Source organism: Pyrgilauda ruficollis, unplaced genomic scaffold (assembly GCF_017590135.1).
Source record: "Pyrgilauda ruficollis isolate IOZ18807 unplaced genomic scaffold, ASM1759013v1 scaffold24, whole genome shotgun sequence".
Lineage (NCBI taxonomy): Eukaryota > Metazoa > Chordata > Aves > Passeriformes > Passeridae > Pyrgilauda > Pyrgilauda ruficollis.
The window spans coordinates 15,687,926-16,264,641 of record NW_024523648.1 but is presented as its reverse complement, the minus strand read 5'-3'; the positions used below and the strand labels follow the sequence as shown (position 1 = coordinate 16,264,641).

The 576,716-nt window shown below is 38.5% G+C and overlaps 4 protein-coding genes, 1 long non-coding RNA gene and 1 other non-coding gene across 12 annotated transcripts; all 6 read right to left on the bottom strand.

Moving 5' to 3' along the window:
• Positions 1–82,202: 82,202 nt before the first annotated feature.
• On the bottom strand, positions 82,203–97,868 carry LOC121354937. The gene is made up of 4 exons (XR_005955358.1): positions 97,813–97,868; positions 91,871–92,031; positions 82,471–82,645; positions 82,203–82,353 (listed from the first exon to the last, which is right to left on the bottom strand). It is a non-coding gene; the product is annotated as an uncharacterized LOC121354937 (long non-coding RNA).
• An 86,620-nt stretch (positions 97,869–184,488) lies between these two features.
• On the bottom strand, positions 184,489–440,785 carry LOC121354808 (utrophin-like). Of its 2 annotated transcripts, XM_041469722.1 has the most exons (63): positions 440,762–440,785; positions 437,705–437,812; positions 436,953–437,132; positions 435,496–435,662; positions 433,065–433,188; positions 431,199–431,286; positions 429,190–429,422; positions 428,745–428,922; positions 426,000–426,145; positions 423,240–423,452; positions 419,297–419,410; positions 418,328–418,483; positions 417,276–417,446; positions 414,857–415,036; positions 413,145–413,279; positions 412,480–412,629; positions 410,961–411,122; positions 410,496–410,624; positions 409,895–410,068; positions 409,166–409,321; positions 407,668–407,838; positions 405,685–405,864; positions 403,965–404,093; positions 403,652–403,822; positions 402,985–403,134; positions 401,734–401,871; positions 400,771–400,923; positions 394,267–394,458; positions 392,590–392,762; positions 388,372–388,522; positions 386,876–387,051; positions 385,868–386,003; positions 384,716–384,865; positions 383,500–383,584; positions 381,767–381,972; positions 380,512–380,629; positions 377,144–377,349; positions 375,415–375,569; positions 369,893–370,082; positions 303,556–303,728; positions 298,055–298,211; positions 274,218–274,347; positions 264,071–264,339; positions 261,816–261,962; positions 260,374–260,452; positions 255,074–255,134; positions 244,774–244,835; positions 243,697–243,771; positions 237,561–237,762; positions 230,687–230,772; positions 223,953–224,110; positions 221,410–221,576; positions 218,886–218,997; positions 212,387–212,523; positions 210,740–210,778; positions 210,437–210,502; positions 206,982–207,047; positions 199,064–199,222; positions 198,431–198,674; positions 191,458–191,566; positions 189,939–190,025; positions 187,192–187,214; positions 184,489–186,526 (listed from the first exon to the last, which is right to left on the bottom strand). In XM_041469722.1, exons 3-63 carry the CDS (start codon positions 437,115–437,117, stop codon positions 186,518–186,520), a joined length of 8,688 nt encoding a protein of 2,895 aa, XP_041325656.1. In that variant the 5' UTR covers positions 437,118–437,132; positions 437,705–437,812; positions 440,762–440,785; the 3' UTR covers positions 184,489–186,517. The 2 variants fall into 2 exon arrangements, with proteins under 2 accessions (XP_041325656.1, XP_041325657.1); XM_041469723.1 differs by lacking the exons at positions 184,489–186,526; positions 187,192–187,214; positions 189,939–190,025; ... (4 more) ...; positions 210,437–210,502; positions 210,740–210,778 and having other exon boundaries at positions 212,383–212,523; positions 428,745–428,925.
• An 829-nt stretch (positions 440,786–441,614) lies between these two features.
• Positions 441,615–527,782, bottom strand: LOC121354809 (utrophin-like). 2 transcript variants are annotated; one of them, XM_041469725.1, is made up of 13 exons: positions 527,505–527,782; positions 526,458–526,615; positions 470,134–470,195; positions 455,066–455,158; positions 453,551–453,628; positions 451,719–451,811; positions 450,687–450,859; positions 447,196–447,311; positions 446,029–446,192; positions 445,219–445,422; positions 444,010–444,191; positions 443,152–443,302; positions 441,615–441,734 (listed from the first exon to the last, which is right to left on the bottom strand). In XM_041469725.1, exons 2-13 carry the CDS (start codon positions 526,534–526,536, stop codon positions 441,621–441,623), a joined length of 1,509 nt encoding a protein of 502 aa, XP_041325659.1. In that variant the 5' UTR covers positions 526,537–526,615; positions 527,505–527,782; the 3' UTR covers positions 441,615–441,620. The 2 variants fall into 2 exon arrangements, with proteins under 2 accessions (XP_041325659.1, XP_041325658.1); XM_041469724.1 differs by lacking the exons at positions 526,458–526,615; positions 527,505–527,782 and adding an exon at positions 494,078–494,183.
• Positions 527,783–550,190: 22,408 nt separating this feature from the next.
• LOC121354955 (translation initiation factor IF-2-like) lies at positions 550,191–552,457 on the bottom strand. Its single transcript, XM_041470052.1, has 3 exons — positions 552,362–552,457; positions 551,520–552,173; positions 550,191–551,041 (listed from the first exon to the last, which is right to left on the bottom strand). The coding sequence occupies exons 1-3, from the start codon at positions 552,455–552,457 to the stop codon at positions 550,925–550,927; spliced, it is 867 nt and encodes a 288-aa protein (XP_041325986.1). The 3' UTR covers positions 550,191–550,924.
• Positions 551,517–551,599, bottom strand: TRNAL-UAA. Its single transcript has one exon. It is a non-coding gene; the product is annotated as a tRNA-Leu (tRNA).
• Positions 552,458–554,923: 2,466 nt separating the features above from the next.
• STX11 (syntaxin 11) lies at positions 554,924–569,479 on the bottom strand. Of its 5 annotated transcripts, XM_041470132.1 has the most exons (4): positions 569,006–569,121; positions 562,475–563,538; positions 559,750–559,948; positions 554,924–557,909 (listed from the first exon to the last, which is right to left on the bottom strand). In XM_041470132.1, the coding sequence occupies exon 4, from the start codon at positions 557,902–557,904 to the stop codon at positions 557,038–557,040; it is 867 nt and encodes a 288-aa protein (XP_041326066.1). In that variant the 5' UTR covers positions 557,905–557,909; positions 559,750–559,948; positions 562,475–563,538; positions 569,006–569,121; the 3' UTR covers positions 554,924–557,037. The 5 variants fall into 5 exon arrangements, with proteins under 5 accessions (XP_041326066.1, XP_041326068.1, XP_041326067.1 ...); XM_041470134.1 differs by lacking the exons at positions 562,475–563,538; positions 569,006–569,121 and adding an exon at positions 569,402–569,428; XM_041470133.1 differs by lacking the exon at positions 562,475–563,538 and having other exon boundaries at positions 569,006–569,136.
• Between the last annotated feature and the right edge of the window lie 7,237 nt (positions 569,480–576,716).

Below are 576,716 nucleotides of genomic sequence, written 5' to 3'. Positions count from 1 at the left end.
TTGTTACATGGAAAGTCTTTAGCCCCATTTAGCTGAAATTGTAGGGAAGGATATTTAGCTAGTGAAAAACAGTTTGAAGACAGAAATTTGTTGAAGTCAGTGAAATGCTGCTTAAGGCAGATGAAAGTAGTGAGGTACACAGCTTTTCAAGAGTCCTGATTTCACCAAGGCTTTTCTGATTTAATGATATGCTGCATCTCTAAGCTGAGGCCATGTGTGTGGCAGTGCATGCTCTAGAGTTATCTTTAGCATGGGCCATTATCCTAATCATCCCTGAGCATCCTTTATGGGTGTGTCAGTCTGCCAAGGAGATTTGGTACTCATTGTAGCAATCCCCCTCCCTACTTTCCAGTAATCTCAAGGGACTCATTTGGGCATGTCTATCACATACAATTATGTAGAAACCCTGTTAATTAATTAATATTAACTTCTAACAGTTATGTAATTAATTGCATTTGGAAGAACATAAAAAATTAGTAAATAACCTCAAAGTGTTGAGTCCTATTTGGCAAGATAATACAGCTCATCCCACCCAATTACAATGATAAGATTTTAAACTAATTGAACTCACACTGTGCCTCCATTACCTGGCATTCAGCAGCACACAGAGAAGATTAAAGGGATTCAGGGGATGGTGTGTTTATAAAACCAGGAATAGTCACTCCTAATTCTTATTTAAGCATAAATACATTTTAATTCACAATTGAACATTACTTTTAATCGAGTTTGCCATAGAAATTAGCATGTTGAGAAGTTTGGGGCTTTTGCTGGTGTTTCAGGTTAAAAATAGTGACCTGGGATGCTCAGGACCTCATTCCACAATGGCAGATGCATATCCTGCAATCAGCTGCTCACCACGGCACCATAGGAGCAGAGGGCCTGCCAGACTGTATTAAATCCTTTGTTCATCTAACTTGACATTTTGCCTTCTGCACTGATATTCTTGAGGAAGGTGGAAGGCTCCCATAATGCCAATTACCTATCCAATAATGCTGTGTGGTGTACAGGGATGAAACATCCTTCCAGAGCCCTGCAGGCAATTAGCATACACCCAGAAGAGTGATATTCAATTACCCTTATTATTTCAGCATGCCAAGCAAGCAAGAGGTGGTTAATGATTGCACAAAATTATCTGGCCTTTTAGGAAACTAAACTCAGAATTACTTTAGCCTTACTCTGCATATCAGCAAGACCCATATGAGGCCCACTAGCAGCAGTAAAGCTGATGGAAGGCCAGTGACAGATTATTCACTTGCATGGTAAAATTTGTATTTTTAAGCCTCTTATTCATACCCACAGAATTAGTCATGAGGGACATTTTGCAGGATGAAAATTTTCACCCAGAAGCAAATCTATTACTCTCCCCGCCTGAAGCTCAAGGCTTTTTGTTCACTGTACAGAACTGGCTATTTTTTAAAGCAAGTTTTAGGCTGCTGAGCTCTCAGATTCTCTTGCAGCACTTTGGGCTCAGAAGTTGATGGTGACCATATCCATGGTACCCTGATATCTTCTGCCACTCACAGCAAAACAAGCAAAAGATTGAAAACTGAATTATCTTTCAAATACTAATTCTAAAACTTTGCAGTAGGGTTTGCACTTGAATGGGTATTTCTGTTGTCATGGAAAAATGGGGTCAAAGACACCAAGGTCTATCTAAGCTGTGTAGGAAGACAGTATAGACCCATTCCCTACCATATCAGACCATGCAAGAAGAGAGGTGGTTAACAACAACAGCTGTGAGAAATTGTACATTTGATACCTATTTTTACCAGAAAGGTCTGGGCTGGTAACTTTATGTCCTTCAGAGAAAGCACAAGGGAGATGATGATGAAATGCATCTGCATTTTTTATAGTACCAAACAAGTGCTGAACTTTGTCACACTGGTGTTATAAGTGGGCTGCAGGTGAAATTTCCCAAGAACTCTGAGGGACATGTACTCTGATTAAGATGTATTGAATCATTACTTATTCAGTAAGAGGCAGTTAAATTCTTCCTGCTAAAAATTCAAGGAAAAAGCATTGTCTTTAAGGCTTAAAAGAATTATCTTCCTTTTATGTGAAAAGCTGTCTGTTAAAACCAAGAGTGGGGTGATGGGTGCCTCTTAACAGCTTCAAACCATCATCCAAGTTCATAGAGACTCAGGATCCCAGTTAAAATGCAGTCTCATACCTTTCACCAGTACTGATTGGATCAAATGTACATTCAGTAAATACATATCTGTCCCCTGATGTTCATGGCTTTGCCTCAGTGAATACCAGGACTGATTCTGACCTGTTTCACACTTAACTAAGAAACAATTTAATTCCAAAGCCTTTATAGAAAAATACTATTTGTCTAAATTGACTTTTAAAATGGACTAGTTAGGAATGGGAATTTTAGTCTCTGTTTTGGGCATAGTCTTGGGATTCACAAAGAGGACATCAGGATTTATATTCCCCAATGGCAGACTTACTGCTTATGGCAGATAAAAACCAGCTGCCTCCTCATGGGTCACAGTGAGCACATGGAAATAAAATATTGCTTTGTCAAGCTTACTTGATTATTGCAAAATTCGTCTCCCTAATATCTCTGTTTCCTGTAGCAGATGATAGGAAAAAGTGAGACTAATCAGCTAAAATGTTTTCTTTTCCACATGAGGATTAAAATTTCACGGTGTGCTTTCAATTCAAATATTCTTGAATAACTACAACTGTAGCTTATTGAATAAAATGGGTGTAAACTAGAAAAACATATGGGTTTACTCCTCTCATTAATCAGAAGAATAAATTGCATTAAGATGTTGATGTTTTCCTGGAACAGAAAACAAATTATTCTGTGAATGACAAATAGGAAGTAACACCGAACTGCTGCAAGTTTTGTAGCAGCGGCCGCCAAGAGCTGCAAACATCAGAGGTAAATGAATAATCACCAACAGAGCAGAACAGCCATCAGACATAATGATGGAAAACCTCCTTTCACACTCACAGACATCAAGTTTTCTGTGCAATTAAAAGTTGGCAGAAGCAAACAATTGGCTTTAAAACAAGCGAAAGAGCTATGAAAAGAACCAAGTTTTTTGCTTCAGTGAGTGGACTGTCAATGAATTCAGTTGCTCTACTTGGAAAAGGGAGCAAACAAAAGCATATGCTTTTGTATCCTTCAAAAAAATTAAATGTAAAGAAATCAAACTATTTACTAAATCAAACAAGAACTACCCAAAACATTAATTTCCTGCATTTCTTTCGAAGCAGAACTAGTAATGTCTCTCAAAAGTGTCTAGATTTGTGTCCCTCTTGAACAGAGTGCAGAGGAGTGGGGGCCAGGGGTTGTATCCCTAACTGATGAACAGCCAGAGCAGGATAAAGGGGGATCACTAAGTGTCTTATTCAGTGATACCTATTTTGTTCTGGTGGAGTGCTATTGATTTCTTAAGCATCACTCACACAAGTGAGATGAGAGTTTGTTTGTGTCCTTTGTGGCTCAAAATCCTTTAAGCAGTATTTGACTCAGTATTTTATTGTGAGCTACTTCTATTTCCTGAAGGAAGTCACCAAAGAAGATGGAGGATGTTATTTGGGTGGCACCTGGTAGGAGATACTGACTGAAGAAGGGGCAATGCAGGAAGAGAGGAAGTGTGCTGGAAACAGAGAGCGATTGATTTTCTCAGTCTTACAGAGTAAAACCAAGACAATGGGACTTTGCATGGTGATTTCCTTGTGAATGATTTTCTTTCTGTCTGGGCTTGTGAGTTGGAGGTACAAAACTTGGAATTTGTCTGGCTTTGTTTTTGTTCTCGTTCTAAATTTCTGGTAAATTCTATCATTTGGTAAATTCTAATTTCCATATCCTAAGTACTTCCAGCACTAAGTGGATAGCAGTATTTCACTGATCACCATCTTTAAATGACTTCAGCCATTCATGCTGAGAATGTTAGGCAAATAAAAGTCATCAATCTCACCACTGAGCAAGAGGGTTCAGTGCTGCATTTTTCTGTGCTCTTGATGGTTTTATTTTTATTATTAGGAAAGAAGATAGACTTTTAATTGAAGTCCTTTCCATGGAAATGAGAATACCTGGAATTTTAGAATAGAAGAAAATAAATTAAATAGTGCCTTTCAGAAACATTTTCTAATTTTGGCCATTCCAAGTGAAAAGATGGTACTGTCAGTCTTTTAACCTTTAATGAAAAATTTCAGGCATCTTGAAATTTCAGAGTTAAAATTTATCTGCATAAATCTCCTGAAATACTACAGAAAATGTCATTTTATTACTATTATTCACCACTGCTTTTTAGCTGTATTTTAATAGCAAGGTGCAAAGCAATTTATTGCCTTAGCAAAAATTACTTTTCTGGGTTGGCTGTTTTGGCTACTAGTGCTCAGTGAAGGAAGTTCTAACATGAGTGGCTGGCTATTAGCACATTAAGGTATTGCTGTGTGGGAAAGCATTTCAACACTTGAGTGTTTCATTGAACTGAAACCACAATTTAAAAGGGTATTGCAAATTGACCTAGGTAAGTACGTAATGCTGGAGCAGATAGGAACACCTAGAAAAAAAGAAACTTCTCAGGAATGTGAAAAGATTAGATTATATTCTTTGCACTAGAAAATTAGGGAAATGAAAAAAAGAAAAGAGAACACAAAATAAAATCCTGCCCCCTTACCTCAAGAGGGGGCCAATTTGTTCAATGCAAGATCAGATCCAAAGGTTCTCGTGGATCTGGGCATCCTGTCACAGGGACATCAACCACCTTCCACACTCCTCTGTTGCCAGAGACCTATATAAATACTGGTGAAAATTAAACAGACAAATTTAAAAAGTAAGACTGGAAAAAGTTTTAGATTCTTTGTTTCAGATTCTGTGAAGTTTTTCAAAAGATAGGCTCTTAATTCATCACACCTTTTCTATCAGGCTGCAGCAGGATCTTCCCAGTGAACGCTTGGATTAATCAGGTATCATGAATAATTGGCCTGTCTTTGTTAAGTTTGAAATAGGAAAAACACAAGAGGAGAATGCTAAGAAAGAGAGAAAAAAACCCCTTAAATTCAATAGAAATAAAATGCAAGAGGGGATGATGGTGAGCCTGAGATTTTAAAAGCTACCTACATGAATGTTAATAGTTTGGGCACGCTTGCAGTCAGATTGCTTTGTGGGTGCATTGAGTGCCAATGTCAGGATTCATGAGAAGGACAACCAGTTGTCCAAGCTCCCTGGCTCCCAGTATTTGTCCTACAAATTCTCACCCTGACTCTTGCCAGTGCAATGACAGAGAAGGACGTGGTCCTTCATCACTCCCAGCTCACCAGTGACAGCTATGTCCATCACCCAGGTATCAAGATAACATTTTAAGTGCTTTAAACACAATTTGAAATTCAAATATTTTCTCTTGCTGCTTCTGTGCTAATTTAGGACCCCAAGTAAATATGAGTTCAGTTTCACTGTTGAATTCCACATGAATTGCCTAAACCAGGCAGAAACATTTTTCTTCAGCTTTGCCAGAAAATGGCTTTTATCAAAAAGTTTATGGGAAACATTTGCAGACTGAGCTTGATTTTCTGTAGTTTTTTTCATTTTCATTCAGAAAGGCATTTAAAACTTAAGCAAATTTTTATAGCATTTGCATGCTCCAACTATAGAGACTTCGGTGGTGTAAATACTCAGCCAACCAATAGGAGGGCTTGGACCCCTCCTGTGAAATGGGATTGTTCCTTTATTCTCACAGTGTATTTAACAGTATGAAAGCTCTACACAAAATAAACTTCTTGTAGGTTCTGAGCTTGGTTCTCTTATTGGAAAAATAGTAGTGTAATTTCCCTGCTACGTGTATAGCACTTTCCTTGTTAAATATAAATATGTACATATATTCAAAACCATATTTCCTATATATTTATGTTCAATTTTTTATTGTTGCTAGTGGATGATGTAATTCCTTACTCTATGCAATAATTCTCTTAGTAAAAGTACCTTGCAACTACTTTAAGTTTTTCTCTATCCATTTGTTCAAACCAGCACAATGACTTGTCCTGCATCAGTAGGTTACTAAACTACACTCACTAGAACCATAGGTGCCAGGACACAGGAGAGAAATGGTTTCTCTGTTCACCTCAAACAGGGAAATCTGAGAAAACTAAAATCAAGGAGGTGCTTCCTACTGTTATTTGCTTTTTTTTTTGTCAGTGATATTTGGCATTTAAAAACAAACGAACGAACAAAAATACAACAAAAAATACCCCAACCAAACAACGTCTTTAAACATATCTTGGAACAGATCCTTCCCAATTGCTGAGGCAGGTCTTTTCTCCAGAGAGATCCCAAGAGAGAACAAACTTTGCAGAGTGTTTAAAGTTTTAGACCTCTTACAAATTTTAATCTTGTACAAGGAACCTTCTAGAATTAAGAGAAATTTGCCTGTGTCAAGGTTACCTCTGTGTGTCCCAGGAAAGAAAACAAAAATGCCAGAAACAAGGCTTGTGTTCTTTAAAACTGAAAGCTACATTTCTTGTTTTCGTATGTGTTCTCTCTTTCATATGTACTTACTCTTTTTCTTAATCTCAGCCTCAGGTTTTTGTAGCTGTAGCAGCACCTTGGCTCACCCTTGTTACCTGGTGCTTTGTCTCTGTCAGGCTTTTACATCATTCAGAAATTAAATAATAGAAAAGTAGTTTGGTATTTGAAGTTAAAATTGTTATTCATATCAATGGCTCGGAGACATTTGCTAATGAGATGTTGGCGCAAAGGATTTAAAAATTTTAGCTACTGGTTTTTAACTTCAGAGGAACTGAGCAGCAGGTGATTTGGTGTTGGTTTTTTTTTTTCTCCTCTTGCTTTTGTGCATGTTGAAGTTTTTGAAACAAAGATCACTTTAGCATTAATACACTCAAGAACTACGATGGCAGTCAGTTTGTCTCTCCCTAGCTGCTGGTTCACCACCATGAGGAACTGATGTCTAATCCAAGCACCATCAAGTGTCAGCACCATCAGTGTCCCATGTTAAAGCCATGTTGCCCTCATCATCTCTCTGACTTCTGCATGACTTAAATGTGCACTTGGCACTGTTGGCTCGGTGGGCTGTGCTGACACCCTGGGAGCCAGCCTGTGCAAGGGTGATGGTTTGTTCCTGTCCTGCTTACAGCGCTAGGGTGCCAGTTTAGCACTACGTGGGTGTAACCAAACTGTGTATTCCACTCCCCTCTACACCATTTCTGAGGAACTGGGAATGGGGGGCCCTTTGCAGGAGCTGCCTGGTGCACACCAGACACCTCAGGCTACAAGCTGGATGTTAAATGAGATAAACAGAAAGAGGCAAACCCTACAAGGCAGGCTAAGGTTTCTTTTTCTTCACAAATAACTCAGCTGTGATAACTCCCCTCTGGGGAAGCACCAGCACAGTTACAGCCAGCCTGAGGGGTCGTCTCTGCTAATGGGCCCTGGTGGACTCAATGACACCAACAGAACTGGCAGATGCAATGACTTAGACTATCAAGGACTCCCAAAATATCTCATGATTCACAGTGTTACGTCGTCCTTTGTGGAACTCCCTGCCCTGGGGAAGGTACTGAGCATTCCCACATGAACCCTAGTATGCATAAACCTTTGCCTTGGGAACTGGGGAGAGCACCATTTGATAGATCCTGAGGAGGATCAGAATTTCCCCAGGACTGTACCATGACTCTGACCAACAGGTGCCAACAGTGACAACAGTGTTGTACTCTGACACTGGGGATTAAAGCCAGTTTTCTCTGTGTGGTATTTGTTGTAATCTCTTCAGTAAGTTGTAACTCCAAACTGTAATTTCTCTTGGCGTGGTTGAGTGGGGTTCAGTTCTCTGATCAGTTTACTTTCAGACTACCATAGTTCTGAGCAGTCCTCAGCTGACATTTTCAGGTGTTTTCTGACAGCCATGGTGTGATGCTTCCTGTGAAGATCAGTTTCCGTGAGGCAATATGCATTTTCTTGAATCCCTGTTTCTGATGCCACTTTCCAAAGGAAAGGTCTAAGTATTTTTCTGAATTTTCCTTCACCCCACTTAAGTGCTGGGCTAAAGGCAGAAATGTTGTTTTCCTCATGGACTTCTTGGGTTGCTCATCTTATTATTTGAATGCATCTTTCATTTGATGTCATGACAACCAGGCAAAATGGACTGCTGTTGTCATGCTTGATTTACAGCTGGGATACTGAAGCAGAATGTAGCTGAAGTGACCAGAATAACTGGTGATCATTAAAGCCTGAGTGATGAGGGGCCTAAGGAGACACCTGAAGGCTAGTTTTCAAGGGTCTGTAGCTCTCTCATGCTTTTTGCCCCTCCTGCTGCTGTGCCAGCCAGCAGCATCGCTTTCTCCTGTCATCTTTCACCTCTTGCTTTGCTCTCTGTCTTCTGCTGAAATCTCTCTCCTAAATTTAGTCTGGTCACAAAAGTGCACAATGGTAACCTCATGTAAATAAAAGCATTCCTTAGTCCAACTAATCCCACTGACTTCAGTAAGAGTAATAGCATTTGGCTTTATATATCAATAAACAAGGGGGAAAATGGTGGAGTTGGAAATATATTTTGGTATTTCATCTTGGCTGTGAAACAAATATGCATTTTCTGGTAGTCAATTCATATTATATGGACTACTAAAACAAGTGTATCAGATGACAAGACCTGCACACAGGCTCATATTTGTGGGCAATAAATCAGGCAGAGAGTGAAGAACTGTGTGTTGCTATTTCAAGGGAACAATGATCAGAGCTTGATGTAGGATTAAATCCATAAGTTCTGGGAAAATAAACACTTTTTTTGGTCTCAGAATTCATCTTTTTGTCTCATTATTTACTTGCAGTTTGTCTATGGGCAGACAATAAGGGAATAACAAACAACACTGAGTCGCAAAGAGGAGCCTTCCAAACTGGGCTATGCTCCTGTGTGGGTGTGACACTGAAAGAGCAGCAAAACTTTGGTGTCTTGCTTGATCAGCTATATCCCAAATGAAGGCCTGGATACAAACTCTGCAAGAGAGGTTTGGAAGAGCTGCAAGGGGAGGGTTCTTGCCTCATTTGCCCTTTCACTGTAGGAGCTGGGATAGTGCACTAAGTGAACTCTGCGTTTTATACTGTGTTTAAAGGGAGAGTCAATGCTTGCTTTTTAGTCCAACCTAAATTCAAAAGCCACTTCAATCTTTTGATAGTTACATTAAAAATATTAAAGCAAAATTTTCCATATCCCTTAGTTAACAGCCTCAGCCTTTTCTATATCCCTTAGTTAATATTAGTTTTTTAATAATTTACCAAACCTGTTAAATTCCCATGTTACCTCTACTTCTCATAGAAAGTGTGAAAAGGCACTACCAGGGTAGGGGCACAACTGTATGCCACAATGTCCTTAATAATTGAGAGGGATTTTACTTCCCCTCAGTCTTGCGTGATTGAGTTCAAATTTAATAGGCAGTATCTGTTCCCTGGACACATATTTTTCATAAACAAATGAAAATGGTTTATGGTTTATGACCACAGTAATCAAGACAAACTTCAGTATTGGATGTCTGTCTATTCTGGTGTTCTCCAGTACAGAAAAGGAAAAGCTCCTTCTGAACTTGGATATCTCAGCACCAGGTGAAAGTGCTTTGGTGGTGTTGCTTTCCTATCAGGTAACCCCATAAAACATGTGGTTTGACTGCATTTTGAGAATTCTTATCAGGCATCCTAACACGTTCTTCCAACACTTACAACTCCAAAAAAAATCTACTGCTTTCATGTTTTACTGCCTATGTAAAAGCACTGTATGTAATCAATGGGATTACATACAGGGTATACATACAGTCTGGGAATTTGCATTCAAACATAGTGATTCTCTTTTTTAAAAAACAAATGTAGGTAGGCAAACAGCTCAACATGCAATCCAGAAAAGAGAATCGGCTGCTTTTGAGAAAGTGATTGGCAAGAGGAAATAAGAAGAGGGACGTGAGCAGAAGAAAAGCTATTTTATTAAGGCCTGAAGGCGCCATAAAGCAGGGGGTTGTTGCTGAGCTTTATAGTGTTTAGTAATTTATAATGAGACTGCATCCCTGAGTATTTCCAGGTGACTCACCTCCCTTAACTTCCTCGGGTTATATTTGACCCCCACATGGAAGCCTTGGTGTTGTCTCTCCAAGTTCAACATTTCTTCTGTATGCCAAGCAAGGTATCTTGTGCTTTCCTTTGCAGTCCAAGGTTATCTACCCATCCAAAGTCAACACCAGGCTCTGACATGCACTAGTGCATCATTAGCAGCGTTATTAAACTGTCCACAGAGCTGGCAGCAAGATAGTCATATCTCTTGATACTGCTTAAATCTATAGAAATATTTTTCACTCCAGGAATTAAGCATTTGGCTATACTTTCAAGAAAGGGGAGTGCTAGACCAGATATTTTGTGGAAACTGATTTAGGGAAGATGTGGATGAACTTGGCATCTTTGTAACTTCAGATGCTTCCAGATAAGCTTTGATCTTGGCACTCCATCATGAAATTCATTTTCCTGGGAGACTTCACAGTAATTCAGAATTAGAGTGCTATCTGCTTTTCTAAGCATGGATGACTAGCATCAAACTTTAAAACATATTATCTTTACAACTCTAATTAAGAAAAACACCTTAGGTTAATTGCTTACATCCAGATGTATTAACTGCTGCACCTATTTATATGTGGAAGGTGATGATAACAACAGGAAGGTCTACAAGTAAAAGAAAAATTATAGAGGAAGTTCATGCCAAAAATATTTGTATTCCTCTCATTCCCTCAGGAAGAAAGCTTAGATTGCAAATGTAGGTACTAGATAAACTGACACAACTATTTATCATTTAAATGTGCTATTCTCATAATTCTAAACCCCCCAGATATTAATAAAAAGTCACCTTAACATCTGTTAAAAATAATGACAAATGTGTAATAAATATTTTTGACAGTGTAGCTAAGTATGTTTTTAAACATTGCATCACTTATTTAAAAGTCCTGTTCCACCACAAAAACACTTCATGTCCTGAATTGCACAAGCTTAGTTTTGAATAAATGACAACAACACTGAATACCACTAAGGCTGCTGAAGAAGCCCATGCATGGAAGCCCATACATTAAAAGGAGGGGTCACATTTTAGTGGTAAAATAAGATGATCAGGAAGAAAAAAGCTTGCATAGAGACACCCACGAGAAGTACTATGGTTTCATTAAAATGAGACATAAGACCATGTCTTTTTCCTTTTAATCATACAATTTTAATTCAGTCATTTAGTGACTTCTTCAGTCTGCTCTCAGTTATTAGAGGATCTCTGTCTAAAGATGTTTTAACAACCCAAGGGCTTGCCTTAAATATGTACTTAATACTTAATAAAATTGAATCAGACTACCTGCAATCCTTCATTTCCATATTTAACGTGTACAATGCTTCACTTAAGTAAAAGAAAGCAAAGGGCTGAAGGATGATAATGAGTTCATTTGCTGCTGTTCCATTCTGGTTTGCACATCTACTGTCAGCATTAGGCTTGATCACTCTGGACTGTGCCATAAAACCATTTCAAAAAGCTTGGAAAGAGCATGTTTTTGCTGTAAACATCAGGATAGGAGGCTGCTAACTGCAGAAATGTAAGAGTGTTTTTAAAACAAAGATGCAGAAATTAATATTTCTGGCTATGTGCTCTAAACAAACATCACTTGCTCATGTAGAGATGTTGACAAACTGGTCCTGCAGAAGGAAAACAATATTGATGTGCCTGATGTACTGTATTTTGGTGCTTTCCATTTTGATTCTCTGCAAGATGTAAAGCGACGCCTTCTATTGTTCCATCCAGGTAGTTTACCAGTGAATCCACAGACATCCGCAAAATCACAGCTGACATGCAAACTGAGGCATCTTTTAGTTTAAGGATGGAGCACACCAAAATCAGGAGTGGGAGACCAATCTGCTTGCATGTATGCCAGGTCAGCAGGTGAGGATATCTTCGGACCAGGTAAAAGACATCACTTAGAAAGCCATTAGCAGAGCAGGCCAGAGTGCACAAATGATTTAGTGAGCTTTCATCCCTTGGAGCACTATCCCTTCTGCTTAAACAAAAAATAGCTTTTCAGGACACGATTGAGAGAAATTTGTACTTTTTCCACTTTTCTGCTAAATAAGACTTCATGTCATTGCCTTAAATGCTGTAGTTTTCCAACAACAGAACAAACACTTTGGGAAAATGGACCCATTACTTTTTTGTCGGAAGGAATGGAAGAATCTGAAAAATGCCTGGATCTGCTCTGCTAAGTGGAGTAGGGAGAGTGGGCATGGTGAAGAGCTTTAAAAATTAAAATCCTGCTCATGGCATGCTGTACCAGTTTGACACTAGTGGAACATTGCCTTCCCATGTTAACTCTGGTTCCATGACAATCATCTCAGGCTCTTTTTCTCTGACGGTTTCTGTGGGTTTTGCCCCATCCAGAGATTTTTTTTGTTAGTCACTCCCATCCACAGTTTTATCCTCTTAGCTAAATTTCTTCCAAATCAGAATCACCACTTGCCACAGTCTTTGCTGCATGACTGCCAAAATTCATGTTGAGCAATCTTAGGATCTTTCCTGAATGTAACCTTCTGGTATTTTGAAAGAGACTGCCACTGTATTTGAATAATCTCTTTACATAAACCAGTATTATCTCAGAAAGCATGCCTTCCTGCAGCTATGAAATAATTTTATATGTTTCTAATTCTGCCAAGAAACCCTAAAGGGAATATTTTTATATTAAGGCAAGCCCGTAAATTTTAAAAAGAACTAAGGCTTGAATTTGGAATATAATTGCCCAATGCCCTCTCTAAATCTCTTAACTTGACACAATTAGGTGCTCTAGGAGGGCAATTGTAGTGAGTAGGTGACAGTGTTTTAAAAGTTATTGTGAATTCAACTGAACTGTGCACAGAGGTATATCCACCATTTCTGCATGCATATGCGTTGTCTGCTTTTCAGAACAATAAAGGATCAAGGTGCCGCCCAACTTCAATAACTAAAGGTCTGATGACATTTCCTATGGGCTTAGTTTTAGCCTTTGTGTTCTGGCTGGGCTCTACTCCAGCTGCTCCAGCCTGACCTACAATTTCATCCCCTTTCCAGGTCCCCATGCCTCTGTGATATAGTGAGACTGCCCTCAGCACTGCTGTGCCTTCCAATGCCAGCCTCAAGATCAGGGTGCTTGCTGGATGGGGAGAGTGTGGGGGTATGCCAAGGGTCAGAAGTATACCTCTAATTCAATTTCTTGTAATTTTTCACCAAAAAAAACCCCCTCCTGTCTGTGGGAATAGCCACTTAGTGAGAAGGACAGGCTGCAGAGGACGTCCAGGGCACATCAAGATCCCAACTGTCTTCTGATGAATAGAGGCATAAATAGGAATAACCCTCTGTGGAAATCAGTGGGGTTGATTTACCCTTTTGTTGACAAGAGGGGAATGATTCTTGTACCCAGGGTGATGTTGGTAACACAGGCATCTGTCTTATAGCCTGGCTCCTGGCTCAGGTCTGTGAGCACTGTAGAGCTATTGATTGAAAAAGAGAGTTTTGTGCCTTTGGTCTCACCTGCTCTAGCCTTTGTGATTTTGTTTCTGTGTTTGTTTTGCAGACAGCTAAATCCTTTCCTCCCAGTGTCACTGAGCCCTAGACAAACACTATGGTATTGGGACAACACAAAAAATGTGTATTGACAGTTTAATCAAAGAGGGTAGGGATGAGCTCTGGCCTGGCCATGGTCCCAGGCTATTTTTTTTTTCTTTTTTTTTTTTTTTCCTAATACTTCTTTTTAATACGTCTTGTTTTCTATCAGACTTCCCAACAGCTGCCACCAGTCATGGCTAACCCTGCTGTCCTGATGGATGTAGGTTCTGCTTGACAGGAGAATGAGAAGGCCCACAGAGTAATAGAACCTGAGGAGTTTTGTGTTCCACAGTGTCTCACACAGAAGTATAAAATAAACTCAAAATTAACATGTCTTCAATCCTGCCTTTGTGCCAAAGTAAGATATATTTTCATTTTCTGTTTATCCAACTAAAAATAGAGACGATGGGAGAATGGATTTTTTTTTACCTGGAAGGAATTACCAGTATTTTGGTGTTTGGTATTTAACTTTGGGAATATTAAAAGGTGAAATAGAAACTTTTATCGCAAAGGTGATATGAAATTAAATGAACTGAGCAATTTTGGAGCAATGAGGGCTACCATTGCCATCAGATATATAGTTTAAGCAGTATGTTCAGAGACCATGGGAATCTCAAGTAGATGACAACAGCAGCCACAAAGCACAGAACAGCTGAAAAAACCCCACATAAATCAATGCTGAAGCCATGCAGACAAATTATTTAGTTTGAATCTTCTGGTATAGGAAGAATAAAATGTACTATTTTTATTTCTAATTTAAATAGTAAATCAAACCCAGAATTTTCTTAAGGAAGTTTTCAACTCAGTGGAAGCCAGGTGTCATTGGAAAAGCAATTGGCTTGAATCTTTTTTTCTGTTCAGTTAAGAAGCATGTTATCCTTTTCTTTGTCATGCTCCAGGAGAACAAAGTCTCACTCATGCTTCAGCTTACCCTCAAGAGACAAACAAACATTTGCTGTGCCAGGACTCAGATCCCATAACAGATAGCAGGGACTTCTTTATCTTTATCACAAAGATCTCAGTCTTTGTTTTTTCCCTGATTCCTTGGACACAGCCTTAGGACTTCATAAATCTCGGACATCACCCAACTCTAGGAAATACAGCCAAGAGAGCTCTCATTGAATGCATGCACCAGAGGCTTTCTAAGGAACGAGGCAGAATTTACTGTCTCTTTCAGAATACAGGATTTTTTTAAACCTTTTTAGTGTATTGTGATATTTCTTCAGCTTTCTTTCAGCTTCTCAAGGATGTACACTTGTGAATTGTTAGAGGATGCTTCAGACGTAGGGCTGCGCACTGGAGGGGAGTTGCACAGACCCAAGTGATGTTTCCTCTGTCCATTGTCTCATGAGATCACTTGCAGCTAGCCTGGAGAAGCAGCAGGCAAGGACGGTTGCAGTCCTTGCAGGTTTGTTTGCCAGGGGTCAGTAAGATTGTGATGTGAAGTTTATTTGACTCCTTTTCTTTTCTTGGTTTCTAAAGCAGGGTCAGCAAGGCAGTTTCAGGCAGGAGACAGGCTGTACTGTTCCTCATCATCCTTTCTGTGCTAGGGTAAGAGCACACATCTGCAGTGAGAAGAATGAACTGTAAGTTTCTTTTACAGGTCTATTTTTTGGCCTGCCAGGGGACTGCATAGCAGTAAGAATAGCCTGAAGGTTGCTTTTCATGGGGCACTCTGCTCTCCTCAAAGAGCAGGTGTGTGACAGATGTTGGCTTTGTTTGGTGTCATGGTTCTTGCTGCTCACTCTGTGTAACTTAAAGCCCCCACAGAGCATTATGGTTGAGTCTCACAGGGCTGTGATGGAGCCCCTTAGAAACCTGGTAGGCATCCTTTGCTGGAGAGATGGGAAGTAGACAGGAATGCCTGAGACACTTTGTGCCCTTGAGCAGCAAGCACAACCCAGCTGTACAAGCTCAACCTTTCTGCTTGTGCTACAGGGCTGCAGAGAGGCAACTTAGCCTCACTGGATCATCGGATAACTCAGACTGGAAGAGGCATCAGAAGGGTTCACATGCTTCAAGCAGGGTCAGCCAAGGTCAGACCAGGATTCTCAGGCCTCTATCCAGGCATATTGCCAGAGAGACTCTTGCACATAACTCTTCTCCAGGCACTTTTTTTTTCTTTTCCTTTTTTTTTTTTTTTTTTTTTTTTTTTTTTTCTGAAAGCAGTAATATTTTCAGGAAACTGGGACATAAAAAGCAACAGAAAAATAGTGAAAAGCCCTGAATTTTTTCCTATTTTTTACCTGCTTGCCTGCATATGTTATATTTCTGCAACGTTTACTAAGATGTACTGCTCTTTAGGTGGAAGATTTCCTTTACAAAACAGCAGATATCTCTGCTTTAAACATCTTCCTCATTCCCTTTCTGGTGATGACAACACTTATTAGTTTACATGATAGATGTTTCATGTGGGCTGGAAACAGATAAAGAGACAAATCCTGATAAAGGATACAATTAATGTGATAGTTTCAGTGGAGTTTAGATGCTCCATATCTCTTTTGATTCCTATTCATTTTAGATTTGAGTACCACAGCCTGTTTCAGATATGGAAATTTCTATAGGGAATCTATAGCCAACTAGAGCACACCCAGGAACTCACTGCACAGGAAAGAGTCAGCTTAAAAGATGAGGTAGCAGGATGTTCCCAGAAGATCTGACCCTGTTTGTTTCCATTAATGACTTTCACACAAACAAGATGACTGCAGCACTGGCAGATTTGAGAAGCATCATCTTGCAGAACAGAATAAGAATACCAGCACAGGAGAAGGATAGTAGATCTGGCTGAAAAATATTGGAGTACAGGACATTAAAAGAAACCTTTAGGACAGGAAAGTCTCAGTTATAAACTTCCACTGTAACCTGATCAGGGCAAAGTGACTAAAGTCATCAGTTCAAGAAAAAAGAACTGAACCCAGAAGATGTTAAAAAAATTCTGTCAAGTTAGTCAGAGAACAAGATGCTCTTTAGGAGAACAGAACATGATTAATGAAATAGAGAAAAAAAAGGCTGATTGTGGTGAGTGTTTTTATGATATAAATACAAACAGAAAATGTGTATTTTACATTATTAAATGTTTTAGCTTCCTGTGCTCTCCTTGTTTTTGGATTTTTCACTGAATTAGCAGGACTTGAGCAGAATCAGGAGCAGCAAGAAGACCAGTGAGAAAAACTCATGTTTAGCAGGTATTCCCTTTTGAGATTAGGGTATGGGCAAGACACTTTGTGCTTATTTCCTTGTCTGCGTTTTCCTTTCCTTCCAAAGGTGTTGTAAAGCCATATTACTGAAGTCAAAGTATGATAATTATTTGGATCCTTTGTGGAGAATTTTCTCCTCTTATGTTCCACTTCTCTTTTTCTTGTAAGTAGATTCAATGTAGAAAGTACCAGATTTGAGGATTTGGAGTATTTCCTAAAAGCAGCTCACAGACACACCTACATGGTGTACGAGACCTTATTTCTGGTGTGGAGATTACTCCCACTTCTGCCCTTCCTACACTCATTTGTGATCCTCCTTAAATTTTCTCTCTTCTCCAGGGAACTAAGTTTCATTACCATATTGCCATTCCCAGTCTATGTTCTGCCTTTGCTGTCTGTGCATCCTTGGTTATTGGAAATCTGGGTAAATTGTTTATTTTGGGATCACACCTAACTGAAATATAATCTACAAGTTACCCAATGATCAGGACTCTCAGGCAATTTTATTTTCCTTATTTCCTTCTGCTGTAGATTTCCAAATGGCATTTTGTTTTGTCCAGAATTTTACCCTTTGAAGGATCCAGCTCAGGTTACTTTTTATCAGTTATTGTTTTATATCCTTGTATGTCTTAACCTGCGAAATTTTACTTACATATCTGTCTTTTTTTGCCTTTCTAGGTTTTGTAAGCTTTTTACTTATACCCTTATAAAGAGTAGTATATTTTAAATATTGTTTTAAAGGTGGATATTTATTTACATAATAATGGACGCCATTTCTAGAAGTTTTATTTCTGTCTGAGGTTAAAGATTTGTTACTTTCAGCTCTTCAGACAGCAATCAATTCTGTTCTCCTTCCACAGTTAAGCTGCTGTATCATCTCAGTCCAACAGAATTTGCTAATCAGTTTCCTTAGCTTGTCTAAATTTGCTTTTCTGAAGTCCAAATCTTTAGCTAAAGACCTACTCCTATTTGTTCTTTGATTTTAAATGTAAAATGAATCAATTTTTGGTCATTCTGCAGTTACTTTCTATTATTCTGTCCATTAGTCACCTCTCTTTTAATGTCCTTTACACTTGCTGAAATCCAACAGTGTTACCTCTCATTGACTGCTTGCAACTGTGATGAAGAAATGTGCTGGGTAATATATCCATTAATACCTTGTGCTGGTATTGATAGTGTTCATTTTTCAGCCAGTATTTCGGAAATTCAGCCATCCCTTAATGCAACAAGAGTCTGTAGTGTTTTTCTATGAAATGGAATCAGACCTCTCTGTCACGGTCACACCAGTCTGAAAGTGCAACTTCTCTCCTTACCTGCAAATTCATCCAAAATCCACCAAGCACCTGGCCTTGACTGTTGAAGCAGCATATCCCCAGAAATTCCTGTCCCACTTCCAGTGACCTTTCCTACCTGTCACCCAGCAGTACTAAATACTGTACAACCTCAATTAGTACCCTCTTGGTAATAAAACTATAAAATTCTCCTGCCTCAAAAACCTGTAGAGAGAGGGAGAAATGAAAGCTTTACAGAGGGTCTTTTGGGAGACTGGGCGCAGGCAGAGCCTACAGCTGAGCCATGACTATGGTGTTCAGTGGTGGAGGATTGCCATGGATGTGTGCCACCACAAAATAAAGTCAGGTACAGTTCTCATGCCCAGCTTGGTTTATCTTCCTCATAGGTATTTCATTGTGGAACTGGAGATTGTATTGTCAAGTTAAGGTAGAGCAGAACAGCAAATGATGATTGTCCAGGAAATGCTTTTCGGTTGATTGGGTCAGTGTTTAGAAAATATAACTATTGAAAAAGGGCAGAGAAAAAGATTGCTTCAAAGCCTGATGCATCTGGATTTAAGACAACTCTAGACAGATATTTTTTAGGATTTTACACAGTTGTAAGGAAACTTAAGGAGTTTGAGAAACCCTTTAAACTTAAAATTCAGAATTCTTGTCAAGCCTGGTCAAGTGTGTTGAGGCTTATGAAGACTGCCTGATTTTTCTATGCAAAAAATAGATTTTTAAATAGACTTCATGACTTTTAAGGTAGGAGACCTGACATAAACTGTGGAACTTCCGAACAGAATGACGGAAACCCATTAAAACTCTAGTGTTGTGGCCTCAGGGAGAATTTGATAATTTTCTTCAAAGAAAATGCTTTTAAAAAATATCATATAAGCAAACCAAAACCCAAGACACCATTTTACAGTTTCCAAGGTGTTTTCAAAAATGTGCCATTCTAATGGGGGAAAAAGATGAGAACCCCACTGCAGCCAGGAGGATGAGACAGCCGTGCTCTTTGCAGGCAGCCACATGGTGGCTAACATAATCTGTCACAGGCATTTTGCAGCACAGAGCCTGTGATCATTAAAGCCTAAAATTACATTCTTTGGATGGTCTAATTCCTGTCTATCTTGGCTGTAATCTCTTTGCTCAGAGCTGAAATGTCTTTCTTTCCCCTATAATTTTTACTATAAGGATGTATTTCCCAAAGTGAAAAAGTGTGTCTGAGACTACAGTCTGTCATAAAGCAACTGTCAAGTAGAAGTATTATTGTTAAAATACAGTAACTTGAGATATATTCCCACTAGAAACAGACAGGAAATACAGATTCACTGCCTGAAAACCTTTGTCATTTGGATCTTATTGTGGCCCGGTGATGCTAACTAGCCTGTTCACAAATTCTGCTCAAGCACAACCTCCTCCATTGTGTCACAGCTCTCAAGAGTACTCTGACACCTCAGGAAAACCTTCACCTCTCCTGATCTTTTAGATCTCAGAAGCATCTGCAAGGGCTTTTGTGTCAAGAAAAGGTGGAGAAGTTCCTGTGTTGTAACATTTCTTGCTTTGAGTTTTACATGCTTTGAAGGTGATGAGGAGTAAGTGCCATTTGACTCCTTTAAGGTTAAATTTCCAATAGCCAGTGAAGGGCAGATTGAGAGCTGAAAGTGATTACTGAGAGCAGTTCACATCTGTTCTTCTGGACACCTGCTTGAAGCCCCTAGTGATGACTTCAAATAGGTTAATCCTTTTTCCAGAGACCAGTGAGCTGCTAGAGGGCTGGATTTTTTCAAATGAGAAAACAAGTTAGTTCTGCAATGAAAGACAGGGGCAATGGAGGGAAGAGACTAATTAAAACCCATACTGTAAATTGCTGCAATAGCAGAGAAAGCACTCCTCTCTCATCAGCATTTTCCAGTTGGTTTATAACATTAAAAAAAAAAAATATAGCTTTCATTAGGTCATGGAATGCCTGATGTGTCACTTGTTGTTTACATAATGGGTACCTAGTTTGCTTCAGCATTAACACTGTAAATTGAATACTCACATAGGCTGATATCAAGCTTTGCCTGAGCCTTCACAGGCATCTTTCTTCCCCTTTGCCATCACAGTCAGACAACCATTAGAGCACCACTAACCACAGCAGCAGTGAATGGTGGTGCGGACAGGAAGCTTGTGGCCAAACGAGTGCCTTGTCTTGTCCTTTCTGCATGAACATCTACGTTCAGTGGAGAAGAACCTTGCAAGGGAACTTTGCATCAGTATAAGAAGCTCTGGGATAAAGTTCCTGCGATTTAGTTATGGATCTATTGTGCTATTCCCTTACCTTTTCATTTTGAATCTTCTGATTTCTGTGGGGAATAATTTTACATTCCAAAATAAGTCTTACCTTGTATTTTTAAATATTTTAAATTTAGATAGGTATCATCCAAGATAATGACTTCATAGTAGAAAAATGGAAATGTATAAGAGAATTTCCTGTTGAAGCTTCTTAGCACAGGAGGGCTGTAGTGACATCTTGACCAAGACACTTGTGGTTTGAGAGTTGGGATATTTGTGGTTCAGGAACAGTGAACAAGTGAAGGTGTTCAAAGGTATTAGGTGAAATTATGGAAAGAGACAAACACAAAATTGCCTGAAGCTTGTACTTCTCCAAAGAAAAAAGAGGCCAAAAATTTTTTCTTTAGCTTTCTTCAGTTTAGACTTTCTGTGAAGTTTATGTCATACTTCTGTCACAACACTAAATATGGGTTTCCAGTAATGTCTGAAGAAGATTAATCAAGAAATTAGAGCAGTTATTGAGTACAATTAAATAGAAAATTTTCTAGAAGTGCTTTGTTTTTTTTTTTTCTCATTGTGATAACACATGATGTTTAAACTGAGAAGAGGATGACCAAAGTTTTTCTGCTTCCAGGCTGCTCACATGTAAAATATACCAGAAAAATGTAGCACATGTTTATGGGCAGTGTGGAACACCTTCTCTTCTTAGTATGTGAGACATACTAAATGACCATGTGAAAGAAAAAATACTGAGGTCATTATGAGAATTAGGGGCAAACAGAGTTTTATCTCTGATAAAATGAAGATGCTGATCTGAGCCAGGCAAGTGTAAATCCACTGGCCTATATAGCTGGAATCAATATTGAACCTGAAATTCACTGTCTTTCTTAGCAGCATAGTAATTGCAAGGGGTTTTTAATGTTTGGAACATTTTTTAAATTGTCAAAATCAATCTAGTCTAGGCCTAAGCTTGAAACTGCAAGGGAATTTCAAGGGGTTTGGAAATGTAACCATAACAGCCAGCAGAGCACGTGCTCCTAATCACCTCAGCAATTTGGAAGGTCCCTGACTGGTGCTCTCACAAGGGTTTATGACATTGTTCACACAGCATTTAGTATGAAACAGGAACAATACTTGGTGGAATGCACTTAATCTTATTTTAGATGCACAAAATAAAGCACATAAAATAGGCTAGTTGTTTACACTCACAACATTAGTGGGGGAGAAAAAGCAATGAAGCAGCACATGAGGGTTTTTTTTTTTCAAATGAAGATACTTAGGTCTTTATTTCTTATTTCTTCAGATGCAGAACTAGGAAACCAGAGAGAGTTCTGTTCACCAGGAAAAAATGGCACATTTTAACCAGATCTATTAAATCTTTATTGTTTATTTTGCACTAGAACAGCTGAGCACCAAGCTCATTGTGAATTGTGCTCAGTAAAATCAAACTGCACTGTCAGAGAGCTCTGCCTGCTGTTTTCAAAGCCTTGCTATGGAGTATGGGCAGGCTATTCCAAGGACACCAGCAATGCATAGTATCTTTGGGGGGAAAAAAGAAGTAAGAGCGTGATTTTGGTCATGGTGCTTGACAATATGCTGCTGAAAGACATCTTAGAGTCAGCACTGATAAAAATTGTCTGTCATGTGAGTGATGTGCAGTAAGACAATCCCTAGTGAGTCATAGAGGTCAAGAATTGACATTGAGCCAGTTGTTTCTTATTTTTAGAGAAAATAGCTGACATGTTGTCTTCTGATTGCCAGGGAGAGAGATAAGAGTGTCACAGTTTATCCAAATGACTCAATTTATAATTTTAGGAACATAATATTTGTCACATTTTTAGCCGCCTTTTTCACTTTAGCTAAAATGAAGTGTGTTAAGATACTTTTGTCTCTGAGTTTATGAAGTCAATTGATCCTTTGAAATGAGTGGGAGCCTAAGGTTGTAGTATCACTGCTATATCATACTGCCTTTCAAAAAAAACACTGACACTTAACCTTCTTTTAAGACATGATTCTGTGCTGTTGCAAATATGTAAAACTCACAGCTGAGATGTGTACCTTCAAAGATAAACAGCTGCCATCATCTTTACCTAATCAGGGCTGTTTTGTAACCGAGACAAGAGAAACAGGCTTTTGTAAATGCTGTCTGCATACTCCCTCACAATACATCCCTTCAAAACCACTGAACTTGTCACCAGCTGCTAATTTTCATCAAGAAAAGCCTCTCATTAAGTTCACTGAGTGCTCACAGAACTGCTCTGAGTTCCTCAGTCTCTGGCTGGATCAACCCTTGCTCTGCAGTGTCTGTCATGCATCTGCATTGCTTCAAGGTTTGTGCTGGTCACCTGGAGAGAGGGAGGGAGGGAGGGAGGGAGGCAGAGCGCTTTGGTGCGTAGCTTGTTTTTGCAGATGAAAACAGGGAAGGTGATTTGATTTCCTATGACCCACTCTCCTGGTAACTTCTGATCTCTCCTTGCAATTCCAAAGATTGTTGAGATTTTTTGAGGTGCCCAGGGTGATAATGTAGGACAGGGATAATTGTGGACAATTGTTAGTCTCTCTGAAGCACTTGATGGAATGGCAAAGATCTGGTCTTATGCTCTTAATGCCTCCCTTTGAACAAGTTAAAAACACACTGTTGCCTTACACTTGCTATTTTAATAGCCATTTTTTACTCACCATCTGTAGGATAGGAGGTAGCCGCTGAGTCAAGTTATGCTGCAATAGCCCTGGCTATCACTGCCACATGGGAACACAAAGGATGGATCACTGAATGGCTGCTCCTTTCTTGACACAAAGAACTGCTAGTTTTCCAGTTATAGGTTGCTTGCTAACAACATGGAAATTCTGAAAAAGTTGCATGAAAATAGTTTACTTGCATGAAACAATAATTTATACCAGCTCTGTTACTAATGTAGCAGTCTGCTTTGTGCATGCTCCAGGCTAAGGGGAGCCCCAAATGTATTTGAGGGTCTAATAATTTGTCAGAGAAGATAAACCTTTGGTATAGTTTCTTCTGTGTTGACTGGCAAACCTCTCCTGCTCCAACACAGAAATTTCAGAAGACTTTCACCCTGGCCTGCCACTTAAGTCAATGCTGATAAAACTAGATCAGTCTGTCTAAAGGAATTATTTTTTTTCATTCTGAAGCACAGGATGACACTTTGCTTTTATTCATTTACAGGCTGAGCTAAATGCCACTCACATCCTTGTTTCAGTGCAGCGTGTTACACAAGAGCCTGGAGACTGAACTCACGTCACACCACACCCACCCCAGAGCTGCCCAGAGTCATTTCCTCTGACATGCACCAAGCTGACACATGAGCCAAAGGCACCAGTCAAGAGCTGATCTTTGTAGAGATATTGATAAGAGGTGTTAAGGTCACTTTCTCCTAGCATAAAGGATGTCCTGTCAGCTCTGAGAAATTAATTGAGTAAAGACTCAGGATATTCAGTGTATCAGGCAGGAAATGTGCTCCTCTGTCCTTTCAGGAACCTAAATACTGCTGCAGTTTGCTTTTGTATGGGTTACCACAATACTTCAAGACAGCAAGCAAGGTGGCTGACAACACATGGCAAATCTGCGTGAGGACCCCTTGAAGGCAAGAAGATATTCACAGAATATTGAATATTCCATTATTTGCTTCCCATGGGTGCCTGCTATACTTTAGTGACTCCTGTTCACCTGTAATCTAGAAGGATGTCTTTGGTACTATGTTAGAAATACGAGTAGTAATTCATGGGAATAAATGGCGTATCAAATATTATATATGATATAACCCGGGGAAGGGAAGAGGGGAAGGGGGTTTTCTCCTCTCATTCCATTCAGGTTAAGAAATCCAGCCTGGAGACACACTGCAAGCCTGCGGCAGATGGACATTTACATGAGAAGGAGGGTGTAGCTGTCAAGACGGGAAGTGGCCAACGACCCTACGCCCAAAGGACGGCACCAGATAAGATGCCTATCAAGGGACCATTAACACCCGAACCCTGAATGCCCGGGTCCGGGAAATCGGGGCGACGCCTATCTGGAGGGCCATTGGCACCTTGGGCATGAATGCCTGGATTACGGGAACACGGGAAGACAGTGATTCCGCTCTCGGCAGAGGTTTTTGTGCAGCTTGGACAGAGAAAAGAAACCAACTTGAATATGTGAAACTTGGAAAGAGACAAAGGACTACTAGCCGCGGGCAAATTAAACAGTATAAGAACTGTGTCATCGAAGCAGTGTGTGTGGACGGGGAGAATCTGATCTTAGCGAAGACAGGTTCCACGTTCACCCGTCTCACTGCCCGGGGGTGATACGCTGTCCGTTTTTGGTGGTGGCTATCGCACTGTTACTACGGTCGCGAAATAAATTTTATCTTTCATCTTTTTATTAAAAATTGGCTCACTCGCAATTTTTCATTTATAACATACTACAATGACATTCAGTGTTTACTTTGTCCTTGCTCAACAATAAAAAAAGTAACACTTAAGAAATACATTGAGAGTTCCTGAATCAGATGAGTGCTTATATTTTAGTTGTAATAAAAGAAAAAGTATTTCAATGGAGTGAGATTACAAAGTAGCTCTTCAGAGATTTTCCCTTGAACAATCCACTTGAATGCAGCTACCTCATTGTGAGATTATTATAATGAAAATTTGCCCATATCCATCTGGTCTTCTGAATTTTGGGGGTCTTTCATTCTCTTCAGAATCATTAAAAGGTAAGGAACGGTTTCATGCTAAATGTTTGAAGCTTATAGCAGGATGGTGTCTATGAATATTTGATAAATATATATCCTAACTGGTAACAGTTTGGGGCACTTCAACAAGATGCTCATTCTTCTGACACCTTCCCTAGAAAATAATTCTTCTTTATATGTTCACTTATTCTATTCCAAAGCTCAGGACCCAGCAAGACTGGTGGGTTCTGGGTGAGGACTTTTCCACTTGCCTCTGTCAGCTCTGTAGCTGGTCCATCCCACCAAGCAGTGCCATTAAGTGCAGTTGAATCTTTCAGTCAGCTTTCTTTGTGCTGACTTGATTTCCCATCAGATGAACAGAAAAGGATCATCTAAAATCCTTTCTTAGAAAGGAGGATTTAATGCTTTGTCTTTACAAAATGCTACAGACTCTGCAGTGTGGTTAGATCGACCAAGGGAGTCTGCCTTGTTTCTCAAGTCAGTGGGAATGGACTGCCTGTGAACCCTTGATTTGCTGATACAGGTCGTTTGCTTTGTCCATGATGTGTTCAGCCTGGGGGTCAGAAATGTGGCTTAAATCCCAGGGACGATTGACAGATGCTTTTTTTTTTTTTTTTAACTTTCCCCATTGATGAGGGCATTATTTTCCAGGAACGTCCTGCACCTAATCAATTCTTTGCCATTCACTATTCCTCTGGCAGCAGCTTGGTCTCTCTGGTATTCTGCCTGCAACATGCAGTTTAATCTCCTCAAAAATGTGAGCGCCTGAAAATCTTTAGTTTTTCTAAAGCCTTTGGATTTAATATAAGATACCATCATGAAATTTAATGGCTTATGATATTTCTGAAGCCTGACGGGATGATCTAATGAGTCCTTCTGGCTTTAAACACTGAACCTCTTGGATCCTCACCTTTCCCATGACTTCTTCACATAAAATACAATACAATAGAATAAAAAGAACCTGATCATTTATCACATTTATCACATATATCTTCTTCATGGGAGAAAATTATTTCATTGCAGGAAAATCACAGAAAAAGGAATTTTACTGGGACATCTGTGGGTTCAGTTGAATGCTCCTTAACCCAAAGCCTCTTGTATGGAGGATTTGAGCCATTTCTCTGTGCTGAATCAGGACTTCAGGATTGTATTACCAGTGAAGCATTGAATGCCCTTATCAATAATAAAAATAAAAGAACAGAGCTCATTTGCTCAATAAGAGAAACAAAACTATTTCCTTGACAAAAAGAGTTCAAAGATTGAGTGATGTGAAACTTTCTGGGAGAATAGTGAGGAGCAAATATAACTTTCTAAATAATTACAACAAAAATTGAAATGTTGGTTTAAAAATTATTAAAAAGGACAGCTGAGCTAGGAGTCAGAAAATCTGGGCTCAGAACAGCATATCAGGCAGAGGAGCCTGAAATGAAATGTTAGTATTCTTTGGCTGTTTAGATCCAAGTTTGTGGCCAAGCTTCTCTAAAGCTGTCCCGAGCATGGCAGCAGCTCTGCGGTGGGAACTACAGGGTGCTGGGCTGGCTTCTGCCAAATCCTCTGTGCAGCCAGGACCATGGCACGGGGCACAGGGCATGGAACATGGGGCACGGGGCTCCCGTGAGCATCCACCTCAGGGGGTGGCTGAAAACGTGTCCCTGGATGGGACCAGCTCCTGCAGAAAACACAGCTGGTGCCTTGTTTCAACCCCTGCTCATCATGCAGCTTAGCCATCAAAGGGAACACTCAGAGAACCATTTTTCCTCCCTCCAGGACATCTGCTTTTCTTTGCAGAGGATCTTAAACCTGAATTAGAGCCAAGAGTCCATAAAATGTCCATAGCACTGCAAGCAGCATGCTGTCTGTGCTAGGATACTGTGAGAAGCAGAGGCCCTGTGGAAAGTGCCTGGCAGAGAGAGAGAACCTCAGTGTGGGCATCTCCCCACAAGCCCATTGTGAAAAGATATATATGTAGAGAAAAAATTAGATTATCAAGTGAAAAGGAGTATAGCCCAGCCTATTTACTGCCTTTTGTCTCACTGTTTAGGCCAGTGCCTGAGAGGTGATTAGTTTCTTTCCCTCCACTTCGGATGAAGTCAGCAGGAATTAAGAAGCAGTACTTTTTCAGGTACAAATTGCTGTTTCCCATCCCTGCTCCCTTTGCTTTGACAAACTCTTGTATAAATGAGGCACAGGTAGGGCAATTAGTTCTGTGTCCTCTCAAACTTGCATAAGGTTTAGTCCCCAAATGCCTGACACAGTTACTTTTGAGAAGAACTTTGAATTGCTTCTGAACAGTCTCCAGTGTAGTCTCCATCTGTGACTGAGTTCATTAAACAAATTATTGAGCTTGCTCACCAATGTCATAAGGAACTTCATACTGCGATGAATTTGAAGGATGATTTTGTTTTGATTTGCTAACTTCTGAGTCACTCATAATTGGTAACAAAGCACACAAAATAATTTTTTTATTATTGTCTTATATCTTTTTTGTGTGCTTAGTTACTGTGTACAAAGTCACTGGAGTCACTAAATAACCTAAAATGCAGTAAGATTTAATTTTTAAGATGACAGTCACTCATAGATGGACCAACAACTACTGCTCTTGTTTTTCTGGTACATCTGTGGTTAGTACGTAATAATAATAACAAGTTAGAAGAAGAAGAAGAAGAGTAATAAAGCTCTCCTTACCTGGAATGTGGTGAATAATGTCACCAGTCATACTATCTATGGTCCCTCTTGACTATGAGTTGACATAAATGACCTGAATAAAATTATAACAATATGAAAAGTAAAGACAAATCCATTATTTTTAGTGGTCTATTTTGTAATAGGTCAACTTGTCACATAACTGTTTGCTACTGCTTTCCAGTATCTGCTGATACTGAACTTGTCTTTTGAGTTGTCTTGGACGCTGAATTTAATTGGTTATTTAATTTGGTGGTACTTATTCTAATTTTCCACAAACTTTCTTTAACCTTTGCATGAACTTTTCTTCCCTCTACCATTTGGGAAAGAGCAGAAAATCAGCCCTTTTTGTTGCCTTATGTTGGGATTTGTGTCTCATCTCCTTGCAAGACATTATACAACATTATATTTTGTCTGCCATCCTCTTGATGATGCTTGATAAAGAACATTTATACTGTAGGTGTGCACATTACTTCACAGTTTAAAAACCATCCTGCTCATTTTCCTGCTGTGCCATGACATTCAGAAGATGATTTCTTTCCTTTTCATAGTGTGTCCCTGCATTTTATCAGTTATGGTGATTATAAACAGTTTTCTAGAAAATAACATGAATTGCTCAGTTGAAGAATTTTGAGAATATACAGCATCTGGATATTGAATCACAGCACTGATGCAGCTCAGCTTGCACACTGAGTTGGTGCCAAAGTGACTTCCATGGACTTCCTTGTGGAGCGTGAGCCCAGTGCTTTAATTTCTGAGCTTCACCCAATTAAAATGCACAGTATATATAGTTTGCTGGTTTACCTGAAAATTAAGTCTCTGTCACATCAGCTAGCATATAAATTTGCTAGATCTGTTACAAAGTTGGGAACAGGGCAACAGCCCCAGCATGGAGGTGAGCTGCCCCTTTCCCCTGCAGACACTGCACGTGCCAGGACCGCGCTGTTCAACACTGCAGGAGCAGTAGAAACAAACATTTGGGTAAGAACACTTCTTCCTTCTTAAAAATCTGGCACTCTGACAGGATGGTAATAGCATGATACTGGTATCATGCATATCTGGAAAGTCACCTTAGGATATCATGATTCATTGCTGCTACCAAAGAGATTGTACTACTCAGTCTCTTCCCTCTGGGAATAGCAAATAATTTGTGCCGTCATTCAGTGAAGTACCTATGAGACTGAAGTGGCTGAAAAATTACTTGAGAAATGGCTTGCTCCTGGCCATGTTAGTTTTCTGAGCAACTTCACAGCTTAACTGCAAATTGCTGTAAGTGGTAAGTAGTGTGGGCATGAGAAAGAGCTGCTGGGAATGAGAAGTGAGCAGAATGCTAAAAAAAACAAGGACATTGAAGCCAGTCCATGTGGTAAGTGGACTAGTGGTAAGTCCATGTGGCTGTGTATAGAAAAGCAGCCATTCAAAACAGAGAAAGACAAGGGGTAATGAGAGTTCTTAGCTTTCACACACCTGTGAACTTAAGTTTCAGCCAGGTCATGAGCCTTGCTCAGAGCACAGAAAATTAAGAACATACACGGTATTCTGTGTAGAAACAATATTTGAAGTGTTCTTACTTAACTAATATTTCAATTGTAGTTTAAAGTGAAAAAGAAGACAATAAAAAAAGAGGAAAATACAATTTTTTGTATTTCTACCAAGAATATAAGAATATAAAAATCTTTAGAGACAATTGACACAATTTGCTCTGGTTTGTTTTCGGTTGGTTGGCTGGTTGGTTGGTTGGTTTTTTTTAACTCGAGAAGGCTTAAAAACTTCCAGGATATCTTCTTGCTGGTAAATTGAACATAATTCACAAAATACGCTTCTAATTATTTATGACCTCTCAGCATGCAAGAACATGACAAAAATTATTTCCATCACTTTTTCACATTAAGAGGTAGTTAGAGACCAGGGAACTGCTCTACAGTTAGGACCCAGAATTTCCAACTCACTGCATGAACAAGGGCTGCCTATAATGATTATTTCAGTGTGACAAGAGTAAAACAATTTTATCCAATACTACCTCATTCTGTTAAAAATCTAGGCCTCAGCTTTAATCCATTCAGGTCAGTTTGCCTCATCTCTTTAGAAATTCTGTCCTCCAGAATGTATGACGTGGATATTCTTTTTATAGAAAAAGTAATTATGGCAGTTTTCCAAACGATCACAATACCACTGTGCCCCCAATTCCCAAGGGCCATTCCAAGAATTTCTTTCAATTCAGAAATAGATTACAAATGTGACATAATCTTTTTGAATGAAATTGAGTATGTAAATTTGTCTGGGGAGCCCCAGTCCTCCAGCAGATCCATCTCTGACCCCCAGTGCCCAAATGTCCCAGCAGGTGAGGAAAATCGGTCATTTTGGTCATTCTAAGCAAAATGGGCCCAGCTATGCAGCTGGTGTAAACTGACTCAGCGGTCACAGCAGTGATGCTGATTTTTGCCAGCTAAGGAGACTATTATATTATATTTTGCTTATCTGTGAAGACCTTTTCTGAAATAGTGTGTGCTGATTGTCTCTCCAAGGCAGAAACATGCCAGCAATTGAAATTAGCCATGCATAATGCATTTGAGGTAACACTTGGGTTTATTGCCTCTTGGTAAGTTATTAAGCTTTTATTGAGGCATATTTTGTATGAGCATCAGTATTATCCATGTGCTTTGTACCTAATGTGTTTCACTTCTTTAGCACATCTCAGTTAAGGGTTCTAAAGCAGGCTGCAAACACTAATGAGCCGAGATTTGCAGTGATCCAGTGAGGATGACAAGCAGCATCATTGCAGGTCTGCAGGTCAGGATTCTGAGGGATGGAGAGGCCTCCTAAAGACAACACAATAAAATTCAGATGATGGTTCCTGTCCTTCTGTCAGCACCTTGAGCCCTTTTGCCCTTTCTCCCCAGCAGTGCTATATGGAAGGAATGAAGCTTGCCTGCGGTTGCTGGCTGCATCCCCAAGAGCAGCAGGATGCTGGATGCACCCAGGACTGGACATCCTGTTTGGTGATCCCTTTCCCTGGGCAGAGTTGGCCCCTCTGACCTCACAATCCTGCCTATGCCCACACTCTCTCCTTTTCCTTTTCTGCCAAACTCTGTGATTCCTTGTCTGTAGTCTCAAGCACGCTCTTGCTGAAGTCCTCATCACAGGGCATCTTTCCAGCTCCTGGTTCTTGGCTTCACCCCTCCCTGCTCCAATCCTGCTGTTCTCCCCCTAACAACAGCACCTGGGGGCTCCCTCACACCCTGGTATGCACCCTTGCACACTAAATAATTGCAGCTGTAATACAGAATTAAAGCCACAAGTGGGAAATCTTTTCAAAGCTCTTTTTCAAGACACATTACCTCAGAGGACAGCTCTGCCGAGACCTTCATGATAGCATACTTTAAGCGTGAGGTCTTAGTGTTGCTGGAAATCTTTGTCCTTTGTCACATGCTCTGCTCATGGGAGCTCATTAGGAGTCAAGCAGGAGAGGAACTATGTCACCAAAGAGCAGAGGGACAATGCTGTAAGGCACTGAGATGGCCCCTGCCTGCCATGCCCTTGCTGGGGTCCTGGGGCTGCTGCTGCTGCTGGTGCAGCTGCCACTCAGGCACACATCTGAGAGGAAACCACAAATCCAGCAAGCAGCATGGGTACCAGTGGGTCCCAGGAGGCTGCTGTGCCTTCTCCTCCAGGGCTGCCTGCTGCTGTGCAGGGATCCTGGTGATGCAGAGCTGGCAAACACGCCCCTGCAGCCGCACTGTCCCTCCTTCTGTCTCCTGCCCTCCCCGTGAGACCAGGGCCACAGCAAGTCCCGGGACAGTGTCACAGGTGAGCGCTTGTAATGCAGCTTGAATCAGCCACTGGCGCACAGGGCTGAGCATTTTGACTGAGCCCAGTGCAAAGTGCCAGAACAGATGGAACAAATTAACAGCCATTCCTCTAGTATGGAAACAGAGGAGGAACTTCCATTAGGAAACTTACTGGTGCTTTCTTACACAAACTTTTTCTTCCTCTGACATTATTTTTTTCTCATTCAACATTGTGCCTGCCCGCTATTAATTTTAGAAGTTTCTTTTCTGTAATGTGTACTTCCTCTGCCTCCCCCAGGCCAGATCTGCCTCATGTCAGGAGATGTCACGCCTGCAAGCTGAAATGTCAGGTCCATTGGAAGAAGTTTCTTTTAACAAAACTAGAGCTGATTTGAGGATACTTTAATATAAGCTTTAAAAGAATCTCTTCCTCTCTCATTTTTGCTCTCACACACATTTAGATATTTATACTAATTCTTCCCTGGATCCCTGAGAGTTATTTTTTCTTAAGAGATTAAGATGAGTTTCAATGTGTACCACCATTATAAGTAAAACACCTTTTCACTTCTGGAGCTTTCTAAGTTTTTTATTTTGTTTTTATTTTCTTTTCCTGAATACAATGATCTGTAGAAGCCTTTAAATGTTTTCTATCAACTCTTATACAGTCACTTCCATTTTTTCTCTGTGGTTAGTATTTCCCTCTAGTGTAGCTACTGCATTCAGTGCCCTGCTGGGTTCTTCCATCTTCAAAATTGAGAACTCTCACTTCTCAGCGCCTCTGATCAGCTACTCAGTAAGAGATTCTCTCCTTTTCAGGCTGAATGTAATCTTCTCAATCTTTCTGTATTAAGATTTAAAAATATGAGTGGTAAAAGAACACAAACCAAACATTCTCTCCTAAAGCACAAAGTGTATGTATGTAGATATTTCTGAACTTTTCTCCCCCTTACAGAAGTTCCACCACATTTGTACATTCCAGGTTCACCCACTCATCCCTGATACATCCCAAAGTTACATGCCAGAGTTTAGTGCTCATTTATCTATGTAATATTCCTGGATTACTGTTTGTACAAGTCCTTGTAACAGGGACAGAGAAAGCACTGTTTGGATTTCCAGTCCCTAGTTTTCATTCTGTGAGATGGGATAGTGAGTGGTCAGGGTCCTGCTCAACTCATTTTCACAGTGCAATCTCAACAAGGGCTAATTGTAAAGATGCTTGTTCTACCTAGACCAAAAAAAAACAAACCAAAACTTTTCCTCTTTGTCCTTTTCCTTATTCCTTTTCCCTTTTCCATTTTCCATTTCATTCTATTTATTTTTCTCTTTTTCTTTCAACTGCCATATTACACGACAATGGTGCAGAGAGGGGACTTTCAGAAATTTAGTAATGATGTTTGCTCATTAGAAGTTTCGAGGGTTACATTAGGAAAATTTTGCCAGTCCATGAAAACTTTCCTCTCACCCCAGGACCAAAGAATTTTTGCACTAAGTAGTCAGCACAGATCAGCTCTGTCTGAACACCCAATTTTTTAATAGACTAAGTATTTTGATCACCTGACACGATGAACTCTGGCAGATCAGAAAGAGGATGAATTAATTAAATGGAAAAAAGTTTAATGAAGAAAGCAATAGCCATGTTAGAGTTGTGGAAAAGAAAAGAGAAAGAATTTGATAAAAAGTAGCACACTGGAAATGATGCTTGTTAAAAAGAGACAGAAAGAGAGAGAGAGAATTAATTTTTTTAAGAGTCCCTGTGGAACAAAACGGTACTTTCCTTGGGTTGATACTGCCTAATAATGTTTCACAGTGTACAGTGTGCCAGTTTTTCTGTCTCTTGTCCTTTGTCCCCCCATATCCATGGTGATTTGAAGCTGGTAGAATTTAAAAGAAAGTGCTTTATGTAATTAACTGATTTTCAGAAGCCTAAGTGTCTGTGCCAGAACAGTGAAAGAGAAATCAAATTAGTTCTTCATACAGCTTGGGAAAAATTGGAAAGCATCCAAAGAAAAATAACTGAGGCTGTATATGGGCTGATATTAAAGTTCAGGAAGTCTCTGAGCTGTTTGCCCATCTACCAATGAAGGCAGATCTTCCTCTAGTGGCCTGCTTTGGATTTCAAACTGGAAATCTGCATGGAAAGAAGCCTACAGAGAACTAGAGAGAATATACATATATACATACGTACATGCATACATACATACATACATCTATATATACACACACACACACACATATTTATTTACTATATTTTGTGAATCCTTTATGTTTTCATGCTCTATATAAGAATTATTGCACAGATGATCCATAACTATAGTGTTAAAATAAGAAAGATGAGCTAAGTGTTCCATCCTTGATGTTTTGAGACGTAGCCATAGCACTCTCCTTCTCAACAGTGGTGTAGCAAGAACAAAACGTTTGATTTCCAGTCAGTCTTGGGGATTATATCCCTTTCCATAAATTAAAACATGCAGGGACCCAAGTGTTTAGGTGGTACCTTCCAGGTCCAGACAGCAGCAAGTCTGCCTTGCCTGTCTGGGATACTACTCACAATAAAAGCTTCTGTGAGCTGTTTGTCAGAGACTGGAATTGCAGTGAATACTTTCTGCAAGCCTTTTAGAAGCTGAGCTTCCTCAAAGCAGCTGGGGAGGGCAACAAGCACAGATATGTAATGATGCCACAAGTTGCAGCTTCCAGTTCTGTACTTCCCAGTCAACTAATCCATGGGAATACAACAGATCCCAACTCTAACTTCCATTCAAAAACTGTAACAATTTACAGTTATGTATTGCATTAGTTTCTTCTCTGCTGAGGCACCCTCTTTACAAAGTCAATAAAAAGTTGATATATTCAGTGGTGGTATATTTAGGAGCCTTAGAGAGGATGGTGAAAATGCCATTCCCAGATCAGTATAGGATTCTCTCCTCTGGATTTCAGACAGTAAGTATTATCCAATCCTGTCCCTCACAACTTCAAATGAGCAGCTACTTAGTCCAGCTAAGTCCAAAGAGTATTGAGTCCTTGCTCCCAGGAATTCAGCCAGACAGTGCTTTTTGCCATGTTTACTCTATTATAAACCTCAGTTCAGCCATGAAAAGATTTTTTGTCACATAAGAAAAGAGCAGGGCCGTTCAAGGGTGAATTGACAACATTCTAGGTCACTTTAATATCAAGTAAATGTTTTAAGTAGAAATGCTCAAAGTGATTCTAAAATATTGATGGCTCCACCTGCTGCAGAAAAGGCTTTCCTACCTATCACCAGTACCTGCCAGTCTGAGATACAAATGTGTACTCAGTCCACTTTAGATTTTAATCTATTGATACATTAATAGGAGTTCATGAGGCAGCTTCTGACAAGTGATTGCCTCTGAATATGATTTTCTTTAATATTTTTTTCCCTTTGAAGAAATATTAACAGCCATTTACTGGATGTAAGTTGCAACTTCAGGTCTGCTGGTTTGACAGATTTATAGATTTTACTTCCTTTAATTGTTTGTAAACCATGTGTTTTATCCTCTCTTCAGTCTGATTGTATCCAAGTATCTGCAACTTCTCCAAAAGTATTTACTGTTTAGAATTTTCATAACTTTTCTTTCCTGCCCTGATTTAATTTCACCTGGTTGCTGGTGTGTGGGTGTTTGGGATTTTAAGCATAGCATTTGCCACATGCTGAATACCTACTTGCTTGTTGGAAATTTTGGGGTAACTAATCAGAGGTAAAGGAAGAATTGAAATGTAAGTAAGAGAGAAATGAGTCAGGGAAGGACAAAGGAGATTTAAAAAAAAAGAAACCAAAATAATTTCTTTTTCTTCTGTGTACATGCATTTTGTGATAGATAAACAGCTGACATGGACAAGAAGCAAAAGGGCCCTTCTTGGGGTGGATGTTTGAAGGAAATGAGAAATACTGGTAAATGCACTCTGAGGAGACTGGTGCCAGAGCAATTTTGCTCCTCCAGTGTCTCCCCAGGCACTGCTCTGTGCTGATGTGTGATGGTTTCTCACCACAATGGGCCCAGGGAGCATTGTATCAGAACCCATGCCTGCAGTCAGTGCCAGAGGTTTGCCTAGTGTTCCCAGCTTACCAGAGATCTTGGCAAAGGAAGTGCAGTCAGCATCTAAGCATTTGTTCTCTTACAGAATCCTTCTCCAGACAATTTCTATTAATTTCTTAGATGAGGTTCTGTTTTTTTGGTGAGGGACAATTTATGCATTTCTTTCCATATTGGATCTATTTTCTGTCAATAGCTTATGTTTACTGCAAGCCAGGCACTGAGAAGCATATCCTGCTGAGACTATCTGGCACAACCCTGAAGAGTTCCGACATTTCCATCCCTTTCAAATGATGAGAAATTTATAGCAATAGCTTATTGGAGAGAACAGTGGAATTATCTAAAAGTATTTTATTACCTACAATTTCCCTCAACCAGCTGTGATATTTAAAAGACACTAGTTTCTTGCTGGGTTTCCCCTGCCTCTCCAGATCCTCTGCTCCATGTCCCCTGCCCAGCCCCTCCACCTCTCCGGCCTTTTAGCTGGGAGTCTTCAGTGAAGACTCTGCAGTTAATTTGTGTCTTGAAAGCTGCAGCTACAAACATCTTCTGAGCCTGACAGGAGATGAATGCAGGAGCCAGAAGCAGATAAATCACACCTCCTGGATGCTAGCTTTTCTTTGTGCTCTGAGTTTTCTAACTTCCTGTATAAGCATATGAAGGCAGAGGAATTGCCAGCTGTAAAGGACTGAAGTGGCTTTCGTCTTCAAAGCTTTACTGCTACTTGTCATTAGTTATGTCAATTCAAAAGGAGAAAAAAAAGGAGACCTTTAGACTGATGAGAATACATTGACAGTCAAAACCTTTCCTGGAATATTAATTGAGGATTATATGAGATTCCTCTCCAAACAGCCAACAGATCCTCTTTTCCCTGCAATAAGCCAAATGACATTCCATCCATAATGATCCAATAGTCATTGCGATAAGATTTAAAATATTTAAATATTTAAAATATGAAGTACTAAAAAAAAAATCAAACCTAATGTGAGCTTTCTTCATAACAGATTTTGTTGATAGTTATTAAAATGAAAGTGTAAGGAAGTGCTGCAAATCCCATACAAAGACCCTTGGATCAGGGAAGGCTTAAGGAAACAAAACCACTCTGTCTTGATGTTGCTGGATGCAGAATCAGCCTCTGTATAACCTTTTTTGTGGTTATTACAGTCATTTCACCACCTCCTTAAGTGCCCCCAATAAAGAAAGAAGCACAGTCTGCTCTGGGAGGTCCTCACCCAGCAGAGACCAAGGGTTTGAAGGGGAAAGGAATCCAAGCAAAGTCTCCATGTAAACACAATTATTTATATGTTCAAGTCCAGTTTCCAAACTCCCTTTTTTTTTTAAATTAATAATTTATTTTAATGTGTGCATATTTAAGCACAGGTCCTTTTTTTGGGTGAGAGACTTTTCTTCTATCCTCAATGTAAAATTATGCAACTCTCCTGCAGACACCAGAACTGAATGGTTCCATGCTATACTAAAATCAGCTCACAAGCAAAGTCAGTATCAGAATAGATGCTATAAGTTTAGCCCAGAAAGTCTAAGGAATCTCATGGTTTTGTCACAACACTATGATAGAAAATTATAGCAGAAATGTTACTCATACTTTTTGTCTGACACTCTCTGTGTGATTTCCAAAAACCTCATTATGGAAATATGTATTCAGCATTAAGACTTATATGAAAAAAGAAAACCCATTAACACATTTTAATAATAAGCCATCAATAATAGTACTAAAGTTCCCAAGGAAAGGCACATTATACAATCCTATTTTTTTTACTTTGTGCAAAAGGACTGAACAGAGAATAATGTACTACTGAGCAGTAAAAGGAATGATAAATGCCTGCAGAGTTGTTCTGCCACTTTATGCTGACTAACACTGATGGAAAGGTAGCTTCCAATGACAGCTGTAATATTTTAAACATAGGTAGTAGCTATGTGTGGGGAGTACACAGGCTTACAAAGACACCTTCACTTTGAAATTGCCTAAAATCCTAAAAGCAATGAGAAATTTTTAAACTGAGCAGGTGTTTACTGCAAGAAAAGACACTCTGAAAAGAGATTAAATCCTCTCAGAAAAGTTATCTTAAGCTCAAGGTGTAGAGTCTGTGCAAAATCTGTCCCCTGTAACAGAGGCAACATTGTCTTCTTCTTAGGAAGGAAACACTTTGCAGTCCGGGGCAGAAAAAGTGAGAGCTGTGATGTGTAAAGCACTGAATCAAATAGACCTCTGATTGATGGTACTTAAGGCACATCCAAAGTCTTTTATTTATCTCCCATGAAATGGAGACAACTGGTTGTGCTCAGGTGATTGAGAAGTGACATGTATCACCCTAGAAAAATCCCAATTATTTTCTTTCCCGGAGGAATAGAAAAAGAGTAAAGCTGCATAGAGGCAGGGGTTTACAGGCACTCAGGACTTTAAAATGAGGGTGATTTTAATTAAAAAGCATTATGTCTGCACATTCATGTACTTTTATGCAAATATTTACAATAAAACAGTTTATATGGCATAATAATATTAATTTTCAATCATAATTCCTTACATTGTGATATCTCTGACACAGAGGTCTTCCTCAAACTGTCATTTTTCTACTTTTTTTTTTTTTTTTTTTTTTTATTTTTTTTTTTTTTTTTTTTTTGTCAACAGCCCATCTCATTGGTGTGCTGTGCGTGGAAGGAGGCAACAATAAACATTGATATGTATCAATGAATGAATATACCTGAATATACAGAATTGCTGGAATTTGCAGAATTGCTGAATATGCAGAATTGCTCACAATTTAATTCCAGTTTTTATGTGTTGCTGCAAGCAAGGAAACATCCCACTGAAATGTTTTCCATGATGAAACCTTGCCTCCAGCTTGAATGAGTATGGAAAACCCTAACCAAGCTAAGAGGGGATTAAAAGAGTTACTGAACATTGTTTTCTGTCAACCCAGAGCAAGCACTTGAACAACAGAGTGAGTTCCTATATTCCCCCAACTTTTACTGACCCCAAGGGTGATGTGAAGTCTCACCCTGCTTGCCCTTTAGCAGAGCACACAGTAAGGAGCTCCTGGAGGCCATTTAAGTCTAGCTGGGGACTGTCCTCTTTTTATAAACAGCAATAAATCAGCAGTAATGCAACCAATGAATTCACATCATGAATCCACATTTATGAATTTGCATTAATGTGGGATAATGTCAGTAAGAAGCAGCACAGACACTAGGTCACTTAAGGTTATGTATACCCTTGGGGCTACCCAATTTTATGTATTTCTATTGGCCCTGAGAAGGTCTCTGGGATTTCTTCTGATGATAGTCCCAGCCAATTCCATCCTATAAATCATTTTACATAAAACTCTGAGCCAGGCTTGACATTCTTGTTTATGTTCTAGCAAGTACAACAGAGGAGCTTAATGTAAAATGAAGGAAAGGAGTGTCTGAATGCTCCAGTTAGAGCTGGAAAATGACTTGCTGAATCTTGCTTTCTCACACATTTAGAATCTAGGAGTTTTTCACATGAGGGGAGGATAGTTTGTTCTAAAGTGGCTGTCATTTCAAAGTTATTTAAGATTATGAATAATATAAGGTAATAAGTCTGGTAGAGTTCCCTACCAAAGATTTTGATTTATCTCATTCTCACTACTCACTTGCAGTTTATGTCATGTTTTCCTGAGTTTCCTCATATTCCAGTTTTTCCCTGTCAATACACTATATCTCTAGACTCCTTTTGGCTGCAGGAATGATATCAGCAATAGGAATAAAAATTGTTTAGCAGAATAAATGCTTCACTATGAGCACTTGGACTAACATCCAGATAAAAGCTGTGGTGGATGTTCCTTGGTGTGATTTTTTTTTTAACAATTTGGCACAGATGGTTGCTTAGTTATCCAAATCCCAGTTTTCATCCTACCCTGCACGATTTCAAAATAGTCTTTCCTCAGAAAGTCTTGCTGAGCACTGCCTTCCAAACCTTCTGACTGGGCTTTGCAATAATTGAAAAGCAGTGTACAGCTTAGCTGATAGACAAAGCTGCAGGTGATGCTCCCAAAGCCCTCATCCCTAATTTACAGAGTCAGGGATCTGGATTTACATAAGGACAGCTTTGCAACTTCACCTTTCACTTTTCTAATTAACTCCTGCTTGCATTATACTTCACATGGGGATTCATCACCTGCTTTATTGATAAATTTTGATAATCTTCTTATGTTGATTAGAAACAAAAGGAGACAGTAGTCTAGGGAACCTTTAATGTGGCAAAGTGTTTGCTTTGAAAGCCATGTAGGCAATGCTTGGGCTTAGCAAAGGCAGAGGCTATAAAACCTTAATTGCTCCTTCCCACATTTTAAAAAATAACTTCTCTTACTATTGTGCTCTTTGCAAACAATTATATTCAAGGTATAAGTGAAAAACATACTTTAAAATAGTATTTCCCTTTACTCATTTTCATCTTCAGAATAGGTGCATTCCCCAAAAATAATCAGAATATACATTAAAGGAATTCTTCAAAGGTTTTTTGTCCAGCCCCTGCTCAAACTAGGGCCAACTTCAATGTCAGAGCAGCTTGCACAGAGATATTCCCAGCTGAAATTTGGAAAGAATAGAGATACCCAGATTCTCTGGGCAATCTGTTCTTCCATTGAACCACCTTCATGGTGCATTTTTCCTTATATCCATTTGAAATTTCCTTGCAACTTGTGACTGCCACCTCTTCTCTTCATTGTGCCCTTCTGTGAAGAGTCTAAATTTTTGTTGTCTCCCCTTTGGGAAGGGGAGGATAGCAATTAAATCTCCCTTTGTCTTCTCTAATCTGGAGAAAGCAAACCCAGCTGTCCCAGTCTGTGATCCTACATGTGCTCCAATCTCTACTCTCTCTTTGTGATCCTCACAACATTTATCAGAAGTGATACAGTAAGTAATGAAAATCAAATTATTTTTGCAGCTGGAGTAAGATAAAGAGGTAATAGTTTTTTTTGTGGTGTTTTAATGCAAGTTTGAATACAAAATAACACAGATAATGTAATTGGGCATTGAAACAAAAGGAGGGAGCAGAGGTGTCACTGTGTCCCACTAGCCTTTAAGTCCTGATCCTTTGCACTATCCCTGAGAAGCCATAAACATAACATGGCACTGTAGATTCATTGCATCTTGTGTTTTTGAATACCCTAAACACAGCAGTTTAGGGAGGAAGTAGAGTACTGGCTCCAGCTGATGCTCAGTGAGAGATATGGCATGACCTCAGTGGGATCCAGTCCCTCAAAAAGACACCATCCAGCCTCACAGGAGACTGAGGCTGCCTAAAACTAATGGAAGTCATCTACTGGACTTAGCAGAGCTGCACAGCTTGCCTGCAGTTTCCAGAAATGGTGCCTTGTTTAAAACACCAGGCCTGATTCATCACTTTGTTATAGAGGTTTAATGGGGTGGTGAATCACATTTGTCACTTTCAAAAACTTAGAAGCATTGGTAGAACTACTCTCAATTCATAAACTTAAATATCTATATTACGATAAGATTCGACTTTCAAATTTAAGAAGCGAATAACACCAGGTAATCCTAATTAAGGATGTGATAGCAAAACAATAACTTTCTGGGAAAACTGCATATCAAGAAAAAGAAAACTTGTAACATTACTGATTTATAGTTTCATCTTGAGATTCATACAGCCTGACACTTTTTACCATTTTCAAGTATGCATGCAATGAAAAACATTATTCAAGACATTAATTCCTGTAATATTTCATTCCTGGAGGGGTTTTTTCCTGACTGGTTGATACAATGTTCAAAATCCCATATCCCTTTTTTTGTCCAAATCCTGTTAATTTTCTTCTTCCTCACTTTCTTCATCCATTTTACCTTGTTCAGCTTGCAAGAGGAAAGGGGAGAGAGGCGCAGGAAAAAGTTTAAGGGGCAAGGAGAAAAACAGGACATCCACTTTAATTCTCTATTCAGGTATAAAAATATTCTGCAAACATTTTTTTTGTTATGGAAAACATTTCAACAAGCTCTAGAAGTTTAGGTAAAAATTGCCTAAGGTAATTCTGTCACAAACAGAAGACAGATATCTTCATCTTCCCTAGGTGTGATGTTTGGCAAATAAAAAGAAAAATTGTGGCAGATTAAAGTGACATGTCCTTTCCCAATTCTTGGTGTCATTTATTAGCTGGAAGAGAACTACTTGATTTTTTTTTTCTTTTTTCTTGTCTGATCTTTCTCACTTATTTAAAAGGAATAAAATGAACTGGGCTGGAAACCCCCTCAAAATCTCATAAAATGCCTCTGCATGATACTGCACAATTTCTTCTCCATTCTGTTAGTTGTTACAGTATATTTTATACAGGAAAGCCTTGGAAAATGTAAACCATGATTGCAGTATATGTCCTCTTGTTCTTGAAAGGGCACTGCATTTAAGCAAGACTCATACCATGATTCCTGAGACCTATTTTTAATGCTGACAATATCTCATTTTATGACCTTGGGCAAAACTTCTCTCTGTCCTTCTGGCTACTCATCTGTTATATAGGAACAGAAATATGAGATACTTTAGGGCATTATGGAGTTTAATCAATATCTGTAGATTCCTTGGAGATGCTCAAAGGAAATTTGTCATCAAAATGGACAGTTCATACCAGTGTACATATACCCTATCAACCAAAACCTTCTGGAAGCTTCTTATCTCGAGGCAGGGAGTAGAGATCATAAGCTATGTGTTTGTTTCACTTACTGTCATCTTCCTCCTGCCAGCTGCATGCACGAGTAGAGAAAATCACTGCCCAATTTTTCCCATTCTTCTTTTTATAAACAAATGCAAACAGTGAAGAGGGCATGCTCTGACATTGACCCTTGGGGCACCACTGAGCTGCCCACTTTGCCAAAAGAGGGGTTTTCTGGTGGTTTGCTGAGCTGCCATCAACCCAGTAGAGCGATCTGTCTTCTCTTTCACTGGTTTTATATAAGACAGCAGGATGAGGAAACAGAAACTTCAAACTAGGCTGCCCTCACTGTGGGTGGGATCCCACTGTGAGTGCAAGGTAAAGGAGAGGTGAAGAAGCAGAAGAAATTCATCCAACTGAAGGATATTTTCTGCTGTGAGTGCATTATCAGCTATAATGAACCTCGGCCAGTGGGGTGGCCAATGACAGGCATTTTTCAAGCTTTTTTAAGGCGGCCATCTGTTGGTACTACTACTAAAAATGCATTAAAAATAATTATTTATTGTTAAATTTCATATGATGATACTGGTATTCAAAAAAAAAGGCTTATTCCAGGCCACAAACACACAGTTGACATCTGTGTTTATAGTTCTCTTTTTCTTGCAATCATGGGCATTAAATTTATCAATGCATTGACATTGGGTCAGAAGAAAACAGATATCTGGGTGGGAAATTGTTATATAGCAGTTTAGCTTAGAGAGCATTTTCCAGATGTGAAATGCTCATAATTGACCCTAATTAACTGGAAAGTCTATGATTTTCTTGAATTTTTAACAGGTTTTCATCCTGTGCAGAAGATAGGCATTTCATAGCTCAAGGCTTTCATGGATTCCTCTAATTAGATCAATGTAATAAAATGGCTTACTAAAACATGCCTTGAGATATATAGAATATGTATATATTGATCAACAGGTATTCATATCCTGGCAGTAGTTTGTAGTTATATGATTAGATGCCATGCTAGGTGCCAAATGTAGATACTTTTCCTTTTTCATTGCAAATGCTCCAAGACAGACCCAGCTAAACTGAAAGTGTAAAACCCACAAATTATTGCCCCCCTACTGTTTCCTTGTTTCCTTCAGGAAATGTTACTGGAGTATAGTTTACAGCATGTCAGCACTTGTTATGACAGGTGTCTGAGAGCTGGAATTCTTCCAGTCCAGGTGAGTTTTCAGTCCTCTTTCCTGAAGTGTCTGCTTGCAAACAGGAGTGTCACAAACAGGGATGACTGCTGGGCTTTCTGCAGGCGGGTTGTGAAGATCATTACTGCTCTGTTGTGCAGCCTGTTTCTTCTGAAATCCTTATTTTACATCTGCAGGCTGCAAAAACCTCTTCCAGTTTTTCACATTGTCAGCCTCCAATCTCCTCCAGACATAGAAGATACACTTATCCCTGTTTTATAATTACATGATCATACAGGGTTGTGAACTGTTTTCTTTGGGATTAACACTCCTGTGCCAGTCCCCCAGGCCGTCAATCTCTTCCTGGGATTAAATACTGTCCGACCTTCTTCAGCATTGATCAAGCGCACTTGATCACTTGCCTTGCTGCCGCCTGTCCCTTCAGTTGTTGATAAGGTTAATTCAAGTTATACACCCAAGCCAGTTTACAGAGGGAAATCCTTCCTGGAAAAAGGAGCTGCAAGAGGTGCAAAATCTCCTGAAATACTGATATAGGCTACCCCCTAAAGGCAAAGACTGTCATTTAAATCAAAGAATATTAAATAATAATGAAGTTTTAGTTTAGACAGCCACGTTACAAACTGAGAAGACCTGATATGTGGCAGCCTGATGTTTAATTTTCCTCTGCTTTTTAAAAAAATGATAGAATGTGTCAGATCTAAAGTATTTCATTTCAAAAATACAAGTATTTATGCAATATACTCCTAATGCTGCTCCATCTCTTTCAGCCATCCCGCATTCAGGCTGAGATGCAGGTCTAAATGTGGATTTTTGTTCAAATAAGTTGTGTCAATAGAATAATGTACATAGTTGTTAAATGAATAGTGATTTCAGCTGCTAGTCTGATGATCATGCACTGCTTCTTTCAGTAGCTCAGGTGATATTTATTTGGGTTAATGATGCACTTCACGTAGGTGTTTTAGTTATCCAACACTCCTGAAGTCAGGAAAATTCAAATGGGAGAGATTTTTAAGACAAAGAGATAAAGCAAAAACATATAAATGGAGGAACTAGGCTTTTATCTGAAGAAAACATCAGTTGCTGTGCACAAAATCTGTAATCTTAAAGATTACAAGTCAATTCAAGCCCTTACTTCATTTTTACTCACAGCATAATAATTACTGCTCATTTCTTGAAGAGAACAATTACTTCCTTTTCTTTCTGAGAGTCACATTACAGTGACCTGTGCACTTCACATATTTCCCTCATCTCTGCATCCTCTGCAGAAGCACAGCAAGTGGAAAAGGGGCAAGAAAATCAGAAAGAGGGAGTTTTCTGGAAGAGGGACTAGTGCCACAGAAGGAGTGTGTGGGGGAGCTCTGGAGATGATGGGGACATTTGATTCAGAATTGCACTCCAGGTCTGAAACAAAACATCAAACTACGTAATAACAGCTGAATTCAGGTTTGCAGAAGGAAGAGGTAATTACAAGCAGTGGACCTTACTGAAGAGCAAGGAGCAGTGGAGTCACTCTAACTTCTAGATTGTACAGACCACCTTTGATTTTACCTACATCCTGCTTTTTTCCCTTTTCTTACATATAGCATGACATTCTGATTTATGTCATGGAACTTAAAGGCCTTAGCTAACCACAAAAGCCCAATTCACTTATCTGAATCCTAAATAGTTCTTTGTCTATTATGATGAAGAAGTTTCACAGCTTAAGAATTGTATTTAAAAAGCAAGTCAACAACTTTTTCTGCATTGTGTCTTATTTCCAGCTTTCCAATTTCATAAGCCTTTGTTTCTGTTTTACATGACAGCTTTAAGGGAGATTTCCAGGTGAACTTCTCTGCGTTGCTACTGATTTTGAACATTTCATCCAATATGTTCCATAAGACAATAATGAAGGAAGGTTTGGAATGCTTAATATTTATAATGGATTTGCTATGAACTTAGTTCTCATTTGAAGAAATGGATTGTGCCATATTCGTATTGATCTTTTTAATGAAATAGCATTTAGGACATTTTTTTAATATCTCCACAACATGGAAAGCTTTATTCTCCAAAAGCCTTTGCTCATAATTCCTACAGAACCTTTATTGGGGCTGGATGACAAGTACAAGGTACAGCACTGAAGGTATAAATGACCCTTTGAAATTACTCACTTTGTTTTCAGTCTCATTCTTATTTATTACTGAGCTGATCTTTGCTCTCTTAGCAAAGGAAGATAGAGTTCCTTAAATCATACCTATTGCGGTAGTGGAGCTTTACAGTAAAAGCCATTGGATGGTGGCACAAATTCTATCTGCTCAATGCCTCAACTTTTGCAGACAGGCTGCCTTTAAAACTTTCTGACAGTCAAATGTTACATTGTAAATTGAAATATATGTGTGCCTTTCTAAAGGGTTAGTGACTAGCCATGTACTTGAAATGATGATGTTATGGTGTGGCTTCCCTTTTGATGTATTAAGCCTTTTAAGGTTTATTTTTCTTACCATTTCAGTGTCATTCAGAAGTATCCATCTAACACAGTCATGGAAAAATTGTTCTCCTTCCTTTTTTTTCTTTTGAGTGCAAAAGAATCTGACCTTTTACTTCCTTAGGTCTCTAAAAAGATAGACGAAGGACGGTATCCTACATATGAAATCAAACTGGGTAGGATAATATTTCTCATATAAGGTTTTAGTTCTTCTGGAATTTTGATTGTTTATGAGAGGTATTTGTAACCTTTACCCTTCTTGCCATTAGAATTCATCTAACCTTCTTGTCTATACATGCAGTGACAAACAAGACTTTTAAATCAGACCAGTTACCTATTAGCCCTGTAATCAGGGGGAGACTGTCACAGCAGATGTAACAGCCCACCACTGGGCTCAGGTTACAGTCTGGAGAGCTGCCAGTGAATACCCATGTGCCTGACATGTGAATCAAATTACCCTCCTACAAGTGGTGTCCAGAGAAAGACTTATCTCATTAATTATACATGGAAATTGAGATCCAGCAACATCTGATGCGGTTCTGTATTTCAAGCCTTGGTTTTTTGATGCTGTCAGCAGCAGATCAACAATCTAATTAAAATGGCCATCAAAGCAGATCTGAAATACATTAAATGGTTCCCATTAATGTCATATTTAATTTAGGGGTTCAGTGTTGAAGATGTTCATTACTGTCCTTTGCTTGATTTTGAACTTCTGGGCAAGTTTTATAAATGATATTTACATGTCTGGAAACAAACCCACTGTTTGCACATCTAATACCTCTTCTGTCTTCACTCCCAGCTTTATTGCATCTGGGTTGCCAGCTACCCCTTGGTTATTTCTTCAGAACACCCTGGGAAGCTTAGAAAGTGTGGGGCAATTGCAACCAGGGGGAATGGCACCAGCTTTTTTGTGCTGTTTGTTCTCCCTGTCCTTCACAGCAGTTTTTTTGTCTAATTGTACAAATGATTTGAGTCTAGTGATTAAGACCCGAGGGAATGGTCTGAAGTTGTGAGGGGATGTTTAGGTTGGACATCAGGAAAAGGTTCTTCACCCAGAGGGTGGTTGGGAACTGGAAGAGCTACCCAGGGAAAAGGTCACAGCACCAGCCTGACAGTGTTCAAGATGTGTTTGGACAATGCTCTCAGGCACAGGGTGTGACTCTTGGGGATGGTGATGTGCAGGGCTGGGGGCTGGACTCGATCATCCTTGAGGGTCCCTTCCCTTGCAACTCAGCATAATCAGTAATTCTGTGATTCACTGACGTGATGGGATGGCCGCTCATACCCGCTGACCATCATTGTTCTTTCTGACTGCTGTGCACTAGAACTCACTGGGTGCTGTGAGTAAGGAAGACTGAGTTGCAATCTGGTAGAAATAGCCTGTTAGAGGTCAGGTGAGATGTGAAAGTCTCAACATCAAGCTCTGTAGAATGACTTTGCTGTTCTTCATTGTGGGATAGTCAGGAATGCAAAAGGCATCTGTCACTAAAATCTGCTCCAGCCCCGCCCCCCCCCTGCCCCCACAAAATACGAAGAAGAAGGAAAAAAGCTATTCTGATTGGATGTGTTTACCTCTTTCTTGTCTTTTACATATGATTGTGCTTTTATTTTAAAGCAGATTTGTGTAATAGAATGGAGGATAAAATAAACCTAGCTATGAAAAAAAATTTATCCAGGCCACAATTTTGTCATCACCACATATATTTTGCTGTGTAAACATTCCCGTACTTTAAAATAGCATCTTCCAAGGGCCATGTGGAAACTTTACATTATTGATCTTAGTGTGATAAGAAGTCACAGTATTTTTTGTCTAATAAAACTGTGACAGAATTAGAAAAACACCTTTGCTAAAAATACTTTAAGAGACTATGAAAACTTCAGATTCAGAAGAATGCAAAGATTTGGCATCTTTAGTGATTCAGGAAAGATGTCAAATAGTATAGCAGTATTGTAGCCAAGGAGAAACTGATGACCTTCCCAGAAATATTTTTTCATTATCCATGAAAATTAATTTTTTTTGTTTCACATATCTAACTCTGGTCGCCACCTAAAAAACAATACTAATTAGTAAAACACCAGAAATACTTAAATATGTTGGAGGCATTTCAATTTTGGAGAGAAGCAACAAAATCTTTCCTTTATGCTGACACGATAAGGGACTTTTACATAAGCAGACACCAAAAAGTCACTTACCAAAAGGAATAAAGACCAAATTTTTGTAGATTATAAACACCATTTTACAAGAAGAGTGATTCAAACAGTGCCTGTCTGAAATAAAGGAGATTAAATTCAGCAAGACTCAGATGAATGTTAGCATGTAATATTTTACAGTTTTAGGATATTAGAATGTCAGAATCTGTTACTCTGGAAAAATCACCCAGAGAAAATCTCATCTCACTATCTAAAAGAGGAGTGGGGAAAAAAATCATGACTTTTTAGAACTATGTATATAGTATGAAAGGGAGTAAGTCTCTAATTTTGAGCAAGTCAAAGTTTTTTGCCATGAGTGGGATTATATGGCATTAGTAGTTTACTGAGACTGTCTATAAAGAGAAACAGCAATGTGTTAAATTAATTATTTCTCTGTTATTTGCTAGCAAAGCAAGTCAGCCTGGCAATAACAGTAACCTGCCTTTGCAGAACATTGACCTTAGATGTGAACAACCCCTGGACATTCTGGCTGTATCTGTACCAGTAATTGAAAAGGGAAGACAGGGAAGACTCCTATAGGCTGTAATTCAGCCATCCGTGCCATTATATTGTTACAATGGTACCTGATACACCTTAGGAACAAAGCTCAAGCATTGCTGCTTTTCTGGGTTTTAGGTGGGGCAGAAACTATAGTTCCTACAACCCAGAATTTTTCCATGTGAATGTGTCATTTCAGCTGAGCCAGTGACAAGTATTTAGCTAGAAAAGCAAAAAAAATGGTTGCTTTCTGGTTGAATTGAATTGAATTGAATTATATTCTTGGCAGCTCTCAGGAATTTCCTGTCAAAATTCTACAGTCAAATTAAAGGTGATTTTCTTCTTTTCTGATTTGACTCTCCTGCGTACAGTAATTTTTTTTTAAATTATTTTTAATGTGGACTGCTTTTGTTTCTGAACTCATTGATAAATCCTGAACAATTAAGTTTTTTATTTGGAGTGCAAAAAGTTTGCTGAACTCATTGATAAATCCTGAACAATTAAGTTTTTTATTTGGAGTGCAAAAAGTTTGCACAAGATTAGCTGGAGAAATTATAATTTTAAGCTCCCTACAAAGACTTCCTTCTATTGCTGGTAACATTGTGATATAGTCATTCTGGAGAAATAGTAATCATACAGACAGACTGGACTTCTAAAATATAATATATTGGTCTCCGGTAGTTTAGCAGTAATATTAGTTTATTTACAGTTTGATAATTTTAATTGGAAATAGGAAAAAAAACCCAAGTATTTTCGCCTTTTTTCAATCACAAACAACTTTGGCTGTTTGTACTTCAGAAACAGAAGTGAAGTCTTTCCTCCATGTTTTTTTTTTGCTTCCTGCTGTTTTTGAGTTTGCTATGTTGTTAAACCTGTGAACTTTACATGTGTATGTCAAAGACATACATTCTGTAGAATTCTCTAAAGCACACTTGATTTCAAACATTAATGTGGCCTTATTATTTTTCTTTTTTTCTTTGTTTTTTTTTTTTTTTTTCCCAAGTATTTTCCTATTTTTTGGGGGGTAGGAATGGACAAGAAAATATGTTCTGTGTCTCCAGAGAAAAGACCAAGTTTTGGTCATCTGGAGAGGAAAGAGCTGCCTCTAATTCTGTCCCACTTTAATAGATATGCCAGGAAAACCACGTGTTTTGTGGGTTTTTTTTTTTGTTTGGTTGGGTTTTTTTTTCCACTCAGAAATCATCTGAATCTGATGGCAAAGAAAACCAGACTGGAATTAGAATTAAATTACACTTAGTGGTTATGCTATTGCAGAAGCACTTCCAGCACATTTTTGGGGTAACTGTATTACTTCTGCCTTTCCTAGAGGCAGTGAGTGTATAGAAATGCACTTAAGCAGTGACCAGATCCTGCCACTCAAGGCTTATATTTCTCATTGCAGGTAAGCAAGGAGCCAGGATTAGTGAATGAGTGCAGTAAGATTCAGAAGTTCTAATGCTTTTCTGTAGGTAATACAGGCACAAAATCAAGTTCCAATTTATCACTACCTCCCAACATGCTATTTAGCGTCACCCAGAATACGATAGTTGCTCCACTAGGTGATTTATTCCATACTTTTAATATAATTTTATTTTTAAAAAAGGGTTGCAAGGGCAGCATTGATAAATCTGACACCTCCCTGCCTTTTGAAGACTTAGACATATCTGGGTTACTGAAGTTAATGTGTTAAAAATACAGCAAGATTTCCTTTCAGAGACAGAAAACTACACGTTGACTTTGTCTGCTGAAATGTGTCTAGGTGTAGACTTAAAGGGAAAAAAAGATTAAGTATTCCAAGTGTTATGCTTTTACAATATAATACAGAACTAAGTGTGAATAATCAGAATAAGTCAGAATATTCTGCTGGTGAACTGACAGAAACCAGGGTAATGTGACTCCCCTTCCTCCACTGATGCTTACAAGAATTATCTTGCTGCTTCTCACATTTTTTCTCTGAGGATTTCCAGATTCTTTACAAACACAGACAAATCAAGGCTGCTAAGAGAATAGCTCTCTGTACTCCAAGCATGCATTTAATCTAAATGTCTTTACATATGCTGTAACAACTCTCACAGAAACACGTCTCTGGAAAGAGCTCTTGTGGGCAGGAGCCCTCCCAGCCACACAGGTGGCAGGGGATGCTGGGCTCCCGAGGGGGACAGCAAGTGTGCAGGTGACAGTGAGTCTCCTGCTTCTGGGCAGCGAGTTTCATAAATTTTTAAATTTGGCTCTGTCAGCTTATGTTTGCCTTCTGTGGTTATGTTTGCTTTTGAGGCAGGATCCAAGTAGCCTGATGCTCAATTGATTCAATGCCTGGGTCTCTTGAATCTTTTCCATTCCAATAAAGAAGAAAAAGAATTTATTGCAGTCAGCCTTGTTGAAGTGTCACTTGAAAAAAAAAAAAAAAAAAAAAAGCAACTGTGCTTTTAAACTACAGTACTTTGTTAGACTCACATCTTTTGTAGTCCTATGCAATTAACCTCACATGGCTGAGTCCAGACTTTTACCAGCACTATCCAGTTACTTCAGCCAAGGGTGTGATGTAATTGAGCATTAAAGGCCTATTAACTAGCACCAGCATGATTTTAGAGCATTTCTTAGAATGACTGCATGGTATGAAACCTAATAATCCACTTCTAGACATAGCTTATTAATGGCACATGTATGGAAAACAGCTTTGGGAGACAGTTTTTCCCTATGAGCACAATTAATTGAATAAAACATGTACAGATACTTCAACACTGTTGTCATGAACATGTAGTTGCAAAGGCTGAGTGTTCAGATGTTTGCATAGCACCAACATGTGATGAAAACCACTGCGAATGATGCTCACCAAAACTCCTGCTATCAGTTTCCTCTGAGTGAGTTTCTTGCTTTATGATTGTGGATGTGTTTTCCTACAGATTAGGAATAAATACAATTAATTGTTTCTCTGGAGAGTCCTCCACAGGGTGCCTACAGCCCCCATAGGTGGGTGACAGTGCAGCTGCAGTAATGAAGGCAGCAAAATATTTCCTCAGTTTAGAAAAAAGGAGTAAAAATGTATTTTGCATATTTAATCTTCTCAGTGCATCTCAAAAATCCTGAGTCAGGTGTTTGAAGCTTTTATTGATTCTACAGCAGAAGTGAACTTTCCACACTGACATGGAGACAGCTGCAAGCAGGTGGGTGTTTTGCTATTTTCATAATGTATAAAATGGTCTAGAGAGCTAGACACCTAGCTCAGCATTTCTGAAGGTTTCAGATGAGTGCAAAACTTACTGCTCAGCCTATTACTAAATCATGAAAATGTGCTTATTTTGCTTGTTTGGTATGGAGCACATTCACACAGATTTTTTTTTCTGTCTTGCTTATCCGCAAAGCTAGGTAGCAATCTATCCATGTAGATGGGCAATGAAGACTTAGAGGATACAGCTCTGGTGGCATATTCAGGAAACTAGGAAAGCTATTTATATCTGTGAGCATGAAGGCCTGCAAATGCATTGTATAATCCGTGCACAAAGAGCTCAAATTAGTGCCTTATGTCAACATAATATTCTGGCGAGTCACAGAACTTCTATCCTGTAGGACCTGATCATGGAAGAATGTTCATTTTGGTGCCTGGAAGAAGCTCAGATTTGATCCTGAGGAGCTACAGCCTGGGCTCTATGCATGTGGGTACTTACTCCTCAGTAACTCTTTGGCCCCCTGGCATTTCTTCTGCTGTGTTAACCATAGCAGAGGATTCAGTGTGACAGAAACTGATTAAAATCAGCCCTTGTCATGTATGGTACCAACATGCTACAATTATCTGATGATAAAAAATTTCCATCACATGTTTTGAGACCAGCTTCCAAGAGGTTGAGAAATACATTCCCTTCATCAATCCCCTGAGTAACCACTTCTGTCAACACTAAATTGTGTTAGAGGTGATGTCTGGTGTCAGAGCAAATTCTGAGGTTTCTCCCACTCTAGAGTGTCTTCGTGTATAATATTAAATACACAGCCTGCACTTGTGGCTCGGAGAGTTTTCACCATAAGAAAGGGCAGTGGAGTGATAAAATGGTGGCTGTATGAAAAAGACTCTCTGGCTCTTTTCAATTCAGGGACACAGACAAAAGAACGACTCTGCTCAATTTTCATGTACATTGTAATAAAGACAATTTATTGTCAAGTGGAACAGAATTTGACTACAGATTTCATGGAGTAGTTATTCTGAAAAAGATAGATTTTGCTTTAAATATGTAGGATTTCAATAACAGGTGTAATGCATTTGTAAATGGTGGTGTTTTTGTAACTTGTGCTGCTGGAGCAGCTTTGTTGCAGCTGTATCCATGTGATTTCATCATCTCATTCAGTTATGAAAAACAGAAAGGGGATCACACACTGAAAAATATCTTGGGTGTCCATATAAATTTCTCTATTATTTTTTATGACCTTGGTATTGCAAATACCAGAATTTTTTTCCTTTAGGGCACTTATGAAGATCACTTTTTTGGATTAGCCTTTTTCTAAGTAACCTCAGGGTGTTTCATCTACATTTAAACCATTGGAGTTTTGAGTCCAGGTTTTATTCTTTTTCTCTTTAAATTTGTTCAGTGCAGAGCTCTCTGCTTCAGCCCTTCAGGACATCTCCAACTTGTTGGGTGAAGGAAGGATTTTGCTGAAACTGAGTTTTGGGCATTTGAGAATTTGGGCTTTTCTGAGGTGCTCTGTGCTATTAGACCAAAAGAATAAGTTAGCAGCCTCATCCTTGTTCTAAGGACATGCTTTCAATTGAATTACCTTAAGCCATCATATTTTCACACAGCTTTTGCCATTATATTAAATTGATGGACTTTTCAGGAACTTTGCCTCAAGATTCTTCCTTCAAAATGCTTGATGCTTCCCATGACTCAGATGAGATTTAAAGCAGCAGACCTAATTTCAGTAGTGAAGTTTCATCGTATAAAATTTCATGGAGCTATATGTCTTTCATTTGAGAACTCTTACTCTTTTACATTAGAGACAGAAATATTTAGAGCTGTTGTGAATATTTAGAGCTATTTATGTTTTTCATAACAGTAATGTAAGTCTTGCTTTGTGTGCACAGGAATGAAAGTAGGAGAAAACAGGTGCACAGGCTGAGGAGATGGTTTTGGGCAGAAAGAAACAGACTTACTGTTTTCTGCCCCTTGGGAAAATCCCCATGGAGTAGTCTATCTCTAGAATCACCTGCAAATTTGTCTTGAAGATTTTTATTTGTTACAGATGAGGAAAGAGTTAACAAGTCTCTGGTAAGTTTAGGGACCAATGCTTGAGTTAACTCACTTGTCATCTTTGATTTAGTAGTCAGTAAAGATGTGTAGGAAATCAAATAATGCAATAGTAAAAAAATATTATTGGTATTTTTGAGCTTTCTTTCCCATGCCAAAGGCTTTAACTAACCCAGCAGCAAGTACAGATTTTTATGCTACATTCTCTAAAGCATGAACCCTGACTCTTGCTCAGAATTTAAACTGCAGACACTCCATGCAAATGCACCTTGGCCTTAATCTTGTGCCTATTTTCTTTCTGTCTTTTCAGAATGGGCAGAATGGATAGTTGCTGTTTTCCATTTTACAACCCCCAGCCCTAATTGCATCCTTGGCACCAATGTTACTACTTTTTGTGTATCATTATCATCCTACTGTAAAACAGAATATAATGTCTAAACAAATTTGTTCTTTTGCTGGTTTTTGCACCTTTATGGGATTCTTGAATTGCTGAAATATAACCACAATCCTGATCTTGTAACCTTGGGTAAAAATCTTCTACTAGGAGATTGCAATAACTAAGATTTCTTCTCTTTATCTCCGGAAAATCTAAAGAATTTTGTAGCATAATAGCCTTTTGTGTATTTAGATTTTTCCAATATTAGCTACATTCCCATCCATAATCCTTACCCTAGCCTTGCCAGAGGATCACTAAAATGCAGACACAGTGAAGGTCTTTATCAGAGTGAGCACTTCTCCTTACATTATATGCTGGGAACAACTCAATAAAATAAGATTTTTAGACTTTATATTTCATAACTGAAACCCATAAACCTAAACTTAGTTATAGCAAATGCATCAGTTTTGGTATAAAATTGAACATAAGGTTTCAAGCAACAGTTCTGATTTTAACTATCCATTGACTGAAATTCTAAACCAAGAATTTATAGGAGAAATTGGTTACTAATCACAAACACTGCTCCTGTCTAATGGGGAATTAAACAGTGAGGGAAATCATGTTCTAAAAGAGAATATAATTGAGTGTCCTGGATATACACAAGCCTTTTTATAATCATCTGAGGTGTTATGGAATTCAGAAATAAATGGAACACCCAATAATTTGAATTTCCCAACCTTAATCCCAAAATAATGTTAGCTGCAAACATACCCAAAGTAAGAAGTATTTTAAAAAAAAAATATGTACATTAGACCTTACCAGCACCAGCCCCTTCTCCAATTTCCTTAGACCACCTGCCTTTGTTCACTTTCTTTGGGTAGGGAAGGGGACAAATTCTGCCTCAAAGGATTTAGTAGCATCTCATTTTCTTTGACAAATGCTGTTGCATTGACTTTTTCATGTCAGAGAGTGTGTTGAACAGAAACTTCATTACTGCCTGACAGCAATGATTGTGCGTGTTATTCTGGGCAATGGGGCTAAAAAGCATTTAACATGAGAGAGAAATCAATAATTGCAAGGCTGAGGGTTGCCTCCCTATTTGGCAAGCCCTGACTCCATTAAATACCCCTTTTTAAACACCCATTTGTGGGTTGCAGTTTAAATCACTGTTGCTTTTGCAGTGTAAAGTCATGCTCAACCATTGGTTGCTCCTTGTTTCCTTTCAATCAGTAATTTAAAAGCACTTTGAAGACCTTAATTGAGTCTGAGGGTTAAGGAGTTGTGATAATGAATGTTGTCACTCCTAAGAAAGAAACCTGTTATGCCATGAGATCTTATAGCTACCTCCGATTCTTGTCTATTTCATTTCTATTTACTGCTTATCTATCTGTTCTTCTGAGGTTTCAAGGGAAAAGGTCACAGGGAGAGAAAACTACGATTATTTGAAAAACAGCCTTCTGATGGACCTGAAGGAAGTATTTTAAAAAGAGTGAGATAATATTAAGCAGTTTTTAGCATGCAGATAGATTGTGCAATGATTTTAATGGAAGCTTCTTGCAAAAAACCCTAAAAACCCAGGTTCGATTGACCTTTTTCTCATTTTTCACATTTTTGTTATGAATAGTACTACAAAAAACCCAAACCAAATCCAGGACTCCAATACCACCTTTTGTTTGCACTGATAATTAAAACTAAGCACACTTACAGAAGGCCTGTGAAGCTAGAGAAACTTCCAAGTTAGGCATCAGTAAAACAATAATAGCAAAACAATCCATAAACTGACATGAAATGTGTACAGGGTCTCTTAAGTTGCTTTCACCTCAGTGAAGTTAATACATGGATATCACACAGCAAGTTACTGGGAGAAGAAGAACATGAATTGTATGTTTCCCAGTGAAAGGATAAATCCCAAGTATGGGTATAAATAATATTGAAAATTAATAGTATATTGATATATCTTCTGTTATCTCCATAATCTACTATTCTTTTGACCATACCATTTTTGCCAAAAGAGATACTAATTAGTGCCATCCTGATTTCTCGAAGTTTTCACGTTAGTGTGTTAGAAAATATTATTCTGTTCAGATTGAGAAGAGATGAAATAATGAGGTTTTTATTCTTTTGATACAAGATTCTAGGTTTAGAAATGAACTTGAAGATTATGTGCTCTCAGCCATAGAAAGTAATTTGTCTTTTTGTGGAGCTCTATATGACAGAACTGTTTTTTTCGGTAAGGCAGACATAGAGAAGTCTGATTTCAAATATATGATACCATAAATCCAGGCTGCAGGAATATCGTGCTGACCAGCTGGCACTTCATATATTCCATTCTTCAAAGCATTTTCCAAACCACTTGTAGGTGTTTTTATTTAACTCTGTACCTCATGTCAGCTTCTAAACTAAGAGTTAGAAAAGTTGAGGTTGGAAGGGGCCTCTAGAAATTGCCAAATCCAATCTTCCCTGTTCAAGTCACTGAGGACAGGCTGCCCAAGACCATGTCCAGTCAGGTTTTGAGTATCTCCACAGATACCAAAGGATATGAATGCCTAAAAATACTTTATTGCCCCTATTCCAGGGAAGATTACTCCAAGTATGGTGGCAACCACCACATTGGGCGTCTGGCTTGTGGGATGTGTACATTATGGATCAGAGGAAATGCAAACACTGTCCCTTTCAAATAAAAGCCTCATATGGGACACTTTCCCCCTTATCCTCCTGCCTTCAAGCAGAAGTGGTTTTTCCTTCAGAGGTACTGCACTTTCTATCAGAGTCAGGCATGACTCCAGAAAGTTTCTCTATGTGGTGTCTGCTCTGAGTGTGGTTTGATCCATGGGACACCTTCCAGTCTGAGACTGCTGACTGCACTCCTAGCAGGAAGGGTGTCATGTGGGCCAGCACTGCAGCAACCTTCCTTCCCTTTTCTACTCCTGAGAAGGCTTTTTCTCCCCCTTTTCTGAGGTGGCTTCAAGCAGTCACAAGGACCCATGACTGTCCTTTGAAGGTCTCCTCACCTTCCTGGTGCAGGCAGTGGGAGGGACAGAAGGGGGCCAGAGGGTTTTGTGGGCAGTCTGAGCCTAGGCTGAATTCAGGCAGACTGTAAGATGAAATGCAGGTACCAGGGGTCCTGGCATGAAGGTCCAGCCTCCCCAGCACAGCATATTTGCAGCTCTTACCATCTGGACTTTCTTACACAGGCAGTTTCATCTGCCACCTGCTTCATGCCCCAGTTTCTTTTCTGAGGTTGATCCCATCTGGTTTTAGCTCCTTTTTCTGAACTGTAGGAACACCACAACTCTCTAACCAGACAGCATGCACATTTCTACATAGGCACCATCCATTCCCTTAGGAAGAGTAATATTATTTACAGTTAAAATGTTTTCTAATTCATCGAATCACCAAGGAATAGCAAATGTGAGAAAATAATGAGCATCATTATTCTCCCACTAAAACCACACCTCCCTTTACCAGCTCCCATTTACAGCTTTGGAAATATTAAAGTTTAAGTTGACCCTGCAGAGATAAGTGCATGGTAGTATTGTGTTTATGCAGATATCTGTGTTATGTTAATGCCCCAGTACAACAAAAAGCTGATTGACATTTTCATTGCTGTATTCTTAGCTGTTTGTTAACATGGAAAGAGGCAGTCCAGGAGCAATGAACAGCATCCTTTTCTCACAGCCACTCTTTCAGAGCACACAGCCATCTGCTGGCTTGTCTACCTGCGATAATCACTCCTTCTCCCTGCCAAATTTTGTGCTGCACCATGCATGACATTTTAAATTATTTGATTGACTAATTTGCATTTTTCAAATAATTTCACATGCCAATTAATTTCAGTCTATGGTTAATCTGCCCTTCCACAAGCAACATTATGGAAAGACACGGATAAACGCAAACTTTTCCTGTTCTGAGCACATCAGAGAGGGAGGCCAGGGCTGCTGGGGTAAGTTCGTGGGTAAGGGGGTTGGAGAGGCATGCATGAAGGGTGTCTGAACTCCATTGTGATAGCAGCAGGGTATTCAGCAGTGTTATGCTTTGGCTGTCAGGCAGCAGGGCGAGACAGGAGCATGCTGTAACCATGATGTGCTCTTTTCTCTGGTGCTGGCGTGCCCGGGAGAGCTGAGGCAGCAGCCCAGGTTTTCAGGCAGTGGAAACTGGAAGATTTGCTTCCCCCCCAGCCAAGCCTTTGTCAAACTCATCCCTTTTACTTGTCCTGCCCACCTTTCAGCTGCTGCTCTGACTGGGTGCCTGAGTCCCATCAAAGGCAGCAAAGGGCAGATGAGGGATAAGCAGACCAGTGTCCAGATGTAGCAGTATCTGCCAGGAGCTGAGCAAAAATTAAAGGGCATAAAGCCTGAAGCATAACATTCCTGTCCCTAAACTTCAAATTAATGAAATAATAAGTTAGAAAGGTAGAAAGACATCCCTCTCTCATTTTTCGATGTCATTTATATGATGGAACTATAAATACTCTGAACAACTCTGAGCTAAGCTGCTATGAAAATATGTCCTCCCTCATAAAGAGTACTTCCAAATGATGCAATTAAACCTTCTTATTATGAGTTTTCAACAGATTGAAGCAGTAAATTGCACATCAAAGGGCAACCCCACCAGCCAAAATTCTCCAGCTTCAGACTCTATGGATGTTGCAAAAGATTTCCTTTTCTCAGCAGCAACCCTGACTGGCACAGTGTCTCCCACAGCACAGACATCACAGCCACTTCTGATGCTGTGGGACAAGTGGCAGCCTGTAGGGAAAGCTTCCCAAAAATGTTGCAAGGGATTTGCAATAGGAAATACAATAATTAATGCACAAAATACTGCATGCATGTCTCCAGTATCTACAGTCTTTGGGGAAGCTGTTGCTGTCTTTATTTTTTGTGCTTATAAACCTGCTCTCTACAAAGTTAATTTTCCAGGTTACCTAAACACCTATTTTGTATCCTCTGTGTTAAGAAGTGGATAAAAATTAATTCTGACTAAAAATTAAGAACATATTCTCAAGATTGGCAGATTCAAAGTATGATGCATTTCTTTGTGGAATGCACTTCAAAGTCCTTGCACATTCTATACTGATTGATTTTTAATCAAGAACAATCAGTTGGTTTTTTTATTTCCTCAGTCCATCTGAGGAAAAATAAAAAAAAAAAAAAAAGTTTGTTTGTGTGATGAAAAAGGAACTGGTTAATGAAAAAATTTTAGTTTATTAGTAGTCTTCCACATGTTCATTGGAGAAAAATGCCATAAACACAATCTACCATAAAGTTCTGAGAAAGTATCGACCTTGTCCTCTTTCATTTTTCTTAGTTTTAAAAAAGAATTCAGCTGAACTGATTGACATCTCTACACTGAGAGAAGTGGATATGTGAGGGTCCTTTCTTCACACTGGGTTTTTTGTCAGATAGCCTATGCAAATGGTCAGTGGCTCTGACCACTTGCAATATCTAACAGCTTCCATACATCAGATAAGTCCCTGGAATCTTGAGTAATCATATCTGTAGCAATTTATAGCAATCTTCCACAGTGAATTAAATCATGATAAATTTTTTTATTAACCTAATTTAGAGAACAGCTTGAATCCCTCCATTTTTTCCTTAAGGGGAACATACATGGTACTGCAGGTTAGAATAAGGATTTAAGCACGATGTGTTGGGTTTTAAGCTTTCAGGAGTGAGGCAAGGAGAAACCCAACTGTTCATAAATTGATCTGCTTCTATGAGACTAGTTTATCTCATAAAAATGTGAAGCCAAATGAGAAATCTCTTAAGGTATTGGACTAAGGCCAGTAGCCTCTAAGTTACATTTACAAGAAGTTGTCATCAAAATGTGACCTCCATCAATACCCTGAAGCCTCTTTAATTCATATGAAGTCCCAACAGCAATTGCAAAAATTTATATTCATATAAAGTATACAAGGACTTGGAGTGACGCCCATGGTACTCTTCTGGATTTCACACTCTTCATGGTTTTCTTGAGAGGAAAAAAAATCATGAGACTCAAATGTACGATACATGTACTCATTCAGAATATGAATGATGCTTACAAAATGTTCTTCTTACTAACAGAATAAACAGCCCTATGTAATGCCAAAGGAAATGTAAATCACTCTAATGACCTTTCCTGAACTACAGGAGCCTGAGTCTTCTCCATCCCATCAGATATTGTAGCATATTTCTGTAATTATGCATGAGGAATATGTAAATGCAACTACTGTATGAAAGAAAAGGGAATATATTCTAAACAAAGCTATTGAAAAAATTTCTGCTTAGCATTACCAGAAAACTGTTAGGCTTTGTGGATAAGAGTAATAAATTGTGTTTGTTTCCTAGGCACTCACAGTGCCACACTGATGTGTTCACGGAGCCCTTTAAAACCTGTGATGTATTCATCCTTACAACAATTCAGTGAGGGAAGAAAACCATCTCGCTCATTTCATACTGAATGGAAGTATAAAGAAACACCATTATTTACACAGAGTCACGTGAGAACATTGTGCCTCAAAAAGATTCAAAGAGCAGTCTAGTTGCTCTTCCATCTTCCCTCCCTTATCAAGAAAACCACACTCCTTTTTCCAGTCAGTAATACATTAATGGAATGCAAGCACAGACAGCAAACCTTACACAGAGAACATACCAATGAACTTGAGGGACAGGATTTTTTAGAAATTCTTCCCAAGGCTTCTTAAAGATTTTTGGGACCTTATGCAATCTCTGGGATTGCCCATTAGCATTGTTAAAACCACTGTCCCTCTGGTGTTTTGCAAATTATATGATGAAGCTGTCTGTACAATAGCAATCAGTCTCTCCTCTTAGGGACTCATTTTTTCCAAACACAGCTACAATTGTGGCAGGAGCAGAGAGAGTGCAAAGGAATGAGGCTCAAAGACAGAAACACGAATGTGTGTGGAAGAGTTGAAGACCTGAGTACTGGGCAAAACCGGGAACAAACGGACCAATAATAGGAGGGTTAAAAATCAGAATAGATAGGGACAAAGCAGCAGAAAAAATGAAGCAGGAGAGGAATGGTTCAGTGCAGAGGAAACCCTTGAGACAGCAAGAAGACCCTTTTACCAGGAGCAGGAAAAGATCCCAAAGATGTAAGGGGAAAAAAAAGGCAAGATAATGGGCTAAGTCAAGGCTATTAATGGACAGAAGTGCCCTCATTGAATATGATTGAAGAAAAAGAGGTTAGTATTGAAAACTTCTTTGATGGCAGGAGATTGGTTGGATGAAAGGGCCTTCAAGAAGGCAGGAATGTCCTCTTGTCCTGTCACTGGTTGCCTGTGAGGAGAAATTCACTCCCACCTGGCTACGGCCTCCTTTTGGGTAGGTGTAGAGAGTGAAAAGGTCACCCCCAAGCCTCCTTTTTTCTCCAGGCTAAACAGCCCCTGTTCCCACAGCCATGCTGCACAAGACTTGTGCTCCAAGCCTTCCCCAGTTCCACTGCCCTTCTCCGGACCTGCTCCAGCACCTCCATGCATTTCTCCCAGTGCAGAGACCCAGAAGTGGACAGGACTCGAGGTGTGACCTCACCAGTGCCAAGTACAGGGAGACAATCTCTTCCCTGGTCCTGTTGGCCACATTATTCTTGATAGAAGCCAGGATACCACAGGCCTTCTTTCCCCTGCTTTTAAGCAAATCTCTTAATTTGCCATTCTTATTCCTCTTTTTTTTTTTCTGTACTGTAAGGTACTTTCACAATGACTTGGAGACTTCTTAGCTTTCTTAAGCTCATCCTAAGCCACTGCACACATCATTTATTCTGTTCTTCTCATATAATTCAAACTATGTATTAAAGACATCTGTAGAATAGCTTTGTAGAATGACAAATATCATTGGTACTTCTGTGTTTGCAGTTATTTGCATTTAATATATGAGGGATGGTAGAAGTAAAGTTAATCCTTAATATGTGTGTACCAATATCTTTTTTAATAACTTAGCACATTGCTGCCCTTCCTCCAGTACCTCTTCCCAATTCTCATTTGCTATGATTAGGTTTAATTTAAACCTGACAGAATCATCCTTATTCTGAGGTTCATATCCATACTTTGGAGACAGAATACAACTTTTACTGGTTTTAAAGTATCACAGTTCTAGTCAGCTTCAGAGTTGTATGGACTTTTCAAATCTTCTGCCAATATTATTAGTGTATGTTCAACATGCACTTAATGAAACATTTTTAGTGCATCTGTCTTATCATGACCAGCTGTGGGCATGGCACTGCGCTTCTGGAAACTGGATATGTGTATTTTCTACCCTTGTTCATCACCATCAACACTAAGATTGTATCTTTCTTCTGTATTTTGCTTTTCTTTTTTTTTTTTTTTTTTTTGTGTCTTCCACAGTTTTTTCAGGAATATGACATGAATTTTCAGCCCTTTCTATGAAAAAACCCCAATCCAAATCTGATGCATTTGTTTCCTAGAAATAGCTGTATGTACTGTGCTGAACTTTATGCTTAATTGATGCAAATAAGTGAATGTTGTATCCTCACTTCTACAAAACTTTAGTGTCATGAACAAAATAGTTGCAAACAAACAGATCTAATTAGAAATCAGAAATCAGATATTTCTAACCCTGTTTTCTTAGCAACGCGTAGGGATGTATCCACAAGAGCTATGGAGATGTTTGCCTCTGTGGGTGGAGAAGACAAGTGAGACACTTTTGAGGGAGGTACCTGATATTTTAAGTTTTCCCTCTTCTTTTAATATGGGGCAAGAATAGAGAGATTAACTTTTTATATGACTATAGCCTTAAGAATAATTTCTTACATGGCTATAGCTAATATCTGAGGTCAGGATTTTTATCCCTTGGTAGAACCCTACCTTCTCACCCTTTAATGAGGCAATAAATTGGTTTGAAGGAGGTTCTTACCTCAACAAGTTTCCCATTCTCTCTATGAACAGCAGCAAGCCAGAGCTTGGGTGCACTGATGATCAGCAGTTGATTGTGAAACAGCCCAGGAGCCTTTAGAAATACAGATCTAAGGAGCAAATTCCTCTGTTCTGTGCTTCCACTGCAGTTGGTGATTATTATAAGATAAAGTTATCTGATCTCTGATGCCAACACAAGCTGTACCTAGGCATGAGGATTTTGGAGAAACTCTATTACACCACTTCTCCCTGCTGTTTCCTTATTGATTGATGTATACTTTTTGAAAGCTATCACTTTCCCAATATATCGTGTCTTCAACAAACCCAATGCAATCATTGCAGAGGTTTAGTATTTTAACTAGTGAGATATGAATTCCTAAATGAAAAAACCCAAACAAAACAACAAACAAAGCAAACCAAATACAACACTGAAAAACTGAGTCCTGTGTGCAGGTTTGGGCACCACAATATAGAAAAGCCATTAAGATATTGGGAAGCATGCAAAGGAGGGCCATAAGGATGGTAAATCACCTTGAGGGGAAGCTACATTGCTGAGGTCACTTGGTCTGTTGGGCCTGGAGGAGACTGAGGAGAGACCTCATCAGAGTCTTCACCTTCCTTGTCAGGCAAAAAGGACAGGCAGGCACCGATCTCTTCACTGGGGACCAGTGATAAGACCTGAGAGAATGGCCTGAAGTTGTGTTAGGGGGGGGTTAGGCTGGATATTAGAAAGATGTTCTTCACCCCGAGGATGACTGGGCACTGGAACAGGCTCCCCAGGGAAGTGGTCACAGCACCAAGCCTGACAAAATCCAAGGGTTTGGACAAAGCTCTCAGCACATGATGTGACTCTTAGGGTACTGTACACAGGGTCAGGAGTTTGACTCGATTATCCTTGAGGGTCCCTTCCCACTCAGGTTATTTTGTGAATCTCTGATTCTGTTATGAATGTCTCTCGTGTCTTTGTCAGTGCCTTTAACTCATGTTGCTGGACTCACCCTGTGTGCACAGTCTTGGAGTGCCATTAAGATCAACTGGGACCTGGCCTTGCAGCCCTGCTCCATGCAGGTCTGTGCTGTGTTCACATAAGTCCCTCTAAAAACAGGAAATTTCTGCCTGCTTGCTCGTGGTCAATTGCAGGACTTTAATAGTCTTGATCTTTCCAGATCTTAATTTCAACTCTGAGGAGTAAAAAAAATAATAAAGGTATTTCTTGCCTTGATAACTGGCACCAGAACACTTCAGATAAGATTATGTTTTGGAGAGTGTGCATGATCATGTATTCAATCATTGCTTGAGACATCTCCAAGCATCTGGGTGTTATCAGCATGGAAGACAATTACAATTAAATAATTCAGTAAGACAAAATAGCAAGTTCATAATGGTAGACAAAGTTTTCAAGCAGAAAAAAACTTGTGAATTTTTTTGGGCTTATTACACTGCAAAATAGTTCTGCATTTGCTACTTTCTGATTGACATGGAATTGTTTACTGAGTGCAAATTGAAATTAATTGTTTAAGTCCTACTTACAAAAAGCACACTGGAACATGTCTTGCAAGAGCCTTTGACTACACTTTATCATGTGCTAATATTTAGAATCCTGATCACAGTTTTGGAGGATCTGGTAACCTCTGTCTCAGCCTCTTAAGTGTATCCTTTTTTCCCACCCTTTAGAACAAACGTGGAAAATAGAATTGAGTAATAGAATCACAAGGGTTGGAAATGGCCTCTAAATTCATTGAGGCCAGCCACTAAACCAGGCCCACCATATTTACCACTAAACTATGTCTCCAGGTGCCACATCTACATGACTTTTGAACAATTCCAGGGTGATATACCCATCAACAAATACCAGGGTAAATAACCATACAATTTAAATTTGATTTTTTTTTTCCATAGACTTGCTATCTCCATGGAGCTAGTGGCAGCTGACAGCATGATTAGTAGGTTATGCACAGTTTTAATTAGCACCAAGTACATTTTAATAGATAAGCCAGAAGCAATCTGGAAATGTTTGTTGATAAAGATAATTGGGAATATAAATTCAAACATGAATAGAGAGAACATGTGATTATCAAAAGTATGTTTCATGTTCTCAATTTTAAATTATTCCATGCACTCTTTTAAAACTAATCACAAAAAACATTGCCCAGACTGAAGCTGCTCAAATGATCTGTGACTCCAGAGTATTTACAATACAGCTCACCTTCTAGCTGAGGGAATGTCATTGAAAATACCAAGTGAAGCTGAAAGCTTAATAGTTTTGATATAGTGGTAATATTAATTTCCAGTGTTTTCCAACTATTTTCTTTTCACATGATACCATCCCTCCTTCGTCCTTTTTAGTCTTCCAGTGCATTTTCAGTTCTTGCAGGGGAGAGCAGTTATGACTCCTTGTTTTTCTATGATGTTGGTTTTGGCTCACAGAGCTTGGCAGCATTGGCAGTGCACTGCTTCTGAGGGCACTGTTAGTCCTGAGGGTATTGTCTTGGTTGGGATGTTACAGGGCAGGATGCTGATTCCCTGCTCAGTCCTGAATTTCACAAAACACAGGATCCTTCTTCTGCAATCTTTCACATCTGTTATCTGCCAATAGACATCTCTAAACAGCCTCCTTCTGCAGGCATGGACACCAGTAAGTTCCACTTCCAAGACTGCTTCCAGCTCAATGACTTACTGTCACAGACACAGCTAGCATTCTTTTCATAAATGCACTAATTGTTTTACAGAATGACTGGACAGAAGTGGCAAACAACAAATACATTGCTAAATGTATTTAGCATACAGTGACAAAACCCTGAGCCAATTTGTTTGGAAAAGTAGAAGAAAACTGAGTCCTGATTGGAATTTTCCCCCAGTTTGAGCAAGGGGTTAAAGTAGACGACAAAGTTATTTTCATGACTACTTATTTTGTGTTCCTCTATTTTGGCAGTTAGGTAACTTCAGTTCCCAAAGGCACTGTGTGCCCAGCAGCCTTAATTTCATTTGGCTGTACAACAGTCTTTGGTCACCTCAGAGGCTGTTTATGTTTAAGTCATGTTTATACCAAAATAAGTAGTTAAGCCTTCCAATAAAGATTCTAGATTAGGTTTAGAGAGTTGGTATGTGTCACTTTTGGGGATTCTATCTGAACTTTTGATGGACTGATTTTTCAATATTTCATGGCTTAAGCAATTTATTTCCTTTTACTTGTTTTACTCTTTTGAACCACACAATCCTTTTCAATGTTGTCTGATTGTCTTATACCCTCCAATTTGAATACAACATAAAAAAAGATAATTGGACAGATATCCCCTCCCTGAACTAAAACAACTCAAAAAACAAATCTGCTTTTGGAGCAGTGCATCAATGGCTGCTACCAAGCTCAGAACACAAGGAAAGATCTATATAAATTTTGTGACTTCTTTGTTTTCTTCTGGTTTGCTTCTTGTTTATTTTAAATTATTCAGAATTGTTAAATGTCAGGTTGAAGAAACTAAATTTACATGGGTGCTGAAAAAAGAAGGGAAAAATCTTATAGTTAGGATGTGGTTTTTGTCAATGTGGAGTAAGTTGACTAATGCTCCCTTCAATAACACTACTTCCAGCTGATCTTTCAGACCTGCTCCAGTGTGGACTCTGGCTTGATGCTTCTTTCACTTACTGCAAAGTAGCTGCAAAGTAGCACAGATATCTGTAAACTCAATGAAAATTTGAAAGTCTCAAAGTGAGAGTAAAAGTAAAATCATTCCCTTATTCTTAGCAGTGTATTTGTTTAAATACCCTGGAGAAAAGCCACGAGACATTTCATGCTCTAACAAGCCTGTTATTAATACAGATCCTGAGGCTGTTGATACCTCAGTAAAGTATTTTCAGCTGTTTATAGCACCAGCATAATTTCATTTGAGAAGAAAGAATGTTCTAGTCTCAGTAAATATATTGGTTTATTGTGATCTCTGTTTTCATATATTTATAGGAACTGCATAATGGAAAACCTTCCTAGAGGAAAAATAGAAAACTAAGAAATGAGCTTTTTAAAATCACCAATCAAAATGAAAAACAGCTTCAGTGAAGGAGGATGAGAGCAGGTATTTATTATACAACATTTTTGTCTGACTTACGGAGTGACATTGCAGATCTATAATATTTTTTCAATTTCTTTTCCAGTCAGAGCTCAAGTTTGCTGGGGACATAGATCTTCCTTTCCCTCTAATAAAATACAAAATATAGTGGACTTAAATGTCCATCTTCGTCATTGCAGGTGAACAGGAATTTTTTTAGGATCACTCAGCTGGTGGGTGACCATTTTCAGCAACTTAGCACGCAGAACAGTGGTGGGGTGGGAAGGATGGGCAAAAAGGCAGACTGTCTGAAAAAGACCTTCCTCCTCATCTCTTCGTGGCACTGAGTGGCAAAGGAGCCTGTGTTCTTGCCAGGGAACCTCTGGGACAAGCCAAATGTGTGCCCTGAGCCAGAGAGGGGCAGCTGGCTGGAAGCCCAAGCAGAGGCAGCAGGGACACAAACAGCATAAGGGATGCATAGGTACATAAATTAATGTGCTTTAGTAAGGAATCTTTGCTCTGAAAAGAAGCCTCAAAATGGACAGAAGACAATTTTAACCAGTGAAATTGTTAAAAAATTAAGTGAAACTATTAATCAGAACATCTTTGACTTTTAGTGGGAGCAGCTACCTAGGAATTTTGAAAAATGCTCACTTGGTGATCATTTGCATCTGACTTAAATTTCGCCCATAGATAAAGAGCCACGGGGTTTCTTTCCTCTGTGGCTGATGTCAATAAAGATCAATAGAGATATCTGGAGATGTCAAGTGAGATATTTACATACAAGCAATTGCAGCAGCTTCCAGCACCTAAAGGGGACTTAGGAGAGGGCTGGAGAGGGACTTTTTACAATGTTATGCAGTGATAGGACAAGGAGTAGTGGCTTCAAACTGAAAGAGAGTAGATTGGATATTCGGAAGAAATACTTTATTGTGATGGTGATGAGTCAAAGGAACAGGCTGTCCAGAGAAGTTGTGGATGCCCCATCCCTGGAATCATCCAAAGCCAAGCTGGATGGGACTTTGAGCAACCTGGTCCAGTGGAAGGTGTTCCTGTCCATGGCAGGGGGGTTGGAACTAGAAGATCTTAAAGGTATAATTCTATAAATGCACAGTCAGAGCTCCAGTTAACAGTAAGGCAGTGGTGTGGCTCCCATTTCGCCCTTTCCATCATTTTATGCTGCTGACTTTTAATATTTACTCTTTATTCATGTTTGTAGCGTGTTTTTGCATGTTTCAATGTGGGACTGCTATGCATGGTTAGGGCCTCACCCATGTTTTGGGTGACACAGTTATGAGGGGGAGTCAGTTATGTATAACACAACATGACATTTTAAAGCCTTTCACATTTCCTAATATTGTTATTCACAGCCCGGTTTGAGCAGGATCTTTGTTGAAATCCATTAAGTCAAACATGATTTAAATAACTTTCTTAGCTCTCTCCATGGCTTTGATTGCTTTTGTCACCCTAATACTATTCAAAATGTGAGCAATAATGGCAAAAGCAAAATCATGGAAAGAGAAGCTTAGTAGAAAGGGAAATTGAGGGTAAAGGGTACTGCCTAGATCAGTGATTCTACTTATTAGTAACCATGGGAAACCCTGAAAGTACAAATGTGGCATACATAACTAAGTTGAAACCTGACATGAGAGCTGTCTCTCTTCAGATCTGGCAGTTCTGTGTCCCAGTTCTGAGCCTACCATGTGACTAACTTCACATATTCAGGGTATGTCAAACAAGATCCATATCTCTAAAAACAAAAAGCAATAGGCTACATCACTGGATACAGAGATAATATTAGGTACTGATATAAGGTGCTTTGAGCCCCCCAGAAGTTCTTCACAGAATTCTTTGTGTTCTTCTCCTTCTCTGTTAGTGCAGGGCTGAAAACAATTTTCTTTGGACCATTTAATTCTCTTGTCAGTGTATGCTTGCAGGTCTGCTAATTCATAAACCAGTAAGTCTGATTTATGATGCATGACATTACCAGTGCAAGATGGAAGAATGAAGTGGAGAGGTTCTCTATATTATACTAGGATTAAAAATCTTACAGCAGTGTCAACACTGTTCCTCTGTAATTTTTGTCCTCTCTTGCATTAGTAAGTTTAGCTGATGTTTACACAGTGCATAAAGTTGCCTGAAAAATGGATCAAAAACAGAATACTCATAATAAAATATTTTATTTCTTTTGCAAAAGGTTCATGTAGAATTAACAACTATGACAAAATAACACAGCCTTTTGTTTTCTAGGTATAATGAGATCACTCTTACTGCTGATATTTGGGTCAGTGAATATTGCATTGTTTATAAAATGAAAAAATACCAGAAGTTCTTAGTAAACAACTAGTCTGACATCCCACTCTATACAGACCACAGAATTTCAAGAAAATATTTCTATCTCAAGCATCTATTTTCTTACTGAGTTACAAGGCATTGTCTGGAAAAGATCTGCATATTTTAGCCACCTTCGTCTAGTGCCATATTAAAAAGTGTCTAGTGCTCAAAAGTACTTAATAAATAATATTACTGAAGAATTTTTACTTTTTTAAAAAGCTCTGAGTTTTAGAAGTCTGAGGCTGACTTAACTTCTGAATAAACTGCAGAGAGCTGGAAGAACCAGAAATACAACATTTCTAAAGTGAATTAGACACTAAATACTAACTGCTCACTGTAGCTCCAATTTACTGTGAGAATATGGAAATTCTTTGCCCAGAGTGCAGAAACAGTGAGAACTAGTCTTGCTTGTGGCACCTTTAAGGTCAATGATACATGTACCCTAAAAGTCATAATTACTTCTAATAAAAAGAGAATTTTTAAATAGTAATGTCTAGTGAATAATGGATTTTTGATGCAGAGGGGTGAGGCACCAGATTCACATCAAGATTTGATCTGCTTGTATTTCAGTTATAAACCTACATGGAAATCCTTCTCAAAGACTTCATAACAGTAAAGAGAACTTAAAATTTGACTAAAATACCATTGATAAAATAATAATCTACTTCTATTACACTGAAGAAGATAGAGGATTAAGCTGCAGGCAGTGGAAATCCACATCACTCATGGTTTCTAATGTACATCTGAGAAAGGAGCTGCCCATCTGCTGAAGCCAGGAGAAGTCTTAGTTAAATTCAACTGAAAAAATTGTAGAGTAATTTAATCCAAAAAGTGCACAGGAATGTAAGCACAGGAATGCAAACAAAGCTGAACAGGGAAGTAAAATACCATATGTGCCAAACTGAAGAGGGAATAATTGTAAAGCAATATGAGTAGAAGCATCATTAATATTTCTAGTGTTGAGGGAATGAAACAGAGAAGAGAGGTGATTAAAAAGATGCAGATTGATCATTCCTGAAAACTTAGGGATAATACTGTTGCAAAAAAGCTAAATACTTTGACTGCACATTTTGGAATTTTGAATGACGTTGTCAAAGGTGAGGAGTTTGAAGAATTAATCTTTATGGTTTAAAATAGATATGGTGGTAATAATAATAATAATATTAATAAAAAATTGAATTGTTAATCTGCAGTGCTGACCAACAGCTTTTTTCTGTCTAATGAACATTTCTTTCAGAGGGAATTTAGCCATGAACTCCATTTAACAATGAATCTCATTGAGAGGCATCTTATTTCAGAAAATATCTCTTATCATCACTTTTCAGTTTTGATGACTTTGATTTCTTCCAGTGAATGAAAAAACCCCAGGAGAACCTACAGTCCTATATCCAAGCTATGGCTGTGGGAAGCAGAAGAGAGTGTTGTTCTTGTATCTTTCTCCTACTGGTATCAAATGTGGCATTAGTGACAGCCAAAGCCTACTTGACTATATTGAATTGGATTTATGTTTATTTCCAGCTATCATAGAAAGGTAAAGGTAAAAACTGTTCCTTATTGTTTCCAGCATAGTTCCAGCTGGACATGAAGGTTCTGGTCATACCTTCAAGCTGTCCTTCCAGCTGATGAAACTGTTCTGCTTACCAGTAATAACATACAATGGACGCAAACCAGTGCTATGTTTGGGATATCACCTTGTTTCAACTCATTCCTCCTTCCTCTTTTCACATTCTGAGCAGCAAACAGAAAACCCCATAAACTGAAATCCCAATTCCTTTTTAATAGTCTTATCCATATGGAAAGCTGTTGGAGTCAGAGAGGGATACAGAAGAACTGATTATTAATCAGAATAGAAAATTTCAGTGTTTTCCTTTAGCAGCACTCTAGGGATATGTTCCAAGGCTTATTAGGAGTATGAAAAACACCTCCCAATTTTATTTCCATTTTTCTAGAAATGAACCAGAAAAAATGTATAAGGATGTCACTTTATTTTCTATGTGCTTCTCTCTTCTATGTCAATTTAATTCTTATTTATTCCCCACTGCAGATGATCTTGAATCAAAGTACACCTCATCTGTTGCTCTTGAGGTTACTGCTTCACAGTTATTATATAAGCCTGATATAAATCAAGATGTTATAGGTATTATCTGGGGAGAAGAAAAAGAGGAAGTAGTATGTTGTCCTAGAGAATAATGGAATATAATAAACAAATCCTGCTGAAAAATTCTAATGACTAAATACCCAGAATGAAAAACTGGGATCCCATGCCACTTTATGGTTATACAGATTCTAGATAATTTTTTTGATAACTACTCTATATTTTGTTCAGGTATCACACTTTAACAAAATTTTCAAACACAGCATTTTCATCTGGCACCAGATGTTCACTGCTTCTGAAAAATCTCATTTATTCTGCTTATGCAAAAGCCTGCCTCATAAAATATGTATGTCCTTTCAATGTTAACTTGATGTGTACAGTCTCCAGTGAAGGCTTCAAATCAGTTCTGAGTGTTCCTGCTTGCTGCACAGGTTGCTTTCCCAGTAAGGATGGTCACCTGAGAAGGGAACAAGTGACTACAAGACTTTCACAGTCAAATACATCACAAAGCTGAACAGCAGGAGAAAATATAGGTAAGGCTAATGCTTCCGCAGAAGAAACTCCAATTATACTCTCCAGAGGTGATTTTAGAGGTTACCCATACCATAACTTACAAATAAAATTCAGAGTTTACACAGAATAGCTACCCATTTAAAAAAATAAAAGTCTCTCCATTGCGACCAGAAAAAACAAAACTCTCTTGGGGAACATGACCCTTGGGGAGCCAGAGCTCCAGACACAGTAATGGAACAATTTTTCATGACATCAGCTGAGGACTTGATTCCTGAGTTCTCAAGGTGTTTTAGATATTGGGGAATCACTTAATTCCATCAGAATGGCGCAGCCTTTCCTCTGGGCACAATGTTACAACAATGTACAGCTGGCAGATGAACAAAACAGAATTATGCCTGCCATGTTGTGGGTGACCAGTGTGCCTCAACAATTTCTTTTGTCAAGTGCTGGGTTTTCCCTGACAACTGTGTCTGTCTCACAGACAGATATCATCACAGTACATCACACATTCCTCAAGTGTGTGAACATGAGATTCCTCTGACCCCAGAAAACATTTCACAAATGTTACTACGTAGCCATAAACTATACTCCAGACTTGATCTGCTTGTAAGAGAAGAAGGATTTTTGCTTATCATGGAGGTTTTTAAAAGCACTTTTCTTCCTCTCCGGTAGGTCAAGCAGCCCTCTGACCCATCCCTTAATTGGGAGAAGCAGTGTTACCAACTCTCAAAGTCCTTCAGCAATAGAGTTACTCTGTGTGTTATGTTGGTGACAGGTGGAAGAGGATTTTTTCTTATCAGGTAGCAATTTACTTCTAATTATAAAACATCTTTTTGGATAATTTGATTTCTTTCAGTTTGTCTAGGTTTGCAAACTAATTTCCTTCAGATTTCCAGCACTTTTTATTACATAGGCGATAAATCATAAAAGCTGTTAATTTAATGGGGCTTTGAAGTAAACAAATAATTACAAGGGTGACAGGTTCTGCAGAGATAGATAAATCCTAATATAAATTCTAACTCTGCACTCACACAAAGTCTGTCCCAAATTCTAAGGTAAATCTTCATTGCATGATTACCCTTTTTCATAGAATCATAGAACATGCTGAGCTGAAAAGGACCCATCAGTATCACCGAGTCCAATTCAGCATCCTGATGCAAAAGCCTGACCTTGCCCATAATTATACCAGTGAAATTTAAACAAAGATAAATTACTCAATGTTCTGTGATCTCCTAATATCAAATTATTTCAAGGCTTGGAATTGCCCATCCCACTATTCACACAATTGTTTTGCAACTTTAGCAGCAGGCTGGTTTTAAACACCCTTTCCCTACCTGCAATTTATGCCATTTAAGCTCCTCCATTTCACACTCTGCAGCTCACCTCACCTAAATGACACTGGATTCCCTCCCATAACAGTGATCCCAAAGGATTTAATCAGATTACAGAAAAGAAATATGTATTTGGGAACCACATCAGAAGGAGGACCAGTATGGAGGTATCAGAGTGCACTCAGAGAAACAGAATCTGCTGGGTGGCTGGCAAGAGTTGGGCACATATGAGAAGTTTTAAGGTGGACTTAACTGCAGCATCCGCCAGACATGCATTCTGTTTTGTACAGCAAAAGAGATTAACTTTCTTGTTATCTATTCTCCTAATTATTCCAGTTCACTGAGCAAACCCCACATTTAAGGATCTCCTAGAGATTAATAAGAGTGTGTTCAGTGAAATACTAGCTCTGGCCTGGGGGTACCATAGCTATATTACCATCAAGTTCCACCAGGGCTCGTTATTTTCTTAACAGTTCAATTTATTCTGGGCACAGCACAACTCTGCTTTTACTCCTGCTTTTAACTCCATGACTAACTTGGCTGTCTTTCAGCATTACTGGACTGCAAAGTGCAAACAGACCTTAAGCTCTTTCGTCAATTCTGTTGCCTTGTTAGTAAGATGTATGAACAGAGAAATTCACCTTTTCCTTCCCTCTCAACTCCTCCTTCACTGCAGAAAAATGACTCTACGGGTTTCTTTTAGTGTGTCTCCACCTTCTCCACTTCCCTTCATCTGCTGAACGCTTCATGGCCTGGGCTGTGCTCACTTTGTGCACAAAGCAGACCAACACAGCTTGAGAAATGTCACAGATCATTCCTGGGCACAGAATAATTAAGACATAATGAGGCAAGATGGAATGAATGCAATAGGTGGAGATGCTTCAGGAGGACAGATATCAAAGAATAATTTAACTGCTCCAAATCACCTACATTTGTAGCCAATTTCTATGCACTGAATGTACTGGGCCCCTTTGTAAACTGGTGTTATTAGACTAGAATTTATCGTTTGTCAATACCCCTTCAGTAAGGCAATGCATCACCTTTTGCCTTGACTGCCTGTATTTTATATTTTTCTTTCTTTTCTTTCTTCACAGAATTCTGTTCTAATTCTTGCATGGTCAACCATGAAACAAGACTACTGTTGACAGACCTCAAATCTCCTTGGCACATCATTCAAAACCCTTGGACATGGTTTTGTAATCAGCTGGGGTGGAAGCCAGCTCTATCTAAATAAAAGATTAGCTGTTGGCAATTGTCCCTCCAATTTGAAATCTCTTGCTAAATTTCAGTCTGTTGTGCTTTTGTTTTTCTGAGCCTTTCAGCCTAGCTGCTACAATTCTCAGACTATGAGGCAGAGAGAATTTCTTTTGATCTGTTGTGCAAAAGTTAATCTTGAAATTAAAAAAAAAAAAGCAAACAACAGAAGACAAAAAATGGATTTTTTTTTTCCTGGAGCATGGAGAAAACATCTCATAAATGTTTTAACTTATGTCTTCACATGTCAGCAAATCTAGCAGTAGGAAATTTCTCCTCACATAGCTGCAGCAATGCAAGGCACCAGCAATGCAAATTCAAAGTCTTATTTAGGTAATTGGCAAAAAGGAGTAGTTACAGAATTCCCCAGCAAATACTTCTTCACTGGGAAGTCCAGAATAATCCAGTTTAAATTCCATATACTTTCTTTCAAAGGGCATCTTCTGAGCTGTTGGCCCCTTGCAGTTCAGAGGAAAAATGGAAGCAAACACACAAAATGCAGTAGCACTGCAGATGTCAGGCTGATGGCCACACAATCTCTAGCAATTTTTACCAGGGCTGAGCTCATCTTCAGTCAAATCACAATACCAGCCAGTGTGTGCATCTCTCAGTCTCCCTGCTACCCTGACTGCAGCTTAAATGCATGACCTTACACCACCTTTTCCATGAGCTAAGCAAACACTTTTCATCTCGCAGCAGGCTCAATATAATGATGTCTGCAGGTCCTGTGACTGCAGAGGTAGCTTGCTGCACTCTCTCAGTCACTCCATGGTCACTTGTCTGTATCAAATGGCTTATATGCACAGTAAATATTTTCTGGAGCAGTGGTTTCTCATTGACTTTCTGCATGAACACCTTTGTCAAGATTGTCTATATATTTGATCTAATTTAAAATTAAACCAGTTTACAGCAATATGGATCTATTGCTTGTGTGGTTATATGAATTATACCAGATCAAACTAATTTTTAAAAAGGTACTTCTAGGTTAAAAACATTGAAACAGATTCAGAAACCATTCTTCTTCAAAAACTGCTCAGAGAATGACTGTCATCACTGCTCACCTTCCACTGCTCATCTGTAAAATAAAGGTACATGTTTTATTAGTGAGAAAACTCATACTTTAAAAAAAGCAATTAATTTTTCTCATTAACATAAGTCATACTAGTGAGAAAAACCTATTCTCCTTATAATAACCTTATTACAAGATTTTTTCTATATTGAAAAAAATTGAACAGAGAAATCATACCTTGTTTAACCAATAGGGCTCATCCCATAATAAGGATTTTGGTGGGAGTCTAGTTTAAAAATTAACAGCATGATGTTCCCATGGAACTCTTTCTGCAGAGGAAACATGAAGCTACAGTATCTCCCTCATATTGTGTATAGTTTATGTCCTTCTTTTAAGTGACATGAGAGTTTTTGAAATATAATCAGCACAGCAATGTGTACAAAGGTGTTTATGCACATTGCCTGCCTTGCAGGTGTGAATTACAGGTTAGCAGCTTTTGCTATGATGGAGCATTTACAGCTGATCCTTGTGGTACTAATAGTTGAGGCTAGATTCCCTGCAGGAACCATGATAAACAACAACAACAACAAAGTCTCAGTAGGACCATCCATGTAATATTTAGGTAAGAGGGAGATTTGAGTGGTGCCATATCCTGGCATATGTTCCAATAGAAAATATTAGGCACAAGAAAATTATTTAACTGTTTCTGAAGACCAAAGATTGCTCAAGCAGACAAGAGAAGAGTAGAAAACACATGCACAGACTCACACTGTTCTTTCTTCATGTCATGCCTCATAATCTAGGTCTTCAGTGAAATTTAGTAGAATCCTTCTTTTCTGGGAGAGGTTTGTGAGTTGTAACAATAAAGTCCTTGCGACTTTGGCACTGTAATTTGCTGCTGTGACAGTCACAGAGATATTATAAAATAAGCTCCTACAAGGTCTCCATGTCTCTACACAAGAGGCAGTGAAAGAAAGGAGACAAGAAATTATATATGAAACTTAGGAGAAAAAAAATTATTTTGCTTTCAAATCATCAGTAAAATAGGTTTTGATGCTGTTCCAGCTAAAATCTGTGGGAGTTTTGTCACTGATATCAACAGGGGCAGAATCAAGCACAGTTTGTTATGGAGATTATTATGCAAAAACAAGAGATGTGAGCAGCAAAACAACTCTATAATCCCTCATGAAAAATCCTTTCCTGTCTCTTGAATGTATTGGCTGTTATTGCCACTTTCCTGCATGAAAAAGAGAAGGGCTAAACATCAGAAAGATGATATTGTTTGTAATCCCTAAAGGATATAATCTGTTTTCAGTAATACAGATTTGACTGTTCGCCTCAGTTGAGGAAGTTGGATGGTCCCAGAAAGGCTTTGCTCACAATTACGCTCTTGGCTAAGACAAAGGTAAAACAGCTGAGTGCCAAGTCAGATAAACTGTTTCAAAGGGCTGCAGACCAGATCCTCAGGCTCTCACTCACACAGGCAAGTTTGGGGAAGGACTTTTTTCATGCTTAAAACTGAAGGATTAGACTGTAAAAGAATTAAACTAATCCCAAGGGTCAGCAATTGTTTTCCAGTGTTTTTAAGTTAATAATTAAAAAGAAAATTGAGTCCTACTCATTGAATGGCACAGCCAACTTCAAGGCAGTCAGAGTCAGGGGATGTTAGAACACTTAGGATATTTATCCTTTACAGCAAGGCATTATTAACCTGGAAATAGAGGAGCTCTTATAAAACCATTCATGAAAAATGGCCTGTATTGTTACACTCATGCTGCAGGAAGAGAAAGGAAGGCACAAAGATATAAACAAGGTTTTCATCATTGAACCATAGGGGATTGACTCTGTTACAGTACCATGGATACCAAGCATATTTCTGAACATCCAGTCAATCATGTATGAGCAAGAATTATATGCAGCACACCCTGCTCATTATACATACTTTTGACATGTCCAGTGCATTGGAAGGAAAATCCCAGAACTAGAGGAAACAAAAGTTGACAAAGTATTTCATTTCAGGAAGAAGGGAAGCTTGGGTTTGTGTATATGTGTATTTCCAAAAGAGTCATTGTTATTGTACAGATGAACACGTCATCTTCTTCCTCACAAACAAAGGCATGAGACCCTTTGTGTTTGACGTGCACCCCTCAAAGTAAGGGTCTTGCACTGATGCCAGTGGAAAGGTTGCTCTGCAACGAGCACACAACACCAACATAAAGGAAATCATTGTTCAGCTATGACAGCAGATTTTTGCCATCAGTGTTTTAATCAAGTTACAAGTGAAGATGTATGTCTTATGGCTTTGGCTGTTTCCCAGGTCTGTGGCAGATACTCTGTACAGATTTACAGGGCACTTTGCCATTGTTCTGTCCATTTCTTGCATTTTATATTTCTATACATCATCTTGATTTCAACAAAGCTTCTGCTGTCTGTATATGACGCCTCTTGCATTCTCAGAAAGAAAATAATAAACTGCAATTTCAAAACAAAAGACAGAGAACAAACAGGAAGATAGATGTTTGCAAGGAAAATAGACCCAACTTTAAAGAGAAAGAAAGAATAATAATAACTGTCAAAGTTTGGAAACCAGTAAAACATTCTCTACATTTCTCAATTTTATACAAAAATGAAATAAATCTAAGATAAGAAAGCTCTGTAAAATATGTGAGAACAAGTACCTAATGTGGAGGAATTCTTGTTACCATTAGGCTTAAAATGGCTATTTTTTTCACCATTTTGATGAAACATGGTACCTTAATTTTGAAACTCTTGCTGACCTAATTAATGGAATTTTTTTTTTTTCTTAACACAATGATTATACAGCCCTTTTGAGTTTGTAAAATGAAGAAAAGTGTCTAAGTATCAGTTAGGTCCATTACTTTGTTTTCCAAGTTGAAAGTTGGTGTTTATTGTTCTTCCAGGGCTCTCATCTGTAGAGTCTCCCAGTGCTCCACAGTTCCTTCATACTGGGAACAAAATTTTTTTCAGTAACGCTACTAGTAATGAACAGCAAGCTACTGATGATGATGCTGATAATGATAATCAATATTATTATTTCTAGTCATTACCTTGAAAAACTGCAACCTGACATTCCTAGTCTTATTATCTCCACATATGAAAGAACAGATACTGAATATTTAGAATGCTCCACCTCACAAAAGTCCATAAAAAATCTAATGAGTCTAAAGCACAATGGCAATCTCTTTCTGTACCTTTATTTCCATAGTATTGATATCTTAAGAGTAATGCAAGTTCTGTGGTCAACTGAGATTTTAAAAGTTAACATACAGATGCAGGCCAAGATTTCCAATGTTACACATTTTAAGTTTTGCTCACCATATTCATCTAGAGAAAACCACTTTTTAAAATTTCCAGTTTTAATGTTATTTTATCAGTTAATTCCCTGAGTTTCTTCCATGCCAGAAATGCATTATTTCTACTCTCTTTCCAAGACGATAATTGGGAGTGAAGGCTAAGCCTTTCCTTTGGGTTTGAATTCAGCATAAATAAGAACACCTTCCTCCCAAAAAATAAAAAAACCAAGCAAACCCAGAGAAAAGCAAACAGCAGAATGACTCATCTTGCTGAGGATAATGTTCTCCTGCTAGAAATACTGTGTGGGTGGATCTGATCTGCTGTAGTGGGTCTGTGGTGCATTGAATAATAAAATCAGCCAAACAAAAACTCCTCGCTTTTGGCTCCTGATTCACAATGTTATAAGAAAAGATACAACAGTAGTCATATAGCACAATGAAAGAAAACAAAGTCAAGACTATTGCAAATTTTGGAAAAAAATGGATTAATAAAGTGGCCCATGACTGGTGTTCTTCACAGAGCAGCAACCATAAATTTCCAACTGACCCCTCCTGAGGCCTGGCACTGACAATAGAGAGAATAAAATTCACAGAGGCACAAACTGTTCACAAAGAAACTTTTAGTGTCTTAAGGAGAAAAATAGAAGACTGACATAAGATACAAAAACATCAGTTAAAGTGAACTTTAACTAATGTTGCTCTGAATGAGCTCTAAGTAAGCTATTTCTCACTCAGCATCTCTCAGCTATTAAAGTGTCAAGGAGACTTCTAAAATTTCTAAATTTTAGAATCTAAAGCAATTTTTTTGGGATATGAGAGATTCTCTCCATTTCTGATTCTTCAAGGAAAGGAGTCTTGTGAAGAAGGTAGGGAAAGAATCAGCTATATAAGCAGCCATGAAAACAAGGTGAAGAGTTGCTTAATGCTGCTCCAGTGCTTGAAATGGAAATGGCATTCCAAAGTTATTCCTTTTCAGCTGTATTGTTTGCACTTCCTGTTACAAACTGCTGATCATGAATGAGTTGGTGTTTTATTATTCCATGGAAATTATGAACAGTGGAAGCATTCTCCATCTTAAAATAACTCTTTTTATCATTCAAGACCATCAGCTCCAATAAGAATCAAATAATCTGTCTGATTGTCAAATTCTGCCACCTTCCATGCTGTCTCTCTTTATCAGAAGCTTTTCTTACCCCATAAAAACCTCTTTAAATCTAGTCAACAACAACTGTTAAATATTTTATGGAGTTCCCATAACAAAAAATATTCTGCACCTGCCTTCAGATTGTTTTTTTTAAGGGCTCATAATCAATCTGACTTAGCTGTTAACTCAGAGACTGCCATCAATTGCAGAGCACCTTATATAGATACAGTTTCATAACAGACTTCTAAATAGATTCAACAATGCATTAAGTTGTTCAAATATTCATACCTGTCCCCTACAAACAAGATTCAATATATTTAATTTGAAGGGATAATGAAATTTATAAACTCCACCCCAACCTCAAGCAAGAGGCCATTACCATGTCCTCCTAAACTAATGTTAGCAGCTCCATGCTATGATTCTGCAAGATGTATTAGCCAGATGTGAGTTAATTATTGGCTTGGAGAAATTTATTGTATGCTATAATAAATCTTTGCATGAAGTGTTGCTTGGAGAAGTGAAAAATGAAAGAAAAAAGAAAGACGAGATAGAATAAGCAAAATGTTAAGCCTTGGGCATTGAATTTACATTTATGAGATTCTCTACGATTTACTGCTCCAGCTTGTTTTCCTAGAAACGCCTTGGGTTTGTTTCAGATAAAATACACTATAATGCTTACAACATAAATTTGTTTAAGGTCCCCCTTACTCTGTGAGTATTCAAGTACAAAAGTGAGTTCCCCACAGCAAAACTCAAGTCACAGAGGCTTAGATACATCCCCAGGCAGCTAGAAAACCCATATGTGTACAATTTCTTATCCATCCTCATTCATCAAAATCTGCCCTAAGTCACCAACATAACCAGAACTGCCTGGTTTTCTCACAGTACCTGGATTTCTGGTGAGGATTGCATCCTGGACACTCAGTACTGGAGTAGCCACATGGTCCCCTGGGTGGTGGCTCAGGGGCAGAAAGGTCTGGATAACATTGATCATTTATTCCTCGTTTTTTGCCACCTCTGATGTCAGTAATGGTGTGTTAATAAGACTGCTTATAAATCAGAAGTAAAGGTAATTAATCAGTAGCTGACTGAGACTGAGATCTCCTGCCTGCCAACACAGCAGTCCTTCCCATCTACCACCACTTCAGTATTCCCTGGCAATTAGGAACTGCTGGTGAGTGTTGGCTCAAGTGGGGCTTATTTAGTATGATATGGGGGAATAATTCCACTATTCCTGTGCTATTTATAGCTTCAGAGGGCCTGTCTGCTTGGCTCAGTGCCAATTCATGACCCATACGAGACAGCAATTTTTAATGTAATTTCTTGTCACCCATAGGTTCTCTCTTCAGAACGAGAAGAAATGGAACAGATTAAGCAGTGATATATGTAGAAAAGATGAATAAATAAAACAAAAAAGGTTTTGTCAGAAAAGTTATATGCATGTTTAAGTTGACAGGAAAGCACTGACTTAGAGTCTAACTACTGCAACACATTCTATAGAAAAATATCAAAGGAACAAGAATTGTTCACATTTTCTTATTATTTTAAATTTTAAAGGAAAGTCTAACAAAAGAGGGTAGAAACTCCAAATGGCAATTAATCATCAAAGAGAAGCATTACTTTTCATAACATTCCCATCAACTTCACTGAATTACATTTTTAGTACAACTTGTTTTTGACCAGTTCTCATACATACCTAAGAAAACTGGGTTTAGAATTTGAAAAAATATTTGTATAAACAATAAAAAAAAAAGTGTTTTATTCAAGTGAATGGAGAGAGACAAGCTAGTTTCAGAAACCAGCACGTGAACATAGAGAAACGAAATGGAAAGCTCTTTGAAAAAGGATGACAGAGATTATCAGAAGTTGGATAGCTCTCTTCTGAGACAGCTATTTTTAAAAGACCTTAAAGTGGCAAAGCACTACTGATATTCTCTAAAGATTTTTTCCCATGAGTAACACTTATAAACAGCGAACTGATGTTGCTAGAATGAAATCATAAGGAGAACAATTTTGAAAGTGGCGTCATGGGAACGACATACGTAAATGCTGTTTGCTAATAGGATTTGTGAACAGAAGTCCCCATACACTAAGTTACAGATTGAGCTCTGAGAGGATTAAAACAGGCCAAATTTTTCTTTTTTCAAACCTTTTTATTTTTATTGCTTTTCTTCCTCCTCAGTACTCTAGAGGACACCATCTTCACATCTAGAGGGAGCTGGATTTAACAAGGTTCTTGTCAGCTGCAGTTTGTAGATTGCAGGAAATCAGAGTTTTTCTGGAGCTCTGTTGATTCAATAAAGAAAAACAGAAGGATCCATGACTATCAATTACCAAGTTAAAAAGGACAATCTAGAACGAGGTGAAACCAGCATGAGAAAAGGAATTGATCTGGATCTCCACCTGAGCCCTTGGTGGAGCAAAGCTGTCCTCCCTCCTCTGGAGCACAGTGACAGAAGGAAGAAGGAAGGGATGTGAAAAGTGCTCCTTCCAACAAATGCCCCAGCACCAAGTGTGTGCAGATGGGTAGGAATGGCTTCAGCCACATCTGATTGCAAAAATATGCCTGTTCACAGTCCTGTAAAAAAAAATACAAACCATTGGGCAATTATTTAGCAATACTTCAGTGACCTATCCGGTTTTAAAGAAAATATAACACATCCATCATTAGGCCTGAGTGCCTTACAACATTTGAAAAATGTATTCTAAATCAAGAGTTGAAGGAGAAGGTAGAAATGGTCCATCTGTCAAAGGCCAGTGCAAAGTCAACATACCATTTACTTTCTCAAAATGAGTTTAACAGACCCCTACAGTTTCATGCTGGCCTTTCCCAAAAAGATGACCTCAAGAGCATTCAAATGGAAAATAATCACCTTAAAAAGAAATACTCTGACAGAGGAAAAGGAGCAGTTTCTTGATGGAGTGAAATATATAAAACCCTCAGCTCATATTACAGAAATAAATGTCTGCAGAGAGTTAGAAAGAGAGGCAGCATATTTTTGTGAAACTACATCCAGGAAATTGAACCACATGTTAGCTTGAAAGAGATGCTATATTCTAAGAAGAAAGAGCCCTGTACATTTTAAAATATAAGGCAATCTAAACATCATAAACCCCTTTGAAATGTAATTTAATATTTCTTCAGTAATTCCAGGGGAAATAAAAGATTTATTTTAAATTCTCTTTCTAAATACCATCTAGCTGTTTCCATGATAGTTGCTTAAAGGGGAAAGAGGAAGAAATAGTGTTGGAATGCTTCTGAGCAGTTTTTATTCTTGAATGCTGCCCAGCCTTTGGGCGATTTGCCCTTGCTCTTGTCCTCGTGTACTTATTTCCATGAAAGAAAAATATCACTAGAAACTAGAAACATCTTACATTAATTTAGGGTCTCTATAAAGGACTGGTTCACAAGGCATCAGGTTCACAAAGGATCCCAGACAGCAAAAACCAATCAAGGCTACGAAATGCAGCAGAAGCAGATGAGTTATTTTAACTGCATGGGGTTAAATGCTAATGGCATCATCTTCATTATTGTCTTTTCATGTATATATACATATATAAATATGTATAAATATTTCAGGAAGCTTTTTATGTTAGACCCACAGCTTGAAAGGGGCGTTAAGTGTGTTTGGCAGATTCTTCATCTGCATAGTGTCATCTATTTAATTAGTCATATTTTGAGGGATGATTGTTGGTTTTATTCTGTTTTTATTGACAGTATTTTCAAATAATTATCATGGGTACATCTCTAAAGTTTTTGTAGAAATACGTCAAGCATATAAATAATAGATCTTTCACTTGATTCCAAACAGTAACACATTACCCACCAGGGTCTTGTCTTTTTTTAGAACTTACGAGAAAGCTGCTAGGAAACTAACTTTCCAGAAAGCTGTGGAAGTACAGATGCACAAGTGAACAGCACTCAGATGTGGTTCCATACAAGGATTCACTTCTAGGCTCTGACACAGACTCACAACCCCTTGCGATGCTGTGGAGCTATCACACCATTTAACTGCATGAAATAGCAAAAGAGGGAAAACAATGAAAAAGAAACCAGAGTTTCAGAGCCAAGCTGTAGCTGCATGAATGTTTGCTAGTAATAGAAAATATGGAGAGCTGAAAACCTCTGAAGTAATTTCTAAATGGTGTTGAGACATTTAAAACTGGACTGGAGACCTAATACTAGTCCAGTCAGCAGTTTCAAGATATCAAGATTTCACACTTAGAAAACTATTGTGAACAAGTTATAAGAATAAACACTTGCAAGACAAAATTAAATTTTTAAAAGTATACATGTAAGATGACCTCATATTATCTCAAGTTTGCAACTTCTACATAGCTTAAATGTTTGGTTGTCTGCATTCCTTTTATTTTTTTCCTCTATTATTTTGCTAGTAATACAAAATAAAGGAAAATAAGAGATGAAGATAAACTCTAGAATGCATGGTAAATATCATAATATTTATTCCAGTTTAGATGCTAATGGTTTTGCTGTTACAAACAGCACTGACCTCATACCTGACAAGATTATGTAGAGCCACAACAATACAAAAATTGTTATAGAGCAGTCCATGAACCTTGTTAGATATAATAGCTGAAACAAAATTGAAACCCGCAAACATATATTTGAAATTTACCCATTTTTGTCTTTGACATAATCACTGGTCATGTAAATAATAAAAGACTTATTTTTAGATTTCAAATATTGCTTAGTGCCCTCCTGATCAGAAAACCACAGGAACAGCCCTTTTCACACCATATTTTCACACTATATTTTCACACATTATTTTTTTTTTTTTCAGTCTGGCAGATAATAGGAATCTGAAAGTGGAAAATATAAAGATGTTACTACTATCTACTTCAAAGTAAGATGTGTGTGCTTGTGTGATTAAAGGTATTTCCTGTGTTTCTGAACCTGTTTGGCTCTCTACATCACTGTCTGGACATCTAGTGAATAGAAACTCCTTTTTCAAATTTTCTTTTGCACATTTACATTTGATTACACATTTGTATCTGGTATATATATCTATCACTTAAAGCTATGGTGGCACAGCTTTATGTACAGCTATATATTCTACACATGCACAAAGAACCCAGGGTACACACAAAAGCTCTCTGCTGTTAAACTACTCATAGCTTTAAAACAAAAGGAGTGGCAAATGCCAAGAAGTGTTTGCCATGGCTGGTTGACAACACCAGGGCCCAGTGTTCCATGATTTGCTGCCAATATCCTAGGGAGGCAAAACTCCTCTTTTCATTCCCTGACTCAGCAAGCTACATATTACTTTCAGAAATAGGAGAAGTAAGAGTCCGTCGGTCTGATGGAGTAAGTATATAAATAGAAGAAAAGTCACCTTGAAAAAGTCAGTGGAAGAACTCATATTCTTCTATCAAAACAAGCTGCTGACAATTTGTTTTAAAGTACATCATGCTCAAAGAATGCTGGTGTGGATAATGCTTCACTACTTGAAATAAAAGTCAGTACAAGACAGTTTAAGGACAGCAACCATTGTCAGCATGGGATGCAGGCAGTGTTACTGCACACAGACCTCAGTAGAAACAAGAGGCTTGTTTATAAGACCATTTTCTGAAAGACTTCCCATGGTGAGCCATCAAAGATGCAATTCCTGCTTTTGTGGCTAAACAGTAGTATCTCCCACTTGAAATTTTTGAAAACAGTGCAAAAGTGAAATATGATTTTGGAGCTCAAATATTCTTATAAAAGAAAAAATCCAGACAGGAAGTCCACTCACAAAACAATCCTTATCTTTTGTGGTGAGGGGAAGGGCACAGCAGATGAGTTGCGGGGGTGCTCCCTTCCCTCAATAAACTGCCAAGCAGGTGTTCCCCCATGACTTTTTACATCTACACTGTCAGAGAAGCACTTCTCAAGTCAGTCTTACAAAACACCCCCTTTGCAGTCTTTTTTTTTCTCCAAGGTGTTTAATCTGTTTGTCTTGTCCCAAGCCGCAACATCATCTGCCATTACATTTGGGAAACTACTTCATGGTCTTATGGATCTCATCTTCAGGCATCTAACCATTCATGCTATGGCATTAGTGCAAACATTCAATAGTAAATTCTTATCAGATTTGAGATTAGGAAAGAAAACAGCTTATGGTTCTATATCCCTTTAATAATAATAGTGTTTACCTCAATAATCCCCTCAACAGAAGATGGAGCCCTCAGAGAAATATTGTCTTCATTAAGCTCTCTGTAAATGTTCCAGCAATATACAAAATCACAGATACAGTCTTTCTATTTAATTTCACCTTGGAAAACAATTTAAGCATGCACGGATGCATTTACAGGTGACTAAATATCCCTGCGCGTAGGATGAGAATGTGGAATCTGAGCACATCTCAAAACCACCAGGATTTGAGCCACTCAGTAGGTGAGGTATGTGTAGAGCTGCTTTATTGTGAAATCAAACCTTCACTCACGTAGTGATGACTTTTTCCAGGTGCAGCATGTCTGAATGTGTCTCACACTTTTGCAGGTGACATTGCAGCCCAGCACCCTGTGCTTAAAATAGACAACCTGATGTACTGTGCCTGCTCCAGCTCATTCCTCTCTCATTTTGGGATTGAAGCCATTCTGGATAAACAGATGATCTGTGAAGTCTAACACATTTGTAAAGTGTGGACATCTCTCAGCAGAGCTTAAACTTTATCATTAGATGCTATCAGCAGTCTTCTAGGGCTGCTGCTGCATTTCAACAAGCACAGCTTCAGCTGCAGCCCTGAAGGTGCATGAGGTAAAATCCTGAGGTCCAAAGGAAGGTCTCTTCTACAAAAATGGGTGAAGTTTGACCTTGATGATAACTCTCATCCAGCTGGAACATTGTCAGGTTGCAGTTTGCATGGTGCAGGACCACTTTCTTCACTCATATTTTGTTCTCACCCAGCTGACAGTGACAGTAATTCCAAGAGAATTGTTGTAAGATGTAACTATTAATACACTCTATGTTTAAATACTGGTTTGTATCCAAGAGCAGCTTTTGACTCTCTTTGACAGGAACATCCTGGCATGTGTTGCTATACTACAACAGACACGATCTGCACGTATTAATGCATGCACATTCTTATCAATAAATAAGCTTTAAATAAAAAGACTGACTTCCCAGTGAGGTAGAGAGGTCATTATTAATTAGGGTATGCAAGTTAATATTAGCCTTAAACTATGCAGAATTTGCCCTTTAATATTTGAATAAATTAAAAATTAATTATACAAATGTACTACATGAAATAAGGTCATTTTTTCCAAAGAAAAAAAGAGGAAAACTTTCCTGTTTAAAAAAATAATACAAACGGTTTGTTGTATACAAGGTAACTATTTTGCTTTCATTTGTTGCACAGACAAACTGAGAAGGTTTTCTTGCAGAAATACCAATTACCATTTTATTTGGTGACATCTTATTTAGCAACACCTGGTATGCAGCATGCAGGAAGTAAGCATCTTGTTTATGAAAAATCATGACTCCATGTCACAACACTTATGTAGGATGCATACAAGGGATTATCATCTGAGATGCAGCATCTCCCATCTTTCCATCTATAGGAGACCTGAGACTGGCAAAAGGCAAGAGAAACATTCAAGGTAAGAAGGGAGGTGATGATAGACGTGAAATTTGAATTTTAGAGGTACTGTTTAGTACCTATTCCTATTTCTTTTCCCACACAATAAATAATGTAAATATCTTTTGAACATTTAGCCATGTCCAAACAAACCATAAATCCATAAATTCCAAGAAAATTCTGAAATGTCTTCATGTCTTCTTTTTTTTTTTTTTTTTTTTTTTTTTTTTTTTTTTTTTTTGGATGGGTACATATGGTAAGTCTTAGAGCACTAGAGATTTAAAATAATGAATAAAGTTTTTCTAAGAGACATTCTTGGGGAATGTAGAATTTTATTTAAAACTTCCTTCCTCTGGGAGACACTCTTGAAATTCTTTTTATCAGCTCAACATCTTTGTCATTATATGAGTAAGTAATACATTAAAATAAACTCTTTGTAATCTCAAAGTTCCTCATAGATTTTCCTACCTTTCCAGTTCAACATTTACACATTTCTTAATTTACATGAGACTAGACATTACCAGTGAAAAGACCTGGAGAAAGAATTATGATGGAGAGAGAGGGCCTATCTGCCTACCTCCACACTTGCTGTGGTCACTGTGGTCCTGACCTTGCTTCAAGGACCAGTCTTAAATATTAGAGACAGATTTGTTGAATTAATAGGATGCTTTGACTTTGCTAATAATCTGCTTTAGGTAGGCTCCACTAAGGACAAGTCACTTGTCCTAAATCATGGCCTGGACCATATGTGCAGGGACCTTCCACTGCATGTTTTTCTCAGAGTGAGCACTCTATATAAAGATTATATATTCAACCAACAGTTGAAAATGGCAGATTTATTTTTGTACCCAAGCTAAGGGTGTCAATAACTAATTATGTCTGATTTTGATGGAGAGGTACTCGATAAAATGTATTAAGAGATAACTTTTGAGAATGCCAAGTGCAGAACTATTCAAAGCCTGTGCTGATGTTGCAACACAAAACGAGTGAGAGCAGAATGAGTCCAAGCCAAGTCTGTAGAGGGAGTACTGTGAGCAAACCACAGGAAACTGAAATCACACCATATTCATAAGATGTACTAGCTGTTAAATAAAGGCATCATACCCAACAGCTCCCATCTGGACATCTGAATCCTAGGCATAAAAGGTTCAAATTGCATATATTCACCTAGGATTGTCCTAGAGTTTGTCTTCAATAAAAATAACCAATAGTTTGAAATAAGAAGAGTTTCATCTACAGCTGTCTTTACGACTGCTTACTTTTGAAAAAAATAGCTGTGTTCTTTTCTATTTTCTCCACCAGTCAGTTTGCTGTTTCCTACCTCTTCAAACTCATGCCTTCTTTGCTCCACTTCCCTGAACATTTCCTTCATCAGTGTTGCTCCCCCTTGTCTTCTTGCACTTAAAGGCATGATGTTGTAGAGACTTTATTGGTTATCCCTTTCCCCACAGCATTCCCTTTAGGCTGCTTTTGTCTTTCTTCCTCCTCTGTAAATAGGGCAGAAACAAACTAGAAGTATTCCTAGTAGTCATGTGTGGGTTTCTAGATGCTTCTTTGTAATCCAGAGCTTAGATGTAGCTGGAAGCACTAACTAAAGAGCCATCTGACCCTGTAGGTTATTAGACATTAAATTAAAAACAAAAATAATGATGTGCCATGGACGTATGACATTAATAATTAAAAGTAATATGAATAGGAAAAAAATCACTGTTCCTTGTTTCTTCTGAATTCTATACCAGTGTGACCCTAATTAGGACAGCAGAAAGTGTTCTGTCCCCAGGTATTCCTCTATCTCACAGCTAATTTGAGGAGCTGGGAGAATGTAGGTCCCAGCTTCTCTTCCTGGTTTAGTTGCCAACATTTTTTGTTGCAGCTCATTGACTTTCTTGCCTGGTGTGTTTAAACCCAGGCAAAGCAAAGATGTTTCATGCACAGGGACTAAGGGGAAACCACAGAAAATCTGGAGCAGCCAAAGTGCTACTGTGTCCTGCATTCCCTGAGAAGGGGAGGCAGTGTTTATCAGCTGTAATTGCTCAGAACGTGGGGGAAATGGTCTCAACCCCCAGAGCTGGGGTACCTTTTGTCCAGGATCTCAGTCCCCTACAAACACCTCACAGAGCTGCTCTGGTGCGGTAATCTGCGCTTTTGTGCAGATCTAGTTTCTTCTAATGTCTTGCAAATTAGTTAATTCAAATGCAATTGCCGTGTCTCTCCACAGTATTGAATTATGCTAATAAGAACATATTTCTTGTTTTTCTAGTGCTTTACTCAGGATATAAGCTAGAAATTCAAATATTCATCCCAACTTGTTTTATTTATCAGTGAGGTCATTTCAGTCATTGCAAATTTTATACTGCAAGCTATAATAATATTTTAACCTCTTTTAAAGTTTCACAATGAACTAGAATTCACCTATAAGGACAAAACTACAAAAGGAAGTAGAGATTACAGTGGTGATCTCTAGTAACCATAGAAAGTCTCAGCTGGAATCAGTGTGAAGTCAACTACAGGACTGTAAAAAATGAAGTACTTTGATACAATAGCATATTGATTTTCCCCAGTATTTAGTAACATATATTGATATCAAATAATGAAATACATGCTTGTAACAAGAGTTAACTTCCTAGATATATTCAGAAAGATGATTCTAAAGAGAGAAATAATGATAACAGGGTACTAAATTGGAAAAATGTCATACTTCTATTTGATGTTTTTTCAAATTCCTTTAATGAATATTTTACTAATGTATTCAATTTGACAAAAAAATTCAAAACTAATTATGGTAGAGCTGTTGGTGAGTATCAGAATGTAAAAGCAAAGTACCAAACAAACTAATCCTACAGATATATTCAGGACTAAGCACCAAAATAATTTCACAAACTTCCAGTTCTATGATCCTCGTTCTCTTGTGGGAGATGTTAGGATTAATTTTCAGTAGATCTTTCTGAGATAAATATCCAAGAACATGAATTGGTTACAAACCATAACCTGTTGGTCCTTAGCGACTGAACAAACCCATCTCCTTATGGTACAAAACCTCCTCCTTCACCCCAACTCAGCAATTCTTATTTCAGTATCTGGAGGTTTTTGTCTGAATAGCAGATTTTTTCATCCTACATCTCTAAACACATATTTTGCCATAATACCTGCTGAGGTTACTTCTCTTTTCCAGGTCAAAAAGATGTAGAAAAAGTTGTACAGGTCCTTAGGACAAGCTTCCCTGGAAATCTGAAATTTGTGAGAGCTGACGTGTGGCATGCACTAACAATATGTTTGGAGACTTTGGCACACAGGAAGAAATGGATTGGTCTGAGTGTCACAGAGCAAAAGATCACAAGGCTACTTTTGTCAGAGAAAGGTGCTGACAAGAAGGCTGTATTCATTAATCCTTCCCAGAGGATTTGTAAAACATGGGATGTCTCCTTGCTCAGCTTCATTCAAATATAAAACTGAAACCCTATTTCCAAATCTCTGTGTGTGATGGCAGTAATAGCTACCCAGCTATATTTTTGCTCCCTATAAACAGAGGATTTTATGCATATCAGGACAAAGTAGAACTCTAAATATTCATCTCTGATTATTTTATTCATTTTTGAAATCCCAGCATGCTATGGAAAACCTCATCAGTAGAGGCAGAAGGAAACAGCAAACAAAGCTATCTATAATCTTGTCCTCTGAAAAATACAGCCAACATTATATGTGGGATCAGTTATTTATGCTAGTCAAAAAGAGCAAAGGGACAATTGCCATTTTATCCTTGACTCTCATAGACACCCTGAATCCATAGAGAAACAACACACACAAGATGAACGAGGCTCAGATATCAAAGCAAGCAAATTAATGCCAATTAATGCCCACATTCTTTTCCAAATAGGTTGATAAACCTATCTGTTTGCCAAGCATAAATACTGAAGTTTACATGTTGTATATATGTTGCCATTGGGAGCTTGGGCATACAGAATTTGAGAAATAGAGAAAATAAATCAAGAATTTACGACACAAAATCATAGGGCATACCCTACTGAAACACTGCTACTGTAGTGTCACTGAAAGTCTGCTGTTGCAGTTGATATTAAGCAGGATTCAGAATGTAAAGATAAGAAATTCATCAATGCATGGCCATGAGAAATTGCTGTAGAGTGAAGCCATTTGAATGCCTACTAAGAAAATAAGGCTGTCACAGTAAACACAGTAAACACTTCTGATATTCTTTTCCATGAACTAACCTCCAGGCCTTTACCAGCAGTAATGAATTAGACATCCAGATAAGGTATGGTGTTCTTCATTTCGGAGTGGGTTACCAAGGCACAAGCAGCTTTAAACCTTCCTCCTTCATTAACAGTGAAGGTATTCGTATTTTCATGCTGTGTACCACAACTTCTGTTGCCTGAAAAATAAACTGTGACTTTAATTTACAAAACTGTGACTTTAATTTACAAACTACCCCAATTTCACAGAGTCCGAGCTCTCCTTTGCCTATTATGTCTAAACCTTCAGCTATACTAATCTATCTGGAAAAGCCTTGCAATAAAAAGGTTGTTCCACGACCTCCTTCACTGTACTCCTCAGGTATGACTTGACCAAAACCCAATTGTGAATGAGTGAAAAGAACTGGGGAAATAAAAGACAGGAGACACTACTTGCTATATCAGTGCTAAGAAACCTTAGCTCATTTGTATTCCCCACCTTTAAGAGACAGTTTTGGAGACTGATAACATAATTTTCCTAAAAGAAAATGGCAGATATGGAAAATTGACATTCTTTGAATCACAAAGGACACAATAGTATTCAGGACCTTGTAAGAAATTCTCATGCTGTAGTTTCAGAAGAAAACTCTAAAGATGCTCTGTGATGTGAGTCTAAGGAAAAAAAAATATCTTCAATTACAGCTTCTGATGTCTTTTTTACTTTAGACAACAGACAACATGAAGGAGCTGGCAGCTGAGAATGGGCAGTGACAGAAGTCATAGCTGTGACTACCAAGAAGTATAACAGGGAGGATACTGCACTAATGGGTGCCTACTGTCTACAAACTCCAGTGCAGAGTGGAGTTTACCCACAGAGAAGCTTACCTGTAAAATGAGATCTGATTACTCTATTTCTAAAGTCTGTCAGCTTGTCTATGTACTATAGGTGAGAAGTGTTTCACTCACTCCTTTGGTGCATGCCAGACCTTGATTTGCAGGAATTATCTAAGCATAAGTCAATACTGATGTCACAGTCAGTCTTTGGCCTCACACATGAAAAAACCCCAACAGAAACAAATCCCAAAACAAAACAATATGCTGATAGTTTTAAGGTGGGAGTGCCCAGGAATTATTATCCATAACCTGAAATTTCTTAGTTCTGCACGTGGGCAGTCAATGTGTCAGAATAATCTTGATGATGTTCTTGTATTCTCTTCACCTTACCTGTACACTTCATTGCTAGTCACTCTTCCCTGTTCAGCCTTGCCTTAAGTAGAAGGGAATTTGTGTCTCCCTTTTAGCTTGTATCATATCTAGCAGAGATCTTGTATCAAACATCAGCTTTGGTCGACTGGCTTAATGTTTAGGTGGCAATTTCTTTTTCTCCTACAACTACAACTGCAGTTTCAAACCAGCCACAGCTGTAAACCCTCCCCTCCAAGGAGTCTGGGAGCAACCAGCCAGGCCAGTTTGGAAAGAAACCCTAATCCATTCTTTGTTCAACAGGAAGGAAACCCAAGTCTGCATACCAAAGCTTTATTTCAGAAGACCAAACATCAGCAGTTTTACAGTGATCTTTAATTTCCCATTTGGTTCCATGAAAAAAAAAAACAAAACTATCCAAAACAATTATTGCCCAGAACAAAGCTCTCAAAGGGCTTTCGATCCCTGAAACAGTCTTGCTAATGATCCCTTCTCAGTGGTTTGTCCTCCTTTTCTTTATGACTTTCCTGCACACTTATTTTCAATTAAATGAAACCTTCCTACTTATTTTTTTATACTGTCATTTTGTAGGAGAAATACCAGGACAGATTTTTCAAGAGACTCTGAAAGCCTTGCTCTTCATCTGAGTCACCATTCTTCATGGGACACCCTGAGCTGCATTCCCAGCAGCTGGCTGCAGGCATCCAGACTCCCTCCCCTCCTTCCTGACTGAGGTTCTGTGTTATTCAGCTTTGCAGTACTTGTGGTGGTGCTGGCTACAGGTGTCACAGGCCTTTCTGAGTCCTTTAATTCCATTTGCAAAACACTGGCATAGACCTTGCAGAGTACAGAAAAGTGTCAGGGAAATGTAACATATTTATAGCCAAGCTCCCATGTTGTTTATAGTGTCTCAGCAAATATTTTATTGTTTACTGCTTTAAGGCCCACTGATACATTTAAAATGTGATCCCTTGGGCAGCTGAAGCAATGAAGCCTGACTTCCTACAGCATCATCCCTTCTTTAAATTCTCTGGTACCTGCTAGCAGTGAAGGCACAATGGGATCCCATGGTCTTTATTTCTCTCTTGTTGCATGAAATTTTTAAAAAGTGTTATTTTTGAGACAGCTGCTGCACAAATTTGGGTGTAACTGGCTAATGAATTCATAAGTTTGGGGGTAGAGGCTTGGTATATAGATGGATAGCATGATACAGATTTTATCTCCTTAGAACAGATATTAAAATAATTCTCTGGTACTTCAGATACCCTACCTAGGGCAACCAAAGAGTGAAGAAGCTAAGCTGTTACCCAGTATGCCATTCAGTGCCAGAGATGAAATACAGTAAAAGAAAATATCTCAGGCTGAAAAGAAAAATAGACAGGACCAGGCCACACTTGCTAAGAGAATATGTCAATGTTTAACACTGAGGATGAATCATAAGTTGTACTGCTTACTGTCAATAGATGAAGCCGGGAAATTGGATGTTCAGTGAAGCAAGGCAGGACCTCTGTAGTTAGAGTGCATAATCTGAAACACATCACTGCAAAGTGGGGAGGGGGAAGTGACTAACCCAAGAAGATGGACGTTGTTCATTTCAGCTGCCAGGGTGAGTAAGTAAAGATAAAATAAGCTTTTAGATTCACAACAAGATCTTTCAATTTCCTGACTAAAGGAAGCAGCACTTTGTTACCTGGATTCTGCCTTTTCAATTGGGTCTTGCCTCAATTTCTCTTGCATGAGCAGGCTGAAGAAGAATTTCAAAAGCTTTGGGTAATTTTGTATATCTGTCTTTTATAAGCATTGCCCATCAATTTTTTTCAGAGAAAAGCTGAAGGGTCCTTACCTTGCTCCTTGATTAAACATTTACTGACTGCTAATTTGGTAATGCATTACTGCTATAAATGATTGCTTGCAAAGCAGTGGAGAGATGGGCCTGAAATATCTGTCTATTCCTGTAGCCTTCACATCCTGTATGCTCATACAGGATTATTAATCTTTGTCAGGAAGGTCAGGAAGCATCAAATAGTGATTAATGGTAAGTTGCAGGGGTTTCTGATAACTGAGCTCCAGGGATTGTGGTTGAAACCTGTTAGATGGCTATTAATACCTCCTTTGCCCTTCCTGTAATTCGCTGTGACTGCAGATGACTGTTGAAGAATTGCTGGTTTTTCATCTTGCAAGGACACTCACCACCCCTCTCCCTCCTCAACAGGGTCAACATTTGTAGACCTTTTGTATTGCCAGTTGGGCACTAATGAGGGAGCATCAATGGATCAGGAAGAGCTGCATCCACAATTCTTTCCCTGTCCACAGTTCACCATGGTAGGCACTGCCCTCTGAAACAAGCTCACAAATAGCAGCCTGGAGCATGTAAAAGGGTAAGATAAAACATTCCATGTCAAAGGAGTACAAAAAGTACAAAGACTGTTACTTAGTGAAATCTGTGCAGGAAGTTTTTCTGTGCGCAGATAATTTTAATCACATCGTTGGAGACTTCATCCAAGGCTGCCGACTTAAAGAAAAACAAACCAACAAAAACATGCACAAATTACCCCTAAAACCCCACCAAAAGCCCTCTTTCTTAAATACTAAGCTTAGAGAATATGCATCCTGCTCAAATGTAAGACACTATGTCAAAACAGGGTCAGGAAAAGTCTGGCAGGCAAATTTGCAGAAGAACCCCAGTGTGGATGCTTATGTTGCTAGGATAGGAAGGAAACAAAACCATATCTTCTCTCTTTGGGAAATGTACCCAGTGATTCTGAACCCTTGCTCTTTACACTGGAGCACTGACTGTTGCTTCCAAACCATGGGTAGGGTTTCAGGGTAAGAATGCATGGCAGGGTCAGCTAATCTTTCTATCCTCTCTGGTCAGAATGTCCAATGCTAGGAGTAGAGAGAGTGTCACAGGTTGTGTTGGATGTGTAGAACAAATTCTCCAAAATACAGTCACGGGAGAAATAGTGGCTAGAAACTAGGGAGATATCTTGCATGGATATTCGAAAATGCTTCAGTGTCTAATCTGTTCATTATGGTGTAATTTAGGTACAAAACTGCTTTGAAATTCTTTCATGACTATCTATGTCATTTTCCAGTTACCTAAATGTATTCTAAAATTTAGCTCTGACAGGCTACTTGAACAAAATACTTTTCAGCTATGTGTTTATATGATTGTGTCGCTAGTTAATTACTCTCTATTTCCACAGTAAATTGAAATCATAAATTCATGGTGCAAGCAAAAGTGTGTGCTTGCATAATCCATAATGGTATCCAATTTTGAAATAGGAAATGCAGAGAAACAAGTGTATAGAAATCAAAATATTTGAAAATTGCTATTTTTTTTAGGATGCTTCTTCCTGTGTCCTCTAAACTGTGTAATGAATGCTGTCCTGGAAAACCACTGTATCTTCACATGAATAGTTCTTGTGGAAGGATGCTGTAAGCAGTATCAAATTAGCTGCCATAGAATTTGGCCACTTAATGCTTTTGCTGTGAATGTCACACCCCATGCTGAGTCACTGTTAAGTGATTGAGCTGATATAAGCGAATGCATTGACTAAGTAGTTTATTTATATCTTGCTGCCATCAATCTAAGAAACTGCTAAATGTATTAAATAATCAATCCACTCAGCAGCTGATGATGCAGTAGTAGAAATGAAGTCCTACTAGGTTTTTATTATTGCTGTCAGAGAGGCTCTTTGGATGCTCTGAACATGTGCAAAAGGATAACAATTCAACAAATACAGCTCACATTTAGAAAAGTCTGAATGACTTTTGAAAGAAAAGACATAATAATACAAAGAAACTGGAAAGATAATAACATGTGGTTGTTTGTTAGGGGCTGCAGCATTCAGTAAAACTGCTGTACAGGTTTGAAAGCTGTGGACTACAGTATGTGTCTGGATTACAGTGTGTGTCTGGCCGTTTAATGCTTAATGTATTAATGATACAGAATTGCCTGTAGGTTACAAATTATTCACTGACAGGGATATGTGGACAGCATCATTCTGTATTATTTTTTACAGTCATGTCATTATGCAATATACATAATTCTAAAATGTCAAAAAAAATCATTCATTAGGGAGAAGGCAATGCAAGGACCCACCAGACAGCTGCTAAAGACCAAAGGAATCAAAGCATTTCATGCCCCATGGAGCTTTTTTATATGCACATTTCAGTTCTGTGACTCTTGTAAACTTCACCAGAGGTAAGAACATTGAGATCATAAATGCTAGTTACAACTGCCATCATTTAACTTTATGTTAGTTATACTTGTCTGGTGTAGGACTTAGGTCAATGTCACATCCAGAATTTTTCTCTACGTTAATTCTGAACTGCACTTTGCAAAAGCGAAGACAAAGATATTTTGGGAATAACAATGCAACGTGTCTGATCTTCTGTCTGCTCATATCCAGAGGACGAAATTGTGAAGATTGTGCTTCTGTTCCACTTAAACACAGGCATAGACAGTTATATAAAATAATAGAGAATATATGCTCAGTGTCGTCTGAACAGTTGGCCTTATTGATATCACACATTGACATCAAAACTTGACTTTACTGAGGTCACAGCAAAACTCCCATTGATGAAAAAGGGCACAGGTTTCACTTCTAGAGTTTTACTCTGCTTTCTCCTCTTTCATGTAAGAATGAGTGTAATGAAGCCCACTCTGAAAAAAAAGAGTTTTAAAGGTTGGGCTGACATGTGGTATTCACATGCCCTCTGACCAGAGAGAAGCTGTGAGACAAGCAGAGAAGAAGGAAAAACATAATTCTTACCTCTCTTGCTGTGCTGAAGTGGAATGCAATACAGAGTTTGTTTACCCAAAGTGAGGGTGTTTTGTTCTCTTGGCCTATCTTGGCCTATCAGGGCCAAGAGTTGTGTGTGTGTCGGGACTGTCTGCTGACAGTCATGGGACAGTCACAGGAGAATCCAGGACGAGGGCAGTTCTGTGCAGTTGTGAGCAAGGGTGAGTGCAAGGCAGATTCACTTTAGATGCAATGTATATAGTATAGAATAATAAAGTAATTATTTAGCCTTCTGAAGATGGAGTCAGATGCATCACTTTCTCTCCCTTGCACATGCCAGGAGCCGCCTGCGCAGTAATACTGATATTTTGCTTTGGAGTAGTATTTATGAAATGAACATTATCATAAACAGCTTGGTTAGAAGGAAAAGTCATTGTTATACATAGAGCTGATAAATAATACCAGAAAACAAAGCAAAAAATATTCCCTCAAGTATTTAATATAATTGCTTTTATTTGTGAGAAAATTAGTCAGTTCTCTTTGAAGTATGTCATTTGGAAGTTGCAGCAACACTACTAATAAAGTGTAGGCGGTGGAATGGAAACATCAGCACTACTACATTAAATGTAAAGGCTTTGCTAAAGACGTGCATATTTGATCCTATGAGTTAAACAAGAGAAGTATCAAAACAAGAGTATTACAGAGACTTGCATAAAGGCTAAAAATAACTTAATACAGGAAACATTAAACATCTAGTTCAGAAGGAATTGAAAAATACATCATACCACTTTAGGAAGGCCTACAAAAAAGAGAAGCAAACAGAAATGTAAGAGGACATAAAAGAAAGCAAATAAGATGAAAACATAGGTCATAATTTTAAAAATATAAAGAAATCAGAACAAATGATTAATCAAATTAAACTGAATAGCAAACACAATAATGAAAGTATACCAAGAGAAGGAGAAAGACTGTTTAGGACTCTACAGCATGAACAGGTCAGCAGGGATGGTCTAGAGAGGTGGTCTTTACTGCAGCTATATTCCTGTACTAGATTTATTTACAAAAAATGTTTCACAAAATACTTTCATAGAGGACAAGGAGGAAATTATTCATCACGTGGTATTACCTCCTCCTGGGTTTGGATGCTATACATTGATGAAAGACATACAAAACATGTATCAGTATTTGTTATTTTTCCAGACAGACTGCTACTACATGGGATTCCTATTGCCATGAGGTATCCCATGGCATTCATGCCAAAGGGTAGAATGAGCTGGCCTCATAAATGTGAAAGTTTAAAAAGCAGCCCATGTATTGCAAATGAGACAAGATAAAGGTCAACAGGGTAATTTCCTTAACAAAGTTACTTACTCTGGAAGAAAGTTCCAGATTTCTTTTTCAGCATTGCACTAATCAATGAAAATTAGAACTTTCATGAAATCTCCTTTTCTCCTTAGTTAAAAACACCAACATAAATGCAGCGAAATTTGTCTGATAAGAATTAAGATCTCCAAGCAACAACCATTCATCCCCATTACATTAAATCCCCAGCTGCCAGAAGGTGCTTTTTTGTACCATAGATAGCTCCCATTGCTCTCAAATTTCTTCACTGCACTGCTTTAGTCTCTTGATTCACTACAGATTTAAAGGTAATGAGTCTGGCACTGTCCAAAGCACCTTGTGATACCTCCTCATACTCAGCTAAACACAATTAGGCTGGACAAATCCAGTGCCATTGAGTTCTCATGGTGATTAGTGGCAGCCTGAAAGAGTCAAGAATGAAAAGAAAGCCTCAAAGGGGGTCTTTGCTAAGCCAAATAGGTGGTTGCAAAGAATTAGCTCCTTATTGCCAGAGTCAAAATTCAACCACACTAAGAGCCTGCTTAAAGCACAGTTGCTGAGAAAACCTCCCACAAGAACGCTGCAAAGAATTGACCAAAACTCACCTGTCATAGGAAACAGATGAGAAGGGATAGAGAAAGGGAGGAAAAACAAATGCTAATGAGAACATAATAGATTGTGAATGCAAAGAAAAATTTCAGAATTATAGTTTAACATGTAGTTATGTAACTATATAAATAAACTAGAAATAGTTTACAAATGTAGTTTACTATATATTTCAAATGTAAGTTTGCTTGAGTTGTCTTTACTATTACCAATGGTACTGCTGCTCTTCTATTGCCTGTTATTGCCTGGGGCCCTAATTTGTCATCTCTGTTGATTTTGGCTGTTGGTTCTCAGAGTTTGATTGATTATTGTGAGCAGCAAGAGAATTCTCTGGTGATAAACTGCTACATCCTAGAATTTATCAAAACACATAATTGGCAGGATTGTGAATTTACACTTTCTGTGTACAGTGTTGGAAACTAAAATGAATATGAATCCTAGTTTTATAGGCTGTTTCTTTAAACTGGGTCAAGGAAATATTATGGTTACATCATTCAGTTTGCTGCACAGTCAAGCAGCTGAGGAAATTTCTCATTTATTTGATATTTTTTATGGACTATAGAAATCTCAAGGCATTAGGCCATGCTTACTGTCCGAGCCTCCAGGACTTCAGAACGGAGATTATACTGCACTGATGTCACTTGTGGGCTGAATATAAACACTATAGGTGTAGATATAAGGGAGATAATTACATAAAATTAATAGCAAAAAAATGTTTTTGTACTCCCTGAAGCAAGCAACAAAAGTGTCTTTGTGAGTGCAGTTCTACACACATTGCTGTTGTCAGCCAATTGCTCTATGACCTAGAACTTAGCCAGCTATAAAACCAAAAATAAACTACAGAGAGAGCAACTCTTCACACTGATGGTAAGTACTCAGAGGCTAGATAATGACAAGAATAAAGTTTTCAGTTTATCTTAACATAATGGAATTATCTCGCCATTTCTGATTTTACTAATACAGACAAAATGAAGGACCGTAAAAAAAAAAAATAAATCAATCTGCTTTTATCTAAAGCCTTTATACCATGAACAATCCAAGAACAGCAGGGTTTGTGAATTCTGGAGCAAGACTGATACAGAAGGTCTGTTTTAATAGTAAAATCACAGCTGCACTGCCTTCATGAGCACAGCAGGTTTACAAGGTGGATCTGAGTACATTGTTTTTATATGCCAGTGTGATGGGATATGAGAAGCTGTTGTAGGCCTGTCCTTTCCAATTACTGAGTTTATCTGCTTATGTTTGGGTTCAGACTTTTAGTATAAGCACCATAAAAGGTGGGGCTCAGCCCTGGGAAACTGCATAATTTCTCTGCTATTACAGCTGATGATCAAGCACTGCCTAGCATATTCCCTGCATTTATGTCAGCTTTTTCTTCATTTTGCTGCTAATCTCTAGTTGAGAGCTTACACAGCCCTGGAGCAGTGTCATACTGCTTGTCCTTTGAAATTCATCTTTTGTTGCTCCTTACAGCCATGCAAAACGGATCTCACGGAACTGTTTGGAGCAAGATGATATTTAAAGCTCCTTTTCTGTACACGAGGAGATGACCCCACTGACAGCTGACTTCCAACAGAAGGTTCCTCACCCTGAAGTGCCATCCCACTGCAATATTAAAGGAAATGTGGGGGCAATGGGTATCAGATGCATAACTTTCTGAGGAATGCTAAACCCTTAGTAGAACAAGGTTAAATCCAGAAAAGCCAGTTACAGCTCTCTGTCTTGCAGACAGAGTCTAGGTTACTCTTTGGGGCTACCTGTGGCTGTCTGCTTATAAATTTGGAAATCACAGCCAAGGGATATTGAGCACTTCCGTAATATTCACTCTCAGTGAGAGCTGACATCAGGCTTTTTGGAGTCCATCCATGGGTTAAAGTAAAAAGCCTTCCCTTTTCCTGTCAAACTCTAGTGTGACTTGCACAACTACATAACAATCCCAGGGATGCCCATCAAGCCTTGATTGCTCACCCCTAAGACTGTCTTTGCAACCAGCCACTAGTGCTTGTCTGGCTGTCTCTCTTAAAAACCTGGGGCAGAGAAAGGTGCTCTTGCTCATTGTGATATAGGTTAAAGAAAAAAAATTCCAACAGCTTTTGCATTACCAAAATGTTCTGCTGTTTGCAGAAAGCCCTGAGCAGCATACCAACAAAAGCATGACCTTCCTGCACAAGTAATGGCTTATGGAAAGGCAGCCCCTTCTGCGGGGCAGTGGGAACAGTAGGTTATGAGTGATGAAAGTCTTCAAGGGCACTTTGCTTGAAATGGTGCTGTGTTCTTTCTCTGCCCTAGTGCAGACACACCACTTATCACTCTAATTGAATCAGTGACTTATTCTTATAGACTAACGTAGTCATTGACATTCCTGGAAGGCTGTGAAAGATGCAGGGATAAAGACAAGTAGGTCTGCACTGTCTGGAGCGTTGTGTCACTGTCATTTCATGTACGTGCAGTGCTAACACCCGTGCTGTGGTAGCACACTGGGACAAAGTGACACTCATGTATCTAGGTGTGTTGACTCCCACATGAAAAGGCCTTTTTTGTCTTTATGGGACGTAACTTAGCATGTACAATAATACTTTTCTCACTGGGCTCAGGGACCCACAGGAATTCCCAAAACCTGAACATCTGACCACCATTGTTCTGGTTTTCCTTTACCATTTTTATGTTTTTTGCAGTTTTGTATAAATGGCCTGCGTATCTCAATGCCTCAGTTCATTACAATGACCAAGGGACAATTCCCTTTCAGTTTAGGATACCTGAGGCTCACCAAGCACAATGGCTCAAGCTTCAGCAGGAAGACAAGCTGTTGCCTGCCCTCTGCCAGCACACCCAGCCAGGACAGCACTTGGTCATTTAGACAGTGTGTGTGTGTGTGTGTGTGTGTGTGTGTGTGTGTGCACACTTCTGGGTCAGATGTTAATACCCAAGGAAAGCAGATTATAGAGGGTGAAAAAAAACCTCTAATAAAAACCACAGTTCTGTGCTACTTATAACATATCCGGGTTTTGCTTGTTTTTGTTTTAGTTTTTAATTTTATGTTACCTGGAAAAATATATTTTTTAAAAAAGTATCAGTGAGAATCTGTTTAACTGCATAACCACAGATCCTAACCTAGATCCTAACCTAGACTTTTCATCTTCTACACAGAATAAAAACTGATGTGGAATGAAGGAGCGAAAGGATGCCTGTTTGTAAGAAAAATAAAGTAGATGAGCAAAATTAAAGACAAGTGGAAAAAAATATTTATTTTGACATGAATGAAATGTCTCACTGGGCTAGGATGAAAACTATTCAATTTTAACTTATAAAAACTTCTCCATGCAAAGAATGATAAGTTGCAAGAGCAACTTCTTGTAAAATGCTTGGTGATTTTAAACCATTATTTTTTGGCAGTCACCCTAATCTGATTTTCCAATGCATTGTTTCCCTCTCAGCCTATTATCATTTATTACAGACACATATAAACCCAGCAATTTTTATAGTGGTGTTTTTATTAGTCCATTTCAATAATGTTGTTTGTTTTGCAGATTGTAATGACTTTAAAACTCATTTAAATACATAAAAATGCATTATCCAATAGCTAATTATTAGAATATGTGGGAAATTATGATTAATTACCCCCCAAAAAAGCCATTTGTCTCATGTAGATACCTGTTGTGTATCTACTAAGTATTTTAAAGATAGTGAAGAAAATGCCTTTTGAGAGAACAAGGATAATACAAATGAGAATTCCTCTTCATTGCAATTTTGACACCATAATTAGTTCACTTTCCTCCCAAAAAGATGATGAGAGGGGCATGTGGGAAAAACATGCTACCTAAGTAACAATGACTAATAAAAAGAATAGTGAAATAGTGACAGCTTTTTCTAATTCAGAGAGAAACATTAGTAAAAAGTCCTGCTGCTGCACTCCCAGCACCAGGACTCCAATATTTTTTACTTGCATGTAATCAGAATATGACTAATGCCGCAAAAATACAAGTTTTCATTATAATTCTATAGCAAATTTTCATAAATTGCCACCAGCTGCTTTCAGACTGGAATTGTGCCACTATACCATAAAACTTCGTCATAAAAAAATTCAGAACAATGTTTGAAATCATTAGATATGGGAAAACTTGGAATTCTAACAGGAATATTCTCCTGTTCTTTCATCCCCAAAAGTCGCATATATTTTTCTAGCACCTGAAATACCACCAAAGAAATAAAAAGGAAATTGCCTTCACAGATTAGCAAAATCATTTTTAAGTCAAACAAATCTTTCAGTAGTAGTTTCAATATATTTTTATACCTGAAAACAAGGGGAGCCCTTAGGTTTGCCAATCCAAAGCAAGGAAAAGCTACACTTGTTCATCCAGAAGTAGTTAAACATTTAAAAAGCACACCAAAACACATGCCAGAGCCTCTTCCCCAGATATTCTTCTGTTTCATTGTGAAATAATATTCCTAATGAGCAACAAGGGAGTAAGCCAGCAAGGTATAGCAAAGCAGTCAAAACATTTGGAATGCAAACTCTTATGATTGTGTTTATAAGGTAACAGGCAAGAAAATATTCTGCGCTTAGTTCTCTGTATGAATCCTGCTATTCCTGCTTGAAATTTGAAATTGCTCACAAATATTTACCCTGTGAAAACCTGAATTATAACACCTTTCCAGTGTGGGGAAATTCCAGCAAGCCCTTCTGTGAAAAATAGCATTCTTTCTTATATCAAAGTGTGTACCAAGGGGCTTACACATGTATCTCAGGTTCACTCTAAATACTTTTGTTTGTGTTGGATATTATCATATCTTTGGGAATTGCTCTGTTCCTGAACCTAGATACTGTAGGGAGAGAATGAAAAGAGCATCTCTCTACACTATGCTGTTACTCCTAAGTAAGACCATGGATCACAGGTAAGATGGAGAGGGAAATGAAATCTTTCTACAGCAAAGCAAAAAATTATTTTAAGGCCTGAATGTTCCTTTATTCCACCCCTCCAAAATGTACTTTTTCTGGGGAAATTGTCCTGGGTCCTCTGTAGGTCTTGTTCGTCTGGACAGCCTGGAGACTAACCAGCCATGAAATGATGCTTTCTTCTCTACTCATCCCTATGTATGTTCCTTATTCAGCCTCCTGGTCTCAGGTCTCTAGAAGGGGAAGAGGGGATGCTCCTGCCTCAACAGGCAGGTGCTTTCAGAAACCCCCTGTCAACTGCAGTGGGACTGCTTTGCATTGAATTTGTTGTGTCCTTTGAGAGACACTTAAAATAAGATGGCAGATTTACCACAACACCTCCCAGGAGTTTCAAAATTGGTTTGGTGATACTGTCAACCACCCAAGTTTATAAAGCAGCTTGCTGATGGAGCAGGCTGAGTGCTTGGGAGACATGACTGTAGGGCATTGAGTGATTTCTCATGCAATTACCTACAAAACAGCTACAGAATTTTTATTTAATTCTCTCCAGCAAGACTGAAACACTCCTGATTTTCAGGTGAATTGTGGCAAGGTTGAAAATCTTTGAGCAATACATAATGAGATAAAGAAGCGAATAATTATGGCAAATTAAGGATCAATATAAAAGACAGGGGAATTCTACTGGTTTACCTACCACATCATATTCTATTCTGCAGCAGATCATAAAGAGAAGTTCTATTTAAACTCATTTAGCTATATGTCACACCTGCATCACTTCTTGTTTGGGGTATATGTAATATTCCCCTAGTTATTTTTTTTTAATCTATAGGCAGACACTATGTAATTACATTACAGCATTACATGTGACTGTCACTTAGAAGGTCAATAATTAACGTTAACATTACTGTGGAAGAACACACCTGGAGATACAGAGAATGAAATATCAAATTCAAAGGCATTAGGTTGTAATTTGCACGTTTTTAACTATGTAAATCCACTAACAACACAAATCTTTAGTTTGAAAGGGTTAAGATTTTAGGGTGTCTATGATGGTCTGCAAGTATTTAAATGAACCCTGAAACCAGAAGATTTTTTAGGTACAGTTCATTTAGGACTCCCAATATACTTAAAAATAGGTTGTACCTGCCAGTGTACTGTCTAAGCTACCATTCTCAGTGCTCTCTCAGAAATAGATGCCATAATTAGTCAGGCTGTAATCCTGACAAAAAAACCCCCTTCAGATCCCTGAAAAGTGTTGGTGTTAATTGCTGCTGTTTTACCAGGGCATCTTGTATAACGACTGGGTTTTTCATCAAAGACCACTGCAGACATCTTACACTACCAATTCAAGCTCTATAACAGATTTTATAGAGCCAACACTTCTGTGCAAAGAGCTGACTATTGCATTAAAGGTATTTATACACAGCTGTTATATGGTTGATTTTCTGGTCAGATTTAATTAACCTATGCTTGTCTCATCCACTTCTAAAAGAATGCAATCAATGCAAATGTTATTAGTGCTACTAGCACACTCCATTCTTTCCAACTTAGAAAAACAAATAATTATATACTATATATACTATTATATACTATATTATATATAGTGTATAATAATACACTTCTAAGTAAGCCCCTAAAACCAAAGTATGGTATTTATGATATTGTCCCCATAAAACTTTGTCCACAGTACACTTATTCTGGAAATTTGTCAGTAGTACTACTGTTCACTCAGCTCTATCCTTGTCAAGTAAAAAGTAGTAGTATAGAAATTTTTATGGTTAGTTTTGGAAAATAGTTTCAAATAAGCAATGTTCAAAAGCAAACTGAGAGCACACTAGCACACATGAATTGAACAGAAACAGCTGGAATGACTTCCATCCCTCTATGAATACTTCCAGTTTCTGTCCTTACTGCAAGGAGAGCTGAGTGGACAGAGGGTGATTCTGGAATCATTATAGCATTTTTGTCAGTATATCCAAGCCAATCCAGGCCTCAGTCAGAGGCACCTTCATATGTCAGGCTGCAGACAGCAATGGTACAGAACCTGTATCTTGTACGGTGCAGCTTCCAGGAGGTCAGGTTGGACAGCTTGAAACTGTCACGTTTTTAATGTTTTGGTTCAATCCAGCTGTGTTCAGGAGATGACACCTTGCTCATGCTAAATTTTAAAAAATGTTCGGTCCAGTAAATTAAGAAATTCATGTAATAAACACTGAGAAGAGAGACAAGAATAAAGGAAGATCAACTGCTTCAAAGTTGTCCTTGGGAGAGAGACATTAAAGAAAAAAATATCAAGTATGCTTAACTGTTGGTGTGTTTGTGAGGGTCCCAGGACAAGAGAAGAGATGAATCTGACTCCATATTTCTTAGAAGGCTGATATGTTATGTTATGTTATGTTATGTTATGTTATATGAAAATGATATACTAAAACTATACTAAACTATAGAGACAGGATACATCAGAAAGTTGGAAAAGAATGAATAATAAAAACTCATGACTGACCCCAAGACACAGCTGGACTGGGATTGGTCATTAAGTAAAAACAATTCAAATGGAACCAATCAAAGACGTGCCTGCCACATTCCAAAGCAGCAAAACACAGGGAGAAGCGATCAGATAATATTGTTTTTCTTTTCCTCTGAGGCTTCTCATCTTCCCAGGAGAAGAAATTCTGGCGAAGGCATTTTTCATAAAATATCATGGTGACACTTAACTGCTCAAGTGAGAGAGAGTAATGCACCCACAGTACCCTCTAATGCAAAAAAAATCATGTCATGACTGCAGATACCTGAAGTAAGGACACAGATTGTAGGAGGAATCTAAGTATCTAAGTATCTTAAATGTCAGACAACTGCATGATTGAGCCAGAGGGGAAAAAATTATAATGAATAAGTGATGATAATAATGATAAGTGCTCAAATGCAAGAAGAAATCACAGGTTAAGTGTATCCTGAGAGAAAGAAAGGGGCAGCAGTGCTCCATCTATGCAAAATTTCAATCATGCAAAAACAATCTGAGCTTTTTCCCAGCACATCAAGGTTTATAGTGCAAACTTATTTGGTTACATACCGGAGGACTGGGGAAAAAAAGTAATATTTGTAAAACTTCCTTGGGTGCCCTGACAGGCTGGAGTAACACTGCAACAAACAAACAAACCAACCACTTCCCCCTCCCAAAACCCCAAGGCAACAGCTGTGGGCATCAGGCATGAAAATAGCCAGAGCTAAAAGCTAACAATAGATCAGCTACAGGTTCCAGCTCTGCCTAGAATAGAACTCCCTGGCTTAGGGTGCTTCATCCCAGGGCTTCACAGAGAGGAGAAAAGCCATTCTGCAACACTCTGCAGAGCAAATCTCCACCACAGCAGTGAGATTTGGCTCTTTCATGGACAGACAAAGCCAAACTATCAGCAAATAAACCAGGCAATATTTCACACCACTTGTGCATCATAAGTCCAAAATTAAGCTATAACCAGTGTCTGGAAAAGCTGGGATATAGAAGACAGATCTAGCAAAAGTTCAGAAGCTGAATGCAAAAGGGCTAGAAACAGCATAGAAAGACATGCAAAACAGTATCATAAAGTATGCTTTAGACTTTCCACAGTAGTTTCATTTCATGTGGTGTTTCTTTCTCCCTAGCCTTCTTGCATCAGGTAAGAGGAGCAGAAGGCCATCAAAGGGGTAGGATTTTCATTTCCACCCCACTGTCATAGAGTTCTCTTTCTTAGGGGACAAAAACAATCTCCATGAGGGATTTTCCCATGCATGAAATGGGTTTGAAAACAAATAGTTTCACAAGAGTAGTTGTTTAGAAGACTGTGTCCCCCTAATGGGATCTTCCTATTTTATCACATTCTTATTTTTTTGCAGCCTCAAGTAGTAAAATATAACAAATGATGTATATATAATTCCTATATATTTTTCTAGTATTGTTCATACTGTTCAAGGTACTCTTACTCACTCCACACATATTGGCAAAATATGCTGGAATATACAGATAGTCATCTTTTACTGCTTGGTTATGACCATTAGCCAAATGCATTAGGCAGGCTACCTGAAGTAATTTTCTTTCACTGCTGCATTATTAAAAGCAAAGAGTGTTATATTGAGTGATAAAATTAGTTTAGGAGCATAACTTCAGCCAGATAAGAATTTTGCAAAGCTCTAAAGAGCCTAGAGTCTTGCATTTTTAGTGATACATTTAATTTATCACTCTCCATGCTTCATGAACAACCAGTATTACCTTCAGAGCTCTTCTGAGAAACAACATCCCATGAGCAGTAAAACAGTAAAATGCATTGCATCTCCCCCTGGGCTCCAGTTGGGAAGCAGATTGCTTGCATCAGAATTATTTCAGAGATGTTATATTTTCCGCTCATGTACATGCAACGTTATTCACATGAACTACCTAAAACCAACTTTTCTTTGGTGGCATTTTTCTCTTGTATCACAGGCAGAAGAATATCAATTTATGCAGAACTAAAATGAATGCAGCTCATTTACATCAGTAAATAGGGGTTGGTGGATTACATTTTGTGGTCATGTGCAAAAGTATTACTAGACATATTAAAAATTTTCCAGACACTAAAGGTGATAATTTTCAAAATGTTGGGGTTTTTTTTAATCAAGGAATATTTCTGAAGGTAGCTATTGGCATTTGCATTGACAAAGCAATGTTTAAATTATTATTAATAGGATGATATTTTAAAAAAAATTTAAAGTATGTTTTCAATAAGGGAATTATAGTTTTAAAGGAGACTAATCTTAGTTCTTTGAAAACTATCTAGACGTTAATTTAAAATGCTGGTTTTCCTGTTTTGGGACAAGATTGACATATTTGAAGTGTTGATTTACAAAACTTTAGGCACAAATTAAAATGAAATATTGTCATACTGAATTCAATTAAATGCAAATCATCAACTAATTGCTGTTTAAAAAGTTGAAAAAGTTAGACAATCCTTTCTGAATAGAGAAAGACAATGTTCAATAAGTTATACAGGAAAAGATGGCTGCTGTTAATTCTCAGACAGAAACCTGTTTTGACATGACATCTGGTGGAATAGAGTTTCTAATTAGAGGAAGTCCAAGTGAATGTCAGAGTCAACTAATTATTTCATCAGCCAATTAGGGGAACCAGTGATTTCACCGAGATTACAAAATCAATGAAGGGGGAACAAAAACATTTTGATTAAAAGTGTTTCTAACATTAATTGAAGGGCATATTTGTCCCTGGCTACGCATTGTGAAGCAGCTCTTCGTGGTTCCCTTTGCTCTCTGTACCAGCAGAGTACAGCCACAGTCGGGTTTCTCTGAATGAACAGATACCAGAGTCTCTCTGCTACTCACAGTCCTCCTGTCCTCCTTGGCATTAACTACATATGCTAAACTCCAGGGCTTTTCTTACCAGATGCTCACTTAGCCCAACAAAAGAGAAATAGAGGGATTTTTTTTTTTCTGAGCTGAAAATGGAGGGAAAGAAAAATTAACAAGGCCATCTTTTGCCTTGAATGCCCACTTCAGTAAGCATGACAAGAAGATGAGCACACAGAAAGAAGTTAGAAGCCACATCTTATTTTGGACCAAGACTGCTGTTATGTAGCATTGCTACAAGACTCAATGCAGCTTCATTTGCCCATGGTTAATTCTCTATGCACAAGCAAATCCTCTGATGTGTTGAACTCATGGTCCTCAGATACGAGCCCCCAAGTGACCCATCTCCCTTCTCGATCATCTTCTGATTGCTTGAATACCAGCACTCCTTATTACAGTAAATCAAGTTACTGAAGCAGGAAATCAGATGGCAACCACACACCTTTTATTAGTTTTAGAGTCCAGCAACTTAAAATGTGAATCCCAGATGTCCCAGACAAGCATCTCTCTAACCTCTCACTGCACTTAGCCCCCCTGCTCCTGTGACTGCATATAGTTACACAATTCCAGTGCCTTAGGTCAGTGCTGTATATAGAGTCTTCACCAGCATGCCAAGACTTGAGCTTATGTCCAGGCTCCTCAGAGGTGGGTCCATTCATCATGTGGCCTTTTTTCCCAATGTTCCAATAGCAGCTCCGAGCTATCAGTAGAATGTTCACATATCTACTCACAGCTGGGATGTGTGCAGTAGGGCTGATGCACAACCACCACCTGCATTCATCTATTTGATGCACTGGAATGGTCATGATCCAATGGGAGTTATAATGCCTGAAAATATAACAGCATGCTGTGAATGTCAAGCACATGTTCCACAAACTCCCTCATGCCAGTTCGGAGACTTATGACTCAAATCTACTCACAATTCAGAAGAGCATGTAATATCAAGACTTGTAAATTATGTAGATAGCCAGCTTAAAAAATGTCTGTAATTTCTTTTGAATAAGGCCAAAAGTTTGGGTGTTTATCTAGGACTTTACCAGATTTCTCCAAGGGTAGGAATACCTTCTGCTTTGACTCATTTGACTTGTTAATTTCCAGGATTTTCCAGAGCTCACTTAGAATGTCAGCTTTATTCTCATCTAGTTTTGATATTATGAGTTCAAAATAAACTCACAGAATCAAAGTTTGAGTTTAGGGACAAAGACCATAAAATAGATAAATAGAAATTTAATTGGAAAAATTGATCACTAAAAAGTAAAAAAACAGCTGTGAAATTCTATCATACATTTTCAGTTAAAATCAATTTTTATTTAAACTAATCCTATTTCCCATTAATAGAAGTGTTTTCATTATCAACAGCCTAGTATTGGGGATGGTGTTCAGACAGCAAAAGTATTTCTACCTATTGGAAAAGCAAATGGAGCCCTAGAGAGCATCACAAGCCTGTAACTGGTAGAGAGTGCATATGGATGAATGACCATTGTCACATCATTGTGACAAGCCTTAGTGGACACCTGCATTCACCACCTTTTCTGTGGGCCAGGATTTCAGAAGCCAGTGCAAAACCCAAGCTGTTATTGTGATGCTGCAATTGGTACTGAATGGCACATGAGGGCCTGATGGGATCCTCTGCACTACTCCAAGTCTGCTGTGCCTGTAAAGTTGAGGTGATGTTGCCAGGCTATCTTAAGAGGCCAAAGAGGAATAAAAAAACCAAAACCAAAACCAAAACCAAAACCAAAAATCCCAAAAAAAAAACCAAACAAACAAACAACCAAAAAAAATACAAACAAACAAACAAACAAAAAAAACCAAACAAAACAAAAAAAAAACCAAAAAAACAAAAAAAACAAAAAAAACCCCACATCTCTAGGAGATGACTCGTGTATCTTTTGCATGTGTAAAGGATAAATGGACCCCTGGAGCTGTTTCCCTCTTCACTGGTGAGACCTCTTAAGTACACTATGAGAGCTTAGACCTCTAAGTTACACTGAATTAGCGTCCACGTCACACAGGTGGGTAAATATTCTGATTTATGTTTACATGTTGACTCCACATGAATGAGTGGCAAAAATCTGCTTAACCTGAGTAACAAAAATGATAATGTTTTCAATGTGAGGAACAAATGTTTAGTTACAGATAAGAAGTTTTCTAATATTTCGAAATGTGTGTTCCCACCTCTCTGTTGCAAAACTTCCTATCCACTCAAGAAAACAGAAGGATACCATGACTAGATGCAAGACCTTCACCTTTGGCTTATGAACAAATGGCAAATGCAGACACAGACATTTTTCCAGGTGGATGCCAGTGGTAAAATTTGACTGATGGATTCCTCACAAATTCCATTGACTGAAGGCTCAGAGAGCAGGCACTCACTTAAAGTACAGAAGGACTTTTAAAGTGGATTCTAAACTCTGCCCTTTCAAAATTGTTCAGTTTATTTTCTAAAATGTCTATAAAGCCCATGATTAGGGACTCACATTTAAATCTGATGCCGTTATTTTTTTGCTACTGCAGTACATATTAGAGCCTCAATCACTGCCATTGGCAAGTTTTTATTGCTTTTTTTTTTTATTAAAGTGAAGATAGAACTGTGAATGATTTTAAGTGAATCCTTTTATTGGTAAGACTTCTTACATGTCAAGTAATAAAATGCTTAGGTACCCCCTACTGAAGAGAGGAAAACTGTAACAAAGTTAATTTTATTGGCTTACACTTGGCTGCATCATCACATAGACTGGTGGATTTCAATCTACACTTGAGGGACCCTCGGGGGCTTCATGACCTTCTTTGACAAGAACCATACGGTTTCTGCACATCATCCCATAAATCTAATGGAAATATATTGACAGCTGTAAATTAAACCCCATTGCATTAGACAGTGCTGCAAAAGCAGTAGTTTAAAGTCTCAAATTATTCTAATCAATGATCTTAACACTGAGCACCGAGTACAACCCAGCTTACTGTCCTGTGGGGATCAGTGCTGCACAAGTCACTTTGTATTTTTCCGACAAAACAATCAATATTGACACAGCTTAATGAAAATTAAGGGAGTGGATACATCTGACATTTGCCTCTTTTCCACAAATAAATGCCTTCTAATTCTAGGCTGGGCTGGTTTAGTCTTCTGCCTAAGATATAACAAAATAAATTTTTAAAATATGGGTGAATTCAAGGAAGAGCAGACCAAGGTATCATCACCAGATTACTGAGCAATAAAAGATAAAAAAATGTGGTATACATGGAAAAGCCTTTCCATCACTCTCCAGTATCCATCTTCTTTTTAATATTTTTAGAGCTCTACTTGTACTTTTTTCATTTTGGTTTTGATCAGAAAAAGCATAAAGCAAATTTTAAATAAGAAGCAATTTTTTTTTTTTTTTGCATTAATGCTCAATTCTCGGTAAAATAAGAAAGTAAAAGATTTTTGCAACTCTGGATATATTTTTCAGTGTATTTTCATAGCTTGCCACAGTCTTATTTCATTGAGCTTAATGCCAGAAGGGATCTCATATCTAGGATTGCTTCTTATAGACAACTACATTTCATCCATTTCTTCCTCCACTGAATCTGTCACTTTGTGTCTTTAAGTGTGTATTTTATGTATTTCAGAAAGGCAATTGCTGTTGATTTTAAGACATAAAAGAGACCATCCAGTGGGTTTTTTCTTAATTCTTAAGCATCTTCACCATTAAGTTATTTTCTCCTCCCTTAATTTCTGAACAGGAGCCAAGGAGCAGCTCTCAGCTATGCTGTTTCTTTATAGACACTGACGAACCTTTTGATACTCAGTGTCCACTTAATCAAATTACTTTGGCTTTATTGATAAGCTAAGCAAATTCACATGGTCCAGTCCTTTCCCTCTTCTGCCTTAGCCTTCCACACACCCTCCCCAAGACTGCAAAGCCAGCACAGGCAACCCGACCAACTCTTCTGGTCACCTTCTGTCCCTCAGCTGCTTTCTCTTTTCTGCCTGCACAGTATTTATGCACCTGGATGGTGAATTAGTCTAAAATACCCTAGTCCAAAAGAAAGAAAAGAATCAAGGGAGGAAACAATGCAGATCTGGAAAGGGTAGCTTGTCCTTTTTAGGCAGTGCTCTGGTTTATGCCAGCTTCATGTGCTTGTGCAATGGTGAGATAAAGCACTCCGTTCAGCTCATCAGGATTTTTTTCCAAATTTCTCATCTCAGATATTTCAAAATCACTTTTCAAGTACAGGCTCAGGAGGTAAAGGTCATCTAAGAGTATCCATCCTGCTAGTGGCACTTGCCAAAGCAAAAACACCTGCCAGCTGGTATTCATTATTCTCATATTCATTATTTTCCTCTTTTCATGGCCACAGTTCTCATTCACCTTTTCCACAGTACTGGACAAGGACTCGGGTGGAAGAGCTTTCACATTATAATGTTTAAATAGTTTTCAAGGTTATCTGTCTTCCAAGATACAGTTCCCTCCAGCAATGGCATCCTAAATTACTTAGAAAACATGAGCACATCTCCTATAAAATGAAATGTATGTTCATAATTCTTTTGCATGATTTGATATGTGTGTACATGTATAAATATTAGTCCCAATTTCACAGATGTTGTTTAATACAATTCACGGAGAATAATTTCTTGACTGGATATACTTTTTTATATATTTCATCCTCCTTTTAATCATTTTCATGTGCAGAAATGAAAAATTAAATGTTAGGAAAATTAAATGTTAAATGTTAGAAAGCTAGATTTTTTTTTGTGGAGAGGTCATTCCCTCACATGTGAATATGAAAAGTATTTCTTTCCCCTCACATTTTATTGTTTCTTTCCTTTTTGAAAGCTATTTCTCATGTGTTTGAATGATGAATTTTCCCTACTGCATGTGGAAAGCAATCTGCAGATAATATTTTCACAACAAATATCCATACCATCCTTGAAACTGTACATACTGCATTGTTAGAAATGCAGAGTATGATTTTTGTAGACAGACTTGAAAAGAAACTGCCAAGAAGGCTTACAGACCTGCACAGCACCACCACAACAGCCAGGGTGGAGACAAAGGGCAGTGTCTCCTATCTCTTCAGCTCTATCAGGCACTCAAACACACTGACGAAGAAACCAAAATGACTGCTTTGTACTCCACTTCCATAGAGAATGAAAGGAAACGAAAAGAGCAGTGTAATTACATAAGAAATGACAACTGTTCCTCTTCAATTAATATTGAAATACCTTTAAATCAAGGTACTTCTAGATCTCTAGAGTTTATGACTCAGCTTTTTAATGGGTTTGTGTTTCATTTCTTCCCCACACTACTCCATAACAAGTGAGTTATTACTTCTTAATAATCTATCTTATTAATTATTTTTCAGGTTTATAGAACTTTTTCTAAGTAGACATTATCTGATTAAAATCTCTTTTAGTGGTCTTAATTTTAATATGGAAGCTTTTTAAAAAGCAAATTTGTGCCTAAAGGTTATGTAAAATAATATAATATAATATAGAAATATATAATATAATTATATAATAAAATAATATAATGTAGTATAAGCCACTGAAAGTAGCATTTCTATGGAGGCTTGCAGTGATTTTTTTATTCTTACAATAAAGCTCAGAGAGGCAATCAAGTGTCATGCATGATTTACATAAAAGTTGATGTCTGTTGGTGTCATCTGCAACCATATTTTAACAAAACCCACAAATGAAGCCAGGATAGGAAAAGTGTAATTAAAGGACCAGGGTTGTCTGAGCAAAAGGAAAATGCTGCTATGAAGTTGGTAAGAACTGGTCTATTCTTCCTATTGCACCTTGCACAGGTGTCCCCAGCAAGAGAAATGGCTTTTCTTGGAAGTGACATCAGAACCATCTTACCATTCTGTCCAAATAAGGATACCCTTTTTGTACACAGGAATGTAAACTGCTTCTCCCTGATAAGAAAAAACTTTCACTCTTCAGGGCTACAAAGGAATCTTATCAGTATGGGATTTAAGACAAAAAGCAGACGAGAAGCACTGGCACAACTATGTGAGGATTTCATACTGCTTCCTGTTGAAGTAATGAAACAGGATTTGCAAAGAGAAAGTATCTTCTCTTCAGGCAAATTGATAATAAGCAGGAAAAAAGACAGATAAGAATGAGACCTTTCTTATCTATAGAGTTTATTAAACTCTACGGAGTTTATTATCTAGTGCCTATCTGCAAATTTTCCTTGTTTCTTTTTTTCCCTCCAAAATCCTCCAGCATCTCTTCCACATGGAAGCAAATTCCACTGAGTCTCAAAATCAATGAGGAAATCTCGAAGGGATACACTGAAGTCTCTCATAGTAACACACTGTCAACACCAAACTTTTTCAGGGATTAACATTTTGTGGCTCACTGGCTTTGGAATAGAGGGGTGGATGAATGTTCTGTTGTGCTAAAAAGACTTCTCAAAGCTTTACCATATTCTGTAAACACAGTTTCACATTGTTCCTTCTCATGCAATGACAGGACACAGAGAAAAAAGAAATCAGGTTCAGTTGTTTTCTTATGGATCATGAAATTAGGAAATAATTTTCATAAAAGAGAGTTATATATTAAATGGAGCAAATAATGACTAGCCCTAAGAGTGGAAATTTATCTATGCAGAGTAGGGCTTGCCATCTCCATTAACCACCATTACATGAAAGCAAATTCCTGCAATACTTTCAGTATAGCCGTGCAGTTTCAAAACAACATGCAAAAAAAAGCTTGCTTTTATGTGAAGCAGCCCTGCCAGTCTCCCAGACTGCAGATACATCAATAATGTGCCTTGCCTCCTGGCATGCTCAGCAGTTTGCAGCCTGGGATAGAAGTTACCACATTCTCACATGACTCTGCTCATTTGGGACATGAGGCAAGACATGCAATTAACTTCCAGGAGAAGGATTTTCAACTAAAGATTAATTACTGGGAGTACTGAAGTCCACTCTTCTAATTGCCATTAGGCATTAGGAATGTTCTGAACATAAGAATGTTAGACCAACAATGTTTTTTCAATGGAAGTTTTATATTGGAATATCTTTGACTTGAATTAGCTGGATAATTCTGCAAACATTTTACATATAACAGGTTTTATGCACATAATCCCATCCTACTGTGATAGGTACATGCATCTCAGGCTATAGGTTTCTTTTTAAGAAAACCATTGTCTCAAAATACCCAATCAAATATTATTTCAGCACTTAATGAATTATACATTTCTCAGTTTCATAGATACACATATAAATACTAGAATTGTTTAAGCCGGTCAAGGCAGGTGATTGTTCCACTCTGCTCTGCATTGTAGTTGTGGGTACCACAATGTAAGAAAGATAAAAAGCCATTAGAGATTGTCCAAAGGAGGTCAGTGAAAATGGGGAGGGGGTGGAGGTGTGAAAGGCGCTGAGCTCCATGTGAGGAGCAGCTGAGGTCACTTGGTCTGGTTAGCCTGGAAGGGACTGAGGGGAGAGCTCATCAAAGTCTGAAAATTCCTCATGAGGGGAAGAGCAGGGGCAGGTACAGATTTCTTCCCTTTGGTGACCAGAGACAGGACCTGAGGGAATGGTCTGAAGTTGTGTCAGGGAGGTTTAGGTTGGATATCAGGAAAAGGTTCTTCACCCAGAGGGTGGCTGGGCACTGGAACAGGCTCCCCAGGTCGCAGCACCAGCCTGACAGAGTTCAAGGAGAGTTTGGACAATGTTCCCAGGCCCTTGCTCTTGGGGCTACCCTGTACAGGTCCAAGAGCTGGGCTTCGATGATCCTGATGGATCTGAACCTTCTAGCTCAGAATATTCTGTAATTCTATGATTCTAAATATTTTTGACACAACGCAACTCTCCTCATATAAAAATATTTTTTTTTTTCAAAGCCACCTTGAAGTACTCGGAGATCAACAGCACATCTGTAGAAAGAAATTATGGTTGCACAGATGAAAATTAAAATATGAGTGTCAATTAGAAAGCTCTGAAATGGAATATGAAAGTTATCAGTCATCTAAAATGTATCCAAAATTTGCTAACTAGTATGTAATCACAGTTTATAAGGTAAGAAAATAAATTTTGCATATTACAAAAGAGGGAAAGAGAATGAAAATGTATTAACTGCAAAATAACAAATCATCATCTAGAGGAACTAATAATTCACCTTTCACAAAGACAACTTTACAGAGCTACTAGGTGTATGGTACAAGTAAATACAGAATTGCTGAATTTTGTTTCAATGACTGCTTATGCCCTCTGCTTTTGCTTTCTATTGTTTTCAGTACAGGAGGTCAAAGTCCATGGTAGCTGTCTCATTAGCACAGCCTATACACTATGAAGCAACCTGAAGAAAAGTATTGCCATAAAGTCAAATAGGGATGGAAAGCAATAGCTAAAAGCCAGTGAAAGGGGAAGCTCTGTGGGACACTGTGATGCACTGAACATTACAATATATACTCTGAAAGCACTGGACTTTTTTAGCAGCACTTGTGAAACCAAGTGCTCTTTTCAGGTGAATTATTTTATATGATAAGAAATGCTCTAATAACTTGTGTGCTTAAACAAGGTTGGAAGCGTGACCTTCTGTGCATAGAGCTGGATAATGTCACTGACAGAGACAGATGTGGATAAAGCTCTGCCAAAAGTCATCATGAAGAAACTGGAATACACAGGAAGTTTTGTGATAAGGAGAATTATTTCAGAGACAAAGACTCTCCTTGCAAGTGCCAAATATACATAAATTGGGCCAATATACATAAATTCAAATCTTTAAAAAAACCCCAAAAGCACCCAAAAAACCAAAAAGCATCACAGAGAAGTTTTCTTAAAAGCCAGGGCTGGAACCTAAGAGAAAGAAAAGTGCCACACTTCTCACTTCTCTCTGCTCCACTGCAAAGCTTTTCTCTAGAACCAAACCTAGCACAGAGCAGCTTGAGCTGTGCCTTGATAAAGACTTGCTGTACCCATTTCAGCTGCAGGCACTGCAGCCCTCCAGCAGAGCTTCACAGCTCCCTTTGGCCAGTAACATCCTGGCACATGGTCCTGGTACTGGGGTACAAAGGTTTGCAAATGGGAATGGATAAAAAGATTAATTCTAAGGCATTCAGCAGTAAGCAGTGAATTGCTAGGTTAAGGTAATGATGTGAATGGACTTCAGATTTAATTTCAGATTTTTATGCAGGGTGAACATAAAAGTGTCACAAGTTTTTAAAAATTACAATTTCTTAAGTTATTTTGAAAGTGGCCTTAAAGGAGATTTCCCATGGTTACTTCTTCCCCTTCATGATACATTATAATAAACCCCAACCGAACACAAACAGACAAAAACTCCGTCAATCTGAAGAACAATCTTTTTCCAGAAAAAAATAAATCTTTCAGTATAAAGGAGCCCATTTGTAGATGTTCCTTTCAACACCAGATCAGTCTTGGATCTTCCTGCAGACTGTGGAACACACATAAGGAAGAAGACATTCTGGAAAATTCACAGTTTACCAATGTTCTTCATTAGTAGATTTCTTCCCCCACTTCACATCAATCAAAAGCAAACTGGGATGTTTGAAGGGCCTGTCAGGACTCATTTTGGCTAGAGGTGGGCTGGATTTTCCAAAAATCTAAAGATTAAATATTGGAATAACATCCCAGCTGTCTGCAATCTTGCAGGATGATGATAGAGATAAACAGCATGACAAAGTGAGAAATGAGGTCAAGACAGACACGGTTCCTGCCAGCAGGATTGCAGTCTGCTTACAGTAGGATGCCTAAACAGAGGGAAGTTAGAAATAACATAATCAGATGCTTATCAGACCTAGGAGCCAGTGTAAGTCTGATAGGGCTACTGTCAGAATTGCTCTGCTTGGGGAATTCAACAGCAGTTTTGTGCCTATGAATGATTACTGCAAAAAATTATTCGAACAGCTCTTCACTCTCACTTGGTTTTGATGTGATAAACCACAGTCTGGATATGAACAGGGATTAGATTTCAAATAAAACCAAAATGAAGACAAAAAGCTGGCACATTGGGATGAGGCAGTTTCCAATAACCAAGACCTGGCCAAAAGAGACATCCTTTGCTGCTGAAACCGTCCCTCAGCTCCCTGCAAACATCTGACAAGACACAAATAGACACCTCTGGGTGGTCTCACCAGGAAACAGTGTGGAATCAATATGTCATGAGTTAGACACAACTGCTAAAATGAGCAAATTTCCTGACAAGAACCATTTCTTTTCAGCAAGCCCCGAGTCCCTAAGATAGCTAGGAGCTATGGGGAGGCTGTGGCAGTCATGCTAAACCACATTTCTTTTCCTCTGTTAAAACCTGATTCCCTGGGTTGCTAGAGCATGTCCCACTGAGGGGTAGGAGCAAAACTTGCAATTGGATTCTGAATTTGGCAGGTTGCCAAGGCAGAGAGCTGTGAGCTACTTGTAGGGAGCCTTGCTTTTGGAGAGATATCCAAATACTCTTGCATTTTCCTTTTTCTTCATCCCCTTATGGTATTTGAGAACACCAATGTTCTACAGGATTAGTACTGGTAATCTTACTTCAAGTTTTATCAGGTTTTTACAAGACCTATTGGGATTTTAAAAGTGTCAATTTTTGTTCCAAAGGTAACTTAATTTTTAACATATTTAGGTGGTAAAAATAATTAATTATTTTTAATACCTACAGATAAATTGATAAATCCCATTCAGTTACAAGCAGACCTTTCTTTTTTTCTTCTTCTTTTCTTTTTATTTTCACAAGCATTGAAAGTGACAGGTGATAACCAGTGACCAAAGTTATAATATACCATGAACCCTCTGCAAATAAACAGAAATTCTTCATCTTAAGTTCTGAAAAGTCTGGGTTTTTATTTAAATCAGCTGACAAGGAGACAGAGTCCAGTGGGACCTATAATTTGTCAAATATCTTAACAGCAATAAATGCTGCCTCTTACAGAAATAGCCTTTTAACACAAATAAATACATCACAGAAAGGCTCAGAGATGAAGCTTCCCAGCAAACATTCTTGACCTTAGACCCCTGATCTACAGAGGTATTACACTGTGAACAAAAGCTAATGCCTGAGGGATGCCCTGGGAGTGCCCAATTCAGCAGGAGGTAAAGAAAAGGCAGTCGAGGAGGGCTGTATCCTTTTGAGAAGAAAGCCCAGCAGCTGCTGCTCTGCCGTCAGCACGGTGACGAGGATGTCCCCGCAGTCTGACATCGCTCCTCACGCTGACACAGGGGTCGCGCCAGCAGAGATGGGCACAGCTCCACTTCTTCTGCCAGCCCACCACTACAGGAGATCACTCTCACAGCTGGGAGCCCCTGACAACAGCTGTTTGGTAGCTTGTTTACAAAACAGAGGAAAACCTCTGAGGTGTAGTCTGCTCTTTTGTTCACCTGCCTTGTCTGCTGTTTTTGAAGGCAACACCTCCGAGCAGTCTCTAAGTAACACAGAGAGGAGACGGCTTGTCCTCTTTACTGCTCTTTCCATTTTTCTCTGACCACTGTCATCTTGCTACATTATTTCTAGTTTCTAGGGTTTGAGTTCTTACCTTTCTCCAAATAAACTGGGTTATATTTCATGCTCCCATTAAGCCATTGGATATGCTTAAGTATAGACATAGTCAGCCATAGATATAACTTAATTTCTTCAAGACAAGAAAGATTAATTCTAGCCTCAGGACTTTGTATTTATAAGTGTAAACTTTAGTGAAAACACTAATTCAAATAAGGCCTGATTATTTTATTTCCGTGGTTTGGATAAATTTCTGATCTGATGAAAAGGAGCAGAAGCACACACAGTATTCCTTTTTATCATCAGCTATCATTGGGATCTAGCTCTTGTTTTTGGAGTTTGATTTTTTTAGAGTTTTGGGGTTTTTTTCTTTGCTTGCTTTTTTACAGTGAGTAATCACACCCATCAATTCAGTAGTGCAGTCAAGACTAAATGGTACTGGAGAGCATAATCACTGGCTTTTGTTGATAGTTTATTCTAAAAAGATACCTAATGTCAGGTAAGACATATTCACACAAGTGGGAGTGCTCCAGTTCTGTTGCTGCAATGTTGAGTACAACTATATTAACTATCTTGTATTTCCCTTGGTTGAATTATCTGCAGGAGTGTTTACCTCATTTCTCAGGCCCAGGAAGAGTTGGGATGCTGTGGGCAGTGTCATACCTTTCTTTCTCTGGATTCACCATTTTCGATGGTAAATAAATGGAACTACAAGCGACAGGGATTGCTGTTGAGGACTATCAGATGAGCACAAAACATGAAGGTTCAATAAGTGGTAATGACAAGAACAAAAAAAAAAAAGAAAAAAAAAGAGAAAAAAACCCCAAAACAAAACAAAAACAAAAAAAACAAAACAAAACAAAAAACAAAACAAAAAAAAAAAACCACAGTGAAAGCCCCCATAAATGTTAGAAGAGTATTCAGCTTGTAAAACCAGAAGGAGGAAGTTTAGAAGTTAAGCTAGACTATGCAGGACTCTTCATCCCTTGTGCATTTGCACTGTGATGTAGCTTTAATTAAATTACCATATTTTATTGTTTCCTGTCTCATTCAATGAGCAAGGAGTTACTCAGTCTGTACATATCATTGCTATTCATGGTATAGCCTCTGGTCTTATTCTCCACACATCAGTTAAGTCTAGGCTGACTAGAGAAATGATTAATTTCTGTATGGACGCCTTTTGCAGTTAAAATAGGCTGTTTAAAATGTATCACAATCATAAAAAAATATTATGTTTGTGAGAGTAGGCATCACATCTATTCTATAGGTAGGTACAGGAGCCATAAAGAAATTAACACTAATTCTATTCAATTTTAATCCATTCAAGTTATTTTATCTACTTGTATCAGAATTTTTTTTTCTAATTCTAAATAAGTTGCAAATATTTTTTTAATATTAAAAACCCATTAGCAATGTATTTCTTGTACACAGTTTTCCAGACTGAAAATTGTGAGAAAAAACCAGAACTGATATCACATTGCATCATACTGACCTGTGTATGTCATTAGTAAGGTAGGACACATCAGATCTCCTTCACAGACCCGTGCCTCTGCACCTAGCAGAGTAACTCTGTGAGTAGCAAGTTGTAGTTCTCTGCTGGGGCCTACATTAGAGGAGACTGGCAAACTTCATCATCAGGGCTTTCCACATGAAACTGTCTGAAGAGCTTTATAAATGTGGATGAGTTTCTTTTGCGAAATTAGGCAGTGTGAGTCACCCCATTCTGTAGCCAAGTAACTGAAACGCAGAGACGTGGATTTTAAACTCCCCAAATTATTGGAAGTGCCCTATAAGTTTGCAAGTCCAGAACACTTAAATTTTTCTCTTAATTTTCCAGAACACTTAAATTTTTCTCTTCTTTTTTTTTTTTGTTTTTTCCATTCTTTCTTGGCATGAAATGTACTCACACTGAAGTCAGCTGTCAGCATGTTCACTTGATCTGCTTTCAGAAATGCCCCTTAGGGCACTTGAAAAATTGTGCGGTACCTCACCAGAAACCATTATGCCATGGATGTCATACAACATTGTCGTGGTTTGACCAGGAAGTGAGGTTTTGGGAAAGTTATGGTCAAACCAATCAGTGGCCAGATTTTAAATTGGCTCCATGTCCAAGGACATGAAAGAGAAGACACCAGTTCTCTGGACTCTGTGGTGTGACATTTGGCATCTTTGGTCATGAGGCAGTGTCTGATTTTCTACAAAGATGTGCCTCTGTCATAGACATTTGTTCCACCCGTACACCAGCCACTGACAATAGGAATCTCTCCTGGATGCTCTGTGAATAATTTTAAATTTTCGGTCTGGGTGCACTTCTGCCCTTCTGAACATTAATTTCATTGGACACAAACAGGGGGAAGGGAGCCCCTGTATCAGCACCCACTGTCAACTTTGTACTGTGTCTTCCTCTGAAAAGATAAAAATGTGCCACAGTCAGAAATGTGCCACAATATATTCCAGTCCGGTGCCCTGACTGGACAAGAGGATCCCTCCCTCTCAGACCAGGCAGGGACAGCGTTAGCCCTTTAGTTAGGAGGTTATGGAAGTTATGGGGGTTATGAGGAGCCACAGACTCCAATCTCCTCACAAAAATTTTAGGGCTCCTGACGTTAAGCCCCAGCAAGACATTAAGCCCCAGCAAGATGCTGCATTTCATCCTAATGAAACGCAAGTGGGGTTGCACAGAAGTGAGAAGAAGTGGCCAAGCCTGGACCTACCATGAAACTACAGGGCTCCTGGAAACAAGAGTAGAAAGAACTGTGAAGAGGAGAGTGTATTGACACATTCCCAAAGAATTTCCTCCAACCGCCAGTGTAGATTGGATGAAGCTCCTGAAACCTTTCAGAGGAAGAGGGGTAAATGACACATGTGCGCAGTCGTACGTACAGAGACACAATTTGGTTCTTCAATACACTCATTGGGGGTTCATGTATCTCTGGCACTACAGGAATTTTTATCTAATAATTTTAAATTTATTTCTTCATGTTCTTTATTCTCTGATCTCTGTTGCTGATTCTCACTGGGATATTATTAAATTATGAAAGCTGACAGAAGTTGCCAGCCAGTGCTGTTACATTAGTTTCCACACAGGGTCTCTAAAAGGGAACCTTTTGTAGCTTTGAAGATCCTTAAGGATCTAAGCATCATGTTACAACTGTCACGGTCAGGTCAGAGTCTTCTCAGGGCTGGTGAGAGCACTCTGGCTCCTGACATCTCCCAAAGGTCTCTCTGATGGCTTCTGGCTTCTGTTTTCAGATACAGTCTCCTTGCTAGCAGGAGCAAGCTGTCCTGAAGGTCGATACTTCTTCTTTCAGTCAACCCCCTACCCTGAATGCCAGCATTTAGCCTAGAAATATCTTCCCCATTTAGAAATATCTCCTGGTTTGGTTTTGACAAAGGCTTGAGTTCATTATAGGATGAATTACCAATTTGGTGTGAATATGATCTTTTACTTTAAAAACATACTAATATCTTTCCTATGGCTTTAAATTTCTGACTTTGAAAGGATGCAAGATTGATCTTCACAAAATTTTAAAAAGAACAGTGACAAAGAAAGGTTGAAAGTCCTCTTTGAGAATTAATTATATATTTTAAATAAATCATATTAGAGATGAAAGGATTTCTTAATGCACACATTTGAGGCAAAATTCTCAATCCTTTTAAGCACCGAATGAGTAAAAGGACTTATTGGAAAATGGACAGAAGAAAAGAAAAAGATGGAAATTTAACATTAATGATATTTTGAGATCTTTCAGGAAAAAAATCAAGTAATATCCTTAACAAAGTTAGAGAGAAATACTATCTTTCTGTATATAAGCTGAAATAATACAATAAAACAAAATAATTCATTGAAATAAGTTGATTAAAATGAAACTAATTATTCTAACTAGATTCTAATCTAATCACACTTTCTAATAATAAACTCATAAAAAAATGAGTCAACTCAACCTAATCAGAGAAAGCAAAAGCATACTCAACCACTTCCCTTGATCAGTCAACATTCATCATAGTTCTTTATGCTCATCTCTGCACACAACAGCAGCAATCGAAAATAAGAAAAAAAGCAGCAAAAATAAGAACCCATCTCACTCAGAACTGGTTTTTAATCACCCAGTGCCTGAAGAAATGGGTTGAAACACTACGAAAGGATTGCATTTTTATTTTTATTTATTTTTATTTTTATTATTTTTTTTATTTTTATTTTTATATGAAAAGAGACTGACAGGCTGATGTTTAATGGTTTGTCCTGGTGTGTAATGGGTTACGTACTGCAGAAGGTTAGACAGCCTGCATAAACAGGGAAGCGCTGGAATGGAATATGAACTTTACTGAAAGTTTAACCTTACTGAATATTTGCTGGTTTGCTATCTCAAGAGACCTGCCTGAATTACATACTACATTTAGACAGTTTAATCTTTTTTTTTTTTTTTCCAGTTTCACAGAACCCCTGTAAGACCATTGTCCTTATGGTAACCATTTTGGACATTTTTTATTTGTTAGCAACAGAGTCAGGACCCTCTTTGCAATTATTTTGCCCAGCTATCGCTCTTCAGCTAGGTTTGTATTGACTAGGACAGGATATGTGAACAGTATATGTGAATACTGATTTGGGAACTGAGAAATATTACTCCACTTACAAGCAAAAGATATTCCCAAAAGTGCAACCTGACTGCCTAATTTTCTATACCTTCAGAGAATTTTAGTTTTTCTGGAGTCTCTAGTATATTCAGGTTTGTGTTTCTGTGCAGGAAGACCTGTGGCTGTAGACCTTGAAGGCTCACTCAGCAGAGCAGACCTCTGGAAAATCTGGCAGAGGTCTTTGGCTGTGTCACCACCAGAGTTTCTCAAAGCTGAGATATTTACAAAACATTTCTGTTTCAACAGACCATAGGATTTCCCTGCAGCTCTGGAGAGCTTCCAGTTTCCTTTGATATGGTTTCCATTTGACTGGATGGAAACCCTTGGCGTGTGCCCAAGAAGTTCATGCACTTACTAGTCTGAATTCAATTCAGATCTTTAAACTAAAAATATTTCTTTCTCAAGTTTTATCAGACTGGACTCCTCATCCTGGTATAATAGGAGGCAGTGGAATCAATCCTTGTCATTTTTACAACAAGTGCACAAAAATCTGGGGAATGCTATGTGCAAGCTACCTGGAATCTCGTGTTACAATGATCAGGGTCATTTTCTTCTCTTTTCTCCCATTCCCAGCATCCCATGAGGACTTGTTTTTGGCTGAGATGCAAAGGAATCTTTTAGACCATTTTTTTCCTTTCCTCAGGCCCTCTGCCTGATTTTTTTCTGCAACACTTTTCCTTAGAAATAAAAAAAAAATATTTTTTTCCTTTTAATTAAAAAGTACCGAACAAGGTTAGCTCCAGTTCTTGCTAGGCATCAGTCTGATGATTTGTACTGGCAATTTATCTTCTGAGTCACTTGCCAGCAGGGACAAGAGTCCCTGAAACTAACCTCTCCGCATCAGGCTGAATTTCATTACATTATTTTCCAGTAAAGATTTGCTTCTTAAGAGGAGAAGGAAAGGTTATAAATAGGTTAGACACATCTCAAGCCCTTGGGGGTCATTGTCACAAACTTAGTTATTTCCTTAATCCTGCCTAGCAAATAGCATTTATCATTTTTCACATTCTGCATATTTTAACTGAGTATCTGACTTCAAAATTATTTAATCACATTTTATCACCATGAACATTAATATCACTCCTAATTAACTACAAAATAAGTGAAATATTCTCACTCTAAAACCTTGGGAAGTCTTAGTGAAAAATTTTGTTTAGCACACAATATTTCTAAATCTTCTAGGTCTGAAAAACTGGCCTAGAAGACTCAGATAAGATTTTTTTTCCTAATAATTTTATCCTTCCTTCTCAAACAGAAATAGCTATCCTCCTGATGTTCACTCGTTTGTGTCCTATGTCCTCAGCAGGTACAGAGAATTCTGCAGAAAGAAAATAATTAGAAAGGACAAAAATTGATGCATTTTTCCAAATGTCTTAGAGCCCTGGCTTGGTATTCTGTCAGACCAGGTGGACGGCAGTACAAGCACATTTTTACAAGAATGTAAGCACATTCTTGCTTACATAGGTAAGTAAACAAGAGGCAGCTCTCTCTTAATTTAGTAAGTCTTAGCTATTGAACAGAGGGGCCCAGTTCTTCAACTCAGGTGGAAATATCCCAGAGAACTGAAGCAGGAATATGGTACAGCTTTCCACAGAGACAACGTAAAATAGATGAACTGGACTTGTGGTTTTGCTTTCTTATGTTATACTGGGGAAGTATCAACAAAATAGGTATGACAAAATATATTATCAAAAGCCTGGACTGTTGTCCTCTGTAGACATCTAGCCTGCATCCTCAAAGCCTTCATTTATGGAGTGAGTTGTCTCCTCACTATATTTTTCTCAAGAGAGATTGCTCATGTTTTTAAGGTGAGGATAATACCATTTCCTTGGAAAATGCAATCTGAAGTCTCTTTTATGAAATAAAAGCTGCCATGAAGACTTATTGTTTTCTGCAATTCTTCTCAGTCAAAGGAAACCCCACAGTGTAAATTTTGAAACTAATGGAATTTTCATATTCGTTCTAACACAACTTAAAAACTCATATACAACTGCTATCATGTGTAGCATTATAATGTTCTCAGAATTATCTGCAGAGAGGGAAATAGAAACTTACACATATTTTCACCTGTAAGCACTGTTGAAGATTAAACCCATTCAATTTCTTTACCATTAACTTCCTGTCACTGTCATGCACACAACTGCTCCCAGCTGCTGAGGACCACAGCTGGGTCAACTGGCCTGTAGCATGTCCTCACGTCACACAGCCTTTGGTGTCTGCCATGTAGATACTGAAATACCTGAGGCTCATGTTAAAATCACTTCTGTGATTTTTTTATTCACTGGTAAAAGAAGTTTTTTACCACTTAAATCCTCTTTGGCTGTGTAAATAATGTGTGCTAAATTTTGCAATTTCTTAAAGCAACAGTCTCATTTAAGACAATGTCTGTTTTGGTATGATAAGCTTTTAAATTTGTATAACTATTCAGTGGTTAATTATTACGATAGAATTAGGTAGTCTTTTATTATGTTTGGTAAACATCAACATCCTGATGTAAAATGGAACTGCAGGTTACATTTACCTACAGCATCTGTGTGTTGCACCAGATAACTCTGCAAAAAAGCACATTTTTCTCACACAACTATGGGACACTGGCATATGACCAGCAAGTGTCCCATTATGATACTGTCATGCAGTATATTTTTTTCTGCATGTCTAAAGCAATCAGGAAGAATATTTACTTAGCTCTAGGCTCTGACTGTCTTCTTCATCACAGAAAAGTTCATACTGCAGCTGGTCCCCTGCTCTTGGCAACATCACATTTTTGTGCAAATGTACTGACATGATGTGGGAGATCAAACCTTTCCAAAACTTGCTTGCAGTGAAGGTATCTGCAGGTAGTGTCCTGGAAAGAACAGCCACAACAAAAATATCCACCATGGGAGCACTTAACTTCAGAAACTAGAGCTAGATAAGGTTGAGGAAACTGTTAAGAAGAATATTAAGAAGCAGTAGTTAAATGGGAAAAATGCTCCCAAGGCATTTAGTTTTATGTTGTCTTTTACAATATATGTATTACAGCTATTAAAAAAGACCACTATGGAAAGGATTCCATTCCCCTGTTCTTCAACATCAGTATGTTTAAACAGCAGAATCAGTGAGACTTGTGAAAGAAAAAGTAGCCTCTGAACAGGGAAAGTTGAAAGTAACTTACATGTTCCACAGTTTGGCTGATGGATATGTTTTGAATCTGGTAAAAGGAAAACTAAATGCATTTGAGAGTGGTCTACCAAAATGATGATGGGGTGATAGATGACCAGTTTTTAGAAAAAGTAAGGTAAATTGACAGCAGTAGAGGGAAAATGGCTTGCAGCTGTGCTAACATATGGGGATTTTTACCCAAATTAAAATAAGGAGGAAATTAAAATACATGATTGCCAAACTAATTGCTGTGCTTGGTGTATCATTTCAGTTAACCTCAGTGCTGAAAGGATGGAATGTGTCACATTTGACAATTTTTAAAGAGGGAGCTCAGAAGGAAACCACAAATTACAGACCAGTAAATCTGACGTGCAGATGGGCAAAATGACAGCAGGCAAAGCTGAGAAGGCCAGCAGTGGACACAGGAACACCCCCTGTAAAGAGGAAAGACTCAGTGTCTCTCATACAGTGAAGACCATTTATGCAGTTCTCTCTCAGTGTATGATTGTGCTATTTTTACATACCCCATTCTAGGTCTTACTGCTGGTAAAATTCATCTGCTTCAGGTTCTCAATTGTAACTACTGTCATTCATATTTTGACAGTTTTGATGGGCTATTCATGTTTCCTCTAGTCCCTCTAGGTGTAAGTGACACAAATCCAGATGATAAATTCATTTTCCCTCCAAAAGAAAATAAATACATTCTCTTGCACCCAAGAGACCACAGCTGCATGTTTTTCATTCTAATAATTAAAAGATTTTCTATGTTCTTCAGCCAAGGAAAAAACTATACTTTCTGAGCTTAAACTGTTCCAACTAGCTAATTTAGGAACATTTGGTGTTCTACAGCATTTGCAGTTGCCCTCAGAGAGCAGCTGAAATGCAAACTTTTATTTTAAATTGCAAATTTATGCATCTATAAACAACAACAGGGAAAATAATAGTTTAGATACATTGGAGAGATGTAGCAGTTAGGGAAATACAATCACACAATTGCTTTAGTCAGAAAAAAAAAGAGCCATAAACTATAAAAAACTGGAAGTAATTTTAAATATATTTTTAGTATGTATAAAATTCTTCTAAAAGTGAAATCCTATCTTCAACAGAAAAAATCCGAAAAAGAAATTTGAGAAGATTTTTTTTTTTTAATTTGAAATTTCAGACTACCAGTCTTCTGACACAAGAATTTCACAAAAAGTTTCTTTTCTCCTAAAGAAAAGTGCTTTGTCTTGAAACTGTTGAGCATTTTAATTATGTTTGGAAATTTTACTGTGATTTTCTTCCATCTATTTAGTGAAAATATTAACATCTTCATAAATAAAATTTATATGGAGATTCTCTGAGTCACTTCCAACTTGTTTTTCACATGTATTATTACTGTCATCTCAACAGTAAAAGGAAAATAAAAAGCTTATTTTTTATAATGCTTACATAAATATGTTTTGCACTGCTGGCATTTAATTCTTTATTCAGTTCATGAATAGTAGAAGAGTATTGCTATCTCTGTGAATGTTGAAATGAAAAGATTTTAAAAAGCCAAACAGGTGGTGAGATACTGTAACTTCTTTGCTTCAAATTTATCTAAATATCCCAAGCCTTGTTTTAGTCTCTGTACAAGAAATTAGCATGATTTACTTCTTGTAACTTCAAGAAAATAGAATCTCACAACACAGCATTTCTATTCATAGTGTACAGGATGTATGCACCAAAACTGCTAGAGACAGAGAAATCAATGTGGGAGAGGAATAGAATGAAAAAAAAAATTAAACAAAATAATAATAATAGATAAATAAATATATAATCCACATATATCCTACAGAACTTGCACTGCCAGTCTGAATTGTTTGGAAGAGTCAGAGAGCTGCCTTTGCAATCCTGTTCTGTCAGCCCTGTGCCTAAGCTTGGTGGTCTTGGCCATTTACACCAACACAGAAGTCTACTGTGAAGGAAAAAAGGGGAAAAAAGCTTCCCTGAGCTCATTTTTACTGTGCCACAGATACTAAGGAGTTTCTCAGCCTGACTGAAGAAACAGTGCTTATATTCCAAAATGGGAGGAATTGCAGGTTCTTTATTTTGAAAATGTCTTCCAGACTAAAGAAAGAAGGGAAGCTTACACAAATGAGTGCATGGAATTAAATTCATCTGCTACAGAAGGACAGAGAATTTAGCAACACCTTCTGAGGTTTGAATAAATGACAACAGTATCAAACTTGTTTCTTTAATACAAAGTTGTAGCAGCAGGAAAAATTATATAGAATCAGTAATGTATCAAATTAGGTACATCAAATTAAATGTGACCTCTCATCACACAATCAATCAGATTACCTAATTAATGATGAGAATACTGAAAAAGTCTTAGGCTGCAACTAGAGAAAGACATTTTCAGCATCAATAAATACAATCCTTCTTAAAGACAGCAACAGAGCAGTTCTTTGTACCAGTCCCCAGCCAGAGAGCGCCTCTGCTCCTGATGAGGCCAAAAGGCTGCAACCATGCAACTATGAAGAGAGCAGAATGGTGTTCAAGCACTGAAATGCTGTGAAAGATAGTGGAAGAAATAACAATAATAACAATAATAACAATAATAACAATAATAATAAATGAAAGAAAAAAAGAAAGAAATATTAATCTGTCTCACAAAGCATAAGCATATATGGCAGTGTGTGTACTTCATTGAAACTGAGCAGAGGTATCAAGGATAAAGTCCAGTGATTTGTCTCAGTGGATAAGATAAATGTTATATAAGCAACATAAACTGTAAAACTGAAGTAAGGATTAGCGCTTCTTTTGGAGACAAGGTAAATAGGCCTCTGCTCAGGAGCTCAGTGATCAATAAATGCATTTCCTGTGTGATGTTACTTACATCTTATTGAGCCTTCAAAAATTGTTTTTGCAAAATCTTTCTCAAAGACATCGTGGGATGCAACTTCTTTTATAACAAGAGTTTCTGTGAGGCAGATGCACCCAGAAATAGTTTCTGTTAGTTCTCAAACAGCTTTCATTTTGAGTACTTCACCTATATATGAACACATTGTGCTAAGTTCCCATTTGTGTAAATGATGAAGGAAATTCTTGTTTCAGAATGTTTCATACCAATCTTTCCTAGGTAAAAATGATCAGAGAGGTTTCAAATCAATTAAAAAGCAGCCTCAATGTATTCTGTTTTAAAACATCCCCAGGGACCTTTTCAGTCACTGCTTTTAACACTAGTTGCCCTGCACTGTCTGCTTCTCTGTAATTCTCTCTTTTTAATAAACATCTTAGTTATCAAAATTGGCTTAGCCTGAAAAAATGCAAGTTTTCCTTGGGGACCAAGGAGAATTTTTCTGCAGAGTATAAAGCACATTGCCTAAACTGTTTCAGAGCTACAGATCATTAAAAATAAATTACTCATTTTGAATATTTTAAAAGCCATTGCTATAAAGATTAGAGGTAGCTATCTTGCTTGCTATAACTTGGAAATCACCACTAAAAAGGAGAACTAGAAATAACTGAAAGCAAGTGAGGAGTTGTTTATCATGAAAGATTACTTGGACACACATAAGTTGACATGTCATTTGCATAAGACGTTAGTAAGTATTTTGTATGGGTTTTTTTTTTTATTTGTCTTTTTAGAGTTTTTTCTTTGCTTGTTTTTAACAGAAAAATGGAAAAAAACCCAGGAGTTAATTTTTGGCGTACTAGAGCAAAAATCTATTTTTCCTGGTGAAGTAAATTAATGAGGAAGAATGGGAGGAAAGCATTTTCACTTCAAAAGTGATGATCCTCCATCACTGTTTCATTCCACTCAGGGTCATAACTAACTTGTGAAAATAATAGAAATATTCTCACAAGTCATAAACCTTCCCTTGGTCATTTCCTGACCACGCCTGCCCACCTGGGTAAGTTCCCAACAAGCTAATGATGTCTGTCTCCAAATTATTTTGCAGAAATGAATTGACTCAGCCCTCCTTGGGATAGTTTTGACAAGCAAGTATCACCTGCTGGAAAAAAACTTGAGAAATGCACAAAAAAAGTCATCACTGCCTCCTTCATCTTTCTCTCAGTCATGGAATGGGTAAGAGCATGTCAGGAATGTGCAGAGGCACTGATCCTGCTGGGCAGAGACATCTCAGCCTCCCACAGCCTGACCCTACAGCTGGGACTGGGCAGGCAGCTGAGGAGACACACCTTTCCTACCCCTGTATGTTGGAGCAGACACAAGAAGAAAAATATTAGCGTGGTTTGCAACTGGATTGTTTTCTAAGGAAGCAAGTCTTGTCAGAAAAAGACATGTAGAGAGACAAATAAGAGGTCAAAATTCTTCCCTGCTTTCTTGCCTATCTTTGGATGGAAATAAAAATGCAAAAATTCCATTTTGCTCCTTTGCACATTTGAAGATAATAAGCAAGCTGCAAATAGTGAACTGAATGGCAAAACTTCTAACCTAACTCGTTTTCCTACACTCTTGCACGAGCTCACTACCTTTGAGCAGTTTGTGGTGAGAAGGCTCCAGCCTCGGGCCTTTAAACACACCAATGATAGCATCCCAGAAATAAAAATACTCATTTCCCAGTTTAACTGAACTTCAGTGGCTCTATTACCTTTTTTTTTTTTTCAAAGAATACACTGGCAATGTATAAATCAAACTTTTGCTGACTACTTTTCTGGTGTAAACCTTCTCTCTCAATGAGAAAACAAACACAAAGGAAAAATTTGAAGGCCATTTTCTATTTTTTGAGGCACAATGTGATGCTTAGACTCACGGTTTATGTAGAACTAAAAGTCACTGAATTTAAATCACAGGTCCTCATGAAAGCTATGTAGGCTTGTGCTCTAATATGAATGAAGAACCAGACTTCCTTACTTCAGAAAATGTAGCCAGCTAGACTGACAGGGCAAGTTTCCTCACTACCCATGGAAGGCAGGATCATTTTCTGGTAATTGTGGGGTTTAACACTCCTACCAATATCTGTTGACAGCTAGAAGATGCACACATCTGCCCAACTCTGCCTCATTCTCTCCCTACCTGCACTCATAACAAGACTTCAGGTATTCAGCTTTGTGATACTACTGTTGGGCATCTCTAACAGTAAAAAAAAGGCACTAATGCTCCCAAGTTTCTTTTTAGCTTGGCCTCATCCATCAAAGGCAGCCCTTATAAGCTCATGCCAAATTTGCTGGTATAGGTTTTTTTCCTTTTCTTCTCTGTCCAATGCTCTCCTTCTCTTAGACTAAACAATGAGTGAGCAATATGAAAAAGGTGGCCTTAGCACCTTTTGTTTCCAATATGATATTGTTTCCCTATGTGAGTTTCCTTTTTTTAAATTGGAAAGTTTGACAATACAAGTGACCAACATCTGAATGTCCGTTTTTCCCCTCAAAATTTGAGTTTGACCTCAAGCTTACTTGAGGTCAAAAGGGCAAAGGAGAAATTCAGGTGCATTTGTATAACTGCTATGTACAGAAACCCATATATATAAATGGAGAAATGTATTGTTGTACAAAACACAGTACAAAACCTGATAATGGGCAAAATATTTCTGCAAATTTATGCCTTTCTAGCAGTAAGCATCCATTTTACTTTATGGAAGAGAATCTTCAGTTTGCACTACAGCTCTAGTGATTAGTAGAAAATTGTTATTTCACATGTCACTCGTTATTAATAGATTATAGTATTTGTTTAATGACTAGTCTATTTTTTCCCATGTTCCCATGACAGCAATTATCACATTGTTTTAGGTAGTGTGATTAAGGACAGTAATTTTAAAGGGTGTCATTTACTACTGATTACTATATTGTGTACCATGAATAGCTATACTTCATTATGGTGTGCACTATTGTGGCAAAAAAAGAAGAAAAGAGAGCCTTGCCTGAGGCTTGGTGAAGGGGAAGGAAATTAAATGTTAACATGAAAGAAAGGTTCTGTGTAAACACACAATTGCTTGCTTGGAATACAACACTCTCAGATGGTCCCTGTGTAGTGAAGATAAAGACAAACTGAAGAGAGTGTGGAATTAGGTGTCTTCATAAAAATTTTCTTTTAATCCTCGAAAATTATTCAAATCCTAACAGAATGCCAGTTGCTAAAGCTGCCTACCTACAGAAGTAATGAGGCTAATACCTGTTTATTTACAGAAAGTGATACATGCAATACTGCTTGATGACAGTGAACTGTTAGAGCCTTGTGTGAGGCATCTGAGTTACTCTTATATGTGATTTTTTTTCTATTTCCTATCATAAAGTATATAACATCCTAGGCTAAAAAGAACTACATTGCTTTATACCCTCCTATATTATAGAGGCTATGTTACAAATGGCTACATTGTATACTCCATTGTCCTAAAACATGAATTACAGAAGTTGAGAGGTTTCTGAAATTCAGCGATTTTCCTTGTACAACACAGTCTCTTTAGCAATAAGTCTTCTAGATTTCTGCCAGTCATATTTGCAGAAATTTTTGTCATTATATTTACTCTAGCAGTGAATAAGAAAGAAGGAGCAAACTTGGAACCTTGTCACCTTTCTCTCTTCCAGCTGTATACTGGAATGGTAAAAAATCCCTCAAAATATTTTAGATATTCTACAGCCTTGGGGAACAGCATAGTGACCCTTTCTGTTCAAGCAGTGGAACAGTAATGACATACTTCCTTTTTTGTTACTGGAGCACTTCCTTTGTTGGCAGACTGGAGCAGTCTGCCATAAAAATGTCACCTGATCTAGCAAGGCACCCATTATCTCAGGACATTTTGTACATATAACTTTCAGCAGGTTGATTCAGCACTAGAGCAAAATGAAAAAAAATAACTTGGATCTCAGTGCTTTCCAAAAAAAATTTCAAAAGCATCCTTTTCACCAAGCCCAATCCTTCAAGCTGATGAGCTGTTCGCTAAGAATGTCTAAGATGAAAGATCAAATTCCAGTGAAGGTTACAGACAAAGTTGTTAAATCTTTTGAAACATTAAGAGGTAATGAAGAAATACACTGAAAAGTAAAATAATCAATAGGGCCAAAAATTTTATGCTTTGCTCTTCCTTTTTAGACGTGTACAGCTCTTTGACATGCAGCTGTGTATGTGGCTGCCTGCTACCTCCATATTATGAAATATTATGTCTCCCCAAAAGGCCCTTCAGCAGGCAAAACTGCTAGCTTTCATGTAGAGACAGCAATACCACCATGTCACTTGAGGGCCTTTGAAAACACAAGTACCACAAACATCTGACTTGCTCATTGTTGAAGTTAGAATTAAACAAATATCCTGTGGATGGGAACAAAGAACCACCTATTGTTTTGCTTTTTCAAGTTCAAGATGGACATAAAATCATATGGATTCCCGTAATCACCAGAACATAAAATAATGTCAGGGCAACCTGGCAATAAGAAAAGAATCAGACTTGCTCATTTCTTAAAATTTTTCCACTTCAAATCTCCCACCATACATTTCCAGCATTTATCACTGAAGAAAAACTATGGAGAAAGACAAAGTCTCAGAGAAGACAGGCAGAAAAATAAAAGAGATTGATTAAGTAGCTTGAAAAGCATGGCTGAAGGAAAAGGGTTAATCATAAACCCAAAATTCCATATTTGTTCTGTGAGACTGCCAGACACTTTGCCATACAGGCAGGCAAAGCAGCTACTGCCAAACTACTCTATAGAAATTCCCTTTCCTAATGTAGTCGTGGGATGGGATATTTATCCACATCTCAGTAAAGTCTGTAGAGTACAGTTATGCTGTGTACACAGGATATATATGGAGGTTGTTTTCTTAGTAGTAGAACTTTCTAACAAGAGGCCTTGACCAGGGCAGCAATATCACTTTTAAAAGTTGACCAAATTAGACAACTAGTGCCAAGCTGTGTTCTTCAGTTTAGGATTTTATTTGCTTGATATTTTTCACAGAAAACTGAGCTTACTGAATCAGGGCTTTTGCGCTTTTCTCTTCATTTATAGAAAAACATCTGGTTCCTAATGACTAAAGCTTAGCAAATGGAAATGGCTGGGCACTTCGGATGACATTTTTTCAACAACAGGACACTAAAATTCATCTTCATGTTTAAGCTCCCACTACAATTGATAAAGATGTAGAGCTCAGTTCAGACGCTGAAATGCAGACCTCTAGTACTCTTTGAGTTACATTGTGATATCCAAAATACCCACTCCAAGGTTTCATGTATGAACAGAGTTAATGGAGTTTAGCAAAAAATTAATGTTTCTCTAAAGCTCACAACTAAGACCGAGGCTAGTGTTTAAACAAAGACATATAAAGTGCCATTTCAGAAGGCCCAGGTTACACCTCCCAGCCTTCAGTCAGCTTTGCAGAGGGACTCTGGTCTTCCCTAGTTCTTCCATCATATTTGACTATGTGACTGTCTTGGAAACTCTAGGATAACTCAAAAAGTACACAGCACCTCTGTCAGGGCAACTGTCTTGAATGTAAGAGCTCCACTGCCTACAGTGAGAGCACAGATAACTCCCTTGCATGTAGACCTCCAAATAATAGAGACCTTTTTTAGGCATCATAGTCACAAACAGATTCCCATCCTTTGAAGGTGTGGGTGGAAAAATCCTTAACTCACATAAGTCCAAGCACAATACTGGTGGTGTGGTCACACCTGCTCAAATTTGGAGCACAAAAGAGTTGGTAAGTGGGTTCTCAGCACTATTTAAGTTCAAAAGTGGTTTTGACTTTTTTTTGCTGACTTATCCAAACTGGATACATAAATAAATAGCAATATTATTCACCTGGTGTCTCTCTGTCTTAGCCTTTGCATGATTTCTGGAATAGCTTAACTGATGTATATCTTGGGTTTTTTTGTTTTGTTTGGGGTGGAGGTTTTTTGGCTTTGTTTTTTGTTGCATTTTGTTTGTCTGTTTAAATTTTTTTGTTAATGAATAAAAAGTTGTGAGAATCCTAGGGTTTACTCTTCTGCAGTAAGCAAATCTGTCCTTAGAAGACTTATCAGTGTCCAGACAACAGCCATTTGTGTCCAAGCAACAGCCTCAACCATTCTGCTCTTTGCCCTCTTCCTCTTAAGTGACTGGAAATGTTCAAACAATGACAAATAGAAGCATTGTAAATTCCCTGAAAAACATTGGCATTGGCGAGGATGAAGCTCACAGTGTGAAGGTCACAGAGCATATGAGACTGAAAGTGCCTCAGGCAATAATTCTGGCTCTCAGAGAGCTTACATCAACCATGGCATTAACAAGACAGCTGCAAAAAAAAACAACTTATATCCAGCAACAAATGATAACACAAATACCTAAGGACATGTTGTGGGAGCCTCTTTTCTATGATGGCTGTTTGCAGAGGCTTCAGTACCCCACATACCCTTATCCAGTGCCTGCTACTGCTGCTCTCTTCTGTGAACATCTACGTGACCTGCAGTCTCAGTAAGAGTTCATGTCTCTTACACTATTAATTTGAAATATCAAGGCTTCAAGTACATTACATGGGTTTCCTTTGTGGAATTCTCACCCTTCCTGGCTAATTTTTTTTCCTTGAATAATAGGGAAACAAGTCTTTAGAATGCTGCTGCATCAATGACTCTTCTAATCTTACAGTCACCAATCCCGTCCATCTTAATCCACTTCAAATTGCAATTTAGAATCGTTTGGAACTGTTAAGCAGCTGCTCAGTTATTTCTTGATGTTGCAGTAAACATTCCAGGAGCATACAGACTAGGGTTTAAGAGGTGGAGCACAGTTAGGCAGATGATGGTACAAGATGTCTGGTACCTAGGATGATCACAGGATAGCAGTGCTCTGAGCCAGCTGGTCAGCTGGTCTCTTCCCCACTGTAGGAAAACACAACATTGCTAGCAAGTGTTCAGCTTCCTCCTACAAACCCTTATTGCCTTCTTCACCATTTTCATTCTTTGTACTTCTGTTTCTCTCAGGATGAAATTACTTTCATATCAGCTTCATTTCAAAAATCTTGAATTCTGCTCCTTCCATATCACATATTCAGGGAAAGGACAACATATCTAGCAAACTTCTTGCACAAACCAGCTAAAAATGGAGAAGTAAAACAGAGAGCTTTACTTTGCAAATCCACTAATGGAACTGAACCCATTAGGAAACAGGCTTGGAATTAGTATAATTCATGTTATGCATCCAAACATTTTTCTATATTTCCATACATGAAGAGTGGCAAGTCCCAAGGAATTTAATGGTGTGTGCTATCAATGGCTTCCATTAGTTATTTTCCCCTTCAGGTTGTGCTAAATGCCTTTACTAACAAAAGATTACAGTTACTGCATTTTTTACAGTTCAGATAAGGGCTGTAGCTAATTAACATGTTGTCTTAGTCATATTTTTAATTTGTTTGTTTATTTTATTTTATATCAAGGTTTCAGTCAAATTATGGAAGAGAAAAAGCATCATATATAATGTTTGTAGAACTGTTAAAATAAACATTTGATGAATGACTTACCCATACTACCCAACGGATGCCTAGAAATAAAATCATGTGCAGAATGAAAAATGCTACATGAGCTATTTGCTAACAGAAAAAAGGGAATTCTGCCAGCCCCAGATGTTAGAAGATAATACCATTTAATTTGGCATTGATGAGACACACTTCATTTAAGATAGTCCTATTTATAGAAATGGGGTGACTTATCATCGAATCATAGAGTATCTATTTTCAAATACAGAGCACATGAATATTCTTGTCTCTATTATTGTGCTATTTTTTAGAATTTAAATAATTTGGTACAATCCGAGCATCAAGACTATTCTTGCAATTCACCAGTGTGTCATTCTCCTTTTGGGCTTCTACAAAAAAATCAAATACTTGTAGGTACTTTTTCTCTGGAGAGATTTATTTTCTAATTTAAAAAATAAATCTCTCCAACATTACCTTCTCTGTGTTTGTGGAGCCAGTCCAAGATTTAAAAAGAATTTGTTCATAAAGCCTAATATTTAATCAGAGGATAGCACTTTCCCAAAAAAATCCTTCCTTTCCTCAATAACAAAGTCTTTGGTTTGATTACATAGATCCTGAAGCTGGCTTTTCATAGAGTATATCCTAACCATTAGCTAAGAATTGCACAAAAAAAAAAAAAATCCTTCAAAAGAAATAGAGGCAAAGGAAAGGAAGAATCTGTTTCTCAAATTTGACAATTGAAACCAGAAAGGAATCATAATATAAAAATGTTTGTAATAACCTGCAAACCTACTGCAAAATACCTGTCATTTCTCCTCCAGAATATCCAAAGTAAAAGTAAATTATCACTTTAGCTAATGGTGCCAAATCAAACTTTGAATTTTGTACTTGTAACAATGCTCTTCTGACATATAAAACAGGTGCAGCTTGTAGGGAGAAGTAGTGGGAAGGATCTCTTGTGAGAGAATAATTTGGGAAGCTGGACAAGGTTTTTATCACTCAGAAAGCAGATGAAAAGGATAACAGATTTTACCTGCCTTAACAGAGACTTGCTTCTCATTCTATAATGCGTCATTTTCCTGATATTCTCTTGGTGATTTTTCCACTCAGCTTGAGCACCACAGACAATTAAATCCAGAAACTGTTAGACCTTAAAAAAGTTTTTCAAGTTCTTATTTTTTTACTAGTTGGAGTTGGTTCAAGGAAGTACATCTCTACAGCAATATGAAAAAAAATCTCTAATTGAATGTACCTTTAATTAATACACAGGGACACAAAGGGAAAGAGGAAAGCTATAAATACTGAAATGCCACATCATGTTGTCTTTAAGTGATGAAACAAGATGTGTGAAGGAATAAAGGTCCTTTTAAGTCATGTTACTGAGTTGTCTCCTGGGGTCTGTCACAAAATGGTGCTGCTCACTTCAAGAAATCCCGTGGCTAAGAAATCAAACTGAATTCTGGATTCCAGCATACAGAAATATTTGTACCCCACAACTAGATCAAAAAATGTCAATAGTCAAAAACAACAACAGCAGAATAAATTAGAACAAACAACAAAAACTAGGTGGTAATTCACTTTACAATCACTTTCTCTCTAGCAGAGAACTGCTGCAAGAGTTACATCTTCTATCAAAGCATGAATCACTTTTGAAGTCTGCCCTGCTCAGCCTTTTCAATTCCTGGCTCCCTTCCGTTCTCTTAAGGATCCAGGAACATCCAAAGCTTTTCAGAAAATATCAAAAGGCCATCCTATGAGGAATTGTCATAAGAACAGTTTGGTGAAATTTCCATATATATTTAATATTTTAATATATCTCTCCCCCTTTCGTTAGTATAGTTGCAAGTAGGGGAAAAAAGGGATTGTGTACAACGTAGCTCTTTGTCTTGCCTGGAATAATTTTTGACCCATCATCTGAAGAATTATGACACCTTAATGTAACAGGTCACGGTCTAAGAAGAACAGGTTCAGTCACAGAGAAAACCCTCACCTCCACTGACCTGGCCCACTGGTGTATCACCAGTCTAAGCTTTATTGTTTGCAACAAGAATCAGAAGGTCTCACATGCAAAACACTGCCCTTGCATGAGGCTCATCCTTTAGCTTTATGCTTGATCCTGTAGTGTAGACAATCACCCAAGTAACAGCCCCACCTTGCATAATGCAGTTAAAATATCATACCCATTGTATTTTCCAGCCATCGTACCACTCACATTGGTCTGGAGATATTGAATTAATTAAAAAGGACTTCAGCCTTATTAAATGAAAATCTTAATAGTCACTTATTCACTTAATAGCCAAGATTATGCAATCAATGTCTTGAACCCATACAATTGTTTAAAATTTAGTATGCAAGAGGTGGATCTAAAATTGGGAGTCAGATCCAATTTACAAACAGCACAATGCTTCAGTTCTCTTTGAAACAGAAAACTCTTCAGCTTGACCATTTGGTGTAGCCCAGGAGATATTAAAGAATAATGGATTTTTACTTACATCCAGTTTCCCTAAGATACTATTAACATGAAGTTGGTAAAATTTCCACCTACAGAATTTTGGGAAGTTGCTTGCTGCTGTGCATAAGCAGTGTAAGAAATGGCCCTCCTGAACTGGTAAATTTACAAGAGTGGATGCTTTTGAGAAAATGAAAGACAGCAGAGAATGAGAATTTCATAAATCTCCAAGGCCATGAGGTACCACAGCTTCATAATTCTTCTTCTGATATGCAATCGTAACAAAGCAACTTTTCTCATCACGTCTCAGCAAGCACAGAAAAAGGAATCACTTCAGAAAGTTTTCTTTCAGATTTTTCTTTCAGAAATATCTCTCAAATGGACGATATATTTCTTGAGTTTTTGTCTTCATTAGCTGATCTTACCTGCATTTTCAGTGGGCTATGTAGAATGATATATTACTGTTAAGAAAGAAGTCTTCACCTTTACTTCAAGAACAAATTATTCTCAATAGGATGTCTTTACAGTTTTGCCAGTATATTGTTCCATTCAGTTTCTGCAAGATCATTCAAGCTCCACGGCTTTAGTTGAAAAAGGCTGACTTAAAAATGAATATAAAGATTTTAAAATGAATTTTCCATCAAGAACTCTAGAATTTCCTGCTTTCAAGAAATGATCTTAGCTGGGAAGCATCCCACTGCAGAAACTGCCCCGTCACATCTGGAGTAGACAGCAAGAGTGATGCCTGGCAAAACTTCTTCTTCATCCTGGACAAAATGTAATATACTGCTTCTCAAAGCGCATGACAGAAATCCAACAATGCAGGCTGGTTTTTTTGACCAGCTCTGCTTGGGTACTCCTTCCCACTAGGAAGCTTGAAAGCAGGGAGGAGAGCAAACACGTAGGGATGGCCAAGGGTTTCAGTCAATGGTAGCAATGAAGCAGCATGAATCATGCCTGTTTAGCAGGTTCATGTAAACTTTCTCCTGTTGGCTTGAAACTCTTCCCCATTAAATAATTTACTTATAAGAAAAAAAAAAGTGGAGAAATATAGTTGCCTTATAAGGCAAGAGTTCATTCCTAGGCAATGGGTGATGTTATTTAAAAATAAAATCTATAGGGAAATCTTCATTCCAATTTGAAGTTACATTTGTAAATAAATGTTAGACATTGAATTCTCTCAAATTCTTCATAAGTTATTGAGTCTAGCACCAGTTCTTATCTTTCCTGTCTTTCTAATGCCCACAGAAGTAAATAAAGTTCAGTTTAAAAGAATGTATGATCTGAAGAAAGTTGCTATTAGCAGAAGTGTGAAGTAGTTTTCAAACAACCTTTTCATGTCTGGCACTAACAGGAACTGCTAGCAGTACTTTAAAGCAATGGTGAAGAATGTGCCGTAACTGGTGGACAGAGTCAGCTCCAGCTCTTCACTGTCTCCTCTGCAAACACATCAGCAGATGCAGAGGCAGCTGTGTCCCTGAGGAAAGTGAAATTTACTGTATGGGCTATTCACAGCTGCCCCAATGGAAGATGCTGGAGCCAACCATAACATGAAGCAACCCCCAGGGTACCTTCAGATGACCAAAGGTTAAATCAAGAATCTGTGAGCACAAATATGACTTACAGCACTTTGTTCTTGGTTGCACTGCATGATGAGAAAATTATCTCAGATTCACTCATGGGTTTGGTATAAACATAATCAGATAATCAAAGTTCTACCAATTGAAAGGAGGAAATTACATTTACACTCAGGAACTCAGTTTTATCTACCTCTGCACACAAATAACTGCAAGCTAAAAATTGAGAAAAATACCAAAAGAAATATCATTTTTTCAGCAAAAACATGTTTCTTATTGCTGAGTGACTAATTGATTTTTTTCCCCCGCAGTGTAATACAATTATTGGAAATTACAAAGCAGTAACAAAGGCTCTCTCAGCATAAAATGGTTAGAGGATAAGAAATAAAAGTCAGGAAAATAATAACTCCTTGAGGCATAGGTCATCTGTTGTGCTGTAGAATGTTCTAACTACATTAACTTGTTGTAAACCTGAAACTTCTAATTGCAAATAGGGCCAGATGTGAGTTTCCTTGAACTTAGAGCACTGGCAAAGAAATTTAAAAACAAAAGGATGTGAGAAGACAGAAATTCCACAATTCTACTAAGAAATTATTTTCCGGTTTCCATTATCTATTTTTCCATGGTCATTTTTCACAGCAGAGCACAAATGCTGTCATGATAGGCAGCACCTGAATCCCTGGGCAGTCATCCTTGGGTGGTTTCTGCTGTGATCCTCTCTTCTGCCAAACAGCTACTGTTTAATTCAGTGCTGCCCTGCATTTCAATGGCCATTTATGTCTGTGCAGTCTGGCTGGAAGGTACTAAAAGAGCCATGAGGGAATGAATGCAAGATTATCATTTGGCAATGATTTGCCTACCTTTGTGCCTGATGTAGCTCACGGAGGAGAGGGAAGAAAGGGACTGTGGCAGTGCTCCGTTACTTTTTGGATGCTGCTACTGCTGTTATCTATCCCCGCACTTTACAGAAATGAAGATGACTATGCAAACCACATTGAACATCAGAACATAAGTCAAGAACCATAAAATATAAGAAATTAAATTATCTGTTGGGAAGTATTGAGATGTTAAATTACTCAGACTGGATACAGTTTCTGTGTTTGAAATACCTGTCTGTTGATGTTCAGACTTACTGCCTTTGGCAAGAGAATTAACAAAAAATACAAGTACACTTAGCTGCAAAATGAATATTCCTGTAGGTTTGGGGTTTTGTTTTTCCCCAATAAACAGTTATATTTGCCTTAAGCCATTAACAATCCAGAATTAACAAACTGCTGTTTGTGAAGTGCTTGAAAAAGCTCACCATTATTAGCATGCGTGACATTAGCAATCCTTTTGATGCCATTTCTCATTTGTCTTCAAGTTTACTGAGTAACAAAAAGCCACATCAACAAGGCAGCCATGAAGAAGGAAGGGGTGAGGCAGTGAAAAAGTGAGAGAGAGGAAAAAAGGCAGATACTGGGGAAGTAAATCTTAGCTTTGTGAATTGCACCAGTTTATACTTGTTTTCACACACAGATCCAAAATTTATATTGCAGAAGGAATGGGCAAAACCACCATAAAGAAAAGAAAACATTGGGTTGTAATCCATTAAAAAGTTGTTCTTGTGTGAGTTTCAAACAGACCTTTTGTAAAGATATTAAGCTTAGTAGCTCCTAAGAGCCTAAAACAAAATCACCCTAATCAATGAGATGCTGTTCAGCCATTTCAGCCAAAGCTGAAAAATTTAATTGCCTAAATTTCTTCGCTTTAGGCAACCTCACAGAGCACTCAGCTATTCTTAATGCCAGTTCTAAGCAAAAATGTGATCAGCGCAGCACACTTCAGGCACAGGTTTGTTTGCACACCCTTGCCCATCATTCCCTATGAAAAACGTGGATGCCCCTTGCCCGCATGCCTTTTAGTCCAGTGATCCTGTGTGTCTCCAGCTTGGATTCATTCTTCAGAATTTAGGACTTTGAATCACTAGAGTAATTCAAGGAGCTGTTTCAATCCAATTCAATGGTTTTTTTTGATAAAAAACAACTGAGATAGAAGCTTCTAAGCTCTCACACTCCTGTGAGAGTTCTACCTTCCTACTGGAGCCTGCTCTGGTTGGAGCTGCCAGCCCTGCACTGCTGCAGATCAAAGGTGCATGTTATCAGAGTATTCTACATTGAATTCTTAATCTACTTAGCCTACACTTTTAACTTCCTCAATGCATCACACAAAGTCCTTCTGTGAGAATATTAGAAACTTTCATTTCCACTGGTTCTTCTTCACTGATTCTTTGGGTTAAAGACAACTAGAGAAACAAACAACAGACTCTGTGTGACAGTATACAAGCTCACAGGCACTACTTTCATTAAATAAGCTGTTTATCCTGCCTTTTATTGTCTTTTCTACACAACACAATCAGTGTTTTAACTGTGCAAGCAGTTCACATTAGCATGTGCTCCAGTAAGTGGCTGTGTTACCATTTCAACTCAAATAATAGTAGTAGACAAAGTTAACACAGGTTTTCACCTTTCAGTAATGTTTTCAAATACTTTAGGATTTACTCTGGACAAGCTTATTCCCTGAGCTGTGGAACACACTATTCTTTTTATAAAATTTGGACCACAGTCTGCAGTCATTTCAAAAGACAATTTTCATTTATTTCTCTTATGTTTTAAAAATATATATCTGTAAATTGTATATTCCTAACAATTTATAGACACTGAGACTGCTCTGACCAGCCTGGTTTGTTTTGTAGACTGGACTGACAATTGAGAAATTTTGCAGGCTACACTGAAAATGTGGAAAATTATGCAGAGGGTTTCAAAAATGTGAATGCCAAAATATGTTTCATGGCTGTCTGGGAGGTTCTGCCAGTTGTGGTTGTGCATCATTGGTTTTGTATTAGATGTTCCTTTGATGCTGTTTTCCAGGCATACATATTCAAGGAGTTACATATCTGGAAGGCTCTGCTGGGCAAAACATTTTCTCATAACCATTGATCCAAAACAGCCCCAGAGACAAATCAGTCTTTGCTCCCTAATTTTAGAGTTCTGACCTGCCTCCAGAACCGCCCTCAAAGGGATTCACTCCTTACAGATCTGGATAAGATTGTCCAAATCTCCAGAAGAAACTGATGGCATAAGTGTTAAAACTAATGCTCTGTTAAAGGCTCAAGCCTTGAATAAAGTCCTGAGTTCCTGTTCAGGATTTTAAGTAGCAACTTACCAGCACAAGTTTGCTTTAATCTTCTAATCATTCAATAAAGCATTTCCTGCCATCCTTATGTATCATTATTGGCTTTTGTTTGCTGACAGCTTATTTTTACAGCTTCCCTTCTCAGATGGTCTTCCAGGGAGGAGAAGATGATTCTGAGCAAGCTACGGGGATCTGCATTCATGGCACTGAGGTGACAGCAATATGTTCTCTGAAATAGATAGTTGCCATTTGCAAGCCTTTCTCAAGCTTATCCTCTTACAGAAAAATGAAGTTATCAGAAAATATCATCTTTGAACTGATCAGTCATTGTGTTAAGTTTTCTCTTTTGTTGTACTCATAAGGTTCTCAATTTTATTCAAAACAAACACTTACATGTATTCATGCACAGAAGTGAAATGTTTCTGAATTAAGTATTAAAGGAGGCTGGAAGTTTATTGTACTGTCTTCTTTTTATGCCTAGTGTAGGAGGGAATGTTTACCAAAGAAATACTTTATAAATAATTCAAAGTTAGAATTAGTGTCAAAAGATACAGAGTTAAATAACACATAAAAAGGGGATTATTTTCTGGATTACTCTGACACTGACCCCTCAGTGGAGTTGCTAAAAATTAGAACACTGCAATCTTTGGAAAAGTTGGAATAGGATATTCTGTATTTTAACAGAGTGTGTCTTTCTGCTTGATTAACCCAAATTAATCTGCCCTTCATTAGGAGATTCTAATTTGGTATAAATGCTTAATATGAAGTCTTAAAAACTCTCACTTTTTGGTTTTGGATTTAGATCACATTTTGAAAGACTTACGTGTAATAGAATTGAGACACAGTGGTAAAGCTGAAAAGCAAACTGTACATGGGAGATCAGACACTGACTTTTCCCAAGACTCAAGCCATTTGTTTGCAAAAGTGAAAGGGAGAATGTGTTGCATTTTCCCATTTTGTAGATAGTGTTTGTAGGTAATGACGCTCCCATGAGCTGAACCACAGAAAATGTAGATGCTTACATGTTTGTAGCACACTACTGTGAGGGACAGATGCAGAGACCACCTTCATGCCCTACTCACCTTCCTTTTGATAGGATCATGCCCCTCGCTGCTCTCAAAACTCCTCTTTTTTACTGGAAAATGACTGGCAAAGTTGCAAAAGGAAGAAGAAAAAATCCATAGACCTCTAAAAATAGAGCAGACCAGGGAACCATCAGAGCGCCTCTGCTGCTGTTTAAAATTAATGCTTCTCTCATAGAGGAGATAAGAGTTGGAGCTTATCAACCCAGGGATAACTTTAAAGACTTTCCCTTCTTTGATCTTAGCAAGAACCCATTTATGCTTCTGTGCATCAGCAGCAAATTTCCTGGAAGATCCATAGCTACTGTCAATGAAGGAGCAACTGATGTTTAAAACCCAAATTTCATCTTCATTGCTAAGTGTCACTGCAGCAAATATACTGAATTTATGGAAACACTGCTTGGAAACATCAGTTGGTTGCTGGAGGTATTCTACAATACTGATTTGTAATTCAGAACAGAAATGTTTCCAACGCTGTGCAGTAACAGCAGTGTCAGTAGACCTCAAAAATGTAGGGAGTTTTTTCTTATCAGCTGCACAAGTTTGAATCATTACCTTGTATAGTAGGTCTGAAGTTTGAACTGAGAAGTTACCTCAAGATACACTGCAAAAGGTATGCTCAGCCACCAGCATGCTGGGGTTTTTTTAATCTATTTCTTTTTATATGGCATAAAACAATGAATAAAGTGAATATCAAAACAATAGAAAGAGAAAACAAACAAACAAAAAACCTGTGGTGGGTGGGAGGGGGGAACAGAACCCCAAAATAACCAAAATCAAATGCATCCCAGAAGATTTAGCAGCTTATCAAAAGAATTTTTAAGGGAAAGGGGTATGTGCCTGAGAAGGCATGTAACTGTCCTCCCATAAATATATCTACAATGGGGATCCGTGTTTCAGAGCAAAAAGGAATTTTTGCAAAAAACAACTGTGCCATGTAGGTTATCATGATTTCTTGACTTCAATGCAGTGATTTGCATCAGTGACAAATTGATTCTAGACAGGAGACATGCATGGTTATTGTGCCCTAAGGTTGTTACAAGAGTCAAGCTAATTATTAAAGAATTTGAGTTTAACTGATAGTTAAGCATTCCAAATGTCATGGAAAATATTTGTGGATAAATTTGTTCGTCTGATAATTGGGTTCATCTAGTAACTGGATTCCACCAGTGTAACTAAGGCCAAATTCTCCATCACTATCTCCAAAACAGCAGTACATTTTACACCTGTAGGCCATCTTCTGCCAAAAAAAAAAAAAAAAAAAAACCAAAAAAAGAATAAAAATTTGTTGGGAAGATTTTCTTTTTGGTTTTCTTCTTTGAATTAACTTAGAGCATTAACTGTGGCCTTAATTTCTTCCTAAATAAGTATGTTATTTCTTGTTATAACCTGACTATACCTGCTCAGTTTTGAACCTAATAAAAATAACAGATATAAATGAAACCTGCACTAATAATGATCTACCAGATAGCTGAAAGACATGAAATTAAGAGAGCAGGGCAATAGTTTCCCAGTTTCCAACAGATCACACTATTGATAAGTTGTGAACTTTAATGAGTATTGAATTTCTCCCAGTTTTCTAGAGCACCTTTTGTGATGTTGTCCTTTCACTGTGGAAGCTAAAATAAAAAACAAAAAGCCAAGGGGCTAGGAAACACTTTAAACTAGTTTAGCAAACCATGTTTTAGAAATTTCTTGCGCTGTTGCCTAGGCAATTATCATTTCCAGATGGACTAACATGCAACATGTCTTGGTCTGATATGTTTTTAGTTGATTTTACATCAGAAGAACTCCACTGAGAGAACTTATTCAATATTAATACAAGAGAGATAAGAAGCCTGTCTTAGTGGACCTTAGTCAACTATCAAGAGCAGCAAGATGTCTGCACTTACAGCTAAATTGTTTTCATAATGGATTTTATTAATTGAATTAATTTTCATGTCTAAGCAGGATTTAACCAGGGTCATATCATCCAATACCATCTGTTATTAACTAGGGTCAACTATCATCCAGTTCAGCAATCACCAACCAATTTCAAAGTGCAGTATTTCACAGAATCATTGTATTACACAATACAACCATGGATTGGTTTGTCTTGGAAGGGATCTTCCCATCTAGTTCCAACCCCTTTGCCATGGGCAGGGACACCTCCCACTAACCAGGTTATTCAAAGGTCTGTGCAACCTGGGCTGGAATATGTCTAGGGATGTGCATCCACAAGTGCTCTGATCCAGAGCCTCACCACCCTGACAATAAAGAATCTATTCCTAATACCTAATCTAAACCATCCCTCTTTCTATTTAAAGCCATTGCCCCCTGTCCTATCTCTGCATGCCTTTGTGTTTCCTGTATTTTAAGTGACAGACTGTAGATTAAAAAATTCAAAAGCAACTTATTAATTTTGTTTGAATGACAAAGATAATCTCTCAGTAGACTGGGGCAGTCTCTTTTTTTCCACCCCAGACAAAGGTTATGGTTACAATATTTATATAATTGACATTGAGTACCTACCCATATGTTTTGTATTCTCTGGAAAGTAGTCATTCATATGAAAATTTTTACATGTTTGCTCAGCATAAACAAAAATCTCCCACTGTAGCTGAGAGGTACATTTTTATTCTCAGCAGAAACCTCACAGACTTCAGTGAGGTTTATACTGTGAGCAACAGACTCTCCACAATCATGGTTGACTAGGCAATTTTTCTGTTGTTCTGTTGATGGGATTGGTTGGAAGTCTTTTAAATATATTATGCTTTCTCTGGCAATTATTTCTCTTTTCAGAGCTGCCAGAGTCCAGCTTTCAACAGGTAAATACATATCCCTAAAATATTTTACAATTAAGGAATTTTCTAATTTTTCTTTTTTTTTTTTTTTTTTTTTTTTTTTTTTTTTTTTTTTACTTAAAAGTCTGGAAAAACAACTTATCAGCCATTCCTTGATTTGTTTTTATTTTAGCATCACATAAAACTGCCTTTGTATAGAAGGCCAAACCTCCTAAAGGCCTCTGGGAATCTTCTGACGTGGTCCAGTAGAGGAGTAATCAGAGGGCTGAAAGTGATTAAAGAGAAATACCTAAGTAAAGGAGAAAAAAAGATTCTTGAGAGTAATTTTTGCTTGTCTGAAAGGGAAAAGAGAAGGCCTAACAAACACAAAATTAGTGCTAGGTGATACAGTGGAAAGAAAATCTAGCTACACTGTAAGGAGTGCAATTAAATGTCTCAGTATGCTCCAAGATTATACCTTGCCAATTATCAGTCAAGCTGATAATACACAGAACTCCTGCTCACCAGAGGTCCCATTCACCTCAATATCTTATTTTCCTTATCTCTAGCCAAGAAGGACAAAGATTTCCAAAAACATACATGCTAACAAGGTCACAGGACAATCAGTGACAAGTGAGATAACCATTAGCTTGCAAAATTGGATTTGAAGAAGGAGCTGAAATTACCGTAGAAATGGCAAATCCTTCTGCATCACCTCTTCTGTTTTATTCATTGGAAACCAGAAATTAAGTTTTTCAATTTCTTGAGTACAATCAGATTTTGAAAATTCTTGCAATAATCACCCAGGTTATGAGGACAAGAAAATTCTATACCTGTCTGAGAAAGTAAAAGATTAGAAAGTCTACAAGTGAACATTATCCTACAATCATTTGCTGCTTCTAGTTGTGACATAATGTATTAACCTGGATATCTAGTAAAATAATCGAATTTAAAATATGTGTATTTTATAATGCAAAAAAGTCAGGAAAAATACAGCAGATAAAGTGAATAAAACAGATTATTTATTTCTTCATAATTCAGTAAATTAATTTGACAAGAAAACATTCCTATAGCTTTAAGAACTAAGGCATCCTTTAGTCTGAAGATGTATAAAGCATTTCCATAATGATTTCATGTGTATGTATTTATATCCAACAATATTTTTAAACTACTTGGGATGTATGAATAATTCTTAGAGGAAGGAAAGAAAGTCAAAAAAGAAATGTCCTTGAGTTGAATGTAACAAGAAATACACAATAGTGGACCAGACTACAGGTATAGAAACAAGTCAGGTAGAGATGGGGTATTTAAAGCAGACATTATGATGTCTCTGCTGCAAGCATATCTTGAACTGTTTTTTTAGAGGATGTATTTTTGAAAGAAAAGACCTGATTGGGTGTTAGCCTTGTCAATGAGTATGTGATTAGAAAGCCACACAGAAAACAAGCAAGAAGCTAAATTAGGCCTTTCCACAGTTCAAGCAGAATGAGCAGTAACTCAAATGCACTTCCCCAATCACAGTAGTGTAGAAAAAAGATAGTTTTGACAATTAAATTCTTTGTATTTTCAAATGCATTTCCTCCTGTTTGTTTGGAGGTGTGTACATGTATAAAATACAAAAGCAACTGCCAAGAGAATCGTTCTATGAACTTGTTCCTGCTGAGCTGCAGAACTATCCTAAGGTCAGCCACCAGAGCAAGCTGAGCTGAGCTTCTCATGGGTGGATTGGTAAGAAATCACTGTCAGTCTCACAGGTAAATCTTCCTTCTCAGTGACTTTAAGAAAGAGCAATTCAATTGCCTGAGGACATTGGTAAGGGGGACATAAGAAATATGAAGTTGTAAGAACACTGGTTTTCTCCTTTAGCCCTAGAATTCAGATTTAAGCCTACTAAAGTCCAACTCTGAGGTCTACTCAAGGCTAAGATGAATGGCAAGCAAGTACTAAGAACTAACCAGCTCCATGAGATATTGATGTCTCAAGAGGTCTTTGCACTGTCATATTGATCATGGCAACCAGTACAAAAGACAACAGTCTTTTTTTTTTGACAGTTTCAGATCCAGGTTATTTAGAGTGAGACCCAACTGATAACCAAATTCACAGGAAAGGTTAAAGAGAAATAATGCTTAGTGAAAAGGAAGATTTCCATGAGAGAAGGAGCTCAGAACACTAGCAATCACTTGTGGATAAAGCAGACAAAACTATATTCAACCGCCAAATGACCATAATCAGGTTCAAAATCAAAGATTCATCTTCATCTACTATTTCATATTTTTAAATGTGCAGTACAGAAAGCATATAATGCAGATGACAAAGTTAAAAGTCGATGGGATGGCTATTTAATTTATTTTTAATATACAGCCACGAAGATTTTGCTTCAGAGAAAAAGGTAGACAAGGAGAGTTTTTCCATTTTTAAGAATGGAAACACAAGGTAGTTACTGTAATTCTAAACAAGCTGAGCTTGTTTAGAATTCTCTATGCCTCTCCAATTTATATTTTTAATATTAAATAAATATCTTCTGCCTTCTAGATAAATTGTTATATGGCGTATTTTTCCACCACACACAAAGAATATAAATCATATAAATTCCCATTCAAAATTTTTATTAAGTCACTACAGATACAAAAAGATAATAACCCCAGTTCTATGGCCTTCTCATTCACAGATTTGTATTGTTCTCACAATTCTTGCTGCACTAGGGAACAATATAAGATGTTTCTGCAATTAAATTATCCAGTAGATAATTTAACATTCCTATATCTCTGCATATTTTCTTATTGGATACTTTTTCATTCATTAAATAAAATAACATTATAGTAGGAACTAATAGACTTTTATGACCCGCAATTACATGACATATTTGACAGATACTTTTTCTAGGTTTTTTGTATATTAATATGTCTTACTTTTCAAAAAAATGGTAAGGAATTTAGCTCACTTTTGCTAGGTATTCTGAAGACATTCTTTGAAGTAAAAAGACACATTGAATATTCATTTGGTAGTACACAGGCCTTTTAAAAATGTTATATTAAAATCTTGAGAAAATTAGTAAAGTATCTTAAAATAGATCTTTTCCTTACTTGGAATTTACCCTCCAGACAGGTCATCTTAATAGATCAAAAATACAAATTAGTATTTATAATAATTTGTTTCAGCTTATAAAATTCATACAGCTTTGGAACACAAAACTCGCTGAAACAGAGTTTCAAATTCATGAACTTTGTAGGTTTAAAAATGAAGTAATTATAATTCGTTTTAAACTCATATCACCTATATGTGCCTTTTTTTCCTTAGAAATAAATGAAGCCATATGTCACAAAGAGTCACAAGAAAATCTACTGTGCAAAAAGCTTTTGAGTTGGTAACATCCGTGCTTTAACCACAGCCTGCTCTCCAACCTGCCAGGTAACCTGATACAGATTTTCTGAGCATTTATGAAACCTATGATAAAGTAGAAAAAAATATCAAAGCCTCAAGAAGTTTTTGATTTTCAAGTTTTCCAGTACACTGTAGTAAGGGCAGACTATATTATATATGCTGCATAAAAGTAACTTCTGCTGCATTTTTTGTCTCTACAAAGTTTAGGGATGATCTCCATGTTTAACTTTCTGCTCATGTCTTTCCTCCATTAACACAGGGGAGCATGTTTTCACTTACAAACAGAACTATTTTTATAGAGGCACAGTCATACAATATTAGACTCTCATATCTCTAGCACGGGTAACTGTTGCAGATCCCAACATTTCTACTACATAAATGTAAATACAGGAATAAACTTTGGAGTTAATAATAACAAATAAATCTCTGTGAAAGTTAGTGTTTGCTTCAAAGATTGGGGGTAATATCATAACTCAAGGGAAGCTGGCATCTGAGCAAAACATAATCCAACACCTGAGCAATACATAATTCTGGAAAAAGAAGCATTTGACAATGTAATGAAATTGATACAGCCAGAAGAAACAAGGTTGTCCTCATAGGACTTCCACAGGGAAATAGGAGAAGTGTTGTAAAGACATTGGTAAAAAGTCTTTTAGGATTTCTTTCTTGACTTTTGCAAATACTAGATAATAAAGAAATTTCAAAAGCATCCTGAGCAGTAGGAGATTCTTTATCCTTAGCCACAATTGTGACTTCTACAGGCAATTTTAAGATGGGTAATTTAAGAAATATATGAAAAATTACATAGAATGGAAAGGTCAAGAAATAATTTCCCACCAGGCAAAACACAAGAGTAAAGAGGAAAGGAGGTTGATCTAAATAACTAGATAAACCATTCAGGAGGGAACATCACAGACTAGCATCTCATCTGAGTTTACATAACAACAGAAAAATAATTATTCCCAGGTGAAGAAGAAGGAAGGAGAAAGAGTCATAAATGGAAAATACATCGTTTCATATTCAAAAGAAAAATAATTTGGGATTTAAAATACTCAAGAGAGGCGTGATCCTACATAGTACTGTGTGAGAGGCCATCAGGATGCAGGACTTAATTTATTTTTCCTGGTTTTTTCCTCTCTAGGAATTGTCTTCATTCTGCTGGCCACAGTCCTGTGGGTCCCCATGGGCTTCCTTGGGGGTCTCCAAAAGTTGTGCCCCCATGTCCAGGAGGAAGGGGATGGTGGCCTGTGCTGGGGTCACCTCAGCTGGCCAGCCCTACTCCAGCAGTTGGCCCTCGCCATGCCCTGGTGCCTGCCTTCCCTCAGACCTGATCTTCAAACAGGGTCAGGCTTCCTACAGGGACCAAGCCAGGCCAAACCGGGCAGCACAGCAACCCAGCTCAGCTCTCATCAATGCAGTTCTACTTTTGGGCTCCAAAGAGCTGTTTTAATATTCCATATATACCCAAAAGAAGATGATGTTCACAGAGCTGGGTGCACCTTCCCCACATCCCTGCACCCCAAAAAATGGCTGCCACTCCCACACCACTTTTGGGAGCTCTTTACGAGTCCATGCAAGCAGGACATATCAATTTTATCACATATTTCTGTTGCAGACTAGTCATATCTTTCCTAGAAAGATGAAAAAAAGTCTAGAGAAAGAGAATATCACTGTAAACATATGCACACTGGATCAAAAATATGCAAAATCAGAAATAAGTCTCTGGATGAATGGCTTCCCACCCAGAGGGTTGCAAAGCATGCAATGTATCAATAAGTTTCCTGACACCTTAAAATTGAAACACCTAGACTTCCCTCCTAGTTTAATTTTTTTTTTATTTTTTCCTTTTATTTCCTCAAGTTATGATATGATAATTAGATTTTTTTTGCCTCAAAACCCATGACTAAATCTCTTTAATTTTAATGACATTATTGGACCTCTTCAATCATAGGGTTAAGCCTTTCCTCTAGCCCAAGGCATCTCATAATTACCTTCACAGAATGGCAATCAGAACATTCATAAAACATCAAACATTGAAATGTTGCAGTATTGAAATGTTGCAGGACTTAAATCTCCATAAAAATATCCCAATATAATATATATTCCTAGGTGGTGTCACTCCTGGGACCTACAAGCTAACACTGCATTTCCTCAGAAACAGCCCAACCCAGGGCAGCTCTGATCTGTCCCAAGATGTTAAAGAGATTGTGTAATTCCATCACAGTAATAGTGAGGACTGTGCTAATGAAGGCTTTTCAAATGAATGTGATACTGAAGCCATTATGTTCTGACTATTAAGGCAAAGTTGGAATTTTTTTAAAAGTCTGGCATATAAATCAAACAGGCACATTTTGCTGTGCTTTCATTAAATCAGAAAAAGCACAAGAGCAAAACCAAGTAGTTTTTATGTTTCACTCTGAGATGCAGGACTCTATTTAGAATATAGGATTTAGACCTCTAGAATCCCATCTTTATCAAATTCTGAAGTCTATTGCCACTGAAAGATTTGTCAAAACAAATTTGGACAGAAGATTTTTTGCAACAAGAAACTGGGTCTCCCTGAAATTTGCTTTATAAAAAATCCTGGCTAGCTCTACACAACCTACCCATACACAGAGTAGCAAATATGCTTAAAATATAACAGTGAGGTTCTGCCCTTGGGTATTCAGCTATCTGTGGAAAAATAATAAAAAACTCCATATCACTCGCTGCAGCGTGTTTTTAAAATTACACTCACTAGTTTTAAGGTCAAGAGAAAAGCATCCTAGTCTCTCTTTACTTTTCTGAGTGAGGATGAGACAATCACTTCCCACATTTAAAGCAAGGGCAATAACTGCATCTCTTTGCAAACAGCTGCAAGATCTATTACTGCAACACACAATATTTGACTGAAGTATCAGAGCACTTTACTCCAGATCCACATCTCCAGAAACCACAGTTCACACTGGGAGTAGTCAGGCACTAAAAAAATTGTCAGTACAAGTTGTGAACAGTGGGCAGCTCTGAAGACCTTAGGTGTGCCAGGGGTTTTATGAGACCAAGGGACACAGAAGGTGCATCAGTTCGCTCTTACCTGACACTAGAGCGATGTGGTGATTTGCAGCACCTTACACATAGGCATGGACTGCATTTGTAGGTTACATTTTCCTGTGTCTGGTGGGCATAACAGGGTTTGAGTCTCCCTTAATAAAATCTGTGACACTCCCACTGTCACCGTTGAGTCAGAAATGACACATAGTCAGATGAGAAGGCTAATTGCCTTTACTAAGAAACCCATTCCTTTTTATACTCTAGTTTGCTACAGGTGGACCTGACTGGTCCTTTAATGAAAACACCATCACCATTGGCTAATTAGGAAAGCCACCTTTGGTAAACATAGTTCCATAACACATTCCCTGGGAGACTGTCACTACCAGCTCCCTTTTCCAGGCATTCTGCCTCAATAAGTTTGGGAAGATACTGATCAGATCCCTGTGTTCCCATGTGTAGGACTCAGCGTGGTGGCTGCCTGCCCCTGGTCCAAGGAAGCCGTGCTCAGGCTCTGCTCACCCTCCCAGGATGCGTTGGGTGGCACAGACCCTGCTGGTCTCGTGCCGAGGGCTGGCAGCAGCATGGCTGGAGCTGGGGCTCCAACAAACATGGGAAAGCAGAGCAAGGTGAGAGGAAGACCCCAGACTTCTTTTCAAGCTCCAGGCTGACCCTGCTTCTCTGCTGGGTGTCTGTGAGACAGCAGCCAGATGGGGGAGAACACCCTGACAGTGTGTCCAGCATGTTGGGAGGGGAGAGCACATTACCTGGTGAAGGGCAGCCCTCTTCACACACTCAGCAAATCTGGCTGGGCTCCAACTTGTGGCAGTGCAGACAGATCTTGGCCACTGCTCCTCTGCAAAGCAGTTATAAAAGGGGTCCTGGTCTCTGCAGGACCCATAATTGTCCATTTCTGACAGTGCATTGAGGCAGACAGCCGTGTAGTGTTTTGGAATCTCTCTCTACATTTGGGTGCCATGTTTCCTGAGTGCTGTAAGGCTACTTGCTGTAGTAGACAGCTTACAAACTCTTGGTGCAGTCTACATGTTCTTTATTCCCTCAGTCTATACTGAGATCAGCACAGGTACCTGTCTCAAGACATTTGCTAAAACTGGATTTCTGAGTCATGCCACACAGCTGCCCTTGTGTTGCGGATCCTTCTTGGACTTTGTTCAGATAGAACATGGAGAAGGCATTGGCCTCATCAGAGCCATTAACTCTCCACACACAACTCCTTACAGCATCCTCTAGAGACAGCACCAACCTCAGCCCAGCAGGGCCCACTTTCTGTGGTGTGAGGCCAAGGCTGAGGCACAGTGACAGCTGGGACATTGTGTGGGACACAGGAGACCTATTTGGACACCTTTGAAGGGCTGGTAATATCAGGGCACAGTCAGACCTGGCAGAAGTTGAATCTATAATGTATTCATGTTCTGGACCCCAGCATGCCTTATGTGCTGGTCCTCACTGAGATTTCCTGCGATGAAGCAGCACCTCCTCATCACATGGCTAGAACCCAGACACGGATCAATGTGTCACAGCACAGCACATCTGATGATCCAACAAGCCCACCAGCACACAGCTGCTCAGCCATGGGGGATCTGTACCACCACCTGGGCTGTTGTGAGAGAGGGCAGCATCTACAGCTGAGAGGAGACTGGACTAAAATTCCAAAGAGTCTGCAAGGGAGAGGAGAGGAGAGGAGAGGAGAGGAGAGGAGAGGAGAGGAGAGGTCTTTGTGATCTTTAAAGAGTAATTTTGGAAAGGTCTTCATGGCTTCTCTGAGCTCATCTCAGCTATTAGGAAGCTTATTTTAATAAAGAGCCCTGGGGGCTGTAAAGCAGGTATTCACATTTACTGTTGTTTTTACAAAATAAATCGTTGTCATTTAATGCCTCTGATTGGATCAGATGGAGGAGTTATTACCCCCACTTTGAATAAAGTTCTAATGTCAAAGGAGTCCTGGTTTCCATGAAAAACAGTCAGGTGGTAGACTAAGTGCTGGGAATTGGAGTAGAAAAAGAATGTTTCAACTCATCCAGGTTTTCACAAAGAAACTCCATTTATTTCAAAAGAAATCTTTCTAACAGTAGCAAAGGAATTTTCATTTATAAACAACATCACAGGATCTCTCTTTCATCATCTGCATAGGTCAGTCTAGTACTTGCTTTGAATTCCTTGGGGCAGTTTTAATTTTCAATGTAGAGAGTTGTTACCACACCAGCCATGCACTGGAGGACTGAATCTTGCGTATTGAGCAGAATCAGCTAAACTGGAGGAGGAGTTTTTCCATTGATTTTTAGAATCTGAGGGTAAGTTGTGCAATGAAATGACTTTTACTTCATCTTTCTCTTGCAATATGGGTGCTCCCTTGGCTTCAGTAATTAAATTGTGGGAGAAAATCTAATTACAAATTTAACTAGATGAAAATTGTGGCAGCATACAAGTGAGTCCCTCATAATTTCAGTCACACCTGTTTGGTAATAAATATTAATGAATTTTCAGCTTGGAAGAGACAAAAGCCTGTAGAACTGTTTTAGTTTTTTTTTCACTTACTAATAAATGTTGCACCACAGAGTTTTGTAAAACCAAAACAGCATGCAGAATCACAGCTTTTACAGTAGGGAGAGTATTTTATATAGATAATATTTTTTATTGAGCACAAATTATTTGAGAGATAAAGCCTTAAACTATTTGTATTCGTGCTACAGACAATGGAAAGACCCCATGTGGCTCCTGTAGACCCCGCACAGAGTGCATGCATTGGCAGAGCCCTGATCTTAAGGGACATGGCAAAGCCTCACCTGATGAAATGAAGATCACTCCTGAGCCATCCAGGAGTGCTTCTGCTGGAGCAATGCTTGGTTCACCAAGGCAACTGACTCTACTCTCTCTTTTGACATTTAATGTTATTTTTTTCCCCAGTTCCAATCCCAGGAAAGCCATCAAGAGGCAATTCCTGAGCACCATAAGAAATCTAAATTACTGGGTAACTTTATGTCCATCACCATTAGCAAGGCTCACTCTGGTTTTGCATGAGCTAAGACAAATTGGAAAAACACCCCTAGAGGTAAGAAATCATGCCAGTGAAAAACATGTCCCAGTGCTACCAGGACTAGCTTGTGTAAGCTTTCCCACCTGTAGATTAAAACAGGCAGTCCATCCTCAGTGCTTCTCTCCGTTTGCTGTTCTTATTTGTGAACAATGTTGCTTCTGGGCTCTGTGAAATACCAAAGTGAAATCAGGTGCATCTCTGTCAAAGTGGCACAGGCATCTTGTCACACAAACAACAGTAGCCTGGGGTATCACACACATTTGTCACAAAAAAAAACCTGAAATGGAAAGCAGAATTAACTTTTTTTTTTAAATTAAGACTGTTGTTTCACCCACAAAAAATTATTAACCAGAAAATTAGAAGTGTTAACAAAATATTTTCCTACACTTTAGCATAGAGTATGGTATGTCATAACCCATGCATTAATCTTGCAGATGAGTAATAATTTTTTTATTCAAAATAGCTATATTTTTAAAGATAATATCTACAAAGCTTGTCCCTGATGATTTTTACTTGGTAAAATTAGATGAACAGATTTATGACCAAAATTTCTTATGCATTTTTATTCAATTTGGATCCAGAATACTACAGAAAAATAATCTTTTCACAATTTAATTATTTTCTAAAAGAACCCAAAAGTACAGAATCATATAAAAGTTTTCATTTTTCAGAGTTCAACAAATTTCACCCAAAAATTGTTTTAAGTCATTAAGGAAATCCATTCTTATTTTATCTGAGTTGTTTTAGGCAGAGGTGTCTAAAGGTAAGTAGGTCACTTTGAATTAAAAGGGTCTCTAGGAGCAGTTCATGTACCACTAGGGCCCAGAAGGGAAGGTGACATCCCAGGTGTACGCCCCTGACTTGTGTCTGCAATTACACAAGATCCCTTTCATCACCAAGGTACCATTATGATGTTACATTAAGGAACCACTCTGTAACACAGCTGGGCAGATTCATTACTGTGCCAAGGCTACTTGTGAGAATGGTGCACACCTGTGTTTATGCATATTACAATAAATAATGAGTTCAATTTTCATGGAATCTTGCAGCTTGGTTACGATGATCAGGCCCTCGTGAACTGATAAGTATCCTCAACAGAGCTGCTTGGAGACCTTTGCACAATAAGCCAAGAAAACACCATCATACGCTGCTTTTCACGTATGGCTGGTGGAGTGTGAGTAGCAGTAGCTATCCTTGAGTGGGTCACCGTGCTTCTTCCCACTTCCCTGTTTTCCTCATCTCACCCCCACACTACCTATGGCTCTTAGGGCAAGAACTTGCCATGCAGTCCTTTCAGATTTCCAGGCTCTTCCTCTGTTTTTAAATGACTCTGAATGGCAGCTTCTTCCTCCCAATCCTATGGACTGGGTTGGCTATGGATGCCCTGCAGGCATTAAAGGGTATTGTGCTCCCTGCAGCAGTAACAGCCAGGAGGCAGAGGACAGCAAGAAAACTCAGTGCTGGCCTGTTGAAAACCGGAGCCAGAACATGTCCCTCACTTCACAGGTCAGGGTGGAGCAACAAGGGTGATTGTCCTTCACGAGGGGTGAAACAAATAAATGGCTGTGGTCAGCCAGGGACCACTCGAGACAAAGTGAGCAGGGCTGCATGGAGTGGGCTAATTCATACTTTTCATTCACTGTCTTTGTCACAGATGGAAGTTACTGAAGCTTTTTTCATTGTATTTTTCACTTATACATCAGCTTAAGGGATGCAGGTATAATTATCTGTGGGCAGTTTGACATCTGCCTTGCCAGCTTACATGGGAACTTTGTGAAGGAGAAGAGAGAACAATTTTTTCTCATGGTTATTAACCACTGCACCCGTTACTCTCTTTCCTCATTTCTATGCCAGTTTTCTCCCTAAAGATACAATTAATTGATTCATCTCTAATAAATCCACAAGGTGACCCATAGCTACAGGACAGCTTATTTACCTGAGAGTGAAGGCTATCTGAAAAATACGGTTCCTTATCAGAAACTGGGGTGAGATGAAGAAAATATGATACTGAAAGCAAAAAATTAACATACTTGGGACAACAGGAGCTTACAATTTAAGTTCTATGTGCTATAAATACCCACGTGTTTGGAAAGTTTCTTTTAAATTTGACTAACAAAGCCCAACTGTGTTGAAAGCATGCTGACCTACTTGCTGCAGCTTTGGTTCACATAGTAAGTCCCATGATGAGTTTCAGTCTTCAGGCTAAACACTTTCTCATTTATTGTCTCTTGTTTCACCAGCTGGACTTCCACATTCACAAGTATGTGACATGCAAGTAATTAATGACACTTTAAGTATTCAGAACCCACTTGCTGCACCTACTATCCTGTACAAGGTCATAAGAAATGTCTAAAATTAATTTATTATGTGTTTCGGTAGTAAAAAGGTAAGAGTTGCACTTTGGTATTTGAAGTCTCAGGTTTTTGATCCTGAGTTTTGAGCCTGGGAAGGTGTCTTCCTAGCAAATGGAAGCTGCAATACTCAATCTGAAGATTTAAGGGCTATATTGAAAAAAAATTCTCATTCAAGGTGGCATTATGGTTACAGACCTAACTGCAGTTCTTCTCTCCAGGGGATCTGATACCTTGAACTGCATGCACTGCCATGGAAGACAGCACAGTAATTTCCTGGAGAAAGGCTCTTCTCCGCTGCTACAGGGGAACAGGTGCACTATTTTAAAGGTAGCAAAAAAACTTGTGAATGATTTCAAGGCAAGTAGAGCTCCAGTCTCCCAACAAAAGCACCATGTGTTTTGTCAGTGACTTGTTGAAGCAGGGTGAACAACCAGGAGTCCAGCAGAGCAGAGGCTCAGTGCCCATGTGTCCTGTATCCCCCACTATGAAGTGTAAGGTCTCACCAGGAGCGGTGCAGAGGGTGCCCCCAGTTGAGTGTGGACACGGACTTTATTCTTCTCTGCACAGCTATGGTTGTGTTCGAGGGTTAAAGGATGAGGGAAGAGATGAGAATCTTGACTCCATGTCAAGATGGCTGATTTATTATACTATGATATTACATTATATTAAAATGCTATACTAAAACTGTACTAAAAAGAATAGCGACTAAAAGATCCATCAGAAAGCTAGAAAGGAAAGGAAAGGAATGATAAAATCTTGTGACTGCTCACGGCTTCGACACCGGTGCCTGTCATTGGTCATCAAGTAAAAACAATTTCACATGCTGGGTAAACAATTCTCCAAATCACATTCTAAAGCAGCAAAACACAGAGAAGCTGAAGCTTCCCAGCTTCTCAGGAGAAAAGATCCTGGCAAAAGGATTTTTCATAAAATATGTCTGTGACACACTGCTTGGGGCTGTTACAAGTATCAGTCACTTGAGCCCCCATCTCACCTGCCTTTAGGGGCCACTAGCCCTCCTTGCACCCTGACACAGCTCAGCAGTACAACAAAAAGCGTGAGGTGGCCACAAGCAAATAGGAGGTGTTGGTTTCCAGGGTGAAGGAGATCTGATCCCTGGTGCCAGGCTCACAGTGGTACTCATCTGTGAGCCAAGCAGCCCAGTAAGGCTTCAGCCACGTGTGTCTCTTCTACACCAGCTCTGCAGGGCTGCTTGGGCACCCATTATGTCCCCCACACCAGCTGCCATGTACTCCTTCCCTGCATGCCATGTACTCTTTCCGCGAGTGCCTCCCTGTCCACAGGAGCCAATCCGCCCAGGACACATTCTTGAGTTCTGCTGCAAAACCCATGCACTGCAAAAGCTGCTGTGCTGTGACAGTCAGCACAGATACGCCTAAATTTGTTTGAGCATCTGGCATTTAGGTGATAGTGCAAGTGAGAATATGACTTAATTTGGAAGAAAATCAGAGGGATCAAGTAGAAAATTATTGAGGTACAAAGACTTATTACTGCTAGTGATGAAACATTCATGAAAAAAGACTGAAACATCAATGTGTCAAGCTTTTCTGCTAATCTAGGACACACCATTAGGATTTGCTGTAAACAGCTGCCAGCTTTTCCATCAGTGATTTTCCTTTGCAATTATTGGTAGCACATCCATGATCAAATATTAACACCCCAGACACCAGGGCAAAAGGAAAGCTCAGTTATAACTGTGTAGGAATTTTCCTACAGTCTTCCAAAAAGGAAACCAAGAGGCAGTATGTGCCCAGAATCAACAGAGGGTCTCGTTAAAATAGTTGAGATTCCCTAAAACCCTGTGTTAATGATTTCTTAATTAACAATCAGAAGCTTCATATTGCTATCATATCAGGCTCACTAGAGGCCCCATTAGCAAAAAGCAAAATCCAGCATTCTTCAATATGTTGAGGAGTGAACTAGAAAAGACAGAGAAGAGGACTCTAAAAAAGTCTCCATCTGTCCTGCAAAAAAGCTTCCTTAAGCAAAGAAACAGGGGGGAAAAAAGCTTGTTCCTTCTATAACCTTTGGTGGCAAACATTGGTTTTGTCCAGAATAAATTAACAGTAAGTCATTAGAGGTAATTTAGATCAATTGCTAACAGCATCAGTTCAAATGACTTTTTAAACTCACCTGAAATTTCTCCACTTGTACTCTGAATCTGAATTAATCTTATGCTTCTCCAGCATGTCTGTGTGTTTAATTTGAAGTCAGGTATTACACAGAATTTGTATGTCTGCACTTGGAATTTTTTGGTAGTTTTTGTAAGTCACTGCCTACTTGCTGCTTAATCTCCTCAGTGAAACAAAAGTCAGCTGGGAGATTGAGCAGCACTCTTGTTTTGGGATAATCCAATGAATTAACAACAGGAGAGGGCCATCTCAGAGGGGCTGCCACTCAGTTTAACATTAGGAAGCACCACCTAACCCAGCTCCATGTATAACAGCAGTTTCCATTTCAGGACTTCAGAAAACAGAGAATCTGCTGCTGTAGTTTATTTCAGTGATCAATCAATCACATCTTCTGGTAAAAATAGCAGTGCATCCTAGGCTCAACACAGGTCACAGGGAGCCACTCCAAGAGAGTAGTGTCACACTGTGCATCCTTTGTGATATGCATTTGTGAAAGCACTTTGATATGGTCCAGCATTGCTAAGAGATAGTCATACAGAGCACTACACTAAAAATAATGAAATCCGTAAAATTCCAAGAGTTATAGAACATTTTGAGAGAAAAATAAAACACTTGCTTAACAGATGGAGTGGATAGAACAAACTGGATAGCTACAAAATAATTTAACTGCAACCTTTAAATCTATAGCAAGTGTTGTCAGTGTTTAGAAAGATCTTCAGAGTAAGCAAAGAAATGAAACCAGGTCTGGAGTTTGAGGGATTTTTAAGGCAGTGTGAAAATTTTTCACCAACTTTCTGGAACAAACAATTCCTTACTGAACGTATTCTATACAACTCATAAGAGTACTCCCATCAATAAAAGTCTTTTTTTATGAGCCTAGAAATTAAAGATGTGAACTGAATAAAATGCACTCCAACTCCTTCATGTTAATATTTGCGTACTTACAGTTATATATGGTTACGAAAATTCAGGTCAATTTGAAAAACATCAAGACAAATCTCTGGTGAGGCTTTGCATGTGGGAGAGTCACTAACAGCCAGGTCAGCATGTGGTGATCCAAACATTTATTTTTCTAGATAATTACAGTAAATACAGATATCAGCTGTTGTAATGTTACTGGATTCAGGAATACTTTTTTTACTGTACTTATTAAAGACCAGTTATACAAACAGAAAATCACACTTCACATAATAGAGAAAAAAAATGTATTATTTTTTGATGGCTGTTAAGAGATAAAAAATTCATCCCTAAATTATATATATTGCTTATATATGTATCTATATATATATACATTTATAAAGTAGGCTTACAGATGAACACTGTGGGGAATGAACTGCAGAAGAAAGTGTTTCAGAAGTTAAAGGTTATAAATTGAGTTGGTGATCAGAATTATTTCATAAGCTAAGGAAAGAGCTACCACTTTATGTAATTCTGAGCAATTCATAACTTCAGCCTTCTGGAAATTCTCCAGTAACAGAGCAATGGGAGAAGATTCCTGCTTGAAAATCTGTGGCAGTGACATGTAATTATGAATAATTCATTGTAAATTCTTGCACTGCCTCTTTAGATTAAAACAAATTTTTAATTTCCCCCCCTCATCACAGTATCCTTGTTGTAAAGATTCAAAGATACTTGATTGCCTTAGATCATTCTTAGATCATCATTAGATGCCTGCATTCCCACATCTTGTTCCTTCCCATCATTGCTGTGGATTAGGTCTCTTGTAGGAATATTTTGCATTATTAATGACTGTGGTGTTTCAGATGTCCTGTGTGCTGGCAGTGCACTGAGATGTGGTGTGGGAGGAACCCGGCTGTGCTGCCAAACAGGGCTGACAGAATGGTACATTGCCCTGTCTCACTGGAGATTGGCACTGCTCGCTGCTGGCATTAAAGATGATTGTTTCTCTTGAATGGCTGCCTGCACTAACACCCTGAGTACACACTCCCTCCCCCCTTGCACCAAACGTGCCATTGCGAAGCAAAAGGATTTTATGCTTTTATTTAGAAAATGTCCTAGAGTAGAAGTGCACTCTTTGCTCATGGACAAGTGCCTGTAAGTCACGGGGTACTCGGTGTACTGGACAAGTGCCCCTGCATTTCTCAGCATCCTTGACACCAATACCGAGGAGCAGCACTGGGGTTTACTAAGCATGTTCACCAGCAGTAGACCTGGCCCTGAAGGCCTCCTCCAGTGGCCTTTTTGATAGAGACCACCAGTTCCACTGACCCAGAGCTCCATCCCCCTCCTCTTCCCTTAGACAAACACAGCTGGCTGCCTAAGGAGCTACTTCCCTGCATGCTGCAATAAGCAACTCCACACCAAGCTAATACATTTTTAGGGTTTTTTCCCCTCTGGATTCCTCTAGTAGTATTTTTTACTCTACTCCATAACTGGCTTTCTGAAATTGGGTAGGTGGATTATACCTTGAGGTACAGGCATAATCTGTTGTGTGCAAGGCTGTCAAAGTCCTGTCAGAAGCAAACCAACAAGTGGGCAGGCTTTTGTTTATCCTTCTTTCAGGAGAAAAGAAAGTAAAAGCAGGGGTTTGGTGTGAGGCTTGGAGTACCTTTTGCTGGTTAAAAAAAGTATTAATACCTTGTCTCTGGGAACACAATCCAATCTTATGTCTCTCTCCAGACTTAGGTCTGATAGCTGTTTTGTTTGTAGTGAGCAAAACCCAGCAGAGCACTGCTGCTGACACCAAGACATGCAGGGACACCTTCTGTGGTACTTTCACAATCAAGCAGATTACAGACCAGCTATACAGGTGAGACAGTTTTGATGCACAGCTGTAACTTAATTTCAAGGAACCTAACTTGCTGCACTGATATTTAGTGTTTAATCACCACCATCTGCTCAGTGCCACTGCAAAAGTTGGAGCATCCAAACCCACACCACTGACTGATCACTTTTGAGAATGGAACCTCCCTCATTTACTCTCTGCCTGGGAAGAGGTACTAGGGCTTAAATATCACTGTTGCCTACATCCCATTTACAAAGGTAAGAGGAGGATTTTCAACTAGGACTAGTTTTACTAAACTAGTGATGCCAGGACAAGACCGAGTTTGGACTTCTTCCACAGTGCCATGGCAACCATGTTCCCATATGGAGCAGAAGCTGGGAGCTGTTTCCTGGACACCTCTGACAAATGTAATGCCAAGTAAATAGAAACTAAAAGCAACTGTTAGAAGTTTCATATCCAGTGTATCTACTGGCTGAAAGAAATCATACTGTGGTCAGAAGTACAATTGTCTCTAAGTCACAGAAATATTCAGCAATGTAAGGTACTGTAACAAGAATTAATACAAAACTGTACCAGTCCATAGGAATGTTAATTATAGAAGAAATTACAGGAGAATAAGAAAAACAAGTCAAGCTTCAAAATTCAGTAAACCTAGCATCTTTGCTCTAAATGTTCAATTCCCCTGATTTCATTGCCTTGCAACATTATCTCACTTACAGCTTGCATTAATTTGCCAATCAATTAACATATGAAGTGAAGCTATCATGGAAAATGTTTTGGAGTTGAAATGAGAGGCTAAAGCAATTCTAATTTGAGGAGATATTTTCCAAATACACACCGGTAATTGGAACAAAATTGCCTGAAATTAAACTTATGTTGGATATTCTTCACAAGTCTGACTTGCTTTAAGAACAATTATCTTTTTTTTTTTACTTTTAATGATAATTATACAACTGTTCTGTAGCTATCATTTCAGTCAAAATAATCTCTACGTGAACGTTGTTAAAAGAAACATTTATAGTTATATTAACCTGTAAATCTAATTTGCAGTCTCTGCTTTAGGAAACCTGGAAGGTAGAGCCTTATCATATGCAAGTGATAATTTGCATTAACCCTGTGGGTCATCAGACTCTTTAACACTTCAGTTCACCAGACACAGCAACACTGGCTTGAACAGCCTACCAATTTTTATAGCTCATGTTCTCTTAATTCACCTCCCTCCCCATGGCTGTTGGCCTTACATTCAGCAGCGACTCCTGCAGATGCTTAAATTAAGTAATTGACAATCAATACAACCTTCAATTATGTCTGGTTTTAAATGTATTTTCTCACAACTCCTTCTGTATAGGCAGTGTCACTAGTTGGGCCAGCCAAAGAGAGACTTCATTTATTGTATAAATTTTGTCCTTCTGTCAATAAGAGAATACATGGAAGAGGGAAGTGACTGACATGCACAGCAGCTCTCTAACAATTCTGTCAGCATCAGCAGAGCTGTCACTGCTGATTTATAAGTACTGGTATAGTTTCACAGCAGAAGGTTCCTACGAAATGGCAAAATGCTGTCCAAAGCAGAGATGAAAACTCTCAACTACCCAACCACATCATCCTTAAACTAAAAGCCAGGAGTAATGAGAGTCCTTTTTCTGTAGTCATTGCATACAAACAATGGTTCCAATAGTGGTTCCTGTGTTAGTTCTTTGACTGCAGAGGGAGTGATGCCCTTATCCTATTTACAAAAGCTTATTGGCAGTGATCAGCAAGCATCTCGAGGGAGCAGAGTATGTGTAACACATCAGCAGGGAGCCAAATGAACAGTTTCTCCAAAAAGGATATGTTTTAACTCTGTTGCTCACTGAGCAAGCAGGACTCCTATGACTTCTGTTAGTAAGTAGATCCAGCACTAACCAGACAACGAAAACAAGAACTTTGCTCCAGACTGTTTCTTCACTTGTATCTGTAAAGATTACATATGTGTATGATGAAACCATATGAAAATCCTGGGACATCTAGCTAATGTTTGGGTTTTACCAGAAAGTACCACATCTGGCTTCCTGGTGAAGGCACTGCGAACAATACAATAGGAGCACCTGAGGACTCCAGGTAACATGCAGCTCTTGCTTTTCCTGGTACTTTAATTTGGCTTTGTAACATTTTCTGACCCCTGCTAGCAGGACAAAACTATGCTGAAGGGGGTGCATGAGATTTGCAGACTTCAAAATAATTTTTAAAAATCACATGGGATTCTTGTCTGTACTTATAATGGTATGAAACCCTCTCTAAAAATTAAAAATGCAATGCATTATGTATTGAAACACAGATGACTTCTACTGGCAGTGGGACTAATTGCCACTCTCTGGCAGTTTTGCACTGCTGAGACAAGGGAATACAAGAGGTGACTTTGTTTCCACTTTTCCTACCTGAGTTTGCAGAGAAGTAGTACATCTGTCTGTGCAGAGCAGGCACTGTGAAAGCAAGGAGCAACAGGGCTGGGATCACCTAATCAGAATGAGACTGACAAGCTCAGAAGGCAGGTACTGCTGTCATTGGCATTATTGGCACTGCAGATCTGGCTGCAGCAAGTCTGTTTGAGATCCTCCTTTGCACAACCTCTGCTGCGCTCTGGCTGCTTGGGGTTTGACTCCTGAAATGTGAATACCTGCCAGGCTAAACGGTTGGACCCCTGGATCTCTGTTTTCCACAGACGAACCCTGCTCTGCCCTGCTGGGTACAGGCCTGGGCACACAGACCTTGTGGCACGACCGTCACTGCACGTCCCCAGAGCCATGCTGAGTGCTGAAGCACCAAGCACTGCCTTGCTCTCAGCAAGGAAGAAGTAAACTCCTTTCAAGCACATAGCTGGTCTCCTCGCTGTCTGCTATTGAGTATACTGGTCCACATTCATCATCATTTTAAAATGATAAAATTTATCATTTTAACTACAAAGCCTACATGTAATTCTTTGACCAATCTTGTTGCAAAATGTAGTATTTCTGGACTAGAGCATTTTGACATCAGCAGGCTCCCTGCTTTAGGAGTCTGGGACGAAACAGGTAACAGGTAAGAACACATTGTTCATACACAGTAAATAACCAAGAGAAGGTAATGAAGGTTGGCCAAATACAACCTGACAGCTCAGCTGTTCTTCCTCTTTGTTCTCTTTTAACTAATCAAAAAATTTCTTCTACCCAAATTTCAGCACATATCTAATACAATATCTAACATCTAATATCACACATAGGTATAATATCTATTACACCTACGTGTGAAATCCTTGAATAACAGGTTTTATAAATTAAGAGGCTGACCTAGCTTTATCTGCATCTGCCCCAAGAGCATTCTGTTAATGCAGAACAATAATTCCAGCCCTAAATTTTAAACTGGGGAGGTTTTTTAAGCTAAGGAGAAAATAATTCACAGAAAATGAAAAGCCTTTACTTAGGCAGTGGTGCACAAGTGGTACTCCCTTCTAAACTTTATTACTTTTGAAAAAAACACATACAAAGTGCATTGCCATCCATTAATCTTGCAGGGCAGCTAGCTGGAACAGCATGGAACAGCTGGTTACACCCAGTAGGAGGATCAACTGCTCTGGAAAAGAGTGAGCTGTTTTTTACCCAAGCTCTAGTACATACTTCCAGCTCCAGAGTGACCAGAATAGTGTGCTTCAAATTCTCAGACCAGTGGAGTATGCTGGGCCTCATCTGTTTCTTTGCATATACTTCTGACTCCTGAGCTCCTGCACAGCATGAAACAAACTCAGCCAAGCAACTAATCCCAGAGCTTTTGAAACATATTAAACCAGCACTTTATTCCAGCTTTAGAATAGCTCATCAGATCAGCCTTTCCCTGTTCAGAACATTTCTGTAGCATTTCGACACATCTGAGGCTTTGCTGGCCTGGTGTCACCCAAGGAGGAGTGAAGAAACACTAAAAAGACCCTGGGATGTTTTACGTCCCTGTGGATATGAAAATTCTATATTCTATAATGCAAATATTTTTCTGCAAAGTATGATGTCAGATGTATGTCATAATGATGTATGTCAGGTGTAGTTTACATGATGATGGGGTGATGCTTTCTTGGAGCTTTTTTCAGATCAATTCTGTAATTTTTATTCATCTCTTCACCAACAGAAATATGCAATTAACATTTATTGACCTCAAGTGAAAAATGAAATTGTATCTTTATGTTATATATGTGTCATTCATACCTCCCAGGTAACAAGTTTTACTTGATTAGGCTATATTCAATGAATCTAGATCAGTGGCATTTAAACTGGTCAAATTAAAATTATAATACATGAAGGTCTTTATCTTCAGTGCTGTCTTTTAATCTCATTCTCAGGAGCATGTTTGAGCAACCCTCAGGAGTACAACAATTACAGATAAAAAATAATCAAATCCAGAACCAAACTTCTCAAAATTAAGGGTCAGCTTTGAGCAGCTGAAGCCACGTTACAGTCAGCATTGCTGGTGGGGAACCCTTGGCACTCAGGGGACTGCAGTGGATGCAGATGGTGGAAAAATCATCTGACATTTGCTGAGAAAGGCAGAAGGTTTGCCTTCTCTGAGGTGTGCTCTAATAGGAGTTTTGAACTGAGGTGTGCTTTCCCAGACATCAAAACTGGGCTGCTTATACATCTCTTCTCAGCCTCAGTCAGTGCAAGGATTCAGCTTTACTCTGCAGCTCAGCCAGCAGCTCTCCCTTCCCTCAGAAAGCAACAAAGTTGTGCCAGGAACACACAGGTGTCATGGTTTAGGAATTGTATTCTCCAATTCAGTACCACAACTAAACCCAGGCCCACTGCTTGATCCAGGCTGAAGCACAAATGGGTTGAGATAGGACAATGTTCTGGGAACACCAATGAGAAAAGAAAATGAACAGAATCAATATTAATAAGAGAAGGAACACCCTGCTCCCGGGAAGCTACAGTGAGTCCTCTTCCCCAGCCATGGCAATTGATGACATCATACCAAAAAAAAAAATCTGGGTCCTGGCCACACCCCCAAAGTCAAGTCCTCACCTGGCAACTGCAAAAAAAAATTAATTCTTTGTTCCAAAAAAAACTTCTTACAGAAGAGCAAAGACACGACCAGTACTGCAAGCAGACAAGAGCTGCTGAGGTTCAAACAAGCCCTGAGTGAGGGCAGCTGACCTGAGCCCAGCTGGGGTGGCTCAGCTGTTTCCCAGCTGTGCCTGGTGGAGCAGCAATTAGGCTTCACTGGCTCATTTTGCTCTTTCTTTGCTCTGGTTCTTACATAAGCATCTCCTCTGGGGGGTGGGTGAGCTTGATGATGATTGTAAGATGGGCCTCTGTTGTACTGTGGGATGGCGATGGCCATGGAGTCTGAAGGACTGGGGAAGACAGAGGGGAGCAGCCCAGTCTGGAATGGGATCACGAGGGATTGCAAGAGAAGCTGTGTCCCTGTGGCAGTAATTCTCCCCTTCACCTTCAAGAGAGAGAAGGTGAGTACTGCCTGCTGCTATGGCCCTTATTTAAAACATTCAAGTCAAAGCTGAAAATAATCTTCTCTGGCTGCAGCAAATTCATGTTGTTTGTCACTATGGCTCTTGGTACTTTGTAGTTTTAGATGCCAGCACTAATGATTTGCAGGGTTCAATAATGTACAAGAAAGCTCTGTTTTTGGTGGCTGCCTTATCTCTCACAGGATGAAGTTACAAAAGTAGATGATAAACTGTTGGAGGATCCAGAGATTTTCTGCTGCTGCAGGGCAAAAGTTGATTTCTTTCAGGCTTTACTAGCAATAGAGATAGACTAAATAGACTGTACTCAGATCAAATCGTGTTAGATTTATAGGTAGGGGTTGGGATTTGATAACAAAACAAGTGGTTTAGGAATATTGTATTTTTCTCAAAAACATCCAAACAGACCCGAATCAAAAACCCTCTGGCTTGAAATAAAGAGGTGGTAAGAATTACTCTGAGTCTCACATTCTTGAAACCAAAGCCACACCGGGAGTGCTCATAGCTGTGAACTTTTAATGGTGTGAAAGCCAAGAGACTGTCTCTAATTTACAGTACTGTAGCAATCAGGTCTGAACTCTTAAAACTCCCGTGACAGTCAAAGAGTGCTGGCTTTTGGCTCCTTTCCATTTTGAATGTGGATATTTGCAGTGCAGGTACTTCAGTGACAGTTCTCAGTTTGCACTGAAGTGGCTGGGGAGTGGCCTTTTCAGTGGGCTCTTTGTGGTTTTGTTATCTTTATTTAAAAGAGCTGCAGCTCACAACTGGCAAATCCAGCAATGCTTGAGGCTTAACCTGATACTAATTTTCCCTAATAGCACAGCAGGAGTGCAATCTAAAGAACCTTTTCTCACAGTTTTTTACTGAGTGGTCTTCCGGGGTTTGGCTTGTTTTTGGACAACCAAGGAGAAGAGTAGGAGGAACTCAGGGGGTGCTTGTGACTTAAAATGGAATAATTTAATTCATAACACCTTTGGAAAGCAACTGCTCTGTGTGCATGGTGCTGTTATTTCCCCCTAGCCATTTCAATAAAATTCATTGTGAGCTGCATCTTGGTTGTAAGCTGGGGGCAGGGTGCTCAGACCGGGTCCAGCTGGGCCTTTGCAAAGGAAGATTTTCTCCTGAAGAGTTGTCTGATGCTGTGGGGCCCCAGTGAAAAGGAGACCCTCAAACTACTTAGTTTTGTCCAGCTGAGCTGGGCATTGCAGAAGGCTGCTGACTTCTTCAGGCTTTGGTCTGATACTGCCTTGAGATGCCTCCCTCCCTCCTAGGAGTGTCTATATGGAAGTGATCTGGCTTCCTGGAAGAGAACCTGCTTGAGGCAGGTGCTTGACTGAACAGTATTCTTAGTTTCATTCTGCAATATCACAGTGTCTGTCTATCAATTGAAAACCCAAAACTGACAATGTAGAGGTTGGAGTAGGAATTGAAGCTTTTATTTAGATTTTACACTTTCATTATCTTGCTCATAGAGACTGTCTCAAAAACTGAAAGCGTTTTAATTTTGGGTTTGTTTTTTTTTTTTTTTTTACTGCCATCCCTCTTATGTAGTCCTGAATCATTTCCAGAGGAGTGACTGGGTCCAGGAGCTCTGGAATGGCTGAGGGAGAAGTGGTTGGAAGAGTGTGCCTCTCTGTCACTATTGGTGAAATATGTGTATGTGACGTAGTGAGCCACCAGCTGGGTGGCTGTGCAGCTCTTGAGTACAAAGGGAAAAATAAGTCTGAATTAAGCTCTCTGTGCCAAATACAAACGGGTATATGAAAATTATACCAGCAATTTTGTGACTTTGGCAACTGGCACTCTTGACTATTGCCTCCTTCCCAACATACCCTGATGTTCAGGATCTACTTTACTGAATTGGAAGGCAAAGACTTTCCATGAGTAAAGAGCAAGAAAGACAAGGGTTGAAAAGCTGTTGTTTCCTTCTCTATGAAGTCAGGAAGGTAAGATGAAGCAGATTTATTAGAAAGCTGGTGCAGTAATTTAAATAGCTACAGAAGGGGCTGCCTGCCTCTTTCTAGGAAGCACTTCACTGACCAATGTGATTTTTTTCATACTTCACTATTTTTTATCTTTGTACAAATGCTTACTTGTAGCATAAAGCCTTCCAATAGTCTAAATAGAACAGCTTTTAATCTTAAGGCACTTTCACAGACTCATGGAGTGGTTGAGGTTGGACTTCTGGAGGTCATCTTATCCAACACCCCCTCCCCACGCAAGCAGTGCCACCTAGAACTTGTACAGCTTTTAATATCTCCAGGGATGGAGACTTCTCAACGTTTTTGGAGACTTCTCAACCTTTTTGGGCAGCCTCTGCCAGCACTTGGAGACTTTCATAATAAGGAAATTTTTCCTGATGTTCTGAGGGAATTGTCTGTGTTTCAGCTTGTGCCAATTGATCTTTGTGTTGCCACTGAGCATCAGTGAAAACAACCTGGCTCTGTCCTTTTGGGCCCTCCCATCAGGTATTTATATACCTTGGTGCCCTTCTCAAGGCTGAACAATTCCAGCCTCTCTCAGTATTTCCTTGTAGGACAGATGTTCCTGTCCTTTAATTATCTTGGTGTTCCTTATCAAAGCACGGGCAACACCCGACAAAGGGAAGGGAATGATGCATCTGACTCCATCATTAGAAGGCTAAATAATTACTTTATTATTCTATACTATATACATTGCATCTAAACTGAATCTGCCTTGCACTCACTCTGCACACAACTGCACAGAACTGCCCTCATCTCCTGACTCTTTCGTGACTGTCAGCAGACAGTCTGACACACACACACTCTTGGCCCTGATAGGCCAAGGGAACAAAACTTCCTCACTTTGGGTAAATAATCTCCATATTGCATTCTACTCTGGCACAACACAGGCACAGCAAGAAATACAAGAATTATGTTTTTCCTTCTTCTCTGCTCGTCTCACAGCTTCTCTCTGTTCAGAGGACATGTGAATCCCACAGTTCCTGGGTAGCACACAGTTAGAAAAGCCACCATGGATGGCAACCCAAACATCCGAGTCAGTTTATGTATGTGAGACACACAAACTAAGGAACAGTTAACTTATAAAAGAGAGCTTTAAATCCATGCAGGCAAGAAGTGATTGTTTAATGGATAGTAGTAGCCTCTTGACTGAAGTGGGATTAATTTTTTTCTGTGAATATCTGAACTCTTCACACTTTGCATTTGATGAATTTTTGGTTTAGGTTTTGTTTTTTGAATGAAGTGACTCTTCCCAGAAGTTGTTTCTATTAGAAAAGAATGCCCGATGCTTGTTGATGTTTATAGAGTGATGATTGTTTTGTCATATAAATGTAGTTTTTATTGATATATTTTAACGGCACAAGGGAGTCCATAAAAATGGGCTGTAGAAAAATAACTAGTAGAAATTTTTGCTAAATTTAGCAAAGCCTTAACTTATTATAATTCATTTCTTTAAGTTGCTTGGTTAAGCCTTTACCTAGTTGCTCTCCTTATGATTAAGTGCTTACCCATGAAATATTCTGTGAATGCTTTGACATAGATTGCTAATCCTGGACAGCAGGGTCCATTGTCTTTGTGATAAGAATAAAAATCTCTCAGAAAGAGGTCATAATTACTGTCAAACATCCATCTGCAGTTGCAGCCTAAGAAAAAAGCTGGAAATGTAGTTTCTGAGATTAATTCCTTAAGAAAATCTTTCTAGTGTCCCCAGTTTTGGAGAGAACACCAGGAGTATGAACACACTGCCAATGAGAAGGGGATCATTAACAGATATAAACACTCACAGAGCTTTTACAAAAGATAGGGCAAAGTGTGTAAAAACCTGAGGGCTAAAGCACTCTACAAGCAGGATTAGTATTGTGTTCTTTACATTTTTCTTGTTTCAACCTTTTTCTTTCCCTGACATGAACATGTCTATACTGTGATATGAATCTTAAATTCTAGACGCTGGCTGCCTTCTGGCAAAGGCAGAGTGTTTGAGAACCACAGTTTAAGAGTCTGAGCCCTACATTACTGATTATTTAATCTTGCCAGTAAGTTCTTGGTGTGGGCTTTTCATATGTTTGGGGTGGTTTTTAATATTATTTCCATACAAAGGGTTTAAGTTGAGAAATTCAATACCTAAGAAATTAATTTACCATTAGGAAGTGCCCTTACAGAAAACCTGCAGCCACAGATGGCAAGTTCTCAGTGTCTAAGCAGCCAGGACCCACAGCTACCCTGTAGGTCTGCCTTGAGTCCTTGCACAAAGAGCATCTGTGAAAAGTCTGTCCCTCTAATGCCATATCAGTGCCAATGAGTTACCTTAAATTCAAATTGATTTTTTAAAAAATTTTTCTTGGAGATCCTAATTTTTTTCTTGTCTGCTCACAACAAAGGCAAATTTCTGGCCTAGAATGTATTTAACTACTCACTGGCAACCTAGTTTCTTGAAATTTGGCTTTTGCTGACATCTTTGCAGATACGTTCATTTTAAATCTGCTTAAGTCTATTGCAAATGTCATAGGGAGACAATGGGTTGGCAAATCTATTCCTTGGCTCTGTCTAAAGGTATGTGTAGTAGAATATAGTGCTGGCAAAATCCCAGAGGGAAGGAGGGAGAGTCATTCCAAGGCACACACTTGGACTGGCACAGAGTGAGTGTGTTCTGCCCTTTGTGCACTGCAGGAGAGATGAAGTGGAAAGAGCTGCCCATCTACTCCCAAAACATTTTTAGGGCTTCTTGGGAGAGAAGGCTAGCAGTACGAAAACATCTAGAAAACTCATTATTTCAGTGCATATTGAAACACCTTGCTGTACTTCTAAAATCAGTAGTTTATCAGCTATACTAACCTGTATATTAAATTTCCCTTCACCCTGCCAAATCAAGGTGTTTGGGGAACTGAAAGGGCAATTAATTCCATGATAGACCCTGTGCTTGTATGTATGGTTTGTGATAACACAGAAGTGTTTTTCACAAGTCCATGCTCACAGAGACATAAATACTGATTGTATTGTATTTTGTATTTGTATTGCAGTAACTTGGGGATACATTTTTAATGCAGATTCAATTCCTATATGGCACTCTAAATACTAAGCTGAAGGCTAAACATAAATGTTTGCAATCTTCAATCAAGAAACTTCAGTGGTGATGTGGGAATAGGTAATTGGCCAAATTATTTACTGACTTTGATATGAATGCTTATTCGGTGCTTGCTTCCCTGGAGCTAAAGCAGGAGATAATAGCCCCAGCCTTCAGTCTCTGTTCTTTCCCAAGCTCTAAGATAAGAGCACACTTTTAAGGTGATTATTACTTAATTACCGCCATTATGCTGCTAATAACCACCTAATAAACACAGCTCTCTGTTTTGAGTGTTGCTGAACTAGAATATTAAGTGGTCCCAGGTTGGGGATGGGGAGCCTAAATTGGAGTACCTCCATTCTTGCCTTACTCCTTGGTGGGGAAGACAAAGCCTTGGAGTGCCTGATGGGGTGGGAGTCTCCAGGAGCCAGTAGTGCCTTCCCTGAGAGGGGAGACTACCCTTGACAGGGAAGGGTGAGCCCCAGGGAGATGCCAAGGCAGATGGTGGGGGAGCCAGCTGTGATTACTTTTTCTTTGCATTTTATTTTCTTTTTCATAAGTATTTATTAAATTTTCACTGGTATAATCCTGTCCTTTTATATACAGTTGTCTCCAGTGTGTGTATATATAAAAAAGTATAATTTACTAAATGTGTGTATATATATAACTGAAATAATGCCATGTTATCTTCAGTGTTGCTACTTGAGGCACTTCTTATTGGAAGGGCAGTCCTCAGGACTGATTTTTTTTTAAATCTGCATCATTACAGTATTAAATTTTTTGATTTTTGCCTTGCCATTTCTGCCAGTCTAGGAAGGAAGGTAGATGGGTGTGGAATACCTAGGTTTTAATCACATAATGCAATTTAACTCTTTGCTACATACATTTTGTTTGAGAGGGGCATTATACCACTAGTAGAAACTAGGGGAAAAAAAACCCTTTCTTAATAATCTACTTATATCAGCTATCCAAGCAAAAACAGATTAAGAAAAAATACTCTCATTAACTAAACTGCCATATTTTATCCAATCTCTGTGGAAACAGATGTGCTATAAACTTCTTTCCTTTGCAACTGGGTTAAAAGCTAATAAACAAATGCAGAGACTGCAGACAAGGCTGACAGGCTTAAGGTTCTGCATGTACACTGATGTGTTTCCAAAAATCCTTGAAAGGTGTGATGGATTTTCTTTTTCTGAATTCGTTTATATTAACCTTAAAGAGCCCTAAAATCAGCAGTGTCAAGAAGAGGTGACATTTGACGATGTTTGTAATCAGCCTTTAAGAAGTGTAACTTGGTAGTGTGTAATGACATTGTCCCATTCATCAAGTTGTTATTTTAAGTCAAACTTTCCAAGAAACTTTCAGTGGGAGCCTCGCTTTGGGCAGAGAAATGGAAAATGTAGTGGTTTTGTCTACTCAGTAGTAATTTCTAAGGTACAGGAGATGTCATAAGTAACAAAGTGTGCAACAACATTGACAAGCTTCTAAAATTTTTAATTAAAACACTAGGTATGGTTTGTTTTTTGGCTTTTTAATGGTCCAAGGTTGACTGTGAAGGAAAGTCAATCAAACCCACATATGAGTCAATGCCTGGGAAAGCAAGGCATTCTTCTGCAAGAAGAGCAGCTAAAGGAAAGTGGCACGTTAGGAAATATTTATCTCCTAATCCTGTTTTTCTAAATAGTATTACAAGTACTGTGATTTGCAGGAAAAGAGAACCAAAACTGTCTGCGGTAACAAGAATGTGAATAGTTATCAGAAGAATTTCTTTGCCAAATGCTACCAAGCTCTGAATTAAGTAGGTTAACCTGGAAGTCTGCAGCCTCATCTATCACCTAGTGCCTTTTCCATGGATGGTTGTGTGTTGTCCCAAGGCAGAGTACTCTGGCAGCAAAGGGAGGGTGTCCTAACAAAACTAATCTTCAGATCAAAGGGAGTGACTATTCCCCTTTTTCTGGGGACACTGGGGCTGGGGTGCTGGGTCCAGCTTTGGGCACATAGTTCAGCTCCTTGCCACCAAATGCATAGCACAGTCTTCACTTTGAGAAATCAGATGAATTTGAAAGTCAAAATAATTCTCTTCTGCTAAAGCTATCGCTAATTTTGCTGTCACAGCAAGCAAGCAGACATTTTAGGGAGGAGGAAATTCCAAGTCTAGGCAGCAGACTGACAAATACTGTGGTATATCTTTGTGTATAAAGTCTGGCTCGTATTTCATAATAAACTCAACTCTTGTTCTGATAGTTTACTGTCATTTCACTGGTTTTACTTTTCAGCCTACAGGCATCATCTTTGCAGCAACTGGGATTTAGGGGATGAAGTAACATTGTTATTCTGCTCATGTTTCAGCCACTTGGGTTTTCTATTTGTTCATGTCTGTATTTTTATAGAAAATTGGTAAGTGCTGTAATTATAGTCTGTTGAAAGCAAGTAGGTCAGAGCTACACTTTCCATTCCAGAGGGGCTGCTGGCACTGGAGAGACAGAAATACAGCTGGATGTTTTCACTTGTCTGGGTGTTGCTGTCATTCATTAGATTTCTCACAACTGCTCACCAAAATACTTTCAGAGGTAATAACAAAATCATCCAAAGCATCTGTGTTTAAAAGGTCCTCTACTCATGTATTGCAATTCTCTGGCAAAAGATTTTTTTGGGACATCATGCAAGAATTATACTAACTGATGAGAGAACATTTCTTAGAGTATACTGGTGACAATCTATTCATGTAAATGACTAAGAATCTGGTGAGAGAAGAGATCTTGCTTGGACTTCCTATTCACAAAGGAAGAATGGATAAGGGATGTGAAGGTTAAAGGTTGCTGCAGCTGCAGTGACTGTGAGATGACAGTGCTCTGGATTCCAGAAGGATTAAGGCAAAAAGCAGGACTGCATCCCAGACCTCAGGAGAGCAGGCTTCAGCCTGTTTGGGGACCAAGAAGAACACAGACATACTGCCCAGTTCTGCAGGGATAGGGTTAGGAAAGCCAAGGCCTGATATGGGATAAAAAAGGTGCAAAGAATGACTTTGAGTACAGCAGCAGAAAAAAGCAGGGTGGGGAAAACATGAGCCCACTGGTGAAGAAGACCTGGTGACAAAGGGCACAGGAATGTCTGAGGTACTGAATCCCATTTTTATCTCAGTCTTTAGTAGTAAGACTAGCCCGAAGTCTGGAGCAAGGGAGATGTCCTCCTCCTTGATGGAGAAGAACCAGGTTAGGGAACAATTAAGCAAACTGGATGTACTGAACCAACTGCCCATGGGATGTGTTGGGACATATCCAGGAGTGCAGTGAGAAGTGGCTAATATCATTGCAAGACTGCTTTTAATTAAAAAATTAAATACTCTTAAATTAAATGCTCTTGGGGAGGTCATGGGAAACAGAGGAAGACCCTGAGGACTGGAAGAAGGTAAATGCCACTTTGATCTTCAAGGATGAGGATCTAGTTACCCCTTAACATTCTTTTACTCCTGTGGGCATTTAAAGCAATGATGTGGATTGTCAGTGGCAGTTACTATTGTATCTTCTGCCTGTTCTCTTATTTATTAGTGTACACAACTTCATTTGTGGGTTAGGTGAGTGATCTCTCCTGTCCTTATCTCAACTCATGAGCTTTCCTTGTATTTTCTCTCCCAGGTCCAGCTGAGGGAGTGATAGAGAGGCTTTGGTGGGCACCAGGCATCCAGTCAGGGTCAACCCACCTCAGTCAGAAAAACAGACATTTTCAGTGTTTATCTGGCTGCATAAAGAAAATTACTAACAAGAGCATGAATAGTTAATCTGTAAATAGATTCAGAGATGACATGAAAGAGGATAGATAGCAAAGCACAGACACTGAAGTGGTATGTGAGTTTTTTTCATTTTCTTCTCCTGTCCAATATACTCAAGACTAGCACAGCTAGTAATTCTGTGCAGCTCTCCTGGATTCTCACTTTTAATAAGCAGGTTTCAATTTAAATGATACCTTTGTGCTGGCTGGGCCAGTTGCTGCAGTGCTGAGACGCTTGGAAAAATGAGCTGAGCCAGCCCACTCCTGGTGTCTGAGGTGTTTAGAAAAGCAGCTGATGAAAACACTACCTACCCCTTCTGAAGGTGGCTGCTGCACTCACATGCAGCTGTTCTTTCTTATGTATAAATTTAAGTGGTAAGGACTGAAATTTTTGCTGGCACATCGTGAAAGTGGCACTAAAGACAGAAGATAGATTCCCAAAGCTATGTGAGCCAAGAATGATTTCACCTTTTCCAGCCTCAAGAACACTGTTTGAGGAACACAGCAGCTGATCTGATGACTACTGAGAGCTTTTTTGCTTCTAAGATGCAAGAGGTCTCTTCCTGCTCAAATATTCTTTTCCCCTCTAAAAGTTGTTTGGTTTTTGTTTGTTTTTTTTTTTTTTTCATACCCCACTGTTATTAATTTACACCTTGCCAGGATTTGTAAGACTGATTTTATTGCTGTTGTTGTGGGAACAGAATTCTCAGCCATATGGCATGACATCTTCATTTCTGCATGACAGGAGACAGGATCCATTTTACAGTTTTGCAGTGCTGCAAAAAAAAAAAAAAAAAAAAGCCTTCATGAAGGATTTTCTTAGGGAAACTCCATATTAAAATAGAGAAATATATATATATATAGTGAACAAATTCTTTCCCAAGGGAGTAACTTGGACTGGAAATGCTTAAAAGAATATTTTGGTCTTCTGCATAAATCCAAAACTTGCCCATCACAGTAATACATTTTTAATTTGGCTGAACTTTGGTTTGTTTGTTTTTTAAATCTTGTCACTTGGTGGGTTTTTTGGGGTTGTTTCTTGGTTGGTTGTGTTGTGTTGGTATTTTTCCAACTGTAGAAATAACAGGAGAGAGGCCAGAACCCCTGACCCAGGACAGGGAAGTGCCACAAATTTTCATGTGCATACTGATGGTCTGTGTCCAGTATTTCCGACCTAGCAGGGCTGGTGTCTCATAATCTATCTTGGTTTTGAACATATGAAGAGTCTTGTCTTGGTCTAAAAAGAAATAATACCACCCATACTAAGATGATTGTTTCACTGTGAAAGTTGCCCTGAAGATGAAGCCCCAATAGCAGAAGGATTTCTACCCTCTGATTTGAATTAGATGCATCAATCTTGCACCTTCTCTGAGAAAATGAACTGACTTGTTAACAATACAGCTTAAGGGTGTTTTCTAATGAGAATTTAAACTGATATGCTATCAACCAATGCCATCTATTCTGGGCTGTGCAGGAGGGTGTCCCTCCTGATGTTTTGCATGGATGTGTATTTTGGACTGAGACAATCCTTCTCATGGAAAGTATCAGGTTGGCTTTATTGGGCCTGACAAAATAACAGCACAAGAGGCTGATTAGTACTTAAAGGTTGGGTGGAGAAGGGAGGGGAGTGCTCACCATTGCACTGTGCATGGAGGAGCAGAGGTGCCCACACACTGTCCCCAGCACCCTTGAGAAAAGCTGGTGAGAAGTGGGTGCTATTCTGCTCCCCATGTCAAGGGCAGGACCTTTGTGGCACAGCACTGAAGGATGACTTTTTAAGCTGAGTACCTTCCTTACAGGTGACAGCATCACAGAATTCTGGTGCCTGTTACCTCGGCAATTGAAGTACAGAGGGTGCAACTTGGAGATAGGAGCACTTTCATAAATTATTCCCAAAGTCAGGCCCTGATATTGAACCATACCTCTCTCTTCTGCTGCCTCCTACTCTACAAGTATATAACTAAAATGTTTACTTTTTTTTTTATTAAATGACAGGTTGTCTGGTTTTAAAAGTGTCTTAAGACATTTATTGTTCTAAATAGAGAACTTAATTTGACTTGATATATTACTATTTCTGTAGTTAAATTCCTTGCTAACTGCTGAATCACTTAAATAATGATATTTCCCTACAACTTATTTGTTAACCATCCTTTCATAAACTGAGGGAAAAGGTCATCACTTTGACACTTATGTTTGACATTTGTTAAGAGTTTAAAAATAAAATACAAACAAAACCCCACAACTAAACACAAAACCAGTGCCAACTGTTATGATAAGGAAACAGAATTATTAGGGCTTCCCACTTTTTTTCTCCTTTAAGTGTAGCAATTCTAACACAGTCATTAAAATAACTTGCATTAATGCAAATACCAGAAAGTAGATTTTCTACCTTGTGCTGCTGAATACCTAATGCTGTGGCTCAGTTGAGTGTGTTGACTGAAAGCCACCAAAAAACCTGAAGACTAATTTACAGTTCTCTTATTTGACAGGGCTTCATGCATTATTGCTGTTCTGTAATACATATACAGAGCATTTAAAGTTTAAAAAAAAGCAGTCTGCTTCTCAGCTATCAGATTTACTATCTGTCATGAAACTGAGAAGGATTCCAGACTAAAATCACTCAAGATGGAAAACTAGAAAAAATATGCAAGATTTATGAAAAAAACCCCCAAAACCTACTGCTTAATCGCATTTATATAAACTCAAACCACACAGAGAAAAAGCCAGGACACAGAAACTGACTATCAAAGCTTGCGCATGTTAATATTCAGAATGACATTTTCAGCATTTAGCAATGAGATGTGCCATCTTTGAAGCCCACAAAATTTGGAAGAACTCCATATTTTTTCTCATGTTACTGCAATATATTCCTTTTATTTATTATTGTCTCAGAGAAAGAATGTTACAATGTAGTGTTTGAAGCAGCATTTACTTGGCAGCAGAGGACAAAGGAGGCATACAAACACAGGCAGAAAAACAACTTTATACATAACCTCATATTCAGAACAAAAATAAAACCCACCAAATTCACTACTGATTTCTTTTTATACTTATGTTGGGAGTATTTTTAAAGATTCTTTGCCTAGAGAATGACGTAGCTTGATAAAAGCCAAGTACTTTGCAGAGAACAGAAAGTAAAGCTATTTCCAATACTACTTATGAAGATAGGTCTGAGGTAGAAAGGTGGTCGTGGTTTTCCTCTTCTGTAAAATGTGGGGTTTTTTCTTCTCAGAATAACTACATTACATTTTAATAGGAGCCAGCATCTTTTCTTCCCACCTTGATAGCTCTGCTCCATTTGCTCAAGACTAATACTTAGTTAGCATCTGAAAAGCTCTGTAGGAATGCCAAGTCTATGTCACCTTTGAGAGGTAAGCACTATCATCCCCATTTTACAGATGGGAAAACAGAGGCAGAGTGGTTAAATAACTTGCCAAAGGGTTCAGAAAGAACTGGCACTGGTGCCAACAGCAGAAGGTGGTCAGCACTGTGCCTGAATCACTCCTTGAGCAGCAGCAGTTCAGGAGTAAATACTGTGGGTGCAGGACAGTCTGGCTGGTAAAATTTCACAAAGCCATGAGAAATTCCTGACCTGCTCTTTTAATGTCCCCTAGCATTTTTTAAGTAGCAGTAGAAAATTTTACACCTCTTTCAATACCATTTTAAGATAAGGTTTTTTTTCCTTCAGTAATAATTAAGAACAACACAGCTTTGTTTCTCTTTACTATATAGGAAAGGTATTGCATGCAGTTTTACCAATTAAAGGTATGTCCTAGAATTAAAGCAAGTGTCCATGCAGCATTGTAAACTCTGTGAAGGCATTAAAAGCTCTTATGATAATTTTAAAACTAGAGATCAGATGATCAGTGACATACTTTCCCATAATTATCCTTATCAAAAGTAATAAAATAAATTATCTTAAAGATAAGGATGATCTGCAAGATTACAATGCCAAATGATAATACCTACGTGCACTGCAGTTCTGGAGAAAGTTCTGTTGGTAATAGTATTGGAAAGGGCTTTTTAATTGTCTCTTCATTTCCAAGAGGCAGACAAAAGAAAGGGATCTCACTAACTTAGTTCTTACTAAAACCAACTTAAGCTATCATCTAAGTCCTCTTTTTAGCTATCTCCCGATTCAAAGTAAAATAAAGCTTAAAAAATAATCCTCCAAATGGAGTGTTGTCTGGAAATAACAAAAAGGAAGTTAAAAATACCACTTAGGTACATGAGGATGCTAATTATGACTTGAAATGAGAGTTTACCTTGTTTAATTGAGTTAAAATATTGTATCTTGCTCCTAATGACAATTGTTGTTAACCAGTAACAATAATGCAGATTATGGGAACTTCATATGCCAATGCTGAAAACAATGCAAGGATATTCTGAAATCTGTGTGGTCATAGGGTTAGCATACAAATTATCAGTACAGAATATTACATGTGTGAGAATATAACTAAGGGTACTTTACAATGCAAAAGCAAAGAGCTGAAAGGAATGTATAAACATAACGTTTTGCTCCAAACTCCTTATGCAGTTCTCTTTACGATTATCAAAAGGAACGTATATAAAGCCCCTGCCCTTTTTCCCCTGGCTGTATATTTATACAAATCAGTGACAAATATTCCACTGCTCATTAATTTACAGTTGCATAGAAAGGGAAGAAGGAAAAAAAAAAGATACTATAAAAACAACATCCTCTTCTTTGGGTATTCAGTGTTGTACTGTTTCAAGCGGAACACGCGGTCGGAGCGCAAGGCGTGTCCCGGGGTCCCGTGTGGGTTTGTGATGAGGCGGAACGCGCGGCCAACAGATGCAGAACAGGGCTGTACTGCACGCCAGAAGCACTGGCTGACATCCCAAGGAACACCTCACATGGCCTGTCGCGATGAGAAACAGCATCAGTACCACGTGTCAGCAACATAGAAACTTCTACCTGCTCTGGGCTCAGTCAGCCCAGGACTGTGAGTCATCTTACAAAACCCCTGCCTTTGTACAAAAAAATGTACACGTATTGGCCTGAGACTTAGCAAATAACTGAGGCAAACAGTTAAAAGAAATCTTAAGGTTACAATACTGTTTAAAGTCCTTGTTGAAGTCATTGCCTATTCGGTGTGGACAGATTAATCTAAAGCCTAAGGTGCTGTGTGGCTCCTGATCCTCGTGCACCGGTGCCTACAGCTCCTGCAAGTGGAGCTGTGGGCACCAGGACATATGGACGTCTTTGCAAGAACCAGCTTTGATATTGCAAGCTGCTGCTGGCTTTAAACTAATTGGCCCAAATAAATGCAAGCTGGTTCCATCTGGATAGCAGCACAGACCTGCAGAACCATAATACCTGTGGCGCTGCCTGACCTAGTAGAAATTTTCTATTACTTATAATATTCTGGAATCTGGCTTTCCTGTTGTATCAGTTTAGAGCCCAAATAGACCCCTACAGAAAAATGTAGACAAAAACCACCCTAGCCCCTTTGTTCTACTGGAACTTTTCACTTGCTTTACTTTGTTTCCAATGCCTATGCAAGTATGTAAATATGTCTCATACCTGTGGTCTGCCAGCAAAACTTGCTGCAAATAGGAAAAAAAAAAAGGTTAGAAATTTACATAATTCTGCATCTTGACAATTTAAAAAACAAAGTTATTATCAGGAAAACACATACTACAGAAGAAAAAAAAAGAGTTATCTTTAATAGACTAAACATTTAACAAGAAATGTGTTGCAATGGTTTAATTCTTCATAAACTTAGTTTTAACAAATTTATAGCATTATAATGATATAGTTAATATGGATTGCCTAATTTGCACCATCTATAGCCATATCAGAATGCCTGAGTGATGTATTACAGTATCATCTGTTTAAAATGCTCTGCTCTGGACATCACTCAGATGCACAGACAAGACTTCTGCACAGTGCTGTACACCTGCCTACTTCTGAGGACCAATGACATAAATAAGGAAGGAAAAAGGGGCATTATATCCATGATCAGTGGATCTGAAGGACAAAACCAAAACAAAACAAAAAAAAACCCAAACCCCCCCCAAAAAAAAAAAAAAAAAAACAACCAAAAACACCACAATAAAAACCAAACCACAGAACAACAAAATCAACCACTGTAAGTATTGATGGCTATGCGCTATTATGAACTGCTTCATAAAGGATATTTGACATAAATAGAAAGATGAATTTCAAGATAAATTCCTATGAAAACAAATAAGCAAGACTACTATCTCTGTTAAACAGTCAAAATGGGATAAAATTTATGTGCATAAGGCTCAGATGCTAGTAACTGCTTGATAGAAGCTGTGGCCATGGCAGAAGAGACAAGTAAAGATGAGGTTGTGAAGGAAGATTTTTAATTTCTCGTTTGATTTTATTTTTTTTTTAATAATTGGACATGAGATGTTGCACATGGAGGTTGTTTTGATAAAATTGAGCTTGGATATAATAAAGAGTCTAAGGATATTATTCTTTAAGGTTAGGAATACTGTGATGTCTAGAGAGTCCGTGGAATTTACATCACAAGTCTTACAGAACAGATTTGACAATTGTCCAGCCAGGAAAACAGATCCCTCTCAAATGGCCACAGGAAAAGACAGTGGACTTGGATAGTCTGTCATGGTCTTCCTTAGCAAAACCCAGAGTCTAATGCCCTTTGTTGGGAAGGTCAGACTAATAATCCTCATTCCAGGCTTCTAAAACATTTAAGATATGAATCTGACAGTTAAAAAAAATTACTTCAGAGTAAAAGACGTTATAGATTGACTGAATGAGAGTAAACATAAGTAGTACCTACTAACCGGGGCAAGGTGGTTTAAGCTGACAATGGGGAAAAATCACATGAAATTTGGAACTGTGTCTCCTTTTAATCTTAAATGCTCAGATAGACAATATGAAGGGGTCATGGTTTTCACTTGCAGTATTCTCCTGTCTCATTCAAGGTGTTCATGGAATCAGAGAATTGTTTTCTGTTTCCCAGTTCTGGAGGACAGCCATCCTTACCAAGCTTCTCCTAACATAATGCAATTTGCTTTAAATTCATTTGGGCCAAATGACCCTGTAGCTGTATAGTCACATAGCAAGACAGTAATTTGCAAAACCAAGAACAAATGCTTGAGTTGGATTTTATACCTGATTATACACACACCCTTTGTATACACACACCCTTGAGGTGTGCTGAGCAACTCCACTAGCTGTTGACCTCAAATGAGATGCTCCTTAGAATCAAAACCTTAATTTTCAGAACAAGGGGCTCTGAATTGTTGAACTCATCAAAAATCAAAAAGGACAGCTAAAACAAGACCTTTTTTGCTAGTATCTAATTTGCTTTTTCAAAACATGCAAGGTGCATCTTCTGTGATGCAGCAATGCGTGTTCAAGAGATAAAAGGGGTGTTTTAACAGGGTTCATAGAGTTTATGAAATAGCATAGAGTTGAGTCTTGATGCTTCCAAAAGGACTGGAAATAAACAGCCACTCTCTGACTTCTGCCTTTTAAAACTGATCATTATTATTACATTTCATTTGAAACTTTCAACAGTTTTGTGAATATATCAAAGTTTTCACTACTGTTTTTCTAAGGCAAAAGAGCTGGAATATATATAAAGACATGTATATGTATAAATGTATTTTACAAAACCCACCATGATACATGAGACAGATTCTCACTTTTGCAAGGGCAGGGACACTGGAAGGAGGATCAGGGGAAATGTATGTCAGCTGATACAGGACATGCATAGGAACAAGTTGGTTTTCCTTTTGATCTCTCTTTAATAGACACTGAATAAGATATCAACTTCCAATGCATTTAAGCAGGGAAAGGTGTTATGTGCTGCATTCACAGATTTCCTCAGATCAATTTAATAACTAGCTCAGTAATTAGTCTAAGGACTAATTGTCTAAGAACTTTTTTTTCAAGCTTTACTACAAAAACTGCATTCAGAATCTGTATTCTGTATTCACTTAAGTTCTACAAAACAAAAGGTTTTCATCAGCAGCTAGTGAGATTCTAGATGTCTTTCCCCTTATTTGGGCACTGCTGAAAATTCCACATTGAGCTACAGGCTTTTCTTATAGTGAATTGCTTCCACTTAAAAATATTTATTTAACTTTAAAAGTATTGTCTATTGAGGAATTTTAAGGTACAGGATTATATAGCTTGCATATCTACACAAGAAATCTCCTCGGAGATATTTATTTTCCTAGTCAATACCACAAGAATGATTTTTATTTTTTTTTTCTAAAGACCACATCAAATTCAATATGATTCTCAGAGACATATTTTGTTAAACTTACAGCAGCAAGCTGGAAATGTGTTGTTGATTTGCTCCATAACATCTGTTAGATCTGTGTTGGTATCATGAGGTGGAACTAACAAGTCATCTGCAGATATGACAAAAAAAAAATAATTTTTGTAACAGAAGGAGAAAAAAATAAAAGGACAACAACATTCTAAAAGACATTCTTAGCCAACATTCCAGTTAATTACTCCTTTATATTTCAAGGGAAAACAGTACCTGAAACCTTTGTAATGTGCAGGAACTATCATCGATAATTGCCAGCCTTGGGAGAGGACATGAAAGTTACATTATTGATTTGCAGTCAAACTCATTTCTCTTTCATTAAAACTTAACCATTTCATCCAGGATTTAACTAGAAGTTGCCAGCAAGGAACAGTATATAAACATTTACAGTTAAAATAAATAAAATGACAAGATGAGGGAATTAAACTCAGTAGCTACTCTATTAAAATTCTGTTCCAATTGCAGATGATTTGTCATGTAACTTTCAGAGTGAATACACCGTTTTTTCTCTGAAAAAAATCCCAACATTTATCTTTTAGATAGTTTCTATTCAATATGTACCAGCCATTTCAGTAGTGCTAAAATCCCCCTTGCCATCTCTTTGAAAAATGATGCTTAAAATTAGTTAAGAGAATGGTTAGGGAACATAACTGGCTGTGTTGTTGGTAGTTTTATTGGACAGCATCTTTCATACTGCATGAAATCAGACTCAAGTCCCATGTTTTTCCAGATAAAGGAAAAACATATGTTAATGCTGAATGAAAATGAGAATAATTTTCCTGTTTTCTACAGAAACAAAATAATATTTAATCTGTAACACAAGGCTTAAAAACAGAAACAGGAGGAATTTATACATAAGATAATTTGAGAAAAATATTTTCTCTTTTCCCCTACTTTTGTCCATGCAATGGTCTGCAGTTATTTCTGCTAACTCACGGTGAAATTAATGAGTTCTGATACCAGAGAATTTAAAATAATCTTTCAAGAGAGAAAGAAATCCCTTTATGTGGAGAGCCTGTACCCATAAATATTGAATTACTCCTGAAGATGTGAACTTTTTGGGAGTGGGAACATCAAAATACCAGGATAAGCAGAGGTTACACAAGAATTTTTAAAGCAGACAGCAAGTGTAGATCATACGATTTGGACATTTGGTCCTGTATCTGACAGATTACTTGGGTCCATGTGTGTACTGTAGGACAAACAGCTCTTGGCCACTTCAGTCCAATGAAGTCTGGCTCCCCTTTCAGTGAGGATGGATTTGCCCAGTAAATTCACTTGGTAAGAATAGCTGGAACCAAGGAGTCTATTGACAAAAGTCTGTAATTCAGAGTCACGTGGATTCTTAGGATACCGCAGCTCTTCACAAGTGTGAGGGAGCAACACCTCCAGCTGCACTGAGCTGAAGCATCGCAAAGATCTGATTTACAAATCTGTCCAGAAGGTGCCAACAAACCTATCCAGTAGTCACCTATAGCCTCATGAGCACATTATCTGATCAGAACACCCACCTGTCTGATGGAACTGTGAGCTTGTGTCCTGCTCCAGTGGGAAGCCCAGGGCAGAGTGCTGGGGCGAAGCGCAGGGGGAGGCGCCATTGACCCGGGAGTCTGACTCGGGCTGCATCAAAGACAAGAAGACACAAGTTTAGGTTACTTGTATCCACATAATGTAACTGTAGGCTAGTATGCAGCCATCTTGTTCCTTTCTTTTTTATGTGCTCTTTCTTGTTTGTCCTCCAAACTATTGAAAATTGGCTTAGGTCTATACAAGTGATGAAGGGTAAAAAAAAAAACCAAACCACGAGCTTGTTAAAAGAAAATCTAGACTTAAGAACAGCTCTTACAAGACTCCAGCTGATGGACTTGCTAAAAACAGCATTCTGTTGCATCACAAAACACAATGTAATATGTAATATACACAGTATGCCAAGGTTCCCAGTCCAGCTCTGCAGAAAGACTACACAGTGGGATCATTTGGGTTGTATTTATCTGCATGGGTATATACACATCTACACACGTATGCACACACAAACAGGACATTCAGCTAGGGGCCCATAAAAAGCTTTACAAGGATGACTAAGCATGCTTAGAAACAGCTGTTCAATCACAAACAGATTTGTAGAACTCCAGAATCAAACGAAGACTCATGACAGAATCAAAACAACTTCATTAAATCTAAAAAGTGGTAGCCAGCCATCACTCCTGCTGATGCTGCTTCTCAGCCTTGTGGAACACACCAAATTTGCAGGAACTTGTACAACATAGACTCTTGAAAATGATGAGAAATAACTTATACACTTTGAAAAGAAGCTTTTCTGGACTCTTAAATTCACTTGAAGAATCACTGAAATTGATATTACATTTAGCTGTAGCCATGTGTATTTGAGATTACATTTAAGTATACATGGAATGTATATGTAATATGCATACATATATACACACATATATGGACAGAAAATAAGAAAAGGCCATAGCAGCTCAGAAATATTGGAAGGGACTTTATTTAGGCATTTTCCCCTTCTTTTCCTTCCTTTATTATTTTAAAAATTACTTCAAGGAAGATACTGGTAATACAATATTTGAGCTCCAGAAGTGATTGTTCTGAAAAAAAAAACATAAATAAGTGAAATAATATTGACATCTGAGGTAGATTTAACTGAAATTGTTGATGCTATCACTTATCCTTTTATCTTTTTGATTGCAAATCATGAGATTACTTCTGAACATCTTAAGGAGCAGGTTATTTAAGTAAATATATCAAAAGCAGATGCTGAAGTAATACAAAAGATCATTGCTTTTAAGGTCTTTTTAAAACTGAGCAAGTACCTAGAACAGCTGTGAGACTTGATGCAGAGTTAGAATACAGAATGGCTGTTAATTTGTGCACAAGTTTGCACTTCACGGCCTTAATTGAAATACTCAATTTCTTGAGATAGCTTCCAACCTAACAAAAACAATCTTCAGTAAAACTCCTCTAAATCTTATCTCTTTCAGCATGACAATACTAAAGGCCAGCTTTGACTAAAAGAAGAAATCACGAAATTTTAGTCTGTATAGGAGACAAAGAAAATTGGAAATGTTTTCAAGCCAGACAAGGATTTCACTGTCAAGACACTTCTATGAACGGTGAATTACTATCAGGTAGTTCAGTAATTTGATGCTCAGTGCCAGGCTTCAATCCAGCTAAAGAGTTGAAGTAAAATGAGTGTGGTGATTTTAAACCAGAGAAGCCTGGAATAACTTAACCCAGGCAATTCTGTATTGCCAGGAACCACTGTCTGAAATGTTAAGAGCTGTAATGGCAAAGAGAGGAAGCAAATTCTCCACAGGTGAAGAGTCCCTTCAATACAGAACAACAAAACTAACTCCAGCAGTGGAGTGACTGCTTGCCCACCCCACAAACAGATGAACAGAGAGAATGTGAATCATCCAAAATGCAAACTTGCACCTGAAGTAAATCTCTGCCTCTGGCCCTGTTCAAGCAGCAACTATGAATAAATTGTGCACAGATTAATGAGGGTGAAGATCTGTGCTGGACATACAAATCTGTAGCACAGCCACATAGGCTCAATCAAGGATAGGGAGGCACTGCAAAGTCAGCAGCTCATGCTGATAGACAGAAACTAAATGCCTACAAACTCAGGTGATGAGTTAGTCAAGGTATCACTTAGTAGCCCTATTGCAAGTGATAAAAGAGCACTGCAGAGCACAAGGATTATCAGTGGATAAACTGAGAGAAAACAAAACATACTTTGGAAAACCTTAATTGTAAGGAAAATCTTACATTGATGTACCATATGTTGCTGCAGCAGTCAGAATGAAATATTGCAGCTGGATTTAAAAACAGGTCAAAACCTACAACACCATCATCTTCCAATCAGACGCCAATGCCTGATTACTTCATTTTCCTTTAAATATACTGACAAATGATGCACTGCATAGTTCCAGTGATTGCAATAAAAAGAAAAGCCTAAACAAATCAAACTCTTCTTCCAAATTAAGGACAATATTGTTAAGCAGCTGAAGAGTGGGGTTTGGAGCAGAAAGTGAAGGTTTGTGGTAGTGATATAATTGCCTTAGTAAAATCACCAGATACTGTGTCATGGTTTGACCCGGAAGTGAAGTTTTGGGAAGTTATGGTCAACAGTAGTAAGAGCACTGGACATGGAAGGAAGATGGTCACCATGGCAGATTTCTCTTTCAGCAGCTGCCGTGTGTGACATGGAAGCACAGAAGTTCTACTGTGTTTCCGGGGAAGCCTATGGTGAAAGAAAGAGGCTCCTCTCTCCTGATAGACTGGGGGGTGCTTGTGTGAAAAGAGAGTATTGGATTGAGTATTAATAGGTTATAGGGGATTTGAATGGTAGAGGACTGAGGGGAAGAAGAAGAGTGTTTCGAAAGTGTTCTATTAGGGATTGTTGTGTGTGTAGTTTTTTTCCCTTCCCTTTTGTGTCTGTGTAAATTAATAAAGTGTTGTCTTTTCCCTCCATTCCCAAGTTAGAGCCTGCTTTGTTCTGTTCCTGGGTCACATCTCACAATGACCATTTTAGAGAATACACCTTTCATAAGAGGCACTAGCACTGTGCCAGAGTCAATCCATAACATACTGGAAAATGTTAAATGCAAACCAGTTGAGGATACAGATATACTGGCATGTATTTACATGATTTAACAATTTTATTGTTGGAGAATTTGAGAAAAATAGCAGTAGAAAATCACATTCTATTTGACTCCAATTATATAACACCTACAAAATAAGAGCTCTTCCATCCTAACTCCCTTCAGGCATCATGAAGTTAATGTATTCTTATTCAAAACAACTCAACAGATAGCCCTTAAGACAGAAACTAAAAAACAAATAGCTCTAGATTATTATTATACAGCTGCTGCTGCTTGAAAGAAATAAAAGCAGGGATACTGAGTATGCCTCTATAGGGATAAGGGAGAGGTTTCCAACTCCAGTCTCAGGGAGTTTTCAAACTTCTTTTAGGTAAAAACAAGCAAGGACATGAAAGGACAAATAAGTCCTTCTCCAGAAAACAATAAAATTATGGTTTTGTTTCTGTATTACAGCAGTTTTTAAAGCATGTCAAAGGAGATATTAATTTCAACCAGTTCTAATCTACAGGCCTTATTTCACTATGCCTCCTGCTGGTGTTTTTCCCAGAGAAGAGCCTGAAGTGCTCTGTGGCTTAATGGACAGCTAAGACATACCTGCTCTTTCCTTAACTTCTGCTCCTTTGGTAAAAACCAAACAAAACCTCAGTGTCCCCAGTCTGAATCACCAGAAACCTCAAATATGCCAATTTTACTACCACATTCATTACAGATGTTTCTTCTTCCTCCAGAATTTTTCTCCCGGCTATAAAAGAAACAAACTCTCCTGTGCTTTTCTGATAAAGCTCTTCTGCTTTCAGCTGGAGAGAGAGTTGCAGCCCCTATTTACTCTCTGTCTGATCATACAGCTGTTGACAGATGATTTTAGCTCCCACTAACTTCAATATCACATCCAATATGAAGCCTCTATTCAGCAGCTCAGAGAAAACAGAGAAAAATCCAAACAGACTTTAAATGCCCTTCATAATAGGTCTCACTTTGACTTTGCAAACGCAGTATCTATAAAGGCTGAAGAAAGAAAAATGAGAATGAATACTTGGTTTTTTCTCTGTCTGATTAACATGTTGGTATCAAAGCTGTCACATGCCAGCTCTGTTTCACCTTCCTCTTTGGCACCCTAATCAATCAGACAGACAAAAATGACAACATTCTGTGACAGCTACCAATCCTTTGGGCTTGCTAAAGTAAAAATAGTATGGTAACCTCAGAATTGTGACCTGAAGTAGACAAATGTGCAGTGAGGATGCATGCATATTTCTGCTGAAGGTGCTCTCTAAAGAATGTCCTAGAATGCTCTCATCTAGATTAAGCAGTTACTACATGAAAGTTTCCAAATTTCATTAACTCTCTACCCCCATATCTTTGTGTAGACAGACTCACTCCAATCTTTTGGAGAAAAAAAGAGAAGTTCCAGTATTTTATACTCAGTGTATAAAACATCAGTCAGGAGGCTAGGGGAGAAGAGGAATGGGGAGAGTTGCTGTTGATAGAATAGACAAACAGAGATGGCATAAAATGCCAGCCATGGCAAAGATATTGCTGTAAGACAGTTGTGTCCTTTAATACTAGTAATTTTATTGTGGTTATATATTTTGAGATTGAGACTTATGAGTATCTTTCTTGCAAATCATCCATCTCATTAATAAGAAAAGGAATTCTTTTCATCCCCTAAAAATAACTGGGACAGCCAGTAAAAGCAAAGGAAACAAATAAGTATAAGTAGGCCTCCAATAAAGTCCTTCCCCAAGCAGTGAAAGAGATAAAGGCTGTCCTAAAAGGTAGTGGCCAAGCTGTCAGAACACAAACATGCTGAAAAGTGGTCATTTTTTTCAGAAAGGGGGCAGTAATAGAAATCAGTGTTGCTTCATAATTCTATCAATGTCAAAATAAATTTCAAAGAACATTACTAAAATTTAAATTATTTATAATTTTGGAATCCCCATCAGGGGAGTAGCTTTGACATTCTGGAAATAGCTTGTAAAACATCTGGTGAATTAAGTAACGGTATGTATAGAAAGGCACATTGAAAAGCCACAGATAGGTTATAAAACAAATAATGCAGATCTTCTCATACACTTGACTCTGTATGAGCCACTTTATTAAATGACAGAGTAGAAACAAAGACCTTAGGAAATAACACTCAGAACAATCAGAAGCATGGCATGACTCCCACAGAGAGTCCACAATGCGGACAGAAAGCAAAAGAGCAACAGTATACAGTAAATGAGTTGTAAACAGTCAGAAATTTTGAAAAATGTCACCTCTATTCTGCTTTACCCTATCTGAACCCAAAAGCTGCAGAATGCCTAGAAAATTCCAAAGACAGAAATGATAAGAATTACTGTCCCTTCTCCCACCCATTTTATCAGAACAAAAATGTATACCCTAAAGGTGTTACTAAGAATGGTGTAAGGATTCCAAAAAGATTACAAAATTGTGAGATCATCCTCAGCTACATTAGGGAAAGGGAAAAAAGGGTTTTAAGGGGTGAACAAGTTTCTGCTCCAAGCACTAAGCTGCAAGGGACCATGGGTTTGGCAGAACTTCTCTGTTCTATTCAACTGTTTCTTTGCAGATTTTAAACCCTTCTCTGAAAGACCAAGTATTGGCCACATATCCCAAAATCATTACTTTATAAAATATTATTAACAATGCACCGGTGTCATGGATTGACTCTGGCACAGTGCCAGTGCCCCCATGAAAGGTGTATGGTTACTATCTTCCCTATGAAATATTACAGCTACTAAAATACTGATTAAAATGCTAGAATAACAGTAGCAACAAAAAAATTTACTCTGCTAAAGGGGTAGGGAAATAATTGGAACAGATGCATCTAAATCCTATTGAGCCAAACCTGTCTAGAAAATTGACAAAGTCAGCCAGTGAAACAAACAGCAAATACCTTAATCCCTGTAATGAGAGTATGATCTACAGCAGGAACTTGGACCATTTTAATACCTGGTTTATGTAGCCTGTTTCTTGGCTCAGTTAAATCCCCTACTACATCTGACTCATGGAAGGCAGGAAATACTTGCCTTACTGTACTCTGACCCAAACATAATGATTAATTAGAAGAAAACATTCATACAAATTTATCTTCATTAGTCAAGCTTCCACACATGATATAGTACAAACTACCATCCCTAACAATACCTATGTTGCTCCCGTTATTATGGTATTATGGTGCATGATGCTTCTGTTATTTCTACAAGCCAGGTGTGCACATGCTGACTTCCAAAGCAATCGGTGTTCCTTCTGCCAACAAGAAAACCCTATAATCTCCAGCTACCAGCACTTGCTAAAAGTCTCTTACCTCCAGCATTTACTCGTGTGAAAGACCACTTTGCTGTAGTTTTCTGGTGATATGCCACTCAAGAGGAACTGGATTTTTAATTTAATTAGTTGCTCCTTTGTATTTCAGACATATCTTTGGCCATCTGTCTCTGGCATGCTAAGAGAGGCCTGAGTGACTAACTGTGATAACAAATAAACATATTATTTAAGGAAAGCATCTGGTAAAACTGAAGTCAAACATGGAATGGAATGTGGCTAGCATCATTACTTGGAGTAGGATCTATATTTTCTTCCCATGCTTTTTAATTAATGAAAAGCTATTGCTCTTGTTTGTGTTATTCTCAGTGTTTCCTAAGTTCCCATGATCACTCCAGCACTTGCAATCATTTTCTGCTCATTTGACATTAACCATGGGTTATACTAGAGGGTAACAAAAAACATCTTGTTAGAAATGACTGATTGCAGCAGACCAAGAGTACATGGTGAAAATACCTGCAGTAAAATGCCAATGCCTTTGCTCCACCAAGAAATCCATTGTGCAGAAACAATATGGGGCAAAGTGTACATGTACCTGCTCGAGTAGCTGCCGTAGCCTGTGGAGCTGAGACTCCAATTGTTTATTGTGATCTTCCAGTATTTGCATCCTTGCTTCCAGGCGACCTTTATGCTGCCTCAGGAGTTTAGCTTCAGCAATGAGCTCGGCATCTTCAGAAGCATGCTGAGGTGACACAACAGAGTCAGGAGGTGATGCAAGAGGGTTTATTCCTCTCCGAAGATGTTGCTCCTTTAGTTGCTCATATTCTATCTGCAGACTCCTGGGATATTGAAAAGTGGAGGAGAATCATGACTTGATCAAGTAAATGAATATAAAAGACTTCTCAAATCAAACAATGTTAGCATCTCCAACTAACAACTCAAAGAGCTCAAACAAAGACAAGGTGTTGGCTTGTGTTTTATGCGGGATTGAAAAAAAAGGCAGTGAAGTAAAAGTGAAACTAATTTATTTCTTCTCAGACACCTCCCTCTTCTAACAGAGCCAGCCTATGCACAATATATATTGACTTGATTGTGGATTGTTGTTTGGGTTTTTTTTTTTTTTGCTAAAATCATAACTTCTAGGTCTTTCTTATCTTCAACATAGTACATGCATGGCTCAAACAACAACAAAATGAAAATTCAGACACCAGTATAATGATTATGAGACCTTTGCTCTTCCTCAAGGTCAGCAATGATACGCTCCAACTCTCCCCGCTCTTCCTTCTCCACCGACTTGAGTATCTGAGCAGGACTCTGTGGCTGACTCACAGGTGACTCTCCTCCCAGCGTCTGACAATACTGCTGGATAAGGGCATGCTCATCCTCTCTGAAACAATAAAACAACACAGATAAAGAGAGAGCAGTAAAACATTTATTATGTGAGCAAACATCTCTATCAAGCTGAGGGATTTTGTTTGTTTATGGAAAAAGACTAAGCGAGACAAAATTAAGCCTGAAAAACATACTGAAAGGAAACCATATAAACAAACAATGCACAGGGAAAAAAAAAAGATTAATTTGCAGTAAAGGATCAATTTAGTTTAATCTATGCATAAAGAACAAATGTTGCTAGTGGCTTGAAAAGAATGAGTGAAAACAAGAATCAGCAATCAAAGTTGACTGATTTGAAATGCCTTACGTAAAACAAGCATCTTCTAGATACATTTTCCAACAATATTTAACATTTTTGAAATTTTTAGGAGTTAATCTTGGTTTGCTCAACTTAGCTGATAAGATTAGAGAACAAAAAGTCCCATTAAAGTTAGAGAAAAAAAGTTCCATTTTTCTCCCCCTATTTTGATATACACATACAAGACCTTGAAATTCTGCATTGGTAGTAGGTTTCCTTCTTAGAGATTCAGGGACAGAAATAAACTATAACACTGTCCTCCTCCTGCCTCACATGAAATTACCTTCTGGTAAGGAGTTACAGAAGTCCTGACACTCAATGATGCTTTAATACCCAAGTGAATTTGGTTTTGTATAGATGTGCCCTACTTTCCAAGTTGCTGGCTTTTCTCCATAAATAAAGTCAGATGGATAGAAAGTGAAAGATACCACATCCTAAAACCAGTTTATTTGCTTGGTTACTCAAGAAATATTTATCTTGGTTACTCAAGAATCAACAACAGAAAATCATATACTATTCATTTTTAAGAGAGAAGTTGCTGCAGCAGTAAAAGTGATGAAGAAAACCCTCCTTAAATTATTTCCTTTAATTGACTACAAACCAGATACTGCACACCTTATGATATCATGAAGTATTGGTACAAACTTTACCCTAAGGATCTCCTCCTGTTAAAGCATGGTCAGAACAGTGTGACACACCCATGGGCAGTATATACACACATATTCAGATATTATTTAGAAAAGAGACTTTTTCACATTAAAAATATTTTATGTGCTAACTTTTTCCCTCCAATTGTTGGAAAGTAGCAGCTGCAAATTCTGCTATCCACTGGTTATGGAATGAAAAGCATCCTCAAGGACTGCCTTTACAAACACATACAAAAAATCAGAAGCTCACTGTATGCAAAGTATTTATTTTCCAAATACAAGTGTAATGGAGATTTTCAGGAGGCTTTTAAAAAATTCCTCAGTCAATTTAACATCTTTCATCATAGAATTTCCAAATGTACTGTCTCATTTGAATGAATACTAAAACCAGTTATGTAGAAAAGTATACCCTGGAAGAAAAAGCTGTTATTTCTGTGGTGAGAAATAGTCTATAAATAAATGCATGTACAAGTGAAACTCATTAGGTGTCTTATGGGACATGCATATGGATTGGGGGGTACCTCAGAAATAAGTTCAAACTCTTGGGACAAAAGGAGAAAATGCTCATGACAGGAACAGATGAGAGTTGCATAAATACTGCTTGTGAAATGAAAAACCTTACTTTATCCTATTAAATTACTGTTAAATCAGCATACAAATTCTAATTGAAAAGCATCATCAGTATTAGAAACAAGACAAAATAGCCAAAGATTTAATAAATCGTGATTCCTGGTGTATCTCTCTTGAAAAAGTACTTCTATCATTTAGCAAAATGATTTGGTTCTTTGTAGTACTGCCTAAGACAAAATTTGTACTGAAGACTAATCTCATGGTAGAACAGCACCAAATTATTTCTTCCCAAGGATAACTATTCACTGTCTACCCAAAGCTATCATGTGGATTCCACTTTCCAACCCGTCTTTGAGACTTGAAAGTTTAGACTTGTGCAATCAAATAAATGTACATCAGTAACACTGTGTCTGCTGAAAAATATCCAAACAAGAAAAAATATAGCCTGTGACAGATCTGTCCACTGGATGAAAAACCTAATTATTGAGTTTTGCTTTTAAAAATCAGTAGAAAGTTTAAAGAAAAGAATGTACATTCACTTATTTCTTAGCTGTCTTGGCTGTTGTCACTACAGAAATGACAACATGGATCTCCCCTGCAAATGAATACATTTAATGAATTTTTCATTAAATACATATATAGAGAGAGTTAAATGTAATTGGGGCTGCATGTGCATTTAAGTCCTTAAAAAAATAGGGACATCCAATAGTGCTAGCTGAAAAAGAAACAGAAAGAAACAGATCAGTGTTCCTTTTCTGCCCATAATCTACAAAACAAAACAAAACAAAAAAGCCTTTAACTGCTTTATCTCCTTCACTACTTGAGTAATCTTAGGGAAATTCATAATCACTAGTGTTTTTCATTAATAGTTCATGTCTACTTAAAATTAAAACAAAGGCTAGTGCAGTTAATGGAGTTTGGATCCCGTCCCGAAGTGATAATTAAAACCTCATTGTACTTCCATACCCTTTAGTCCTTCTGACAAATATACCCTACCCCTTTTAATAAAATTTTTGCCAAAGTGATGTAACCCCTCTGTGGGCTTCAAACAGCCCTGCAAAACATGCAGAGTACCCAGTGACTGAAATGGCCACAGCGAGCCAAGAGTGATGGCAATTCAATGTCACACCTTGGGTGAGCACAGAAACAGAGTTAAAGCAGGCAGGTGAGAGAAACACAGCTTCATCATCCAGGCTTCAAAACACTGTTTGCATGTGAATTTAAGTGATACTGTCTGACTACACATACAGCCTTCTTTTGTGCAAGGGTGCTGATGATGTCAGGAAACGTTGACTTGAAGTAGTTTAGTCTGGTTATTTTCATTAGGCATCAAAAAGCTGCTGTCTATGTTTTGAAATGGTGAAATAGTTTATAAACAAAATTTAGGACACCTAAACTGGATCTTTTTAAAAATAAGGCTCTGTAAAGCTGGATTTATTATATTTATTGGAATTTGTTAGACCTGAGAATCTGTCAAGATTTTGCATTAGTTGAACTTCAATTTTTAATGAAACCTATAAAGGCTGTTAAAGAAGAGTTTACACAGTAAATGCTTACATACTGTATTGTGATCCAGTAGATGAGATCAACACAGCTAAATACATGAAATTTTATATTTTGGTCTCAAAGTTATTCAGTCTAGAAAAAGCTTCATTTCCCTTCTCTCCCACTGGTTCAGAGCCTCAGAAAGCCTACTGGAGAGGCTGTGAATATTGATTGCTCTTTTTTTAGGCATTACACATTGCAACTGACAGCATGCTTTTCTCACAGGCACTTGATAAAGGAAGTCTTCTGAAGCAAAACTGTATTTTCACCATGCTTTCTACCTTTGGTCTGTCTTGCAAAATTACTACTTTAGAAAAACACAACCTTGAACCTGCACCAATAAATCTCATAATTAGGATAGATTCATTAGTAGCACAGAAGTCCCAGGACAGGGCTTCAAATGACCTACAACATAAGGTCATTGTTCTACGCCAGGCAAATACTTTCAGCTTGAGAATCTGGGACATTGTTCTGTTGAAGTGGTAGGAGATAGTGATCAGTAATCAAAGTAAAAGCATCATGTAAAATTTAATTGCTCAATCTTTCTTGGTGGTTATTTTATTGAATACCCTGTGCACTTTGAGGAACAAGTAGAAGTACACAAAGTCCTCTGACAGCAGAGGCTGCAGTTCCTATTCTGCATTTCACCATAGTAAAAAGGAGCAAACAAGACATCCCAGTAGGTCAGACTTGAAAGAAGTACATCTCAGAGGAAAAGAACACCCCAACAAAGAGGCCTAGGGGAAACAGCCTTTGAAGGATCATATTTTCTTTGTGGACATATATTTTCAAGATGTCTATTCCAAAACGTGCATTGTGCATGGAGGAAGCAAGAGGCAAATAAAGCTGCATATAGCCTCTTTTTTAGTTTGACTATGTTGTAGAAAGAAAATATAGATTTCTTTACCATCACTTTTCATCAGTGTATTATTTTATCTCATTAAGAAAACTGCTAAATTTGATTAAAGATAGGAAGATGTGGCTATTTGTGAACTTACGCCATTGACAATTTTCATTTTTGCTGTAGATCTCATACTAAGCACCATGTGTTCTAGTACAAATAAAGTGTACCTCGACCTACTGATGCTATGAGACATACTAGAATAAGGACGCAAAAGGTACTCAAAAATACTTTATCTAATTTACTTGCTCTTCTCCTGATTTTACCATACAATTAAACTAATTTCTCCTTGTGACAGGGTACCTTTCAACCCCTTACATCATTCACAGTACTCAGTTACATAGTGAGGCTCCAGTTTGACTTACACCACATTAAGTAGCAGTGTCAGGTAAAAGTATCAATGATCTTCACTTTGAACCTGTTCCTACTTCTGAACCTTCTTCTGAGCGCAGAGTCCTCTGACAAGTAAAGTTTCAGATATGTTCCAACTCTGCCTTAAGATGAGTGTGAAATAGCATCAACAATGCTATGGATGTGAAGATATCTGCTCGTAAAGGCACAAACCAGAAAATAGCTATTAAGCATCTGCATTTATTCTGGAAGTATTTATACTATGCCCACTGCAATTCCCTTCAGCACGGGCTGGTTAGGATAGTTCATACGTTACAGGAATAGGAGAGTTACCCTCTTGTCCTATTCCTCTAACAATTTTTATTTTCATTCTAATACAGCATGATTTATCAAATTGTGAAGCACAGCTTCCTGTTAGGAACTATTTATCATTTCTTGTTGTGAAGACTGAATTTTTTCCTTATGTTCATCTTCATTTATGAATAGGTAAGTCTGCTTTAAAGACAGAGATGCTTTTGCATTAATTAAAGCCAAATAAAATCCGTCACAACATTCTAGCCTAAACATTTAGAACTGTCTAATGTCAGGAGAAGATGACATGAAAGGAAAACATTTCTATTCAGTATATTTCTACCAGAAAATTCATGCATGAGAGCATTAGAATGTTTTTAAAGAAGCTGGACATACTACAGTAGAGACTGTGCCTTTTTTTTGCTATCTACAACTATTTTTCTGATTAAGGAAAATGCATTTTTTAATGGACTTCACATATCTTTTGAAAAGGGGAGGGCTGGAAAGGCTTAGTCAGAGAGATAAAAGTCACAATGACATTCAAGAAAACAGGTTAGTTAAAACCCAAGAATTATCCTTGATGAGTGCTTTCTTAATCAAATGGTATATTGAAAAATGTTCCTGAAAATAAACTCATTATGTTTAACTTAGAGCAGAAGTTCTCTTATTCAAATGTAGATGACTTCTTACACATAATCTCTGAAGCATGAAGAATGTTAAAAGTATTGTGAACTTGATAAGACTAAAGAAGTAACTTTCAAAATCAAGTGCAACACTGCCTCTGTTCTATATTCACAGTAAACTGAAGAACTCTTCAGGACCAATAAAAATAAGATCATGAAGCAGAAATCCAATTATGAGAAGCAAAGAATTTGATTTCCAAATTAGTAATTATTTCCTGAATGTTTGAAATAATACTGTAAAAAAAAAAAAAAAAAAAAAAAAAAAAAAAGAGCAGTTTGGCTCAGAGCTCTACATCTGAACTGAAAAAAACATGTATTCACATTTCAAATTGCTCCTTTGAATTCTATCCATATAAGAATGGTTACACCATCCCCTCCATGAAGAAGCATGCTGCTTCATCCTTCATGCTTCATGAAGAAGCATGCTCTTCTTTCAAGCAAAGTATTTTAAATCTCAAATTCTTAGTACACTAATAGTGTATTACCTATCTATAGACAGATAGAATAATTTCATTATCAAATTTTAAACAGTAAATGAAAGTATTACTGAGACCAACAGTATTTTTAACTAATTTTTTTTTAAATGCCATTTAACATTTCTATGTTAAGTGGCATTTAAAAAAATAAGAATAGGTTTGAACTATAATCCTAAACTCCCAAAATTTCAGCAATTTCTGATCCAAACTGGGATACAAACTTCACAGCTTTGTAGTTCCCTGGAAAAACCTCTCCATCAAGAAGGGCTGTCAAGCACTGGAACAAGTAGCCCAGGGCAGTGCTTGAGGCACCATCACCGGAGGCATTTAAGGGAGGTAGATGTGGCACTTGGTAACATGGTTTAGTGGTGGGCTTGGACAGCTGGATTAATGATCGTAAAGGTCTTTTCCAACTTAAATGATTCTATGAATATAGTTTAAACTTTAAACCACAGGCTTTCAGAATTTTGAGTACTTCAGTACTTATGCCTTAATGAGAGCATGCACTGTCATCTGCAAATAAAACAGAAGGTGCCTTTGTGTACAAGGTTACTTTCTTGCCCATATTTTGTTTGTGTAACAGTCCCCTGACTGAGACCCAAATTCAGAGATCTCTCTCACTTGTTGGTACACAAGCTTTCCCTCTTGATTCTTTTTCTAAGGAAAAGGAATAAAGGGAAATTGCTTTAAAATCAACAGCTGATTTGCCAATAAAAATCAAGCATGCACCCTGCCTTTGGGATGGATGGTTGTTTTGTCTTTGTATATGAGTGGGCTCATTAATTTCCAAATACACAACTCAAGCATATGAGCATTTAGCTGCCTTCAAGTTTGCAGCTTTCCTGCCAAATGACAGTATGTTTGCTCTTCTTTTTTGTGGAAGGGAAATCAAAAGGGAATATTTTGGCTGCATTTCTCTCACTGGTGAGTGTGCCAATGACAGAAACACATTAAAACAGTTTGCATGAAAAAGTTTTATTTGGTATGTAAATAGAGTTAATTAATCAGGAAAGAGGAAACATTTAAAGGGTTTCTTTCAAGCATGTATTCTTGTGAAGAAGCATGTTCTTCTTTTAAGCAAAGTATTTTAAATCTCAAATTGTTAGTACACTAATAGTGTATTACCTATCTATAGATAGAATAATTTCATTATTAAAATTTAAAACAGTAAATGAAAGTATTACTGAGACCAACAGTATTTTTTAACTAAAGCTGAACAAGAACAATTTCAGTTTTCCCCTTTAAAAATGCTGATGGTATTTGCTAATAACTTAGAAGAGGCAGAGTCCTACAATGCTGATTTAATTAACTGAACTGATGATAAAGTGAGGTTAAAACATTTGTTTCTACATTTAAAAAAAATTATTAAATCAATCAGCAATTCAAGGGGTTCTATGTTTTCCAAGCATAGAATCAATACATTTTAATTAGTTTTACAGTAAAGGTGGCACAATTTCAAAAAAAGAAAAAAAGTGAAAATTGGTAAAATGGAGGACTATGTTTACTACACAGGACAATTCCAGGTACAAACAGATGGATCAGCAGCCAGAAAACTGAAATATAAACAAGAAGCAGCAACACTGTTCTCGCTCAGAAGAATCTTCAAAGTACAAATGAATTTTATTTTAATAAGAAAGTTGTCTAGGGTCTAGCAAAAGCCTAGAAAAGGATTCTTTTCTATTATACTATGATAAAAGCAGAACAGGAATACAAAGTAGAATGCACAGAGCTGTGGCCTTTTATGAGTCACATGAAATACCCTCACTTTTGAAGCAGAATGGTTGACAAACAAAGAGTTCCCACACACTGTCAAGTGAACACCACCAATTTCTACAATTGGTGCTTGGAATAATTAAATTATGGAGGCATCCTTGGGATCATACTTATTAGCTGCTCTCACTGGGACTAAGTCCTGTGTTAGAACTGCTGAAGACTTTAGCATGAACCTATAACCAAAGTTCCTGAGAGGCACAGTGAGTCTGAGTTACTTACACGCTTCCTGTGGTGGAGCTGCTGTCCATGAGGAAGGAGCCATTGGTCCTTTCCATCTGTGCAAGCCTGAAAGGCAGGGAAAGACCACAACTTTCAGACAACATGCTGCACAATTTAAACAGTGGCAGTGGGAAAATCAATTCCACTTAGAAACAACTCAGATATGGCAATCTTTGTATACATGATTAGGAATAAACTTCTAGATTTTGTGATGAAAACCTATAATCCAGAGGACTTTCATGAGAAGCTTGTGCTATGATTAATTAATTCTACTTGCCAAACAACAACAAAAAAGTGTATTTTCTCCCTCTATCATAATTATCATTAGCAACACCACAACTCGTATGGCAAAATTAGTTAAAGAGATGTTTTCACAGATGGTTTTCTTTTTGAATTTTCTAAAGCTGAACTAACAAAAGAGGATGAATCCTTTTTAAATATAGCACATGCAATATCTGAAATGATGCTCAGCAAATAACACCACACTGTGGACAGACAAGTCCTGTAAAACACCACAAAAAGCAGCATAATTACAGGGAATCATTGCCTACAGTTCCACATTTTAGAAGCAATTAATCTAAAAAGACCAGATTATCAGACTGTATATAAAAAGTCACACAGTTCTTTAAAATCAAAGCAGAATTTTTCTATCTATTCAGGTTTCCAGGAAATACGTACCTTATGTACATAAGAGATGTACATAAAAATTTAGGAACACTTAATGCTCTACACTATATTCAACTGCACCAAACAAGGCTATTTCCTTTACTATAAAGATATCTTAATTTCACATATATTTTTGCAAGTGCATTATGCATTACTATAGACATCTTCAAACTTCCTTTTGAAGGGAGTGTGCAAGGCCCTAAAGAACAGGGAAATCTGGTGACTTCTTTTAGAATGGAGCAAGTTTGCCCTTCTCTACATTTGTTACTATTTCTGTGGTTGAAGAAGAAGAATAAATGAAGGCACACACTGGATGTCAACTTGATTGTCTATTTAATCTTGGCTGGGGTGGGACATTGTGCTCCCCCATCTATCCTGAATGGAAGAGAATCTCTGAAGTGACTCAGGACAAATCAGACCATCTCTGCTCTAGGACATCTCAAACAAATCTAGTTCACAGTGAGCAACATGCTTACAAGTCACCTTTATAAAGCTGCTAAGCTCAGCATCTTTAAATCTTTTGATGAAATGTAATTTTAGAAATTAATCTTCACAGTCCTTTTATCACATAGGGAAGAAGTACAACCCCCATTACTTTTAAGAGAGAAGGGCCTGCCCTGAGTCCCTTAGTGAGTGACAGATATTCCAACTCACAAATGCAGATTACACCGTTATCGTCACATTTATGATCTCCATCATTAATGAGGATTTGTTGGGATACTATATGGAACCAGCAGATGGCCCTAATCAGGGAGCACAGAGACACAGGGCTTTAAAAAAGACTACCTTAAAAGCCTTTAAGGTAGGATAAAAACTGAAAGCTGAGGAAGGAAATTAGAAGCAACTCAGAGGGAATTTCTCCCTGTTTAACAGGACAGGGAGATGGTATCTGATTCCAGGCAGGGGATTTTTGTAAACAGAAAAGTGGGAGTTGAATGTTCTCCAACCAGTGACAGTGAAGGCTTTAAGCCCTAATATACTGTTTCTGCTAGGCAATGAAGCCCTGATAATATTTCTTTAAAGATGCTTAGCTGAAAACACCAGGACAATAAAAAAGATTTACTATTTTATATGCCACGTATACATAACAGATTCAACTAAAAAGGACACAAAAATTATATGAAAGACACTGAATTATGTATTTTTTTCTAGATTTTATTACTAGAAGAAAAACAATCCTGAGTAGTTTTAGACAGATTACCTATGAGGCAATTAGTAGCAAGTTTTCGATTTTGCTAAGCAATGTCAGTACATAACAGGTACAGATTTAGTTTGTAACCTAAATGGTAATTCAGAACCGTGCAGTCCACCTTCAGCTAATCTCACCCTAAGCAGAACTGGTAAGAGGTGAGGGGGAGGAGAGGGAAAACAGCTATTGCACCCAAGATCTCTATTGATCCTTAATGAGAGTCCAGATTTTGAGCTTTATCTGGGCACAAAAAGCTGCAGTATTGTGGCATCACAGGCTGAAAAGACACAGGCAGACTGAAAATTCTTTCATCTCTCTAGAGAAATTTGTCAGGTTCAGGGGTTTTAATTGATTACAGCATGGCCAAAGTTATAGATTCAAAGAAATGTTAATGATGAATTAATACAAATGGCATGTTTCAAATAACTGAAAAGCTCTGTAATGACTTTGTATGTCATTGTGCTATACTACTAATGAAGCATGAAAATAATTGCTGTCGGGCAACAAAAAAAAAATAGGCTGACTGTGGATAGCCCTTCAGCTTTATTTCCTGGCCTATTTTCTCTTGTTGCAAAGATCAGTGCAGCATATCCTAGGCATTTAAAAAAACTGGTCTGAAGAATTTTAAGGTGCCCATAAATAAGACTGCTATTAATTTAAACATGCACTCTGAATTTTTATTCAAAGAAATGAAAAAGTTAAAATTGTTTTTCAGTTGTGGAGATCAGATACAAGAATAAAACCACCCAAAGAAAAACCTAGTCAGTTCCCATAGTACTTATTTTTGAGATGGTGTCTCTGGTTAATGTTTCACCATCATCAGGCCCTTAACTCAAGGTGAGAGGCAGTGGCCTCGAGTGGTGCCAGGGGAGGTTTAGGTTAGCTATTACAGAAAGTTTCTTCTGTGAAAAGCGGGTCTGGGTGTTGGAATAGGCTGCCCAAGGAAGAGTTGAAACCACCTTAGCTGGAAATGTTCAAAAGGCACATGGGGGTGGCACTTGAGGACATGGCTTAGTTTGATGATTTTAGAGGTCTTTTCCTGCCTTAATGATTCTGTGATCACCAGCTCTGAATGTACAGAAGAGAGTTAACAAAACACAGAGACATTGAGATGGACTTGGCATAACAGACATTTTATCACAACAGGACTAGGGTGACCCCACAAAAGCCACAACATAAAACATCCGTAATTACAAGCTATGCTGCTAAAAGCCAACAGTAATGCAGAGTGTCAGCCTATCACAGAAGAAAACAAAACCCTGCATGTAATATCCTACTGGGAAAAGTTATATATATAGAATAAGTTCAGTTTATTTCAAAGGTTAAAAATTAAAAAAGAAACCATTAATGGCACTTCTTAGAAATAATGCCATTTTGCAACAGCTTCCATTCTGTATGAGAGATGATAGATTTAACACATGTATTTTACATTTAATATGATCATAATAAGAACCTAATAATTTAAGAACATTTGACTCACTTCTAAGTACAGAGAAAGATATCTTTTTAAAAAATAATATCCAACCAGTAGTGTGTATTTAAAACTGCAGGAATCAACAACAAAATGCAACGGACTGGTGAGAAACCATGTCTCTCTTACCTAGTAGCATACTGTTCTATCCTGGAGTGTGTGTCGTCATGAAACAGCTGTGGAGACTGAGAAGGACTAGTTTAAAAATAATAATAAAAAAATTAGTGGTGTCTAAAGCAATTAATGATATAGACAACATTATTTTTAAATCAGGTTAGACTGATGAAAAATAAATACATGCACTATATTCCCAAGGGTGTTATTGCTTTGGGTCAGCTGTGCCCTATAGTTTAGGGACATCAGATTAGCTGCAACTGAGCTAAAACAACTGGCAAATGAAGCTTTCCAGATAAAGGGGTTCTGCATACTCACTCATATTGCTCTGGCCACATACTGATGAGAGTGATAGGACTGTAAGGAAGATACAAAAAGAGAGAGAGAGAAAAAGAATGAAACTATGAAACAAAAACTTCAGTACCATTTACGCAAGAGAAAGCTGGAGAAACACAAAATACTTTAAACAGCAACCCACCCTGAACAAGTAACAATTGATGTAGAAGAGAGAAGCAACAAATACTGCCACTTGCCATGGAGAGACAGAAGACTGACCTACATACTTAATTTTGGTACATAAAAATCAATTTAAAGAAAAATCCAAATCAGTGTTGTTGATTGAACTGCACTTCATAAACCATAATCAATTCATTTAAATTTTTCTCAAGTACTGGAACTTTCATTTTAAACAACAAAATGTATTAAAAAAAGCAGGGTGCACAAACCCCACCAATAAACCTCCCCCATAAGTCAGAGTTATCAATGCTCCTTTTCCTTACACATAAAAATAATGAGGTAAATACATATTGTATTACATTCTCACCTAACTATAAGAGATTTTTTCTTTTATTTTCTTTTTTTTTTTTTTTCTTATTAGAAGGAATGTATTACTGAGCTTTGCCACCTGCAGGGCAGAGAACCAATACCAAGAGTTTTCTCAGCATGGTGCTGACAATTTATCTCTATATTTCCCACATGACTGGACCAACAGCATTTTATCCTGATCTGTGATTATAGTTTTATCATTCCAATTTCTGGCAGCATTGGCAAACTTTCACCACATTAAAGCAGCTTTGCTTTCCTGTGTTGGTGGCAGCTGAAGACTGCCTGGTAGGTAACATTTGAATGTGCATTACTTCCTTAGAAGCAAGGCTATCAATCAGGCAGTTTTCAGATTACTTCCTTCTGTCTCTAAAACTGCTAATGAGAAGGTTTTGTTTACTTATTGCAAATGAAAGGCACAGCCCTACAGTCATGAAAGCCCTCAGACCCTGGGCACTGACCCTGAGCTGCTGCATGAATGCAGAGTGTCTCTGCTGAAACCTAGCACGGGCTGTTGCTAAGTGGTGCTGTGTTCAGGCAGAGCAGCAGTGCCACAGACTCCAGGATGTGAGGGACAGTCAAGCCACGAAACTAATTCTAGCACCCTGTCAACACATCTTAATTTTTGCTCTTGTAAGAGTGTCTTTTGCTGACAACTGCCAAGTGAGTAAATAAAGTGGAGCACTTCTGTCAGTGCCATAAATAATACCATGGAGACACTGAGAGTGCTCTCTCTGATTAGGCCACCAATATTTCTGAAGCCTGTAGGACCCTAATTAACTCAGAAATTTCTAATTCCAGGAATTTTCACATATTCAAATAAGCAATGCAGTTCCAAAAACCTAGTCTCCTCAAAAGCATTCTCTGTAAAACAGCTATTCAGCCCTCGCCAAAATCACCTGCTTTGTTCATTACCATGGACATTGTAAAGTCCATGGCTTTATAATATAATGCTGATAAAAATCTAAGCATAAAATATGTTTGGAAATGATAGAGAAGATCTGCAAATAATGTGAAACAATACAGAATAATATAGCACAAGGCTCTGCAATTGTTGTTGGCTATCTTTTGAGTTTCAGCTTTTTGCTTCTGATGGAACAGGCCAGTGACTCCAGAAGCCACTGCTCTATAAAACAAGCTTACGTCTCCAGGTTGTCACCCTCCAATACTGTCTGCACAGGCAAGTAGCCAAGTCGGGGATGCTTTGCAAAATACTTCTTTGACCGGAATTTATTCTTCAGCACCTTTGTGAAGTCCCGTACATCTTCCCCAGATGTTGTCTAAAAAAAAAAAAAATTCAACATTGCTAAATAGTACTGATTTAATGTCAATAATGTCAATATTATTGATTAATACTGCTGGTACTGTCCTGAAAAAGAATACAAACAAAAATTTCAGTTATGCTAAAATTGCCTTTTTAGTGTCCTGAGATACGGTACAAGAATAATAATAATAATAATAATGCACCTAAAAATTGTCTTCTACTGGAAAATAATAGCAAGGCTTCAAATTCCCAGCAATAAATACATCTAGCAATTACTTTATAAATTAGAGAAAATTTGACACAGGTTCAAGTCTTAAGCTAAATATTTATATCCAGTCTTAAAAACCACAAAAAATTAATTTCTGAGAAAAAATTAAAAAGGGAAAAAATCAATTGATAAGATATAGCCCTTACTGCCGCCCATTCTAGACCTATGATGGAAAACTTTACCCCAAGATGGGAATGGTATGTCCTAAACCATTCTCTGCTGCAATAGCCAAGATTTTCATAAGCATTTTCTCCAGTAACCAAATCTCTTCCTATAGGATTCTGCCACTACCTGTAATATTCCAGAGTTAAAAAATTGCACAGATGAAGTGGTGGCCAGTCTACAAGTACTGTTCAAAAGCACAGGCAGGCCTGATAAGAACAATTAGTGCCTGAAGTAACAGAGTGATTCAGTGGTCTCCTTACTACCACAGAGTAAGATTAGGACATAGATTACCCACAAGATTCTACAAGTTTAAGTTTACAAGTTACAATCAACATATTCCATCACTCCCAGCAGCTTTTTTACTGGTCCTGACTGATGCAGCCTCTACCAAAACTGGTAAGTGCTTAGCCCCAATTCCTCTCTGCTCCCTCCCTGCCCACCACCCTATCCTGAGAACAAAATTAAAATTTATTCAACTGCTTTTAAAAATCCCTTTAACTGGTGATAATCACAGAAATAATGGCAGCACTGCTTTGGTAATACTATTCAGCTAACTTCTGCTACAAAAGCAGGGATACATACAGGCGTAAAATACAAGGCAAAAATGGCAATAAAGAGATCTGCAGGAAGAAACAATAGTATACAGTCTGCCTCAAAAGTGTATGTGCTCAGAGTGGGCTGAGTATTTCAACAGAACATCCCCTTCCAGCCTGTACTATTGAGCATTTTCTCTTGCAACTGCAGTAAAGAAAACATGGCCATTCACCTCCAGAATTACCTGAAGATTTGCAACAGCTTTTAGAAACGTCCAGTTCAGCCTCTCTAACAAACTACAAATTGCATTCCTGTACCTGCTTTGGGAGAAGCCTGTCAGCATCAAAGGCTACCAAAGCCGATGGATAACCATGTGGAAAATAGACAGGAAGACTTCAGTTTTGTCATCTTTTTCCCAAAGTACTACCAAGAGGCCTGGAGGCAAGTCAGGCAAACTATTCTCTGCTGTCAAAACCTAAAAATATTTCCGTATTCTATATATTTTCTATATATTTTAACATATGTATAATATATGCAGTAACAGGCTCTGTAATGCATTTCAGATGAGCAATAAAAATAGTAAAACAAACTGATGTTGGTAGGAGGTTCTCATATGTGGCTTTAAAAAGTAGACAACAGAGTAAATTTGTGACCAAGGGCTGTTTGAAACCCTGAATTTTAATAAAAGTGAATCCAGGGAGGGTTCACAAAATCATTCTCAAAAAGCATCTCTCCAACCACTGCACCATCCAAAGAAGGAACATGAGGTCATGCAAAGGGCTGCTTACTCTCATGCAACAGGAACTCCGACAGATGGAACTCTGCCCCAAGGCCAACGAATGAAAATTTTAATATCTATACATTGTAGAAATAAATGTCTACTGAGCTGCCAAAATTTTTCCTCTGGTGTGGTCTTTATTTGATATGACAACCTGATTCTCAGAAAGAGGACTAATATGACTTTGTACTGAGGGAGCACTGCAAATACTAAGCAGTGAAATTTGAGCAGATTTGAAAGAACTATTTTAATTTACATGCAATTAAGGTGCAACTCTGAAAAATGTCCTTTTTTTTTTTTTTTTCTTTTGGGCATATAACCACAAAATCCAATCCAATTCAAAACTGTGCCAAGGGAGATGTACTATAATGTTTTCCTTTAAAAAAAGAATAGCCAGGAATCGTTGTGTAGAATCTATCTTCTAAATTAAAACTAGCAGGTACCTTGTGCACTTGCTTACATCATGATATCTTGGCTATTTCCACCCAAATCAATAGTACAAATAGCACCATTGCTACAGAACTACTTCAAAAGCAAAGAAAAAATACTTTCCTTCACTGAAAATTCAGTCCAAAGACCATGCCTTCAAACTGAATCTAAAATCTCAGTTCTTAGAGCAAGAAAAGTTCAGGAAGAAACATTTAATATCCATGGCTGCCATACACAACTAAAAATCCATCATAACAATTGAGAAACTGCCATCAATGCTCTTCAATACACCAGCCAGGCACAAAGAGAGTTATAAGCAACAAACTTAACTGATATAATTACGTGTAATCCAATAAAAAATTAAGAAACCAGAAAAGCAGTGGGAAAAAAATTTAGCATGGTGAAATATGTTTTCCATACATATCTTAAAAACCCCGTTGATGTATGCTTTCAGTATATTGGAAATAGAACAAGTATTCATTGGTAAAAAAGTAATATCAAGATTGTAATAAACTAATTGTAGAGCTCTAAATTACATAACATATAATATAAAAATTTACAATAAATATGTTAGACATGAATAAATAATATAGAATACTTATAATACATATATATTTAATTTTATTTATTTCTTAGTATTCTCTTTTTCAAATTCTCTTATTCCTTTCACTGCATCTAGCTATGTAAAAGGTCTAGTCTACACCTAAATCATCATTCTCTTAATTACATTTATTATAGCTAACACAAAACCAATTAGCTGTTTTAATACACACAGAGAAACTGATTCCCAGAAGAGATGTGAACCTCCCTAATGTATGCTGTCATTAAGCCCAGCCACATTAATATAACACAAGTGCCACTGCTGAGAGAATTTCCAATTCAAAAAAATCTAAAAATAAACTGTGGAGGTAGTTATGTAGGACTACTCCCAAACTAGATGCTGGGAAAAATCTAAGAATATTTTTACACATCCATGTAAAATTCTACATCTTTTCAGACAAAGATTATGTAAAGGTGAAAAATAAACTAGAATAACTTTGCATTTCTACTACTTAAGAGAGAATTATATTTTCAGATGCTTCTCACACCGATCTCTAAATCCTGGATGAAAGAAAATAAAAGACATAACTGAAGATATTATAATGATTTTCTTTCCCCCAGCATCAAGAAAACTAAATTGCAAGCTAGGGCAAATGCAAAATGGCATTACAGATTAGAATGCAGTAGCTACATACAACTCTGAGGAGTAAATGGTCCTAATCTGAAATTATGAAGCAATTCTTACCTAAAGCAAATATCACAAAAGTCATTACAATGGAGAACATATTCCTTAACCCATTCTCCAAATTATTTTAAATTTGATAAGAACTTACTGTGCTTCTGAGAAATCCCTTTATAGCCTGCACTGAACCATTCACCTGAAGACAATTAAATGGCCTTCCATCCATCTGTGACTAAGCTCCAGTTCTAAATGTCAGCTCAAGTAATGGAGGCTTTTTTTTTTTTTTACCTATTTATTGCTAGTATTCTTGATAAAAATGTATTAATATGCATTAGCAGTAAGCAAGTGAAGCTAGATTTTATTAATGCAGTTTGAAGAGTACATGCATTTGTACTCTGGTTTTCAACACTGGCCAAGAAAGCAACATTTTAACATCAACAGCCTTTGAATTTAGTTGAAAAGGCAGAGCGGATGCACCCTTCCTCTTCAAGCCATTTGTACTGTAATATAATGGATTCTAAAGAACAATTCAGTGGCCTTTGGTGCTTTTATTTTATTTCACAGACCCAGGTCTGTGTTATTTTTCAGGCATTATTCCGTTTAAACATATAAGCTATTCTACTAACTGTAAAAAATTTTGCAATTCTTGACTACTGCATTGCATTTAATGAGTTCAATATGTAGAGAGGTTTAGCAACAAATTAGTATACCAACCACAGCACATTATTACAAATAGTAAGAACAAATAATACAGGATTCTTTTCATGAAATCATTTCTGTATTCCAGACCTAGACCGGATAAGGCTAGTTAAAATAGTTTGCATGTGGGTACTGATTATGGAAGTCTAATAGGCATCTAGGTCTGTTCATATAATGGGTCATTTCTTTTTACAGAAATGGAGGTAGCAGAGTGCACTTACATCAGGACCCAAATAAAATTCCAGCTCTCATATTACACTTCCAAGTTAACCAGGGTCACTGCTGGACCTCCAATTTTATGCATCACCTGAATTATATGTCATTTCTTTTCTTCTGCTCTACTTAAAACTTTCCCAAGTTCCTTCCTTTCCCCCTTTTTACACTGGCCTTCCTTCCTTCACTCTAATCAAGAATGTCATTTTACTCCCCTTATTATCCCATAGTGGAGTCACCTCCTTCCTCCTGTATTTCATGGAAAGAAGGGACTTTTGCCTTATGTTACCTTATTTTACACCTAATATTACTTTAAAACCACATTTTTTTCTGCAGCAGTAACAGAAATTGTCATTATAATGTAAGCCATCCCTATTTCCAGGGACAGACAGGATTCCAGTCATTTCCAGAACATATTTTTCAGTTTGTCAGCCTTCACTTGTAAATGAGATGGCTCACAGTTACACAATGTGGACTTGTTTAACAGAGCTGAAAATTCATCTTGGATATCAAATCTGCTGCTTCAGACAAAACCTGAAATTCATCAGAATTATACCATCATGTTCTAGGGAAAGTACAATACCCCATACCAGATGTAATTTGTATTTGACTAACGCAACAGGAAGGATATCTTATCCTGCAGACCAACAGCATTATCTGTTTCAACCCTCCTTACACCTCAATTTCTGAATTTCCTGCATATTATAGGCAATAAAAAAGAATATTTCTGTTCCACTAAAGATGAGATTTATAAAGGAAAAAAAAAAAAGTGAATTTTTAATGTCTAAACATAGACCTCCAAATCCTGAGGTTAGAATAGTCATGTAATAAAATATAATAAACATTAAAACCGGCTGAAAAAACAACAAATCTACTTTAAAAATGTTCTTCAGAGTATTCCCTGGCATGCAGATTTATCAATAAAATATTAACATTTGATTATAGAATTAATTAAAATACATTGACATCACTCATTTTTTCCTGACCATAATGAAGTAAAACCATTACATTACAGAATTTGAATTTCATTACAGAAGACAAGCCAGACAAAAAAAAAGAGAGGGAAAACACAGGTATTAAGTCCAATAACTACAGCAAGAAAGTCAAACAACTCAATGACTTTTTGCCACTAGAAGAACCCAAAGAATTTTGTAACACTATTGAAAATTGGCTCTGTTGAATCAGCTCCAGTTACATTCTGGTCTGAATTTTTCTGAGCATGCAGAACTTTCACCACTGTTGTACAGAGCACATATGAATTAGCCTATTAATTTATTTCTGAGGTAAAATTCTTGACTGTAAACAGCTATCTGATAAAAAAAGTGTGAAGTGCTACTTGCATGTAGCAGCCCAGGCACTCCTTCAGTTAAGAATGACTCCTAGGAACCTCCTTAAAAAATTGTGTTTGAAACATCATTAGGAAAATAGTGTTACATTAGTGTTATAAAATTAATTTTTGTCAGGTACTGCTGGTAAACATCTCACACCACTTCTGGTTAGAAATTATCAATTTTGCTTTGTTTTTCTTTTCCAGCTGCACATTGGCTTTTGTATATCCCAGTAAATAGCAATTACACAACAGAATGAAACACAGTCTATTTCTAGCCACATTTTCATGAAGCAAGGAAATTCTGGACCCAAAAACACAGCCCCCTAAAAATATTAATGTGCATTACTAGAATATGAAATATTCTTTGCCATTGGTACAGCAACAGTTAAGCAAGTCCTTTTTCTCTGACATGTTCTTACCCTTATCATGTATGTATGTTAATATACAAGAACAGCAGTTGCATTTAATATTCAAGCTTTGTTTTACCAATCAGAAGCGAGGTTTAAGCTCTCTCAGAGGTGGATACTGCTGCCCATTTCTATAGAATCCAAACACTCCCTACATAAAGTCAGCAAAACCCGAAAAGTTCCTGATGCCTTCCAAAGAGAAAGGTAGGAAGACAAGCAGCAGTAAACATATGAGAAAGAAATCCTGGCTAGGCAACAAAGATGATGAAAAAATATTTAGCCCTCAAATCTGGGTTGTTATTCATTAGAAACACTGAGCAGACTGGTACTCACAGGTATACAATACTCCACCATTGGATAATGCAATTTATGGCCCTTTGCCGTGCGGCCAGAAAAGAAACAGCTCTGACAGACATCATAGTTGAAATGTTTTAAGCTCCGGTACCTGTGGGGACATTAAACAAAGTGATTAGAGGTTTACTTCTAATTAAGCCTCACAAAGCAAATTACTCTCTGAAATCGGTCACCTGCTGTTCCGCAGCAGCTACACAAGGACACAGTGAGTTTGCTGGGATTAGCTGAGCAAGAACTTTGAAGTGTGTGAGTGTGCACAACCAAAGCACGGCCAACACTCACCACGGCTGCAGGCCCAGGGACAGCAGTGCCACTGCAGCAGCTGCAGGGGACACAGGAAACCTGCAGCCCTCTTAGTCCACAGAACCTTCCTACACTACAAACCTCACTGAGTATTTAAAAGTTCCTGTCTCCATATCAATATAGAGAGCCATTGTCAATCACCTGCTGTCCAAGCAGCTTTGATACTGAAAGCCCTACAAGCATCAGCTTCATTGATGGACTGGGAAGAATTTATAATTTAAAAGTTTTTACTGACTTTAAACTACATTGCTTAGTTTTTCTTTTCCTGTTTGTCATGGATTGACACTGGCACAGTGCCAGTGCCCCCATGAAAGGTACTATTAATTTGTTATCTCAAAAAAACTTATATAAAGCAGATTGGTTTATTTCAGTTTTTATACTCAACAGTTAAATTAAAAGTTTGTAAATAATTTTGAAGCTCAGAAACTCGACACACATTTCAGAAAATTAAATTCGCAAGAATTCATTAATTGTAAGAATAATTTAAAATTCAGTTAAAAATATACAGTGATTTGTTTACTTTTAGTTTAGATTTTTAAGAGAGTGTATGTATAAATAGGCTAACAAACTTCTACAGTATCCCTTGTACTAAATGTAATCACCAGGAACATGATTTATTGATTTATTTACTTAGACTAAATCAACAGTTCCGTTCCAGATTGCACCCACTGTTTCCATGCTATGGTTGTTCTGACTGGATGAGGTTATATCATTTGTATGAAACTAAAATGAGCTAACTGAACCAAACTGAATAGCTATTGAATAGTTAAAGTTTAAATTAAATTGCTTCCTGAGAGCAGTTTTCAGTACCCATCCACATTTTTCCCCTGTTGAGTTTTATGTTTTGTTTTGCAAGAGAATATGTCTATAAATGTAAAAGTTCACTTTAAAAGATGCTGATCCAACTTGTTTATAATCTCTTCTCAGAGCCAGTGCATTAAATGGCTACATTTACCTTCTGCTAAGATGCTAGATGCTTTTCCTGTTGCAGATCTCTAGCTTCATTGTAGAAATTATTTAAAATGACCCATTCTAAATGGGTCTTTGTCCTCTTTTCTGTCTCTCTGCCCTCCTACACATAGTACAACTTAGACAATTATAACATAGCTGAGCCAGAGCTTTGTCACCCTATGCTTCCTCAAACAATAACAAAGACAGGAACACAGAAAATTTAATCTCCTCTTAACACAGGCAACAAAGTTTGATCAGATTATTACTTTTGCAAATACTCACATACCTACATTTATAATGAAAACAAAAAAGAGAGTTGCTAGCTCAATCCCATAAGATTGACTAAAGCCAGCATTCCTGAAACTACACAAGATGAATCTGACCTCAGGATTCATATAATTATCCTCTAAAATAACAGAAAGTTGGAGAACAGAAAGCACGATGAACAAAAATTCCTCATCCGCCTAAATAACTAAAGAAAAATCTTAGACGCACTTACATGATTCACTGCTTTATATTTTCCTAGAGAATACATTAGACTCCATGACCACACTAGAGGAAAAAGCCAGTTATGCTTACCTCTAGCCTCTACTGCGCATTTTGGGGATGGGAGTTGCATCACTTTATACACTGCAGCAATCCATTTACAAATGCATGTTAGTCATAGCAGTACTTACTAAGGGTACCAACTACAGTTTAGGAGAATAACATGGAGAATATTCCCCATGTAACATTTTCTTTTAGAATTCATGCCCTCTAGGGACATATACAGGGACTTTGCAAGTCTCATCACAGCAAGGTATCAGTGTTTAAGGAAGGAAAGATTGATGTTGAAGGGTATTTTATACTGCCTGGCATAAGTTAATTTCCCAAGCCTTATGAAGGAGAGCAGACAGACAGTCCATGTTTTTTCTTACAGATCACATCCTTTTATCTTGTGCTTACAGAACACAGGGGGTGCATTCATACTTCATTTGCTATTTCTTGGATCCACCAATCCAAAACCATCTGATGACAACCCACCCTGTGCCTCTGTCAGCCACAGGACCACTGGGTATCTAACCATGGCACTGCATGAGCCAGAGCTGCACTGGCTCAGGCCACACTGTGGCCTCACCATGGGTGACAGATCCCATCTTAAACAAGGAAAACAGTGGAAAAAGAGACAGGAAAAACTTCATTTGTTGCAAGTCTTAAAAATGTGGATATTTTCAGAGAAATGTTGCACCTCTAACACTTCTCCTCTTACCTAAATCCAACAATTGGACACTCCTTACAGATGTTGCACTTGGCCTGATGTTTTGCTGTTTCTGCAGCTGCCACACGGTGTAGAACTGGTAACCACACCATAGACTGTGGTTCTAACCGCATCCAATCTATGAATTGCTTTACAGTTATTTCTGGCTTATTGTTGTTCTGTGGAGAGAAAAAACCCACATCCAAATTAAAAAAAAAAAAAACCAACCAAAAAAACAACATCAAAACAAAACAATAGACACCCATAAGCAGATTTTCCTTAGAATTCTATGGAAAAAAGACCCCAAAAACCTGACTGAATTCTTTCCATGACCGTTTATTCCAAAACCATTTACAGGCTATAAGAAATAACCTCAATGAAAATGAATATAAAGAAAACAAGTTAAGTCAGTAAGCCTTTAGAAGACTAAACAGCTGTGATAGAGTGGACAGATGGTAAGAAACATGGAGGACATAGTACAGAAGTAACAGACTGTAAAGAAAAGCTGTCTTTCAACTGAAAGGACTTGAAAAGTAAGTGAGCATACTCTGCAGTTCAGACATACTGAAGACATGGTTATCTTCTGAGCTAAGATTGATGACAAAATGCTATAAGTCAGTAGTGTTTGCATGTGTGTACTGATTGCCCCAAGACACGTCAATTTTTTGTGTTCTAAGCCCAGAGTGTTCTTTCTAGTTAGCCCATTAAACATAACACATACACACAATAAACAAACAAACAGGCAAAGAACAAGAAAGGAATCTGCCATTTATAGCCAGTCACAGCAAGAATATATCACAGCTAATGTATTAACATGATTGTTTTAAGAAGCAAGCAAACACACTTCCACATTTTCTTTAAGTTATAACCACCAGAGGAGCCTAGCTACAAAGGTATTGTATTCATCAACTTTGTCAGCAATAACAAAAGAGCTCAATATTTCTGAGCTCAATATTGTTCTGAAGCAATAAAATAAAGCTTTAAATGAAAGTTATTCTTAAATGGTAACACAAGATGGAAAGCTTCTTAACCTATTCATGGTCCGAGTTTCTTCATCACCAAAAAAATACATTTTCACTGGGCTGAGATAACTGACATGCAGCTGCACATTTTCTCTATGTTCTCCTAACCAGGGATTGAACTTGAACTACTCCTGTGAGATGAGGGATTGCAACCTCATTATCACTATAATTGTAATAATACATCAAATATTTAAATACTGTCTTGCTGGTACCCCCCACCCATAATTGAATAGCATGGGAGATGGGGTAGATCCTTGAGGGACATAAAGGTCATTCTTCTGTCATACACAAAGTCTGTGAATAATAAATGAAATTTATTTCAGTATGACTTAACCACTCAAAGCCAGTGACAGATAAGTCAAGCACCATCCCTTATTGTCTGAAGCAGCAATGTTAAAACATCAGGGGAAACTTTACATGGTTAATTGGTCAAACTAAGTTCCGTAAGTATCTATAAAACTATTCATGACCTGGACAAACACTCTTCCAATCCTAATTGCCTGAGTCCAGAAATGAATCTGATCATTCTGGAAAAAAGCCAGCACAACTGCATTTTTCAAAGAACAAAATGTAGAAAAATGTAGACAAAAATGCAGAAATATCTGTGAAAGAATGGCAAAAGAAAATCCTCTGAAAGTTCACTAAAATCTTTAATGTTTGTCCATGCTCTATTCAATAAAATCAGAAATATCCAAGTCAGTAATTTTATATAAGCCATTATATAAAGGTGTATTTTTAATCCATATATAGTTTCTGACAATGCTCAAATCAGCTGCTTTCATATAAATAAGGCACTGAAGCAATATGGCTATCACTAGCAAACATTTGGAGCCTTAGGCATCCTTGAAAAAGTCAGTTAGTTGTGTTCCATTACAACATTCTGTTTTTAATTCTCATCTTCTTTAAACAGACAGACACTCCTTGCAGCCTCATTAACCCCCTGCATGTAGTGTGGAGCTTCACAGCAGGCTGCAAGAGCTTTATTCCATGTTCTGATCTGCTGCCTAAAGGCTTGCAATATAAAAAAGACTGTGCTTGAAGTTTCATGCAATTGCAAAGTCTTTTGTCAGTAACATAATGCTAAATAATTTCCTCATGCACAAGGTCAAAAGTTACTATCAACATAATTTTCTTGTTCTGTTGAGATCATACCTTATTCCAGCTGGAAAAAGCATATTGTTCTCACAGTATCAGGTTGCTTTGAACAATGCAAAGCAGGACAATTGGCTGCTACAAATTTTTTCAACAGCTTTTAGAGCCACAAACACTGTCAGAATCATGAAGATTTATATATTCTTTTGGCTAAACAAAGTCTGTTTGAACCTCTCCTAAACCATAAACCATCTTTCCCAGCTGCATTTTCACACGAATTTCCCATACTTATTTGCAGGAGCATATTCATTTCTGTTCAAAACACAGCAGATGTTTTTTATACTCCTCTCTTCTTTTTACATCAGCACGTATAAGTGAATCTGTAAACTTAAGAGAGAGTTTGGTTTTATTTTGTTCTTCACATTAAGGTCTTTATCTTACCTGCTGGAAGCAACTGCGCACACTGGGTTCAATGTTACTGCCACCAAAGGCTGCCACTTCCCCAAGCTGTCGCGGGATCTGGATAGCATCGTGAAGCAGAAGGCCCAGCTGCCTCTGGTCACACATTTCTGTAGGGCCTGCCACCTCCTTGAAGAGGTCTGCAACATCAATAAAAGACACCATCTCATTCCATTTCCATGTACACCTCCTTTCATTCAGTAATGCTGCAGCTCGAGCTTTTAATTTCTGTACTATTGTCATTGTCATTATTACAAATAGTCACTGTCCCATTTACAAGAGTTTGTCTTCATCTAATCTTGATTCATAACCATTCAAATGAGAAAAATAAGGCCAAATAAATGAAGCTAAATGGCTTCTTATGGCACATAGTGGACAAGAAGGTAATTTGAGAAAGCACAGCTTCACCAGCAAAAATTCCTGCCTGACATACCTAATGACCCTCCAAGATAGAGTGACTACATTATTGGACAGGAGCATGACTATAGATGTCGCCACTCTGGACTTCTATATGGCTTTTGACACAGTCCCCCACAACATCCTTGACTCTAAATTCGAGAGATGGGTTCCATTGGTGGACTGTTAGGTGGATAAGGAATTGGTTGGATGTGGCCAACAACAGGGTAGTGACCAACAGCTCAGAGTCCCGATGGACAACAATGAGTGAAGAGTGATGTCCCTGAAGGGCCCGTACTGGGACAAGTGTTATTTAATATTTTCATTAATAAAACAGATGAAGGGATCAAGTGCACCCTCAGCAGGTTTGCAAGTGACACTAAGCCAAGTGGTGTGGCTGACATACCTGGAGAATGGGATGCCATCCACACCTGGACAACCTGGGAACCTCATGGGGTTCAACAAGGCCAAGTGCAAGGTGCTGCACCTGGGTCAGGGCAACCCCAGTATCAGTTCAGCCTGGGGGACAAAGGGACTGAGGGCAGCCCTGTGGAGAAGGACTTGGAGGTGCTGGTAGATGAAAAGCTGGACAGCCCAGAAACCAACCATATCCTGGGCTGCATCAGAAGCAGTACGGCCAGCAGATTGAGGGGAGTGATTCTGCACACTCTGCTCTTGTGAGACCCCATGTAGAGTCCAGTTCTAGGGTCCCCAGCACAGGAAAGACATGGAGCTGTTAGAGCAGATCCAGAAAAAAGGCTAAAGAACTCATCATAGGAGAGATGTTCCATCACTGTGAAGAAAGGCTGAGAGAGTTAGGATTCTTAAATCTCAAGACTCCAGGGAGACCTTATTGTGGCCTTTCGGTACTCAAAGGGGCCTTATAAGAAAGCTGGGAACACCGCTTTTAACAGGGCCTGTTGCAATAGGACAAACAGTAATAGTTCTAAAACTAAAAAGGTAGATTTAGATTAGTTATTAAGAATCAAATTTTTTACAATGAGGGTACCAAAACAGTAGAACAAGTTGCCCAGAGAGGTGGTAGATGTTCTATCCCTGGAAACATTCAAAGCCAGATTGGACATGGCTCTGAGCAATCCGATCCAGCTGAAGATGACCCTGCTCATTGCAAGGTAGTTGGTCTAGATAACCTTTTAAAGCCCCTTCCAAACCAAATTATTCTATGACCCCATGAAGAATGAAATAATATTTCAGATATCTACATCTTATGTTAAAAAACTATGTCATGCTTCAGTTGGTTGGGGACAGAAGTACAATTACTCTGAACTGAGACTGAAAGTTACCACAAGTCACAACTGGCCATGTGGAATAGCTTAAAGCAAGAACAGCAGCCAGAAAGACAACCTGAGTTAAACAATAATCACATTTTCTTCCTGGATAACCATGTCTGCTTCCATGTACTTTTCCTCCACTGATTCCATTTTCCTAAGGCAGGTGTCAAGCCCTGCAGTGTAAACGGATGAACCAGGATGACTGCAACAACAGAAAAAATTGATGCTGAAAGGGATCAAGAAAATTTTTCCAGATACGAGCACTGGGAAGGAAGATAGTGTTTGTACCTACACTCACAGTAAAGCACTGAGTTAAAAGGCCTGTCAGCAGTACAGTTGTTATTTCTCATGTGCTTTCTTAGCATGTTTCTTTGATGGGACAATTTTAATTGTTAAAATGCTCAGCTAAAAATGTTAATGCTTCTGCCAACAATTTTGATTTATGAACTCTGTAGCTGTGTACATTAGCACTCAGTCAAGAGATTAATCTTTCCTGAAAACATCTTAAATGCTGAGTTTATCTAAGAAATATTTTTTAGTTCTGTGATTTGTACAAATTACAGAAGAAGCAGAATGAAATTATTACGTTCATTCCAGCCGGTTTTTACCATGTCCTTTTGCACTCAATGGCTGGCTTGGATTAAAGCCCCAAGTAATCTTAAAAGAAAAAGAATCCATCTATATTATGCCCTTCCTTTTTCATGTTTCCCATCAGAACAACCACCAATAAATTAGAATAAATGTAATTTGAAAATTCAGTCTGACTGCACTTCTGACCAAGAAAAAGACAACCTTTGTTCAGAAACACTCATGAGTAACTCTTATTACACGGTCTAAATCATTTTGCCCTTCATTTGGAGCAATTGGCAAGCTTTGTCAGTGTGCTTCAGACAGTCTGGGCACAGATTTTTCTTCTCAAAGGAGGTAGAAGCAGAAGAAAGGATCTTCACCAAAAAAAAATCCAGACGACTGAACTTTCAGATTTTATTGTATTTTTCTCACCCTTTTTTGCCTAGTCAAACAGCAGCTACAGCATCTTCCCATTCAGTGTTGCCAAAAAAAAAAACCAAGACAGACAAAATTAGGGGACAGAATCAGTGCTGCCCAGCTGCAGGCTCCTCTTGGCAATCCCAGATCCTGGCTATCTTCTTCCACTGAGGATGGAACAGTTTTTCAATTTCTAAGAGTCAGTTTTAAAAAAACTGATAGTATATTAAAAGGAAAAAAAAGAAAAAAATTGTCTTATTCTTTCAGTTTGCACCAGTCTGCAGTGAAAACAGACCATTAAAGAAGAATAATTCATTAGCTGCTGGAGCTGGGAGGCAGTCATTTCCTAAGCCCTAAAACTACAGTTGACTGTGGAGCTGGTAAATAGAGGAAAAATATGTGACAGGAGATGGAACAGTGATTAGCTAAGAGGAAAACAGCAAATGCCTCTGAAGAGCTCAAACTCCTCCAAATAATTTGTTTCTTAACATTGGCAGCTGTGCCACAACCAAAGACCGTCCAGGTGCAAGGAGTTCATGGATGGCACCCTCTTTTCCCAAACCCCTCAATGCCTTCAATGTGGCACAGAGGAGGAGAAGCTCCAAAACTGAAGGCATGGAAAATGAGAATGCTCTTGTTATCTGGCCTACCTACTCCAAATAACCCATGAGCAAAGGAGGAAACCCATTCCCTGGGAAAGGAGGCATGGTAAGAACATCTCTCAAATGAGAGATGGAGGACAGCTTGTTTTAGCTCTGACAGGGAGCACCCAGGCACCCTAATCACCACCAGTGGGAAAGAGACTCCATATATCACACACCAGCAATCTCAAAAGCCACAAAAATCCTCAAAAGCCTCTTTTAAATGAAATTTGTTTACATGTACATACACACTAAAGGAGTTTCAACACAAAATACATTGACATAAAGGTTAAACTGTATAGGGAACTCTACCAAAGTACAAGAAGAATAACTGAGGAAGTAGAGATAAGATTATTCAGATCTGAGTTGTATGGAAAAACCAGAAACCAGGAAAAGAGACATCAGTTAAATAAATTCAATCTCACACTAGTATTTTGAGGATTACAGCCAGTGGGATTCTCTAACTTAGCTGGACAACCTGAAAAAAATTTACTTAATGGTTGATAAAGGGATACTTGAAAATATTGAAAAGTTTATTGAATTCCTATCAAAAGGATAATAAGCTAGTTTGTAGAAAGATGTCCACAACCCACATTTTATGTTGCATTGTCACAAACAGAATGCACATTCTAAGTTTTTCTTTTTGTTTAAAGTTAGTTCCGAATTATTTGAAAATTTACTACATAAACATAACAGTAAAAAAAAACACCCCACCAAATTCCAAGGATCTTGCACATCACTTGAAAACAGAACTGCTTAGAAGGTGAGATTTATTAAGTAGCCCTTCTTTTTCATCTCAAATCAAAACCATTTTACACATTAAATTATAAGACCCAAAAGCTACACTAAAAAACTAAACAACTCCATATGGGTTTTTCTCTGTTTCTGCTGCCAGTTTGGGCTTTGGGTATTAGAAACAAGTGTAGAGTGAAGTACACACAAATGCATTCTTCTGTAGCTCACAAGTGACCCTCCTTGTCAATAGAGACAAGAATTAATGAGACTTTTTTAATTAAAGATCCATTCTCATATCAACCTTAAAGTCTAGAATCTTAAAAAGAAGCTTAATTAAATTTAAAAAAAACCACAAAAATTTCTCTGTCAAAACATATTTTAAAAACGTGTCAAATGAAAAGATCTTACCTATACTGGAAATGAACATACAGTCTCTAGGAAGGCTGAACACTTCAGCAGCAAACATTCAGGTCGAGTTTTACAAAATAATTAAGGGTTCAGCCAAAAGTTTTTAAAACAGAAATTTTGCTTATTTTACCACCAACTACTCTACGAAGAGTTTGCCTCTCCAAGGCTAGCAGATTTTTGGCACAGTCTGTGTGCTGTGCTGAGGGCTCTAACCACAACCATCCAATGGCTGTCACTCTCAGAGCAGCCTGCGACTGCTATCACCTCAGAAATGCTTGGAAGAAACAGCCAGAAGGAGAAGCAAATGCCAGGAGTTGGTTCAAGAAAGGGAAAAACAATAAAGCAGGTAATTAGTATTAAGCATCCCATGTTTGAAGGTCCTGGTTTTTTTTCCAAGTGACTGACTTTCTTGAAAATACTCAGGAATTCCATTACAATTTTCACTCAAGGACTGAAAACTCAGTAGATGCGATAAAATTTCTCTCAACAAGAGATGATTAGTAGGGTATGACAAAAATCAAAAGAACCAAAAGAGCTCATATCAAAGATGAGTCTGCAACAGCTCGTGCCAGAGGACCCCAAAACACCGACTTCAAAGTCACTGCAAACCAAGAACAGTACCTGACACACTTCCTTTGTTAGCAAAATTTCTTTTGGATTGAAGGGCTCTTCTGTGACAATTTTAAGTTCATAAGGACAATAAAGCTAACAAAGATATCAAAGCCTGGCACATTGATCAGAGCTGAAGTTACAACAAAAAGGATGCATTATCTAACTATTAATTCTGTACTTCAAGAATGAGAGCAACTGCTTTAATTTCAGATGTATTTCAGGTTGAAGTTACAATCACTAGGTACAAAAGTTTTCTGAGACTTATTCTCTACTAATTTTTTAGGACTTCTCACAGCATCCTTCAGAGTAAAAGTCCATCTTGTTGACATAAATTATGCAAAATCTGTACCCATCATCAGCTGCCATTTTAATTTTATTACTAAACACAAAACAACACAAATATGAAGCTGACCTAATAATTTCCTTATTCTGCTTCAGTGCCTGTATTTGGCAACTGTAAACTAATGTATTACCAATAGCAATTTAATGGGAGTATTCTCAGGCTGTGGGTGATAAACTGAGAACCGTAGGAAAAGACGGCTTTAAAGAAACTCTGAAACCTAACTCCTACACTTTATGAAAGCTTTTTATTTCACACAGAACAACAGATTACCTTCTGAATTGTCATTATGGAGCAAAGGTATGTCCGTCAAGCTCTTTTTTAGTTATGGAATACTTCACATATACTTCACACACATGTCAATGACAGAAGGAAACTAAACACCCCAAAGTCTCAGTATGTCATTCAGATGTCAAAATATGTCCCAATGCATAAAACATGTCTACTTTTGTTCAATATTAATAACTAAGTTTACAAGATTGCTTACAAATGCTCTTTAGGAAAGCAGAAAGGTTTTTGCAGAGCTCCAAAGGTACATGGAGCAAATTCAGTCTCTCTATAATTTTTTTCATGAGTTTCCAAAATATGTCAAGAAACTACTGTAAAGAACAGCAAATTTAAGATTATGTTCATAATATGTAAATGTGCATCATCTAGAATGCTCTATATAGTGCCTAATCTTCTTTTCTGTATTTGTCAGGGCTTTCTTTCCACAGTGTTACTCAATTCTCTTCTGGTCCTACATTTATTTTTGTGAAATATTTATATTATTCAGTATTTCTCAAGCTTATGAGATTATTAAAATCAACGTATTTTAGACTTTCATTGTGCAATTCTGGCAGAAAGCACATATACTGGAAAGCCATTTTTAGAGTTCAGATAGACCACTAAATACAATGGCAGGATTTTGATGTATTTCTTTGCTTTATCAGCCACATCAATCGGATGCAACCAGCACTAACTTGCTTTTTCCCTAAACAAAACATATACACATACAAGAGAGAACATAATCAAATATAATACTTCTCTATCTTCCACAAAGCTATATTCTCCTTTTCTTTTGGGGACTGCAGTACTGTGACTTCTGACGATTCAGAATGGACAGCAATACTTTCCAGTCAAGATATAAATCATACTTTAACCATTGCCACTGATGATAATGAAAAGAATTCTCTTTTACTTACTCAAAAGAAAACTACCTTGCACCAGGCATGAGAAATGTTTTACTACAAATTTTGCTAGGTGCTTTGTCATTGTACATGACTTAATTACATAAAGTATTTTGTAAAAGAAATTCTTCCTTACATCTGTACTTCTCTTCCAGAAGGCCTTTAGAAAGAGACATCAAGCCAATTTTCAGGGACTGCACTCGAATTTTTCCAGTTCGGCCACTGAAATTATAAAGACAAGACAATTTAATACAGTTTTATTTTATTCCAACTCAAGTCTATTGTATAATATAAAGACATTGGAGAGCTATATTTCAAACATACTTCAGATCTCAAAAAAACCATTAACACTAAAAATCACATTAAGAATTCTTCCCTTATAAAAGCTCAGCTTGCCTTCCAAGTGGTTTTACATGTGAAAACAGTTTATATTACTACAAAAGAACAGACATTTAGCTCTGCAAAGTTCTGAAAGTAATTTATTAATGTGATACACACAGGAAAAAAAATACATGAGCACACAGCAGGAAGGCCTATTACTCAGTGCGAAACACAAGGACTGTAAGATGAAACCAAGTTTTGACATCACAGTAACTAAATCCCTTTTTCCTTTTTTTTTTTGTTTTGTTTTATGTTTAAAATATTCTGACATACACAATTTTGGGACATAAAGAGGCAATCACATGCACTAATTCAATGATTTGGAGCTGTCATTCTTTTTAAGCAATGTCACTTCAAGTTCATCTTGTCCAGCATGACAAAAAGTATCTCCAAACCTGAAAAGCAACTTGAGAACAGACAAGTAGGTACCAAAGCAAGTAATGTTAAGCTGCAGGGCAAATGCTGTTCAAAAAGATACTAAAACAACAAAGTCAGCATACAGGGAAAAGGACAATTTTGAAGTTCAGAAGATCAATGCAGAAACATATTCTTTAAAATTCTTTCTTCTTTCAAACATGAAAAAAACATGACACAATTTGTCTTTATATGAGATGTGGCAAAAAAAAAAATCTAAAAAATAGTTAAACTCTATATATTACACACATAAGGTTAACTGAGTCTTTCACCAACAAGTGAGATAACACTAAATTAATTATCACCTGAAACCTTACTTTGGTTCTTTCTGCCACACAGAAGTTATATACACTTTAATTACTTCTGAAGTGGTTGTTACATATCTCTTTCTATCCTATCCATTAAGCATATGGTCTGCTGTCTGATTTACTTCACAAGTGTTGTGCTGAATACAAAATTATTCATTTACTCCTGGGTTCTTGATAGATTAGTTAAGCAACTTACAAATATTAATGCATTTGTCTTCACAACATCATCTAATCTAGTAACACTAGACAGCAGTATCTTCATTTCATAAAACAGAACAGAGGTACAGAGAAATTATTGCCAAATTAATCAAAAACATCTATTACTTTAACTGCCTAGTTGGAAAATCAGGACCCAATTTTCCAGAATGTTATAAAAGTGCCACCTTTTTATATATTCAAGCTTAGCTTCAAATTACCTCTTTCAATCACAGACACTACATCATTCTGGCATACCTTGCCATCTAAGTGGCTCATTTTACACCCTGATAAAGTTATTTTCCTATTCCTTCCTGTGTATGGTTGTTTGTGCTTTAAATTTATAGTCATCAGAAAAAAAGTGAACATTCATTTGGGTTTAGTTTAACTCAGGACTGACCACATCATTTGTTTATTAAAGACAAAGTGAGACTTTGCAGCTAAAAGACCAAGACACAAATCTCAAGGCTTCAAGCTTCTCCTGATTCCAGGAGATTTCTGCATGATCTTTGAAAAACTTCCTTCACACAAAGAGCATTTTCTCAATAAATTACCTAAATAATTACAAAACCGGCAGTATTACATTTTTCAAAAGAGTAACATATTCACCCCTAGTCTCTTTCTTGGAAACAGATAAATATTAGCACTGTAATGTCTTATATACAATAAAAAAACCCAGCACACCAAAACCAAATACCACACACGGTCCCTCTCTCCCCACAAACCCATAGACATTGTGGTCCTGACATTTCCAGGCCAATGATTTAAGGTTTTCCCATCTTAGTGGCCACAAAACCACTGAGATCAGGAGGGGCCTCCAGATAACAATGCCCCTGCTCAGTCAGGTAGAACAGGTTTCCCTGGATCATATCCAGTCACTTCAGTATCTTCAAGGATGGAGACTGAAGAGCTTTTCTGAGTAACCTGTGGCACTGTTTGATCACTCTTACACTAAAAACATCTTCTCATATGCTTAAGCAAAATTTCCTGTGTTCCAAGTTGTGCCTGCTGTGTCTTGTCCTGTCACTGCAAACCACTGAAAACAGCCTGGCTCCATCTTCTCTTCTGCTCCCATTGGGTATTTATGCATATTGATAAGATCCCCCTGAAACTTTTCCTCCCTCAGCCTCTACTGATACATCAGTTACTCCAAGTCCTTAATTGTCTTCATGGTACTTCACTGGACTCATGCCAATTTATCCATGTTACTTTCTTCCTGAAGGAGCCCAGAACTGGACCCAGGACTCCAGATGTGTCTCACCCATGATGAGTAGAAGTGCAGGATCACCTCCCTTAACCTGTTGGGAGACTATTAGGCTACTTTGCCACTATTAGGCTACTTTGCCACAAGCCTGTTGTGCAAGGTGCTTCTGAATGGCAGCATAATCATCTAATTGTCCTACGTGTACAAAACCTCATAGTGGGAAGATTCCAGAAACTTTTTAATTTCTGAATTCATAAAAATTTATGGGTCATATTTGCCACAAATGTCAGCACACTATTCAGACAATATAGCAATACAAGCATGCTTATCATTACAAAATCAATTGATAAGGCCACTTTAAACAGCTCAGATATTTTTTTGCTCTGATCTGATGAAGGGGAGCCTGAATCTATTCCTTTCTCTAAATAACTTCCTAACACAGAGTTAGGATCCAAAACTTCTTGACAGGCAAACACAGTCTATACCATAGTCAAAACAGAGGCCTGTGAAACCTGTAAATTATAAATGTACTAATCAGGATAGAATTAATACTAAATTGTTGAATGTAAGTGTAAAAAATACTGTTCACCAACAATGGTATGCAAATATTCTGTAGCATTGTGATGACACAGACATAATATATATAAGCATGTTATCCAAGCATGTGACTGCCAAAGGGACAACCAGTGATAGGCACAGCTGTATACAGGAGTTAGTCAGATTAGAAAAAAGTTGTCAGACAGGCAACTAAATATAAGTGAATGAAACCAGGAATACACAATAAAGAATCTTGGAAAACAGAATTACAACATGAAGCCTTGAGGAACCCTATGTCCCTAGGGGAAGAGGGACAATAGCATAAAACCATCAGGTACTAGCAAGGAAAACTAGAGAACGAAGATGAGCCCAGAGCCATTCAGTCTTCTCTTGCCAAAGAACTCTCAAGCTTAAACAACACTGGCACTGCAGCTGAGGACCAGCAGGGACTGCAGCTATCAGTTATCTGCACAGCCCAGCAACACCAGGCAGCCTGGTAGATCAGTGAAGGTCAGCACAGACACCTCCCCGTGATCACCCACAGACAAGTCAGACAAAAGAACTCATTTTCCTGCTTTACAGAGAGCCAGAACCTTCCCAGAGCCTTCTTACAGCTATCACAGCCTGCTAAGCTGCTCCCACTGAGTGCTCTGTGAATCCAAACAGCAATCATAAACACAGGGGATGCAAGAGGAGTGCATGCAGAAAACGTCCATCAGCAAATGTCAAAACCAGGGCATAAAGTTAAGGCTGACTGAGCAGGTATCTCTCATCCTCATTCCTCAGAAGTTCAGATTTTACTGAAATGGACACGCTGATAAGGCCTGGGATATTAATTCAGGCTGGTGTTAGAATCTGCCAGGTGTATGAGTGCAGTGAAAACAAAGTTGTGATTCTTCAGGGGAAGATTGGGCTGCAGAGAATGAGCATGAAGACAGCTTTGATCATATGGAAAATGTCAGCATAGATACCACAGATACCCTTCTCAGAGTAACGTACCAAAGAAATTCAATTTAAAAGAAGGCATTATCAAAAGTATCCTAGCATAAAAAAAACCCCAAAACTAAGAAAATTTAAAAGTTGAAATACAGGAAGTCAGATAAACATTGCAAAATATTTAAACAGTGCACATAACAGTTTCTTTATGGGTAATTCTAATTGAAATGAGTCATCGCCCTGAATCAGCACATATAGAAGCAACTCATTTCAAGGGGTGTTAAGCTATTCCATTAGTACTGAAAGCTATCAGTCCTTTTTATATAAATGATGTCTAGACATTTCAGCAAATGTGACAGTATATAGTTGAAAAGAAAAAACACCAGCTATTGCTTTTGGATGCTTTAAACACAGGCCTAGCCAAAATATTTTACAGAGCAAAACTTCCTTCACAGTTCTCACTGTAAATATCAAGATATTTATCTCTAATTTCACAAATAAAAAAAAAATTTGGACTAGCCAAAACAAAGAACGTTAAGTTTGGAAAATGTTTATAAGGGCAGATGTTGATGTCTGGAACAACCTTTGAGTCCTTGATGTAGTAAAAGTCACTGAGTAATTTTAGTGTTTCTCTCCTCTGCTCAGAATGAATCATTCCTAATGTGTCAGAAAAAAAAAAAAACAGAACACAACAGACCTTTTCTAAAAATAAATTGGTTCATTTTAAGGGCCAAAGACATCTGCAGGTTAAGTCTGGAGAACTATTCAGTTTGCCATTAATCTGCGAATCTGTAATTAAATCTCAGGTTAGTAGCATGTGACTAACAGATGCTTTTTGTTGGCAGTTTAACAACTTGACACATTTTATATACATAACACCAATGCACTATATACAATGGAAATGCCAAGACACAAATTAGCTCTTTTGTAAAGGCCAGTTTAGAAAACAAAACCAAATATTCCAGCTTAGAATTGCTGCCTGGTCTTCTACCTTTTCTTTTTCTTCCCGGATTGAAATTGAAAGGGGAACAGGGAAACACACTATAAAATGCAAATTTCTCTCAGTAAACCTTCATCCTCAATTTTTCAAAGTTTAAATAAAGACTCACGTATTTAATGGACTTGAAGAATTATCTACACTAACTTTTCAACATAATAGTCAAGGGGAAATAGGAGAAACTGGCAACATTATTGAAAGAAAGGTTTGCTGCTTACCAAGTGCATTTTAAATATGAACAGATTAAATAACTGACTTCTACCCGAAGTTAAGATGCAAAAGTAAGCTAAAGAAAATGTAGTAGATTTGTGTTCAGTCTGAAAAAAACCAAAACCCAGCTAGGAACTACAAAAAATTTTCTGACATTACTATGTCTATTATTCTAAATTGCCAGTAACATTTAAGTCAAGCGACTCACTTGATCTACTGCCCTATTTGCAAGTGATGTGTTTGTTTATTCACAATACAGAACTCAATCTCAGTCAATATTTGATGGACCCTTTAATTTTTCAGCAGTAATGGGGAGAAGTCTGACTAACAGAAATGTCACAATATTTAACAGCAATGTTTGAATGCCAGTAGCCAGCAGATAAATGACAAATGGTTCTATGTACTCTATTCCCTCCTTCCCTCTCCCCTAAAACAAAAATAAAGTAAAATATCCATGAAGTATAGGAGAACTGGTACATAATCCTCTGAGGGGAAAAAAGCAAGAAACTATGAACTGTTAGAATTTGGCACTGAGTGAACATATTGAAGATAATGCTTACATCTACAAATAAAAGCTCCCATTTGCACAGCCAGGTATAAGAATTTTTATCGATATTCAAGAAATACTTTTGCTCTTTTCAACTTCATATGGGGAGAAAGAAAATAAGTTTTGTAACCACCCTCATGGAGCTTAGAAATTCCGATCTGTAATTTTGTTTATAGCTCTGAAGTAAAGCACATATTTAATCAGACACACTGAAGCAACCCCAACCTGTACTGCACTATTAAGTCTTTAGTCAGCTCTGAAAGAGTCCTGAAATGCCTTTGCTGAAGCAATGTAAGGAGACACATTTTAGGGCATGGAGGAGCTGATGGAAACCAAGACTTGCTCCAGTTTTTACTACACAAGGGAGATAAGAATAGTAAATGCCACTATGAAAAATAAGCAACAAACTCATGACTCAAAAGCACAATTAAATAAAAGCAGATTGCTTGCAGGTCATGCAGGCTGACATAGGGCAGGGCAGAGAGGGCAGAGTTCAATTTACAGCAGAAGGAAGAACTGACAAACTGCTCAGAAAGAACTGGCCAAAACCACAAAGGCTACTGGAGTGGATGTTTTCATGGTTTTGAGACTTAGTTCTCTCTCTGGAAACAGCAAATGTGTATTTAAATAAACCCACAAGTTCTTACTGTAAGCATCCAAAAATATTCTTTAGGCAAACTCAATGTCCTTGGGAAATACAGCCATGCTGCCAGGACAAGGGCAGGTGTACCACGTAACACCAGCCCTCAGGACTGATCCATGGCAGGAGCTATACGTGCTGGAATGGAGCCACAATTAGGACACTGCTGACCCTTCAGAATCAGACAGGCTTTAGTGCTGAGATCACAACAACCTCCATTTGATAGAGGACTCAGGGCAGGGAGCTCAGCCAGGATTATGAGTGCAAGTAATTAAGTGCAAAATACATGAAAACACCATCCCCACCTATGGTAGAAATAGAGTCTGATCTGCATGGCCATCAGTCTGCTAGACTTGGAATACTGACAGTCGGAACACAGCTAAAGCAGTGTCCTAGCTCTCTACTCACATACATATTTCTTGAAATCCTTTCAATGTTTCTTTGGTAGTAGAATAAAAGGAGTGTAATGCTACTTCAGTGCTGAGCAGGACAGCATAAGAAACATCTTATTGCACGCAACTGCACTTTCATTATGGAGCCAAAAACATAAGAAGGTAACTTTTTAATAAAGAATTTTTTAAGGCTTTATAATTTATAATTCCTAGGGGTACACACTATGACAAAAATCACATTTTTCTTACCTATCATACACGTTGAGTAGCCAGTTAAGACACATGTCTACACAGAGAGGAACATTCACCATATCTTTGTGTTTCTCTTCAAGTCCACTGTAGATGGTAGTGAGACAGCTGATCACATCCTGGACACCAATTAGCTGATCATTTTGACTCAACTTGTGCTGTTTGAAAACTTCACTTGTCGTGTTCAGGTCCAACAGGTCCACTAATAATAGATTTTAAAAAATAATGGGATTAAAAAAAAATAAAATTGTGAATACATGTTGACAATAATTATGTGCAAATTATAGCAAACACTGCAAACAACTAGCCCAGTAGCTTTAATTGAGTAACGTTATAGTGAAAAACCATTCTTTGTGACAAGTCGACAGCATTTGGGCACTATTTATTTAAAAAAACCCTAGAATACAAACCTTATAATGACACTGCACAGCCCAGAACAACATTAAAATAGCTGCTAAAGTAGCCTGTGTAATTAGAGGATCCTGACTTTAGATGCACACACGGAATTCATGAGGCTTTACAGGATTCTTCATATTTACCGTAAAGCAGAATCCTGTAAAATGACTATCACTTTTGATCACTGTAAAGCAAAGCAAATTCTTAGGTAAGAATTCTTTCCTAAAGGCATGATTAACTGAATAGCAGTTGCTAAATTAGGGCTTAAAAGAAGGCAGGGAGATTATTTATTGTAGATTTCCAGAACACTAAATGCTATGCTTTCTTGAAACATTTTTATCTCTTTTATTACAGAATTCTTTCTATAAGCAGTTGGTGATGCAATGGATATTTTAAAAGTGGAAAAAAGGATCTTGCTGTCAAAACAATTCAAATGTGATTGTGAAAATCTGGGGTTTGCATGGTGAAAAGGCCATCAATGAGCTCTTCTACCTTCTTTTGCAAAAGTGAAAAAGATGAAAAGTAAATGGTATAAACTTCAGTGACTTTTTTTTTACAGAAACAAGGACTTTAAGTTAAAAATATAATTGCAATGTATTAGTATGCTTGCTACAATATACATAACGTGCAGTTGGAGTATATTAAAAGTTCATACTGAGCTGTTTGTGAGGAGTCAGTAACACATTTGTACTATAAATGTCATCTCTCAAATGAAAAAAAAAAAATCCACATGACAATCTCTGACATGTTGTGAACTGCTCTTCACCAATCATCACAATGAATCATAGAATAAGAAAATTATTTTTGTTGGAAGAGACCTTAAAGATTTTCTAGTTCCAACCTAGAAACTTGCCATGGCAGGAACACCTCCCACTAGACCAGGCTGCCCAAAGCCCCATCCAGCCCGGCTTTGAACACTACCAGGGATGGAGCAACCTGTAGGCAACCTGTGCCAGTGTCTCACCATCCTCACAGTAAGTAATTTCTTCCTAATACCTAATCTAAATGTCTCCTCCTTCAGTTTAGAACTGTTTCTCCTTGCCCTATCACAATCTGTCCTTTTAAAAAAGTTACTCTCCCAATTTTATATAAGCCTCCCTTAGGCACTGAAAGGCTGCTCTAAGGTCTCCCTGGAGCCTTCTCTTCTCCAGGATGAACAACCTCAGCTCTCTCAGCCTTTCCTCATAGGAGGTGCTCCATCCCCCAGCCATCCTCACTGCTTGCCTCTTGACCTCCTCCAACAGATCTACATCTTTCCTGTGCTAAGCACCCCAGATCTGGATGCATTATCCTAGGTGGGATCTCACAAGAGCAGAGGGGAGAATAACAATGTTAAATAAGTAGCCCAGTTTTTCAGCCTGTGCAGACTGGAGAATTCTATCTGGGCTGGGAAGCAAATACAACAGAAAAAGAAGCAAGAGCAAGATAACATTAACCACTACAAGCAACTCTGTCAAGAACTCAGTGATCATCTACCAAAAGAAGGTTGCATTCCCTTTCCCCCTATCTACCCTTCCTCACATTTTTGCAAAGTGAGAAACAGTACCTCACAGCCCTTGCCTTTCCTCTCCTGCACTAAAATTGGTACATTCGTTCTCACCTCACAGCATCAGATTTGGGTTTATATTTGTTTGTTTTTCATTTTCTTTCTTGTTTGTTTGGGGATATTTTAAGCCCTTCTCTTGGGCTTGCAAACAAATGCCAGCCATGTATTTATCAAAGAGGCAGACTGGTAATTGCAGCAAAACACCTTGCCACTAGTTTGACCTGAGGTAGCCGTAGCGTTTGGCAATACACTCACTGCAGCATAATCTTCTACAATAGCTATAAAGGATGCGATACACTGCAAAAGGCTCACAGGCATACCTAAACCCAACATGAACCCACAAACAGTTCACAGTGTAACCCTGACTAATTTTTGAGATGTGGAGAGAGTGGAGTGAAGCCAAGTGAGGGTAACCTGCTATCCCCATGACATACATACTGAACTTAAGGGATGGCCACCTTTCCCTTTTCACACTTACCCTTCCTGACTTCAGAAACCTTAATGACAAAGAAAACCCCGTAAAAATTAATGCAACCAGTTTGCTGGCTTTGTTTTCGTATTAGCTTTTATTTTACGTTTGAGTTGCGGGAGTTTTTTGTTTGTTTGTCTGGGGTTTTTATGTTTTCTGGTTATTTTGCAACCTGTTTCTGTAAGGTACTTAATGGCTGGCTAAAAGCAGGTAATTACCTTCATAAAACAGACTGACAGCACACAAAACCTGCCCTTTTTAAAGCTTGTGAATATTCAGAAAGCTTTGGAATGCCAGGAAGTTGCAGCCTTTGGGTTTGGCATAACATTACCATCCTTGCACTGAAAAGAAGCAATTCAACAGACACTAATCTTGCTAACTCCGTATCTTGATCTGCTGGCATTAAGACCTCTCATTCACATTTCTACCTGAGCATTCCAGAAGGACCTGGGAGAGGTACTTCCAGTATTTTTGTATTAAAAAAAAGCAGGAAGTCTAAAGCAAATAAAGGTAAACTTACACTTTTGGATGGCACTATCCATGGAGAACAACCAGAGGAAATTACTTCCATTCCTGCTTACTTCAGCGCTTATACCTGGCTGAATAAAATTTGGGATAGGCAGTTATCCTGTCATCCCATTTCTGGCATGATGCCTACACAGGTTTCAGTGCATTTTTGCAGTACCATTCTGCATCTGCTTAAACATGCTGAATGACCAATCCTGCTTTTAACCAACTCACGGGCAAAAGGCCCATTTCTTCCCTTTCTCTTCTTCCCAAAGAAAAAGAGAAATCATATCATTCAGCACTGTTAAAGCAGGTGTGAGTGACAGGCTCAGGAGCAAGTAACTACATGCAGCTGCTTATGGCAAATTTGAGGCTGCTGTAACCCCACGGAAAACAGCCAGGCATTACTGTGGAGTTTTTTATTAAAAAGACCTTGCAAATGATAGTAGTTCCTGCAAAGAGACTGCACTCTTCCCTCAAAGAGCGAAGTGCTCACAGCTCCCCTAGTCCCTGATGTCTAAATGTTCCATTCTTTCCCCTTGTGTGGTTGATATTCCTATTAACATTCTTAAATTTTAAGTCACCTAGAGGAACTCAGCAACAGAATTCTGAATATACATGGTGATTTTGTTCCCTTTTTGCCTTTCAGTACTATACTTCAGTATGTGGGGCGTTATAATTTCTTGAAAATGAGCTAAAGAATGCTGCACAAGAATAAAATATCATCAGGACCTGGTGCTACACAGTTGCCCAGTACATCTGCAACACAGGATACTCTCTCTGGCCCTATTCTTCTGCTACAGTGGGAAAGCATTCTCCCTACATCTGCCCCACGTAATCCAAGACAGAAAGGCTAAGAAAGGCTAAGTTGTTATTTCCAACTTGCAACCTTTCTTAGATTCCTGCAAAATACCTACGTATATATACGAAAATGTACATCTCTGCAGGAATCTACCTGTCAAAAAACGAAACAAAAAGAAACCCAACACTAATTTCTCTTTTAAAAGGAGAATGAGGAAAATGGGAGCAGCTCCCCTAGAACTGATGTTTTTTGACACTTACCAAGAAGAGATAGGGCATCAGCAAAGTTTTCTAAAGTACAGTTCTCAAATGAACTTTCTAAAGTGCAATTGGTCCTGCATCTGCTGTAAAGCACTTACACTGCAAAGTCAAGATCTATCAGGTAGATCTTGCAAGTGGAACATCCAGCTCCAACTGTGCTCTTGTGAGTTCCCACCAAAAATGCCTTTGACATTACACACACACCATGCCTGTGACATCAATTTGTCACATTTAACAGTGATCTCCATTTCTGGTGATTTGTTTTGATGTTTTCTTTGCCTTAGCACATAAGCCTTTCTGAAGCATTCTGCATCCAAACACCTTTAAAACACATCTGCAATTAAAATTACAGGAAATACAATGGAAGATTAAAGTAGTTTAGACCAGAAAATGAATGGTAGTAGCACAGAGATTTTTCTCCACCTAAAAATAAAACCAATTCTTTATTAACTACACATGCATAACAAAGACAAAGATTTTTTTTTGGCTGTTGTCTCTTCCCATGAAGCACAGAGATGGAGTAAACAAACAGCTTCATAGATAATAAGGCAGACTGGACCTGTAGAGGTGAAAGTTTTACTCCTAGCTCTTTCAAAGTGGAGTGTTCTCTTTACTTCTTACTGTTTTTTTCTGTCCTCCCTTCCAACTCCCTCCCCTGAAACTGGATACAATAGGAGGGCACTTCTGAAATTGTGAATGAGGAGAGCTAACCCTGGCATTTATTACAGAAATTGACATATTCTGCTGTAAAAGCATGAGCAGAAAGTATGTCCTTCTTCAAAGCTTATTAGAAGTAATAAAAATGAAGCTTTATCTATGTAGTCTATACAGGTCACTAGAAAAGCTCTATGTCTGTCAGAAATAGGCAGCATGATTAGCATCTGTCATTTGCAGTCTGTTTTTTCCCACTCTTCCCTGAGGAGCAGCTCACACAAGGAGAATTTTACTCTGCTTTCTGATCTCTTGCTTTGCTCTTTGTTTTTAGGTACATTTTGATGAATACTTTATACCCTGCACACTGATAAGCAGAAAGCTCATATGTTCTTTGGTCTTGCTGGGAGATGAAGCTGTAGTCCTTGGTGGCACCACATCTTATGAAGAACTGGCAATAGGTACTGATAAGAGCCTGTGCTGTGCACAGATACAGTCCAGCTTTCTGGAGTAGCTAGCTGCCATCTCAGGCACAGCTTCATTCAGTATGATGTATATCTGAAGGCCAGCTAAGATCAGACTGCTGTCTTCTAGGTTGGAAAGAAAACTAACCACCTGGAGGGTGGGAAGGGATCCCTCTGTGCAACTACTTTCCTGCTTGCACCCCTAGGAGGACTTTGCACTTCTTGTGTTCCTACTCAGCCTGCAGTATTGCTCACCCTTCAGGGCTGAAAAGTCCTTCCATGCCAAGGACTCCTAATTTGTAAGAGGAAATTTTGGTAATATCATACATCTTTCTACCATCTGTTGCCAAGACATTTCAAAAGGTCTAAAATCTGCAGCCTTTACTCACATTCACATCTCACATCTCCTTCCAAAATTGTCTAGTTTCCTTTTGCTTTTTTCTACTTCACCTTTTTTTTACCTCACCTTTTTCTACTTCACCATTTTTTTTTTGTTAAGTATGTGTTCTTATGTATTTCATTTTCCATAGTTTTTAAAATTCAGTTTGCTTTGCACAGGAGACTCAAAAAGACCACAGATCCCCAGTGTGGTACTTTTGCTGTGTGACTTGGAGGAGTCCCAAGTCCAGAGACCAGGACAAGATCTCCTGATCTATCACTTCTGAGGCTACTAAACTTTGAATGTACATGGTAATCACGCAACATGCTGCTGAATTAAACCATAGCTGTGATACAACAGGAAATGTTTTTTAATTACCTTGCAACATAAATAAACAAATTTATAAGTAAATAAATTTACCTGTAGAACAAAATTTGAGATACAAATGATTCTTAGTGAGTTTACCATTTCAACTTACCTGCTGCGCCTCTTTTTTTATTAATTTATTTGCGATAACGACACCTACTGTTGGCAATTCTTGCCATTTTTTTGGTTGACAGTGTGTCAAGGATGACTCTGGGCCACCGTTAATGATGTTAGACTGAAGCTGACCCTCCCCCAAGTACTGCAGAGAAACAATTTCCCTCCAAGGCCCAACTCACAGCAAAGTGCTTTCTGCAGCCTGCGGATTTTGATGGCCGTGCGGTAGGCGGAGAAGCGCACGTTGTTCAAGTCAGCTGAAACAGCAGAACAGAAACGTGAGCGGCCCTAGAAGTACAGCTCATAACTTCCCTTTACACAAAAACCTTCATATTTTGGAAGAAGTCTGATATCCCTCCTCTTCTCTGCAATGAATTAATAGCATATATCAGAACAAAATAAAAAACCTGACAAGGTAGGACCTCAGTCCAATTCACCTTCAGGGAAAGCTTCCTGACTCTGACAGTCCAGGACTTTAAAGAGAATGGCCCTCCAGAAATGCCAACACTATCTTGGCACATGTAATACAAATACATGTACAATATACAGGAGAGTTTCATGTACGTATTATGCACGGTACATAGTTCCCAGACAAGTGCTCAAATACAGTAAGTTTCTCAAATAATTTACAACTCCATCAGATAACATACAAGAAACAGAGGGCAGCAAATGTCACAGTAACAGAAAAAATCGCTTAAGCTCTAATTTATATGCCATGACTGCAAACTGTGCTTTAAAAGAGACAGTCACATAGCTGTAAGCTGTTTTAGAAACCGATTGGTACAGTAACATTTTTTCCATTACTTAACAGTATTTTTGCCCTTCCTCTCCTTAGAATTGGAGATTTCATAGTAAATGTTGATGCTATCGGGGCATGTTGAACTAGTTGTACCATAATAGAGTTTAGCTTTTACTGAAAAGATAGCTGCTCTATTTTATTTCCAAAATTAGTTCCTTGCAGACCAGCACTCTGGTTTCAACATACAGAGAGCCTGTATCATTGCACAATTCCTTGTGAAGTTAAAAGAAAAAAACCCAAGGTACTGCACTGAAGCATACAGTCAGAGTATATGGTTCAGACTTAATATTGCCAAAATATAATACAGTGACCAAGGCAGTAGGTTTTGGGCAAAGCGTGTCTCATCACAAAGTGGGAAATGCTGTTACACTCAGGTCATGAGAACTCAAACATGGTCAGTATCCAAATGCAGATTTTATTCATGGAATAAAAATGACAATGTTTTAATGAACGCACTCACCTAAGGACTGGAAGAGATCAGTCATTTTAGGATGATCCCAACAAGTTGTCTGTGTCTCATGACTACAAAGGAACAAAGTATTAAAGTTTCAGGAAACATACATAAGCACTTCCAAAGAATAAAATCTTAAAGATATTCTGATTTTCTGCATTTAAGTGGCAAGAAATCCCTCAGCTCTAATTAAAATGCATGATCTGTACCACCCAGCTCCTTGATTTTATAATCAAAGTTAGTCAGACAACAGCCCACCCATATTTAACAATATTTACCTTTGATTCTAACTGTGATGTAACAGCTGGACTCTGACCCTACAGCTAAGAGGTACACTAATAAGGTAAAAGTACGAAATTTCCTGTGCTGTAAAATTATAAATATAGTTATAAAAACAATTTAGAAATAAAAATCTTGAGATTTTATTTCAATCTTCATTGCATATCTGAGCATATGTATCAGAACACAGACAATGATGTTAAGTTTTACCTGTAACAGTTATTTAACAGGTGACATGACCATTTAGGTTGGAAAGGACCTTTAATATCATGGAGTTCCATGGGAAATCTGATCACCATTCACACAAACAATCAATAAATATCTTGATTTAGGGGACAGGCTCTACACTACTGTTCACAGAACAGAGATTCAATAGGCAGCATCCCTTAACCTACTGATTAGTGTTGCTGTTTCAATTTATTGGGGTTTCAAGTAGGCAGCCATAGGAGCCAAAACATGTATTATGTCAGGTCCACTGAAATCTCCAATTCCCTTCTACAAGCCACACTTTACTTGTATTTATCAATATTAACTGCTGGAATGACTGCACATTCTTGTCTTACAAGCTATTTACATTTGAACTAGATTTGCAAGGTAATTAATCAGAGAAGTCATGTTAAAAGGATCATAGGATTCCCTTTAAAAGTTAATGAAAACAAAATGATGCTATGTTAGCAAATTTAACAGCAATACTCAGAGAACACTAAGTATTTCACCTGTTTCTATTCAAAAATTGTTAATATACCCTTCTTTTTTTCCTGCATAGAGGTATATATGCTTGTAAATAATGACTTCAAAAAGGCCACTTTGGTATTAAACATAGTGATCTGTATCATCGTCTGCTACATATAAAAGGCTGTATATCAGTGAATGCAAAGTAATTTACCATCAAATTTACTTTTTAATCAGGAAAACAACCAAGAATGAACTCTTTTATGCTAGGTGGTACCAAAAAAAAATTGTATAGAAAGTCATTGCTCCAGAGAGCTGCAGAGACAGGACACGTACCATAAGGGAAGGCAAGCTCCTAACAAAGTAAGTGCTGAGGACCCTTTTGTGTAGGCGTTAGCCTACATACACCAGTGGAAAGTGCTTGAAATGGGTCTCCGTACATGGGACATGATCCTCATTTTACAGTCCTTCCCTGCTTTGAGTCTAGCCTAGGTATTCAGAGACAGCTTCTCCCCATCATGCTTCACACTCTGTCATGGATCTCATTTGTCTATCTGGCACCATCACAACTTGGTGAGGGGTTTTTCATGGAAGCTCATAGGCAAAGTATGTATTTCCTATTAATACAAGAAGTAAAAATCTTCTTTTCCCTCTTTGTGATCACTCCCTAGTTACTGACTGAACATGACTACATTTAAACGAGAGATTTAAACAATAATCAAGACTTCTATCAGACCTTGATAGACTCTAAAATGCAATAGTAAACTCTCCTCAATTCAAAAGAAAACACTTAATTATATCTTCTTGAATAGAAGCTTTTATTTGATTTCATGCTAATATCATTATAACATGAATTCCATTCATGTTTCAAATTTTCAATAAGGTGGTCAAGGCTCTGGTAATGCTAAACTCTAAACCTAATGCATGCCAGTAAATCAGTGGGTTTGCACTTTCTAAAAAGACAGTTCTAAAATAGCACTATGCTTATCTTTGTCCAGAAAGTAATTTCAAAAAGAAGTCGACTGACAATCCTTTTCCTGTAAAAGGCACACCAACAAAAACCAATCATGAAGCCAGCAACAAGAAAGAATAGATTTCGATTTTATGCTCTGACATGGTAAAGGCCAGTGACTGTCCAGCATTCTCACCCTGGTGTCAAAAGACTACAGTATATCAGAAAAAAGAACATATACAGCTTCAGTAAATACTGAAGTAAACAGGAGCAGGAAATACAATGTAATAGTTCATACTGCTCAACTTATTTAATAATCTCAAAACTACTCTGGAAGCTGCCAAATGTCTGCATTAGCATGTTAACAGGATGCCATAAATATGTTGCCCATTTAGAATTGTTGAATAAATCCACTGCAACTGCCCACAGAAATGAATACAATATGTGATCAGTTTAATAAAGCTTGTTTTAAAGACATGGCTTTGACTCAAATTCCCTAAGAAGCCACTTCCAAAACTCAAGCCTCAAAACAAAACTCAAGCCGCAAAACAACTGGTGATTTTACTGTCAACATTCTAAGTGAAAAAGGATTTCTTAGGATATTCTGAGGAAAATAAAGCCTTAACTAAAACACCTTCAATCTTTTATGTGAAAAATAAAGGTAGGTGGCAGTACTGTGACAGAAGCTGTAAATACATGTATACACAGAAATAAATTTCCCTTTATTTTAAAGGCTGAAATATCAACACAGGCACTGCATGTAAAATACATGCAATTTAGGTGAGTCAAATCCTGTTTACTGCCTTAGAAACTATGATGACAAAACCAGCCATAGTCATAGGAACTTTGCTGAATTGCAGCCATTACTTCCCAGTTCCCTGTTTTCTGGCATTAAACATACGGTTTCATGAACAAATATATTCCTGACTAGTGGGGTGCTGTGAGGATATTCCTGAGAGCTGCAGCAGAAATGCAAAGTTTATTTAGCTAAGTCCAGAGACCTTTTCTCTTCTTTTTTTCTTTTTAAATTTTTAAAAACATAGAAGAAAAAATACTTAAATGCTTGGATAAATCCTTGCCTTTTTTTTTATTCCCCCTCTGGAAATATACTTCATTACGCATTTGCAATACTTAATTAGGATGTGGGTATAGTTAATTGCAATTTAGACTCTGGCTTGTAAGTAATTTATAAACCCATATGCAATGAATAAGAGCTGATTTTACTAATCAAACTTTATCCCTTAAATCAAGTTTCCAAGAATTAAGAGCAAACAACAGTTTCATTATTGAAATAGTATACTTTAAATACAGAGTATTCAGAATTCAGATAAAACTGTATTCAGTACAGTTTTATCTGAAAGACTAAAATCACTTTAATAGTGAAAACATGCCACAAAAATATTATTTTTTTCTATTTTGTGTTTACTTAACGTGAAGTGGAAAAAGTGAATGCGATATCAAAAACTTCTGTATCCTGCACTGTAATCTTGTTTTACCATTTAATGCAGTAAATACTTGAACAGCTAAATTTTCTCTTTACAGAAAAACACAGAACATGAAATTTATGTCTAATAAAATAGTGGCCATAAACTATTTTTCTGTTTCTATTTTATTTGCAAAAGAAATTTTTGCCAGACTGCATAAAGACCAATGGACTTTTAAAACTTATCACTCAGTTTCTTTCTATGCCACGCAGAATTTGTGAGAAAGGAGGCCAAGTGAACATCATCTGGTGCAACAGAAAAAAGGCAAGAGAGAATCCCAATTCCTTCAAGTCAGTACTACCTGACAGCTGCTAAATGACTACAGAGAGCGACTGTGCCAGACTAATCCCAAAACACCGAGCAAGAAACCAGTGGTAACGGCCAAGCAATTCCATACAAGGATCCCAGAGAGAAGAGAAATAGGCTCAAAGTGAATGAATCACCAGCTCAACAGTCTGTTCAGGTCAAGAGAGGCAGCAGCTTCACTGTCACAGGCAGTGCTGCTACCACCACCAAATATATTCCATGGGTAGGTTTCTTTCAGGCACCAGAGCCAGACTTCTCTGGCCAAAGCCGTGGAAAAAACCACATGAGTGTAAATGTAATAAGAGCTATTAAAAAATCGTCTCACTGAACTTCCCAAAAGTTTCAAACCAAGCATTTAACCAAGAGCAGAGAAACCTGCAGAGTCTTCTCTCTCTGTTACACCTAGCATGGCACTTCTGTCCCAGGTCACAGTGATGACAGTGCAAGGAGAACCTTCTCTTGTAAGCTCCCTACTAATGTCAAGAACTACTCGTGGAGTGAGGTGATATTAACTTTGATTGAAGGTGAACAACAATTGGGCCCATTATTCATCTCGTTTGTAGATGGCACAAAAAAAAAAGAATTTTTCAAGGTGTACAGGAGCCCAGGGTACAAGATTTCATTCTGTTCAGTGGGTGGCACAAGAAGGGATTTCTGCTGTTACAGAAGTGAGCTGCCCTACAGGGCAGTAACACAAGTGGGTATGAACATATTACATCTTTCCTCATGGTTTAGTCAGGGAAGAATTAAAAGCATTTCACTGAGAAGAGATTTTTTTTTTTGTTGGTCCTATCAAAAGTATGAGTAATTCAGAGGAAGAGTCTTCTAAATCTCTTCTGCCAAACTTATGGACCCAATATGAGCCACACAGCAAAACATGAATCCGTTTATATATTATCTGACAAAACAGTGTAAATTAAAAAGTATAAATGCATTTGTGTAAATTTCACTAACAAAAAACCATTAATAACCATAAAATACTCCAAACTACAAACAACCCACATCCTAACGAAGTGCTCTAAAGCTTACATGACAAACATTTGCCCTTATAATCTATTTCTTATCCATTATGTTTGCTGGCAGCTTTCTAATTATAATTGGCAAAGATAAGCCATTTAAAAACACCTCCTGATTGTAAATAAAATCTGAGAAACACTTAGCATGTAATTTAATTTATGCTCTAGAAAGAAAAGAACAGTCCTATTGAAATTAATGGATTAAGTTCAACATCTCCAGGTGTTTCAAGATGCTCATGGAGTAGTGAAAAAAATCCAGCTTTCCTTTTTCAGCTTTTATTGTACAAGAAAGAAAACTAGAAACAGTTGGTTGGTATTTTTTATCATTTCTTATCATGGACAAGGCCTCTGTTGATAATCACTGGCAAACACCAGAAGAAACAGCACTCTGGCATGATGTTAAGTACCTTTCTGTTCCTGGTCATTTGCACAAAACATTACCAAAAATGAGAATCTTTACTGATCACTAATGAATCAACAGCACTCAGAACTCTTATTTCGCTACCCTTGCCAAATTTCAAATGGCATAACATCCCCTCTTTATGTCATGGTGTTTTGGCTAGATACTGCATATTTTAATTTCTTTTTTCTTTTTTTAAGCCCATTAGAAAATACTGTTTTGTGGTGAAAAGAGTTGGCATAATGCATCACAAGGGTATTGCACCTTAGAGGTTGGTAGAACCATTTATATGCAGATATTTTGAAATCGCTCCAGAGAAATGGGCTACTGCATTTCTTTAATTGAAAATGAAGACAAGCACAGGAACTGGTAATTGAAGAAACTCTCAAACCTTCAAACTTGTATTACCTCTTTCTGTAAATTAGATTTTTTTTTCCCTTCTAAGGGAAACACCTAATACTTATAAGAATGAAATTATGGATATAATTATAATAAGATTTTTTTTTTCTCTCTGCTCCTTTACTTCTCCCCCTCTTCCACATACAGGCATAAACCAAACATCAGCAAAGACTTTTTGAAGAGTCTTAAAAAATGGAGAAGCAGGAAACATTTTATTCCTGTCCCCATAAAGTTGAACAAAATATAGGAGGTGATAAAATAGAATTTCTAAGACGCTGGTGATGCCAGCCACTTTGCAGGATTACAGAAAAGGCAAGGCAACAATGGCGTTTGATATCGATCAATTTAATGGTTGCAACAAGAAACTGCTCTCCCTATGTAATGCCCTGAATGAGATTAAACTCACTGCAACCTCTTCTGTATTGCCCTTTTGTTTCTTCTGCACTGCACAAATATCTAATAATTTATGGCATTGAAAGGTACACAGCCAAAGAACACTTAAATTATAGTTAAAAGAAAAACAGTGAGAAATGCTAGGGTAATTATGCTTTCTGCATATTCATCATGTTTCCCTCATGGATGTTTCATGATTATAGTGTTTAATTTAGTATTCTATTTCTTTTTAGAATATTTTTTATTGAAATGTAATGTAATATAGGCTTTATTTTTTTAAATTTACTGTTATGAAGGCCAAGGACGTCTTATTTGTATGATCCAAATAATTAGAAATGAACAACAACAAAAATTTTTTCCCTATTAAATCTCAAATATTTATCAATCAGCCTATGAAAAATGTGTTCAATGGCAAGTTTGCCAAACCTTTTGCCCAAACCTCACACTTTTATTGCATAAAGTGCACTGGTAAATACTGTGCCTTCTGTGTTGCATTCCCTTCCATATGCTTAATTGTTCAATTGAAAAAGTACGAAAGACTATGCTTTTTTTTTTTTCCAGCAGCATCAAGATTTTACAGATTAAGGTTTTCATTGAATTTTACTGTGTCTACAGACTACAGAAAGACAAAATATTCTATAACTGTATTAAGAAAAAAAATCAAACAGAAGGCAAAAAGGATTAAATTAAAATCACATCAACAGAATCAACAACATTTCAAAAATCTGGCTTAGATAGTAAGACAATTCAAGAGAAGAAAAGTTACAGGGTAAATCATGTGTGTAAGTTCAGTTCAAATATCCACCATACCCCAGGAAACACACACTTTGATAAACCTGAAAATCCTTCTTCCACCTAAGCAGGATAGTCGATTCCTTCCAAAACACCCCAAACCAGACTGCCTCTGTCTGAACTTGTAGGGCAGAGGAGGTTGTACACTGGCTTTTTGATTGTTCTTGTGCCTCATTACCTGATTAAATACAACCCCAGAAAGGGCAGACGTGCCAACCGTTAGCAAATGGGGTGGGGACAACAAACTGGACTCCAAAGTCACCACACCAAAGACCTTCCACTGAGCCACTTCTCTCTACCCATGTAAATGCAAGCTACCTCTGGTGCCAGGAACCAAACAAAGTGTTTCTTATCTGAAAATACAGACATCTTGCATCATTTTGACACTCTCCTTATTGACTAATTGCTACCTAAAGTACTTTCTCCTGCCTTCTCAGGTGCAGTTCTCTAATATTTTTAAACTACATTCTGTGTGCAATAAAACTGAAGACTGCAGTTGGTTCTTTTTTCTTATTCTTCCCAAATACTCAGCACAGGTACAACTACATCATCATCTGAAGCTGTGTGACTTTCTGAATATTTAACATTTCTCATTCAAGGACACAGACAAAAAGCTATCAAAATGAAGCAAAGTTATAAATTCATGGTTGTCTAAAAAAAGTGTTCTTATTCAGAATTTAAGTAACCTGATTTCAATTAGCACTTATTTCCCTTTCAAAATTAATTTTTAAAACTTCTCATTTTTCAGCCACCAATCACTGGATCATACTTTTATTATCCTTGCCCTGCTATACCATAAAATGAACAACTGGCATCTTAAATCTTCCCTCTGACCACAGAAGTCTTGTAAATACAGTCAGTTGCTCTCAAATAATAAAGTTTTTGAGACTTATTGCAGCTGTTCCCTCTACTCATGCTGTGCTTTACATCAAAGGCAACTCATTGAAAGGTGTTAGTATAATTAAAAAAAAAAAAAATCAGTTTCTCTCTTTTTCCTAGCTTTTCTTTCTATATACAAAAAAATCATTAAATCTTATTGACTGTTCTTTTGAATTGCCTTACTCCATATAATCATTCCAAACTAGTAAGTTTTTTGTGTCAGTATTGTTTTTCTCTCTTCTTTAAACTGTGTCTGAAATTAAGCAACAAAGATTTAAAAAGGTATTTAAACCCAAGAGTACTCTCCAGCCTCATCATAACAAAGCAAATGAAGTTCAGAATCAGCTATTTTCTCCTTTATCTTCCACAATTCTCTGATTTATCTAGATGCTGCTGAAAACAATGATGTTTAGATCAGTAAGAAATAAAAAATGTAGGAAACTGCAAAAGTCAGTCTTCTTTCCAGACTGTGAAGCTACTGAAACCTTCAAGTTTTTTTCAAGAAGTAAATCCCACTAGTTACATGTAGCATCATTCCTTTTCAAGACACAAGAATCAAGACATTGCTTCAGCAGCATATATCACGTTGAAAGTAGGGAAAGATTACTAGGAAAGTCTTATTTGAGATGCAACAGTTAATTCTGTTGACTCCATTAAAGCCATCCTGAAAATAAAACAGTGGTCTCTGCTACTATAAAGACCTCGACTCTCAAAGAACTTGCCCTGCATTTGTCCCCCCTACCAAACTTTCTGTGAAAGACCATTAAAAATAATTTCTAAGAGATACTGGGTTTTGTTTCTGAGCCCCAGCTGGCTTCATTCCACAATCAAACTCTAGGGCCACCAACACACTCCCATGACAGGAGCAAGGCCTGTCCCGGGGAATACTTTGCCACCAACTGGTGTGCTTGAAGGATTGTACCTAGTGCACATATTGGAAAGGCTTTCTTCTGAACCAGCAATGAAAAAAAAAAAAATAAAAAATTTCTCAAAACCTGAACTTTTGCTGAGGTAGGGTAAGGGAGAACCTCGGAAACTCAGAAGAATGTATTACATAAGAAAAAAAAATAAGATATACATATGAAATATTAAAGTTTAAAATCTTTGCTTTGCTCAGCACAGATCAGAAGGTATATCTTCGTTTGTTCCATCTGTTCCTATCTCTGTTCCCCAACTCTGAACAAACTGGTGAGCTCCACAGAACCCTCTGAGGCCAACTCATGCCCCCAACTCCAGCTATTGACTCTGATAAGGTAGAACAGGAACACAGATCATTCAGTGTCCACTAAGGACATACCCACAAGAAAAAACAACAGGTTTAGCATAGTTTTCCTCTTGCTTCCAGTAGCTTGCTACTTCAGCGTTTTCCATGAATTACTGCTGCAGGTGTGATCATTTTAACAGCATTTCTGCCTGAGTCTGAGCAGTGAATGTGCTTCCACATGCAACTTCTGCCCTCTCTTCTTCCATTGGGAGGGAGGCAGGAACCTCTTCTCTAGCATGTCACAGTTTTTGCTGCCTCTTGCAAAACTTTTGAGCAGAAGCACAAATGCTTTTATAGAGAATTCAAGGTTGTTCATAGCAGGTTTTTGCTTTTTCTGGTTATGTATTCAGACCCTTTAAAGAAATTAATCTTCATATGACAGTTTAAAAACAACTGCCACATCTCAAGAATGCTAATGGGTTTGATTGACAGATTTATTGCTACCTGCTTTCAAAGCTCTCAAGTACTTGTAAATTGTTTGAAGCACAACATGTGGCTCTCAGAGTTATGAGCAATATGCAATAGTAAAAAAATCCTCAGGTTCTTTTAAAATGAACTATCTTCAGGTCCATTTCACTGTCATCCTACAGACTTAAAAACCCTACTCTTTTCCCAAACCCAAACTGATAACATTTTAAACACAGATTTCCTTCAGCCTAAAATGAACTACTCTGGGTGTCGCTTATACACGGTACCTTCTTAAAATTTCATTTACCTTTCTAGCAAAGACCTATCCTCCTCTCAAAGCTGCAATATTTGACCTTAAAAGTACAGGCAAACAAAATAAACACTGGTAGATTAAAAAAAAACACCAAAGGGACTGCTCTTTATTGAACATGTCAAGATCTCCACACCTCTAACTTAGGTATTCCTTATTATTTTCAAAGTAAGTATCTCAACCATTCCTCTTGGTAATCAAGGTATTTGTAAAATTTCTGTAAATATTTATATCTGAGTAAAATTTGCCTTAACTTAAATTACTACAAAAACTACCATAAAGTAAAGAAGATGACAAAAGAACAGTCTATTTACAAAGCAGTTTTGCACAAAATGATGAACGGGCTCAATAGATATTAGTCACCACTGTCCTGCTCTAGGTTATGAACTTTGTGATTTTAAATACATTATTTATTCAATTTTTTCCCCTCTACAGTTTGTACTCTGAATGAGTCACACACACAAGAACAAGTCCAGTTTGAACACTGACAGTGTATTACACTGGAGTGCCTCTGCTGTTTCTTATGGGAGTGAGGCTCTTAATTAGGGTTTGCCACAGTGACTTGTTTTTATCTATTTCTAAATTATGCAGCACACAAAGCACTAAGCATTACTTTACAATATAGGCAGCATAACACTACATACAGAAAATCTCAATAGCGTTTCTGGCAACTACTTAGTACCTATGTTTTTCTGCTAGGTTATGGTGACAGCACTCTGTTATACTTCAGAAAAATAGAATCAAGGAAAACTTACTTGATATAATAGGGCACTTTGTTATGTGAAACAGATCTCTGCCATGGAAACTGTACTGAGGCTGAGGAAATAAAGAAAAGGTTGTTATTAGAAAACACCTGTCATACTAAAAGAATCTAAATATCTTTTATTTATTTTACAATTAATATGGTTATAATAAATTAAATTGAAACAATTAATATTTCCCAGACTACTTTCAGTAATTAGAATAGCAGCAGAAGAAAATGATGGCAATTTATCAGGATGATTAAAGGCACCTATTTGATGCCACACTGGAAATAAAACAAATGTGTTGATTCTACTTCGAATAAGGATGATAAATTCTGAGCAAGCAAGCTAGGCATTTAGGGAAACTGCAGACACTTGTTTTCCTACCTTTACAGGACTATTATCAGTTTATGATTTTAAAATAAATTATTCTACTAGTATAAATAATGCTCTGCAACAGAAAAAGAAGAAGAAATAGCAACCTTGTTTTTATTAGTTACAACCCTTAGTTCCTATTTGCAACTCAAATTAATATTGATTAACACTCTATGGCCAAGAAAAAAACCACACAATTAAAACTTGTCTTAGCACTCCTTGACAAAGAACTGTAATCTTTGCAGAATTTATGCAAATCAGATATCATCCACAATATCAGGAAGGTTTCTGCACACTGAGTTGAAAAAGGCACGAAGTTGTGCATGACACTGCAACTCTACTGATCTAAAGAGCCCAAGAGATAAAAGGTGAAAAGTGTTCAGGCCAACAGGACTGTTGGCGCCCAACTTAAAAATAGCTATCTTTGAAAAGTCATAGGTACACATATCAGAAATTACCAGACTAGTGCCTGGGTAATTAGGGTTCCAGCATGAAAAAAGCTCCTTGCACTGGATTCACTGTGAAAGCAGAGATTGAAAGAACAGGCAGGAACACGCAATCACCGCAATGAGATGAATTTACATTGCACACACACGGCAGCGCCTGCTCTGGGGTCCTGACAGCCCCCATTTAGGGCCCTGGTAAAATGAGACACAGCTTTGATCCACACTGGATCTCAAGTAATTAAACTCTTGATTAATGTGATTTTCTGCAATCTTGGCCCACTTTAGGATTCATCCCTCTTCGGAAAAAAAAAAAAATCCACTTGAAAGTAACTCTCTCCTCTTCCCTCAAGACCCCTCTAAACTGCAGTGAAGGCTTACAAGCTGTAAAAGCCCCATAGGCTCTTGCAGCTACACAGAGATGGGTCTTGCCCTGCTACCAGCTGGCTGGTGCCCAAGGGTTTCATGGCTGTCACCTCTTCCTAAACCACACAAAATACCATGGTTTATAATTTAAGAAATATTCATGTACTGAAAGACAGGTTAACTGGGAATAATATTTGGGAAATTACAGGAATGAAGTAAACCACTTTCTTTACTGGAAAAAACAAGAGAAAATTCCATCTTTATTTGACGAAGGTAACATTTGCAATAAAGACTTAGATAAAGAAAAAATATAATAAAGGCTAAGTGCTCAAACAGATGTAGCTTGCTAAAAAAATAACCCTTAGGTCTTCATAAATATGAGAAAAAAAAAAGTAAAATCAACCTGACAGGTGAAAGTGTTCATCAGCTTTAGAGTTTCATTCTCTAGTGTTGCAATTTGGCACCAATGGTGGCTCCTGTTCTAGTGCATAAATTATGTCAGCTAAGTAAGAATTTGCTTTAATACAATTTATTTGCTATGACAGATATAGATATTCTGCACTGACATAAATATGAACTAAACAATGTAATCAATTAAATTACTAATTATTATGAACCAAGTAATATTCTATTTATTTGGGAACAATTTTTGTAAAACATTGCCAGCTCTCTGCTGTAGGAAAGTCTGGAAAATGAGATTACCATTCTCTTTTAAAAATCACTGATGTAAACTGAATATAGTAGTTCTCAACTTGGCATTCACTAGCAGCCCTGCAGATATTAGTAAGGCTGAGATGCTTTGAGCAGGCCACTGGAGACATAAACTGTTTGTTAGGGAACATGTGGAATCAGTGCTCTGTGGATGTTCATGGATTTGTCTTAGAAAGCATACAAAAAACATAACAGAGTAGTGGATCGTCAGCCTTGGAAAATGAAATAAAATAAAATAAAATTATTACAGAAAAAATCAACTTACTATTTCTAAAGGCAGGAGGCAGCAAAAAGCAATCTTTTTGCAAGAAATAATGGATTACAAGGATTTTTCACCTTTATCTGTGTTAGGGATGCGTAAAATTTACTGATCAGTAACTAACTTGAGAAGTGCTTACCTTCCATCTCAAAAGCACTGAAAAACAAATCAACCAAATTCTGCCTCCCAATGACAGGAGGGGACAAATAGCTCAACAAAAAGAGGGACTGTAGATTGCAGTGGCCTACTAATACAGCTTTACCTCAGACTCCTAACACAGAACATTTTATGAAGGGCTAATATATCGCTTGGTAGTTTTTAAAAAGACTTTAAAGTTTTGAAAAGCCCTTTCATAGTGATGGTCTGCATGAATCCATGCAATTGGTGTTCCAAGAAGTCACACAGTAGTATCAAACGCTGCACTGTGTTTTTTTAGTACAGAAATATTTCTGGCCACTGCAGAGATGAAATCACTGGACTAACAGGGGTGGAACCAGGGTGCTGGATAATCTCATCAAGGCTCCCTTTCCCCTAAAAGGTTGGACTACATGATCTTTTGAGGTCAGACCCTTTCAAACAGGGCTACTCCACCATTCCATGAATCTGACGAACAGGCAGAAATAGGTGTCTTGCTAGCAAAAATTCCTGATTAAATGATAACTGGGATCTAGTCAGTTGAAAATGGTGTGATGGCAAGTTATGGCTCCTTCTTACTATTTAGAGGAAGAGTAACAGGTAAGTGAGGTAAACTGAAAATAGCTGCTGTCAGATAAGCACAGATAAAAACCTGCCCTCTAATTCAGAAGAGCAACTTTGGAAATGAAGATTTGCAGAAGACATACATATATAATCAATCTCAGTCTTGGGAGTTTGAGATTGTTCTATTCAGACTACTACTCTATTTGTTCCTCACAGCTAGAAGTCACTTACTGCTGCTAAAAAGGTTTGAAATTTTTGATTTAGAATACACAGTCTTTCAACCTCTCAGGATAAAGCCTTTGACTTGCCAGATTTAATTATTTTTTTCTATTATTATTTTACTTCTGAATTTACTGTTCCTGACTTACATTTACCAGACACTATATAAAGTTGCAGGTATAAGTTCTTTAACTCAGTCTTGCTAAAGCTCTAGAAAATATTTGGTTGTTAGTTTTTTTGTTGTTGTTGGTGTTTTTTTAAGATGCTTTAGTTGTGGTTGGTGTGGGGAAATGTCGCATTGCATTTTGTTTAAATGGTATGCCCTGTCTCAGCCCTCCAAAATGTATGGTATATTCTAAGCCTGTGGTCCTGCCCTGAACCATCCTGTATCTGCAATCCCATTGGCCCAAGTCTGATTCCGCACCCACTTCAATCTCCCTCTTAAGCTGTGCTAGTTAAATCAGCCACTCCCTTAGCCTTTCCCCCCTCTTGCCCCTTCCCTCCCCTAGGCTCCCCTTCCTTCCCCCCTTCTCCCTCAGTAACCACCATGCTGTTCCCGGGGAAAGAGGTTGTTTTTAACAAATGGTTTAAATGAATAACTACGTATTGTTTTTCCAAAACTGTGTTACTTAGCTGTAATTCTGTCTGGTATCTATCAACATGGAAACCATTCTGGAAACTTCCCCTTTTTTACTTTGGTATGTAACAAACTGAATGTCTCCTTAAGCCTGAAGAATATTTCCTAAACACGGCTGAGGAATGCTGATAAGGCACTGCATAGTCTCTGTGGACATAATTCTATGAATGTTTTAACCAGCAACAATGCCAGATCACCACTCAGACCTGTGAGCATGGTGTTTTATTGTGGCATGTTGTAAGCCAATTCAAGGAAATGATTCAGGCCAAGACAAACAAAACCAGCCAACCTTTCCCAGCAAGTTTTACATGTGGACTCTTCCATTGATTCTCCCTCAACTAGAATAAGAGAGCTAGATTCTGAGAAACAACTTCTACATTGCTTCCTAATCTGTTTTATTTACAGAGACTAGACTGACTAGTCTTACAAACAGTTCATCCGGCATTCTTCAGCAGTGCCAAAGGTAGCACTTGATCTGTAATCTTTTTACCAAGGTATTACATAGATGTACCGGTCAGGTTACAAGTTTGAGACTACAAGAGCTACAAAACCACTGTGGCAACAGTATGCAATATTTCTAATAGGGTTTTTAAAATTAAATAAATCCTATACTTTTAAAGTTGTTTGTTTGTTCTCTCAATTTAAAAAAAGGACAAAATGGCTCCAGGAATTGCTGGTTTGCATAACAGCTGTAATATTTTATAGACACTGCATTTGGTTTACTGAAAAAACGACTGTCAACTCAAAAAAAGAACATGGTTGTAACATAAGTCAAGAAAAAACACTTAGATTTATTTAGTGATTTAAATTATATTAGCTATACAGTGACATACACTACTTCAGAATCTCTGGAAAAGATCTGCTCATTTTTATGTTGACTTCACAACTCCTGCAATAATGTTATCTTTTTTATAGAAGCTCTCAGTGAAAAACTAGAGAGGTGATAGGATTAAAATTCTGTCGCATTAGCTCTGATGATGGCAGGTAGGCTGGAACATCAGGAAACCAACATGGACCTCAATACCACAAACTATCTATGCATAACAATTACATACACTCAGCTTTTGCCTTCTTAGTGGATGTGAGATTATAGGCTTACACCTCTAAAACGTTCATTAAAAAGATGCAAGGATAGGTCCTGAGAAAGCAATGTGTGTGTGCTTTTCCCAGCCCTTTACTAGAAGTTCCAGGAATGTATGACACAGACCCTTCAAAAAAACAAGAAAAATCCAGGGAGCTCTTCCTTTGTGCCATCCCAGCAAGTGACAAAGCAAAAGGAAACAGAAGAAAAAGTTGGCAAAGGATGAAAAGTTGTCACAAGCACGCAAAGATTCTGGAAGAGTCACTGGTCAGACACTGCAGCAGAGGACAAAGAATAAAGCAGTGAGGGCACACTCATCTCAGAAAGACAGAGTGGGAAGCACACTAGTCAAAATGTCAATGAAGTTATGAAGATGAAACATCCCTACAAAAACAAGGAGATGATAGATAATATCATGGAAGAGGAACTTCCTCAAGCCATAGGGAAACATGGAGTAAAGATTAGTCAGCATTTGAGAAAGCCATCATATCTTACATGCATCTATTAATTCAAGGGACTTACTGGAAAGAAAATGCTGTGATGCAGGTCCAAAATCTCGGTGTGCCTCCTGTAACTGTTTAAGACGATCCTCTACAGACACCTACACATAAAAACACACACTCAAAATCTACATTGCAACACCAAGGACAGGATAAGAAAATCACTTGTTTGCATTTCTTCTAATGAAATCAATTTGTTTGTGTGTCACAGCAATTTTTTGACGTCTACCTATTTAAGGCAACATATTTTTCTTTCATCTGCTTAATGAGAATCCTGTTTCTCTCTTGCAGTGTTCTGGTGTGAGAACTGTAGATCAATAACGACAGTAGTTTTATGGTGACTACAGCCAGCTGCTGAAATTTCTGACCTCCTCTCAACCCTTGTGTTGTCCAAATTCCCATAGTCAGCAGGTCTCAGTTTGATTGCATTGATCTCATGCTGCCTTTCCAGCACAGAACCATATTGGAAGACGGTGTTTCACCAGCTGACATGATGCCCCTCAGTCTAATTGAAACTCCAGTAGCAGTACTTTGGTGGTTAACTAAATTTGAGAGGACACACACAATACCCACCCCCCCCCAAAAAAAAAAACCTCCATAAACCGACAAACAAAATAAGAAAAGAAACCCCACTACCAAATGATATTAGGAAAGGAAAGGTGTGATATGACACAATTACAGCTTTGACTCTCAGAAGTGACTCATTCAAAACTACTGGCCAACAAACTGGTGCCTAGATTTTGAAAATTCATTCCCAACATCCTTACTAGAGATGTAATAAGTATTTCCTTCAAAAATAAACACAAAAAAGGAGAAACTTCAAAAATTCATAAATGAACTTTAACTGATGTAAGAAACTTCACTAAATCATTCACTATGAAACTAAGGATGAGTTTCAGCTGTAATCAGGCACATGGATTTACTTTTCTCAGACCATTTAAACACAATAATCATAACTAAGCAAATTGAATCTCTTAAGCATATCCTCTTCTGCTTTTTATGCTAAATTACTATAGCATATATCTTGTTATAGCTCTACTAATACTTAAATCACTTTAAGTGAAATTTCCTACAGAAACTGAACATTCAAAGACAATAAAACAGCTTTCACACAAGCTGGAAACAACAAAAATTTTTACACCAGTTTTTGGTGACACAGATTTGTGCAGTAAAATTACTGCCACAAGACACACAAAAGAACCATGCAGCAAGAGTTCCCACTATTTCCCAGAATTTATTGCAGTTTCCTGTTTGAATAAACCACTGAAATAGACTGAAAGGAAAAGCTTTTGACCAAGCTACAGCAGGAAAGGCAGCTCCTTTTGTTGCATTGGTACTAACAGAATAACACCTGAGTGTGACAGAAGTAATGAACAAATGGTAATAAGTGAATCTTTTAAGAAAAGAGAGGAGAGTGAGAAATATCCCTCCCCACACACCTGCTGTACATAATCAGAAGAATACCTGTAAAAGTTTCCACCGCATATTGAGATCATCCAGTTGACGAGACATCTTTAAAGATGGATAAAGGTCAAGTGGAGACAGCTGGCTGGACAAATCATTCACTGTTTTAACTTTTAGGTTGATTGGAGCAATTTCATCTCTAAAAGCCTAGAAGAGTAAGAAAGACACGTTCAGTTGACATCTGAGTAGCACAAAAGTGTAAACTCCACATGGTGCTGACTTGCCCAATGTGGCAGTTTATGCTAAACAACTGCACACAAGGCAGTTCTCAGCAAAGAAAGTTCACTCACTTCAATATTCTTGCTGTATCACTCATATCCACCTTTAAGGAAAAAGAGTATGAAACTTACTGAAATGCCCATAAGCAAATTGCACCCCTAAAAGAATTTAATTAATTGTTTTTTTCTGTGGTGCTGTATGGCTTTAGAGCTTTTCTTTGCAAAGGGAAATACACAATACTATATTAGGAGCTTTACCAGTATAGAGCCTGCCAACTGTTCTTAAGAAAAACATTGTTCAGTAGTTTTCAAGTATTAAGCAGCTGACAAAAATTCAATTTAAAAACTATTATTGAACTACCAAAGCATGAAAGAATGCATCTTCTAAGGAAAAGCAGTACAATGTTTTACCTGATTAGAACCAGAGAGTAAAGCTATTACAATGACTAAAAAGAAGTAAAAGGTTTATTGAATCAAATCGAACTAAATACAGTATTAAGACAAAATTGATGCAAGTTTAGTTACAGGTAAAAGATGCTTCAAATGTCTTGCTTGATGTGAGGAGTTAAATGTTCAATCCTGTAAACAGCTTGATTAAACATCATTAAATGAGTCCAAAACAGCTGTAAAGGAAGTATTTTCTTAGGACAATTTAATTATTTACCTCCCTTCAATAATCACTCTCATTAGGCCAAGGAACAGAAAGAACATACTGTTAAGAAAGAAACACTGGGTTTCTGGACAGCAAGTAGGCCCCTATTGTTTCAGCAAATATTACAGTTTTTTTACAGTTACAGCAATGAAAATCTGAAAGACTTTGTTTTCATCTACTTTACAGAAAAAGCCATTATGATATGACAAATCACTTCTTAGCATGAGAAAAAGGAGCTATACAGCATTAGCATCTTATTTCTTGCTTTAGCATCTATATTAAAATATGAGAAGAAGGAAGAGATTCATTCCTCTTTTCAAATCAGCAGCAGTCTGGATATTGACTCACCTTTGACTGCCTTTGTTTTAAAGATTTCAGTTCCATTAACCTTGAAAGCAACAATATAATTTGGAGAAAGAGAATGTTTACATTGCTATATGTGAAATAATGTAGCCCTGTGAATTCACAGACACTGTATACATAGAATATCTACAGAAACCTGGTTGCAGCCCATTTTATTCTTCTAACACCAGCATCCTATGCTGAAGACATGGATGGTCAGGTACACAATTCCAGGGTCTTCTATATGCATATATATATATACGCTTTGCTATATTCATTCTTAAGCTTAAAAAATGAAAATCTGTGTTGGGGAAACAGAAGCTTAGCAGTAAATGCTGAATTTGCCCGAAACAGCAATCTTCTCTACCTATATGTGCATACCCACACGTTCTCCTGGAATCCATAATATTCACTGCACTGTACTGTTTCCAGTCAGCTTTTCTGAACAATGCTAATTATCACAAGATAGTCTCCTTCTTGGGGAGCTCTGCATTACCAGGTCCCTACCCTATCCATGAAGTTAGGCAGGGGATGACTACTACCCACCAAAAGCAGCCATGCCTTGGGATGCTGAGACCTGCATGGATCCCAGGCAGCAAGAAGTGGTTTGCCCACAACAACACTATAAGGTAATATGTGTTCTTCAGTTTGAAACAATCCTGGTGAGAAGCCAGGCTAAAGTAAAAGCAAATGCAAATTTGCTCATACAAACAAAAATAGACAATGGACATGTTTAGTTTATGAAAGCCAAGGAACATAAATTAAAACTATGTATTTATTTCTGTGTTATTAAGAAAGCTCTAAATGTTTTTCTAAAAAGAGTTAGAGTTGATGGCCAAACAGATCTGTGTGTGTATGTAATCCCAGCCAACACTGGGAATGTGGCCCAGCTCTGGCCTTTATTTGAGACTTCAGATACCATCTTTAAAGACTTTATACTGCACATGAGAATTTCAGCATACAGTGTATATGACTAGAGGGACTAGAATGGAGAGGTCTGACACACAAACAAACTAAATATTTCCCAGGAGTTCCACACTTACCGTAGTTTTCTCAATGTGATCTGGTAATGAATCTATGAGCAAGTCTCCTACAGGTTTCCAGCCATTCCTCACATTTTCAGCCTCCTTCAAATCAGCATCAAGGTCATCCATGGCACACTGAAGGTCTTTCAGCTTTTCTAATGCTTTGTCCACTTGCTTCTGCCAGATACTGGCACTGGCATTTAGGTTCTCCCATTTCTCTTTTACCTCCGATGACTGCTTACGCATGGCTTTGGCAATCTTCAAGGCTTTCTCCTCAGGGGTCAGTTCTGCAGAGGGGAATAACAGGTATACTGTTCATTTCTTACTTTTGTCTAGTTAAACAGGTAGTGCTCCTGAAATACACACTCAAGACAGTCAGTAAGTCCAGTGTCAACTGTTAATTTATTGCAGCAGGTACAAGGTAGAAGAAAGCCCACCTTGCTGTAACTGAAATAAACCTCAATCACTCCTACTGACAACACAATTCCTGATCAGAAGACAGGAAACTATTCCTGACCTCCATATATTATGATACCCAAAAAGTAACAGCAGGTTACTGCTGATTTGTTACTTTTGGAGGGACAGGGAAAGGAAATATAAGATCTTTCTTCCTTCATGGAAACTTCATTAGGTAATCTTTGCATCATTTCATGTAGAAAGAGCAAGGACAGGGCTTTGTTCCTGGATCTCTTACCACCACCTTTCACTGTGGCACCAGGATGTCTCTTCATATTCAGTAGCAAAAACCAAGGTACATTAAGTGCCATGGGGGGCACGGTTCTGCAGCACTACATCAGCTTTTCTGTGTAAACACTGAAGTCCAAAAAGGCTGGTTTAAATAGCTTTTCCAAACCTACAAATGTTCTATGAAGCTGTTGAAAAAGAATCAAGCTTATGGCGTACTATTTCTCACAAATTTCAGGCTTATGTGTCTAGATCCCACACAACCCAGGAACCATGGAAAACCTTCAGTTTGAGAGCGAGCAAGACCCAGACAGCTTCAAAGCTAAAAAGAAAATCCTAAAACATCCCCAGCAGGTCCTGCTGTCTACTGCCCAGGGGGTCCCTTGCTGAAAAAAACTCATGGAAAGCTTCCTTCATCAGGGAAGAGTTGCTTCAGTAATGACAAACAAACATATCCAGTCTCAGAGGATTCCCCTTCTACATAAAAGCAAGCAGAAGAAACTATAATGCAAAAAACTGAGAACAAAAGAAGGAGCAGAGACGTGACATGCACTGAAACTAAGCCAACTGGCCTTCTATTCAGTCCTATATAAAAGCCCTGGAAAAGGTTTATCACAGTACTCTTGTGATTAAAATTCAAGTGTTGCCTATGAATAAATTATACACAATCATGCAAAGATGAAAGTACTATTTTTGTCAGAAGTCAGATGAGACACGCCATCTTCCTTTTACTGATAGACTGTCTTTAAAATCATTATAACTGAGCTTGGAGTTGCTGCTGCGGTTGGAGGAGGGTGAGGGGGCAACAGTCAGAAATTGTGTGGGAGGAAGTTTTTGCTTTACAAAGGCCTGATGAATGTCAAAGTAAATGCACAGTTACGGCTGCAAAAGCTAACCAACTGTGCCTCTTATATGCAACTGTTGTCCCATAGCACACAATACAGAAAAGCATATTGTAAGTAATTAACACAAAATAAAACATTGAAATACACTCCAATTTGTTGTTGAAAAGTCACTTTTTTCCAGATAAAAAAGTAACAGGGAGTTGTTTGAATTTCTGCCCACCAGTTCCACATACTTGTTCTGGTTTTTCTTTTAAAGTTGTTTTCAAATCATGTTAGCCCATATAGGTATTGATATATGCTAGACTATGATCACTAGAAGAGCATTCAAAAAGACAATCCAGATGCCATCTGGGAAAAAACCAAAAATACACCAACCAAACGAACAAAAATCAATGCACAATGCAACTATAATTCGTATTACAAATTATGGAGAGAGAGGGTGTTGCCCAAAAGCACAAGGACCTTGATGGGAAGTGGTTATGTAGGAGAAACAACAAACAAGGAATGGTAACCAGAGCACAGTGGAGGGCAAGAGTAACCAACAAGAGCCAACAGCACCAAGGGAAGGGAGACACATACCCAGCCCGTGGGTTGTGGTGCAGGTTTTGACCTCAAAAGAGGGAGCCATTTGAAGAAAAGAGTGCAGCTGAGTGATACAAAAGACATTTTGAGCTTACCAAGTGTCTTAGGTTAATATTTCAATGACTTGTTGGGTGTCATAAGCTATTACATGAGAGCACTGCCTGTGTGCACTTTGCCTTTAAAAGCAGAGATTGTACCCAGGCTTAGGGACACTGCAGTGGCAAGAAGGTATTGCAGAGGAGAAACTTGGAATGAAGCGACCGTGAAAAAAATCCCACAATGCTTAACTAGATGCAAAGAGATACGAACTACTTATGCAGCTCGGGATACAGAGATGTGGTAGTAACCTACAATTTGCAATACTGACACACTAGAACAAAGATGAGGACCAAAGCTGTGCTGTGATAAATTGCACCTTGTCTCTGGATTTACAGCATTTCACAGTAGAATGAATGGCATTATAGCATAACACAGTTTTGGAATGATCTTTACCCCAGGTTCTGCAAAGAAAATATTTCTTCATTTCTTTTGAAAAGAAATAATGCTCATGCTCTTAAGTTAAACCCTCTTCAAGGAAAAAAAAATTCTTTTACACAGAAAAGAACAGCTACAAAATGCCTATGTAAAGACATCAAAGAAGTTGTTAGCATAAGTACTTCTGGAATAATTCACCTTTGAGCATAATAATATTGATGAATGAATGGAAATTCACTACAGTCCAGTGACAAAGGGACTGTGAACAATCTAGAAGTCAAGCTGCACCTAAGGATCAGCACTTAGTATTACAGATTCTCTCACAGGCTGAGGTTTCCTGTCATACAGCTATGGTTGTTGGCAACCAAACCTCAGCAGTGAAAGCTGCAAGACTTGTAAATGAGGATTAAGGGAACATCCAGAGGTGGAACACCTTACATAAGATAAGGCAACACTGAGCTTCATGGAAAGGGGAGAGAAAATTGCAGACCTATTGGATAAAGCCTCCTCTGTTGGTATCTTGAACATGTAAATACAGGGGACACTATACCCAGAAACTGGACTAAGGTGAAGTTCCATATATGCACAGCTGCATCTACCACTTTGATCCAACATCATGCAGTCACATAATTCTTTATCTGTTGTCAGAGCCAAAATCTACCAACTCTGCATGAAAGAGCAGAATGCTGCAAGACCAGAGCACGTCTAAGCTAGATTATTAGCCAGTTAAAAAGATCCGTTGCTTGACAAAGAACATGTGGGAAGCTTTATAGGAAGAGCTGAACATCTTGCAAAACTCTTTGGCTTTCCTTAAAGGTATTGACACAGCAGATCCAATGAGTGCCTCTTGCTCTAACAGAGGCAACAAGCAGAGAAGTGGCTGTAGCACCCGGGGTTAGGTTCAGGGGTGGTTATGGTGGTCCCCAGTTAACAAGTGGATTAGATGATCCTGAAAGTCCTTTACAAGCTTGATGATTCAGTGATTAGAAGAGGGGGACAATAGCCTGACTTCATCTGGCCAGCTAAAACAAGGCAGCTTTACTCACAAAAGAACTAGTCTCTTATTTGGGGATGGGAAAAAGATTCCAGAATGACTGGGGTGATACAAGTACCCCAACAGAACTGAAACGCAAAACATGTTTGAAGACCATTTGTCAATTCAATGTTATTGTGCAAGGATATCTACTACATGTTGTATTTGAAAAATATTAATTCATTGCAAGACTGCTTTATTTTACAAAAACTTTGGAAGTGCTTGTAAACCTTGCACTAAAAAAGACATTTACTAGGGAAATAGAGTAAAACATGTTTTTATGAGCTATAAACCATTCAGCATATATTCATTTAACAGAAATACATCTTGTATAACTTTATGTTTTCCATCACAAAAGCCCAACTTATTAATGAGCAACACATTACTTTTTTTCAAGCAGAGATCATATTCTTCAAGATACTGGTTGCATAGCATAAAATTGCAAATCTCAAAGAAAGTGTCTTAACAGTAAGAGTTTTCTTCTGTTAGTTTGGAATTCATTTAACCAGCCTGTTACTACACAAATCAGAAGACAGGATTCCTTTGTGCTGTGAAAAAAATTTTACACAGTAGTCATTGCTCTTTTGTTCCTACTTAATATAAAGTCTTCTCAATCATCAGTTTGATCCATGTCTTCCCACTCCTTTTTTTTTTAATGGTACTTATTACATTATCCTCACTTCAGCAGCTGCTCAGAGAGGAAGAAGAGCCTCTATTCACTGGACCATCTGTTTACTAGAGAGGACAGATATTAACTGACCTTGCAGTCAGGTAAAAGAAGTCCTCTTCTGTAGTGAAAAGAAATCTTGATTTTACCATACATTGTTTGTCACAAACAAAGCACTGAAAGCTCCAACAGCTTTTCTATGTGTCTAGCACAGCCTGAATACCATAGAAGGAGAACTTTCAGGCCTGAATTTTCAGCATATAGTTTCTTGGCATGCTTACATATATGGATAATAGTAGTGAAGAAAATTCTTCTTGCTTAAGAATTTATTTTAGATTTCAAACTATTTGGCTGTAGCAGTTTTCATTCCAATCAACCAACTAATCCTTATTATGTAGCCTTGAACTAGTGAATCTCTTTACATCTTGCCAAAATTACAACAATTTCCTTTCAATTCTGCATCAAATATACTGGAACTGGAGATGATTTCATATTGCCTCCTTCTCACATGACACTGTCTCACATTGCCTCTTCCTTGGTTCAATCAATCTTTGCAGCAAAAGCAATGCATGACACAGCACTGTGCTCATTACAAAAACTTTCAGAGCATTAGAATAGGCACAATGGCTCATGATCAAACTCCTACACAGAAGATCAAAAAGCAGTGCTATTGTTGCATCATGAAGTCTTTAGCATTGCTGCAGAGAAAGCATTGTCTGAGTTTCTAACAATCTTACAGAAAATTTAGTCCTGATGAGATGGGAACAGGAAGTTTAAGAACAAGCAGCAGTTGGTTAAATGTTAAATGTAAACATGCTTCCACCCAGAGAACTGCCCGTATTTCAGGTAAAGAAAGCCTACAAGTAAGAGAATGAATATGACTTGGTTTATATCCCAAGACTCTCATGAACTAAAAAAAACCCAAACAATCAACCAATAATAAAATTAACCATTTTGAACTCCAGCCAGCCTTTTTCCATTAACATCCTCTAAGTTTGCACTCCACAACACTCAGCAAGTGGAAACAATTTCCTTGAATGTTACTAATATGGCTCTGAGCAGACAACTGTGTAGACCCTACAGGAAGAATTTCAAAGCTTTACCAAAGTGGACTAAACTTGTAGGGTGATTAAAAGATCTAATTTTGAAAATGAGACAGAGAAGTGTTTTGTGATTCTCTCATGGGTAAATGCACATTTCTCTTATCATGGGAAGAAACTGTTAAAAGTCATGACTGAATGAGCTCCAACTAAAACAAAAGCAGAAGTGTTGAAAATAGTGTAATTAGTTTCTGGATATGATTCCACTGGCTTCCAGTGGGCTACATCGTCTTCATTCTCCTAAGCACTTCTAATTAACAGTCAAGACTTCATACTCAGTCCAACTGCACAGCAGAGGGAAAAAAAATCCCAGCCCTGTGTGATAGCTAGAAAACAAACACAAGTGATTTAGAATACAAATGCTGCTTGCTTTATACTAGAAATGCTGCCTGCTATATACCTGTTATATATTAGAAAATAATAAATTTCCTATTTTCAGTGAGATCTTCCTTGCAAAAGGAAAAATTACAGCAGAGAAGTTTACCTAAATGTCAGTGGTGATAAGCAAAAAAGTTCAGCTTTTATTTATGCCTGAAACACATAAAGATATTGTCCCTCTACAAGTTTAAATAAAGTATTTACATACAATTCACTGATACTTATTAGCATATTTCTTTTATAACACAGATGTGATTTATGGGGCCTTCTATTCAATTAATAGGAGATAACAGAAGGTAAATACTTATTTTTAAAGGTTGTGTTTATCACAACAACCTTTGCTACCAAATAGCAGCTTTCGAAGCTAGGAATCTAATTGTCTTAAGAAAATTAAATTACTAAAGTAGTTGGACAACACTGCAGACTCCCAGAACGATTCACTATTACAATGAGAATCAGTGTAGTGGTCTGTGATGATCTGCTAGGATGTTTCACTGCTTCAGTGGAAATGTAAAGACAGAATTTCAGCAAAACTTTATCATCAGTTCATAGAACCCTGGGGACATAAAATATGAAATCTGCTTTCCTTTGTCTTTCCAATGGCCTGTAACCTTACAGTACATGGAATTAAGAAGCCAGCTGTAACTATGCCATAGAGAATTATAATTAACATTTTTAGATCAAAGTTTTCTCCTATACTATGGGAAAGTGAAAAAAAAATGCTAAAAAGATAAGCATTTTCAATTTCTTTAACCTTTCCACCCATGAAATTCAGCAGCTGGCCTGCTGGCTTATCAATCAGTTCCATTCAGATGCTGAGGCAGCTCAAACACAGGAAGACTGAAGCTTGCTTTTTTTGTGATGGGGAAACATGGCAAAACAAAAGCAGATAAAAAGATGGATGTGAGATGTAGTTGACTAAGAAAGTAGTTTCCTGGAAGATAGAGTACTCTGTCTGAATGTGCCAGTTACTCTTTGGTACAGTAGAAGGCCAACAAAAGACACATAAGGTGAAGATGAGGGAAAGAAGAAACCAAGGCTTACTCATTACTTGAAATTACATTCTTGTCATATGTTTGAAATTAAGAAGACCATTAGAGAAAATAATGGGTTATCATAAGGCATGCTGTAACAAGTGTTCTCTTTGGATGGAACAATAAATGTATGTATATATGCACAAGTCCTTCAAACAGGTCTCAGTCAGACAAGTTCAAAACTGATTCTGGTCAGTTTTCTCCTAAATCTGCCTCATTCCATGCCCTTGCAACAATGCCCTCCTTGGCATGAAAACATCTGTGGTGAAGGAGAAAATTATCAAAAATATTGATTAAAAAAAATCCGATTCAGAGGTTGAAGAAAATAGAAAAGAATTTCACAACCTTTATCATCTTCAGATTAGCTAACCATTCCCCCAAAATGACCCCTTCCCTTATACAAGGTAAGAAATAACCTCAAGAAACTGTGATTTCCAATTAATGCAAGTTTGAATTAGTAAAACAGTTTTCCTATTTCTATTATAGAATCAGCCAAAGCAATGTTCAAATCAAGACTGTGCAGTGTTGACTGTTTGCCAATATTTTTAGATAACAGACTGTCAGTTTAGAATCCATAACCACACTCCACGTTTATCAACACGAAGTGGACTTCATTGAAGTTAACAAGTTACCTTTAATAAAGTACAGAGAACAGCAGTGAGCAAGAGGCTGGCAAAAAAAAAAAAAAAAAAATTAACATCTTAAAAGCAAACTAAAGTCCACACCCTTCACTGATAACAGAAAAATTGTGTGTGTCTGACTGTCTTCTAGTTCAGAGATTAAGTTTTCTGGAGACTGGTGGCATCAGTTGTCAGAAAAAATTTACTAGACTCACTCCTAGGTGAAAATTAACAGCTTATTATATATATATGAGCTCAGACAGAATGATTTAAAGACAGCTTTTGGCCTGAAGGTCTATTAATCTACAGAAAGTGCAGGCCTGTTCTGCACAGGCTGCCAATGCCCACTGCCGGCAGTGGGAGTTTCACAGGGTTCTCTGGAAGAAGAGGCTGGAGCTGCCCAGTGTCAGGGACGGCAGACTCTAGTCAGCTCACCATGGGGCACACCTGAGGCCCTCAGCCACACCGGTGGCACCAAGGAAAGTGTATTTAAGAAACAGAAAACACCAGAGAGAAGGAGGGAACCAATAGGAGAAACGGCAGAGGGAGCACCGAAGTCAGACGACAAGAAGTAACCCCATGGTAAGGCAGATTTTCCCCATGGAGATAGCACACAGAGGAAAGGTGTGAGAGGAAAGAAGCAGGAGACAGAAACTGCTAGGCTAACCATGAAGTCATCACCTTCCCACCCTCTCGTGCCACTTGTTGCCTCTCTGAGCATAACCAGCATCCCAACAAGGCAGGGAAGAGACAGGAATGAGGGAGTCAAGCTGAGTCTGTAAAAGGCAGGAGGAAAGCTGTGGTTTTAATAGTTTGTGAGGTTTTTTCCGCAATACAAACAACTTAGTATTTAATTATTTATTTTATAATTTATTTTATAATTTATAATTGGGGAAAAAAATAAACAGTTTGTTTTCCCCAAGCTAAGCCTGTTTGGTCCACAACAGTAGTTTGTACAGGATCTGCATCTGTGACCCACCTGATCCCCATCCTGACCCATGAGCTTTCTCACTCATGGTCTTCACATCTCCTGCCTCCTTTCCACTGCCGTGGAAGACATAATTGGATGGGTGGGAGTTTGACTGGTAGTCAAGACTAACTCATCACATGCTCAAAAAACTAAGTCCATGTAAGTACTGAGCGTGAAGAAGAAAGAGGAAAAGAAGTTCAGTGCACATGTATGAGGCTCCCCAGCCTGAACATGACAGGTTTCTAAATACGATGACTAGATCAGACATGCACACATCACTTGCAGACCATGGATGTCATTGCGATGCAGTTTACCATGGTCATCAAATTTCCTGTTATACTGTTCTCACTGACATTGTCATAACACAAAATAATAATAATTTTCATCTTAATAGACTGGATAGCAATAATTTATGATGCATCTTATAATCTGAAGTTTGCGTTTGCAGTTTGCATCCCATCAATCAATACTGACTAGATCATTGACACCAAATCCTATTAGAAAATGAGCATTTTGCATTGGCAAGGTTTTATGTACTGGCATCATTTGCACTGAGAGGTTCTATGTTTTTGAGAAGAGAACCTGAAATTTCAGACTTCTGTATGAAAGAATGAACAAATATACAAAGAGCATCCTTACTTTTCAACTGCAAGGTTTCTTGTGATTTAGACCAACTAAAACATTGGAGATGCCATAAATCAAATGGATTCGAGAGTAAAAAAAAACGGAATATTTTCAGGAGTCAGGAGCTCAAAACAGAAGTAAAGCGAGTACCAGCAGCACTAATCAATGAGATAAATGGTTCATTGGCTTTAATCACCAGCTATTCAGACTTTGTGATAAAGTTGAACTAGGGAATATGAAACCACTTAAAAATTTGTACAGAAATAACACAAAGTATGGATGCAGGAGATTAGTAGTTTCCACTGAACAAACTTAAGAAGTTAGCAATGGAGATGTATAACATGATGTATGGAAATAAAAAACTAACTCCTGATAAAAGCAGGTATACTGTAATTTTGTAAATTATACAGAACAGTAAATTTTGTAAATTATACAGAACCTTACAGCAAATAACAGTTCTGTAAAAGCAGATTATTACCTTTTCTGAGAACAGTTTGTGTGTAACTAAGACTTCATAATGCTGTAGCTTATATCAGACTGTAGAACTTACAGAGATAATTTCCTATTTTGTGGGGGAGTGGAGAAAAATTAACTTTTTGCAGGCCTCTGATATTTAGAGTAATATCTCAACAAATACTATGCAAAAAACAGTTTCTAGCATAGCTGTGGTTCCATTCCTCAGCAATGATTCACCCAATATTCAAATCTTAAGGATTCTGTAATGACTGCCTTCCTAAAGCAAATTTATTTTACTTATAAAGAGATACACTACTAAACATGCTTATTTCTATTTGTGGAGAAAACTTTGCAACAGACATATGGATGTTTGAATGGGAATCCTTGAAGTACTATTCTGACTACATTTAAGGTGCATATGTTACTATGTTAAGAAAAAAATTTCACTGGTGTTTTGAACCAAAAATTGGAAAAGGCAGAAGAGATGTTTCTACTTCTTCCATTAAAATGTTACAAATTTCCATTGAAATCTTACAAAGCAGGAAAGTAACCCTTGAGTCTAAAACACTGAAATAAAAGCCATCAGGATGCCATTTAGAAAAATCTGAGCAAGTAACTGGGATATAAAATATGTACTAGAGACATGCAAGTCCTGTCTCTCTTTTTTTGACCCTCCCCAGCAGTGAGTATTTTCTGACCTGTTTTTGAATGCAAGCTCCTCCTTGGTTCCTCAGGCCCCTCAATTGGTTGGTCAGCAAGGAAAACTCGTGCCTGGTCCACAGCGTTGAGAACAGTTTGTTCTTTTTCCTTCAGTTCACGCCTCAGTGCCTTTTGAGAATGGAAAGAAGAATGCATTTGTAACTTGACTTTGTGAACAATATCATTTTTTCTGTTTTCATCTCTCCAAGCAGACCTGCCTAGTGAGTGAGTAATAGCCAATGTTAATCGGACTGCAAGATAAAAATGCAAATTTTACAAAACAGAAGGAGCAAGAAATTGAGGCTGGAAGGGTAATTTTTAGGAAATTGACTTGAAGAGAGGAATACAAGAAAGGTGATGATGGCAAGTTTAAAAAAAATCCTAACAAAACAAATTACTACATTAAAATTCCATTAGAAACTAAATTTAATGAGTTTATTGCTTTCAACAGGATTGCTAATATATAGTAGATTGCTACAACAATGTTTTCTTTTTTGATACCTGGAATAAAAGCAAATTGCATCTACTAAGAGTTCAGTAAATTATTTTACATGCGAAGGTGAATTGAAAAAATTGTTAACATTCCTTAGAAAATGAAACATCTTGTTTCTGTCCGCTATTTACTAATATTTTTAAAATTTAGAAAAAATGTACCAGAAATTTTATTGTGATAACACATTCTGAAAAAGCAATATTCTCACCTAATCAAAACATATTTTTATCTTTATTATGCAGAAATCCTTTGAAATATATATACAGAAAGAAAAAAAAAACATTTTTATGTAAGACTTTTTCATGGTGGTAGAAATAAATTTCAGGATACAATGGTCTCCAGCACTTATGACTTTAATAAAGGTTTAAATGTAACCAACCTTTTTAAAACAAAAGGTTATAAGTAGTCAGCTGTTATGTTTCTTATGAAGCATTTTCTTCCACCATAAATCTGTCCCACCTAGAAGGAAACTGCTTTTCCTGGCATTTTTTTTTTTATTATTTTCTACACACAGAAACACAAAAGAAGATACTTTAAATATTATTAGAATGCTCTGCTTACTTTTTACAATACATTTTATAGTTCTAATTTAAAAGTCAAGGTTTATTTTGCTGTCACAATTTGCTAAAGTCCCATTCCAGATCAAAAAAAGCAGTTAGCCAGTGCTGACAACATTATACAACAAAATGAGTGTTCTACTACAGAACAGTTTGAAAAACATATACCATAAAAGCATAACAAATGCTGTCTTATTGTTTCATTACTTAGTCTCTTGATGCCACAATCACAAAAAAACACCCTCATCTCGACTTCAGCTTAGCAGGAGGCAAGATGTTATTTTTCCTCCCTCCTCACCCAATTCATGCCTTTACCCTTCTCATCTTTCCAAATCCTTCCATTCTATTGCTTCAAATAAAATACATAAACAAACATGTAAATAAATACATAACCCCAAGAAAAACTAAGCACTGAAAATACAGTAACCTCCATTACATTTAGGAACCTGCATTATACAGTCCAACTTTCAGTAAGCATTAACTGTTGTATTTATATAAACACTCTTGAGAACAGTGTTCTCTGTATACTTCTGAATAGCAATAATGTTCTTTGTAGGATTCAGTACATACTGCATGCAGTAAAAAATGAAAATTGCCATTTAAAAAATAAGCCTTCTTTATTAAAAAAAATACAGAAATGGAAGTATTGTAAAAGCAACATTCTTGAAGAATCTCTTCAGTTCTTCACAGTATTTATCAATATTTTAATTTGACATTACACACACTAGAATAAGACCCTTTGAATCACCCACAGGTTACAAATCATTAAAGCATTCTCTATGCATGAATTTCTTTCAAGAAAGAAGGAAGGCAGTATTTACAGCTCAAAAAATTCCCCATTTAAAAAAGACTTTTGGTTAGCAGAACCTGTGTGGATGCATCAGTAAAATATAATGCATTTTATTTTCAAAAACTTTGTCAGAAACAGAGGGCTGATCACTACACTTTGAAGTGGGGAATATTTCTAGAATTACTTTTCTCCCCTCCATACAACTTCCAAAATATTTCCAAAGCATAAAAAAAAAGGGAGGCTATGTCACATTTTGAGTATGCTAAGAAATTCCAGCAGTTAGAAACAATCTAGAGATAGATCTCTTTTGCTCTGTCTGTCCTGTTTACCCTCACATAGTGTGTTTCATCAGTTTCTCCTGACCCTCTATAAAACTTCAATCAAGTTTGACCTAAGAGACCTTGGATTTAACTCACCAACATCCTTGCCATTGAAGTAGTTCAAATTGAAGTTGACAGCACAAAAGATTTTAAGAGTTTGGCCCATACAGCTCATCAGCTATAAGTCATCCATAGCAATCCTTATCAATATTTTTGATAGAGAACTCTCTTAGCATAAAATAAACCATACACTGAATTAACACTACTAAAATCATTTAGCAGTGGAGTACCTTGAGCACACCACAGACTTCCTAGATTATGTTTAGTTTTGGTTTTTTCTTATACCACAGGTGCAAAAATAATGCACTCAGGCTTGCATAACCTTTTCTTAGCAGTACTCAATATACTTCTCTGTGTCTCTCTGCCAGTAAACAAGAAGAGCAATGAGACTACACACTGCAAGGATAACCAAGCATACCAATAATACCAATAATCTTGTCCCAGCAAACCTCTCTGCAATAGAAAAAAAAAAGAAACCCACTTATAAATCTGATCTTGAGCTGAAATATCATCTGTCTTGAACAGACAAAATAAAGATTTCATTGGAAAAATCATATCTAGAAGAACACTACAGAGTGAACGTAAGTCATAAAAAGCCCAGCAAGGAACATAAAATCTACAATACTGAATTTGCTGATTTTAAATGTTTTTATATAATAAGAAATACAACTACATATGTCAGTGGTTTATTTAGTCTTTCAAGAGATACCCCTCCACTAGCTATTTAGAATGGATGTGCCTCCTTCACTAGACAAGGACATTACTTCATTCTCCTTTTGGCATTAAGAACTAAAACAGTTAAAGCATTTGTAAGCTTTGAGTGGAGCACAGGTTTTAGTAGAGGGTGAATTCCTCTCCTGTTGCTGGCAATGTGTTTCAGGGAGGAAATAGGAGAAAATTAACACTAGAGTTTTGGTATAGATTCAAAGGTATAGATTCAGGTGTAGGTGAAGGTATGGCAAAAAAAAACCCTTGAGAAGCATCTCAAAACTTGTCACTGAAAACTGTCCACTAATAAGCTAAACACATGGATGCAAATGTTGAGTCCTGTTGAGTATGCAGATGTGAATACAAAATGAAAAAGTGAACATTGACCACAGAGATAACACCTTTATTTTGCACACACTATGCTTTTTTATGTTTACAAAAGCAAAATAATATTTTAAAGTTATATTGGTCATACAAAAAGGGGCTGTACGCAACTTGGGCAGTAATTCATACCACTGTATTTCATACAACAATTATAAACTGCAAAATTACTGTGTACTTTAGGTAATGATTTAAAATGAAAGCTTCACTTCCCTTAGTAATCTGACAGGTGACAGACCATTAAAGCCAATGTCTACAGTTTACACAGTTCTGTTGCATTTCTAAGTCCATTGTTACTTTCTACATAAACCAGGCCATGCAAGAGTTGGAGAAACCAACACTAATTTTAGACATTCTTGATTCTTATAAAAGAGGGGGGAAAAGTCCTCAAAACCTAAAATCTGATGTGCTGATACTGTGTCAACACAAACTGTTTTCATAGCTGACCCTAAACAATGGCCAAAAATACTTTACAAAAACCTGCTTTGAAAAACAGTCTTCCGCTGGTAGGTGGACATGTGCTTACAAAACTAGAATCTTGAACTATTTTATGCAGCATGAAACAAAGCAATAACTACAATCAGCACTGCAGCATTCATTCTGTAGGTATGAGGTCTCAAATTAGCCAACTACAGTGGACAACGCAGGACCCAGCTAACACAATCCTCTCAGGAAAGAGAACAGAAGGGCCTCCATGATTTTCAGCCATGAGCCAGGGATTTACTCTCCATTTTGATTTGTTCCTCTTTCAGTGACTCTGAAACACACGTTACTCCCTTTATAACTCTGAAAATGCAGACAGATAGACCAGTTGCTCTGTTAAACCAAGATAATCGAACCTATTCGCCCTCTCTTCATTAAAGATACATCTGATTTCTAATATAAAACCCAACCCTTCTTGTAAGATTTTTAAAGGAACTTGTCTAAACCAGGGCATTACAAAATTTCTGCTGGGAATGCTTTGCAGCTGAAGTATTTTCCTCTCTTGGAAAATTTAAAAGCTCCAAAACTTTTGCTATTGTGATTTTTACACTGTTTAGTGTATCCTGAAAGTACCTATGTCCTTCAGCTGCACCTTTAAATTGTTTTTTGAGCATAATAAGTGGACTTCCAAAATTATTCACTGTTAATTTGCAGTCTCTTTTTCTCTTTTGAATTGTACAGAATAATTCAAGGAACAGATCTGCTTAATAGTTCCAACAGATGAAGGCAAAGCTAATTTCAAAGAAAACACATGGGATGTTTCTTAAAAACAGAACATATTTAAATCAGGTCTCATTATGCTCTCTTTCAAGGAAGTAAAGATGCATGTTATTGTAACTCATATCAGTTCAGCACACTGTAGCCCTATGTGCCAATCAGCAGCTCCTGTAGCATTTAATTACTTATTCATCTTCTTTCTGCAGCCGGTGCTTGAAAAACTCCTGTTACTTTTATACACTAAAATGAAATGGAAAAAAATAATCCATGGCATTAAGAGGATGGGAAGAATAAGCAGGATGATTGAGCAAACTCAGAGAGAGATGAGGAATTGTTTATAAAGATCATACAGAGATAAAGGTTGTGACTGAGTCTCTGCCAGCTGTCTCCACCACTAAAGAACGAACTAGAAAGAAAATAAGCATGGCATGTTTAAAAACTGTTCCTTCCTGTCAGATACTATTTAATGGAACATATACACATAAAATTTCAAAAGTGTTTTGGTCTTTGTATACATCTCCCTGTAAAAGTCAATTTTATGTGTCTATCCCGTCTGATAAAGAAAATAGTCAAATACAGAGTAATATTTAACATGCAACCCACCATGCATTTACCTTCTACTACTTCATACAAAATCTATGTGGTAAGAGAAATAATGAAGGAGAAAAATGGTGCCTAATGTACAACCATTACTACCTAGAGATACAAAGACACATGTAACACATGAGACTTTAAAGATGAGACAGTATCCTACATGTTCTGATAAATCAGCAACAAACAGTGACCAACACCAGAACAGGGGAAAAAAAGAAAATATGGGGGGGGGGGGGGAAGAAAAAAAAAGAAAAAAGAGGAAGCTCTTTGCCTTCATAATAAATATATATTGAGTATTTTAGATTTATTTTTTAATAGAGGAATCTAAATAGACATCTCAAAAAGGACCACAGAGAAGTGCCAAAGGCTGCATTTTTCTAAATTGTCTCTCAGTTTACCATTTGCCACTTGCTCTCTCTTTTGCTGTACTGTCAATAAAGAGTGTGCAAATAGGGTGTCAGCTACAAGGGTTCAATGTGAGTGTAGACCTGGAAGTCACATCTACAGCAAATTCCTCCTTTTTGCCTGCATACACAAGGAAACTAAACTGACAGAAATTTAAAAGCATAGATATGGGCAAAAGAGAATTAGACTGTATGCTGGTGATCTCTTACCAGAGGCAAATAAATGTGAGCTTACTTAAGACTTTTCCTTTGATTTATGAAAATAAATGCTTCAGGCCAGAAATATGGGTACTTTTTTCACTGAGATTGTCTTGTCTCTTGCTAATTTCCCTTCTCTCTCTGGAGGAGTGCATGTGCTCATGGCTACTCACTAAAAACACCACCCGCCTCTGAATATGCATTAACAGACGCCCATTACATTAAATAAGCATCTAAAACATATCTCAAACAAAGTACCTTGCAGTAATGCAGCCAAAGAGACAGAGGAAGTATGCTGTATGCTGTATTACTGCTGCTCACGCTTAGAGACAAGAAACACAAAGCTGTCACTGACATTGCGTAATACAGCCAAAGAGACAGAGGAAGGAAAGTATGCTGTATCACTGCTGCTCACGCTTAGAGACAAGAAACACAAAGCTGTCACTGACATTGTAAAAACCGATAACCAGTAAACTGAAATCTCAAACTGCATCTGTATATTCCTGCAAGACACTTCAATATAAGGAAGGGTAACGGACTTCTGAACTTGTTACAGCTCAAAACCAGCAAGGCTGTACAAAACCAGTAAAGCTATCTCCTCCATTTTCATCTAACAGCATTTCAAAATCAGGAGAAGATGTTTGGAAGCCTGTTTGGAAAAGCCACACTTAAAATAACCTCATCAAGCGTTGAAAGGCCTCCTTTGTACACTAGAAAAGAATCCACTACTACAGCACAAAGGCAGAAGTAAGCTTCATTGCCACACAGATTGCATCAAAAAAAGACATTAAAAAGCTATTCTTAAATTAAAGATCAGAGGGCTATGCTTTTTCTTTAAAATTAAACTAATTTTTTTTTCACAATTAGTTTTCCAAGAAAGAACTTAGTCTTCTCTGAAGCAAGAACTGCAAGTCCTACATTCCCTAGAGATGCTACAGGACCTAAATCCAACCAGATACGAAGGGAGACCCTGCTTAATTGAGCAAAGGTTACAAAAAATGGGGCATAATGATGTTCATTAATATGTTTTCCAGCACCAGTAATCTTACGTAACTTGATTTCTTATTTCTTAGTCCACTGAAAAGAGACTTTGTGTTTCTAGGTCAATGATAACCAAGACTTGGTTGCCCAGAGAAGACTGGAAGCTCAACAGAGCATAGTCTTTAGGGACTGGAAAACACGGAATGCCTAAAGGCTTTTCCTATATTTTTTTTTCTTTAAAATTTATTTATTTTTGTTGGGGGTGGGATGTGGTTTAAATACAATTAAGAACTACATTGGGGGAAAAAACACCACACCATGCATCCTTGAGCTAATGCCAAAGACATTATCGTCAAAAAGCTTTTTCAAAAATAAATTATTTTTTTTTTTAAAGTGAAAAGACAGGCTTCAGTGTGCTAATGTGAATTCTCTACTGAATCTACTACTGAAATCCCCAGAAATATAACCACTCTGGCCAGCAGAACCCTTTCGTGATTGGTTTGCTGCTCAGTGCATATCCACTGAACTTACTTTGTTGGCTCTTTTTATCTTCTTCAGGAAAGCAATTTTTTTATATTCAATCCTTACTTTGTATTTCACTGTACCATGAATACTACAAAAGTATCATACAAACAGCAAAACAAAATCTGGTAGAATATGCCTATTTTGTTCATCCAGCTAGTTTCTAATATAAATGAGCATATTTTGATTTAAATTGTTTGTGATATGACAGCTAAAAAAGGGTATGAGAATCATTAAACTTGATGGCTTGCATAAACTACACAAAAGCAGATTAAAACAGGCTTGGTTTACAATGCTATCCATAGGAAAAAATGTTTTGAATGGAACTTTTAGAAAAAAAATCTGTTTAACATATCTAATCAGAATTTAATACAAGAATCCATACAGACTACCCCAGAGACAGCAAAAATGCCTGAATCAGTGTGGAGACTGAAAGAGGAAGAGAGAGGGAAGCTGTTGCAACTTTCTACTCTTCATGTGGTGGATAAAAAGTATTTACTTTTACACAACAGCAGTCATCACCCTGCTAGCAGTGGAACCAATTTTCAAATGCCAAACTGCCAGTAAAAACACATTCAGTTTTATATCAAAATGACTATAGTGTGCTTTTGGTGAAGGAAAACTAATCCCACCAAACCCTACTATGGAAGCATGACAGCTATCAGATATCAATAACCTTGGAAGACTTGACCTCTTTTTATTCCTGTTTTTATTTATTTTATAGTAAACCAGTAGTGTCATCAGAGGCATTTTCATACATCTCTGATCAACAGAAGGCAGGAAGAGAACTAACCCTCTCTACTTGCTCCATTTTTCTTTTGCCCATCTCCCCAGACTCTGCTCCTGGCTCCTGTCAGAAACAGGACAACTACTTTTATGTAACTTAGGGACAAACCAAAACCTTTAATCTAAAGTATACAAGAACCGGTGTCCAGACACAGGGGACTGACAGGAAAAAATCAGCAAAGATAAAATAACATTTTAAACTGTCTGCCAAAGAACCCTGAAAAAGTCCACAGGAAAAGATCACTGTACAATGCCAAGTAAAGCATTGCACTGAGTCTATTTCAAAGACATTTAAAAATATTATAGCCTCTAAAAAGCAACCTTAAAGACAAGGCAATATACCATCAAAAAAGGACCCTCCAATTTCAGATGAAACTGTTTTATAAAGCTGTCTGCAGAACAGAAGTTACATTTCTTCCACACTCTTCAAAGTTGTACCTCCTTTGAAGAAGCAAAGGAAATTTGTGTCCTCAATGCTAACTCTAATTAGCTTCAAACTGTGTAACTGTGGACTGCACAGTGTATAACTGGGTAGCTTTGGATAACAGTTAATATAATACTGGGTAACTTTGGATAACAGTTACATAAAACCCAACAAAAGAGCTTGTGGTGGGAACACTCAGCATCAAACTACATCTTTTCTTTATGGGTAGAAACTGATATAACTTCTCCTTTTTATATCAGAAAATACTCACAGAAAAAGGGGGAGGGATAACACAAAAAAAGCATTATTCTGTTTATGCATCCAAAACATGTACCGCCTCCAGCCTGACACAAGACACACAAAACATCTGCTGCATATTAAATGGTTTATTACTTAACTGAGCATGAGCCCTCAAATATCCTGTTAGCACTGCCTATTTTCCTGCACCCTCAGCAGTAAGCCTCTATCTCCAACATAAGAGGGACACATTCCTCTTTGCTTGTTTGCTGGCAACAGACTGGCTTCGGTTTGCTCAGGCTGTGTGATTGCTGAGCACTGATGAACTGCCATTAGTTTCCTGCTTCAAACTGAAATGATGCCACCATTAACAAGTTGGGTGCTGCATTGTTGTTAAGAGTAGTTAAACTCAGGTCACCTTTTGCTTATTTTGTGTGATTAAGATTTCTCTTTATTTCTTCAAAAAACCACCAATGGAACAAGTCAAATATGTTTGGTATCATAAGCTACCTCACAGTTAAATGGTACCTACCATATTAATGCAGATATCTTGAGAAAGACTTTTATTGATTACAGCTCAAACTCAATGCACTTAAGAGAAACTTTGTGATATGCAGCACTATGAATATTCATTCAATATATAAAGATAGGATGCACTTTGTGAGCATGCCCACATCTCCTGAGAGGTTTCCTCTACATCAGCCTCCTTACTGCAAGAGTACATCAGCATCCCTGACAGTGACTTGTGATCACCAAGAAAAATATGTACTACACAGCATCACCTATAAATTATAAATAACCAGATCACTGGAAAAAGTCTCAAGGGAGCCTCTCCTGTATGAAAACTGTGTAAGGGGAGGAATATTCCCTTTAGTGGAGGAGGAAGCACAGGCAACATAGCCCAGGTGAATATTGAAGCAGAATAAAATGCTAGGGACCAGTTGTAATTTGAGGCTAACTCTAGTGTTCCTGTTCTGTATGCATGCATGCATACATGAGAGAGGACTGCTACTGGAAATCCTTTCAGAAGCAGAAACCCTGTCAACATTAATTACTCCTCTTTCTTATAAACAGTCACTTTGGTTTCTCTTTGGAAGCAAATGGTCCAGACAGACAACTGAATAATCGCCAAACAGTCAAACTGTCTTCCTCACCACAGTCTCCTTCAATCTCCCTTGTAGCTTTTTGCTCTCAGCTCTTCCACTATGGCTTCCCATTTTCAAAACTATTTAAAACGACAGCAACTTTGTAAAGCTGTTACCAAACAGTTTGTTACTGTGACATGCCAGATTACACTGGATCTCTGCTTTGTGTCACTTCTCCAAAATTTCCAGTTTCTGGATTGTGTGCTAGTATATCCAACATCTGCTCACTACAGAAAGATTACTGTAAAACCATTACTGAAAAAATAAGTAGTGTTTGAAAGAGGAAATACACTACTTCAGACAATTTTCCAGCACTTATGAGAGAGTCATGAGGAAGGAATACCCTAAGGGCAACATGACTTTCCCTTCTGCTTTAGTCACCTCCTTCAGCTCATTCTAGTTGCCATCAGAAATAATGAACATGAAAACAGAACCTGGCACCTATGCCATATCTGTAAAAGTCAATGGCATTTAAGAAGAAAAACAAAGGCAAAAAAGGCAAGCCAAGTATAATATTTCATATATTCTATGGCACAGCAGCAATGCAGTAGGTATCACAACATAGTTGTGGTAGGGTTGGATTTTTTTATTTTTTGGCAGGGGGGCCAGGTGTGTGTTTGCTTTAAGTAGCAGAGAATTTTCCCTCATCATGAGCCACACAGAACATGAATAACAAATAGATTTCTGCTGGGAGTTTAAGCCCTTTGTCAAACAAGACACCCAAACTTGTCCCAATATGCAATAGTGTGTGTTGCTTTATTAGTTCCATTTATGCCTCTGCAAACTGAACTTGCCCAACACAACAGCCTAGATCAGTCTTTGCATTTTCAAACAGATGATCTAACGTCTCAAAAGCAACAGGAAATCCAGCTGGACCTGAAAATTCAACTAAAAGGATAAGAAAAAAAAAAAAAAAAAAGAATATGGCTGCTTTCAGACAATTTAAACAATGAGAAATTCGTTAAAATACTGCTGGGCATTCAGTACACATATATTAATACAAAACACTGAGCAAACCCACTTGAAAATTGTCAGTGTTTTCCAAATAGTGTTCCATCACAGGGTTGTGCCCTCCTCCTTAACACCTGTTTGCTATTTGATTTTAACAATCTGCTTGGGGTTTTATTCAGTAGAAAAATACTGAAATTAAAATAATCCAGGCAAAGTTCTGCAAAATATCCATGGACAATAAAGACAAAACTTTGCCTTATTTTTACCCACTGTAAGTTCTTTTAATAATTGTTCACATAAACCGTATACCTTGATTAAAAATAATTATATAAAATTACAGTTAAACTGGAAAAAAAGAAAAAAGGTCCTAGTGAAACTTATTGCAAAAGTTGTCATAAGCCATTTTTTTGGGATGACTACAAAGCGGCTTTCTGCCCATGAGAAGAAAGTAATTTAATATAACTGACAGTGATTAGAGGTCAATTAGAGAAAGATACCAGAGCTTAAAAGAATATTTTTGTGAAGCAGGGCTATTTAACTCAGCTCCACAAATACTTGCCAATATAGGGTGGACACATCAGAGAGATCAGAAGACAGACTTATTACTCATGTTCTCTCACTCCATTTCCTTTCTCTGCTTTGTTTCTCCCTATGACAAGCTTTTTTATTTGTAGCTCTTCAGGCAAAGAATTGTAATATTTTATATATAGTAGAACCAGCATGTATTAAACAGGATTTCTTGTTCTTTAGAAACAGAATTTGAAACCACAAACAATTTCTCATTTAGGAAAAAAAAAAAAAAAAAAAAAACCAAAAAAAAAAACCCCAAATATATAATCCAATTGTTTAGTCCTCAATATGTAGAAACAAGCTTTATGCCATGGCAAAGTTACCTAGCAAAGATATGGAGAAAAGTAAAAGCAATAAGTAAAATACTGAAGGTATAAACAATATCACTGAGAACACAGGGAATGTCTCAAAACCAAAAACTCTAATTGGCTTTAGTGACTGAATGCCGAAGAATACTTCAACACATCTGCAACAATTTCCCAGAAATTTAAATTGTCAAAGCCATTTAAATAAAGGTGAAAACATGCAAATGCAGCAAGACACCTACATACTGCTCTCTTTCCCCAGAAACCTTAGTGAAAAGAGTATACCATAAACACAGATTTTTTTAAAAAAGTAAAAGAACTTATTTCTTTTATTTAGTTAATTTATATTGTATTTAGCAATAGGGTGCACTACCTTCAGTGTTTTTAACTCTGAAGTCATTGTTTTCTTAGAAACCTCTTCACATTTTTCTGCAAGTATAAACAAAATGTAGTAAGCATGCTTACTTGCAGTATGTTGAGATTTCTTAGGCCACACACATCATCTTGGTACCCAAGCTGTTTTTCCAGAACAGCATTAATAATGTGATTCACATCTGACCTGTGTCTGTTTAGTTTTCTCTCTAGCAACAAAAGTACCTTTGTTTTTACAACACCATTGGGGGGGGGGGGGGGGGGGGGGGGGGGGGGGGGGTGTGTTTGTTTATTTTATATACTGTGTTGTGCTTACAACTAGCCACTCCTTCATAGATCTAGCATTAAGATAATATCTTTTTCTTTCTCTTCTGGTGCTTCTGCACCAGCACCACACAAAGCATAAGTAGGAAGACACAGGTGAAAAAAGGGTTTGAGAAACTGTAGCCAAGCACCCATGCTCGCTGGACTAAGGATCTTGTAGCAGCCAGAAATGTCAGAAGGCATTATCTGCATGATCATACAGAAGAATACAAGATCACCAGAAAATCATCCCAAATGAGGTTGACCTATTGAAAAGGAGTAATTTCAACCAGGCATGACTTCTTTGCAAGCAGTCTGTGTTTTAGCCAAAGCCTGGGGACTTGTTTCTGTCTCAAGGACTGAGGCTTCTGAAAGCCTCCCTACCTAGGGATGTGATGGCAGGCACTGACCACAGCGCTGATGTCAGCATCAAATACTGCTCAGTATCTCTCTGCTACAAAACTTGAGATTGAAAAATCACATGCACAGGATAAAATTAGCAGATACCATTGAAATTTACCTAAAAATTACACCCTCCCCCTCCCTTGCATTTATATGATGATAAAAACATTTTCACAATTAGTCTTCCCTCTCTTTTCAGGGCATCAAAATGTTATCCTGTCAGCATTTTGTTCTGTTGGAGGGTTTCTTCCCTGGTTTGAACCTTATCCCTTCAAGGTAGTGAATGCTTACATAAAATTCTAGCCTCTCTCTTCTGAGGCAGATCCATCACTCAAAAAGAAGATGGAACCACAAAAGAGAAAGTGTACAAATAGCTGTTATTTAAAAATAGAAAGAAACAAGATGGACTTCATATCAGATTGATTCCAAGGAAAATAAATATAGACTGTATAAAATCTAGAAGAAGGTGAAAAGAACTTTTAGATGACCTACAGTAATATATAACAGAAAAGTGATGTATTTATTCCAGTAATTTCTTTAAAACTATCTAATTTACTATTCTTTCTTCTATTACTGCTAATATTAAATTCTTGCTGACCTGTTATACTGGCTTAATGAAAAATACACTAATAAAAGTAATTATTGGATTCAATCATTCAAGCCTCTGTTGGTACTGAAAATTTTAATTTAGACCCAAGTAACTCACACAGTTATAAAGTATGCATTTTTTAATGACTGTTTATAAAATCATCAGCATAGTCCTTTCATTAATCACAATATTTTACTTTATATTTTAAAAATTCTTCAAGCATGTAAGTTGCAATCCAGCTGTTTCAAGGGAGAGGAAGTCTGCAAGTTTTTTAAAAATCTGTTCTATTGCCTATATTAGGACTTTTAGACTAAAAATTCCTTAGTAACATAGAATGCATAAAATTCAGTCCGACTTCAAACAAAAGGGAAAATAAATGTATCAAAACATTTTAATGATTTATGGCTTTGGTTTATTCTCTCTTAAGCTTCTAAATATTGTTTGCAAACACAAAATTGCTGACACAATATTATAAAACTGACTAGGAAATATCATTGGCGCATTGTGTTATACCATCAAACATTGGCATAGATATTTTTTTACCTCCATTTACACATTCATTTAACAAGAAAGTCTAAAAGATTAAAATCCTATCATAGAATACATGAACTACCATTAGCAGCAATTATTAAGTTCTTTGAGAACATCTTTGATATGTTCTCTCTCACCACAGACTGAGACACCTGTTCATTTAAGAAACAGCCCCCAGTGGCTACAAGTTCAGAAGAACTATTCAGCTTCCCATATCCCCTCAAAATCTGTCCTACAGAGAAACAGGATAGAGGTGATGCCTTGTCAAGGCTGACCTAGAACAGAGGCTAGACAGAGTGAAAGAATAAAGTAGGCATTTATTAGAAGGCCTTAGTGGATACGCCTTGGGCAATACAAGAGCCCAGCCAGGGCTGCACCCAAGATGAACCATAATGGTCACAAAATGGATATCAGTCACAAGGTCTCTCACTTTTATAAGCTCTGGTCCATTAGCATATTGGAGCTGATTGTCCAATTATAGCTTTAGCTTAGGAAGTCCCATCCTTCTTGTTTTTCTCTCTTCAGTCCACTGTTGTTCATGCTCTTGGGCCTGAGATTTGGATTAGCTGTCCTTGGTTCCCAGTTAGGGAAGGAATTGTTTTGTGTAGCTACCCTGTGAAGAGAGCTTACTATCCCTTAATATGAAGCTCAGAACTACACAGCAAAGCAGTGCAGAATCTGAAAAACATAAAGGCTAAAACCTGAGGCATCACAGGGATAACCAACAGCAGCCACCTAACAGCACAGTCATGTGTCAGTAATAGCATGGCATCTCAGACTATCAAAAACTAGAGTTCATGCTGATCTTCATTCACTGCAGAACCAGAAAAGGCTGCTCACGTCACAGAAGTTACTGCATTTGTATTGTCTATCTAGCAGAGCAGCCTACGAAGTTTGACATCCAGTTAATATATAGTGCTTGAAACCACTTTAGGACACAGTAGCTTCACTACTAGCACTGACATAATGCTCCATTGTCATTAAGCAACAAGATAGAAGAGACCCTTGAGAAAACTTACGTTTTGTACAGGATGCTTTTAAAGTGTCCTCACACACTACAGGGGAATAAATTATAAGATGACCAACCAAGCATGTAAAATAACTCATTAGTAGTCCAAGTGTGAGGACAACACAGCAATCCTTCCAGAAAGAGGTGCCTAAAGAGCCACCCCAAAGCCGGGAGGTCCAAAGCCAAGGTTCCAAAAGGAACCCAACCCTCACAACCAACAGTCACTTTGTCAAGCAAATATTTTCTATCTTAAATTACACCATGCTTATAAAATTCTGTAACCTATTGACTGAAACAAAGTAATCTCAGTAACTCTAAGGAATGACTGCAGACACTGCAGACCTACCAGGCACAGCACTATATGGAGGAATTGTACCTTAATACTGAAGCTCAGGGTACCCCAAGTCTTCTGATGTGGACAGCTACTGACGGTACTTTAAATGACACGAGGAAAGGTATCATGTTACCGGCCTCACAAGATGAGCATTCAGGTTCCAAATCTGATTAAAAGAAAAAAACCTCCACCTTTCCCCCAAAACAACTAACTCGGGATGAGTCTGTAAGTGGTAAGGACCGCTAGCAGCTCCAGGTGTAGGAGTGGGAGCCCTAGACCCACTGTAATGCCTTTCTGAAGTGCAGCACTGAATTCACTTTTCAGGAAACACATGTTAGCAAAAACATAACATCCAGCAGCTTCCCTAAAAAGAAAGATTGAAATCTTTGAGCATCATTTTAGGTTTAGCACCCTTTGGCGTCCAAAACTGAAAGACCAAAACTTCAGAGAAGAAAACTGCTTCAGTAACATTCCTAAGAATTTTCCAGCTCCACAGACTGGAGGAGAGAAATTCACTGAAATCCAGGTCAGAAGATACAGATGCGTGGTAACTGTCTAGAACAACTATCAGCTATGGTTAAGAGTTCTTGGAAAGAAAACAAAACAGAACAAAATACCTCCTCTGTGATTACCTTGTCCATTAAACCAATACCTACCCTTGCATTCTAAAAATGCAAAAAAAACAAAAATGGGAAAACTAACAGAAAAGTGTAAGAAAAAGCAGAATCCCATCCCCTCCCCTATTTTGAAACCTAGCCTTCAGTCTGTAGAATCTGCATGAAAACAGGAGTGGGTGGCTGCCATGGAAACAAAATTTTTCCGATTTATTGCTGATCTTCCTAGGGTGGATTACTGACTGTAATAACAAGGGATTGAGGATCCTTGAGTTCAGGAGTTAACTGGATTAAATATTCTTCTTCCCTAAGGAGCCTGCCTGCAGCAGCAAGAAGCAGGATCTAGATTAAGATGGTCTTAACAGAAAATAAAGATTCTTCACCAGTCCCTGTCTGCAAATGCAGTAAGTTTCAGGAGAATTTAAAAGTGGGTAACAGCCTCTCTCTTACTGCATATTTAAGAAGTGCATCATAAACTAATGCATCTGTTCAGTTTCTCCAAAACAGTGATGCATAGGGGACTCTGCCCACTGAGAACTCAAGACGAAAGAAAATAAATCTCTCTCATGTTTGCACAAAATTCATACGGAAAAGTGACAGTTACATAAAAAGGTTCTTAAGATTTGCATTAATCCTTACAAGCTCCACTCCACACCTTGAGTGACAAGTGAACAGCATTGTTAAATAGACTAAGTTTCTTCTTAGTGGTCCAGTTTATCAAAGCAGATCACAGAGAAATCAAGGAAACTTGAGCTGGTTTTATTGACTATACAGAAAGAACCTCAACTCAAATTGGTGTGAAAATGAGAAATGCATGAGTAGGACAAACAGTTTTCATCTCTAATACAGGCTACGAAAGCATCTGAAAAAAATATGGCAGTGGATCCTGTATTATTGTGGCCCTCCAGCAGCACTCCCCAGTTGAAAAAACAGATTCACTGTGACTGTGCCAGTGTTTTTTCCTGGCTCTCTGCCTTTGGAAAAACAGACCTCAGCAAAAAACAATATTTGCATTCAGAGAACTGTCCTGTCTCATTTCCTCACACCATCCCATCTCTGAGATCCAGTGAGGCAGCTCATCTGGTGACTATCTTTCTTTAGGTTTCAGGAGGTACCCAGCATTTGTAAATGCAATTCAAATACCAACTGATCTTAGAAAAAGCATACACAAATCTAAATCCATGAGCATTTTTCTGAGCAGTTACAGCTTAGAAAAAAAGGTCTTGGGAGTTTCATTGCCAGGTCCCAGAAATAATTTGCTTAATATGCCACTGCAACCAAAAAACTAGTCAACAAAACATTGAGCACCCTCAGAAATGACAAAACAAAAAGCCACGGTTCTATTACAGTATCAAACATTGCATTGGTGCAGCTGCATCCAAAGTATCAAATGCAATAGCAGTCACTTTAGCTCCCTAAGGATATAGTAGAGTCAGAAGAACACAGCAAGATGAACAACACAGGTACCTAAGAGAATAGAGTGGCTGTCTTATGGGTGGAGATTAAAAATCAGTCACTAATATGCTGGTGCTCCATCACCTTCCCTGGCTGTGCTCACGGCTCACCCCTGAAGGTCAGGCCACAGCCAGTCACGGTATTGCAGCTCAAGACACAGGAGTGAAACAGATGTCTGGTACATTCCAGTGAATCAAGATGTTACAAGATGTCATTACTTGTAGATGGGCTACTACTAACAATGATGGAGCTGGAGTGGTCTTTTGTGAGGTGAAATAAAAAGATACCACAGAAACAGGCAGCCTTTTAAGGACAAAGAGAAAGGCTGATTGCTGTGCTGTTTCTGCAATATAAGCCTAATTTATGACACAGACATTCTCCTCCACGGCAATGTCAGAATGACCTCTTAGATATTTGAGGATATCTACAAATCTTCCTTTATTCAGTGGTTTGAAAAAGACCCAGTGAGGTCCTAAAAATTTATGTGGGAGTCTTTGATTAAAACAAATGAGACAATGGTTCCTCAGGAAAGAGCAGCATGAGCTGTATATATCAAAATGGTATTATGAAAAAGGCAACCCCACAGAAATGTTTCATTTATTGTACTGGAAAAGTGTTTATGAATTGTTTTTTTTCCACAGTAAGATAACCTGCTTTACCCTGCATTAGTGACAGAATAATTTGTTCTTTCATTATCCAGATTATTTATTATTTTAAGTACTGATCCGTTGCAACTTTCCTGACTTATCGCAAGACAACCACACTTCTGGGAACAAGATGAAATACAGCCAGGAGAAACTATTTTTTTTGTCAAAGTTAAAAATACGCTGCACTGGCATCATAATTTAACACTTAATTCTTTGTCCCATGCTTTTGTTCACACATCATTCTTCTGGAGAAAAAGCCCAGGAGAGCAATGACACACACCTGAATCATTCACGCAACGCACGAATCAGTTTAAGTAAATCCTTAGTGAGCAATGGATTTAAGTCTGTCCACTTGAGAATCTTCCTCTCCTGTAACAAAATATTCTCACCCACTATTTCCACTTCTTCCTCCTAAACACACCACAAAGAAAAGTCTCGGTAAAGATTAATGAGTTGTACTGTCCTTGAGCAGTACAATAGTTTTTTTTCACCAATAATCAACATTCAGGACTCTCAAATATGCAAAATTTCAAGAGTTCTTAAAAAACTCTTATCTCTTACAAATTTACTTAAAGAGCTCTCATACCCCTCAGTAATGCTGATAGACTGCTGGGAAGGCTACTCCCCTTCTTGCTAGAGCGTGTAGTTTTTGAAACCACATCCTGACTTTAAGGAGCCACTTCAGAGCAAGCACATCTTGCTCAAGCTCCTGCTTCCATCACATCCTTGTCCATCAGACCAAGTTACAGCTCTTCCTGTAAGCAAAAGGCTGTATTGCTTTTCCACTTCCAACTATGGACCACTTAATTCTTCTTTCTTATCCCCTCATAGCTCACACTGTAGTCAAAATTAATGTTTTAGCAACCACCCACTAACTGACCAACCAATTTAGCTGACCACCCCTAAGCAGCAGAGGTTTTGTGTGCCTTGTGTCTTACGTAATGAAATGAGTAACAATTAATAAAGCTTTTTCTAGACTATAAGAGCATAGCCTAAATATACTTATATACAATACTTTAATGTTTCTCTTTTCATTCTTAGATTTAATAATTCCTAACATGGAAGCAAATTTTAATATAGAAAATATACCAGAAAAACAAATCTAGAATAATTAAGTAGGAATTAATTTAAGAATAAGCCCATTGCCCAAAGTCAGACAGACAAACTGAAACAGTGAAGAAAAGTTTAAGGCTAGAAATAGATTTTTTCCTCACAGACTTCTCCCACTGTTTAAGAGAATAACAGAATTACAGGCACCCTGAAGGGATAACAACACACAGAAAGCAGTTTCCAGTTGGCTATGCTACACCTTTCATTAAGTGAAAACAGCTGAGTAAAACAGACTGAAATACTACAACCTTCATTACCTGATTACTTTAACAAAACAAGTCTGGAGCATTAAATACATAGATAGCAACCCCAAAAAGTTTGAAGAGTATCTAAAATATTAATGACCTATCCATAGATATAAAATTATCAATCAAACATTCCCAGGTCCTTTGCCAATTCATTCTGAGCTGAAATGAAGCTAAGTTAAGCATCTCTTTGATCCAAGATGCATGCATTATTTAGCATTAGCTAGACACTTGTTCATTTATGCAGACACATGCCAACAGGATTTATGCAAGAGGATACCCATTTCTGCTTAATTTGAAATGTCCTGGTTCTCTCTCTGGAATCTAAACCACAGTGATTTATAGCTATTAGGGAGTCTTTGTATTTTAGCAAAAGCACACTTTCACTGAGTTTCTTCCACTGGAAGAAACTCTTCCAGTGGAAAAGTGAGATACATAAAGATCTCAGGGCATCTCCAAAGAACAAGGTTTCAGTATCTGTGCTGCCTCCTCTTGTACACATGTCTGACTCTAGGTACTTCTACATGCACAAAACCAGCCCACCGATTTTTCATGGTATTTTGGCAGATTTTCTTTTCTGATATACTAAAATATGCACGTAGAGGTGGATTTTCAAGGGATAGAGGCTGGGAGGAACAGGTTTAGGGTGGTGGTGTTGGTGTTTTTTTGTTTTGGTGAGTTGGTGTGGGGTTTTGTTGCTGGTCTATGCAGCTGATCAAATTTTGCATCACACACATTAAAATCCTAAATAAATATTAATATGGAACACTGGTAAAGAACAGAATGAAAAGGAAACACAAGCTGCTAAGAACTAGCAACAGTGAGAAAGTAAAATTTTGGATGAAAAAATGGCAAACTCTGAAAAGGTAAGTGCCTTCGGTTTCTTTTCCCTATAAACTGTTTCCTGTGTTCCACACTTCTGGAGTGTGAATGTAGACTCAGCTATAAGTACACTCGATATGAACAACTTTTTAGTTCACATACTTTTAAACTTCTTCTCAGTGTCCCAAATTTTCCAGTATTCTTGGGATTTCTTGCTCCACAACCCCTCTTCTAAAGACGAAGAAATTTTGAGAGTAATCAAAATAGGAAATTCATGCACCATTGTTTAAGTTTCCTCTTGTCCTGCCCCCTGCAATGCACAGAGCAACACTAAACACCCAGACTGGATGTGCTCATTGATAGACTGAGCATTTAGTATGTGATGAACTTCTAGCCGATGGAAGTTTGGCTGAACAACACAAAAAAAGAGTCAAAAAATTATAAACATTTGCCACATCCTGAAAGATTTCTGTTAACCTGGGAAATATAGACTAAATCTGTAGCCCCAATTCAACCTACTAACAGTGCTCTGTGTAATGTTTGCTTTTAAAACACAGAAGAATGAGAGATATCTAAAACAAAAACAAGTTTAAAAATCAAACAGAAAACCAGTTATTTCCTCCTGTCCAAAAACACCTCAGTAGCACCCAAACAATGTGAGCCAACCCAACTGTCACATAATACTGTACTTATCTATCTGGCACTGCTGAAGCCAAGCACTGAGGGAGGGAGATACTAACAGAGGTCTATAAAATAATGCCATTAAGTTGAAGCAAAGAATTCATCCCCTCTACCTGAGGGGGAAAAAAAGTAGGTTAATAAAAACAAGAATTATTGAGTAACTAGAGGCAAAAAATAATGCTAATACAACAGAACTCAGAAACATAAAGGAAAGGATATGGGATTGTCATGAGGGCACATCTTACAGAGCTGAGCCACTATTTTACCACTTACATTTTGAAGTGCCAGGAAGGACAAGATCAGGCAAGCAAGCTGAAAATTGGAGAAAATGGGTCACAGTGTAGTGGAGACAAAGTGAGGTATTGAACTGCTCAATTTGCATGAAGACAACTTAAAATCTACACTCAGGTATGAAACTAAAGGAAAGAGGAGAGCAGAGACACACAGACAGACCTGGGAGAACCTTTTCAAGGTGAGCTGATGTGGTGCTGCAGAAATTCAACAAGGGATCATAAAAAAACCCCTTTGATCAAAAGTAAATCTTAAAAATGAAATGTTCAGGAGGTTTAACACTTGAAGAAGCATGGGTAAAGAAACATTTTAAAAAGTACCAGTACAGCTGGTGATGAGAAGTGGAATAAAGGGACTATCCTTTGGAACTAGAGAAATCAAGTCATATCTCTGCAATATTCATCTGACACAGTTACACCTCAAACCTGAAACACTGAAAACTCCCAGCTTAACAGGATATTCTAAATGTAACACCTTAAAGGCAAAGCAAATGACACCAGCCAGAATTACGCACGCTACAAGGCACAGAGTAACCAACAACATGGAATTACATAAAGTTGACAAAAAATCCACTGAATGGGCAGTTTTGGCATATTAATTTGAAAAGAAAAAAAATATCATAGGAATAAAACTTGTGCTCCTCAACCAAGGACACTTCATCCAGCATCCTAAACATACCAATCAATCATTTGACCTTGCTGAGAAATCAGAAGGACTTTTAACAGGTTTGGGCATTTGTTTTGTTGGCTTTTTGTTGTTTGTTTTTTTTTTTCCCTTCAGTTTTCACTTCCTATCTGAAAAAAACACAACTTCTCAGCTTGATCAACTGCAGCTTCAGCAAGGAATGAACAGCTCCTGCTTAGAAACAGTGAAGCATTGCCATGAGAATCAACCCAACAGACAGTTGTGGTTCAGCTCCCCTCCTCTGGCAGTAGCTAATGAGCAAAACTTCAACAGAATGTGAAATGCTGCCTGCTAATAATTGGTATTTGGTATAGCACAGTATCATTACAAAATATATGGGAGTCTCCTGATTCCCCCTAACAAAATAACTGTTTGGAAATAGTAATCCAGACATCATCTAAGAAATATCTGCAAGCGTATAAAGTGCTTTTGCTGGCACAGGTATATAAAAAAATAAAGTGATACTCAGGGTTGCTTTAACTTCATGCTGCTGCAGACCATTAATGCAGTTCATATTAAATACTTGACTCAGGCAACTATATCCAATACTCACTATGACATTGCAAGAAAATTGCCTTTTTGAAAAATGAAAGAATAATCTCCAAAAGCTCCCGAATGCACTCAGTAGAGTTTTAACCTTGACACATAACAAAATGTCAGTTATTCTTTAAACATAAGGGCAAGGATTAAACAACCCAGAGGTGCTCTCTCCTTCATACTGTTGCAGTTCACTAGTGCTCCAAATGAACCATCCAGCACCATTACTACTAAACTTTTCCACTTCAGAATAAAGCCCCAGTTTTATTAATCAATTTGCATTCTTCAGATGAGAGGCACTTACTATCATGCACATACTGTAATCTACACAAGGCACAAACAAGCCTTTAGAAAACGACCTGTAGACGTCCACCACCTTCCAATGACCTCCTTCAAAATCATACTTGGCTCTGTTTCAGCCTTTTATTGCTCTTTGGCACTAGTAATCCAGCATTTGATCATTATAAAAAGAATCAAAGCAGATGTGCCTACAAACAGAGCACAATGCTTTAAGTGCATTAGGAAGAGATGAACTCTCAAGAAACAAAGTTCCTGAGTTTATGCTAATAAATTTACTTTAAACTACTAAATTAAGAAGAAATGTATGCAGATTTCCTTAAGCACTTCTATTTTGGAGTGAAGATGCAAAAGTGCTGCTCATGACAAACTACATTTTCTGTACTTCCCCACAGTATTCCAAGTATTTCTGTATTAGTAAGTTTTTCCAAACTCAAATTTTGCCTTCACCAACCACCACAGCAGAAAAGACACCAGTGTAGTTGGCAGAGGGGAACATATTTATCATGCAATTAACTATATAAAGCTGCATTGTGCTCTTTCCCTGTTTATACCATACAGATCAACAAATGAGATGGAACCAATTTACTAGATTGAATTTTTCCAATGGCAAAACCATCTTCCCTTGATTACCGATCAGAGATGGCAAGATAGACTCTACATGCATGAATGAAGAAATGCAGATGCAAGTCACTTTTTTATTGTCAAGAACTAATTAGGAATTAATAGTCTATCATGTACCAACCAGAACAGGACAAGCAAAACCAGAAAACTAGAACAGCGTGCTACAGTTACAACAGTACAAGGCACAGAAAAATTTGAGTTCTTTAAAATAGTTTTGAGTCATCTTTGCAGTGTAAATGTGCATGGGTAGGAGGCTTCTATCACTGGTGAGTTTAGTAACATGTAGAAAGGCACTGTTCACAATTTTACTGAATTTACATTAATCTTTGCTTTCATGATTCTTGGTCACTGCCTACTTTTGCATACCTTCCCTAACTTTTAGAGTAAAATTACAGTTTCACCCATCAGGATTCCAAAAATATCAAAGAGCAGTAAAGAAAAAAAGTGTTTAGACTGAACATATGTCTCAAAAATTCTTTAGATAAAATTTTATAGCATATCTTAGTTGCACTTTACTGGGCAAGGCGTGTAAGAAAAATGGGTGGAGACCTAGAGCTTTTTTATAGAAATTAGTCATTAGGAAGCATTCATCATTTCCCTGTACAAATATTTGCTTCATTCTGTAATTCACAGTAGCATATCCATAAAACTTAAGCAACTTACTCTGCAGTGGTCATACTGCTGCTGTAAGGTTGGAACATCCCCTCCAACAGGCATTTGTTTTTTCAGTTCCTCATCTTTTGCATTCAGCCATTTGATTAACTCTTCCAGGGATGTCAGCAATCTGTTCCATTTCTCTGCACTGGCCTCCAAGTGAGCCCTGTGAGAAAGCATAACAGCATCTTTAAAGCCCTGAATGGCAAAACCAGCATGGGAAAACAAAATTACTCCATCAGTAAGATGAGAATGTTTCAAGTGTTTAACTGCAAAGCAACTTTGTGTTAAAAAAAAAAAAAATCTCTTTCAGAACACTTTGCACAGCAAATCGAAATAAACAGAGGAGAAACAGGGGAACACAGACAAATACGTCCCTGATGATTTAATTAATCTAAAACCTTGAACACTGCATGTCTAAGCAACATAAAAAATTCCTGTGTTTTGTTGTGACTCCACCACTGTTGTGCAACAAGCACAAGCATCATTTTGTGAGCTAAAGCACTGCAAAACAGAACTCTTTCACGCCAGGACCTTGACTATCCAGAAGCAAAATCCCTTGTGTTCTACCAGTAGTTATCAACAGCAAATTGCCTGTCTGCTGAACATATCAGTCAGTGACACAGGTTACTTAATAAATCATCGTTCATCGATTTTGAGTTGCTAGACAATTAACACAGTGAATCTGTTCCTCACTTCAATTCACAAATAAAAAAGTCAAACTCCAAATATCTTTTCCTATAATTGTCAGAAATACCTTGACTTCATGTCTTCTCCCTGCAGTACCTAAAAGAGGCATAGAAATCTTCAACAGGGACCAGCTACCCCTCTTATGTAATGGTATAATTCAAGCATGTACCTAATTTATATCAGCAACAAGAAAGTTTCTTTCTTCACACAGATGGGGGGAGTAGAGCTGAATGATTTTCAGTCTGACAGCAGTTCTGCAAGTTTCTCCCCTGCTTCTGCAGGATGAACAAAGTAAACTCTATTATCTTTCTTTATTTGCACATTGTTGATTTGGTTTTTTTTGTTGTTTTTTTATTTTTTATTCACTGTGACTCACACTAGAAACTCTCACCTGGCTTGTCTTGTATTATCTTTTCAGATGGCATTGGAGTGAATGTTTGAGGCTGATACAGCAACATGTAGATTGAAGAGATGATGTGCTGCAAGGTTAACTCCGACACAAGCTCAGGTTTGGCCACACTGAGACTTGCCAGCAATACACTGGATAGGTGTATCAATACAGGATAGGTGAATCAATAAAGTAGTCAAGTAAAAGTATATAAAGAAGGAAATACAAAGAAAAAAAAATGCACATTTCTGAAAAGGATAGGCCAAGTACCTTTAGGAAGAGGAACCTATTCACCACTCTTGTGAAGGAAAGCACTTAGGTAACTACTTGGGAAAAATTATGAAATATAAGTAGTTGCCAGAAGCGACATTTTATTGCCTACAGTTTTGTGTGTTATGGTTTCTACTGTCCCTAATTACTCTCACTGATACCTTTATCTCAACACTGAATTGCAACAAGCTGCTAGCAGCTCAGGCCTAAACAGCAGAGTCAGCATCCCACCCTGCACTGAAGCACAAGCAAGCTGCTGTGCTAGCCTTGGTGTGCAGGCCAGCAGCTTCTGAGTGGAATGTATTGTCTCCACTCTCCTGGAATTTTTTCAGGTACTCAGAACTGGCCCTTCTTTCTTGAAGTGAAAACAGAGTTATATTTCTTACTAATCAGGCAGAAGAGAGACATTGCCCTCTCATCTAAGCCAAGGCAGCCCACATTTGAACTTACAGTGTTGCCATTAGACTCTGATTGATTAAAAAATATAGATATGTCTTTGAGAATTTCTAGTAGCAACTACAATAAAAATGTTCAGATTTGTAGCTTTCTGTACATTTGATAGTGAAATCTCTATTCATCATGACTTATTACAGTTTTTAGCATATATAAGCAACTCTCACCTCTCAAAACTGGCATTCTATGAGGCTTCAAGATTCTGCTCTAATTATTTAGTGGAATTCTTGTATGCAAAATAAATTGGAGCTTTGTAAGGAGGGGAAAAACTCCTGTAACTAAATAAAGGATGATTTAAGGGTGATTCACCACTTTGTAACATACAATGTAATAATATTAATAGTAGAACAACTAATCTGATATTAATGTGAATGATATTGAATATATCACAGGATTAAATGCATTGTAATTCACCACTTAGTACTTGTGTGCAGGCCAATAAATGTCAATACCAAAAATAACACTAGCAAGCACATACTCAAGCACAAATTAATCCTGCAGAGGTAGAGCAGTAAGGGGAGGAGAGGAAAAGGACCACACCAGCAGGGACTTCAAAATTTTTCACCAAGCACAAAGTGACCTAACCTCCCAAAGAAAGACATTAAAAAGGGAAAAAATACACAGGGAAAAACTCATCACATCAGCCCAGATTTTTCCAAAATACTATCCTTTTAATCTTATCAAAAGCAATATTGAAAATGAAAGCAAGAAGCAGCAGCTGAAGAGCAGACACAAGCATTCAATTCTCCTGGGGAGGAAAGAAACACACATTCAGTAAATCCCATTCAAAGCAAATGCCACACAGGAGCAAGAGAGTCAAGATATGCTTTAAATTGCATTTCATTGTAAAACTTCAGTATCATGTTTACATGTGCCATACAGACATTATCAGAGACAGAAGAAAAACTATGCAGAGTCCTGAAATGTTTCTTGGGCTTTTCTGTTCTCTCTCTCAGGATTTCTGGCCTTTGTTTTGGAATTTGTACTCTACTGATAAACAACCTGCAAACAAAGCTTCAGGTGTTTGTGCTCATGTGCCAAATGAATTAGCAAACTCAGGGATTTACTAGGTCAAGTGATGCCTTAAGAATCTGCTCTGATCAAAATAGAGGTCTGTTATAGATGATTGTTTCTGAGCATGAGTTGGAGCACAAATATTTACCAGCAGCAACCACCTGGTATGCAAAAGCATAAGGGAATCCTGGATGAACCTGAAGAACACAGATGCTCCCATCCAGCTGACCAGACTGAGAGGAACCCTCCCTCCCCCTTCCCATGCTGAATAAAATCATCGAGAAAACAGCAACTCTGACACAACTCCTCTTCTGTTGACCCTGAGAGGCTCTCTTCACAGCTGGAGACCTCCTCAGCTTTTGATTCTGCTATGGAGGTAGCATTTTTCCTGCTGAGTGACAAGGGAACACACGGAATAAAAAAAGATTGGTGGGTGGTCTAAATATAGAGAAACAGAGAAAAGAGAAACTCCTATTCCCTTTCTCCCATACTTTTACATCTACCCTCCCCCAAACACTAACATCCTCACACCTCCTGCCCCAGGAGAAAAGAATCTCCCCTAAATATTTGGCTTTAAAAGGCAGACCCCCACAAGTCTGCAGCATTGTTTTCTTCCTGGGAATAAAATAAAAGAGGAAAAGAAAGAAGCCTAAGTCTACAATTTCAATGAGAGAGGTGCAGCATCATAGAAACTCCAAGTACAGGTTTAAGCAGCTTCCGTGCATTTAAAAATATGTCAGAACAGCACTGTTTTTCCAGTTTGGAACTTCCTTTAGTTACAGTTGCAAAGAAGTAAACTCAACACAGTGACTAGCAACATCAGCTCTGAGGACTGAAGTAATGAGAAAAACTCATGCTGTCTCTCTTTCGGAGAGCAGTACTTTCAGCAATTAAAAATCAGAATAATTGGAGTGTACACATACCTGAAAATATTTTAAAAAGCTTAGACTTTCATTTAGAAGCACTATGCCAAGCTAAAACCCATTATGAAACAATCAGCTTTTTCATTCTTCAGTCCTAGCATCTAAAAGTTACATGTTGTTCTCACTAGAGTAATCCATACAATTTTGCTTTCCAATTCATCCTTGTAAAAAGACACACCAAGAAAGCAAAAATTGAAGGCAAACAGACTTCTGTGCTTTGTTACTCCCCTATGAAGGCTTCCAGGACTCTTGCACAAGTTAGAAAAGTGAACTGCAATCGAAGAGCAGAGCAAAATACATGAACTCAGAAATACTATGCTCTTTTCAGTAGTGACTGAGATTTGAAAGGTCAATTTACTTTTCTTACATTTGCACCAGTATTCTCTGTTTTGCCTATCTTACACTTTGATCTCCAGTGACATGTGGCTCTGCAGCACAGCAGGTACCAGCAGAGCAACATTAACGCTGCCCAATGGGATACACATGCCATGTATATGAAGAACAGAAAAGATGGGTCTGTATTCAGAAAATGTATTCCCAATTTCTGAGCACAGACTGCACAATGAGTCTTTCTGTATTACAGCCTTGGAACTCATAGCTGTACAGGATAAGTGGCTTGAAGACCCTTTTTCATGGCCATCCATTTCTCCCAAATTATGACCAAGCCCAGGAATGGCCAAGCAGCCCAGTGGTTCTTGCTAGGACTCCACAACTGATAAGCTATTACTTTAAGAGTATGCTGTTGTCTTTCTCTCACATGGACTTGTGAACAGAGCTCATACAACTCAAGTCCAACAACTCTTGCATTAAATTGCCTATGTGATGGAGTCAGTCTCTGCAAGCCCCCACACCCAACTGCTTGGTTCTTTGGGTTCAAGTTCTTCAAGGGCTTTCAAGGAGCTGATTTAACAGTTTCATTTGACTGTTTAGAAGGTTGGTGATGGGATAAGTGGACATAAAAAGTAAATATGACATTTTCCCGTCTATTTCACTCATTCAAACTCTTGTGCCTGAATTTCAAGGTTGGCTCATTTTCCTGGCCTTTGGAATATTCATATGAATGTTTAACATTGTTTTAAAAGAACAGTTTTCTCAAACCAACAAGGAAGTGCTTGCAATTAAAAGCTCTAGAAATTATTCTCTATGTAATTAATTTTCATGTAGAATTCAATTCAATAATGAATATGACAGTATCTATTTCAAAAGTGGCATCACAAAGATTTAACAATTATCACACTTGAGCTTGGCACAGATAGGGTCAAAAAACTATAAAATGCATTCCTTGATTAACAAGTACTTTAAAAAATTTCTCAATTGAATAACAGCAACTGAATTATTAATTTGAATTAATAATTCAAAACCAATTAAATGGATCAAGATACTTAAGATACAAGTTTTATTAACTTGGTAATCTCAAACCAAAAAATTTGTAAAAACAAAACCATGAACAAACTCCTGATTTCTCCTCAAAGTCATGGCAGATTTGCAAAATTGTTTCACAGACACTGCCATTGATTTTCAATAAGGAAAGACTCAATGCACTTTCTGGAAATTTTGGTACAAGGTCAGCAAGTTATAAATGTGATGCTCTGAAGAGAAAACAAGTAGCTAAGACTACCTGGGGAAAAAGTTCACCAAGTTTTTATATTTCCACTCAGAGGTCCTTCATGAAAGGAAACAGACAGATCATTTCAATGCTGAGGTCATATTTGTCAAGCCACTTAGAAGAAAGGAACTGTGCCCCATCACACCTCGATGTTTTCATTACTCACCTGATGTTAGCTGACTTCGCCTTCAGGTCATTCCAGCGCTGGTTCATGTCATCAAGCCGGTGCTGGAGCAGAGCAGCTTCCTCAGAGTTTCCCAAGGCTTTCACCATTTTCTGTCTGTTTCCATCAATGCTTTTAAAGATGTCATTGTGGGCATCAATCTCAGCTTGGATGTCCTGAAATACCAGCAAGAAAAGTTCAAACATAGCTCTGTAAGTAGAGGAGGGGAGAGGTGACTCTCATGAGTACTCCTAAATACTAGAACAGAGCATGTATTCCAGCCTCCTTGGGTGTCTCTGATAAAAGATGCACAGGAGAAAACCTGCAATCCTCTTAACATCACTACAAAAGGTCTAGCTTTCTTAAGTGTGAGAAAAGGAGTCTGAAAGTCATCCAAGGCTGTGAAAAAGGAAACAGATTTATAAACACCAAGTTCTGTGATGCTGTGTTTTGTAGCACTGAAGGTATCTGCCTCCTGCTCACCCACGCATTTCACACAGCGTGGCATTTGCAAACGCACTAGAACTCATTTCCTCTCCAGAAATTACACCGATTCAGCCTTAGCTATGTCATCTCTTTCTTCTTTGAAACAAAACATTCCAGAAACTTTAAACAGTCTAGTGAAATGCAGCCTTTATCTAGTATTTTAGGTCACACATAATGAAAGCATTTAACTAAAATCTTAACTTTAAAACCCTAAGCTGCAGCTAAATGGTTACAGCAACCAAAAGTCCATTTTTACAATTAAACTACTTTACATTATGGCCTGAATATATGGAGCAGTAGACGTAAAATGGCAGGATGTATTATAATTTGAATTTCATAGAAAATACTGAAAAGAAAAAGAAAAGCTTGTGATTTCCATTCTGTTGATTCATTTCTCCTCCTCTTAGAAATTAAACACATTTTATTCTCTCATCTACCATCTGCCTCAAGAAACCCATTACAGATATTGTCTTCATCTAACTGAGCACAGTATTATTTTTAAAACACATAAAAAGAGCAAACAAAACTTCCTGCACTACTGCCAATGGTTTCTAGTATCCATACATCACATCTATCTATACTCCAATAAAGCAGTGTAAATGTGTTGAAAGCCAGGAGGTGTATTGGCTGTCTCAATAGGATTAATCAACGAAGTTTATGACAGGAACTTGATGCAGATGTAAATAAAATTCTTTTGCAACAGAGGAAATCAAATAACTGAAATTCCTTAAAGGTTTTTATTCTTCCAATCAACTCCTCAGTAATCACCATCTGTTCCCAGAAGCAGAAAAGGAGGGGGCTTTTGTACCTCCCCATCCTAAAGATGTCTTCCTGCTGGCACATATGCAAATGGAAGTGGAAAAAGTAGCCATGAATTTGAGATAGAATGAAAGCTTTCTAGAGCTAGGAAAGAAAACAAAAAAAAAATCAGGATAGAGGTGAAGAAGAGGAGGGAGGAGAGATGGGGCAGTGGGAAAGGAGGTGAGAGATGGAGGGAGGCACTGGTGAAGCTCTGTCTGGCCAGAAGTGCTACTGTGTGACTTTGGACAACTACCTTTATTTGCACTGAGATTCAGTCCTTTAAAGCAGGTTAAAAGACATTTTTTCTGTCTTTGAAACAACCCAATAAAAATCACCATTCTAAACACAGAAACAAAAATGACATTTAAAAGGAAAAAACAAAATGGAATTGTCTGTTGATCAGCCAACCCAAATAAGATGGCAGAGTCACTAGCTGAATTAGATACTTATCTGAAAATATTTGCAGCTCCTGTCCTTACAACTGCAACATGCACGCAGGTGCAGTGAAACCCAGCTCAGTCCCACAGAGCAGGAGATAGAGCCACTGCACAGCAGTTACAATTCTAACTGCAATGAATCTGTGCTACAAAAGCCAGATCATGCAAAATATTTCCCTTTGCCTCTTCAAAGTCACAAATGACAACTTCATCAAAAACAAACTGATCTATAATCTTCTTTCTACAATCACAATATTAACTGTAAACCCATTCATTCTAGAACCTTCATAAAGCATTCTTTGATTTTACTTGAGAGGACAATTCAGCATGCATGCTCAAAAATGTTTCATTCATAATGGGTTTGATTCTTACATTTTCCAGTCATCATGTTACATTGATTAAGGTACAATAAATCTGCCGTTCACATCCTTGAGTCCCATCTGTAATAACCATATTGAGACAAATCAGTTCAAAGAATAAAGTTTCATAATTAACTTCTCTCTCAGTTCTGCTTTCCATTTTCCAGGTGAAAAAACCAACCACTGCCAGCTGATAGATAACCCAACAGGATTGATAAAATTATTGAATGTGAGTTTGTCACAGCCCTCAAAGAAAAGATGGAGAGAAATTCAAATAACATAGCCCACATGAGTGCGTACATGGAAGAAGTAGAGCAGGAAAGTGGGATGTGAAAAATTACTGTCAGCAAGAAATGGGCACAATAAGTTACTTATTCTCCAATAATGATATAAACCATCTGGATTTTTACACAGGTACTGTCTTCTGGATGATGGGCTCCCATCTTATCCTAAGAGTGCTGTAATTGTTAGCAATTGGTAATATGCTCCTTTATTCACCTTGTTATCAAAGTCCTTCAATTCTTATTTGTAAATATGTGGTTGCCCTACCTTAAATTTCTTTCTTCAAAGTGGAAAGGACTCTCATTCTGTAAACCCCCCAATTTATGCTCCTCTTAATCTATTATCTCTCTTTCTCCTGCCTTTTTCTTGATCTTTGATTCTCCATTGTCCTCTATGTGGCAAAAAAAATGGGATGGAAAAAGTTGATTATGCCTGCGCGGGTCCCAGTGAGGATTAACTCTTACTAGAGTAAATTACTAGAGTTAATCCACTTTCAATTTTGCAATATTTTAGAGGAAACTCTAAATATTCCCTTATTATGACATGAAAGCTCCCATATTTACAGTCACGGGGCAACACACTAGAGAATGCAGGAGAAGAGGGAAAAATTCTGTTGCTTTTGCCACATAAAGGGGGGGATACAACTGTGAAACCCCATTACTGCTCTTAGCCCAGTGCTTAAGGGATCTGGGCCAGAGTGGTTTCCCAGTGCATGCGAAACAAATCAAAGGGCAGAGAGATAGAACAAAAACACAACAGAAAACCCCCCCACAAACCTAAAGAAATACACTATAAACAGAAAATGTCTTCTTGCTTTATCAACTATTTTTTGTTAAGGCACTATTATAGAGATGTCATATTTTGCTAATTTTTCAAATATTTATGTGCACTTGGCTGCTAAACGGAATTGATAATTTATTGTATGAGGTCAACATATTTGTTCACATGCAAGTGCTTGCAGGATTAATGCCCTAAATTAAAAGAAAGCTTTTTGACAAAAAAATGATCCTATATATAAATCAAGGTGAAAGCTCCAAAGTTTGAAAGGTAGAAAGGAGAAGAAATAACTAGCTTGGCATTTAGATATGTACTTAACCCTAGTCAGACTATTAAAACTTTGTCGCTTCCTTAAATTCCTTTTAAGTATTGAGCTCAAACTGCTGCCTTTTCCCACTTTGATGTGGTGATTTCAAAATTTTATCTCCATTCTGAATCTTCTCTGACTTCTATGTTTCTCTACCTCTTTACCTTTCTTCCTGCAGAATTCAAGTTTTCATTTTATGTTTGGATTTGATTTTGAACCTTGTCTCCATAATAAAAAAAACTACTTCTTGCTTTAACTCCTACCAAATAAAATCTAAATGATCATGCAATGACAACTGAAGAGCACGTGTCTTTAAAGAATGTAGAAATATATGTGCCACTCGGTAAGGCTGCAGATGGAAATACTGAAAAGGACCCTAAAACAAGTTGCTACTAGAATAGCCCAAAGGCAGACTGGAGTGACGTGCCCAGGGCAAAGGAAGTATATGACAAAGATTGGAACAGAACCCAACTTACAAACCCAACTCAACCAGCTATTAAACTTTTGTCTTTTCTCATGGACTGCAAGGATATGTTAAAAGCAGTTACAGCATTAGACATAATTGTCTTTTGGAAACTATCAATACTTTATAAAAGGCAAGAAACTTCCAAGCCAAACCTACACATGATGTGTCTTTTTTCTAAATTATGAGTCCAGAGGGCCTCTAATTCACTCTGCAACTCTCTAAGCTATTAACAGATTCACTTCTACTCACATTTTTTCAGGTTTTGTCTGTATTGGCAATATACCAGTAAGGACAGTAACACAGGCAAAGTACTTCCCTTTTTATACAGCCCAAATACTTCTGTTGAAGATAAAAACACAACTAATGGAAGAAAACTCCATGGCCAAATTAAAATAGACGAAAAAATGCATTTTAAAATATACAAAGTGTTACTGTATTGAATTCTCATTATTGAAATTTCTGGGGTAATAATGCAAGGATCTAAAACAGGGAAGTTATATTATTTTGTAAGGGAAATAAGTATGCTCCCATATCATTAAAGATTCTTTTATCAATAAACCCTAATCAAATTTTTCTTACGTATAGGACACAAAACTCAACTTAGTCTCTCAAAAGTCAACAGCATTCTGTACCAAATCCTAGCTTCACGGAGGGTTTAAAGGCAGGACTCATCAATGTTTTACTACAAAGTTTTTTGAACCCACTATATACAGCAAAATTCTGGATTACACTCCAATTATTTTTATGTTTATTAGGAAACAGAATTCCACTGTATTTTCATAAACATCTGACCACATATCAGGCATGGCAAGTTATGCCATGCAAACCACATATGGCTTGCAAGAAATGGACATCAGGTACAATGCTGATGCTGTGCAACAAGCCTGGCAGCATTTTGTGTTGGCACACGGAGTGCTACATCCTTTTAATCCCCAGGTACAAGCCGTCTGTTGTATGTGGCTTTCGAACCACATGTTTATCTCAAAAGGAATTAGTAGGCTTAATGTTGATTCTTCATAAATGAAAATCAGCTTGAAAAATTGCATTTTCTCTAGCAAAAGTTACTCCCAGGCCATTTTGCCAGAAGAGTTTTGTACTTCTTGCACCCAATACAGATGATACCTGTGAGTGGAACGGGTGCACAGAACTGCAAATCCCATGAAAATGACTACGCATTGCCTTCACTGACAACGCTCAAGTCAGCAAAGACACAGTTACAGAAATGCTGCATTTGCTTCTTTCAAAGGTCAGGAATAAATGTGATGACTGCTCATCAAAGTACCTGCACAAAAATCTTCCAGCTGGAACAGCTGGAAGAAAAATGTCAGTGCCAACCAAAGGACACAACTGCATGCCACAGACATAACGCCACAGCCAGAACGTTGCTCTTTAAGGTCTCACAGCAAGTAGCAAAGGAATGGACCTTTTTTTTCTTTTTAATAGCACATTGTTTAGTTTATCCTGAACCAAGCACATTTTACCTGCTTCTGCCACCTGCCTCTGGGAACACTGCTGTGGCAGATACTCCTTTTAGCCTCCGCTTCACTTGGAGCTTTTCACTTTCTGATGACTCTCGAAGAAGGAGTAAGAATTAGGGCATGACACAGGTGTATCAAAGTGGCCATTGTGAAAAGGAAACTGGACTTCTATTGGTCTCAGCCTTAAAATGCTGGGGGTAGCTGGGAAAAAGAGATGCTCGGGTAAAAAGAAGGCTATAAAAATCTCACTTCATCCAGGAAGTCTCTCCTCTGATGTCAGAGAACAGTCACGCCTTTAGAAAGGCTCATCCCATCTGCTGTTTCAGAGGCCTGCCTGCAGTAGCCTCTGAAAAGGCTGTTTGTTTGCTGCTGCTAAGCAATCCATTTACAGTGAATTCACATTCAGAAGTAGCTGTATGCATTGAAAACTTTTAGGTAGAATTGCCATTATCTTAAATCCACCAGTGCCAGAAAGTGCATAAAGAGGGACATCAAACCTCTCTCAAGTGTCATACGCAGACCATACTGAGTATCACCACAGCCACTGCAATTAAAGTCTAAGATGAAAGCAATTTGCTGTAGATATGACAAAAATGTATTTACTACTTAAACTCTCAGATATTTCATGAAGAAAACACAGAACCTGTCTGGGACAAAACCCACTTTGGGACATTTTTCAGTTCTAATTTTCAAAGGCTTTTATTACCAAGAGCCTTGTACCAACACATCAAGTTTCCAAAAAGTTCACTTGACTCGCATTCAAGCCTCTTGGATAGTACCATAAGAGGTGACATATGGTGTAGTTAAAGATTCATTTTATCACAAGAATGATGATGCACTTACAGGAAGGCTGAGAACCTGCCTTCAACAGCCTCTGTGGCTCCATTGCATGGCATAGACTCAACATCTGAGAGGCACCAGAAATGTGTTAATACTAATTCCAGCAGTCACATAATTATGAGTGAACAAAGCCAAAGCAGCCCTGCCTACTACAGTGTAATGTGACCCTGTTTTTGCATAGGAAGGGAGTGCCGTGCAAGCTTCTGCAAATGCCATCTGGCTTCTGCATTACGACCACAGTAACAGCACTCATCATTCTCTCTGTAGAACATATATTAATGAATCCAGAGAGCTGAAAGTAGCTTACAAGCCAGGATTGCTGTCATAATGCTGTTTCTCCTGGCAGCGAACACCTCAGGAAGGACAGGATGGGTGTGTGGGGAATCATAAGAGGGACAGATGAAGCAGGGGAGGAGGGGAGCGTGTTTAAAAAAATAGGGAAAAGAAAACTTGCTAAATAAGCACAGACTAAAATTTTTGAGTTTTTGATCAAAGTCTACCAAATAAAACATTCACCTTCTCCAGCACCAAAGTAACCTTTTATGTTGCATTACAAATTTCAGCACAGTAGACAACAAAACTTCACAGCAAGCTTCAAGCTAAAAAATACAGCAGAGCTGTGAGACCTTTAAGTTTTGGTGAGAATTGGTATGATCAATTTCTTTAAGATAAACACTGGCATTCGAAGTCACAGGGGAGGGCTTGGAGTTGGCAAATACCAGGGCTTGTACGATTCATAAAATATTAGAAACACTGGTTAAAAATGTCTCTCTTAATGAAGCCATGAAGCATCTCGAGGTCTGGCACATCTCCTTATCTTTACAGGCTACCACAGCAGCAGCTACAAGAGAAGAGTGAAGGCCAAGTGACAGACTGGGAGCAAGAGAGGAGCCAGTAACCTATACAGTGACGAAGCCAGATCACAAGTGCTTTTACTATTAGTCTTAGCTACTTTTGAAAGAGTCATGCTGGTGGGATCCTGAATAGTGACTGTCTCAAGCATACTTCTCCCTGATAAACAAAACTGGTAAACTGGTAACTACTGAGGAAAAGAACACTGGTTTATACTTTAAAATAACATCCCAAAGTTTAGAAAAAAACAGAATCAGGCTTTGCAAACTGCTCTCCTACTGTGAGACCACATTTTTAAGGTGTTTTATCTTAATTCATAAATAAACCACTTTGTATTTTGTTACATACTGTGGTTCTTGCAGGATACAGGAAGTACGTATGGTGAAAAAAAAAGACAAAGCAAATCTAACAGTGGTTACAAACATGCAAGTGAAGTTTCACTAGAACTGCTGACAAACAGAAGAAAACAATCTGTTCTTTAACATTCTCATGTCTCTTGCTCATCCGCACAATCACTTCAAAGCCAAATCTCCTGCCTCTAAGCACTACTGCTACCAAACAACCTGGAAAGAGGAAGAGTGACTAGTTGGAATAAAAGAAGTACAGATGAAACAATGGGAAAGTTGCATAGTCATTGGAAATAATTCTACCTTTAAATGCCATCATGAGATCTTCCAATTCAACTAAATTAACATTCAACTAAATTTAAAAGCAAACTCCAGAGCACTTGCTTTATGCCAATAGTGGAACAAGGTCACGGGCAGCCTGTAATGCCCCTGTATACCCTTGACTTAGCAAAGCCCAAGCTGCTCTTCATTTCCTTTGGAACTTAAAATTAAATAAATAATTAAAATGCCCACAATTAGAGGACATGCTCTAAAAGTAATCCTGTAGGACCTGAAATGAGAAAGATAAGCATAATTAAATTTCCATAAACAGAGTGCACATGAGGACATAAACAGCAACACAGAAAACCTAAGTTAAACATCAACCTGCCCTTTTTATTTACTGTGTAATTTTCAAAGGCATGTGTGCAAGTGCCTATCATACCTTTTCAAATTTTGTCAGCAACTCACGTAAGCTGAAGTTCAGGCCAATCATCATTAAGCGTCTCCTGAAGCCTACATTTTCTTGGTATGTCCTCCAAGCCAAGTCTATAGCCTTCAAAAAGTTTCTTTCCTTTCCCACCTATACAGTCTCAAAACACTCCAAGTGCTCCAGCGTGTGTTCCTCTCCTGGGCTGTGCTCCCCTGGGAACAGTTCACACAGCGCCATCGTCACAGTCTCCATGTCCTTGCTCCTTCCCATGGGCTGGGCACCCAGGGGTGAGCCACTGACACTGGGTGCTGCTCCTTGCAGGGCTGACCTGACCTCATGGCACTGTGGGGATCTCCTCGGCTCCACACCTCCCCAGGACTGCCTCCGGCTCACCCCAGCAATGGCCTGCAGGACTCACGTGCTTCTGGCAGGCCTCAAGCTCTTGGTCTCAGTGACCCTGAGCGAGAGAAGCTATAACCTGCTGGTGTATGACAGGTGGAGAGGAGGAACACATCCTTCCATGTTGCTCCATTCAAGGTGGGGGGAGAAAAAATCCCCAGAGAAATTTCTGTCTATAGAAAGCATCAAAAACCAACTTCTCAGACAAGTTAAAATGGGATGAGGCACACTTCATCCTAGGGAACGTGGTGGTGTGACCAGATGGGAAGCCATCTCTCCTCTGACTTCCTCAGAGCCAGCAGCATGGGCTGGCGCTGCTATGGCAGTAATCAGGCCCTCTTCACTTCGCCCAGGAGATGCTGCGCCACAGAAAAGCCAAGGCCCATTAGAAGTCGTCTAAAAAGTAGCTTCCTTTGTGCAAGCAAAAAAAAAAAAAAAAAAAACCATCCAGCAAACGATCTTGCTGCAACCTCCAAAGCCTTCGCTGGGGATCTCCTCCTTTGGTGCCGCCTGCTCTGACAGCCGTGTGGTAATCTATCCCCGGCATTTGTTTATTATTGTAATCAGCATCCTCCCTTCCAGCAGCCCTGGTGCTGCTCCGAAGCCAAGCACACTCCCCCTTCCGGGAGGCCTCCCGCTGGAAAACCACCACCACCCCTGAGGCTGCAGAAACCCCAGACCGAAAGCCCTCACTTTTCCTTCCCCTGGAACAGAAAGGTGGCTATTCAGTCACTGGGCAAGCTTCGGAGCTGTAAAAGCAACCAGTGCTGCACAAAGCCACCACGGGCTGGGGCTGCCCAGGAGGGCACGCTCAGCGAGCCAGATTGTTTTCTATATGAGCCTCTCCTCTCTCAGGGAAACCTGACACCCCATGGGTGGCTGTGAGGAAATCAGTCCATTTCCAACCATTCCCACTGGAAACCCGTGTGCATGTGAAGGCCTATTTAAACTGCTATTAATGCCTTCCGCACAAACACACATTACTCAACCATCAAAACCAGATTGAGTAATAGCTGCCAGCAAGTCAGTAAATGTATAATTAAAACCAAACCAGCAACCCATCACTTGCAAAACCCGTTACAACTATTTCTCCTATGAACACATTGGGTATCACATGTTGCTTTTGCTTTTATTTTATTTCACCCAACCATCATATGAAGTACCAATGAATTCACGAGTAGCAAAACTGTCTCTAAAATTATTCTGAGCTAGCGGATTATACTGGTATATCTGGTATGAGTCGGGATTTCAAAAATAACTCTGAAGGGGGGAAAAATATTGGCATTAGCAGGATTTTTACTTGGTTTATTTGTACTTTGCCTCCTGTCTGTATGTTTTATGTGGGCCTATTACACAAACTGCAGAAGTGCTTGCAAAATAAACTCAGGAAAGTTTTCCAAAGGTGACAGAACTAAACTATCTTTATAGCCCATATAACAGATCAGCTTAAACAGTCCAAATTTATTTCACTGCTTCTGCAAGCAAAAAGCCTATTTATCATGTTCACATACTATTCGCTTCCAAATTAACTACTTACAGAAGGAAAAATTACACATTAGAGTGAAAAAGTAAAACCATTCTGCAAGAGATATACCTAGAATCACTATTTTAGAATTTCATTTCTTCTCCTCAAGACAAAGTCTGGATCCTATTTCCCTGCACACAAAGGCTTTCTGCTGCTCTTGGAGAAAAAAAACCCTTGCAAACCAGAAACAAACAGACTTTAGATCCACCTCAGAGATGTTAGTGCATATAAATAAAGATGGGTGTCAGGCTGGATTATAATGAAGCTTCATAACTCCAGGACTGAATCCAAATACACAACATTAATTTTAGGTTTGGTCTCATACTTAGATAAGTTGTTTTCCAATTTTAATTTGTCATTTAAAAAAAAAATCATACATTCTAGATCTTTCAGCACTATTAGATACAAATTAAATACTCTCTAAGGTGAATGACTACCATTTTGCATAATTCCCTAAAAGGTTATCAAATATTTACGTACATACATGGTGTTGGACCAAGTCTTCCAGTAAAAGAACTTTGAAAATTATACCAAATAATGATTTTTTCAGTTGCTTTCTCACATGAAAGCACACTGCAGTATGTGAGAAATTCTGAATATGTAGAAGTCAAAGTACCTGAAATGAGCTCTACATTGACATGTATTTAATATAGCCTCTGCACAGTCAGCAGTTCTATAGATATGACAATATTAGATCCTGAGCTCCAGAAGTACAACATACATTTTAGGACAGCTTTATGTGACTTATTACTACTCAAGTTTAAAGTTTCTTGATAAGCTTCATCATAATTTTCTTTTAAAATAGCTCTGCATACACTATTGGCAACAAAAATGCATTTTGTACACTGGAAACTACAGTCATTACACAGATGAAATATGTGAATTCTAGAGGCCAAAGAAAGTCACATTCTGAGAGTTTAAGCTCTCGTGGAAATACACAATCTACAGTTGAAAACAAGCACACCATCAACTGTAACAAAGCATCCTTCCAAAGCACTCTTGTAGATACCAAGAGCCACAACTGGGAATTTAAGACACTGGAAACAACGTACAGCTGCAGAAGATTAGGTGCAGTGAAGCTTTTTGTTACTTTTTGTATTTGAGTACTTTGGTACATTTTCTCATGTGTCTTAAATAAGACCATAAAACAGGATAAAAATAAAACAACCAGCAAACAGCCTTTTATAGCCATTGGTAATGTTACTAATGGCAGCCTGCAAAATGCAAGGACCATTTAAAGAAAAGCACTTCTATCCATGGTAGGAAAAGGACAGCAGCCTGTGACACAACTACGATCACATCTACTGGAAACTGTTTTTAGGTGTTTTTAAGTGTGCACACCCCACAAATCCAGGCTTAAGAGCCTCATCACTTAGCAAGGCACGACACAGAGATTATAAAACTAATAGCAGAATTTTACATCAAAAACCTTATTAGTACAAAGATTAAATTGAAAGCCCGCTACTTTTATCAAGTATAAATCCAGATGCAACTGAATGTTAAGATACTGCAAATGAACCAACAAAATCAATGAAATTAAAACTAGATAAGGAGAAAAAAAGTTACTCCATTTCTACTTGAAATAAAAATACCTGATCAACTCGGAGATGATCTTACACACACCTCTAAAGTTCAATATCAGGAAAGATAAAAGTCTCTTAGACTTTACTGTGTGAAATAACATTAAATATGTACGCAAAAAAGAATTTACTTCACACTTGAGATGATGTGCAAAATATGCAAGAAAAGTGTCATGCTAAACACAGCTTGATTTTTGAATGCAAACTAAAGGAAGGGGAAAGTTTTTTTTCTTTTCCTAGAAGAAAAATGAAAAAAACAAAGAGCAGCAAGAACCTTAAGTGTAAATAAATGAGGCTGTTTATACTAGGGGCATACATACATCTTATGTGACTCACAACAGCAAGTAATGACAACAGAAAGATAAAAAGAATACTTTTGCCTTGTGTGACTCAGATGTAAAGGGCACAGAGGTCAATAGGTGTTTACAGAAAGTCAATACATCCTGTTTTCACTCAAGATGTGCAGCTGCAGGCAGGAACACAAAAAATCCACCATTTCAAAAGCACTGTGCTATATTCACCTGCCTTGAAAAATACCTGATGTCAATCTGATCAGACCAGGAGGGGGAGATGCTCTCTCCCTTCCTACAGCAGGTCAGCATTTACAATACAAAATTAAACCACTGCTTCAGCAAGGTCAGTTCTACACTGAGGCTTACCATCAACTGAACCCAACTTAAAGGTTCAATTAAGCAGAGGCTCACTGATAACCTATGTCAAAACTCAAATCACTCAAGCAACACAGTACCCCCAAATACTAGCAATTCATCAGGACAAATGGACAGATCAAATTTCAAATAAAGAGCTACAAGAGGCAGGATAAGACAAAAGTAACATAAATATGATTACAAGCATTATCAGTCAGGTAGCTGTTGCAGGAATGATTGCAATGCAGATCATGAATTACATGAAAATTCCTAGAGCTTAGACCAAGGCACTGCAACTTTCTTTTTTTTTCCCCCTCTATAAATAAAGGTATTGGTTTGCCTTGGAAGATATTTTTACAAGAATCAACCAGTCACATTCAGTGGATTACCCTGTGCAGTATCTGCCACATTCAATGACAAAGTTCTGCATTAGGTGAGCAGAGATAGACTGTGGCCTTCCTGAAACAAATGAGACAAGACTTTAAATCTCAAGGATAAAATTTGGTAGAATTCCAGATGTAGTCTTGATGACAGACAGTACTGTATTGCTATGAAAGTTTTGCGGAGGATAGGGTGGTTTGGTGGTGGGCTTTTATGCTCTCTTAACTTGTTTTAACAACACATGGCTTTCAAGCTTTAGGAACCAAGCATGATTTTATAACAGTTTAGACTTAAATATAAACTGTTGTGTTCTTTGAACTTCCCAGAAGAACCCAGCCCTAAAACCAGAATATTTCAAATATACTCAAAAAAAAAAAAAAAACCAAAAACAAGAAAAAAAAAAGAAGGAAGTATCTCATACTTGGAGTATACCAAAAAGAAATTTGATGTCAAAGGGAAGTATGGAAGAAAAGCACCAGCATGACATCTTTCATCCATAGGACATTACAAACTTAACTAAATAACAGACCGAGATTTAAATTCAATTTATGGCACTGACCAGAACATGAAGATTTTAATGACACTAAATGACAGAATGAAGGAGGCAACAGACAGTATGGATGAAATCTGGCTTTTATGCTAAGCAGAAACTTCATCACTTTTTTTTAAGGTGTCACGTTCCAGTTAGCACTGGTGACTAAATAAAATTTTCCTATTTATCAGTTGTCTATAAAGACTTCACCGGGGAAGTCTCCTTCTAAAACTGTAAGTTGCCTTTCCTCCTTGTTTCCCATCTTCAGGTATAAGATACTGGTGCTTGCTTGCAATAATCACACTGGAAATCAGAAAGCATCAGAACACCTTGTGGTCTGTCTTAAATAGCCTTTTTAATGCTGTTTCCTTTGCACAAAAATGAAATAAATATATTATCTTAGATGTACTTATTCACATTTTTATTAAAAAGAGGGTGACTGCCTAGAGGTGCTATAACATAGACTGGCAAAGCAATACATCCAAAAAAAGATTCTAAACTCTGCATTAACCCACACCCAGAGTAAATATTCAGTTTCTCAAGTCTGAGAAATGGGAATTCCAGTATTTTGGCCTAACCTAAAAAATGTTTGCCTTAAAAATTTTCTTGACTGTAATGAAAACAGTTTTATAGCTTTCTGACAGCTCAGCACAATAAAAGCCTCATTAAATCCATGCATATTCTACATCTTTAAAAAATTTCTACAAGAAGGGCTTATTTATATATTTATTACTTAGTAAAGGGTACCCATCTCTTGAGATACTAAAACTGATCAATGAAAGGATAATTAATTTAGTAGTTTTTAGACAAGCACGCAATCCAAGTAGTGGAAAGACCACAAAAATGTATTTTCATTTGAGCTCATAATAAATAATTGATAGAGCATCTTAAATTCTAGAGCACTAACTCAGTATCTGTGGATTAAAACCTCATTCAAATAATGTATTGCAGTTTCCTTACTTCACTTAGCAATAGCATTAGACTCAAGTGTCTAACATGGATTCAGAGTAATTTCAGTTATCCTGTGTAATTTATCATTTTGCCACACTCCAAGGTTAAGTACCTTCTGACTCAGTCAGCCCATACATTGTGCCCTAACTTGTCTTATATTCTCAGTTAACTAAGTGGCATTATCTTGCAGAAGGAGATGTACTGCCTGGATCTAACTGATTTGGGGATTTTATGGTCTTTTTGAAAGCCACATTGGAAAGGGAATGGGAATCTCCCTAGCCAATGAAAACTCTATTCACAGCAATAAAAATATGTTTCAGCTGTAAGCTTATCAATAATCAACTTTTCTGTATTTGAATATTAGCTAGGCATTCTAGGACTTAAAAGTAATGTAATTGGTATGATTTCAAGCAACTTCTTGTCTACGAAGCATCCTCAAGAAATGTGCCTCTATGTCAACTTTGGCATCGCACAAGAGAAGAACAGTGAGAAGGTTACTCTTGGGAGTTTAGTAAGTAGCCATCTACTAAAAGGTTCTATCAAACCACAGAAGATCTATTTCCTAATCAAGCAAGAAATACCAAAGTATACCATTGCAATGTACCAAAAAGGTGAAGGTTTTGTTTGTTTACAAAGTTCACTAAAAACGATCAGTGACCCTGGACTACAGGCACCTTCCACTAACACTTCCTTTAAATGTTTTCATGCTGTTAAAATTGCATCAAAGCAGCAACACGCAATGCTTCATCACCCAACTGAGCTTTTGCTGTGAGTGGAGAAAGAAGAGTATCTGATGAGGGGCTTACTTTAAAGGCCATATGACTAATACCATAGGACAACCTTGTCTTCATCTAAATTAATTTTCAAACCACAGAATTAAACATTAAAAACTAGTTTTAAGATCAGAGTCTAAGTGTTGTAGCGCAGGAAGAGTATTCATTCTCCTCATTAACTGTGTAATGATCCCCCAAACCTGCAGTTAGAGAAATTAAATGAATAAATTATACTCCTGTTTCTCCACTGAACATATGAAGAGAACAGTTTTTAATGAGTTTCTAATTTTTATTTTTTATTTTTACTGAACAAGTCAGTACTTATTAAACTAGTAAGTTTCACGGGTAATATAAAAAGCCCTAAAAGTCTAAGTTCTGATCAAGGTCAGCAAATACTCAATGCTGTTAAGAGATGAAATGGTTCTATTTTGTAGCCAACACAAGTGGGAGGAACCATACTCACATTCATTATCTAGAGCTCAAGCACACATAAGGAACATATGAGAGACATCCGTGTGCAGGAATGACAGGTCTTCTAGCCATATATTTTTATACGCATGTGCAATCAGAAACTAATTAATATTACTTTAATCAGTGAGATAACATCAAAATACTGTAGTGCAACACTGCAATAAAGAATAAAATTAAAGTAGAAATTGCAGAGATTCTTTCAAAACACCTTCGTTTCTGACTAAAAAAAAAGTTTTCAAGGCAGTTAGAAAGCACCACAGAAAGTGGGGACAAGCCTCCTCTGAAGACCTTTAGAATTCATGAACAGTAAATAAAAGGCTTGACTTATCAGAAGGCAGCAAGGGAGCCAATCATTGTATGTTTTCTAGCCAAATTTTATTAATTTAATTAATATTAAACTAATTAACATTAAAGCTTCCAACAGCCATTATCCAAGGACTTCCAAGGGAGTACCATGTGCTCTTAAGTAATAGGATAGTTGAGAGCAGTTTTTCACATAATCCTGCTGATCTTTCTGGCATCTCCCACAGCAAGAAGTGCTCTCCACTGCAGTGCCTAAATAATTGGCCTACAGTCTGCTTCACACAGATTGTTTTGGTCTCTTACCTCCCTCATTTTTTTTCACCTAAATTCAGTCTGTGAAATTATTCCTAGCATTTACTAGAGTAACAAATTAATATAAAGTCTCAGTAAGAAGTAACCATTTAGATGTACCTCCCAAAATCACACAATGCAGCTCTTACCTTGTTTCTTTTAAGGCAGTTATACATGATTGCTAGTAGCAAATTCATGTTTGCTTAGTGAAGTGTCAAACTAACAAAAAAAAAAATTAAAAATATTTCTTGTGTGCTTATGTACTGTCACCCCCTAGCACGAGGTAAGTTAAGCTCAGAAAACAGAGGGAACAGACACTGTGCAGACAGGAGGCTGTCCCCACTCTCATGCAGAAAGACTCAGAACTTGCTCCCAGCACTACTGCTGTAAGCACGCTTTTCTTCCAAAATATCCCATCTGATTTAAGTTATTAAGCACTAAACTGAATTTCTGCACAGATTTATAATCTTTATGCATTCTGTGTCATTTTGCTAATGGAAAGCTCTCACAGAGATCTTATCACTGGCCTATTGACAAAAGTAAAGAGCATTTACAATTGAAATTATGATAATATAATATTTATTCTTGAAATAAAATGTAAGCTGCATTATCCATAACTGCAGCTTTTGCTCTGGTTTGAACAAGAAGCTCATGTAAATACAACGTGCCTAAGGCTTCTGTAGCCCCACTTTATTACAGGCTACTATACAGGAAACAAATAGGTTTTCCAAATTTATTCAGACAGAGCTTTCATTGTCTAATGTTAGTCAGAAGCTCCATTTCCACTGAATTATTGAATGTTTTTATCCTCATTTAACTCTCATTTAAAGTCAAGGACTCCACCTACTTTTGAGAAGCACCCAAATTTGTGCTGGAGGAAGGAAGTTGAAGATCTGCACAAATCTGATGAAAAGCCTAAAATGAAGGTTACAGTCAGCTTCACAAGGACACAAGAGCACACGATCACCTTACAGCATTTGCAACTCAACGATTCTTGGCCTTTCATTAGGTAGTGACTTCTTGAAAGGAGGCTTTGGGTTTGTTTGTTATTTTTGTGTCACAAACAAAATGACTAGCACTGAAAAAGTCTGGTCAGCATAAAGGAAAATTTAAGGAAATTAATTTTAAAAACATCCACCGCTTTACATTCATTCATACTGAGGTTTTTTTTTAAAATGTATCACTGGAAACTTAGAGAAAGAGTAGCAAATCCTGAGGATTCAGATAAAAACTGTTTAACTGTAGGCATGCAAGACAAAAAGTACCCCTGGCAGTCATACTGCTGAAGAAATATAAGAGTTCACTATATGTGTACTAGGACTTCATCCATGTTGAGTCCATGTAGGATCAAATTCTGTTGGTGTTGCTGCACACTTAAAGTCCCATCAAGTGGAGAAGTAGGAGATGAAACACATACAATAAAACATGAAAAAAGAATTCCTAATAAGTTGTGAGGGTGGAAAAACCCAAGGCATACTCATGTCTGTGTTGAATAAATAATCACTAAAATGGTCTTTCTACAGAGAAGCAGCAGAGAAGAGTAAGTGCCCTAGTAGGGCACGGCAGGTGAGCACACCCATTTTAAACACACTGATTCAAACAGCTGTGAAGGCAGAGGCACTGCACTCCCCCCAACTGTGGAACACAGCTGGATTAAGGCTAGGAACTGACTAGTCCAGAGCAATATGTATTCCCAGAACAGGTCCCTTCTGTTGCTACACTTTCCGTTCAAGAAGCTTGTGCTTGTCAGCCATTTAGTGATAATGTGAAAAAGGTTCAACATGGCAAAAGGTAATTCACTGTAAAATATGCAAAATTAAAAAACACAGAAAGAAGAAAATAATAGAAATACATTTAAAAATAATTAAAGTAAAATAAATTTTGAAAGCCCATCTAGAGCCTATTCAGCTAAAAAGTCCTGTGTCTTTGATATATTTAGTAAAAGCAAGCTATAAAAACTACAGGGCAGAAAGGCACATGCAAATGTGCAAGCTGCCTCTCTCTAAAACACTTCTTTATCACATGTTGCTTGTGTTGCAAAAACACTCTGTTAAATGTGACTTCTTCAATATATTGATCTATATTACTATTCCAGAGCTACTTTAAGAACAGCAGCAAAAAATCCCTCAAACTGTCCATATACTACTGCAGGATGAAACCTATGCCCTTTCACTCTTAGCCATTGTTTCCTTGAAGAGCAAACAAGGGCTACCCTGAGATACCAGCCCGGAATGGCTTCTTCAGGTCACTGGCACTTCCCATTGGTACTGTCATAGCAGACCAACTCTGAAACTACCCTGAGACATCTCAATAGCTACCAAGGAATAAAAAACATCCACAATTGTGCATACATGGTTTTCCTCTTCCCTCTGCGCTTTTCCTTCATACATTGTAAGAGGACATACAAGGAGTAAACAGATTTGTAAAAGAGCAGATTTGTTAAAAAACAACATTGGCTCATCTGTCAGCGATGCCAAGTACTTGCAGCAACCTTTGAGACTGTGGAATCTTAAAGGCAATACGCTTCTCAGCAAAGCCTAGTATTTATACAACTAAAGCTAAAGCAAACATGAGTGAAAGCTTGCCTGCAAGGAAATGAAGCCCATCAAAGAATAGTATTCTGTAGCTCCAAGAAGTCACTGTAAATGACAAATGCTTCTTTTTATTGTGTCAGACACTTCCAAAAACAAAGAATTCTCAACTGTTACTTCTGCAACTTAACACCTGCTAAAGGAATCTCTCACCTGTAACAACCTTGTGCAATTTCCTCCAGCACTTGATAAAAGGCATGTTTTCTGAACTCACTCTCCCTTGAGAAGTAAGCCTTGTGGTGTCTTTGGCCACCCCACATTAAGGAACACATGAATTTGAAACTGAATGAAGTAGTTCTGAGCTCATGTTGAGGTCCTACTGAAATTACTACAACAGGGTAGTTCAAACCCTGCTACATAGAAAAACTAGGTAGCACTGTGGTCAGCCATTTTTAAATAGAACTTGAAGCAGTACCTAGGCCACGCTGTCAGACATGATCACAAATACTCTTTAATTCTATGCTACATTCTCTGCTTTCATTCAGCTACATTACATGCTGACAGCTGGTGAACTGCAGTTTTTGTGTACGTTAATGAAATAACATATACAACAACTTCCTCAATAACAGCAGAACATTTTTGCCTATAAAGACAACCCTTTTGCCTATAATGTTTAAAATGTATATCAGACATTTACAGAGTAGCAGAAAAGATCAGTGATGGAAATACAAAAACCAGGCATTTCTCAGAACAGGGACTCAAGAGGGATAATGAATTTAAAACTTAATACTTGTGCAGAGACGGAGCTATCTTACAGAGGGCCTGGAAATAACAAAAGACACTGACAAGTAGTGAATTTTTAAAGTTAGTTTTCTTTCTATGACTGTTTACTGCCTGTCTAGAACAGCAGAGAGGAGCGCAGCATTAGCAATTTGGCCTAAGGTCTTCAGGGAAAGAGTCTCTGCCCTACTTTAACAATAGAAGTTGCTGAGGCAAATTAGGTCTCTGACAGGGATAAAATGAAGTTCCACTGTAAGCACAAAAGAGCTCCCATTGATTTTGGCCTTTTTCAGCTGATGTAAATAATCAAGTAACCACAAATTTGGCAAAGAATAATTGCTGCTTTGTCCATTACACAGTGTACTCAAAAAGGCATTTAAAATCACCTTGAGCAGAGGGAAAAGGAGAAAGGAAAGCTGAGCTCGGACAGTTCTTCTCCTTCATTAAACTCTGTTCTACAATGTCATCTGCAACAACACAGTCATCTTTCAGTGGAAGCATAGGAAGTGGTCTAAACATTCGGTTTGAAATTCCATGCTCTGACAGGGTCAAGGGGCTCTTAATTCTGCCAAAAAAGGAATTTATTAAGTTTCATTTAACCTGCAGACCAACTCATTTGAAGCAAAGGTGAAAGCAGTAGACTCAGTGATGCATGGCCCCCAATAAATTTTTCTCCAGGTAAACTTCCACATGGCTCCCCTTAGTCTTAATGGAAGTTCAGCTCATGGTCCTGCAGCCTCGACACAAGATTTCTTTCACCTGGTTCTCGACACTGATTTTCTTTCACCTCTTGACCTGTATGCACAGGACTTTTTCCAGCAGTCATCTCCACTTCAGCCAGTACTCCAGTTACATTACAGTGTCCCAACAGGACTTCTCTTTATCGAGACACAGTTGTTACATGCTAAGGCAGCAAACACCTTTCTCCCAAGTGATATGCCACAGGCATCCCCTAAGTCCAGAGGGACTCACTAGTCAATTTAAGCTGACATCCATGCCTGGGTAGCGTAGAAAGCAAATACATCTTCTCTGGATACAGACTCTCACTATCACCACACGGAAATAATTTTGGCTTCAGACGCTGCTATGAAATTCTTCCAGCTTCGGAAAAGTTGACAGAATGGCCTTGCACAAAGTGTGGGTGTAACCTTCCTATTTCATGCAAACAAGAATCAGGAAGGCATACCCCAAATAAAGGGAGTATAATGATTACCTTTGTTATTTCAGGCTCTTACAGACTTGCAATCACCTTTTCAATAAAATCTGGTACCTCAAGTTTTGTACAATGATACACTAGTATTGAAATTTGCTTAAAACAGTTGCTGCAAAAAAAAAATTGGAAATTGACAGCTACATTTCCTATGAGTCTAAGCATGGGGATTATTAGAAAATCTGCATGGGTCATTGCATCATAAAGGGGCTACATTTACTAAATAAAAATTTCCCACCACCACCTTAGTTCTTTTTTCCAAGTTTTTTTTTTTTTTTTTGTTATCTCAATGTAAGTTTTCTTTCTGCTTTCAGCATATCATTTTGCTACTGAAGAAAATGGCAAGACACGTACTCATACCTAAACTCAGCCTGGATTTGTTTTTAATTACTATAACAGTATTAGTGAAACCTCTGAAGGGAAAGAAGTAGAACCAGAAAAAAAAAAAAAGAAAAAAAGGGCCATCATTATTTCACGAAGCACATTAAACACATTTACGAATGGTAGGTGACTTCAGAGAATTTTATGTTCAGAGAATTTTATGTTCATTTTAGCTGTTGCCTCAATATCTCTCAAAATTAAAAAAAAAAATGTGGAGAAAAACTGTACTGATCTCAGAAGAGCTCAGGTAGTAATAATAAAAAAAGCACTTTAAGTTGTCAGGAAAAGAAACAGTGCTTATACCAGCCTTTATGTTAAAAAGCAATAATGCCTGAAAAACATGTACTATGGCATCTGTGGATAGACGAATTACTATTAATTGCTACTTTTATTAAGTCAGGAGATTAGGGAATAACATGCTCATGAATGCTCAGATACCCAATTTAGGTTTGTTTGCAATGTTTTCAGTATGTCTGAAGAGGCTGCTGTTAGGGCAGAACAATTACTAAAGAAAGCAAAATTAGTCCAAAAGATTTTTGTAATATCAAGAACAAAGAAAGAGACCAGCAAAACCTAAAAAAACACCCCGATGTAATTAAAATTGATATATTTCAACAATGACATTATGAAAAATAAAAAAACTAAACAAAAATTTAGTGCACTGACCCCCAGAAAACAGAATATTTAAAGAGTTTTTAGCTATTTCCTCTTTCATTTAATTTGCATTGCAATACTTTAGCAAGTATTGCATGACATTGCATTGAGTGTTAATTTGCTAAAAGTTGATACCTACTGAAGGCACATGACCCTTTTCACTGTTGCTTTCTTTTTTTCCAGGACAGAAATGATAGTTATGCTGATATGCAGCTGCTCTGGAACAATCAAAATAAAGCATCCAAACATCACACCCACACTGCATAAACCACAGTGTTCTTCATGTTACCATCTGTTGATGTTATGAATGCCTAGATAAGCACCTGGCCTTGTTTAAAACACCACTAAGATTTTTTTTTCAATTTTTATTTTAACAGCTCTCAAAATACCCACTTCCAAAAAGTTCCATAAGAACAATAGCAACATCAAAAGAAAATCCTTCAAAAATGCACAAAATATGTGCAAAACAAAATTGGTACTGCTTTCTAAATGAAAGCCCATGCAGACCAAGCCATGAAACATGATTAGAGGCACCAAAAAATACCCAGAAACCCGAAAAATTCACCAACACTATTCTTCATCTTTAACAGATTTACCTAAAATACAGCATGGCAGCTTTAACAGAAATGGAGGTTCTGTGGAAAAAGTTGTTGAAACAAATGCAAGAAGAAAATTCTCCTTTACGGCTGCATTACAATAACTGAGATACTGCAAATTAATGACTAAAAGAAATTGACACTGAATCCCTCAAAAAATTCAATTTTGTGGTTTCAAGGTATCAAAGATGAGTACAGAACACAAGGAGTGGACATACAGATCAGATTCACCATCAGTTAGAAAATAAAGCACCAAAACTCAGCTGGCAGACCTTCAGCATATAAACAAAATCATTGATAGCTTCTATCTCCATAACAAGAGTGACCAAACCACCTCTGCTGGGCATCATCTGCAGGCCAACTTGACTGATTGACTTTCAGCATTTCAAGTGGAAAAGCTAATTCTTGTTGACAAGTATATCAATCTAGCAAATTTCTGCAGTGAATTGAAGGCAGAAACCAATGACAATATTGTTTGACGTGTGACCAGCACAAGTTTTGAGGATTCATTTATATGCAATATACTTAACTACACAAAATATAAAGTAATTATTGCTATTTTAAAATAAGACACACACTTTCAGTCTATTGTAACAACATGCAGATTCTGAAGAGGGACAGCTCTTACAAAGTCCTTTATATATTTCAAATGCTGCATCTCAGAAACTTATTTGAGGATAAATTACCATCTTGTTTATGCAAAATCCTTTCAATCACCCCTGAAGCTTTCTGAGTACTATTTCCATTATTCAGGTCTCTGCTTAAAGGTATCTTATTTTAGCTGATAATAACAGCCTAACCGGATCTTAGCTTAACTATTTTAAAAGTATCTTAAATTATTATACATTTTTCAATGAAACTTACTTAAAAATTACAAGTGAAAACAGTGCAGTTTTCCAGACAGATAATGAAAAAAATTATAGTATCATTTTGCCACAGGAGCTAAGAATTGAACTTTTAATTTTTAAAACTACTGTGTCCCTAAGAAGTATTTATGCTCATTTTGGAAAATGAAATAATCAAATATATGATGCAGAAACTGTCTGTGATCAGCTGTATCGTAACTGCCTTCTACTACTCTAAAGAGAAATAGGATATCCTTTAAGGAACACTAGCAATTAATGAAAAGTGGCATCTACTGACATAGAGCAGCATCAGTGGATGATACAAGTAGTCACTGAAATGTATACCTGGCATTGTAAGAATCTCTTTCTCTGAACATCTCCACATTATTTGCATCTGTTTAAAAATACAAATAATTATTACCATATTTGGGGACATTTTAGTACAGTCACAATAGATCTTTATTGGTCTTACTGAAACATAATTACACTTGCAGGGAAGATGCATTTTGTATACACAATTCATTGCTGTGAGCTCCTTGACAATTTATTTGATAATAAACCTCAAATATAGAGGACACTCCTAATCTAAAAAGGTTACACAATTGTGACATCCAAAACTTTAAAACTGTATTGCAGTTAATTATGTCAAACAGGTGTGGGGTTTTTTGTAACCTACATTGCCTTGGTATCATTTTCATAATTTTGTACTTGTTTAGAATTTCTACTGAGTTATGGTCTTATACCAGTACAGAAGCAGGAACCTCCAGAACTGCTGTTGAACTCACACTTCAAATGAGTAAGGGTTGTTTTTTAATTTTTTTTTCATATATTTAAATTGGGAAAGGAGCCTTCCCTTTTCTGCAGCCTCTTCTTTTAAACAACCGCTTTTCTATTTCTGGCAAATGTAGCACTTCCATCTGGAAGTGCTAAGGTTTCATAATAAATGAAAGGAAGAAATGAAAGAATATAAATTGTGCCTTCCAAATTACTTGCAGCAGGCTTCACAATGTTCTCTCTCCCCATAGCACCTTTTAATGACACTTTTTTCAGTAATTCACAGACTTAATAAATCACATAGGGGTACCTGCCCCTATAGGGCTCATGCCAGTAACACGCTGAATACTGGAAGACCAGAACTTTTTAATAGAAGCTCCCCATTTGATCTTATTGATAAAAAAAAAATCTACTAGAAAATCCATATAAAGTATACATTATGGATGCTAAAACCAACTGAAATTAAAGTATATTACTTTTATTCATCTCCTCCAGAGTGTCACCACACTCGTCTTAGGTGCCCTTATCTGTGCATTTGGATCAAAAAAACCTGTTTTGGATCAAATAAACCTGTTTTGGATCAAGTTTTAACTACACTTTATAACACAGTTTAAATCTTCTCTTTCTGAGATATGCAAAATTTTCCTTTCAATACTGTAATTGCCAAAACATACCCAATCCAATTCCATTCACTTAATATTATAGAAATGTCTGAAGAAGCCACTAATTCCCATCATTTCCAACAGAGAAGGAAGGATAAAGGCTGGCTTGTTCTACCAGAAAGCACAAATGATAGGTGAATCCCAGTAGAGATGGAAAAAATGCTCTTTTTACAGTGATCACTTAGAGCAGCCTCCTGTAAACATTCCCCTCTGAGTAAACAGAGGCTGCCAGACACACTGGAAGAAGGAAGTTCTTACTGGAAATCTCTGTAGAAATTCTCTAGAGTGAAAAATTACTGAAATAGTATAAGAAACATTAAACCTAATTTAAAAAAGATTATTTCAAATACAGTAAGCACAACTATAATTAAGTAACTGTATTAGTCTATCAAAATTATTTGGAATAAAAATTCTTAAAGCCATGCCAGATGCTGTATTTGACTTGCTTTTCAAATATTTATTTCCCATCTTGAAGTATTAACTGAACACATGGGCATTCAAAGTTCTAAAACAACACAAAAATGTGTCTTTTAGGTAGAAGAAATTTATAGTCATTTTAAGGAAAAAGTTATATTTGAGATCCAGTCTAGTATGCAAACAGCATTGTTATTGCAAATGTACTTACCAGAGCTGGTTTCAATTTTGTAGGAGTTTTTAAGGTACTGTAGGTTTTTCCAGCAGTCTTTCATTTATTAGTCCTACTTTTTGGAAGTGAATATTGGAAAATACTCATCTCTAAAATACATTACAATTGAAAAAAAAAAGAAAATATTTATACAAACTGCAGGGTGTTTTCTAATCTCTTTGAGCAATGGACAAAGTTTTCCTCTTTTTAGCATAGTGCAGATACTGTAGGCCAAGCAGCACATCAGATCTGAGCTTAATTTGAGGATGAAGCAAGTGAGAGAAAGTTCAGGAAGTATGCTCTCCTGACAAAAGAATGGATATTGACAGAAGGACATAGAGATAGCTGAATGGCCTATACAAATTCGTGCACTTAAGCTCTGATTTACTGATGAAATGAGAAGCATCTGTCTCTCCTTTACCAGCTACTGCTTTAGCTTTTTCAAAGCCTCAATTGCCCCACATGATTGTTATGTGCAATGTCCACCAAGCAGAGTTTGCTTGGCTGTCCTTTCCCTTGCTTAGCTACAGTGGTGAATGACCCTGTGAGACAGACCCTGCAGAATCTGAGGAACTTTACAGCCCTCTGACTGGAATACAAATGCCTCCTTAAAAACTAATGATGTACGGCATGATTAGACTGAAACTGGGAAGAGTGCACTGACAACACCCACGGTGATCCCTTGCAATGCCATGTGGCAAGTACAGGCTAAGAGAGAACCTAAAAGCTTCAGCACTTAAGAGCTGATGGCAGCAAGACAATGGAAATGAAGTGAGATCAATTAATAAGAAGATGCAGCTGAGTTCATGCCAAGGGCCTGGGATCACTAAAAGAAAAACTATTTCTGGAGGATCTTGTTCCACTTATATTCAGAAAAAGCAGTGTAATCTGGCATTTAAGGAGCCACAATGGGAAAGGAAAATTACCAGATGGCAGGAGCCCAAGGCCTCAGCCAACAGCTCCAGTTGGGAATTAAGGAAAGAAATCCTGCAGCACTGAAACAAGGAGAAGGCTTTACTCATGTAACAAAGCAACCCATTTTTCAATGGAGTTTAGACAGGCAGGTTACTCCTCCAATCACAGTAAAACAAAGATATTTGGCTACTTTTTTGATTGCTGCAGATTTGAGATATGCAGCAGCCTTAAACATAGGAATCGTTCTCGCTGCTACATACTACAAGAAAACTACTGACATGAAAGCTGGGCTACATGGGGCACTGACACCTCAGGGACCTGTGTGTCACAGGTAGAGAGGAAACCATCCTTTTCACATACCAACAAGCTATTTCCTGAGGTACCAGTAGTGCACCCTAACAAGTAAAGACAGAGAGAAGCAAAACCAAAGTAACACAAAAGAAATATGCTAAAAACTATGAAGCCATAGAAACAGTCAGAGTGCATCTTTATGGATTAGAGACAAAGGGCAAAGAAGGAAAAAAGAGAGAAAAAGCAAGAAGTGGTGGACGAAGTACATTTTTTTTATTCTTTTCTACTGGGTTAAAATTTAAAGAAAATTCAAGCCTTTACAAAATGTTGCACTGCAAAGCATTAGAAACCAAGTTATTCTGCTGCAGAAGGTTATAAAAATGAATTATACAAATGATTGAAGACACAAAGAAAAAATATCTTCCTTCTCCAGTATGTTTTTTTTTTACTGCACTTATTACTGAAAAAACTTGCTATATAGCCTGGCAAGAAACAGTGAATTTACCTATGCCATAAGCCTACTGTCAAATCAACTGATCATGTATCAGCATTTTTAAGAAATGGATGAATTTACAACAAGATCTACAAAGGTGATTCACTGCAGCAAGACAAGCTCACGTATTCAGTAATTTCTATACTCTGCACACATTAGATGCTTGCTGAAATAAGCACTTTCAATGAAACTCAAAACAGCACAAAGCACCATCAAAGAAACAGCTGTGGGTTTTGTCTCAGGAGGAACAATATTAATTACAGCAGCTTAAAAAAAATAGCCTCCCCCCTCTTCATTTTGAACATCATTAAACTTAACATGCCCAGAGCTGAACTGTTTTGGCCACTTCCTTGCCACCAACACTTGGGTATTTTCACACCAGGGGCACTGCCAGCCCAGGAACACAACCACCCCACTGCAGACAACTTTTCCTTCCCTTCTGCTGCCCTCAGTAAAGGATGGAGGAGAGCAGAAAAGTTAATATTTGTAAGGAGTTGAATGACCCTATTGAGTGGTTTTCACTGTGAAAAGGTTGCCAACAATCAAAGCATAACTGAATTGTTAAGAGTGAATATTTTGCATTCCTACGTATCATTGAGGGAATGCCATTTGGAGTTACAAGCAGTTCATCAATCAAGAGAGAAAAATATTATTGCTAATGTGAGATTGTAGAAGGGAGGAATAAGCATCTGCAAAGGTAGCCCAGACCAGGGATTGAGCAAAGTCAAGAGCCAGAGCAAATGACAACAGTTGCAAAACAAAGTTCGCATTGCAGATGAGAAGCTAAAAAAAGAGTAGTTTGAATGCTCCTAATGCATTTAAAATAAATCTGTGAAAAGCGAATAGAAGCAATTGTTCTTTGCCACTGAGGAAATGCCATGCATGAGCTTATGAATAATATTAAAAAGACCTGGTTTAGAACATAAAATACAATCTTCAGTACCAGTGATACATACTTCTCTGAAATTTTTTCTACAGAAAGAATTCTCTGCTTTAGAAGATTATTCCACCAAATAAGCATTGTTTGAAATGCAATATCTTCTGAAGCTAATGAGCTACTCACAGTGTACTATCGCCAACACTCACCTTCCAGATGTGAGCATGCAGCTAAATCATCAGAATATTTAAACTGTTCATGTTTTTTTCCATTCATGTAATACATGCTCTATGCATTAAATATAAAGTTTCTATTTTTGCTGCTTCTCCTACAAGTTACTTTCTATGAAAAAAAATTGTCTTATTTTAGATCATTACATATATACATATGAGGAGTTGACATTAGCGCATTATTACAGCCACACATTTTGATTATGAAGTCTCCTTAATCCATGGAATTCCCAAAGTGCCAATAGGAGGCTTGCAAATTTGAAACATTGTCCTTAGTGCATCATGTATGGATGGATCAGGATGTTTCCTGACCAGTACGGCGCCATCAGTATCAGACAGGTGCTTTGTGCTGTTTTGAGTCTGTGGCATTTTGTATGCTTCAAAAACGTTAGTTGAACACACCTCCCACAAACAGAGTGAGGCTGAAAAATGCATTTATTACATCATAGATGTGTCATGACCTCAAACAGAAACTAGTTTCAAAAATTACAATATTTTAATCTTCTCTTTCCCTCTTAAAATTTAAAAATAATTATGATTATCATGAGAAGGAAAGAATGCCTTACATCCATCTGAACAGATCTACACACTCTTTTTCTGAACTATTAAACACACCTGTCTAATAAGCACTGCCTGATTCTTTTCTCCAGAAAATAATTTCTCTAAAGTGAATTATCAAAAAGGAAGCTGCAGAAACTTCAGGATAGCCTATATATTTGCTCTTATTTTTGTTCAAGCTTTCTCTGTGAGCATTCAATATCTTCAAATAGTTGGTTGCCACCTAAGGAAAAGGTTCTCTTCACTCATGGGATGGTCCTGAATCTGATTCCATTACTACAGATTTGTTCCACTCTTCTGCAGTGAAATTTGCATCTGTATAAAATATTACACAGAAGCAACAACAAAATATCTATAGATCATACATTTCTTAAAGTGTGATGGGTTATGGGTTCGCCCACGAGCAGCAGCCTTAGAGAGGAGTAAATTAGTGTTTCTGCTGCATATCTTTTGTCTCCTTCAGAAGGACCTAAAATTCACACTGCGACTGTTGCGCCTTGTGTGGCGGCACTGATGGTCCCACTAGACAACTGCTGCTTGGCTGGACAGAAAAATTCTACAGTGGACACAGGACTTCAAAATAACTCATTAACAGATCTAAGCATCAAGCAAGCCAGCCAGCTTTGCAATCTATAGCAGGGCTTTTGCTAATGGCAGCAGTGCCAAGGGAGGAGGGCAAACTGCAGCTTTCAGAGCACCGTCTGGGCTCAGCTTTCCCAAGCCACAAGCAACCACAGCGCTTGACAGGAGGAGGACTGGGCCCAGTAAACCAGCCTGGCCCTCTGAGAGACAAGATTCCCTCCTGTAGTAAAAACAGATTCAGCCCTGACAAAATGTGGCCATTACATAAACATTTGAGTACTTCATATTATTGTTTGATGCACTTCACACATTCATACTGCAGGAGAAACCTTGGTTTCTCTAAGGGTAATGCAACAGAATTTTGTGATTTCATAATTGGTTTCACATCAGCACAGAACCTAGACGTAAAAAATATCTTATGATGTACTGCCATCTTAGAGGAGGTTGTCTAAAGTGACATTTCAATCATATTATATCACTTATTTACTCTAAAAATACATTTTCAGACTATTTTCAAATTAATACAAATCTTATTGGTTTGCAACATCTTTTCTGGTGATAGTTCAACACTTTCACACCCTTTTTCAGAAAAATATTTCTCCCACCACTGCTCTTAAGAAACCTGGTAGTAATGAAAGGATGTGACTCTGCAATAAGTAACTAAGTAAACATAAGCATGAGTCTAAAGTGGAGTCCATGCTCACGTTCAAAGTCAGAATTTGATCTTCAACAGGTGAAGTAAGAGCACACCTTTCACCTGAAACACCCATTAGAACTTCAACATCACATGTATTTCTTTGGTTAGAGTCTTGGATTTCAATCTCTTGAGGCAGATTGATCACCTTTATTTATTAATTAGATTTAATTTTTGCATGGGTTTTTTGTTTGACAGCTTGAAGGACAAACAAAAAATCCCCAAGGCCCTTCAACAGCTTGCCCTCACTAATATCCCTAATATTTTTATGTCAATTTGATCCTGTTTACAACATTCCATACAAACAGGGGTTTTAAGGCCATTTGTCATTTCATTCACTCAGTAACACTTCTCTACATTATTACTAGAATGATTATTTTTCTTTAACACAAAACATGAAAATTATCCATATAACGAAATCATACCACTATTTTGATATTTTCAGAGCTGTATTTAAGTCTATGTGGTGAAAAACTACCACTACTGTCTAAAAAAAAAAAAAATCTTGTCTGATGAAACCATGCTGTTTTCCACAGTTTTACAGAATGGCTTTAAGTATGTTTGGGCTAGAACAAGAGGATTTACACTGAAAACCTGAACCAGTCACCATTTATTTCATCTTTCCAAGGGCAACTCAGAACAATTAAGTTCTCTTTCTAAAGACTGAATACGAATTATCCTCTCATGGAGCTTGCTCCTTTCCATTTACCACATAGGAGAGACAAGGGAGAGACACATCAGAATAATGAGATTCTAGCACAATTTTCTGATGGAAGTGATAGAAACAAACAACCAAGAAAATTGTTAAAGAAAAGTGATACTATTTCACCAAGAAGCTATTTGATCAAGCACAAAGAAATCCTCTACTATACAGGATTATAAATAATCCTCAGTATAATTATTTCCTTAGTAGCTCAAATCTCAACAAAATAGGAACAAAACTCAATAAAATATTATTATTTAGTTTCAGAAGTTTCAGCAAGTTTCAGAATTTGGCAAATTTTTGTGATGCAGACTCTGACCTCAGTCTACAGTTGAGGAAACATTAAAACTGTTGCTGCATTTCATCAGAAAGGCAAAACAAAACTGACTTTGTTTTCATTTACATGCAAACACTTGCCAGGGGAAAATTTCTGTTTAGATTATCTCCTTAATTTGCATTATTCCTTTCCTAAGCAGTATCTTAGCCAAATACTAAACTGCTGTCATTTAGAAAAATGAGGAGTTTGAAAATCTACATTCTCCATTCAGTGAACTGTAATGGGACAATTATCAGAAAAAAATTTGCTCATTAAAAGTGAGTCCTGGGTCTGAACCACAAAGAAAACAACAGCTACAAAATTCCCATGCAGGTAATCAATGTTTTGCCTTTATCAAAGACGTCAGTAGATATCCTACTGAAAACATGGAGGATAGGGTATGTAATCCTTGTAAGGCTGAATCATGCATAAGAGAGCACTGCCTTTCTTAGACACTTTCAGAACTGAGTCTTAAATACCCCTTCTACCAGCCACAATTTCAGTTTTGATTTCCAGCCATTCAGTGGAACAGGTTATTCTATCAGGTTGCAAATGTCAAGTACTGCTAAAGATTCAAAACCCGCGAGTCAAAGATAAAAGCTTAATAGTTGTCTGTTTCAAGGGCTTTTAGGATACACTTGGTTCCCTTTACAATTTTTTTAAGCACTTTTTAAATACAAAAAAGAAGAGAGATTACCACCTCTAATAACAAGCTCCCAGAGGAAAAGTAAAAATGTTCGGAAACTCGCAATGGTGCTTGGCAGTACTGAGCTCAGCAGTAACCCAATTAGGAAGGGATTAACTGAAAATATCTGTACATGCATGCATCCACACTTTCTCCCTCCCTTCTGTGCGGAGTTGTCCTCTGAGATGACACCAGGCTGACTTCCACAACTGAGGGCTTAGAAATTTCTTTGCTTGATATGGTGCAGAGGGAACAGAAAGAAATAAACATTCAAGATAAAGCAAACAACTGAGTGAGTTTGAACGGTTTTTGTTAGCTTTTCTGTTCAACTTATACTCTAAAGTCTGTGTGTAAGGAACAAATGGAGCAGCTCCAGCAAGTGAAAAAGCCATTTATCTGTGTGAGCCTGTGCCAGCATTTCATACACCTAACCTGGAAATGCATGTCTAGATCCTTGCAAATCCTTTTCTTCTCTTCTTCTGTCACAAACTGTTTCACAGCTGTTGGCTCACTGATGTCAATCAAAATACCATTTATGTGCAGAGGACAAAAATCACTCCCTAGCCTAAAGCACAACAACAACAAAAAAAAAAAAAAAAAAAAAAAAAAAAAAAAATCCCAAACATTAAAAGACTTCAACTTGACCAATCACTATTCCAAGACAGAATGTAGTTTTGAAAGAAAACCAGTTTGCATTGCAGAGGATCAAAATAGGACAACTGAAAGAGTGCTGTTCTATCAAATAAAAGTACTTAATACAACAATGTGAAACCCAAAAAGGTCTTCAGCCTCTTTGCAAGGAAGGAATCTACAGTTGACTTCTGCTTTTAAATAAAGGCAGAACAGGTGAATAGATTCCCTTCTGGTTTAAGACAAAGAACAGATACACAGGATACATGAATGTAACCTGAAAGCAACTGCAAGAGGTCAGACTAAAGAGTACAACACTATACAAAAGCAGGAATCCCTCCTTTGACACACTCTCCTTGTCTTCAATTATCACTAAGCCAGGGGACTTAATGAATCAGACACAATCTAAACATCATGTTTAATAACTTTGATGAACTACTTTTTTTTGCCATGATTTTGTCCAAACACTCCAAGTCCATTTTTATATCTGGCCACTACACCCTCTCTCAGAAATAAGTTATCTAATTTAATTATCTGTCATATGACGAGGTATTTCCTTTTATTTAATAACTTACTGCCTCATTAAATTCCTCCAAATTCTCATGTTAGGAGACATAAGGAACAAATCCTTCCCTCTTCATCTTCTCCCTGCTCTTCAAAGAGTTTACAGACTTCAATGAGATGGGCCCATGGCTTTCCATACCAAGAATCATAATTCACTTACTTTCATCCCATTCTAAGCCTTCCAGGACATCCATTTGCCCTCCTTACTTTGCTCAGTATCTTTTGTAGTTGAACTGTACTGCACCATACTGAACTTCTGAGGATAAGGCAAATCCAAAAACCATAGTATTCAGTAACACCATTCACCAAGGGCATGCAGTAGTATAAATAATGCTTTCATTCTGTCCTCTCTTCTTTTATCAGAAACTATTAATTACTTTCAATTCCTGAAGCTGTCTTTGCTTGTTTTTGTTTGGAATATTCTGTGTCTAAAACACGAAACTCAAACCCAGAATTACCCTGAAGATCCTTTTTTGAAGTGTAGCCAATTAAAAACCAATTACTGTTCATGTGTAATTAGGACTATTTTTTCTGGCACAGTCTTTCATATGCCATTTTAATCACCTTAGAAAGCACTGCAACTCTTCATGGTACATTTTAGTTTTGCTGTCCTTAATAAATATGTGTTGGCAGTATACTTCAGCAAACCATTATTCATCCTTTTTCCCAAATCATTCACTAATATATTAAACCATAAAAGTTCATCAAGAAACCTAATCCAAAAGAAGAGTCCTTCTTATAAAGTGACAGCACAAGGGGATTTGGTTTTTTTAGCTACAAAAACATCAATCACAGTAGCTTCCCCTCCCTTTAATATATACATATAGGGATCCATCAATAGGTTTTGGTAATATAAATATAATGTGCTGACTGAATGACTCTCTATGGTGGCCTTTTTACTCTAAATTTAAAGCATTCTGAAATATTTTTGTGGTGTAGCATCTCCTCAAAAGCTGGTAGCTGTTTCCTAATATGTAACAGTTATTTAATAGCTACGAATTCTATTTCTATAATTTTTAGCTGTATTATTGGTATCAAATACAGATTTGATAGTCTGTAATTTTCAGGACTGGAGGGTTTTTTGGTTCTTTGTTGGGTTGTTTTTTGGAGTTTTTTTTAAAGCTACCATAACATTTGCCACCTTTCCACAAATGTATATGCAGACCAGTGAAGGACAAATGTTGTGCACCAGAAACATCATTTCAGCAATGCCCTACAAGCTTTGCATGAAAACACCTCAGCATAGTCTGGTTGTTACTCATTTTAATGCACAGCACCAACTTACTAGAACTGCTTCTACTGGAGTTCTGTTTGGGAGAGACCCTCAGGCTTGCTCAGAATGGAAAACATAACCTATACCCAATCACACACACCTCATTATTTACAAATACAATTTACTTGCTCAAAAATTCAAACACTCAAATAGACTGGCTTTTTGGTTTTGTGTTGCTTTTAGTCAGAGGTCTAACTTGTGTCTAACTAACTTACGGAATAATTATCAAAAAGTTATTTCCCAAATCTCTTATCAGAGCAAAAATGCACAAGGGCAGAATCCATTTTCCTTCAAACTTATTCACCCCAGGGTCTCAATCTATACCTGGGGCTTGTACATACCATCAGGACTAAATAAACTACACACCAACAATAAAAATAAATATTGCACAAAAAAAATTATTAGTGAAATACCCACACTATCTCTCCTTGAGATAGCATATTTTCATCTTATATAGATTTTGGAATAAAGCCCTCAGCTCTAGAAGCCTGACACAGAAGAGCTGATTCCAGATTTACATCCAGTTATGCTCTCTGAGGAGTTATATAACAATATTTTAATGTAACAGAGGTGGCCATAAAGCCATCACAGTCTTTAATGTTACCTGCATTAGTTATAAACTCTTTGCTTATCATTTCAGCAAAATTTCAACATTCAAGCTAGAATTATCCATTTTTATAGTTGGGGATTTTTTCCCTTTTGTCTTAATAAAGAGAAAAACCCAAAATTTAAAATAACTATAGCAGCATACTTCAGAAGCAGGGGTTGGCTCCTCTATCACCTAATTAAAACATAAATCAACACCAAAATACACCAAAATTTGACTATTTCTTTGAGGATTTAAATTAATAATAGATGTGTATATAAATTAATGACTAAGTAAAAGCCAGCATGCCCACAGACAGAAGAAAATAAAGCTTAAGGAGCCTAAATACCCCAAATTTATGCCCAGTCTGCATGTGTTTCAAACCTGGGCACAGGCTTTCCATGTGGAGTTGAGAATGTCAAAACAAACATAACTGGCGAAGAAGAGAATAACAAGAAGACAGGCTGGACCACACTGTGGAAACACCTCCAACAGAAAAACCAGCAAGAGAAGCTGGGGAGAATGGAAACTGGACAAGGAACCTCGAGAGAACCTGGGACTTTAACCCAGAGGGTAAAGAGAAACAGAGAGAGGCATGACTGGCAGAAAAGCAGACTGAGTTGGGAAGCCACAGCAGTAACACCTGGATGTGCTGAGGAAGATGACCAGGAGGGGAACAAGCCACCACGGAGAGAAGACAGGAGGAGGAAGAAAATAGGTCTGTGAGGGTACAGCTGGAAGGATGAACATTTGCAGAAGTGACTGAACGAGAAATGCTGTACAAAGCCTGCAGCACAAGACCAGTATGGCGAAAGACCTATCCTGCAGTCACCTTCTTGTCAGCAAAAGAAAGAAAGGTTATTCTAAAACAACTGGACTAGATATTTAGTAATAGGATTCCTTGTCTATACCTAGTTTCACAAAAATCCTGCAGGATGTTTGTCAAAATCACTTTGTACCAATTCCCACATTTGCCAAAAGAAGCAAAACCACTTTCCTTGTGTTCAGATGCTGGACTGTAGACCCCAGGCACCAGTCTGAAGTCTCTGCCAAGAGCCTGCAGTCTCAGATAAAGTCAGTGAAAGGTGTTCCATCAACAACAAAAGGTTTAAAAAGTGCAATCACTTACAACACAGATAAGCAAGAAAAAGCATCTTCAAGGACCCAAAAGCTGCTGCATGGTTTATCTACTTCGTTTCTAATTTCAAAACTGAGTAAAGGGTACACTGCTCAGCTTAGCAGACAACTTCACTGTATTTTAAACACCTGGGTACCATATGACCACAAATAATGTTCTACAGCATTGTAAAAAATATGTCTAACAAAAAATACTGCTCACAAAAGATTTCAAAGAGCATGTTCTAAAAAGGAATTGAGCCCCATATGAAACTACAAGAAAAGAGAAAAAAAAACCTGAGCAGGTGTTTAGTGAGCAAGTACTGGCTTTTGCACGCTAAACAAAGCAAGAGGAGGGTGGAAAGGTAGCAAAAACAGGTAATTAAGGACTCAGTCATAATGCATGCATACAAGAGAGGCAAATTAAAGTTACATGATTGACCTTAACTAGCATCTCCTAACTTTATTATTTAACAAGACAATATCAATAATGTTTTCCTAATATTTTGTGTGTGCTAGAAATTCATGAGCAGAATGAAAAAAAATTGAGTCAATCTTCTGGCCTCTACAATCCTCTGGCTCGCCTTTCAAACATAAAGCCACAAGAAGTGAAGCTGATGCTCAGACTTAAAACTTAAACCAAACTTATTCTGCTTCATTAACTTGAACAAAGGGGCACACAACAGGGAGAGATGGCAGGTCAGGGAGCACCAGTATTTCTACAGAAAATACACAGACAGATGTTCTCAGCTGATTTCTGAGTTCCTCCAAGTGATCAAGAAGCACACTTCCACACTTCATATTCAAATTTGAGGAACAGAGCTGTACCACTGTAGTACCAGGAAAAGTGGCATCCTATTGTATGACAATGACATCATTAAATGGTATTTATCATACTCAGTTTCTCAGACAAGGAGGATGGAGGCCCTGTCCCCCACCACTCTGATTACATACCTAAGTCTATCCATCCACCTCCTACTTTGCACTTGGGATTAATCAATACATGGAAAATATTTTTAATCTGTTTGCACAGCACCTGCTTCAGTAAGACCGAAGGAGGATCCTGGAAAGCTGTCCTGATTAAGAGCACTGTAACACCAGTGCTTCTCCTGTTCCACTATAATATTGCTCTTGCACATTAATGCAGCAGACAGGCTGTGATGCAGGCCACATCTGTATCAGGAAGCACAGAAATGCAACAGGAACAGACCTGGGGAATGCAAACACTTGCTATGTGTCCTCTTTCAGTGCTCAGGGCTTCAGGCTAATTCTTAAATGACCCTAGAGACTGCATGCCTACCAGTGCCTTTGGACCATGCTTTGGTGTGCCTTGGGACTTATCTTCTAGTGCAGTTTCATCCAGAACAGTTTCTGCACTCTTAAGTTCTGCACTTGATGATAAAACCAAAATAGCAGGGACAAGCCTGCTACAAGAGATTTCCTTCAAGAAAGCATTTCTGATTTGAATACAGAGAGCCACATCCCACTGGCATTGAACAGCAGCTACCAGCTTCAGCACTCTACTTCACTCCAACTTCCTACAGTTTTCAAGTTTTCTTTAGGGGAAGGATCACTCCCTTCTTTCTAGAGTTTCCCTTTAGAAACCTTTCAGATTCTGCTACTTTGCTGATAAAGCAGGTAAAGCGTGAAGTCCTTTGCACAGTAGATGAAACTCATTAAACTTCTGTTCCTAAATTTAAATGTTGTACAATCAGAAGAAAAAAACCCCACATGCAGCTGAACACTCATTCTATGCATATGCAGCACTTGTATACAACTGATTCATTTCCATGTGGAATTTGCAGTACTTGTAAAATTAGCCATTTGAATGCCAGAGTCATTTTTGTATGGGGAAAAATGCATTGAGTTAATAATAAATAAAACTGCAGTAATAATAGTTCCTGCTATTTTTATATCTGCCTATATCCCAAATTTCTTCATGGACATTAACATGCAATCTGCCTGGGGGTTTTTTTGTTTGTTTTTTTTTGTTTGTTTGTTTGGTTTTTTGTTTTGTTTTGTTTTTGTTGTTGTTTTTGGTGGGTTTTTTTGGTTTTTTGGGGTTTTTTTGCCAACTGAACAGAGGCTCCTTACTATAAAAATATAAAAAAGGGAAACAAAACCAGAGAATGTTGAAAGAGTTCTGGGTTTACTTGCAGGAACTGGCAGGAGCTAAAACAAAAGAAACCCACCCTATTTCCATGCAACAAAAATGGAGACATTAACTCTGTGGGTATATTTTAAAGGCAAAGATTTTACTTCTACAGCAATTATACTACTCTAATTTTAAAAAGATGGTTGCTCCCAGAGGGGATCTGAATTTGATATTTAGTTGACCAGGACTGGAAGCAATTACTTCTAGACACTTTGAGGGAGATAAGTAAAATGCTTTCATCCATAGCACAGCACAGTTCCTTTGTACATGCAGCATTTGGATTTATTTGGGTAACAGACAACAGCCTATAATTTACTCTTCACATATAATGAGTGAAAAATAGCAATACCACATGAGGCCGCAAGATGTAGAATACTTGCAATGGGACTAAGAAAGCAAGGTACCACTAAGTTGAATTTCTTTTCTCAAGCACAAATGGCTTGAGAACTATATTCCATAACACACAGTATTTGCCAATACTTGTGTTGATACTCTAATAAGTGCTATAGTTTAAGCAGTTACCAGAGATTGTGGCTGAAGGCTATTTCAGTAACACTGCACAGACAAACTACCTTATTTCCATCCAGCAGCTCCATAAACAGCAATCTCATTATCTTCTCAGTTATCTGTGACTATACCATGACTCGTTTTAAATCAATATTGTTCCATTCCTCTAGGATATTCATGAAGTAAATATATTTCTCATGAGCTGCTAAGAAAAAATCCTGCATTACCATTCTTTCCTGTCAGCTGCAGAACCTCTTCCTTTCTGACCATCATATTGAAATTCAATCTACTCAATATATCTGGCACAAAACAGTTGCTTCCAGTGCTCCAAATAGCATGACCAGTGATTGTCTCAATTTTCTTTTCAAAGCACTTTCACATACTGTTTGGAGACTCCCTTCAATCCCCAATTTATGCCTTACACCTACTTCCTACATGGATACATGGGAAGGATTCCCCTTCCAGCACGCTAAGCTCCCCTACTTACAACTTCTTGCTTTCTACTGCTAGTGTCACCTATTTTGGTTCTCTTGCTAAGAACATAATTTAAAAAGTCTGCCAACAATGTGTTTGCAACCAAGTGTAAGAACAGACACTGCTTGTTTAGAACAGATTCTCTCTGGTCATGTTTCACAATATTTATCACATGCTTTGATTAAGACTGCAAATTCTTCAGGTTTTAATTTCTGTTTCTGTAAAGTGCCATTCTTATAATGCACTGTAAGTGCTAAATAATGATTAAACCCATTAATCTACTGCCAGCAGAAAAATGCAACTGGATTAAAGTTAATTTGTTCTAAACCTCAGTCTGATTTGGTGGGAAATAATATCTAGGATGGCTGCTGTCTTTCTAGGTTGGTTTGTTTTGTTTTCTCTTTAACCCACAGATTAGCTCCCATAGTAGTACCTTGTTTTTTCTTGTAAAGAATCAACAAGAACTCAATTTTATGATAAATTAGCTTTTTCAGCAGATTAAGCACTACATCTTCAGCAATACTGAACTGTGTCACTTTCCACAGACATATGGTGGAATGAGCCAAAATATACAAGGATCTTTTGGTACAGCTGCCCAGCATTTACACATCCCTGTGTGCATATTATTCACAAGTGTCTGCATCAAAAATGTCATTAACATTCTCGAGCAGAGATATATCTTTGCAAGTGCCTGTTTCAAAAGCATCATTACAATACTGATGAAATAACACAACACCAAGCTTCTAAGCTGATTTTAAATCAGGTCATGTTCAGGTTCAAAAAGCTGACAAAGTCTCAGCCAACACTGGTGTCATCACGGAAGGCAACAAAGCACACTGAAGTGCCTCTGCTAAATCTCAGGAAAAGTAAATCAGCAGTTGAATCCACAAGCAGACATTGCTGCTGCCAGCTTATTACACCTCTTACATCCAACTTCAAGGCAGTCTCAAGTCCTCTCCAGTTTTTCTTCAAACTCTTATCACTTTTTGTAAATAATTCTTCCAGGCTATTAAGTGACAAGCTATCAAAGACTAATTAAGCAGAGAAGGATTTTAATAACCAGCTGGACAGCTTGAGTGCTAAATTTTTCAGTTCTCAGGTGTGCTTGAGACACCTTGATGTTGTTAATCTTTTTTCCAATACAAATGCTAAGTTGACAATCTTGTCTTACAGAGACATGCACAGAACTGCACATACAGATCTGTATTCAAATTTTGTATTGACTTGGACTTGTCACCAAAGCCTGAAATAAGAGATTTGTCAGTAAAATAAGCTCATTGACTCTGCAGTAATATTTAACAGTGATAAAATAATTATACTGCTTATAGTCATTCAAGAGCTCACCATAATCAGATCTCCCAACCCCTGGAATCTCAGCACAGATGACCTCCTGACTAAGGTCATGCTGGCTGGGGTGGCACAAAACGTGCCTCCCTCCACCCCAGGAACAGCAAAACTTGATGCAAGAATCCATAGCACACACTCACTGCCAGGCAGCACGCTGCTCACTGGAGACTGCTTGAACCTTCCTGCCTCCTGGCCAGCAGCACACATCAGGACAAACATCTGCCTGAAGCTATGGCGCAGCAAACTCTGGTGTTATATCAGTGAGAGAGATTGTATCAAAGCACTGGGCTAAAGCAGGTGAGAGCGAGCGCCTTGCATGCAAAGTCAATTTCCCCCACACTTAAGAAAAATATATGCTCCCACATACATCTAATCAAAATCCGGTTTGCCCTTAGGTAAATGCAGTAATTTAAAACAGCCATTTTATTTTTGTAAGCCAATCCACATTTTCTTGAAGGGTGTCATGATTTCTTTCATATATCTGCTGCCCAGAAAGATCAGGACTCTTTGGAGAACAATCTATGCATGTCTGTTGCAGTTGAACTTACTGCAGAAACTCTAATATTGCGGTTTGTCAGTGACATTTTTGTCAGCTGACCTGTAATGACACAGCAAGAAACTCAGCCACCCTGTACTGAAAAAGAAAATTGCAAGAAAGAGAGTGTCTACAATCACTTCACAATCCAAGTCACTGGGATGCTGTGAAAGACACACAGGATTTTTATGACAGTCTCACCCTACAAAGCAAGCTGAATAGCAGCAGAGTAAAGAATCAAGAAACACCATGACAAAAAGACTCAGTAAACTGAGGTGTTAACACTAGGTAGGAAGAAGAAAATTCAGTTCAGGAGTAAGCTTTTCAAATACAGTAATAAAAAATGTTTAAAAAAGCCACCTGAATGCTAACAACTCCTTACCTCCAACCACTCTTAGGAATAGCAATTTCACAATCAAAATAGTTGCTATCCAAATCCAGAATCCGTGGTTGCAATTGGGCAGTAGGTAATAGGAAAAACAGATTTGGCAACTCTTCCCTTTAAAAAATGTAATACCAACACATTGAGAGTGCACATCACTTTGAAAACATCTCTACTAGTGAAAACTTCTAGGAACAGGGAATACACTAAAGCTTTATGGAGACTTTAAACAAAAACAAGCTCATTGGCTGAGAGGACAACTTTTTTTTTTTTTTCTTTTTAAAATGCTGACATGTAATACATAAACATGAAAAGATGACAAGTTATTCTTACTTCCTTGGAAAAGAGCAGGATATGTGAACTGATGTTACCCGCCTGGCAACACCACGATCTATTCTGCCTTGCAGATGGAAGCACTTAATCTAGTGCTGAACATTTTGGGCACCATAAGAACACACATTCTGTCATTTAGATACAGCTCTTGCCCTTAATGACTCTCACTGTGCTCTCCTACCTTAGAATAGACAGCACTCAATTTTGCATGGTGTTTTCAACTTCCAACAACACTATGCAAAAAAGAGTCAAAGATCAAACTTGCTTAACTGACAGCAGGCTACAAACTTTCAACCCAAAGTGAGCGCAACCATCAAGACCTGACATTTCTGTCAGCTAAGACACAGTGATGACCATTCAGATGAACTACTGTTTAACTTGGGTCACAGCCACAAAAAAGTTTCCTGAACAACAGCTCTGTGTTCAAAACACAAAGTAACACTCCTATGTTGCTGAACCTAAAAAACAGACAAAGAAATCAAATCTTACTATTTAGTTAGTGATTAAACTTATGATAAAACCAGGGAGCGATAAAGTTTCCTTTGGAAGGTGGCAGAATCTTAACAATCTTCATTAATCCATACTGAGATGGAGGGCATTTCCTCTATTATCTTCCTAAAAGTAAATATTGTGATTCAAATGATTATTGTACTTATTTATTAATTTGATTTTCAACAGGGGGCCAGGGAAGAAAAAAAATCTATTTTTTTTTTATTTCCAAAGGTATAATTTACTTAATGAAGAGCTCTAGGCAGAAACAGGTCTTACATTAAGCTCCCTGCACACTTTTGCTAAAGGCCAAGTATTTTCTAAACAAATACATATGTCAACTATAAAGCATGTTTTTTAGATCTTACAAGCATCTTTATTTACTTTAGAGGAGCTACCAATCACTGCTCAGAGATGGACTGGGCATTGGTCCACAGGTGGTGAACAATTGTATTGCACATAACTTGTGCTTTTTTTCACTTGTGGTCTTTTTCTACCCTAACTATTATTTTTATAGTTAGTAGTACTAGTATATATGTTACTATCATTACCATTATTATATTTTACTTTGTTTCAGTTATTGAAGTGTTCTTATTTTAACTCAAATGTTTGGGTTCTATTCCTGATTCTCCTCTCCTTCCCATCAGAGTGGGAGAGAGCAAGTGGCTGCATGATGCTTAGTTGCCAGCTGAGGTTAAACTGCAGCTGCAATCATGCAGTGGAATAAACACAACTTTGGGTCTACAGCAATACATTAAAAATTATTTGCTATTAGAATATAAAGAACAAGCAGAGAGAAGACTAAAAATTCCCTCTTTTCAATGTATTATGCAATCTGAGACAAAGTCAAACTATAGGGCGAAATCATTGCACATTAATGCCCGTGACAAGCAAGGGAACACTTGCTTCAGGAGCCCTTTGACTGCTCTGATTCTTACATGATGTAAAGACATCCTGAATCAGGTTGACGTTCAGGCATTAACCTGATCATCATTAATAAGTGTCAATCTCATTTTCTGCTTCCTTGCTTCTACCCACACCCAGCCTTCCTGGGCAATACACTTTCACATCTGATCTCTCTCATTTCAGTCTCCACACACAGATTTTCCTGCATTCAAATGTCCTGAAGAATCAAGCAGACCATGAGATAAAAGGCAACATTAATCAAGATAAACTGGTATTTATATAATTTTCTCTTATTTTTTATTTAATATTGCAGAGACTGTTGCTCTCAAACCGTCTAAGTGTAGGAAAAAATGAGAGTACTTAAATACCAAAGCCAGAGTTCAGTGTGTCTCCAGAACTGTTTAATTACTTTGTAAAGTTATGCCTTGTGCAATACAGAATAGAGGGCCTGTAGGAAGGAGTCAGGCATTAGATCACCTTTCTTTGCTTCCTCACTGTTTTATCTAACTAAACTAAGTTTTCTACATTAAGACACATGTATTTAAAAATACATAAATAATGCCTACACACTTATTTAAAAAATACATTCATCTGGTCTAAACTTTAATTATGGACATTCATGGAAAATTTAGGCGAAATAATATCTATCAAAAGTCCTTCACTTTAGCATTTCCTTTCATCCAAGATCACTGTTACTATTTTATGACTGGGAATGAATTACCAGAAAATCCAGGACTTGAAGCCTTTTGAGTGGCTGATCATGAACTCCATGTTGGCTGGTAGGTTACCCACTGTGGAATGACTGCAACCCAACTCCTGCTTTTTTGTAGATGACACATCAAACCCATACAATAGACCAAGGATGATCTTTAAAAAGGAGAAATCTGCTTACCTAAGCCAGGAGTCATAAAAAAGTATGGAAAACTGAGAATCTGAAAGTGGATGTATCAGCAATTCATGTTCCTTTAAGACCATATGTGAGTATTTATGTCACACATTGACAGGAATTGTACAGCTATAGTTCTAAATGATAAAAAATAAATTTTTTACTTAATATTATTTAAACATTATCAATACCTTTGGGGGTGGTTTTGCTTTTCAGATTTTATTTTTTTAGTATGAACAACTTAATCCACGGCAGTATCACAGCTCTGTGAATTTAATCACTATCTTTCATAGCACAGTAGGGAGGAGAACCCTAACCTGTGTAGCCATCACAGACATTTGGCAACCAGTAGGCCACTCCATCTTCATAAACAGGTTTTCTTTATTACATTTAAAATTTATAGAAGTGGAAAAATGGAGACAAAATGTTAGTTTAGATTAATGATGTTAAGTGACTTGCTTGTTTTGAAAAAGCAAATATCATTTGCTTTTTCAAGAATATAATTTATAGATTACCTCCACCCTAAATAATGAAACAATTAAGTAATTTATTATTCTTTATTGAAGCTGTAAAAATATAAATCCCTATTCCTAAGTGAGTCAGAATAATTATAAAAAAGGTAAATTTCATTTCCCAGATGCTAAATAGTGGCTTCCAGTGACACCTCACACGGAAGTAACCTACATCTTTTTAGATGGCAAACACCCCGTGCATTCATCATTGAACTACTTTAAGATAGACAAGCTTAAGCCCTGTTTTTATTATTTTTATTTTCAATAAATTCTGACATAATTACCAACTATAAATACTGTTATTTCAAAACAGCAAAACAGTAACTAATAATTAACTCTTAGTACATAAACTGAGGAGCCTAAAGTGAGAGGAGAGCTAAATAGTTCTTTAGCTGTTCATAGTGGAATCTTGCTGCTGCTTGCAGAGCTTTTTAATCATGCATTCACAGACCACAACTGTAAAATAATGTCAAGAGATGCCAAAAATTCAGCAAGGCCAATTAATAAGATAGGCAGAAAATTATGACCACCCTAAGCTGGAAAAAGATGGCATTTGTTTCAAGTCTGCAAAATGTCATCTCCTGTTGAGAATACAGACAACACAAATGAGCATTCTGATACATGAATATGCGGGAGGAAAAGCACAGAAAAAAAAACCCACAACACCACTGCCTTGTACCTGGTCAGACACTAAGCATCTACACACATCCATCCACTTTCAGAAGGGGAAAAAAAAGAGACCAGAGAGAGACATGAGCCAGGAATTCCAACTGAAGGGCTCTGACAGTTTTTCCCTTGGTACCACCTCATGGTTTAAGCCTAAGACTTTAGCGGAGCATGCTCAACTTTCTCTGATTAATTACTTGTGTTATCCTGACACCCAGGAGCTTGGAGCCAAGAATATCAACAAGCAGAGCACTGAACAAGCACAGGCTGTGCAGTGGTTGAAGGAGTGCAGAGGTTGGAGGCAGTCTTAGCCCAAGCTCAAAGTGAAACAGACAACTGTGAGGCTAAAGAGAGACCCTCAATACAAATCAGCATGAGAGGCAGCAGTAGCAAGCAGCAAGCTTCTTTGAGCAGAAAAAGCTTTTCTGAGGCATTTTAATCCTTTATAAAACAGATACATGGTGGAAACAAAACCAAAGACTACCCTCCTCAGAGAGGCACCAAAAATAATCCAGCTTGTGAAGCAGAAAACATATGACAACAGAAAACAACTAACAGGAAGGTACAAAAACAGCAAAGCATTTTCAGGTTAGCACAGCCAGGTTAAAAGCGCAGTCAGGTTGATTACTTAAATCTTTTGGATCTCCTTGCTGTTCATTGTTTATAAATACATTATCCATTTATTTCCCCTTATTTTCACTGCTGGAACTAATTTCCATACAGTTAACAAGTTCCAAACCAAAGATTGCCAACCCCAGAAGAAGCAAGTATTCTCTGTGCACATACAAATATTCTTCTTATCAAAAAGCTCATTAAACTAGCCTTCAAAATTCTTCATTATTATTAGGTTTCTTTATTGAAGTGTCATTTGCCTTAGTTTTTCATATTGTAATTTCTTAAATAGCTGTGCATATCTGATTTGTATTGTGTATTCCAGAAAAACTCAGTTTGCAAGCCACCATGGAGCTTTTCAGAATTTCTCCAAGAAGACCAAAAAGATGATACAGTGCCTTAAAACATTTACCATCTGTTTAAAAAATTTGCTACATACTACTAAGCCTTTCACAGTCTTTAAAGGTAAAAATGCACAATTTCATAATCCTTTTTAATTCCCTCCACTTAAATTTTCCATGCTTAAAGTGATCAGAAGAGAGGTTTTGTTATGGTTTTAGCCTTCTTTATGCCTGTTTTCCAGGCATACACCATTCACTGTCAAAACATGTTCCATAATATGCTCGGTTTCCAATTAGCAAAAAAGGTTCCAAAAATGCCATCTTTTCCATTGTGAATGTAATTGAGGCAAAATCCCTGCCTTCTTTTCAGTGCCAACTGGCCACGTTATCATTTCAGCAAGATCTACAGACACCCTTATGTAACCCTCCTTGGAAGAGTGACAGGTAGGTCTCATTACTATTAGATATCTTTCATTTCCATATTAGCCTGCAAGTATGAAGACATTACCAAATCCTTGACCTACAATATAGGTGGTGTTTGTTCAAAATAGGCCCCTGCTTTTTCTTTTTTAACTAAATATTCAAAAACTGGTGCAGGTGTCTGATATACACCCTAGTTCAAGTATTTATGTAATAACACAGGCTGAGGTTTAAGGTTCAGATCAGACTGTTTGCATATTTATTTCCAGACTCACTTCTATACCATCCTGCCAAAGTTTGCTTCACTGCCTGCAGACCCAACTTCTTGATACAAAGACAAGCTGTTATTTTTATCAACAACAACAGCAAAAGTACTATATTATCTTAAAATTAAACATCCTACTAAGGAAATGGTTAATTTCCTTTATAGAGAGACAAATTCAATAAATGATACCTTAATTCCTGTATATATATATGACGCTACTTTTTGAAAACAGCAGGTCTTTATTCAAACCAGTAACAAGCCCACAAAGGGAAGCTATTAAGTGATTATGCTGAAAAGGAAGGAATGTTCAATACTTTCCTCTGCTTCCAATCTCACTAATGAGGAATATTGTGTTTCAGATAATTATTTAACCACCCAGATGAAGTAGCAAAAATCTGAGTTTCAACAGAAGAAAAGGCCAAAACTAGTAAGTGTGGCTTTCTCAAATTATGTAAAACTTATTAAATCTGACAAATAATACTTAGATAATAGGCCATTAGTGTCTAAGAGCTATTAGCAGTTATCTCCAAGCACCAACAGAAGATGGCAGAAAAATGCAGATATAACTCTTCTCTTTAAATTAGGGATTAAAGAAGGAGCTAAGAATTTACTGTCCATAAGCTTTACTTATTTCTGTGAAAAAGTAGTATGCACATCATACATAAGAAGAAAATTAGCACTAGTCAACATGATTTGTCAAAAATCAATCATGTCAGGCTAACTTAATATCCTTCAGTAACAGGATAACAAAACTGGGGCATATAGGAATGGTAGTGTCTTTTACCTTTACTTCACTAATTCTCAGAAACAGTTAAATAAACTGCAAATTACCGAGGGAGTAAATGAGAAAGGAGAAAGCACAATGGTCTTTCAATATATATCGAAATATGTGCAAACTACTGTGGGAATACATTCTTGAACTGTAAATTCAGGTTTGTGGTGAGTTGAAGGACCTTATATTATACTTCTTTCAATTACAAGGAATAAAATTTAATTTGCACATCAGAATAAAATACTAAAAAAAATTTGCTTTAATAGCTTGAAAAAGGTGACTCAATTTGTCTTAAAAGAAGCTGTAAAAAACTTGCCTAAACAGACCAGACAAATATTCTTAAGTAACACTGGAAGAGATGATCTCAGCATTGAGCTAAGACTAGGTGACAAGCAAGCCTCTGTGCTTTTATCTGCACTGTTTCTCACCACTCAGATTATTTCTTTATGTACTAGAAACACGAAGATAACGTCACCTCAAATGCCTACTTGATCTTTCTGTACTGAATTCATATGTACATCTCTGAATTCCCCAAATACAAGGCAAGTGTCTTCAAATAGAAGGGAAGTATCTTCCAGAATCCCTCATTTATCTGAACCAAAGTTTATCCATCTCCAGTGCTATCTATAGCATCACACAACCTTGTATACGTAGTTCATCTTTCCACATGCAAGCCAAAAAATCTGGCTTTTACTTCAACAAAAAATATTTTTGACACATGAAAATTTCAAAAGGAAATGCTGGGGCAGAACCACAAGTACCCAACTTATACCTCTCTCTAAACTCCAGTAGCAAATTTGGCATGTATTTGCCTATCATCAGGAACAGATGTTTTTGGGAAGGTTGCTTACTAAATTCTATTTGCAATTTCAAAGGCGCTTTTGGGTGTAGTCATATCATATACTTCCACAGCACTGTGTGTCTCATTTTAAATCAAATCCATTTTATCACTCAGGCTGAATTACATTGCTCACCTCATTCACACATCTATAAAAATACCATGACAGACAAGACTGGATAAGGGAACAGGTTTCCCTCTTACACAAACAGTTTCACTGTGATCACAGGCACAGTGCAATTTAATACTTTCTAGACAGTCTAACCCTAAAAGAACTTACATAACAATGGTGCCACAGGAAAACCTTTTGCAGTATTCTCTTAGCCAAATCTCAAACCTATTATTAGTGAAACCAGATGGCAGTAGCAAATATAACAAGTGGACAATATATAGCATAACACTACTTTGAAGCCATGGCCTTTCTTCATTAGAAAAATCAGAAAGAGGTTTCTCCAAAACACACAGCAACAAAATGTTTCATTCTACTTTATGTTTACAACTACATCTCCACCTACATTGCATCAGCTGGGAAGGTGCTCATGAACAAGAGGAAAGAGAGCTTCCTCCTCCTTGAAAAAGTAACACCAACTATTTGTGGTGCCTCCTGTAGAGGAATCAGTAGGTGGCCTTTCAATGCACTGAATTTTAACTGACAGGTGACCATTTTGCAGAACTTCACAAAAAAGAAAAAGCGGGGAAGAGGAAGTAATCATTTTCCACAGGAGCATGTATGAAAATAAACATCAAATGATCATGCAAAGGAAGTTGCCAAAAGCAGCTACAGTACCAGGAGATATCAGAATTACCATGGCTGTGATCAAAACATAAAGAATAAAATTAGCCACAAGATATCAAAAGGAACAGCACCTTATTTACTTCCCTTTGTTCTGCTTTCTTCCACTGACAAAAATTAAAATGTACTCTCTTTTACTAAAAGAAAGCCACAGGCAGTGATGGCCTCTGCATCTGCATAGATTTACAGCACAAGAGTGAACAAAAAGAAGGTGTAGCTTCTTTTATCTCTTAGCACTTGGTGCAAACCCTGACAGTCCTGCTGCTTGAAGCAGTCAAATCACAGAAATAATGTGAAGTCTTTGAAGGGGCTGTATGAGAAGCAAGAAGCATTCATTTTCTGTTGGTGAAATCTTTAGGAGTCTGGGGAAGGGGGGAAAGGTTAAAAAAAAATCAACACAAGTGTCAGTACTTGCCTAGGGATCATAGCTCATTTGCTTCCTGTACTGAGAAATTCTGCAGAGCAGTTATTTCATGTCACCCAGTCTCTCACTCTTCTGCAGCAACAGGAATTTATTCTACTTTCACCTTAGAACATCACTAAAATGTTGCATCAGAAGAACAAACCAGACAGTGCTGCAAGAACTGGGAAGATGGGAGTTTTCTGTAGCTCAGTGCCTAGTTGTGCTATTTTATGTCTTTTTAACAGGTTCATTAATTCTGGCCACCCTGCCTGTACAAGTTTCAGGCTCCCTTTCAAACTGAAGCCACAATACTCTAAAGTGCAGCAATGACCAACTGCCAGCTCTCCCTTTCAGTGTGTTGACTCTGACTTCAAAAACCATCCCAGTAAATCACCATTAGGTGAAACAAGACCACGAAATTCATACCATCATTACTAACTGTAAGACAGCTGTTTCTCTTTCTAAAGTGTCTTTAATCTCATTTTATTTTTCCCTAAGTCACTACACAAATGCCACTGCCAAAGACTTATCTCTTGAAAAATGCTGGGACAATACCAAAACAGTCATAAAATCTAAACATATTTTATAATCAAATTAAACACTGCTAAACAAGACAAATTATTATACTTAGCTTTTTGCCTTGGGCTTTCTAAGATGATCTAAATCACAGTTCCCTTTCAACATGTCCTATGCAATTGGACTAAAGCCTAGAAAATATATAGTGTAGAGCTTTCCTACACCTTCTCATTTCTATTCTAAAATTTATTGCATGCTGTTCTAGATCTGCTATTCAGAGAGTATCAAAACAACTACCAGGTAAGTTTCACTTTCCTTGATTTCCTACAAGAAAAAAAATAGGTATATTCTATGCATATATGGTTTCTTTGTCCTTAATTCAAAAAATTGTATAGGTTGTTTATATATAGACTGATATAACTTCTAGCAGCACTCACCTGGCACAAGGAACTTACAGTGGGCATGCTGACAGCCAAGTTAATAAAATATGCAAAAGTAACACCATTAGATGGCTTAATTTCTTCTCCCTTACAGCTGTTAATTTTTTGCTCAGCCTATAATGTCTCTTTTTTTCTAAAATCATGCTCATTACATTTCAACACAACCAACATGATCCTCCAGGGAATATACACCTGCTCAATAATGTACCAGACCTCAGTAATATGAAAGCCTCTATTTGCTCATTAACAAAATCTTTATTGTCGCCTCAAATTTTGAATTGGAACACTGAGTTTTAAAGATTAACATACTTTTAACCCAGTGAATCATACAGTCTTGGACCAAAGCATACCCTTGGCTTATTCTTAAATTCCATACCCAGCAAGACCTGGACAAACTTGAGATGTGGGACCACAAGAACATTGAAGATAAATTCCAAGTGCAAGGTGCTGCACCTGGGTCAGGGCAATCCCAGATATGACTACAGAGCAGGAGAAGAGTTGACTGACACCAGCCCTGGGGAGTTTGGAGGACCCAGTGGATGAAAAGCTGGACAGGGCCAGGCAATGTGAGCTTGCAGGCCTGATGGCCAACAACATCCTGGGCTGAATCAAAAAAGGTGTGGCCAGGGGGTCAAATGAAGATCCTCTCTTTCTCCTCTGCCCTCATGAAACTCCACCTCGAGTTCTGAATCCAGGTCTGGAGCCCTCAGCACACGAACCTGTTAGAGCAGGTCCAGAGGAGGAGGAACACAAAGACAATCAGGGGCTGGACCACCTCTCCTTTGAAGACAAAGAAACTGAGGTTGTTCAGCCTGAAGAATACTCCAGAGAGAGCTTATTGCAGCCTTCCAGTAATTATAGGAGGATTATAAAAAAGAGGGAAAATTACATTTTACATAAGCAGATAGTGATAGAACAAGGGGAAATTGTTTTAAAGTGAAAGAGGAGACAATAAGATTAGTTGTTAAGAAAAAAATTTCACTATGAGGGTGGTAAGGCACTGGAACAGGCAGCCCAGAGAAGTTGTAGATGCCCTATCCCTGAAAATAGTCAAGGCTGGATGGTAAGCAGCCTGGTCTAGTTGAAGATGTCCCTGACCATGGCATGTGGGGGTGGAACTAGACTATCTTTAAAGTCTTTTCTAATCCAGGCCATTCAAGGATTCTGTGATGCCCACCACACATTGGCTATCTTTGCTTCAGTTTTCATATTATCTATTCTTTACTTGTTACTCCATACAACTGTTCTTTCATGTTTCTTCTGGTATGAAGATTTTATGTTAACCTAAAACCAAAGGTTCATTAAAAATGCATGGAAAAACTCTTCAGCCACACAGGATCATTCCACTGAAAAACCCTTCTGATCACTGTTACCATAGGCATGCGTACCAACAACTGCTTGTGCTCGCAAATGAGTATCACCTTCTATGCCAAAGGAACAGGTGAGTAGCTTTTGACAATCTCAACTGGTTGTCATTTTACCCAAGCAGGTAAGAGAAGCTACCCTCGTCTTGCAGTCACTTACCAGCAATGTCAAAATAAAACCATGTTGCAAGTTCCCGCAATGCTATTCCCTCTGACGCTTTTCCTTCCTTGAATTAACTTTAATCCATAGTGGGAAACTTTTACCTGGTACTGTCAATCTATAAGGCTGCTTTAGCCAACAAAAAGCACTCCTGAAGTGCAGAAAGCTAGCCTATACTTTGGACTGTTGTTGAGTGATAGTTTAAACAAGAGGTTTTTCCAATGGATAAAACCTACTACAGTCCTTAGAACCTGATCACAACTTCCAAAGATTTCTCCACAATCACAAAATCCATGGGCTAGTTCGGGGTTGTTTTGCACTCTTTTCCAATTAAAACAATAGTTAACACGATAATTAAAAGGCAACCCATATTTTCAGTGCTTTTTGAAAGAACATCCCTCACACCTCCATCCCCCATTTCAGTCACAACGAAACACTTGCAAAATGTGTATTCAGGTTCTGCTGGCAGAGTGGCAGTTTCTCCTTATGGAAGAGATCATTACCACACCTCTGCCACTAAAAAAAGGAGAAGAAATATACTTGTTTTCAACTAAAACAAAACTGCTCTCCTCATCCCATGGAGTCTGAGATGCAATGATAAATTTCAAGATTTCATGTAAGACAAACTCAGACATCCAGTAAAAAGGAAGTTTAGACAAAATGAGTATTAATCAAAATTCTAGCCTAGTGCAAAAATTCTAGAATCCACTTGTTTTCTAAATCTAAATAATTTTAACTAATCCTGTGTAAGTGCCTTATCATATCAGCTCACTTAGAGACAATGCTCATGCAAGATCATGTCCAGATCCAAATTCTTCAACTGAACCTTCTTAATTATCTCCCTTATTTTCATTTTGAAGTACACTTAATATAGAGGGAACAATGTTATGAGAGATGAAAATCTTCCACAACTGGGCTAAATTATCTGCTTACAGATAACAGCTGAATCGTTTAAGACTGTATTCTTCTTACTGAGAACTATGGAAAGAAATTCAGAGTTAATTTATCATTACACTGCTGAGCTATATGAAGTGAAAGATAATAGCCTACAAATTGATATATAGCTATTTCACTGAAATAGCTGAGGGACTGCTTTTAACTCCTGATACAAACACGTAGCAAAGAAGTGAAACACCATTGGCAGGCTTCTCTCTTTTCTTTCTGGACACATTTCCCCCTCTTCCAAAAGAGGAAAATGTCCTACCTACTAATAAAGAAAAAAGAGGGGATTTTGTGAAATCTGTGACTTTTATTATGTTTCCATCCTTCTCAGAGGTGCCCAAGAATCCCAAATATTAAGTAACTTTCATTTAACCTCTGAAATTTGAAGTTTAATTTCAGTAACAGGAAGAGGAGAAAGACATTTCTTTCAAATAGCTTGCTGTGTTGGAACTTGCAGCAAAAGAACACTTCTCTTTGTAGCAAAAAATGAGAATAATAACCAAGAGACTTCCAATATTTGATATGGAACATCCAAAATTGAATGTGAAGGGTGAGTGATTATTTCACAGCTAATAATGCATCCCCTCTTAAAAGAAAAAAAAAAAAAAAAGGAAAACAAAAATCATAGTTCACAAACTGAGTCCAAAGACGGCAGGTGACAGCAAGCAGCGACCTCAGATGACTGTTCTAGGACCATATCCCAAAACCCAGCACAATTAGCACTAATTGATCAGCAGTCTCAGCAAAAATGCCAAGAATTGAGCAAGCATGGAAAACCAAAGTCTCCACCTCTCCCCAGAAAGGATGTTTTCTCCAGGTCAGAAATCTGGAACACCAGTGCAGAGAAACCAGCACTTGCCCTATTGGCACAACACTGTGCTCATAAATACAGGGCTCATTGGCAAATGAGGAGCATCTACAAATACATAGAATCATTAAGGTTGGAAGAGACCTCTAAGATCTCCAGTTCCAATCATTCACCCAGCACTGCCAAGTCCAGCACTAACTCATGTCCCTACACAACCCATCTACACATTTTATTCAACACTTCCAGGAATTCTAATTCCACCACTTCTCTGGGCAGCTTATTTCAATGCCTGACCACCCTTTCAATGAAGAATTTTTTCCTAACATCCAACTTAAACCTGCACATCTTGAGTTGAGCAGTATTTCAGTTTATTGCTTCACTTGCAGCACCTACCATATTTACTACACACCATAAAATACCAGTAAATATAATTACTCTGTGACTATGAAGAATTGTTCTCTGTAGCGCAACACAAGATATTAATTATCAAAAACATCTTCCACCCACATTCAATTACCCAACGATGCAGGGTTGAGCAAGTTACTTTTGCTTTTAGGTAAAATCCTTTGCACCAAAGTGTATCAAGAGGGCCAGCATGAAAACATCACAGAGCAGCCAGAATCCAACACAGGTCTGCAAGCAGTGGATATGAAATAGAAAACTCTCAGGGCAACTTTGGAACATGATGTCTCTTACAGTTTGTCTTGATTAAAAACAGAGGGGGAGGCAAAAAGGAGGCCAGAACCTTCCAGAGTCCCTGATGACTAACAGTGACAGGACATCTTCAAACAGCATTATTTTCTCAGCTACCTAGTGAGCGCAGCTTTTCTTAAAAACAAGCTCAAATGATCTGTCTGAAGAAGATAAGAAAAACTGTCAGTTCTCTAGACACAAACTGGTGAAACACTATGCTGTTCTAGGCAACTACTGCTTCATGACTTCATGAATTTGGGGTGGGTAATTAAGCCCTAAGGGAAAGAGGGGGGGACATTGCTTACTGAAAAATAGCAGCAATCAAAAAGAACTGTGGAAAAATAATATGGCAAGAGGGTCTCATATCAAATACTGATCCAGCTCCCGTAAACATGTGAACTTCATGGAAGTCAAGTTTCCCATTAATGCTACACTCATGTTTTAATAGAACTACCTCATATTTTAGATTTATTTTTGCTCCAATAGCAAAATATTTTCAGCTTAAAATCAGAGCTGGCTTTAACTAAATGTAAGAGGATTCTAGAAGCATGTCCTAAAATATTTCTCTCATTTCCTCTCTCCTTTCCTCCCTTTCACATTACTCCAAAATGCTATTTAAAAAAGTGCTATATCCTAGAACCTATCTTAACTTTTGTTAAGCTGCATTTTGTTTGTGCATAGGAATGACTGGTGCAGCACTTAAGAACACTGAAATTCTGAAGCTTTATGTCTTTTGCCATTTTGTTTTTCCTTCTTATTTCACCTTCAAGAAACTATTCTATTTCTAGAGAAGTTCCCTGATACATAGAGGACTAGAGAGCACAAGGGTTTACAATAATGTACCCATTTATTATACAGTTTTATTTGGCACTGACCCTAATTAGACAAATGGCAAAACAAAGTGGTTTCATTTAGGTCAGACCCATCAGTCAAGATGTGCAAAACCTTTCTGTCTTCTACTTTAGTTCTCAAAACATCTGAAAATGCAGAAGTGAGGGGAAGGTTAGATGACAAAGTTTTATGCTATATTAAAATGCCTTCTAATCATAGGAACATAATTCAGATATGCATCAAGTGCCTGACTGTATTGCATTACCACCATTGAGGATAGACTACAGCAGAAGGATTTGCAAATGAGTACACGCTGTCGCTGTTCAGCAGACTCATAGCAGGCCCTAATTTAGATCAAAATTCAATAGAGAAGTAAGAATTTTTTCACATGAAGCTCCTTTTCATAGGAAGTGAGCAACCCACAGCTGAAAACTGCTGCACTATCATTTTGACTATTTTATTCTTCACTAATAAGCTAATAGGGCACTAGCACAGGGAATCATAGAAAATCACAAGTTAGAAGACCTCTGGAAGTCAAACCTCCCGCCAATTCCAAGAACTAATTTCAAAGCTGAGTCTGCTGCTAAGGGCTTTACCCACTACAAGTGTTAATACTGCCAGAGTTGGAAATATAACAGCCTCTTTTGGGCAACCCACTCCAGTGTGCAGTTTCACCTCCTGTGCAGGATTGTTGCCCTTGCACCCAACTCCCTTGCTGCAGAGTTTATTCCCACTGCCTCTTTTCCTTCCACAGGGCCCCTCCAAGAAGAGCCTGACTCCATCTTTTATAGTAACAAACTCACCAGGTATGCAGTGACCACAGCTGGAAATTCCTGGAGACTTCTCTCTTCCAAATTAAATGAAGTCAGCTCTCCTGCTGCTCTACTCATACATCATGTGCTCCAAGCACTGCTCTCTCCCCAGTCTCTCACTATCTGTCAAACTGGGGGCCTGAAACCAACTGTGGTATTCCAGACATGACCTCATGAGTGCTAAGTAGAAAAACATAAACACTTCTTCCTGTCTGGCTATCATCCGTCTCACACTTGTAGCAATGCATTGAATTACTCTTTCTCAGGTGCAAGAACTGGCTTTGGGTTTTTTGGGTTTGTTTTTTTTTTTTTTAATTCATGGGGTTCCTGTCAGTCCATCCCTCCCTCTTGAAGCCCCAAGGAATGGGAACAGAACTGTTCCTCCACAGTCTAGTATAATTCACAAACCTGCTGAGAGCGTACTCCGTCACACTCTGGATTTATAACAGTACCAGTCTGTTTCATAAACTGTAATTCATAAACTGTACCAGTCTCTGTTTCATCCCTTGAGGAACACAAATGGTCCAGACATTTTCGTACCACCTTTTGGGTCATCTGTCTTGTCCGTATCTCTGATTTGACTGTGAGAGACTGCATTCAAAGTCTTTCTAAAATCACGATCAGGGAACAGTATTGCTTTCCCTACAGCTGAAGACACAGCAACAACTTTCTCACAGAAATCAAACAGCTTGGGCACCCTTCTCAAAATCCATGATGACTCTTCACAGTCACCATCTTGTCTTTTGTGCTTGGAACTGCCTTACTGAAGTAAACCATTGCACTGGGAAATGTTTTCTTTAAGCACTGACAACACACGAGTCCTTGGGGAAAGACACTTAGTAAGCTCCAAAGTCTCACTATCAAAATGTCTTCCAAGTAACTTTACCTACAAGTTTCTCTTTGAAATTCTGCCCATTCTTCTACACTCCAACTCCAATCAAAACCAGAATCCACATCTTTCTTCATGAACCAACTTATACTATCCTAGAATGTCTATGGAATTCTGAGGATCTCATATCTCTCTGACCTATCAAAACATAAAAATATCCCTCCAATATCCCACTGTTTGTTTTTACCAGACCCTCCAAAAGTCCAAAGGAAATCAATCAGTAAATAACATGCTAACAGTTAACAACATCTTGCCTACACACCAAAGCCCCTAATAGTGCTTGTCCATCACTGACAGTGTATACACAAAGGTGCAATTTGACACCAATGGAGAACTGAATTCCATTATAGTTATTACATTTCCAACTGGAATTTAATTTCTTGCCCATATTTCTCATTTCCACATCATTTGGCTCACAGGATAGCCATTTCCAACCTTCACTTACTTCATTTTTTAAAAGTTATTAAAGATTTTTGCCCTTCAGTCTTTCATTGTTTCTCTAGCTGCTGTGATGATTCCATAATAAAGGCAAGAAGCAAATCAACTGTCACCTCCCAAGACTTGAAGATCTGTATCATTTCAAGTATTCTCCACCAGTTTTCAGCTTTTCAACTTTTAATCCAAACCCTCAAAGAAATTATGTCCATCTCATTCATTTTAAATTACCAGTGACTGACACCCATTCCTAGCCTATTCACATTCCTTCAAATAAGGTTTATATTCTGTCTCTAAACACCATTAAGGTACCTTGTTGCCCTTGACTAGCCATATGTTAGCCCTGTTCTGCTCATCAAGAGCCCAAGTCCTGTTTTGCCCCAGCCCTATACATACTCTCTCTCAAGAAATCACACTGAAAACCACTTCTACAATCACTCCCAATGCAAACCAGCTGTGGGTGTTCTGAGGCAGGGTGGTTTCCAGTTAGACTGCTCAGTTGTTCTTTAAAATGGTAAATCCTGAACTCTTGAGGGGCTGATCATTAGATATTATTTACCACATCTCCTTTTTCAAAATAGCCATTTTGTTCTTATCAGTTCACTCCTAGTCTTACTGTATTAGGGTAGATAATAGATCATTATTATCCAAGGCTCCCTTTAATTCTGGCCTCCTCCCTTCAAGAAGGCTTTTTTGTAGATCTAAATCTAATTAGAATGTCCTTTATACAACTAGAACCATATTAAGCAGTCTGGAGTTAACTTTCTCACCTAAAAAAAGAAACTGTCTGCATAATTTAGCAATGCTTTTGACGACACTGCTTCATTTTCCAATCAACAATCTCCTTAATACAGTAGCCTACTTCAGAACATACTTCCAAAAATAACTTAGGTTCTCACTTCTGCTGTCCAATGAATGTACTACATTGCTGCTCCTCCTCACCTACACTCGGTTATCTGTATTTTATACCTGAATATGTCAAGTGCTAATGATTTATTTTCTAAATCAACTCGAAGTTATGTAATTATTAAAAAACTTATATCTTTGTTGAATTCATTGGAACCAGGATTAACCTACCTACACATTTCTCACACAGCCTTCCAGGCTTTTTTTTTTTTTTTGTCTTGTCTTGTCCCCCATGACCTTCGTATTTTTTTCAAAATTTCATAGGAACAGAGGCTTTGCTGCTACTCTCAAAATTCAACATGATGTAAATGTCTTTTGGAATGCATCACCAGTATCACAGCAAAAAAAGGTTTTGGCTGACCCCAGCATTCACTGTGCTTCTAACTTCCTGCAGTTTTATAAATTTAACACTAGCCATTAAAAAAAACAGCACAAAATGAGAGAACTACATTTTAAGTTATGTATTCTTAAAAAAACCTCAGGAGACATGTTTCTGATGTGTTTCATAGCTGAGGAAATCAGGAACTCACCTAAGTTGCCACAGGAAGACTCATACTGGATCAGGTTTGAGAATTAAGTATTTCATATGAAGGGAGTTGAATATTTATTTATTTTTAAAGCAGGTTCTTCTCAAGAATTTATCAAAGAAGTGAGAGATAAAGATGAGAAAAAACCATCTCAGCAACTAGGTATGTTCCTCAGCCTGTTTTCCAGGGGATGAACACTCCAGTCCCTGAACGCTAGCAGTGTGTTTTAAAAAGACACAGTCAAATTACACAAGCATGATACATATTTCAAGGTAATAATTTAGCTGTCTGCCAGAGAAGCACTATTTTTTACCTTTCATCAGAGAAGTTAAAGAAAGTTCACAATTCTCTACTTGATTTTTATAAGTAATGTTGTAGCTCTGGTGTCTCAGAAAAGATGTATCAATTTTGTACCTCAAAATGATTTTTTTTCTGTTATTAATTCATTCCAGCCTGAGCTAGTTGGATATAACTAATAAAAGTCTTTCTTTAAGGAACAATCATATTAGCAAGAACATAGAGGAGACGACAGCCTGTACAACAGTTTTCAAATTGTTCATTATCAGCATCAAAGTCTTACACAAGTTTTGAGTTTTGAAACAAAGCTGCTAGCAACAATAAAGCAAAACTTATTAAATATTGACAACAAAATGCCAAGTGCAGACATTTTGCCCTGGTATGCCACTAATTTCAAGGTAAAAGAATAAAATAGCAACAAGTGAAAAGGTCTATCTGGCAAAACTCACCTTGGTAAAAAGAAATTTGTAAAAGAAAAAGCAGCAACAGAAGAAATAGCCTAAACTTTGGATTTTGTGGTTTTCAGCCATGCCGTAGTATGTCAACAAAGTATTTGTTTTTGTATAAAGAAATTTGCAAAATGTGGACTATGAATGCTGATTGCTACTATTATATGAGGCTGTTAAAAGGAACAATCATGACTTTTCCCAGTACAGTTAAATGATAAAGCCTTACTACTTCCTTCATAAACAATGCAGTTTAAAAAAAACACTAAACTTCAAGAATTTGTCTTAAATACTTTATTGGCCCTCTGTTACGATTCAGAAGACACTTCACATGAAACTTTTAGACATAGCTCATGAAGCACTTATCCTGGATCCAATGCAGTAATTCATACACTATAGTAAATAGCTTCTCTTCTGCAGATCTGAACTACACCAGTGTATCCACAGAGCGCACAAGACACGTACAAACATCTGACATTCCAAAGACAGGAGTATACAGGGCACTACAAGAAATCCTTCCTGACATGCTGTCATGGTTGCTCTTAGCAATTTCCATACATTTTCTCATCTAGGCATTAACATTTCCATCACCAGACTTCCATCTATCATTGCCTTACATTGACACCTGCTGGAAGTGACTGGGATCGTAAACCATTTCTTTTTTTCTCTTCAATTAGTGCCTGATTTAACTACAAGAAGACCAACAATTCTACCTTCAGTAAACTAAGCACAGACATCTGAGAAACTAAGCCACATGACTTTTTAAAAGCAAAAGAACCATACACTGTGTAATTTTAAGCAATGTGTAATTCCCAAGGCTATTACTGCATGGGTTCTCAATCAGAAAATGTATTTTAACAACAGCCTTTTAGAAGATGTTTTTCACTACCCCTTGGGTAGATTTAAACTCAACAAATTAAGTATACATCCATTTACTGGGCACACAGGATAATTAGCAAATAATTATAACTCCAGGAGTCACTAAATAGTGCCTTGACAAACATTTTACAAACAAGTTTATACAAATAATGTGACTAAACAGGCAATTATAACCCATATCTTTACATTATTTAAAAAAATCTGCTTTATTCACAAAAGCAAACAGGCTGTTTATTGACAACTCATAGACAGGAACAACTAAGGAATGTTTGTTAAAACAGCTTGTATGTACACAAACTACTCTCTCCCATTCTTCATAATGAAGATGCATCTATTAGTACAGCTTGGTAAACTGAAGCATGCTGAAACAGCCATCTGAAGAAAATGTTCTTCCCCATATGCCAGAACTCCATCTACAAGCTTCACTGAACTACATACTCCATGATACTTTTTCCCTACTTTTAAACCCTGCTCTAAGGATGGGATCTCTCCCACTTGATGTAATTTTTAAATTCCTCACAACAGAAAGCACATCTCAGATTGAAGCAGGTAGGATGACTTAAGGTGGCTTTGCTTTATCATCAGAACAAGACTTTGGTTCTCGCACACCTTGTATGCAAAACACAGACATATTTTCATCAAAAAACACAGACACTTTTAAAGTATCATAAGCAGCAAGAAAAGAAAAACAATTTCAAAGGCAGCCAAATAGAATTTATGTAATGTCAGTATATATACAGCTGAAGACCTATCAAATTTTATAATTTTGCAAAGTTTCAAGACCGAATCCTTACATTGAAAGTTCAATAATATTAGCACAGTATGACCACCTCATACAGGCATCAACACTGCAGCAGTATTAACTTACAGACCAGTCAGAAGTTTATTAATTTTATTTACTTATTTTAATCTGGTGAGAGATTGAAACTGCTTTTAAAAGTGAATTTTACTAGGTATCCTAGATCATCACCATAGTATTAAGGTTCAGAACTACTGAGCCCATGAAAAAAACCAAAATGTAAACACCGTCTTTGGAAACAGAAACAATCAACCACCGAAACAGGTACCATCAAAACCAGCAATAAGTGGTAGCCTATGTCAACATGCTTTTCCTCAAACTTTTCCTGATTTTTTTAACTGAAAGAGCTCAGTTGATGCAGGCAGAAATTAACGGCTGTGTATTAAGTCTGCTGAACTCGTTCCTAACTAAAAGCTTCATGAAGCTCAAAAGAAAAATAAAACTGGGCATGGAAAAACAGTTATTCTACATAATGGGTACACAGGAGTTAAAGAATCACATTTACCAAAAAGTAACTAACTCCCTAGGAAAAGAGCTGATACTATTTTACCAAAAAAAAAAAATTAGTGAACATAACAGTTTCCTCCCAGACACCTAAATGGTGGGCAAGAGAGCACTTTTCTAAAAAAAAAAAAAAAAAAAAAATATATTACTCTGGCAAGCACAGCGTTGTTTTGTTTTGTTTTTTTCTTTATTGCATTCTTTAACAAAACACACATGAAAAGCATTATAGGCTTAAAACCACTAGATAACCAAGATGATTTTGACACTCATCCCATGCTCACTTTTTCTTTTCAGCTCAGAAAGACAACAGAGTTAGCAATACACACACTCGACATTTAGGGCTTACATTTCCTACCTTACAAAGCTTCTGGTAACGTGGAGAAGAAACTGCCATCCTCTGTAAACGATGCAACAACACCACAACTTTCTGAAGAGAGGTTCTCACCACAGCCATCATTTTAAGTTTGCCACACTTCTGAAGATACCTCAGAATTTGCATTATAAATGAAGAGCAACTATCATTTCCTCCCGGTCACTGGACAATGATTTGCCAGCTTTCTGAGCATGCTCTCTTCCAGGACTGCTTTTGCAAGCTACAGGCTTTATACGTTTCAAAGGCAAAGAAGATTGATACAGCATAAGTTTTTCTCCCAAAATAACCTCACAAAACAAATGCAAAAAGATAACAGCCTTCACAGATTCCTCTAATCAGTACTGCTCAGCTCTGCTTTTGCAGAGGGCAAATGAAGTTGAGCAGCCGATCGTCTGCCTCCGTTCAAGAGTGCACTAAATAGCCAGAAAAAGGTTATTAATTTAAGCCTGAAAGCTGCAGGAACAAAAAAGGAATTCCTTCAGGAAGACGGCTCCAGTGTATCACAACAGTTGTTCCTCCCTAGTAGCTGCTTTCTATCAGCAGACAGAGTGTTTGCTCCCTCACTCTGGGAAAGGATGCTCTCGTTCTCCGACTGAACGCAGCTCTGGCAGAGCTGTAGAGTGAGTGAATAACAGATTGTGTTATAAATCTTGAGAGAGGAGCACAGGGATACCTGCCCTAATTATTTCAGCCATACATTAAAGGCTAATAAATCACATAGGCGTTTCTCAAAACTAGATTACCCGACAGGAAAGGGAAAATTGAAGGGGGTAAACCTCTTTCTATAAAAACTCTCTTAAAGCAAATTTAGTAAAATGGATCTAAAGAATCCTCACTTGCACCAGAAAGTAGGAATGTTTTTCACAAGCCATTTCCAATTAAATATTTTCCAGAATGACTTTAGACAAGAAAAAGGTAGGGTTTTAACAAAGTAAAAGCATACAGTTGCATCATCAACCCCTTCTCTATGTCATCCTTTAATCCAAAGAGCTAACAATTTTTATGTATTTCCCATGACAAAGCAGAATTATTTAAGCCATCTAAGGATGATAGAAGGATGTTCAAGAGCATGGAAGTGGTTTGCTACCAGCAAGGCACTCCCAATGCAATACAGCCAACATACCCCTAGGTGTGGCAATACCGCAGCACAACCAGAGCCAGCTACTCATTGCTTCCAAAGGTGCTGTGATGAATCTACTTAAACCTGTATCAGAGGCGCTGCTGTAGCCGAGGTTCAGGGAGGCCTGAACACAGTAGGTGAAGCACTGATCATAAGATTTAATGTGCCTATTTCCACATGAAAAGGTCCCTACATATTTCAAGCACATCAATCAGCACAGTATGCAGGCAACAGCCATCCTGACAAGTTCATATGATCCAAAATAATGCACAGCTTAGATGTCAATGCATTATACACTGCATTGACTCTTCTAGGGCACTTTCCTACAAAGGAGATAAATGCAAGGTTCAGGTTCTTCACACAGGACATTTAAAAAGTCTTCCCATCCAATTCTGTGAAGACAACCATTTCTTCTTTATTTTTAGGACTGAATCAACATTTCTACCACTCTTCATATAAACCCCATTTCCTTGTACTCTGTTTTCTTCTTGATGTGTCCGCAACAATAACATCATTTTGAACAGAGAAACAGATATACAGATTCCACTCTATACATAGAAATCTCACCGTCTGTATTCACCTTGCCAGACACGCTGTCTTTTCTCATTCTCATGACGTATTTGAACTGTTCTTCTGAATGCCACTGCTCCTGGCTTACATCCCTTCTCACCAGAAGTCTGCTTCTTTAACATTCCAGATTGAGTCTACTGTGATTAGCTGACATGCTCTTACCAAATATCTTTTAAGGAAACCTGTGAAACAGCAGAACTCTGAAACCACGGACGCACTGAGAAATGACTGTGCAAAAGCTCAAATCTCTTCCCTGCAAGAGAGACCCCACAGTCCACACCTTCCTTACTTCCTTCTACTTCCTTACTTCTGCTTGTTATCTTCCTAAATCTTTCAATCTACAAGTCTGAATCAAGCAGTGAGACAAATGGCCAGCCATTTTTGGTAACTTTTTCTACAATACAACAAAATCTTTGAATTATTTTGAACACTTTCACACCTGTAGGCCCAGGACTTCACATACCTTGCACTACTTCTTACTATTTCCTAGCTTATTTTCTGCATCTTTTTTCAAATTAGCTTTTAGTCTCTTCCAAGTCACTGCTAAATATTTTCAAAAATAGACTCTAGCATTTTGGCACTAACATGAATGGAAAAACTTCTACAAGGTTTAGATACTGAGAGAATAAATTGAACTGACTGATGACATAATTGTGGATTTCTCCTTTTCAAAAAGACATTTCAACCACACTCAAAGTCTGCATTATTGCATAGTACTGTTGCTGGCCTCAGGTATCACAATGAAAGGCAAAACAAGGCTTCAGGGCTCAGATCATTGATTCCACTGGAGAGTGACTTGAGCTGCAGCCAAACAAGCCAGGCCCAAAATGTAATGGAGGACAGTCCTCCCATGCATGCACAGGTGCCAGTTTAACAGATGATCCTATTTTGAAAATGCATGACATGTAACAGCAGCAACAACAACAAATTCACCACATTTTGTCTAGGTTCAGCTCATTTCACCTAGAATTTATCACACCTTGAAATCATAGAAAAGTTTTACTTAATGCACAGGCCTTGGGAGCAGGGGCATCTTCACACAGAACAGAGGTGGTTATAATCCCTGCATTCTTCTTAAAACCATTTAAACACTAACCTTAAAACCAATACTTCTTTACATATTCAACAAGGCACCAAGAGAACAACACTGTCATTTTACACCACATAATGGAAGAAAAACAGGAAATTATCTTTTTTTAATCAGATAATAAGCTTAAGAACTTGCAAGAGAGTGGGCTTGATCCTTTGAGGTGCAGCAAGATGTAGAGCTTCATTTTGTTTTCAGAAGTGCAATAAATAATTGAAAACATAATCAGTGATTTTGGAGTGTTTGCCAGAGTCATGATATGAATGTCTTCATTTACATTTAAAGACTGTAAAATGGTAGGGAACAAAGTCCATTCTGGAAGTCATTATGCTATGACAGTCTTTGACATGCTCCACTTCCTAGGGTAGCCAGAAAAGGCTTACAATGTTATGTAAGGTTGTGGGTGAGTTAAGTGATAATATTTCATATGCACGGTGCGTGGAAACACACAGGCTCAAAGATATGGACAATATCAGGTACCAGGATGCTGAACCAGAGGAGGTCATGCCCCAGCACCTCCACCTGCCCTTTCAGTTGTGACAAGCCAGGACAACATGGAAAGTCAGGAGCTGGTTATAGACCTTCTTCTCTCACAGCAGTCTTGCCCAACAGTTCTCCCCTCACGCAGCACAACTCAGGCAATTTTAATCAGATTGCAGCACAACACAGAATGGCAAACAACCTTTCACACACACAGTGCTTCACAGCCACACAGAGACAACAAACTGAAATAACAGCTGTGTCTTGGTGTGATTGACTCCACAGAACACAAGGTAATGCAGAAATAAGTCTATTTACACATAGCACTGCCTTCTGTTGTTGGTTGCCTGTGCCCTGTTTTAGCTCTTCCACCTCCACTATATTACAGCAGTTGGAAGTGGCACCAGTAGAAAGCATAACATTAAGCTCTAGGTGTCACCACTACAGACTAGTCTCAGCAATTCACAAAAAGCCACATCTCTACAGATGAGTTACCTCACTGACTAGAATCATTTGAACATTGGTGAGTGACATGCCATCTTCAACAGATACAAGCTTCCAAAAAATACTGTGCTCTTACTATGATTAGCAAGAATAACTTGCTATCAGATATTTTTAACAGTCTTGTTTCATTTCAATTCAGCGTAGATATGTTCAGATTAAGAGCACTACTAAAAGCAACAGCTTTTTTCATTATAAGCTGCTCAAACCCACTTAGATCACAGGTGACATTAATCCAAACACAGAGTGCAGGATTTGATAAGTGGTGTCAGTTAAACTCCTCAGTCATTTCTAAGGTTTCCAGTCTGGGGTCTGAACAAGAAAGAAGGCCAGCTGGGGAGCTGCTGGGCAGTAGGAAAGGGAGAAGAGGTAATCCAAGCACAACTACTTGGATTGTTGAAAAAGCAGGAGGAAGGTGGCAGACAGAAATAGGAGAGAGTGCAGCCCAGGAGGGCTTTACTTGGAGGGAAGTAGATTAAATTGTTTGGTTGAACAATCACACAACATGACTTGGTTTAATGAAGCGTACACTTCCTGAATGCAGTCACCCTCCAAGGACATTTAAGAGCCCTCAGTGCCAAAGACACACACAAAAATATGTGCTTCAAACCTTAGGAAGACAAATCTGCCTCTTTCATACACCTGACTTCTAAAACACTGTTTTAGGAAACACCTTTCAATAGGCTGCAGCCTTTCCCAAGCAAGTAGATAGCTTTTCTTTATAACATTTGCCATTGAGAGAAAACCTGAATAACAGCAATATTATTTAGCATCTCACCTGCATTTGCTTTCTGAGTTCCCTTATGTAGACGCTGTCCTGAGCAGTGTTCTCACGCTCGGATGCATCTGCCAGAACATTTACTGTTGTCTCTGCCTCTTGAAGCCACTTGAGGAAGCTCTCCAGATCCTTGTGTGAGGCCTGTACTGTCCTCATCTCCATCTCCAAGAAATTCTGCCTATCGACAGCTCTGGAAACAAGACAAGTGTCAGAATATTCCCCCATAAGATACAGCATTATATACACCATAATGAAACTACTAAAAGGAAATCTGAAGTGCATCTCTAGTAAGAACAGAGATACAGCTTGTTTTATCATAATTTATATAACGGTTTTTAGTGTGTCCATAGCTACCCACAGATGTCCTGAACTGGTTATACATTTGACAGACCTTTTTTTAAAAGGCATGCAGTAAAAATTCAGTTATTAATTAAAAACCTAGGTTTTCCTTTTAGAGCCATCATCAACTTACGCTACTCCAAATGGTAGAAGTGTTATTGCCATGTGTGAAAAATGGGCTTTTCCCCATGAACAAAAAACATATGGAGTAGAAGCACTGAGTGCTTGGGGTATTTTTGTTCCTCTTTTACAGTGAGCAGAAACACTGCCATAAATTCTTAAGAGTTAAAGTGCTAAGGGATGAAAAGTCAGATACCTGGTTCTCTCTGCTAGAAGACTTTTGACACAATCACTCAAACAAACAGAATAATGCACGGCCATCATAACAGTCAACCATGCTCAACAAACTTAAAAAAGACTGACAGAATATGTCCCAATTTTCAATCATCCAAAAGATTTCTAACTGATGCAAAAACTAAAGTTTGTGTCCGGAAGAGGATTTTCTCATGTAATAACAATATAATCCAAACATTAAGTTATCAGCAACTTCAAATAATTTCCTAGGAAAAAAATCACCTTATGGCTCTGCATAAGAGTACTGTCTTCTAGTGATTGAAATGAAACTCAGATGAGAAACTATTATAGTCAGCAATTTTAAAAGCTCTGATAAGCAACATTAATAAAGCATGACAAACTAAATTTCACCCATTTGAGGCTCTTATTCTGCAGAATTCCTTCTCCCAAAATCAGGACAAAAGAAACAAGCTGTCCCACACCAGAACACTGTTGAGAAACCTCTAACAGAGCTAGCAGCTAGAATGCTTCTGCTGAGTAAGTAGAAAGTTAAATTTATTTTCACATGAAGCACTAGCTGTATTAGAATATATTAGGGGTAAAGTGGTATTTAATTTCAATACAGACAAGGCCAAAACACTCAGCATTTGGTATTTCCACATTTCTCCAAACAGGCCCAAATTTGTGTCTTCTGCATCTTCCCATCTACTTCAGCTTTCTTTCCTCCTTGTCAGGATGTACTGCTCAGCAGTATGAAGGAATAACTATGTTTGGAATTGTGAATTTCAGAACTAGTTAAAATATTCCTTTTAGAAAAGAAGCAGTGGGTGTTCAGTACCATTCAGGATGACGTTTCAAAGCAAGTAGCCTGGTTTACTAGCACATCAGAAGAGACACATGGAAGCAAAAGCTGTTTTCTTTCAAGGACTGTGAGGAAATCTCATGCAACCCCAAATCTGCCAGGTTCACACTCCTAAGTTTTAGCATAATCAACTGAACTTTTTAGGGACAATTTGCACAAAGATAATGTTGCAACCCCTATTTTAGAAGCTTTGGTCTTACACCACTTGCTAATAATTGCTTTAGCCAAAATAAGAGTCTTAGAATCATTCCTGACTTTGTGCTTGCCCAAGTTTTGGCAGCTAGCAAATGACTAGGAGAGCAAGAAGCTTTGATTCTTGCTTCTCACTTGCAGCTGGAATGCTTCACCCAGTCTGAAGAAAAAAAATAATACATAGCATGCTAGGGATAACAAGTAGTTTGATATATCCTGTCCAGGAAAGATAATAAGCACGAGCTAAAAAATTAGAGCACACCAAGGAACTGTGAGGAAAATGTAAAGTAAAAGCAGTTATGAGCTCTAACTTCAAAACCCTCTCCCTCTGCAGGGATTTTCTTTCCCAGCAGGGGGTTAAGGCCAAAGGTGGAAGAACAGGAGTGACAGCAGGAAGAACAAACTGGTAATAAAGGTGACCTTCAAAAGAAAAGAACAGCCCCAAAGGATGAAACACTAAGTGACCCAGATCTCTAAGTCTAAGTACTGATGTATTAGATAGGAATCAAGACAACCTGAACTTTCAAGTTAACAATATTCATTGAAGAATATTTTCTTCATCCTAAAGTTTTAATTTCTCAAGATTTTTGCTTGGTTGAGCTTTAAGGAAAGAATGAAATCCTATTACCAACCCACTGTTGCCATATATTTGAATTAAAGCTGAAAAACAATCCTGCCACTAAATACATACAAATTTACAACTAATGTCCTAAGATTACATGGGTGGTTTTAAAAAGGGCATGTATAGCAAGCAGTAGTGAGCAAAACTTTTGGAGAGCAAATGGAAATACTTTCCTCCTCTGCTAGTAAAGACCTCAAACATCAAATAGAAAACAGAAAAAAGGAGAATTCTGTACTACAGATTAAAAACTACCCTATGCTATAAAAACATAACTCAGATTTTCAAATAATTCTGACACAATTAGAGCAGCCTCAAAAGACAGACGATCTATATATCTTCCAGGCTGCAAGAACCAAATGTGAGAAGCTGGAGAATTATTTTCAAATACAGCTAACCTAATACAGTGATAGCGGAGAAAGTTTGTGAAGATTCTATTGGCAAACACACACCCAAGAAAAAAAAATGTTATTCTATTATTTTTCACAGCTCTGTTTCAGGTTTCTGTTCCACCCAATTATTTTTTCAGATTTATACTAAAAATCTGCAATGCAGACATGTGTGTGATCAAAAGAAATTCAGAAACTAACATCTGAGACGGTACAGAAAGAAAGTATAAGCCATTACCAAGGCAGCACAAACACATAGAACAACTATGGTTTCACCCTAAAGTATAAAAATAGAACATAAATAACCACTGGGCAAAATAACCCATTTACACAATGTCAAGCTGGGGAGCTTCAATCTCTTCATGCCAACAGTTTTAAAATAAGCTCCTTCACTTTACATGCCATGGCTATACTCTTCCTGGTAGTGTTCTTATGGTGACCAGAACCACAATCCTTCCAGGTGATGTTATGAAGGACCCTTTCCACAACTTTCAAGTAGGGGAATGAACTGGTATTTTAAAGCATTATGCTATAAATGCAGATTTATTTTTATAGAAGCCATAGGGCTACATGTCCACTCTATGTGTAAGTCCCACATGTCCCAACATCTGTCACAAAAAGTAAGCCTCATCACTGGTATGTCTATTTATTGCATTTAAAGCAAGTATAAAATCTTCACCCTGTTGAAAAGGTGCTTTCACTGCACATTCTCCCCTTTTAATTCTACTGTGCTGCTCAGATGGGGTAACACTGAGCAGCTCCACACTGGCTCTCAGAGCTGTCCTTTACATTCTGCCACTAGTTAATAAACAAAGCAGATATTCACCTTCCTTAGGCTGCAGACTTCAAACAGTAGCCCCAGTGATAATTAAGGAGCTTCACAACAAAATGCAGTAGCTTATTATTTTAGACTTTAAGCAGATTCAAAAGTAATTAGAGGCTTCCAGGCAGGAGCTCTTCTTTCTGGTCACCTTCTCTGAGTAGTGGGCAGTTTTATGCCAGTTCTAACCATAACACTGCAAAGTCTGAATGTGAAGGAGACTAATCAGAGTTTTAGTCTACTGTCAATGCTAATCCAACAAGGAGCTGCTTCCCTTCATCCTCTAATTAACTAGGAAACAAGCTGCCACATCCAAAGCACAAAATGACAGAAGAAAGATTTTCCTCCAAGCAAGGATAGGATGACATTCTGCTTCCTTCATTACCTGCTTACTGAGAATAGTCCTGCTGAGAAGGACTTGGGGGTGCTGCTGGGTAGGAGGCTGGACATGACCCAGTAATGTGTGCTTGCAGCCCGGAAAGCCAATCGTCTTCTGGGCTGCATCCAAAGCAGTGTGGGCAGCAGGGCAAGGGAGGGGATTCTGCACCTCTGCCACACTCTGGTGAGATCCCACCTGGAGTGCTGCATCCAGCTCTGGGGCTCCAACATAAGAAGGATGTGGACGTGTTGAAGCAGACCCAGAGGAAAACCTAAAATATTCTGAAGGCTGGAGCACCTCTCTTATGAGGAAAGGTTGAGAGAGTTGGAGTTGCTCAGCCTGGAGAAGCAAAGGCTCCCAGGGGACTTTATAGTAGCCCTGGAGAGCCTGAAGGGGGTCTACATGAAACATGGAGAGGGACTTTTTGCAAGGGCACATAAGGACAGGACAAGAATAATGGCTCTAAACTGAAAGAGGGCATATTTAGATTAGCTATCAGGAAAAATTCTTCATTGTGAGGGTGGTGAGCCACTGGAACAGGAGAAGCTGTGAATGCCCCTTCCCTGGAAGTGCCCAAGGTCAGACTGAATGGGGATTTGAGCAATCTGATCTAGTGGACTGTGGTCTGCCCATGGCAGGGAGTTGGAACTGTATGATGTTTAAGGCCCCTTCTAATTCAAACTGTTCTCTAATTTTACAGTTTCTATAATGGTCTCCTCCAATCACTCCTCAAGAGAAAACATCTCCTTAAGCTTTACTAAGTAGGCTTTTCATTCCTTTAACTGACATCCCATTCCAAAAGCAGCTGCTTTTACATGCACATGTATACATATAGACTTTAGTTGCCATCTTCCCCACTCCCACATAAAGAGGACCAATTTTTTCTTCTCTCCCTCTAACCACAATACATATAGACTTTAAGATTTCAGAGTCAGACACTACTCTAAATGTTAATTGTCTATCAATAACAAATACTCAAAAGAATTTCTGCAGAAATTAGATTATCCTGCAGGAAAAAAAAAATGCATAGGAAAATACCACATTTTCCTTGAGACATATCTGCAGATACATCTTAATAGAGGATGAAGAGAAAGAAGTGTCAATTAAGTCTCAGTTCCTACAGCACAAGTATTTTCTAGATGGGCGTACTGGAAGGATTGCACTCAAGAACCCAAAGCACAGCCCCATTCAGAGGAAGTTTCCATTAGATGAAAGGCCATAAGGAATTAATGCATGGGAAGATGAAGCTGAACACTTACAGCCTTACGAAAAGGAAGGGCAATAACAAACTACCAATACATAAATCGTACCAGCAATAAAGAGTAAGAGAGGAACTTTCAAAGACACTTGGAGAATAACAGCCACAGGAAAACCTGAAACCAAACATAAGTTCCTTTTTTTTCTGCTTAAAAACACACAGCATAAATGGGAAGTCATACAGAAGCTTTCCATTGTGAACTGTGGGAATTTCAATCATCAAAAGAGCTTGACTGCAATTGACTAATTATCCCCAGCAGCACCAAATGCTGCACTAAAGCACACAGAGAAGAGACTAAAATACACATGCATACAGAGAATGCAAGTTTAAGGCACAAGCTGCTGCATATAAAGTGAAATCTTGTAGTTACCTTTGGTTCAAATTAACCCAGCAAGTGTTCATTTGGTCAGTGGTTTCCTTCACCTTCCTTGAGTCATCATCACGATACTCTCGAAGTAGTTTATTAGAAAGATCATTGAATGCTGCTACTGTGATGTCACCTCTATGCAAATCCTGTACCAACAGCTAAAAAGCAATGCCAAATGAGACAGATTAAAATCAGACTATTTCTCATATTATGCATTTTATCACGTATCATAAAGCCCTCATTTTTTCCTCTTTTCTAAAAAGCAAAGTGTGCACATTTTTCATCTAGGAGTAAAACCTTAAAGAGAAAAATCTACAGATATTAAATGTCCTGATAATGAACTAATCAAAATATAAATAGGTGAGAAAAAGCTGTATTTGCCAGAACTGTCAAAGGTTAGAGAAATCCTCTTTTATAGTCTACTGGCAACAGAAATAAAAATACTTCTGTATTTTGAATCGCATGGATGAGTTTGAATTATTATAATAGCAATATAAGTGGCATTTAAAAGCGGCATAAATGAAATGTGCAGTACGAGAATTTGATTTCATTCTTTGGGGTTTTTGGTTTTGGCTTTTTGTTTAAAATTAAGGAAATACAATAGAAAGGTTTCTTTATTGTGGCAAGATAATTACAATGTGCCTTGACTTTAGAGAATCTAAACTCAATATTATTTAAAAATGAAAAAGAGTATTTGCATATATATATATATATATATCCAGTTGCATATTATGGCCTCCAACTTTCTGTTTGGGCATGGACCTGCTTTCACTTAAGAAAACAAAGTAGACCTAATAGTCCATTTCTATTTCCCTGCTTATGCAGAGATAGACACTAGTCAGATAGTTGTGCAAAGCACACAACTTTACTGTCTACTTAAACAGCTATGGATTGGTAAGCAACTCTCACAGTCATATTCCCTGCCTCTTTCATTACTCACCTGCATCCCTATGTTGCCCCTTCATGAACATATATGTGCATATATATATATATATACACATATATGCACATATTCTTTTATATCCCTGTTCTAAATACTGCACTTGCAAGAGCCTCTCCTCACTGCTTTGTGTCTTTAGCTCTCATACTGTGCCACCTACAGCCCAGCCTTTTTCTGACAGCCACCAGGAAAAAGGACACTAGACTTACAGATTTATCACAGCACGCTTGATATGACATAAAAAGCATCAAAGACTGCATGGAATCAAAAAAAAAAAAAAAAAAAAAAAAAAAAAAAAAAAACAAGGGGATATGCCGCGCCCCCAAAAAAAAAAAAAAAAAAAAAAAAAAAAAAAAAAAAAAAAAAAAAAGCACTGGATATGCCTGGCGCCCACCAGAAGTGAAATTCAGGACAATTGTAAATACCTTAGTCCATTCCTTGACTTACTAAGCTACCGTTAAACATTTCTATGAAGTCAATTCTGTAGCAGTATCATTAAATTTTAATTGGCCTGGGGTTCAAGCTTCTTGCGTAATAGAATTTCTTTGATGTTAAAGTATACTAATTTCAGCTAAGCTTTAAAAGGCATACATGCCACCTGTTTACCTCCCAGAATGGGATTCTTGGGAAGCTTGATATACTGAAAAACACAGACAATTAAAATATCATGCCCAAAAAGAGACAGAAAATAGTACAACTACTAAATTGCACATTCACTCATCAATTGAGGCCAGTAGCATTACACAGACTCAGGAATCTGGTATGGGAAAAAATAAACATAAGTGGTCTTACTTTGCTCTCTGCAATCTGTTTGGCAAGCACCTCTTTTGGGGCCTGCAGGAGCACTCGCAGACGGATCTCACACTGTTCCATGAGGTGCTCCATCTCCTGCCTCTGGTCGTGCCACTGCAGGCTGTCTGCCAGCATGTGCTTCAGCTGCTGCTGCCGCACCTCCACGCTGTGCTGGGTGTTGTCCCACTGGTTCTTCAGCTTCTCCACTGTGGAGGAAAACACAGAACGTGAAAAATATGTAGCAAGTGAAAAAGAAGCCATAACTACCTCTTAATTTTCAGGGCAAAAGGCAGTAATATCAAACATTCTCAAATACAATAGTCTCAATATTCAGTATTTTAGTTCCCTGTCTAGTTGACATAGTCACAGAAGCAAATGAAAAAATGCAAAGGTGTTTGGCCTTCTCTTCTTTAAGCAGGTCAGCACACAAGTGCAACCATTATTTTTGGAATACTTCAAAGTCATTATTACTTTTAAAGTACACACATGTAGGAAACTGTACAGCAGAGATATGTCAGCAGCACGGCTCTAAGGAGCACAATTTTAGGGTAATTGGACCAGCAAGTCATCTTTGTGCATCTGTAACTTAAACCAGTACAAATAAATAAGTAAATAATAAATAAGTAAATAAATGCTGTTTAGACAGCTTGTACAAAGCAAACTGAGCATTCCAGACCACTGTCTCATGGCACCCGTACTACGGGTCAAGAGATTTTTTTGGCCAATGGAGAAACATTCTACAAGGTAGTAACAAACTACTTTGGCAATTTAATTCCACCACAGGTTTCTACAGAATTTAGTAGACTACACAGCAGAAGAGAGAAGTTATTGGTTATACCCCACTTCCTTCAAGTGGAAGGAATTCCACTCCTCTCAATAAATAGTTTAATTAGATGATATATAAACACACTTAACCTTTAATAAACAAGGAGTGAAAAACACAACATAAGAGCCTAGAACAAAAATAGTGCATCACAAAAAGCAGTGAATCTGTCTTTGGAGAGAAATGCATGGCATCATATCTTTTTCTGGATAGTTACAAGACCATTAAAGCAAGTGCATTACTTGAAATCTACAGATTTCAAGTGGAAACAGATTTTTGTCATGACAGTTACAGGGAACAAATTGTATCATTAAAAAACGTTCTAAAAAAGAGAATGTAAAAAAAGCAAAATCAAAAAAGACTAAGCTGGATTTCTTGAGCTTTGTGCTACTCTGTTCAGAAAGAACTACACAGTAGGTAAGACATCCAACATACTTATTTTAACAGTAATTAAAAATTTAAAATTTTATTAAAAAATTAACACACTGGATGCTCAAGTCACTTCAATTTTCCATGAAGCAAAATGCCAAAGGTTGCACTTAAATGGAAACCATTTAAGTGGCTTACATTTTATTTAATTTTAACCTTTCGCAATTATACAAAGCCATTGTGCTTCATCTGCTTGAGAAAATCTCTTAACTTTAATACATTCAACAATATTCTGTTTAGTTCCACAAAGCTCTCAAAGACCGCGACAGCAAAGCCCACCTGTCGGAGTAAATATCACTCTACCACACTGGTAGGCAAATCTAATAATTTGTGCAATATATATTGATCCATTTCAACCCACAGGCAGCTTGTGGATTAATTTTCAAGCACAGATATTTGACGCTTACATAATAGTACTACTAGCAGAGAACAAACATTATTTGTATACCTTTTCTTATTAATGGACAGATTAACCTTACTCTCTACACTACTGACATATTTACCCTTTTTTCTACCTCCAGCAAAACAGGACAGAAAAATAGTGACATTCCTGGCAGCCTCAGGACGCAGTGGGTTCAAGAGATTAGTTCCTAGAAAAAGTTGTCATGGGCACCAGTCTGATATCACAGGCAGAAGGACTAGAAAGAATTCCTGATGAGACAGTTTTTTCAATTCCAAAAAGCAAAAGTCAAGTCCATAAAGCAATTGGGAGGAAAGTTCCAAAGAAGGAAGTTTTTCTGTTTCTCTGTTCCTATCAATTTGAGTAATTATGCTTCATCTGATGACACACAGCAGACTCCCAGAAGGTTGTAGGACATTGGTACATTCTGATATACATTCGGTTTTTATACATACTCAGTTTTTAAACAATGACGTGCATAAGCAGCAGAGACCATCACTTTTCTTCAAAGAGCAAACTTTTCTTAACAAATGTCAGTCGCAACAAAACCTTCAATTTTCATGTTTCATGACAGGCAGAAATCTTCACACACATCTAAAGTATCTACTGGAAGCTGAATCCATGGTACCACATACAATCTCTCTTTTCCCGCTCTGGATGTGCATGACTATAGGGGAACTCAAACTTCCAATACACAGTACTTTACTTCTTGTTCAGCTTTTCTGAAGAATCCAGAACGTTTTGTGACTGATGCCATGTCCCCTTGTTGACTGACTCCCATGGTTATTATCCTGCCCTGAGTTTCCACCTCACCCCTAGTTCTGAGTGACTGCAAAACGAAGTTGTTTCTTGAATCTTACTGCCCCTACCAGTCCATAGTCTGTGAACCTCAGACAGCAGATGCCATCTCATCAGACCCCCAGAAAAACCACCCATCTGTGGGCTTCGTATCTGACCACATCATCTCCATCAAGTCTTATGGACACCAAAAAAATTAATGTAGATGGAGTAAAGGAAAACTAGATTACAGAGGAGAACATAAAAAAATGTATCTTTCCATTTTTATTTCTAACTATGGTATTCCCTGCTGCATGAATTTTCTAATCTTAGCAATGAGCAAAGCTTAAGACTTCAAAAAACAGACTGTCCTTTAGTTTCAAATTGTGACAATTGTACATTTCTTAGGTACCAGTAAAATAAATTTTCAAATGGAGTGGAGACCTTTAAATTGGAAATTAATTTTTTAAGTACGTGTCAGTTAATTAAAATCTCTACTCTCAGTGAACAATTGTCAAAGTACACACACAAAGTCATCATCCTAAAGTCAAAAACATTAATGTTTTTAACTGTCCAGTTCCTCAGAGTTCAACAAAAAAAGAAACATGATTAGTTCCTTTTCTCAATAAATAAAATCCTTATCCCTGGGTCTGTGGCAGTGAAGCAACCCAAATTCTTCACAAAATATTTCAAAATCCCAGCAAAACTATTGACCTTCACACTTGAAAAAACAGCCAGTCAAAAAAACAAGAGGCAATTCTCGTTCCAGGAATTTTCATTAGACTGTTTAAGTGAAAGCCAATTAATTGCCAAGTTTTCTTTTCTTTTTCAAGGAAGGCAACTTCAGCTATGCTCAATCGAGAATTTTAGAAAAAGATATGAAGACTTTTTACTGTCATGAAAACAATGAATTTGCAAACACAGGATGGATAAACTTACTTTTTTCTGTGATCTCTGTCCTAATGTCTGAACTGGAAGTTTTATTTTTCAAATTCTGAGCCAATGTAAAAACAGAATCAAGCTGAGGGTGCCGATGGTCCATATCTGCATTGGTTATCTGTTTTTAAGTCCAAAAAGTAGAAAACAGTTAAATTCACCTGTATTATTTAGGTAAAAAAATACACGTCTCCACAACTATACAGCTGGTCTCATCATTATTGTAACCCTTGAACGGTCACAGTACTATAGCACTGCTTTAAAAAGCTAAAATATTGTAAATTGCAGTTACTGAAAATCCAGAGGTGAAGGTTAACCTATACAAACCACATAGTTACCACAGCTGTTGCACAGTATCTTCCAATATCTATTTTTCGTAGACTTACATGAAAATAAGTTTCCATAACTTATTTTTCTCCTAACCAAGCTGGGATCATTTATATATATCAGAAGCACCAGTGGGTGCAGGGGGAGAGTGAAGAACAACAAATAGAAGGAACAATTAGACTATATAATGTTGCTCTCTAAACCATTGCTCTCTACATGTACCAGAATATTACAAGTATTATACAGCTAAAAGAAAGTGTTTCCAAAGCTACATCACATTATTCTTCTAAATTCCAGGCTATGTGAGATACCCACAGAAACAGTTTAATGCTTGTTTAGCCTACAGCTTTTACTCTACACTTATCTAATTGATATTAAGTCAAATAAAATGAACCTTAACGGCCGCATACATCTCACTAGGACCGCCCTTAGTCACGGCTTAACATAGCATGAGCTATCAACAGAAGTAAACATTTACATCATAAGCATTTATATTACAACTTTTAATCCTCTTAGCATGTCTCTGGAAATCAGTGTAGTGTAACTACAGCAAACAAAACTCATTAGAAATCAGTAAAGAGTGAATCAAAGGTCACTCACTAAGCAGACATGAGGCTGCTCTAAAGTCTTCCGTGTAAATCAACTATTACAAATTCCAAAATATGTCAGGAGGTATTCTCCAATTTCTTTGTTTTAAACAAAAAAATAATGGCATTTAGCTCACATAGGGACAAAAGAATAAACAGAAAATGGCTCTGAAGGAGAAAGGAGTGTAATAAGAGCATTTAAAGTGTAACTTTCATGTTATGCACTTAATTGCAGTCAGGGTTTTTTTCTCCTTAAACATGTTATTGCTTTTAGTTACTTTAGTGAATGTAAGAACTATTAAAATGCGAGACAATTTTCTACTAGCCTTCACAAAAGCACATACTTTCATTCGTGCAATAGTCCGATTGATCTCTTCACTATTTCCCACAGTGACTATGTTTGACTTGAGCATCTGGTCAATCAGCACCAACCAGTCAGCCAGCTCAGTTCTAGTTTTGTCCAGATCAGCAGGTGCAGAAAGTTCCAAAGCCTGCTGAGTCTGAACAGGAATTTCCAATGAAGAAGATGCTAGCACCACCTTTTGGATATCTGAAACAGAGTGTGAGGGTACCGTTAAAGAAAAAGTAGTCATGGCCACATGAGCAGTTCTCAGAATTACAGGGGGCTTTTTGTAATTCCTATGAATATGCAACAGCAGCATCTACAGAGAAAGCACAGCAAAAAATTGTATTTTAACAACCAGAAGCTAAGTAATGAGACTTATGCACCTTTAAGGCAGCTATTTTCTTGCTGCATGCCAAAAACACCCACCCAAATGATTCAGCCTAAATTCACAGTAAACAAGATGAAAACTTGCAAAGAGAAAATTACATTAAACCTAATGGAACGAAGCTAAACACTCATTGACCATTATTAAGCATAAAACCCAATATTTTTGTTTAAGATAAACATCTAAAACTGTCTTCCTCAGTTTTGTACTATGTAGCAGAAAGGTCTTCTCCACTCGGCTCAGAATTTATTTAAGTTCAAGTTCTGGAACAGATGCTTCATGGACATGGCATTACACAACTCTCTGAGGGACAGATGCCCACTAGTTCAGTCACATCTTTCTCTCTTTTTAACCTTACACAACAAATGAGAAATGAGCTGAATGAATAGTAAGATTCACTCCAGAAGTTGTGTTCTACTTCTAAGAAACACTAAGCTACATCAAGCTGGAGCATGAATATTTCACACTTCCCTCAAACAACAAAACACAGAAGTTTTGTTTAACAAACATATTGTATGAAAGGAGAACAAGCTGAATTCAAGGTTGCAAAAGGATTAAACAGAAGCTGGTTTGCCTCAAATTTTGTTTACTGATGCTGAAATTAAAAACAAAAAAAAAAAGACAAACTAGAGTTCATTCACTGAGGTTTGATTGCAATTTTTTTTTCAGGCAAGGGCTGTCTTCTTGGCCTAAATTTCCAAAAGGGAGACATGGGCATTTTGTTTACAATCTGTATTTGCTGAATTGCCTCCAACAACTTGGAAATATGACCAGTATCAGTGCCTGATACAAGAACACATACTTAGACAGCTTTCTCTAAGAGATACAGGAAGGTAAGTATCTAGCAGATAAGGGAGACCCATCTGTCCCCCTAACCAAGCCAAAAGAAGAAGAATGTCCTTTACAGGACTGCAAAAAAATCCACATGCAAGAGATACTTTACAAATAATTAGCTGTATGGAAAACTTCTAGTGGATCTTAATGAGTCAAAGGCATGACCACAAATCCACAGGAAACAAAACACAGAAAACAGGCTGTCACAAACACAGCTATTTTGGTTTTTACTCTATACCTAGTCCTGATGAGGAGGCCCAAGCTTTATAAAAATTTCTCCATTTCAAAACTCTTAGAGGAACTCCAGTCCTGAAGAGCAGAGTGACTTCTTCCCTATCCAAATATTCCCTCTTCCCCATAGTAATGAGAAGGCAGCCTCAAGTTCAACACAATGCTTCAACATTTCTTATTTGTCCAAGTTCATAGAGTATTTTTCCTTTTTTAATTACTTTTGACTGCAAAGAGGATTACACTCAAGACAATTAAGCAGAACAGAATGACCAATGACTCACCAGGAGGCTTTGTCTTTGTAACAAAACGGGACTGCCCAACAAATGCCTCCAATTCTCTCACTTTGTCCGGCACTTCTCTGAACACCTACAGCCCAGCAGAGAGAAACAAAAACAGTAACACAACCTATATTAATGGCAGAAAAGTAATCTCTTATTGGAAGACAAAAATATTCTACACCATGCCTCAGATATATTTCAATTTTTTTTTTTAAGGTATCCTTTAAAAAACAATAAAAACTTCAAGAGGTGCTAAAGTGTTCTTTCAATACATCCCAGTGTCACACCTAACTATTGAAAAGAAATAAACTGTTGTAGATGGGTCGTTTACATGGTTTTTACTGTCTAAGCACCAAAACTGTAACTCAATATTTGAATATACTTGGAAGAAAAGATGATGCAAAGCATGATTTGATCAGTCATACAAAAGCAGAGAAATAGGGAACCGACAAAAGAAAGTGTTACAACTCCTTTGTAGTGAAAATAAATGTGCCTATATGCTCTTTAAGAGTTTTTTTTAAGTCAGTGATGACAATATAGTGCTCAAAGCAGTGGGGGAATCCCTATTTTCATGGCTGAATTGGTAAAACCACATCTTTTTCTTACCCTGAACTATCAAAGGCCCCTTTCCTCAATAAATTCTTACCTCTGTCATCCATAAAGTAATCTAAAATAATTAATTTTTTTCATTTGGATCTCCAGGTTTTGCTTGGAAAAAAATCTTGCTTTACTCCAACCAACCTTGCCAATGAGATTGAACACAGGAGTTTCTAACTTACAGAAATGTTTAAGAAGAATCCCAGACATTAGTAAGATTTTCTAAGCTCTACCACAGCTTCATTTCTTTTTCTCTTAACTGCTACAAGCATTCAGTTTTCCTACACAGTAAAGATTTATTCTAACACTCAATTTCAAGTTAATACTTTCAAAAAAAGCCAATATAAATGAAAAAACCAAACAAACAAACAAAAAAACCCCACCAAACAAAATATCCCAGAAAAACCTAAGCTAACAAAATTAACTCAATCTGATGGAAAAATGTCCATCAGTATTTTCTTGTGTAACTGGTTTGGGGTACATTTCCTAATCATACCTGTATGGTTTCCTGATCATTTTATACACATGCCACATCTGACAGACACATAAAAAGGAAAACAACCATTCCAAGCATACCACTCTATTTTCAACCTCAGGTACCCAATGCTGAAGAAATGCACACCTTATTCCACCTCACATTGAGGGACTGCAGGCAAGCAGAAAGTTTGTTTTTTTCCTGAAGATCAGTATTTTTATCCAACAGTACTTCAGATTCAGTTCTGTTCAGCCATTCCAGTTTGCCACCAAGAACTTCCATCTCTTCACTTAAGACCTAAAACGGACAGAAGAATTTTAGACTGGAATAAAATGCATACGTGCTTAATTAAAGGAGGAGGAAAGCTTTCTTTTAATTCCAATATTAGGCATTTTCCCGAACACACACAGAGAAACTTCTATTTTGGTTTCTGTGCTTGATCTAGAAACTATTGGAACATTTATTACCTTTCACTTCTAGCATTAAGGTAGATGACAAGAAAAATTACACTTTGATGACAAGCAGGAAATACTCAGCTGACATGAGTCAATTTGTTTAGACAAACACAACTGCCAACTACTTTACATAATTTATAAACACGTATTCAAGACTTCCCACTTAGATTTGGTCTAAAAAGGATTGGTTGGGGTTTTGTCGGGGGTTTTTTTGTTGCCTTTTTAAAATTTACTGATTTTTAAAAAATAAACAAGCAGGTTAGTTGGACTGACTACTCCTCTCGTTCTTTTAGGATTTCAGAAAGATTTTCTTTCACACATTCTACAAACCAAAGATGTTTTGTTGTCAAAGCCAGACACAAAACAGGAAAAATGCACACATATGCACACAACTTACTAAAAATGGCCAAAAACCCTTACAGTTTAAAAAACAGGTTAGACAAAATCTTACACTCATAAGAGATTATTACAACTGCCCAGTACATGGGACAATGGTATTACTTACCATTTAAGGTTATCAGCTTTTTTTCTATAGGTTTTAGCAATTAAAAATTTGACAAATACACATAATCTCCAGTGAAATTCTACTTACTAAATTTTATCAGTAGTATATCTGTTTGTCACTGTCTCGTACACAGACACCATCTTCTGGCTACAGTTACCAACTCAACTTCATTTCGAGGTGTACCTTGCCAGTGTAAGTAATCTCACAAAATAGTCTCACACAACCATAATACTTCTTTGGCTGTTCACAGTGTGAAAACTCCCCTTCTCAAAAGCCATGTCCTGATGCTTTACACAAGACATACAGATGTATACATATTTACACACTGATTAGTCTTGCCTGTAATTCTTGCAAGTTTTCCTCATGGTTGAATGCAAATCTTGTGTCCAGAGCATTTTCTACATTTTCCAACCAACAACGCAGCTCATCAAGCTTCTTCCTGTACTCTATCAACTGCTGGTTCTCTCCTTTTAGCCTTAAAAAGTGAAACAAGAAGTCCAGCACATCAGTCTTAAATTACTTCTGATGCCACGGTCAACTTCTTTTCAGTGTTTGGAGAATTTTAAAGGATTCATTTTATCATCAAAAGATTCTACCATCATCATTAAGACGCAAGATATTTACAAATAAATACTACTGTCTAAAAATAGACAAATTTTGGTTCCAAAGTAATAAAACAGACTTTTAAAAGACTGCAGAAAACATTAAATGTAAGTCACAATAATGACAACACGTTCAGGCCTAATCATTATAAGGACATTGAATTTTTCCCCTGGAGGTTTTAGGGACATATATAATACTTCCACTAAATCACATAAAACTTTAATGAAATTTCTCAAACTAAATAATTAAGCAAGATCCTGTTTTACTCCTAAATGTATCAGGAGATGTTAAAAACACAAAATTACATGAAGTTCTTACTTTACAGTATTGTGAAAATTCAAGAACTATGCTAGTTGGTTCAATTAGTGTATCTCTGTCAGTGATAAAACAAAACTTAGTGATACTTACAAGTTCAGCTTCAGCCAGAGAAAGCAGCTGAGAAATTCTTCCTAAAAAAGTCTGGCTTTATAAGGATATTATTTTTAAAGCAAAGGAAAACTATAAAAATGTAGTTTTGTAGTTGTCATTTTGTGAGCTGTTCCAAAGACTTACTAAGCAGTCAATTTCAGGTGGATTTATGAGAAATTTCTTCTAGGAGACAGTTCAAAATAGAGCTCTAAACATTAGGAAAATTCAGATTAATGACAGCATGCTACAGAATGCGCCCTCTCTACCAGTGTCTACTCAATTAATTTCTCCTTATTGCATCTGTTCAGACATCCAAATTTTTGATTAACTTATTACCTCTGTTGTCTATCCATGACCTCTGTTGTGATTGCTTTCCAGCGTCTATTCAATCCTGCCAGTTTCTCCTGTAAGAAGCTCCCATCTGTAGCAGACAGTTTCTGTATGATCCCTTCCCCAGTTCTGTTCAATGCCGAAATACTGGTCTGATGGCTAGTGACTCCCTCCTCAAGTTCCTGTCACAAACATAAAAGCCACACAGAATTTTATTACTGACCTGAAGTGACTTTGATCTGGCTCATGATATGCCGAATGAATCCTGGGTGCATATTATTTTACAACAAGAGGCACTTAAAACCATCTTACTTAGAAATGGATGCTGTTGACAAAGTTATTAATGTTCTTTTACTGAATGTAATTCAAATTTCTAGGTGTCATGAGAAGACAGTGATACAGAAGAGGCTATGAATACTACAAAGAATCACAAGAATTCATTTAAGCCACCAGCGCTAAAATCTACACTCATCTTTGATTCCTTTTCTTTTCATGTAGAGCATTTCCTAGTGGTTCTAACAGATGGTTTGACTTTTAACCATGTCTTTTCATAATCTGTACCCCAAATATTTCTTTACTTTCAGAATATTTTAGCTAGTATAATTATGGCAGTGCTGCCATGGTCCCAGACACCATGGAAAATTCATGAAGCTAAAGAAAATCAGATGTCAGGATTAAATCTTCAAACATTCCTAATGACTACAAAAGTTTTACACTGTTAGCAAAAATTTCTTTGCAACTTGATTAGAAATAAGATGATTCAATAAAGAGAACTGAAATGCCCTAGAAGAAAACTTCAAGGAGCAACAAGGATAAAATGGAAGATGTGTCTTAGATTTCTTTCACAACACACATCTGACACTTGGATAACTAATACTCTCAAAAGAAAAAAAAAAAATCTGATCCTTAAAGTTATGCTTTCTTCTTCTTATTTAAAAGGAAGTAAACAAAAAAAAAAAAAACATCAGGGAACTAAATTCCAGAACCAAAATCTGAAAAAAAATTAAACGTAAGACCCCTGTATTTGGAATCTTCTCTTTTTCTAGATTGTTTATACAAGGCAGTATCTCCAAAAGACATTTGTTTAAATAAAAAATTTGCTAAGTTATAAATGACCTTTATTGGTGTCCATTTTTTAAAAAATTATGAGTCAAAAGTAAATGAAATAATATACTGGATTTTTTGTCTGATTCACATATTTTTGAAGCTGTAACAAAACTTATAAACTGAAAAATTATGCCAACATTTGAATTATCAAATTATCTCAAACCAATCCATGCTAAGAGTGATCATATAACCCCATCCTGTAAGTAGGAGTTGAGTTCTTCCCCAAGAATAAATTTTTAACTGCAGTCAAAATAGAAATGTTAAGAGTTACTGCTTTTTGAAGTGCAATTGCACAGCCTCTCTGCAAATCCATATGTCTATCTATAAACTTACAATTTTAGATGAAAATTGAGGCTGTTTCCAGCTTGCTCATTTTCTGCCCCAATCCCACATACCTGCTGATGCAGCCCAGCTGCCTGCAGCTCCAGGCTGCCATCTGGCCCATGCGCATCGGCCAGTAACACTTCAGCCTCCGCTATCCAGTGCGAGAGATCGTTGAGATCGCAGTGGAACTGCCTCCACGCCTCAATCGCTCTATCAAAGCAACTGGGGGAAAACAAAGCATTGAAAAATTACCCAAAATAGCAGTTAGAAGGCTAGGAATCCCACTCCAGTGAGTAGAAATTTGCCTTGCAGAACAGAAAGAATAGCACACAGCCTGGTTAACCAAGTCCTGGTACTGAAGGCTTCCTGGCACGGTGGCAGCTGGTGAAAGCCAACAGCACAGACTGTTATTAACTTCCAGCTGAAGGAAGAAAGGGCAGTCCTCAGCAAACTTGTTCTATCACTTAAAAAATAAAGATTGATTAGCTACATCAAATTGGTCTGCAGAACCCTTTCCTCCTTTATCATGAAACAATTCAGCTATTAGACAGTGTGAAATATGAAATATGATTAATTACTCACTGTTTTTTTTTCTCCTTCATAAGGAGAAAATGGGGTGCTGGTGCCTAGAATTTATTAAGTGAAGGTGATTTTGATTATATAGATTATATATTTGATTATATAGTATTACCAGTGAGCACTCATAAGTAGGTCTTATAGAATTTAATCACACAATAATTTACCAGATACTTCATTGTCATCATCTTTGCAGCCTCAAATAATGTGTTGCTTAATTTGAAGGGCAACATGTTCTTGCATGGAACAGACAGAACAACCACAGTGAGAAATCTGTTTTTTAATAAAATGAGAGTTCTGTTATGTTAACAAGACAACAAAGCGAGAGCATGAGAAAAACATGTCAGAAAGGAATGGAGTGGCTTGTTTTCTATTTGCTGATTATTAACTACTCCAAACTAATAAAAACAGTCATCTCTAAAGACCTAAGAGGCCAAGACTACTGTTAATCAGAGGACCTCTATTTTGACTGAGGAGCTATGTCATTTGCAGCCCATTATTGCAAACAATTGCAAACAATTGCAAATGATTGCAACAGTAAAGACTCCAGGGTTATTGCACATATATAGATACAATCTGAAATTAGCACCATAACAAAGATATCTAAAACCAAACTTTAAAGAGCTACCATTGCAAGTGTTTTTTCATTATTTAAAGTCAACAATCCCAGAGTTCTTAGTGAGATTAATTTCATCAAAATTAAAATTCCTTTTACAAAATATCAATATTTCTTGATATCTACAGGGCTTATTTGTTGTTATTATTATTAGCCAAGTAACAAGTCTTAAAAATAAGTCTTAACAAGTCTTAAAAAAGAAGTCTTAAAAATTTAAGACTTAAGTCTTAAAAATCTCCATTTTATTTTTTCTAACCTTCTCTCTTAGTTCTACCATTTCAGTTTCAGGACATACCTTGATTTAATACCCCAGATCAACCTGCACACTGACCCCAAATCTCAATGTTCCTTTATTTCTCATATACATTTCAGTCTAAGCATATTGTCTCATGAGTGTAACTCATTCCACATTTAATGAAAAGATACATTCTAAGCACTTAAAATAGATTAAAAGAAGGTTTTATAGGCTTCCTTAAAAATTACAGTTTTTGAGGGAGTTTTGGCCACATGACTTTTTCAGAATACAAACTTTTAAAACTTCAGAGAACACTGAGATACAAAGTTTTAACTTGTGCCATTTCTGATGTGAGACTACAACTCCATCAGTATTTTAAGCAATGAGCAAAGTTTCACTCCAGTTTTGAGTCAGATGCATGTGCTGCTGCTTCCCAACAGACTGCTCATCTGAAAGTTAAAGCACCAAATTCCTGTGACTATTGCACCAAAACTTAGCTATCATTTGCCTCCTCTGCAGGAATCCACTGTTTCCAAACCACATCTCATTCCCAAGTCATCAACACTTGGAGAAAACCCACAGCAAAATGAGCAGACCTAGAAAACCAGCACAATTACGAACAGTCCAAAACATTAAGTCTATATATACACATACAAAACACACACATTTTACTCTACACATTCAAATGCAAATATAGTCAGCTGGATTCGGGTGACTACTTAGAAGCTTTGCTAAGTTGATTTAAACTTGTTTTTGGCTTCATCAGAGCATTTACCAAAGGTTTAACTACTTAGCTGATATTCAATCACAAAATCTTTACTACCCCTGAAAACGAAACCCATTTTTTTGCCAGAGGCTTCAGATGCTGCTTTGTCTAATTTTGTCAAAATTTCCACCCACTCCAGAAACAGAAAAAAGCCAAAGATGATTAAGGAGATAGTCATCCAGCTTATACTTAGTGCAACACTGGGAAAAGCAAGATTAAACTTGACTAAGAATTCTTCTTTGTAACAGAAAGGGTTTAAAAATACTAATGCCATTTTCATATTGCAATTAATAATGTCTTCAGTGATTAAAGAGCACGCCTCTATTAAAATTGCAGCATTTCATATATTCAAGAAGCTATATATCATTTATCTAAAGTAGTAGTCCAGTAGTCCCTTTTTGTATGAAAATGAAACCCAATATTATTCTCATTAATATGCAGATCTTTACAAACTTTATGAAGGTCAAGATTAATTTGTATCAGCAAAGTGACTGAAGAGACAATCTGTTGCTTTTTTCCACTTCTTCATAAACATTGAACTAACTCTTTGACTCACCTTATTCAATAAGAAGACTAGGTTTCTGGTTAGCCCTGGCTACTTAATCAAAGCAAATTTGAGTAGTAAATTCAATTGTACTCATACTTACAAAATGTTAACATTAGTTAAAGTTTTTCAAGTTACAAGTGGAAAAAAAGGCATAACTAAAGCTTAGTACATACAATATCTAGGAGGACAATAAAATAGCTGCAGGCATATAAATATGGATGGGCATCAGATTCAGGAGCAGCTGTCTCCAAATTGAGCAGGTGACCACGAGCACCCAGCAAGAGCACAAAGTTCTACATAGCTGGCATCACTGTTTTCTAAATTAAGAACCCACAGTGAAACAACTTGCCTGCCGAGTTATTAGAATCTTGATCCTTCACTCATCCAGGGGCCCAGAATTTCTGGAAGTCTCTATTTAGATGATACCACCAACTGATTTTTATGTCCCTACACATTTATCAGTGCTCTGAGAAAGAGTTGGAAACATCTTCTTATATAATACACACTCTTCCTAGAATCATCTCTTCAAAATACACTACCACATGAGTTTGGTATCAGATTTCTGGTGCTACAAAACAAGTAAACATGGTAAGGCATACTTTATGCTCTACCAAACTTCTGCATCATTCATTACCTTACATCATCATTAAAAAGGAAATACTGTAAAAGCAAATGAACTACAGTGTAAGCCTTTGCATTTAATTTTAAATTTCATTAAATAATTTTCAGTCATTAAGGGGTTTTTTGCATAGCAGCAATCTCCGTGTGCACTGCTGCTCGCAGTGTGAGCACCTTCAGCTTAGTGGTAACTTTCCGAACATGTACTTTGACACTTTTACAAATTCAAATTTAAAATACTCCTCTAAAACACTTTCCCAAGAATCACTAAGTGGTATTGAGTTTGTTTTCAAAGACTTAAAACTGATTCAGATAATGTAAAAAGTTTAATGTCTCTTCTGTAAGGGGTGGGGAGAAATCAAACTTTTTGCCCAAGTGAAATTACACCTATTTGTGGCAAGGAAATTAGAAATATGTATTTCTTAAGCACTTATTTTAGTATTCTCTTGTTTTCCTAACAACAAAGTTTTCTAATCATGTTGTCTCTCATCTTCAAGTACTTAAAACAAAAATTATTGACAACTGTCATAGGTGCTGTATTTTAAAGACCCCATTCTTTCAAACTGCATCCTTCCTTCAAAGAACAAAAAAAAAAAAATCAGCCTTGAATTCTTCACTAAAAGATGTCCTACTCAAAATTATTCTTCTAGAACTTTGCTTTGTGATGCCTTTACAAAACCAAAATTTTATGTTCTATAAACAAGACCTTCTATTTCAGAAACAATGACCCTCATAAAAGCAGCCAAACTTCAATTTCCGTGTTAACAGTTTCAAAATTCAATAATTCTGGAAATTATTTTGTAATACCAACAAATAAAAGCTGATAACTCCCAAACTCATCATCATTAAGGTACATTTGAAAAACACTTATATAAACATGTACATAAAGTATTTATCACACGGCCACAGAGACCAATCATGCTTGACTTACCACTTACGATCATTGTACATTCTATTAATTCTGTCCCATTCTGCATTCAGCTGCGTTAGTGCATCTCCTATTTGTATTGCCTCAGGTCCAGATGCTTCCAATATAACATCAGGCTGCTTTTCATGTATTACTGCAATTTGATCCCCAAGTTTATCCAAAATATCTTTTATGTTCTGCAAGTACAGTAATGGCACAAGCCATTAGTATAGTCAACACCAGCAGGAAATAAAAGAAAAATACCAAAACACAATATTTTCAAAATTCTTTTCCAAAAATCAGCATCTACAGTAAGACCATGACCACCAGTAATAGCAATAACATTTACAGTTTAAATCAGTTTTAGCAAATGAACTGAATAGATCTTCATACCCTTTAAGCCTGTGTCCTTTTCAGGTATTTATGAAAAGGATGTAATAATTCATATATATCTAATTTGTTCCTAAGGTAAAGGGCACATACTTCTCAAAACAACACTAGCTTCACTATCGAACAAATCTGCCCATGTCACTATACATACTCTTTCCTCATGTATAAAATGGACCGCAAAATGCAACTTCACCATGCTTCATGTAACCTCCCATATGCACAGAACTGCAAAAGCATAAGGCTGCATAAAGGTTTCACATTTAAATGACAGTTAAAGTAATCAATTTCAAATACCACTGAACTATGATGTGAAAATTCCTTTAAACCAGATACTGTTGTAAGACTGCCTTGGTATTCGGAAGACAAACAGTCCATGCAGACAGTGGAATTTACTTATCTTTTGAATTTAAAACAGTAATGCTTCTAAAAATTCTATGCTCTGCTATTTGCTTTTTCTGAAAACATCCTTAGACTATACCAAAACTTAAAATCAGATGAGACACCTGCACCAAAATGAAGTATTTTAATCCTGTTTAAACATAACCACTCCTAATTGCACTCCAGGCAGCACAGAAGCAGAGTAAGCAGGGGTAAGAGAATTTCATCAACAAAACAAAGGCTGCCCCCTTTGTCAAAGGCTGGCACCATTCCCATATTTGCTTTTATAAAATAACATGAGAAATGGAAGCACGTACACAGCAGAAAGAAAAGCAAGTCAGAAAAGTGGACTGGAATTTGCAAAGCTTTTAAGGACCTACATAGCAGCTGCAGAAACAGCTAATCTAGCTCTTGGTGAGAGGCAGAGCCTGACTACACCTCAGATATGACACATGGACCCTGCTATGATTCCCAATCCAGAGAGGTACACCTACGCTGCACCATGCCATGTGTAATTCCCAATTCCAATTGATGTTTTCTAAGGGAATCTGTTTCACACTCTTTTATATGCTAAGAATTAACCAGGGCTCAGACTTCTCCACACTCAGCTCATATTTGACAGCAGGATTCAGTATTTTCAAGCATAATTTCTTCATCTCCTTTTGAAAAAGGCGAAGTCCTCAACAATTTCCTCACTATAAATCACACAGGTAAATCCACTGGCTGACAATAAGTTTTCATGCTGCTACACTTTGTATCCAGATTATGCATAGAAAAAAAATTAGCTAACAGAACTGTCATTTCTTAGTTTTCAGTGCATATTGATCCTGTATATACCAAGCACAACCATAAATGTAGTAATAGAGTTGTTAAGGTGGTGGCCTTTCTTCTGCTGGTCCCTTCTCCACTCTGAATATAATGCTTAGGCAGTACCTTCAGTGCATCTTCCTGAGCTGAAAAATCCTCATAGATGCCAGTATTCAGCTCTGGTGCATTCAGCAACAGTTCAACATCAGCCATGGCCAGCAAAACTTTGTTGATTTCAACCAAGTACTCAGCTGAAAAAGGCAAGGTCCTAACTCCTGTAGCAAATTGGCCTTTTAACTTCTGCTGGACAGGGATTGCCTGAAAACATGAAAATTCATTTTATCATTCAAGCAACAATCAATTTTATGAAAAGATCCTAAATCAATAAACTATACTCAAAATAATTACTTTTCTATATTAGTAAAGAAAACAAAGGACTTCCTAGCAAGATTACATGAATTCAGAAAGCTGCAGGTCCTGCACAGAACAGCTTATTTATTTTAAAAGTTAGAAAACCGTTTATATCATGCCTCAAAATGACTCTGTATTATTCTTGATTAAAACTCCAAGCAATGGGAAAGGTAACTGTTTCTCTTAACTTGATCCTTACCATTTTCTGAAATAACACTTCTTGATTGAGCCTGTATCTAGTGTCACAATCCACTCTGCTTCCTTCATCACCAACATACCAATTCAGTGAAACACTTATTTCCCATCCATATTGTTTTCAATATGCATTCCCACCCACATTTTCTAACAATTTTTAAAAATAAATTAGTGCCCCACCAGTGCTCCAATATTTTGCAGCAATAAAAGACAGTAACTCCTCCAGAGCCTGAAAATTGTTTTCTGCTCTGGCTGCAAGACTGGCTATCTAGTCAAGTACCATGTTAGCAGATAAGAGAGTAACAACAGTCATTTAATGCAGCTTTTTCTTGGGTCACTAATAGTGGGCTGGATCTGAAACCATGGGAAGATTGCTACAGGAAACTATCTGTCTGCCATACCTGGCAAAAAATTAGCAGATGCAGGTGAAGCAGACTGACAAAAAACATTTTTAGCAGAAAATGTTTCTTGTCAAACAGGATTCTGTTACCATCTCTGAAAACAGCCTAGTTCTTTCAAATTATCAAATAAAAGAAAGCCCACTTCCAAATATTGAAGAACTCAAGCAACTTTAAATCACCATGTTGCACTTGGTGAGTGAGTCAAGCAAGACAGAGACACAGGCCAGTGGGATTTACTAACAGCTAAGAACACTCTAAAGAGTGAAGAATAAATGTATGCTCACAGCAATTTCAGCTGGTGAATTTTACTTTGCAATTTGTCTAGGCTGGGTACACACATGAAAATCTCTAGCACAGCTGACAACAAATAAAATAGTAAAGTCCCACTAACCAAGTGGCTTGCAAACACCTGTCTGTATCTTCCTTCTTCACATGTTTCTGAGAATTTCAAATATGTCACTCAAATTAACAGGAACATAACATAACCAGCACATGTAGTGCAAATGAAGCAAGGACTGCAGCAGAAAATATATGTTCACATATTCACAATTCAGGACTTCACACGCATTAAATATTCCTAAGAATTTTCTTTGTTTTGTGTTGGTTTGGGTTGTTTTGTTTGTGAAGCAGACAGTCATCCTGTTCTAAAACTGGGGACACGGCTTTGCTTCCACAAGACCTTTACCAACAGATACAATTTGCTCTTAGTCATTCATTGCATACCATTTGCATATTCATTGCAAAGAAACAGCATGCAAGGGCATAGCAGCACAAGTCTAGCAAAAACAAGAATTACAGAAAAGCATCACAAACTACTCAGTACTGCTTTTGATTCAGTACAGCAAGCAAGCACCACAGTTAAAAATAAGGCTTACTCCATAAGCTTTAGCTACAAACTCAGCATCTTGGTCCCTGATGCTCCCCAAATGCATTTTCTTGAGGCTCTGCATATATTTTATCAGCTTCCATGAATGAAATTCAGAGCAAAAGCCAAAGGCTTAGACAGTGGTATGGTTTCCTGTGGAAGGAGAGGGCCCCAGTTCCTAAGAAATCAGTCTGTGCAACTCAATGTTTTCCCTAACAGTATGAAACATGTCAAGCTAAGAAAAAACACCAGGATGCCTTCTACAGCACAGCCATCTGCAACATCTTCCCAAGGTGTTTTCTGTAGCTCCCAATCATTTCAGAAGTCCCATTCTCACACAGGTGACAAGATTCAGAATCAAGACTTCACACACATGAATCAGTCACTGGGCTTTACTGTTTCCACTCCCCACACACTGCTTTGTCTCTCATTAGAAAAATCTTGCACACGATTTAAAATAGCACGTGTTGGCATGCAGCAAACTCATTCTGTACTTGTGCATTTAAATGTTCTGAAAGTTTCTGCTTTCCCAGTAACACTATCCTGGGCCAAATTACTCTCTTCTGCTAAGCAGTGAATTCTTCCTAATGCTGCTGCTCCAGAGTATACCTCCTTGCTAATCTCCTCCAGCTGCCTCATATCACTGAGATGATGCTTCCTCCTCTCACTACCCTCGCTCTTAAAGGTGAACATATGTAAGTGCCATAAACACATTAGTGCTTCAGTACAGCAGAGTTTTAATTGTTCAGCTATTCTCTACCTTGCACTGCAGACTGGAAGCTTCTATAATGCAGCATAATATGCTAAAAAATAGAAGTGGAGTTTTATGCAACTCTCTCACAGTTACCTGATAAATACCTAAATTACACAGAAGTTGGTTTTGGTTGCTTGACTCTGGGTTTTTTTAATGAAAAAAAAAAAAAAAAACACACAAGTAAGCAACTGTTTCACATAATCTGAATGGTTTAGGTTGGAAAGGGACCTTAAAGATCATCTCATTACAGCCCCTCTGCCATGGGCAGGGACAACTTCCACTACATCAGGTTGCACAAAGCCTCATCAAACCCACACTACAACACTTCCAGGGATACAGAATCCACAGCTTCTCTGGGGAACCTGCTCCTGTGCCTCATCACCCACACAGTGAAGAATTTCTTCCTAATGTCTAATCTAAACCTACCCTTTAACAGATTAAATCCATTGCCCCTTGTTTTATTCCTCCATGCCTTTGTAAAAAGTCCCCTCCAGCTTTCCTGTAGCTCTTTTCCCCAGAGCTCTCCCTTCTCCAGGTTAAAAGACCTCTGTCTGTCTTTACAGGAGCAGTGCTTCAGTCCTCCCACAATTTTTCTTAGAGCATACACAAATAAAATTCAATCTGTGGTTATTTAAGAGGAAATCTGACTGGATAACTTAATAGTCCTTTTCTACTTTAATTTCAGTGTTGATAGAGCACGCTTAATAAATTTGCACTCTTTAAATATTAGCAAAAACAAAGGATTGGAGGAATAAGGAGAATACTTGGTTATTACTGAACATTCTATAAATAAGGCTACTCAATAAGAATGGCTAAAAATGCTTTTAACTTGGAGGTCAAATAAAAATTTATTTCCTCCTATACTCAGCATACAGTTTAACCTGCAATTCAGAATTCAGTTTCAGAATTTTTTTTCCATCTCTCCTTTTACACTTAAATATATTTTGAAACAAAATCTACCAATAATTTGACTCAATAAGATTTTCTAACTTGCTTCCAAGTGGATTTTGGAAACTACTCCGCTAGACATTGACATGAAATTAAATCATTTACCTCCTTGGATGTTTAGCTATATAAACCAGTTTTTAAATCTGAAGATATTTCAGAGCCAGTTTTCTAAAAAAAAGGTTTCCCAAAGCTCATATCTACTTAATTAAAGCAATCAGCAAACATATTTAAGTAATATTTAAGTTCATATTTAAGTAATCCAGAGACTTTCCTATAAAAAGTATACTAGAAAAACAAATACATTTTCTTTATTACAGAAATAATACTTCGTTTTATAGGGAAAAAAATGCACTGTTCTTGCAATTGAATATTCACTGCAGTTGCAAAATTACCAATATTTTCCATCTGCAAAATTACCATTTTCGTTTAAAACAACTTCCTAAAACCTAGACAAATCTCTTAGGAATTTAGGCAATTAATTACCTCTGCAATTTAAGGTTTCATTCTTTCCTTTCTCTCATTTTGAACAAAGGCACAGTAGTCCAATTTAAATGAATACGACAGCACTGCTAGAAAAGGACCTCTAGGAGATGCAGATTTCCAGTACAGGCTTTTCTTGCTAATGGAACTGTGGCAAAACAAGCCTTACTCAAAAGTACCTACGATGCAGAAGGGTTACCAACATTTCAAAGATATTTTAACTCCATAATCCCTAAAAGCATAAATGATGAGGAATATTTATGATCCAGCTACTTTCAGCAAATCAATATATAGATATGACCTTCAGGCACCATAAATAAGTCCTCTCCTCCACACTTGCTTACAAAAGCATAAATAATGTATTTCATAAAAGCACAATTGAAGTCTACTCCCCAGCTCAGCAGCTGAAATCTTCCTTTCCCTCCCTGTTTTGCTGACATCAAACAGTAGTTTGTCTTTCTCTGCTCACTGCAGTTTCCTTACATCAAGGTGAGCGCTTAAGCCACCTGCAACCCAGCAGGCCAAGAATTCATTTAGTGCTTCTCAGTCCTAGGCTACAATGAGCAACAAGCACTGCAATTTTCAAGTCTGGTGGCTCCAAGAAAATTCTGGAGCAACAGTGATTATCTAAAATAATGATATTTGGGGAGAATATTTCTCCCTTTAGCAATGTTATGGTCTCATACCATTTTCAGTGTTCAAGATTGAGTAGTAGAGCCAGTGAAAGTACAAGCCATAAAAGTAAAATAAAGCCACTTGAGACAAGCTGCCTTAGCACTCAAATATCAGAAATTCACAGGCACACAAAGCAAAAGCAGCAGTTGGAATTTCCAAGTTTCACACCAGTAATGAAAACTTCTGTGGTCCTTTTCTGACAGTCTAGCTGACCTGAGCAAGCAGAATGTTTCTCCATCAACAGCCTATTTTAATTGCTACGGTAATCCATATTGACATGAAATTCTGCATTCAGGAACCAGATTCACCTATCCAGGAATGGATCTAGCAGTAGCAGGGATTAGCTGCAGTATATTCCTTTAAGAAATGGGCTTTACAGGAAACAAAGTACCTTCCTTAGAGAAGCTCAGTCAAGCTGTAGTGTTATCAACAGTGACAAGGAGACCCCATCTAAGGCATGACTGGCCTGGCCCCATTAGCAAAGAGCCATGCAGGTGCACCATTTTTCCATTTGTCCAGTAATTTATTCATTCAATGCATCTGATGGTCAAACAGAAAAACTGAATAATGTTGTTTTACTTTAAATACACATGGATCCCCATTCCCTTCAAAAAAATTCCATGGCATCAGTCAGGTCCCCAGGCTTATGCCACCAGAAGAGATTAATGGAGACCCAACAGAGCAGTCAGACGTCAGACTCTTCTACAGACCCTGGCCCTCTTTGCTGCCCAGCTCTTCATGGGAACTTTATAATGTGAAATGATGATCTAAAAGACCATCAAAAGATGATCTAAAAGTTGGTACCGAATGGACTGTGTGACAAAGGACAGCAGACATCTATCACCTGCAGCTGAAGCCACACAGCACACAGCTGTGAACAAAGAGTACCACATCATGATTTTATGCTGAGAGTCTCACAGGGAGCCAGCGCGTGTTACCCATGCTTCCGAGTTTATTGGTTCTGGGTTAAAAAGTTACAAAGCAGTCAAAAAGATTGGTAGATGTCAATTATGAACACTTATATAAAGAAATTTATAAGTCCTTGACAGATGGACCCAGCCCTCAAGCTTGTTGAAGACATTACTTACTGCTTCACAAGGTTCTTCACTGTTATTGCCTAAAATATTAATGTAATTACCACAAAAACAAGTGTTTTTAAGGATGGAGAGGAGAAATAAAAGAGATTTAAAAAACACCAACAAAAAAATATCCACAAAGCCACAACAAAAGCAATCAAAAAATTCTGTGTCTTCAACAATTAAGACATACAACTTTCTGGGCAGTAAATTTTATCAGACCCTGACATCATATCAGTTGCAAAGTTGTTTGTCAAGACCCATGCACAAATTATTAGAAATACTTCAACCTTTGTGTGTTTTATTAATAAACATTGGGTACAGTAATATCCATTACACAAGTGCAGTTATCCCTCTCTAAGCACTTGAGGCAGGAAAAGACAGCAGAGTAGTTACAATACCCTGACCACAGGATGCAGAGGCACTGGATTTAAACCTCAAACAAGGCTTTTATCATACCTACACCAAACTGATAATAAATCTGGCTGTTTGAGGTAAGAGTTACTAAAAAGGGTTAAGTGCAATCCTCATGGATCAAGACTGGCAAGACAAACTTCTCTGAATCAGGCCCACTGCCCAGATCACAGTCTAAGATTAGTGTCTGAAGGACGAGATCTTTTGGACCTATGATGACTATGTAGAAATCCCAAACTAGCATATGTTGATAATTTCCTAACAAAAAATGAATGCTATCATTTTGAAACACTTCTTTCCACAGAGGTGTCCAAAGAAGATTACTAGACTAGATTAAACTCTAGTGTATGAATCTCCAAAGTTCATACACACCATTAACTGTTTGTTCTAAGAAACGGAAGCCTCATTTACCTGTAGTTTTTGTTCATCCTCCACACCTTGCAGCCCTGACAGACGGTCCTCAGCCTCATTCAGCCACTTCATTAGACTATCATGTTCCTTCTTATACTGGGAAAATACTGGAGAGAGTTCCACCGCCTGCCTCCTTTGAAATGACCTGCACTCCTACAATCCAGTGCATTAGGAAAATATGGTATAAAAAGAGGGAAGTAGTGAAGAGAACAGGTCTTATTTATTTGAAAAACAAAAACACTTGAGGGATTCATTTGAAGGAGCAAATTCCAAAATATGCACTACTAGTAATTTATTTTTGTAATAGCTATATTCTCTTTATCTGCATAGACATGTAATCAAAGCCTGCCTGACAGTCTTGCCCTGCACCTTTGAACTACACCTCAGCTTGCCAACTCTGGCATGATTCAAACAGGTGAGCTAAAAGGAGCATCCTTGTTCTGGACAAACCCATTTTCAAAACAGTGCAAGCACCACAACATGTTGCAGACACTACTAATACCCTCTATAGCAAGGAAGAGGAATTTGGGAGCAGGCTCAGTCACAGAAAGGGCTTATGCTGAGAGGCTGGCATGTTTGTGTACATGTGTATATGCAGTCACTATTCACACAGCCTGGTGGTGGAGATAAACCTCTGTTCAAGGGCCAGCAAAGACAGGTGAAGCAAATGCCTAACTCAATGCACCCATCTATATGGTTTGATACACAGGGTGGCCCTCTGTGAAGCTGCGGAAAGGACTTTAAAAATCAAAACCGCTCCCCCAAAACCTAGAAGTGGGAAAATTCATATTTTGGAATTGCAAAGATTCAGAGACTCAGACTGTGTGCACATACATTTAACTCTTTCCCAGAGAATTGCATATGCTGAAAGAGTCATAAGTTATAAAATATGGATTACAGATTGTAAGTGGGATACCAAAGGGAAAATTGATAAATGAACTGTAGTAACTACCATAACCTTACCTGCAAACTGTTGTACTTTTTCTGCAGAAGCAACAACTGTAGGCGGATCTTCTCTCTCCTATGCTCCTCCATAGGCTGCTGGAGCAATTGCCCTCCTCTCTGTAAAACCTCTTCAATCTGAGCTCTTTCTTGATCCAGCTAAAATTACACAAATCTCTATTATCTACAGAAATTAATTTTAGAAATATTAGCTGCTCAGATATTAACAGCAATTGTACCAAACTTTTGTCTTATAGTCCAAATGGGAGCCAAACAAATTCAAGCAGAGATTCTCCTCAACAACTACCAAATCATAAAATCCAACTTTCCATAAACTTCATAAAGAGATGTACTGAAAGAAATTTAATGAGCCACCAGTATGCATTCACATCACCAGGGTATTATGACTTCAGCTCCATTTCTATTCTAGACATTCCTTGACAATAATAAGTAAGCTCAGAGCAGAACAGCACAAAAATAAAAATTCAATAAATATAAAAATAGTATAAAAGGAAGGCTATGTTCTATAACAATAGGCCCTTCTACAGAAATCATTTAAATTTGTGTTCTCTAATATAAATGGCATTTTCCATAGACTTATATCCAGCTTTCCAGCTCAGTTTAGAGTACCTGAGCTGCTTAAAAAGAAGGCAGATAGAGTGGCCTGACAGGAATTTACCTGATTTTGTAGGCAACAAGGCCATAGTGGACAAGATGCTAACAAAACTATGGCACTTTTATATGGGTGAATAACAGAATCTAGATAAGAATCTAGAAAATATATTTTGTTCAAAGCTTTTATTTGGACTTCCATGATAGAGCCACATGACAAGACTCTTATTTGCACCTTACCTCAAACATCCTCTGACCTGGCCTATGCACTGTGATTCATTTTATCATACCAGTTTAAATTTGAACCTCATTCAAACATCATTCAAATACAGGAGGGATTTCTTACAAAGAACTACTTTGAGTAGGAGACAGAAGATAGATAAACAAAAATCACAGTTCACTAGTTGTATTCTATAAAATTGTGATGAAAATACCAACTCAAGTATGATTAGTTACACTCAGCCCAGCAGCCAAGAGGCAATAGCTATGGGAAAAGTATTGGAAAATTGTGGAGGGTATCCAACAATCTAATAGTTCCCTTCCTTTTCTACCCTTAAGACATTTCATCAGAATTCCCCCTTAAAGTCTGGAGCAATGGAACATGGGGACAAAATGGGATGTTATTTATTTAATTATTTATTTTTTACATTGCTCACAAACCTTTTCATCTTCCCCATTCAACTCCAGGTGCTTTTCCACAACTTTTAACATATTCTGTATGTCACTCTCAAATTTGTCCAGGTCTAGAAAAGCCACTCTAGCTTCACGGGGCTCTGACATGGCAGGAAGTCGTTCTTGTCCAATAAGCATCTGCAAAGCAAAATAAAACCTTGGTCAAGCTGAACATTTAGTCTGAGCTGTCCCATACAATCCCCCATGAACAGGTATATCAGTCTGCAGGACTATTAGATATCAGCATAAATAAAAAATTTGAGTTATATGATCTGAGAGATAGCTTGAACACACTTGGTAGTTATTACCAAGTTTCTACATTTAAACTCATTTTAGTTCTCAAAATAAATGAAACATCTCCCACCACATTAGCTTATGGTATTGTTTTGTAGCTCACAAATATGTACGGCAATATATCCAATTTTCTGAACAGTTGTTTCTAAGTTTTCCCATGAAACACAAGTCATCACCTGCTACTCAGGTAAAAAAAGCAGCTGGTCTAAAAATCAGTCTATTTTTCACATACAAATACCTACACTTAAAAGAGAACTCAAAAGCAACAAAGTGCTGCTCTAATAAACAGTGACCTATCCACTACAGCCAGTTGCCATCTTCTTGACCTCCCAAGCAAGTTCCGGGGCTCATTCATCCTCACCTTGGCACTTTTGATGTGCTGAGAGACCTTCTCAAAATTACGGTTGAGTTCTGCCAGTTTGGGTTCAACAAGTTCCCGGCACGACACGCCCCGACCGTTCATTAAGATGACAGCCTGGTCACGGACGTTATCCACTCGGAGACTGACATCATCTAGCTCAGATGTTAAACGCTAAGAAGTGAAACAAAATGAAAATGGTCATCTCCTAGGCAAGGAGAAAGACATATAAAAATAAACAGGAAGCAAATCTGACATCATTCAGAATCCATGAGTTGACTGCTAATATTTTGACAGATCACTCAACATTTCCTACCTTCACAGTTTCCTCCTTTTGGCTAGCTGATTTCTTCTCAATTTCATCCAATAAGGCTTCAGCCTGATACAACCAAGTACTTATGTGGGCAACATTTTCATCAAAAATTTCCAGCTGGCCCTGATGATTCTAGAAAAAGATGAAAAAATTTATGAATATGAGAAACTTGTAAAAATCCAACAAAAAAATCCCCATGACAACAACAAAAAACCCCACAAACTCAAAAAACCATCAAATAAATCAATCCTGCCAAAATCTTATGAGTAGAAATGGGATTGAAAAAATAGTGTTATAGACACACTTTGGAATGAAACACTGAAAATTAGACCATACCTTTGATCTTCAATAGTATTTACAAAAACTCAATTTTCATTCTAGACCCTTTGATAATCTAATGTCTAACTCACAGAAAGGGAAATAGAAGTAGCGGAGGTAGTTTGTCCAGTTAAAGATAGACAATGTATTACAACAACCAAAAACTCCACAATTTTTTCTATCAGCACTAGCAGGTACAAGTATCCACTGTGTGTGGTTCTTTGGGGTTTTTTTTAGTTGGAAAGGATTATGCCAAATTTACAGATTACAGCAATCAAATTTTGTTAGTTTACTGATTGCATTAAAATATTCCTTCATCTTAAGAAAAGTAACAAAATTGTAGACCTCTTAATTAGGTCTGTTTTCACATGCAGTCAGATATTGCAACATTAGGTGCCCCAGACTGATGTAATGTTATTCTGTGTATCAGATTCAGAGAAGTAATAATCTGTTTAAGCCTTTCACCAAAACAAAAAGGTAGATAAGATCTGCTCGTTTAGAATAACAAAACAAAGGGAGGAGAGAAAAGAGAGAAGGCCTATGATTGTGCTTTATACTGTTAAATTGTTCTTTTGCTACATGGAGCTATAAATTTCTTGATGTTGATATAGAGAGCATAGAAAATACTTGTAACCAGATATGAACATAATCTAGAAGCATTTAGTTGTGGATCATCCTTACAGCATTTACACATAAAGGTAAACTACCTGACTAATCCTAACATGGAATTGGATTACAAAACTACACTATCACCTTCAACAGGCAATGGACAGGAGGCACAGGGCTCACCATCCATGTATACAGTAAAGTTCCCACAACTCCCACCTTCAGAGGTCCCTGATATGGGTTGATTGTCATAACCAGCTAAACACCAATCTTATTTATATAAAAGCATCAGTCTCATACTAGTATCAGTTGCAGACTGTTTCATGTCCATTTAGCTTAATTAGCAGCTTTAGGTGTATAATATGCTTGGGCTTTCATTTAATCAGCCAAAGGGATGCTGTTGCCATACTCAAACACTTGCAGTTATGGTCTGTCCAAAAGAGCAATAGGATGACAAAGTCACAAGTGCTTTTCTGAACACCACCACAAAGTTATCCACTGTCAAATAACCAACATCAGATCTCAAGGAAATCTATCAACACAAACCCACTGTTCATGGCACAGAGGCTGAATATTCAGGCTGAATAAAGAGCAGCACATGCAGGAGCCCAGTTTTCCATCTTCCTCATGCTTACCTCTCCATCTACAGCATAAACATATATCCATTCCACATTCTTTTAAGTGCATGACGCAACATGGAAGCTGCACTTTACAGTAAGGTGAGACAAGTGAAAACCCCAACTGCTCCTAAGAGGGGGAAGGAGAGCTACCCTGAATATTTCTCATGCATGCAACTTACCAACAAGGTGTCACACCAGTCCTCGGTCCAGGTTCGAACTCTGCTCCAGCCAGCATTGAGGACACACAGCTTCTCCTCCAGGACAGTCTCACTCCCTTCCACCAGAGACTGGAGTGCAGTGCAACTTTCTGTGATGCTCTTCAGATCAGCCTTCCTCCTCTCCAGCTCTCTCAGCACATTCTGAAACAAGTTCAGCCATTAAAAGTGCACTGCTCCCAAACACAAGGGAGGCAAGTTTTTACCTCCACAGGAAACAAACATGTTGTAGATGATCTTCACTTGTGGAAGGAATTATACCAAGTGCAATTGCTTTCTGTTTACAGTCACTCTCTGTAGATAGAGATCTCATTTTTCAAGAAAGAGTGAGAGCACAATGCATGTAAGTGTCCTGAACAACTTAGGGACTCTTTTGGTTTGTTATCTTAGATCATCTTCACTGTTTCTTTTCATTATGTAGGTAATGCAAATACATCACACTACATTGCAAATCCATTTTTAAAAGGCTTTTTTCTGCATTGTAAAGCATAAAACACAAATTCCAAGAGACACTCTGGAATCCTCTGTATCTTTTCGTATTAAAGTACTTTGACAGTTGGCAACAAAGAGAACCATGGTAGGTCAACGCTAAATATTTTTTGAGAACTATCACAATTCATTACTGCAGATGTTCAATTCAGTGGCTACATAATACAGAAATTTAAATATAAGTATCTCTAGCTCTACCCTTTTTCACAAGTCATCTTTGCTTTTAAATAGTTTTTTTGCTCTAAAAAACCACACCTTTTTTGAAAGTATGAATGCTGACATGCAAATTAAGCAATATGTCATCTCTTGCCAAGATTACCAATCTTTATTGATGATATCTGCCTACTTAGAAAGTTCTTTGATGTCAGTGTACAGCATGGTGAAGAATACACTTAATCACAGCCAGCGTCTGGAGCTCCTTGAACATACTATCTATTAAGTAACTTATTATTTTATCATAACTTATTATCATAGAAACAGGAACAAATACTCAAGTTACTACATTTTAAAATTGCCTCTAGAAAACTTGAAAACAGAAAGGACAACTTTGTATGCAACATATAGGACTCATCCTCCTGGTGGTGCAGCATGAGAGTCGTTATTTGCATGGCTTACAAATGTATGGTATGCTTCCAATAAGGATTCAGAAGTTTGTTTGGAGAGGAATCTGGGGGATACTGCCACAGCAAAATCCTAGTACTAATAATTGCTAATCCTGATTGAAATGCCTGAGAACAGGTTACATTAGATGAGTTTGCCATTTGGTGAGCTTTCCAGTTTCAAGACTGCAGACAGACCCATTCCAGAAGTAAAAGGTGACAGAAAACAAAAACTGGAAAGGTCAGTACTGCTGAATTGTATCAACTGACACTTGCTGCTAACTCCTAGTAATATCCAAATTTCTACAGTGTGAGAAAATATAACTACCCCGAAGAAACTAACACATTTGCCTGTTTCAATTAAAAGCTTCAATTTGTAAGTGAAAGAAAATAAGGAATTACAGTAACCTCTTATTTTGCAAAGTCACAATTTTGAAGACAAAGCTGTTTCAATGAAAAGTTACAAACTCAATTTTTCATTGAATGCACTTTTCATTCAATGCACTTTGTTTGCTCTACTAGTAAAATATTTGATCCAGTCCAGAATTATATTTGCTGATAATTTTAAGAATAATATAATTGTGAAATTGTAAGAGATACAGTAATTCTTGAATACCCATTAGTACCAAGTATGTAGTAATATATTAAATATTTCACTGGCATTTAAGGTTGATGCAAAATGCCTGAGATGAAACTGATCAGACTCAATAAGGTACTGAACACGAACTACTGACTCTACTAAAATTTCAGGATGCGGGAGATTTAAGAAGTTACAGGGATTTAAATTCACAGCCACTTCTACATAGTATTGCCATAATGTCAGAAATTTTTTCTACCAATATTTAGTAGGCATGCTTACTTTGGCCCAGGCAATTTCTGAATCTAGATCAGAAAGCAAGCTCTCTGAAGTAGACTTCTGCACGAGGTCAGCTTCAGTGGTAGCCAGCCACTCTGACAGAGAGGCAGACTCCTTCCTCATCTTGCGTGCCAGCTGAGTTGCTCTTTCCAGGTCTTGTTTTCCTTCTGTCACCTAAAAAAAAAAAAAAAATAAGAGGAAAGAAACAAAAAAAATTACAATTTAAAAGATAGCAAATGTGAAAGGGCTAGCCAGCTAAAATATCCACCTAAATATATAGAATGCTTGCATCTTAAAACTGTCTTGCTTTAAGGAAGGACCCTAAAAGGAAAGTTTGTATCTTACTATACAACAGAGAATATATACAAATAATTTTAAATTGAGATACATCTAAAGGAGATAAAGAAACCTGCATACCAATTTATTTATAGCTAGCAATTACCAAAGTGATGTTTATGACTTTATTTTGATCCTTTAACTGAAACTCAAAGGACTGTAGAATCTAGTCACTCACACAGGTAAAATTCAATTCCTCCTAGTAATTTCCTAGCAGAAAATTGTAAAGAAAAATTTCACTGAAAATCTAGTCTGCCCTTAAAAACATATCAGTAAAATAAACATGAAATTTGATGGTTGTCGCAGTAAAATAATTTGCATTTCACACCAGTTACACAATTAGTCTGGTAAGATTTAAACACAGACTTGAGAAGAACTCCAAGCATCAAAGTCAGAATCAACTGACACTTCAAAAAATTGTGCTCTGTTCTCTGCTGAGAAAGAGAAATTGTAACATTATACTGCAAGTAACTCTGCCTTTCTACATTTTCCTAATCTCTTGCCTATGTGCCTTCTGGAATCCACAGCTTCCTGGATATTCTCAAATTCTCAACTGCAAAATATTTCCTAGGACCCATTCCCAGATATTCCAACACTGTCATCTTTACCCCCTGCTTAATTCATGGATCACTGAACAAACATAAATCCACTTGGGATTCCATCTTAATTTAGGTAGTCTCCTACCTGCCCAGTAAGGGTTTAACCATTTTTAAACACTCTTCTTGGACAAGTAAACATTCAACTAACAAGAAAACTATGCAATATTTAATGCAGTTCATGGGAAATACAGGTTTGCCTGCATTTTCTATTTCACACTGAGAGCAACTATTTAGATGGACTACAATTCAAAACCATCATGACACCCAAAAAACCTCAGGTTGACTTACATTTCTCACATGACAATCTCACCATCAATTATCTTAAAGGACTTTAATGAATGGTTGGTCAGCTTTGCCAGGGCAATCAAAACTCTGTGAGCCTTCCTTTCTTCAAGGCTACTTCTCCTCCAGGGCATGTAACATTCAATCTTTCAACTGATTGCTCCTGGATGCAGCAACTAGCCTACATACTATCAGCTTTAGAATCAAACTTAAAACACCATCTAACAGCAAAGAAGAGAAATGACATGCAGACAAATATTCCTACATTTATTTCTTTTTCTTACCTGTGCCCCCAAGTCATTGTAAAGAAATTTCAGTGCTGTCAGTTGTTCATCCATCCCTTTAGGATTATCCGTCTGTTGTTTCTGTACAATTTGCCTTCCTGTCTTGATGACAGTTTCAACTTCCAATTTCACCTCACTGAGGGTCTTATAGAGTTTCTAAAGGCATAAATATGTATATTGGTGATCAATTTGTAGGTCAGGTTTTCTGACTCTGCTTCCTTTAAGAACCTTAACTTCAAATTGCACTTAAACTCTGATTTATTAACTAATAGCAATATCTGACAAGAAGATTCCCAACTCCTGATTATGTTTTGTGATAAATATCCTGATAATATTTTATTCTAGTTTTTACTTTCAAAAATTAATGAGATCAATAATTTAACAGTGTTTATTCCAAGGCTAATATTGTGATCTGTACTTCATCTTAGTCTTTGTTTTCTTCAAATACTAATGACTGTGATGCTTCTCCAGAACATAAGGATGAACCAGGGAAGGGAGTTTATAAAAGCTCAGCTGTTCCACCATATCTATGATCAACAGCCCACTGCTTTTATGTCCTACAAGAATATGAGGTTTTTAGTTATCAAGTGCTCTGTTAGCACTTTCCAATGAACTGCAATAGTTCCATGGTGACTTTAAGCAAAGTTTCCTCAGGAGAGAGTTTAAGCAACAAGAACTAGAAGAAAAAGAAGCATCCCCTAGCACAAGTCATGAACATTGGACACATACCATGCACTTCTCCAAGTGAGCTTGGATTACATCTGGGTCAGTATCCTTCACATCCAAGACATGAAGTTCTGCTTTTACACCATCCAACACCCGCTTGCAATCTAACATACGCTGCTCAAAATTGGCTGGTTTCTGGAAAAGCTGATACTTTGTACATACTTCACGGAGCTTTCTCTGTTTTAATGAAGATTACATTGAAAGATTGTTTTAAACTACTACCTGCACTTCAAAAAATAACCTTTAAAGAATCTTACACCACAGATTATAACCCGTCATGCCACCACAAATCAATACATATGGAATTTTGGCTTGGCAGATAATGGTGCCACCACCTATTCCTAATGTCTACCTGAGGTGCAAGAGAGATGTAATTCTGTATCATATGCTTTGAAAGTACCCATTCTACTCATACACAGAGACTTGCTGACTTTCTCACTCATCCCATGACACTTGTGAAATTTAAGTTTCCTTGTTCAACTCATTTATGGCTGCTTGTTTCCTTATGAAAGCACATAAAAGCATATAATATTTTCTTCTGAGGTCCATCTGACTGCACCAAACAATTTACAGCAGTGTGTAAGGGTGACTCTCATGTCTTTACCTGCAAAGCATCCAGCTGAGTTCCACCACGGGGAGATCTGCATTCAGGAGAAGCAGGAGGGAAAGAGCGAGCACTTTTCTTCAGCTCCTCTAAGGTGGATTCGTGAGCTGCAATCTCAGCTTGAATTTTCTGCCATATCACAGAAGCAGGAAAAAAAATACATTACAAAATTGCTTGCAGAGAGAGGAAGGGGAACTTTCTTACCACCCGCCAGAAGTAAATCTAACCTGTAAAACTTAAACTTCACCAGGTTTATTTTAAATATTGTGCCTTTGGTGACAGCTTGCTAAATTGGAAACTGCTGTTGTTCAATACAACCTTCTTAAAAAAAAACAAAACACTCCAGATTACAGAAGATAACACCTATTGCATCAGCACAGGACTGAAATTTATTACTTAGCCTAGACTGAGAACTATCATAAAATATTTTCAAAAGTTTTGTACTGAAGGGCTGTACAGAAATACCTGGGCCTCCTGAGGCATCTGAAAGGCATCTATCCTGTCAGTCAGGTAAGATGTCAGCTGTCTATCCAGATCTCCTAAACTTTCCTGCAAGACCTGCAGCATGTGGTCGGTTTCTCGCATGGTCTGAAGCTGTTGCTCCAAGGCGATCTGTCGGCTCACCGCCTGAGCAGGACAGAAAGGTAAGACAAAATGCAGCAGTAATTCAATACAAATCATAGAAGGAAGACTTCCTCAAAACAAGGAGGAGAGACCAGAAAAGATCCTACACCTGGAGGACTGGCTAAAAAGAATCCTAGAAAGCAGCAGTTTTTGAAGCTTGCTGTGGCTTCTGAACCAGTAACTGACAAACAGTGGAACGAAGGAGGGTTCTGCTGCTAGATACATATGAGATAGCAAAAACACACCTCTCCTACTACCTTGGGAAGAAAGTATCTTGTTATAAGCACACCAGTTTCAAAAACTAGCTGTTCAATGGGAAACAGGAACTTCACAATAGACCACAGATCAATACTGTTTGATATTCACATTTCCTTTCAAAACAATAAACTCATTTGGTTATACTGTCAAAACAGAAGTTCACATTTTTTCCCTTTATTGCCTCTTCCTTTAACAGCATCTGAAATGTCACTACCTGCACAGGAACACAATTCCCCCCTATCAGCACGTGCGTGCACAGACCTGTGCATCTGCACACACACAGGTGTGGAGAGCTGTCAAAAGCCCAGTGTGCCAGTGCTGCAGCTGCCAAAGCAAACAGGTTTTTATATGGCAATCCTGTTGTAACAGGAAAAAGAGCAGTCAATGCTAACTTAAATGCCAGCACATAACCCCCAGCTGAGGGCACTGCATTCATGTTGCTCATTGTAACGAGGATGAACTGAAATTCCCTCTGTCATTACATTTTTTCATCAGTGACAGAAAACTCCCATCCTACAATTTGGCAGGGGCCTGTGTTACCAGGATACAGAACACAAATTACAAACCTGTGCTATCTGAAATACAGCTAGCCTTCCTCTAATTATTAAATCTATAAAAGACTAGACTGAAGTAGGAGATAAGGAAGAGGACAACCTAATAGATAAGTAATGAGAAGAATGTTTTCCTTCTGTTCTTTGTTTCAGCATTACTTCTTCCTAGGAGTGAAAATGTCACTTACACTCCACATTTTTACAGTTAGTGAGAAAATCACCAGTATTTATGGCAGTAGCAAGGCAATATTAAGTTGTTAATATTGAGCTGTTGCATGATTTTGGAATTGCCTTTTGGTCAAAATTATCTAAAAAATACCAGGGCATCCCTGCAGTGCAAGCTTGCAAAACAAACTTCACTCATGTAATGAAAAATAGAAAAGCATCTTGCTCTTTGGACATTTTTACCAATTGAAAACAGCTGACACCACTGATGCTATTTATTCTTTTCCTCTATTTCAGTCTGGCATCTTCGAATTCAGCTAACAAGAATCATTTCAGACTTGAGCTGAAAAATCCAGTCTACTTCAATCCTCACCCCAAGTTCTTACCAGGTGACTCAATTCCTCATAGCGGGCATTGAAAGCTTCCAATTTTTCACTGATGATGTCATCAAGAATCCCTCCATCAATCAATGTCTGCCCAAGTTCCCGAATCTGGGTTCGATTATCAGCTGGGTGACGCAAGACTGATTCCAGGGACTAGTTAGAAAAAAGTTTTAAAGGTCAAGACACTGAATATTACTGTATTTTCAGAGCTGGAAATCTGGTTGTATACATAAGTTTTACGCTTCAACTGTCTTGAGAGTGCTCTAAAAGCATAAATCAGTTATCATTATCAGTTAATTCATAATGGCACATGGCATTATGGCACAGAGGTGATTTTACTTTAATTATTAAACTTCACAGCACTTTTTGCCTACTCTCATCATTTCATACAATTACAACCCTGGAAGGAATTAACCAATTTACACAGGCCAGGACAGAGCATACAATTTTACCACAGTACCAAGTATGGCACTATCACATATAGTAAAAGTCCACTTTTGACGGAGAATCTTACAAATCTCCATTTTCAATTCAGATCAGTATATTCATTTAATGTGAAGAATCAGAATATTCAGCACATTTCAGTATGCTACTGAAGTGCAGAATTTTAGTTTTTTTTAAACAGAGTTATCTGAAAAATTACTCATCTGATAGAATCATTATAATACCTCAAGAGCATCATTGACAGCATCCAATTTATCAGGCAGATTTTCTGTCATTTGCACTCTTTCTTCCAGATTGTTTAGCCAAGCTGTTTCTAAATCAAGATACTGAAGCAGCTCAATCCAACAGGACCACACCTCCTAGGAGCAACAGAAAAGAACAAAATTAGCCTAGAATGCCAGGCGTCGCTCATATACCCTATGAACAACTTAAAGATATATGTCTGAAAAATCACCTAAAAGGGAGAAGTAGAAAAAACTAAGCAAGATGTCACAGTACAGTATGTTCTAGATACAAAAACATGCAGCTCATTCAGGAAGATACAGAGAAAGGTGCATAGCAGTCTCTAAACTTGTGTTAAAACTATCACTGATATAAGGTTCGTATAACTATGTAAGAATGTAACAAAATGCATCTGATCCTTTTTGAAAGACAGGACACACACACACACTCTCTACCCCAGACCATTATCTGTTGTTCTAATTATTATTGGATTTTAACCTTTAATTTTTGTTAAATTCCTTTTTGCCATTTCGGAAGACACAAAGATCTGTATCAGATCTGTGAGACAAGTTCACTTATTTGCAGAAGCCAATTTTACAATTATAGAAACAAAGCTAGATGGTGTCTCATGGATTCCAAATACATAATTTCAAGGGAAAGTAATCTTGGAAAGGAGTAAAATGCATTTATGCTGAAGCTACTGTATTCAGAAATTTTCAGTGTCCTTCTCCACTCTGCTCTTGTGCCACCTGCCTTCATTTTACAAAACCACAGACTCACTTAAGTTGGAGAAGATCTGAGAGATCATCCAGTCCAATCTGAGACCAAACACCACTTTGGCAACAAGACCATGGCGCTAAATGCCACATCCACTATTGCCTTAAACACCTTCAGGGACAGTGACTCCACCACCTCTCTAGGCAGCCCATTCCAATGTTTAATCATTCTTTCTGTGAAGAAATTCTTCCCAATACCCAACATAAACCTCCTCTGGTCCAGCGTGAAGCCATTTCCTCTCATCCTGTCACTGGCCTCAGAGAAGAGACCAAACCCCACGTGGCTACACTCTCCTTTCAAGCAGTCACAGAGAGCAATAAGGTCACCCCTTAGCCTCCTTTTCTCCACACTAAACACTCCCAGCTCCCTCAGGAGCTCCTCGTAGCACTTGTGCTCCAGACCTTCCAATCAGCTTTGCTGCCCTTCTCAGCACCCCAATGTCCTCCTTTTAGTGAGAGGCCCAGAACTGGACAATGCACTCAAGGTGTGGCCCCACCAGCACCAAGTGCATACAGAGGGACAATCACTTCCCCGGCCCTGCTGGCCACACTGTTTCTAACACATGCCAAGCTGCCATTCTGAGCCACCAGGGCGCACTGCTGGCTCACATTCCATAGCTGAGTATTAGCATCCTCAGGTCCTTTTTTCATTGGACATCTTCCAGCCACTCTTTCCCCAGGCTTTGGCACTGCATGGGGTTGTTGTGACCCAAGTACAGCACCTGGTACTTGGTCTTGTTGAACCTCATTTGGCTTTAGCCTACCAAATTAGCCTGTCTAGACTCCTCTGCAGAGCCTTCCTAACCTCCAGCAGATCAATACTCCCACCCAACTTGGTGTCATCCACAAATTTACTAAAGGTAGACTTGATACCCTCATCCAGAACATCAATAAAGGAATTGAACAGATATTTCTAAATAGAGAGCCATCATTCTTGCCTCCAAAGTGTGGCATTTCCCCCGGATCCGATTGCACAGTAGCTGGTAGTTCTCCAGCACAACATTCAACTCAGTCGCCAGGTCCTGACCACTGGATGGCACTTTGGTGGCCAACATCTTGATGTTGTCCTTGAGAATCTTCACCCTCACCTCCTTCTGCAACACATCCTCCTTCGCTCTCTGTCAAAAAAGCATATTACACTATCAACCTTCAATTGCCTTACACTCAGCTACTCACCATTCAAATCAAAGATAAGCAGTTTCACATTGGAGGTCTTGCTGCCAATGTATTTCTTGGGCCTGAACACAACAAAATACAGCACTAACTTGCATGGAATTCAGGTCATATTAGCAAGTGGTGAAAGATCCTGTTTTATTAAGCACACAGATCTATTTACCATTCATGGTTTGTTCATTAAAAAAACTCATGACTCAAAGCAAAAAAAAAATTAAGTTCAGTGCTATTTCTATGTTATCATGCAAATACAAAAAACAAATTAACCAGGGAAAAAAAAATAGACATTTGTTTAAAACAAGTATATCAGGAAGAAAAAGGTAGGGTGAAGTTACAGAAATGATGTGTCTCAGGGCTCAGTAACTATCTCCCAAATTTATCCAAGAAGGATGATGTAAGTACACAGGACACATGCAATTACAAAGCTGGTACCACCCTCACAGCTGTTGGGTGTGCTCAAGGAACATACAAAAAGGACAGCTAGAAGAATTCCTTCAATCTAACTACACTGAGAGGAGCCCGGCAACATATATACAGGATAAGTACAGTACAACTCCCAACACACAGGTCTGGAGAAACTGTATTATCACTTGTCAAATTTTGCCTTAGCCAGAACTAAGGAAGAAGGATAGCTGGAAGACAGATCAGGCAGACCAGTCTGAGTCTTCCTGCTGAAACAAATAAAAGGCTTCAGAAACAGAGACTGTTCTGTATCTTTCTTTTCAGGTTTCAAGAACAATTTTATGAAATTGAAATACATCTGATAAATAAGGCATTGCACTATATAGTAGAATTTAGCACAATTTTTGTATATATATTTCAAGATGTCTTCTAAACAGAAGGCAATAAAAGAGTCAGTTAACAGAAGGGCAAAGAATAGAAAATTTTGGAAATATATTTTATGGCAGGATTTTCAAAAACCACAAAGCCTTATCTTAAACTTATTCCTCCTTAAATCTATTCCTCCTGTTAGCAGGAGTTCCACTCTGTTCAAATGAGAGCATATGCAAAAATGAGCCAAACGCAGAGAGCGCTTTTTCCCAGTCCTAAAAGTAGGCCCAGGATAATATTGTTACTGCAAATGAAAGGGCATTTTAAGTGTTACAATAAGCTTACAGGCTCACTGACATAACTGTCATAATATACATAATATAATCTGGATTTGACAAAGGTAAATGTGCTAGAAGTCTCACATATTTGCCAATGAAAAGAAGGCTTGTATTCAGCCAGCTGTCAGACTATGTGATCTCAAGTGGCTTCAAAGGACATGAATATATTAAAACTCTTGTTAAGGACTGCTTCAGAAAACCCCTTCAAAAGGGACAATTCAAAACTTCAAATGGCTTTGTTAAAGCACTTGTAAGGGAGAATTTTTTTTTCTAATCATCCATCTAGTAACAGTACAGTGGATACGCATTTAAAAAGTGCACACAAATAAAAACATTTATAAAGATATGACTGAACTCTTAGATTAAAAAGCAGGGAACAATTTACTCTGTACATGTATCCAATAAAATGATCTGTTCAACTGACAATATTCTAATGAGACAAAAATATCTCCTTCCTCTCCTTTTACTTGGCCACCAGATTCAAAAAAAAAAAAGACAAGCAGTGACCAATATCACTCACTGACCCTTGTGGATCTCTTCCAACTCATGATATAAAAAAAAAAAAAAAAAAAAAAATCACTGTTTGCAACTGATGATGAACACATGATAACCTTACAACACACCTATTTTAAAGTGATTTTCTAGATGTGGAGTTAGAATATTTAGGGGACAAGAAACTGAGGTCCAAGAAATAGAAGCAGAAGAATGTTTTCACAACCACTAATTTAGATAGAAATAAAAGATGACACTATACCTTTCTCAAGTTTTGTTTCCTGCAAAATTTTCCCATATTCCTAATGTTTAATATGCTATACATAAAAAGCCTGACTCAACAACTGAGCAAGCTGTTATTTATTATGAACTCCCTATCCCTCATGGCCAAAAAGAACATCTGCTTTTACAGTTTATGCTTCAAAAATCAAAAATTCCACAAAGCAAAAATGAAAAATACCACTAATCTTGTAATGACCTGAGCTCCTTTCCACAAATATAATTCCATAAAAGGTTAACCCTCAAAGCTGTAAAGTTCTGTTTCTCTTTACTCAGGCCTCTACAGTGAGCTGGCATTGCTGACCTTCATTTCCTCTACTGCATTCTCTAGCTCTTCAGGGGACTTGTATTCAAAATCTTTCTCCAAATATTCTTCTTCAGCTTGGGTCATCCATTCTTGCATCTCTGCCAAATCCTTCTTCAGATTTACAGCTTTTTCCTGACTTTCAGACAGGCGATTTTTCTGAGTAATGATCTAGAATCCAAGGTGGAGGAAAAAAGAGCAGCTTTGTTACTTAAATGTCCTTGTACATGTGAAAAACCACAAGTCTTTGTTAAAATATTTTACTACCAAAATATTTTCAGGCCTTTTTAATTAACGGAGCACTTTTACATGCACACACAAACTTATGAACTCGTTTTAGCAGATCAACAAAATCTATAAGTGAGGGAAGGAGAAGTACGACCTTTGCTTTCCCCTTCATTGAACATAAACTGGTAACAATCCCTGGAAAAAGTCAATCAGAATAAAATCCTCTTCTGACTACAAGTATCATATAGTTAGATATACCATGATACTGAGCAATAAAACTCTCTTCAGGCGTCACTTGTTTCCACAACCCAGATACTCTGGATTCTATATCAACAACAAGGCTCTCTAGCACAGATTTTCATCAGCAATTGCAACAAAATAAATATGTTTCTACTGACAGCAGAAAGCTTCCACCCAAAAGAAACAACCAAATACACTGGAGTGGTAGTTATTTATAGCTTTTTATTTTTCAAAGCTGCTTGGAAACCAATAAAAATTATACAGGGACAGCATAATATTCCAGTCTTCAGAAACAAGAAAAAGAGGTCAGACCTTCCTCCCACACTCTGCAGAAAGAGCAGCATAAAGCCAAGTGAACAAATTAATTTTTAATTACAAACTATTATAGAGTTTATTTTGTTCCTTCCAGTCAGGTACCAAGAAATATGTGTATTCAAGTTGGGCTTCAGCCACTTTGACAGTGAAACAAGTAAAACATTCTCATCCCACTGTTTCACTGCTTCACCTCCTCACAATCCTCACAATGCCACACAACCAGGCAGCTGCAGTAACAAGCAAGCACTGGCAACATGTGGAGAACTCACCTGTTTGCTCAGCTTCTCCCACTGAGTCTGGCAGTCTACTAGCCTAGACTTTGTCCAAGTATTTATGCTCGCAATAGGCTGAGCTCTTAAAGCAGCCTCTACTTCTTTCATCTCTTTCAGTGATGGTTCAATCGTCTCCATTTCATTGATAAACACCTGAACAAACAGCAGAGAAAATGAATGTTGTTCTTCAGCAAGATATTACATTAATTTATAACAGTATCAATAATTTTGCAACTTTTCATTATTCCAGAAAATTTTTGGAGCAGATCAATACTGTGATCAGATCAATACCAGGCTGCTTAAATTAATCCTTCAGAGATTCAAAATATCAGAACTATGCAACTAAAGAACAAAGTACAGCTTGCCACACACAGCATAAACATTTTCATATGCCAAATGTCAACATCAAAACAACACAAGTTTGAAGATTACATGCACTAAATATTCTGCTATTTCTGGTGTACCTCAATTTATATTCTTTGCCTGGAAACAAACATTTCAAGGTACACTGTAATTACTTACTATAAGACAGAATTCTACATAAATATGATCATTATGTGACACTGACTAGCCAGAAATCTTCCTTGCAAAACTCTAAACTCTAGGACTTCCATCAGCTATTTCCTTCTTACTTTTACTACCCTTGGAAATTTAATGCAGAAGGTACTTTTCACCCACAGATGCAATTCCATAATCACAAAAAATTGGGAATAATATACGAACCTGTAATAGAGCAAATAATTCCAACTTGTAGATAGATATTTATAACTACAGTGAAGACCTTTGAAAAGCACAAAATATTACAGCTGCAAAAAAAGAAACCAACTCAAACAAGTGCCCTGAAGAAAGATAAAATAATTTTTCTGGTGGGCTTAATGTGCTATGAACAGTACTTAATACAAGCAAAACAATAAGAAGAGATGCTACTTGTTATTTCAAAAGACTCCTTATAAGAGCAAAACTCACTGTGCACTGGTCAAGTTGCCTTTGAAGACCTTCAGTATCCCCTTGAACAGCCTTTTCTGTCATTAAGAAGTCTTTCACACCATCCATCCACTTCTGAACAACTTTAGAGTCAGTCTAAATCAAATATAGTAAGGAACAGTTGATACATTGCTGTGATGAAGAACGTACGGCTGTTGCATTTCAACTTCCAGCAGCTTGCAAAAGGTGTTCTACAAGCTGCTGGCATAGCCTTAGTTTTGAATCAGACCAACTTTTGTTTAATTTTTGGGTTTGTTTTGTTGGGCTTTCTGGGGGAAAGAGGGGCATCCCAAATTTCTCTGTTCTCAAATTTATATGAATATTAAATTCACAATAGCGATATTCTTCCATCCACCAGAGCATGATTTAAATGACATTGAACTGTTCCAGGCTATCTATCACATAAAGCACAGGATCAGGTAAGGAGGAGAGCACGGCTTCAAGAATTATGTGGTTACTCTGCACATGAAGAACCTGGCTGAAAGCTGGAAATATGACTAAAAACTATGAGTAAAAAAATGCATAACTGTTTCCACACTTGTTTGAAAACTGCACTCCAAAGGAAAAGAGAGGGCTCTACAAGAATACATGGAAAAGAGGAGTGGATAGTGCTAAATGTACTTTTCAGGTAGAAACCATGCTGGGAAAGCCATTTGCATAAGCAAGACACACATAAAAGGAAAAAACCATAGAGGATCAGACAAACCACTAAAATCTTAAAAAAACAGCATAGATGTTTGAGGCCAATAGTACAACACTGTACTCACTAGAGCAACCCTTGGGGGAAAAAATAAACACACACAATTTCAGAATTATGTGATCTAACAATTGGCAGCTGCCTTATACCCTGCAATGAGGTAGGAAGGGAAGGAGGGAGGGAAGGAGACAGAAGCATTGCCATCTCCTTCCCATGCAGTCATGGATGTTCCAAATCATCCTTACAAACAAAACCAACACACACAACACAAAGAGGGATCTTATTTCCCCTGGTTCAAACAACTTAGGTGGCTGACATTTTTTATTAATATAGCTGGACTTCCTTCACTCAACATTTTTTGACTATTTGGTTGGAGTTTTTAATAGATGTCATCTATCCTGACACAATCATCATCATAGAACAGCTCATGAGCTTCACCTTCTACTCTGCATGCCACAAAGGAGGAAAGTATACACTTCATTTTCTTAAAAACCTTACACTCACAATGTTTTCAAGATCAATATGTTACACAATATTTCTCAAAAAATGTCTGCATTAATGAAAACCCATTAGACTAAGTCCATGTTTATTTTTAGATCAATGCTACCATTAGAGGTCAAAGTCATGACATTTTCTTCATTCCTTTTCCATTTTGGGGGAATTTCCTGCAAATGATTAGCCTGAAAATAATTTTCTAAAAAAAAGACCCTATGATGCTTAACAGTGAACTATAGCTTAATGTAAAAAAAAATATGTATTTATAAAGGCTGCCTTTTGACAAGGCACCATGGCACACAACTAATTTAGCATTCTTACAATAAGCTATTTACATAAGTAGCTGAAGGGAATTAAGTGAGATTACTCAAAGTTAGACACACATTTAAATAACTTGCTGAATCACAAACCAAGCTTACAAAGTTTAATTAAGTAAATGCTTCTGCATTGCACATGTAAATAATTATCAGTGGTTAAATAACCAGTGTAGGCTGTTGATGTACAACAGTTCACAATTTTTAGACATGAACATCCTCGTCATGGAATGGTCTGGGTTGGAACAGACCTCAAAGATCATTCAGTTCCAACCCACCAGCCATGGATAGGGTCATCTTCCACCAGACCACATCCAAATGGGCCTTGAACACTTTGATGAATGAAGCATCCACAGCTTCTCTGGACAGGCTCCAGTGTCTCACTGCCCTCACAGTAAAGAATTGCTTCCTAAAATCCAATCTAAACCTACCCTCTTTCAGTTAAGAGCCCATTATCCCTTGTCATGTCCCCACAAGCCCATGTAAAAAGTTCTCCTTCATCTCTCTTAAAGGTTCCCTTTAGGTACTGGAATGCTGCTATAGAGCTTAACTTCTTCAGGATCAGTTTTTGACATTTTTTCCAGGCAGGAACAAAGATCAAATGTGCTGAATCTTAACTTGTTCACTCCTAGAAAAACCACATGATGTACAGTCATGCAGCAGATTTAAAAGATCTGAGAGTGATACATAATCAAAGACACAGAAAGCCATACATTACTAGAGGTGTGATAACAGAATACAAGATAAAGAAAATTTCTTCTAGGAAAAACAAGATGCAAAACTGATAAAATGAGCCTTGTCTACTCCTCCCATCACATGAGTATTACAGCCTCCCAGTAAAACATTACTCCCAGTTCATGTCATTAATGCATGCACTGTCAGCGTGGGGGAGCCTCTATCACATCACAAATAACGGAAGAACCACCTAAGCAGCAGGACACACAGGCAGATCTGCCACTGACATCCTCATCAGGCTAACAAGAGCATTTTAGTCATTGTGCACCTGTCTGCTCACTGTTAAAATGAAAATATTTACACTGTTTCTTTTCAAAAACCTAAATGTGAGGAGTGTTGTTTTGGGAAACGTCAATTTTTAAAGGGGATTTAGGAGGGGAAAAAAAACCCATTAAAAATAAACTAATACTTGCATATAGTTAAACATAAACCATATGTCCTCCAAGCACTGACATGCACTTTTTTTTCCTCCCCATGTAAACTTTTTTCCCCTTTAATAGCCAGGTGCTTCAATTCCTTTTTGGCCAAGGAGAGCCTGCCCAGTCATTCTCCAAACTAATCTTGTGTTTGGTGTCTGCACCAGGACCATGCACCAAGGCTGCCATACCAATCTTTCCTGCAGTACAAGTTACATCCTGGTGTGCCCAGTGTTGTCCACAGCATTTTTATTCAACTTGTTCCAGACTGTCATTTTTATTTATACAGTATTAGACTACAAAAATCTCAATATAGATAAGTATCTAAGGAAAAATCAGGGAATATAACACAACTGTCCATCCACTGACAGCTTTACAAAACTTTTAGAAAACACAGGAATTGTGTATTCAAAAATACAGTTCATAAGACAACACAATGTAAGCCCCATATTTCAACAGATAGCATCAGTAAATATTTCTTTCATTTTCAGTAACTTAAAAATTATAATAATAGTTTAATATTTAAAAAGCCACTATTTAATAATTGCTTCCATTATTTCTTCTGCTATAATTTCTTTTTTGGCTTCTGTAGCTCCTTTTAAGATAACAGGAAAGTTTCTAGCATCTTGCTCAGGACATGATTCTGTTCTCAGTGGGATTTTCTGTCTTGAAGGATTTCATAGGCATGTGTATATATTTATAAAATAGGCAGGAAGGCTGAGTAACCTTAATTTTTAAACTGTCCTTCCTGTCACTTTAGAGGCCATGGCTGGAACTGGAAAAGTCACTACACCCAAGCCTTTTCCTTACTCCCTTTCCTAACTTCCTTGTACTAATTCTTCATGACTTTCCACCAAAACCTTACTTGAAGGAGCAGGCTTTCTGTAGCAGGCATGGAATTACACTTTAAGACTAATGGGCATCTGACACCAATCACACTGAAGATCATCAGCCCCTACTGGGATTAACAGCACAGCTGGTATATCCTTGACCTCAGCCTAACCTTTGCCTATGAAAAGAGAGGGACACTAATTTTAAGTGCAAAGTATTTCTGTTAGAAGACAAAGTAATATCCTGGGCACATTCGAATTCCACTTCTATGCTGCTACAAATATACTATATATGCTTTCAGCCTCTGCCAGACTAGTGGATCATCAAAATTCCACTTCTCTATCAGTTTGATCTGGACTTCTGCAAGAACACAGAGAAAGAAAGGTCTATAAAGCAACTCAGTTATGCAAGACAAAAAAAAAATCCTTTCATTTTACCTCAAATAGTCTCAACTTGGGCATAATTTCCTCCAGTAGTTTAACATCTTTGGAAATCTTGAGCTTTAACTTGTCCCAGCGTCCCTGCACATCCTTGAACTCTTGCATGTACGTGTTTTTTATGTCCAAAGATGCATGCTTCTCCAAAGCCTTTGTTTCTTCAGCAAGTTTATCTACCCTGGGCTTCTGGGCTTCCAGTGTCTCACAAACTGTCTATAACAAAAGGAAAAAAAAAGCCTCCTTCCAGTGTTAGCCATACAATAGGTGCACACATACAAATTCAAGTACATTGAAAGTTTCATTGTGCAGATGGTGAAGAGTGATACTTGTGCAGACTCAGTGAAGAGTGATACTCCAGTTACAGCAATTATTGAAGCAGAGATGTCCAAACAACCTTTTAAAAAGCAAAACCTTCAGCTGCTGTACTGGTGCAGCAGCAGAGACTACAGAAGGGGTAGCAAAGCTTGGCCTCATAGCTCAGCATGTGCAGGCATCTACACCTCTCGTGTGCCGCGCCATACTGGCACTCAAGTCAACAAAGCAAGGGCTGTGCCACACTGCACTCACAGAGCAAACTGCAGCACAGCCAGACCAGGACCTCAGTATGTTCATACCCCCACAAGTTTGTTTTTTAAAAGCACATACAAACCGGCAGAGTGTGTTCTTCCAAGTTTTGTAAAGTGAAGTATAATTTCTTAGTTGCAAAAAAAAAAAGTTCTGGATATTCAAGTTTTGGAAACTACTTTCCCAGATGGGATACAGGGAGGATACATTCTGAATATATTCGCTATGACATTGCTGATATATAGTCACTTGATTTGAAAGAGCTAATTTACTAATATGAAAAATAACAGCTGAAGATATAAGCCAAAACATGAAAAATGCTGCCATTTCATTGAACTCATCATTTTGATTACTGTGCTTTAAATTTGCTTAAGAGAAATTCACAATGAACACATGAAATTATTATTAATTTAATGGATTTAATTTTCTAGTATATACATTTAATATGTACAAGCAGGATGTGTACATACATATTTTGCTGTATTTTTACTGAAGAAGAATCTTTTTTAAAATGTTCATGTTCTCAAATCTACTTTATATTTATTGTGTTTCTTTTCCTGGAAAGTGTACTATTTCCTCTAAGGAGGGCAGAGAGGTAGCGATGAGACTGGGAAGAGGAATGTATGTTTTAGAAAACAAGAGCTTTCTGTGCAGGAGACCAGAGATGAAGCACTTATCAGTGCCTTCTACAATGCAGAGAAAAGTGAAAAATCCCAGGCTCCACAAGCAGCTCCTCACATACAGTTTGTTCCCCTCTCCTCTCACACTCTCACCTTAAAGCACCTACACTAGCAGAGTACGTCCTTTCAGGGTAATTAGTCTCTGAAGAAAACTGGGCAGAGGCAGGAAAAAACAAGCCTCCAAAGGCTAAATGCCATTGTAATTCACGTAGAATATGGACAAGAAAATCTCCACCAAGTCTAAACAAAACAGAAGTAACACTAACAAGAAAACCAAAGAATCAAAGCTTCTTTTAATCTCCTGGTTCAAAAAATCCCAAAGCACTAACACTTGTATTTACTGGACTTCTAAAAATCATTGCTCTGCTAAATAGAGAAGGATATAACAGAGAAGGTGCTCTCTGCACCCAGCAACCAGAGCTCCTCCAGTGTCACCTGGAGGCCACCACATCAGGAAAACTACATGCTTCCAGATGTGGAGGGCAGTAGAGCAGGCAGGGAAGTATTTGAGTTTTTTCAAACGAAAAAAAGGGGGGGGGGGAAGTAATGGAGATGCAGAATTCTCTCCCTGGAGAGAGGTCCATCCTTGCCCCAGTATTTGGTATTTCCAAAGCAGCTGTCATCTATAAATTTTTGTCTACTTTATAAGCTCATAACAGGAAACAAAATATTGTTTCTACTGGACAGGATTTTTGTACCAATTACCTTTATGGCTCAACAGCACTGTTTCCCTTTGAAAGGCAGTCTGGAGGTCAGAGAAGTACAGTTACTCTCTCTAAACACCCAAGCAGGATGCAGCAGGATGGGTTTGTTAACCAGCTGACCCTCAGACAGTTTAATCAGGCAGACCCCTCACACCTGGGTGGGCTTTACCCCGTGCTTGGAGAGGAGGGTGGAAAGCCTACACACCACAGTCCCTTCAGAAGGGCAGAGGCAGGGTCAGAGGAGATCACCCTGTCCCAGGGAGGGACACGGCCTCCCAAGGACAGAATCAGGCCAGGCACAGGCATGACTGTGGTGTCATGGGGACAGGCAGGTGCAGCTCCAGCTCCTCGTTTTCCTTACAACAGCACTTGGCAACAGAGAAGCAGACCTTGGATCAAGTCATCAACCTGATCCAACCCAGCCACTAGAAGTGGGATGCTCTTGGGGCTCTATTATTTATTTTGTAACTTCTGAGCACAGGAGGTACACACACACCAGAGTGCCTGGGGAAGCCACCAAGGCCATCTGAGGTCCTTCTCCCCTGGCTGAGCAGTCCCAGCTCTCAACCCCATTTCCTGGCACAGGCAGCACGAGAAGCTGTGAAGTCCTGCAGGCTCAGATACCCAGCCCTCACCTGGACATGTCCCTCAGCAGCCTGATAACTTAGCAAGCCACTTCCAAAAGTGGGTTCCACACCACACCCCTGATGCCCCTCTGAGCAGTGTTAGCTACCCCACTGAAAGCAAGGCAGGAGAACAGAGGGTGACAGCAGTGGGGTAACCTCCTTACTCAGTGCCAAGGTGAGAGTTACCTTTGCCTGCTGCAGGGCGCTCTCCACCTTGCTGGGCTCACTCAGACCACCGGCAATGGAGTGCTGCTTGCCCTCCAGCTCGCTCAGCGTGTCCTTCAGCTGCTGCAGGGACTCCACGTACTCCCGGCTCGGCTGCCTTTCTGTCTCTGGTACCATGTAAAGGAGGAAGGGAACAAAACACAAAGTAAGGAAATGCACTTCAACCCAAAGCATAGGAGATGTGAACATAATCAACTTCCCAAGGGCTAAAAAACTCTTCAACAGATAGCATTGTTTTTGCTCTTAAAATATTAAATATATAACATACAAGTATATAGAATATAATAATAAATATGCAATTACAACCTTCCAAAAACTTTGCAAATTCAATCCCATTTACGAAATTCTTTTTATACACTTAAGCACCTAAATCTATTTGGGTGGGTGGGGTGGTAGAATCAGTAGTATTTAAATAATATGTTATTATGCTAAGAATAATCCATAGTATTTAAAATATATAAACCACCAAAAATTAGTATTTTGCATTTTTAAGCTTTAGACATATCTACTACTTATCTGCAAATACACACACACAGATATCTACTATATATAGAAAACATAGTATAGCAAATATAATAGCCATATTAAATTAAATATACACACTATATATAGGAACTATATAAGCTAGTATTTATAAAAGTGTGTGTATATATATAAATACATAAAACACATGTCAGTGTGGGCTTGTGTTTTGCTTGCTTTTTCATGGTTTTTAATATATTTACCCATACAAATATATAAAAATAGCAGCTTTCAGCCTGTTATCAGAACAGAAACACCATCTAGGAAGAGTTAAAAGGGAATTAAAGTTTGGATGGAGTATGTGCTTGCTATCTTCAACCACATCTCAAAATTTGTTCAATTTGTATGGAATCCCAGGCAGGAGGCAGCAACTCAGTAGCATTTCAGAATGAAAACAGCCAATTGGAATAACTGCAGCAAACAGGATTTGGCCTGTAAATCCTGCACTGTGGTATGCACATTCTCACATTCTCATGGATTCCTAAGCAATTTTGTTACTGCCCCACGTGAAAATTAATCTAAGCCTTGTTCTGACTCACTAGGTAGCTTTTCAACAGTTTACTGTCAGAACTGTCCTACCTTTTATACAAATGAATCAACATTTTTGAGAGAATCAGAGTTATCCAGCTCCCTTTCCTCCTAAAGCCAGCTCAATTTAAAGAGAGGGGAAAAATTAATAAGAAGCATATAGGTGTACTGTCACTAAACTACAGAAAACGCTGAAGGAGAAGAAAATAGTTAAAGTAGTTTCCCAGTGACAAAAATATTGAGTCAATTCCCATCTAAAAACTGCCAATAGAGTTGGGACTGAGTAGCTCTCCATGGGGGAATTTTCAGATGCTCAAAGAGCCATAAGAAGAGCAGGCCTTCTGTCAGTTCACAAATGCTTAAGTCACACCACTAGCTGTTTCCAGCACTAACAGAGCTCTGGAAGTTTTTACCTTGCAGCGATTCAACTATGCTGTAAATAAACAGCTAAAACCCTGAACTAATGTTTCCCTCTGTTCTTCAGCAATATAACTTCTCAGCAGGTTGTCTCATTCAAAAGACACACAAACACACATTTAATGTGTTAGAATAAGTATGGTGTTTCTACCAAGCAGTAACTGGTTCGAGCAGATCAATAACACCTCAAGTGATGCGTGACACACACACAAAAAGTATTTTTGTCACATGATGTATAGTTACCAAATTACAAAATACCAATAAAATCACACACAAGTACATGAACTCAAAACCAGCCATAAAATAATAACTAGTCACAGTAAGAATGAAAACATCCCCTTGTAATTTGAACATGGCTGACAGATACTTCATTCAAACAGTTTTCTGCATGGATATAATTGAAGCCTGCAGGCCTGGTGCAACACATTGCATAGATGGACTACATTTAGTAATTAAGCCTATTTTTACTACTCACAGAATAGAGTGTTAATGCCATTCATTTTGGGGCTGTTAATAAAACACTTCCTCAAATTGCTCTGAAACAAAAACTCAGGAAAAAAAATCTCTTACAAGTCTGTGCTGTTGCTATTCAGCTGTAAAGTATTACCAGAACTACATATTTCATGCACTACATTTAAAATTCTTTAAAAACCAGCATGACTGGTTTGAATGCTCATAATGAAATTTATAATGCAACAACAACCCAAGTAGAAACTGCTTGAAAAGCAAGCCAGATTCAAATCACTTCAAAGATGAAATTTCCAAAAGGAATTATGTATGACTAATGTGCTCAAAGCTATAAAAAAGAAGAAATTTCACATGCGCACTTTCATTTTACAAGGTTCTCCTAATATTCTACTTTTCATTTCTAGTATTTCATTACAGAATATTTATTTCTGTAAGTACCAGAGAGAGAGATTTCTCAGCTATATCATCCACCTTAAATATGTCTTGCTAAGTAGTTAAATGAGGTTTCAGCAATGTTGCATCCTTGCATAATTGTTTTAAACACCATGGAATGATAGATTTTTGAATTGTGCACAGAGGAAGCCACATTCTTCCAGGTGAATAAAATAATTTTGTCAGTTTGGCACAACGCCTAGCATAAACACTACAAAAGCTCCACCAGAATTCAATGAGTTTTCACTCAGCTCAAAACAAATAAAAAAGAAATAAAATCAAAACACATGTAAGCAGGAGGCTTTATGCTAACATATGTATTTATGTTTATCTATTTACCTTTTTTCAGCTGTTGATGACGTTCCTCTAGTTTCTGACGAGTCAATTTGAAGTGATCAAGAAAACCACTCAAGTTCTCCTGAATGAAATTTGGAGGCATGGGCTGAGAGGTGAGTGTCTTGCAGGTGGCTTTCAGATGTTCCAACTGTGGACTCAGGCTTATGAGATGAGTTAACTCCTGCTGTAAAAGAAAAACCAAAACCAAAATTGACACTTACTCTGTAAACACGAAGATTTTAGTACACTGCTGCAACACAGCTCATCCACATTACTAGGGGGACAACACTAAAGTACTTCTGCGACAGATTCTAAAATCTTCCAGTCAAGCCAGGTGCCCTGCATGCCTTAGAAACTGAGTTACCTTACTGACTAGGCCAAGCTCTACTGGGGCATCCTGTGCTTCTGACAGCTTCCATTCAAAAATAGCAAGTTTGGCCAGACTTACCTGACATAAGTCTTTCAGGACTGCTGAAGACTGGGATGCTGAAGAAGAGTCTTTAAGCCAGTCATCCTTCTCAATTAAAGTCTTCTCAAGCTCATTAATTTCCTTTAAATAAGCATTTATATCTTCCTGGTACTTTATTTTTCTAGCCACTTCTTCTAGATTTTGAACCACATCTTTCCACCCCGACAAAATTTTCTCCATCACAGATTTTATATCCACTGTAGGAAGTCCATCTACAAAGATTATACAAATTATTGTTATATTAACTGCAACATATTTTCATTAATAGGCATTTAACCTTTCCTCTCTTCAAATACAAGAGCACTTTCACATTAATATACAAAACACTTTGATTCCCAGTTCAATATCTATAAATCTATACTTATTACTAGCACCATTTCAGCTTTATATTTCTAGTAAAATGGAGAGTGAGATACTCTATTTTTGAGGAAAGACACAGAGAGAGGTTTTTTTTCTGAACCATTCTAGCACAAGTAGAGTCCAGAGCTCTGGTCAGGGCAGCCAGCCAGCTTCTACTGGAGCACTTGATGACCCTGCTCCATAGATGTCCCTGTGCTCACACAATGGCCACAGGCTTGGCACACCAACACCACAGCAGCCACAGGGGAGGAGCATGCACACAAAGACCAGTCACTGCCATTATGGCACAGCCTGTACCTGCCCCAGGATAGAAATGGATGTAGGCACAAATGAGCCAGTTCTGTGCATTATTCCACACAGGTGTAGCTGGGCCTCAGTGTGGAAAAAGGCTGCGAGCCTGAGCTGGACAGAGCATACTATCAGACCCTAACAAAACCAGGGGCTGTAGATTGGTTATTTTCTAGAGACCCCAACCCTTAAGATAACCATCAGTTAGAACACAAATTCTTGACCTTACTCTTTGCTGATACAAAGCAGCTTTTCAACTATGCATTTCTTGTTATGGTTAACACATGCTGGTTTCATACCATGACCTATCATATCACAACTACAAGGGTTTGTAGAAGAAAGAGGAAGGGAGCATTAATTTCTGTTCAGGTTTGAAAACAAGCAACATCTAAAAGTTTTTATAAACCAAACTCCAGGTCAAATCAGTGGCTTTCAGCCATTAACTTCAGGGCAATGGCACTCACTGTAAAAAGCTTCAGCTGCAGTAGGCAAGGAGGGGAGGACTGGACATGCTTAGTAAATTGGGGCATACGAGCAAAGTATTGGACTGCAAAAAACTGTGATTGCTCAGAAATCCAGTGGAATTCACCATTTTCCAAAAGGGATGCTGGTCATCATGCAGGACAGTGATACCATCCTCTCTCCTGTCTGAATGCTCCAGTGATAACTTCACCAGAAGTCAAGTGCACAGCAGATCTAAAAGATTGCCTCCAGATGATATGAACATCTCTTTTATAGATGTATCATTCTACTGATGGAATGATACCTCTACAAAAGCTATGCTTTTGTTTTTTCAATATGAAACAAGATTTTGGCAAGGCTTCAATTTTCATGGATGTCATTGATCAGGGTTTTAATTGGCAATCAATCATCTTCCCAATCATATAGACTTCTCTCTTGCCTTTGAGCCATAGATTGTAACTGCATCATTAAAAACATGGACAGTTTTTACAAAAATAGATAAAACTATGAAAAAAGAGACACATATGTATCAAGTTTAAATTTAGCTTCAAAAATTTCATTTCTCTATAGCAGTTGTCTTAAAACTTTTACTTAAAATCAAACTACTTCCTTGAAAGCATGTAACTAGCATTGTTACTGAAAGAGAAATAATTTCTTAAAATACCCCGTAAAAGATTGCAAATGAACACATGCACATTAATGAATAATAATGTTGCTTTTCTAAAAGCTTAATTGAAAAAACACACAACTAACTAGTAACAATGACCACTGAAGGAAAGAAAATGGAGGGAGAAGGAAGGAGATAATGTATTTCGATATTATTTCCCAGCAACTCAACTGATTAAATCACAAAAGAGAAAAACATCCAAGTTGCTTACCCTTTCCCATTTGATCCAAAAGAATGCGTCCACTTCGTTTCAGTTCATCTAACTTCTGGCTTTTTTCAGGTCTTTCCTTTTCAATCACCTTCAAAGTGAATCAAATAAAGAATATACTGGCAGCAAGGGTTATTTTCCTTGACTTCCCTCCTTCACCCAGTAATATCTATTTTCCCACTACTACCAAAAACACATCATTATTTTGGATACACCAACTTCTGAGATGCATATTAGTTCTGCTTGTGCAGAAAACAAATGCAAAAGGAGTCAGCTCTCATAAGTAGCAGGAGGCATGTGAGAGATTAGTACTACAGCACCAGGAATAAAATATTGTTCAACGGCTTGACGATCCCACAGTGTGAAATAAGATATTGGGACAACAGTTGAAACAAGTCATTTGTGATCAAAAATTCACCTGTAATCCTCTAATGTGAACCAGTGGAGAAAAGACCACCTTTTTAATGGCCCCTTCATTTCTATAGTTCCTACTGTGATTTCCTGTAGAAGGGACCAACACACCTGTTCCCTAGAACAGTTCTTCCAAACAGCAAGAACTATAGCACACCAGTAATCCGCTCTCATAAGCTCTAGTGCTCTACTCTCCCTTACAAAGACTTGGAGAGGGAAATTCTTCATTACTAGCAAGGTTTTTAAAGGAAAAAGCTCCTCCCACAAGTTACACATACTGGTGAATATTCCTTTGTGACTCAACAGATAGAATACATCCACAGAAGAAAGATGAGTTCCTTGGCCACAAAACCACAACTTTACAATCCTCTGTGATTACAACAACACATCTCCAAACTAAAATCTTTTTGAACCTCATGTCAAAGGTCATTACTCTGGTTTAGGCTTCCTACAGTACATTCAGAAGCATGCACTTATTTGCACAGCTGGGAAGAACAAACTCTGTCCTATCCACTTAGAGTCAAATCATTTAAAAAAAGTACTGTTCATGGGAACCTGATGTTCATCTCAGGGCCTCTTTTTTGAAGAGCTATAAACATTCTTAAAGATCTATAAATAAAATATTGGGGTAGTTGTTTTGGTTTTTCTTTCCAACAGTACTGCCATTCCAAACATTCCTACTTGCACCATTTTCCACGAGAGCACTATGAAGGAGCCTCTTTATAGAGATTTTTAAGTATTGTTTATGATTTCAAATGCAGAGTCAGGTCCTGCTAAAGCTCCACTGAGTCTTCATTAACAAAGAATGCTCAAGAACCAGAGAAAGGCAAGAATACATTCCTGGCAAGGAATAGAAAATTAAATGGTTATTTCACAGCTCCCACAAGATTCTGTAAGATTATGTAGTCTGCCTTGCAGGTGTCAGCAATACTGTACACAAGCTGTAACAATCAGGTTTTCTCCAAAATTAATAGAGCAAACAACATGTCCAAGCATTATAACAAACCACTTTGGACCCTGGGTGGTACAGTGTTTGAGGAGGGTCACATCATGATTTAAGGGGTCTCTGAGCACCCCACTGGCCTATCTCCACCAAAATTATATAAGTAGTGTCAATCAAGGCCATTTCCAACTGTGAAACATTAAACCAAAATATGCTACTTAGTGTAAAAGATAATAAACCTGAAGACAGACATTTTTCAGAACTCCAAGGGAGACATCAGTAATTTATGTTTTTAAAATTTCCTGTGGCTTATGCAACAACACCAGCAAAAAAATTATGTCCAGCTGGTCAGAGATTTCCATGTATGCTCAGTTCTGAAACTATTTAACTGAGAGACTTAATCCCCTCAAAGCATGCAGATCAGCTCACACCTCCAGCTGACACCTCCAGCTGACTGCCAGCTTAGATACAAAGTACAGTATTCACTGAAACATGCTCTATCTTCCCCATTTTACCTTCAATTTTTCTTTCATGCTTGAAGTCTCTCTCATCTTCTTATATTCTTTGATGTCTGCGGCCTGAATGGCAGATTTTGATTTTGCAATCCAGTTCAAGAGCTCAGTACTTTCAGCATCAAACCTAGTTTAAAAGGTCAGACAGTGGTTTGTTTTTTGGTTTCAGTCACTCTGTCTTAAAAATCAAAAGTCTTAAAGTTCAGCACATTATTCAATCCCAAACCAGCAAGACATTACACAAAATTCATGCTCCTCATATTACTATTCACAGGAAGTAGAGACAGACTTTTAAAAGCCTACCATAATAAAATTTATACCCACAGTATCAGCCTTCAGGAACAAATTGAGAATACATGGTGCAATTTATTTTACACACAGCTTCACACAAATTATAACCATTTCTTTTCATATGTTACAAAACAGATCTCTCAATGCCAAGTATTTTGAAATCAATAACTAGATCTCAGGAACAAAACAAATAAGAATTACAGTTCTAAGTTTCAAAAGTCTGCAACACTATTTTGTCTGAAGGAAAAGCTAACAGTGGCAATGGCAGCTGACAAACATTTGTACACACTTAGCTGACAAAAGATTAACTTGTAGCTTACTGGTTCTGTCTACAGTGTACATGTCTATACTAACAACTTTCTTACCCCTATGGCCTCTAAGCTACAACCTAACACCACCACAAAAACCCCAATCAACTCTGAAATCAACCAGTACTGTACAGAACTTGAGAGATGGACAGATACACTGTACAGACCACAAGACAGGTTGTATTACAATTAGATTACTTAACAGTGTGAATCCTAACATGGAATAAAAGAACACCAATAAATGCAATTGTCAATCAAAGTTTCCATGGGAAAACTAGCAAAATTCCATTTACTGGTAATTTGTTGGTTCCAAGAGAAGTAAATGGAAACACAAAAGCATCAGAAAGTTTATAACCTATTTTTACTACCCCTGGTTTTAATTCAGTTTTAACTCTAGGAAAACAGATGACAGATAAATCAATTTTGCTTTCAAAATCTAGAATAGTTTCTATAACTGATGAGACACGGAAAAGACAGATGGTTGCTGACTACTTTACTGCCCTGGCATGTCCAGATACACACACCACCCCTACCAGAGCTCAAAAGGTCTGACCAGAGTCCTCAAGAGGGTTTGGGCAGGTTCCTCACCCCTTCAAACCTCCATTCCTCCTCCAGAAAAAAATGAATTAAAAAACTCTTCTTCACTGTGCAAACACACAGCAACTCCTTAGTCTTGATGCAGCTTCTATTCTATCTCTGATGATCTGACAAAGATTTAAACTAGTGATACTTCAAGCAAATACTCATTTCCTCAGCTAAGCACAAAAAGCCAAATGTTGAGCATACAGCATTTAATTTCCTAATTTATATTGAAATAATTCCTTTAGTTTTAGGTATGCTATTTAATAACAAGAATTCAACACAAATTATTAAACACTGTTTGGCTTAAGAGGAGGGAAGGTTCCAGGAAAACTTGATAGCAGCCTTCTAGTACCTAAAGGGGGGCTACAAGAAAAATGGAGAGGGACTCAATGGGGAAGTGTATTGATAGGACAAGGAGTAACTTTTAAAGTGAAAGAGTATATTTTAGATCACATATAAGAAAAATTCTTCAGTATGAGGGTGGTGGGATACTGGAACAGGCTGCCCAGAGAAGCTGTGGATGCTCCATCCCTGGAAGCCTATCAGACTAGACTAGATAAAGCTCCAAACAACCTGCATTAGTGGAAGGTGACCCTGTCCATAGCAGGGAGGTTGGAATGAGATGATCTTTGAAGTCCCTTCCAGCCCAAATGATTCTATGAGACTATATATGCAAATGAGCATCAGCAACTCCAGAAATACTTGTCAAAGGAGACATCAGTGCAATATTATTCCTATTACTAAATACAAGAGAGATGGAAAATGTTTCTGGGCATCTTTTTTTGCGCGGTTTCTCCCATTTTTCTCATATGTTTTATGAAAATTAGAAATAAATAATCAATCAATCAAAATGCTTGACATTTTCACAACACCTTTTTGAGCAAATATGAGATGTTTTGTTTAAAGGAAGTAAATAGAAATCTGTCTTTTCAGCAAAGGAACTGAAGTACAAAGGACTGAAGACCTGCTTCTATGAGAAACAAAACATCCCTGTTTTCCTTTGAAATTAATGGAAGCTACAGGTTTTCTCCTGCTCTGAAAACAAGGCTGCATATAACATTCCATTCCCATTCAAAGAATCACAGAACTGTTAGGGTTGGAAGGGATGACTGCAGATAATCTAGACAAGCCCCCAAACCAACCTCACAGCAGCAACTTAAGCATTGCTCACTTGCATAAAAGAAAGATCAAAAGTCAAGACAGTCTCTGTAGTATCCAATGAGCAAGGGAAAACTGCAGTGACATGTACTTACTTTTTCTTTGCTTCACTGTCCCCTGGAATTTGCCTTTTCTTTGGGAGTGGTGGTGGGGGTAATTCTTGTCTGGACTGTTTAACCACTACCTGTTCCTTCAATGGTGTTTCTGCAGCAGTCTTCTGTGAAACCTGTGACATTCCTATGCTTCCTACAGCTTGAGTTACCTATACAAAATAATTTAGGGTAAGGATTATGTGCCATTTTTACACAAGCTGAGTTGCTTTTTCTTATTTTCTTTTATTCAGACATAAAAGCCTGTTCATTCACTCCCACAAATGACCACATGGAGCTGTCATGAAGCACCTTTATCATAGATACACTCCAGAGAAAAAGATCATTATTCTCACTTTACAGATGGGAACCAAGCATCAAAATTCTCAGTTCAACTAGAATCATGCCAGTCCAAGTGAACTAAAATTAACAAAAGGAGCATTATATGTATTTTCTTTCATAATTTCTTCACAAAAAGAACTAAGGTACTTGGAGTTTATTATTAGCAATTCTACATATTACTACTACTCTACTCTTACTCTATAAAACAAAGCCTAGATCTAATGAAGAGCTGATACACAGTGAATTTGACCAAAAAGCTCACTCGAGTCAATAGAACCTTCCCATGCTCTTTATCAGGTTATGAGGTAAATCTCTGGAGACTCAACCTGTAAGTTCCAAGTATGTGCTTGATATTTAAGGGGAATGAAAGGATAGAGACAGGAATTGGCATTCTCTAGTGCTTTGACTCAAACACAAGAACAAATTAAAGCCACATGGCTGAAATGAGCCCCTACCCAGACTGCACAACTAATTCACTATACATTAAATGGATGAAGAATTAGTACCATGGTTTTCACAATAACAACATATTACTATCACCAGAAAAAGCACATATGAGTTATAAAGCTGTCAAATAAAACTCTCACAGAATCCAGTAGGAGTTCTGTCTAAATAAAAACATTACCAAGCACTCAAAACACTAAAATAAACATTGAACAATCCAGCTTGGCTATCATCATTACATGTCAAACAAACAACTACTCTATTTTCAACAGACGAGAAATCATACTCACAGAACATAAATACTTTTATGACTCCCATTTATTTATCTATTCTGGGGTTTGGGTTCTGCCTTTGTTTTCTTTTAGTATCAGATTTAAATCCAGTCCCAGCACTCTTACAATGTTTAAAGGCATTTGCATTGACTGATAGTACATGGCAAGCCTGCTTTACTCATCAGAAAAATGAAGCTTAATCTGTGTGAGAAAGGAGTAATAGTACTGGTCAGGTTAACAACTTGGGCTTTTGAGACCAAAAACGCAGGCAGCTTTGTCAGCCCCATGTGAAAAAGCACTCACCTACCTCTCTAGCCTGACGCCTGGACAATTTTGCTAACACAGTGAAGTTTGCATACATTCAGTCATACAAAAAGCTAAAAAGTAATAAAGCCTTGTAAATACCTGGTTAGAGTAATCCTCTAGCTTCTGAACCAAACTGTCCCACCTCTGAGTTAGCTCTTCTTGATCCTGATCAATTTTACCGGATGCTTTGCCATTCCCAAGGATTTGGGCCACATCCTGACCTAGTTCATTCAGCTGGTCTAGTGTTTGTCGTTTCATACCCATGTCCTCTTTTAAAATCTGTAGTTAAAAGAAAATATTAAAATATAACATTGAGTATTCTACTTCCCCTAAGCTTTAGTTCCATGGCTAAAATGCAAAGGGGTTTGAAAGGGTGGTGACAGGGTGGAAGATGTACTACCTGAGCCAGATGAACACTTCTTTTGTGTAAAAAAAGCACTAACAGACACTATTTTTAAAGAGAACATCCTTGAAACACCTCCTAGAGGAACCAGCAGTATCTCTTCAGTAACAGTTACAAATGATTAGTTCAGGTACAAGCTGCTCCAATGAAATAAAGAAAAACCCACACCACAAACCTGTACCTTGGAAAGCACAGCTGACTGGTGGTCTGCAATAACATCCAAACCCTCTCAAAAATCTGGGATAGCTGTTTCAGAGTTTGGCACATCAACACAGAATTGCCATGGAGTAAATAGTACATATGTTTTCAATTCAAGTGCAAGAATCTGGCAAGGATTGCCCTGGCTTCTGTATCATGCATTCACAGCTCCTACTAGGGTCAAACTAGTAATTTGCCACTCATCTAGTCTATGAGATTTGATGGGATAGAGCAGGATACTAATACTCACTGCTAGTTTTCGAACATTCACACTCAGGTCTGTTTGATCTTTAAAGTTGCTCGTCTGGACCTTACTCAAAGCCTCTTCTTTCTCAGTCAACCAAGCTTTCAATAAGCACTGCAGATCATAAGAAAAATAGCACAAGAAAATACTAAGATTGTCAAACAGCTATTGACAATTGCATCTTTAAAATCTTTGCATTCAGAGCACAGTTCTGCAGCCTTTATATGCAGGAATTTCAGTTGGCTTTAACAAAAATAGTACACAAAAAGTGGACAAAAATATCAGATTATGGAAGCAAGTAATACTTCCAGTGAAACAATTTCAACAAAACCATTTCTCAATATATCAGAGCACACCTCCCCCCAAGTTATAGCAAACAGATATCATAGTTAACATAGGATATAACAGTTAACATAGGATTTAGAAATCATATTAGAATATATCAAAATGGCATGCATCACCATAAAGTTAACATAGGATTTAGAAATCATATTAGAATATATCAAAATGGCATGCATGAGTTTTTGTTTTCCACCCTTCCTCTGTGACTCAAACACAGCTGTTACAAATATTTTGTTACAAAAGTGATACCACTGGTAATTCACATTTCTTTTAGTCCAGGCAGTTGATCAAAAACTGAGATACTAGTTAGTCACCTCCCTGTTTATGGTGTCTACTTTCAATTGCAAAACAACTTCAGCAAATCCTATTTCATTAACTACTTGAAGCTGGAGTGGTCTGCCCTGAATAGTTCTTACTCAGGGACCTTTAGTTTTTCCCTTTTTTTTTTCCTACAAAATCTGTCCTGGGTCTCACTTCTCTTCAGTCACACAGCACTCCTCCAGAACACCAGCAATAACTGGCATCAAGTACCAGGAAGGATTTGATGTATTCTATATCATGCTCCCACATAATGCTGCTGCTGCTGGACAGCAATCTCCATGGACTGGAATGCCCATCTCTATCAACCTCAGTTTCCCAGCCATTGGTGCACTGCTGTTCCTCTGTGTTTAAAAATAAATCACAAAGCACGACAGACCTTTTTGTTCTTTGAACAGCACATTTTACAACAGCCACCAGGTTCCCCATCCTAGCTGTATATTTTTGGCATTGTCCCAGAATTTACTATAGTGACTTTGGGCCACAGGGCTAAGGCAGTTTACATTTTCAACGTAAACCAATATGCAAAATGTACAGACAGAAAATATGATGGTGCTTGAAATGCCATAAGGCTGTGAGAAAAAAAATTATAACACCACACACTCTCTGGAAAAATCATGCTGGCATCCCAGCCAACATATTTTATGCACAAGAGGAGCTCAAAAACCCTTCATGCGTTCAGCTAATTTCTGCTAAATCAGCAGTCAAAGATAACTCTCCCTAGAAAACTGAAACATAATTACCACAGTGCTAAGAAGTCTCTGGCACTGATTGAGGAATTTGTTTCCTGAGTGGTAAGGATTGTGTTGACTTGAGAATGTGGTGTACAAGAGCTTTCTAGGCAGCCACAAAAAGGCTGATGCATCACTGTTGCTCATCTCTCCATGTGGTTGGACAAAACAGAAAATGCTTGTAACAAAGTGTTTTAGTTACTTTTGTGTTATGAAAGTGTTTGTATTCAATTTTAAAGTAGTTTCAGACTGTAATTTTCATAAGTCACTTGATCATTATTGCAGATTTGTAATTCAAACCCGCTAGTAATAAATGAATTGTTCAGGTGAACAATGAGTACAAAAAGACTCATCTAAACCAGCTAAAACAAACTTCTATTTCCTCTTTATTTGCTATCTGACATTCTACATTAAGTACACTGATTGCTTTGCTTGTACAGAGCAACATAGCTACACACAAATTAAAAGAAGCTGAGTTCAAATGTTCAACTCCAACAGAATATGGCACTTCTAACAGTTTTGTAATAGTCAAAGAGTGGTCCCCAAACAAATATAAGGGTAGAAAAGGATGTAGACATCATGAGAGTAATCAAAACTAAGAGCACTTGAAGTCTATACTTCAAACCTGTACATCAAGGATTTGGGGGGGAATCCTTATTTCTCAATTCTGAATTACCATGCCCAAGAGTTGCCAGAAAAACATTAGCACACAATTTTCTGGGTACACATACACAGATGACAAAGCGTTATTTTAAAGAAACACATACAAACAAATACTTGGCATGGGATAAACCGGAATCTTAACCTTGGGGCCGTATTAACAACAAGGTCGCATGAGCTGCAAATTCAGCGTATCTATATACTACAAACAGATATGGGAGAGGTAAGGGAGAAACACACACACAGCCCCAAAGAATGCAGACATAACATCCTTGTCAAAGAAACCAGGCTGCAGCTAATACTAGTAGCTATACCAGCACTGTTCTACTTCTTTCAAATATCTAAAAAATCTCTGAGTACTGCCTTGTTTAAACAATAGCTTACAGTGATAAATATGTTTAAGAAAAAAACAATTTCGGCAAAACCTTCAAAGAAAAAAAAGTATAAAATACTTTCAGCTGTGAAATGAAACAAGCTCTAGTTCTAGGCATACAAACAGCACATGTAGCTGTGTTAGCATATATTTTATGCCATCAGTTACTTGTGTTTGAGCAGTATTTTTTATGTAAAATAAATTATATCAAAGCAAGAAAACACTTTAGTATTTCACAATTGTGTATATGTGTTCATGCTGGAAGCACATATACATTAATTAGGAAGATTTCTGTAATTACAAAGGTACCCAATATGAACATGACAATGACTTTTCTAAATATCACTGATATTCCCAGTTCTTGATCATTTTACAAGATACCTTGGAAATGACTTTACAAGGAGCTATAAACTTCTATTCTTAAACTTTGGAAAAATAATTCTCTTGCACTTCAGAGATACTCCTGTCCTCAAAGAGCACAGGGAACCCAAACAATAACAAATTCTAGGCTTTCAAGGCTTCTTTTCCATGAAAAGAAATCTATCCTGGTCAGAGATTTGATTCTTTGTGCTTTTTCAGTTTGTTTTTTTCCCTTCCACAAATCAACCAGTCACTCTGAGAAACTGAACAGCTACTCACCTGTTCTTCCAGCAGCTCCTGCCATAAAAGCTGAATTTCTTGCAGCTTGACCCGCCGATCCTCAGTCCAACGACAAACTGCTGTCCAGCGCTCACCAAGCCTCTACAAAAGCACAAAACACTCAAATTATCATGAACCTCACAAAGAAACTCCAAAACCAGATATTCAAATGTGTGATTTCTACTTCACATTAACTTCTTTCTACATTACATCTACTTCCCTTTCCATTATTGATATTGCTGTATTGCACAGAGCTGGAGACTAACACTTTCAAAAACATTCCCATATGGCCTTAACTCTGGTTTTGCTCAAGTCTTTGAGCGATTTAATTGACTTAAAAAGGAATCAACAAAGTAGCATGACTTCTGTTTGAAAAAATTCTGTATCATGTACTCACTGTACTTCAGGTTACAGTCCTAAGTGACAGGAAAACACTTCATATGATATTCCCTAGATAAATTGTGTTCATGCCTTCAAGTACTTCTCCTATCAGATTTTAACTTTTGTAGGAAAATAACTTATATGAAATAAGAGTTGTACTAGGAATCTTCCCATTTAATCAAACTGCTTAAAGGATATGCTACCAAAGTATCTAGGTCATTGGGAATGCAAACTACTTGACTAATCAGGGATAGACCTTGAAAGTCACCAAAGCACTTTTGCAGGTTTTAGCTTGAGCTGATTTAATAATTTTTAAGTTATTATTGTTCCTAAAGAAAATGTTATTTTAAATTACTTTCTAAGATAAATTGTCTTTAAACACAAAAATGTTGATTAACAATTACATGCAAATTTTTCAAGTATCTAATAATACAGTTTAAAAAAGAGGGCTCTAAGATTTCTAAGATTTTACCTGCAATTAGTATGCCAGAATAGCTGTTGCACTTTCCCCACTGCTCTCATCAACAATGACCACCATGTGTGTTAGGGAGTTGACCTTCACCTGTTCTGCCTCTAGGTCACTCTGCAGGCTCTACAAGAACAAATCAGAGGTTACCAACTTGGAATGCATTTGCTAATCTGCTATTTTGGCCACAGTGACTATTACAGATTCTGTGGCAAAAGAACTTTAGCATTTCAGCTTCAACAGCTACGCACAGCTTTTACCACTGGCAGTCACTGTACAGTTTAAAAATTGTAAGCAAAAGGCTGCCAGAAATGAACCTAAACCCATTCTGGGTTAAAATGCTGTAAAAGACAGAGTGCCTTAAGTTGGATGCCCCATACTTGACTAGGAGAATCACATGACAACTGCACTGACTTCCATATGCCTGCTTAGGAGAGCTTAAATGTTTCTACACTGGGCTGCTATTGTTAGTAAGCAAGCAACATAGGGCATGCCAAACAGAAATCATTAAGAACCCTAATTTTTCAAGAGCTGACAATATAATTTCAAAAGTATCAACAGTGCAATAACTGACCATGGTGCTCCTAAGATAATAGTTGAAAACTGCAGAAAACATGCAGCTCTGATTAGTTTAAAGCAATGTGTAGATGTTCAAATGTGTAATGTTCAAATATTCATACAACTTCTAAAAGAACAGACTCAATGGTTAAAGCCTACTACAAAATATCTCTGCAAGATCAACACACCTTTACAGTACTGTAAATGTCACTTTTTATAACTAAGCTACTCTATGAAACACATGCCTCAAACTCCCAAGACTTTGAAAACAAAGGACAGGAAACTACACAGACTAAAAATACTCCAGTGTTCTTGTTCTGTGAGGTACATCCCATGCTGGGGAGAAGGTCAAACCTCAGCACTGAGCATGAAAACTAAAGCTGCACCGCAACAAATATCAAAAGGACATCTTTCTCTTTCACAAAAACATTGCAGGGTAGGAAGGCTGGATTTGCACCCAAAAACTCAATTGAGAGTAAAAACACTTCCAAAATATTGCACACATGAGAAAGCAGTGTCTAAGCACTCCCTTAGGATGCGATCCCTGTAAAAGCAGGGACTGGAATTGGTGACTTGGAAGGCCCTGATGATTTTGACACTCACACTATTTTAATGTGCAAGTCTCAAGCAGGTTTTAGTAATGCCTGCCAGTAATTAAAGGCAAGTCTGTCCACAGTACCTTTCGTACTCTTTGTCACATCAACAGTTTACCAGGAGAGGCTCTATTCTCTGCACAAAGTAAAGGTAACAATTTTCCCTAAAGGTTTCATTTCCTGCACGAAGCAAATAGTTCCTGCCAGTGAGCAGTGCTCAAGTGTTAAGTTAAAGCTTCTAATTCCTTTCTACACCATCATCATCCTTTCCCAAACACCAAATGCAGCCATATATGACCCTTGACAATCAAGTTTCTCAGTCAAGAAATCCACCAACATACACATCTTCCAAATACTTCTCCTATACATATTACATAACAGCAAAAGGTTACCTTATGTTCTTCCAGCTGTTTTTGAAGTGACTCCAAATCTTCTGCTAGGAGCTGAGATTCCATCTTCTGAATGCGCTCCTCTGTGACTGTCAGCCAGTCAGACAGCTGCTGCAACTGCTGCTTCTGGAGCTCCATCAGCATGTCGTGCAGGCTGCAGGGGGAAGCACAGAGTTACTTCAGGAACAGCTTTCCTGAAGAAAGGAAGTAAATTCTAGTTCATACAGGAAAGAAGCAAGGCCATACATAAAACTGTTACCTATCACCACATAAAATGTTCACCGTTTAGCTAAGGAACACAGATAAGTACTCTTGGTTTTTTCTCAACAAAAATTGTTCATGAATTATATTCAATTTATATCAGGGATTGTTTCTTCCCTGGGGGTTTGCTGCTAATAAAGCCACTGCTCAAAGTCACAACAAAACACAGTTTCTCCACTGATGTGCAGCTCTTACCTTGGCAACCCATATGTAGGGAAAAATTATTCTACAAGCTTTTTAATTATGTAAATACCCATAGATATCCACAGCCACTACACGCTTTATTGAGAAACTTAAATGTTTATAATATTGTTTCAGTACTTTATGCAACCACTGCATTTAAATACCACATATTTAGTCTGGCACGTCTACACAACAATTCACAAAATACTTTATGTAATGACAAAAAAAAAACCCCAATCAGTTATACTCATTCCTTTTGTTTCACCTTAGAAAGTATGAAGGAGGATTTTTTGTCACAAACTGAAATGTTAAGTCTAAAAAAATGTCTTACAAAGGGATGCAAACCAAATTCTCCAAAACACAGCAAACACCAGAGGTCAGTCCTGAAGCTCTAGAAGTTATGTGCCATGAACTCACCGGGACTGCCTGTCCATGCTCTCCACCCTGAGTTCTTCCCAGCGGGAGTTCAGCAGCAGCATTTGCTCCTGGATCTCAAACTCTTCTTCTGGTGACAGATTTCCCTGGGCCACCAGTTGGTTTCCAGCCTGCAGAACATTGCCCACACTGCTCTGGTGCGCAGTCAGTTCCATCATAAAACCCTGGAAATGGTACAAGCAGACACGTCACTGTGAGGTCCTATCAGAGTTTATGACTTAGTAAATATCCTAAAAACTTAAAATGTTTGAAAAAGTGTGTAGAAGGAGCTGGCACCATCAAATGCATGAGGATGGCAGACCTGTTCCTTTTATAAGACAAGATTTTCCATGTGCTACAAAAATTCTGCATCCAGTAAAACAGAGAAAAAAATCCAACCACTTAAATGAAAGACCTGTTTGGGTCAAGAGAGCCTTCAAACAAACACACCAAGAATATAAAACAGGCATTTACCTATTACCAACAGAACATAAAACAACATCTGAAATGTATTTTAGGAAAGCAATTAGAACCCTATGAGTTAGCAATATATATTTACCGTAAATCCAGAACACTTCTTCCTTTGCTTCATGGCTTTAAAACTATAGCACAAGGGAAAAATTCCTCCTATTGATCAGAATTCAAACGCAGTATACAAAAATATATTCTGTTTTATACAGTAAACTGACTTGGGAGAAAACTAAATCATCTAACATGACAAACTTCTAGCAACATTAGGACATTTGCTCAGATTTATAACAAAGTCAACCCAAAATTTGTAAAAAAAATAATTTGGAAGCATCCATACATGTTTCTGAAACAAACTATCATCACAGGAGGACCACTGAATAAATTGACATGATTGTCAATTTCAGCATGACCCTTATTTAACAGCAAGTGGCATAAGGCTGACCAGGCTTTTTAGTAATTGTCAATTTTAGTAATTGACAACTCAGTCTGAGATCAGACTGCCTTTGTATTATGCACACCTGTAAACCAGTCACCAAAGGCTCTTTTAAAAAAAAGACATTAAGATTTCAAAGATGCTTCACTGTAGGTTCTTCTAAAAAGAAGAGTTTTGCCTTGAATAAAGGCTAGGAAATGGAAGTTCTGCAGCTTATTTACACAAAAAAAAAAAAAAAAAAAAAAAAAAAAAAAAAAAAAAAGAAAGGAATCTAAACCACACCAAAAGAATTGATAAGAGAAGCTTACTTCATGGGTGGAAAATTGTTCTTTGACTTCCTCAACATCACCAGATATTTCCTCCTGTTCCCGAAATGCATCCTCAGCTGACAGCAACCATGTAAGGACTTCTTCCAGAGCAACTTGGTAGCTATCCAAGTCCATATCCACCTCTGTCACTGTGCTGGGAGTCTCTGCTCTAGAACTGTCCTGGTTTTCTTCAAGTGACACAGTCTAGGCAGCCAAGAGGAAAGAGATGTCTTAGAATGCACAGAAGATGCCGTCCCCAATGGTATTAAAAACAGAACAACTAAGAACTCTTTCAAGCTTTCATAAGATGTTAAAAAAAATTGTTGGATACACTTTAATAAGAAAGGCCAAAGTCACTATATTAAAATAAAAGTTCATTAGTACAGAACCTGAATGGAAAATACAACTTCAATCTTGCTCTCTCAAAAGTGAATCTCAAAACCAACCAAATCCTCATCACTATCACTAACCACCACAAGTTCCATGGAAAATTCAGTTAAAGATCCTGGACCACCCTCTTCAGCTGATCAAGATGTATGAAACAGAGAGGCAAAAAAAAAAAAAAAAAAAAAAAAAAAAAAAAAAAAAAAAAACAAAAAAGCAGCATAACACAAATGGAACTTTATATCTCAATACACAAGATGAAAAAGGAAGGCAGAAAGACTGAAGTTAATGACAAAGAAGTTTTTCGTATTTTCCCAGTTGTGTTGCCCAAGACAGAAGGCATGTTCCAGAGATAACTGACAAACATGAAGACCACCTAAAATTACAACTGCAGAAAAGAAAGGCCAGCTTTGATAACAAACACACCTGCTGCACACTGAATTCTCCATCCTCACATTCTTGCTTGTATCTCCTTGGAAGGGTTTCCACCTCCCGAATGTCTTCCATTGTAACTTGCTTAGGAAGGACCTCAAACAAAGAAGTTAAATACATAATAATGGACTTTTTGTCTGGAAGCTGTACAGCAACATCTGCATCAAAAAGATAAAACATGGGGAAAAATAAATGAAGACAATTTTTTAAATCATTACATAGAACACAGGTTCACATATTGTCCTGTTCAACAGCCTTTCATAAAGTTCTAACTTAGAGACCAGGCTGGACACACATTAAAAATAGCATGAAGGAGCTAAAAAAAAAAAAAAGAAAAAATAGATTTTCTATATTTGGAAGTGAATTCACAGTAAAAGTCTTGATCTTTTTGTAGTAAGAACTCAGATATGAAGTTGCTGAGGAATAAAATCTGCTTGGGGAAAATTGTTCTGAAGCATCTTCCGAGCAGAAATGTAGCTCAAGAACAGTATCCTACATAAATAAACATTTCCACTTAGGCTCTATCCCCCTTCCCATTGCCAGTCAGGTAATTTTCTCATTTTCCACACTGGAAAGAGTTTCACTGAGCCAGGTCCACTTCTCTTGGGTAATGGTACCTATTCAGTTAATACTTTTTCTTTTCAATAAGGAGGGGGTGCTTGTCTTTCAGAATGAATCTTCAGAAGCTCACTTCAAAGCAGACGAACAGGTCAGTAAATTAAAAAGGAGCCATAAAGGTTTCCTGATAAGCATTCCTAGGCAGCTACTGCTACTCAGTGTGTGTGTAAAGAACAAGTTCTGAGCTCTTAAACCAACCCATTCTACAGAATGCACTACTGCACCTGAAAAGCACACACCCTTGCAGCACAGCTCCTGCCTAAAAGGAAACAAAGTCAGTGTACCAACTTCACCTTCCTTGCAAAGTCCCTGGATGGAAAGTCAACCCAAACTTCAATATTCAAAACACTAAAGCCTACACATGTACATCCACACCCTTGCCCTAACAAATGGCGTTTGCTTAAATCCAAAATTTAAAGGCTTGCAATTAAATAACACTGCACAAAGCTGATAGAATCGTTATTCATACTTAGTATCAATAGAAGAAATTTCTTTTAAGAGAGCTCAAAAAAAGCTTCTTGTTGAGTAAAAACTGTATCCCACCTTCAGGATCCAATAGTTTCTCTATTCCTAAATGGTTCTTGGCTATGTTGAAAGCATTTTCCAGTCTCTCAACTGGGGACATCTTTGTCACTTTGTCCCAGCTGAACAGTTCAGGTCTAGAAGTGAAAGAAAAACAAGGATGAAAGCAAATTTATCCATAAGAAAATTCCATACCATGCAGAATATCAAGTTAGGCATATGATAGTAGCTACCCAAATAATATATTCATACACGTATGTACCAAATACCAACATAAGCGTATATACGCAAACACAAAACAAAAAGCATGATCCTCACTTATAAGTGACAATCTGACAATCACAAATTAACTGACTGCATGCCCACAACAACATCCACTTTCCATTCCATGTCCCAAACAAAGTCATGGACTGGAAGAGGAGATCAAATACCACTAGCAAGAACACAACCTCTGTTTAAAATTTATCCCAGAATCAGTTTTCCTCAATTGTTTCTTTTACGGCATTGCTATTACTACACATTTTCTGCATCAGGCACTGCTGGGTAATAAAGAGTCACTGTTCCTGGGAAACCTCATTCCAAACTTGTGATGTGGCTCAGTGACCATTCCAGGCCATAACAGCCAGAAGAAATATCAGTCTCCACCCCACTCACTCACTCTTCTCCGTAGTCTTTTTGCCCCAATAACAAAAAACAGCCTACAAGAAAACATCCCATCACAAGTGCTCAAGAGGCCCAGTGCAAATCAGGCCAAGAAGCTGATCAATTGGCACTGTCAGCAGCCTTCATCTAAGATCAGTGTTAACCCAAGGGCATCTCCAGTCCAGCTGTGCACCCAAAACACGCTGGCGGGTCTCAAGGGGAAAGAGCAGAGCACACAACAGGAAGCAGAGGGAGCAAACAGGGCCCATTCCCAGCAGTATCTACACCTGTGGGGCATGATCAGCCAAGTGCTGCAGCAGCATAGCTGCAGAGCCATTAAAGCACCGTCCATTTCTCCTGCAACAGTGGCTTCTCATCAAAACACTGCTATTGATTCTGTACTTTATAGAACTTGGGGAGGAAGAGATGGGTTTGCCTTTAATTCTTTTAATATTTCATTTGGTTGTAAATTGACTTAAGAGTACCCTTTATCATCTGTTAAGTCATTAAGTTTGTGAAACAGGAAGTCCCTAAGCCAACACAGTCTAAAAAGCAAAAAGCCAGAAGAAAGCAGGGTGAGCAGGAACAAAGATGCACATAGCTCATGGAATACTGTACATCCATGCATGTACAGCATGCAAAAAAAGCAAGGAGTATGTACAGTATGCAAAAGTAGCAAGGAGAACCACAGATTCATGTAAATCTTTAGTAGATACTGACTTTGAAAACAAAGGTTTTAATAAATCACAACTAGGTACTTATCTAAGAGTGAGAAAAGCGAACCAAAAAGCAGAATTCAATTCAAAGAGGAGCTAAGCTAATATTAGTAAAAAAAAGAGACCAGTACAGTAAAACGCCAATGAAATTATATGAGGTAATAGGTTATTTACATGCTGCAAGTGTTACAAAGTTATTAGATATTTTAGCCAAGAGGTAGTACAACTTATAATTGTTGATAGATACATAATGAGAAAAGAAAGATATTAAATCTCTTAATGAAATCCATTTAGATTCTCCTCTTTTAAGTGTCATATTAAACTAAAATATAAAAGCAGTATTGAAAAATGTCCCTTAGGCAGGGAAGCACTACTGTCTGGGTAAGTGAAATAGCCTTGCTGTCCTATCGCTTCTGCAACCTGCCCCAATCTCCTTGTTCCTTGCAAGTGCTTTTAAAGTCTCTCCTTCAAAGCTGAAAAGAGAAACCCAGCTCAAGATTTCTTAAAAGTATGGGGAAAATGGTGCTTCTCTGACTAAAGGACTTGTGCTCAGGGACAACAAAGCTGAATTCTGACATGCCAGCAGCTGTCAGGCTCCAAGGAATATGGAATAAAAGGCTCAGACCTAGATTTTAGGAAGTCACAGGAAAGCACAGTTACTGAGTCAAAAGCTTTCAGCTGAGGCTTTTGGTGCTTAACAAGTGCTCTGAAAAGAGCAGAGACTTCAGATCTTGCAAAGCCTAAGCACATAGTAAAAACAAAAGGACAGCAAACAGCCTAAAACTAATTCTTCTGCTTCTCGCAGGTCACCTAGGTTTCATTTGTGTCTAAAGCTGGCACACTCTCCATCACAAAGCCTCACACATTCAGCAGCAGAGCAAGGCCACTACAGGCAGTTTTGCTGGTAGGAAAATCACCACAACTGCTCAAATTCATCCAGGGGAGGGACTTCGTAATACTTGTGATAAATTCCAGCGAGAGGTTTGGCAGTATTTCTCTGTCCTTGCGTTGCAGTCCTTCCAAACTTGCAGAAGCCCTCAGCATGGTACTGGCCCTCCTTACACAGCCTTGCAGGCTGAACACAAGCCAGCTCTGGTCCACAAGACACAGAGCTATGTCAGGGCAGACCTGTCCTGAAGCCAGCGAGCCTGGGACAGAGCCCGCTGCAGTTACCACAGGCCAAATGGGCACTTCAAAGCAGGCTCAAAGTGGATGTATGTTCTGCAAACACTTCGCATCTGCTGGGTGTTTGTAAAGCATTTGCTGTGTCAAATACCTGGTGACCAGGAGGTTTGGTTAAATTCTAGAAATTATTACATCATTTCCACATTAAAATGGTTATTTATGAGTAAGAACAGTCAGACCTTGCAAAGCAATGAGCTGACTTCATTTAAGAGACACAGGATTAGAATTGATTGCCCAGCAGATCTCAATGATTTTTAAAAAGGAAGTAAAAAAAAAAGTATGCAACTTTAATAAAACCTGTAATGATGATTTATTTAAACTTCTGAAGAGTCTTGCAAAAATCAGAAAGAACACAAAAGATCTGTGCAAAGAAACTTTATTCCTTATAAAGTATAATGAACAAACTAAAGGATATTCTAAAGATACCAAAAGTGTTTGATATTCTGCCCCACAGTTCTTCTGAAAGAACTGCATACATTGTCTTTCAAGCACAATATAGTAAAAAATACCAGAAAAGCTACAGAGCCTCTCATTTCTTCATTCTGAAGCTTCTGTATCTTCTTATTGAAATTATATGGCAATCTCCAATGGAAGAAATGTTTCTTTTTGCAAAGGAGGGCAGGTAGGAGAGAAATTCAGGTGAAGGTGATGGCAAACTCCTCCTTCCCCCACAGAGACCCTTTCAATATATTCACTGTAAAATGTATACCAAGTGGGATGTAAACCCACTCCAACTAGCAAATGTTTGTGCATGTGCAGGAACTCAGTGTTACACTCCTGCCTGGGCTACAGCCTTTGCAATGTGCTGGCAATGTCCCACCACTGCTATTGTTACAAAAAAAGACAAACAAACAATCCTGGAAAATGAATCACTGAAATAGGCCAGAAGCTGTCAAATTTTCAAGCACGAAGACACAGAAAAAAAGCTGTTTACTTCACTAGGTCAAAGACAAGCTGTTTGCCACTTACTTATGTCTGTGAATCACAGCATTAAAGGCGAGTCCATCAGCCCAGCTCGTCGTGAAGTTCAAAACATTGACCTGACTGTAAGGTCTGGTGGACTGGCGAACCCAGCTCAGCAGTATCTTCTCACTATTGGTCTGCTGCAAATCTGACATGATGTTCTTCATGACATCCTTCACCTGCAAGACAGCAATAACTACACCTTACAAACACATGTCCCACTTTTTCTCCTTACAAAATCAAACTACTTCACAAATCATGGAAGGGGCTTCCCCATGAAAAGCTATGAATCAAATTCCAATTCCTCACATGAAATTTGGGAATAGCACCCTTCAGACCATCTTTGCCCTCTACTACTTACAAAAGCCAGTGATGCTTCATGTAATGACACATTACTCTTACATTATGATCCTCTCACTCTACTTGTTGCTGCCTGTTCTAAGCATAGGGAATAATACTCCTCACTGCCTTGTGCTGTGGTTCCACCAGTAGACAAACTCCAAAAATACAGCTTGTATAGGTTTTCTGCAAGAAGAGGATATCTGCTTATCCTACAAAAGTAGTTTGTTTTTTGGATGCTAGTTATACACATCTACCAAAGTCCCTCCAACTTAATTCAATGATCTTCCCAGATACTTAATAAACCAGGAGCAATTCAACCAATGAGACTAACAAACCTACAAAGCAGCTGTAAGATGCAGGACAAACACAGCTACCTAAACAGTAAAACACTACCTGCCTCAAGCCCTTGAGGAAGGAATAGAAATACAATGCTTCAGCCTGAAAAGCTTCTCTGCAATTCACACCGGCAGGAACTAAACTGAGCGGCTGAGCACAACTGGGCACATACGAGAATACGGATCATGGGAGGCAGCCAATAGACTTCAAGCAGAAACCAAATACTGGCCTGACTTTATTTATCAGCCCAAAATAGAAGCAGTATTTTCTGCCACCAAAAGCCTGGGAAGGTTGAGAAACTCATAACAGAACAATGTACATGATTCCTGGAAAGGAAGAGATCTCACAGTAGCCTCTCACCTGCCAGTGCAAGATAATGCTCCACAGCAGCCCCAGCGTCAGCTTGTGATTTCCATCAACGATGTCAGTTCCTCCAATATTCACCAACTCCACCTGGAGAGGTTGAATCAACTCTCTATTAAACACTGTTATCACAGCTCCAAGTAACAACCCCACCCCACATCCCTGGCTGTCCAGCCAAGTATTACCAAGTGCTCTGAAATAAAAAGTAGTTGAAGAGAAAAGCAGAGTTGACAGAAAATTGTTCATCTGAATCTATCATGACAACTGCTTAAACAAACTTAACATTAACTGCTTAAACTGCATGACAAAAGATGGCACCAAAGAAGATTTTCCACAGGAAGAGTTTTATTCTCTCCTCTAAATATACAGGTGCATACTAGCAGCCAAAACTGAAAAACAAATTCAAGCATAAGGGACCTGATAGGAAAATAAAAGTTAAGCAAGTTTGGTCTTCAGTTATTTTTATATTTTAATTTGATTTGCAAATCAAAAAAGTTGACTTTCCTTACTTGGAACCATTCTGCTTAAAGGATGAAGTTCACAGGATTACTTGATCACCTACACCTGAGGTTTGTCTGATCCTTGCAATATATATTTAAACACTTTTATAAATTATTTCACAAGTTATGAATATTGCATAGCCCACAAACTCTCAAACAACAGAGTGCAACTGCTTCTTAGTGGATGCCTTTTCCCTCCATCGTAACACACAACACACTTTTTAATGAAGCTAAGCAGTAGGCATAAATCAACTACATGACCCTAACAACCTTCAGCTAACTAAGACCATCTGTTTACTTCCAGAAACCCAGATGCTGCCAGCTTCAGGAAGAAATAATTAATTATTGCAATTCAGTATTGTTTCATTTATTGTCATAATAAAATAAATCAATTTCAAGCTGAAAAACTCATTATTTAGCCTTTAAAAAGTTAATCAATATTTACAGTACCTCAAAGAACAAAAAGAACCCACTGCCAGCTTTGTCTGCTTCCAAGAAATATGACACTAGTCCACCAACACAGAGGGGAAATTGCAGTATAATACAGCATGTTGTATCACTCTTCAATCATCAGTTTATACAAATATGCCCATGCTTTCTTGTATTTTACGTCTTTTATTGCCAAAATGTTCTTATTATGTTATTTCAGTGGCCTGACATTCACAAATAGAAATTCTAAGTATAGACAGCACGCTTACCCAGAATTGTTCGTCAAAAAAGGAAAAAAACCTAAAACCACTTTAATATAGCACTACAGTCCTCCAGGCATTAAAAACAAATATTAAGCCAAATAATTATTATTTTTATTTTTCTTAAAGGAGGATTTGATTTTGTTTGCTTGTTTATTCTTCTAACCAGTCATGCAGCAAATTAGAAACACTATATGTTTGGCACAGAGACGACAGAAATCAATCAAAAGACCCTCCTGGGAATGGAGAGCAGGATAGAGCCACAAAACCTGACATTCCCTTACAGATACCTGCACAAGTTATACAGCATTATTTGAAATTATTTTTTTGTCCTGCTGTGTTCATCAGCTATGCAACAGCAAAGCTTCAAGGTACCTTTTTCTTGGGAGCTGCATACATCTCAACAAACCACAGTTTTGTGATTACTCGTTTAATACCATTATTAAGTTTGCATTTTAAGATCTCACAAAATTGCAGGACACTGAAATTCTACATTATATAAGAAACTATGAACAGTTTATCCATCTCCATGAGGTCTCATTTTAGATACAAAAACTCTTTACTCTCTGCATTCTGAACTCATTTACATACAACAACAAACTAAGGAATCTCCCAAAAAGCTGTGGAAAAACATGCTCACATTGTTCTGATGCAAGACTTGCAGTACTCGGTTGACGTTATTTAAGGCATGTACTCGTGTGGAACCTCGTTCTTTAGGCTGAAAATAAAAAGTTACAATCTGTTCAACATCAGAATTAATGGACATACCAAACAAAATTGGAGAAGAAATCTCCAGATTTTAACTTTTCTTTTAGTAATAGTAAGAAAAACCAAACAAGATCATCCATAGCAATTTCAAAATGAAAACTGGTCAGAACAATATTCCCCAATTCAAGGCACAGGACAGGCCTTGGATTCAAAATGTATTTCAGCTCATCATTATTAAGTGCAAAATTTTTATTCCCAGCATCTACAGAATTATAAACCTGCAATGCAAAAGTAAAGGAAGAGTTCCTGGGGAAAATCTGAGGCTTTTGAACATTTGCCAGAGTACTTGAAATTTTCTGGCTCCCAAGAGAGAACAAGAAGCAATTTGTTTTTCTGGCACCAAAAGCCTGCTAAACCTTTGCATACTGGGAAGAAGTTATGCTTCCTGGCTTTCCCTTCCTTTTAATATCAGGGGGAATTAAAAAAAAAGCTCCACAACCAGGAAAAACCAAAAAAAAACCCAAAAAAACCCAAACCTTCAACTCTTGACAATACCTGCCACTCCATTTGCTTTTAATCACTATAATTTAATTCCTGTGGCAGAAAGTGATCATACTGCTGTTCAGTTGAACTTGGAACATAGTAATCAAATTAGAAACAAAAAAACTTGTGTTGTTTCCATCATACTTCACACCACAAATTATTTGAAGTAGTAGTAAAACACATCTGCTTAAAAGAAAAGTAAACTTACAATGTGAAATTTTGTATGACTGAAGGTTCCGTAAGGTCCATAAACAAATTTAAGACTCAGTATAAATAGTGAAATCAACAATTTAATCCTGAGTAATTGCACAAGTTTCACCATATTTTGTGCTTCTTTCTGAAGAGTCAATAATGTTAGCAGGGGAAGAGTTTTCAGCCACGTGCACTTTACCATACACATTTTGAGCAGTTTTCAGCCTTTTCCTGTCTGTAGATGACAAAATTTTTCCATGGAGCTGCACATTTTTACCTACTAGCTGTTGCCTTTTTAACTTTCTTTTTGTTCTTTAAGGGATCTTTCACAAGCTTACTACAAGCCCACAGGGATCCAGCTGAACACAGGTATACCTCATCATCCAGAAACAGACCTTTAAAAGATTTCTACTAAAAACATGTTGTTCACATACACTATGTGAACAACACCACTGATTTTACATGCTCTGCTAGACAGTATGTAAACCCTCAAGAGAGGGTTACACAGTTAAGCTTCAGCCTGACCCTGTATCTCATGAGTGGAGTTCATGGGAATTTCACTGCAACTGTAGAGAACAAGTACACATTACAACCAAATTAAGGTTTTAAATAAATTAATTTTTTTTAATCTCATGCTTCAGTTTGTGTTTTGTTTATTCATTGGGTTGAGTTTTTTTAATACATGGAAATATGACTCAGATGTTTCTCTTACCAGAGGTTTCCCCGTCAGACCCTCCAAAAGGTCCAAAAGCTTCCTTCCATCTTTAAGATCTGTGAACATGTCTTTCACTGGGGCCTTTCCACTCTGCAGAAGAAAAGAGGTACAATAAAAACAATGTTTTAGCAGAACTTCCCTGAAAATAGATACTTTTTCCTTTGTATCTTTCAATTAATTCTTAACTGGCACTAAAAGTAGTAAATGAAAGCTAGGGGACTGCTACAGCAATCAAGAAGGAACCCTTCCCTTATTAAGTGTTATTTTCCTTCCTCCCTACCACTGTGGTTCTGTGCATCAGCAGCCTTGTACTAAGGAACCAAATCAGTGCATCCTGGCTCAGATTAGGGTGGATGCATGAACATGCAAAGATGGCAAAGAAAGAAAACTTGGCAAGCTTGAGGAGTCATTTGAGAAGGAATGCTTTGGTTTGGCTGCATCTAAAGGAAGAAGAAACTGAGGCTTTTCAGAAAGCTATTGGGACAAGTTCTCTCAGATTTAAAAAAAAAAAATAGGACAAAAAATTACTTGGAATTGAACTCTGTGTAAGAAGATGCCACTGTTCTACAAAGACCAGTAGATCAAAAGGTATAACATTTATTGAAACAAATTAATCACTTTCTCTACCATGGAAAAGCATAATGTGAAACCCAGAGCTACTCTAAATCATAAATTTCTAATTTTTGCTTTCTTTGGGAGTGAAGGGACTCAGTACAAAAATTGTGGCAGATGAGAGTGGAATCATGTTAACCTTTTCCATGCTTCCTCTTTATCTTATTTCTTCTTGGACCATAACAAAGTTACTGTGGGAAAGTTCTACAGGGCAGGGGGAGAAGACACAGCCAGCCAGCAACTAAGTGCATTTGCCTCGTAATATTCACTTGCTGGCTGCCAAGAAATCAATTAAAATACTGCTTTCAGTGTCCCTTTCAAGTGCCAATTTGAGGAGAAGAAAAATATTTTCTAAGTACCACAAAAAGCTCCAATACTGCCTTTTCCTGTCACTTTGACATTTTAACATTGCTCTTCAGAAAGAAGGCCATCAAAGACCCACCTTACATGACATAAATTAGCTGGCATATATCTCTCCTGTCTTCACTTATCTCCTCCTGCTCTACAGTTGCTGGTAATTGCCAAATACTGGCTAACAAATGAGAAAAAGAGAACTGAACAGCTCAATGAACCCTGTTTTTTGGCAAGTGTCTGGTTTTCCCCAAAATTTATATAGGTTTTTAGGCGCCCCATTTAGTTAGATTTGATACTACAAAAACTACCAACACAAAAAAAAAAGGTCAGAGTTGAACAGCCACAAAGAAATATTTCGTTTCCTTTACAAAAACGTAACTAAACATAACAATTTCAACCAGCTAAACATTAAGTATGACCTTTCTCTCAGAGCACATACTTTTCACAGATGATTCAAATGCTTCACAGCTGCATAGCAACTTAACCAAACTTTTAAAGCATGCTGGAGCCTACCACAGGACAACTGGCTGGAGAGACGAGGAGAGACCAATGGCTGTTGTCTATCTGGACTTCAACAAATCTATTGATACTGTCTCCCATCATATCCCACACAGGCAATCTCAGGTGTGTGAACTGGACAAGTGAAAGGTGAGGTGGATTGAGAACCAGCTGAATGGCAACTCCCAGAAGGTCACTATAATTGGCACAGGGTCTAATTGGAGGCCTGTCACTAGTGATGTCCCCAAAGGTTCAATAGCGGGTCCAGTATTGTTTAACTTCTTCATCAATGACTTGGATGGAGGGACAGATGCCTCCTCAGCAAGTTCATAGATGACACAAAGCTGGGAGGAGTAGCCAATACCCGAGAGAGCCATGCAGCCACTCAGAGGGACCTCGACAGGCTGGAGAGATGAGCAGAGGGGAGCTGTGTGAAATTCAACAATGGCAAATGTGGGGTCCTGAACCTAGGGAGGAATAATCTCATGAACTGGTACAGGCTTGGGCTGATCTGCTGGGATGCAGCTCTGTGGAGAAGGACCTGGGAGTCCTGGTGGACAACAAGACGTCCATGAGCCAGTAGTGTGCCCACGTTGCTAAGGAGGCCAATGGTATCCTGCGGACATTGGGAAGAACACTGCCAGGAGGTCAAGGGAGGTGATCCTGTCTCTCTACTAGTCTCTAATGAGGCCACATCTCACTAAGCATGTGTGAGACTTACAAGTGCTGTGTCCAGTTCTTGGCTCCTCAATACCAGAGAGATGTGGAGCTCCTGGAGTAGCTCCAGCGAAGGGCAACAAAGTTGAAAGAGGCTGGAGCACCTCTTACACAGAAAGTCTTAGGGAGCTGGGCCTGTTCAGCCTCCAAAAGAGGCAACTGAGATATGATCAGTGTCTGTAGGTACCTGAAGGGAATGTCCCAAGAGGATGGAGCCAAGCTCTTCTCAGTGGAGCAACAGGACAAGAGGCAACAGGCAGAAACTGACAGAAGTTTCACCTGAACATAAGGAATACCTTCCTTGTGCAGGTGACTGCACAACAGAACAGATTAACCAGAAAGGTTGTGGAATTTCTCCCACTGGAGATATTCAAAAAAACATCTGGATGCAATCCTGATTAACACACTCCAGGGCTCCCTGCCTGAGCAGGGAGGCCAGACTAGATGATCTCTAGTGGTCCCTTCCAACCTTAACCATTCTGTGATTTTATGAGCCAGAGAACAGGATCACAGAAATGGAGATGCAGAGAAGCCTCTTCTACAGTTTATGGTGTAATACAGGAGGAGATCAGTCACAGAGCAATCAACCCCAGATGCCAGTAAAATTTAGTTTACATTTGGTTTGGATCACCATACTGAAGACAGCAAAAATAGGTTGCTAAGGGCACAAATAAATTGTTCATATGACCTGAAAAGCAAGCAGCAGGAGCTAACAGAGGTCTCTGGATACAGCAGCAGTTGTCTCTGGATGCAGTAACAGTCAAACACTCACAGTAAAAGCAAAAAACTAAAAAAATTAAACCACAAAAAAAAAAAAAAAAAAAGAAAAAAAAAAACACACCAAAAAAAACAACCACAAACTTCTTATTCATTGAAGTGTGGGCCTCTCCAGAGCAGAGGGGGAGAATCACTTAGCACATATTGCTTTCTCACGTCCAGTTTTTCATCCACCAAGTCCTTCTCCACAGGGTTGCTCCTAATGTATTAATCTCCCAGTCTGTACAGATACTGGGGAGGGCCATGATGCAGGTGAAGGCCAGGACCACGCACCTGGCCTTGCCAAACTTCACAAGATTCACTTCTCTAGGCTCAAGTCTTTCTGGGTGACCTCCATTCCCACTTGCAAATCAACTGCACTTGCTCAGTGTGGTGTCATCTGCAAACCTGCGAGGGCATACTCAAACCTACTGCACATCATTGGTGATATTGAACTCTTCAGATTACATTATGGAACCCTGACGGACAGCACTTATTTCTGATCTCCATTTGGACATTGAGCACTTGACTGCAAATCTTCAGATGCAGTTGCCTAGGCAATTCCTCATTTATTTAACAGTCCATTCATCAAACCCCTATCTCCAATTTACTGACAAATGATGTTGTAGGAGACACCAAAGGCCCTACAGAAGGAAAGCCTTTACAATTATACAAATAATTATAACTATATATAATTAGAACAGCACACACATATATAACACCAAAACTGAGACTATTATAGCCATATTTCAATTAATTTGTTGCCTTAGGTCCAGAAGTTAAAAAAGATTTGGATCTACTGAAAAAGCAGAAAGATACCTCATCTAATACAATGCAACAAGAATATTGAGAGGATACAGTGCTCTTTCTTTGCTTCCATCCCCTCACTTCACATGCATGAAAACAAGCAGAATGACTTCCTGCTTTCAGTCATTCATTTCAACAGGTCATGGTATGTTCCAGCCCTACGCAATGCACCTGCTGTGATGTAGAAATAATATAGCTCTGCTTTCTTAGGAGAATGACTTTTCCATTTTGATGGCCATCAGAGCACCATGTTTTGCTGTCAGTTCAAAGAGTCAACAGAAGAATATTAAATTATTTCTGCACACTAAGCTACTCATTCCTGGTTTTTTACAAGTACCGACTATACTCAAAACAGACAATGCAATATACAAAGCCTCTGTATTTAGTGAAGTCTAGCAAATATTCTCTGAGGGAAAGAAGTCAGCTCACAGGATATACTTTCCCACATGCAAGGTGACTCAAGTTTGCTAAGAAAGGGTTGCAGCACCCACTCCACCAACCCTATCACCACCTCCACAGAAGCACACCCACCAGGAAAGCTGGAAACCTCTTCTTCAGTTTCCCACGCCCACCTGAATCCCATGCACACACCTGGTGGCAGCTGCCACCCAGGCAGCCTCAGCTGTCCCATCAGGGCACGAAGCCAGCCCTAAAAGTCAACTGATGTCCCAATGGAGCAGAGACTGCACAGGCACTGCATCCTGCTCTGCTCACACTGCCTCCTCCCACTCATGCATTTTCCTCATACCTGAATGCACATTTCCATGCAGGATCTGCTATGTGAACAATACAGTCTGCAGTCAGAAACATCAGTGCTCTGTCCTCCAGTGCAGCTGGATACTGGACTACTTTCTTGGGATGCAGCTCAACAGCAACCCACCGTGCTTCAGGAAGTCTTCTACTTTCTTTATGCAAACATAACAGCTACAGATCCCAGCTTCCGACAGCCACGACTCAAAGTTTATTAAACATAGAAGGGTACAGGAAAATAATTTCTTTAAATGGCAGCCCCAAGTGATAGTCCCATACCTTTATTTCCCAAGAGATGACATGGAAAGCTCTGGGCCAAAGCTGACAAAGCAGCTATGCATGCCCTCTTGTGCCAGGTACGAGCCAGCCCTGAGCCAGGACAGGCTGCTGCCAACACCCTCTCTTTGTGATAAAACCCACGCAGAGCCCCATCACCTCACAAGAAGTGCCCACCTCTGAGCCTACTGGGGCAGGCTGCTGTGGCAGTGCAAGGGCAATCTGAGAGCTGCACTACATGGCCTCTAAGGCTGGACCTCTACTTCTAGTCCAGGGGCCATGAGCACACTTGAGCCCTGGCTCTGACCCAGCAGTCTGACTACCTTCAGGGCACCCGTTCCATGCAGACTGCTCTGGGGTGAAGCAGGCGGCCCTGAGACCAGCTGGGCAGGCTGGTGTGCTGCTGCAAGAGCCTGGGCTCTGGGGGAGGACAGAAGGTAAGGCACGGGGCTCTGCAGCTTGCTTCCTTCACCATACCTACCCACATCCATACTGCTCACTCCTAACACCCAGAAAATAATCTGGCCTTCTGAAAAGTTAAGTCTGTAGCCACAGATACACACACAAATAAATACACAATCTGCAGTATGCAAAAAGCACATTTCTCTCTCTGTCGAGTCTTGTCTGGCATACAGTATGCAAAGGCAATCTAAATTTCTCTTTTTCAGAACTAAAATTTTACTCACTTTCTAAACACTTAAAGACTACACAAGTACAAAGAAGTTCAGCCCCTGCCAACATCCTGTAAGGAGAAGCAGTCCATCACTGAGCATAATGGATCAAGAAATTTAAGTATTTGTCTTATAAGAAAGAGTGACAGAGAAAAACCATAACGAGCCCTTCACAAGGGCAAATGGCTAGTCACGGTTGTGTTGGTAAGTACTTAAAGAGCAGCTTACATTGTGCTAAGCACTGTACAAATACGAGGCAGCTAATGGGTCCTTTCTCAAAGACAAAACAGAGTCCAGCTTACACTACAAAGACAGCATAAAGGACAGGCTGGGACACACTTGTACCAGAAGATCTGTGCCGGTTCAGGGCGTAAAGAATTCACATCCCACTCACTGAACACTTTTACCAGTTAACAGAAGGTAGTTTTTCTCAGCTTTGCTTATGTTTGCCACAAGAGCGGAAAAAAACAAACCAAAAAAAATCCTGGCAGAAATCTCTTTCCCTCAGCCTGTTCAAGCAAACCCAGCAGAGCTGTACAAACAGTTATGGTAACAGACACAAGGGCTTGATAAAACAGACAAAATAACATAATTAACAGACTTAGAGGCAGTTTTGGTTCCTCAATGCTTTAAATTAGCACTGATAGCAGGAAAGGAGTTGATTCACTTAACTGGGCTGGTGTAAGGGAAAGAGGAAGAGGAAAAAGGAAAGTGAAAGGGAGGCAGAGAAAGGAAAATAAAAAAATAAAAGCTAGAGACTGTACACAAGCTGTGGGCTAGGCTTGCTTGTGTTCTCATGAAGTTTGCATGGTGACATTTGTTATGCACCACTAGGCACATACACAAGGATCAGAACCATATCCAATCCATCACATTACATTTATTCCAACAAACATTTTGGTGCCAGCCTTTGTGTGAATACAAGGGAAGGAAGAGACAAAGAACTTTTGCTAGTTATCCACAGCAGAAACCACTTTTTCTGTTGATTTACCTCATGAGGAAGCAGCAGTTTATTAATGATCTCTGAGGTGGACACCAGATGCTACCATACATACACAAGACCAGGCATCTCAGGCATCTCAGGCATCACTTTCCAGCAAGACACCAGCACTGTTTGGGAAGGAGATAGCACAGGCAGTGTTCTCCTCACACCAGCTGCCCTGTTATGCCCCTTTGGCCATCTTTCAAGTCCCTCTACCTGGATCAGGTTTAAGACGGTGACTCACACTTCCTTGCGTGCATCTAGAATTACTCACAACGACGGGTCATCCAGGCCAGCCAACATGACTGTGCAGAAATCATTCCTTCTCTTTGCCAGAAAGCATTCCCAGGAAGTGGATGAAGATATAAACAAAATCCAGAACAGATTGTTTTTAAGTCATCCAATGCTGCTGACAGTCGAAAGCCCAGCCATCAACACTTACAGTTTGTTCTACTAAAGCCACCACAGCTACAAGGCAGTGATCATTCTTGAGTATGTTCTACAGTAGAACATTCTTAATTGCCCCTTTATTACCAATGGGGAGCTGTATCAAACTGAACCAAGTTAGAGAAAAAAAGGGAGTCACAAATTCTCAGTAGGATGAAACCTTTTTTCAAACACCAGCTATTATTTATCATTATATCATGACTATTTAAGTTCTTTATTTTTGAACATGAAATTATATGCAAAGGCAATCATTAAAGAAGTTTAAATGTTTACCTAGTTGTTTAACTAGAAACACAAAATTTTCTCATATCAATTATCTGTAGAGGACAATTTACCTTTAAAGCTAAATTTACCTAAGTGCTTTAAATCAATAATTATTGAAGCTACATTATTAAACCTAACTTTTTTAATTAATGAACACCAAAGAGATTGGAAAATAAGAGATAAGCCACCTCTCTTTCACATCCTCCTCAGTGATATTGATTCAGACCTTGTAATCACAACATTAAAACCAGGATGAAAGGTCGTCTCAGTTTCAGTTAATGCACACTGGCTGTCATCAGGAAAATAACGCATTTCATAAAACCATACAAATGACCTTCACCACTAAGGGAATGCAGCAGACAAGTTCCAGCTGCTCAGAGCAGGGCTGGGAAAAGCCCTGGTTGCCATTTACATTATCTGCCACTTCAGGAACACCAAAACAACCTGAAAAGACATAGAAAGCAATACATACTGATTTTACATCAGATTCTTTTATCCTCAAATGTTACTTTTATGAAGCTAAGAGTCATTTTAATTAATTCTTTTTAACCAATATATGACAATTTTTAACATCTAATAAGACGCTCAATATGTATGTCAAAGTAGTAGCAGAACAGTAAAGACCCATTTCCTTTGAGAAGGAGCAAGTATTGGAGAGGTTGAGCTCTTAAATGACAGCACGAACCATTCATAATGTTCAAGTACATTCCCAGGGAACTCATAGTAATCAGTTTAAACTCAAACAACACAAAAGCAAGAACTACACTTTATCATGACCAAGACCAAGTAAAAAACATGTCAAGTGCTGCTACATCATAAGGCCAGCACATGGGAACTCAATGTGGGAAACTAATCAGAAAGCAAAAAGGTCATTGCATAAAGTAAACAACCATGTCAACAAATAATCTTGCCAGATTCTAATTCAAGACCATAGACAATGTTTACAGAAGTATTTTTATTAAAATGTGGTACTTTTTTCCATTCTCCTTCCACTAACATGAAGGAGTTACAGGACATCATACACAAATACTAGCTATACTGTGACAGATATATTTTCACTGAGTATACTCTACTCCATCCTGAATATTTCCATCTATGTTGTGGCATCTCAACATAACATTACTACCAAAACTATGATTTCAAATACCAAGTAAAGCAAATAAAAAGTTATGATCATAAGAGGAAGACAGCTTATAGACTAAATTATTTTTAACTACTGGTGCTCAACAATAAAATAGTTACAAGCAACTAAATAGCTATTTAAAACCCCAGACTAACAGGGGGTGGCAGGGGGAAGTAATACTCATCACTGAGATATGCTGGAAATTTTGATTCTACTAGATGACAGACATGAGTTTAAGAAGCAGCAAAGCTGAAAAGCTAAAGATAGTTCAATTCACCTAATACCTAAAATACTCGACTGACAACATGACCGAAGGAGGGAAGATCTATCAGTGCAAATAGCACAGCAAGGCATCAGTAACTCTGCAGGTCTTTCTCTCTCCAGTGTATTTATTAATGCATTCACATAAGCCTATGTTACAATAACATGTTTAATGTAACAGTACTAACCCTCAGCTTGCAATTAAGTCTCATTACATAACAGTACCAGCAGGAGCAGCTGGGACCCTACTTACCACTGCCAGTTATTTCTCTTGTAAGACTGAAAGGTAATCTTTTTATTTAGTTTTCCAAGCCACATAACTGCAATCGCACCCTTAAAAAAATTTACAAATTCCTGATAACCAGGTTGACTATTCTCTATTCTAATAGGTAAAGGAACAGATTTGCTTTGGTGCCTCTACCAGATTCAGCTCTACAAACCCTCCAACAACTGGGATGACAACGAAGCCCAAGAATCAGACCCAAACCCAGAGCATTTACCAAGTCAGCAATACTTACAGCCCATATGACTATACCAAGCTTTCAAGTCCACGAAGGCAGATGCTGCTCACACCTTATTCTTAGAGCAGAAAGCAGCAAAAATTGAAAGGAAGGCAGAAAACTGACAATTTTTCGCTATGGCTATATCTGGGAGGGATCACAAACTGCTACATATTATTGCTTTTATGCTAGAAAGTAGTCATCCTTACCATAACTCGCAACCTATTAGAGAAGAAAAATTTACTTTCATGCTTCTTGGCTAATATACCTGCTAGGCCTAGAAAGGCTTATTTGGTCTTCTCACAAAAAGAGTGAGAATAAAGCAGACTAAAAAGTGACATTTTTAAGGCCGGCTCATGCAAATGCTAATTCTTTCCCACCCAGATTATTCCTCTTTTCTAACAAGGCTGTTGCTTTTTAAGCTTTGGCTGTCTTTGAGTGAAGTTACATTTTACAGTTGAATTCAGCATTGAAAAATATCAGAAGCAATTAGACTGTAGCTTATTTCACCAGTCATCAAGTATTTCCTTGCTTGCACCACAAAAGCTGCACTGCAAATAGGACTAGACTCCATCTTAGGTGATGTCACCTTGGACAGACAAAATTGCCTAATCAATCTTTTTGATCTCTTCTCTTGCATGACTAATACACTGAACTCCATAATTCTCCTTCCCCCCCACAAAAACACTTCTGAAATGTCTTTGACCTCAGGTATCTTGGGTCATGTGAAATTAATTATCATGAATAGCTATAATTTTGCCTTTAAAAAGATTTATCACAGTTGCTAAGGGTCAGCAATGGAGGTGCAAAATGTCTTCAGAAGTACAGGACCTGACATTTACCACTATGACAAAACAACCCTTAGAGGAAAGAAAATTAAGGAGCAGAAATGGAGGAAAACATCTATTCAGCACACCACTCAAAAAAGCTAAAAGAAGACTTTGCAGTTACCAAATGCATTAGTGCCCGGTATAATGAGGAATTAACTGTTTCAATTTTAAGATGCATACGAGGCCACAACTCTCCAAAGCACTCCAAGAACAACTCATCAGTTCTCCTACTGACCTGTCTACTCTCATCTTCTCTTGCTATCCTTCCAGGGGAGGGGACACATCAGAGCCCAGGAGAGGAAATGCACAGGAGCCCCACACTGAGCACTTGCCTTCTCAAAGGCTAACTTGGAGCTCAGCCCTGAAAGATGCATTCTGCTCTCAAGCTGCACCTCCTCCTCTTCTTTACTCTAACCCTAAAGTCAAACTTATTTTTGGAAGACCACAGAGTAGGAAAAAAGAGCTTAAGATGCTGTAAAAGTGTGTGATGTCTGGTTTTATTCACATGGCAGATCCTGGCCTGGCTCCAAGCCCTGTCAGTGCTGGCCAGTGCAGATGTCAGGGCACTAGCACAAGACCTGGAGGTGCAGAATCACAAATACATGCAGCAGGAACACTGCAAATGCACAAGTAAGACTATATAAGGCTTCTGTACATATAAAAAAAAAAGAAATTGAGCTTGCATTGGAAAGCAATGGGAACACATGATGGAAAGGAAAGAGGGGCCCAGCACTCAGGCATGCAAGGGCTTTGAATGCAGGTCCTGACACCTTGGAACAATGCCCCAGCTGACTCCATTCAACACCCTGCCATATCCAAGACTTATAACTGATGGGCAGGGAAATCTAGTGTCATTTTCACTGAATACCACAAATCTGAGCTTTTCTGCTCTTTTTGCAGAGCACAACCTTCCTAGCAATAAAGCTTTTTTTCCCATCCCTGTGGGAAAATTTCCCAAACTCATTGAAGAAACAAGTTTTTGGTAAAAAGACACTGCTTCAGTTTGCCAATGCTGGATCTGTAAGCTTCCTCTAGTGAGTGACAGCACTAAGTTCTGACAGGCTGTGACAGACCCGACTCCATGGGTCTAAATTAAGTTAGGGAATCATGTTTCTTGTGCTGACTCGGTGTTCCACCTGCCAAGCTCAGGAAGAGCAGAGGAGGAGAGGAACCAATCTGAAAGCAAACTTGGAAAAGTACCACCTTGGAAAATGAGAAAACTAAAGCCAGCAAAGACTGAATCCTGCAAGAAGGTGAAGGGAGGCCAAGATTAGTACTGCTGAGACAAAGGGAGATGCAAAAATAGGACTGACCACACAAGCATCAAATCCTGTAAAGGCAGGAGAGGGGAACTGAAGGGCAGATGGAGCAGATCTGGAGTTTAAAAAGAAAAACTGGGTCTTGATGGGAAAAAAAGTATGGTGACAAAGGCAAAAGTGGATATGAAACAGGCAGGGCAGCCAAACTCCAGATTGTGAGGATTTGCCAGGCAGGCAAGGCTTCTGACATGAGAGGGTGTAATTGTAAGTGAGGGGAAAAATACAAACAAACATACCAACCAAAAACAGGGTCAGAGAGTAGGAGTAAAGAAAGAAAATGGGGCAGAAAGAATTGTACTTGCAGGGTTCTAAAGTGGGACACAAGACTCCTGAATTCCTTAACATGCCTATCAAGTTTCTAGAAACCTTCTGGAGTTGCAAGTGTGAGTATCCAACTACTTTGCTCTGTAATTATAAGCTGAAGCATCAGAGATCTGCAAGATGCAGTTAAAACTCCCAGGCCTGCTGATAAAACATCTAAGTAGATAAAGACTGAAGCTATTCAGATATTTGGACAAACTAAAGTTGATTACAAAACCTTTGTTCACTTTCTCTTTACCTGTGTGAAACAAATAACACTGGGGTATTAGAGCACTACATTATCCTCCAGACTCGAATTCAAGCTCCACTGTTAGCTAGAAGCTCCCCTGTAACTCATCAGAATCATTTAAAACACAATTTTACATGCAATTACTAACTGTGTGCCAGATTAAGAGACTTCCTTAGATCACTAAAGCCAGTCCTTGCCGACACAAGCATAATCATCTTCAAGTCCCTTTTCTATGCTGATCAAGCTCCATTTGAAAACCAACTAGATATTTTGGATGATTTGATTGAGTTTGCAGAAGAGATGAACCCTCTGAATTCTGTCACAAGGATCAAGAGCTCTGTTTTATATCAAGAAATGCCAAAGAAATGTTAAATCCTCTGTGACAATTTAGCTAAAGTCTCAGATTGGGCACTCAAAATTAGTAGCCAGTTCTAGTGTTTACCTTTATTTGCAGTGCCTAAAAACTACTGTGACAAGGTAGAACTTCTGCACTGCAGAAAGGTGTTCTGAAAGTAACACACTGGTAAGTATTAATGAAGATTAATATAGAAAGGGATAAAAGGATAGAACACAATCCTGCATTGTGTAAAGAACATATATCAGCTATCCATACAACTAGATGCTTTAATTGGTAAGGCTATACCACAGGAAAACAGCTAAATCAGACTCTCAAAATTAGACTGGACAAACAATGGAAAAAATACAGTAAGTAAAAACATCACATGGCTTTATAAACATATGCTGAAATGCTCTGCCTCAGTATTTATTTGATCATAAACTACCCTATTGTTTAAAGCTGGGTAACAGACTATTTCTCTAACAATTTTTATTCTGTTTAATTTTAACAAAATATCCTTACTACACAGCCATCATAGGCTTGTAAGCTGTAGTGTGTACAGCTCTCCCAAGGTATGTCTAAGAGAGCACTAAGTCTCCGCTAAGTACATTTATTGACCTTACAGCGATCCACTTTAAATGCTTGTGCCTTGATTTCAAACAACACACACAAATAAAAGGCATCATTCTAGCAGAGTTTAAACCAAGAGCGCAAAACCAAGGTACTGTACTGGGAACTACACCAAGAACTCTTATCTCACCCATCAGGGTACTGAAGCAGGCACCTCACAGCACACTTGAGGTACCTGAAGTGTTTTACTCACTTAACTATTCTTTGATGAGAGAAGGGAAAGATGGCTCTCTCTCTAGATCCTTTGTAAAACCCTATTGAATTGACCTAAATCAAACTCAGCATTATGCAATTTTACAATTTTTGTATGCTAAGCTAGTTTATAAAGGCTCAGATTACTTCTTATTTGCCCAAATGAAGGGCAAGTACAATATATTAACATGGAAGAACAAGTCAAATTTTTTGAATGAAATTTGCAATTCCACACAAAATACCTAAGTTACCATTTTGTTTTCTGCAATGTAAGTCAGATTACATTTAACTGACCTCTAAAATCTCTCTACCCTACTAAGCAGCTAAATCAATCTAGTTGACAGGAAAGGAATTTTAAACAATCCAAACTAATTGGTACATAAAAAAACTTTGGCACAACAGGACTGAAATCAGTCCCTTTCTATTTTTAAGGTACAGTTGAAACTAGACTTTCTCACATGAGGTGATTTCTACTTAACACCATCATTTTCCTTGCAATTTGAACATGCCAGTCTTAATAAATCTGTGTCTTGTCATGCCAAAAGAGCCACACTCAAGTTTGAATTGGACAAGCAGCAGTTGGGAGTATGTCCTTTCATAGGAGTCTCTTTAATCATTAGCAAGGCTTTCATGGCTTCAGGTGTTTAATGGGCCATGAAGTTACAGAGTTACAAAGCTACAGTTACTTCAAATCCTGTGAGTATCTGACCATACCCTGTGCCTGGGAAATCCAGGAGCTTAGCAGGATCTATCTGATTACACAGTATAGAAGGAAAGACACTGTCTAAGATATACCCACGTGACAACAAGCAGAAGGAAAACAACTTTACCTTCTTCAATACAATGCCTACAGCACTCACAGGTGAGTCACCTGGCATATTCTCAGTATGACTGTCATTCATTCTCAGTATCACTGTCATTTTCCTGTTTATGCCATCTCTGTGCCAGCTACATGACTACAGTCAGTCCTTTTTTTCTCACCACATTTTGTTTCCTTACATGATCCTGCCCTGCCCAATGCTCCTCCTGCAGAACGACCACTCCTCTGAGCAGCAGTCAAAAGCTGAGTGTAGAGCAACCAGTTACCCACACACACTCCTCTAAAGACTAAACTAGCCAAGAATGCATTGGATGAAGAGTGCGGGATATCAGCTTTCAACCAAAACAAACCCAAGCCAAAATGATTCAACCAAGGCCACAAGCCTTGCATTGCCCAGTGTCCTGTTGCACAGGAAGGAAAGGAAGGTAAAAATTCCTTACATTACTGATCAAGAACTTCAGAAGGGCAGCACTCCAGAAGCAGCTACTCATTGCTAAAGCACTGCTGCAGCTTTATTTTAAAAAAACCAAAAAACAACACCACCAAACCACACACACCTCCTTCCTTTATATTTATATCTGCTTTCAGGATTTCACACACATGCCACTTTTCAATAAGAGCATGCAAAAGAGTAGTTATCCCGTTTGCAGCACCACGCTAGGCGGAAAAAACCATGAGTTTACTCTGATAATATTACAGGTTCTTTCACACATTCAAACTATGAAGCAGGAAAACTTTCCACAGACGCTTATGTTTCTGGGCAAAGTGTCATTTTTCCCTATCAGCAGAACAGTGTAAAAAGCAGGCTTTAAATAGCATTCCAAAGCAAACGTCACTTCCTTTATCATCCCAAACCATTAAAGATCCCAATAAGTTTCAAGCCAGTAAAGAGAATTAAAATGAGAGCTGTACAGCATGAGAGCTGAGGAAAATTCAAAATGAGCAAGCAATTATATAAAATTTCAGTCAAGGCTCGAGTAGCAACACCAGGTGGCTTCAACTAGAGGTTCGCAGAGCGAGTAAAGCTGACTCAGCAGTGGAGGAAACACAGTGATGAAGGCTTAAAATCTGCTGCAATGCACTCTGAAAACTGCACATAGAAATGAACTAAACCAAAACTTAACAGACATGCTCATGCAAATAAAGATTCTATTTGTTAATATATCAGAATAGTTCATTTTTTCTTTAAATACAGTATCAAATGTTTATGTGCACAAGGAAATTGAGGGAACACTACACTATCTGTTTTCACTACACACTGACATTTTACTAGGAGTATTCAACAAGAATAAGAGCAAAATATATTTAATCAATTATTCTAAACAGTGAACCAAAACAAAATAAAGTAGTACATCCAAACCAACATTACCTTGGAAAATCGAGCATTTATCCATTTCGTAAACGTTTTTTTCTGTACATCATTGTGTTCATCTGGAGAGAGAGAATTAGAAAACAAGGAGTGAAATTGCATTCTTGTTAATCCTAGATTGTTCAATAGAAGTCACATTAAATACTGTCCTGAGAAGTGGGAGAACTTTTTGCCTTATCTGTCAATAAAGCTGTAAAACCATCCACAACACTTTAGTACTCGCAGAGGCACACAAATGTTCTGCCTTTGCTAGTAACCACAGCAGCTCCCTCCTTTGCATTAGAATCAGCATCACAGCACCTCCCAAGCGGGTTTCTGATGCATAAAATTCACAAGCTTCCCATCTGGTGAAAAACAACCTACGAAACCATGGGCTTTTAATTAACAGACTTTGTCAACACCTTTTTGCCTGAATGCATTACTCCAAAAGGTGCTGAGGCCCTTACTCAAGCTTCTGATGCAGATAATAGCCTCTGAGACAAAGCTACTGGGACAACCCTTGAAACACAGGCAGCCTTACGCACCCTGCTTTTGCACCTGGGTTCAGAGGCGTGTTAGTGATCAGTCACAGACAAGTTCAGCTAAGGTGTGGGAAGGGCTCAGCAGCCCTTCCCTTCAGATGTCCTGCTGGTGTGACACCAAAGTGCCACCACCTAGGGTCTGCAAGACAGCCAGAAGGACACAGCAGGACAAGGAAGAAGGGCAGGCAAGTCTGTAGGTCAGAGCAGAGGGAGGAGCAGTGGCCTCCAGCTGGGCAGAGGGAAGGCAGCTTCCCAGGATGCCTAAGGAAGCCATTTAGGAATCACCTGCAATTTTACAGAGCCTGTCCCACTAAACCAGAGTGAGTCACCTCCAGCACAGGACAGACACTCCTGCCTCTATCACAGGACCCATCTTGGGTAAATTGCACTGAGCACTGCTAAAGGTGAGCCTGTGCTTCACCACATGTACTTAAATGACAGTGAAATAACTGCTGACAACCAGACTAGGCAAGGGAGGTTCACCCAGAACAGACTTCCAGGTATGCTTGCTGCAAACAAGAAAACACATACATGTAGCCTGTCAAAGGTTTCAACCTCCAAATCCCTGCACAAGTCACAGCCAGGGCAGTCAGAGCCTTACACCAGGCAAACTGCTGGACAGCTGCAGCCCAGATCAGGACTCTCCAAGAGCTCTTCAAGACACCACCACCTTCTTGGCAGACCAATCTTGAGATGCCCTTCAGGCAACCACAACACACCGCTGTCTGGAACGCTCTCTTGCAGAACCTCTTGGTGGCAGCTGGCATCAATTTTCCGAGAATCTATTCCACAAAGCAGCAAACCACAATGGTTTTCAGACTAACTGTCCCTGCACTCGGAATGAAGCCATAGAAAAAGCCTGATTGCAACTCAAATTTTCTACTTCACACAATCATGAAAATTTATGCATTCTGAAGCAATATCAGATTATGATTAAAGCACCACTTACAAGATCATATACCTCAGCAGCAATTGAGACAATAAGGTTTCATCTATAAAATCCAGATATTAAAAAAATAAATTTAAAAAATCACAGAATACAACCAGAAGATTTCTTACATAGAAAACCTCAACATTTCTCATTTCTGGCCAAACATGGAAGCTGACACTATCCACGTATTTACATCTAATATATCTAGCCAAAAAAACTGTTACACACAGAAACCAACAACCTGGTATGTCTCACCTAACAGCAAGGAATAGTGGCTACAGCTCAGTCCAGATACAAGAAGTCACATTGCTAAGAAATAAAGTGTCATGATAGTTGAAAAACTTAAACTGTATGAAATTGTTCATTTAAATTAAAACCTTAGTTCTGGGCTTCTTTTAGGCTACAGCTGAAAAACCTGCTTAGGACACAAACATGCATGTCAGCCAGGAGCCATTGTTTCACCCTTCCATACCTTTCCTCTTTGGCAGCTAAAGCTGATCCAACAGACCCCACTCTTGAGTCACACCTCAAGCTCAACTGAACATCAAAGACAGCCCAATGACTGAAAAGATTTTTCTGAGCAAGCTTCAAGATAGATGTAGCATTTGCACAGCATGCCATACTCAGAATGCTGGAACTCAAGGTGTTGTTTCAGTGTATAATTACCTAAGACACCTTGTTAACTCTGTCTTTTACCCTCAGTGGCCTACAGTTCCTTACCATCAAAGACGGATAGAACCAAGTAACTTCCTGGTAGATCCTAAGTATCCATCTCACAGGAGTCTGGCAGACAAGATGAAATTAAAAAAAAAAAAAAATTTAAATATATTGAATCCATTTTTCCCCTACAAGTCTATTTTCTTTTTTTTCCTTTTAAGACACAGGAATGGACCAGATTGGTCCAACTGCCACTGCTGGAGCAAGGTTTTCCATTAGCTTTAACTGCAAATACTATTTGTATTGAACAAAGTGAGATTTAAACACCATTCATTAACCACTCTGCCCCTTTTTGTGCCAACACCCCCATCTACACCCCTATGTACCATGATACTTTCCTATGATGCTATCTGCCTTTTTCCTTCCTTTAGTATCTGTGAGAATGAAGAGTAACACCACAGTTCAAAGTATCACATTCTTTTAACATTATTACTCCTTAGCATGATAAAGGCAAAGAACAGAGAGGCCAAAAACAGTCATATAACTGTGTAAGAGACCAAAAACAAAAGTTATGAAAAGGGTCCTGCATTTATAAATCCTGTGCAGTAGGGGCTCTACACACCCCACTCTTGGAGGGTTCAGCCTCTTCCCGAGGACATGCATGTCAGGAGGTGACAGCTCTTCTCAGCATTCCCAGCTTCAGCCTGCCAGGACCCCCTCAGTAGGCCTTGCCCCTACAGCTGCTCCCCAACACCACAATCCAGTTTGTGGCAGTACTCCTGCTAGGTGTGCTGCAGTAGCACACACATCACTTATTAAAACTCCAGCCCCTTTTCTCTTTTTTCAAAGAAAGGGTTTTCTAGGAAGGGGAAGGAAAAACATCCACCAAAACCCACATCTTTAATAATCACAAACTACTTAGTCTTGATAAAAGAATTGGTGAATGAAAGAACAGGAATGTATGTACCCCTACTATCCCCTAAGGAGCAGTGCATCCTTTCTATTTCTTAAGCAAGGAATAAGAACCCCCACAAGTCCCATCTTCCTAAAACATCCTGGTCAGTTATAAAATCCACAGACAACCCTTGCCAGTCAGACTCTACTCTTATGTTTGCTTTATAAAAGCCTCTGAAACTAAGATTTTTGTAACTGGCTATTACAGCTACAGCCTTGTCAAGCTTTCTCCTATAAATCCATGAAAGAAAAAAAAAAAAAAAAAGAAACTGAAATGCTGGTGTTTGGATAGCAACATTGACAAGTTATTTTATCCCTCAAAGTAATTTTCTATAGATTCCTACAAATTTGTAAGGCTAACCCCCAGAGGCTGACATTATGATTTGGATAACAAATTAGCCACATTCAGTAAATAAACAATATCACCATTCAGCAAAGCACACGGCAATCCAGCCAGTCAACTTCTCACACAAGACATTAAAAATGTCAGCAAGTTACAGCCCAGTGAGAAACAAATTCACCAAGTTGCTAAAACATTTGTTTCCTTTCACACTGCTGCAGCCTGACAATAAAAGCCAAGGACTGACTCAGGGCCAAATTCTGCTTCATTACCTACTGACTGTTTCCTCTCTCTGCCTGCCCTCCAGTCACTTAATGGACTAATAATGGACAATGTCAGAACAGTTTGTTCCTTTAAGAGGAAATAAAAACAAACCTAAACACGCACACACACACACAAAATTAAACTCTTGTGATGACAAAAGAGAGAAGAGAAGCTTCCTATCCCGGATGCCTGCTTCTGTTACACAAGATGATGTATGTCCACCCAACTGGGGTGTGCTTGGAACAACTGGCTCCTGTGATCAGATGCCCAGGCTGTGTCCTGGCACTCAGTCGCCCCCCGCAGCCGCTTCTGTACCCTTACACACCTCCTCCACCCACAACACTGTCCTTTAACTTCATTTGGGGAACCTTGAAAACACAGTTCAAGTCCAATCTATTACCTCGCGAATATCATGTTGGAGAGCAAAAAGGAATCTAAATTATCTAAAAATAGAGGTAAAAACAAAAGCCTCACTGGATTGTGGTTTGTCCTCTACTCAACCTCTGTTTCATGCTGAAAGAGAGCTTTCTTATTTCCCCAAAACACATTACATGCTTGCATGACAGAACTGCATCATTTAGCTTTTGAAAGACAGAAGTTATCACACCCAAAACAGCTGGCAGAACAGCACTAAAATGAAAATGCCCTGGAGAAGCATAGACTTGATTGGCAAATAAAGTACAGAAATTGCCCAACCACTCCAGCACACATTACCAAGGGTCATCTCACATTTGAAGACTTAAATTTGCCTTCACCACCTCGTTATTTAGGTTCTCAGCAAAGGAATTTAGAAATAAAAGAAAGAATTAGCCTGTGGGTTTCAATTAAGACACTTGGAATGTAACGAAGTTAGAAACATCCCTTTGCCTAAGCCTTTAGGCAATGGGGAGTATCTATCGTAGATACCGCCCCTCCCAAGACTTGCACACCTATGAAACCCTGACAACAGTAACAAAAAGAGGCATGAGGTTTGTATTCCTGGACAGAAAAAGCCTTTTGAGAGCAACTACCTTTCTGTTAAACTCCGACGACATATAGCAAAAGACACAAAATAAGCATCTAAAATTTGAGCACGGAAACCAGTACCGTTTTTATCCCTGTTAGCAAGGAGCAAAAAGCCAAGCCATGAAGCACCAGTTTGTGACCACCAAGCTCAAAGAAGAACCCCTGAGCTCATTGTGAGTACTGGCTCCTGACTTTATCAACACAGAATAATCTTTTTATCAGCAGGTTTCGGGTTGGGCCTTTTTTTAAGGACTGAGGGGAAAGGGGGAAGGTAAGATGTTTAGGTTTTTAAAGGAACAAAAAGCAAAAGTTGAGACTGTACTGCATATTCTCTCTTCTCTTGCATAACCAGGGTAGAAAAAAATAGCTCCAGCAACACATAATTTGCTTGTAAACTTTCACCTTTGTGCTGCAATTTTAATTTCTGCAATCAGTGGTATGCACAAAGCTTTCCCTCATTGCTTTTCCTTCTCTCTCCAAACTTCAGCAGTTGGGCAGAACTAGAGAAATATTAATAGTGTATCTAAAAAAAAAAAGAAAGTAACAACAGTTTCCAAATTGTCAAATTGTAAGTTTTCTTTAGTGATCAAACTATGGAATACAAGCATTAGCCAAAAAAAAAAAAAAAAAAAAGCAAGAAGTGAAGTCATGCACCTCTCAGTACCTGCTGTTCTGCTGTTTCCCAACAGCAGACACCACCAAAAACAAGACACCATAGACAAGAAATGAGGACCACCCTCTGGTTCTCACCAAAGTGTACTGCAAATTTCAGCTAAATTGTGTTTACTTCACAACAAAAAATCCCCCAGCAACTGATAACCTAGAGGAAGGCATCTTCACAGCTGAAGGAACATTAAAATAGCTGTTTCCATACCTCCCAACAAAAGCAACCTAACACGCCACGCTGTGGTCTCAGCACATTGGAATGATGATTAAAAGGGAGGTATAGATAACCAAGCTCTCAGGAGACACAAATAATGCTCAGCCCACGCTAGTCAGCCAGTGACCCTGCTGTTTTCAGGGGATGACAGTGCAAACCCAAGAGCTGTAAGCAGTGTCTCAAGGTTGCTCCAGAATTGCAGGCAGTACACAAGGCTGCTCCAGTGGGTCACCAGAGCCAGAAACCCCACATGTCACTGCAACAGCTTGCAACAGGTCCCTAACACCGGGTCAAACCAAGCAGCTTCAGCTCCCACTGCAAGACAGCCCTGTGAAGCTTTCACATACAATACAAATACATTTGAGCACATATTTCACAAACTGCCCAGCACATGGAAAGAGGAAAGAAAGGCAGATAATTCCTGCCCAAAATCTACCAAAGAAGATGTTTCTAAGCAACAAACAGGAAGGGACTTAAAGGAAAAAAAACTAAAGTAAATGTATGAACACAAATAAAATCACAAACTAGATTTATTACAGCTGGTTTTGTTATGAGCACAGATTAGGTCTTTGAATTTCTAAGTGGTTATAAAGAAAATGGAATCTACAAGTTGGTGTTAGCCATCTGCTCCTTTTTCTCTGCCCAAATTAGAACTGTTATTAGGCCCTCTTGCACTTGTGGAGGTGATTCACAGGATATAAGGTCAGAGGGATCGCTGTGCTCAACTAGCTTAATCTTCTGCATAACAGAAGAGCCATCCCCACAAAAAAGCCCCTCCGCATGCCAAAAATGAAGTAGAGACAACAGATGTCAGAGACCCTGCACAGGCACAAGTAAACAAGATTGCTTGGACAGAGAAGGAAGCCAAGCCATAAACTGTATATATGCAAGTAGCTCTCTTCTAGTTATGGCAGAGTTTCAAACCAGGCAGACATCACAAACAACCTTGTTTGAACATCTTCAGGAAACAATGTTCACAGTACAAAAGACAATGTTATTTTGATCTCAGTGACAGGCAGGTAAAGATAGTAGCACTGAAAAGTTATTCACAACACTAAATTTTTCTGCCACTCATAATTCCAGCATCTCTTCTATCCCAACTCTTTCAGTCAGAAGTTTTCCTATTTTTCTTTTCCAACAACCTAATTTAATTTAGGCTGCAACCCTAAAATCTCATCACTCCCTATTTTTTCACTCCAAATATTAAAGCCCTTCCTGATCCACCCCCTCAGAGCTGCCTCTCTTTTACCCAAGTTCCTAGAGTGTATCATCACTCCTTTCTAAAACTCTCTAGGTCAACAGCTAATTACGAACAAAGCCAATTCCTGAGATTTAAATACTAATACCTAGCTCCCACATATAACTACATGCTCCAGTTTCCTAAACTGAAGACTAAGAACGCTTGGCCTCCCACATATCAGTGGATGCCCCATTAGTGCCAGCTGCTGGCGTCTTCTCTGGCCTCTCACACCATCCCAGCACACAGGCACAGGCTACACGTGGTTGGGTATGCCCCAGGTTGTCCTTCACATGCACATGCTGACTGGCATATTTGACTGGTATGTTCACACAGCCTCTAGCTGCTTACTTAGCTTTATAACACACAATTAGGTTTATGAATACTGGATTAAACCTCCACTAGTTACTACAAGTTGAACTAGTTGTGCAGGGAAAAAAAAAGACAGGAAGACAAGTCTAATAAGAGCATCCCACTTTCTTTGTGAAAATCGATTTAATCAACAGATTTCAAAAAACTGTATGCTGTTAACATTTTCAAAATTACACAAGTGCTATTCAGATGTTTCTGAAAGGAAGTTAACTAAGCATCTCTGGATACAGACCGTGTAGGACCCACTTAAGTGGCAGCAGTGTGCAGACTACAGTTATTTAAAAAGAAATAGGATTTATAACCCCATGGAATTTAAGTCTTTCCTAGCAGTCTGGTGTAGAAGACAATCACAACACCTTGAGTAGTTGAGTTATGCAAAGGGAAGGTGTTAGCTTTCTGCGTTTGATTGCTTCAAACATCTGACAGTATTTAGAAATCCAGCCTTAAGACAAAACAAACAAAAAAAAAAAGCATATGTGTCCTAAGGGGGTGGGGGGGGGGGAGGAACCACTTGATTTCATAGTTGTATTTCATCTATGGAAGGTAATAAAAAAATAAACTTTCCAATTATAATTAACTCAGAAATTAAGAAAAAAAGTAAAGAAGTGTCCTTACAAAGTCTTAACACACTATCACTTGGAATAAGATTTGTAGACCAAAAACAAAGAGCATGTATAGTTTATACATCCAGTGGAATTCTGTGACTCTTATAATCACTGTAATACCAATGTAAGCTTTCTGGCAATTTCATGTGGATGTCTCAGGGATTAAGCAAGCTTTCACCTCTATGAATCCACTGCTTTTTGCATTGTTCCCAGAAAGTCCAGTAAAATTTTGAGTGAAGAGTTTTTGTAGAAAGTACAATATGGTAGAGGCCAGGAGGCACCTTTGGAGATCATTTGTCTAATCCAACTCCCCAGACAAAGCAGGCTGCCCAGGGCCATGTCCAGCCAGATTTTTAACATCTGCAGTGACAGAGACTTTGCAACCTCTCTGAAAAACCCAAAACAGGGTTTTAACAAAAAAATGAATTTTCCTGTGTTTCAGTTTGATCCCCCTTCCCTCTTATCCTTTCAGTGGCCTCAGAATAACCTAACAGCCTTCTTTACACCATCCTTTCAGATATTTATAAACTTCAGTAGCATCCCTTGGATTCTGATCCTTTTCTTCTGGCTGAACAGTCCCAGCTATCTGTCTTTCCCCACAGGAGAAATGTTCCAGTCCCTTCACCATCATCATAGCCCTCACTCCAGTACGTTCTTCATCTCTCCTGTAACAGGGAGCCCAGAACTGGACCAAGTACTCCAGGTGTGGAATCACCAGCACTGAGTAGATGAGAGTGCACAGCCAAGAATGTGCAGCAGGCTCATGCCTAAAGGAACTGCAGAGAAAGGAGGCAAGCTCCTTTTTCACTAACTTGCCAGCAGTATGCCCAGGTAGTCAAGAAGGTCAGTGGCATCCTGGCCTGTGTCAGAAAGCGTGGCCAGCAGATCCAGGGCAGTGCTCATCTCCCTGTACTTGGCACTGATGACACCACACCTCAAATCCTGTGTCTAGTTTCGGGCCTAGCATTACAAGAAGGACATTAAGATGCAGGACTGAGTCCAGAGAACAGCAATAGTGAAGTGTTCAGAGCTCAAGTCTTATAAGAAACAGCTGAGGGAGCTGGAGGTGCTTAGCCTGGAGAAAAGGAGGTTCAGGAGAGACCTTATCACTCTCTACAACTGCCTGAAAGGAGGGTGTAATTTAAATATGTTCTGTCTTACTCCTCCAAAATGTATGGTATATTCTAAGCCTATGGTCCTGCCCTGAACCATCATGTACCTGTAATCCCATTGGCCCAAGTCTGATTCCGTGCCCACTTCAATCTCCCTCTTAAGCTGCGCTAGTGAAATCAGTTGCGGTCTTAGCTTTTCCCCTTCTCTTAGCCTTTTCCCCCCTCCCTTAGCCCTTCTCCTCCCCTAGGCTCCCCCTCCTTCCCCCCTTCTCCCTCAGTAGCCATGCTGTTCCCGGGGGTGGGACCCCCAATAAACACTCATCTAATCAGCACCCCCAGAAGCCGTGTGGAGTCTCCTTGCCTGTCTGCTGCTGCCAGCAAACTCACAGCCTAGGGGGCCCTCCAGGGACATCCCGGGGTGTCCCCCCCCGCAAAACCAACCACAACAGGTGTAGGCAGGTAGGGTTCAGTCTCTTCTCCCAGGTAACAAGTGACAGGGCAAGAGGCAATGGCCTCCAGTTGCACCATGGGAGGTTTAGACTAGATATTAGGAAAAACTTCACTGCAAGGGTGGTCAAGCATTCGAACAGGCTGCCCAGGGAGGTGCTGGAATCACCATCCCTGGAAGCATTAAAAGGGCATGTGAGCATAGCATTTAGCAATATCATTTAGTGAAAAGCTAAATAATTTCACTTAAACTATGTAACAAAGCTTCTACACACTTCTGTCCAGCTTAGAGCAATTGACTAGCACATTTCAATTCTTCACAACTAAGACTCATACTAAGTGATGCTACCCTTACAAATTCCTGGGCAGGCAATGCTTCGAAGATAGAACTGGGGGAAACTGTTGCATGCCAATCTTGACAACCAAGTTAAGCTCAGTCTTCACAGAACTCAAATAGACAAAGGAAGTTTAAAAAAACAGATATTGTTTATTTTGTTTCCAGACAGGCCAAGTCTGAGCTTCTTTGGCTATTCCATTATTTTGTCAAGGATCATTCACTGACACACATAAATTATTTACCTTAGCCTATTAACCTTTGTTATTACTAAGATGAAACCTGAAACATACAAGGTTTAAAGGAAGCCGCTAAAAGTCACATAGTGTAGTAGTGCTCTAAAGATGAAGGAGAAGCAAGCAAGCAAAAAGAATAAAAGGATAACTAAAGAATTTAAATCCAAAGTATCTGTTAGTGCAAGTTACACCAAATACTCTCATTTCTATCCCTAAAATAATCCAGAAAGTTCACTACAGAAATGGTGACTGTAAGTTTGCCTGCTTTTAGTTCCACATGACCAACACAAAGAATGCTAAATGTCTTATATTGCCACCCAGCCCTAGTGAGGAAGACTAGGTGAAGGGCAAGTCCAATTCTTGGGATAAATTATTTCCTTTCCCAGTTACATTCCTTTGCTGGCCAAGGAATATTGCACCACTGGGGAAGGTTCTGCACCTTTGTGCAGAAACCAAAATGCTAAGCAAACCTTTGAGCATTTTTCTCATGACAAAATTACGGTTCTTCCTCTAGAGGTAAGAAGAAACAGTCATAAAGGTGCCTTAGCCACTTCGTGTTTTTAGTGAGACATCTTAACAGAGAAAAAATAAAAGAGAAATTGGAGTAAAGTATTATGAATGGTCCCTTCTTATGGCTTCTGGCAAACATAAGATTTTCTTTTGTCATTTGATCAGAACAGCAGTAAGTTGAGGCACTGCTAATCCTATATCCTAATTAAACTCTCATTTCCTTCCCTGGCTTAGTCATTAATTAGTCCCCAAAGCTGAACCTCCTCCTGATTAACTACTCTGAAAGTACATAAACTCTGCTTAGCAATTGCAGGACAAATATGTGGAACACGTTAAACCATGTATTTATGCAATTAAGCAAGCACTGATCACCAGTGTGAGCCCACCGAGTATTTCCCACTTCAATATAGAAAGACCCTTAAGGATATACTACTCCCAGTAGTGTGAGAAAAATTGGAGAAGATAGTCTGCTCTCCTAAGACTCCACCTGGAGTACTGCTTCCAGCTCTGGGGCCCCCAGCACAGGCAGGACAAGGACCTGCTGGAGCAGATCCAGATGAGGCCACAAAGATGATCTGAGGGCTGGAACATCTATCCCCTGAAGACAGACTGAGAGTGCCAGGGTTGTTCAGTTGGAGAAGACCAGCCTTCCAGTACTTAAAGGGGAGCTACAAGAAAAATGGGGAGGGAGACTATCAGGAAGTACATTGATAGGGCAAGAAGAAAATGTTTGAAAGGGAAAGAATATATTTAGATTACATATAAGGAAGCAATTCTTCACTTTGAGGGTGGTGAGGCACTGGAACCTGTTGCCCAGAGAAACTGTGGATGCCCCATCCCTGAAAGAGCTCCAAGCCATATTAGATGGGGATTTGAGCAACGTCATCTAATGGAAGCTGTCCCTGCCCATGACAGAGAGTTTGGAACTAGAAGGTCTTTAAGACCCCTTCCAATCCAAACTGTCATTGCATACATCCCATTTCCCATGTTTTTAATTATTTAATGACAAGCTTTGAAGAGAACTGTGGTAGAGCCCGTGCAAATGTAGACTTTGATTTCTGTCACTCTAACATCTAAAGTGGTTTTGTGTATAATTTGGAATAGACACATCACCTTTACCTATATAGAAACTGGCTAAACAACAAAAAAACCCATCACCTAATGAAAACAGATATTTACATGTCATATTAGTACTGCTGCCTCTGGCAACTATTCCAGTACATCACTCACAGGTATAATCCTGTCCTGGGTGCTTTTTTCAGAGGGGATTCTTTTGCATGCCTTCCCAGTGCTAAAGTCAGGCAACAAGCAGGCTCAGGATTCAGTTTTTTTGCCCTCTGCCAAAGGTCAATGTCCCTGAAGCAGACAGGTGGTGTCTATGCCTCAGCAAGGACAGAGCTCGCAGGCTGAATGTAACTAGCCTGAGGACCAAAATGATGATAACCACCAGTGAAACAAGAAAAACAAGAGCACTAGTATAAACTGGCTAAAAAAGCCAAGACAAGCTTATGGAATTAAGAGTCCACAAAAAGAGAGATATAATTTATGGCTGGAGATATCCCCGAACTGCAAACCAGAATGTGAAAATAAGGTATTTTAGAGGAAACACCATTAAAGAAGTGCTTATGGAAGAAGTATTAGCTCATGGTATCTACCTGTGGACACCATTACATAAAATGATGAGGAAATTATGACAAGTGCATGGGAGATCAACTCTTTGCCAGCAAGAAAGGCAAGCTATACAGCAAACCAAGACATCAAGTACAGCCTCTGCAGCAGACAAAAGCATTTGATGCAACACAAAATAATCTTTTCCTCAATTCAGTGGTTTATCTTTAAACTCAGGACATTTTTAATCAATAAAAATACTTACAGCTTTCCAGTGTCATAGTAGACTAAGATCAGTCCTTAACCCCCATCCCAGAAAAAGCCAGAACAAGATCACCATCTCCGGGTCACATAAGGCAAGGGGGGAAATTCTTCTAGAGGCTTTGACACCCCCATCCTCACCCTACCCGAGAAAGAAAAGCTATTTGCAAGTAGTGTCAAATAATATTTCCAGCTACAAACAGTTCTACTGAACAAGTACTTCCCAATCTTCCAAAATGCATGCTATAAGCATAGCTAGAACAAGAGCTGTGCTTAAAAGTCAGGTTCAGTACAACTGAACTTCCCAGTCTGAAGCTACCTCTCGGCACCTTCTCTGCACACGCCCAGCTCTCCAAAGAGCCAGGCACACACAAGTTCTGTCAGACCTACCCATGCAAACACTCCCAAGTACCAGACAGCTCTGGTGAGGCAAAGCCCAACTCCTCCAACATAGCTTAGCAACTTGTAAAGGGTATACACTGATTTGCTGCTGCTCAGAGTAAAGGGTCAGATGAGGGAGAGAAAAGAAACAGGCTAAGGAAAAGACGTACTCCCAGAAGCATACAAAAAGACTGGCTCTCTATGAAAGAAAAGAAAAACTCATGTGGTTCCCCAAAGGGTTAAAAGAAGCCAGTTTGCCAGTTTTCTATTTAACATGTTTGTGCACTTCTGATGAGAAAACTACTACAACAAATTAACTTCATATACATTTACAAGAATTTCAAAGTCTCAATAAAATGATGCATTTAATTTACCACAAACTATAAAGCTCAGTGGCAAAAAAAACCAGCAACACATTCCACACTCTCAGGTTATGCAGATAAATATAACACCTCAATGAAGGTCATAGAAGACAGATTTTATTTCTGAAACTAAAACATTACCTTTCACAAAAAGAACAGGTGGTATGGACAGAGTCAAATAAACAGAACAAATCACAAGGTCATATCCTAAAGACGCTGCTGTCGTCACGTGACTTGCCTTTGAATCTTTAGCTTTGTGTACTATAAACTTGATGTGGGGAAAAAGTGGGGAATGCATCTAGAAAGTACTTTTAACTCCATTTTTAAAATTCATTTCTACAAGTTAAAAAGGAAAAAAAGTTTACCTTCAACACTTTGCATTGTTATCACAAATAACTTCAGTATTTCTCACAGTTTTACCTACATCACACAGGGTAAAAGCAAAAACAATGTGATTGATGAAATTTGCTACAACTTTTAAGTTGTCCCACTTTAACATACCATCTTAAACCACTAATATAAATACAGTTGAAAAGCTTTAACAGCTTTAATACTAAAATTATTACAAGATTTTTCTTCAGCTGTTTGTTCCTTTGGACAACAGTCCTAAAAAACTAAATCACAAAACCACTTATTTTTTTTTAAGAAACATCCCAAACACCATTTTCATCCCTGACACAATGACATAAGAAGCTTAATTCACATAATACAGATTAGACCTTCATACCTGAAGATCTTTAATTTCACTGTGTCAACTACCATTTCCAATTTTCCACAGTACTGCTACACTAAGGCAACTCTTAAAGTTACAGTATTTTCTTGTCAGAACACAATAGCAAAGCAGCAGCACAAAAAAAAAAAAAACAAAAAAAAAAAAAAAAAAAAAACAAAAAAAAAAAAACTTTTTAAGCTGAAAAGAAGCAAGGAAGTGGGAAACAGTAGTAAGGGTGTATAGAAGGGCATATGAACTCATGCACACTGCTGTCTGAAGATCATGGAACAAGCTGCAGTACAGTGCTCATATTTCAGGCCGCCCACCACTGACACACAAGCAGAAGAATGATCCCTCACAAAAGCTCATGAAGCCTACCACAAAGGGAGAAAAGAAAGAATTCCTGCATGTTGTAGTGTGCTTTTATACTTCATAATGGTCTTGATTTAGTATCCCCTTATTCTCCCCAGATGATGTACCCCTTTTTTGAGCTGTACACACATCTGCAAGCTGGTGCAGCAGAACCAAATGCATCCTAAATGTCAGTCCCCTATCTACCTACTACTTACCCAAACAGCACAAGAGACATCATCACTGTCCAACAGGCTTGGAAATGAAAATTCACATTGATGAGCAACTCAAGTGGCCAGAAAGCACAGTTTTCTTTTGCTTCATAGAATGATTCTACTAAATACTGCCTGTGATCCACCTCAAGTGAGGTGGATCCAGCTAAGAAGAGCTCTGGGAGGGCTTAAAAGGCAATACAGACATGCTTTATTCTGCAGCATCATTTCAGTCCATCTATGAACTGGCATGAGTGGCTTCCCAAAATGGCACTTGCAGCCTTCAGTTTATTCAGAAACAGAGGCCTCGAATTTTGTAAATGACAAGTGAAAACTGAGTGAAAGGGGAAAAGTGCAAAGGAAGAGTCACAGTGGACTTCTAAAGAGGCTAGGGAAAAAGGCAATATATGTGAAGATTTTTGCTCTCAAAAGAATTAGCACAATTTAGAGATGACTTAGCAACCTTTATGCATATTTCCATTTTGGTGCATTTAATTATAACCTTCTACATGAGGGAGAGACTTGTCTGCAGCCCTGCAGAGATAAGTATATATTATAAACAACAACTTGCTAAAAACTGAGCAAATAAAAGCTCAGAAACTTTAGTCTTGTCACATTGTTGCACTCTTTCTATTCATGTGACAACACTTCACTGTTATTCCTCAAGTCTTTACATGGCTGCAAAAAGGAAAAGCAATTAATACTGACTACCAACCTTCTAATCCCTCAAAAGCAGAATAAAATTTGGGCTCAGTAAGGGAGCATTAGAGGATGACAGAACTCCAGCTGCTCAGTAGTAATAACTGCACCTCTTAGACATGAACATTATAGAAAAATAAAACATTGAAATCTTCAAGAAAAACTTTAATTTCTACCTTTTGTTCTCTAAATTTAACATATTAAAAGAAGCCACACAAGAAAACAGTATATGAGGATACTCATTTTTGGGAGAGAAGAAAGAATTAGGAAAGACTAAAAGTGCCCAAGGATGAAACATGCGTGTTTGTATTTATTTTATCAATTAATGACACGAGTTCTTCATCTGGATCATGTCAGTCTCCAAACCACAGGACAGCAGAAAATAATTTGGGGAGGAGGAAGATGCAGACAGAAAGCAGGTATCAGTAAAGACTAAACCTGAAGAGTTAAGACACAAATGCAGAAGTGTCATATTATAAGATCAGGAAAAATAAAACAAGCCTGAGAAATTGAAGATATTTATCAAATAAATTCAAAGAGGTATTTAAGCATAACAAAAGGAGAAAAGCTGAAGGTTACACAAAAAATCACCACAGCAGCAGCAAAATCATAATTGTGCAAAGTTAAAAAACACACACTGTGTCACTTACCTATATCAGGGAGATTTCCCAAAAAAAAAAAACCAGTTTCTTTGACAACATAAGAAACTGGTTTGGAACTTTAACTTTCCTAACTGCACTTTTGGTTTGTTTTTTGCAAAGGTGAAGGCTCACTTATACTGAAATGAGAACACAACAGGAGAATGAATATGCAAAGACAGAAACAAGAAAAAAGCTTCCTTGATTTATTAGACATGAGAAAGCACTCTTCCACTGCAAAGCAGTCAGTAATAAAACAAGAGAATCAAAGGTTATCTATTTGTCTCAAAAGTCTTCAAGAGCTAGTGCTAAGCCAGTAGAGCATTTCCCCAAGACCTGTTGCTGTTTGAACCATTTTACAGGAGCTTCTACCAACTCTAGCATCAATTTTGCTCTGCTCCCCCAGACCACACTATGAAAAATAAGATGGCTAGAGATTTATTTACAGTGTCACATCCAATTTTAAATTGAACAAGGAGCAATGGCCCTGGCAGGACTGCATGCTAAACTACTGAACTGATGAACATGTATTTTTCCTAATTCCTTCAGCCACTGATAATTTGTATACACAGATCTGTTTGGTTCTGTTTGGATTTGGTAGGGCTGTTTTTTGTGGGGTGTTATGTTTAATGGCTAGAGTAAATTTTTTGGCTAGTCTCCCATCTTACAGAAAAAGAGCACATTCACACAGTCAAAACAGTAGCTAATTATTTACCTGATATTACTCTGCTGTGTATAATGTTCAAGGATATTGAGCAGGACAAGGCTGATAGAATAATACATGTTGTCACTGAGTTCTGACTCACCCTCTATCCCTCTGGAGGGATACTAAGCATGCAGAGGGGACTGGAAACAGGGCAGCAAGCAGGAATAAGGAACACCATGGCAGGACTTCAGCAAAAGGGGCTAGCAAACATCCCCTGCTCCTGCTGGCTGTGAGCCAGCCTCACTGCTCCTGCAGGCTCCTTCAGTTGATGCCATCACAAGCAGCAGAACACTGCACTTGCTTAGCAGCTGGCCAGAACCATTTCCAAGATGCTGCAAGCACTCAAAGCAAGTCTGCATGCCTCAAACATGGGCTTCATTTGTGTAGGTTTGAGAGTCACACACTATAAAGAAAGGCACAAGGACACACTGTTAGCCAAACCCTGCTCCCACAAGCATTAACATATATGCTAAACCAAGCTTTGAATCATTTTCAGGTATATCTGAAGTTTGTTTCAGACCAAGAATCCATTTCTACCATCTGAAAATTTTTAGACCATAGGGTTTTTAATCTCATACTCTTGCTGAGAGTTAACTGCATATGTCTGCTAAGAAATTCCAGTTTTTCTCTCAAAAAACATTCCAGATGAAGATGTAATTTAAATAAGCAGGCACTGGGGGAGGGTGGCAAGGATTTGGGAATTAAATAGTGAAATTGAGTCCGAGAAGAATGGAGGCAGGGAGGTAGAAAGTGTTTTCACTTTTTCTTCTTGTTTCACCCTATCCTATACTATTTTTCAGTAAGTTAAAAAAATTCCCCTCAATCAAGTCTGTTTTGCCCACAGTTCAAACTGGCAAGTGATATCTCTACCCCTATTTCAACCCATGAGCCTTCAGTCTCATTTTTCTCCTTCTGTCCAATTGAGAGGAGAGTGAGGGCGTAGTTAGGTGGACATTTGGCAGCTACCAAAGTCAACCCATCACAGGGGCTGAACAGCAAACTTGTTATGCAGAGAAAGACAATATTAACTTCAAGAAGGCACAATTACAGCAATTTATACAGAAAAATCTTTCCCCTTAGCTCAGAAGAATGTCCAATAAGATAGCAAGCTAGTTTACCTGGCCATAAAATAATTCCAGCTCAACTCCTAAGGCCAAACTCTAAGAGTTCTTTTTATTACTTTAACTAAAACAATAGAAGACACACACAAAAAAACCCAAACAAGCCACCAAAGACATTAAAAAAAAACCCAGAGAAGCAAGGTGAACGCTCTATAAAGTCTTTTATAGTATTGCTCACTGTAACGCAAATAATTTCATTCTAATCATTAGTTAAATAGCACTGTTTTCTGATATTAATCCATTGTAAAACAAAATATCTTGGAAAGTTAGCATCTTGCATTATCAGCAATACCTTGGTTTCTCATTCAGATGCAAACCTAAAACAGCATTTGGTTAAAATAAGCTTCCCCCCCTCCCCCCCCCGCCCTTAGTGACAGGCAGATAAATTACTTAAACCGAAAAGCACCTCCAACAGAAGGCTGGCACTGTGCACTGAAGTGGGAATAACTGACAGCTTCATTATTTTCAAGAATATACCACAACTATATTAGAGACAGGAATCAAACGGCATCAAAATCAACCAAAAACACAAGAAGCGTACCGTGATTGGTTTAATTCTGTCTAGGTATTAGGACTTGCAAGTCTTTCTGCAAGACAATGTAACAATTTTTGTACAATAAGTTCTGTTCACAGATCAAAAACTGAAAGGATAAAATACTTGCTTCCATTTAACTGTACAGCATATTTATTGCTTCTTAATGCAGCAAAGTACACCATCAGTACACCATCATTTGATACTCAAGTTCACCAACTACATTTTCTTTCACTTTTATTAAGGAGAAATGAGCTTGAACACTGTGGGAGACTCTACTTGCATTCAAGACTACTAAACAAAAGGTTGAGGCATGTTCCCACAGGAAAGTTATCTGCATAACCCACACTCAGAACTTTTTTTCAAGCTACTGCAGTTACTGCTTGTAGATAAGATAAGGAATGCTTCCATGAGATTTTATGGCAACAGGTATGGAAATGATGGTAAGACATCAGGTGACAGTTTTATGGCTTTCTTGTACAAGACTCAGAATCCCAGCATACTATCCTTCAATCCCAAATTGTAGGCTTTAGCTTGCTGATGACAACTTTTCCACTGAAAGGAAAACCACAACAAGAATTAGTAGCAAATTTTTTGGTAAAAAATACAATGCAAAATTTACATTATAGAAAATCAGAAAAACAAACTGGATTCTATTCAGTAATACAAATTAGCTTTCAAATATCCAAGTTCACAATTACTTGCAGCAACTAAACAGATCACATTAATTTGCTTTCTTCATTAGAAATGGATGGCAACTAACCTTTTAGAGAGGGTTGTGCCTGAACAATTTTGCAAAAATCTGCATAAAGACTTTAGGAGGGTTTTAAGTAGCTTTAGAGGGGATCTATTATTCCGCTTTCAGAAAGTAACAGCTTTACTATCTCTTTGCTACCTTAAAAGCAGCAGTGGAAATGTTTTCCTTGTATATAAGGCAATTCTGGTCACACAAGCCAAGTAAATATTGATTTTACTATAGCTGAGAGGGGAGCTGAAGTTAATTTCAACGGTCTGCACAGAATGTTTTACGAATTGCTTTAAAAATATTTTGCATTACAAGGTATTAAACCAGCTAAGAACCTTTTAAAATAATCTGAAGCTTAAAATGATTGAGCTGTGCAATTTTTTCAGGGTAGAAAGTACAGCTGAAAGAAAGATAAACAGTATTAAAGGCTGCACATCAGCAGCTCATAAAGCCAAGCAGGATGCTTTCTTTCAATCCAGGGCAGGCAGTCCTGAAGCCGTGATGTTGGGGGACAGCTCGAGGTAACCTCACAAAAGCACTGGGCTAGAACCAGTCGCCAGCACAAGAGGGAATGGGCAGGGGTAGGACCTGTGTACTCCAAGTTGGCATATCATATCACAGGCCTTAATTTGGAGTTAATCACACCCAGGACAGTTAACCCTGAGCAACATCGTATCTCAATAAAGAGGAGCTGTGTCATAACTACAGTACAAAATCCACACTGCAGTGAAATTCAGCAAGACAGATACAACCACTCTGCTTCCATCTGCACAAGGGATCCAGAATGCTCTGTTGACTGTCAATCATTAGCGAGGGCTGCCAGTGCACACTTGTGTGACAGCTTTGATTCGGGCAGACACAAGGACAAAGCTGTTGACTGTCACCCTGCCCCGCACGGAACTCGGACAGCACATTGCCCGATTTCTGCAGAGAACCCTCGAACCATTTGTTGCTCTTCTGAACGCTTCGACAGAATTCATCTCCGCACGTAACAAGTGTCAGAGTAAAGGCATCTGCTTGCCCTGCAGCGCAAGCCCGGGTTTCACCCGCTGGAAGGCTCAGCCAGGGAATTGCTGCAATTCGCTTTCTCAGCTGCTCGCCCAGCGAAGATCAGGGCGCGCTCCACCCAGACGCCACACAAATGAGGTCACATAGCTGGCCACACTGCTGCCAATTCCTGCCCTATTCATCGGGGCAGGAAGCAGATGGAGCCCTCAAGTTAAGGGTCGCAACATTTCAGTGAGAACATTAAAGTGAACCAGCGGCAGACAATTCACGGGTGCGGGGAACGCGGTTTCCCCGCGCGGCAGAGCTGAGTCACGGGCACCGCTCTGTCCCACAGAGCACAGGCTGCGGCCAGCAGCCAAACACTCCCCCCATACAGCTTCAAAAAGGGACTCCACTACAGGACAACAGAAAATATTTTCCACTTTTTCAGTACCTACGTGCATTTAAGAGTTTAATATACGTGAGAGTTTTATAAAGTCCTTCAGATCTTGAAAATAAGTTCACTTGAAGACCCAAAAGGCAACGTGATGTAATTACTATGTAAGCCTGTTTCTATTTACAACCATGCTGTATTTCAGAGCATGTACTTCACCTGCTGCCAAAAAGGAAATATACCATTTCACGTGTTTAAAAGCTAGAGCTGTTTGAAATCAAACAGATTTGAGGTCCAACACAGCTCTACTAAACAACTAACAAGATCAGAGTTTACAGTAATATGAACAACACCATAAATATTAGTTTGACTATAGTAACAGCTTGTGTGTGGTCTCAATTTCAAGCTGCTATCAGTGCATATATCTTGTGGGAACACAGACAAATACTTTCCTACCTGAAAGAAAGCTTATTGTTTATAGGCTAGTGTTACTAAGACTTCCAGAGACAAAAATGGTAACAGAAGCTAAATGCAGAGTTTCAGAAGATATGCTCTCAAACTATCTATCTGTTTGCAAAATACCCCAGTCATGTCACTGCCATTGCCTTCTACTGCTATTGAAAAGTAATACTCATTTCAATCACTGGGATGGTGGCTGCACAATTAATTCACACAACAAAATGTAAATTCACCTCTTGCTTCTGTTTATAACTGTATGAATATAATGACAAAACAATATCTAGTCACACAATGCCAAGGTGCTAACATAGATTATTCAATTACTGCAGAGTGCTTTATTGGCTTCAGGAGTTGACATTGTACAGAAAAAGTTCTACAAGGCACCCCCTTTCAGAAAGTGTAATAGAACCAGCATCTTTTTCTGCTTCTGTAACACAGGTTAAGTAGCCTCCCCTCCAATAACAGGGTGATTTCCATCTGGGTAATGAGGCAATTGAGGTGAAAAAAATATTTTATTAAATAATCACATCAAATAGTGCCACAACAGTAGAGTATGTACATGTAAACACAAAATAGCCCAATCATTTTCCTGGAACAGTTTCAGAAATTTCACTAGAAGAACAAATTATCTCCCATGGCACGGAACAGCAATGAAGAAAGCTCTTTTGTTCGAAAAGGCAAAAAAAGTACAAGATCCCTTCTTTTTTCTCCTCTTAGATAAAGAGTAAGCTTTGGTTCCAGTTAGGCACCAGTAGCCTACCAGTGCCACCACACTCCCAGTGCCTGTCACCAACTTGAGAGTTTAAGAGGCTATTAAGAGATTAGACTGTTATAAAGAAGGTCATCCCACCAGATGAGCTAAATTATTTAGAATGTTTAAGACCATAAATCCATCTCTGACAAAACTTAGTTGTGCTGTTTAGGCTTCAGAGAACAGCAGTTCGTCTTAACCACTTTAGTTTCAGCCAAACTAATTCATTTACAATTGGATACTTTATCAGGTATGAGCTTCAACCTCCCTTCCTCCAGTCCCTGCCAATTCTCACAGCAAGCACACAACCAAAAATGCCAAAGCCACACCTCTGCTGACTGAAAAGCGTCCCTGTTATTTATATTCTAGATTTCTGTATAAAGCAAAGGACATGAAGAAACAATTACATACACACCCCTTCCAACTTCTCCACCCATTTTTTCCCTGAGTATTTCCAGTACTGCATCATTAAAAATCCTGTCATGTCAGAGAATGGCCTCTCCACCATAGCACACACACACAATTTATTTCACCTTCAGGTTTTTTCAACATTTTCCCTTCCATGCCTCTTACCTTCTAGCTTTTTTTCAGATTTTTTTCCCTCCTATGTGCATTTCCAACACACTAAGAAGTGTTCAAAGCCACAATTCTCTCTCAGTCTCCAAACTAAAAACTCCAAAAGAGTTTTTAAAAAAAGTGAGAGGATAACAATGAATGTGAGACTATGACTCTCTTGAAAAGCAAGTGTACAATGCTGCACTTTATGAACAGTTACAAAGATTATAATTAAACAAATTTCTTTCAAAAATCCTGCTGCTTGATTAAGAAAAATCATAACTGCAATTTACCAGCCATGATCTATGTTCTTTTAAAAACTGCCAGTTCAACTCAGATTTAAACAGGTTTTAAGAAACAATCCGTAAACACCGTGCTCAATCATATGAAGCACCTGAGCAGCATGTAGTTGCTACTCACCCAGGAGGTTTACACCTTAGCCTAGCCACCTGGAGCAAGCATCAGAAAAATCATCCATAGACACACAAACATAATCAAATATTAAATGTGTGCACTTACACGTTAAAAAGACCTGAAGGATTGAGATATAAAACCTCAGAGAGATTGACCCTCCTATTATCCCACAGACAAACATTCAGAGGTTTCACAACGGAAGTGTTCGTCAGTTAACTACATGGCTGGTTATAACTCCTGTCCCAAGTTTATGCTCTTCTAAAAATATGACAAAAAAAAAGAAGAAAGGAAAAAAACCCAAGAAATAGTCCAAAAAACCTACACCAGTACATGCAGAGCCAGAACAAACAACTTCCATGAACAGCAGCCGAGGTTAAAACCAAGCAAATTGATTTTCTCCTACTGCTATCCTTCCAAGAATGATCAACTGCAGATGTCTCACATTTGAGGGCTGAATACGTGCAGATTTTGAAGAACACTATATCTCTCCAACCTATAATTTGCTGAGCTCTCCAGAGTCAGTCAAAAGCAACTCTACTCACATTACTGAGTTTCTTAACATTTCTGTCAGTTTCTTAAGGAAGTTTGGGCTGAGCCACAAAGGAAAAGTTTCTGCTCCCAGCTAAACTGGCATATATCCAAATCCACCTCATTGTTCTAGAAGCAAACATACATGAAATCAGAATCCCAGCCCGTCATTTTATTCTAAATTTAGCCATTACATTGATACATCTTCAGAGGATTTTAGTTTCTCTTTCTAAAAACCCATCTTCAGACTCTAGCTTTGTAAAAAAAAACCCACATCAAAAGTCAAGTGGACCAAATTCTTTATTGATCAACACATTCTGGTTTCTCAAAGTTCTGACACCAATTTACAAAATAAGCAGTTTCCATCTGTCAATTACTGTATCTACATAGCATATTCACAGGTACTAGGAATAACAAAATTGTCTTTTCCTTGCCAATCTGTGTTATTTGGCCCCAGCCAAAAAACAGATGAGACAACCCATGAAATTTCAATCAGAATCGGTATGAAAGCTGGCAAAAAGAAGAGGAAAGAATATCCCAAATTTCTTCTTTTCCTAAGCATCCCTCCACAAAACATTCTTTCCAAATTACAGGAAATACGGCTCTCTTGAGATACCACCAAAATGAGGAGAAAAACTTGTGGGGTGTCAAGGAGCTGCTGTAAGTTTATACATTCAAAAGTACCAAAAAGCACACTAGGCAGAACTGTAAAGAATCAAAACAAGTAAATGCTGAAATCACCAAAATTTAATGCATAGTTTAAGAAAATTAGAGACATTAAGACTTTCAATCAGACACAACAATGCTAAAATTTCTGCCATGAACAAGTTACTGTTCTAGGTGAAAGGGAAGCCCACAACACAAGCATTACCATGAGGATCTTATGTCAGCAGGTGTGACACAGCCAGAGCTCACACAACCCTTGCAACGGAGCAGCACCACAGAAGACAGCCTTTCCCTGCTCTGTTTCCTGCCATGCCTTCCACGACCTGCTCTGTTAGTGTAAATAAACTTTTGCAAAGTTAAGAAAAGCAGCTCTCATCAGGTGTAGAAGATAAAACCAGACCCACATGCCTGGATCCTTTCATCTACTACAGCCTTCAGAAGATAGGGAAGCACTCACCCAGCGGAGCAAAAAAGGTCTGCCGGTCAGTATGCCGAGGCGCAGCAACCTTGTACTTTTTCCACACGGCTTTCTGGGCTGTTTGAACATTCATGATCAAGCTCAGATTTTGAATAACAGGAAAGTGAAGATGGAGAGGAAGTACACGCTAGTACCCATGCAAGAACTGCATGCTGGGATTCAAGGGGGAGGGAAGCGCTGGTTTTCCTCTGACGGTTTGACACATTCAGCCACACAGTGACTGACAAAACCAGTCAGGAAACAAACCTTTAAAAAGGCTGCAAGTTTGCAAATAACAGACTTCAAGCTAATTGAGATTTCTTTTCTCTTTAAAATCAGATAAATAGGCTGTTTTGATACTCTTTATGAAAACAGGAGGACACTCCAGCTTTCAGAGAACTGGCGAGTTAAATTCTATAAACTGAAAATAGGAAAGCTGATGGTAATTTTTCTTTTCTGCTCAAATCAAAATTTCTGGTCAAACACCGTACTCATTTTAAAAATCCTAAATATTTTTAGTATTCATTCTGTAAAAAGTTTGCAGTATCATTATGACACTTTTTTAACACATTCAACAGAACATACAACCAGAACAACACTTCAAATTAAGCAATCACATCTTTTAATGGCCTTTCAAAAAAACACAATAAATTTTAAACATGAGATTATAGCACATAAAGGAAGTTGTACAAATAAACCTCCAAGTCAAAAATTATAAACTCTGATTAGACATGCCCTCTCCACTGTGCAGTAATTCCAAACAAGACACAGCAAGGAACAGTAAAGCAGAAAATTGGTAATGCAGGGCTATGATAAAATGAGAGCTATTTTCAAGTGGGCCTTTAAACTGTGCTTACCACCAGTACAGAAAGCAAAGTGAATCCCTCTGTCTTCAAAAGCCTGTTGCCAACTTTACAACCAAATTAAGAGGATTTCAAATACTGTAGTTATGAAAGACACTCCATATCCCACACTTTCGGTACTGAACTGGACAGAAGTCCAATAGTCACAACAAAGTAATGCAAGAAGAGATTAACTAGAACACAAGTACAGGCACTTTGACCAGAGAGGAGTGCTCTAAACCACATAATTGGTTTCAAAAGCAGAAAGACAGAGGCTGTTTGATTTGTTCTGCCTGTCTCATTGTATCATGCTATAAGACAAATGTTCTAGATACAGCTCTCCTCTCTTCATTAATATCTAGTCAGGACAGTTTACTGTATCACACCTCGGACACTATTCAGAGAAGGGAAGGAGGGAGAAATCAAGATCAGATTTTTCTTTAAATTTTTGTGGGCCAGAAGTTGGTCTTACTGTAATTTGTGGGTTGGATGTTTTTTTCCCAAATTCAAGAATTCTTCAAAGTTGAAGGCTGAAAGGCTTCACACAAAAGGAGTTTTGTTTCCATTAATAAAGACAACCATACATTCAGGGGGCTAAATCAGACATTTGTATCCAAACATTTCTGTGAACCATGCAAACAAGACCAAAGTGGAAAGGTAATAAAAGTTTTAAAGCTAGGATTTCTATTTTAGAAATAAACAAGGGTGTATTTTATAAATATAAATACAAACCTTACTGTGTCAAGCACTTCCCAAGCACAAAACAAAAAGACATTGCCAACTCCACCAAGCAAATGATGAGAATTAGCAGACAGACCTGCACATATATCAAAAGTCTTACCAACAGCACCACATGTTCCTTTTTTCAAGTTTTGATGAGACTGGTCTGAATTCTCTAAGAATGCTCTCCTGGGTATCCAATACCTCACCTTAGTCCCTGCTGCTCCAAGGCCCACCCACACTTGGCAAGACTGAAGAAGAAGCACAAGTTTCACGGGTCAGCTAGTTTGTGACAACATTTCTGGGTTTACCACTTCTCAAATGAGGAAGTGATTGCAGTCAGTGAGAGCAGTTATAGAAACACCACTCTGACTCCATCAGCCCCTTGAACTTCATTCAGTGTGAAGGTATTAGTGAAGCTGAGTAAATCATTCATGCACCAGAGCTTCCAGAGAAGCTCAGCCTCCAAGCTCTGCCTGACATCTGCAGCTGCCCCATGAACATCAGAGAAACCACTTTTATCTAACAGCACGTTTTGCCTCAAAAATCCAACATTTCAACAAGAATGTACACTGAGAACATGTATTAACTTCAGGGGAGGCAGGGAGGTGGGAGGTTGTTACACTATATTTAAATTTAAAAAACAAAAATCTCTTGTCTAAATGGAAATAGAATTACTAGCATAAAATAGTTTCATATCTGAATCCATCTGCAAAGAAGTTATCTTTAGGATGGCAGGAATATTTTTAAGCTACATTTTAAAAGTGAAACCATGGCCTCTGTGAATATCTGAAGTGTTGGGTGCGAAATCCATACATTAACTGCAAGAGCAGATAAACAGAAGATAAATGGAAATTTCTGGTCAAAGTAATCTTTGAAGGTGGCAAAAGAAGACTTTTAAAATAAATTTTTAACCTAACTCCAGAGCTCAATGTACTAGTATATTCTCTACCCATAAACCACTTCATTCATTAGGAAGATGGTTTTATTTCTACTACTACTGAATTCAACAGGCCATTTATTTAGTAGCTCTCTGACTGGAGTACGTGCTCTCTTCTATTCTCTCTGGTGTTGACAGCAGTAATCAAATTTTGTACATGCCACTGGCCCTATTATAGTTCCACAGCAGCTGGCTGGCTGCCTAGGTTTCTTATCATGTATGATAAAAAAGACCAGCCAAACAGACCAGCTGAAACTACTGTGGGAAGACAGAAGTAGAGGGAAGCCTAACTAGAAGCCTAGTAAGTAGAAATCATGTCTCTTTATGCTTGCCCACGTATTACAAAGCATGAAGAACAAGGCTACACTCCACACATGACAAGCTTGCTTTAACAGTTTTCCAAAGGACTGGAGCTTGGATGACAATTCAGCCCTTGTTGAAGAGTAGGTCTGAATTCCACACTTTATCTGTGAAACACTGCTCATCTATAGCTTAGTCCACTATATGGGAAAGCAAAAAACCACCTAGAGGAAAAGGGAAAAAAGAGGGGGGAAAAAAACTCAGATAACTGTACCCATTCGTTTGAAGGTGAGCTCATAAATACTTAAGATCACTTGTCTATCACTCCCTCAGCATATACACCATCAGCACGGGGTTCAGTGTAAAATTAAAGTTCTCAGAGGCAAACAACAATGGGAGCAGAGGGCAACATCCTTTAATTATCAAACTCCCCTGTATGCAAGACAATCTGTAATGAGACTGGTTTCCATTTCTTCTTTGCCTTCTGGGAGTCTTCCAAGAGCCTTGAATGCCTTGACTCTGAGAAGAGGAAACTGGCTTCTTTTTCACAATCTGCCTCCTTCCAGCTGTGTTCCAAGTAGGCCTTGGGTAGCCCTGCTCTGAACTTACACTCTTCCATACAAATCCACAGAGAAAGGCTTGGGTTCAGGACAGAGGAAAAAAACAAATCTAAGGGACTTCTTATGGGAGCAGAACAAGGAGGTACAAAGGTTCTCCTTCACTTTTTCTCCAAGGTGAGAGCCAAGTAAGCCAAGAGTTTTCCTAGAGGGGAAGCTCAGCCTTTTTCAAAGTTCCTGTGTTACCTGTCTAGTCCTATCCTTTACAATACTGCTATAATAAGCATTCAGTTAAGAGCTTCTTATGCTGTGGGATTAACACCCCATAATTTTGTTCAGGATGTTTTATTCACCACAACAACCTGACAACTTTTTTTGCTGGCCTGCCACACATGATCTGAATTAGCAGGCCACAAAATACTTGTTCCAACAAGCAAACAAGAGCGTCTAAGGAGATGCTAAGAAGGATGGTGGAGAGGCAACAGGAACTTGAACAGAAAGTAATGTTCCAAATGCCTCACACATTTTGATGGAAACTAGTTATTAGTTTAACCCCTACTTCCAGGAAATCCACAACACCAGCAAATTCGCATGGAGAACACTGAGTTTTTAGCATTTCTATTGAAACCTTATTTCACACAAACAGGTTCATGTCAGCACAAACCTTTCTAATGAAAAGAACATTATTAATACATTAAATGCCCTCACTACTGTGGAAGAGGAACAGAGTGTGTGGCTGCTAGTGAAGCACTGCAGTACAGATAACACACAGATATTCTCTCAGTGCTCTCACAGGCAGCTCCAACACAAACCTTTCCAGCACACATCGCTTCAGGCACTTGACACATGGGTCTTGTAAAACTGCATGTCTGTGGCTGCCACAAATAACTGACTCATCCTGCAAAAGAAATAATAGTAGCAACTGTACATAAATTGCAATGCTTTTCAAGAATCACCACAATTTTACCCTTTTTTGACGTTCCTCTTACAGCTTCCCTTTTCCTTTTGTAAAAGGGAATATTTTGAATGCAAATACTGAGAAAATTTGTGGAGCACATTAATCTTCTGAAAGTGTTGTTTACATTATGATCACACCTGTAAAACCCAGCCACATCCAAACAGTACCTGCTTTTCACAAAACATCCTGGGCCACCTGTTTGCAGCAACTCACAGGAGTGACAGGAGGTCCCCAGGAAAAGTAGGAGCCTTCTGCATTTTGCTTCTCATTAAAAATGCACACCTTCCAAAACAAGGCTCCAGACCATTCACATGCATCTTTATAAAAGAAATCCCAATGAAACCATGACAGATGCCCTGCTTGACACTTGCGTGCTCATATGCTGGGGTGCAACATGCATTTCAGAAGAAGCCCAGGCACTGAGCCCTGAATGACAGCATGCAAGCCCAAGCACAGGAGAGGGGACACGACTTGATCTGCCCCAGCTCCTCCAACAAGCAATCTTGGTGGTTCACAGTTTTCAAAACCACTTGCCCTGTTGCAGTGGGACAGACTGGGTTCAAGCCAGCAGCCAAGCAGCTGTAAGAGCTGTTGGTAACCAGCTCTACCCAGGACAGGCAAACACCCTCAGCACACCCCACAGCATCAGGGACTGCTGCAGAAAAAGGCATGGCTTCCAAAAAACATCTCATTCTTCTGTCCTTCATATGCCAAAACACAACCCAAAGCCTTGGAAGGAATGGTTTAAGCAAGCATACGAATAATTTACTTGTAAACTTTCCTGTCACTCATTTTGTAAATGTCTGTTTGGACCTCCCAGAAAATAAACATCTCAAAGCTTCCTTGTAAATCCCACAGGGTTTTTTCCTCAAAGTATCTTCTGACAGATTCTTTTCAAACTCTTCCAGCTTTCCCCATCCAGACTCCACAGGGCTGTGCATTGATGTCTGCCTCAAGCTGGGCAGAGGGGAAGCTGTGGAGCAAGCACATCTCTCCACTTGCCCAAGTCTTCAGGCCTTCACTCTACCAGCTATCACAATCTTCATCCTAAAAGCTAAAACTCTTATCTCCTACCACGGTGGGGAGAAGGAGGGGACATAATCACAGTTAAATATAATCACAGGCGCATTTCAAGAGTGGCGCACCCCAGCCAATGACCACATTCGTGGTCAGCAGGGTTGAACCAGCACTGCAACTCCAAAGATCTGAAAGTTTGTTTTTCCTTTTTTCAATTCCCTGTAACAATGCATGGGTGATAAGACAGCGCCCTCTAAGACATAAACTCTTCAGCTGTACCATTTATAACACGCTACTTATTTCCAAACTGACACTGTCACAAGCATACACATAACCAGTCTTGTTAAAATTAGCAATCAATTTCTTCAACCCAGACAGTCTACTTCCCTTCCTGCTTGCAACAACGTATTCTATTCATGCTTTCCCACAGCAAAAAAACACAGAGGACAAAGAGGGACAGCACTGTGCAGAGCCGCCCTGCTTTCTGCAGGAACTATTAACAAAATTCTTTGGACTTCCCAGTCACCATGCTGGGAATGGAAAGTTTTGCTCACCTGGAAAAGAGGTATCTGCAGATAGTCTGCATTAGGAGCCCCAAGGTTCCCTATTCCTTTCTGGAATAAGAATACTGAAGAGCGCTCCCTAAGTTAAACAGGCTGTCTTTTCCTAGTTCAGAGAGCTAAAAATCAGTAAGAAACTATTAGAGGCATGCTAAAACTAAGTCTGTTCCCTATGGACCTTGGTCAGGTCCAACACAAACACATCTCCAGTTAAACTCCCTGCTCCTTAGAGGACAAACCTGTGTCCTGCCAAGGACAGAAGGCAAACATCCTTCTTTCTGAAATAACATTGCTGTTATCAGAGTCAAAAAAGGAAAAAAAAAAAAAAAAAAAAAAAAAAAAAAAGAAAAAAAAATCAACCCAAAACACACCTACTCAGCTCAGTGCAGCAAGGCTGCACTGGGTGTTCAGAACAGCACAGTGACACAGCACCCAGCCCAGTCCTAGAGCAGCCAGCTTGATGAGGGCAGACATCACACCATTCCTTCTGCATGATGCCAGAGCAACAATGTAAAATTTTCTAAACTGCAGAATACCATCTTAGAATTACCTACTGCTGCCACTGTATAAGCCTTTATTTTCATGAAAACCTCCTTCACCAAAAGGAGGGGGAAAGCCCACACAAAACATACTCCTGTTCAATCCTCTTTAAACTCTTCAGTTAACTTAATATAGACTTAATATATCTCTTGTTAATTTGTCCCAATAGTTAAATTTACTGCTAAAAGCTTACACAGCATTCACAACCTTTTGCCACTGATCTCCTTTTAACAGCTACAAACTGCAAATCATTGTGTGATTGAGGTTATCAAGACTTCAACAAAGAGGGTATATTTCAACAGATAATCTGACATTCAGACATTTTGGTAGGTATAACATTCTACAAAGACTGTATTAAAAAAAAAATCATTGCATCAACTGTCAGGTACTAGAAGTGCATCATTAAAACTACTATTATAATTAATGGCCTTCTTTCTCTCCCCTCTCCCCAATTAGCACAGAAGAAAAAGAATGAGGTAAAACCATGTGCTTTGTTAAATATTGAACCTACTGGAACCTGCAAAATAGCAGATTAATAAACTACTCTGAGGCTGAGGTCAGTTTACAGAGGAACCATCACACAGCAGCTATGGCAACACAGAACCACCACACTGCACTGCCAACTAGTAAAGAGAAACACAAGAACAAAGAGCAAAGCAACAAAGAGCATCAGCCTGCTTTCTTAGGGCCACAGTAGTGAAAATTAAAGCTCTCAGAGGGAGTGCTCTTCAGTTTAGCACAGCACTTCAGTGTATCAGGGGACTTGGGAAGGAGTATGGAAAAGAGACAAAGCACATGGCACAACTGAACTGAACCTAAAGAAGTAACAGGTCCACACAACTAAATACCAAAAAGCCTCAAGTCTCTCTGACAGTAATGCTACACACACACTCCTAAACAGAGATCCAACAGCAGTGAAAATTATAGTGCATTTTATTTGGGACAGAATGTGCACCCATCTATCTCAAGCCACCTGCCCAGGTTCCCAAGCAGAGACTGGGAAGCAGCCCACTCTGAAAAGGCTAAGCAATAGCTAGGTTAATAACTCAGCTCCACACTAGCTAAGGAAAGCTCACACAAGCCACAATCAGCAGAGATGTGGTGAAAAGAGGACTAGGAGTGGTAAGCAGCTGAGGGGTAGCAACTGATTCAATTTTGCAAGCCAGCAAAAGATTGCATGTTTACACCCTTGCTTGTTTTCAAGAAACTTTCAGCAAGCTTTCTGTGTGTATACTTTGCAGGCTTCTGCCAGGTCAAATGGAAAACACTGAGCTCAGTTATTTAAGCTCAAGTGTGCGGAGGAGTAATTACCAAAGCTCCACTGGACAGAAGGATTGCATTCTTTTATTCTTCAAATGCCACCACCCACTAAGATATGATAATAAAACTCTCAGAAACCTTGTAAGCAAATCCAAACACTGTGCAGAAGTTAGCCTGCAATCACATGGTACCCATTTTAAAAACTCCATCTGTGCCACTGCCATCATATTGCCATCACCATAACCAAGTGTTAGCTGGATTTAAAGCCTAAATCACATGACGGTTGAGATAGAGGCCACACGTACAGTATATTCTAAAAATTCTTTTTGTGCAAGATTGACTAGCAAATCATACCCATTCCTAAGCCAGACAAATGAAGCCCCAAAACACAACTGCTCCTTCACAATTACTGTGATGCAACAGATTCAGCACAGCATTCCCACATAAATATGTCAACAATGTCAACAATGTGTTCATTAGCTGATTTTGAAACAATTTCAAATATTAAAAGGGTTTAAAACAGATGCACATACTATAGTAACAACATTATTGGTCACCTTACTGACATATCACACCTTGAACTTGATGTGTGATCAGGCATAATCTCATCCATGGTCTGAAGAGCAGCTTTTCAGCTATTCATTTCACACCCCTATTTTGTACTACTGGTTATGAAGCCATTTGACATTGCCAGCAACAACCAGCTCAAGAAAATTTCACATTACTTCAGCAAAACATTTTAAGGCTGAAGCCTTTAATGTTTACCTTTATTTCCCTTTGAATTTAAGTGTTTAAATAAACAATCGCTGTTTTCATGTACTTCAAAAATACGTATACATTTACCAGTTTGTTCCTTATGTTGTCTTTTTCCCACTACCCTACTTGCTTTTGTTGCTGCTTCCAAAAACAGAACAGGTTTTATCATAGGGTTATTTTCTTACTAGTTTGACTTCTGCATAAGCAGCAACAAGTTGCTACTAAAAAGCAAGCCTTGTTTCTCTCTGCAAGCCTGCAAATGCATCCAGGCAAAAACCACTTCAATTTCACAAAGTTAACATTGAAGCAACTTGCATCAAACTTGTTCCCATGTCTCCTTAAAAAAGAAATTCATTACAGGTTGGTAAAACTCCAATTTAAACAAAGGAGATGGACAACAAAATACAAACAAGTTTAGTTCACTCAGACATGAGCATGCAAGTGTCTGTTACTCTGCCTTCAACTTGCCCTAGATTTGAGCACTTCTCTATAATAGCTATGCTTAACCAAACATAATAATGCCTTCACTACCAATCACTTAATATCTAACTGTAGTATTCTCACAGTTAACACTGTCACAAACTTTTCTATTTATGTGCAGTTCCCTCACTTTGACTGGACTGGTTTAAGACAGTTGCACGAACAAAGCATTATAAAACTTCACTGCTGCCTGGTTTTGGTTTTTTGTTTTACTTTGTAGCATAACCACAGCATTGATACTGTTTGTTTTCTTGTAGGTGACTGTTTGTTTAACTTTAAATCACAGATTCTGACACATTCTCCTTCCTACAATAAAGTTTGCCACAAGTATTTCAGGTCAGCCACAGAAAAAAAGATAAATCCCTGTTACACATCTTCATAAATACCATTTGAAAGAGAGGATTCACCAAATAAAGATCTTTACAGCTTACACTGTGAGATAAGCAAGGCAGTTTAGGATATGGGTGGCAAGGTTCAGAACAAGAATTTCATACAAGTGCAAATAAAATGTTTACGAAGATAATTAGAAACAACCTGGCACAACCTACCTTTCTGGGAACTTGTGTTACTAAGTGCACATGAGGCTCTGGGTCACTGAAAAGTAACTCTAGCGTACATGCAGCTATATGACCAAAAAGAGTCAAGAAGTTGCATTACCCAGGGGTTTTCAGACATTTACCTTTACACTCAAATAACCTCCCCAGCCCTGCAGTTTTCCACCACCTTTCTCCTTACTTGCCTCCAAATACTCATTCTTCCTGTAAATGATCAAAACACCACTACTGTTACAAAAGAAAGATGATCAGCTCTCAAAACAAATCACAGGACAGTTCATTCAGTCTTCTCACTCCCACATGACCATCAGGTGCTGTCACACTAACAATTTTGTACCTACCATTCCACCACAATTAACTTGATCTTCCTTCCCTTGTTCTACCCCTGATCTACACAGCTCTTCATCAGTCTCATTACACTCTGTCAGGAGGGTCAAAATCGATGAGGCAAGCCAGTTCATTGCATTTCATCCAGTACAATCCCAGTGAAGTCAGTATAAATTCCTACCAATACTGCATAGAAAACATGCATGTCTCCAGTTTTGTCTCTGGCATCCAAGATCAGGCAGCTGGGATGAAGAAGCAGCAGAGAACAGGACATGTTCCTGGTCAGGATCAGATGCAACCACTGAAATTCCCCCAGCAGCACACGAAAGCAGGAATAAGTAGACATGGGGGTAGAGGGGAGAAATATTTTCACAAGAAATCTAACTTGCATCAGATGTCCCTATGATGGTATTTTAGCTACCAGCTGGATCATGACTCACAGATCCCCAGTACCAGGCTTCTGACTAGGCCCAGCTCAGCCAGGGAGCTTTGCTACCTCCATCAGACAAAAATGACTGGAGAAGCTCCCAGGACCTATCCCAGCCCTTGTTGCCTTGTCCAGGAATTAGGAGGAATTGCTCCAACACATTTCAACCTCTGTATTTCAGTAATTGGTAAAGAAGTAGGACAGTACAAGCACACACATCCAACAGCAGACAGCAAGAACTTTGTGACTACAACAGGAACAGCTAGAGCGCCTCTCAGTTCCTATCATAACCATTCATTCAGCTCCCCCCACACCATACAGCCTGTCCTAGCCGAAAACACCAAGAAGACTCCTGTGACTTGGCTTGTTTGCCATTTATTTCACTGCTTCCAAAAATCAAGTCTCACCAACAACCTATTTCCCAACTAAAACCAGGAAGTCTGCTGGGAAGCCATGCCAGGGCAGCAGTGATGACAGGAGGGAATTCCTCATGCTTCATTTCTTAGCCATAGCAACAGGCCACAACCAATTCTACAGCCCACCTGTCCCTCAAAACCCAGGACTGGATTACAGACAGTGAGCAGATTGAAGAGTTCTTTTGGTAGGTTTTCCCCTCGCCTAAACTCCATCTCCTATAACAAAACAGAAGAGCCATGAGATTTGTTATGATTTGGAAGCCTACAAGGCATGTTCAGGTTCTGCAGCTGCTGGGGAGCAAGAAGGTTCAAATAGCAGCAGCAATCCCAAAACAGTGCAGAGCTTGGGAAGTAGAAGTAGAGAAGGTGAGCAATTCCAACCCAGCCCACTGGTTACAGAAATTATACAGGGCTCTTGAAGATATCAGAAATATCACAGCTTCAACCTAGCTTTTCTCTGAAGATAAAATGGTCAAATTTTACAATTAACTTTCATGACTAATACCACTATGAAATGCAAATTTCCTTCATTATCTGTAAAAAAATTTAACATATATTACATTCCACTCTAAAGAGTACTGTATCAGCATAGAAAAAGAAGAAAAAAAGTCACCACAAATCAGGATAATGTTAGAAAGGCTCGGTAAACATTGCAAGTACAAAACAGCACTCTCATCTACCAGAATTTCACAGAAGTGCAGCAGAAGTGTTTCAGCACTGTCAACCTGAACGTAAGTTGCCAAATACCCTTTAACATAACCCAGGTTCAAAAATAGGCATCGCCAAGATACACTTACTCAAATAATCTTTTAGAGGCACCACTGTAGCCCCCAAGTGCCTTCTAGTTAAGCACTGCAGAGAGTTTAGCCCTCTATAAACAGTCTCTCCTCCTTTTCTGGCACTGCAACAGTGCAAAAAGTAGTAGATGACACCTAGTGTGGCAAGGACCGATCACCACACACATAGACTCTGCTAAGTTGGAAGGGACACATCAGGATCACTAAGTCTAACTCCTGGACCTGTCCAGCACACTCCAAGAATCACACCATATGATATATGCCCCTTGTGTCTAGATACAAAACTCAATATGAAAGTGGAAGCTAGGCAGAGTAGAACCATGTACCTCATGTTTGCATTAACAACTTATTGCCAGACCTTTGACTGTGATTTATGAACAATTCATGCAGGAAATTGAACAAAAAAAAAAACAAAAAACCCATATATCTCTAAAAAGCTAAAAAGTTTAAAAAGCTGTGCACATGGTGGTGAAATCCCAACACAGTATAAAACCACAAGAAATCCCAACACAGTATAAAACCACAAGGAAACTATGTATGTGACACTTAAAGGCTGAGTTAAGCTTTTACTACCACAAAGCCAAGGTCAGAGGAACAAGCCCAGTGCAGTCACCAGCACAGAACCACAGAAGCCTCCCCAGCTGGGTGGGGACCTCTTGCTGAGAGTGAAACTAAAATTTTCCAGCAAGTTCACAAAACCACCACTATCCTTCTTCATTCAGTGGAGCTATTAAACCACAACTTTCACAGTCACATACACAAGTAAGTACACAGACAAGGAAGGAGCCAAGCATACAGAAAGACAGGAAAATATAGCTACAAGCTTCAAAGTTCAGACACTGACCAGCAGGAGAGCCTTAGTGTATCTTAGACCAAGTGGAAAAAAAAAAAAAAACAACTAACTTTTCTCCAGCAGAGTTGTAAGGAAGCAGTGAATCTACCTGCATTTTCAGAGTCCAAATGCAAATGTTCAGACACTGCACATATAGGAGAAACTGATGGATGGCAGAAAATGAAGACATGTCATGAGAAACCTTGGGAGTCAACTTTACCAAATATGCAGAGTAGCTGAGCTCAACATCCATAAATAGTCATAAGAAGTGTTTGAGATTGCTTCTCATTTGAGACATCAGAGCCAACCAGGAAAGGGGGTGGGCTGGGGATGGAAGGGAAACTAAAAAGAAATAGCAATAAATTTTATCACACCTAGGCTGAATTCCCTCAGTTTGCCTGAGATGCACTTCTTCTGTATCTACTACATGAAGTCTTGGATCTCATGAAGCAGCATGTCCCTCAGTCTGCCATTTCTGTTCTGAATGTTTCTGCCCCTTAAAAACCTTTTACTGGTTGAGTCAGAAGATTTATTGTTAGTTCAGTTATGGCATTAAAAAAAAAATTGAATATGCAAGAATACATATTGTCCACATAGCATTCGCTCATCCTGGAGAAAATTATTCCAGTCACAACCTAGAAAACCACCATTCAAAAAAATCCAAAGATTTTACAACAACATACATCAATTCTTATACCGAATTCAGCTAGTTTTTAAAAAATTACAAATCACCATGTTTCTAGTAATTGTTATCAGTCAAAGTTTTCAACAGTTATCTTCTATATCCCCAATGCCCAGGAGCTCCCCACACAGTCTTGATGTGACAAGGAAATAAACCCATCCCTTAAGAGTGGCCCAGTCACATCAGTGATGCACTCCCAAATGCGCACACACACTTGTTGCTAGCTGCTTCCAAGCCACCCTTGTTGGCTGGGGACAACTCAGGGGTATTCAGCATGGGTTGCACAAATTCCCACTGCAGCATGATGGAAGAAGTACAGATACATGCTTTAGTATGAACTGAGGATGTACCATACTCCCAGGCAACTAACTGGAAACACCTCATTAAAGACAGGCTTTTAACAATCTTGGATCCAATCTGGGATTATACATTGCTCTATAATGATTCTCAACTTGAAAGGGCTGCATAATTTCCCAGGAATATCGTGATCTCTAAACGCAAGTCCTAGAAGGGAAAAGTAGACAAGAGGTCTATGCATACATATGTGTGCACAGGCATATACAGCCACATAGTCCTCCTTCTCTCTTATCTTTGAGTATACACAACAAAGATGACAAAAACCCATCTCATCTTCTTCCATCACTTAAAAACCACTGCCTTACCTTGTGGCTGTGCTTTTGTATATAAGGAAGAAGCAGCCAAGCCAGAAAGCGCATAATTACATTTCTATTTACTTTACCATTCAGTTTATGAGGGGGAGGGGTAGGAACAGAAGCAGTTGAAAATATGTCCTTCCCTGAGGGCTGAAACACATGAAACATGCCTTTTTCAAGAAAGAGTTCCAAGGGGAAAAAAAACCACTCTAACACTTGCATTCCCTAACCCTTTCAATAACTTCAGTGGGTACATCTAATCACCTTGCTAATCCACAAATAACATATTTAGTATTCAGTATTTTATTTGAGCCATTACTGCCACTCAGGAGAAATCTTGCTGCCTTTCTCTCAACATCAGTCACAAGCGACATCTACCTAACTAGTGACTAGTTATAACAAAAAAGCAAGGTATAGGAACGTATTAATCTTTGAAAGCTCTACCTTCTTTCAATTTTGAAGGCATTATTGCACATCTGCAGTGAGAAAACAGAAAGGAAAAGGAAGTCAGGGTAAGCTTTTCTGTTTGTTTTCTTTTATGATTTGTTTGTTTTCTTAAAGAAGACTAGGCTATAGTGCTAAAGATCAAGGCTGACCTTCCTGGATGTTTTTGATATTTCCCCTGAAAAAAGCACAGATCTGAGTTATGGATACCCCAAATGTTACATTCATCTGTCAAGCCCAAGACCTGTGACAATCAATAGTGCTGAAGAGTGACAAAGATGAGACCAATTTCACAGTTTTTCCTTCTGATTAAGAAGGAAAAACTGTAAAGTTAAAGGAAAAAACATCCCACTGTTCTGCAGTATAAACAGGTCTCATCCACAGATACCTTAACAATTGATAGCTAGTGTTATAACATGGTGACCCAAAACTATAGTATTAAGAGGCCTTTACCACTTCAAATTTCTTCTGGATATCCATTCTTAGGAACACCCTGCCCTAACGGGATAAAAGATCTCTTTGATAAGGTGGTTCTGATGTTAGGTGAATACAAGTTGAAAAACAAGAAAAATGTTAAGCCTTTGAAATACACAGTCATTCACTGAACAAACCCAAGACACAGCACTCAACCTGGTAACAGCAGAGATGAACTATTACAGGCAGTTGCCACTACAGACAGATTGCACCCAAGTAAAACAAAGATTTCTAAAGGGCTCCACTGGTCCAAGAAACACCACCAAGATACCACTACTGGGAACCAACTTCAGGAAAACTAAGCACATGGGAAGTTTCAGCTGTTTCTTTACTCTTACCATCTCTCAACAGAAACAGCAATAAGAAATAACTAAGGAAAATGAACAAAGTAGTAGAGGGGCAGAGGAACACCACAACTAAGTATTAAAAAAAAAAAAACACAACAAAAAACCACACAACACCTTGCCATGCTGAAATACAGTACTTAGATTAAGCTACAAGAAAAATCAAGTGTATTCTTAAATAGTAGAGGGGATCTAAACTCATTAGCAAGAATTTAAAAACACTACAAGGACACAGTATATATAAGACATTTCCATCAACCAATATCTACTAGACACAACTGCTTACTAAATACTGTGTGTGTTATGTACAGAAACTGCCTTTTTCTCAGCCACTGTGTTTTTATACTAAGCTGAAAGAGGTGTCTACAGTATTTCAGCATTTCCACCTACTCCCCACTTTTATGCATCAACACTGATTCTCTTGCTAGAAGTCATCTCTTGGGGTTAAATTTTAACAGACCACGTTATATTTGCATAAGTCTAGTTAATGAAGAAGTGACTGGCAGAGAGTATAATATCCTGACCTTTTGTCATGAATTTTAATTGCCTGCATATGGTTAAGTTTAGCCTTATCTTCCCACATGAACAATTTCTCCCTCACCTTATGCAGTGCACTGGCACTTCATGGAGCCCACTGCTGCGCCCATGAGTTACCTGCAACACATCCTGTGGTGGGTAGAGCAGTGGGTCAGGTGTGACCCCTGCATGGAGGAGCTGAAGTGGGTGCTAAACTGAAATTACTCTGCCCAAACCCAGTTGAAGAATTCTCCCTGGTAATGCCACAGCCGCTATAAATAGAGCAATTTCTAAACCAGCCTGGTTGTTCTGATGTTTAGGGTCTCCACTGCTCTCCTAAATTCATCAAATTTCTTCAAAGAGAATTATTCCTCATCCCCCACATAGGGTCCCCCTCCTTGTTCTTCAGGTTGCAACCAAAGAACAAGACCATTTTAAAACAAAAACTAGCTTGGAAAAATTGAGGAAAGGAAGCAAGCACTCTTCCATCTCTCCATGAAATTAAGAATTTCACTTCAACTGAACAATGAGAACCCTTCCTCCTACAGCACATCAATGCCAATAACTAAGAATGACCAATGATTTGTCAAACCTGAGGTCAACTTACAATTTAAGAAAAACCTTTAATAAGTTCTACATAATTCAATTACACAAATTTCAGTAAAATTTAGATATCCATTAGAGGAAGTACAAAGCTTTTTCCCTGTATTAGCAATTTTTAAAATACAGGTTACATTGAATAAATGACAATCCAAAGCAGGATGCCTTTGCAAAAATCACATATTGCCAGATACAACTCTCAGCACCCTTATTCAGCACATTTAAGAAGTGTCATTTGGGTTTTTTTCAATATGTGCTTTTGCAAAGAAACCACTAACTTTGCATGCAGCAACCTGCAAGATCCTCAAAGATTTTCTGCCAAACATCTTCTACACTACAGTGTTAATCCACCATATAAATATTCAAAGATGTTCTTGAATACCTGCCAGAAGGGAACACACTCCTCTGCAGCTACACAGCCACTTCCATGCTTACTTAGCTCACTATAGTAATGCCCAGGGGTGGAAATGAAAACCCAGGCAACAAAGTTCTACTAAGACAGGTAAAAAAAATCCCAAAAAAAACCCCAAGCCATCTTGATCACTCCAGGACACTTTTATCCTTTTATATTTAGCTGCCTAGAGCAAAGTAGGAACCCCAAAAGTTTCTTTGTATACTTACATATATAAAGTTTCCTTTGCCTACTGCTTCCACATTTTTTTACCCAACAGTCCAAGACAGTCCTGAAAAATTCATGTAAGGATGAGTTTCTATATCAATAGTTGCAAGGGGACAGAGAGAAAGCTGACCACACTTTATTTCAAGTATCCCTCAAATACTGGCAAAACCACTGGAAAACTATCACAAGAGCTCACCATGTCCCATCTCAGCTAAGAAGCGAAGCTAAACACGCCTAAGGATATCCAACCCCGTCCTCCACAGCTGATGACCAAATGCAAAGGTAAAATGAGTTTGGGAATGAACGGGCTTATTCTACACTAAATAGAAACAGTCTGTGAGGCAGAACTAGGCATGAAGGGAAAAAAGCAAGTAAGATTAGATTCTGTTTTGGTCATATTTTTCATCCATTTCAAGAGGCTAATTTGAAGAGATTTAAGAGATCAAAGAACTCAAGGCTGGTTTTGGACCCTTATTTAACCTCGTTTTCCATTAAATAAATATATTTTCCTTAAGGATGTCATTTTAAAAGTAGTCTCTTTTGCACATATATTCTTATTTGAACAGGAACTTAAAACAATCTTCAAAATTAAATATGTGGTCATTCATATTTAATTTAGTTGTTTATTCTACAAAAGGAAATTTGAAATAGGACTTTGCGAATTATTTAAAGCAAAGAAATCTAGCAAAGAATTCTAGCAAAGAAATCCTCTCACCTTGTATTAATACACTGCCCTTCATTACTGACTTATAATTAGACCAGTTTGCAAAAAGTGCAGGGCACTATTTTTGCACTTGAATGTTAGAGCAACAGGTTACCTATTTACACCACAGATATTTAAATAAACAGCAGATTATTATTTATAACAAGCTGGATGATTTTGGAAGACATGATCTGACTGACTCACCCATTCCTCAGCTGTACTCTCACCATTCCAAGCCCTGCAGGACTGGAGGAGGGTGGGGGAAATGTGTAAAGACTGTTAAGGAAGGAATTCTTTATGTAGTAAAACTTGTATGCAATTCCCCTTGATTAAGATACTTCAAGGATGCCTTAGTTAAAAACTTAGCAATTTAACCACAAATTCTCTTTTCTTCCTGTTTTTTGCATTACTTAGGTCGAAAAATAATTGTCTGAAAATTAGGATTTATAACTCTTAACTATACACACCTTACACAGGAGGTGCAAGCTCTACATCATACACCAATTTTCACTGAAATTAGATTTTACAATTTGTCAGTCTTTCCAAAAAGGCTTTTGGGATACCTTGCAGATTCCAACCTGTAGCTGAGTTCAATTTATTTATCCAAAAAGGAGAGCGATAAAAAGAAAGGGAAAAATACAGCCTCTGTTAAGTACAGCACAATACAGATACAAAGCAGTTTAAAATAAAGTCTCACACAACTGACACACATTGCTTTTCCCCTACTTACACCACACTGCATCCCAGACAACAGATCCAGATCAAAATCTGACTCACAGCCACAGATTCTCACCAAGATCAAACATAATTAATTTAATTGCTTTTTAAAGACTTCCAGTAACACCAGTTATCTTAATTACCATTCATCTACTCTGTCAGATGATAACCTTTTGGCTCTGCTAAATTTCAGAGTGCCAAGAACATAGCATTTCCTTTTTTCCATTGTATTGTAGATGAGAGTTGAATCTCCAACTTTCACATTTTTACATTTTTTTGGCAGCACAAGAGGTTTTTAATAGGACATCAAGTTAAGGTCCTTTCTGAGTGTTGGAAGAATATGAAAGGAACCTTATTACCAATGAGAATACCAGTCACACATAATATCCTAGGAAGAACAAAACCCCTTTTTCCACTTTCTGCCCTCCTTACTAGGATAAAAACAATTGTGTGCATTTCAGTATGAAGGGAAATAATTGTCAGATTAGAGAGCATAAGGACCCAAATCCATAAGGAAACAGACTTTTCCAACTGAAGGAAACAAGTTTAAATTCATTTCACAATTTCTCTTCTCCTTACCATACCCACACAAATTATGCAGAATACTTTCATAATCAGGTTGCACTTCTCTAGGCAACATAAATTTTGGTTTCAGATGATCACTATAGTACATTACCAGCTTTCAGCATTGCAGTTTATCCCAATTACTCATGTTCTTTTACCCCTTCCTTCTTTCTCCAGGCAGCAAAATGGAGTTCAATTGAACACTACACTCTCAACATTTTTTACTATATGGGACAAATATAAGTTAAAGTCAGAAAATGCAGGGCCAAAATAAGAAACTACAACAAAAGGAGGTGAGAACTAACATGGAATATAAATTAATCAGCAAAACATTTCTAAGCAGCCTTCATTTTTCTTAGCACTTTATTTGAACATTATATAGACACAGCCCATTTTTACCATCTGACTAGTGGTTTCTGCTCCATCCCAGCTTCCTCCGCCCAACAGCAGCATGGAAGCTTCTTCCAGGGCAACAACCAGCACCAAATTTAGAGATTTCATTTTCTTTCTGCCCAAATCACCCTAGAACCAAATTCTTCACTGAATACATTACACAACATGAACTAATTTTTCCTAGTCAGCTCCAAAGTTTTGCAGGGTATCCCATTTCCTCTAAAGGCCATTCAGCAATCTGGGCAACTTCAGAAAGGACTCTACTATCAATCATAGATTAATCCTGAAACTAGACTTAATCAACTACACTAAGGACACTGAATCCTTTAAGGATGAATACAGCAGCACAAGACTTTTTCAACACTGTATTGCAAAGAGACAGTAAAATCAAATTTGACATGCCTACAACAGGTTAGGGCTTTTAGGACCCCTCACTGCTTTCACACTAGTCCTCAGTTCTTAAGGCACCCTGCTCAGTTAATAGCCACAGATACCTCTACACCACATGTGATATTTTGCTCAAAACAGAGAAAATAAATTGGCATTTAATTAGGTTCTTAATACATAAAACCACAAGCTATGGGATCCACCAGGTACTATACACTCCTCTTCCTCTTCTAGCCTAATTCCTACTGAAGAAAACGTATCTGCCTCAGAAGGGGGCATCACATGCTAGAGCAATCCCTAACCTAACCCAGTAACCTCTAATTTAGGTGTAGCATCACTGAAGCACTAAGAGCAACATTAAAGTACCTGCAAAATGCAAGAGCTCCTGCAATGTGAGAGTGTCCTGGAGCAGAAGTACTACACTTGAATTCCTCTTCAGGGCAGAGTTGCACTTACCGACACAATGCACATAGCATGAGATTCCTGTGGGAATTCAGGAACACCAAGGATAGCAACCTCACCCAGGAAGTAATCAAGAGCCAGACCTCAAATAGGCCAACCACAGCATGCCACATTGCTCACTTCAGGATATGAATGAACACAACACAACACAGAGATCATAAAGCTAGAAGACATTTTACCAGGATAACCCTACATAATGCCCCTCCAAGCACACTTGTTACCTCAATACCAGGTGCCAGAGCACCACCATCCCTGAGCTAGCACACTCTGTACTGCGCATACCCAGCATCACAGCACAGCACCCACTTTTGCACCAGGCAAACCAAGGAAATAGCTCCCCATACATATCCCCCACATTTCCTCCAGGCAAACATGGACTCCATCTCCTGTCAAAGGGTCCATCATCATCTATGTGGTGACACATTTCCCTTCTGTATACAGCCCTAAGCTCTCCTCCTTTTTAAGCATCTCATCTATTTGGACTTCGACACAAACATAAGTATCATGACTATTATCACATTTCAGGTAAACAACTACAGCAATGACATCCCTCTTTCTCCTGCAATGTTTTGTTTTGTTGGGTTTTTTTTAAAGCAATGTATCAGAATTGTCCCTGTGTGCTGGCCAGCCCCCCTTGCAACACAATGGCCGTTTATCATGATAACACCACATCCTTGCAACCATTGCCAAGGTAGGGGACTGGATAGTTGTCAATATGGGAATGGAAGGGTTTGCTGTGGCTGTCTTATTCTGGAGAAGAAGGAGGGCAACTCTCCTTTTCTCCAGCTCTTAATGTCCCTACAATGTCTTTCTCCTGGAGGAAGAGTGGGAATCAAGACTTACTGCAAGCCTGCTCTTCCACTTAGACCAGCATTTTTTAGCGGCAAGTTTTCCAGAATTATAGAATCATTTATGTTGGAAGAGACCTCTAAGATCATCCAACCATTAAACTAGCACTGCCAAGTCCACCACTAAATTCCTCTTTTTGGTCTACAGCTTTGGACATGATCATTGAGCAGTACCTATCCAGGGCAGAAACACATACAAACTCAAACACCCTGGCTCAGAAAGTTTTGGGACTTCCCTAATTTATTACAAAATGCTCTCTGGCCCCTCACTCACTTCCTGGTACACCATCTGTCTGTGCAATACATCAGGAATGGGCACCATCTCATCCTATACTGCAGTCAGGTGCTCAGTGGAAAGGTCAATAGTTTGAACCCTTTGAAAATTTGAAGTGACAGAAAACTTGTCAACAGTGACAAGTTGGCACAAGGGCTCTAATTACGAGGTAGTGGCAGGAAACATAGGTCCTCAGCCGGTTTTTGGAAAAGGTGACCCCTTTTGATGTGCATTTTTCACAGTGGCCAGCGACCAGGCCAGGAAGCAGGTGCTTGCACAGCAGGCAGATGCTGACAGCCATACAGTCTGTCTGTGCCAGCACCCCAGCACACAGCTCCACCACAGACAGACATCTGCAAAAAATCCTGAATTCACTGGAGTTATCTTCTGTGAAGATGATCTAAAACAGCAGCTAAATCCTTGAGGATTCCTTTTTTCTCTGCAAATACCTGCCAGGACAAGAAGGTGAAGCCAAGGATGTAACAGAGTCCAACAACAAAAAAACAAGTATGACATTTTCCACCTGTTTCACTAGATCTTCAGACTGTCTCTAATTGCCTTCTGTTTACAGCACAGAGGAGATGCTGCATGAAAAACAGAAGCACAGGGGGCCTCAGGTGTCAACACACAGCCCTGCCACACATCAGGACATGTCCCAGGGCAGTGGGAACCAGCACTGCCACATTCATCCCTTTACCCTTCCCTCATACCAAGAGGACAGCAAGGGATGGCAGGGGGGAAGCTATCTCCATCCAGCTCTTTTGCTCTTTCTCCATACACTCTGCAACACACACAATGAATCACTGCAGTATTCCTTCAACTGGGAGAAAAACCATGAAGTTGAACAAGGTAAAGGAAGTAACAGAAGACACGCACAGAAAAAAAAGAGCAACTTCTGGAAAGAACACAAATATGTTTTTCAGAAAGAAAGGCTCAGGGCTTTTTAGTTTATTTTGGATAATTATTTTTAACTGCATAACATGTTCAAAAAGTATTATACTTGGAATTGAACAGGACATCTATTTTTGAGTATTATTCATTCAGTCACAAGTCATCCCCAGAGACAAGACAAATAATAATAAATCAATGTCTCCAGCAAGCACAGAGTCACCCTGGCTGTAAATTAGCCTAGCTGACCATTTGATGTTGCATTTTATGTTCATTTTTTACATGCACCCCTGGATTGTATGTGCCACAAACCTTTCTAATACATGCATCTCTTCAGACTCAAGATCCCACATTTTAAATCCAGTTAAATGCTCCAAAGCATGTTCTTTCAACCCCAGATTCTGCCAGCCAAACCAGCTACATACGTTGAGGCAAGTTTGCACACTGAGACAGACAACAATCTAATATATTTTATCTTTATAAACTGGAGTCTCAATTTGAGAAGTAAAATATCCCAGTCTCACAAGTGATAGTAGATGACCACTAGGGCCAACAAGACACAGATGAGCACAGAGTTTGCTTCAGTCCAGTACACACTTTTCCAGTTTGTTCCATCTATTTTCAGGACTGTAATTTATACAGTGTGACACATGAAAAAGGCACATTACCACCAATAAAATGTCCCACTTGATGCCTCAGACATGCCTGACCATGGGATCCCATCTTTTCCACTGCACTCCTAGCATTAATTTCACTGTTTCTCCAAGAGGGAGAATGAGTCTCAAACTTGCAAGGGTTAATCACCCTCCAAAAGCAAGCCATTTTGCAAGGCCAGGTATTGTTCTTTCATCCTATTACACACACCCTTACCTAAGGGAAGGAAAAATGCTTGAGTGAACACACTTCCTTTTCCTTAGATCATGGTACCCTACAACACACAAAAAGCTGTCACACCACAGCCCTGTTGTGCACCTTGCCCAAGAATACCTGATCTCATAAACCAGAGAGTTCAGGGGTTTTTGATTAGACTTAGTCTGTTTGTTTTTCAAAGTCAGAAAAGCCTGTCTATGTTTTCTTCAAGGAGACGAACACACCCAATACTGTTAGTCACTATGTAAGCAAAGTAACTACTATCTTTTACTAATGATGAAATATTTAACACTCTCTGCTGAGAAGGGGAAGTTACTCACCATGTAGTGACAGAAAACCCACTCTAGCAGATCACAGGTAGAAAAGGTCTCAGTCAGGAAATTCTCAGCTCAAAGATTTGGAAGACAGCCTTAATCTAGTATAGAAATTATTTCTCCTCTTAAAACAAATAGGAACAATAAAATACAGTTTACATGGAATCCATCAACTTCAAGTTTCCCAAGTTTTAGCAACCACTTACTTCATTGTAGCCTAAATGAAAACCTTTCTAAAAAGCTACTTTACATTAAAAAATAAAATCTAAAATTTGGTTTCTTAGGTCCATGCCTCACTTCTCTCCAGAGAAGGCTCTACATAAAGACCCTAAGAATTCAGTCCTGAGTCTTCATAGCAGGTTCCCGTGCTCCCTCCTGCTACAACGTGTAAGAAAGATGAAGACAGTGCATTAATCCTTTAGGCATAAAAGGGCTATTGTCCAAACTCTGCAGAGGTGTCATTCAAGGAGAGGCTCTTCAGGAGGACTGAAGTAACAGACACCACTGTGGCTGATGCAGCAGTCACTCTATCCCTGCATCTCAACAGCTCTCTAAGCCTTGACTGATCTAGGTTGGGTTTTTTTGGGTAAGAAAGGACAAGAAAAGCATATACATGGAAACAAGTTTCCCAAGTAGAGGTATGATGCACCTGGGCATTGGAAGCTTCTTGCAAGCACTGGAGTATACTTGCAAAAACTTGACCTCTATGTTTCACATGTTGCTCTTCGCTGGGGAGGTGAAAGAAGAGAGCAACAGGGATCTGGAGCAGCAGCAGTGCAGAACATCGGGTTAGGAGCCTGACATCTACATGGACAATGCAAAACACTTCACTAAAATTATGAATAGCAGAGTTCTTTCAATCTCCTTTCTTTCAGTACTGATTCTCCTGTAACCAAGGAACTTCCAGTTAACATTCAGAGGGCAAATAATGAATTTGAACTGGGTTTCAATAGTCTTGAAAATAGAAATAATTCCAACACAGAATGGTATTATTTCTGACACTGGACAAAACTCCATTTGAACTCTTCCCTTCCCCTTCTCCTTTTCCATTTTTAACATACTGCTTGTGCACTTAAGTATAAAACCACTTCTACATTAATACAATTGTCAACATTTAACTTGCCCTGTCAAGATAACAATGTAATCTTCCAAAACATGTTTCACAACCTTAATAAATCTTCAAATGTCTGGTGAAACCAGAACAGTGGTTGGCAGGGGTGGCGGTGGGTGTTTCTTTCAAAACATCCTTTTGTCCTGAATTAGCTCAATGCTCCCAATCTCAGTGTGCCAGTGAAACACAGCATCTTCACCAGCAAGTACCTGGGCACTGTGCATGTGACACTGTCAAACGGAGTATTCCTCTGCACAGATTATAAAGTGTGTAAATGTAGTTTTTTGAGTACAAAGACCAGAGTGAACACTTTAATAACTCTCTGATTAAACTTAATAATCTCTAGTCTAAGTGAAAAGTGTATTAACTAAGTTAAGAATTTTTTTTTTAAAGCTCAATAAATCAAACCAACAAGTTCTAAATTGGGCACAACAGCCAGGTCCAAGAGAAGAATTCCCAAGCATAGAGGAACAGCACTCAGAGCAAAGAAATTAAACATCACTGTACCAGAGAGAACAAAACTATATTCAGAAGGACACCACCAGACTTTCTTGACAAAAGACTGTGGAAGCTGAAAGATGCATGATGTTAACACAATATGTTCCCGTGAATTTCCACAAGAAGTCTCATCCAAGAACAGGACGTACATGTAGAAGAAACCAGGAAAATAAGGGTGATGAACTCTCTCTGGAAACGATTTTGCTGACCATAGCTGTTGTTCATTATAAAGCTATAACAGAAGTAAAAGCCTGGAAAGAAGCAATAGAAAGGCTTTGGTCTGTTGGCATTTAACTATTACTTTATTTATTCTCTTCCATTAATACAATAATATTTTATATTATAACTATTAAAACAACACAGAAACCAAAAGACTTTGCTCTATTCCCAGTGTCCTCCCATAAAATGTTCAAATAAATCCCCATTTGTTATTCATACACAGACTGCTGCTCTTTGCTCATCCACGATAATGTGGTAAATTAAGAGCAAAAATAGCTGGCAAAACAGTTCAGAATTTACTCATCATAGCACTTTTCTCTCATCAATTATTTGTAACATAGCATTTTCCATCTTTGGTCCCCTGCCATTATCTAAACTGGGGGGTTGTGGGGGGAAAAAAACACACTTCACTGTTAGGAAATAAAAGCAGAGTACATGGGAACTAACTAAAGTTATTTGTGGAATGAATTACATAGACCCATCAAAGCATGTTCTTTCATGGTTTAATTGCATGTTTCTTCACAGCTAAATGCATAAGCTGTTGACTGTCCTCATATGTTTATCTAATTCCACTACAAAAATCTTTCCATTTTTGGATAGTAGGTGCACTTCATTTACAACAAGGTGATGTTGAAGTCCAGAAAAGAACTTCATGATCAATTTATGGCTGAAAAGTACTGCTGTACATTCCCTATACCGATCATCAAAATAACCTTAAGAATACATAACATATCTAATCTCTGTCACATAGCCAGATCCTTTCCTCCCATCAAATGTCCTGTGCTTTTGAGATAGAAGTTGACTTTTTACTGAAACACACAGACATCATATCCCACCAGATAAGAGATTCAACAGCTCTTCACCACTTCTTCCATATCCAGCAGAAGATCCACACACCTGAAAAGATGCTAGGCTGCTAGAGAATGCTTCCCCAGCACAGGAGCTGCCTCCTTACAGGAGGAACTACAATTAAGCTACTCTCAATTAATAACTCTCACGTTATTCCTCTCTGGCATCTCAACATGTTTGATGGTACATCTGTCCCATGCATTCAACAGATGAATGAACACCTAAAAATGCATTTTATTAGGCAGGAACCTATTTCTGAAAGAAACCTTCACAAAGTCACTGCCACAGCTGTAGATGTATCCACTGATAACCAGCCTCCTGTGCATGGCTGCTGCTCTCATCCAGAGCTGGTCAGGCCACCAGAGGGAAGATGCAGCCCAAAACACACCCAAACTCAACCCTGCCCTTGGCTAAAGGAACTGGAACTGCCCACACCCTCTGTTAGAGCTGACCATCTTCCATGAGCTCCCCACTGACAACCAGCTCCCAGCCCTGGCCCAGCCTCTGCAAGCACCAGTGTCAATGCCAGTGGCCCTCAACTGTGAGGATATGCACCTGGAGTCAGGGGCAGTGACTCTGTACCAACTCCTACCTGCTGCTCCCACAGATAAGTGACAACAAAATATAACTGCAAGCATTTGGATTTCAGTTCATTTCCTTTTTTTTTGGCTTCACTCAGGACTGAGCCCAACTGAGGGCCAATACTCAAATTTTCTCCTTTTATTCTCTCCAAGGCAATATCAGGTGGATGTCTTTTCAAAAAGGCTCAGAGACATCATATCCTAATAAATAAATAACTGGCAGTTTGACTCCTCCTTCTCAATGACCCACGTTTCACTGACTTTGCAGCTGGGTATATTTATAGATCAGTAGCTACTTGCCTCATTCTCAAAACTAAAGCTTGCAACAGAGCCCTACCATTGATTCTGTCAAACCCACAGGTTCCAACAGACTGTTCTATTTCCTTAGGCTGTCATTTCTGTTGCTACCTTTAAAACTTCCAGCTTTCTTCTGAGAATATACTGTCACTTTCTGAAATTACAGCTCAGCTGCATCCCCAGAACACACTGGGAGAGGGGAGAAAGATATAAAACAGACTTCTGACAAGGTACAGGGCACTATAACTTATTCTTTCATCAACACAATAAGGAGTCAGACAATGAAACTCCTTCCTCCCACCTCACAATGTTTAAACCCTATTATTAATTTTTCAGACTGTTAGTAAGGCATCCAAATAAATGCAGTTCTCCACAACTTTGTGCTAGGAGTACCTCAGTTTGCAAGGTAAGTGGAACCAGCTGTGTTTTTCTAACGGTGCATTTTCCTTTGAAGGAGGGATACCGTGCAACACTTGAAAAGCAGATCATGCAGGCTCTGAGCACACCAATCCACCCTGCTACCTGGCAGCAGAGCAGCTACACTGTCCTGACACAACATCAGTTCAGCCCAAGCCCACGTCCTCTTCCCCTTCCATGCCTGCACTGATGTACCTATTCCTTATTTGTATTCAAAAGATTTTAATAACAATACTTCCCTACTCTTCCCTGCTCACAAAAGGCAGCTGCAACACACACCATGGACGAGTGATTCTGCTATAACAAACACTCTAAGGGAAAATCAAAACTAGAAGCAGTTACTCAGAGGTGTTAACACAGCCCAGCTAATTCTCTGCTAAGCTGCCCAATGGAGTGAGCCCATGATAAATATTTTCATGCTACTGTATGAGTCTTCCTACTTTCCTCAGACCTGAGGGGAGGAGCGGGGCACGGTGCTCCAAAGGGTGCTGGGGAAGGCATGGAAAGAAACCCCACATAGCCCCTAGTTTGCCTCTTACCTAGGCACCCCTCCACAGGATCCACATCAGTGAGGGGTTCCCTCAGCAGCAGCCCCTCTCCACACCAGCTTTTAGACCTCTTTAGGAACATTTAACACACTACACACAGTGCCTCACATAGCAGCTCTTGCTCAGGGTTACGTCTTCCTTTCCTGGCACAGCACATGCAAATCAATGGGTTGCTTTTATGGTTTGCGTTTTGGGTTGGTTTTTTTCCCCTCCCTGAGGAGCCTCAATTTCTATTCCAAGGCAGAGTCGTGCTTCAAACACACGGAGCAGCATATGTTATTTCTTCACCTACCAATCAAGATGCTAGAAGAAACCAGCCTGGTACTTCTATATCTGTCATTTCATAAATGCTAGGCAATACCCTAGAAATGTCTTCATCGCAGCATCTGATCTGTCCCCACCAGACAGCCCAAGAAAAGGAAGCTATACAGCTGACAGAAAGGAGCCAGGCTACAGCAACCCAAAGGCTTAGTCTTAAAGTCATTTCAGTGGCTAGAAACAAGGAGAGCAAGTTTGCCACTCGTCTTTAACACCCTATCTGCACAAATGTCCCTGAAGAGTTCACACAGTGCAAATCTGGCTACACCAACTCTGCAACCACTTGACAGAATCCTGAGAGTCCATACGCTACTATGACAGCCCCTGACAGTTTCACACCAATAGAGCCAAAATGGAAAAGGAGAACCAGCACATTTGGCCTGTAGTTATCTGGCAGCGACAGACACAACTAAAGGAATTGGTTCCAAAGGCAATCTGTGGCATCATGGGGCAGCGAGACCCCAGGAGTTCCGCAGGAGCCAAGCAAGCATTGCTTCAGAGGGCAAGGGGACAGACAGAAAACAGCAGCAGTTCTCAGAATAAGCCTTGCCCCAAAGTCCAAAACTAAGTTACAATTTCTCAAAGCAGTCTTTCAGTCAAATATATTTGAGGAAAATTAAGTTCCCTTCAATTTAGAGAGAGCCCATATCTTAAAATGCACCAGAGGCACAATCTTCTAAAAATGTTTCTCCTGCTATGTCTTACTGTTTAATTATATATTACCATTTCAAGCTACCATGACAGATTTTAAGTGAGTTTGTCTTTTTTCCATAATTAATCATAGCAAAGACTCATCTGTTTTTCAAGCCCGTGATGACAGCACTGTTTTCACCACTGTAAGGCAATCATCCCACAGCATTCCTTCCCAAAAGCTATTGCAATAAGAAAAGCTCACCTATCTGCACAAGATGCCTTTAAAAGATATAAATCAGCTCCACATACATTACTTCACACAACAGGGAAGTTAATAAAAAGGAAAACTGCTTTTCCATAGCAAGCCATTATACAGACACACAGGCACAGTACAGGCTAATAATGCTAAATAATACCAATTATAAATACATAACCCCAGCATAACCATCCAGGAAAAAAAGTAAACCCACTAAACACCACTCAGCCACCAGCATCCACCACTGGTACAGAAAAAAGGGAGGCAAACAGGTCGTTGGTCTTTCTGAGAACAAAAAGCAGCTTCCTTTATAAACTCAATAACCACAAGTTATTTTATAGGCAGCTTTGGTCACCATCAAATATTATTATGAGTGCAGGAGAGGTCTCTTCAAAGATTACCTGTAGCTACATGTAGATCAGTACTAACAGACTATGTAATCAGGGAGGAGCTATATCCAAAGCAGAAAACAAATACTAATTGGACAACAGGAAAAAGTCTTCCTTCTTTCATTCCAAGTCACAGAAGTGACATTAAGGGCATAGAAAATCTCTGCTCTGGAAAAAAAAACAAGCACTCATCACTTGTAACAGATTATAGCACATTCATTTAAAATTTCTTTGCTGACCACTGAAGGAAAAAGTGTTTCCAATATAATCGACAACATACAGAGATGCCCATTCAAAGTGTTTTATCCTTCATCCTCTTAATTTGAGAGGAAAGAACAAATGAGATACTTGCAAAATTACTTTCTCCCAGCTGTGAAATCCTATGGCAAGCCCACACTTTTTTTTTTTTTTTTTAAGTGACAAATGGAAATCCTGTTAATTTATTTTGATTGATCTATAGAGAAATCACGATTTTCTGCAGTTCTCCTAAATCCTTCATGTGGCACACTGGCAGCTGCCCAATTACAAGTCTAAGAAAAAATTACATAGCTTGTTCTGCTAATAAAAACAAGCATAGCTGGGCGCCACACAGCCCTGAGCAGGTGTAAAACTTTATGTGTCTTAATACAGTCTCATAAGAGTGACTTTAGATCAAAGCTCAATAACCTACACACTGCCTGTACTGACAGTGCCACCTTTATGGCTTTCTAGCTGCTTCACAGTTTTAGAAAGCAAGATAACTAAAGCAGCAATGACTACAAAAAAAAAAAAAAAAAAAAAAAAAAACCCAAAAAAAAAAAAAAAAAAAAAAAGACAATATATTCAGTTGACAGACTGCTAAAGACTAAAGTTTACATTTGTATCAAAATATTTAGAAACATTTTTACTAGTACCACTCTTTGTTAAGGCCTGACCCAGAAAGATTCTGGCATTTCAAATTATAATTTCCTTCCAAGTTGTTACAAGAAAAACAACAAAAAAGACTTAGCCATAGATCTTAAACATCACATCTAGAACGTGAATGGTTTTAAATAACCACAATATCCTGACAGCTTGGTGATCTGTTCAGAAGAGATGAAGACAAACATTGAAATAAACAGAATTGCCCAGGAGAGCACAGAGAAAGTGATCTTTACACAGAACATTATACATCTATCTTCTTTTATTTACAAGAATAGAGTAAACTGTTTTCAGTATGCTTATTTAAAAATGCATAGGAATAATACACACTCAAAAAATATTATGACATATTAAATCACTTGATCACATATTAAACCATGCAGAGTTTTTCACCCACAGTGTTTTTTGTATTTTATTTATTCAGTGAAAATATTCAGTGCATATTTGCATGTGCTCCCTAACCAAAGTGTTAAGAGACTTCCCACATCACTGGTGCTAGGAACTTACAGAGTAGCAAGAAACAGAGCAGCCTATTTTCTGTGACAGCAAAGTATTGTCTTTTTACAATCTCTTGAGTCTCAAAAGCCACACAGATGCCTTAGCTACCCCAAATATTAGTAAGTTATAACACTTCTACTGCATTTCAAGTCATTTAGACTGAAGAGCATTTCATGCTGGAAAAATCTTCTCCCCAAAAAACCCCTCAGTTTTCCTTTCTAAGCATCAAAATTAGCATTCTCTTTCCATAATATCTAGGAAAATTAAAATATCTTCTCCTCAGTTCTGACAACTACTCTTTAATTTGCTGTCATCTGTACTTCAGGAAACTTCAGTCCTTTCATTAGGAAAACCCTCCCACAGATTTACTTGTAGTGAATGGTTCAGATCTGAGCTACAGTAGTACAGTAATTTATTTGAAGAAATCACATATCCAGATCCAAACTAGCATAATAATTAAAAAAAAATATTTAAGATCAGTCATCACTCACGATTTTTAAATTAATGCACAAGTCTTTTAGCCTTGTATTCAAATTTACAGCATTTTCTCATGCCGCTGAAGAAATTCAAAGTGGTTGTAACAGGAAATTTACAATCATCTGCCCCAACCAAAACAACAGAACCTACTGCACAATTTGTTCATTCATGAAAAACCTCCAATACATCCACATTTCCTCACACACCTTATAAAACTGTAGTACTTATATACACACATACAAATGGTCTGCAAACTATCCCCACACTCAAGGCCCATAAAGATACTGACTACACACAATCAAATGAAGTTATGTCCAGAGTAACAGCAGAAAAGAAAAAACACTACAGAATTCAAAATTAAAAACCCACAAGCATCTATTTCATAAACTGCTCTTCCAGAAGAGGAATACTCAGAAAGCAAAGGTCTAAGAAACAAACTATTCAAACACCAATGGGATCCAGATCAAACCCACATCCTATGTAATCTGACATATCAAATCTCAACCAACTGAAGATCTACAGTTTTTAACATGTGGAAAACTTTTTTTAAAAACCCAAACTACCGCTAGGTTTGCTAGATATCACAGGAAAATCTTTTGATAACAGGAACATTTTGCATGTAAGAAATGCACAGCCTCAGACTGTGAGGCTGAGGAATCCAGCATCCAGTCTCTGAATGGAGCACAAATTTCTACCAAGGTTTAAACAACTCTCAGCTGTCCCTCCAAAACCTCTGCTCTCCCCCTGCTAAGGGACAGTACCTCACTACCCAACATCCATCAGAGCCTCAGGAGACCCCAACTCACTACAACCAAACAAAATCCACGTTTTCGTAATAACCTTCAGATCTATTACATGAATGTTTTGCTGGAGGAAATGCCTGAGTGAGTAGCCTTAGACAACTGTTTTACATTAAGGAGGAAGCACATTAATTTACTGCATGAGTACTAGCGCGATGCACTTACACGAGGTACAATGTTGCAGCCACAGTTTCCATTTTCAGTGTCTGAGAATAAACACGAAAGCCACCAACACTACGTTGCATAAGAGCACTTCAGGCACATGGCTATTTACAAAAGTAGAGGTAATTATGATGCCAGAGGTGGATCCCAAATAAACAGACTTGACTAATACTGACAAAAAAACCCAAAACAAAACAAACCCTGAGATGTACAATTACTGTTACTCAGTAACAGTAGGGGAGCTGCAGGAACAGCCTCAGTCACTAGCTGTACTACCAACATATGCCAAAAAAAAACCAATGGACAAAGGTGTTGTTTAAAAATGTCAGCTTATATCAGAAGGTATGGGTAGAGGAGAAAAGAGGAAAACACCGTTCCCCTCGACAATTTACCTGATCTGGACTTGATGATGTCGCTGAACTCGCTGTGTCCCCCGCCAGGTCCTTCCTCCTGCTCGGAGACACGGGCCATGCTCGTGGGCTGCGGTGTGCCACGGGCGGAGCCTAAATCCGCTGGGAAAAGGCTCCCATGGAGGGCCACGGCTCAGCACCTACAGCACAGGACCAGGAGCAGAAAGGCACGATAACTCCCCGGGCTATGCCAGGTGTGACTCCGCGTGCGATGGGAGGGATCGAGACTTGCTGGCCATGCCCACGCGAGTCGCGGGGCAGCCGACCTGCCATTCGCTGTGCCCCTGCAGAGGGACACCTTATGGAGCATTTAAAAAGTGGGATGGCCCTGAAGGTGCAGCAGCACAGCTGAATCCTCAGCCGCGAAAGCCAAGCTTCACACACCCTTGGGCGACAGGGCGCCCCGTGCCCAGCCGTGACCCCCGGAGGAGCAGGACACGGCTCTCGCCGCGACACCACGGCCACCACGGGTCCCCCGGCTGGCACCGAGCGGGACAGCCCCGCTCGAGTGGTGGCACAGCGAGGGAGCTCCGCTCCCGCCGCGCTGGGGCGTGTGCCAGCAGCAAAGGGGTACAGGCAGGCGCGCCGCCCCGGCCGGCCCAGGGCGCGACGGCCACGTGTGGGAGAAGCCACGCAGCCCCTCTCGCGGGTGGGGGGAGCGGAGCTCCGCGGGGCAGGCCCCGGGCACGGCCGCCCCGGCAGAGCGGCCGCCGCCCCCGCTCCCCCGGCGGGGATTTTGACCCGGCAGCCGGCCGGGCGTGCCGGCACCTCCTCCCCGCGGGATGCGCGGCCGCAGCAGCGGCGCCGCCGCCCTCGGGCACCCCTACGAAGGAGCGGCTCCTCGAGGCCGCTCCGTCCCGCCCGCAGGTGCGCCGCCCCCCGCCCCGCGACGTTCCCGGAGCTGGGGAACAAACTTTCCCCGCCGAGCCCCTCCCGGTGCCGCGGTGCCGCCGCCTGCCCGCAGAGCTGCCTCGCTCCCAGAGCTGCCGGAGCAGCCGCCGACAGCAACTCTCCCCGGCCGCCACTCACCCCTCGGGCACGGCGGCGGGAGGGGCCGCGCTGCCCCACGGCGCTGCCCGGCTCCTGCTCGCACCCCGTCCTCCGGCAGCGACTCCCGCGGCGCTGCGCTGGCGGACCCACAACTTTCTGTGCGAGCCGCCGCCGCTGCCGTCCGTCCTTCCCCTTCTCCTCCCCTTTCTTCCCCGCCCCTCGCGGCCCGGCCCTGCGGCGGCCCCTCCCTCGGCCCCGGCACCCCCTTTGTTGGCCGGGCCAGCGCCGCGGGTGCGGGAGGGCCGCCCCGGCCGCGGCCCCTTCTCGGAGCGAGGGGCGGGGAGGGGCCGGGCCGGCGCGGAGGGGAGGGGAGGGGAAGGGAAGGGTAGAGAGGGGCGGAGCGGGTCCCGGCTGCGCCCCCGCTCCTCCCAGGACCCCGCCTGAGGTGGTGTGGAGAGTTGTCCCGCTCCCCTCCTCTCCCGCGGCCTTCCCGTCCGCACCTGTGCGCTCCCGCCGCTCCTTGTGCTCCTTTCCCTCCCCGGATAAGCGCAGTTGCGCAGCGCTTCGGAGGTGAAGCGCCCCGCGGCCTCCCATGAACACCGAAGTCAGGAAGTGTGATAAAATTTGAGAAGCACTTAGGAAATTTACAAACAGCCGGAAACAACTATCCCAAAATCCGCCTGCTTTGGCCAGGTGTCTATGTCTCATCTCACGGGGTCACTTGGCAGTTGTCACTTGGCAGTGACAACTCCCGGGTGGTTTTCGGCTGGGCAAGAAAGGAACAGTTATGGATCAATAAAAATGTGATGATGCTGGGTGTCTGCAATCATTTTTGATGTATGAACATACATAAATGCTAGTAAAATATTTAGCTGACACTAATTAATTTATTGCCACATTTGCAATCTGGGAATGAACTTACTCCTGTTTGCACAGGCAAGTTATCCGTGCTCACCTGTACTGTGAGGCTGTAGAACACGTGGCTGTATTTACCTCGATAAGCATTACTCTGAAGTTTCAGTAGTATCAGAGAGAAACTGTAGCTGAGTAATTCCTTGGTGTTACCTACCAGGCCTCAGGCCATGCAGCCCAAAATGTTTTCAAGGTTAGATGCATTCCCAACACCAAGTACTTCACCACCTAAATAAGAAAGGCCAGCAATCTGTGGGAAAGGAGGTGCAGAATTTATTAGCCAGCAGAAAGGAGGAAGCACAGGCTTGGCAACATACTTATTCTGTATCTCCAGGTGAACAGAAATGGTAGCAATGTGAAACAAGGAAGATTTGTCTTCGAAAGTCTTTTTTCTTACCAGTACACAGCTCATAGGTTTACTAGGCACTACAGATAACAAGAGTAAACAATGACTATGTGCATGTTAGCCTAACCTAACTTTGATATTTAACCTTACTTTACTATTTCCCCCAAGGAAAAAAGAGATTCCTCAAAGAAACAAAACCTGGAACCTGTAAATTATTATTACTGTAATTCTAACTGCATTTAATATTTTTTTCCCTCAACCTTTGATTGGTGCAGTACATGGGATACAGGGACTGGGTCTTTTGCTTCTGTATTGCAAGATGGAAGGCCTTGAATATAGTGTGCTACATTTTTGCATTTCAAAGAAGCCTAAAAACAAAGATGCCTAGTCTGGATCATTCCATAGCTTTCTTGGTGATTCAGTGCAAATTAGTTAATTCATCCTTGATCTGCTTAATCCAAACCACTGCATGAAGTCATTAATGGTTCTTACTTATACAGGGATAATAATAATGTGTCGAAAAATTTGGATTACTGGAATTGTGAATCTGTTGAGAATTGCAGCTCATGGACGACAAACACTATAAAAACATGGACATCGATACCTATCAGTGTCTAACTGTAAGGCAACACTGAGCAGTACACTGGATTTGTTGGAAAGGTATGGTCTGTGTTTATGCCTATTTATTTACATTACACTGAAAAACCTGTACTGCAAACATAATGTTTGTGGTTAGAGAAGCATCACTTGTTCCCTGCTGCTCTTGACTGGCTTTTCAGCCCCATCCCATGCATTCCCTCTGCATGCTGGATTTTCAATGCCCAGTAACAAACACCCAAACACTGGAAACCCACAACCCAGACCCAGCTGCTTTTCACACACTTCAAGAGACATAAAACCCTGTGTAACCCAGTGCCCACTCAAGAGTCAGCACAGATGGAGACTGTCACTTCCCACTGCTGGGTATCTAGCAGCAGTGCAGGGATAGGGATCACAAAGCACAGCATTGCCTTGCCTAATGCAGGGAAATGCTAAGTGAAAAAAAAAAACAAAAAAACCTTTCTTTTGTGGGATGCACTGAGGGGATTACACCTTCCACAGAGGTTACCCAAGACCGCTATCATGTAGCAGTAACTTTTATTGCTAAAAGCTGCAGTCAAACTGATAAGCAAGGAGGGAAGAGCTGGTATATCCCATTTCACATCTCTGTGTCTAAGTCCAAGGTCCCAATTTTTACAATCTTGCTCTGTAAGCACCTAAAAATTATTTCTCAAAAAGAGACATATTTCAGTTTTATCTTATAGAATTTCATGTTTTTTCCTGTTTTAGACAGAAGTATCATCATTATGTTCCTTTGAATTATAAAGTGCCAACAGAAGGGTAATAGAATAATGAGACTGCACACTACCTCAAGGAAGCAGGTTAATTTCTTCCTGGTGTGTTTCAAACATGCCCATCTCTAGAGCCATCCTTACTCTACTGTTGATCAAAGCCTGGGTTTTCTGAGTTAGTTGTTTAGACTATAGGCTTCTCATGCAATGGCTATAATTTTTATATATACAATTATATATACACAATATATCATTTTTATAGGGTCCTTAGGCACATCTCCATCAGGGGAAAAAATGAAAATACCTTAACCTTTAATATTCTGTATATGTATATGCTTTAGGTCTCTCTAATTTTTTATTCCAGTGATTGGCACAATTAGAAATTGGCGACTAGCACAATTTTAAAGTCAAACAGCAAAGTCTCCACTCAGTTGTATATGTAAAACCTACATTCACCTACAAATACCTATGGACCATTAATATCATGTGGATTGTGTGGCACAGCTTACTTTTCTGTATATGCAGAATAAAATAGGAAAATAAAGGAAAAGTCCATTAACCCCTTAGATAATGTTCAAAAATATTAAAGGAATACAGAAAAGAAAGGGGACAGAGAAAATGTGAGGCCCTTGAACTCTGACCAAAATAAAGAAATACTTTATTTCTTGGTGCATAAAGATAATGCTGTTGTGAGGCTCTGAACTCATCTTACCTTGTCTCCTTCTCTTTTCTGTGTTCTTAGTATTCCTGTTTTTAGAATACACTCATAATTGACAGGATTACAATATAACTAGGAATTTTGTGTATCTCATTACCTTGAGATTGACTGCTGTAATAATGCATGTGCCCATTCATCAATGTTTTGTCATGATTTCAGAAAACCATTCCACATTCAGTAAGACAGGAGATACCAAATGGATTGCATTGTAAGTAGAGCATCTTTATTGCCCGTTTCTGCATAGCCCATCATGATGTCAGTCTCAGTTATCAGATCAGGCAAGATGTTGCTCAGCAGACTTTTTTTTTCCCGGCAGAACTTGCATCAGAATTCAAGTTAACAGCTCCTTGGTGCTTTGGTGCTGATTTTGGAGCACTAACCAGTTAGTACAAGTACCTTAATATTAGAGATAATTAGAGATAATTTTCATTATCTCTAATCCAAGGAGAAAAATATATTAAAAAAACCCTTTAAACATTCTCCCTCTGTATGTTCCCTCTAGTGAGAAACCCTCTCTGTATGTTCCTCTAGTGAGAAAAATGACCAAGTTTTTTTAAAAGCTTTGGTCAATTTTATCTTCAACTCTTTTGGCAGTGTCTGAAAAACTTCAGTACATCAGAATAACATAGTTAGCTGATTTCTCATCCTTTCTTTTTCTGTAATTTAAAATCTTTGGAGTTATCTTTGTTTCAAGCATCTCACACTAAAATATGCAAAGTCAGAATGATTTTTAAAGGTGGGCCAGCATTTTCTACCTCTGACTTTTTAGGATGGGATCTGATTTTGATATTAAATTGTTTATTTTTATTCCAAAGCCAGCTGCCTTTGTGTGCAATCTGCTTGTGATCTCCTCCAAGAATATAAACATAGCTTAATGAATTCAACACTGTTTTGCTATACCAACTTAACCATGTATCAGGAGCTACTAGGTGCAGAGAATGGACTAAGGCAGAGGGCAGCAGGAATCCTGATAAAGACACCAGCCCAGGGTGCAGGATGCCCTTTGAGCAAAACGCCTGTCACACATGCCACCACAGGTCCACCTGCTTTAACGTAAAGAAAAGGCAATATATTCCCCTTGCATACTTCCATTTCTACAAGTTGGAATCTGTATCTTCAGTAGATCCTTTCCACTCTATTTATATCTTATTTGATTTGATATATCTATCGATTAGATCAGATTCAAGGGAATATTGTGTGCATAAAATATACTGGAAACTTGTAGCTTAAGTTTCAGCATTTTTTTATAGTTTCATTATAAAACCCCAGAAAACTGCTCCATATTAATAGAAATGCTTACATCCCTTTAGCTGCAGTGACATTAATTGGAGTTACCATAATTTATCATCATTCTGAAGAATATAACCTCTCAAAGTACATTAAATAAGAGTGCATTAATGACCAATTACAATAATCAATTTACCCTCCCAGCATAAGTCTCTTAACTGCAGCAGAGGATTGAAAAAAAGAAAACCATCAACAACAGAGATGCCTGTTCAAGACAGGAACCTTTGACCAATGCTGCGAGGCAATCCCCTGCAAGGGCAGGTGCAAGTTCTTAGTCAAAGTCACTCCTAACACAAGTTGAACTCTGTTTGTTTATTTCCTTTTTCTGTTTATTTGTCTCACTCATGGCTATTTTTCAGTGCTGTTCCATTCCTATTTGAATAGCCCATTTGCATATGCAATATATTGGCATAGGCTTGTTCAGTGGCTAGACACATAAATACTTAATGCTTGTACAATTATAGGATATGTACATTTTTTCATCAAGTTTATCAGTTAAAGATTAGGCAAAGAAACAGAATTCCTGTATTAACACAACATAGGAACTTGGTTAATTTGCTTCATTTCTGTAAATTTTTTCACTCTTTGTAGTAGGGAGGAAAATAGCATCTTCCATCATGAGCACATTATCTATTGAGTGAAATAACGTGATAATTGGACAATTTGGAAACACTTTAAAAATGAAAGATCTCACCAGTCTGCAAAAATAATCAGTGGAAAGGATGTTTCTATGTTAGTCTTTTTATTTTAAGGGTAGGCAGTGGGAGAAGACACAGTTTATTCTTACTAAAATTAAATAGTAGCTCCATAGTACTCCATGAGTGCTCCCAATATGGAATGACTACACACCAAATCTGGGGAAATGAAACAAAAGTTTTCACAAATTATCATTATTTTTTACATGTATTACCCTCACTTTAGATCAATTAGGTATGTCACCTTTTCTTTGCTGTTTCCTGTTAAATTATCCATGTGGATGTTTGTATGTGACCCCTTAAGATGTTCCCTAATCAGGTTTTACATTGAAAATTGCCTAAGTGTTAATAACGTGTCTCTCTGCTGGAAAACACAACTCATTAATGTCTTTAGTGAGATAATGGCACTCCCTGGGACACCAAAGGCACCAACAAAAACCTGTGCTATGGATGTCCCATTTTCCCACTCACTAAACACTTTCCATCCAAGTAAACACCCCCACAGCTTAGACTTGACATCCTGTGGCTTTTGCCTCCCTGAATCACATAAGGACACAGATTACTGGGACTGAGACAGATGCCAGACTTGAAATGCTTCAGCATGATCCCTCCAGCTGCAAGACCACTGCAGTCCAGAAGACGTGTAGCTGTGCTCCCACTGCTCTGAGCAAATTCATGCACACTTGGCTTTCTGACCACAGACAGTGTGGCCAGAAGGCTTGGCCAGGTTTTGCCATATTTGCCACTGCAAGCATGCCCTGAGAGCCTCTAGAAAGCCTCTCTTAACTAACTCTATATGGGCTTGCAAGACTACCACCATCCTCCAATTTCCATAACATGCAGGTGCTAATGTGCTGAAAGCTTAATTGATTTTTAATTACTACCACTAAGTGGCTTTTTCTTTCCCAGAAATGACAAGGATTTCGGCTTTTAACTAAAATAAATAAAGTCATTGTGGTAACACTAGATCTGAACAGGTCAGATTTACAAGTGTGTATAGAAATTAATTTAGTTCTGAGCAAATGAATAGCCTTTTTAGTCAACAAAATAAATTATGCAAATTAAATGTTATACCCACCAAAGTCTTAAGTTACAAGTTTGTTTTTTGGCACCTGGTGTTCTTTGCCTATGCCTGTAAAACAGGAGATGCTCTGCAAGCTGTGGCATCTGACAAAGCCCACTTAGAGATCTCCACACTGCCTAAGTAAACACTCTCTTGGTCGCCTTTCATTTTCACATTCACTTTATAAGAAGTCAGCCTGAATGACGTCACTTAGCACATGATTCAGTCAATTTCTATTATTATTATTATTATTATTATTATTATTTCTATTATTATTATTATTATTATTTCTATTTCAGCTAATGGTTTAAATCATCTTGATGAAGCCTCTCATCCCCCTCCCAAATCCCTCCTTGAATGGACAGCAATAGAACTGCCCCCAGTGAGACGCAGGACAGCGATCAGCTGCTTCTCCGCCCTCCCTTCTCCACATACCACCATCTGGCTGGCCATGTCCTGGAATGTCTATTGTGAAATTTCCCCTACATGAACAGGAAATCTGGGCTGCTCCATTAGGGCAACCCTCTGTCTGCTTTGCACAGCCAGGGTCGAGGTTGTGGTCTGAATTTAGCGAGTGCTGTGGGCTTCCCAGAGGGAAGAGTACTTTAATTTTTTTTTTTTTTTTAATTCAGTGGGGAGTTTGAAATTATAAGATGTCCAGAAGTTATGGGGAGCCACAACACCCAGCACACAGGGCAGCGTTGATGGGGGTGAGCTTCACACCTCAGACAGGCAGGAATGCCAGTAGTGCCCTTGCTAGTACTGCTGGCACACTGGGGCTGTGCCTGCTACCTGACTTCCACAGGAACTATGTGCCTAGTTCAAGGAAAAATGTTTGGCTCAAAGCACACAGTTCTTCAGGGAACACGAAATTTGCCTGTACCTTAAATTATTTTGCAGCTACTTAAATAACTGCTGTGCTAGAAGCTCTGCAGGCAGTAATTATTCTTCCATTTTCTTCTATTAGGCAGCCCTGAACTGAGCCATGAAAATTGCTTTGAAATCACAGCAGACAAAGAGGAAACTTTTGGATGTAATTTATTTTGGGATGTTCCAAACCAAAGCTATCGTCCAAACCAAAAAAGAAGTCCAGCCCTGCCAAGTCCTTAATCATTGAAATGAAGAGACCACAAAACTGAATGAAAAGAAGATTGAAACAATTTTCCTACTCTGAAAAAGCCCCTTTTTTGGAGTTACTGTCAGAAGAAAATAAGGGAGCAACAAAACCCCTTAATACATCACTGATGTATCTAACTGGAGGTTACTTGCAGAGGCCAAACCTTTGAAATGGGAGCAATGCTGGAGTTTGTCCTTGCTGGAGAGAGCTAGTATGTGGACATTGCATTTCAGAAAATAAAGCCTTACTAGCATTTCAAGGGAAATTTCCAGCCATGTGAGAGCAAGAGTCTTCTTAAGAGCATCCATCATACTCGGCCATCAGAACATAATTGTAACATAATATCCAAACTCTTACACTTCCAGCACTTACGGACTCATCTTAAAAATATTTAGCAGGTACAGGATGACCTGTACCAGGTACAGGTATTATTTCTAGCACAGAAGTAACAAAGAGCTCACTCTGTCAGGATCAGGTGCCATTGAGCTCAACAGAATACAAACACAGAGCAACAAAGTCCCTCAACCATACAGCCTACATCTGGAACCAGGAACGAAGGTATATTTTAAAACTCTGTGAATATGATCTGACAAATAGTGTAACTTCTGTTAAAAGGACCAATGTATATTTAAAATGCAAATGTGTCTAAGTTCTGGCAAATTCAGAGTTTAAAGCTAGTCTGAAATATACCACAAACACGAGAAAAAAAAAGACAACAGCAAACAAAATTGTATGACTGGGAAAGAGACATCATTTTAGCAAATCCTGTGATACATTTGTTATGAAATATAAAATCATCTGTACTATCCCTGAAGTGGCAATCAGCATCTGGCAATATTGTGTCAGCATCAAACTGGAAAAAGTCCTGATGAGGATGTGAAGAAGCAAAGTGCAGTACATGCAGTACAAAACCGGTTTTAGCAAGTGTATTTCATCTTGGGATGCGAATGCTCACAGCACAGTTTTGCTCAAGTTACTAAATACAAGAGCACAGTTCCTGGGAAAAAGCCCTGCAGGCTCACCTCTCATCCCCTCCCTTCACTGCTGTTTGCTTAAAGCATTTGTGTGTGCTTAACTCCCCAAGACATGTTCCTTGGTGTCTCGGGGTGGGATTCAATGAGCACACAGACATCCCATTTGAGCCAGGGACCCTGCAGTCCCAGGCACCCCTGTGTCCTGCACCTCAGTGCATTTCTGCCCTCTCAATGAATCCAGTCCTACCTCTCAACCTGCCCTCAGCCAAGTGGGTGGTAGAGGCCAGGGGAAACGCTTTTGCTCCAATTTCATCTGTTGCATTTACTAACTTGTTCTTAAACAATCTTTAAAGCCTTTTTTTTTTTAAGTGTGTCCTCCCTGTCATATGCATGGCGCTAAAACCCACTTAGCACTATTGAGCAGCATTTATTTCCTCAGGAACCATGAAAGTTTACTTTTCCAGAGAAAAAGCTTTGCTATTCTGAGCATGGAACGAGGTGCAGCACTGCTCCTGGAGGTCCCACTCCCAAAAGGAGAGTAAAGTAAAACCCTGGATGCCTCCCAGTGTAGTGTTGAGCCCAAAGAGCTCAGAGAAGAGCCAAAAAGGATCTTTTCCAAAAAGGATCAGCAAAACCTCAATTAGATGTTCTTAATACAACAGAGAGAACTCTTAAAATATCACAAGAGTATTACAGCAGGCTCTGAGAGGGATGTACAAGATACCTGCAGCCCACCACGCTGACCAATATTGAGGTAGATGTGCTGCAAGTGAGACTGCCTGGCCTCCAGGAGTGTTTGTGGCAAGATCTGCAGGGAGCAGGAGCAGCTTTGAGATGCCCAGCTGGTACAGCAGAAAACCAGGTGAGTTCTGAGCACACAAACACCTCTTCACATCCTGACATTTTGCTGTTTCCCTGTGCTGCACTACATAGCTCCATTTGTTATTTCTCACCAGGAAAGAGCTTTGGGCCATTTCAGTTCTATGTTTCAGCAATGCTCAAACCTTATCTGCCAAAGAATGTGACTCTTCCATCCTACAGTTACACCACAAGTCATGAATAATAATAACCAAGGACCTGGGTCTCTGTTACAACTGCAGCTCAGTGAGCCTTTTTGTCCTCTTTTTTCTTTATACTTCATTGGACATAAATTCTAACTACAGCAGGTCAAAAATACAAACCAAACATTTAAAAATCACAATTCTTAACTTAGATGCCATTAAAATATACTGCCCACCTCAAACAATAGGTGATTCATTTGTGAAAGTTGATGATTTATTTATGAAGATGCAAAGTGCAAAGCTGCACCAAAATCTCAGGGCAAGAGAGTGAACCAAGCAGTGTGTTATGAAACCCTCCACTGACACCTGCAGAAGATAAAGTATTCAGGAGAGGGAGAAATACAACAGGGAGAACATCCTGGGCCTTAGAACAAAAGCAGGTAAGGGTTGCCTCAGACTCCTCCATTTCTGTCAGAAATAAATACTTGAATAGCAAGTTTAAAATGGTGACTGGCCTCACTTGTAATATTCTCAAATTCCACATATCTTCCAAAGGGCCTTCCTCTGTTTCTCTGCTTCACATCCTTTCCACTCAAAAGCCAAAGCCTAGATTTTTTTCCAGAATAGTAACCAATAAACAGAGGAACAGGAACACTAGCAACAGGAAAGAAACATTACCAAATTTAAATATGAAAAATTAAAAAAACCAAAACCTTTTCAACAATGCCTAAGGAAGTCTACAAGTCCTAGGACTGGTCAGAAATTCTGTTAATCCAAGGATTGATTTTCAGCTTTAGGATACACTTTCAAATTTGGCCGAATCTGTCATTAATCATTAATGTAATACTAATTTCTGGGTGTTCTCCCCTATACATTCAAGATTATATACATTCAAGATTAACCATTCCAGCACTAAATTTATAACTAAACAATACAACTTTATTTGTAGAGTGTTTGCATGGGTGGTGAAGTAATTCAGATGCTCTAAGCATTCTCCTCACAGGGCATCCTCTCCAAACAGGAACCAATTTTGTTGCTGAGCTATGACATTATCATGAGCTTCACCTGCTGCAGAGAGAAGGGAACAACCAGAGAAAGCAGTGCAGATCCCTGACTCACCATCCCCCATCCTGACAGCAGCAGAAGCACCCCAGCATCCCTCACAGACAACAGGCACAGGGACATGGCACCAGCCCATGCCCTGATCTTCCTAGGTTTGACCCCAGCCCATCACTACAGTCTTTACCAGAGTTAAGCCTCTAGTTTTTCTTCCTTAGCAGGAATTTTCCATCAACTGTTTCAGCTGGAAACTATCCACCTTCCTGCACCAGGAGAGGCAGAAAGCAGTCAGGGAGAGCAAGCCCCAAACACTGCATAAGGTTTTACATTTGCCAGATGCCCCAGTAAGTTTGCCAGTCTCCCCCGGCTGCGGGGATGGGGTCTCAGATCCACCAGCAGAGCCAGCCACTCCCATCACAGAGCCAAACCAGCAGGAGGAGTTGTTCCTGTCGGCATCCATAGTTCTGCTGCCTAAGAATTTTCCAGCCCTCGCAGACTGGAACAAAGAGGCTTTTCACAGAGATCCAGATTGCTTCCAGAGCCTGTCCCTTCTTTATTTACAGGAAGGCTCTTAGGTTTAGTCTGGGAAGGTCTGCAGATTGCCAGGGGCCTCTAGGGGAAGAATTCTGTCAAAGAATGTATCTTGCAATGCATGCTCAAAAGGGTCTGCTTTCTGATTCATTTAATCTTCCCTGGAAATTAACTTCATAGCCCCAGCTCCATTGATTTATCTGTGCAGGGTTTATCTTCAGATTATATTTGCCTTTCATGCCTTAATGATCTACTTTTTCCCTAAACAGCTCAATTACCTTGGATTTGTAGAGCCAAAGACAGGACAACTTGCAGGGCCAAGTGGGTACCTAGCTAGGAAGTTCTGTGATAAGGCTGGGCCAGAGGGCAGACTTCCCCTTCTGACTTCCATGTTTTTACCAGGTCTGCATCTCCATGACTGCTGTTCAGCTGACTCCAAAGCAGGCTGCTTCAGCACTGAGGGGAGCAGTGGCAGAGTGATGCCAAGGCAGAGAAGGTAAACACACATTGCCCCATCTGGCCACCACTATACATATCTACTCCAGCACAAACTGCACCACAGCAGTATTTTGAGAATGAGGGACCAAAGCAGATGTGTGTATGGATCCAGGTAACACTGGTGGTCACCTCAAACTGCTCATCTGAGCATATTGTTTTCAGACACAGGAAAAGGATTTAGTAATGTACACATTGGTGCTTAATCCTATTTAGCCACCCAAGAAGGTATTACATATAGGACTGATGACATACATGTAAGTTCCTGAGACAGCAAAATTCCACCTGAAGCTTCAGATATCAGCTCAGATCTGTCAAACACCTAGATGGTCCAGGACTGAGCAAAGTTCCCTTGCAAACAGGGAGAAAGGCCATTGCCTCCATCCAGCTGGTTGCTGCTGTATACAAGGGGAGAGAAACAGCAATATTACCGGCTGATAACAAGCTCATATTTATCTTAGCTATCAGGTACTGGTTTCCCTCAAATTACACAGGGAAGGCAGATACCTATAATTCCTGTCATCTGGCACAGGCCTTCTCTCTCTCTGCTTATGTACATGTAGGCAATGGGCCCAGCCACTCAAGGTAGCATTATCAGACCACACTTTTATAGATTTTCTATAGATAAGTACCTGCAGTCAGACTCCCCAAGATGTGGAGATATCAAATAAGTAAGATAGCACTGAATCCCTGTCACCCATCTTCATCAACCACATCAGGCACATGTAAGGACAGGACTGTATTCAAGCTAAAACAATAATGGAGTATTGGAGGCATGGAGCATAGCAAGGTATTTTTAATTGGGATGGTCTCATGATAGAAAAGGAGCAAGATTTGAAATAGATTTTATTGGGTCACCTGATACACATAGTAGACAAGTTTTCATGCACAAAATAATCAGGAAGCAGTTGCTTTAATGACAGAAGAGCATCTGGTACAAAATGCTAGCAGCAGCAGTATGGAAATGAGGTAAAAAAGCATCATGGAAGAAATTATCCAAAGATTCTAATCAAATAAAAAAATCCTGCATTAGCATGATGGGGTAATTTGGGATACTTTGGAATTTTATGATCCATGCACATGTGTGATGAAATTGATACTTTTTAAAAACAGTCCTGCTATCATGCTAGGATGAATTCCTGGGATGGTTTCTTGCAAAAAAATACAGTGCAGCCAGAAAGAACTGCAGCAAAATTGCCATTAACGTTTTTCGCTTAAGGTCAGCCAATGTTCTCCTTCACTTAGAAAAAGGTATCCTTTCATACACTGTATTTAATTTGATTTTGCCAACAGAATTCTATACCAGCTGCTGGGAGCGAATCAGCGATGCGCTTTCTTTTGTACAACAGACTGAAACACCTGTCTCTCATAATTACATAATTTTATTTTTGTTAGCAGGAAAATAAAGACAGTTAAATGCTAACTTGGTTGAAAGAAATACCTTCACATATAAGGGACAGTAACAAATAGTTCATTGCTTATCTGATTCATGGATTACAAGTTACCCTCATGCTGAGGTTAGTTTGGGTGGGACAGCATTACAAGTGTTTGAACTATGAGAACAGCATTCTTCATATAACCACTGTGTTTTAGCTAACACAGTGGTTGGGTTCCCAGAGGAAACTATCAAGTAGCATTACTGTATGTTAAAGTAATTTCAGTTTTAAAGCCCTCAAAGCTATAATCATTGAAGGGACTACCTGAAGAAATGAAGTGCTCAGGAAACAATTGTTCCAATGATAAAAATCTTCACAACAGCAGTCATCAAATGTTCATATGTGTACTAAAAAGAAGTGCAGAAGGTTTTATAACAAGTAGAAAACAAAAACAAAGGTATGTTGATGAATGCAAACTACTACCATGCAAGGTTAATTTACATTCTCCCTATCGTTTCCATTGTGATACCAGGGCTTTCCAGTATTCCTCCCTACTTATCTTTAAAGACTGAGCATGCATGGAATGCAAAATGTTTTTATCTAGAAGCACCAAATCCCTTAAAATACCAGACCTTTGTTCTCTCTGACCTGAAACAACAGTACAAGAACTTAAGAACAGCTAAACTAGCAGACACTAGCCATGGCAGACGTCCATTAAGCAAAGTATAAATGTACTGCAGTTCTGAATGACTCAAAAAATAAAGGAAGGGTGAGACTTGGTTTGAGACCAGAATCATACAGAATCAAGTTCTTCACCAAAGATGGCAAACTAAATTCCTATTTTAAAAAATGCAAGAAATACGTGTTTTATAGAACCTTTATCAGTTACTAACTATGAGGTTAAACACAGTGCTGTGTCTCTATTTAAAATGTCACTTATGGATATTATTTAGTCTAACCCTTTAGATTTTTTTGAGAAAATTTCTCAGCAATACAGTATTTGGCTAAATTGGAGAGTACATGCAAAAACACCACATGATCTTGACAGTTTTGGCACATACACTTAGGCATTGTCCATGACAGTTAGACACAGGAGGACTGGATAAATAGAAGAGTCACATGCCACACCACCACCCCTCCTGCAAGAACTTCTTCTGTGATTCCCAGTGCCGCCTGACTCAGATTGCAAGGAAGGTAAACCTCCTCCATCACTCTCTCCTTGACAAGGTATTTCAGGATCATGGTCAGGGCTGTGCTGAAGAAACTGAAGGCATGGGGCATCATTTGGGCAGGATCAAGTGAACCACTGTGTCTCCATCTGAGGGCAGAGAGGAGGGGTCTGGTAGCTAGCAATATTTAGGCTGCTGGTCATCTACCAGAAGCTACCAACACTCAGTGACTGAGGTGATCTTCAGTATGATAAAAGGAGGGCTACATGCCAGGAGCAGACGTTCCTCTGGGAAAATGGCAGATTTGAAAATCTGGGGAAGTCATATTTAAGTGCAAACTATAGGGCTGAGAGCGTGGGTGAACAAGAGACAACATCCACAAGTCACAAGAGAAAACAACCTCCCATAAATAGTTCCACTTTTAGGGCTGCCCTCTGGCTCCATGTAAGGCGGGACATGCCTGAAGCTCTGCATGATTCCCAGACTTTGTCAACAGTTTTCATATACAGGCAGCCTTCTGATCCCTGACACCCTAAATCACAGGTGATTACCATCTCACACTCTTCTCCTTCCTCTCATGAAGTAACCAAGAAACAAACAGCTCAGTAAAGCTGGAAGATAGACACTACTTTCGGCTCATGACCAGATTCCTGTCTGGTTTTGCCTGTCCATTGCCTCCAACACTGTTTTTGGGACTGTCCAAACTGACTGTGAAACTGCTGGACTGTCAGAAGCTACTTTAAATTCCTGTCTATTTGCTTCCTGCACCTGAGGGCTTCCACCAGCCAGGGCAAAAGAGAGCATCAACATGATAAAAATGAATGCAAGCCAGTGAAAACACTATTTAAATGGATGAACTGTCCCACCAGCTTTGAGCGTGGGGTCATACAAAGAAATGAAGAACAAATACAAAGCCTGCTAGGGTTTTAATTGTAACTATCCCACCATCCTGCCTCAAAGATTCTTCCCAGACATGGTAGCTAAACCAGGACATTTATCTCCTGATGCAAGTCTCTGACAGAATTACACTTCTGCAACCTAACAGAACAAGGGGAAAATTCAGTAATTGAATCATAGAGCTGTACCTCCTAAAGCACCCAGTCACCCAGAAATTCTGCTCTCTCCTTAGCTCTGCCCTGCTTCTGATATAGCAATTGGTTGCACCTGTGAAGAAGATCGGTGTGGTGGCTTCAGTGCTGGCCAAATGTCCATGTACCCTCTAGAATTATTTACTCCTTTCCTGCTGTGAGATAGGATTAGAAGAAAGGCAAATCAGGCTCAAAACTTTAAAAGGGTATAAAGAAAAGTTTATTAACAATAACTAAAATAAACAATAGCAAGAATGAGAATAAAACCTTTAGAACACTTCTCCTTCCCCTACAAATTGCTGACAGTAAGCCACTTGATTCTTTCCTAAAGCTGTCTCTGTACCTATAGACTAAAATGGGTGCTTACTTCAAGGTATCGACAAGTGTTTGAAACTCAAAGTAAGCAAAAGGAAAGAGATTCCCTCTCAGAAGTGGTGAAGAACACAGATTCGTTTGCCCACTCAGAGCCTGACCTTTCCCACCCTTAAATAGCCTGCACCAATCCCCATTTAACCCTGGGAGGGCATTTCCCCCACACTGTACCCATGGAATTAAACTCCCTGCTGCAATTCCTAGGTGTACACAGCATGGTACAAGAACAAGTGGAGTCACTTAGACTGTGATGTCACTTAGACCCAGTCCAAGAAGAAATCATCCCGTCCAACCTTGTTAATGCAAACTGTGCCTTTATCTTCCAAAGAGTTATGAGTTAATTAATCACTTACATAAAGTTATGACCAGGCTAGTTTTTGCAGCTCTAATATTCCCTAAAGAATAGTCTGTGGTTTAAATTACTTGATGGCATGGGACAAGGGCTTTTCCAAGAGTTTACAACCTACATCTCTTCTTCTGCAGAAGCTAATTGCTTATGCATAAATTCACTTTATCCATATAGATTTATGTCCTTTTGCATCACATAATACTAAGATGACTCTTACAACTTTCCTGCGAGATAGGAAAAATGTTGTAGTCCTGCCCTTGCACTAGAAGCCTCACGGTACCCTGGACTCTTTACTACCCTTAATGGAATTTTTGCCTGAATGGCTTGTATTTTCAATTTCATTTTGTGTTGGTTAAAAGATCAATAGAGGAACGTGATGCCAAGGCACAGTAATTTTAAGTATATAACTATTGTGCAGATGCTACAACTTTAATTATACAAGCAGGCTTCCGTGCCTGTCCAAACAAAAAGTGATAAACAATCTGCTTACACAGTGGCAGCAACAGGATCAAGATCCATGAATTTATGTCCATAAAAATTGGCTGCAGCAGCAGAACTAATTTGGTGTATCCTCAAAAGTGCATCCCTATATAGCTACCTTGCTGAGTGAAATCTACCTTGTTAAGAATTAACTAAGTTACACTCTCTTACATGGATAAAACCCAAGTCTTCAAGTTGCTTTCTCTGTCTCCTTTTTTCTTTTTCTGGCTGAACTTATCTAATGCACTAAAAAGTAAGATTTAAAAAGACTAGCATTTTTTGTATAGATCAGTTTTTACAATTGCCCAAGCAATAACCTATGGATCAGGCAGGTCACTGTAAATATAGATGTGGTCTGGGATGATGATTCAAAAAAGACAGCAGCTCAGGTACTGGTTAACAGATAAACAGTAGCTGGCAACTTCTGGGGCAGTTCCAACATCTCCCTCCAGAGATACCATCTCTGAGGTTTTGCCTGCAAAGGATGTGGAAGTGCTTTAATTATTCCAGAATGTATTTACTGCCTGGGAAGCAGTCATGCCAAGTCTGTTAAAGACAAACAGTACATAAAAGGAAACAAAGTACAATGCAAACTTAATGCATCCCAGTTTGACAGTTAAGACTACCTTGGTATAGTATTTTTTGTTAAAAATTTAAAATATTCTGAGATAGTTAACATTACAATCCAGGCCCATTTCTGGCTATGGAGGAAAGTTTGCTAAGGACTTGCAGATGAACACGAGGCATAGCCCTTAACTCGGGCTATAAAGGACCCCCAGAGGCTCCATTTGGGGGCCGTGGGTACCACCATGCTCTTGGAGATCTCCTGAGACATTCTCTGCAGAGCTCAGCCTAAAACAGGAGCACTCAAATTCTACCTAAATCCCTCTTGGAGACAACATGACAAGAAAAGCAACAGAAACAGGCATAGAAAAAGAATCTGTAACCACAACAACTTCTGGTTTTACAGCATTTTAATGACAGTTCCCAATCCCACCTCATTCTTATCTCATATACTCATGTACTTCATAACATGCTCAAGTTTGTCAATATTTCAGCTGGACACAGTCACTCTACCTTCTTTGTCATACAGGTCCTTTTACTTGTGCTGATGGCTGACCCCTCTCCCTAACAACAACTTCATACAGAGCAGAAACCTTATCTCATCCATGATGACTCTCTGTACTGCCCAATGGAATGGATTAACTACTTCCTTCTCTTAAAGAAATCTAACTTATGCATTCATAACATACAATTATTATTATTCTACTCAGTGATTTTTTTTTCTGTAGAAAAATATTTTTTTTCAAAGACATTGAGTATTCAGAGACATCACAAACACTGGATCCAGTTGCTTTCAGTATTCCTTCTTTACTGATGTGTCAAATAGCTTCTGGGGCAGGTCACCCAAATGAATGCAGCGCAACAGGTTGGGCATGTCTCAGTCTGTTTTCAGTCACAGAACACTATAGGATTTGTTAAGTGGCACAGATACAGCCTGCACTATCATAATGCCATCAAAATAGAGACTGGGGAAACCATGGCTATAAAGCTTGCTACATAAACATTAAAACCACATTTAGCCAAAAAAAAAAAGGTTATTCTCACAGCAAAGAATACTACAAACAAACAAATAAAAAAAAATCCAACCTATTATGATAAAAGATTGAAGTCACAGTAACTAAATACATAAATTATTTCTATTCTGGATCTAGCAGCTAAAGGACTTGGAAAGACTTACCTAAATTGGATTTCTAAATTATATTGATGCTTCCAATTCCTTATTCAGAGACAGCCTCTGGATCTAGGATGAGGAGTCATTAGCCATGGTACTGGATGAAGATGAGTGCTATCATTTGCATTACCTCCCCTCAACTCAATAGATGGATGTGTATTGGTTGGTTTGCACTGCAGCTACCAGACCATTTTGAAGGAAAACTCAGATGAACTTACAGTAGTCTAACCTGCAGAGAACTCTTCTTTTTAAGAGTTTTTAAGAAAAAGCATTTTTCTTACTGTGAGGGTGTTCAAACACTGGCATGGGTATTCAGAGAGGCTGTGGTGTTTTTATCCTCAAAGATATGCAAAACCTGAGCCAAGCTGACCTTCATCTGAGCTAGGAGATAGACTAGATAACCCTCAGAGAGGCCTTCCAGCCTTTGCCATTCTGTGATGAATAAAAACAGTGGATCTATACTGCCTATGTCAGGGAGCTCAAAACATGTAAAAAAATTGTCTCCAATTCCTCATTTCTTCACAGAGAATTTCTTATGAGATAATATCAGAGATTAATTTTAGATCCAAGTAACATGAAATTAATTGGGCTTTTTGTTACATATTATTTGACAATCAAAGACTGAGGGACGCGAGGGAAGCAGCAGGAATGTGCAGTACAGCCAGGGCAGAGGAAAGGCAGTATCTGTGCCTCTTTTAGCAGCAGCTAACTGCTAGACCAGCTGGATCTGTTTCTTAGTATGCACACAAAAAGCAAAAGGTGGGAGTGTGACAGAAAATAATTACAGATATGTAAGGACAAGTGAAACTAAAATACATATGCTCATCAATCATCAAACTTGGATTAGCTGCAAAACAGTACTCATTAATGCAGTCCATACTTCCCAACAGGGATTCCACTCTCACATGAAAAAGTTTGCGACGCATGATGAAATAGCAAGAGACGGGTGTCACAAATCCGTCAAGTCACATGGTCAGCGAGTGATCTCTTGCCAAGAATTGCATGAACCACTTCAGCAAGCAGTTAGAAATGAGGCAGACGAGGTCTGAAGGAAAGATCTTGCAGCACTTCCAAGCTGGAAAGAAGGTCACAGTTGAGCAGATGGTGAAAAAGAAGGAGCAATCCAGGAAAATGAAGGAATCTGGAAAGTGCATTCTTCTCTCAAAATATTTAGGGGAAGGAAGGCATTTTTTGTTATTGCACATTGAAGAGGACCACCTTCAGAAGAGTGTGCACATTTTCTGTGGTCTTCAGACAAAAGCTCTTCCCTGGCAGCAAGAAAGAATCTATTCATTTAAGTAAGTTTAACACAGCCAAAAATATACCAGACAATGAATGCTAGTATGCTTTAAGCCCAGGGCTCTAAGATCCCAGAAATCTAAGCTTCAACACTCTGCATTATGCTGCTTCATTTTGGGGCACTCAGGGCCCCTCATAAACTAGGTGCTCTGCCAAACCTTGCTGCTGGAGTGTAAATCATGACTTGTCTGCTCTGTCTTTCTTACAGAGGTTGCTGCCACCGCAGCAAAGCTAGCACAGGGGAAAAATGTTCCCAGACTGGAGGTGTTCTAGTGCACAGGCCAGTCTTTTGACACTTTCAGCAATATACTTTGGTAAATAATGCTGTGCTGGTGTAAAGTGTTACCATGTGTATATATTCCTCCTGATGAGAGAATCTGGCAAACAGGAACGCATGCCCACACCCCTTTACCCCAGGGCAAAGCCACTGCCCTTCGCTCTGCCAGTGTAGTGGCTCTGAGCTAAAATGCCAGACACCAACCTGGGCAGCTGAGTGGGCACCTGATCTCTCTTGATGGCTGTGTTAGGCCATCCTCATGCTGGGGGTGACGATGCTCTAAGTGACCGTGGCAAGACTTGCAGGGCTCATCTGTCAGTCCTAAGAGTGAACCTACCTCCACCTGCACTGTAAATAAATTGAAGGGCTTTGCACTCCAGTAAGTGATACGTAGACGCTCATTCCCTTCCATCAATGTTCTACCACAGCACAATTCCCCAGAGCTTGCTGCTTGGACTGAACTAACCAAGCAGAAAATCTCTTCACTTTCCTTATCGAAAGAGAGAAAAATAGTTAAGCAATAAAATGTTGCAAGGATCTGTTCGGGAGCGTGTGTTGTAATGCCCTGGAGAAGGAGGCAGGATTAGCTAACATTGCTAATGACACTTGGTGGCTGTGACTATCAAGTCCAACAGAAATGATCCTAAGAACCTGCAGGTAAGATAAGAGGCAGTCTGCTGATGAAGAGCCCAGCAGCTATTAAAAATGAACCTGTATAAACACACGCATAAAGAGAGACACAATTGTCTGCATTAAATAGTGGCAATTATTGAACAAGCATCCTAAGAATGACGGGAATCCAGAAAATAGAGTCTACCCCTCTTATTTACCACAAAGGTCACAAAATGAGAGCAGTTCAAAAATTAACAAGTACTAACATAAGAGACAAGTCCTGCTTTACAGACTTTAAATGTATTCTGCAAAATGAATAAGAGGGTTTATTGATCATCCTACATACAAGACCATGCAATAGATCAAGAACTTCACAGCCCTTTTTACACCTTTTATTTCAACATGATATAGTGGTCATTGAGAGAAGAATGTTTTAACTCAAGTAAAAAATTACATGCTTCCATCACATGCTAAAATGCAAAAACAAAGTTGCTGAAAGTTTTTTAAAAAGATTAAACTATTTTGAAATACCACCTAATTATGTCACCAATAGGTTGCCTTATTGATTTGAGCCCTTTCTGTTTTGAAATGAGACAGAATTTTGGGTTATGCTATAGTTTGCTGTCTTCCTATAAGACTCTCACCTTGTTTGCTGGCTAAGTGTTTGCTGGCTAAGTAGTTGTTCAATGCTTTGTAAAGTCTTCACAGCTCAAACTAGCTTTGTAGCTTCTTTCTTTCATGTTATTTTTTGAATTCACTGATAGTCCGCTCATGGCCTTGTCTAACATGCCCAGATTACCTAAGTGTCCATCTGAATCCTTTGCAAACAAGAATGAATTTACTTCACAGCAGCCCATTTTGCAAACGGTGTATTTTTATTACTTCCACTTTATACAATGGGAAATTGAGGTATGGAAATATTCATATCAAGTATCTCCCATAAATGTGACTACTCAAAGTCATATAATATATAATATAGGTGCTTAAAATATAGTTGATACATTGATTTCACCTGTTTTTGCAAAAGCTCTGCATTCCTGCAAATCAGATTGAGGTTCTCAAGACAGAGACCTCAAAATAGGGAACATGAAAATGAATTATTGCTTTTGAAAAATCTATTTTAAATGACTGTCTTCTCATCAGACAGGAAATATGCAGAGGCATGAAAAACACCCCTGGTTCATCAGGGTAGCATTCAACTGTCTGCATATGAATGTCCTTTTTTATTCCAGTTTCTAGCACTAGTCATTGTGCTTTTTCCACTTTCTTCAATAAACAAGGCAAGGTTCCTTTAGATAATGACACCTTTAGAAAAACAACTCATCCACAGAATGGAATATAGATTAAACTAAAGGCCAGAATATCAAAAAGGTAAGGTAAGAATGTCAAATTGCAAGGGCAACCACCAAAAATTCATGAGGGTTTAACAAGGAAGCAAAGAAAGGAACCTGCTCAATAAAATAAAAATCTTAAAATAATGCTCACTCCAGGGCTGAAATACAATACCCTGTCACTTCACCTAAAATAGAAACCAATAACCCCAGAAGCTTATACTTTCCTTTATGGAGAAGTGTGGGAAGGGATTAGGATGTACTTGTTGCAAGTACATTCTGTGGGTATTTCTTGAGAGCTAGAACAGTTAAAAAAATTTCTTCTGTTCCATTCCAGATCAGCACATGCTCTAACAAGCTGTCTTAAGAAGCAGGGAACACAGGTTCACCAAAGGACTGAGGGAAGTTCTCTGCAAAACAAGTCTTTTCAGGAAAGAGAAAGGCTGTACCTGAAACAGGAACATTTCTAACCAAGAAATTCAGTTTTCTCTATTGCTTTAACAGAAAAACTGCCTTTTTTTCTGTTCAGCAACTATTCTTCTTGAAAAATTGTGATTATTTTTACTTTTTTCTTTCTCACAGTGCAGAATAGTCACTATTAATTCATCCTTGTAAATCACACAGCTGGAGCCAAGTTTTCATCAAAATCATCACTGCATCCACAAAATCTACACAAGCACTTATTGTATGTTCAAAAATGTTTGTAAATAAGCACATAAGCAGGACTACACAATTTGTATGCAAAGATGTGGGTTTCCAAGGGCAGCATTTTACCCTGACAACATTACAGGTAAAATGTGCCTTCAAACATGCACACATTTTCACTAATTTCTACCTTAATGAAGAATAGAAATGAGTGTTTACTTCAAAAAACATCTGAACCTGGCAGTACCGCTTCTTAATGAACAGTTCCAAAAACTGTGGTAATTTATATATGTATAAATGCGTGTATATGTGTTTATATGTCTACGTGTTTATGTATATGTGTATACACATGTATATATACATATATTACACATACCTATATATGCAGACATTTATATATATGTGTGTGTGTCATCTGAACCTGGCAGTACCGCTTCTTAATGAACAGTTCCAAAAACTGTGGTATGTTTTGCATTTACAATTTTATTGTGGTAACACTCAAAAAAGACATCGTACATACTTGCATTTCCTAGAAATTCCCCACACACCAGGCTTCCCTCCGTAACTCTTGAACTGTCATATTTCTGTGTTTTCACCATGCTCACATGTGTGATGCCAGATCATCTTATGTGGGCATAGAATAAAATATCCTGCCAGATTTCACCTTCTATTTCATATTTCATTGAAGCTCTGCCATCAGTTGTTATCCCTTTCTTGAGTGTTTATCCTTTAATTAGTCTGTATCATCACATGATATATCTGGACTGAAAGTTCAAAATAATTTTTCAGATCAAATTATTTGGAACAGGGTGGCTGGGAATAACCACATTTACCTGTGTTAGAATTTGACCAGCATGCTCTGACAAACACTACTATTTAAAAATGTGTTGGCTTTATACTTCCCACACCTTCAAATATATCAAAGATAATGATACTACTCTGTGAAAAAACCCACAAAACCCAGACAACAGAACCATGTCCCAGCAAATTAAACACCTCAACACGCAGAGCAACTGATTCGTGTGTCCTGCCAAATGAAACAAAAGCACAAGGTCAGTCTGAAAGTCCGGCACACTCCTTCTGCTTAACTTCACCTTTAAGCCCTGGCACAGTTTAGGGTACAGTCAGCATGAGGGACCATTCCCCCAGAAGTTGGGATCACCTTCCCACCACTGTCCCGGGTTAGCCAGGGACACCTCAGCAGGCGGGACACCTGCGGACATTCCATACCCCAGCGCATGTGGAGCTACACTGACTTTCCGGGATGGCATGCAACCTCCAAAGGGCTGGGAACTGGAAAAAGGGAAAACAAACCTATAGGAAAACAAAAAGGAATTACAAACAACAAAGTCACAATCTGGGGACGACAAAGCTGGAGGTGCCTATTGCCCCTGCCCGAGGCTCCAGCACCGAGGCTGTGGCTGAGTGTGTACACATATACACATATATACACAAATGTGTATGTGTATATATATATATATAACATATATATATAAACTATTTTTAAAAAATTGCATTTAATTTCATAATTTAATTTCCGACTTTAAAGCTGATGTAACGCGGCTGCAAGAGGCTCCCGCGGGCCCGCACTGCCCCCGCCGGCCGCCCGCCGCCGTGACACCCGCACGGCTCGCCGTGAGCCGCCATCCGCCCGCTCCGGCGCCGCTCCCCGCCCCTCGTCCGCCTCCCGCCGCGTCCCGGCGGCCCCGGTTCCCTGCGGCCGCGCCTCTCCCGGCACACCGCGCCCTGCCCCGCGTCGGGATGGCTCTCCCGATAAAAAAACGTCAGTTACCAGGAGTGGGGTTCGAACCCACGCGGACATGCGTCCATTGGATCTTAAGTCCAACGCCTTAACCACTCGGCCATCCTGGTGCAGATACCGGGACCGCTCGCAGCCGCTCCTACATTCATGGCCGCGCTCCCAACCGCCCCCCGGGCCGCCCGCGACCCCCGGAGGTGCCCCCTCACACCCCCTCCGCCGCCGCCGCTCCCTCCCGCCTTTATTCCCAGCGCGGCGGGCGCCGAGCGCACGGAGCGGCGCGCGCGGGCGGCCTCTCCCGGCGGCTGGAGGCGGACGGGCAAGGCCCGGTGGGGAGCGCTGCCACGGACCGGGACCGAGACCGAGCCGGGCCCAGCCGGGCCGAGCGGGCCCGCCGTCGCCTCCTTCCCGCCGCACGGCGCCGGGCCCGTAGCGGAAGGGAGAGGCGGGGGAAGTGCGCGGCGCTGGCACGGGCCCGCCCCTGGGAGAGAGCAGGGCGGGCGGCGCTGGCCCGGGAGCAGCGGGTGCGAGGGCTGCGGGCGTGGGCAGGGCGGGCTCATCCCGCTCAGAGCGGGCAGGGCCGCGGTGCCGGCGGGCTCGTCGGGCATGAGAGGAGAGGTTGTGCCGATAAGACACCGACGCTTTATTATTTCCGTCCGAGTGTTTCCTGGAATGTATCTTCTCTCGCTCGTAGAAGGAAAACCAAAACCAACAAAGCCCAAAGCTATCAATTATGCTTAATGAGGAGGAAAATTATCTCAAGGGAAAGATTTTTTTGCTGCTCGTCACTATATGCCGTGTCTCCGGAAGGACCTATGGCAATATTCCCGATTACTGCCTGCCCTGGGACCTCCCCCTTCTTCCCTGCATCAGACGGGACACGGGAAAAGTGTCGCTTCGCTGACTTTACCCCTGGCGCTGCCTCCCACTCCCGCTGCTGTTTTCCAGCGGAGGAAATGGACATCCTGCATGGCGCCAAACTTTGGCACCTTTGAGGTGTGAGAAACATATTCCACACAGGAATGAGCGCAGGGTGAGGACACGGGCCTGTGCCAGCCTCCAGCACACGAGGAGGCCGGCGGAGGCCGTCTGCTTCCCCACCAGGAGAACAGGAGCACGCTGCCTGCTCGGGTCTTGGACACCCTGGCTGTCCCTGCCCCTCTGCAAGGGGTCTGGGGCTCGCACTCGCAGGTGCAGGTGGTGCCTGACCTCCTCAGCTCTTAGTGCTCAGAGACCCCCGGGACACTAGGCATGCTTGTGAGGGAAAATAGCACGTGTGGTCTCGTGTACCGTACGTGTTATTCACAGGCGGGAGCTCATGAATAAAAGAACAGCTCTTCCAATGGAACCTATGCCGTGTCATTGCCTTGAAATGCGTGGCATGCCGTAGCTCTCTATTCAGTGCTCAATACTTACTTTACTTTCAGCAAAGTATTGAGTAGAGAAACACTGTTAGGTTTTTTTACTTTTCTGTTCACATCTAACACCATTTCAAAGACACACAGTAAAATGTTGTTTTTTCTTGTGCAGACTTGGTGCCCTAACACTGTGTGCACGGTGAAACTGTCTTCTGCTGGCTCTTACTTGCTTTGGCCTAACCATAATGAAGACACTACATAATATGCTAAAAACATGGAAGAAGATGGATCTTCTGTTGCCTTCTTACATATTAGAGAAACAAACAGCATGGCTTCATGTGGAAATCCCATTACATTTGAAATTTATTAACCAGAATCACCACATACAGTATCTATTAAATTACACTGTTTCCTGCCTTCATTATATCTTGCTACTTTCTAGAGATAGAACCACAACCCCATGTAGTTCTTTCCTTTTTCAAATCAATTTCAAATAGCTGCCATGGTTCAAAAATCTAGAGAATGTTTTGTTTTCAAGAAATAATAAAAAATACAACTTGGGCTGTGCATTCAAAACATCTTTAATGCAGGTTAGATTAAAAAAAGCAGCAGTTTAGCACAGCTACTCAGTTCAGCTACCAGAAAAAAACAAAATCTGGATCTTAAGAGCTATCCCTTTACTTCAGGAAGTTTCTCCCAAGACATGTGGCAAAGATACGTGCTCATGTGTGCAAGTGTGTCCACAGTCTGGTCCTTCATTTTGAGGAAGCAATTGTCTCACTGCCATTTCTGTAAAATGAAACCCATGCTTAAAAAAAAAAAAAAAATTCCTCAAGATGAAATGGAAACCCATATGCATATCCATTACATACTAAGCGTTATATTTTGTAATAGGGGACTTTTTTGTCTCTTTTATATGTATGCTGTGCTGTCTTACATATTTTAGAAGGAGCAAAGTGTCCCTGGTTGCCAGTTCTTCTTTGTCCTCCTCAGAAAGGACTGGTTGGTGGCTGATTGGTGGTGTGTGTTGTGAAACTTCAGCTTCAGTAGGAAACAAAACCAAAGTAACAGCAATCCTAAAAGCTAAAACATCCCCTGTCAGATTTTAACTTCTTCGTTCCTCAAACCCAGTTTAAGTGTTTGCCATATGAGGGAAGAGGGGAAAAAAACCCTACCAACCTATAGAATGTGCTACACACATCTGCATAGGAGTTGTGCTGACTTTCAGAAGGAGAAGGCAGCTTTCCTCAGAAGATGTCCATTCTGCAGCCTCTGTTATTAGTATGCTAACATATTATCAAGCAACTTTTATCATCTTCTTCCACTCTTCCTGTGTGGCATGAGTCCTTGCAGCTATAGTGTGATCAGGGTTTTTTTCAAAAGTCTGTTCAACTGTGATTAGGCAACTTCATGGGCTGGCTAAATTTGAGTTCTTACATAACCGAAGCGTAGAAAAAACCCCAAAGTATTAAGCAAAGGACCTGTTTTCAAGGAAGAGAATGACAGAATGATTGCTTCAGTTACTGAAAGTAATTTTTAAGTGTCTCTTACAGTGCATCTTAAAAATAGTTTTAAAAGGTATCAGGTTGGTTTTTGACTAATTCTCATTTTTTTTCCCTACAGCAACAGCCCTAAGTCAGGAGAGAAGGTCTACAATTATCTTTTCTTTCGGCTCTCTTTCCCTGTGCCTCAAATCAAGCTAAAGATTTGAATACTAGTTTTGCATTATCTACTAGTGAAATCATCAAGTTCTCTCAGAACTGCCAGAATGAAATTGATTTTTTTTTTAACAGAGTATCATCTTAGAATGCATGAAACTCATTTTTCTTGGGATTTTTAGGGAAAAAACAATAGTAAGTCTATCTCAACATGCAACACATTTCATTTACCATGGCAACAAATATTGGGATGCCTTTTTTTTTCTAGGCCTTGTTTAATCTCTTTTTACCAATTCATAATTTAGTCCAGCAACTTTTAAACTAAACTTTGAAAACACAAAAAAAATATTCAGAGCTGCAGATTCAATGCACGACACTCTGCACGTCCAGTTTTTCTTATTAAATCTTTTATTCCATTTGTAGATGCAAAAAAAGAACGAGCACAAAAAAAAAGTACATATTTTTTATCAAAAACATCAGCAAGTGCTAGGAATACGCATGTGAAAGGAAATACAGTATTTCATTCTTCATGATTTATCCCCACATGCTGACTCTCAGAGGAATGCACAGTTCCACTTAGTGGCAGCACCTACAGAGTAAACAACTTTGTCTTCTTGAGTAGCACCAAAGCCACTGGCTGTGATCCCAGCTCATCACCCTCCTTTCTCCCATTTCAAGTTTGAACACCTCACTGGAGACATCCTCAGACAAGCACAACACTGATATCACCAGTACACCACTGAATATCAAAATATTTTATAGTTTAGGAGATCAGTGTTCCTCACTCTTCCATGTTATCAGAGACAGGTGCTACAGCAAAAGGGACAATCGCTTTCTGTGAAAAGTTATCCCTTTAGTTTCTATTTATGTAAAAAAGTCTGTCTGACTAAAATTGTTTCCCAGTAAGATATGAAAGCTTGGAAGTGGATTTATTTTGTTGTTTTATTAATACAAATAGAAAGAAATGTTTGGGGTTTCTTTTCACAGATAAAATCAGGGTGCAAAAGGTAAGAAGGGAGAAGTTTCACTGCAACTAGTGCAGGAAGGTGTACATCTATGCACATCTGAGGAAAACTCCCAAATACAAAATATTTGAAATGTTGAAATATATTTATTAAAATTGGTACAAATAGGACCATTAGTTAAAAAAAATCTGAAACAAATGTCCTGCATTATTTCAAAGGACAGCAATAGATCACAGTGTATCAGGAAGCCACCTATAAATATAGTTGGAAAACCTCCAGAAGCAGGAGCTGCGATCAATCACCAGACTTTGTGAATATGTTCCACTGACAATGCTCAGTGCTTACCAGGACAGCACATTTTTTATTTCCTTGCAATACTCCAAACCTACTGGTTTGCCCTTGTGTAAGGGCAGACTCCCACAAAAGGAGAGTTTCCTTTTAAGCTTGAAAAGAGCACTGAAATGGCATGAAACTCTTTTCTTTTTTCTTCAGGTGTACTGAAGAAATAGTTCTGTTTGCTTTCCCAGGTGGAGATTTCCCAACAATTGGAGAAGAGTCAAAATTTTTGTACACAAGTAAAACTGCATATTAAAAAAAAATTTAATCCTTCATTTTATTTAAAATAGGTATTAAAAAATCCATATTTGGTCAATGCTTATAAAAAATAAAAGTGTACTGACAGGCCAGTCATTCCACTAAAACTGCTTCTATGTATGTACTAGGATAGGAGATCCTACAAAGCTTTCTCAACCCCACAGCTGTTGTCTTATACATGTTTCTGCAGAAGGCTACTCCATGTTTTGCCTCTGGCTGAAGTGTTAATTGGCAGAAAGTGCATCAGAACATGAAAGCATGGCAGGTTTGAAACTGAGAGTCGAGAGTGGCTCAAGTTAAAAGTGAGTGAGTTGCCTCAGTGTTGCAGTGCTTTTAGCCACCTTGAGAGAGCTGGGTACTCAAAATGGAAAAAAGCAGTCACTTGCACACAAATAGAGCAAAATCTGCATATTATCATTTAAGGTGCAGCCACTTCTGTTAAGGCAGCTGAAAATCAAGTTGAAAGAGAAACTAGTTCTGTGTCCTGCTCTTGCTCCAGGCTCAGTATTTTGTCAAATGCGTATCAAGCAGGCTTCAAACTAGTTAAAACTGAAACTTCCTGATTCTGTGGTGTACTGTGTTGCCCCAGGCAATAAGACTTCATCACCTGCAGCCTCACTTCAACAAATAAGAATAAAGTTACTTCTTAAAAGTATTCGTCTTCCCTAGGATAAGTTTTTCATTCTTCTTTCTTGCCTAGATGAAGCAAGTATCGCTGTAGAGATATTGCACCTCTAGTTACAGTAACAGGACCTTTCAATAAAAATTAGATTAAAAATCGTTTTATCAACATTTCTAGGAGTTTATAAATACAAACAGCCTTCAGCACATTTAGTAAACAGGCAATGAACAAAACCAACCGCAAAATATAAAATACCCCCTCTATTTCTAGGGCTTGTCATTACAAAAAATCTCTGGAAAGAACAGCTGAGTTTGAAGACATTCAAGTCAGTCTGTGATAGCTCCAGTGGGACCATCACCTTCTGCAACATGATATGCAGCAGCAGAGGATTGTTCTGAGGGGATGTTTTCTCCTGTATTCCAAAGCTTTTTTCACTTGGTCTTTAGCATCTCCTACATAGTCCTCAACATTTTGCATATTTATCTCAATAACATCAAAGGTGTCTGCCTGTTCCTCCACCAGCAGGGCCACCTGCAGAAAGAGCTCATGAACTTCCTTAATGCGACCTTCTAGCTTCACCAGCTCCTTGTGCCGCGTCTCTATCTCATTCAAGGCTGCGCGAGCTCCCTTAACGTCCGACAAGAGATTCTCGGAGAAGACATCCCATTTGCCTTGCTCAATCATCTCCTCAATCTGGTGACCAGAAACGTCTTTGCCCATGATCTCCAGCTGCCGCTGAATTCGAATCTTGCAGTTCTCCCGCTGGTTCATCTCTGTTGCATTGTAATCAAACATAGCGTCCTGAAATGTGTGCATGAGGTCAACGTAGTGGTTCTTCGCCACCCTGGCAATGACAGACATAGCTCCATATTTTGTTATTGCATCTTCACAGAAATCTCTCATTACCTGCAGTTTCCTGTGGATGCTTTCTCCACGGCTCTTAATGTCTCTGGCAATACAATTAGTATCTCGTTTGATGCTACTAAGACGGCGCATGGAAGTAAGAAAGCGGCTGTTCTGCTTTCTGAGACGGTTGACATCTGCTTTTAGGTGGTCATTTTCTGTCCGGATGCTCTGTATGTCCTTATGAAGGATTTCCAAGGCATAATCTGTCTCATAAAGGAGAATGTCCTGGGGTGAATTTTCATCATCATCACTATCAGAAAACTCTTGGTTGTGTAACCTGGCAAATTCACGCAGCTCACTTAAACGGTCTTTCATCCTGCCTGTAAAACAGGAACAGGAGGAATGAGTTTGAAGTCACTAAAATATTGGTAAAGAGAGTTGAAAATTTGTAACTAATAGCTACATCATGATGATAACTAAATCATAGATAACAAACGTAACTCATCAAAGATAACCCAAAATACTAGATTTTAAATTTGTTCGCAATATGTTATACAGTGATGGATATCACATCCAAAACTCTGCTAGAACACTGTTCTAGAAGGTACAAGTTTAGAAACAAAACTGCAGGAAAGAAGACAACAAATCCTGAAGACAAATCAAAAAGAATAGTAGGACAGTCCCAAACTCCCCACAAAATGCCAGTCCTTTACTTGGAGAGGAAAACCAGACTCCTGATACTAAGCCTTCAGCTATCAGCATCTGTAGACATGTTAATAACTGAACATGAACACCTTCCACTACTGCTCACTAGAGAAATCTCCTCTAGCTCCTGACCCCTCATTACATCAACTGCTCAAAATGTCACAGGGCTTCCTTCCCTCATTCCAAGTTTGCTTTTCTTGGGAGAATACTAAGAAGCCTCTCAGAAACAGAAATTACATTTACCAATACAATTGGGAAAGAAAAGTTTCAAAAAATGGTGTAGAAAGTATCAAGATAGGGAAAAGAAAAAAAAATACCAAAAAAGAAAAAAAAAAAAAAGCAACTTTAGTGTCTCCAGATGCTATCACTGATCACCCACAATTAGGGGTGTGGAGCATTTCTCTTATGAGGAGAAACTGCGGGAGCTGCGCCTATTTAGTCTAGAAAAGAGAAGACTGAGAGAGTAGAAGACTGAGACACATAAATATGTCAAAGGCAGGTGCCAACAGGATGGTGCCAGACTCTTTTCAGCGGTACCCATCAAGAGGACAAAGAAAAATGTCCATAAACTAAAACACAAGAAGATTCATCTCAACATAAGGAAGAACTCCTCTACACTGAGGGTGGCAGAGGCTGCCCATGGAATCTCCCTCTCTGGAGGCATTCAAAACCCACTTGACACATTCCTGTGTCACCTGATTCACATGATCCTGTCTTGGTTAGATTTGTACTAAATGATCTCCAAGGTCCCTTCCAACCCTAACAATTTTGCGATTCTGTGAACTTTGTGCTTACCATTCCTTAAACGGAATAAAAATTAAATATCATCAGCCTTCTACAGAAAGCATAGTAACAACTGGCTCAACAATGATTTCACTTTCTGTTTGTGTTTTCTTTGTTAAGCAAACACTGAGTAAAGCTCCTGTGTAATAAATTTGTAATTTTTAAGAGTAGGTCTACCCTTCCTTCCCCAGGAAGAAATGGAGAAGCAAATACATAGCAATTCACAACATGAAAATGCTGTAGTAAATTCATGTGTATACTAATTCTGCAGCATCTCAAAAAATATTGCTTTTTTCTTTCTTTTAATACAACAGGAAAGTCAAACATTAAAAGAAGAGTAGGGAGCTGTCAAGTGTTGCCTTGGATTGCACCACAATGTTGCCTGGACACAGGAAGATCACGCAATTAAACACTGGCCTGTGCACTTTCACTTCCACCAAGTCTCTGCCTACATTCTGTACGTGCTGAATAAAAGTTGTACGACATAAAATGTAATATTCATCATGCAGTTCATGCTATCTCATTGACTATGTTGTTACTGTTCATTTTCCTTGGGGATTTCCCCTGCAAAATCTTTGGAAAGTTCCATAAACTCCTACCAGTTGTTTGGGGAAAGGCAAATCTAACAGCCCCACAGCCAGGTTTCAGCCCAGAGTCCTTAAGGATGATAGTGACAGACTCTTGATAAATTACAATGCCCACTTGAGACACTTCAAGCACAATGCTTTGTACCTGGAATCTTCAGAAGTCAGCCCCTTCTGACTTCAGTCACTGCTGCAAGCCTTGAGCACTTTGCTGAGTAAGATCGCGAAGGAACAAGCTGGACATCAGTGAATGAGCACATGGATCAAGGCCACTTGTGAAGAGCTCCTCTCAAGTGACATGGACAGTGTCACACACAATCTCCGTGATCCAGCAGATCCAGTAGAGTCTAGTTGTAAGTGGAACAGAGGGATCAAGTTGGAGTTACACTTAAGAGTCTTCACCCTGGGTTTTCCCAGCTCCCCAGTACTTAGTTCTAAAAGCCTACATTATTTGTATCTATGTACCAAAACTTACATTTAAGGTGATCAACATTAGTATCTTTTAACTCTGTACTGAGGACCTGTACCTGCCTGAGATATGTCTCCACAGCTAAAGTGTTCACACTTTTGTCCTAACAAGTGGATGCCATCTATTTAAGCCTGACTCAAGAGTCCTGCAAAATCAGGGACATTTTGGCACTTTCTTTCATTCTTCCCAAGTCCTGTCCTTTACACTTTGTTTCTAAAGTGCATCACCTAGCTTGCTTCCCACTTCATCTTCACATTTTTGAGATGCTCTTCCTTATCTACACACCATACCTGGACAGGATGGAAGTATGGGAAGTAAGTAACTTTATGCCCGTATTTCAGTGTCATATTAGGCCACAAACACCAAAAATTACAGAGGACACTTGTTCAGCTTTATGCTGAACATGCTCAAGTACTCCATAGGTCAGCATTTGCAATATTTGGCCAAAGAGGTTAGTGAGGTTTAAGCAAATGTTTAGATTTCAGCTTACTTGAGCACCTTTTGCTCAAGGAACATAGTAAATTTATTTGGAGTATTCGGAAACTGTTTGGGGTACTTTGGAAACTGAGTTGAGAAACTCTCAATTTGGCAGAATTTCAGGATTTTTTACATTAAGAAAAACAGTAGATTGGAATGTAACATCACCACAGAGGCCTTTTCCTATTTCCAATTGTCATTTCAAACAAAGGGGAACCAGATCTTCCCAAGAGAGGACAATAACTTCCAAGCTTTCCTTGGGTGGTGTTAGGGACAGAATTGATACTAAAGAGCTGAAATAAATAAGGAGGGAGAGCAAGGGAGAATAGCAACTCGAAACATTTCAACAACAAATAATGGTTTACAAAAGTTGGCCTCCTCTGTCAGATGTTGTTGTTACTCAGCAGTTTGCATCTATGTATATGTTGATTGTATTGCTTGTAATTTGAACAGCAATATATTAATATATGGTACATGTCTGGTTATTAGGGATAGCCTGAGACCTCAGTCTGTAAAGTGAGTGTCAGTCTCTCCCTTCATGCAGCAGGAGAAGTTGGGCTCTCTGATGGCAAAGCAGCTCTGCAGGACCTCAGTGTGCTGGTAGCATGAAGGGGAACATGAGCCATGCATCCCGGGTGGAGCAGCAAAAGTGAGGAAAGGGACCCCTCCTGTCTGACACTTGAGAGACCACATCTGGAGTGTTACACAGACACACTGGAAGGAGACCAGGGGAGGAGAGAGGTGGTCAGAGGTGCTGGAGCACCTGACATATGAAGAGAGACTGAGAGAGTTGGGAATGTTCAGCCTGAGAAACAGGAAGCTCAAGGAAGATCTTGTTGCCATCACTAACTGCTTAAAACAAGGCATTTTCCCTTCATGGAAATGTACAGCAATAGTACAAGATGCAACAGGCCTATGTGGAAACAAGAGAAGAGCCAGCCAGGTATGAGATGGGGGGGAAAGTAAAAAAATAAGAAAACCCCAAACATTTAGAAGCCATGGAAAAGGTGCCCAGAAAAGTTTTGGAATCCGCATCCTTGAAGATATTTAAAACTCCACTTGACATGGCCCTCAGCAACCTGAACTGCCTGTGTGTGTTTGAGCAGGCCTGGATTAGACAATGTTCAAAGGTCCAGTCTAAATTGTTCTGGTAATCAGCCTTAGATAAAAAGTTTGACCATGAACATTAACTATGTTCAACTACTTGCACAAGTCTATATAAAGAGACATCTAACACATTAGAATATCAAGACAGTGACTACGCTGGAGTAACAACTGCAAGTGTATAACTGCCTTAATTCTAAGAGTGTGAGGTTTAATAGACTAGCTGTCAGCTACTCTATTTATTTATTTATTATTTTATTTTAAAATGCTACTTATATTCAAATTGGAACATGTACTTCCATTTGTATTTTTGGGCTAGGTAAATCTGTCCTTGTAAATATGAAGTTCCTTCTTCCAGTCCATCATGATGTGTACACCCAAACACACACACAGGAAATACAGGCCAGGTGATGACTGCAGAGGTTACAACTTTGAAGGCAGATACCCAGCAAGTACAGTCAGCTGAGGGCATGTTCAGTGCTCATCTTTTCATGTTACTGTGCTACTTACTGGTATTAATCACCACAGTGACAATCTTTCCCATGATGCATGAGAAACATACAAATTGTCCTGTTGCAATAAGACTGCAGCCCCAGACAACAGTGTATGACATGGGATTTCAGACAAGAAAGCAAATCCACTCTGAAAATCAAAAACTATGCATGTGCATACACCCCTCTTTCTGTTAGCCCCATATACATACAAAAGGGGGTCCTACAAACATTGCCTAACATTGCCATGCAAATGTTCTGAAGCCTGTTAACTATGTATAAATAATCCAAGGCTAAAAAGTTATTTCTATAGAAACAAGTGAATTACGCACTTATGTTTATCTCAGCTTTAACATTTGTATATCCACACTCTATCCCCATATGGAGCATTCGTGCAGGAGTTGGGCTCAATGATCCTCGTGTGTTCCTTCCAGCTCAGGATAGTCTGTGATTCAGAGTCTAGGGACAAATGGTGAAATGATGAAGCAGTTTCAGCACAGCATCCATATTTCATGGCCAGCTGCTGGGAAGGAAGGCAGTGTACATTTTTTCTTCTTGCAGCATTCATAAATGGCAGCTGCTACTTAATACCATCTTGTGGCTTACCAAAAGTCTAGTCAGTAATCTTTTCAGCCTCGAGTAGAGCCTTACAAGATGAAGTTTTTACTTCAGTTGTTTGAGGAACAAACAAGTCAGTTAAAAATAATTTCTGTCAGTAGTTCTTCTTGCCCTTGGAAGGTAAAAGGAACCCACGTGGCTCATCCTGGCTCTGAATGGCATGTGATTTTTCTCTCATGACACAATAGACATGACCCAAAAAACAAGTGGTGAACAATTAGGAAATAACCTGCTCTTAGGCAAAATTACTTCATAGCTAAGTATGTGTCAGCACATTTCAGTGACTTCCCATGTGGCTTGTAGAGCATGGAGTATTGATGGAAATCTACTCAGATGGACTTGCTGAATTGAACAAACTGCATTCTAAGGCAAATAGAGTGCTGCTGTTGCACTAAAATACAAGTCATGCATATGTAAAAAAAGTGTTAAATTTAGATGAAGCCATTTGTTTAAGAGCTGGAATTTCAGATTTAATAATTTTCTAGTAACTATCTGTTTTGTAAACACTTGTCTTAGAGCAGAATTAATATTTTTGCTTGGTATTTGTTGCCCAATAATAGATTTGACAATATTGATTAACTTGGGAAAAATACTTTTTTTTTTTTTTTTAAACAGTAGGTTTTCATCTTTCCAGAAGAGTAATTGGCTTATAACAGAGTACTAGTCATCTTTTCAGACCAAATTCCCTGTCTTCCCAACCATGCCCATCACAGGTGGCACAGCAGGCTTGATTTTTCAAATTAGTCATCTTTTTTTCTTTCTTCTCCTCTGCAAGAGCCTGAAACAAAAAAAAAATTATAATCTAATGATTAGGACAGTTTGCCTTCTCAAGCTGTTCTAAGATCACGTATGTGTACTAATTCCAAGATTATTAACAACTATGACAGAGATCAGCAGTTCAAAATCTTTTTGCGGCCTCATTGAAAGGAAGTTATCCTCTCTGGAGTTTCTTGGATTTCACAATGTTTAAAAATAGACAAAATGTATTCAGGAATTAAAATCCATCAGTTAACACTGAATGCCAGTTCTAAAGCTAAAGAAATCCATCAAGAAGTTGCAAGTGTATCTGAAGACTACACTACCCAGCTCGTAGGATCATCAAAGCCTGTGTACAGCAGAAGACTACCTTTACAGTTTCTGTCACTAGAGACACATATCTGCACTTGCAAATGTCTCAGGGTATTGTTTTTTCCCAAAATATCCCTGTCCTCTGCCAGGATAAGTTATTTATTACAAGCTAATATATTCAGAGAAGTAAGGATAACTCCATTCTTTGCAGGCTACTTCTGCATCTGGCAGAAACTCCAAGTCTCCAGTGGTTCCTTTCCTATCACAAAGTCTAGGAAAAACCTGGGGGTGGGGGTGGGGGGGGGGATTAATTCCAATTGTCGCCTCTAATTCAAAGAAATTAGGCAGTAATTTCTACAATACTGATAGCTTTGGAGGGTCTTCTTTGACTTATCTCAGTTTCTTTACCAGTATTTAATCTCTTCAACAGAAAAGAACTCTCAGTTTTTATATGACAACATATTATAAATTGAAGGATCTAGGGTGCATCTCATACTTCTCAGATGTATTGAATATGGTTAACCATCCTGGTGAATATAGCAGGTTAACCATCCTGGTGTTTTCTGTGGACTGGTTATCAGCTTTTCCAGACATTAGTATCAAAACTAGGAGACACTGCTGGTGTGCATTAAATGCATTATAATATGCCATTTTTCACATATTTATTTATAAGACTGAGAAAAAAATCTGATGTTTTAACTTGTTATTACTCAGTAGCCATGAGAGTAAACATTATCCCTGTGTTGGAGAGGTCAGTTTGTTTTACACGGGTTGACTGCTACTATATTGTCTAAATTTTCACTGGAGAGCTATGGATCACCACTGACAAACTTTCAATAGTGGACAGATAAAATGGATTCTCAGTATCTCCTCTTAAAATTTGCCTCACAAGTCACATAAATGAGCACTTGTAACTAGATTTGGTGGTGTTTGGGTGGGGTGGGGAGCAGAGGTAACAGGGCTATAGACAAAAAAGGTTTCTGCATCTTCACTGGTTTGCAACACCAAGGTCTTCAGATAAATTTGGCCTAGATAGAGAGAAGGGGAGTGTGAACTGTACCTCCAAGGGCTTGGCAAATGGTTAAGACAGATCCATACCACTTAATATAAATAGTGAGACAGCCATCTGTGCATTTCTTGGCAATTACTACAGGTCAGCATCATTACAGGTCCCCGTGCAGGGCAATCAGCCAGCACACTCACAGGCAGTGCTGGCGCTACAGCACCATGAGAATATAATTAATATATTATATTATATAATATAACATTATCTAATTAATCACCTCGGCTTCCCTGGAACACATTGGCTCAGCGAAATAGCTGTGTATATGCCACTGGTATATAACTACTATTGCTACCACACTGTGGTATTTGTAAGTGATTAAGACATTATGTTGGTATGTAAATAGAAATATGAGGTCGCATGTGATCATCAGTCAGAAGAAACATGTTCTACTGACGTTTTTAAATTAGCACAACTGCATTATTTTTTGAAAAGCACATATATTTAAGATTTGTTAGAAAGTGTTACAATCTGACACCAAGTACTTTTGACTTTAAAAAAATTCCTTTAAGGTTAAATACAGGGTTTTCTTGGTATTTGGTCATGTGGGCCGGTACACGTGAGGCTCAGTTTGGGATTCTATTGCAAAATCTACACAACTGTACCAGCACCAAACTAGTTCCAGCCAGGAAATAACCCTTATAGCCAGCTACACATGCACACCCACAGCTTCAGCCCCAGGACATGTCAGGCTTTATGGCAGTTACGCTACTTAGCAGCTCATGGGTGTTTACAGGCCCATTCAAAGCACCCGTGAAGTTGAGACAAGATATAGATGTAATTAGGGACACACCTGGTTGGGCATATCAAAAGCTCAAACAAGCTTTATTCTTGCTTTCAAAAATAAGTGAGTTGCAATACCACAAAATCAGCACAGAGAAAAGGCATAGCAGGAAAAGCTGTCGTGCAGTAATTCCTTCACTTTTGTGAACACGAGCTTGTTGAGAATAATCCTGGTAATTAATGGGTTAACTGCCATAGCGGATTAGGCAAAAGCTGCACACATGATAAGCCTTCAGAAGTCAAGATATGTAACATCATTCTCTCTCTGATAAAACTACATGTAGTTTTATCTAGATGTAAGTGCCAAGCACTGTGTGAGAGCTCTTGCTGATTGTGTAGAGTGCCTTGATATCTCATCTAGCCTATCAAAGCAGAGATAAAAACCAAATTGTTTCACTCCCCTCATGTGGAACCCCCCCACTACCCAAGAGAGGGTTCCCAGGAGCCAGCCCTAGGCTGCTCCCTGGGAATGATGTTCCTCACCAGAGCTGGTTCATGGCCACATCTTGGGGAATAACCCAAAATGTAAGCATAAGCAAAAATGGCTTCACTGCAAAAAGTGGTAACCCCAGATTTGGCATTGAGATAGGTTTACTGGATCAAGTTAACATTGCCTCAGTTACTTCTGCACTGTTTTGTCATCCTTGAACTACAGGAAGGACCAGAGTCAAAGAAAATTGATGGGCCAGATAAAAGATAATAGAAAGTATCTGGTCCAACACCTTCATATTTGACACAGCAGTTGTCTTCTCACCATCAGAACTGGTTTTGAACATATCAGCATTAGGATGGGTATCTGTCACACTCAGAGATTATCCACATTTTTCATTAGTGACTTGGAGAGTGAAACCAAATATGAGCTTGTACAGTCTCCAGGCAACACTGAACTGAGAGTAGAAGCAAGTGTTTGGTGAGGGCAGGGAAGGAGAAATTATGAGAATTTAAAGAGATCTTCACAGTAAGAGAATAATTAACAAAAAGAAAAGGAAATTCAATATAGTCAAGCCTGGCACATTTAGATAAAATTATTCACACAAATATAAAGTAGGAAATACCTAGTTTGGCAGCAGGAAGGCATTGGTGAGGTTATAGCTGACTGCAAGCCACAAAACAAGCTCACAATATAGGGTCATTCTAAAAAAACCAAAACCTAATATCTTAAATGAGAGATGGCTTGGGAAGGACTGGTTTTACTCTGCTTGGCATAGATAAGGCCTCAGTTGGAAAAGTACATCCTGAAACAGTTATCACATTAGGAAAGCCAAAGGGAGCATATTTGGCATATAATTGTCTCCAAACATTTTAGAAAATACACTTCTGGAGAAAGAGGAGCAGAACGAATTATCTTCATTTAATTCAGAAGACCAGGGAGGGAGACACAGTACTCCAGGACATAAAAGGAGTTTTCTATGGAAAGGGAAATGGTGAGTTTGATCCCTGTGTTGACACTGGAAATGGGTGAAGTAATCAATTTCTTTCACCAGGCCTATGTTGAACTGGCTGTGACTTGCTGAAAATTGGACCATTTCTCTGTGGAAGCACTGTGGGACCTTCTCCCTTGACAGAAAGAGAGAAGATACAGAAAGCCCTCTCAGGCCTGGTTTAGGTGCACAGCTCCAGTGCACCAAATGGATAAATCAATGTCTTACAGTCCCACAGTGGCCCTGCATTCCCAGGATTTGTTCAGTACCCTCACCCCCAGTGTCACTGTGGGTCCAGCACAAAGTGTATATTCACACAGTGCTGCCCATGATGGGGAGAAATTTAGGGGACTTATTTCATGCAGCAGATTCTCTTATTTCTCTATTATTTACGCAACTACCATTTCTCCTTCTGAAGCAGGTTTGGTTAACACTGTTAGTGTTAGTATAGTGAAAGATGTCAGACATGGAACCCAATCCCACAGCACCCAAATTCTCCAGGACTGATAGAGCATGCAGTTGCATTCCAAAGCATCACTTTTATGTGCAGTGCCCAGAAGGTACTACATTTTACTCATTTTAATGTCTCAAGACACCTCCTGTACCATGCTCACTTTCTTCATTGAGATGTCTTTCAACAACAGAGCTTGGCCTGCAGTTTTAGCCTCAGCCAAAACACAAGATAACATATGACAGAACACACAATTTCAGTTCCAGGGCAGTGGGCACACAAGGCAGCCAGAGAAAAAAGGTCATCAGAGGAGCTGGATACCTAAACCATCCTTTCCTAATGATGACATTTATTCTGTTCATCTGTTAGACCTCTGGTCTCTTTTGAATTAAAAAAAAAAATTATGGTCATCTTGTTGTCTCACCACTATTTAAATAGTGAGTATCAGCACTGGTAAGAAAGCATTATCACTCAAATTGTATTCTCATCCTAAATAGTAATAGATTGCCATTTTGACACCTGACAGCTTAAAAGACGGTTGCTAAAATACCCTCTAAAGAACAGGAACAAGAAGTGCAAACGTCCGTTTTTGGCCAGTGCTGTTATTGTAGTCATTTCCTTTCTCCGTATCAGAGTGACATGTAGTTATCTCAGACATACACGAGGGCCAGTTCTTGGTAGGAAGGAAATGAGTATCAATTTAATCGGAAGCAATCAAAGAATGTTAACTTTTGCATCCACTTCTAGATATGATCATGATGACACTCAAGAACAAAGGAAAAGCTATTATATTTTGCATACAAACCAAATTTTCTGTAAAATCTGCTGTGAAGCTATTCATAACCATGTATGAGCACTATGAATAAAATGTTGATACTCGTTAAGCCAGACAAACAAGGCAGTGGACATGCAGACATCCGTTGTGACTGGATGAGAAGGCACATCCAATGTCTCTGTTTTTCTCTCATCCTGTGAAAACCTAGCCATCCCTTTTGCATTCCATGAGGACCAGGGCTAGGCACCTTCGGACCCAAAAGCCCCGTCCGCATTTCCTACCATCTCTCCTGCCACCGGGCTTCAGACTTCACGACTCGATTCAAAAGGGACAATTTCGGGTACTCTTAGGCAAAACCGAGGTGCCGAGCGCCCCGCACGCCCCGCGGTCCCTCCGCCTCGCCGGCTGGGCTGGCTGCCGAGCACCGGGCGCGCCCCGACAGCCCGGGAAGGGGCGGCCAGCCCGGGCTCCGGCGCTGCCCAGCAGTGCCCTCCCTCCGGCAGCAGCTCCGGGCGCCTCGGCCTCCGGGAACTCCAGCTGATGCTCAGGGGAGCTCGGGAATACGGTTGTGCCCCCGTCCCGGGAGCCAGCACCGGCTGTGCCCGGGGTGAGGAAACCAACAAACCCTGCCTGGCCCCCAAGGAAAACGCTGTCTCGTCCTGCCCCGTCCCGGCAGGTACTCACCTCCGGGCAGGGCAGTCTGGCCGGTCCTGTGTCGCTCCGCTCCGCCCGCGCCGCTCCCCGACGTGCCGGTGCCGAAGGTGCCGGTGCTGCTCCCCGACGTGCCGGTGCCGAAGGTGCCAGTGTCAGTGTCGGTGTCGGTGCCGCGCCGTCGAGGCGAGCGCTCATCCCCGCGGAACGCCCCACCCCTTCGGTCGGCTCGCCCGCCTATTGGCTGTGAGGACCTGATTTGCATGGCGGCGCCCCGCCCCCTTGATGCTCAGGGGAGCTCGGGAATACGGTTGTGCCCCCGCCCCGGGAGCCAGCACCGGCTGTGCCCGGGGTGAGGAAACGAACAAACCCTGCCTGGCCCCCAAGGAAAACGCTGTCTCGTCCTGCCCCGTCCCGGCAGGTACTCACCTCCGGGCAGGGCAGTCTGGCCGGTCCTGTGTCGCTCCGCTCCGCCCGCGCCGCTCCCCGACGTGCCGGTGCCGAAGGTGCCAGTGTCGGTGTCGGTGTCGGTGCCGCGCCGTCGAGGCGAGCGCTCATCCCCGCGGAACGCCCCACCCCTTCGGTCGGCTCGCCCGCCTATTGGCTGTGAGGACCTGATTTGCATGGCGGCGCCCCGCCCCCTGCCGGACCGCGCCCTCCCGCGCCCGTGGGTAGACGCGCGGTTCTCGTCGCTGCCCAGCGCGGGGAAACTCCGTCCCGTGGGTGCCGGGAAACGTGGGCGCGGTGAGCTGGCCCGTCTCTTCGCCATCGTTCCCGTGGACGTCCCCTGACCTTTCTTGTCCTCGCCTCCCCGCCGGCAAGCTGGGGCTTTCCCACTCTGTGATTCTGTAATTCAAATTGCCACTGCTTAGCGTAAGGAAGATGTGCTCTTTCGTTTCATGCTTCAGAATTTGGGTCAAATTAAGTCCTTTTTTGCGTTGTGACTTCCTGAGGAATAAACCCAACAGCTTCAACATCATTCTAACTGAAAATAAAACCTAACAAAACTCTGGTGTTACAATGTTTGGTACACGGTAATCATACACATTAATGAGCCACACAAGTAGTTATAGAGATTGTTCAGGTCTTTCTGAAATGGGAAGCTTTTGCTTTTCTTGAAAATCTTGGACATGTACTTTTTTCTCTTTTTCATCACAAAGCTTGAATATAATCTGAATCTGAAAATTTTAAAATATTGAAGTTACTTTTTTGGTGGTGCTAAGAAGTAGCTGAAAGAGCAACTTTGCTTTCCTGAGCAGCCATCAGTTATAAGGCTCCAAAATTTCTTACATTGCTTCAGTCCCACCCTGGGTGACTGAGAATAAGTTCTGCCATGATGGAGACAATTGCAGAGGTGTAGGAAGCTTCCTCCCTCCTTATTTTCTATGCTGGTTTTGTGTCAGGAAAAAAAGTGTACATAAAAGGAAAATATTTGAGGTTTACCGGTTAAAAGTTAATTAAAAATATATCTGGCAGAAAGGCTCTTTCACCTTGAAAAATCCACGACTGCTCTGGGCACTTTGCTGGGATTTTTCTCTTAGACCTTGATGCTGGAGACAAATTTAATTGGAATCAGTGTGAGTCTCACCAGCTCCCTAACACTACCTGAAGGTACTGAATTGTGAGTGGGTTTTCTCTTCCAAGCTGCTGCTTTCCGAGACCAGCTGCAGCATCCCCACATGTGTGCAGGCAGCTTTTCCTTGTCACTGGACCACAGAGAGCAAATGGGCCTTTAGTGTTGTTTGGTGCTGTTAATGCAAGCAGAGCTGGAAATAGAGCTGGGTGCTAATGTAATGTCATGGGTAATCAAAGGTACAGGCTGCTTTGTGTGGCATGGAACAACAATTACAAACTAACCTGCTGTTGTTGCAGCAGAGGCAAAGCTATGGGTGCATTGATTGATGTGTCTGATGATCCTGTCAAGAGCAAAATGCTTATCTAGAAACATCTGGTATCTTCCCTGTAATTTAGGATACGGAGGATATGGAAGACCAAAGAGATGACTGTCAAGTCTTCCCTGCTTAGGGAAAGACTTCAGTCAAAACTTCAGTAGCTGAGTAACAGACAAGGTAGCAATATTGTTAAAATATTAGTCTTCTTAGAAACTAATGGCGAGTGAGAGAAATTTATAATTTCTACTGATTTTGCCACCTAGATGAGATGAGGTTTAAAAAGGTGCAAAACTCTAATAAAAAGCTTGCTAATTAAGCTACAGAAATAGGTAGCTTTAAAAAAAATCACCATTGCCAAACAAGTATCCTGAAGTATTCTTGAGTGTATTATGTTGCTAGATCTTACAAAAGGTGTCCATTTGCATGGTGTTATAAGAAACAAAACCAGAAGAGTCATATGAAAAGATTGTCGTGTCATCATATGTACCGAAGACACTTGTTTTGGGTTATTATGCTCATTTCAATCTCTTCTGAAATAACGTGAACAGTGTAGATTGATAATGGAAATTATTAGATAGAGGTAAGTGATTTTCCAAAATAAGAGATAAAGAATTTTCAGTCTTGTAATCTTATTCTCCTGTGAGTCCTGAGCAGCATTACATACCAAGCTACAAAAGTAATAACGTAATTTTTTTTCACTTTCTGCTATGTCTTATTATAAGAGAAACACTTTGTAGTTTACCAGTGAAAGTAAATATTCAATTTACATAGATAAAGGCAGAACTCATTAGGATTGGGATCACAGATGCCAATAAGTTTCTAAAGGAGTTTGGGCAATATAAATGTACAATACATCTGCAGACAGTAAGCCTCTCTTTCAGTTAATTTTAATTTTTCCTGAAGAGTTGTTGCATTTCTTTTTTTCCTTAAAGACTTCTAATCCTGACCTAGGTCTTGAGTGATTGCTTTGAATGAGCCAGGTTTTGCTTCCAGTTCTCTTATCTCTAGAAAGAGGACAGGCACAATTACTTTCAGTTCTCATAAGTGTGTAGTGAAAAGTAATATATAAATGAATTGGACTCTCAAGTATGTTAAAATACCATGAGGATTTGTTGTATTTCAAGGACAATTCACTGCATGAGAGAGACCCATCATTTTTCTGCTGTGCTGTGTGTCGCTTCTAAAGACATTTCCAACCAGGAAACTGAGTTTCTTCCAAAGCCCAAGAAATTAGAAATTATGTGGACATGTAGATTTCTCTTTGCTACCACTTACCAACATCTCAGGGCATCCGGGAACTCTGGATAATGTCAATTTTTGGGAAGAGCAGTTTAATGGGGCAACTTACATACAGGTGACATACAGAGTCCTGTTTTTCTGGAGCTTTTCCCTCTCTATAAAAGCAGCTTGTACCCATAACATCTGTATTAGTTTCAGTATGAAGTTATAGTAGTGTCAGTCTATAATTGACACTTGTGAAACTTTTGGCTAAAAACAGAGCAAATTGCTACCAGTTCAGTTGTGTGTCCTAGAGCCAGTTCTCAGACACATAAAATTCACATACACTTTTCTGGATGCACACATGAGCCTCTTCTAAGCTAGAATCAGATCTGATGTAATCTAGCTTGCATTGATTCAATCAAAGTAATGATTCATGGTCCTGGACAATTAACTTTTTTCTTTTTAACCCCATAGATCAGTAGAGTCATTCTGACAGTACATAATTTATCAATTGCCAAGATGAGTTCAAGGGAGACACCAAAAGTCTGATGCTAGAACATTCTTTCACTATATTCATTTGCCAGAGAAACTGAGTCTTCAGCTGTGATATTTCCAGCTTGAGAAAGGTCCAACATTCCTGCTCTGTCTTTCCACATTTCATTGTAACCTCTCACAAAGGCTACTGATGTTACAGAACAGCTTCATCAATAAATGTTGCTGATGTAAAGAGATTCTCCCTTGCTGCATGAGGAACAGAGTGCTGAAAAGAATTCAGAAGCCAAGTATCTCCACAGGTAGCTAAATCCACCTTAGTTCTTTGTTGAAGCCCATGGAGATATTTGGATTTACATAGGGATAACAGAGTGCTCTAGGTACTGAGCCCTGCAGATGTTTTTCTTTTTGCTTTTCTTTTCTCTCCTTCATTAGGAAGGAAGAGGAGTGCTACAAAAGGATGAAGTGCTGAAAGCTGTGCAGATGTAATTGCTGTGGAGTCAGAGGATGCCCTGTGCCAAGGCCCTCTCTCTTGCTTATTTAGGAGATGATTTAACATTCTTCTCCAATTATGCTCCAAAGGCATGTGAAGCCAGCCCTGGGTGTATTGCCCCCGAATTCCTTGTGAACCACAACTTGGCACTCATGTATGGCTCTGAAAGTTCATTACCCATACACGAGTTCTTAATCTAGGTAGGGCTGTATCAAATGCCAGATTGGATGCACAGGAAATAGCCCTGGGACTTCTGTTGACTTCAGAGATGATGGCAGGTGCCAGCATGTTTCATTAAGCTAGTAGCCAACAAATTAACAAATTCAAAATATTTTCATATGATGGATGTAAACATTCATGGTTAACTGGAGCCAATGGAACAATACTGACTTCTGGGAACTGAAGGCTTGGTTGATTATCAGATAAGCCACTGGATTTCTCTGCTGCTGTCACAGCTTTTGAATGCAAGAGAGTAGCCCACATGTATGATGTCACAAAGGTCAGGTCACATCAGTTGGCCTAATGAGAAGCTTTACCTAACCCTGTTCCTGTACTTCAGTAAAAGTGTCTAACTCCTGTTATCAGACAGGAGTGAGATATTTCTTTCTCCTGTACATTTGCGTGCCCATAGACTGAGATCAGTTAACTTCTGCAGTACAGGAAGCACTTTGCAACCTGTCAGAGCTGAGACAAGGACACCTTTATGTGATTCAAGAGGGATAAAAGGGGAGGAAGGCACGTAGCAGGCACTCAGACTTGGGTATAGTCCCAGTAACAGCAGGTTCTAGGGCAAGTTCATATTGACAAAAACCACATGCTCTATTTTTCCCTCATCACTACTCTCTGAGCAGAAAATGGCCAGATTGTATATTAGGTATGAAGGCAGAAGTACCTGGGCAGTAATAAAAAGGGTTGGTTTTTTTTCCCCCAGAGGTTAAAAGCCTTAGATGCTTAGAAGGGTGAGACAAACAGTAAACAGACCTGCACAAAGAGAGCTATTTCAAAATGAGGACATTTCCATAGCTTTTTTTGAGCATCCTTATCATACTAGTCATTCATAGAAAAGGTGTTACTTTCTAAAACTCACCAAGTTTTGATGAAATAAAACAAGTCTATCCTAGAATTGTGTGAACATAAATTTTATACAGCTATGTAGATGGATCACCATATTCATGCTGCCAGTGCTTTTCAACAAGCAATATAACATCCAGAAAGTGGTGGGGAGCCTGCCCAAAGTGCACAGGGAGTTCCTGTACCACGCAGACTACCTTCTTCTGAAGGCATGCTGCACATGTGGAAACCTTTCAGGTGGCTTTGTGGCTAGATCTAAATGTCTTGTGGTAGACCTTCCCAAGGGTATCATGGTAGTGACATGCTACAGATCTGAGAAGAAAAAGAAAAGCTTTTTGTTTAGTTGAAGGTGAGGGAAGAATTATTTGTTAAATAATAATTTGTTAAATAATTCTCAGTTAAATAATCTGAGAATACACAGCCAGGGAGCAATTCATTTCCCAGCCCAGTAATGACCAATTGCTGCCTGGAATCCTCTGTGAATGGCAAGGCACACAGTATCTAAGCAAATTGTACGTGACACAGTAACAGCATGATAGATTTCCTTGGAATGAAACAAGTCACTACTGATGTTTGCATGATTTAGCTTAAAAAAAAAAAAAAAAAGCCCTAAAAAATTAATGGTACTTGTCAAAGTAGAAGGGTATTTGTCAAACACCTTGCAAAACTTATCTGAGAAAAGTGAAGGCTTATATTTTATCTTTGAAACCTGTCTGACGGCTGTGGCAAGTATGCCAGGATTCTGAGAGGCAGCTGCTCCCGGCCGCACTTCAAGCCTCGTAGTCAAGAAATGCAAGGACAGGAAGTACTGGGGGCACTGAGCAGCTGCACAGCGACGCCACGGGAGCCCATGGGTGCTCCCACTTATCCCAGCCAGGGAGAATCTCAGTACCCGAGGAGTGAGTAAGGCAGAGGGGCAGCAGAGTACCTGCGCTGCTTTTATACAGCTGCCAGCTTTTGATGGATGTAGCTGCCTTGGTGGCTACTCACAGAAAGATCCAACCTGCCCAAATCTTCCGGGCACCTGGGTGAGTCCCAGGTGCTTCCAGCTCTCCTCAACTGACCCCGTGCTCAGAGGCTGCAACAGATGAGAGAGAGGCTCTGTGAACAGCAGCTATTAGCTTCCAATCAATTTAATGTGCACCCATTAGGATGGAGCTGAGCCCTGTCAAACATATCCTTTAATTTCTGGATCTCTGAAAACATGAGATTCTGGCCTTTGCATTTGTCAAGTTCATAACTGAGTAAGCAAAGTGATGTGGAAATCCCAACAGATGAATCAAAACCAGAGCACACAGCCTCTCCCAATTTGTCAATGTAGAGAATTATTTGGTCTGTAAATGGGTTTTACTTACATATATATATATACACACATACATATATACACACACATATATGTACATACATACACACTTTACAGGTTACATCTCTGTGTAGGTTGTGTTCTGCTGTGGCAGAGAAGGAGGACTGCACTGTGCACACAGGCTCAGTTCTTATTTCTTCCTTGTAGTCTCAGCTGCAGCAATGCAACCTAGCTTGGCTGTGCCTCTTGTTAAGCTGGATAAGTGTCTACTAGAAATAATTCAAGTACGGCTGATTTTAAATTGAGGTAGGGAGTGGATTAGATGACTTCCTCAAACTTACTTTAGCCTGATTTTCTAAATCTTATTGACACGTGTCAAAGATATATATATATATATATTCTATATTCTATACATATTCTACATATTTGTAGAAATACAAATATTAAAATACACTAAAACATAAGACTATATCTTCAGGGGGGTAAATCAGTTCTCCAAAATTCAAGCCAAATATTGGTAGTGGGTGTTTTTTACTAAGACAATAAACAGTTGCAATGATACAGTAAGATTTTTGACAGATTACAGAAAATCTGTTAATAATCATACTAAAAAATATTGTAAGGAAAATCTGGTACTGTTCTTTTAATATGGAGAAGTTAATTCACACTTTTTTTTTTTTTTTTTTTACTGGAAGAAAATTCTGGAAATATCCATCATCTACTGTGCCTTTATACCATGCCTAACTATATAAACCTTGCTTCTTGGCCAAAGTAGCAGGCAGTTCCCCCCAGAAGCACCACACAGGCAGGGGACAAGCACAGAAAACTATGCTCCACACTGCTTACACTACATGGATTGGAACCATTGGTTTCACTGCAAACCTGGTAGGCAACACTGGTAATGTTACACTTGTATGTTACAAGGATGGTAAACATGGTTTCCATCTTACAGAATAAATCTTTACAATGTGATAAATAAAAGAAAACCCCACTCACATTTAATTATGCAAGGGAAGAGCCTACATAAATAATAATTTTAAATACTGTCCATATTTAATGTTAACTACAGCATATACAACTGCTGTGAGTACAAATTTGGGTGAATTTAAAATGAAGTATAACTAACAAAATAATTAAATAACAGATAAACAAAATTAATATACTGAAGCAAACTCAACACAATATTTATTTTAAAATAATTTAAAAATTGTAATTAATATACAACAGCAAATTTAAAGTTCACCAATAATCAGTACTACAAGTAGAATACAT

Bases quoted from the DNA above. Each gene is read 5' to 3' on its own strand.
- LOC121354808 (XM_041469722.1), bottom strand. From the start codon at position 437,117: ATGGGTATGAAACGACAAACACTAGACCAGCTGAATGAACTAGGTCAG. The intron at 415,037-417,275 runs GTCAGCAATGCC...CTTTTTTGACAG, and splicing joins ATGCAGTAGAGGAAATGAAG to AGAGCGAAGGAGGATGTGTT. The intron at 370,083-375,414 runs GTAACTACAAGA...TCTTGTTTCCAG, and splicing joins TGGGTTAATTTGAACCAAAG to AGCTGTCGATAGGCAGAATT.
- LOC121354809 (XM_041469724.1), bottom strand. From the start codon at position 494,171: ATGAATGTTCAAACAGCCCAGAAAGCCGTGTGGAAAAAGTACAAGGTT. The intron at 470,196-494,077 runs GTGAGTGCTTCC...CTCTCTCTCCAG, and splicing joins GACCTTTTTTGCTCCGCTGG to ATGAACACAATGATGTACAG. The intron at 447,312-450,686 runs GTAAGTGGCAAA...TTTCACTTCTAG, and splicing joins GCTGTGATTCACAGACATAA to ACCTGAACTGTTCAGCTGGG.
- LOC121354955 (XM_041470052.1), bottom strand. From the start codon at position 552,457: ATGCAGGATGTCCATTTCCTCCGCTGGAAAACAGCAGCGGGAGTGGGA. The intron at 552,174-552,361 runs GTCTGATGCAGG...TCCTTCTACGAG, and splicing joins CGACACTTTTCCCGTGTCCC to CGAGAGAAGATACATTCCAG. The intron at 551,042-551,519 runs GTAACTGACGTT...GTTTTCCTATAG, and splicing joins GGGTTCGAACCCCACTCCTG to GTTTGTTTTCCCTTTTTCCA.
- STX11 (XM_041470135.1), bottom strand. From the start codon at position 557,904: ATGAAAGACCGTTTAAGTGAGCTGCGTGAATTTGCCAGGTTACACAAC.